The sequence below is a fragment of the Chelonia mydas genome, chromosome 4, assembly GCF_015237465.2.
Source record: "Chelonia mydas isolate rCheMyd1 chromosome 4, rCheMyd1.pri.v2, whole genome shotgun sequence".
Taxonomy (NCBI): Eukaryota; Metazoa; Chordata; order Testudines; family Cheloniidae; genus Chelonia; species Chelonia mydas.
In genome coordinates this window covers 38253745-38830460 of record NC_057852.1, presented here as the reverse complement: position 1 = coordinate 38830460, position 576716 = coordinate 38253745, and the positions used below count along the sequence as shown (strand labels likewise).

Genomic DNA, 576716 nt, shown 5'->3' with positions numbered 1-576716 from the left:
CTAGAAGTCCATATTTTCTGTGCATGTAGTCTCATACTGAGTCAGGAAATGGAGGTCCAGGAGTACATCCACAGAGAGCAGGACTAGTAACATGTATTTCAATGAACTTTCAGATGTCCTGCCACTTTTAGAGCTTGGAGGAAAGAGGGCTAGCCCATTCAATTATGCAGGCAGTTAGGAAGCTCATATCTACACAGAAAGATAATGGTACTATAAGAAAACAGCTACGTACCTGTCTACACCTCCAGCAAGAACAAGTTTAGCTGTCACAGTTACTGTATATTAATCATGATGTGATTGCACACAAGCCATGCTTCAAGCCAACCATTTCACTAACTGGTTACAAACTGGGAGAGTTTGCATAGACAGAGACTAATTTGTTATGACTATTTACTGCCAGCTTAATTTCCCTCTTTTTTCAAGGTGAGGTGTGAAAAATTCTACAGTAAGGACTTTTGCTCTTTGCAAGCTACCACCATCACCTACTCCAAGACTTTGGCATGCTACAATTTGCCTCTTTCCCAGAAGAATCACCAATTCAACTACAATATACAGGAAGAGAAAATAGCATGATTCCAAAGCATTCTCATCTGGCTCCAACCAGGATTACACAATCAGAGACTAAATTAAATCCTCCATAAAGCCAGACTTATTGTATTTTAATGCAATAAGTTCCATTTTTCAAATTAATTTTAAAATCATAAAATAAGGATTCATACAAAACTGCTGATCAAGAGGACTACCCACCAACAGACCATTAGCAATTCCATCTTATGTTCTATGATAAAATATGCTGTGTAGAAGTGATTGCATTGGAAGTTATTGGTACATTTCAACGCAAACTACCAAACCATGAAAAATGAGGCAACCATTTGCTATAAAAATAAATTAGGAGGCAACGCTTTGCTGGCAAAGCCATTTGAGCACCACAGTTCATAACTATTCATGGTACCATTAACAGATGTCTTTATTTGTACTGTGAGCTGCCTTATGAAATTGTTGTATTCAGCAGTACTTTATATCTAAAGTGAGCACAAGCAACTTTGTTTTAGAACATAATAAAATCTTGTCTGATGTAGAGATCCTATGGGAAATTATACAATAATGTTACCTACATAACTAATTTTTTTCTTATGAAATCATGATTCCCACTACACTTTTATAGCTATTCAAAGTATTGTTTAACATCACCATTTCCATTTTAATATCTCAATAAATCACAGAAATATAATGCTTCAGAAGAAAAGTGAGCCATAGCTTGGGGAACATAAGTTTTCCTTCCTAAATTAAAAGTGGAATAAAACAGATGCAGAATGTAGTGTATGTTGTTCACTGACATTAAAAGTAGTTTGAGTAGAGCTACGTATTACACTAAGAAAATATGTTGTTTAACTATTGAACAGCTTCTATAAGAAATTAGGATACTTTCAAAGATACCCTAAGAGGGGGCAAAAACAAACAAACCCAGAACACACAGTTGCCTCTGAGGATTATGTATCCATTTGTTTGGAATTCCTGCGCTATCTTTTTAGAAGTTAGAAGCAGCATTTAATCCTTCCTCAAACAAGTAGAATTATTGCAGTCCGATCTCAGGTAAGGAATATGTGAATATGCAAAATATTTGTGCAAATGCGCCTCAAGTCCAGTTCCTGTACTTTCTACCCACCTTTGTTTATACATTGGGCTAAAGTATCTTACTGAAACACTGTTTATAAAATGTCATGCTTTCATCCAAAATAAAGCAGAAAAAATTTACCACTTTTGGTTTTTTGTTTTTTTTTTACTCTTAATAAAACATATTTTAGAAGGTTTTAATAGTAATACATTGTATTGTCTTGCAGCAGGACTATATGCCAATATGTTTTGATCAAGTTTACTACAGAGAATAGCGCTGACTATTCAGTGCAGCTAAAAATCATGGTAGAAAGCACCATACCTGGTAGTATGTGTTTGCAGGATCAGACCCTATAGCTACACATGTTGTAAGAATATCATATGTAACACATGTAGAAATAGCAGTTGTTTATTCTGTAATAGAGAAAGTATATTTTGTGTGGTGCTCCTGCATCATGTGTTCTTCTACGAGTTTCCTTTGTGTACACGCCTGAACAACTCCATACCTTTTCCTCTTGGCCTAGTTTCTTCCCTTTCACAAAAAGTGGGTGTGCTGTGTTCACATTTAGTTTGCCTATTGAAGTGGTTCCCAAAGTGGGGTCCCTGGACCGCCGAGATTCCGCCAGGAGTTATGCAAGGGCTCGATCTCTTGATCCAGGGCTGGAACACACTGGAACTTTTGCTTCATGGAAGATGCCATTTTGTTCTCAAAATGGCATCCTCTGCACAGTGTGACCTTGCACACATTCCCACACTGGCAAGGGGCAGTCCAGAAATACCAGTACCTGCCCAGTCAGGACTACACCCACCCTGTGGAGTTTAGAAATACTTTTTCTGCCATAGATGTCAAGACTTGCAACTGTTCTACAAGACAGGAAAGCAATACCGCCCTTCAGAGGAAACCAAAATATAGAAAGTGAAGTGTATAGGTTCTAGAATAACAATGTTAAACTTATGTATAAAAAATGAAAGGGGTCCAGGATGCAGTCACATACCAAAGGGATCCTTGGCAGAAAAATGTTTTGGAACCACTGACTTATTGGCTTCTGCAATCTAAGATTTAAGATACTCAGTCTGTCAGTCACTCCTCTGACTGGTCTACCTCTGAACTTACCCTTCTCAACATTGGTTCCAAACATGTTTTTTTTATATCATGAACAATTACATTTTTGAGGCTTAATATACATGGTACTTAGACCTCCCACTTCTGAAGTTAGTTCACTGTGCACTGTTTTTCAGTAGAAATTTATTTCAAGCTTTTCCCTACAGTTCCTCCCTTTGCATAAAAAAATCAAAGTTTCTCAGTCTGAAATCAACATGAAACAGAAGGAAAAATATTTCCATTTTGTTTTTTGGCAAACATGATTGATTTCACCGTGTGAAGTTTTCCTATTCACCCCCACTGAACAGTGGAAAGATCATGGTTCCTGAAGTTGCTGCTAGACTTTGATCTGTACTAAACAGATTTTTAAAAAAACAATTCTTGTAGCCTTCATAGCTGACCTTAAAATGTATAAGTAGACAAGTTTAAAAAAAATCAAGATTTTTCACTAAGACTAGGATTCAAAGAAACTAAATGCCTCCTGAAGTTGTAGAATAAGCTATTCTTGCAAGCTTTTTTATTTAGCCTTTATTTTGACTAGTTTCCTGTATTTTCTGCCTGTTTTACTGATCATCTGTGCTGGGAACCATGCAAATCTATCAAAGCTACAGAACTGTACCTTGTTAGCTGCTTTTAGTAGATCATCATCTCATGCCCTTTCCAGTGTTAAAAAACAGTAGAGAGAAGCACCAATTAAAATGTTCCTGAAACTATCTGCAGGCTTTTGCCATAGTATTATTGAATATAATCTTGAACACTTTCCAATAGGCCCTTTTTTACACTGCTGTAATATAAAAAGGTACTTATACCTTGGTTTCCATGTAAATCTTTTAAATGGAATTTTCACTAGCACAAAAGGAAACAAAATTATGTCTCCAGAGCAAACATTACTTCATAATAGGAGCTGGTTTGCTTCATTGTAATCTAATACAACAGTTGTCATTTAAAAAGAGAATTTTGCCTGCAAGTTATGGCTATTTTCTATTTCAAGAAAATGGAAATAAAGCGTGATAACTGTGGGTAAATGTTATGGTTGCCTGAATAATGGGGGAAGAGGAGGGAGAACAGGTCCATGAAGACATTCAAAAGTAAGCTTTTTGAATTAGATTTATTGCCTTGTGTGTGATCATGCCTGTTTGCTATAAACAAGTCTTTGGATGACTGATGGTAGCACAAATACCAAAAGTTGCATGAATGTGTACCAGAACTGTATTTTGTTGTTCATTTCTAATTATTTGCTATCTGATATTCTCACTTCAAAGTTATCCAGTCAGGGAGTAGGAACAATGTAATATGACTAATCACACACATCACAAATGATTAATAATGAAAAGCAAATAGTTGTAGCTATCAGATCACAAACTACTTGGAAATTTAGAAACCTATAGAAACTTATAAATAGAGCTGAGTGAATTTTTCTTTTTTTGGCTTGCTGGCAATCCTGAAAAAGATGGGGGGAAATTCATCTGGAGTCAAACAAAATCTTTATTTCAACCTGAAACGGTGTTTCATTTTGATTTTGAATATTAGATTAAAAAAACTGAAAGATTTCAAACTGTTTTGACAATTCAGCAAAACAGACGAATTCACATAACATGTCACCAGATATGCATTTTTCGCTGAAAAATGTTTCAGCCAAAAGATTTTGGCCAGCTCTACTTATGAATAACCAATATTATTGCAGCACAAAGGAGCAATTAACAACAGAGAGAGCCCTAAATTAGTCAAATCTTTGGTTCAGCAAATACTATTAGCTCCAGTAAATGTTGACTGTCTGAGATCAGTGGCAGAAGAGGGCATTCAGCATTTCAAAGGTCAGTCTCTTCAACAGCATCTTCAATCCAAAAATCCCAAAGTGCTTTGTGATTTAGGGATTATTTTTCTTATTATCCATATTTGCTACTTGGGAAAATCCATATTTGCTACTTGGGAAAGTTAAGTGACTTCCTGAAGGTTGCAAAGAAATTTTACAGTAGAGCAGTGCATAAAACACAGATCTCCTGGTGCAGTTCTGTGTTTTAACCACAAGAAAAACTTCCTTCCCCAATTTTCTCTTGCTTTCCTTGTGTTTAGTTCATTAAATTATTTGGATAAACAACAACTGGCCAATTATCAATTATCTTTTATATAGTAAGGGATTTTTGTTAAAAGTGTTTGATTCATCAACTAATGAGGCACCAAAAATAATTAAGCAAAAAAGCCCGCATTTGTAAATCTTTCTGATATGAGCATCCCTTAGTCACCCCTAATTGTTTTAGCAAACCAAAGTAAAGCATGGAGCCCAAAAAAGGGCCTCTATTCATAAAATAGTTGCAACTGCAGATATAATGGCAAATGCAGTTCACTCTATTTTATAGCATCATTGCAAAAATATATTATTGGATTCTGCTAAGATGCTATAGATTTTTGTCTCTAATCAAAACACTTGAAGTTGAATTTAGTCATATGTCCTCTTGTCTCATTGAGAAACAGAAAGCAGCACATCATGGATCTTACTAGTTACAGAAGTATCACAAAACTCACAACCAATGGTCTTCTATGCAATGATAATATAACATACACATCAATAAATTGAATTCTTAATGGTCCTGATATATCACAAATATATATTTTTGTGTATGCATCTGAGGTGGGTACACTTAAAAATTTCTCCAAAACCAGTGGTACATTTTACCAAATGCAGGAGACATGAACTGTTCTGGATCCTCGATTTAACTGTTTTGTTTGGCTACACTTAGATGCTATTGTAACAGGTAACATTTTCAGAAATGACTCAGGTGCCTAGGAGCCTAAATCTCACTGAAAGTCAATGAGACCAAGGAAAGTAGAACTTGGGCATTTAAAAATATTTTCAATCTTACGGTTATTAATTAAAATAACGTAGGATAACCAAAATTTCAGTTTAAATTTGCTGGCGACAGAAAAATAAAAACAGTCCTTTAGGCATATGCATGGACCACCGCACAATGTTTAGTTCAATACTCTATAGAAAAGAAAGTATACTTTTTGTTATGTTAACTGGCTATTTTCTTGTGAAAGCCACCATTTTAGAGAATGGTATCAAAGTGTTGAATATATGTTGTTTACTTACTCTGCAACTTGAATGTCTTTTTCCCAATGTACTTTTAGGAGCTTTTTTTTTCTGCTAATCTGTCACGACACCAGCTTTATCATCTCTTAAGAAAAGCGGTGTTATTTCTGCTTCATTTATAAGCAGAAATAACAATGACAACCAGACCATGAAAAGCATATTCCAGATCCAGCAATGGTATGCTTGGTTTTCATGAAATTTATAGAAACAAGCCTAACTATTTGGACATATCCTCATTGAAACCTCCACGCAAGCTGAAGCCAACCCAAGCCTTTACCGATATTTGAAAGAGATCAAGGTATCTAAAATTAGTTTTCATACTGTAATACTTCAAAATGCCTAAGATTGGAAGTGGAAGAGTTGAAACTCTGGAAGAGAGTTTGTTCTTGTAGTATTTCCAGCCTGACTGGACACAGGAAAGTAAATCATTTGTCAACTAGTAACTATTAGTTACTAATTATTTCCTGTTCTTCTCTTATACTCTCAGTTCCCATCTTCCCTTCGCATCCAGCTACCTACGCATTACCATATCACTGACTCTCTTCAAGGTCCTCATGTCTTTAGGCCCTCTCACCCGCCATCTCCCTGGCTCCCTCCATGACCTCTCTTGCCTTTGATTCCTTTGTCTTCTCCTCCTCAATTCCCCAGCCACGTGACATAGCCCCATCTCTCTCATTTCATCCTTCCCAGTCCCAATATCCACAGCTCCCTATTGGTTTCTCCCAAGTCCTGGTTTAACACACACTCATGCCCAGTACCATTAGCATCTAACTTTATCTTCAGGCGTTTTCTCAGAAGATGCGATCTCCCCCCCGTCATTGTCTTCTGTGGTTTGCAAGCTAGGCAGGCTTTCCATTTTTGTTCTTTGAGGTACTACTGTAGGTGCTTCCTTGTCAATCCCCTGAAGTGAGCAACAGAATTTGCTGGGGTAAAGCTACTACTCTTTCCCACTCTGCATCGATGAAGCCCTGCTGGCAAAGTGAATAAGCTGGATACCAGGGCTGAGGGAGTCCACCCTCAGTGAGTGAGGTTTCCCTTTGCTGGTGAAACTTCACAAGCATAAACAGGGACCTCTTAAAGCACAGGTGCACTACTTACTGGGAGGAAACCTGCCTGCTTGGATTGGGGCTTTCAGGATATTTGCCTGTAAGGCTAGGACTGATCTTCCCCTACATTTCTGTGTCTCATTCTGCCTAGAAAATGGGAGGAGTGTTATATATCACGTGACACATGCATAATATATATTTAGAAGAACCTAAAGAAATTCTCAGGCAGAGCTTTGTTAAGCAGAAGCAAGGCTGGTTATAGTTCTTTTCAACCCTATCTGTAAAATGCCTCAAAAGAAGATTTTTATTTAAATAAATTTTAACGGTAGTAAGCATGGACTACAGCCAATACCATAGATCGTGAGTACTCTTGACTCACCTGTTTACCTGGGAGAAGACTGAACTGCTCTTCAGTAGCTCTGCACTTTCCTAAAGGAAAGAACCCAAAAGATACAACTGGTAAATTTTCCCTTTATCTGGAAGATTCTCTTGTATAGGGTATTAAGGGGTCCTGTTCCATTGCTCTTGTTTTTCAACATGTCTCTGTATATGTTGAAGAGATCGATGGTTTGGCCTGTAATAATGTCAGTATTGTAGATTGTTTTTCACTAATTTTGTGATGCTTCTTACAAGAACAAACTCAGTGTCTATCAGTTTGCTTCAGAGTGCAATCCAAGGTATTGGATTATGTGTATGAAGTTTGACATGGTTTGGATCTGGATAATTTTATAAATCATTTCCCTCCTTATCCACCACCCTGAGAATTATTATTAGCTGGAACACTTTTGCTAACAGACATCTTCTCAAAATTTGAACTCTGGGTTAGAGATGAGTGAAAAATTGATTTTTCGGTTTTGGGGTGGGGAGTGCATCACCTCAGAAATAAAAACAAAATAAAATTTGTTTTGAACCAACATTTGTTTGTTTTCCCACTTACCTAAACAAAAACAGAAAAGAAAAAAAGATGGTTTTAGGTCAACAAATCATTTTTTTTTGACCAGAGACAATATTTGTTTTGGGTCATTTTGGTTCCCCCCCGCTCTTTGTTCATATAAATGTATTTAGCTAAATTTGAAACAAAGGGCTTTGAAATCAAATGTCTGAAACAAAATTGCTGAAATAAACCATTTTAATTTTTCTCAAAATCCCTCTCCACCCCCCCCCCCACACATTCTCTGAATTCACAAATTATATATGTCTGTGAATTTATGATTTACTTAAAATGCTTTGCCCAACTCCACTCTGTGTTACTGGAATCTGCGTGTTCTCAATGGTTATGTCTACACTGCAGCTGGGAGCGAGCCTCCCAGCCTAAGGAGACAGACTTGTGCTAGTGGGGCTTGAGCTAACACACTGAAAATAGTTGTGTGAATGTTGTGGTTCCATTTGGGCTAGCCACCCATGCTCAGACCTAGAAAGTCGGGAGGGCTTGAGCTTGGGTGGCTAGCCCAGCTCCTGGCTGGAGCTACAACATCCACACTTATTTTTAGCATGCTAGCTCAAGTCCTTATGTGAGTCTGTCTACCCAGTCCTGGAGACTTGCTTCCTAATGCAATATAGACATACCAAGGGGTTCCTTGGCTCTGGAATTCCCTTTCAAACACTCATCTTGGCCTCACAAACTCAAGTTTAGCAACTGTCCGGGAGTGTTAAGGCTTATCTGTTCTCTCAGTGATTTGCCTGAAGGTGGTTTGTTTTGGTGGATTTTTAATGGTAATTAGGAGAGTTCTTTCAGAATTGACTTTTTGCCAGTTTTTACTGCTACTTTTGGTCATTTTAAAGTGATGTACATGCATCCAGAAGCTTCAATGGGAACATTTTAAACCAATGCAAAGAGCTAAGTAAATGAAATGCACAAGATACAAATTCTCTGGCGAAAAAGACTATTCTACTGCAAACAGTTCAACAGTTCTATTGTTCTCTTGAAAAAAAAACAGCCAAGAAATGTATCATTTTGTTCATTCCTTTAGCTGTAGTAAATACTAGGCTTGTCTCTAGTTTGTAGATTAATCCCTCCTGGAAATACTCACACTCTACAAATTTTAGAAAGATGGTATATTAAGGCTGATGAATTTCTACGTCATCACATGTAAGAGTAATAACTTCTCTGGAACATCCTAATTGGGATATAATAAAAAGATTGCATTGCAGCTCCACTAATACAATCATTTTTAATGCTGACACATAACCCAAACAAATCTTGTAATCTGTACGCTCCATGCTGCAATGGTAAAGTATCTGATCAAATTCAAATGACATCTATGTAGAGCAGGTTAAATTTGCAATTGCTACAGGTTCTAGGCCAGTGATACATATAGAGGTCTACATTCCACTAACCCCTCATTACAGCTATGCTGCCCATTGATTCCCAAACATTCTTTATCAAGATCAATATCCAAGTTTAATAACAATAATACCACCTGTTCAATGTGTTAGTCAAAATACTAGGAAACAATTCATACTGAATGACACACCAAAACAACAACAACCACCACCAAACAAACAAACAAAACAAAAAACCCCAAAACCCCACAAAACCCTAATAGAACCTTAGACTTAAGTACATTCTTCAATTCCCATTACTTGAGTCTTAATTGAGTTTTCAATCAAGTTTATAGAATTAATATACATTTTTTAAATTCAAGAATAATTGAGCAAAATGTATGGACATGTCATTTTAAGCAAACAAATGATTGTATTAGGCCTTTGAGATATCACAAGAACTCCCACTTGTAAACACCTAACAGTTTTCTAGGAGACAGCCAACTTCTGTTACTAGCAGCCAATCACAGAATGCACCAGGGTTCAAATTTACAAGAAGTACCCTCATTAGTTTATGTTAGTAGTAGGGATGGAGACCTTCTCAAACCTTCAAAATTGCATGAGTACCCTAGTGAGACTTCAATCCACCCATTATTACTGAAAAGATAAAACGTTCCACAAGGTCCCCTTTCAAAGAAATGTCAACATTAGAGGTAGTTGATACTGGTTGTTGCTTCCTAAGAACAGCATTCCCACATAGGCAGCAGCACCTAATGGGTAACAGCAAACTGAACACAATCAGTTGTGAGTTGAAGGGGAAGAGAAATGATATTTTGATGTGAAGAAGTATCTTTTTTGCCATGAAAGTGATGAAACAAGTGGGAGGATTCTTTCCCCCTTCTGGCCCTACTGAATCTCCCATAAATTATATCTAGTCAAACCTAGAAGGGATCTGAGACTATACTGCAGCTGTTACAGCGCAGTGGTCTTCCATCACTCCTGTTCTGACCTTACCTAGAGAAAGACATAATTCATAAAGTCGTTGGATTACACGGACACCACTTTTAGACAGCAATATGTTGTTTCTGGCCATTCAAGTGCTCTGAACAAAGTTTACATAGAAACCAACTGGGAAACAAAATCACTAATATGTCTATTCCTGCACATAACTTTTACTAGTGTATCAAAACTCAAATTTTATATTACTTTATTTTATCAGTAACATCTGATTAACTAAACACTGCATTATATCACTGGGATTATGATGACATATTCCAAGCTCTGTTGGCATTTCCTTGCTAAACCCCAATTTTCAGGGGTTTATTACTCTGTTATCTTAAATCTCACTGAGCTTTCTTATGATAATGTGGGATTATTATGTCTAGACTTCATTAGTTCATTTTGATTGATGATATGGATTACAGGTCCCCACTTACTCTCTCTGCAGTAAGTGGATGGAGAAGATTCAGACAGAGACCCAGCAGAGAGAATGGTGTTAATTTAAACAACAGAGAGGGGGTTGAAGTTACTGAGCATTATTAGAATAACATGTTCTTTTCCAAAGAGGTTATTACAACTTTAAAAGGCTGAATTGTTCAGTTAAAGAGTGTAGGTGCGCTGTTTGGTAGGATGGTAATGAAAAGCCAGCAGTGGCCCAGATCATCCCTAAAAACGCATGCAAGGCTTACTGGAATAGGAGCCCCAGCACCGATTCAGTGCGGCATCCCTGCTATAGCCTATGCTGATGGGGCTCCTACAGAGCCTCTCTGGTGGAAATTAAAACTCATTTCCTGGCAAGACTCCTGAGGGAGTTCAGCAGCCACCTGGAATCAATTCTTCCTGGAGCAACAGGCCTTGCTGTCTCATGGAGATGTCCGGCAAGAAGCCTAACCAAGTTATGTGCACTTTCATGAACAAGCCAGGGTGAACCTAAGCCAAGAGACACAACACAGACTTTATTTCATTAAAAAATGCAATGACAATTGTGTTATGTTGGCCTGATATGCTGCAATACAAGTCAGATGTGGCTACAACTTGGTATATAAAAATCACATATACACTACATGTCACCCAAATAGGTCACTATATCCTTCTAGCAGAGCATTTTTATTTACACACACCATTATTCCTGTGGAGCATAGTGTTCAAAACCTGTCTTAAATCACAAGGGAGAATGATCTTAGTGAGAAGGTGAAGGAAAGAGAATGATGGAGTCAGTGCATGCTGTATGAATACCCAGTGCAGAGAGTGGTTTTCACAAGTCCATTCCAGAACCCAATTGTTGCTGACATTAACCAGTTTAACCTAGGTAAGATGGAAGTGATGTGGATAGGAAGAAGGAAACGCTGAGGAACTGGTGGGAAAGTTGATTTCACAAACCATTAAGGGTACCATCCTTGGAGCATCAAATTAGTATAGTGTTTTGGTATCTTATTGCACTCATCACTTCTGTTGAACAAAAACAGCTACATCAGCAAGATACATTAGGTTTTCCTTCACTTTTAGCTAGCTAGGAGATTGCTCCCATTCACTCTTTTTACTTTTCCCAGACCTCAACAATAGATCTGTGTATCTCGAAAGCTTGTCTCTCTCACCAACAGAAGTTGGTCCAAAAAAAAAAAAAAAAACCAACAACAAAAAAAGATATTACCTCACCCACCTTCTCTCTCTAATATCCTGGGACCGACTCGTCTATACCTCTGCCTAAAAAAAAAAAAATGTAATAGGACGTATTTTTGTATTTGGGGCCTATATACTGCAGAGAGGGGCGCATTTAGAGACACCCAAGACAAACAGACAATGTAAAATTTGTCAGTGTCTTAGAAATGCAGGAAAGAATGGATTTGAATGATGACATGCCATAAAAGATCAGGGTGATATGCTCCCATTGTTCATGCCCACTTCCAAAAAACAAACTCCGCCCCCCATCATCTTACTTCAGAAATTAAGCTACCTTAAAATTCTGCACACAAGCCAATAACTCCCACTGTTACCATGGAGGAGTCTGTGATCAAAAGCACCCCTGTATTTACATCCTACACACTATTTCTACACTACACACCTGACTAATATCTGAGGCTTTGAAGTGAAATTAAGTATATTTTCTTTTGTTAATAAACTTGTTGCATTTTTAATCTAAACCAATCCAGTGTTGTATTTAAATTAAACTGTTTGGAACTTTTGCTGGAGTTACCAAACTATTGACTATAGACCCTTTACATGGGCAATGGACCTTTAATATCTGAACTGTTCAAGAGAGGGCTAGACAGAGCGGAACACAGGTTTTTGAGAAAATTCAGAACTGGGAGTGTGTTAGGGTCACCCTGCAAGTAGTAATCAAGACTGGTGGAGGCCAACGTTTGACTGGAGTGTTGCTGACAGGGTCCTGGGTCAGACCTGCTATACACAGACACTCACGGTGTGACCTGTATATTGGTAGGTTGTTTGTGAGAGGCCCAGGATGGGAGTTACAACAGCAAAGCAATGCATGACACCCCAAGTTGTGGAACAGATGGAATACAACCCCCCATTGGTCTGAATTAAACCCTGGAATGTGACAGAGTCCATGGGAAAGTACAGAATGTAGATAGCAAGTTACCAACAACTATAACTAATAAAGTATTAATCTACATCCTGTGATAAAGTGAATTGCTTCAGTAGATATTTAGACACACAGGATTCACCTACAAGAGAGAGATGAAGACCACATCTCCAGCACTCCATTTAAAAAAAACAAAAACAAAAAAAAACACCAAAAAACAACCTCACTGAACATTTCCATATGCCTACTATATTAGGAAAGTGCTCCACATCTTCATATGCACAATATCTGTAGCTTTATGATCTCGTCAAAGGATTATGACTGCATAGAATGATCCATATTAAATTTATGCAGCTAAATTCTGCAGGGGATATTCACAGATTCAACCTTTTCACTACAAAGGGAAACATGGCTCAGTTTCAAATGGCTAGTTGGCAATGTCTTACAGTGCTGTTATGAGGGTGAAAAAGAGCTAATAATCTAGTTATTGTATTTGAGAGGCTAGAAGGTACCTTGCAAGTCAACAGATGGCAGCAGAAATATACAGAGAAATCCACAGATATCTGCTTTCTCAGGTCTTAATTGCTGTTTACTGGGCTAGAGTTTGGGAGTAGTTGTTATGATGCATGAAGAAAACTGCATCAACAAAGGAGAAAAAGCCAATGCGTACTAGTTTTGCTTTATTCACCAAGATGGCTTTACTTCAGTACAAAATAATTTGTGTTAGATACGAGGTAGTTACATATGATATAAAGTAATCTAATTTAGTGTAAGGAGATGCAGAACTGTACTTCATACCACATTTAGCCACAGTTCCGTTGTAGCTAATATGCACAGGTGTTCACACATACGGCTTACTTACAACTGAACCACTTACTGGAGATTAAGGCACAATGACTATAGGTTATTCACTGACATGCAGGAATTGAGTATTTGACAATTTATATCTTAAATTACCCTCAAGAAGATGTTTGGTAGTCATCACCTTTACCAAGTCTTATTGTTTGTATCTAGTAGAATAATTGTTGACCTGGTTATCACAGTAAGCAAGACGCCACTCCCTCCCGCCAAAGACTTGGTTAAAACAAAAGCTCTAAGTTGTATTAGCTATGACAATACTAAACAGAACAGAATACTAAATGGAACAGAACATGAGGTGGTTCCTCCCTATGTGCACTACGTGGTAGGAGAAGTACACTGCAATTTCCAAACAGATGTCCACAAGGGCAAAGCAATTTTCAGCTGGAGAATGCTCCTAAGTCCAGCAATAAAGACCTAGGCAGCCCTGAAGTCTCCCTTATCACTGGTCCAGGACTGCAGTGGCAACTCCCTCCCTTGCCCCCACTACATCAATTAAGCTGCACTACACACCTGTTGTATAAAGGCAACAAACTACAGTATCCCCTTCCTAGCCATGCCTACCATTTGTTCTCAGGAAGGTGAAAACACCTCACTCTAAGCTGCTGATTGACAATGTGAGAAGCCGTCCTAATGCTTTATAGAGTACCTGCAAAAATCTAGGGCAGAGTGGGAACCTAGGGAAAGGGAGGGTGGGGCATAGAAAAACAGTCACAGATGGTAGCCCTTGCCCAGAAACAGCAATATAACCTGCCCTCCCTTTGTAGTGGTGTCATTGGGTCACTGTGGTCATTCATAGACTGCAGGGCCAATGAGGGGTATAAGGATGGTCCCCTAAGTTCCGCCTAAGCCCTGCCCATGCACAAGTCTCCTGGGAGTGGGGGAGAAGGATGCCACTCTTCCCCATTTCCCCATGCTGGCTAGGACTTCCGAGGAGTCTTTCTCCTGATGGCCATCTAAACCCCAAACTGGCAAGTGGAGGACTGCATTCTCAATCTTGATCATCTGCACATACTGATGAGCTGTCACTGCTATTGCAGATCCTGGAGCTCAGCTGATAAACACTAGCATATTGCAGATCCTGGGGGTTCAGTTGGTAAAGGAAGTCACTTAACACAGTATAGAAATCTTCTCTCATATATTGTATGTGGCAAAAAGGACAACTGACTATGTATCATATAGAATGAATAGAAAAGGGTCAGAGGTATGAAAGAATAAAAGAATGGATCAGTAAGTGAAATGCAAGTGAATTGAGATACAGCCTCAGTGTCACAATCTGTAAAACGGAAGTACAGTCCTCTGATAGGGCAATGATAGGATGTGAAAAAGAATCAAATAAGAACAGAAAATAAGTTAGAAGAAAAAGATTGCCTTGTGGGATCTAGTCTCCTAATCTAGACAACTCCCTAATCCATCTATGTTTCAGGAGCATCTTTTCTGTGATTAAAGGCTATCATTTCATAAACATTCAGAACATGCATACAGTACTTTTACTTCCCTTTAAGTAATAAACTACTAAAGATTAAATACTTTTAAAAGGTTAAAAGATATCCTGAGCAAGTGGTGGTTTAACTTAATAATGCTGCCTGAACTTAATGATAAACATACATTTTTTAAAAAACGAACATTTCATTATGAAGAATAATTTAAATATAAGATGGCTTTCACAATGCTCTTTAAATCCAGTGTGGGTAGCCAGCAAAGTGTAACATCTCTCCTTAGCTCATTCATATATTTTTTTCAAATTCCCATCCAATTTACATACATAATATATTCCTACAATAAAATGCATCGCTATTATTGTTTTAAAATATAGGTTATAGCAGGTAGACAAGATGTATCATAGCTGACAAGCCATTTTTTCCAAACAGCTATGAACAAACAGGTCCACATTATCTTAATATGATATTGCAGTGTTTGAAGAAAATAGGTCGCATTATATTCTGTGAAAAAGAAGTAAGGAATAACTAGCTCTGAGCCTTTAATAGATGATTTTGGGAGGATCTAGGTGTAGAATATGCAATGATTTTGTCTTATCTTGTGAGGTGCTGAGTGCTTTCAATGCTAACTAAACCACTTCAAAATTGGGGCAGTTAGTACCTCATAGGAGGTGCTTACACTATAGGAGGTACTACTGCTGGGCGAATAATAGGCTTTTCTGTTTGCTAGCAATTCCAGAAGAAAGATAGATTGTTTTGGATTAATGAACTGTTTCATTTCAAATGAACTGTGTTGATTTCAAACATTAAATATTTTTAATACATTTAAAACAAATTTCTAAACAGGAAGTAGTTTCAAAATTCCCTAAACAAACTGTTTTTTTCTTTTTATTTGAAAAAAAACATTTCACTTTTGGACTTTTTTTTCAAGTTTCTTTTTCCCTTCAACTGAAGCAAGTTGGTGAAGTCAACATAAATTCACTAAATATTTCAGTGTCACTGAAAAATATTTTGGTTAAAAAATTTCACACAGTTCTTCTTAGTACCTCTCAGAATTGGTTCCTTAAGGAATTTCTAAAATGTTGTATCATTGGAAGTTTCTCCTACAAACTAAAACTAAAATAGAAAAATATGACAAAATTATGACAAAAGAAAAAATAAAATCCATGTTTTAGGGGATGCATTAATAGCAACTTAGAGCCATATTCTTATCTGTTAGTATTTGTCATTACTTTGATGTTGGCATTTTCAGAAAAAAAAACCATTTTCAGTTTCAATTGCTCATTGTGGTTAAGTACTGGAATAAATTGCCTAAGGAGATTGTGGAATCACCATCACTGGAGATTTGTAAAAGGTTTGACAAACATCTGTCAGGGATGGTCTAGATCAGTGGTTCTCAAAGTCATTCCACCGCTTGTTCAGGGAAAGCCCCTGTCACGCTGGACTGGTTTGTTTACCTGCTGCGTCCGCAGGTTCGGCCGATTGCGGCTCACACTGGCCGCAGTTCGCCGCTCCAGGCCAATGGGGGCTGCAAGAAGGGTGACCAGCACATCCCTTGGCCCATGCTGCTTCTTTCATCCCCTTTGCACACGAATACTGCTGATTATATAAATGTGTGCAAGGGTAGGCCAATAGTTCAGGGTACACTTCATGCCATATAAGAGGACTGCACAAGGCCGATTCATTATTTAAGGCCATTTTAATTCCTTTCCATGAGGCATAAACGGTAGATAAGCATTTGAGAGGCATCTACCCCAGCAATTTCATCCTTAGTACATTAGTCTCAATTTGGTCCATGTGATCAAACTGGTTAAAGTGTGGAGAAAATGGAGACAATTCAAATTCGGATCAGAACTTTTGGGGGCTTCTCTGAACTTCTCATAAACATTAGAGGATTAATTAACAATATACTCTATTTGATAATGCCTTTTATCCTGAAAAATAAGGCAGGAGAAGGACTCCACTTCTCTCTCACGCCTCCCTTTTTATATATAGGGATAATTTTATATATAGGGATAATTTTACTCACTATCACCACCATACAGCCAGTTCTGTGAAAGGACATGGCTGCTAAATGACAGTACACAGAAATACTACACAGTTTCGGACAAGCAGCAAAAGAAGAACATTGGCCCATTGAAACTGCAGGAGAAGGTAGTTACTATAGGACCAAGATATTGGTACTAACCTCTAACACTTGAAAAAAGTGCTCTGGGGTCTTCAACAACCACAAGTCATCAGGACTTTTGTTTTATATCTCATTAAAAAAAATAAAGGCACCACTACTAGCATAGTTATTCTCAGTATTATGCTTGAGCATTGATTCCATACTGATTCAGAGCAAAGTGTACTACTTACTGATATCACCAACAAAACAGTACCCTGGACTTTCTTTGGAGGTATTACACCCCAAAGATGGTTAAGTTTGATCCTCCTTAGTTTGTGAGCTCTGGCAAACCTACAGCTGAAGAGGTTATAGCTGCAGTACAATAGTTCCCTTAGGAAACCAAATAGCTGTCCAATTATACCACTTTTTAAACAATGTTTTAAAAACAGAATTGACAGAAAGGTAATTTTCAAAAATCTTGAACTAGAGAAGGGCAGAGAAGAAAAATACCACAGCTTTCATTTTACTTGATAAAGCATTCATGTAACAATCCTTAGGAAATAGCTTTAGAAAAAATGTGAATGAAAGCACTGTTGAAAGTCCATGTTACAGGGATTTTACAAATTACTTTATATTCATATATAAATATTGCATGTCAACTCAATAAGATCTCATCTAAACAGTACTCGTCCAGAGAAATTTTTGCATTTTTTGTACGGTTGAATCCCTATCAGACTTTGGCTTCCTACCACCACTTCAGGCATTATATAAACACAGGAATGCATTATCTCTTATTACTAAAATGATGATGACATTCAGAAGGAAGAAATCTGGTTAGGCAGCACAAACTATTCTGATTAATTTTATGTGCTAACTGGACCCCTAACTAGCTCCAAATGATAGATTGTGACTATCTTTTTCATTAGATGAATACCATAAATAAAATATTCTGACCGGAAAATGTTAGTGTTGAATAATGAGTCATTTAACTACTGGGACATGAGTTAAGTTTTGCTATCTTTGCAGCAAAATAAATAATGTCAGGAGGCATGAAAGTTGTATATAAAAACAAAAATGCTAAAAGCACTACAGACCAGCATGCTACAGTGCAGTCTAACAGTAGAATGAGCATGGTGAAATAAAACAAACACTAAAAGCTACTTTGAATGGAATGCACTTGTTTGAATGACTAGTGAAACAAACAAAAAACCCACATGCTGTGAAAATAGTCACTATCCTGTTCAAAAACAGTTGTTACAATGTAGCGTAAAGGACAAGGAAACACATATAATTTAAGCATTAGAATCCCAAAATGCAATGTCATGAAGGGAAAATATTATCCAAACATTACCATCCTTCAGTTCTTCCATGAGCTCTCCATTTTTTCCACGGGAATTTCAAATTCCCATATTTTCTCCTCTTTCCCACTTCTTGCTTCCCATTTTCACACCCCCTTTCCCATTTCCCACACCACTACACCCATAATAAAATAAATAAATAAAAAAGATACATACAAAGAAAGAAAGAAAAAAGTGAACGAAAATAGGTACCTGTTGTCACCCCAGTAATTTTGCCTTTACATGGCTGCCTGTTTCTGTTTTTTAGTTTGCCACCTCTTTGGTTAAGGGAAAATGTCTCCCTACAATATGTGTTTCTATAGTATAATGGGGCCTCCTATTTCTGCCTTTGTCTGCTTTATTCTCCCTCTATTACTTCTTTCAGCCTTCTCACTTGGACATGTCTTTTTGTCCTCCTTATATGCTTCATCCTACAGCTAGCTCTCTCTTTTTGAGCATATCTGCCAGGCCCACACCTCCTCCTCCAAAACACTCAAGATTTACTACTTCAGGTTTGCCTGTCAACTGTGGCCCAGATACTCTGGCCTATTCAAATGCCTTAGCATCACTCAGAGTGCAGAGACTGCCTGTAACCCCCCAGCTGGGGATACCAGAGGAACAAACAGGACTCTCAGGATCCCTTGAAAATTTGGGAGGGGAGGTTAAATGTTATTTTTAACAGCTAACAGGGACCAGAGACAAACCTTAGTAGTTTCATACAAATAGGGAGGGATTTTAAGGAGATAAAAAGCTGTTTTTGCTTGCATAATTTTCCCCACAAAAATCACTGGTTTTGCGTACTTTCCATTGTTAGTGTTCTTCAAAAATAAAGGGTTGAATTTTCCTCTTGATATATGCTTGGAACACCTATTGGGAGTTACATGAGCATATACAGATGTGAGAATTGTACAATGTGTTTAAAGTTTGTGGATGTAGATGCTATCAATGAAACTTAGAAATTCTTTTATGACCAATACATACCATGCAAGCACAAAGTTTGGTGCACATCGTTATAGAAGCTCAATGATGGCAAAGTCTTCCATGAAAAATAAAATTATTTTGAACTTCTAAGATCGAAGAAAAAATTATGGTTCATAGTGTTTCAACCTCATAGCCTCTCTCAGTTGCTAAAGAAACCCAACTCAGTATTTTCACAAGATCCAAATAGATAATATACTTTGAGTGACATATGACTTCATTGCAATGCTTGGGGTGGGGGTGGGGAAGGAGAAGGTGAAAACTACACTTAAATATTTTTTTAAAAAAAGGATAAAAATGGAACAAGAGAGCACCAAAGAAAAAAAAAGAAAAAAGAAAAAAGAAATTTCAGTCCAAAGAAAGGTTTCAGAGTGGTAGCTGTGTTAGTATGTATCAGCAGAAAGAACGAGGAGTACTTGTGGCACCTTAGAGACTAACTCAAACAAATTTGTTAGTCTCTAAGGTGCCACCAGTGCTCTTCCTTCTTTCAGTCGAAAGAAAGTTTCAGAAAGCATATATATTACTCCCTTTCCATAAGCAAGTCAACTAATATTAGAGCCTTCCCAAATCTGGTTCACAGGGGAACACATTCACTACTTAATTATGATGAAACAGTCCTTAGATACATGGATGCAACTTCCACTGACGTAACTGAAATCACAAAACCAACTTTTATGTCAGTTTAGTGCTGTATCGAACTGTTGGAAGTCTAACCAAGGCTGGGAAAAAAAATCAACATGTTGGTTGGATCATATTTCTTCTGCCATGGCCTGATCTAAAGCCCACTGAAATCAATGGAGTCTTTCTGTTGACTTCAGTGGATTTTGTATCAGACACCCATTCCTGAAAGTTTAAAATAAAAGCAATTGTATTAGTCACGGAAAACTGTGCCCATTAAATTTCTATAATAGGCAACAGAATAAACATTTGAATGCTAAATATTGGGAATAGCCAAGTTTCTTTACTCATTTGTCTGGAAGCACCACAACTAGAAACTGCAAATTCTTAACTATACTTAAAAATACAATAAAACAGGATTGTTATATTGTTCCCAAGAATTGCACTCATGTGTCCTACGGGCAGAACAGGGCACCAAATTTGCAATCCTGAAGACGTGCATGAGTGGTTTCCTGCATACCTATACTCCTGTATGCATTAGACACGCGCATTGGCACACAACTGCCCATGCAAACAAATGGAATTATTTTTGTATGAGCTTGCCTTCTATGCCAGAACCTGTTGTGGTGGTGGTGGGGGGAAGCACTGGAATACATATAAGGAACAGGAGCTATATGTTGTTCTGGCCCTTTCACATGGCATTAAGTGGGCTGGAGCAGGAGTGAGAATCTCACCCACGAATTTCAGTTTCTTCCATTTATGCTTTAGCAATTCCATCACCCAGCAATGATTAGCCCAGAGGCTAAGCTTTCGTGGGCTAGAACCCACTTCATTTCATTGTTTTTCCTGTTACAGAACAACATGGCTACCACTCTGAAACTTAAAATTAAGTACTACAAGCAGTCCATATAATGTAAAGCATATGCATAAGTCTTTGCAGAATCTTGGCATTAACAAGATCCCTAATATTGTCTCAAGTATTTAACTCTAACATATATGAATTCTTTTCATAAAAGATGTTCAATTAATATTTCTATGCAGTTAGCACACAGTTTGATTTAACTAATAAAAGTGAACCTCTTCTATGCAACACATTCGTATGTCAACACAAATTAAAAAAAGCATGGTAACAATCTGTTTCTATTTATTTTTATTACACATACTAAAGACATTTGGCCTGCTCCTTAAATCACCACACTTCAGGCTGTGTGTAGTACTGAATGCTGGAGAAGAGAGGTCAAATTTGTCATATGATTAAAAGAATTAAAGGAAAATTAATAACTACAAGCATTACTATACAGGAGAAGCAGAAGCATTCAAGATAAAAATAACTGACTAGAGCCTCCCGTGGGATAGTGCTTGGGGTGCACTATAGATTGCATGGATCCGATTTGGATATGGATAGAGACCTCTTGAATGTTTTTAATGAAGTAAATACTAATGGGAATTGTGTGATCATGGGAGACTTTAACTCCCCAGATATAGACTGGAGGACAAGTGCTAGTAATTATAATAGGGCTCAGATTTTCCTGGATGTGATAGCTGATGGATTTCTTCACCAAGTAGTTGCTGAACCAACAAGAGGGGATACCATTTTAGATTTGGTTTTGGTGAGTAGTGAGGACCTCATAGAAGAAATGGTTGTAGGGAACAACTTGGTTCGAGCGATCATGAGCTAATTCAGTTCAAACTAAAATGGAAAGATAAACAAAAATAGAACTGTGACTAGGGTTTTTGATTGCAAAAGGGCTAACTTTAAAAAATTAAGGCAATTAGTTAGGGAAGTGGATTGGACTGAAGAACTTGTGGATCTAAAGGAGGAGGAGGCTTGGAATTACTTCAAGTCAAAGTTGCGGAAACTATCAGAAGCCTTCATTCCAAGAAAGGGGGGAAAATTCATAGGCAGGAGTTGTAGACCAAGCATCTCAGGGAGGTGATTACGAAAAAGCAGAAAGCTTACGAGGAGTGGAAGATGGGAGGGATTAGCAAGGAAAGCTACCTTATTGAGGTCAGAACATATCGGGATAAAGTGAAAAAGGCCAAACGCCATGTAGAGTTGGACCTTGCAAAGGGAATTAAAACCAATAGTAAAAGGTTCTATAGCCATATAAATAAGAAGAAAACAAAGAAAGAAGAAGTGGAGCTTAGGGATAATGGTAGGACAACAAATGGGGAGGAGGATATGGAGATAGATATTACCATATCTGAGGTAGAAGCCAAACTTGAACAGTTTAATGGGACTAAATTGGGGGGCCCAGATAATCTTCATCCAAGAATATTAAAGGAACTGGCACATGAAATTGCAAGCCCATTAGCAAAAAAAAATTAATGACTCTGTTAACTCAGGGGTTGTACCATAATACTGGAGAATTGCTAACATAGTTCCTATTTTTAAGAAAGGGAAAAAAAGTGATCTGGGTAACTACGGGCCTGTTAGTTTGACATCTGTAGTATGCAAGGTCTTGAAAAAATTTTGAAGGAGAAAGTAGTTAAGGACACTGAGGTCAATGGTAATTGGGACAAAATACAACATTGTTTTATAAAAGGTAGATCGTGTCAGAGCAACCTGATCTTGTTCTTTGAGAAAGTAACAGATTTTTTTAGACAAAGGAAACGCAGTGGATCTAATTTACCTCGATTTCAGTAAGGCGTTTGATATGGTGCCACACGAGAAATTATTAGTTAAATTGGAAAAGATGGGGATCAATATGAAAATTGAAAGGTGGATAAGGAATTGGTTAAAAGGGAGACTACAGTGGGTCACACTGAAAGGTGAACTGTCAGACTGGAGGGAGGTTACCAGTGGAGTTCCTCAGGGATTGGTTTGGGACCAATCTTATTTAATCTTTTTATTATTGACCTCGGCACTAAAAGTGGGAGTGTGCTAATAAAGTTTGCGGATGATACAAAGCTGGGAGGTATTGTCAATTTAGAGAGAGACCGGGATATCATACAGGAAGATCTGGATGACCTTGTAAACTGGAGTAATAGTAATAGGATGACATTTAATAATGAGAAGTGTAAGGTCATGGATTTAGGGATTAATAACAAGAATTTGTGTTATAAACTGGGGATGCATCACTTGGAAGTAACAGAGGAGGAGAAGAACCTTGGAGTATTGGTTGATTACAGGATGACTATGAGCCGCCAATGTGACATGGCCGTGAAAAAAGCTAATGCGGTCTTGCGATGCATCAGGCAAGGTATTTCCAGTCGAGATAAGGAGGTGTTATTACCATTATACAAGGCACTGGTGAGATACTGTGTGCAGTTCTGGTCTCCCATGTTTAAGAAGGATGAATTCAAACTGGAACAGGTACTGAGAAGGCTACTAGGATGATCTGAGGAATGGAAAACATGTCTTATGAAAGGAGACTCAAAGAGCTTGGCACATAGCACATAGTATAGAGCTTGTGTACTATAGGATAATTTCTAGATACTTATTCCACATTGAGACACCATTAAAATATAGACTGGTTGGTTGACAAGACATGGCCAAACACAAAGAAGTTGCAATTGAAATAGTCAAACAAAGTCTTCTAAAAATCTATAATAACCTCATATTGAAACAAAAAATATAGAAAACATTTTTACTAGATCACTGTGGATAAGTTTCAGAAACTTTGCTTGTTTTTGTGTGTGTTTATATAAAAGAATTTAATCACAGAGATAATATCAAGAAAAGTTAATTGAATTTGGGAAGAATAGTATTAAGCAATAAAAAGTTTTCTGGACAATCGAGGTCAATCTGTTTTTTGTATTGTTCAGTTAACAGTAAATTAACATCATCTTATTTACAAGATGTAGATAAATTCACGTACCACCTAATAATCATCACACTTTAAAGCGGATGAACGAAAAGGCTACGATATACAAAAGGCACATTCTTGCAACATCAGTATTTTAAAAAGTTACATGTTGGCATTTCAAGTTACCCTCGTAATTGAAGATTGCTCTTAATAACATATCTTTGCTTAATATGGATGCAAAGTCATAGAGCTGGTTGAAATTTTTCAGAGGCAAGTATTTGACCAAAACAGCTAACTTTTGAAATCTGAGATTTTTGTGAAATCGTTCTCTGATCTTTTTCAGTGCAATCCAACATGAAAAAAAAATGAGAATTGTTTTGATTCCCTCCCTGTTCCCCTTCTCTCAGCTGAAACTTCTGGCAAAATGAAACCACAGAAAAAAGAAAGGGGGGAGAGGAGACAAAATTTTCTAAATGGAAACATTTAAACAAAATGAAAAATCATTCCTGTTTAAAAAAAGTAGGGAGGGAGCTATTTTGATGTTTTCAAAGTTTATCAGAAGAGATCTTTATTATTTTTTAACCAGTTCCGAAAAGTATCAGTTGAAGTACCACAATATAATTAGTGGTCGCAGAGAAAAGCCAGAGATGAGGATTTAAAGATATTCCAAAAGTTTTGGCAATTTGCAGTGGTAGATCGAAACGTTTGTTCAGGCACTAACTGCAGCAATTAGGTAGAGGTCTAAATTGCTCCTGACAGCTGCACAGGGGAAAAAGGGGTAGGAGAGGGAAGAGAATGGGGTAGCAAAAGAAACCTTCTCTCCACTTGCATCCTCCATTCAGCAGCCAGACAAAACCCTTAAACACAAGGATTAGTTCCTCCTATCTATTTCTGGGGGCACATTACACCCCAAAGAGAACAGAGAGTAAGGAAGACATTGGTCCCATACCCTACTTTTCCCCAGACCTGGATCAGATTAGATAGAGGTGGAAAGGATGTACTAATAAGCCATCCTAATTTTTTTAATGTATTTGTTATTCATAAATACTTGCCAAATATTTGGGCAGACAGTGTTCAGCCTATGGGATGTTTAATAATTGTTCTTTGTGGTTGGTGATGTGATTAGGCACCTAAGCCACATAGCTGATGGAAATTTTATAAACAGGTTAACAGATAATGTTGCACACAAATACCTTTATTCACACATGAATACAGACATCCAAGTTGAGAAAAGGCATGAGCCAGCCATCTGTGCAAACAAATGTTAGTAAATAAGATGGGCACAAACAAGGTCAAACAGCTGCTTGGAATTTGAATTAATGGCTGTAAGTTATCTTTCCTCCCACCCTCAGAATTCAACCTGCTCTGTTAGATTTTCATGTCCCCCACCCCCGCACCCCCAAACTCTAGAAAAAACTCAGGCTGAAAGTAGATGGTTGTCAGGGGGTAGGGGCGGATTGTAAGAGACTCAAATCTTAAATTCTGCTGAGAGGGGTATCTTATTAGGCTGTGATAGGCTTGTTACTGTTTTATCTCTTCATTACAGAGTTATATACTTGTATGTAGGTAATATATTCTCTAGCACAAGATGTTCTAGAAGTGGAAAAGAACATGCACAAACCTGGCTTAAAAAACCCCAAACATACAAAAACAACTATTAATGAAGGTGAAGAAAACGGTACTCTTTGGTTCCATCATGGCTAGAACTTCTTCAGGCATGAGAATTTATAGATTTCTATCACTTCTGCTCATGACACTGTTCATTCCCAGACACTCAAGAACATTTTACTTGATTCACATCAAAAGTTTCAAGCATATATTGATTACACAAAACTATCATGTTTAGTATAGCATATTGACTACTTTTGACCCATCTTAACTGTGTTCTAACAAATGTTAAATGGCTTTTTGTATCCAGTGAGCAGAGCAACAGATAGAAGAGAAACTACAAGTATATAGGTGGCTAATTTCTTAAAAGGTTTCTCTCCATTATTGTGAGATGGCCAGGCAGCTATCATGGCATTTCTTTAATGTCTATTTCTGAAAGTCAGTGGAACTACTCACATAAATAAGTACGATTCAACATGAAAAAGTGTTGCAGAATTAGACTCAAACTATGCTGATTCTATTTTCTCAGAGTGGCCAAGAGACTGGAAAGTACTGAAAAAATAGGGAGAATTTTAAGAAGGAAAAGGGGAATCAGGAGAAAGGTTTATTGATAATTCAGCCTGTCTGTTTTTTCCACAGATCAATGGCCAGATATTGCTATTCTTCGTCAGTCCTCATTGAATCCAGTGAGAGATCTGCCCAAATAAGAACCACCAGATTGGATCCCTTAGGACAGTGGTTCCCAAACTTGTTCCGTCACTTGTGCAGGGAAAGCCCCTGGCTGGCCAGGCCGGTTTGTTTACCAGCCACGTCCATAGGTTCGGCCGATCATGGCAAGGGCCGAGGGATGTACTGGCCGCCGCTTCCAGCAGCTCCCATTGGCCTGGAGCAGCGAACCGCAGCCACTGGGAGCCACGATCAGCTGAACCTGCGGACATGGCAGGTAAACAAACCGGCCCGGGCCACCAGGGGCTTTCCCTGAACAAGCGGCAGAACAAGTTTGGGAACCACTACCTTAGGATATGTGTACACGGCGTGTGACAGCAAGCCTCCCAGCCTGGGTTGATAGACCTGTGGGGCTCAGACTTGTGCACTAAAAATAGCTGTGTAGACATTGCAGGTCGGGATCCCAAGCAGGGCCAGCTCCAGGCACCAGCGTTCCAAGCAGGTGCTTGGGGCAGCAGTTAGAAAGGGGCAGCAGTGTTTCCGCGGCGGTTGCAATTCGACGGCAGCTTCTCCCTTTTGCCGTCCGCAGCGACAATTTTTTTTCACTGCTTGGGGTGGCAAAAACTGTAGAGCCAGCCCTGATCCCAAGCCTGAAGGTGGGGACGGAGGGAACGTGAATTTGAGATCCTGGGCTCTAGCCCCTCCCACAACATCTACACATCTAATTTTAGTCTGCTGGAGCAAATCTGTGGACGTAGGCTAGGAGGCTTGCTCCTAGATGCAGAATAGATAGTTGCACAGATTTACTGCATGAACACTTTGCCACCAATCTATGACATACTTTCCCAAGAGGGGAGAATAAAGGTTGCATGCTTGAACTAACTCTTCACAGCACACTGCCTCTATGCAAACATCCAATATACATCATGAAAGAACTATGTCCACTGATCTCATGTCTTTGTAACCTTTGTACAACTTGGATGTTTTAAAGAATTTAAATATTGTATCATGACAAAGTGGGCTTTCACACAATACCAAAGTATGTTATTAAAATGGCTCTTAACTGACTAGAACAAACAAACTAGAAGTTTCACTTGCCCAATCATTCACAAACCGACCTGAGAGCACAAGAACAGTTAATAAATACAGAGCTATATAGCTAAAGGAGAAACATGGTGGGAAAACATAAAGGGTTAGTACTTGGGCTGGTGAGCAACTTCAACAAAACTGGTGCGAAATTATACAAATAGGAGACTCTCCAATGGAAAGAAAAGTAGATATTATATATTTTTTTAAAAAAATAGCACTGTTTTCATCATTATGTTGACAGTGGGAACACTTCACTTTTTAAAAAAATAAGGAACAGGAAGCATCAGGAGTGTATTTGAAAGCTCAGGTCAGTAGTGGGAGAGGGAGAAGATGTGGGGGATGGATACTCTAATCTGCTAAACAATTTCAATAGACTGAGAAAAATATTAACTTGCATTTTTAAAAAGAGCATTCACTTATTTAGGTATAAATTACACTGTCTCATTGTGACAGAAGGAAATGACTTTCATATTTAAGGCTCCTTCATTTTCTATGAGCAGTTCTGTTAGACGTAGTGAACCTTTCACAGCCCATTTATTTTATTGTTCTGTTAAGTTTATTGAGGGTTTTTTTTAAAAGCAGTGAGTCAAACAGCTCTTTCAGCTTTCTTAAGCAGCACATCTAGCAGGTTTCTTTTCAAGATTACTGAGCAGTCTCTGCTGTAATTTAGGCAGTTTTGAAAGCTTACTTGCAATTTCATCCTAAATCAGAATTTTAAAGATTTAATTCTAAAGCCTTTAATAAAACTTATATGGCACTAGGTCTGCCCTTAGTGTTGCGTACATCCACACCTGACAAGGTATATAGTTTTAGGAAAGGCCTTTGGACACTACCCTCAGGCTGAAAGAAAATAGAAGGTCACTTCTGGGGACACTTTTCCCTAAAAGAAAAGGGATTTGGCTTGAGGGGGGAACCACCCCATTGCTTCTTTTGTTGTAGTCCAGGAACACCAAAGACTCATTTACAGACAAGCAGAATCTAATAACTCAGTTTCCCGAGAGTTGCTGCCGATCTGTATTTAAAAATCCCGGCTGTGCTACTTGACTGGTACATTGGATCTGAGGTTTAAAACTAAACAATACCTCCCATCTCAATGTTCCTGTAAGTAGCTCCTGATATCCAACTACTTGGCTGCATAACGTGTCTGGCTTCACTCAGCCCACTGCATCACACACTACATTCTGGTAAGGAAGCACATGGCAAACTATGCTATAGTGACCAGATGTCCCGAATTTATAGGGACAGTCCCGATTTTTGGGTCTTTTTCTTATATAGGCTCCTATTACCCCCCCCCCCCCCACCCCTGTCTCGATTTTTCACACTTGCTGTCTGGTCACCCTAATCTATGCATGCCCTTTATTCAAAGTGCACTGCAGTTCCATGGTATTTACAAGAGAATTGGAGCAGAATGCGCATTTCCATTTCATGTAACTATGTGTTACCTCAAAGCCATCTTTACTTTGACCAAGTCACTGTGCTGTGGAAGTTATTATCCGAGCCTGAAGAGGCTGTTGGTGCAGTCTGCACCACTCATGTATTCAAAGTCTAAGCAGACGGCTGTAAGCAGACTGTGCAGCTTTAAAGAAGGTTTTGCCCAAGCATCCAGTGTGGAGCGTGAGCTGCTGTGATAGTTTATATGGCCTGGTACATCAGAATACCAGGCTTACATCAGAGATGAAGGACAGATTGATATTCTTCCTTTGCTTTGTTCCGCACACATCTGGTTGTTTCGTTCTCCATGCTGCATAGGGTTTGCATAAGTGTTTGGATTCTGTGGGGTTCTTAGCCAAATGAAACTTCTGAAACTTTTTAAGGTTCATGTGTCTTTCTGGGTGCTTGGTGTAAGAGTGACAATGAAAAACCAGATGCCCAGAACAAGGGATAGGTAACAGCCCCATGACTATCATTTTGTCTGATCCAAACCAAACCAAACCCATTTTCTTATTCAACAGGACAACTAGTTACAACATACTGGTGTTAGCTGGGGCAAGGAAAAGCTCAATATACAGTTTGTAGGATTATTTTCACCACAGTTACTGAGCAGAGCTATGGCAATATCCTCTAGAGTATATACCACTTCTCATATCTTTGTGTCATCTCCATATTTGATCTCACACATTGCAAACCCATTTCTGAAACAAATGTTAATTAAAACTGGCCCGAGTACTGAGTCCTATGAGAACTGCCGTATGTCACCTTTTGCGAGAGGATTGTATTCCATTTACCTGACAGCCTAATATCAACCTATTTCTTCAGTAAAGTACAATATTCTTGACTTTAGTAGCTTCCTGTGAGATAGGTCATCAAATTCTTAGCTAAAATAAAGATAAATTGAGTAATCTGATCTCCCTTCATCTATTAAATTAGGTACTCCAACAAAAAATCAAATTAATGAAAGTAGATTTATCATCAGTACTTCTAGAGTGACACTTACTACTCAATACAATTTTTCCCTAAGTATTTTACTATTTCTCATTAATTCCAGCCTTTTGCCTGTGATAGCAGTCAGACTAACTGGTCTGCAGTTCTGACTTTCACTTTCTGTTAACCATCTGAAGAACAAGGACATCACCTTTTCTTCAGTGCTATAACCAATTTCAGTGATAACCCAAGTCAAAATGCAAGTGGAGCTAATGGCTTATAGGCAAGTATACGTTGGAGGGAGAAAGGAGGTGAAAGGTTCTTGATTTAGCCTAATCTCCCTCCAAAAAAATTAATAGATCCTCCAGCTTTCCACATCCTACAACTACCACTTTTTAGCTGTAGCAGGCTGACTTAACCCATCAATGTCACTCCTGACTTGACTACAGAGGGCGATGGATTGGCTGCTCAAAAGTGATTCGTATCACTCCCACCCTTTCAGAGGCTGAATTCACTCCCAGGATCTTTACATCACTACCTTGTTTGTGTCCTCTGACTCTCCCAAAGAAGGTTTTGGTTTACAGTTTGCTTACAATCTTGCATTCTAATAAATTTTACAGCATGCCTCTTATGCTTGTTACTGTGAGAGTAAACTCAGAGCTTAAGTAGATGAATTATTAGTTTAGAAGGCCACAGTCGAGCAGAATTTAGATCACATGGAAAAAAGGAGTACCTTAATACTGCTGCTGAACTAGATACAGTTAACAGAGCACTTTCTCCTTGTGTCAATGGAAAGTAGATGTAGAGAATTCATGAAGACAACAATCAATTTCCTATTGAAGTGTCCCTCTTTCTTCCTCACTACTCCATGAAGTCTGTGCAAGCTATTTGCAATGAAATCCAAAATTATATGAAACATGCCAGGTTTTAGGTTTTGCCACAAACTCTTAAACCCAAACTACAGACTTTGAAAGGATCACAAATCTTTGCAACAAAATTAGGCCCCAATTATACCAAGTGGGATAATTGGGGCACACATGGAATTCACATTAAATCTGAAGTTTTGATGTGAAACTCATGGGTTTCCAGCAGTGCCTGCTACCAGATTTCAGTGTTCACTAAAACCTCAAATTCAAAGTAAAGACCAGAGAGGCAAACATTATGTATATAAAACCTCAAAGAAGATAGTTGTACAAACACCACAAAGTGAAGACAGCCTGTCACACATATTTAATTATTATGTGCCTGAGAGACCTGGAGAGAAGATATCTGGAGATCTGCTTTGGGGAGTATCATTGCAAGTGTAACTTTATCAGATACCTGAAAGAGAAATGGTTTTGGCAGCAGCCAGGGAAAGAAGAAATTGAGGCATGAATGGGAAAGATGATGATATTTCTGGACCTCTGCCCTAAAACTCAATCTGGAAGGAGAAAGCCTGCAGAAATCATACAAGCCTTCACTGGGAAAAAACAACAACCCAGAGCTTCAGTATTATTTCCTGCAATTTAAAATTTTTACATGACTCCAGTTTGGTTCTTTCATTCAATTACAAATTCCACAAGTACACATTTTCTTACCCTCCTTCAGTTTCCTCTTCACTGGGAATGCTACAACCCCTAGCATGAGGGCACAAAAAGAAAGTCATGACCCTCAAAGGAGCTCACTAAATTCCACTCAGCTCACCTGACAGTGGCTTAGTGTCAACATAAGCACACTGAAGAGGAGGAAAGAGGGGAGAGAAAATGTGGGAGGGAGAAGAAGAAAATACTACACCCTATGAAACTCCAATCATTGCCTCAGACTAGAAGTACCCAAGATGAATAAATGCTATCTAGCTATTTACATAATGCTAATCGCTATGGTATCCATTATAGAAATTGCATAAATTACAGATCTAGTAGTCTAGATCTAGACTTTGAATTCTCCCTTTCCTCCCTCTGCCCATAGCAAGAATTATGATTATTATTTCCAGACAAAAAAAGATTCAGTACACTTTAATTAAGGATAGAAGTGTGTATCAAAAAGCAAACATCAGAAACCCAGAAAATTCAGAGAGAAGATTAAACATTAAAGATCCCAAACATTCAACAGTACAGATATGCATACCTAAAACATCCAGACAACATTTTCATACATAAAAACTGAACTGAAAGTATTCACCTTAATTAAGAAACACCTTAATAATAATTGACTAGAGATACCTGTGTGTTAAATAAGTGACAAGGCAATTTATAATAATCCTAAAGATGAAGGGGGCTGGATAACCCTATTAAAAAAGACACACAAAGCCAACTAATAAAGCTACAGTGTTCCATCACCATGTTACAAGTAATATATCACCACATAATAGGGGCACTCACCCATTCTGGTATCCAGCTGGCTTCTGATCCATAGTCTCTCACTGGTGGAGGGACAATTTAATATTTAAGTTCTTGAGCCAAACCCAGTGAGTCTTCTCCTTCTGAGGTAAACAAAGAATCCAGATAAAAAAGTAAATTTCAACCCTTCCTTGGTCACAGTCCTTCAGCCATTCCTCGGCTCCAATAATCTCTTTCTTGATCATTTGAGGGTTCACAAAATAGCCCTTCTCTCACTAGGCAGCTAGTGCCCTGCTCTCCTCCCTGCTGATACAGACTTCTCTCCCCCTTCTCTCGAAGCCTCTTAGCTGGAACCCCAAAACCAGACCTCCAGCCCACACCCATATTATATTGCCCCAGGTTTTTTCCTTCACCCCTCCTCAGACCTTTCCCACAGGCCTCCTGAGCTGATCCCACTAATCTAAATAGAAAGCCCCACTCCTGGACTTCCCACAGCAGCCCTGGCTCTACCCACCTGTTTTCTTAGTCGTGTGACTGGGGGAGGGGAACCCAGGCAATGCTAAGAGGTAGCATTTGAACCCCTTCCATGCTCATGCTCCCCTGTGACTTGACTTACAAGAAAATTAGAAAGGTAAAAGAAGAGTTGGGCTGGGCACGTTTTCTGCTCTTCTCACTTAACCCAAGTGCAGTAAGAAGGTTGCAACTGTCATTCACCTCTTCAATTACATATTACTCAGGTAGTTGACTGGGGCAGAAGAATTTGGTATCTTGAGAAACTGAAGGTAGGAAAAAAATTCTTTAAACAACATATGCATCCAACAGATTTTCCCCTCCTTTTAAACAGACCTTGGATAACATTTTCAAAGGTGCCTATGTAATTTAGGAGCCAGAGTCTCATTTTTTCTAAAGTGACTTAAGCACTTAGAAGCCCAAGTCTCTTTGCAGGACTCCCTAAGTCACTCTTGAAAATGGGACTTAAGTTCCTAAATCAGATAAGTGTTTTTGAAAATTTTATCTACAGACTGCCAGCAATATCTCTATATCCATCTTTGTGAGGGAATTTTAATTGTACCTTGAACGCCATATAGATGTTGCACTGATCTAATAGATGCTGTACTGAAGACTTTGTTCACAAAATAGCGGAAGAATTGGCATGGTTTAGTGTACAAGAAGAGTAAGAGGAAACAAGGGCTGAGTAGTAGGCAGAGTCCAGTACTTTAACCACAGGACAAACCTTCCTCCCTTTCAGGTCACTCTGTGTTGCCCCTCAGCTCTATTACTGCAAGATGCTTCGGGACCATACATGACATCATTACAAACTTAACAGGCTACTATTGGGAGAGTCACATTGCAGCCATTTCATGAAGGGACCACTGTGATTATCTAGTCTGACCTCCTGTATAGCACAGGCCATAGAACTTCCCTGAAAAAATTCCTAGAGCACATCTTTTAGAAAAACACCCAATCTTAATTTAAAAATGGCCAGCGATGGAGCATCCACCACAACCCTTAGTAAATTGTTCCAATGGTTAATTACCCTCAATGTAAAAAAAATTAAATTGATACCACTGGAGAGGTATCACCAGTAATCCTGTGGGAAATGCTAAATGCAGTCATCACAGACAAAATAATTGCTTTCAGTTCAGGAATGAAGCAGTGGATAGAGAAAATTTAATCCCTCAAGACTCTATTTGTAACTGTAGAAAAAGGCAAAATGAGGATACAAACTAAAATGTCTAGAATACAAGAGAATGGAGTTGGGGCCAGACTCAGGCATTTTGCTGCCATAGGCAAATTTCAGTATATTTCCACACCCACTTTTCCAGTCCTATATTTTCTCCCCTCTGGTGATTTACCTCTTTTTTATAGGTGTATTTATTCTTACATTTTGGGAGTAAGCTTCCCATTAAGTCAAGATTTATTTACACTTACACTAGCCTTTTTCTACAGTTACTATATTCTCCTAGGTGTCAATTTGTCCTTTGCATTTTTCCTTTTTATGTTAACTGCATCTCTTAGTATACCTTTTCCTCCCTCTTTTTCTTTTATGCCCTTAAACTTATTTTCTCCTCATGTACATATTTTCTTTCTTTCTAGCCATCCCATTTGTTTGCCTTCCTTGTTTTGACTGTGTAGAGTTTGTTCAGTTTTCCCTCCTTTTTTTAATTCCCCCCCCCCACGCATGATTCTCCCTTACACTCATGACCCTGATACTAAAACAATCACTCCATACTCAGTTTTGCACTCACTGTCAGAATGACTCACTACCCACATGAGCTCCCTACAAACATACTCAAAGCAGCAGTCTCCTCTCTCATGCTCCTTAGAGAGAGAGGTTTCCTTCAAAAATGGAAGGGATTCGTCTTTCCATCACGGGGGAGACACTGATTCAGAACTCCAGTCTGAATGGGGCTCAGCTTTCCAGGTCAAGTCCAATCTCAGACCAGACAGAGCCAGCTGAACTCCAATCCGTCTCTCATCCACTATTTAACTGGAGTTTCTGGTTCACCTCCCTGGGTGCTATGGCCTAGGTATTACAAGCTTTCTTGCTCTTTAAATGTATTTTATTTGCTGTACTGTATATGCAAATGGAATGGAAGGTTTAGAGACAGCACAAGCAATCTACTTTCCTAATGTGCAAGACATTAGTACTTTCAAAATGTTTTTATATATCAAATGAAGCTGCCTGAGTCATCCATAAAATAAATCTGTAGGTGTGTTTTTCAGGGGGGTTATTTTCAGTTATATCAGCAATACTGGCCTAAGTACAAGGCATATACTGGGGATAAATGACTAGATGTATTTAATGTTCCTTATTACATTCTCCCAAGTGGTCATTAATCCTCATGAAATACCCATACTTAATAATTGCTGCTTAAGAGACTGACTCAGCTGTCAGCTGAGTCATGCCAAAACTTCCATCAGCTCCAGCCAGAGTAGGGCTGGATTCTTTGTGATCAATATGTCTTGAAAGCTCCTTTATTTTTCCCATCAAACCAACAATGTTTGAATTCCTCAAAATGCATAGGAAGTATTTTAAGTTTTCACATGTGCAATTTATTTTTGGTTAAATACTGCACAACATTTGCGAAAGCGTCCTCCAAAGTGAAAATATTTTCTGCAAAATAAGCTAGATGAATGATAAAATGGTTATGTTTGTTAGGGAGAGACTGCAGTGTGCTACTATGAATGACTAGAGCTGACTAAATAGCAAAAAAAAAAAAAAAAAGCAGCAGCAGCTCTGCAAACAGCTGTCTGAGTTATAATTCATATTGCTTCTGTGCTGTTTTGCTTCCTTATGCATTTGCAGAATGTTCATAGAAAGAAAGTGTTTGTACATATACAAATATTTGTGTCCTTTTAGATAGTTCCTTTTGGGTCTGGGAGTGACAGTTGGAGGTAGGAGACAGGAAACAAGAAAAAGAGAGAGACAGTGTGTGAAAACACACACACATATATATATATATATATACATACATATAGACACATACACAGACCATAGTTATGGTGAGCAACAAAGAGAGGATGAGAAAAAGAGGTGGATGTTCCAGTATCCAGTATCAGGAGTGAAACCAACAGACTGTGCACGATCCCCCACCTTGGCTGCATTGAGTTTATTGAAATGTAACAAGATGTCTCAAATGCATCAGGCAGGGAAAACAGCATTCAGGCACAATCACCACATAATGCACCTGTAGCTCGACACATTGAAATTAACATCTTGTACACAGAAAACCCCACTGTGCATCCGCTTTCCTATAAGGATTCACAGGGCAGTTCAGTTCTGCAGGTGAAAGCTACAGGGAGAACGGGGGCCAAGCAGCCAAAATGATAAGAACACTCTGACTTGTGTAAGGCCTTTTTATAAGAGTTCTTGTCATCAGGGAAGACTTACATGACCAATTTGACATAGCTTGAATTTCTAATTCTGAATAATAAATATTTGCCACAATACTTGGGTTTAATGTGTGGGATCTGAGTGGTGCTAGTGACCTGTGATATTCAGGTTGGACTAGCTTTGGTGATCCCTTCTGGCCTTAAATTCTATGACTCTGACTTACAGTGAACAATTCATGAGCAAGCTATAGATTAAAAAGCTTTCATCCAAGATAAATGGAGATAATGAACAAAGACATTCCTTGATCAGAAAATCATCCTGAATTCAATAAATTGTTTCAGTGAAAAAATTCATCCAGATCTATAAATTACAGTTGCAGGCCAGTGGGTGGAGAGACGTTGTTAACATTTGTGCTGTTCTTGCTAATAATGTAAAAGAACCAGAACCATACATATATCTACAGTATTGCAGCCTCTGAGTTCTCACATAAAAATAATGGTTCTTGATATATTCCATTCCTCTGAGTAAAGATGGCTGATATCATGTTCCCCTGACATCTTCTGGACTGCTTTATCCTATAGGATATTTATTTTCATTATTATTATTTAATGCTGCTTATTTTTTCCCCCAACACTTAATATTTCCATGCGTCTTTTAGTTTTAGAAGACAGAACTTGAGCTAAAACTGAAAGAAACAACTTTGTGTCCTCCACACTGTGGAGAAGGGAAAATGGTGCATGTGTATTATTAACAGAATTTGAATATTGTATATGAGAATCTTGAACTGTCTGCCGTGCTGTGGGGCACAATGGGGGAACCACCTTTTCTCCAGTAAAATACCTTTTTATTCAGGTATATGATTGAGACCTATGCTATGATACATTTTAAATTTTAAGGCATAAACCAACATTATAATGTATGTGTAGTATACATGCATGTTAACTTAACAGAGTTTACTGGTAAATAGCATTTAACTCCATGGCACTGATTAGCTCCTAAGGTAACTGAACTCTTATTTAATGTGTCCAGACTTTGATCACAGTTACAACTGTATTAATCTCATTTAAATCTATGAAGTCAATGGTGTTATCCTGGATTACACAGGCATAACTGAGATCATAGTCAGGTCCACTAGCTCCAAAAGTAGACCAGCATATACACTTGTCCTCTAATTTAGAAGATAGAAATAATCAGCCTCAAGCTGATATTGCATTTTTTGTGCTAGTGCTATACAATATCTCCCTACAGATGGTTGTACAGTGCTTTGCCATTCAAACATTTTATCACAAACCGGTACAAAAGCAGAGACCATGTTACAAGTAAGGATAAACAAACTCATTAGAAAGAAATAAGAACAGGTCCAAATAACATACAAATCCCTGATCTGAACCCAATTCCTTACATGAAACATTTAGTAATATAAAACATTATTATAGTCCTCTAGGGTTCACTAGTCCTCCTTACAAATCAATTCTCTGCTATTTAATTGTTACCCAATTTGTGTCTGGCAGAAAGCACAAAGTCCATAAAGGTGTTTAGGCTCCTAACTTCCATTGATATTAATGCAACAATAAAGTGGCAGCTAGGAGCCTAAATACCTTTGTGGATTTGGGCCAAAATAATTTCACCCAATCTGGTCCTTAGACCATTTGTTTGGGCCACAGGATGATGGCATAGATGAATATCTTAGGTGGATTTAGTGAGGTTTGCTTATTTTATTTGAAAGCAAACTGTCATTCAGGCTCAGACAGAAGGTGGTTGTTGCTGTGCTCTGCAATTGGAAGCCCATCTCTGTTACTGTTCTTCTCTGTTCCACAACAGTGTCATGTAGCAGAATATCTAGGATACTGATCCTTCTATTGTTCTCAGAATTACAGTTATCTCCTTTGACGCTTTGCATCTTCACGCAATGCAGGACAGACAATTCTGTTATGAGGATTCTGTAAAGACTCTAGAGTCATTCATCACTGCCAGTAATCCTATTAAAAAGCACCTTTTGAAAAACTTTTCCATTGATCATTTAAAAACATACAGGCTTCATAAAAATAGCCTCACACCCTATGGCTATCAATAACAGTCATAACAAATATCCTAAAAAGAACAGATTACACACACACTATGTGCTTTTTAATACCTAGAACATTTTATCAAAAATGAACACCCATTCCACACCTCTCTCTACATACATACCCACAAACAGATTTGGGTTCCACTGTAGGCTTGAATTTATCTAAAGCATTTTGTGTGAAAGGTCAATGTTCCATGCATGAGGTCAGGTTGTGATTCCCCCCCCCCAAACACACCCCATTTCAAGTGCATTGGTAAGCAATTACTCACGAGTAGTCCCACTAAAGTCAAAGGTAGTATTCGATGTGAGAAAGGACGGCAAAATCTAGCCCTAGCTCATTTTAGTGGTAGTTAAATACTTGAGAACAAGACAGAGACATTATATTTATTGACTACCACTATGAGCCAGATTGTGACTGATGACCCCATGTGAGTACCCCAGTGCAAGAGGGTCACAATCTGACTGGCAGTTATTACCAGTTATTACCACTAACATTATTTATGGGCAGATTCTGCCACCTTTGCTCCTTGGGAGTAGTGCTTTCTTACAACTGAAACAATATGATTACTTTTGGAATAAAGGTGCTTCACAACCTGAGTGAGGCTTTCTGATTCTGACCCTCAGGCCCAGATTCTTCCAGCTCATGTGTGCAGTCTAAGCCATAGAAGTCAGAGGAGCTTCACATGGGTGCAGTGGTCATCTTGTGGGATTGGGTCTTTAATGAACAGACCATTTTCAGGTTATGCACACCATTTTAATTCTGATCCTGAACTGGTAATTCAAGTGAAGAGTACATCCCTATTACATAATGCCCTTGTTAGAAATGCAGTGACAAGCAGGTTGCCCTGTACTTTATGTATCACCAAAAGTAAAGGATAGGGAATAGCCACCTCTCTAGAAGATGGCATATATCACAGACAGGGAGAATTATTTGCGTAGTAAGGCACTGCTCACTGTGAGTAATGGTGGCAAAATCTGGGCATAATCAATTTTATTGGCAATATATTTACCAATAAAAAATTACAATAATTAAAAATATATTATTTAAAGAATAGTACATCAGTAATTAGACAGAAAATAATGGAGAATTAGCGAGAATTAAAGGTATCAAATTTCACAGATTGTAATTACAGTTTAGTTGTAGTGTAAATATAATATAATTATGGTCACTGTATTATAAAATGTATTCAAACAGGTTATCAGCGTAGGAGTAGTCAAAATTCAAATATTGCTGTGTATGTCTCTGAATAATAGCCAGAAGCATGCAAGTATAAATCACTGATTATTAACTATATGGATTATGCCCCAACTGAGGTCAGGCCTCAGAGGGAAACAAAGGCACCAAGAGATGAAGGGGCATGTACAGGGTCACACAGAAAGTTGGTGCTAGAACTGGGAAAAACCTGGGTCTCATGACTTGTGTAGACCAATGCATTATCCACTGTACCACAATGCCTCTCTTGAAAACAGCATGTCTTTAATTTCAGTTTTTAGTTAAACTATGTCAGACACCAGATGTTTTTCATCTCTCTCCAAAATGGAGAAAAGGTAGAAAAAGGATCTGGCTTTTAATAGTTTTTTTTTTTTTTGCTTCATTTTTTAAAATTTATTGGCATGTGTGCATGTGCATATGTCTTGATCTATGCATTTCCTTCCAACTATACCCATCATCTACTGAACTGGGGAAAACTGACAAACTCATGTATTTGGGATGAACATTATGTGATGTAATAGGTGCTATTTCCTTTATATATTTATGTTTAAAAAGAGCATGAGAAGGGAACTAACATATAAACCATAAGCAAAAAAATTATATCCATAGTCTAGATTTAGTAAGCTTTTTTACCCCTTGCCATTTTTTCACCAACAAGCTATTGTTTCCCAAAAGGTTTGATTAGGCCCTTAATTAACTGAAGCCAGAGGTGCCATGACCTCTAATTAAGTTTAATTTTGTTCCTTCTGGCAGTAAAATAATGAACTTATTCAAATGAGGCTCACAGCTATGCAAACCCCAAACTGATTAGTAGCTAATAATGAAGAATGTCCATAGAAGTGTAAAAGTTTTAGGAAAAGAGATAATTAGGATTTTGTTCTTAAATTAATCTATTTTTGTGAGCTGAAAATGCTGGGGCTAATCCACAGCCGGTGTACATGGGCATACCTCCCTTGAAATCTATGCCATTTATGCCAGTTAAGCATATGGCCTGTGGACTGTTATAGTAATGCTACAGTTAAATTTCATTGAGATGCCATATCAGTATTTTTGACATACATCTGTATTCTGTCAAACCTAAAGCTAGGTATACATTTTTAAAATTGTGCAGTGGGCAGTAGGCCCCATACAGAGGGACCCTAGGTTCTGGAGAATGCAAAGGTGAGTTTTACCATCAACTCCCACAATATATAAAATTGTATTGTTCTTGAGGGTGGGAGTTATGTTTACATTATTCTACGGTCAATGTAAACATAACTGCCATTCTCATGTGCCTTGGAAAATTACAGCATAGGCCAATCTACTCCCTTGAGTCAGTAAGTCTTATCATGGTTATTATTCATTATTGTATCTCAGTAGTCCCTAGAGGCTAGAGCTGGGCAAAATTTTTCACACAACTTTTTAAAATGAAAAATGCAAAATCAACAACACCAAAATTCATGTTAGTGTCACTGTATTTTTTGGTAACCAAAACAAAAAAAGTCCCTAAATAACTTCTGAAAAAAAGTAAAAAAATTGTTTTTTTGAAACAAAACATTTTGATTTTTCAGTTTAAAATGCCTTTTTGTTTCAAAATTTCATTTCATTCTACATTTAAAATATCAGAAATGTTTTTAAATGGTCAAAATATAAATGAAACATTTCTGTTTTGTTGAAAAAAATGTTTCGTTTGAGCTGAACAAGTATTTTGTACTTTGTGATTTGCTAAAAAAAGTTGGAAAATTCAATTTTTGGTTTGACCTGAAACATTTTTTTTTAAAGTTGGAATTGCCAGTGAGCTGAAAAATTTGTTATTCTCTCTGCTTTAATAGATCAGAACCCTACTGTACCAACACAGTGAGAGACAGTCCTTGCCCTGAAGAGGTTAAAATCTGCATAGATCCTTTTTTGGCAAAGGGTGGGAGAGAGAAAGTATTGTTATACCCTTTTCACAGATGAAGCGAGACTAATTCTCTTGCCCAAGAATCCACATATGAAGCCTGTGGCAGCACTGGAGAGCCCAGAAATTCTGTTTCTCATGCCAATGCAATCATCTTTCCTCCAAGAAATCATCTTTCCTCTCCTGACCCATTTTCATCATCTCAAGCCTCTGGGTTGGTGCAGGTATTCAGAAAAACTTTAATTCCTTTGTGTGCAGTTAACAACTCAGTACTCCATAATAGATTCAGACCTGAATAATGTAAGAGCTCTATACTTGATATTCTTGGTCAACACCATTTGGAAATGAGACTGTAGGTGTGAATGTAATATTCAGAGTGAAAATTAAAATGTTTGAAAACTTGAGCATTTAACCATTTTGTTTCAAATTTGAAACCTGCACCAGTTTTACAAAATGTTTACACACAAATGGTTTATTTATAAGTGAAAGTGTTTTCACAGTGAAAATACTGAAACAGAGCATGTGTTTCCATAGCAAAATTACCTTCTGTGTGAAATTCTACAAAATCTCACACAGAAAAAATTAACAAAATTTCCAGGCAGTTTTAAATGTGCCCCCCTGCCCCCGGAATCTGAATCAAAATTGGATTTAAAATTGTATTTCTATTTACAGACACAATTATAGAGGGAAAACTCTTACAAAAATCTGTTATGCAGTATCTGAGTGTTCCTTACATATATCAGCTACTCAGGTGTCATATGGAGAGCTATATGTTAGACAATATATGTTAGAAACCTAATTTCATTCAATTTATGTTTAATTTCTCTTTTCATTTTAGACTTTTTGGAATTATTTCTCTTTTCTGTTGCAGAAATAAACATCTGTCTTACAACTACCTGGAGAATCCAAAGATTGAGTGCTACTTGTAGAATCTGTTTTTTGTTGGGCTACCTTTTAATTAGAACCTTGGAGAACTGTTAAAATCTAATCTACCGCTGTCTGGGGGACTGGGATGCTTCCCAGGACCTGTGATTTGACTATCATTTACAGATTTTATTTCCAGCTAGTGTACCTTTTAACATTTGTTTTGCTACTGTGGGTGATGTAACTTGCAGCGGACTGCCTCCTGTGGACATTATAAATATTGAGTGCATCATGTAATAAGAACTCCTTAAAATGACAGAGTAGATAAAGAGTGGTGCCTAAGGGAATCAGCAGTTGGTAGCAAGGAGCTGATCATTACTGCTTTGTTTGGTTATAAGGTAGTTAATGTGTGGATGTTAGATGATGGTGTATTTGTGAGATCATATCCAGTTCAATTCAGTGAGATTTTATTGGCATGTCAAGTTAGACCAGTGTTACCAAGATGTAGAAAAAAGGATGGTACGACCTATCCAAGACAGGTTTACATGTTGTTTGGGGTTTGGTCCCCAGCATCCATTTGTCATTACGGTCCATTCTACATTGGTTCCAAGGTTGTGATTAGTGCTTGCCCACTACTAGCCTTCAATGGCAAATGACCCTTTTTGGAAGTGAGATTTGATGAGCCACAGAGTCAGCATGAGTTTAGGCTGAAAGGGACAGGGGGGTTATCTGACAGACACTGGCTTGTTGTGAACACTACATGCCTGTCTGGCCCTGTGGCAGAGGAACCATCTCGAAGCTATCCTGAGCAAAGGGTTATGAAAAGAATTATAAAAAAGAAACGGACATGGCTGCTCCTCTGAAAGGAATTATGTATGCAAAGGTTATGAAATCTCATGCTCTAGGTGTCAAGAAGAAATTCCCCCCTTCCACAGGTACAAGTATTTCACAATTGGCTAGGTGCATACTACATGTGAAGTGGAGTTACCTTCCACTGAAGCCATTGCTATTTTCTTCGCTAACACTATGGTCTGATTTGATATGTCAGATAATGAATTCCTATGTTCTTTCTAGCAAAATCAGAGTTTTATATATATTTAAATATTACCTGCATGAAGATGTTTTCATCACTGTGAATTCGAGGCACTGGCTCCGGAGAAAGGTAGAAACTGAAGTGACAATATATCAGAATAGGTTTCAGAGTAGCAGCCGTGCTAGTCTGTATCCGCAAAAAGAACAGGAGTACTTGTGGCACCTTAGAGACTAACAAATTTATTTGAGCATAAGCTTTCATGGGCTACAGCCCACTTTACTGGATGCATTTTGGAATGGAATTAGTTTGATTTAAAGTACTTGTGGGAGAAGCTGGCAAATAGGCAATTGAGGTTGGTCTTGTTGGTGGCACGAAGGCAAGAGCCTCATGATAAAATAATAGGATGGGTGAGGCTAGATTGTGAAGGATTTGAAAATTAGGACAAAAAGATTGTGTTTGATGCAGTGGAAGAGGGGAAGCCAAGGGAGAAACTTATAAAGGGGAGTAGCCTAGTGAGAATGAAGCAACATTTTGAGTGTACTTTATGGGGGCACAATTGCAGACATCAAGATCAAAGTGGAAGAAATTGCAGTATAGTCAGCATATAGATGGTCAGGGCTTGGGAAATAGTTTTCTATTAAAGTAACCAAGTTTATGGCAATTTAGCCAATGTCAATTTTATTTTGAGCAAACCCGAATTACCATTAACTTCATCAAAACAGGGCAACAGATGAAAGGGAAAAAAATCTGCTTCTCACTGTGGTGTGTTTGGGGAGTTATTCGAAATAACATGTTCATGAAGTGCATAGCACATAGTAGGGGCACCTTTAATATAAAAAGTAACTTGGTTTTGTTGGTATTATCATACCAATAGATTTGGGCATCAAATTTTCACCAATGACAAAAGAACTGCCAGCACAAAGGCATTTTATTAAAGCTGAATTTGTGGCGGAACTGTAGTCAGTGAGTATTAATGTTAAATTGGTTTATATTTACAAAGCACCTGAATTCCATTAGTGTTAAAAAAAATGGTAAACCCTCATTTGACATTTATCCCACTAAAGCACGATTAAAATAATGTGACCAGGACAACATTTTCTTGCTTCTAAAGTTATTATTCCCCCCCCAAACACTTTTTTCAAACATTTTATGAGAGAAATTTTTATTCCCGGTTTCTCAAAATGAACTATTGTATACCAAGCAATTTTTTCTTATGCTGAATACATTTATTATCTAGACAGCTGCAATATATGGAACTCTGTTATAAAGACAAAATGCAAATACAATTCTTTTTGGCTCTGGAAAATAATTTCAGAGCACAAGAACATGGAAAAATTTTTGTCATGCAATAGAGTTCTTTTGCTTGTGTCATGTCTGATTTTGCTAGCGACGAAAGCATTTATGGCAGCAGTTATATTTGTAAGTTAGCTGTTTATTTGTAATACACACAATAAGTTTGCAGAATACACAGAACAACAGGAATAGTGCGTATAGAGAAAACATTCTTGATAAAATATTCAGAAGGAAATAGGACCCAATCTTGTAAAACCTGGCTGACATTAGCAATCATTACTTAGTCAAATAGACTCAGTGACTTCATTGAGTGGTAATACAAGTGTAAGGAATATTCACATGAGTAAGCTTTTGAAAGATCAGGCTTTACTTTATTTCATTCATATTATCCTTTATGCAGAACTGTCTGAAAAAAAACACTTTTCATTGTTAATTAAATAAGAATTTCCTGGCTTGCCAAAAAGAACAACGTTTTATGCTTTTGCCTCAAATTTTCCACATTATTTAAAAGACCTTATGCAGATGGAAAATACTAATGTTGCCACCAAAATAATATTTTTTTTGTTTCTGACCAGTCTATATCAGAACAATTTATGAAACAATTCAGAATTCAAGCAAAATGTCACCATTTTCACAGTGAAAACCTGCACTCAGTGGAAGAAAATTTCTAAATTTTAACATCTCTCACTTTCACAAGTACGATACTTCTGGTACAAAAAATTTGATAGTTTCAATGATTACTTTTACACATGCAAGTAGAGAGGACATAATTAAACAGAAGATTTATCATAAAGGATAGAAAAGGAGTACTTGTGGCACCTTAGAGACTAACAAATTTATTTGAGCATAAGCTTTCGTGAGCTACAGCTCACTGCATCGGATGCATTCGTAAAGGATAGAGTACATTAACTTGACCTTAAAATTTAGTCATGTCACTTACTCCATCTTTTTCCTATTTTCTGTATTTTATCTTTGCACATTATTCTTTGACTTCAGAATTTGGCATATTTCCACAATGCCATGAAATTCAGCATTTTTGGCATGGAGCTCATCACTTTGTTCTAGCCAGACAATTAGTTTACTATCCTGCTAGGAACTGTCCAGAGATTCCTCTGGCCCTTTAGCTTTCCCTGCAAGGATTATAGTGCATGCTAACTGCACTATTCTACACAACCAGGCTGTAGGGTGTTGGGAAGCCAGAAGCATAGGCTAGTGAGCTAGGCTACCTGGAGAACTGCATAGCAACAAAGGCTTGAGGAGCTGAGAATCTGAGGCTTGCTACAAGCTTCTCACGTCCTTGGCACATGAGAGCGGTTCTGAGCCAGATCACCTAGACAACACGGTGGGAGCCAAGTCCTGAGGAGCAGAGCCAGGCCACCTGGACAGCATAGAAAAGAAAACATGCTCTTAAATTATCATCGTTGAAATTGACAATCAATTAATTTTACATTGAGTATTTTCAGTTATGAACCATAATTATGTGTGCGTGCACGTTTGCACCCTGACTTTCTGCTGTAGAGTAAACTGAGCACGGCTAATAATCTGTCAGGATGTAAAGGAAAGATATATGCGGCCACATTAGAGGTAGTCAGTGGATAAGCATATCAAGACATTAAATCCATTATAATGGGCTCAATGGCTTTACTTATCATAAATATTCTTCAACAGTCATATCCTGCACTGCAAGGTACATCCTAGGTAAATAATTTTCTGTTGGGGCAGGAATAAGCAAGCCTAGAAGTAAAATAGGGAAAAACTGAAGACAGCAGCAACTGTTTAATCAAAGACCACAGAAGTCAAAGGAAAGATGCCCCTTGAACAGGAGGATAGTGGACAACCATGTTCTTATAAATAAAAATGAGACCATACTAAAAGGAAGTATCTAAGAAACAATTATTAATGAAGCACATTTGCCTTTTACGGTGACCAACTTCTTTAAATGTTTGCACATAGTTCATTTATTTCCAGGCATCTTTAAGTATTATTTTCATTATTTAAAACTGTAGAGACACCTGATTTCAGCCATTTTATCCCTTCCCAGAATTAGTATGTGAAATCATAGCCACATTGCTCCTATTTTGGTCCTTTGGACTTGCTGGACAAGAGCAGTAAAGATGCTCATCTTTAGCAAAATTTGTAACCCTTGGAAGAGTTGCATAAAAGCATTGGGAAATGTTTGTACAAAGTCTCTCTCTGTCTTTCTGTTGTGATTGTTCTATAATCTTAAACCTTTTCCCAGTTCTAATTTGACCCAGTTCACACCTGAGTCTCTGAAGTTTCACACATCCTGAACTTCAATGGGAATTGGGTGCTCCATTTAAAAGACAGATAAAATATGCTATGATTCTATCCAATTAAACATCAGTGAAACCGTGTCAGTTTTTCTGGAGCAATATGCAGTATGGTTAACATATTTGCCAGCAGTATAGTGTTGAAGTTGCAGGCATTTGAGCTGTTTCACTGTGCCTAGCCGGTGGTGGTTCACTATACGGCTGCTTGAATTCTCAGCCAAGAAAAGATCAGCTACAGTACTTTTAGGACACTGACTTGCATTTTGAATCCACCTAAGCTGAGCTGCTAAAGGTCAAATGCTAATTTTTCTCTAGCAGTTAGGAATTAGTGTCATGGATTTGTCATAGATGGCAGGTGAGCAGGTATGAAAATTATGACAGGCTTGTCAAACAGTACAATCAAAATGAAATATTAATAAGCCCTGTTTTTTAAAACTAGTCAATAGAGCAGCTGAACCAAATAATTCCTTCTGCCCATCTCAACAACTGATGGAATATTGTATGTTACTTAAAAAGATGTTCCCATAGCAATGGTGTTTTTGTCTTCCCTGTGCTAATGTCAGATTTTGGTAAGTCAGTGAGTGCAAGAGGTTGTATGTGCCTTTGCAGGGTATCAGTCCATAAAAATATGCAGTGCCACAGAAACACCACCCTTTCAGTTTTACATGGTTACATTCTAATCATTGTTCAACAAAGTAGGATTTTACACGGCACGTTGCTCTCATTGGTTCCATCTATGATTTCTGCAAAAGGAATACAAAACAAAGTTTTCCTCTATGCTTCCCCCCAACAGATCTGGGATTTAAACATTGAAATATTCTAGAAGAAATACTACAAAACTTTAGTAACATATGGATTTATTGTTAAGGAAAGAAAAATCTCGACAAACATTTACTTATTGATGAATGTCACGAAATCAATTACATAGATACTTGAGTGCATTGCCAAAGTGACTAAAAATATATGCAACATGTTATATAGATATATAGACCAATGACATCCCCTCACTTTCAGTTCAGTGTCCAGTTTTGTTTGCCTCACTTTAAGAAAAGTATAGCAGAGGTCACAATGGTATGAATGTAAACATTATAGGAAAGGAAGGATTTACATATAATTAAATATAATAATTTTGAATTATTTAGCATGGGAAAGAAATTTGTATGAAACTTTATTTTTTAAATACACCATACAAGCCTCACCTAGTTTTAGGTTTTGTTACAAAGAAGAAACCCAGTGGAGGTTCCTAAAGTGTTTGCTGAACCTTTTTCTTGAACCTCTTGTGTGAACCTGGAATTAGATTTAAGCAGAAACCAGGTGAAAATCTGCTATAATACTGAAATGCATTTTAAATTGTTGGGTTAGACTAAAAGGGATGTGAACCAGCATGGACTGAAACGGACAAAGTGGTTTTCAGGAATCTCTGTTAAGAAAACCTGCTAAGTTTATAAGCTCTTCAAATCAGACTCTCTTTTCTATGTGTTTTACAACACCTAGAACAGTGGAGTCCTGATCTTAGAGGGGCCCTCTGGCTGCTATTGTAATATAAATTGTAAATAATAATACCAACCCTGATTGAAAAGAAAAGAGAGGGAACTTGGCTGAGGTAGTTGGGAGCATGAAGAGTATAATTTCAAGGACAATCAACTCTCTTGCTTAAAGATATTAGATGGTTACTGTTGTTTTTTGTAACTTTGAACCACATAACAAATTTGGTACAGGTAGACCAGTTTTATATATAGAACCAGGTTTTGTAAAAAGAAGACTCTAATTTCACTTACAAAAATTCATGAATTTTTATACTTGTCTGTTACTGCATAAAGTTACTGCAATTACATATGCAATGGGGATGGAGAAGGATGGGAAACCTACCACATCTATGCTAGTGCTATACCACCTCTGCCTCTCTCTCTCCTGATTCTTCTTCCACAGGTTCTTATCAGCTGAGCATCTGAAGATTACTTATGCAGTGTACATGGCTGAAAAAAATACAGACATTAGGGAATCAGTCAAGGAGAAAATACCAGAATTTTAGTTTCCCATTCCAGGATTGGCAAATACAGTTAAGAGTGTCTAAAACTTAGTCACTCAAGTAATTCTCTACTGCTTCTTACCATCTTTGATATAAATGCAACACTCAGTAGATTTTTTAAAGTGGCTCTTACTATAAATGTATGTGACTATTGTTAGCCAGCCAGCTCTGCCTCTACTTCCATATCAAGAGGGTGTGAAAGCTCTGTTCTGCAGAATAAAGTACCTGCTTCTTCTAAAGATGCAGTGACTTTGCCATGTTTGACACACAAACTTAAAGCACAGGCAGAGATAACTTTGTTACATTAACTGCAAGAGACTGGGCAGCACTCTTTATTCCCCTGCCCGCCCCTCCTTCACCCCAAACTAGCAAACTGTTTGTAGTTGTGTACATCTGTGAAGAAGGTGGGAATTTTCTGTATTTTTATGAACAGTATGCCTCACTCAGTTTCCCCATTCACTTTTGTTTTGCTACCCACTTGGCATGAAAGGGTTAATCTCTTTCCAAAGACAGGCAATAAAACAATCAATTGATCATAGATGTGTCTGGATTGGTATGAATGGATTATTAAGATGAGAAATGTATTTAGGCTTTGCTTTATCATTTTAACCCAATCTCCCTAAATACTGCATTTCAGCTGATTAATAAATGTCATCTTGAAAAGGCTATCCTGTGCTGTTGGAAACATCTCATGGTCACATAGCTCCCAAGAGGGTAAGTCTCCATTTGGACCTGCTGAAGGAGCCACAGTGAGAAACAGAGGTGCAGAAGCTTGGGACCCCAGTCTCGGTGTAGCAAAGCTGCAAGGTAGCCCCCTGTCCATGAGCGGAGTGGAGGCCCAATGCCTATCATTAAGAAGGATACACTCCCAGCAGGGCTATTTAAAGGCTGGAGGCATAGCACACCCTATGCATATGTACTAGACTAGTGGGATTCTGAATACCACATCAGTGTTTTGTGATGACAGCAGTAACAGGCGTAGTCAGGGGAAATAGTAAGGGAAAAGTGGTTTAATATTTTGGGTAGTGGGAAGGAAAAGATAGGTAAGGAAAATGAGGTACGATCAATCAGCTTCCTAAAAAGCAGATTACAGTAGTTTAAAGGTTTAAAATTTAAAAAATTCACCAACTTACAAATGATTGACCTACTATATGAAAATGACCTGGCAAAGAAACAAGGTCCAGTCCCAGATGAGGTTCCATGAGGACAGCCCAGTTCATCTGCGTCGGTCAGGGGAGATGGAGACCCAGATGTTTCGGTGGTGCCAGGTGAGTCCGAAGAGGACAACCACAGTGTCTGCAGCAGCTGGAGCAGAGTCAGGGCATCCTCAAGACCCAGTTTCCCAACTCAGGAACTGGAAGGTTAAAATCTATAGCTGGGAGCGCAGAGGCTTTCAGGTGGAGGAACAGAAGTTGGAACTGGAGCATCAGATGCTGGCTGACTTTGAAAAGGAGAGTACTGAGCTGAGTGAGCCAAGCAGTAGATATAGATGCCTATCTTACTGCCTTTGAAAAAGTTTGAAATTTGAATCAGGCTTGCCCTGCAGACTCTACTGTCTCAGTCCATTTCTGGGACTCAAAGCTATAGAAGCAGAGAGTCAGATAGGACTGATTCAGGAGACTATAATAAAATGATACTAATCAAGGTTCCTGTCCTGAAGCTGCCTATAAAAGAGGTTAACTTTGAGTTAATTGGTGAGATTGCACTAATTCGTGCATTAACAAGAGTTCAATCTTTCTTCCCCAGGCAAGCCTAGTAGTATTTTTATAAAAACAAAACCAAACAACTCTTATGACATCTTGTATGTAGTTTGGAATCGTGAAAACTAGTTTTCAAAACCCTAAATTCTTATGACTATAATGTCTCATTTTTTCAATGTAATTGTAAGGTAATACAACCCAGATGGGAGAATATCTCTGCAAATGGAGCAAAGGTACAGGAGTCACTACCCTGAATGCCTTGCATGACCTAGGGCGTTAGAACAATTCTGTGAGGTGAGCCCACACAACCTTATATTGTGGCTAGTGGACTGAAAAGGACCTGTGTCCTGCAAGCCATCGGCAGATGAATATATGGATAGTAGGTCTTATTCTGAGATAAGACCTAAGGGATACTGGCCCAAGTCTGGATCCCATAATGGGGTTGAGCCATAGATTCTCCAGAGGTGGGGATTTTGCTAAACCCAAACTGGAGGGAGCAGCTAACCCAAGCAGACCACCGCAAAGAGATCCCAGGGCTATGAGATATTATATCTGTGAGAGGATAGGGTATAAGTCAGCAGACTGCCCAAGGCTCAGGACCCAGGGTTCTACCCAGGAGCCACAATGTGGTAACTTAGTAAACCCCCAGCTGAAGAGAACATGAGCTCGTCTCAGCATTTGGTGACGGTACAACTGAGGCTTAAAATGACTCCCAGCAACTCACCTGGAGGGTACACATTTTAGGCTGCTGAGTTACACCAGAATCTGAGGGTTGAGCGGATTTGCATGGGTAGTCTCAGGTCAGAAAGAGGGTGGGCATACCAGTGTATCGTCCCCATAACAGTGGATGGGAAAAGGGGTCAGCATTGTGGCACATGGATGCAGAAGTAACTCTGACATACCCTAATGTGGAGGGCCCAGAACAGTTTGTATCTGTGAAGTCTGTTACTAATTTCTTCTCTTGTTCATTACTGCAAGCAATCTTTGGCTTTGCTCCTGTACATCCCAGTCTGTGGCCATGTCACTAGTCAGCATATTAAGCAGAGAAGGAAAGAGATGGATTTTGACAGCCACCTCAGCTCCATTACTTGCTTTAAGTTTGCACATTGTACAATAATGTAAGAACAGGCTACTGCTATGTCAGCCACCTGCTTTTGTCTTCCCTAAGATTTTTTTTTTTTATTTTCAGGGTGGGAAAGCAGAAGGGATACGTTTCTGCCCCTTTGTAACTTGTACAGTTCCTTCTGTTTCTCTCTCGTTATCATCTGTGTGCTATTTTTCTAATGTACAGTAGCAAACTTCATTTTATTTTCTTCTCTGCACTGAGCAAAGTGACAATTTAAAAAAAAATCCCATAATCCAGAATTTAACACCTCAGGCTCTTTACTTTCATTTAATCCCCTTGACACCAGCAGGCAGGATTTAGCAGCATGACATGATAATCCATTTGGCATCACCAGTTAGTATCAGGAAACCCTGTCTTGTTTCTAGCTCCTGAGAGTTAACAAAAAGTACTTTTTTAGTTTAATGCAAACTTTTCTCTTTTAAAATCTGCTTTTCAAACACTGCCATCTCTTTAACATTAGTTTCATTAAGAGGTTACTTTCTGAATATGCAGAATGTCTTGGGGATTTTTCTTCCCTACCCAAATGTGCCCGTTCTTTCTGTGTTATTTTTAAATGTTTCAGAGGCTGCAAGAAAAAAGAAATAGTCTGCTCAAGAAGACGTATCCCCATTTTCTAAATATGCTTCATTGTGAAGTTAAAATAAACTGATTATACAGTAATACTACCTATGCCAATGACATGCAGTCATTGTTCACAATTCTAATTCACATAGCACTTGGCTCTTTTTCTTAGTGGTAGTCATGGTACAGTTAAACACAAGAAGCAGGCAAAGCACAATAGAGTATGTGGATGATCCCAAATCACAAGCAGCACAGATCATATTTTCTGTCAATCTGTTTTCTAACAATTGTGATTAACTAAGGACCTGACCCACAGTACATGAGTCTTTCCATTGTCTCCAGCTGATCTCAGTTGGCTTTGGACCAGCACCACCAACAAGCAAGCAAGCAGAGAGAAAGAGAGAGATAATCCAAGGGAAAGGAAATCAGTGTATAGTCTGAATTCTCTCTCTTTCAATAATGTCAATTTAAGGGGTAGAAATGGAAGTCAAAGGGAATTCCTGCTTTTAAAGAACATTTTCACAAGGCCTGCTGGTTCTCAGAGGTAACAAAACACGGTTTGAAGGACACTGTACATGTAATTGTCGGTTTACTCACTAAACAGTGATCCAGGGGTACTCTGCAGTATAGTAAACTAGTTCTCGTTCAGGCCTCGATGCTGCCAGTTACAACATGTGGGCAGACCTCTGCAATTTATGGAGCCCTTTTGAAGTCAGCGAGTGCTCTATGTTGTTGCACAAGCCCACCCATGCATCCTGACTTGCAGGATCAGGCCTTAAAGTCTGGTTAGTGCATGTTTGTGTAGCACACCAGTGTATGTATGTTACAGGTTGCACTCTGTGCCAATCCGGAGAGGATGAGAATCTGTTTTGGCCTCAGCAAAGGAGCTATGGCTCGTTCGTTCAAGTTGTAACAGCTTATGCTGCTAGCTTGGGAGGACCTTGGTTTGATCCCTTAGGTGTCCACCAAGGTGGCAGCTATCAAATATGCAATCTTAATGGATTTTTTTTAGATGATCACAGACTGTCCATGACAAGTTCTTTAAAAATGGCTTAAACTCTATTTCTGAAATACTTTGATCATTAAAAACTCTTTTTAACAGAACAGTACACTCAGAAGAAAAATGAAAAGGTTGTCATGGAAAACAATGCATGTACAATTAAAATTAATATTGTATTTCTGATCTGCTACTGTAAACTCTCCATTAATTAAATTATTTGCTAGATGATGGAGAATGTGGAATAATTAGAAAATGCTAGATTGCAAAGCACAGCAAGTTATGTAATCTTCAATTTTGTACTTTACATTTTTGTCTTTAAATCTTTTTTATTACTATAAACTGTTAAAATAACTTGTACACTTTGTGTATAATGCCTGATTGTTCAGGGAATATGAAAAAAAATCTCACTTTTAGTGGAAGATTGTTAACAGGATGAGTAGTTGGATAATGAATTAAGTTTATACATATTTTGATTTTCCTTGTATAATGAAGAAATCAACCATGTGTTTTAAAAATATACATAACGTTTCTTTTTTCTTAAAATAATGAGTTTTCCCATTGAAGGATTTCCCCATATTTTAAATAAACCATTCATTTGTGGATAGAACATGCTTTAAATGTCAGTCAGATACCAGAATTATATGAGCTATAAATATAAGTGATGGGATTCTTGATCATAACTAGTCTGAGAAATTGCTTGATTTAAACACTCTCTCTCATGGTATTTGATTCCAGAACAATGTGATTTTTTGATCTGATCACATATCACCCCAAACCAAATCTTCATATGAAGCTAGGCCTGTTTGACAGCCCAAGAACCTACTCATCTCATGCACATACCCAACCCATCAGTCAGAGCACAATCTCATTCTCCATCTATGTTCCATCTGATTTCAGTTGCACCAGGCCACCAAAGAAACGAAGCACCCTGCATGACTTCTTCAGCTTCCAGTCTATGCAACTAGAGGGAGGTGTCACTGCCCAGGCTTCAGAGAATCTCAGGCATGTGATTTAATGATTACGAAGTATCTCAGTGTTACCAATACCTCTGCATTGCTTGCAACAGTGCTTGATGTTGGACAAACAACATCTTCTGCAACCTGCTCAGGGCACTTGATACTGTGTAGTGAACTGGACAGCTCAGACTGAAGTTTTTGAATCTGTATTTTATTGTGTATTTTGAAAACATTTATAGTAGTTGAGAAGTTAATGTCTTTATCAGATATGGCTGAGCTCACATTGTGTGGGGATATTAGAACATGATAAAATAATCATATACACACACTGTATAACGAATGTTAGAAGGTAGCACAAATTAGTCATTGATATTACTCCGCTAAGACTCCAGAGAGTTACAGCAGGAATTATTTGGTCCAATAAGGTCAATCACAGGAAATTTAGCAGAAATATTTCCATGGTCATTCAGATTAATTTTATTTTCTCATTTGAAAGATAGGTGGAATAGGAGGTTAACATAGTAGCTTTGAATTGGCTATATTTAAAATATTTCCCTTTCTAAATAATATGACCAAATAGAGTTATACATCTCATTTTGTCACCAGTAAAATCTTTAGCTGAATTAAGAATGGAGAACAGAGATCACTCCTGAACACACTTTACAGAGGAAGGAATGAGTTAGGAATTCTGGAAGTTCTTTTCCATCTAGTTAAGAAATAAAGCTGCACTCTGAGAAGGAAATTAACTTGTTTGGAAAGCTAATGGAATATACTTCGCTGGGATAGAACTTGGGAGTGCTCTATTTCTACCTATCACAGGTTCAAGAATTAGAAATCAATTAGTGTTTTTCAGTTAAGTAAGCACAGTGTTTGCTGACCTTCCTCTAAGTTGGTGTAACCATTCTTGAGTTAACTTTAAAGCATCTGTTTGCCCACTGGAGTGGTACAGCATGCTTATGTGTCTAACGAAAGAAGCCAGTGTAAGGATTATTAGTTGCATGATCTAACTCTCAAGTGTATTATTTTTTTAATACATTATGCAGTGTTTTATATCACCAAGAATTTTGGAGGGATACTCTGGGAAACCTGAGCTGGGTAGAATCCTGTGGCAGCCCTTCTGTGGGGGCATTATAGGTGTCCCACATCAGTGATTGCAGGACTGTCACCACCATGCCTCCTCCAGCCAACACCAACCTGCCCCTGTGCCAGAGGCTGCTAGAAGACATCTGATTCACTAGGGCCATTTCTGTGCTCAGGAAATTTGCTGACATGGACCTGATGCAGCCCCCGGACTGCCAGTTAGCAAGTATACAGTAGCCACAGTACAGTGGAATGCCACTTATGTTCTTTATACCACAGCTAATGGAGGGCAGTATGCTTTTAGTCAAATCCCGCTCCCACTGAAACAGGGAACATTTAACTTTCACGTCAATGGCAGCCAGATGAGATCCCAAGACTATACTAGACACAAATAGCTTTTCTCACTTTTTGGGCGGAGGAGGGGAGTACTACTGGTCTACAAATTTAAGGTGGTTTTATTTATACAGAAATCGTGAAGGTGGATTAAGAGACTTTGAACGCAGGAGATATAGGGTAGATGGACAAGGGTAGTCAGGGAGTACCCTGTTACAGATTACCAGTAGTTTGAACAATATGAATATTTAGCCTTTGTCCTTGCCTTGTGGACATCTTACCCAACACACAGCTAGTTGATTTTGATTAGCCATCATAGTTACGTACTAGAATATTTTTCAGACTGAACATTTTCCATTTTGAAACAGAAGACAAAGTTAGGTAAACAAAACTGCATGTGAAGTCATTAGTTTGGCTTAGTTTTTTGATCAGCTCTATTTACCATTTTTGAGATGTTACTTCCTCTTCTGTCATCTTAAACTTCAGCAACTGATGTGCTAACTAAAATAGAAGATAGCGCCATTAACTTAAGTAGTTTGATTTTAGTAATGTTAAGTAAAGATTATCTTCAGTACAATCGGAAAAATAGCCCCATGAAGGGGTCTAAACTTAAATTGATGAGTGGCAGTATTGCCATTAGGGATGGTGCTAAATTGGTGTGGCCATACTGAATGAATGGTGTGAGCATAACTTGACATGACTTAAACATGGCTGAAGGGCTGCAGAGGATCCTGGGAACAGGGTCCTTTAAGCAGAAGCAGATTTGATAAAGGACTGGCAAAGGCTGCGTGTGTGATTGATATTGAACCTATTCGTTGGCAAAGATGGGTCCATACAAAAGTAAATATCACATGTATAAAGTTCTAGCATGGAGCACAGGTCAATCTGGTTATAGTGACCTTACAGCAAGGACACAATGCAGAGAGCCAAAGTGAATAACTGATGAGCGAGTAAATGTGGGGTGATCTTCATTTGGTACCTCCCCCCCCCAGCCCTTTCTAAAATACTAATCAGGTAAAATTAATAAGTACATGCCCACTAAGCATGCTTTTAAGACATGTGACTCCTTTGAGGAAAAAAGAGTATAAGAATCAAGCACAGTACATTTCTGTGGTTGGGATTCCTTAATTGATGCTTAAGAAGCAACACTGCTAGAAGAGTAGCCAAAACTCTGCTCCATGAGCTTAAGTATGATGGTGAACCAGAGGGGCCTCACAGGAATCTGAAACAGACCAGAGGGCTGAGAACAACAGAGCTGGAGGGAAGAAGTCATCTATAAAATTGGTAACCACCTTCTCTGTTTGCCAAGCATGTGTGTGTATGTTTGTGAAAGAGACTCATTAAGAGGAACGTACAGCTCTTAATGTTTAATGTGCTTAATGTAACCCTTTACCACTTGTCTAATTCTTTCTCAAACTGCTGTGCATTGAAGATAATTACTGTGGACCTTTTTCACCGGTATGACAGTAATCTGCTCTACAGGGAGCCAGTAAAGTTCCATTTCAGTGGTGGTAAAAGGGGTTCCTGTTGTCAACAATTTTGAGACTTTATAGTCTAGCCTTTTACCAAGAGAGGTAATTAAAACTTGAATGGAGATGTATCAATCAGTTCTTTGATGGGCAAACTGTTGGCTTAACGGTGAACAAGTCTGTATTTAATGACACTGAGGCAAGTACTTCCATTAGTGCTGTTTAATAAAGAGATGACAGGGACTGTCCCTTTATGGCTTCTGTGCACCTGTCTCAGTGGTATTTTTCGGTATTAGTTCAGTTTGATCAGTGTTAGGTGCCTTCTAAATTTGGCAACAGTAGTCTATGTCAACCAGCTCTGAACATGTAAAGTTGACAGGTTCCAGGTGATTAGTTTTTCCCTACAGTTAAAAAACAAACACAGATGCTTTTAGAGCTTAGTAGACACCTTTACTAGTGAAAGGAATTATCTTTAAAGTTGTATAATTTACATAATTCTCCTTTTAATCCACTTGAGTCAGATTTACCTTAAAAATATAGTTCCTCCAATAAGCTATCAAAATGCCATTCTTCAGCAAGATTTTAGAAGTCTCTAGCAAAGGACTATTTTTGTCTAATTATCTTTTATACCTCACAAAGCAAGTCCGACTTTAGCACTATTCATTCCATGTTTGGATGGTGTCATGCCATGGTATATTCCTTGAAAGCCAGTAGGGCCCCCATTGTATGTTGGGACTGGCCACTGAACTGTAGTCAGTGCAAATGCCAGTTTGCAAATTATGGGCTAGTCTCATCTCCTGCATTAGTGGAGAAGAAAGACCTACAATACTGTGATCTGAGCTGTAAGGTAAGTGTTACATCCTGCACCTGCTCCTTTGTATGTTGACAGAGACTAGCAGTGTTGATGCAGGGACCCACATTAGTGTGTTTCAGTCCCTTTTGGGTGCTATAAAACGCAAAGAAGGTTCCAGACATCATGGGATCTAGCCCAAGCAAGATTATACAAAATATTAATGACTACATCAAGATTATGATAGCTCAAAAGTCATACTCTACTGCACCATGTTATGCACCTTCTGTGCATCCTGGTCCACGGGAATGCTAATACAATCGCTCCCCCCACACCCCCAATCATTATTTTGCTGTTGAAAGTTGTTCTTCAGTTGAACCTGTGATTTATGCACATATCAAAAAAAACCCAAACAAGCTTGCTAGCCTGAAGTGGTCTACAGGTGACCTCACTACACATTAAGCAATGGGAGCCCATTGTCTGGCTTGCTGGAAAAGGTATGTGCCCCTTTAAGGGCTATAGAACCAGGCAGTGACTTCCTGCTGCAGCTCAGCTTGGGGATGTGACCTACCCCCATAGGAGCAGGAAGTGGGGTAGCAGGGGACTATATAGGTCAATGCTTATGCAAAAAGGAAGAAAAAAAAACAAAAAACCACCCACTATCTTTTACCTAGACTAGGTAAACTTGGAGATAACTGGTGAGATTTCACTAGTTTGAGGAAGAAAGCTTTAACTCTTGTTAATGGACAGGCAAGCCTAGCACTGCTTTCTAAAAGGAACTTTGACAGTTTGTCTGAAATTTTGGTAGACCCCCCCTCCAATAACTAAAATGTCCTGTTTCTGCACTTTAGTGGTAGTGAAATAAATGTATTATTCTTACATAACAGCTAAAAGGAACCATAATGATCTAGTCCTTCCTGTGTAACATAGGCCAGAGAACTTCATAAGGAATTCCTTAATCACCAGAACTGGCCATGGTATTCCTTTATGAAATCACTAATGCTGTACAGTAATACTACCTCTACTTCCAAGCATTACATCTACTCTTAGATGTTACATTGTATGTTCTGTTTGGTATCCACCATGCTGTCCTTTCCATGCCTAGTCAGTACTTTTCAAGATAGTCCTCCACCCTGTAAGTGTGATATACCTCCTTTGTTCCTTGACTGACCTTTTATTTAAGTGTATTGAGTGCATGTTCATACAAGCTCATCTTAATCACTCTCAATTGTCCTGTCATCATCATCTACTAGGGCTGATGGGAAAATTTTTTTTCCCAGTTCTTCCAAAAAAACAAAAACACAAAAACCCCCCACTTGAGATTCTTCTCCTACATTAGGAGAGGCCTTTTCACTTGATCCATTGAACAGTGACCCACCCCAGACCAGCCATGAATTGATAGTTTAGGCACACAGCTGGCAAAGAAGGGCAAAGCAGATGTGTGAACATGGGGAAACCCCTGTCCAAGATGTGTATCCTTACCACCAGGCTATTGGCTAATTGTGGGGGTGGGTGTTGGTCTCTCAGTCCTCTCTCATTTGAGTAGAGGTTTCATTCTGGACCTAAGAAATCTTTCACTGAACATTATCAGTTTTGTCAAAAGCTTTGTTTTAGTTGACAATTTGACTAATTTAGTAGAGCTCTCTCAGGCACCTCTATTTACTACTTCACTCTTCCACTCCCCCAAACTTCAGTAATAATTTTAGTTATTATTGCAAAAGACAGAAATATGACAAGTACTGGCCCAACAGATCCAGTGAGTTTTTCTTGTGAGGTTCCACAGGAATGTTTCCCCTTTTCCAATTCCTTCATGATAATCTAGTATTAAGCGTATACCATTTGGCAGCGTTCTTTCCAATAGCATGAATGTGGAACATCACAGAAGACTAGCCAACATTCAAAGAAAGGGAAAATGTAAACATGAATTCTGCATGCATTTAAGTTTAAAATTAGAAATACCTGTATGTCTAGCAGCCCCAGAGTAATTTTACTGAGAAAGGATTACGTACTAGAATTTGCTGAAACTCAGGATTCCTGGCTTGTGAGAAACAGGTGTCAAACTTTGTATTTGTTCCTATTTAGCACTAAATTGGTCTTTCAGCTTTCTCTCAGACTGGAAATCCTAACAATTCCCCCCCCCCACCCCCGCCCCAAAAAAAAAAAAAAAAAAAAAGAAAAACCCCACACTAAACAAAAAACACCATACCAAAAAAACCACTCACCCACAACAGACAGTTTACTTAGCAGCTTCCTGGCCTTCCAGGGTTTGCAGCTCTGGAACAACTGTACCATTCAGGGTGCTCCAGGGCTGGGGATCCCACAGCTTCCAGACAGCTGGCAGGGATGCCCCCACATCACACACTTGTAGCCCATCCCAGGTCCTCCAGGCTCCTGACTGCACACCAGGAAGCCTGAACGCCCCAGGAGTCCAGGCTTGATCCAGAGTTCCCAGGCTGCCTGCTGAAATATTGGGAGTCTAGATTTTGGAAGCCCTGCATTCGCAGGCCTGTTTTGGAGCCATAGACTCTAGAAACCCCAGACAGCTGACATGGCAAGGCCGCTGTAGAGGTGTGGACCCTGGTGTTCCTGTCTGATGGGTTCAGCAAACTTTTGGACAAATTGCAGGGAGGTTCTATTAGAAGTCTGCCTGGTTCCCTTCCAGCTTGCCTCATGGGCTTCTGGAGAGTCTGGACTTCCAGTAATCCTGGGCCAGGACTGCCCAGGATTACTGGAAGTCCAGACTCTCCAGAAGCCCATGAGGCAAGCTGGAAGGGAACCAGGCAGACTTCTAATAGAACCTCCCTGCAATTTGTCCAGAAGTTTGCTGAACCCAATTCATTGTCTCAAGGTGTTTGGATCTGAGAAACCAGCCAGCTCTAGCTATTACATTTGTGACCCCACTAGTTTGGGAACACTACTCATCTCTTCCCCCTTTGTAAGAAGCCACCATAGCATTTATTTTAATTTTTTATTTTTTCCCCATTCTCATATTACACAATAGTTTTGAAAAGCCAACTGGTAAAGCAAGAGTTTGCAGCAGAAAGAGATCTATTCTTTCCTTTGTGCAAGATAAGGGTTGCAATCTTGAACATGGTCAGAGTAATCATTCTCTTCATCAGTAGAACCACAGTGGACAGCTGGAGCATCAATACCCTGCATTTCTTAAGTAGCAAGCCATCTCAAAACATTTCATGTTAACATTTCCTCCATGGATTCCTTCTTTGCCCATTAGCACAACCAAAGTTCTGGCTGTTCGGGAGATTGTAATGTTGAAAGTGGGTTCTCCTTTAATGCTCTTTGTTCTCAGATCCATGGTGAACTCTCCATCCATCAGATTGTCTCTGATCACTGAGCACTTCTGGCCTCCCAGTGTCAGTCCATTGACAAATAGCAGAGAGCGATCTTTCCCCAGTAACACATTCATCTCCACAGGAGAGATGCCCACAAAGATCTTGCCAGGGACAGCAGCCCACACAGAAGGAACATCCTTGTAACCAACAATGGCAGCATCCTGGCATGTCCCATCAGCCATCAGGTGGTCAATGTAGGATTTCCAACTGGCCATGGCTCTCAAGTGTGGGTGAAGAAGTGCAGTCTGAGAAGAAAGAAAGTGTGTCAGTTTTGCCCATGATGCTTCTTTAGAAAAAGATCCCCATGTACGGATCCCAAAGTTGTCTTTCCTTACGAAAACTTCCATAGGAAAGTAAAAATGGTCATGCTTGAAGAAGCCAGTGGTCCTTCTAGTCCAGCATCCCAGCCATCAGTCAGTACTAGCTATACTGAGGAAGAACCCTGTGGTAGACGGTCATTTATGGAATATCTTCCTTTGAACAGTTTATCCCAATGCCCTAGCCTGTGGGACCACTACCATGTATGTTATTCCTATCTCTCCCTCCCCTTACCTCACATCCAGCTTATGTGCTACTCCTGTCACTTCTTCCTCTTGAAGAGCCTTAAAGAGACTGTCTATGCCACTAAAACTCTTGTTCAGGCCCCATCTCTGTTATACTGCAGAGGAAGAGGACTGCAGCTTCCTAATTCTCCATGACAATCATGTATAGAGCCCCCTTCTAATCCATAGCAGACATCGGCCAAAACACTTTTTGCTGCCTAGTGTTCTGACCAAGTCATGCTAACCTCAACTAGCTCCCCTTTTCCATCCCCATCAAATTTGAGCTTGTCTTTGATTTCAAAGCCCTTCACAACTGTGCCCCTCCTTACGGATCATGTTGCCTCTACCCCATTCTGCAAGCTTTGAAAGCCCTTAAGCCCATTCACCTGTTCCCCCAAAAGTTTCCCAGCTCTTATTCCCCTCTTGAATGGATATAAAAACCCTACCCTTTCCTTCAAATTCCTCAAGGCCCACTTCTGATGCAACACCCATAAGAAGTTTAACAATCAATAGCTGGCAATGACAACAAATGAGCCACCAAGTGGTAGAAATAGCTACATCATGTAACCAGATGTTCACACCTTTATTTCTAGATGTGGGAGGACGGGTACCTCAAATTTTGAAACAAGGGGACGGAGGGTTTTGATGGGGGCGGGAGGGATGTTTCAAGAAAATGTCGTCTCTCTTAGGTAATTTTATTAAATATTCACTCAGTGCATCCTGTCTCAAGAGCATCTGCTCTCCAAATCAAGAGCTGCATATTTCTATTTGTGTTTGTTCAGAACCCAGCAGAGTGGGCTCTACTTAGGATCAGAGCTTTTGGAAGAGAGCCACTGCCACCACCAGGTTCTAGCCATGTTCTCTCATTTATCATACATGAGAGACACTAAACTTTCTAGCAATCTTATACTACAAGCAGTGAGTAGGTAGATGTTACCAGAAGAGTCCAGTCTATGATCCTTGAAGTTTCAAGCAGTACTGAAGGTGGGTGCTATTTAAGATTTTATACAGCAGAGAATAATTTTTCCCCCAAGGAAAAATGAGTAGAAATTAACAAGAAGTTGACAGCTGCTCCATTTAAGCAGTGGTGCTTTAATAATAAAAAAGACAGACCCCTTTAAAGTAGTTTTCCCATGGGAAGACTATTTTTAGTATGTCAGTACATTAACTCAGCAAGCTGATTAATGAATTTGAGAAGTTTCCTCAGAAACAATTTACTGTTCACAAATATGCAAGAAAAACAAAATTATAAGCAAGGTGAATTTTTACAAGACCCTATGGTTAACTGACTATTCATTTCCTTTAGATAGCATTACTACAGCTGTGCTATAAATTGAAAGATGGCCATTTGATGCCAGTTTTTTAAAAAGTGTTTCGGCCAAGTGTCTGGGCCAAATTATAACTCCTCACATTAACAGTAATTCAGAAAAAAGCAACTGTTCATGAACACAATTCTTCATGGGAAACTCAGACACATTGGCGTACCCAGGGCAGCCCTATGGAAGTTTTAGTACAAGACTAAGCTATGTGGTCTCAGGTAAGTGTTACCTTTAACTATAATAAGATTCAACCTTATTTAATTTATTAAATTAAACCTTAATTTTTTATTGAAGATATTCATTGAGTTATAACAACCCTACCAAGGAGATGTAGAGTACTGCAGCTTAATGAGGAACCATCATTAAAAAGCAGGTATGGTATTAGTGCCTTACGTGGTTTTCAGTATTACCAGTTAAAGTTTAAGCTCTATCCTGAAACTCATTCAGTTACAGGAGCCATTTCTGTCACTGTAAGAACTAAATAAAATCTTGTCAATGTCACTCCCTAGAGCTGGTGCTAGGCATAAGCAGACTAAGCAATTGCTTAGGGCCCCAAGCAGCTCAAGGCTCCCCCTCTTCCCCCCATTCATTTATTAGAACAACTTCCTTAGGTATTTGTTTGGAGAAGGGAATATTTCTGCTTGGGGCTTCCAATGGGCTAGCACCAGCTCTGTCAGTCCCATCCAACTATTTTTGATCAATAACTCCACTATTTTTGATCATCAAGTGCCCTGAACAAAGACAGTCAATCACATTAAAATAAGTTGTACAATATAGATAGATATCCAGAGACTAGCAAGACGTTAATTTGCATCTGTGGAGAGCAGAGTCAGTGTGTTGTTTTGGGTTTAAAAAAAAAACAAAACAAAAAACACAAAACAACATTAACTTCCCGGAACTGCCAGAAAGCCAAAAGAGAAAAAAAAATTCATTCTTTGCCTTACTCCTCTCATTAGTCCACCTTGGATTAGGAAATACTTCAGTGCTCTTTAGAGGGTTTCAAAGGTGAAGGACATATCCTTACCCGCTCTCTAGGGCACATGCAGGATGGGGAGAAGAGAAAAGAGGGCATATTGTGTGTAGGTACCTGTACACCCTCTGTGTGTGTAAGGCATCTCCAAAGGTCAGGGGAAGGGAAAAAACCCCTACCATACCCCACAAACAAACTTCAAGCTGGTAGCAAGAGGTTCAGGAGTCTTGGACAGTCCCTGCTGAGAATATCTTCAAGCTGCTTTTTACAGTTTTATTCTAGACATTCTCTTCTGATCATGTTACTTCAACAACCACCCTCATTCTCACTCCACCTGCCTCCCTTCCTTTCCTACCTCTTCTACCCTGCCCTATCCCTCATGTCTCCTCTCCCTTCTTATTATTTAAAATATCTATTCCTAAACTACATACACAGCCAGAACAAAGAAATAATACAGGATTTTTGTAAACTATCACTCTACTAGTATATTATTTTCCTTCCTATGCACTATCCTGTGAGCCCCCTCGTATGGCTCACTGTTTTATGTTTTAGAAACAAGCTAGACTTACAGCATGTCTCAGCCTTGCAGGCATATACCTGGGGAGTATGGTTATGTAAACTCAGCTGTTCCCATGTGGTTTCTTTATATTATTGGCCATTAACACAGGTTATCAACTGCACAGGATGTTACCAGAAACGACTTGTCTCCTTTACTACTGGTAAAACCTTAAAGGCTCAAAACATCTTCAGTCTTTTCTCAGACCCATGGAGATCTAGAAACTTACTTCTTAAAAAGTGAGAAAGCCATGATCAAATGGCCATCCCTCATAATACCATAAAACTCACAGTAAAATCAACATACAGCTTCCCTGGTATTGTACCAGTGTCTGTTTAATTGATGGCAAGGACACCCAGGACCCACAGGTAGACACCAAAAATGTGTTTTATTCTAAATAAGCTAGATCTGCAGATATTTAGAGATGTTACTATAATGAAGTGACCAACAGTTCATAAGGGAAAAAAAATTAAAGAGGACCTGATAACTTGAGAGCAGTTGGTAGCTAATGTGATTTCTGGTTTTTCTTACCTCTGCTCCTTTGCTACTAATCAGCAAACTTCCACGTTTCTTTCCCTGATGAATGGTCTTCTTTCTCACACCAGGGTCCTGCTTTAAGAAAAAGTTGTTAAACTTTATAGAAGTCTTTAAAAATAAATTTGCCACTATCCTTTTCTGCACTTGTAAGAGGTCTTACCTGCACTAACACCAGAAAGAATAAAAAAGGATAAAATGCTGCTTAAACAATACCAGAATGCAAGCCTTTTAAAGAGGCTAAGCAGCACAGGTGTTAGGAGGCAGGGTTAACAAGCAGCATATTAGGACTTGATTTGATGCCAGGGACTATTTAGGAAAGTGTATTGGTTTGTTTGTTTTTCCTTTAAGGGACAATCAGTTGGGGGGAAATCCTTATTAAAAAACAACAAACAAACAAAACAAAACAATCAAACAAAAAAAGCCCAAACAAACTAGGAATAAAAAAGAAAAGAAAAAAAACCCGAAGCTTGTACTCCTGAATGTTCATTTTACATTTGCAGAATTCACTTTATAGTTAAGGTTTGAACTGATTTTCAATCATAATTTTAGCTTTCCCTCTAAAATACACATAAAAGATCATGTTAGCCTCAGAAATTTACTAAATTTAGATGAGGGGTGGAGGTAGAATTGTTCTACCAATCTGAAGTGAACTAAATAGGTTCTTGAATTATGACAATTTGAAAACATACATGTTGAAGAGAGCTTCAACCTTTTTCTAATATTTTTTCCACTTCCTACCAATAATAAAATAAAACAAAATAATAATAAATAATAATCCATGAAAAGGGAAAGAGATAAAGCCTATTTCACTGTAGTTCTCTAATGGAGATCTAATACCCTGACCCATAACTTTATACAATTAATTCTCATTTCAGAAGTTATTAAATGTCCCAGGCAATAGCAGGCCAGGTTACTTATTTTGTTAGGGGTGGAACATTATGCAGGTATTCTTGGTGATACTATATTTAAGGTTGCATTGAAATTTGCACTTAAAGTGAAATTATAATCCCTGTGCCTGGTGTCCAGTACCAGGGGTAGCCGTGTTAGTCTGTATCCACAAAAACATCTGAAGAAGTGGTTTTTTTACCCAGGAACGTTTATGCCCAAATAAACCTGTTAGTCTTTAAAGTGCCAAGAGGACTCCTTGTTGTTTTTATAATCCCTCTGTTTCACCCTTTAATGATTTCAGGGATGTGATGGGTAAATGGGGGTGGAGAGAGAGGTCGAGCGAGTGGGGCCTGGTGGAGATAAGTGGAAAGAGGCTGAGAGAGGCTACCTAGGAGATCATGGCTGAGAAGAGGTTTCTGGGCTGGGGGGTCCAGGGTAGGGGGAGCCAGGTTACAAAGGAAGCCTATGGTTCAGGGAACCCAATGGTTTTACATTGAGAAATTGACCTTTGGAGGGCTCACTACGGTTGCATCGCTGCACTAGGTTGGAGATCAAAGGCAGCAGAACAGGAACAGCAGAGCAGCGTTCCCTTCAAAGCTGCCTAACAGGTGACGCCAAAGTATTGATACAGCAAGAAGGACAAAAGTGCATGCTGCCCCAACCACCACTATGTGTAGCCCCACGCTCCGCAACCCCTGCAACGGCCGCTGTCAAACAGAGGCGGCGTTGTTTATCCGTCCCCCCACCCCGGCCGCGCAGTGGGTGTGGCTGAGCTACACTGTATTGATATTATAGGCCTGCCGGGGCTGCTACTACCCGCCCTAACAGCTGCTTCAGGGCTTGCAGTGGACTCCTGCAGGGGGGCTGCTCTCTGGCGGTGCGGATCCGGATCCGGATCCGGAGCCCGTGTAAACTGTGCAACAGCTCGAGGCAGCAGTTGCTTGCCCCTTTCCGTGTCCCCCGCCCCGGCACAAGGGAACGGGGGAGACAGAGGTGAGCTGGGGTGGGGCGAAGGGCAGGGAGCTGGGTGAGTGGGCGCCGCTGCGCTGGGGGCAGACGGAGCAGCCTGCTGGAGGGGGAGCTGGGCAGCGGCAGGGGACAGCCTCCTGGGAGGGGAGAGCTGTGCGAAAGGTTGAGCCCATTGCTGGGAAGAGGCAGCGCTCCGGGGTGGGAGCTGGGCAGGGGCCGCACCCTGGGCGGGAGAGAGCTAAAGTAGGGCAGGGGGCAGTGCAAAGACGGAGGAGCTGTAGTGAGGCCCCTGGGTGGGGGTTGCACAGGAGCATGGGTAGGGGAAGGTGTTGAGGGAAGGGTCTTTCCCCCACGAATAAGAAGTAAAAGGGAGGAGGGCCCCCCACGTGTGTGTTTCTTGTACGTGTCAGATTGATCACAGCCATTCTACTTTATTACTCATATTCTTGCAAAGTAGCTTATTTCTAGGTCCTTGTGTTAGTAACCCGTCGGGGAGCAGCACCACTGTTTTTATTTTTTTCTTAGCTGAGGGATGCCCGCTAGGACCAAGTTTGAAACCGGCCCCTGCCCTAGGAGACTGGGCATATGATGGAGGAGCTGGCAAGAAGCTAATACCAACATGGCTGCAACTTGGCCAAGCCACAGTTTTTGGTGAGGAAATACGGAGTGCACGTGCTTTAACTTTACACACTCTGAGTAGTTCCACTCGCTTTGATAGTACTGCTCACAGCTGTAAAGTTAAGGGGTTTTGGAGGATTAAGGCCTTAATCAGAGACTAATTAGAAATGGACAATAGTATTGGAGATTAGAATATCAAAACCTGAGTTTTCTAGCATAAGGCCAGGCTGTTGGTAATCTAGATTTCTACAAGTGGTTTTTAAGATATTAAAAGGTGATAAGTGAGAAGTTCAAATGCAAGGCTTTTTTTTTTTTTTTTTTTTTTTTTGTTTTGTTTTAATCAGAATGTTAAAGGGTCTGCTTAAAATAAATCAAAGTTAAAATTTAAATCCTTATATCCACAACACTTTATTTGAGGAATGAAATGATAAATCACTTGTTTATACCTTTTGGATAAAAATCTATCCAATTTGTCAAAAATTGTTAGCAGCGTGCGTTACGAATGAAGAAAAGTGAACCTGTTCTCATGTAAATCCATGAGATGGATTTGAATTGGTTTTTAGAAATTGGTGGCTTCAGAAATGTTTGGGGTTGCTTTTTCCTTTTTTCCTTTCAAGTTCCATTTTGCAGCAATGTGTTGGTTAGTAGTGAGCTGCCCAGCCCCAGAAGCTGATTAAATATCTGGGCTGCAGAGTTCGCTTTTCTCAGGATTACTTAGCCGTGATGCCACAGTAGAGAAAATCACTTGCATTCTTGTGTTAATCTATGAAATTTCTGTTTGTCTCTTTGAATTGTGCAACATAAAGATGGGTGGATAGAAAGCTGGCTAGATTGTCGGGCTCAATGGGTAGTGATCAATGACTGGATGTCTAGTTGGCAGCCAGTATCAAGCGGAGTGCCCCAGGGGTTAGTCCTGGGGCTGGTTTTCTTCAACATCTTTATTTATGATCTGGATGACGGGATGAATTGCACCCTTAGCAAGTTTGCGGAAGACACTAAGCTGGGGGGGAGAGGTAGATACGCTGTAGGATAGGAATAGGGTCCAGAGTGACCTAGACAAATTGGAGGATTGGACCAGAAGAAATCTGATGAGGTTCAACAAGGACAAGTGCAGAGTCCTGCACTTAGGATGTAAGAATTCCATGCACCGCTACACACTGGGGACTGACTGGCTAAGCAGTAGTTCTGCAGAAATGGAACTGGGGATTACAGGGAACGAGAAGCTGGATATGAGTCAGCAGTGTGCCCTTGTTGCCAAGAAGGCTAATGGCATATAGGGCTGAATTAGTAGGAGCATTGCTAGCAGATCTAGGGAAGTGATTATTCCCCTCTATTTGGCACTGGTGAGGCCACATCTGGAGTATTGCATCCAGTTTTGGTACCCTCACTACAGAAGGGATGTGGACAAATTGGAGAGAGTCCAGCGAAGGGCAACGAAAACGACCAGAGAGCTGGGGCACATGACTTGCAAGAAGAGGCTGAGGGGACTGGGCTGGTTTAGTCTGCAGAAGAGAAGAGCGAGGGGTCATTTGATAGCAGCCTTCAACTACCTGAAGGGCGGTTCCAAAGAGGATGGAGCTCGGCTGTTCTCAGTGGTGGCAGATGACCAAACAAGAAGCAATGGTCTCAAGTTGCAGTGGGGGAGGTCTAGGTTGGATATTAGAAAACACTTTCACCAGGAGGGTAGTGAAGTACTGGAACGGGTTACCTAGGGAGGTGGTGGAATCTCCATCCTTAGAGGTTTTTAAGGCCTGACTTGACCTAACCCTGGCTGGGATGATTTGGTTGGGGTTGGTCCTGCTTTGAGCAGGGGATTGGACTAGGTGACCTCCTGAGGTGTCTTCCCACCCTAATCTTCTATGATTTTATATCACCTGCACGCTCAGTTAAGGACTTTTCTCCTTTGAGCTTATTTAGTTAAATTGAGTTTGCATAATGGAATTTTATACTTTCATTGCTTTGGAAATGAGCAGAAAAACATATTTCAGAAGCCTTATAACATGCAACCCTTTTCATTGTCTGTTACAAACAGTATCTTTGAAAGGTATAAATAGCTGAGTAAATGTCAGCTAAACATTTATATCAATTGTAAGGGATAGATCTAAATGATTTACTAATATCACAACCTGAGTAATAACAATACTTTACAGTTTAAGAGCAGCTCTCATTCAGAGATCAAAAAAAAAAAAATTGAGCAAACAATCAGTGGAAGGAAGGAAGGTCCAGATCCTCAAAGGTATTTAGGTATCTAACTCTAATTGATTTCAGGGTTTGGACTAAAGTATTTATTATGTATGTATTACAGATGTGTAAACTGGAAGGAAGAGGTGATTTGGTTGAGAATTTTATAGCCCTGATCCTGCAAACACAAATTTGCTTTAACTTTACCCATGTGAGTAGTCCCATGAAGTCAAACATACTTGATGGGTTATTCTACCCCTATCCCATTGTCACCAACTTATCAGTGGGAATGCAGTATAGAAAAGGGTGGGCCTGGAAAGTCAGGCCCCAATCCTGAATTGAGGACCCTCCAGGCACATGCCTTCATGGAACCCCAATGAAATCAGTGGGTCTTCAAGCTAATGCATCCTGTACTTCCATGCTGTCACAGTTCTCCATATAGGATCAGGAACCTAGTAGGAATCACAGCCCTGTGGAGTTTGAGACATTCCCACAGGCAGCCTCTACCTCTGTGCTCCTATTCTCTCACCAGAAACAGTGGCTTGGCCACGTTGCAATCATTTTGGTGTAGCTTCTTGTTACTACCTACACTTTATGGCTATTCTTCGAGGGCAGGGGTTCTCAAACGTTGTCACAGTTTGCCTCCCTAAGCTAAGTGAATCAGAAAAAGAGAGAGGTTATGGTGTCTCCCGGGGAAGAAATAAGAGGGAAACCCAGACAAGGACGAGGAAGGAGCAGGACAGAAGGATATGTGAGCAACAGACAGAGGAATTGGTTCTGGAGAAAGTGAAGGGGGGAAGAGAGCAGAAGAGAAGTAAAAATACTAAAACAGAATGAGAAAACAATAGAATATGTTAAAGAAAGCAAAATGGAAGTAAATTAAACTACCAGTACCTATGCAAGCTTAATTTGGCCCTCTTTTTGTATAAGTATGTATTATGTTACAGTCTTTAATTAGCTGATCATATACTACTTATTTTCCTCAGGACTAGAGCTGGCTGGAAGTTTTTTTGTTGAAATAGTTTCTCATTGAGAAACGCTGTTTATGTCAAAATTGATGTTTAGCAATGTTGATTTCAACAAAACTTAATTCAGAAAAAATGAAATACTTTAATATCAAACTATCCCTTTCAACATTTTCAGAATGTAACATCTCACTTTTTCGTTTTGAAACAACTTTTCAAAAAAAATTGGTTTTATATATACTTTTTTGAAGCTTAAAAATTAAAAATCAGAAAAAAATATTTAAATTGTATTAAAATATTTTGATCAGCCCAGAACAATTTTTTTTAATTTAATTTTTCTGGGAAATTTTGAAGTGTTTTGTTTTCGTTACATTTTGAAAAGGGAAAAGAAGTTGAAAATAAAATCCAGTTCTCACCCTACTGTAATGAGGCCCCTTTCTTTATTCGGTGCATAGAATAGACCTACTCCGGGGAGGATCAGTGTTGTCTGAAGGATCCCCTACCTTATTTGTTGCAGAAGTTGAAAGGTGTTTAATGAATGTGGCAGGATTGCAGGAAGAGAAAGGATGGTCTCATGTTATGTTAGTTGAATGCTGCCCTGGAAATTGGACTTGGCCACAGAATTGTGATGTTGGGCAAGTCGCTTAAACCAAACTTTTCACAGATAGCCATTAATTTTGTGTTCATGTTTTGGGTACACAGCCTTCCTGTGACAACAGGGCTGTTGTGGAAATAAATTAACTGATGTGTGTGAAGTATTCAAATACTATAGTGATGAGTACAATAGAAATGCCCATGAGGAAATTCTTTCTTAAGGTCAGGGTTTGAATTTTATTTAGTAAATAAGGCATGGGTCCACACAATGAACTAATGAGGAAAAAATTGGGCATCATCTGTACACTGGATTAGTCAGGGGTCCTGTAATAAAAATAGTATGTCATCATGTAATTAATGGCTGTATCATAATGCATATGCACAAAGGGGCTGAAATAAGGTTGCACATGCAAACTTAATAGTGGCATTTCCTAACTTTTCACTGCTTCCCTTTGCAACTGTAATGTTCTTTTAACATATTTCAGTGTACATAATTTACTAGGTTTAAAAAAAAAAGCGACTGAAAATATGGAAATTCCACCATGTGGCACCTTTGCTGACATCGACAAGGGTATCAGCAAGGTTAGAACCTTTAGCTCCACCACCCAGAACTCTGCCACTTGATCTAACAAAGTAACGTGGCATAGGTAGGATTTAAGTTATTTTAAGAAGATAGTGAATAGCTTTTGGGATTTTTACACCGGGTAGGCCCTATCCAGAAGGCATAGTACAGGAAAAAATGCAAAGATGCTTGTTGAAAAATTTGCAAATGGCAATCAACGTTGGCTTCATTAGAAGAGTGTTTGTAGGGATGGGCATCTTGATGGTGTATAAGTGATGAAAGATAGCTGATGAAAGATAGGCCATGAAGACCCATAAAAAGGTAAGACAGTTTGTCCTTTGTGATGATTTTCAGTAGGTAAATATGAATTGGTAACAGCAACATTCACTGAGGAAGATACCAGCCTGGCTTGATTTTACAACTCTTACTCATGACAGTAATCCATTGAATTAATGTGTGAGTAAAGACTGCAGGATCAGATCCTAGGAATCATAGTCTGAACTCCAGACCTTCCAACCTGACTTGTAGATCCATCAAGCAATATTGAATATGCATGACTATGATTTATACCAGCATCTACAGTTTACCAGCATCTACACATTGTACCCATGCGCCAGAAATGCCCCAAAACAATCAAGATGTCCCCCGATATTGCTAAACTAAACCAGGCATCCTATCGAGACAAGCTACAAAGTGCACTAGAAACCAATCTTGGTGATAACCCTGTCTCATGGGAGGAATTCAGAGATCCAGTACAAAAAACTGCAACTGATGTCCTCGGACGGAAGAAAAAGGCTCACCATGATTGGTTTGATGAAAATGATGAGGAAATCCCAGTACACTTGAAAGAAAAAAATGAGGCTTTCCAAATCTGGCAAAATGATATTCAGTCCACTCAGAGAGAGACCGATTCAAACACCTGCAAAGCAAGGCACAAAGACAACTACGCGTAATACAAGAGAAATGGTGGGAGAAGGTATCAGAAGACATTCAAATGTATTCAGAGACAAAGAAGTTCTTTGAGTCCTTGATGCTAGTCTATGGACCTTCAAAGGTGGGCACAGGTTCACTCATGATGGCTGATGGCAGGACAGTCATCAAAGACAAACATCACATGGAACAGAGATGGGCTGAACATTTTCAGCCACGTACTGAATGGACCATCCTCAATTGAAACAAGTGTTATTAATCAGATACCTCAAAAGTCTATTCAGCACCACCTTGACTTGCCCCTCTCACTTGAAGAAATAGAAAAGGCAATCAGTATGATGAGCTCAGGAAAGTCCTCGGGCAGAGATGGAATACTGGCAGAAATATATAAATCTGCAGGTCCAAAGGTGGTAACAGCACTCCAGAAGATCCTTAATGCCATCTGGGACAAAGAAGAAATGCCACAGGACTTCGGAGATGCCACAATTATTCCTTTATTTAAAAATAAAGGCAGCAAAATGGTCTGTGATATCTACTGTGGGATCTCGCTCCTATCTGTTACTGGGGAAAAATCTTTGTTCGTGTCCTCTTGAACCGTCTGATTTCATCTGTCTCAAAAGCCAAGTCCACTGAGACTCGGTGTGGATTCAGACCTGGTTGTAGCACCATAGACATGATTTTTAATATCCAGCAAATACAAGAAAAAGGTATCGAACAAAACATGGATCTGTTTAGTGTCTTCATTGATCTGACAAAAACATTTGATACAGTCAATAGAGAAGGATTATGGATGATCATCAGCAAACTTCGTTGCCCACCAAAACTGGTAAAGATCATTCGTTTATTTCATGAGGGGATGCAAGGTCAGACACTTTTTAATAGAGATCTCACTGACTCCTTTCCCATTTCAAATGGAGTCAAACAAGGCTGTATCCTTGCCCCTGTACTGTTCAACCTCTTCTTTACCCAAGTTCTCAACCATGCTATAAATGGGCTCAACAGAGGCATATACATCAGATACAGAAAGATGGCTCAGTCTTCAATCTTATAAGGCTTAAAGCAAAAACAAAAGTATTGGAACTACTCAGAGAAGCATTCTTTGCAGATGATTGTGCCCTCCTAGCGCACGCACAGGGAGATCTCCAGTGCATCATAGATCACTTCGTTGAAGCATCAAAATTGTTTGGCCTTACAATCAGCCTAGAGAAAACAGTGACATTGCAACAATAGCATATTCTATTTCAGTGGTAACCAAACACGTTCCACTGCTTGTGCAGGGAAAGCCCCTGGCGGGCCTGCTGGTTTGTTTACCTGCCGCGTCCGCAGGTTTGGCCAATCGCAGCTCCCACTGGCCGCGGTTCGCTGCTCCAGGCCAATGGGAGTTGCTGGAAGTGGCGCGGGTCGAGTGATGTACTGGCTGCCGCTTCTAGCAGCTCCCATTGGCCTGGAGCAGCGAACTGCGTCCAGTGGGAGCTGCAATTGGCCAAACCTGCATACGTGGCAGGTAAACAAACCGGCAGGCCCGCCAGGGGCTTTCCCTGCACAAGCAGTGCAACAAGTTTGGTTACCACTGAAATAGAATATGCTATTGTTTGAATAGTCTTATATTTTTCAGTGATGTTTTAAAAGTTGTAAATTTTGGAGCAGTGTGCAGCATCTGAAACTACTATGATTCCTAAAAAATGTAATTTCCAGTACTTTTCATACAAAAATGCCATTGAATGTTTAATTACATATAGTGGCTATATGCACAAAGGATGTGTTTCTGACTTACAAAAGCTAAACGTACACAAACAATAGAAAAAAGAAAAGGAGTACTTGTGGCACCTTAGAGACTAACCAATTTATTTGAGCATAAGCTTTCGTGAGTCTCTAAGGTGCCACAAGTACTCCTTTTCTTTTTGCGAATACAGACTAACACGGCTGTTACTCTGAAACCAAACAATAGAAAGAAGCTCAACACCTGAGGGAATGTGAAATCTCGCAAGCTTGAACCTTCCATTATAAAGTTCCTTTAGTATTCAATGAAAGAAAATAAATGATTTACTCATCAGTATTCTCATATTCCCTCTCCCACCAAATTCTGTTATGAAATTGTGCCTCTTCAAAAGAGATCAGTAAAATTGTTTGACTACTGAACATTATCATCATCATTATCAAGCAAGAATCCTACTCATTTTCTTACTTACATAAGAATCCTTATCTTTAACTTTCCTGTAACCCATGAATTGATCTGGGAAACCCAAATCGAATAGTTGTACCTGACCTGTCTTCCTCTCTTATGTTCATTTTGCCATGAGAGGGAGGTTGACTTTCGTGACTGGCCTGGACTTCCGTGGTCATGGAGGAGTTGGCACTGAAATTCACATAGCCCATCTGTATTGTAGCAAGGGTTAAAATTAGCTATCACTGGGAGAAGGAACCATTCTTGATGGTGTCCTGAAGTACTGCCCATCCACTAGCTTGCAGAGGGATTTTTTTTTTTTTTTCCCTGTGTGAACATAAACAGAGCTTTTATGCAGTTTTGTGTGGTAGTTACTATTGAGGCCTCAAGATCATTCAAACTGATATTCAACTCACTCAGGGTTAAACTGATAACCAGATTTGGGTTGGAAAGAAACCCACATAGACTAAAGTATATTTTTCCCTGCCTTTCCTTGGAGCAACCTTCTGATAATTTTTGGAGTACAAAATGTTGAAGACTTTGTGCACAGGAGAGGGGCACAAATTTGCAGACAGGCTGGTGGCAGTCCTGAGTAGAAATGTTATGCAGGTAGGTACACAGGTAGTTATACATTTTCCTTTCATGGTGCAATTGAGCTGTTAATCCCAGTGTGTTTATTATTGTCAGAACTTGACACATGGCAATCTCTAGCAGTAGAAGCTGAATGTCAGGAGGGATTGTCTGTTTGTCCAGAAGCTAGTACAATGCTCAACTCTCTGGGCAAAATAAATCATCCATCATCATGATCAACACAGACTGGATAATAAAAAAGATGATTTCCTATAATTTTATAATAGTAAGTGATTCTATGTTTAGTTTCTCAGATTGGTCCTTATTTGACAAGGCACTTAAGCACATTCATAACTTCAAGCACAGGGATAGTCTTATTAACTCTAATAGTACTGTTCATATGCTTAAAGTTGTATGCTTAACTACTTTACTGTAAAAAGGCTTCAATCTGACAAGGTAAAAAGAATTACAATTCTTGTTCTCCGAGAAGTTTCCTCCATGACTACTTGCTTTCAACTACTTTGCCAGCGAATCTTTCTCTTGTTAAGCATTCAAAAAAGTATTGCTTTTATGATTTATGCAAAACTGGTACAACTTTTGAATAGTCATGGTGGGAGGTGTCTGCTGATCAGTCAAATTATTCAGATGAAAATCAAGTAGTTGATTCGATTTTTTTTTTTTCCCCCCCCCCCAGAACTGAATGAAATTTATTTTTATTCAGTTGATTTTTGCATTGAAACTCTGATCTGGAATGTGGCATGTTTCTCTTTCTTGGTGAATAACCTGATGCAATGATTTTGAATTTAACTGTCAAAAATAGGTGCGACTTAGTTTTCTACTGATATTTGTTTTTAAATGTTTTAATTTAGCAAGCAATACTGTTGTATTTACTTGTGTCAGTAGGGTCCTAATTTTGTCGTATTTTCACTTAATAATTTGGTGACTAGAAAAGAAATGTTGACTTATTTCCTTATTGATATTCGTGTGTGTTAATTAAATAAAAAACTCTCCAGATCATATAATTTTATGGGAGCTCCACCTTCATTTTGTAGGCCTCTGTTGTTGGTTTTTGTTTTTGTTTTGTTTTGTTCTCCATTCGCATCCAATTGAACTGAAATTTGATTAAAAATACAGTTTCACCTTAGTGTGTGTTAAAAGTCTTATAGGCTGAAATAAAATTATTGTAGTTGTCCTATGTAATAGGTACTAATTACTTCAGGTTTGTAAGGGCTTTGACCCTGATTTAAAGCCATTGACTGTCAGTGGGAATCTTTCAATGATTCTCATGGACTTTGGATCAGGCCTTTGGAAACAAGTTTATTTTATTTATTGTTTTAATTATTGACTTGGCAATTCATAGAATATACATGTCAGAGGTTTTTTTAGTCACAGTAATTGATTTTTAACACTTTGAAATTATAAATAAAATCATTGAAAATTCCATTAAAAACACACTCACAAACCGATGAAGCAAATAGGTAAGTATTATCAGCCCGATTTTTTTTTATTTATTTATTTTTTATTTTATTTATTTTTTTTTTTTTTAGGGAACAGACTCACAGAGCCTCAGATCATTTTCTCCTGTGGGAAGAAAATCATTCATCACAGAGTGTGTATGTCTACATTTGGACCTGGGGGTGTGATTGCCAGCTCGAAAAGACATACTTGTGCTAACTCAGATTGATCTAGCAATCTAAAAACAGAGTGTAGCTATGGCAGCACAAGTGGCAGGAGGGGCTAGTCCCCCAATTGCTTGTCAGAGACACTGGGTACATAGTGCTAAATTGGCCACTGCTTTCTTCTTATATACTCTTAAGAGGTGATTTCTTAGGCCACAATCTTGCGCGCACACACAGAATTCTTGTTTTCCCTAGTGGTTTCTCAAATAACCACCATAATAATACAATAAGCTGGATAAATTCTCTAACGTCAAGCAGTGCTTCGTCCGCAATTTTCAGTAACTACGAATGGATTTCAAAAACACTAAAGATAGAATGTGGAAGAGTTTTACATGCTTTCTAATTCTTGCATGTGGAACACCTGGTTGTAGAGAACTGGTAAGGAATGCTAAATCAGTGGGAGTTCTGAGTGATGAGGAACTTCAAGACTTTTGCTACAGGAAGAACTTGATTGCATGTTGCATATTTATTAGCACTGCTGAAAATTAAATTCTAAGATGCACATTGGATAGGCAGAATGTAAAAAACAAATCATTTTATTTGTGAGCAATAAAGTTATTGTTGTCTCATCCTACAGCTGTATTCAGTGTGCTGTTTCTTCATGAGTTGGAGAACACAGTATACATAATGATTTTCTGCCTGTTAAACAAAGTGAGGAGTAGATTACATTATGTCAACACTTCCCTTGGGGTTTACATCTTTGCTCATATTATAATATAGAGGATCTGATTGTGGATTGATCTGAAAACAGAAGATATTTTCTTTTACATTTTGATTGACCTATAGTATTCTGTCAGGGTAAGCAGAGTTACCATTTTTTTCCTTTTGAAGCTTCTCACTGTCCTCTCGACATGTTCATCAGCAGAGAACACAGTGAAGAATCGCTAGCACGGTGAAAAGAGAGTGAACAATCCACAAATACAAAGGATAGTACTGAGGAGAGGGGAAAGGGACAAGGTCAGCTCTGTGTGGCCCGAAAGCTTGTCTCTCTGACCAACAGAAGTTGGTCCAATAAAAGATTTTACCTCACCCACCTTGTCCGTCTAATATCCTGGGACTGACATGGCTACAACTACACTGCCTACAGAGAGGAAAGTGGCAGAAGGTCATTGCAGAGAGGATTGGAGGAGCTGGAGAAAAGCATGAATTAAGGAAAAGTGATAGAGAAGGCACAAAGGGTAAAAACTCGCCTACAGACAGTACTTCTAGATGGTTGATCCAACTCTTCTTGAGTCAGGGGGAGCCTTTCCATTTTCTTTATCAGCTGATCTCCTAAAGATCTCCGGGCACTCCTGCTTACAATGCAAGGGTAGCTAAAGGAAGAATCCTCCCCCCACAACTTTGAAGTAGGGTGTGGGAAAACTGGTTAGCTGGGATATGCCACTACTGCATTCCATAGTGATAGCAATGACAACAGTATGTTTTGCCAACCCAAAACCATGGTTTTGTAGCCAATGGGCAGTAAATATATTCATTTCACAGACCCACTGACCACACCTTCACCACAATTATGTTCGCCCTCAAATATTTCCCTACACACTTTCCACAGAAACAGCCTTAATTCCTGACTGCTTCCTATGTAGCATAAGCAGAATTGTCTTGGGTTGGATTGTCTGTGTCTGTAAGATTTCATCCTCAATTACTATTGAAATAGTACATTGCTATAAATTTTTAAGGCTAGAGCTGACCTTATGTGATTTCTAAATTATGTCATGAAGGCCTTTGTGACCAGAAACTTTGTAACTTTAGCCTTTGGAATATCATTGTGGGTGCCATTAATTTAATTTTGCTATGTAAATTTATGGGCACAGTTACCTACAGGCCCTGGTGCCTTCCCTTCCTTGGAAGGTGTCAGTGTAATCTGCATAATTCAAGACCACTTTTATGTAATTTTCCATATTACTGTGCAGCCTGAAAATTCTACAGTATGTGCTGCTCTGATGTTCTGACAAATGTATTGTATCTGTGCATTCAACTAAAAAGAAAATTGCTCCTAAAGAATCCTACACTGGGAAACTTGTTCTCGCAAATAGAGGTCTTATGTAGACTGAGAATCAGGGTCCTTTTATTCCATTAAAATGATAAGGAAAATTATTGAAAGTTAAATTACACAGTGCATATGGATAATTAAGTACAACTGAAGCCTTGTTTGTACGTACATTGTACTTGCACTGGTCCTGTATGGATACCAGCACAAGTATTGGGTGTGCAGGGTGAGACTTTCTTATACTGATAATTCTTTGATGAAAATATTGCCAGCCACTCACTCACTCACACACATTACAAGATGGGATGAAGATCATGAGGCTCTTAAAAAAAAAAAAAGTTGGATTCTTTCTGTTTGCCTTTTGGTTATTGAGGATTGAAAGGTCACATTTTCAAGCTTTTCTCTGCAACCATGAGGGCTAGCAACCTTTTTCTTTTCAATGTGATTGTGAGAATCTGAGTTTTCATGTCTCCAGGAGTAGGGGCTTTTAGAAATACAACAAATTGTGAGAGTTGACAATACTGAAAATATTGTGAAGACAGTGTCATTTCATAGAATATCTCCGTTCACCATTGAAATTTTTTTTGTTTTAGCAAGGAGTGAAACTGGAAATATCATAACTAAGCTGTAATTGCAGAGGTTGATACAGGAAAATTTACAAGCCCCTGTTCTTGTGATATTTGCAAACCTCTTTGCTCTGGAAATGTTCAGAAAAATTTTGGAAAAGCATCTGAATTTTCCCTTAAAAACAGCTTAACATCATCTTTTATAGAGGCTGGATGAGTGGAGACATGGCATGTATTTTTATCTCAGCATGTTTTGCCAAATGGATCATTTGGGTTGAGTTTTTATTCCTCTTGATTTTTATGGTGTATATCCAAGTAAAATTCATCACTCAGAAACCAGACAATGGGACACTGTTCTTCTGTGGCCTTGTGATTGCTAATTCAATTAATGGGTTAGAATGGTGACCCTTTTGTTCTGCTTGGGGGTTCTCAGACATTGCATCCATATAGGCATTGATCTAGTGGCATCTCTATCAGCTCTCCTCAGTACTTCTCTCTGTGCTGTAATATGGTAATAAGTATAAAAAAAAATTAAGTTAGGGACAGATCCTTGATTGCTATAAATTGGCATAGTTCCGTGGGAGTCAGTGGAGCTGTACTTATTTTCACCACCTAAAGATCATGGACTGCTTTGCACTCTCTCTTACCATATACATTCCATGCAGAAATGCTTGGGGGATGGGGGAGAAGTTCCCTATACAGATCTTGTTCAATAAAGCTATTTTATTCTCAATGACCATAAATAAAAGCATGAATTTTATATAGACCTATTACAATGGCAATACACAAACATCATATTTGGTTTATATTAGAGATTTGTCTTTATTCTGAACAAACTGCCTTCAACATTTTATTCAAATAGAAGAGCTATGTTTTAGTTACATGTGTGTTTTTGTGTGTGTGTGTGTACAAATGCATTGGAAACCAGAAAACTGTTTGCTCTCCAGCTTTTCGGCTAAGTTAAAGATATTCTGTATTTTATTTCAACTGCTTGAGCTCTGCACAAGTACTCGGGACCAAATTATAAACCCAGTGAGGCCAGAGTTCATAATGGAAATGCTGACTAAAGATTTTACTGTAGGGCTGTAAATGTTTCCATTATAATATCAGGCTGCTTAAAATGAGTTTCGAATTACATTTTGAATGTAACTTTATTCATATGCCAATAGTTTTGCTGACAGTTATATGCAGGAAGGAATAAAATTCTAGCAACCTGGGAGGTCATATTACTTTACAGGTTCACCTGGCAACACATAATATCTTTGATAACTTTGCACTTTAGAACTTGGTAGCAACAGTCTATTGATTTTTTTTGTCTCTCCCAAATGAGGAGGAAGCATTAATAATGTGCTAGAGGGAGCTTATTTGTTTTTAAGATTTCAGAGGGGGTTATAATACAGTGGTAGGTTTTTTTTCTTTTTCTTTTAAAAACATCCTTAGGTTGCTGCTTGAATTCCTGGGTACATGGAGAAAAAAAACACTGTTTATTTCATGGTAGTAATACATATTCTTCTGCTACCCATTGCTATTCTTTCAATACTGTTTGGACTATTAAACATAGGTCTGACCCAGTATGGCAGTTCTTATGTCTAGTCTGTCTAGCCCAATATCTGTCTCCAGGAGTGGGCAGTACCAGAGCTTCAGTGGGAGTGTGCAGAATTGGACAATTTTGGAGAGACTCACCCCTCTCTTCCCCTTCCAGCTTTTGGAGTCAGAGGTTTAGGGATATCCTTATCCATCTTGGCTGATAGCCATTGATGGCTCTTGTCATAAATATAAAGGGAAGGGTAACCACCTTTCTGTATACAGAACTATAAAACCCCTCCTGGCCAGAGGCAAAAGCCCTTCACCTGTAAAGGGTTAAGAAGCTAAGATAACCTCGCTGGCACTTGAGCAAAATGACCAATGAGACGACAAGATGCTTTCAAAGCTGGGGCGGGGGAAACAAAGGGTCTGTCTGTCTGTGTGATGCTCTTGCTGGGAACAGATCAGGAATGCTCTTCAGAACTCCTGTAAAAAGTTAGTAAATAATCTAGCTATAAATGCATTAGATTTTCTTTTGTTTAATGGCTGGTAAAATAGCTGTGCTGAATGGAATGTATATTCCTGTTTTTGTGTCTCTTTGTAACTTAAGGTTTTGCCTAGAGGGATTCTCTGTTTTGAATCTGATTACCCTGTAAGATATTTACCATCCTGATTTTACAGAGGTGATTTTTCAACTTTTTTTCTTTAATTAAAATTATTCTTTTAGGAACCTTATTGTTTTTTCATTGTTCTTAAGATCCAAGGGTTTGGGTCTGTGCTCACCTATTCAAATTGGTGAGGATTTTTATCAAGCCTTCCCCAGAAAAGGGGGGATAGGGCTTGGGGGGATTTTTTTTGCGGGGGAAAGACGTCTCCAAGTGGGCTCTTTCCCTGTTCTTTGTTTAATACGCTTGGTGGTGGCCGCATAGTGTTCAAGGACAAGGCAAAGTTTGTACCTTGGGGAAGTTTTTAACCTAAGCTGGTAAGAATAAGCTTAGGGGGTCTTTCATGCAGGTCCCCACATCTAGCATTCAGAGGGGAAAGGAACCTTGACAGATATCTACTCCATTAACTTATCTTGTTCTCTTTTGAACCCAGTATACTTTCAACTATCATAAAATCCCATGGCAATGAGTTCCACGGGTTAATTCTGTGTGGTGTTAAAAAAGTACTTGTTTGTATTTCACCTGTTGCCTATTCATTTCATTGTGTGACCCCTTGTTTTTTTGTATTGTGAGAAAGGGTAAATAACACTTTTTCCACACCATTCATGATCTTTTATACTTCTATCATATTCCCCCTTAATCATCTCTTTTCTAAGCAGAACAGCCCTAATCTTTCTAGTCTCTCCTCATATGGAAGCCATTCCATACCTTTGATCATCTTTGATGCCCTTTTCTCAACCTTTACCAGTTCTTCTACCACCTTTTTCAGATGAGGTGGCCAGAACTGGAGAGCACACCATGGATTTGTATAGTGGCATTATGATATTTTCTGTCTTTAGCCTAATAGTTCCTAACACATCTGAGCATATTTGATTGCTGCTGTGCATTGAGCTGAAGTTTTCCCAGAACTATCCATGATGACTCCAAGTTCTCTTTCTTGAATAGTAACAGCTATTTTAGAATCCATCAATATATACATGTAGTTGGGATTCTTTTTTTCTAATGTGCATTACTTTTCACTTATCAGTTTTGAATTTCATCTGCCATTTTGTTGCCCAGTCACCAAAAGGTAACAAAAGAAGCTGATTAAGATTCATATCGGATATGCTTTGACTGTTTATGCTTTTAGCAAGCTATCTTAAAAGATAGAATAAAGGCTAAATGAGGCTAAATATTTAGAAATAAAAGTCTCATTCCATTAACGTCAGTGGGAATTTTGCCATTGATTTCATTGAGACCCTAAGGTGAAATTTGGCATCTAATTTAACTATGGGCAACACTCCCAAATGTGGATGTCTAAACCTATGCATTTAAATGTATCTTTAGTCATCCAAATAAGAAGAGGCCTGATTTTCAGAGGTGCTAGCTTCACCACTTATTAAATCAGGTGTGTCCCTTATTTGAAAGGCAGTATGATCAACTGGTAATAATGTTTCAGACCCTAATTCAGTGAAGTGCTTAAGCAAGCCAATCCCAAAAGTGAGGCTACTCATGGATTTAAAGTTTGGCATGTCCTTAAGCACCTTACTGAATTGGGGCTGGAAAGCAGAATGTGATTGTACATTTCTTCTAAGTGGGCATCTCTGGTTTCAAAACAGAATACAAAAAAAGCATTTTTTTATTGTCTTCAAAGTAACAGGCAAGGTTATAATTAATAGTAACCAATTTATAAGAGAATAGAACTAAAATAATAGGTACTGCATTCTCTCAGAAACTATTTTTTCCCTTTTCCATAAGAATAAGTAAGCTTTCTCTTTGCTTTGGAACCAAAACCGTAAAACATGATTTTCAAACACCACCCATTTTTACCATCCTCTAAGCTCGGATCTATAGGAATGCAGAATCTGTAAAATGTAGGAAGAAAACAGATTTAATTTAATTCTGTGTAAACCATCTGCTCCATCTGTCAGTCAGAATATAATGTACTATCGTTCCACAGAAAAGTGTAAAAAGGAAAATATGGTCTAGAAAATTACATTAAACTGTTGCACTAAGGGTGAAATTCACTGTGTCTTCTTAAACCTGGGTAATAAGGCTTTATGTGGATAAAAGTGAAAGGCTTTTTAAGGCCATTTTTATACTGGCAAACTTAGTGGCAAAGCTGTACCGGTAATTAAACCACCCCTAACGAACAGTGGCAGCTACATCAGCAAGAGAGCATCTCCTGCCAACGTAGCGCTTTCCACACCAGCGCTTTTGTCGGTGCAATTTATGTTGCTCAGAGGGGTGTTTTTTCACACCCTCGAGCAACTTAAGTCATACTAACAAAAGTGCTAGTGTAGACATAGCCTTAGGTAGCTGGAATCTACTTCCAAACCTGGGGCCATAGTTCAGGTCTGTAATAGTGATCGCAGCCTTTACATCCCATTGTGCGGAGTATTGGGATCCTCATAAACATGAATCCTGCACCAGCCTCTGGTGCAATCTCCGAGATTAGCCTAAGCAAGGGTCCTTTCGGCAAGCAGACTCCGTGCAAGGTCCATATTCAGGGTCAAGTGTAGAGCCCTGCAAATCTGCAGATATCCGCTTTATATCCAGGGGAATCTGTGGACCACGTTTGCAGATCCTGGCTCAGATGCGGATACAAATTTTGTATCTGGGCAGGACTCTAGTCAAATGATGCAGAGGGTCTTGTGCTGACTCCTGAACCCAAGTGACTGCATTTAGGGTGAAATTCATACCACCTAGAGTCCTGTTATTTTTATGTACAAATGACACCTCACCGAGTTGGTAAGACATTCACTAAAAGGGATAGTGTAACCAAAATTAATGTTTTGTAAAGATAGGCTAGGTTTAGGTTTATTTAGGTTTTGGACTGAGCAGTTAGCCAATATTTAGGGTCTTGCAGGTTGTTTCTTGGAGAAGGAGAAAGTAATGAATTCAGGTATTTCTTTGATAGAACCCTGTTTATTTGTAAAGAATATACAAAGTCCTGTTTCTCAGAATGCAGTATGAATGAAACAACAGAAGAAAGAGGGAGAAAGAGGTGGTTAGGGACTATTTAGAAAAGCTGGACGTGCACAAGTCCATGGGGCCGGACGAGTTGCATCCGAGAGTGCTAAAGGAATTGGCGAATGTGATTGCAGAGCCATTGGCCATTATCTTTGAAAACTCGTGGCGAACGGGGGAAGTCCCAGATGACTGGAAAAAGGCTAATGTAGTGCCAATCTTTAAAAAAGGGAAGAAGGAGGATCTTGGGAACTACAGGCCAGTCAGCCTCACCTCAGTCCCCGGAAAAATCATGGAGCAGGTCCTCAAGGAATCAATCCTGAAGCACTTACACGAGAGAAAAGTGATCAGGAACAGTCAGCATGGATTCACCAAGGGTAGGTCATGCCTGACTAATCTAATAGCCTTCTATGATGAGATTACTGGTTCTGTGGATGAAGGGAAAGCAGTGGATGTATTGTTTCTTGACTTTAGCAAAGCTTTTGACACGGTCTCCCACAGTATTCTTGTCAGCAAGTTAAAGAAGTATGGGCTGGATGAATACACTATAAGGTGGGTAGAAAGTTGGCTAGATTGTCGGGCTCAGCGGGTAGTGATCAATGGCTCCATGTCTAGTTGGCAGCCGGTGTCAAGTGGAGTGCCCCAAGGGTCGGTCCTGGGGCCGGTTTTGTTCAATATCTTCATAAATGATCTGGAGGATGGTGTGGATTGCACTCTCAGCAAATTTGCGGATGATACTGAACTGGGAGGAGTGGTAGATACGCTGGAGGGCAGGGATAGGATACAGAGGGACCTAGACAAATTGGAGGATTGGGCCAAAAGAAACCTGATGAGGTTCAATAAGGATAAGTGCAGGGTCCTGCACTTAGGACGGAAGAACCCAATGCACAGCTACAGACTAGGGACCGAATGGCTAGGCAGCAGTTCTGCGGAAAAGGACCTAGGGGTGACAGTGGACGAGAAGCTGGATATGAGTCAGCAGTGTGCCCTTGTTGCCAAGAAGGCCAATGGCATTTTGGGATGTATAAGTAGGGGCATAGCGAGCAGACCGAGGGACGTGATCGTTCCCCTCTATTCGACATTGGTGAGGCCTCATCTGGAGTACTGTGTCCAGTTTTGGGCCCCACACTACAAGAAGGACGTGGATAAATTGGAGAGAGTCCAGCGAAGGGCAACAAAATGATTAGGGGTCTGGAACACATGACTTATGAGGAGAGGCTGAGGGAACTGGGATTGTTTAGTCTGCAGTAGAGAAGAATGAGGGGGGATTTGATAGCTGCTTTCAACTACCTGAGAGGTGGTTCCAGAGAGGATGGTTCTAGACTATTCTCAGTGGTAGAAGAGGACAGGACAAGGAGTAATGGTCTCAAGTTGCAGTGGGGGAGGTTTAGGTTGGATATTAGGAAAAACTTTTTCACTAGGAGGGTGGTGAAACACTGGAATGCATTACCTAGGGAGGTGGTAGAATCTCCTTCCTTGGAAGTTTTTAAGGTCAGGCTTGACAAAGCCCTGGCTGGGATGATTTGATTGGGGATTGGTCCTGCTTTGAGCAGGGGGTTGGACTAGATGACCTCCTGAGGTCCCTTCCAACCGTGATATTCTATGATTCTATTCTAAGACAGTTTCTTTCTTTGCTCACAGTTCCAGCACACTGAAACTTTTCTTTTCAGCACAGTTCTTTTCAGCTAGCACTCTGGGCCAAAAAAGCTTGAATTGTTTTTAGGGTCATGTTGTCTGGCTATTCTTCTCCATAAGCTTCTGTGGTGTTTCTGCTCTTCTCAGGCACATAGCTCCCTCAGACAATATCAGTCCCCCAAGAGTTTGCATTCAGACCCAGGGAATACCCCCTCAGACTAGAGGCTCAACTCCTTCTCCGACTGTGCATGTGGCCTGTGTTTGGATGATGGCTCCTATTGTTTCAACAATCTGTTCCATAAAGGAATTGCTCTTTACATTTATTTTGAATGAAGGATGCCTGTTAAGCCCAGAAGCCTCAGCAAGGTTTCGTCCAACAATCAGCATAAGAATAATATATGAATGTTTCTATGCATGTTTAAAAAAAATCCATGAAAGCACTTTTATAAACGGTCAAACCTACATTATGTATATCATAGTACTGCCCTGAGGCTCCAAATCAGGGCCCCATTGTGCCCAATGCTATCCAAATATATAGAAAGAGACATTCCCTGCTCTGCAAAGCTTGGAATTGAAGTGGACAAAACAGTCAAAGGGAGGGAGAGAAATTGAGTTAAAGAAGTTTAAGGGTAACGTTTTCAAAAGTGCCTAAATCCTGTTGACTTTTAATGAAACTTAGGTTCCTGAGTACCTAAGGGTATGTCTACACTACGAAATTAGGTCGATATTATAGAAGTCTATTTTTAGAAATCAATTTTATACAGTCAATTGCATATGTCCACACTAAGTCCATTAAGTCGGCAGAGTGCGTCCTCACTACTGTGGCTCGCATCGACTTATGGAGCGGTTCACTGTGGGTAGCTATACCACAGTTCCCGCAGTCTCTGCCGCCCATTGGAATTCTGGGTTAAGCTCCCAGTGCCTGATGGGGCAAAACCGTTGTTGCAGGTGGTTTACAGGTGTCGTACATGTAGTCAGTTGCCCCTCCCTCCATGAAAGCAATGGTAGACAATCGTTTCGCGCCTTTTTTCCATCTGGATGCCATACTGCTTGCAGCAGACTGTGCAGTAGGACTGCTAACTGTTGTCATCCACCACTTCCACTGCATCTCTGTTGCTATTGTCTCAATAGCAAATTTCTCCATGTTGTGTGTCATAGGCTCCCGAGTACGTGTGTTCTTCCTTGGGAAATGTGCGTGGTCCTAACTGTCGTCCTCCACTGCTTCCGCTGCAACTCTGGTCTCCTGCTCTCATGAATCCACCTCGCAGGTCCTCTCGTTATTATCTATAAATATCTATTCTCGTGGCATCCGTCGTCAGCCACTGCAACTCTGCTCTCCTGCAGACGCCATACCACAGCAAGCATGGAGCCCACTCAGCTCACCGCGGCAGTTATGAGCATTGTAAACACCTCGCACATTATCCTGCAGTATGTGCAGAACCAGAACCCGCAAAAGCAGGCAAGGAGGCGATGGCAGCGCGGTGACGGGAGTGATGAGGGTATGGACACAGACTTCTCTAAGTACGGGCCCCGGCAATTTGGACATCCTGGTGGCAATGGGGCAGGCTCATGCCATGGAATGCCGATTCTGGGCCCAGGAAACAAGCACAGACTGGTTGGATCGCATAGTGTTGCAGGTCTGGGATGATTTCCAGTGGCTGCAAAACTTTTGGATGCATGGAACTTTGTGACTTGCTTTCCCCTGCCCTGAAGCGCAAGAATACCAAGATAAGAGCAGCCCTCACAGCTCACAAGCGAGTGGCGATAGCCCTCTGGATGCTTGCAATGCCAGATAGCTACCGGTCAGTCGGGAATCAATTTGGAGTGGGCAAATCTACTGTGGGGGCTGCTGTGATCCAAGTAGCCAACGCAATCACTGAGCTGCTGCTCTCAAGGGTAGTGACTCTGGAAAATGTGCAGGTCATAGTGGATAGCTTTGCTGCAATGGGATTCCCTAACTGTGGTGGGGCAATAGATGGAATGCATATCCCTATCTTGGGACCGGAGCACCTTGGCAGCCAGTACATAAACCGCAAGGGGTACTTTTCAATGGTGCTGCAAGCACTGGTGGATTGCAAGGGACATTTCACCAACATCAACGTGGGATGGTCGGGAAAGGTACATGACAATCGCATCTTCAGGAACTCTGGTCTGTTTAAACAACTGCAGGAAGGGACTTACTTCCCAGACCAGAAAATAACTGTTGGGAATGTTGAAATGCCTATAGATATCCTTGGGGACCCAGCCTACCCTTAATGCCATGGCTCATGAAGCCATTCACAGGCACCCTGGACAGTAGTAAGGAGCTGTTGAACTATATGGTGAGCAAGTGCAGAATGGTGGCAAAATGTGTATTTGGACGTTTAAAAGCGTGCTGGTGCAGTTTACTGACTCGGTTAGACCTCAGTGAAACCAATATTTCCATTGTTATTGCTGCTTGCTGTGTGCTCCATAGATATCTGTGAGAGTAAGGGGGAGAAGCTTATTAGGCGGGGTGGGAAGTTGAGGCAAATTGCCTGGCCGCTGATTACAAGCAGCCAGACACCAGGGGAGTTAGAGTACAGCAGGGCGTGCTGCGCATCAGAGAAGCTTTGAAAACCAGTTTCATGACTGGCCAGGCTATGGTTTGAGAGTTCTGTTTGTTTGTTTCTCCTTGATGAAAACTCACCCCCTTGGTTCACTCTACTTCCCTGTAAGCCAACCACCCTCCCCCCTTCGATCACTGCTTGCAGAGGCAATAAAGTCATTGTTTCAAAATCATGCATTCTTTATTAATTCATCGTACAAATAGGGGGATAGCTGCCAAGGTAGCCCAGGAGGGGTGGGGAGGAGGGAAGCACCGGGTGGGCTGGTGGAGGAGGGAAAGACAAGGCCATACTGCACTTCAAAACTTACTGAATGTCAGCCTTCTGTTGCTTGGGCAGTCCTCTGGGGTGGAGTGGTTGGGTGCCTGGAGTGCTCCCACTCTCGTTCTTGGGCATCTGGGTGAGAAGGCTATGGAACTTGAGGAGGAGGGTGGGCGGTTACACAGGGGCTCCGGCAGCGGTCTGTGCTCCTGCTGCCTATCCTGCAGCTCCACTGGATGCTGGAGCATATCAGTTTGATCCCCCAGTAGCCACAGCATTGCATCCTGCCTCCTCTCATCGTGCTGCTGCCACCTCTCCTCTTGCTCCTGCAACCTTTCATCTTGCTCGTCCTTCCTGTCCTTGTGTTCATTTTCTGCTTTCCTGGACTCTGCCATTGTTTGCCTCCATGCATTCTGCTGAGCTCTTTCACTGCGGGAGGACTCCATGAGCTCAGAGAACATTTTATCGTAAGTGGGTTTTTTCTGCTTTATCTGCTCTAGCTTCTGGTATGGAGATGATAGGGGGCATTGAAACATTTGCAGCTGTGGGAGGGGAAAAAAAGGGAGAGTAGTATTTAAAAAAACACATTTTAGAGAACAATGGGTAGACTCTTTCATGGTGAACCAAGCTGTTAACATTACATAGCACATGTGCTTTCAGTACAAGGTCGCATTTTGCCTCTTATATTGAGGGCCTGCCGGTTTGGCATATGAGATCACACGTGCAGGGCTGGGCAACAGATTTCTGCTTGCAGGCAGCCATGGTAAGCCAGTCTTTCGGCTTCTTCAGTCTTCATAACGTGGGAATGGTTTCAAACAGCAGCACCCTCCTTTCCCATACGAAGAACCCATTGGGTTGGCCATGTAAAAGGAGGGGCTGCGTCTTTTGGGTTAACGTGCAGCACAAACCCAACTAACCCTATTTAGAAAAGCTGGACGTGCACAAGTCCATGGGGCCGGACGAGTTGCATCCGAGAGTGCTGAAGGAATTGGCGGCTGTGATTGCAGAGCCCTTGGCCATTATCTTTGAAAACTCGTGGCGAACGGGGGAAGTCCCAGATGACTGGAAAAAGGCTAATGTAGTGCCAATCTTTAAAAAAGGGAAGAAGGAGGATCCTGGGAACTACAGGCCAGTCAGCCTCACCTCAGTCCCTGGAAAAATCATGGAGCAGGTCCTCAAAGAATCAATCCTGAAGCACTTACATGAGAGGAAAGTGATCAGGAACAGTCAGCATGGATTCACCAAGGGAAGGTCATGCCTGACTAATCTAATCGCCTTTTATAATGAGATTACTGGTTCTGTGGATGAAGGGAAAGCAGTGGATGTATTGTTTCTTGACTTTAGCAAAGCTTTTGACACGGTCTCCCACAGTATTCTTGTCAGCAAGTTAAGGAAGTATGGGCTGGATGAATGCACTATAAGGTGGGTAGAAAGCTGGCTAGATTGTCGGGCTCAACGGGTAGTGATCAATGGCTCCATGTCTAGTTGGCAGCCGGTGTCAAGTGGAGTGCCCCAGGGGTCGGTCCTGGGGCCGGTTTTGTTCAATATCTTCATAAATGATTTGGAGGATGGTGTGGATTGCACTCTCAGCAAATTTGCGGATGATACTAAACTGGGAGGAGTGGTAGATACGCTGGAGGGGAGGGATAGGATACAGAAGGACCTAGACAAATTGGAGGATTGGGCCAAAAGAAACCTGACGAGGTTCAATAAGGATAAGTGCAGGGTCCTGCACTTAGGATGGAAGAATCCAATGCACCGCTACAGACTAGGGACCGAATGGCTAGGCAGCAGTTCTGCGGAAAAGGACCTAGGGGTGACAGTGGACGAGAAGCTGGATATGAGTCAGCAGTGTGCCCTTGTTGCCAAGAAGGCCAATGGCATTTTGGGATGTATAAGTAGGGGCATAGCGAGCAGATCGAGGGACGTGATCGTTCCCCTCTATTCGACACTGGTGAGGCCTCATCTGGAGTACTGTGTCCAGTTTTGGGCCCCACACTACAAGAAGGATGTGGATAAATTGGAGAGAGTCCAGCGAAGGGCAACAAAAATGATTAGGGGTCTAGAGCACGTGACTTATGAGGAGAGGCTGAGGGAGCTGGGATTGTTTAGTCTGCAGAAGAGAAGAATGAGGGGGGATTTGATAGCTGCTTTCAACTACCTGAAAGGGGGTTCCAAAGAGGATGGCTCTAGACTGTTCTCAATGGTAGCAGATGACAGAACGAGGAGTAATGGTCTCAAGTTGCAATGGGGGAGGTTTAGATTGGATATTAGGAAAAACTTTTTCACTAAGAGGGTGGTGAAACACTGGAATGCGTTACCTAGGGAGGTGGTAGAATCTCCTTCCTTAGAGGTTTTTAAGGTCAGGCTTGACAAAGCCCTGGCTGGGATGATTTAACTGGGAATTGGTCTTGCTTCGAGCAGGGGGTTGGACTAGATGACCTTCTGGGGTCCCTTCCAACCCTGATATTCTATGATTCTATGAACCCCCCCCTCAATTCTCTGGGATGATCGCTTCACCCCTCCTCCCACTGTGTGATTAGTATCCAGGAAGATCCCTGCCAGCCAAACGCTAACAGCTCAGCGTGAACACAACCCCCCGCCCCCCCGCACTGTATGGCTAAAAGCGGGGATGATTTCTTTTTAGCCACAGGCAAACAGCCCAGCAGGAATGGCCACCTCTGAATGTCCCCTTAATAATGTCCCTGGAGGATTTCCGCTCCATCCCCAGACACGTTAACAGACTTTTCCAGTAGTTGTACTGGCCGCAAATGGCCCAAGTCTTCAGGGCAAATTAATCATTAAACACGCTTGCTTTTAAACCATGTATTATATTTACAAAGTTACAATCACTAGAGGTGCTTTCTCCAGCTTCGTGGTCCGGGAGCCCGCCTTGGGAGGGTATTGGCTCCAGGGTGATAAACAGTTCCTGGCGATTTGGGAGAATGTTTTCTCCGCTTGCCTGTTGTGCGCTATCCTCCTCATTTTCCTCATCCGCAAAATCCTCATTCCTGTTGCGTGAGACTCCCCCTTTACGGGTGTCCACGGACAGGGGTGGAGTAGTGGTAGGGGCACCCCTTAGAATTGCATGCAGCTCATCACAGAAGCAGCATGTCTGGGGCTCTGACCCGGAGCGGCCATTTGCCTCTTTGGTTTTTTGGTAGGCTTGCCTTAGCTCCTTAATTTTCACATGGTACTGCTTTGGGTCCCTGTTATAGCCTCTGTCCATCATGCCCTAGGAGATTTTTTTCAAAAATATTGGCATTTCATCTTTTGGAATGGAGTTCTGATAGCACGGATTCATCTCCCCATACACTAATCAGATCCAGTACCTCTCGTTTGGTCCATGCTGGAGCTCTTTTGCGATTCTGGGACTGCACGGTCACCTGTGCTGATGAGCTCGCCACGCTGGTCAAACAGGAAATGGGCTCCCAAGTCACGAGTAGATGTTTTTTCTAAAAGATATGCTCTTTGAATTATTTTGGGGAAATTTCATGGCCTGAGTTATACAGGAGGTTAGAGGTTGGAATCTGTGAATACATCTATTTCTGTTGTAGCTCTCTGGGATAGGGATAATATGTATTACCACTGTCATGAATGAGCTAGTAGCTGAGAAATCTAGTGAAGAAGAAACTAGAGATATACCAAAGAGTTAAGAAATAATTTAATTACCTATTAAAATAGTGTATAGATCCTTGTTTGTTTCACATTTGATGAAGACCCAAATTGAGAACCCTTTCTGAGGTACCTATAACCTTCTCTGATGCTCTTCTGATTTTCCTGCTATACTCTGATTTATACAATGCTCCTTTAGCTGTTTCAATCCTTAATTTGTCATATTTTTCTTCTTCTTACCCTCTTTGTTCTGTCATGTTTGTTTCTCTTTCAACTTCCTCTTTACTCCAGTGGCCATGCCTCTGAATGGATCTTCCAGCTGGACTTCAAAAGTATCATTTCAGTATGGTTTGCGTGTTTATCCATTTCAGCGATGCTCAGAAATGGCCTATTACTAATATCCGCTTTCCTACAGTACTTGCTTATATGAACCCTTGATTTGAACCATCAAACTTTTTTTGCTGCACCCCCCCCTTAAAAATATTTCAGGCTGTGATGACTCCCCCCTTTAAAAAGAAAAGGAGTACTAGTGCCACCTTAGAGACTAACCAATTTATTTGAGCATGAGCTTTCGTGAGCTACAGCTCACTTCATCGGATGCTCATGCTCAAATAAATTGGTTAGTCTCTAAGGTGCCACAAGTACTCCTTTTCTTTTTGCGAATACAGACTAACACGGCTGTTACTCTGAACCCTTTAAAAAGGTGATAGCAAATTATTGTGCCTACTCATGGTATTGCCACCAATACTTCTGCATTACTGGTGGTGGTGGCACCGCCTTCAGAGCCTGGTGGGCAAGGAGCATTGGCTCCAGCTCTCCCTTGCTCCAGCAATAATTTTTTGATCTTGTGACTCCACTACAATAGCCTTGTGACCCTCTTTTTGGTCGGGACCCCCGGTTTGAGAAATGCTGATTCAAATAATAAGGAATAGAAACCACTTTAACTACCTAGTTATCCAAACCTCTCTCATCTTTACAAGGGTACTCAACAAAATAATTATTTAAAGTACCCCTCTTTCTTCACGAACAAGAAGGGAAAAGAGGCTGACTTCTAACAAGGTTGCGCTATATATATAAAAAATACTCTCACTTTAGTGGACATCATTTTTGGTTGTGATATCCTAGCACTCAAAATTTTTGCTCCTTCATTTCTCCTTTCTAGTGTATGTTCCGTGCTTAAATGCCACTAGTATAGGCGGCAGCATTTGTAGAATAAGAGGTACACGTTCCTTGAGATAACAGCATTACAGACCATAGGCATTATCATAAAAATGAAAATCATATTGAACGGTTTAAATCCTGCCCTGATTTACACCCAGCAAAATTCTGCACTCAAGTCATGGTCTATGATGACAATAAGCAGAATTTGAATTATGGATCATCCAAAAAGGATAGTTTTCTACTGTCGCTTTAATTTAACTTAGTACATGTTTTTGGGGTGGCAGGGTGGTTGGTGGTTGCAGCCCATAGGAGGTCACTAGTAAGAAATTTTTTCTGTCCACTTACCTTGCTTTCCAACATATTTCTAACACTTTTTTACACTTAGTTATGTTACAGTAGCACCCAGAAACCCTAACAAGGAATGGGACTGATTGTGCTAGGTGCTGTACAAACATGTTCAAATACATCGTCCCTGCCAAAAGAGAATCTAAAAAGAAAAATGTCACATGAAGGCTGGGGGAAGAGGATACAATCAAACATATACAATGTTTGCGCATTTTAAAAAAAATATTGTAAACAGACAGTAATCATCTGCTACCTCCCTCTGCACTTCAGGCTTACAATCTTCAGTCGGCAGATTTAAAAAAAAAAAAGTTTGTTTTTGCAGGTGTGGGGTCAGAGATGAATCATTGGATTTGAAACGGGGAAGTAGTAATTTTAAGGACCAATTCAGAGAGGGCATTTCAGGGAATCTCTGATTTGAAACAAACATCAATATTCTTATCTACTAATACAGGAAACAAACCTATCCTAATTAGTGCAGTAATTGGAGATTATGTCTGCATATGCAGATGCTTTATCTCTGTACGAAAAGTGGTGAAATCTGTGCTTAAGCTAAGGTTAAGGGTATGATGAGACAGTCTGGGCATGGTTATGACTGGGAAAAATCAAGCAGCAATCTCTGTCCTGACCAACATCAATCTTCTGACCTAGGGGCTGAATTTAGAATACTAATCAAGGGATTGATATCAAAACTCTCTACTTTATTAACATTAGGGTCAGTCCAGTGATTAGAAGGAAGTGGATGGTTCCTTATCCACTTTGTAATAGAAGCTTGGTCAACTCTAATTAAGCCAGGCAATTGTAGTTTCAAATCTAAATACAGAAGTATCAATTTATAAAGTTACAATTTACATCTGTTTTTTTAAAAATATTTCTTAACATTTTAAAATAAGCAGGAGTTTGTTTCAGTTAAAATGAAGAGTAAATCTTGTGTTAGTCACTTTGGTAAGACTGCTTATATGTAATAAGACAGCAGGCTTTGGTCCATTTACTTTAGGTTATTGGTCTAGATATGCCACTTGGATTCCAAAAGATGACCTTGAATCAGTCAGGTTCAGAGCAGAGGGTGTGCAAGCTGCCTATAGTTCCAACATCTCTGAGGAGCCAAAAACTAGTCTGCACAGGCTCCAGAATGAGAGATTGACCCACATGGGTTATGGGAGGCTAGGTAAGCAATGTGCTGCAGCTTTAGCAGAATATCCCCTGGAATCTTTCACTGGTGGGGCTTCTTTAGAGTGCCTCCTCCCAACAGAACACATGGTGAGATCTGGAGGAATGCATCATTCATTCATTCATTCACTTTCAGTGACTTGTATGCAAGTCCCCACAAACATGTACAGGTTTTCCCTTGGATCTCCCACTGCTTTTCATTAGACTGCAGTGTGTCTAGGTATGATAATTTAGCTAGAACTCAAATCCACTGGAGTAAACATAGCTAATTTTTGCAGTCCACAAAATTCATTGCCGTTGAGTCCCGAATTTGGGGCACAAATATGTTTCAAGATTTTTTTTTTAAATGTTTCTAGCCATTTCCCTCCAAAGATGGCTTGGAAATAGAAATAGTAAAGTACCCATTTGTCACTGCTTCTTCCAAAAAGATCACAGGTTACTGATAGTCCATCCCCTGGCCCTACAGCTATTAAGAACTACTACCCTTTGGACCCGTGAAACTCCCTTTCCACAGGTTCATGACGAGACACCTGTGATAAATTTCCAGTCATTGCCTGGGGAGAGGGCAATGCTGGCTGCCACTATTGGTGCTAGCACTTCTGTAAACATTTTAGGTAAATTCTAATAACTGAACCAACTATTCCACTCTACTGAGAAACAACATAGTCTCATTTTACAAATGGGAAAGGTGGGTAGCATGAAAGGCATCTTGGTTTAGTGGATTAAGTATCAGAGAGGCTCTATCTGGACTTGAACATTGACCTGTTGGTAATTTAATCATTGGTATTGCAATTGGTATTGCATCAGGATAAGTTAAAAAAAAAACACTGTGCCATTGATACAATAGCCATTCACTTTCAGTGCCTTTTCCCCTCCCCGCCATTTCAGTCATATATAATATTCTGGGTAACTTTCCCACAATTTCTAGAACAACTTCCTGAAGCAGTAGTTTGTGGGAGATGTCTTCTGAAAATGCAAAAGGACTTCAAATTTCCATAAGTTCTTAGGAACCACTGCAGATTTTGAGGTATTTTCTCAAAATGAAGCTAGAATGAATGATCAGAGCTTTCTCTTTATTTAATTAGATGTTTTCTGATGGAGCTCTTGGGGTGTCTTAAGAAACTTAAGAAAAGCAGTGGAAGGTGATAAATCTTATTGATAATAAACCAATAAGTTTATCTGATGGTCCCATTCTCTGGCTTTTCATAAGGCAGTGCCTGTGAAAAGCTAAAGTATGGGACCATAAGATAACTTATTTATTATAACAAGGTTTGTTCCCTTCTTATCTCAGGAGGAATAACATCAATGCACTAGTTCAAGATGATGTATTCTTAAAACCTAAATGTTTGGCCATTTTGGCCAATGTCTATCTTCTGCAAAAACCTATAAGTTTAAAGTAACATCTGGTAATAATTGTGTTTAACAGATAAAGGACATCTACTTTTGTAAAGAACATTTTAAATTATTTTTCCAATATCACATTTTTTCAATGTTTATAAAGAACCTTTTCCCAAAGTATGTTAATTTAGAACATTACTATAATATACTGCAAGATGAAACCTTTTGTGAGCACCAGTCCTCTATAAGAGGTATAAGGAAAGGCTCAGCAAACATTGCTTTCATCTCTGGAGTTTAAGACAAGATCAGTGTTGTGTCCTCCTTACCCTCTAGGTCTCATCCCATAGCTTTTTTTGTAAGAATACAGAAACAGGTTGTGGGATTTTTCTTTTGACAGTAAGGATATTCTGTTGCCCTTCATCGTAACACCAGTAGTGCTGAAAATACATTTAAAAGAGGCACTACTTGTAGGACAGCTGAGATAAAAGACCATCCTAGAAAAGGTGTCCTGGTCTTAGATTTATCTCCCCAGTAAATCAATGGGTTATTACTGACACCTACGGATGCTTTTGAGAAAAGAGCCATTTACCATAATTGCCAGACTTCTAAGTTTTACATCCTCATTCTTGAAGATCCTCACCCTGTAAAAGAGAAGGGTCTCTTACGGGCATTCAAATGTGTTGTCAGAGACCCTACATCAAGTTGTGTGAAATCTAGGTTTTATAATGCTCTTGACACAAAGTACTGAGGTTTTGAGGGATGTTGATAGTTTCAGGAGGCATGTATATGAAAATGATGGCCAGGATGCAGTATGGATCTTGAAATCTATTGTCTGAGCGCCTCCATTAGTCCATCTGACAAATTGTTAGATGAAGTACTCTAATTTCTACCATTCTGAATATCTGTTTAGTCTTTCTTTTTCCTTTTTTAAAAATTTGCATTTATTTATTTAATTTTCTTAGTAAACTAAAGAACTGTTTTCAAATGGAAGACTAACAGGAAAACACGTTATACCAAAAGAAGAATAGCAGGCTATGCAATGAATTACAAGACAAGAAAACAGGATCTTTAAATGATGCAACTGTGAATCAATAAACATCATAGTATGTACAATACATTGATCTGGCAAGACCTATTTATGCATTGTAAGAAACTGTCTGAATTTTCAACACACTTTTACAGAAAGTAACCACGATACCTGAAACTCCTGAAAGAATGTCTTGAAAAGTGTCCAACTTAATTCATTTAGCGATCGTTAATTTATCCATTACTATAAAACCGTTCCTATACTCAGTAGTCATAATTAAGCTAAGATTTTGTCATGGATATTTTTAGTCAAAGTTAAACAGGTCACAGGCTTCGGTGAATTTTTCTTTATCGCCCGTGATTTCTCCCTGACTTTTTTTACTAAAAATATCCATGATAAAATGGGAAGGGCCTGGGCAGCTGCAGGGTAGCTGGGAGTTCTGGGGCCCCCACCACCCACGGTGCGGAACTGAGTGAATCCCCCTGCTGTCTCCATCACTAGGACAAAATACTTACCCTCAAGTGTGAAGTTAGCCTGAGAAGATTAAATGAGCAAATTTGATGTAGGACCAGTGAGACTTAATAAACTTGGAACCTCTCAATGTTGTGTCTAAAGTCATTTTTTCATTGTAGTGCACTTGAAAGGAAAAAGAACTGTTGACAAAATTATTACTAAGGTGTATTTAAAGAATAGGATTCCATCTGCTAACACAAATCAATCTTCCATAGCCAAAACAGCAAATTAATTAACAGGGCAAGAGGAGAGGGATTTCCCAACCTTTCCCACCCTACCCCGATAGAGCTAACTCTTTTCTGAATGTTGCCAAGAATAGCTTTTCTCCCTACTTCTTAAAGATCATTCTGACAGAACGTGCTGTTGGAATGCACCATCTTGCACGCCATATTGCACAAAATTGCCCATGTATGGATGCTCCTGGGATCCATGCTACAGTTTTATCTTGGATGTATGTATGGGGGGAGTTTATTCATCTGAAGCCCCCCCAAAGAAGACTTAACTCTGCATATATGCTAAACAAAAGGGACAGTTTTGCACTTAGTAGAATATCCATGCTTTACACAGAGCAAGTATTTATGCAACTACTATGACCACTAATAAACACTACAACATTACTAACAGAACAAAAACATTTTACTCAAACATCCTTTACAAAATATAGAAACATCAGCTATTCAATATAAAAACACCCTAATTAACAAGGTATCTTGGAAGCTGTAATTTGAACTGGTGTGATGTTAATGCAAAATCCCGCTGAGCCATTAACATCAGGGGCCTCTGTCCTCACATCAGGTCTGTAAGCTGGAGATACTAAGCAGTGACCCCAGAGGCCTGCTACCTAAACTGAGAAACCCCAGAAACCTGTATGTAGGCATCTGGTCAGCAAGGTAGAACATCTGAGTTAGTGACATCAGGCAAACCTGTCCCTTGACATCAGCCTACCAAGAGAGGTGTTGAGCCTGAGTTTTGCAAACTAGAGCTGCAAAAACATGATCAGAGAACTGTTCCTTTCCATTAAACCAATAAGCCAGAGTCTAAGCAAGCAATCTCAAAGAAGCTCCAGATCTAACATCAGACTAGCAACTTAGATGTGCTGAGCTAGTAGCCCTCAAAAGCTCATGACTTGATATTAGATAAAGAAAATAGAGCTGTTGAGGTGTTAAAGTTAGGGTTGCACAGAGGAGGTTCTCACACGTTCTACAGCCGTCCCCCTATGCCCATGGGTTACATTCTGTTGCCCAAATCAGGGCTGAAGAAGGCCCAATATGAAATAGAACCATCCAGGTTTTGTGTGTGTGTATGAAGGCAGGGAGAGAAGGAATTGCCATAGAATGGTTCTTTAGCCACTTTGCAGTCTGAGAGTATTCTTTTGTTGTCCTGTCTCCAGCCTCTACAGATCTCCATATTGCACATCCTGTTCATTTATATGTGTCCTAGGTAAAAGATTTGGCCCCAGGAAATTTTTTTTTAAACTGGTCCACAGGCCAGTCAGGACCTCTCTGTCACTGGTGTAAATTCTCCTTAAAGGAGGTAGGAAATTCCATTGCTGCATGAAACCAGTAGCAACTGCTGTGGGAGAAGGGGAAAGGTAGAGAATTTACTTTCTCCACTCACTCCAGCTGATATGAAACTCCCTGGCATGCAGATTTAACATATCTATATTATAAATATGATGTGATAAGTATTTTTAATGAGTAAAGGGATAATGACTTTTAACGTATAGAAAAGATGTTGCAGTTACATGTATGCTATTTATAGATACCTGGAAGATTGAATTGTAATGATAAAAAGACGGTCTCTTTAGAAGCTCGTGTGTGTGTGTGTGCGTGCACACACACATAGTCTGTAGCACATCACACATCTGTAGCTTCCACAAATCAAGCATCCATAATGGCCTCTTCTGGAAAGCTATGGATGTTTTCTTCTGGACAGGGCGTGTCCTGTAAAATCTAACACTTCCCATTACACCATTTCTCATATAGTCAGAGAATAGCAGAAATCAACTGAATTAATACAGACACATGAATGAAGCCTTTCAACCCTTATTATTAATTCATCAGCATATCTGTTACTGAAACCCAAATCTCCTGTTTTCAAATTTCCAGCATGTATTAATCTCTGATTTTTCCCCAAGAGATGATTCAGCACAAAAGCATCCTCTCCATACATTAGGCTAAATTTTTATTTGGGGGTGAAGTCTAAGTTCCCAACTATATTGAATATAGCTGTCTATTTGGAAAAGAGGAGAGAAGAAACCTTCAAAGTTCTTTCACTTCCATATCTGCTTAAAAAAGAAATCCTTAGTAAGAGCGCCAGTGGTGCCAGAGATCTTGTGGCAGCATTATCAGTCTGGTGAGCAACAGTGCCTGGATATATATTCTGTTGCAGCTTTCTGTCTTGTCATTACTATGCACTGTTTGTTTGCTTCCCTTAATCTGCAGTAAGGGAGAGAAGCACAGTGATAAATGCTGTGTGCTACCATTAATGTAACCGGAGTCTGACAACAATACAGTACTCTTAAGTCAGGGGCATAAGTTATACATTTGCCAGAGAGAGATAGTCTTCTTATGCTGTACAATACCATGCTCTTTGTGCAAGTCCATGATGTTCAATAAATAAGAAGCTGAATGTTCTTATTTGGAGACATAAACTTAGTATGTTGCACCTATGCAAAGAGCAAATTAATTTTTGAAAAATTGGGCTCTTAAATTGTATCATGTATAACCATTCTTATCATCTTAGTTCATCCATCCAGATAAAATGGTACCCATTTCCTCTTTAAATGTCAAATATGTAATATATATTTTGAAATAGAAAGGATACCTTAGGGTACATGCTAATGTACTCCCTTCAATTACATTTATGATTCTGACCTTTATTCAAACAATAATTTAATGTTTTAATTAAATCTGCAACCATTTCTACAAGATGTCCTTCATTCCTCTGTACTCTAATTTAATGAAGTAATTTTCAATCACAATCAGCAATATCTAACTATCAATTTTCATACTCTTTTTTTCTGTAGTCTAAGCTGATATTTTATGTTTTAAAACAAACTTTGTATTTCTGTGGCAAGAAATAATTCAGTCTTTTACTGTAATTGAATAATATACATTTTATATTGCATCACTCAAATCTGAAGATGTGGCATATTAAACATTCCCCAGAAATAGCTCCAATATTATGTAAAAAACACCACTACCACCTTATTTCAAATTTCCTAACAGGTAGGAAAAGGAAACCCCTTGCTAAATACTGTGTTTCCATTGCTTTCATTATTAAGTTAGGATGCAAATTACTGATCTCAGTTATTACAGATTTAATATTTTAAACATGTTTAAAATGCATGCACAGAAAAAATCAAATGACATGTAAAATTAGTAAATATTTGAACAACCCTTTGACAATATTTTGATATTTCTTTCCAGAGATTTTTATGAAAGGAGTGAATTATACAGTGCAAAAGTCTTCTGTAAATGGAAAACAGGAAAACAGTGAGAAAAACATGCTTCCTCTCCACCTTTAGCCAACTTATATTATTATATTTTTGGGGCCTGATCCCGTTCCCTAATGAAGTCAATAGCAAGACACCAATAGACTTCAGTGTGATTGGGACTGGGACCTAATGAGCTATAGTAGCAGTTGTAAAATCTCTTCAAAGTGTGGAACACCCTGTGTGGCATCTACAATACATTCTTGGGTGCGCTAGACTGGCTTTTCATATTTTTATACAAGTTACTTCCACATTCATGCATCAGGGCTGGCCTTACCATGAGGCAAACTGAGGTGGCCACCTCAGGTGCCAGACTGTGGGGGGATGCCAGTAGGACCCAGAGTGTAGAAAATTGCGTCTGCTGCTGATGCATATGTATTCTCTCTACTCTAGATGCCGAGAGATGGTGGAGTGATGTGCTGGAGGAAGGAGGGCACAAGAGACATAACAGGCAGGCAGGAGAAAAGGTGAGAGGGAATAACAGCAGCAGGAGCTGCAGGGAGAGAGAGGAGGAGGAGCCTCTTATGTACCTCTCTAGCACCCCCAGGAGCTTGGATTGATTAACACCAGCTTCTCAAGGAGCTTCCTGTTTCTTGCTGTTTCCCTGAACCCACTTGAGGAGAACAAGCGGTCAACTGAAGTAGTAGGAGCCAGTTAGGCCCTTAAGACGCTGATCTCTTTCCTCGCTCAGGCCCTGCTACCACTATAACTGGCACAGAACAGCAGTCATGAGTGAAAGAGGAAAACGCCCTTCTGGAGTAGCATTCAGAAAAAGAAAGCAACCAAAGGAAGCTTTTCTATCTAAGCAAGAAAGAGGTCTCCTGAGATACACAGACACAAATGGGTTGGATATAGCCTTGATTTTTGCGTGACACTCCTACTGAGTTCAATGGGAGTTCTGCTTATGAAACAAGGATACAATTTGACTGTATGTAACTGTAAGGGATTGTGGCCTACCTTATAGCGCCCTCTTCTGGCTGGACCCAAGCTTGTGCCTGCAGAGCCAGCTCCCTCTCTGGGAAAATCTTGCCTACGGCCTCTTCACAGAATACAGGGAGAGTAGTTTCCGGTCAGATGAATTGCTGTGGATTTCGTTTCAAGACTTAACAAAAACCAGGATCAACACTTCATAACCTCTCCCTGCAAAGTCTGTATAGGTTAAGTCCCTTTCTTCAAGTCTTTCCATCGTGCCATGAGTTCATCAACCAAAGTTCCTGTCTCTTACCTCAGAGCCTTTTTTATGATAACAGGACATTCCCCAGTCTCCTTTTGTCCAACAGCCTCAGGTAGGTTTTGTAGCCCTCCTCTTCCATTTCCTGCTGCTCCTTTTATAAGGGTCAGCCAGTTAAGTTGCGGGACTTTTCCCAGTTGCAGCGGGTGGGTCTAATTAGCCAACTAGTGATCTGTGGGCCACTGACCCGAGAGGAATACAGTCCCTTTCACCCTCATAGTAACTTTATCTTCATTACTTACTGGAAAGACGTAATTCTGTAAGTGCTGCCACTAAATAGATATGATACAGAGAGAAATGTTGATTGACAAGGATGAGACAGGACAATTGATAGAATAGTAGTGTGCCCATCTTCTGGCATCTGTATTCCCTTACATAAAGGCTTTCATGACTATGTAGCATATCCTTCTGTAAACCCACAGAACATTTTTCACAGTAAATACCAGAGTCATTGATTTACACATAGTGTTTAATGAGCTGATGGTGAGCAGAATGGTGTTAGATCTTAATGAGGAATGTGCAGAAAACTTATCTAATCTGAAGAAGACAGTTACTTTATTAAAAACAGATTGAACAATGTGGAAGGTAAAGGAAAAGTGGCTTATGAACATTGCATACAAAGATGCTCCTTAAATGAGGCTCATTGCAAAATTTGAAGACTTACCTGTTGTTTTTGAAACAATTGATTCCAATCCTAATTAATCCATCAGCACAATATAATTTTTTCTCTGCAAGACTTGATACCAATCTCAATAAGGGGGGGGGAGATAATGACTGATTATCTTTAAAGTAGTGATGGAAATACACTGAAATAATCAGAGTTCATCTTTCATATTCTAACTTTTCAAGGACTGCAAAGTGATAAATGTTCATGTTCATCCATTTTAACTGGCAGCACTACCTAGAAAAATGGTAATCTCAAGAAATTGGACTCTTGGGAAAACAACAGAAGCCTGCAGTTAAAACTAATTATCTAGGGCAATAAAAAAACCTAATATGCATAATCCACAGAGTTAATTTAAAAAGCACAGGAGGAAATATTTGAATACATGGATCAAAAAGATAAGAGAATTTTAGAAGTGGAATACAAAATTAGTACAGGTGAGGATGCAAGAAATATTTCCAGAGACTTTAACAAGATCACATCCACAGGGAAATATTTGCTGGCTGCTAAATTGGATGATCTGGTTAACTGAAGCAAAAGAAACAACCTCACACTAATGGCGTTTCCCAGGTGACACTGAAGTTTTAGACCAAATACATATTTTACAAGTTTTAAAAATTAAATATTCTCTTGAGAGGTAAAATTTTAAGAGAATGTGCACATGTAGTATTTGATTCTGTCACCCTGACTTGTATTGGACAGTCCAGTAGGACTACTCAAGGAGTAAGGAATTACTCAGTGAGAGTAAGGATGGCAGAACTGGGTTCTTGTTGTTGATGTCAAAACCTGCTACTAACAGAAAAATGCAAGTTATGGTTATGTTAAACTTTCAAGATAATATTCATGTTCAACAAGATATTGTTTGGAATAAAAACAAAATCTCTTTTTTTTTACTAGTCAATGTAATTGTCTAGAAAATGAGGAGCCTTCCCACAAGCACTAGAACACTTCAAGTTGCCACAATGTTATTTCATAAATAGAGTGATCCTAACAGTATTGTGTAATAGAGTAGCTGGTACCTGTTGAAAATACAACAGAAACGTTGCAATATTTTGGTGTCAAACATTAGCGTGACCATGTTGTGTCGCTGAACAACCTCAGAATAGGAAATATTTCACAATTTCACAAGGTGGTTCTCAAACTGTGGGTCATGACCCCATTTTAATGGGGTCACCAAGGCTGGCTTAGACTTGCTGGGGCCTGGGGCTGAATCCTGAGCCACACCGCCTGGGGCCGAAGCTGAAGTCCAAGGGCTTCAGCCCTGGGCAGTAAGGCTCAGGTTACAGGCCTCCCACTTGGGGCTGAACTTCTTGGGCTTCGGCTTTGCCCTCCCTGCCTGGGGCAGTGGGGTTTGGGAGGGCTCAAGCTTCGGTCCTCCCCCCTAGGGTCGTGTAGTAATTTTTGTTGTCAGAAAGGGGTCGCGGTGCAATGAAGTTTGAGAACTCCTGAATTAGATCGTTGGAATAAATTATCTGCTGACTAGAACTTTTTAAAAAGGACAGAATCAACTTTTTTATTTGATGACCTGGCCTAAACTTTCAGAAGTGACTAATGATTTTAGGTCTCTCACTTTGAGTGCCCAACTTGAGACATCTTAAAGGTGGCTGGCTTTCAGAAAGTGCCAACCCCTTCTTTTGAAAATCAGGGCCTTTTGTGATAGCTCATTTTAAACACCCAAATGCTGACATGCCCCGAATCACTAATTACTTTTGACAATATAAGCCTTATATTCTCTTTGGGAGCCCTGACTAATTATATTTTCTCCTTCCTGTTTCAAGAAGGAGGACTCCTCCAGATGGCTGATGTTAATTACAGTGTTAAAAATTGGGTGGGGGTGGGGGGAAAGGGGCTAAAACAGAAGACTGGTTGCTGCTACAGGTTGTCTTCCTTCAAACAGCAACAACAACGTAAGAAGATTTAGAGCTTTGTGTGTGTTCTTTGTTTGAGGTGGAGAGTTGGGCAGGGAGGCAGAAGAGCACTTATGCCACTCAATGATCTGGGTAGTGTTGGAATGTAGTGAAGCATCCTTTCCATATTTCTCTCTAATGCACACTGATCTATTCTAACGTTTCTTCTAAGGCTATGTCTAAACTGCACACCTTACAACCGCACAACTGTGCTGCTACAGCAGTACCGCTGTAAGGTACGCAGTTTAGCTGTTCCCCTGACTACAAAATGAAACCACCCTCAATGAGGGGCAGTAGCTTTGTTGGCGGAAGAGCTAACTGTCCACACTGGCGCTTTTCATTGGTAAAACTTTTGTCGGTCAGGGGTATTTTTTGAAAGTGTAGTGTAGACATAGCCTAAGTGAGTTGTCAGTAGCTTTTGTAAAATATGTTGATTTTTCTAGGTATGTGTATTGTGTAGACTTTTCAAAGACATATAAAGAAAAGTAATTGAGCCCATTTATGTCTTCATCTCCTTTTAGTCTGGAGAATCTGGGAAAAGTTGCAGAAGTCTGGTAGTTGCAGGTTTCAGTATGTACACTCACCCATGGTTGCTTTCAGTTGTCATTGCCCATTGAAAAGCAATACAACTTTCCAGTTATGCATCTCAAATAATAATAATAATAATAATAAGTAGCTGATAAGTGGCAGTATAATGTGTTCTGTTTGATTTTCTTATGTATCATTCCATATTGTAGAAGATTGCTGTCCATGACCCACTGTAGTTAAAGTTGTATTTCTATTTCCAGTTGTTCATAACTTTTTGAAACTTTCACTCTTTATGTTGAAATTTTCCATGCTTTCTCTCTGCAGGAAGGTGACTTGAGGGTGAGGGGGGGAGGGGAAGGAGAGAAGGAGGAGGAAAGGGGATAGTTTGAGCAAAAGAGTTTGAGTGGCAAAAAATTTTCCACGTTTCCTAGTGTAAAAAAAACAACAACCTTTTTTAACCATGTAACAACTGAAATTAAGTAGATACTGTTATATTCTGGAAAAGGATGCTAAAAAGGATATTGTGGGGTTCTATATTCATTATCTCTATGGCTGCTAACTCAGATTAGTTCACAGCACAACTGAAATGATGTTTTTTTCTACTTGCCATCCCTGAGATCTGAAAGTCAATTTAGATTAATTTAGTAATCAATTTTCTACAGGCCAATTATGCAGTCAGTTTCATTGACCTGTGCAAACCTGTTGTTCTGTATCTCGGGCAAGGGTTTACAACTTTTTCATCATATGGACCACAGCATAATAGAGAGAGAGTCTTCTCCATAACCTCCTCTCCCTTTCATGATTACATGCACTACCTCTCCTTCTGTTATGGTTCAGGGTTGAGCTGCACCTGTGATCTCCCTTTCAATCTCTGCATTGGCACGTTGTTCAAGTGATAAGCCTACACTAGCACTTCTCCCAGAATGGAACTCTGCGCTTCATCCCACTTTTATGCTGGATCATCAGGCCATTTTGTATGCCCTGTTTGCCAACCATACGCACCTCCATTAGGTCCAACTTGTTATGGAATCTTCTCTGGGAGTTTGGAACAGCAAAATAACAGAAAACAGAAATGGAATATTATCCAAAGGAACATTGCAAGCAGAGAAGAGCATTACTTTTAACAAAAGCCAAAAGACACATTATTTTACCTAAATTTAGCCTTTTCTTGCCTGTTTAAGTAGCGAATTCTTTCCCAGGTGTCTGGCAGATGGGTCTTGCTCACATGCTCAGGATATAACTGATCACCATATTTGGGGTTGGGAAGGAATTTTTCTCCAGGTCAGATTGGGGAAAGAGACCCTGGATGTATATTGCCTTCCTCTGCAGCATGGGGCCCGGGTCACTTGCAGGTTTACACTAGTGTTAATGGTGGTTTCGCTGTAACTTGAAGTCTTTAAATCATGATTTGAGGCCTTCAGTAACTCAGCCAGAGATTAGGGGTCTATTACAGGAGTGGGTGGGTGAGGTTCTGTGGCCTGCAATGTGCTGGAAGTCAGACTAGATGATCATAATGGTCCCTTCTGGCCTTAAAGTCTATAAGAAGCAACCAGAGGGTCAGTGATTTGTCCAATGTCACATATGAGGGCAGTGATGAAATTTAACTGAGCAGCCTGATTTCCACTTTAGCACTCTGTTCAATAAGTTCACTTTTCTACAGGATTTATGTTTCCCTTGAATCTGATGTTGATTTTTCTGCCACTTCTTTGGCAGCCCGTATAAAACTTTGGATGCAACAATACTTCCTCCTGCTAATTATAATCTAACAGTTAGATCTGGTAACTGGACTCTCCACATATTTGAAAGCATATCCACTTTCAAATTGCAACTTGGCAATCATGTTTAAATAGCAGATCTTCAATCAGAATGTGACCATTTAAAAACAAAAAATGACCAGTACTTAAAAGGTCACATTTAGCTATATCAAGATTTCTTTTAAAGTTAAGCTAAAACATGTTTCATTCTCAGGAAGATGTCTGTATTAAACAGAAGTTCACAAAACTGACTCTTAGCTGAACCATTGATTACCAAAGCGCAAACAGATGAGCAGTTAACAGCAGCAGGATTTGGCAGATAAATACATTGTGCTCCCATTTGCCAATTCATCATACTTGGGGTGTTCTGTTTTTGTTTTTTAAAAAGGTTTCAAAATACTATATAGTGCAAATCACTAAAAAGCCACCACATACTAATGGTTACCACACTATTGTATCTGAGATTCCCAAGTATTTCTCTATATTTGAAAGTTTTCTAATTTAAACCAGTGGAAGATGCTACAGATCCTGTTTTAACTAATTTTGAGGCAGGGTTAGTCCCTTTTGAATGGCAGAGATTTTGAAAATGTATCTACTGAATGCTTAATTTTTTATCAACTTTTGGCTCTTAAAGATTAGTTTGTCCTAATATGACTGCTTCAGAACATCATTAATGCACAGCTGTTAAGTGTGTGCAAACCATCCTGAATGATACATGATTCTTGTGTGCTTATCAGTGAAGGGCTTGAAGTGCATGACAGCTGACTTCTGTTAAACTCCTCATTGAGTATGTGGAGTCAGTGAGGAATGTGCAGTAATAAGGCTTTGGTTTCATATTTTGGCCTTGAATGAAATAAAAAATCCTTATTTCAGCAACTTTAAATATTTTGGAAAGACTTATGTAGATCTCTGGTGTTGTATTTTCCAAGAAAAAATTCATGAAAGGACAGCTAATCCAGGAGTTCTCATGTTGTTAGCAATTAATATTTCTAAAGATATTTAGCTGTTAGCAGTTTTCCTCTGTACATTTCAAATCAATGTAGGTGAATGTTTCTAACCATCAGAACAATGAAGTTCTGGAACAGTATTCCAAGGGGAATAGTGGAGGCAAAAATCCTAACTTGTTTCAGGATTTAGCAAATATCACCAGTGACCAGAGATGGGGCCCTAGATGGGGAGACTCTGTTATTACAGAGAATACTTTCTCAGGAATCTGGCTTGTGGGTCTTGCCCATGTGCTCAGAGTCTAACTGATTGCATAAATGGGGTTCGGAAGGAACTTTTCCCCAAGTCAGATGGGGAGACACCTGTGGGATTTTATTGCCTTTCTCTTCAGCATGGGGCACAGGTCACTTGCTGGTCTGAACTAGAGTAAATGGTGGATTCTCTAACTTGAAATATTTAAATCAAAATTTGAAGACTTCAGTAACTCAACCAGCCACTGTGGGTTCACTAATGGAACCTCACCCACCCACCCACTCCTATAAAGTCTATAAATCTATGTAACTTGTCTTCCACCAAAGAATATGGCTACACATCAGCTGAAATCACCTCATATAGACTTTTGTAGAATGCTGTACATTTCGTTGAGCTTATTTTCCAGGGCCAGCCCCTTGCATTACACTCAGTAACAGTTTGGATTGAGATCCAAATCCAGACCTGGTTTTGTAGGCCTCAGCCTACCTCAAGTTGTGCAAATATTCTCTCCCCCCCCCACCCACCTTTTTTTTTTTTTCTTTTCACATTTGAAATGAACCGTAAATTTTAACATTTATATTTATGGACAGCATGGAACACAAAACCATTCTGCTTCTAACTTAGGCTCAGATTCTGGGTGATCCATACATGGATGCACAGAAGCAGAAGGAGAAGCAAATTTAAAAAAAATGCTCTCAATCTTTTTTGTGGCTGGTGTAATAGCAGCTTACAACACCAGAAATTCCTGTCCTCTGGGATATACAGGTACTGCTTATTCTTTCTTGACCTAAGGGACAGTATGCTGAAAGGAGTTTAAGGAGGGGACAGTATTATGAACCCATTTCAGTCTCACACTGGGCCATAAAGTAGGTCTGGTGCATCACTGAGCAATTTTATCCATGGATGTATCTAATGAATAGATTGGTCTAATGAATATAGCAAAGTGCACACAGCCCATGTGCAAGAAGTAGCAACACAGAGATTGTACCTTGGGAGCACAATTCTTTAGTGTTTCTTCTAACCATCAGAGGAGTGAAGTTTTGGAGTAGCCTTCCAAGGGAAGCAGTGGGGGCAAAAGATCTGTCTGGCTTTAAGATTAAACTCGATAAGTTTATGGAGGAGATGGTATGATGGGATAACATGATTTTGATAGTTAATTGATCTTTAAATATTCATGGTAAATAGGCCTAATGGCCTGTGATGGGATGTTAGATGGGGTGGGATCTGAGTTACTCAGGAAAGAATTTTCTATAGTATCTGGCTGGTGAATCTTGCCCATATGCTCAGGGTTTAGCTGATCGCCATATTTGGGGTCGGGAAGGAATTTTCCTCCAGGGCAGATTGGAAGAGGCCCTGGGGTTTTTTTACCTTCCTCTGTAGCATGGGGCATGGGTCACTTGCTGGAGGATTCTCTGCTCCTTCAAGTCTTTAAACCACGATTTGAGGTCTTCAATAGCTCAGACATAGGTGAGAGGTTTTTTGCAGGAGTGGGTGGGTGAGATTCTGTGGCCTGCGTTGTGCAGGAGGTCAGACCAAATGATCATAATGGTCCCTTCTGAACCTTAGTATCTATGAATCGTGTGGCACCTTATGAAGGACTGTGGCTTAAAAGTCACAATGTAACTTTACTCCTCCTGGGAACCAACTTTTGTTATTATATTGCACCTATGGTATGCTACCAATGCAATAACATGTCCTATATAGCAATTTGCATCCATAGACTGAATTTTTCTCTGTTTTGACCAATGAAAAGGTTAGTTTTAACTAGGGCTGGTTGAAATTTTTCCATCTGTACTGTTTCTTTCAACAGAAAAAGGAGTTGTGACTAAATTAAATGTTCAGCAGAGCATGTTCTTTCTGTGGAAAGTTTTGAGTTTTCGTTGAAAAAACAAAAATGTTTGGTTTCTGGCTAAAATGTTTGGTTTTCAGGATTGTGATTTTTAAATTAAAAGTCATATTTTTTTCATGGAAAATTTCAACAAAAAAAGACAATTTTCTTCATTTGAATTGAAATTTTCAGTGTGGGAAAAACCTCTAACTTTAACCCTGAACGCAAGGAAAAGCTAGAGATGAAATTAGTTCAGGGATTGTGTTGTTCATGTTATGGACAGTCTGAAACTGTGTTTCAGCACCAAGAATATTGCTTAAGGAAGAGTAGAAATGTAGAGTTGCATAGTACATTGTTTCCCATGCAAATAAAGAAACTTGGTTTTTGGCATTTCCTATTTTTCTGTGTTTCTCATGCCTAATTAAAGATACTAAGACAAGATGTCTGCTCTGTTCAGTCAACAAATCTCATACATTAAATGGCAAATAATATAAATGGGTTTGATAGAATTTTATTTTTTATATTATTGACAGATATTGATGTTTTTAAACTTTTTACAGTTTGTATTCATTTTTAAATTTTCACATGTGGAAATTATGCGGGGTTCAGACTATTTAATGAAAACAGATGTTGGAATTCAAAAGGTTAAGCTTTATAGCCATTAAAACACAAATTGTCAACATAATATATTAAATTACACCAAGTAAATATTCTTTAATCAAACTCTAAGTTCTCAAGAAGCATTTTTCTTACTTTGCCTATCTGTAAATTTCAATTATTAATGGAAATATTTTTTCATTGGTGTCACGATGCCTCCGTGGGTCACAGCTGAGAATACCAGATTCAGGACTAACTGCTGAGAAACGGGGCAGACCCACCCCAAACTAGTGGTTATTCTAAGATATCCAGAAACAGTAACAAAAGTAAACTTCTGTTGCATGACATTGGTTAGCAAAAATTAGAAATGCAGTTTCCTTAGCTCTTGTTTCATCACACCACACGATCCATTGTCTACAGCCAAGCTCTAAGATACAACCACATTTGCTCCACCCCCTCAGACAGAGACAAACACCTTCAAGATCTCTATCAAGCGTTCTTACAACTACAATATCCACCTGCAGAAATGAAGAAACAGATTGACAGAGCCAGAAGAGTACCCAGAAGTCATCTACTACAGGACAGCCCCAACAAAGAAAATAACAGAATGCCACTAGCTGTCACCTTCATCCCCCAACTAAAACCTCTCCAGCGAATCATCAAGGATCTACAACCTATCCTGAAGGATGACCCATCACTCTCACAGATCTTGGGAGACAGGCCAGTCCTTGCTTACAGACAGCCCCCCCCCCCCAACCTGAAGCAAATACTCACCAGCAGCCACACACCACACAACAAAAACACTAACCCAGGAACCTATCCTTGCAACAAAGCCCATTGCCAACTGTGTCCACATATCTATTCAGGGGACACCATCATAGGACCTAATCACATCAGCCACACTATCAGAGGCTCGTTCACCTGCACATCTACCAATGTGATATATGCCAGCAATGCCTTGTACGTTGACCAAACTGGACAGTCTCTACGTAAAAGAATAAATAGACACAAATCAGATGTCAGGAATTATAACATTCAAAAACCAGTCGGAGAACACTTCAGTCTCTCCAGTCACTTGATTACAGACCTAAAAGTTGCAATATTACAACAAAAAAAACCCTTCAAAAACAGACTCCAACGAGAGACTGCTGAATTGGAATTAATTTGCAAACTGGACACCATTAAATTAGGCTTGAATAAAGACTGGGAGTGGATGTGTCATTACACAAAGTAAAACTATTTCCCCATGTTTAGTTTCCCCCCCTACTGTTCCTCAGCGGCTGGAAATGGCCCATGTTGATTATCACTACAAAAGGTTTTTTTCCTCTCCTGCTGGTAATAGCTCACCTTAAGTGATCACTCTCATTATAGTGGCATGGTAACACCCATTGTTCTCTGTGTATATAAAATTATCCTCCTGTATTTTCCACTGCATGCATCCGATGAAGTGGGCTGTAGCCCATGAAAGCTTATGCTCAAATAAATTTGTTAGTCTTAAGGTGCCACAAGTACTCCAGTTCTTTTTGTGGATACAGGTGAACATGGCTGCTACTCTGAAACCTAGATTCTATGAGTGTTTTTTTTAAAACTAATTTAATCAAACAAAGGGTTCTTTTAATCCCAAGATATCAGCCACAGAGTCAGGTCAATGTACAACTCATATCTTACCCAATAATCACTCTGTTGCTAATCCTTTAGTATCTAATATCTGAATGTTTGTTTATAAGAGGAAAGAAAGAAGAGAGTTAAAATGGTCAAGGGAAACAAATACATACACTCTGTGCAAAGTTCTTGTACCAGGTTTGCAGCAGTGATGGAATAAACTGCTGGCCTGTAAATTCTGGTAACTTTCAAAAGATTGGGAGGTCATCAGGTCATTGGTTGGAATGCTCCTTTTAGTATAAGTCCATAGTCCAGAAAAATCAGAGCAGGAAACAGGCAAAATAGAAATGCTTCCAGGGTTTTTTATGCCTTCTCCCATGTAGAGGGATGGTCTCCGTCTTAGTTTGTGGAAAATTACAGGGATAAAATGTAGTCCAGAGTCACATGAACAGGTCACATGCCCTTGCGTGCTTTGAGTCATAGGAGCAGTCATTACCCATATTCCGGCTAAAACGCCCAATGAGCCTTCCTGTGGACAGGGATAAGCTTCTTCTATGGTCTGTTGTGTGAGCTAGGTGTCCTTTAACGGGTCATCAACTTGAATAGTCCTGGCCAGACTGGATGTAAATTACCTTGGGAATGTTACCCCAGGAGTGAGCAAACATTTGAAATACTGGTAGGTAGTTAATATTCATAACTTTAGACACAAGCATGGTACATGGATACAGATAGGATAATTATATTTGATAGATTGTAACTTTTCCATTGACACCTTATATGACATACTTTTTGTACAAGATTTGTTGCAATTGTCTAATAGTGGCAATATTAATGATATAAATGGTCATGTTTTAATCATGAAACCAACATGTACCAAAAAATCTAATTCTTCCAAGTTTAAATATAACGGAAAGCATTTATCTTTTTAATTGTTGAATCTTTCTTCACAAAAATACTCAAGTTATACCTGTTAAAATGTTTTATCTTCTTAATAGAGGTATTGTCTGTTGGGTGAGTAGGTTCTGAAAGAGAGAGGGAATGTTGCTCTCCAGAACTCCTTTTTTATGCTGGCTTTCATTATAAGCTGGACTCTTCTGCTAGGCAGTTCAGGGTTACCTTCAAAAGAAAAGGAGTACTTGTGGTACCTTAGAGACTAACAAATTTATTTGAGCTTATCATTAATTAACTGGGCCTCCATATTAATACTAAATGAGTTCATCATGATTAATGTTATTACTATAAATATCAGAGCAGTTAAATGTTATTAGGCCGTTATTTCAAGGCATTGCCCAGTTTAGACCTATTTCACAAAATGACAATGATGGAAATACAGTCAATTAGTGGATGTCAGGGTCAGCACTTAACTTAGTGTTAAATCTATAAACAGAGCAAAGTGTCCAATGCTTAACATATTTTCTGATGTCTGAAGAGATGAACTTGAACTAGTAGCCTGATTCTCCTGTTGTACAGGTTTTGCACAATTACATCCACATTCATTTTAATAGTGACTTCTGGTATAAGTCAGAGAAGAATCAGGTTCTCACTTTTTTACATTAAAATACCATGTTTAAATCACTTAAAGATGCATTTATATTGAATTTGGATTAGTTAATCTTCTCCATCCATTTAGGAAGGAACTCTGGGCCACGTCCTGATTTTAGTTAAACTAGTGTAAATCTAGAGTAATTCTATTGCCTTCAGTGGATTTGCTCTGGAATTACCTAGCTCAGAGTCTAGCTCTTTGTTTTGTAAACGCACAATGCTGTGACTATGCATCCATTCCCATCAAATTTTAATCAGTAGGCTGATCTCGGGGACATTTCTAATAACTCGTTGGAATCAAACGAGAAAAAAGTGCAGTTCATTTGTTTTATGGTCTCCCACTGTTTTACCATAAATAAGGTAGAAGAACAGCTTTGGGCTACCATTAATGTTAAACATTTGATGGAATGCATTAAACTAACTAATTCCAAATATAATCATTCCTCTTCTTTGAAGTGCTGGAATGACCTAAAAGTTCATGTTCACAGCAGGGATCTAAAACATTTTAAAGTATGAGTGCATTTTTTTTTTGTAACAAAAATGCTTTCTACATCCATTCATATGCATGATTAAGTAATTTTATTTTTTTTAAGTTTTCACTGCAGTGGTTGTCTGACTCATTTTTGTCAAGATAGTACATTTTTTAAAAAGCTGATTTTAAATGAACACCTGCAATTTGGAGAGAAAAAGTGTGATATCTTACTTATTATTGAATTGTATTACCATATTTGAAATTTGTTGACCTCCTAGTGTTCACATTGTTTCCTTTTCTAAGCAATAGAAAAAGGCAACTTTCCACACATTTGCACTTTGCACGTACCTGATGAATATTTCAACCTAAATAGATGTCTGTAGTAAGGAGCTGCTGTATAACTGTATAGGCAAAAACTTAGATTTTTTTTTTTAAAGGGCAGAGGGACATTATGATCATCTGGTCTGACCGCCAGCATAACACAGGACAAAGAACCTTACCCAATAATTTCTGCATCAAGTTCACAACTTCTGTTTGAACTATTTGATATATTTAAATCAAGATCCAATATCTTTGTAAAAGACTTCATGTGGTGGGGAATACATCACATGCATAGGTAAGTTATTTAGATGGTTGTTCACCATCAGTGTTAAAAAAAAAAAAATTGTACTTTATTTCCAGTCTAAATTAATTTAGCTTCAACCATCAGCTATTGACTCTCATGATACCTCTTTCTGCTACATTAAAGAGCCATCTATCAGAAATCTCATCTTTGTGGTGGTACTTGTAGGCCAGGGTCAAGTCACCTCTTACCAGTCTCTTAGATAAACTAAGTAGATTGGATATTTTTGTCACTCACTACAACATATTTCAGTAACAACCATGCAGTAAAATCTCACAACTTTATGCACATTAACAATATGCATAATTGGCAGAACAATGAGTTTCAGTAGATCATGAATTTTCATATGATAATTTACATGGCATGCTTTGTATATATGATTATATATCATACAGTATCAGGGGCACAGGAGCCAGCAAACAGAGGTGTAAACAGGGGAGTTTCAGTGGGGAGTTTGAAAGGGGAGTTTGTATTGTGGTGCTTGTTTGGGGTTTGGTTTTGCTGTGGGTGGTGGTGTTTTGGTGTGGTTTGTGTTTCCTAGATTAACAGGATTTAGGTGGGAAGGCTATGACAGATACAGAGGCAGCAGTGGGAGTGACCCATGTGGTGGAAGATACAATGAAGATGACTGGCTGTGGAAGCTGCGGTATGTATATGATCCTGGAGGGGATACCTGGTAAGAGTTTTGTCTGCATGAAATGCCATCTAATAGAGCTGATGGAGGAAAAGATCTGAGGATTGGAGCTGCAGGTGGAAAGTCTGGTTGAGTTTAGAAGGGGGTTCGAGCGGATTATGGAGCAAAGACACGAGGCAGCTGAAGGGAAAAGCTCAGACTTGCAGATAGAAGCAGGGCTGAAGAATTCTGAGGGGAGACTGCTGGGTGAGGAGAGTGGTCAGTGGAAGCATGTGACCAAGAGAACCAGGCAGAGGAAAAGACGGGCTAGTGAAGGAGAAATAGAGCTCACGAATAAGTTTGCAGAGTTGGAAAATGAAGACGGGGCTCAGCAGGTGGTCACTGAAGATGGAAGGGCAAGGAAGAAGAGAAGAGCAGTTAGCCCTATAGGAACAGGGGACGAGTCAATGAAGACTACACCAAATATGAGTCCCAGGAGGATACAGGATGGGTTGAAGAGGATTATAAGGGAGAATAGGAATGGAAAGAACTTGCAGCCAGAGGGAGCAGGGGATAGACTAGAGAATAGCACAGTCACCAGGAAAAAGCAAGTCTACATGATCGGGGACTCTTTACTGAGAATAATAGACAGGCCTGTAACCAGAGCTGATCCAGAGAATAGAAGGGTGTGCTGTCTTCCAGGTGCTAAGATACAGGATGTAGACCTGAGGTTGAAAAGGATCCTAAAGGGAGCGGGAAAGAATCCCCTAATTATCCTTCATGTGGGAACAAATGATACCGGTAGATTCTCGCTGGAACATGTCAAGGGAGACTATGCTAGGCTGGGGAAGACGCTTAAGGAAATCGAGGCTCAGGTGATCTTTGGTGGGATTCTGCCTGTTCCTAGGGAAGAGCAACAAAGGTGTGACAAGATTATGACTATCAACAGATGGCTTTGGCAGTGGTGCTATAAGGAGGGCTTTGGGATGTCTGGTTACTGGGAGGCATTCATGGACAGAGGACAGTTCTCTCGGGATGTCCTTCATCTGACTAGGGAAGGAAATAGACTTCTAGGATGGAGGCTGGCACAACTGATTAAGAGAGCTTTAAACTAGGAATTTGGGGGAGATGGTTGGGAGATGTCCAGGTAATTTCCCTGCCAGATTTTAGCATTGAGAGGGAAGAAAACGAAGTAAGAAAGGATACAGCTGTGGGTAGGAGAATGGACATAAGGAGGAAGGGCAGTGTGGATACCAGTCTAATAGGTCATACTGGCTGTAGAATGACTGTGCCTAATCAGGTACAGAATGTGAGCGAGGCCAAACAGCAAAAATTAAGATGTTTGTACACCAATGTGAGGAGCCTAGGTAACAAAATGGAGGAACTAGAGCTACTGGTGCAGGAAATGAAACCAGATATTATAGGGATAACAGAAACATGGTGGAATAGTAGTCATGACTGGACTACAGGTATTGAAGGGTATGTGCTGTTTAGGAAAGACAAAAATAAAGGGAAAGGTGGTGGAGTAGCATTGTATATCAATGATGAGGTAGAATGTAAAGAAATAAGAAGCGATGGAATGGATAAGATAGAGTCCATCCGGGCAAAAATCACATTGGGGAAGAAAACTACTAGAGCCTCCCTTGTGATAGTGCTTGGGGTGTGCTATAGACTGCTGGGATCTAATTTGGATATGGATAGAGCCCTCTTTAATGTTTTTAATGAAGTAAATACTAATGGAAACTGCGTGATCATGGGCGACTTTAACTTCCCAGATATAGACTGGAGGATGAGTGCTAGTAATAATAGGGCTCAGATTTTCTTAGATGCGATAGCTGATGGATTCCTTCATCAAGTAGTTGCTGAACCTATTAGAGGGGATGCCATTTTAGATTTGGCTTTGGTGAGCAGTGAGGACCTCATAGAAGAAATGGTTGTAGGGGACAATCTTGGTTCAAGTGATCATGAGCTAATTCAGTTCAAACTGAACTGAAGGATAAACAAAAATAAATCTGTGACTAGGGTTTTTGATTTCAAAAGGGCTGACTTTAAAAAATTAAGGAAATCAGTTAGCGAAGTGGATTGAACTGAAGAATTTATGGATCTAAAGGCAGAGGAGGCCTGGGATTACTTAAGTCAAAACTGCAGAAGCTATCGGAAGCCTGCATGCCAAGAAAGGGGAAAAAATTGATAGGCAGCAGTTGTAGACCAAGCTGGATGAGCAAGCATCTGAGAGGTGATTAAGAAAAAGCAGAAAGCATACAGGGAGTGGACGATGGGAGGGATCAGCAAGGAAAGCTACCTTATTGAGGTCAGAACATGCAGGGATAAAGTGAGAAAGGCCAAAAGCCATGTAGAGTTGGACCTTGCAAAGGGAATTAAAACCAATAATAAAAGGTTCTATAGCCATATAAATAAGAAGAAAACAAAGAAAGAAGAAGAGGGACCGCTAAACACTGAGGATGGAGTGGAGGTTAAGGATAATCTAGGCATGGCCCAATATCTAAACAAATACTTTGCCTCAGTCTTTAATAAGGCTAATGAGGATCTTAGGGACAATGGTAGCATGACAAATAGGAATGAGGATATGGAGGTAGATATTACCATATCTGAGGTAGAAGCGAAACTCGAACAGCTTAGTGGGACTAAATTGGGGGGGCCCAGATAATCTTCATCCAAGAATATTAAAGGAATTGGCACATGAAATTGCAAGCCCCTTAGCAAGAATTTTTAATGAATCTGTAAACTCAGGGGTTGTACCGTACGATTGGAGAATTGCTAACATAGTTCCTATTTTTAAGAAAGGGAAAAAAAGTGATCCGGGTAACTACAGGCCTGTTAGTTTGACATCTGTAGTATGCAAGGTCTTGGAAAAAATTTTGAAGGAGAAAGTAGTTAAGGACATTGAGGTCAATGGTAAATGGGACAAAATACAACATGGTTTTACAAAAGATATATCGTGCCAAACTAACCTGATCTTGTTCTTTGAGAAAGTAACAGATTTTTTAGACAAAGGAAACACAGTGGATCTAATTTACCTCGATTTCAGTAAGGCATTTGATACTGTGCCACATGGGGAATTATTAGTTAAATTGGAAAAGATGGGGATCAATATGAAAATTTGAAAGGTGGATAAGGAATTGGTTAAAGGGGAGACTATAATGGGTCCTACTGAAAGGTCAGGTTGGAGGGAGGTTACCAGTGGAGTTCCTCAGGGATCAGTTTTGGGACCAATCTTATTTAATCTTTTTATTACTGACCTCGACACAAAAAGTGGGAGTTTGCTAATAAAGTTTGTGGATGATACAAAGCTGGGAGGTATTGCCAATTAAGAGAGAGACCGGGATATCATACAGGAAGATCTGGATGACCTTGTAAACTGGAATGATAGTAATAGGATGAAATTTAATAGTGAGAAGTGTAAGGTCATGCATTTAGGGATTAATAACAAGAATTTTAGTTATAAGCTCGGGACGCATCAATTAGAAGTAACGGAGGAGGAGAAGGATCTTGGAGTATTGGTTGATCACAGGATGACTATGAATCGCCAATGTGATATGGCTGTGAAAAAAGCTAATGTGGTCTTGGGATGCATTAGGCGAGGTATTTCCAGTAGAGATAAGGAGGCTTTAGTACCGTTATACAAGGCACTGGTGAGACCTCACCTGGAATACTGTGTGCAGTTCTGGTCTCCCATGTTTAAGAAGGATGAATGCAAACTGGAACAGGTACAGAGAAGGGCTATAAGGATGATCCGAGGAATGGAAAACCTGACTTATGAAAGGAAACTCAAGGAGCTTGGCTTGTTTAGCCTAAATAAAAGAAGGTTGAGGGGAGATATGATTGCTCTCTCTAAAATACCGGAGAGGGAGAGGAATTATTTAAGCTCAGTACCAATGTGGACACAAGAACAAATGGATATAAACTCGTCATCGGGAAGTTTAGGCTTGAAATTAGACGAAGGTTTCTAACCGTCAGAGGAATGAAGTTCTGGAATAGCCTTCCAAGGGAAGCAGTGGGGGCAAAAGACCTATCTGGCTTTAAGATTAAACTTGATAAGTTTATGTAGGAGATGGTATGATGGGATAACATGATTTTGGCAATTAATTGATCTTTAAATATTCATGGTAAATAGGCCCAATGGTCTGTGATGGGATGTTGGATGGGGTGGAATCTGAGTTACTACAAAGAATTCTTTCCTGGGTATCTGGCTGGTGAATCTTGCCCATATGCTTAGGGTTCAGCTGATCGCCATATTTGGGGTCGGGAAGGAATTTTCCTCCAGGGCAGATTGGAAGAGGCCCTGGAGGTTTTTCGCCTTCCTCTGTAGCATGGGGCACGGGTCACTCGCTGGAGGATTCTCTGCTTCTTGAAGTCTTTAAACCATGATTTGAGGACTTCAATAGCTCAGACATAGGTGAGAGGTTTATTGCAGGAGTGGGTGGGTGAGATTCTGTGGCCTGCATTGTGCAGGAGGTCAGACTAGATGATCATAATGGTCCCTTCTGACCTTAATATCTATGAATAATTATATGATATTGGTGAATATGGGGGTCCCAGGGTGTTGCTTTGGTGTACACAGCACCACACCAGTCCCTTTTGCTTCAGAGGAAATGAATACAACAGGGCACCTATTAAGTAATCCATCCCCTGTTGTCCAGTCCCAGCTTCGGTCAGTCAGAGGTTTAGGGACACCTGGAGTGTTGGGTTGTGCCCCTGACCATCTTGTCCAATAATCAATGGACCTGTCCTCCATGAATTCATCAAATTCTTTTCTGAGTCCAGTTATACTTTTGGCCTTCATGACATTCCCCTGACAACGAGTTCCATAGATTGACACTGAGTTGTGTGAAGAAGTACTTCCTTTGGTTTTAAACCTCCCACCCATTAATTTTATTGGGTGACCCTTGGTTCTTGTGGTATGCGAAGGGGTAAATAACAATTCCTCATTCACTTTCTCCACACCATTCATGATTTTATAGCCCTCTATCATATCCCCCCCCTTAGTTGTCTCTTTTCCAAATTGAACAGTCCTAGTGTTTTAAATTTCTCATTATATGGAAGCTGTTTCATACTGCTAATCATTTTTGTTGCCCTTAGCTGTACTACTTCTAACTCCAATATGGGGCAACCAGAACTTCACACAGTATTCAAGGTGTGGGTGTACCAATCGTTTATATAGTGTCATTATATTTTCTGTCTTCTCTTTCCCTAATGGTTCTTAATATTTTGTTAACTTTTTTGACTGCTACTGCACACTGAGTGGGTTTTTTCAGAGAACGGTGCATGATTGCTCCATGATCTCTTTCTTCGTAACAGCTAATTTAGACCCCATCATTTTGTATATGTAGCTGAGATTGTTTTCCAGTGTTAATTGTCGTTTTGTTGCCCTTCACACAGTTTTGTGAGATCCCTTTGTATCTCTTTGTAGTCAATTTTGTAGTTCACTGTCTTGAGTAATTTTGTATCATCTCAGACTTTATCTTGCTGTTTACTCCTTTTTCCAAATTATTTATGTTGAACAGCGGTTCAGTACAATATAGATCCTTGGGGAGCCTGCTGTTTACCTCTCCATTGTGAAAACTGACCATTTATTCCTTCCCTTTGTTTCCTATCTTTTAACTAGTTACTGACCCATAAGAGGACTTCCTCCCATGACTAATTAGTTTGCTTAAGAGCCTTTGGTGAGAGATCATGTCAAAGGCTTTCTGACAGTCCAAGTACGTTATCCACTTGATCACCCTTGTCCACGTACTGATTGTCACCCTCAAGAATTTTTAATAGATTGGTGAGGCATGACTTCCCTTTACAAAGGCCATGTTGAGTCTTCCTCAACATATTGTGTTCATCTGTGTGTCTGATAATTCTGTTCTTTATTATAGTTTCAGCCGATTTGCCTGGTGGATTTGCCTTAAGTGTAAGGAGATGTAGCTGTGTGATTCCCACTGACATCAGGAGTAGTCATTGTAAGTTTTTTCAGGATAAGGACCTAATCTTTTTATCCTTGTCTGTAAAGAGCTATGCACATGTATCTGCCTTTGGAAATTAAGGAGCATATCTGATACCTGTACTCATCTTGAGCAGCGTCATCTCCACAAGTGGTCCCACTGACTTTAGTGGGACACTTTGTGGAGTAAGGAACTACTCAACATAAGTAAGGATATCAGAATATGGCCTTTAAAATTAAAAGCAATATAAAAACAAGGCATTTCCTATTTACTTTTTTAGAGAAAAATTAAAATAATACAGCACTAGCAGTTGAAAACTAAACACATTCTAAGGAGTAGTTTGGGGTGATCCATCAAGTCAAGAGAAGGTTTATGCCAACAAAATTAAGTTTTTCCTTGCTTCACAATTGTCACTCTACTTAAGTTTTTTTGTAGGTTCCCTTTCCAGAGCTTGCAGTAAGATTGAAAGAGTTTTTCACTGAGATTTTTACCATCTTCCAATTTTGGAAGAAATTAATCCTATTAAAAAGTCTGAATATCAGTATTAATCCATGGAGTAAAATGTTGCACTGCTCAGAGACAAAACATAAAAGTTACAAAAATGATTATCAATCTATATGTAAATAGTATATTTGTATGCATAAACTAGGCCTATGCAATTGTATCATATCCATGGATTTGTACTTGACTATGTTTTGAAAATTTGGTCCAAAAGGCTTTTAAGAAGAGTATTCAGATATTTAGTTTAAAGAATGAATGTGATAGGACACAGATTTTTTTTTAAGGGGCAAATATTAAAATTATTTTTACTTTATTATAAGAGGACAGATGTTTCCTGGTCCCTCCATGGTGGGATTTCTTTTTATACAACATTAAGTGATTCTCGTAGGTGAGTACAAAAGATCCTTCTTCAAAAAAGATTTCATGTCTCCCTTCTCCATTTAATTCGAAGAATTCAAACAATTTTTTAGCACCATTGAATTTAAATACACCATTAAATACATAACATTTTAAACTTAATATATTATCTTCCTGTACTGTAGCTTTTTATTTGTATTTCCTGCAGCTCAATTTAAAAAAAAATTAGTTTTTTGAAAAATGTAATTCTGAGATATTTTGCTAAATAGCATATTAGGTCTTTGAGACAAGTGGAAAGTTACATTATTCATAGTCCTGTTTGAATGGCACAAAGCCAAGCCCAGAAGCTTTTAACAGCTGGTATGATACTGTTATAAGATTTAGGTCATTACTAATAATTTTCACAGTCTACTGATCGATTCATGAAGCCCCATTTGAATTTTAAAAAGTACTTCATGTATGGCTTAGCAGGAAGTATTTGGAATTGCATAGCATACCAATGTTTTTGGAGGAACCTTGAATAATGTTTCTTACACTAATCCAAAGTATCAAACATTGTCATATTCAGTGTCCCTTTCTAAATTAGCCAAAGCAGACAGAAGACCTGGTTTTTTGCTGGATTCAAACAAAGCTCAGCTTTTGTATCCATCATATTGCACAATGCACGTGCAAACGTCTGTACTCACTAACTAATGCATGCCCTTGCATTTGCACGTGAAAAACATTTACAGTTGTATATTCAATAGTATTTAATTTTTCCCTTCCTAATTTTTCAAAAAAACATTAATCATATGACAAAGTGTACAACAGAGATAATTTTTTTACAAAATAGCCAAATAAAGGCCTGAACTTGGGTTCACATAAATTATTGCCTACCATCAACTTGTGCATTTCAACACCAACAGCTGCATATCTGACCATGAGCACTTGAGCTGATTTGACATGTGACTGTGCCTAACCACATCACTGAGCTCAGACTCAAGCCATATGTGTGTCTTTACAGTTTCCTTTAAAAAACTTCATTGATTTTTACTATAAAGTGTTTGTTTTCTGGACTTAATTTTACGTTAAGCTCAAGTCCTATGCAATCAGGTCCTCTTTAACAAAGCTAGTTGATCATAGCTGGTGGTATTTTCCTTGGGATTTTGTGTGTGTGTGTGTGTGTGTGTGTGTGTGTATATATATATATTAAAAGTAACCACATGATAAACAAATACCTTAGAAAATCACATTGGGAATGGTGTTGTGTCATCTTGTTTTCTAACTCTCTTCAGGCATTCATATTTTCTGTATTTAACATAATTTTAATTAGTAGATTAAGTCCAAATAGGAGCTTGCAGTGTGCTTAGATGCATAGCATTGAATGCAGCTGGAGAGCAGGATGGACTCTTGCCATCCTAAATTGGCTTTTCTTAAAGGCTCCTCAGCAGGTGCCATTTCTCCTGTTGTGGGAGAGCATTAACAAGCATGGCAAGAGGGGAAACATATCCTGTTTGTTAATATGCGCTCCTCTACACCATCTTATTAACAAACTTTTTTTTTCTAACAACACAGCAAATTTTCTTCCTAAACAGCAGATGAAAGCACTGAATATTTTGTATCCTACTCTTCCCATCACAAGTGATCTTTCATACCTGGAACTTCCTAGCTGCAGGTTTAAGCTTTCAATTCACCTGTTCATAACCTTCCCTCTTTCCCTCTCCACCTGCATTGATCTAGGTGATGTTTTTGTCTTCTGACTTCTAGTTCCGAACCTGATAGCTAAAGCCTAAACCTGCAGTTGAGAATCACAGTGGATTTCATAACACTTTTACTTGGCTTTGGTTCACATGCTTTCATATCCTTTCATTATACTTTGATTTTGGGGTTGAATAAACGCAAAAGCTCACCCAGAAACTTGACCAAAACTGCCATGTTTGCCTGGTATGATTAAAAAAACATCCTACTAATGAGTTTTGGCATAATTTTGAATTATGAAACTAACTCTTTCCCATGCCATAGCAAGGGAAAGTTTGAATGGAAATTTGTATTAGGTTCTCTTGAAAGATTTATGGATTTAGACTAAACTCATGTATGTGAGGATTCTCACGAGACCTCTTCCACTTACTTCCCCAAGAACTCAGTTCAACTCCAATCTCATCACTCAGGTTCCCTTACTCGGCATACAGCAAAGCTATGGTGAGTTGATTGACTCAAGCATACGAGGTGGGTGTACCACACATCCAAAGTGACTTAGCAAACCTCCTCCTTTTGTAAATATATATATATATATGTATATATATATTTACATATTACATTGCATTTACTATCCATTGCATCACACATTTTTGGACTGTCTTGGTTACTTTGTAAGAACCAATCCCTGTAGAGTATGCTCTGTCCACACACTGTTCATGTATGACTTACTCTTTATCTCATCTTTACATTCCCAACTTATCTCATCCTTTGTTATCTTTTCCATTATAAATGGTTCCCTGAGCATTCCCACTTATCTTTGGTAGTACAGACATTCTGTTTCCAGCCTCTGCTGATCCATTTACTTCCATAATCCTTTCTCTCAAGAAATGATGCCTCACCCATGTCCAGCTATTCATGTCAACTCACACCTATATTAGAATGTGGGGTTGTGTTATGAACAGTTTGCACAGCTCTGTTGCAAACTGAAGCACCAGCTACATGAGCTTTTTGAGAGCAGGAACTGAGGAAGGATTACAAGATCTAGATCTTTGTGACTAGCAGAGGAGAAGAAGCAGATTTCAGTTAGCTCTGCCTTGAGTTTATGAAGAGTACAGCTGAATGCTTCTCTTCTGTGCAATAGGCATCAGTTGGACAGTGCACAAGGGAGGGGCTGCAAGAAAATATAATAAAAAAAAAAAAGAAACTCTGGGGATCTGTTTTGAGTGTGGAGATAAGCTGTGATTTCCCCCTTCCAAGACTATTACTAAAGGCCAGTGGTTTGTCATGATATCATGGTTTGTCACAGATTTTGCCTTTGTCATTTAAAAAAAAATACAAAAGAGAAATAACTTGGAGTAGCCCAGAAGTCCTCTGCAGAGCTTATGTAGCTTTCATTAAAACATAACTGTTTGGCCCTTATGTTTACAGATAATCTTCCAAATGTGAACCCAGGGCAACTGATGCAGTGAATACCCTGAAGTGCTGCCAACAAATAGTTCTTCTACAGAACAATTTTTTTCCCTGTAAAAAGTTGTATTTAAGACATCAGGAGATGTTAAAAACATGTAATTTAGGAATGTATAAAATGATTCAAGACAAGATTTTATATCATTTTTAAAAGAATTTTATCAATGTTCGATGAGTATTATGTATTTTTCCCTGGAATGAAAAACAGCTTCCTGAAAGTGAGTAAAATGATGGTGGCGATTTTAGGTAGGGGAAAAAATTCCAAAGTCTAGCAGAAGCCTATCCATCAATTATCTGTCAAATGTTGTGCTGGAGTCATACTTTACTCAGCCCCATGAACAACTGGCGATCCTTTTTGGAGCACTAGTTCCAAACACCTTTTACCATCTCCATTTGGAAAAAAAACATTGATCCTCCTAATTTCAGATACAGATCTTCTCATGGTGATCCTCCAGGCTGGACTGTTAGGGAAGACTTAGGGAAGACTGTAGAAGTGATATGAAGCCAAAACTAGTCAAGCTCTCGTCTGTCTGGGCCAGATAGGAGACAGGACCCTGTGCTGATCGCACTAGTACTTGCCTTTCCAAGCATTATCAGATCCAGATCAAGATCCTGGTCCTTAACTTCAAAGTCTTGAAAAGCCCAGAGTGTGAGTATATTAGAGACCAGGTTTTGCACCACACCAACCTAACAATACTGTTGTCAACAGGCTCAATGTACCAAAGGTAATAAGAGTTTTGGACCTTTTTTAGTACAAAATGCAAGATGCCTTTTTGCACATGCCTTCTAAGTATAGTGACAGTGATAATTATTTGGCAAGTTTTCTCAGTCCCTTACAACATACTCAGGGTGAAGTAAAGAATATGGTTTTTCTAGGACAGTGCTGAAAATGTAATATCAGTATTTGGCATCTAGTTACCATGCAGACACATATAGATTAGACTGGTTCATTAAATTTGAATCCAAGGTCTAACTTCCCAGATTCACCATCCCCAAACAGTTCTCTTTCACACATGTGTAACGCCAACAGACCCTGGTCATCGGCGGGCAGGATCGAACAGGGGATCTCTGGAGCTTAGTGCATGAGCCTCTACTGCATGAGCTAAAAGCCAATTGGCTGTTAGCTGAGGCTGTAGAGCAGACTCATTTTATCTCTCTCTCTCTCAGTGGTCTCGGTTCCACTTGATGGGACCGAACACCACAGCCAGAAGGTGTGTGGATTACACGTGCACATTGTCCATTCATTATTTTTATTTATTTTAACATAAATGGGCAGGTGCTGTGAAATCCAAATCTAGAAATTTCCAAAGTGTAGAGCTGTTCAGCTCCATGGTCCTGATAATGTCCTATCTCTAGTTTGTTATAATTTGTACTATAGGTGTGTTACTTAAACTGTGTAAGTACTGCTTTCTGAATAATAGCAATAGCCCCTAAATATCGTGACTCTCTTATTTCATAAGTCTTTTTTGTTTTTCATCCCAGATATTTTATATGTTTTTCCCATTTTAATTTTTTTTAAATGGGGAGAAGGAGGGGCAGGAATAAGGACTATTCAAAAGCCAACTAGGTTTTTTTTTTTCTTTCATTCACCTCAGCATTAGTTCAATTTTGGTTACTTTAAATGAAACTGAATAGATGCAGACAATAACGATCCATTATACTAATTCTCTGAATCTGGAATCAAGTTTGAGTTTACCTCGTAGTCATGGATATCTGAAGTTCATTTGCTGAGGCTACGCTATGCCTGGTACCATTTTTTCATTGGTTTGTATTTTATCATTTGTCTACAGGTTTATTTTCTGCATATGATTACTTTCCAGGTCATCATCTGGGATTTTTGACATTACGTTGTTTTAAATAAACCAGGAACTTTGTTTCTACTGTTTTTTTTTCTTTTCATTTACCAAATAAATGAAAGTGGTTTCTTCTGCCAACTAGGACTTGGACTTATTACTACATTTTATTATCCTAGTAGAGCCTGCAATAGTCAGGTCTCAGAATTCTGCTGTATGCCTCTGCTGAGCCATTTGATGTTGCTATCATGGTATCCCAGTCGGCTGCATGATGTTCTGCCTTTTTGCACTGTTATATGCATTTTATTTTCTGTTATTGCACAAACTTTATTTCTGAAATAGTTTAGTTCTCTATTAAATAGAATGTTATGTCTAAGAGGGGAATGAACCTCTGGAAATTTTGGTTCAGATGCTCTGATTTAATTCAAGGAAGACTGAGCTGGAAATGGAAAAATGCTTTTTTGAATAAGAATGTTGTGCAAGAACGTGATACAAAACATAAAAAATGGGCTTTCAAATGCCTACATTTGTCAGTAAACCCAAATTCTTATTACAAATTAATAAATAACTACTGTGGAATTGCCATCTGTTTCAACTTCTTCTGATGCTAACAGACTTTCATGGCATTTGAAATGAAACAGCAATTTGGTATTTATATTTATATTCTCATTTGTTTAAGAAATATTTGACTGGAGTTATCACTTAATTTTAAGTGATTTGATCTTGGGTACACCATCCTCATCTGACACCAGCCTGAACAAATGGCAGTTGTCATTTGATAACCTCATTAATGTGCATCAGAATCAGTCTCTCCATAAGCTTGTCTGTGACACAAAGGAGACAGATGAATCAGTATCTCTTGGGATCTTTCAATGTGTTTCCTGGTTTCAGAATAGCATTGACCAGATTTTTGGAATGCTGTTTTCCTGGAAACATCATTTAAGGAAACAAAGCAGCCAGCTTCTGGCTCTTGGGCTTAGGGGAAGTAGGAACTCCAGGCCTAAAGTCTTCCTTGTTTTCATAAACTTTATGGCCTGATCTAGCTCTTTCTTTGAAAATGGAACCATCAAGCTTCAATCCACATTAGGAACCTGCCACCTCTCTGTAACCTCAGACTTTAACCTCATGGGTGAAAGACTTATCCAAGTTCTGTGTACAGCCATTAGCCAATAGCTGAGATATGATCGCATTTGTGATGACTGGAAATTCCTTTTTGCTGAGGTTGGAATCTCCGGAAAGTCTTTTGATGGTTTGTCAGGCTTTTCTGCTAGAATGAATAAAGTTCATCTTTGTGACACTCTCTCTCTTTCCATCGATCACACCTTATTTGATCAAGTGGTTGAAAGCTCTTAGTAATGGCTGTCTGTTCATTACCAGCAGATATGAATTCCTGGTAGAGCTTAATTTCCTCTGACAAACGCCGAGGGATATGCTGTTGGAGATGGCCTCCAGGGATTGATTTCTTAGCAGCTGCCTGAACTAATTTAAAAAAAAAATGGTAGAAATCATTTATGTTGGCTGGACATGTCAAGTCTAACTCATCCAGTTTGCTGACAAGTATCTCTAGCTCTGCTAGAAAGACCTCCTGCTGAGCTTTCTGAAAATTCATCTGGTCCTTCTATGAGCTGACCACTAGCAGCAGATTCCTGGAAAACAAAGGTGATATCTGTTGAGACTGTGAAAGCTTAGCATTGGCTTTGGGTCATAGAGGAGCTGTAGAAGTTGCCTGAGGTACATGTCTGCTGCCTTCTCATGACATCCCTCATGAGTAGTGTGAACCAAATTAAAAATAGACAAAATGTGGAATATAGGAACACGTTCTAAGCAACAGTCAGGCCAATTGAGCTCCTCCAATGGGATTCCTTTTCAGGACATGTGCTGTAAACCCTAGTGCTAGGGCTGGTTCTCAGTACATTACATTTCAATGTTTAAGGGATATTGGTGACAAAAGGAGAGATCCTCCTCCATCTAGTTACAAACCTTGAAGTATGTGTTTTTACTTCAGGAGATGCACTCCATTTCTGATACGCAGCTTTCAGTTCCACGCTGTGTTGTCGTGTTCATCACCATAAGAAGCCGTATGGGATGCCGTCTTAGAGGATGGCTGTCCACTGTTACTATAGTGACACCTGTTCTAAATGGCATTGTAGAATGGCAGGCAATAAAGGTGTATGAGATTACACCAATTAATGTCCTATAAACCTTCATCAGTTAACTGGCCAGCCCCCGCTCTGCTCATATTTCCAAGTCCTTCCATCGCAATGGTGATTTCAATTCCTGCTATGGCATATACTGATAACAGTGCAGATGGAGAGAGTTTAATGGAGTGGGCATCAGTCACTGGCCTACAGTTCCCTGCTTCATGATGTCATGTTTAAGTATGTAGCTCAAAATTGTATTGGCCTTTCCTCCTGCCGTTGCACGGTCCCTCGTATCTAATTTGCTGGCCATTGTTAGGGGAATTTGTGGGGCTGCTGACCTGGGATTTCCCAGCCAGATAGGACTAATGCCATACCAAAAAGTCTCTTTCAGGACTTCTGACAGTGCACAGTTTATTAGTTCAAACACAAAACTCACAAAGTAACTCAAAATAAAGCTATTCTGTTCAACCCAGGCCTTTCCCGCTATGTGCGTGTGTCTCTACTCCAAGACCAATAACAGGAGCCAACCTCTCTCCTGCAGCTCCCCTTCTAGTGGAACTCTCTCAGGCATCACCTGACCCTTCCCAGCTGGATTTAATAATTGAACGGGGCTGGCTAGCCTCAGGCCCTGGCCCTGAAATGGGCAGACCACCCTGTTATTAACAACTAACAATTTGTTCAGTAAATTTAGCCCTTTTTACTGGTTATCTGCTAACTGATGTGGATTTTTAAGGATTTGGTGATTACTCAGACTTTTACTTAATTACTGGTTCTGCTAACCATGTATTGCAACCAAATTGGGGAGGAAGAATAATCAAAACGAAGCACAAACCATCTCCTTGCTCTCTGCTTTTCACCACTTGGCCCTGGTCTACACTACAGGGTTAGGTCGAATTTAGCCGCATTAGGTCGATTTTATAATGAATGCGTTTACACAAGCAACACCATTCCGTTGACCTAAAGGGCTCTTAAAATCAATTACTGTACTCCTCCCCACCAAGGGGAGTAGCGCTAAAATCAACCTTGCTGGGTTGAATTTGGGATAGTGCTGACGCAAATCAACGTTATTTGCCTCTGGGAGCTATCCCAGAGTGCTCCAATGTGACCACTCTAGACAGCACTTTCAACTCCGATTCCCTAGGCAGGTACACAGGAAAAGCCCCAGGAACTTTTGAATTTCATTTCCTGTTTGGTCATCGTGGCTAGCTCAGAAGCACAGGTGACCATGCTGTCCCCCCAGAATTGCAAACGAGCTCCAGCATGAAGCAAATAGGAGACACTGGATCTAATTACTGTATGGAGAGAAGAATCTGTGCCGGCAGAACTCCGATTAAAAAGAAGAAATGCTAATATATATGCCAAAATTGCACAGGACATAATGGACAGAGGCTACAAGAAGGACACACAGCAGTGCTGCGTGAAAGTCAAGGAGCTCAGGCAAGCCTACCAAAAGACAAAGGAGGCAAATGGTCACTCTGGGTCAGAGCCCCATACATGCTGCTTCTATGATCAGCTGCATTGCATTCTGGGGGGGGGGGCCCTGCCACTACCCCACCACTGTCAGTGGACACTTACAAGGGGGGAGTCTCACGCAACATGGAGGAGGATTTTGTGGATGAGGAGGAGGAGGAGCAGGCAAGTGGTGAATCTGTTCTCCCCAGCAGCCAGGACCTTTTCATGACGCTGGAGCCAATATCCTCCCAAGGCAGGATCCCCGACCCTGAAGGTGGAGAAGGCACCTCTGGTGAGTGCACATTTATAACTACAGTACAGGGTTTAAAAGCAAGAGTGCTTAATGTTTGATTTGCCCTGAAGACTTGGGATGCATTCGGGGCCAGAACAGCTACTGGAAAAGTCTGTTAATATGTCTGGTGATGGAACGGGAATCCTCCAGGGACATCTCCATGAAGCTGTCCTGGAGGTAGTCTGAAAGCCTTTGCAGAAGGTTTCTGGGGAGGGCTGCATTATTTCGTCCTCCCAAGTAGGACAGTTTACCACACCAAGCCAGTAGCAAGTAGTCTGGAATCATTGCAGCACAAAACATGGCAGCGAATGGTCCTGGGTTTTGGTCGCATTCAAGCAACATTCGGTCTTTATCTTTCTGAGTTAGCCTCAGGAGAGTGATATCAGTTATTGTCACCTGTTTGAAATCGGGGAATTTTTGTAAGGGAACAGTAAACTGACTCCATTCATGCTGGGCTGTTTGCGCTTGGCTAAAAGGGATCATCCCCTAGCCACGCGGTGGGGGGAGGGGTGAAGGGATCATCCCAAATAGCCACGCGGAGGGGTGTGGGGAGGTGTGTGCTGCACATCCACCCCAAAATTGCAGCCCCTCCTTTTAAATGGCAAACCCAACCAGCATTGCTTGTTGTTTGCTGCAGTTTGAAAACATTCTTACATTATGAAGGTGGTAGAAGCCAAACCCGTGTAGCCTTTGGCTTACCAGGGCTGCCTGGAAACCGAATTCTGTTGCCCAGCCATGTGTGATGTGTCACCATACCGGCAGATTCTCAATATAAAAGGCAAAATGCAATCTTGTACCAAAAGCACATGTGCTGTCTGCTGTGAATTGCTTGATACACTCTGAAAGAGTCTCCCTCTTGTTCTCAGACATGTATCATCTTAAATTTTACTCTCCCTTTTATCCCCCTCCAGGTGCAAATGTTTCTGTGCTCCCCATATCATCTCCGTCCCTGAGGTTATTGCAGATTAGAAGGCAAAAAAACCGCACTCACGATGATATGTTTTCGGAGCTCATGCAGTCCTTCTGCACTGATAGGGCACAGCTGAATGCAAGGAGGCATTCAGTGGCAGAGTCTAGGAAAGCAGTAAGTGAGCGCAATGAGAAGAGGCGGGCTGCAATGCTGAGGCTAATGGGGGAGCAAATGACCATGCTCAGGCATTTGGTGGAGCTGCAGGAAAGCCAACAAGAGTACAGACCACGGCTGCATCCACTGTATAGCCGCCTGCCCTTCTCCCCAAGTTCCATATCCTCCTCACCCAGATGCCCAGCCACTCCACTCCAGAGGATAGCCCAAGCAACAGAAGGCTGCCATTGAAACAGTTTGCTTATTGTAGCCACACTACAAATCAAATGTGGTCTTGTCCTTTCCTCCTCCCCCGCCCTGTATGCCACCCTGGCTACCTTATCAGTTATTTCCCTCTTTAAAAAAAAATTAATGAAGGAAGAATGCATGCAAAACAAAAGAATGCAAAACAATAGTGACTTTATTTCCTTTGCCAGCTGTGATCGAAGGGGGGAGGGTAGTTGGCTTACGGGGAATTAAAATTAACAAAGGGAGTGGGTTTGCATCAAGGAGAAACACACACAACAGTCACACTGAAGCCTGGCCAATCATGAAACTGATTTTCAAAGCCTCTCTGACGTGCAGCATGACTACCTGTGCTCTTCTAATCGCCCTGGTGTCTGGCTGTTCAAAATTGGCAGCTAGGTGATCTGCCTCAACCTCCCACCCACGTTTCCCCCTTACACTCACAGATATTATGGAGAACACAGCAAGCAGTAATAACAATGGGAATATTGATTGCGCTGAGGTCTAACCTAGTCAGCAAACAGTGCCAGCGAGCTTTTAAACGTCCAAAGGCACATTCCACCACCATTCTGCACTTGCTCAGCCTATAGTTGAACTGCTCCTTACTACTGTCCAGGCTGCCTGTGTATGGTTTCATGAGCAAGGGGTAGGTTGGGTCTCCAAGGATAACTATTGGCATTTCAACATCCCCAATAGCAATTTTCTGGTTTAGGAAGTAAGTCCCTTCTTGCAGCTGCTCAGACAGCCCGGAGTTCCTAAAGATGCGAGCATCGTGCACCTTTCCCGGCCATCCCACATTGATGTCCGTGAAATGTCCCTTGTGATCCACCAGTGCTTGCAGCACCATTGAGAAGTACCCCTTGCAGTTTATGTACTGGTTGGCAAGGTGGTCTGGTGCCAACATAAGGATATGTGTTCCATCTATCGCCCCACCACAGTTAAGGAAACCCATTGCAGTGAAGCCATCCACTAGGACCTGCACATTTCCCAGAGTCACTACCCTTGATAGCAGAACGTCAGTGATTGCATAGCAGTCTGGCGTTGCAAGCTTCCATAGGGCTATCACCACTCGCTTCTCAACTGTCAGGGAAGCTCTCATCTTGGTATTCCTGCGCTTCAGGGCCGGGGAAAGCAACTCACAGAGTTCCAGGAAAGTGGCCTTACGCATGCGAAAGTTTCGCGGCCACTGGGAATCATCCCATGCCCTCAAGACTATGTGGTCCCACCAGTCTATGCTTGGTTGCCAGGCCCAGAATTGGCGTTCCACTGTATCAACCAGCCCCACTGCCACCACGATGTCCCAATTACCACATCCCGTGCTTTCAGGAACGTCTGTGTCAATGTCCTCCTCACAATCATCCTCGTGCTGCTGTCTCTTAGCCAAGTTCTGCACATACTGCAGTATAACGCGCAAGGTGTTTACAATGTTCGCAACAGCAGCGGTGAGCTGAGTGGGCTCCATGCTTGCCGTGCTATGGCGTCTGCACGGGTAACCCAGGAAAAAAGTCGTGAAATTATTGTCTGCAGTTGCTTTCACGGAGGGAGGAAAAGTGGGAGGGGAGACTGATGACATGTACCCAAAACCACACGCAACAATGTTTTTGCCCCATCAGGCATTGGAGCTTAACCCATTATTCCAATGGGCAGCGGAGTCTGCGGGAACTGTGGGATAGCTAGCCATGGTAGTGAGGACGCACTCCACCAACTTAATGCGCTTAGTGGGGACATACACGATTGACTGTATAAAATCGATTTCTAAAAATCAACTTCTATAAAATCCACCTAATTTTGTAGTGTAGACATACCCTTGGTTTCAGTTTATCTTGGGATCTGAGACCAACAGTCAAGAAACCTCACACAGCAGCAGATTGTTTATTAGCTTTTGTGCCCTGACAGAGTTTATATGAACTTTTGTTTTACTGCAATATATTAGATTAAAACAATTCCATTATCTAACAATACTGTTGCAAGAAGAATTCATGAACTGGCAGAAAATATTCATGAGCAACCAATTAAGAGCATTTGTCAGAGTGAATATTTCTCTCTAAATGTGGACTTAGCCACAGACATGTCATCTTATGTGCAGATAATTGGACTCTTCTGGTATAAATCTGAAATTTCTCTTTATAAAGACTTTTTAATGTTTAAACTTCTTGCATCTTGTGTTACTGGTGAGCAATCTTTTGAAACTTTTAATTTGGCCCAAAGTGGACAAACTACACAAAATTCCAAGTTGTCAAACTAAATGCCACGAGAACTTAAAGATGTTCTTCTTAATGTTGAGGACTTCATGAAAGGTAGTTTTATGGAAATATTACACTCTCTCTGTTGCTATGTGATGAGCTGTGTATATCCCATTACCATCAGCTGTATTATGCACAAGTAAAATGGGCTTTCAATTGGAAAGTTCTTAACCTGTTTATTTTTCCTGAGGAAAGAAACTCATATTTCTGAAACAAGTATCTGATAATCACAATATTTTTCAGTTTCTGGATGGCTTGCTCTCCTGGTCTATTGTTGGAATATCTGAATGCTTAAATTTATTTACATATCCTAGAAGGGAAGAGAATTAATATTTAAAATTGTTAGAAATAAGAATTCCTGGGGTGAAATCCTGGCCCTATTGAAGTTAATGAAGTTTCTCTATTGACTTCAAGAGAGCTAGGATTTTCCCCCAGGGATGAATATAATCCATGATTTTAGCAGTGTCTTTTTAAAACTGCCAGGATTACTGTGTTATAACATTTTCTGTGTTATAGCCTATGTGCATGATCCCTGGAACACTACACAAGTGTAAATATGCATTTGAAGACAGTTAAACAAGAACATTTCTAGGGGTGGGCTACTATCTCTGTATCTTCAAGTCTAAATCTTTCTGGGACTACTCATTTGACTTATGTATGTGATATGTCATAGTTAAAATGATGAATGGCAAATCTTCTATTATTTCTTTTGATTTGTACAAAATAAAAATTACCCACCCACTCTCCATATGTACATGCCATTATTATGGAAAAAATCATTTTTCATGTGTGCACAGGCAGTTGCTTTCGAAGCTTACTGAGATAAGCTTTCCACTTTGGCTATTTGCAAAGCAAGTCCTTGGAGCTGAGTTCTGCTTATCACCAGACTCTTCTAATGAAAGGTTTAATACAGATCTAAAGTATTATTTGTATAATTATTGTTTTAGATGTACCTTCTTTGGAAAAAGTGGTTGGCCAGCTACATTTACTTTTCACTCTTCTGAAAATAAAGTTTCTAAAAGTTGTAGGTTTTGTTGAGGTAACTTGCAATCTGGATTATTTAGCACCCTATTGAATTTAATGGCCTAGTTTTCTACCACCTTGCACTTTGTAGAGTCATTATGAATACTGGGTGCAAAATGCTACTAAATCAGAATGGTCCAATGGACTGCTCCTATAGTTAGTTCAGTAGACGTGGGCCCCTTATAGGCAGCACTGTGTATCAAGGCACAAAAATCTGAACTAGATGAACTGCTTTCAACATTGCAATAATAGGACGTGTGGATCTGATACTAATCGCGTTCAAGACAGAGGGTTTTTACGGTTGACTCCAGTGGGATGAGAATCTGGCCTAATGTGCAGTAATCTCTTGTCATTGGTAAATAACCTATTCTTTTTTGGCAATAGGACAATAAAAGATAACTATTGTCCACAATTTATTGTTGTTCTACATTAATATCCTCTGGATCTACCCAATAGCATACTGATGTAGCCTGCAAGATGAGATGAAAAGTAACTGTTGTATATTTATATGGAATTCAGTGGCTAACTTTGCTCTAAATTGGGCATGTAATGAATGTATTACTGCAAAGCGGGGAAATAAAACCTATTATAGACTAGAAATGAATCATTGCAATGACAAATCATTTTGTAAGATGCAATATTTTCTCTGCTATTGCTTTGCTTTAAGCTTTGCTGAAAACCAATTACTTTACTCTTTCTCTTTACTTTTATTACTGGTGATTCCTATGCTAATTTTTACTCTGTATTTGGTTTGCATTTGAAAAGCAGTTTGGAATTTAAGATTAAAACTGAATTGGTGATACTGCCCTGTTGCCTTTACCTTTTACCCTTTCCTCTCCTCCGGTGATCTGAAGAATTCATAAGAAAGAAACAGCTTGAACAACTGAGAGCCATCCACATTAAAACTGTGTTTCTTGTCATGAGAGTCAGTGTCCTAAAAATATTAGACCAATGAAAGAAATCTAATTCCCCAGTGTCACACTCATGTTTCTTATACTCTCATTTGAAGGATCTATAATTTTGTGCATTTGAGTTACTTAATCTGAGTTATATGGATTTTTCCCCATTATAGAACAGCTCATTTTCCTTGTTTAATAGTGCAATGTTTTCACCTGGGTCACCTTTGCTGTTCTCAGAAATTAGACCACCAGTAATTTCAGCCATTGGCTTCTGAATCAACAGTTTTGCCCATATCTCGTACAGCTTTTACATGACAGTAATTTTCCAGCCATTCATTTTTCCCTTTGACTTAATCACAAAGTTATTTTCTATTATCAGAAGCCAGTGAGTGGCACAGAACTGCTGAATAAATGAAGTTTTGCTTTGCTGAACACCGTATGTTAATGCAGACTGTGGGAAGGTTCATGTGGATTTGGGATACTTGCAGTAAATTAATAAATGTTCGTTCTGGGCTGATCTGGGCCAGCTGAAAACAAAGGAGTCTTTCCATTACTTCAATGGATGTTGATACAACTCTTTTTTCCCATAAACGGCTGTATAGCATCATTGACCTGCTGTACTCTAGTTGTCTTTAAAGAATAGACCTGTTGCATACTCAAGCTAGAGAGCAGATTTTCTATATCAGCACAGCTTTGTAGAGGTCTGTTTTAGTCTATAAATAAGTTGATTTCTTGTTTGCTGAAGTCTGATTTATTGTTATTTTTTTAAAATCTCAATCCAGTAATCATGGCCATTTAGGGTATGATTTCTGTTGGACTTGTTATTTCTGTGCATTCTCCATATATTCTACTTATATTATGCACTGCATGACACTCATATGGCTACATGTGCTGTAGTACATCCACCCTGACCTATTAAAGTGTTCCAATGTTTATGCTCTGATCACAGGAAACCAGGTGGGGGAGCTAGAGTGTTTTCTTTAAACTGTACTTTTAATAAACCAGTATCCCTTAACTGACAGCTAACAATATTTAAATGATTTTTTCAGTGAATCTCTTGCAGTTACAATTGCCTGTGATCATATTATCCAAAAATTCTGCAAATGTCAAATTTAGTAAAGAAGCCATTCTCATATGGCTATTGGAAAAAAATAGTATTCAAGAGATTTTCAGGGACTACAAAATCCAGTGTAAAGATATAGGTCCCAGTCCTGCCAAGATTTAGGCATGCACTTAACTTTGCACTGGACAGTTAGGGTATAATTATCTGAACTTGAGTTATCAGAATTGCAATAGCATTCTTATTCTTTTGAAAGGCTATCTGTAATGCTCACAAGTGGTCAGTACCTCAGTTTTAGATGTACTCTGAAAGAGGGAAACTCTATTGGATTGATTACATGAGGGGATTTAATCTGCAGCGTTTTATGTATATCAGGTAATGTGCAATACACACTGATAGCATGCACATGGGACAGTGTGCCCTCAGTTAATGTGCATCATTGTGTATACACACTGGTGGTTTGCTGCAAACTGAGGACATAGCATTCATGGAGAGTATCCCGGGATCCTTTGCTTTCTGTGGTTAATGAAGCCATTCACAGGCCACTTAGACAGAAAGAAAGATCTCTTTAAAGAAAGATCTGCCCAAGTAGGTGTAGAAAGCTAAGGTGCAGAGAGAGACTTGCTCAGCAGTTTGAGCAGCTAGCAAGGCATCCAATATAAAATGCAAACAGCCAGGGCAATATTGTCAGTGATGCCTACTGCTTTTATTTTGAATCTCATGCCTGGAATTGCACAACTGTACATTCAGCTGTTAACTCCTGGAGAGGGAGCAGGGATTGGAAATGTTTTGAACAGTTCACTGTTGTTCACAGGCAGTGAAAATTTAGCGTTGCGGCAACCCTTATTTTACCTTGTGTCTCTGCCTATGTGTTTTCGGAAAACCTTATGTTTAGTGCAAACTTAATTATTTTCTGAGTAAAATGAACTGTTGACTTTTTATGAAAGTTTCAAGGTGTTTATTATTAAACAATGTATTATGTAAAATACAGTAATGAACCTTTATCTGAAATGATAATGAAACAATGTGTTTTAATTATGTACAAATATATTTAAAATGTATTTAACTACAAAGGACACTTTTGTTAAAACAGTCGTGAAACAAAACAGCCAAGTGCAACAGTGCAGTGCAGGACACAACACAAGGGGCAGGGAGGCTTAAAAACACAGGCAAGTATATGTCTTGGCTCTGCCTCTTCTTGTTAAATGGACCTTCTGGTGTTGAGTGGCAAGGCTCAAAGTTACCAGGGCAATAAGGGACTCAGAAGAGCTGGGGGCACTGGTCCAGGTGGGGAATGGCCTCGGGGAATATTGTTGCAGGCGAGGATTTGCTGCTGCTCCCAATAATCAGTGTTGTCCATGGGCTGCATAACATGGCTGGGTGTTGGTGTGCAGTACTGCATTACCTGCTGTCTTAATAGTAACGGCAGTTGGGCAATTTGCTTTTGTATTGCCTCCAAGAATTGCCTCTGTATCTCCCCGGGTTTTTTTCATTACAGTCTTTGGCCATGACAACGATGTCCCTGGCAACTGCCATCCTGTCCTTGGCCACTGCAATGATCTCCTTCAAGAGTTACTTGACTGCTCTCCTCAGTCCTCAAATATTGCCTCCACCTCTCCACTATCTTTTTTTTTTATGTTTTTTGCGGAGTAGTGCCAGCTGTCTCCAGTTCCCTTCTGTGCACTTTGTTCAGACAAAACCCTAGAACATGGAAACAGAGGAATAAAAGTCATTGGGAGGCATAACAGTGCATCCAAGTGCTCTTGCCCAGTTTTTCCTGACAACTCCATCGAATATGAAACAAAACATTAAGGATGGCAGGGATGACTTTCCGAGAGGTAACCAAGCATGGTCAGGATTTGTAGGTGCTGTTAAATGCCAAGAAGAAGTAATTTTAAAGCTACAGGATGAGCTTACTCGCACTGACAACCCATTGTTTTATGATGGACAAGATCTTACTAATATCATGAAGAAAGCAGTCTTCAGTAATAAGAGAGCTGCAGATGCCAGTTGAATGGATATTTCAGGTCATGACTTGTGTGATGCCTTCAGAACCCAAAGAATTCTCCAAGGCTCCATCAGTCTATTGGTTCCAACCAAGAGCAGACTAAGCTGCCTGGGTGGCGCATATAAGAGGCCTGGGGAGGCTAAGACTCCCCCAAATAAAAAAGGCTGGCCATGCAGGGGGCAAATGCCAGATGCAGTGTGGGTCACCTCCCTTTGGAGGCTCACAGGCCCACTGCCTTTGCGCTGGCTAGAAGTGCTGGAAGCTCCCTAGAAGTGGAAGAGCCACTGGTGCCTGGACTGTGGCCCCACCCTTGTTCTGCCCTGAGTCCCTGCCCCCGCTCAGCGTCTTCCCCCAAGACCCTGCCCCCGGTGTGGCACTCTGGCTCTGCCCATTCACAAGTGCTGTCCATGGCACTATGGTCAGCCAAGCGGGGAGCCCAGGCAGGATGCTGGCAGGGCAGTCTGTGCCCAGCTCCCCTTGGCAGTGACCCAGAGAATCAGTGTTTCCTTGGCTCGGTTGGAGCCCAGTACCCCTCAACCACGGGAACTGACTGAGCTGCGCCTCCCTTCACGCTGCAAGGAGAGGTGTCTGTGGCCATAGAGCTCCGGCCTTCCAAGGGCTAGCTCCGGATTAACTCGAGCTGCCCAGGCAACTACCCCTGAACCACTCTGCCTCCTCACAAGCTGCCTATGCTAAGCTGTGCTCAAATCAAAGAAGAATGACAGAGGGACTATTACAGAGCTAACTGCAGGCAGGTCATTCTGTGCTCATCTCCTGCGTGTGTCTAGATCCCAGCGTGTTGTTGATCTACGTGAGACTTCGGGAAAATACGAGTTTTCCATGGTACCATGATCAATGTTCAAATGTGATGGAACAATACATATGTGCCAGGTGAAAAGCAAACTAATGAACATCCTAAGCCAGCGCTTACTGACAACATGACAGGTACCTTGTGCCAGCAGGAGCCTTTCAGCGTTGCAATCATAGATAGTAGAGCTGAGGTACAAGCTTCTGACAAGCCAGAAACTGTTGATACCTGCTGAGATTTGGCTGAATACTTCATTATGAGGATAGAGAGAAAATACTGGACCTATGACTAAGTCCACCTCGTGTTTGACAGAGGAATCAATTAAAAACATTACGAGAAAGGAGACCCCATGGTATTGCATCTGTCCTATACAAAATCGCTGACTCCGCAAACATATCCAGTGTCACAACAAAGAAGCTACGGTCTCAGAATCGCGCAAAGGATGAGTTATCCTCATACCCTGCAGGAAAAATGCTCCAGTATGCAAAGAATTGCTCAATGTTTTTTTTTTCTTTTTTCATCGCATGGTGTAATGAAGCTACTGTTTCACACTGTTTAGTGGAGTTTCTTCAAAGTTCCCATGAGAAGGCTGTCACTAAAATTATCTTGCATGTCATCAATGCTACAGAAAGAGTTGGTCCAGATTTTTCCACAAGCCACAGAGATGTTCTAGTGCTCTCTGTGACATGCTATGTCTTGAGATGCATATCTCTCAGAGATGTGTTCCTTTCACTTGGACCATTAAATGCTGTCACACTGCCAGGTTTCCATGCTCTTAGGATGTGACACTACTGGGCATGGATAGGTCTTGGAAGATGGACTGATCACATCAGTTGTGTGTAATACCATGTGCTCCTGAATCAATCCTTCAGCTAATCAAATGTTTGTGTGTAAAGACCAGATGTTCACCACCCTACAAATGTTCGGCCAGCAGCCTGCCTTGTACAGAGATGTGTGAGTGCAGCACGTACGAGGATCAGTGTGACAATGTGTCTAACAGCGGTGCTCTAGGTGGAAATGACACTGATGATAATTTTGATGAATAAATGCTTTTCAGTCTTACATGTCAAGGCGAACTTCCCTAGGATTATCAAAGATCAGTGTCTTTTTTTATGTAAGCAATGCAGCCCTGTGTTAAAATATTCTTTTTAAAAATTGATTTTTAAAACCTTGTCTCGAATATATAACTACATAATGTTCTAGGTTTGTACCATGTTTTTGTGCGAGAATGATACCCAACTCAACGCGTTTCTGACAATTTTGTATTATCAAAATTTCCAACAACCAGAGGCCCTGCAGCTGGGACCTGGTGGTTGGGGGCAGTGCATTCCGCCCTTTCCACACCACAGAGGTTGACACTACTGAAATTATGATTCTATAGATTTTATGAGTCAAGTGACATCTCCCTTATCTTTCTACCACTAACTGCCCACAGAATGAGATTTTACTGTATTGTGCTCCCACACTATGAGGGTTCAGGTGATCATATTCCTTGGCAAAAAGAAAAGGAGTACTAGTGGCTCCTTAGAGACTAACCAATTTATTTGAGCATAAGCTTTCGTGAGCTACAGCTCACTCGATGAAGTGAGCTGTAGCTCACGAAAGCTTATGCTCAAATAAATTGGTTAGTCTCTAAGGAGCCACTAGTACTCCTTTTCTTTTTGCGAATACAGACTAACACGGCTGCCACTCTGAAACCTGTCAATATTCCTTGGTGACACAAATCTATTTCAAATCTGTGTACTTCACTATCTCTTTTGTTTTAACCAACTGAATAAATGGATTAATTTAATTGAATGAATGGGTTTATTTTAGAATATACCTTTTTAGTAGCATTCAAAGCCTATAGACCAATTATTAACATTTCATTCTAAGAAAAGCAATTATTCCATCACAGATCAGTGAACAGATTGGAGAACAAGTTCCTTCTTAATTTGATCATATATGATGTACTCTGTGATTATGGTTTGTTCAGAAAAACATTCAGCCATTTGCTAATAAGAATTCCTGCTTCATTTTTAGATCCTAAATAAGCTTGTTGTGTGGAAGGTCTTTATTGTCTTTCAAATTTTCAGAGTAACTTGACCCAGAAGGGACACACTGCTTGGTGTTCCCAGTGATGCAGAATTAAATTCAGACCTATTATTTTTATTTGATTGAAGTTGTAGGGTATATATTCTTAATTAGATATGCAGGCTGGAGACGCATGCTTCCTATTAATGCTAATGGAAATCACACAGTATAAACCCCCTGAATGGTATGAAGAATAATCCCCACAGTTAAGAGCCAAAGGTTGTAAAGAATGCTACTTTGCTGGGCATATGCTGTATGTCTATGAAACTCCACATTGTTAAAAACCCATATGGATATATGTAATGGCAGAACTGTGCATTTCTGACACAGATGGGGCACTTAATTTTGATTGTCACTTGAACTCAGTTTCACACCAAATTGGAAATTAGACTCTTGTGAGGGCTTGCCCTTAAAAAAAAGTAAATTGATATTTTTAAAAAGTGTATAATCCATTATTGAACACCTGAACTTTTTAGACTTGCATTTTTGAGTGCAGTGAGTGGAAATAATAGATTCATTCCTGAACTTCCATTGGTAATTGGCTTAGAGTGTGTTCAAAGGTATTTAAATCAATCATCTTAACCTGATATCCTATTTCAGAAGATGACACGTCACCTAAAGTTAAACAACAGAGCCCCAATCCAGCAAAGGTATATATACTTAACTTTACACTCATGGTTTCAAGGGGACTACTCACAGTTCATTAAGTTGAATATATGTCTAAATCTTTTCAGAATTTGTGTCTAAGTTAGGAGCTAATGAATCAAATATGGGTATTCTTAAAATATTGCTCTTGTCAACAACATATATTACATAATTTTGAAAAGCTTTGTTCTAAACTTCAGTTTTTGACATCTATGGTTAATTTTATATATTATACATCATTGATATGGACACTTTCTTTTATCTTTAAATCTTTGAATGCTCGGGGCTGTACAAATAGAACAGGAAAATATTGCAAGGGAGATTTTTAAAGGCACAAAGAGCTCTTAGGCACTCAGTTCCCATTGAAAGTCAATGCGAGCTGGGCACCTAATTAATATTTATGCCTTTGAAAATTTCACATTATATCATTTTTTGAGAGTCCCTTGCTGTTGATGTGGTGCTCAATGTGTAGTCCTAATTGGGCAACTCCCTGCTGGCTGTGGCTGGGAGATTGAGAGATGAAGTAGTAGTAGAAAAACTATAATGAATGTGTAAACTACATTATAATGCAAGGTGAAACTGTATGTAAGTTAAGTTTATTTTCATTTGTGATTGAAGACCGAAGAGTTTTTTCCATACTCAGGTGTCTGGACTTGTTTGTCTCAAACAAGCATGTTTCTTCTGAGGGAAATCAGATTGTTTGCTCTGAGCAAAATTACTTTGTTCTGTTATTCATTGCTTTGAGGTTGCTTTTGCTTGAGAAAAGAACAAATAAAGGAAAATTGCTTATAGTTGCATTTAAGCAGGAGTGGGGAAGTGCACTGTGAGTTTAATGAGGCTGTGCTGCATTTGTTAAAGGGACTTTTGATATGTAAAAACTATATGTTCATTTACACTTTACTACAGCTACTCATCGGGGGGTAAAGCAATTACTGAGAATATAACTGCCTTTTCCTATTAAGTTTAGACGAAGACTGAGGAAAGCCTTTTTTTTCTTTGTGTGTGTGTGTATGTGTGGTGGTTTGGTCAAAGGGCCAGAACATTTGGGTTTTGAATTTTTTTTTTTGAAAGTACACCCTGCAGTGCCAGCTAAACCCATTATGCTTTTGGGCGTGGGGGGTCGCCCTTTTGTAGGGAAGTGTTTTTTATATTTTAACTTCTGTTCTCTGGGTTCTACAAAGCATGGCAGCTACAGTTCCTGTCAGAGCTCTTCTGGCAGCACCAGCTGTATGGATTTGCTGTATCAGCAGACTTTCCAGATGCCCTTGCTGAAACCCATGTTTGCCCAATGCTTCCCAATTCTGAGTTATACTGGCCTTTACAAACTACTTTGCCCCAGCACAATCCATTTCCCATCCCTCTTGGTACCCTTTCTGACACCAAGGTAAATTTAGCCCACTGTTTATAAACAAACTGCACCTTCCTAGCATTTGAAATCCAGTTCAAACTGCTCACTGTTTTGCATAGCTATAGTTGCTCTTGCCACTGGTTTCTCAAATGAATCAACCAATCCATCCAACACACATTTGTACTGTAACCTATACTTATAGAAAATATTTTTATCATTTACATTTCCCCATGTTTGGATAGATCAGGACAAACTATAACTAAATCATGTGGTGATCTATTAAAATGAAATCTATGCCAATGCTACGATATCTCACATATCTTTGAGAGCTAACCCAGTCATTAAAAATAAGTCTCCCAAAGAGATATCATTTGCTTGAATTTACACATAAAAGTGAGTGAAATTCTTCAGCCAAAATATTTTGTTTTGGGGAAAAAATGCAGATTTGGTTTGACAAAACATTTAGCAAATTCATGTTGATTTATATGAATTGTTTTCGTTGAAGCAAAAAGGAAAAAAGAATGGATATGTCAATGAAACATTTTGACTTTTTGGGTTACATTCACAAGGGGACTTAGGTGCCTAACTCTAACAGTTAGGTGCTGTCAGGGTTCCTTGCCCACTCTGAACTCTGGGGTACAGATGTGGGGACCCGCATGCAAGACCCCCTAAGCTTATTTTAACCAGCTTAGGTTAAAATCTTTCCCAAGGCACAAATTCCACCTTGTCCTTGAACAGTATGCTGCCACCACCAAGTGATTTAGACAAAGAATCAGGGAAAAAGACCACTTGGAATTCCTCTTCCCCCCAAAATCCCCCCAAACCCTTCCACCCCCTTTCCTGGGGAGGCTTGAGAATAATATCCTAACCAATTGGTTACAAAATGATCAAAGACCCAAACTCCTGAGTCTTGGAACAATGGAATCCAGGTTCTTAAAAGACGGATTTTAGTACAAAAAAGAAAGGTAAAAATCATCTCTGTAAAATCAAGATGGAAAATACTTTACAGGGTACTCAGATTCGAGAACACAGAGGATTTCCCTCTGGGCAAAACTTTAAAGTTGCAAAAAGGCAAACCAGGGATACACCTTCCCTCTCAGCACAGAGAAAATCACAAGCCAAAACAAAAGTAAGCTAATGCATTTCCTTGCTAGTACTTACTAATTCTAGTGGAGTTGGATTGCTTGCTTTCTTGATCTCTCTCCGGCAAGCACACAGAACAGACAGACAAAAGCCTCCCCCCGCTAGATTTGAAAGTATCTTGTCCCCTTATCGGTCCTTTGGTCAGGTGCCAGCCAGGTTACCTGAGCTTCTTAACCCTTTAAAGGTAAAAGGATATTGTGCCTCTGGCCAGGAGGGATTTTATAGTACTGTATACAGGAAGGCTGTTACCCTTCCCTTTATATTTATGACAGGTGCCATTTGCCAAACTTAGGAGGTGGGGTGAATTTCACTCATAGATACCACATGATGGGCCTTAGTCATTTTGGGGCATAGTTTTGTCCCAATAAAATCAGTGGAAGTCTTATCATTGATTTATATTGGTGTATAATCAGGCTGCTATGGCCATTTTTCTCTATCAGAGAACTATTTAATTATTTTCTATCCAAGGCCAATCATCAGACATGCCAAACCCACACACACAAAAAGGCAAAAATTGGGCTTGTTTTTGGCTTAATTGGCTTGTGAGTTACTTGTTGGCTAGTTTTTGGCTTGTAGCTTGTTGTTTCTTTTTTTTTTTTTTTTTGATTGGCTCCTGGCAAGCGAGGGGCAAGGGCCAAGCAGGGGCAAGGGAGGAAGAGAGGAGCACACAGTGGGCCCACCACAGTTCCAGACTGCACGCCGGGGGGATCTAGTCACATAGTGTTGGGGTTCTTAGGGATTGGTTTGTTTTGGCCTTGTTTTGAAATGGGATTAGCTTGATTTTTGGCTTATTGTGAAAGTTGGGTGCTTATTTACCATGTGAAAGTTGGCAACTGTGCTAATCGTGTGTATTTATTGCAATTTTTTGTCAAGCTTTTTCTGAATATTCTAATTACTGAGTAAAAATAAATTTCTAACTATAAGAGAAAAAATGCTTACAGTGGAAATAAGCTAAACAATAGATCAAATTTAAAGAACACAAGCACTAAAAAGATGAGACAGTGAACTCAGAATTGTAGGGTAACTAATGCTTATGTACAAATGGAAGATTTCACAAGGGAAACAAGAATGGTGAAAATGATATGTGCCATGCAGGGCTCATTATACTTCAGGCTTAACCGGAACATGGTAGGAAGATGGTAACTCTCATACATAAAATATAGAAGAATGAAGACTTGTGAAAGGACAGAGAAGAACATAGGCAGGAAGGTGTATAACCCTATAACTGGAAAGGAGAAAAATGAAGAAATTAAGCAGTCAATATCAATACAAGTGTATAAAAGAAGCTCATGAATAATCATATAGTAACAGAAAAGTATCTGCAGGCACATATCACTAATCCTTTTGCAGACAATGGATAGTGTGCGAGCTCTAAATAGGTGATGATTTACAAGCAATGGCAAAGTAGTTTTTGTTTTACATCCTTTGATGCTCAATCATGAGGTAACATTAGGAAAGAGTGCTAAACATCTTCCTATTCAGTAGAGCAGTAATATCTTGGATGTTCTCTCACTGCTGTGTTATTTGTACTGTAGTTGTGCTCAAAAGCCCCAGTCAAGATCAGGACCCCATTGTACTAGCTGCTGTACTGTAAAATGCATATGGACGTTGGAGTTAAAGCCAGTCAGTGCGAATCTATCCATTGACTTCAGTGGGCTTTGAATGAGGCCCTTAAAGCTGAAGCTGGCTTTTCCTGCTAATATCATGAACACAGCAAAGCCTTAATAATAGCCATTGACAGATACCTGATTGCAGAGACAAGAGGCTGGATATTAGCCCTCTCTCTCTTGGCAATGTATTTTCCTTATGCTAGAAAATCTTTTTACATTTTATCCACCAAGGCAACATTCTCTTTCCTCTAAATATGATTCTGATTTTTTGTCACTTCATTTGTAATCTGTTTGCTGATTCCAAATATCTGCATTTGTGCATTGCTGTGACATACTTTTAACTTAACTTATCCTGATCATTTTTGGCAAATGTCTGCTAAATTGAAGTAGGCAGCCTTTTAGACTTCCGTCTTGTTTTAATCAATATTGCGACTCTGGTATTGATAAGCTATCCTCAAATTGCTTAGGCTGGCAGTACTATTGTAGCCCTGCCACAGTAATAATTAGTCCAAGTACAATAATTACCAAGATTAACCATGCTGATCTCTGCTTTTCATTTACAAACAGAAAACCAACCATGTAGATAACACATCTGCTTGCCTTGTGAAATAATTGCATCTAGAATGTATGCTTTTACATTTGAATACTTTGTTTACATACGGTGAAACTAATCCTCTCCTTTGCCCTCAGACACTAAGCCTGATAGTATTAGTATGTCTAAAAGTGTAAGAGACATTTTAGAGGACATAAGGAATATGTCTAGACTAGGATAAAAAGGTTCACTCCACTCCCAACCCCATCACCTAACATCCGTTAGAATTCAACTTGTTCTGTCTTCCCATTTTGAGCCTCCATATCTTTTATCCTCCTTTAGATATACCCAAGAAGACAGTTGCTAACCCAGAGATTTTCTGAAAAATAGTGTGGAGGAAATTGGATGATTAAAGACTATAGTTACAGCAATATGATCACACTGTTACTATCTTTATATGAATACATATAATTGTTCTGCAAAGCTTCCTTCTCCCCATTTAAAAACAAACAAAAAAAAAAACCAAGGTCCTAATCCTGCAAAGATTTGGTCATGTGTTTAATTTTAAGTACTGTGACCAGTCCTTCTTCATTCATTGTGAGAGGTCATATTGAACCAAGTGGAACTATTCAAAGTGTAAACTTAAGTATGTGGACTTGGGACAAAGATAGTATAATTGACTGATACTGTGGACATAACAGAAGAAATAAGTTTTAAGAAGGAATTTAAATGAGAAGAGAGTTGTCGCTTGACAGTAAACTCACTTTATGTATTGTGCTGTGGTTGGGGGAAACAGAATCTGAGCTGGAATAGCTCAGTGACCCCTGTGCATCCCCTGCATGAGCATTCATTTTCACATGACTCGTATTTAAAGAGCTATCTAATATTAAATAGCGAGTCAGTGAGTGGGTGAATGCAACATTTTTATGTTCCGTCTAGCTAGAATCTGGAATTGTGGTTCGCACATTCATCATGTGATGTTATCTTTGCATCACAGCTCACCAGTGTTCATCAGTCATTTTTATTGGATTTCAATTGACCAAGGGCCATGTGCAAACTGAGTAACAATTTAGAAAAATAATATTAATTTCTTCCATGCTTATAGCAAGAAGGTGTGATGACCAGCTGGATTAGGGTTTCTGCAGGTCTAGTCGTCCCAGAGGGAGCCCCAGCTGCAGCCTCAATCACCACCCTCATCTTCCAATCGCTCCCTCAGAGTTCAGTCACTATAAATGAGTGAGGATGAAAGGTGTGTGTGGGGGGGGACCTGGACCCATGCACCTGATCCAGGACTCTAGGGATTTGTCAAAGTGTCCAGTCTAGTTATTGAGCTACCCCAAATTATTTTTCCCCTCGGTCACTAGTCTGGAGCTCTTCAGTCTGGGGCATGGTTGCTGTCTGAGCAGACTCTCCTCAGTCTCTTCGTGTTCTGTTCTGTCAGTCAATCTCTTATGGCTTTCAGCTCCCAAGAAATTGGTGGAATCCAAGTCCCTGCTGCTAAAGCAGCATTCACAAAGCTGTTACCACTCCTGACATAGCTCTCAGCATCAACCTTGCTTCCTGTGCCACATGCAGCTCACTTGCCAGTGGTGGATGTTGCTTCTATTGTCACTGCCACCACCTCCACCTCACCTACCAGTCTCCTTTTAAACTGTTTTTCCACTGGGAGCATGCCTTGCACCTGTTGAAGGGCGGAGCCTCCCTAGTGCAATTTTGTTCTAATCACTCCCCACCCTGATTCAGTGTTGGGCCTGTAGAACCCATCATACCCCTCCCTCCTAAGTTTGAGTTGCTGGATCTACTTTTGTTGACTGACCCATCTTCCCCCGCCACCATCTCAGGAAAAGAAGTCTGCATTTTTATGATCTTTACCGCCTCAATGCAGTACTTCAAAGTAGGAGGGTTGCAAGGACAAGTACGACTGCATGACTCAGGGGTGGTTGTCCTTCATGGATTGTATACATCGTAGGGGCGCATGATCTGTCACTAGCTGGAATTGCTGAACCCACAACTAATGCATGGCTTCCACAGCCCACTTTACCACTGGAGCCTCCTCAATCACCAAAGAGATCGCCTCATGGGGAAACAGCTTCCTGCTAAGATATAGGTCAGGATGTTCCACTCCTCCTACTTCTTGTGACAACGTTGCTCCAAGATGGATGTCCAGTGTGTCCATTTGTAGAGGGAAAAGGTGCTGAGAGCAGTAGACCTGTCAATATATATTTGTGAGTTTGGGTCTGAGAGGTACATTTGTGCAAGCCTTCAAGCTTTCTGTGCCTAGCTGTCCAGGTGTGGAGAACTTGAAGAAGAGAGCCTGAGATGTATGGAATTAAATTTAAAGATGATGAGAAATAATTTGTATCCTGAGAAACCAGACACTACAGCAGGTTATTATATATACTAACTGGGGGGAAAGAAAGAAGTGTCCCAGCTACTACTTAGCTTGTGATACTATTGCACTTCTGATATTACTGATTATTTATTACAAATCCTTTTTCATGGTCACTTGTATTCATAATTCTCCAACCCCATTTTCAGTGTTATGTAATTAATATACTTTGTAAATGTCATTAGCTGGTGGTGGGATCCTCTTCAAACCATTTAAATAATTTCCTCTCCTTTACATTAGTGCCAAAATATTAAGAATGTACACTATGAGAAATGTGTAATTTATTTTTAATGCATTTCAATTTTGAAGTATATTTCTTCCTAGAAAATGATGGGCTCCTTTGCAAATTGTGTCTTCTTAAAGGAATTGATAAGGCAACACTAGCATGAAAAATGCAAGTAAACAAAAATTATATATGAAAACATAATAGGCCAGATCTGGAGCTCTACTGATTGATACCAGCTGTGGATCTAACCCAAGCAATCCAGCAGCTGTCATTAAAAATAAACACCTATCAGATTCACTAACATGTGAAAACTTCTTTACTATATCATACATTGTTTGCTAGTTAGAAGAGGGATCTGTCACATCTCTAGCCTGAATTGGCTTGAGGATCTACATTGTGCTATTGTGTGCCTCATTTTTCAGACCTGTGCTAGATGGCAAGTGTCAATCCCCCTTTCTTTGCTAGTGTTTGTATTTGCTTCTGTAGAGTAAAATGGTTCAGGTCATCAGTGCAAACATGCCTGAGTGTGTCTATGTTGCAAAAACCATTCACAGAGAAACCATTGAAAAATTCCCTCTTTCTATGAAAGGTGAGGGTTTTTTCAGTTCCCCCCTAAGAAGAGGTTTTTTTAAAACATCTGAGAGACTAGTCTTTTAATGTCATGCACTTACTGATGAATAACTTCTTGGTGATGATTTAGGAATCATTCAGAAAACAGAGGAGTTATTTGGTCGCCTATATGAAAAGAGCTTGTGGTCCAGGCCTTGATCCAGCACATGTGTAACTTTAAGCATGCAAGTAGTACATTGAAAACAAATGTTTTCTTTAACTGACACTGTCTGTAGAAAAGCCAAAGGTTGATTTTTAGCCTGGGATTGATAACCCATATAAGTGACATATAATGCATGTGGGTGGATGTGTGAATATTGCAAGCAAACGCACAAAGGGTGGGGCACACATATTGGAAGGGGCACCAATGAGAATGAGATGTCTGCTAAAATGTGAACTTTCTCCGAACAACAAATGGAAAGCCCAAATGACCAATGGAAGAACTAAATTATACAACTTATCTCCTGATGCAAAACCCATTGACGCTAATGGGAGTCATTGACTTCACTAGGCTTTGAATCAGGCCTTTAAAAAGACAATAGCTTGGGGATGAGTATGAACATTTTACTACCATTCAATGGCTTTTGACATTTACCTTGACAAAAATATAACCCAACTAATTATCCATGAGATATTGTACTTGAGTAATTATCAGTTTATGCTATTAGTGGTTTGACCTTCAGTAATTATGCTGGCAAAGTGTCTGCAAGCAGACCTTATCTGTCAGTTGCCTATTCTATCTGTGCATCTGTGGGTAAGAGTTTTGTTTACTGTTCCTTGAATTTCTATTGAACCGTAGAGCACATCTGCAGCATTTAAAAACATTCTGGCTCCTACTGGGCTGCAATTAGAGCCATGCCAACACAGCAGTTTTGCTCTGTACAGATTTTGTGAAGAAGAATGATGGCATTTGCTAATTTGTTAAAATAAAAAAGAGCAAAAACATTTTTAATGTAAAAAAGGGCAGTGTTATTTGAGCAAATAAAACATGAATGCAGCTAATATTTGTATATTATCTTAGCCAAGATTCCTTATATACCTTAAAGGTGTTAATAGTACCAGAATCACGCAGAAAAGTGTTCATTCTTTTATTGCGACATACAGCTAACTGGGGTTTGGGAGATGTTGGGAGATGCAACTAGTTGGGAGGCTGTAATGAAGGGACAGGAGAGTGCAGATAGTGTGAAGATCTCCTGCAGGGAGGACCCTTAAACCATGGGAGCTGTGACAGAGAGGAGCCCAAGAAGCAGGAAGAAACAGGGATGAAGTTTGGGGGTCTAGAGGCCAGTGCCAGTGGGAGAAGGCTAAGCTTCAGCTAGGAAGAGCTGGGAGGATGGGCTATGAGAACAGATCGGGATAGAAGAAAAGCTTCAACTGTGAGAAAAGACACTGGAGCTACGTATGGACTGTTGTGTGGTGATGGACAGTTAAGAACTATTTCTGTTATTAAATTGCCCCAGGCATTGAGTAGTGGTAACACAGAAGAGATTTTTGTGCTACCAAACCAGCCCGAGGTAGGGATAGTGTTCTCTGAGAGAGAAGCCTGTGGGTAGTTCTTAAGGGGTCCTGAAGGTGGGGAAACAGAGGCCATGTCCCTACAAAGCAAATTCTGGCCCTGAGCGACACTCAGTAAACAGCAACTCTGTTACAGGAGACAATTATATGAGGGAGATTTTCAAAGGCATGAATAGTTAGGTGTCCAGTTCACATTGACTTTCAATAGGAATCCAGTGCCAAACTGCTTTTATTGTCTTTGAATATCTCTTCTGTGGGTCTTAAATTTCTTCAGACAACCAAATCATTGCTAATAGCTGCACAATTACACGAACATATCTGTGGTATACATACCAAAATGTTTTGTTCTCTTGTGTAGGACCTTGAACTGTGAAGCCACATTATCCTACTGCAGAATAAAAGTAATTTCCATTGCCTTCAATGGATGAATAAATTGGAGAATAAAATGGCCAATGCCCATTACTGTAAAAACAGAAAATAAACAACAACACTTAGGCCACAGCTCATCTTAGCTTCAGAGGATGAACATCATCTGGGAATGAAGGAATATTACTGTTAATTTTCAGTTGGAGCTGAAATAACTAAAACACTTTAACAAAAATGTCCACCTTGGAATTTGTTTGATTGGTGATACTCTCGGAATTTTTTTGTCTAAAATCCCACGAGTATTAGTTGTGCCCTTCCCAGCCTGTTACAGAATAGAAGATAGACTTATTTTTAGTTTCTGATTAAATAAAGATAGAAAGTTTGATGTTATATTAAATGTTAAGGCCCTAATCCTGCAATGTGATCTGTGTGGGCAGATTATTCTGCCTGCAGGGAGACCCATTGACTTTATTTTGCAGGATGCCCAATCAGTGCCTAAATTTATACCACTTTTGCCAGTTCAGGAGTCTTTTACACTATTTCTTGATGCACTCCTATCTTCTTAGCTATAAATAATTTCATAACATATGTGTTTTTCACCAAGTTACTTTGTATTCATTTATTTTGAATGTGACCCTAAATGTCGACTTGCGGTATCATTAGGCACACATAGTTCTGTTGTTTAACCCTTAGTATAATTTGATTCTCCTTTTTTCTTTTTTTTTTTCAGGATTATTAGCTTTCTAGTGACACTGTTGCTTACTCCTGTGGAGTCCAATTTCCTTTTTTCCAGTTGAAAGGAGTCTGTTATTTATCTCTCTGATAGAAAGTAAAAGGCTGGAGTTACTTTGATGAAGCTAATGGAAGTCGAGAGAGGATAAATATTGTACATGTGGGGAAAAGCTGCTGAGTAAAAGCAAGCCTGCCTTGTGGAGATGCTGTTTTTTTTGCAGTTAGATTACTAGTTTTGATAGCATCTATTAATTTTCAAGTCACCATGAAATTTGAATTACACTAGATTAATATGTGCTAGAACTTATTCTGGAGCTAAATTTGGGATTTGGGCCAAATCCTCTTTCCTTTTCAAGTTACTGGGTTGGGAAGAATGGTAGAAGAAAGGGGAAACATCATCTCCCCACTTCTTCTGCACCAAGGTTATTGGTAGCTGTCTGTGCACCCCTAGAACAGCTTTGCCCCCATGAGTACACAGAGAATCATCTCCACAAGGGATTCTGCAGCCCTGCTCACCCATGACCTGTACCTTGCATGCAACAGTGCAGATGACGCCAATTAAGAACATACTAGAATCAATTATGGCAGGCAGACAAATCAGGACACCTGGTTTAAAAAGGAGCTCCCATCAGTTAGTGGAGGGTGTGCAAGGAGCAGGGAGTGAGAAGGTGTGCTGCTGGAGGACTGAGGAGTACAAGCATGATCAGGCTTCAGGAGGAGGATCCTGCAGTGAGGATAAAGAAGGTGCTGGGGGGAGTCCATGGGGAAGTAGCCCAGGGAGTTGTAGCTGTAGCTGTCACGCAGCTGATAACAGGAGATGTAGACAGCTGCTATCCACAGGTCCCTGGGTTGGAACCTGGTGCAGAGAGTAGGCCTGGGTTCCCCCCATCCCCCAACTCCTGATCGGATGCAGGAGGAGTTGACCTGGTCTGTCAGCAACACCAAAAGGGAAGGTCTAATTTGGAAAGGGATCTGGCCTGTCCCCAACCCACTAGGTGGACAACAGAGACTGCAGAGATTGTTCTCCATTTCCCCCGTGCTGGTGTAACCCTTCTGCCCGTCAGAGTTGGCAGCAACAAGGGCCAGGTTCAATATCTAGGGGATCCATTCCAATAGCACAATGCAAACCAGCTCGAGCCCCCACCCAGTCACCTGGGACAAATATATACCACCCCCGCTGGGCGCCTCCAAGAGGCAATAATTCCCCTCTCGCAAGCACATAGTCTGAGTGTAGCAAAAAGCCTTTTAATAACAGAGAGAAACAATGTGGCATTATGTTGGGGAAACACCACCAACAGGATTCATAACACAACCCATGAGCAAACCCCCCCCCCCAAGCAAATTGGGGCATGCCCTTTCCCTTTCGTTCTTGAGTCCAGCAACCCCAAATCACCAAAAATCCAATGACCCAAAAGTCTCTGTCCCTGGTCAGGTCAGCCCCAGAGTTCAAAAGTTTATCTACAGAGCTTTACCTCCCAACCTGGGTGGAGATGGGGGCGGAGATAAGAGGCACCTTACATGATCTGAAGCAGACCGCCCCACAGCTCCATAGGTCTTCGCTCCGCTCCGCCCCACCAGCTGCCCCACAAACTGCTTCGCTCAGCTCCGCTCTGCGGCCCACACGCAGCTCCCGCCGTCCCATGAACTGCTCCTCCAGCTGATCCACGAACTGCTCCACGTCCCACCAGCCGCTCCTGCCATCCTATGAACTGCTCCACCAGCCTGTCCACAAGGCACTCCAGCCATCCCGCAAACTGCTCCATAATATATCTTCAGGCTCCCCCCTACTTAACACAACGCTCAGTGATTTCAGCTCTTAGTCAGTTTAGCTCTTTTGTGATTTCAGCTTGTAGTAGGGGAGCCTCAGTGCTGGTGCACTATTAGCCCAAAGTGAGCTCAGCAGCCCATAACTAGATTTCTAATGAAATCAAAATTAGCTCTGATATTCCACAGTGGAGAGAGGAGGAAGTGCAATTAGCATGTAAGGCCCTCACCAAGGGGCCCATACCATCAAGTATTAATACTTATCCCCAGCCTCTCTCAATTCACAGAGTTTTGGAACCCATGACCCTTGCCTAGCGAGTGCTACTTAGTTGATGGTGAGTCCCTCCATCATAACAAAAGGCCAAGTACAGTTCCAAGCACAGTTCCCATAATCAGGGTAATAATTTATTCTTCCTGCCCCAATAACAGAGACACTGGGGATCCCACAGCAGCCAAAGTGACCATTTGGGCAGCTATGGCCTCATTCTAGGCGGGGTGGGTGTGCCTATGCAAATGAGATCGGCCCCTGAAGTTCTTTTCCAGCACTTGCCACACCTCACCACCAGATGTCAGGGTGGAGCTCATCCTGACACTGCTTACACTGGCCAGTGACGAGGTTAGCTGAGTGAACAGCAGGTTTGAGCCTCTAGCAGAAGGGGCCAAACTGAGGGCTGCTGTGAACCTCTGAGATGAGCAAATCTGCCAAAAAGTGCAGGACCCACCAAGGCAGAGGAGGAACTTTGTCACAAAGGAGAAGGATGTGTGTTGGGGGCATTCCAGGGATGGAAGAACATAGGCAGGAGAGAGGTCAGAAAGGATGTGGCAGAGCAGGGCACCGCTACACCAGATTCTCCACTGGCACAACAGTCTTCACTGGAGGCTGGGCAGCTGTGAATTGGGGAGCAGCAACAGGCACCCTGCATCCCACACTCCCAGCAAGAATAGATAATTAAAGCCATTTTACCCAATCATTGCTGAATTTTGTAAGTCAGAAGAAATAATCATTGTCACTAATCTTTGTAGTTTTCTGTCTGCCTGGGGGAGAAATGCTACAGATGCCAGTGCAAGAGAAAGTTGCTACTGATGCAGGCAGTGGTGGATTTCTTCAGTAGGAACTGTGTTGTTTTTAAATACAGGAAGACTTTCTGCCAACACTGATAGCTTTGATTAATGTTTCTCTCTGTACCCCTACCCCTTTATTTGTTAATGTAACTCCTACAATTATGACGTGGAAGAAGGATTGGTGAGTTTTGGTTAAGGAATTATGTGATGTAGGCACACTAGAATTCCTGAGAAAATCCCTGCTCTTTTTTCAACAGAAGTATTTTTGTATCACTTTTTGACCTCCTCAACAGAAAGGAGAGGAAGTTAGGGATTATCCTAATCATTACCCCTGATACATACAACTAGGACAAGGAAACAAGCAGGGAGAACTGGACGTCCTGGCACAGTCAAGGAATTATGATGTGATTGGAATAACAGAGACTTGGTGGGATAACTCACATGACTGGAGTACTGTCATGGATGGATATAAGCTGTTCAGGAAGGACAGGCAGGGCAGAAAAGGTGGGGGAGTTGCACTGTATGTAAGGGAGCAGTATGACTGCTCAGAGCTCAAGTATGAAACTGCAGAAAAACCTGAGAGTCTCTGGATTAAGTTTAGAAGTGTGAGCAACAAGGGTGATGTCGTGGTGGGAGTCTACTATAGACCACCAGACCAGGGGGATGGGGTGGATGAGGCTTTCTTCCGGGAACTCACAGAAGTCACTAGATCGCAGGCCCTGGTTCTCATGGGAGACTTCAATCACCCTTATATTTGCTGGGAGAGCAATACAGCGGTGCACAGGCAATCCAGGAAATTTTTGGAAAATGTAGGGGACAATTTCCTGGTGCAAGTGCTGCAGGAACCAACGAGGGGCAGAGCTCTTCTTGACCTGTTGCTCACAAACCGGGAAGAATTAGTAGGGGAAGCAAAAGTGGATGGGAACCTGGGAGGCAGTGACCATGAAATTGTCAAGTTCAGGATCCTAACACAAGGAAGAAAGGAGAGCAGCAGAATACAGACCCTGGACTTCAGAAAAGCAGACTTTGACTCCCTCAGGGCAAGATCCCCTGGGAGAATAACATGAGGGAGAAGGGAGTCCAGGAGAGCTGGCTGTATTTTAAAGAATCTTTATTGAGGTTACAGGGACAAACCATCCTGATGTGTAGAAAGAATAGTAAATATGGCAGGCGACCAGCTTGGCTTAACAGTGAAATCCTTGCTGCTTTTAAATACAAAAAAGAAGCTTACAAGAAGTGGAAGATTGGACAAATGACCAGGGATGAGTATAAAAATATTGCTCGGGCTTGCAGGAGTGAAATCAGGAAGGCGAAATCACACCTGGAGTTGCAGCTAGCAAGAGATGTTAAGAGTAACAAGAAGGGTTTCTTCAGGTATGTTAGGAACAAGAAGAAAGTCAAGGAAAGTGTGGGCCCCTTACTGAATGAGGGAGGCAACCTCGTGACAGAGGATGTGGAAAAAGCTAATATACTCAATGCTTTTTTTGCCTCTGTCTTCATGAACAAGGTCAGCTCCCAGACTACTGCACTGGGCAGCACAGCATGGGGAGGAGGTGACCAGCCCTCTGTGGAGAAAGAAGTGGTTTGGGACTATTTAGAAAAGCTGGACGAGCACAAGTCCATGGGGCCGGATGCGTTGCATCCGAGAGTGCTAAAGGAGTTGGCGGATGTGATTGCAGAGCCATTGGCCATTATCTTTGAAAACTCATGGCGATCAGGGGAGGTTCTGGATGACTGGAAAAAGGCTAATGTAGTGCCCATCTTTGAAAAAGGGAAGAAGGAGGATCCAGGGAACTACAGGCCAGTCAGCCTCACCTCAGTCCCTGGAAAAATCATGGAGCAGGTCCTCAAGGAATCAATTCTGAAGCACTTAGAGGAGAGGAAAGTGATCAGGAACAGTCAGCATGGATTCACCAAGGGCAAGTCATGCCTGACTAATCTAATTGCCTTCTATGACGAGATAACTGGCTGTGTGGATGAAGGGAAAGCAGTGGACATGTTGTTCCTTGACTTTAGCAAAGCTTTTGACACGGTCTCCCACAGTATTCTTGCCAGCAAGTTAAAGAAGTATGGGCTGGATGAATGGACTATACGGTGGATAGAAAGCTGGCTAGATTGTCGGGCTCAACGGGTAGTGATCAATGGCTCCATGTCTAGTTGGCAGCCGGTATCAAGTGGAGTGCCCCAGGGGTCGGTCCTGGGGCCGGTTTTGTTCAATATCTTCATAAATGATCTGGAGGATGGTGTGGATTGCACCCTCAGCAAGTTTGCAGATGACACTAAACTGGGAGGAGTGGTAGATACGCTGGAGGGTAGGGATAGGATACAGAGGGACCTAGACAAATTGGAGGATTGGGCCAAAAGAAATCTGATGAGGTTCAACAAGGACAAGTGCAGAGTCCTGCTCTTAGGATGGAAGAATCCAATGCACCGCTACAGACTAGGGACCGAATGGCTCGGCAGCAGTTCTGCAGAAAGGACCTAGGGGTTACAGTGGATGAGAAGTTGGCTATGAGTCAACAGTGTGCCCTTGTTGCCAAGAAAGCCAATGGCATTTTGGGATGTATAAGTAGGGGCATTGCCAACAGATAGAGGGACGTGATCGTTCCCCTCTATTCGACATTGGTGAGGCCTCATCTGGAGTACTGTGTCCAGTTTTGCGCCCCACACTACAAGAAGGATGTGGAAAAATTGGAAAGAGTCCAGTGGAGGGCAACAAAAATGATTAGGGGACTGGAACACATGACTTATGAGGAGAGGCTGAGGGAACTGGGGATGTTTAGTCTTCAGAAGAGAAGAATGAGGGGGGATTTGATAGCTGCTTTCAACTACCTGAAAGGGGGTTCCAAAGAGGATGGCTCTAGATTGTTCTCAGTGGTAGCAGATGACAGAACAAGGAGTAATGGTCTCAAGTTGCAGTGGGGGAGATTTAAGTTGGATATTAGGAAAAACTTTTTCACTATGAGGGTGGTAAAACACTGGAATGGGTTACCTAGGGAGGTGGTGGAATCTCCTTCCCTAGAAGTTTTTAAGGTCAGGCTTGACAAAGCCCTGGCTGGGATGATTTAGTCGGGGACGGTCCTGCTTTGAGCAGGGGGTTGGACTAGATGACCTCCTGAGGTCCCTTCCAACCCTGATATTCTATGATTCTATGACAAATGTATGTATCCTCTGTTTTAGACTGGTGAGATGAGGATAATAACAGTCTCTAACTTTCAATAATTCTTCTTAAAGAAATCTTAGAAAATTGTATCAGCAGTGGTGTGCTGTTTATGGATAGTAGCGTTAAAGTAAGTTATGCCGATGGCAGACAAAAGGCAGTTGCCAAATTAATATCTCTGTGCTCGAGCAACTTATCTTACATGGACAGTGTGTTCTGCTGTTAGTGCTTCATATACATATTGCTTCTGGCACTCAGTCACTGCACAGAACCTTTAACCCCGATGACTGTGGTAATGTAATGCTGATTGCTAGCTCAACAAATTAGAAAGTACCACGAAAATTCAGGAATAGAGGATTTGGACAACTAAATAGTAATAAGGGCCCTTTAAAATAACTATTGGTTTGTTGGCAGAACTGCTGTCCATCCTCCGGCTGAGAGACCTGCCTACAATAGAAATATCAGAGAAGAGGGTATGTGTGGCTCTAATTCAGCAAAGTACTTACACTATACATTAGACTTCAGTGCGACTTAAGCATGAGATTAAGTGCTTTGCTGAACTGGAGCTTTCTGAAACGTTTAGTTTCAAAATCTTTAATTTTCATATGCAGTCTCTTTATGAATTTTAAACACATTTTTGTTTCTTTTCCTATGGTGTAAGTCTGTGTGTGAGCTTTCATCCCCATTTTCTTCAATATAATTGTGTCTAAAAGCTATGGGGGAGCATTAGGAGTTTCCATTTGCTTTGAATATATGATTGTTGGATATCTGAGGGTAATCTTTTCTTAAAATATGTGTAGACTGCAACCAAGGCCTATGTTCCACCTGCTTTGTGATACTCTAGCTGTACCAGACAATGAGGGAAGCCAATGAACCCATTCAGTTGGAGATACTTCCAGTGCAGGGGAATTTTCAGATGACGTGAAGCCAGCATAGCTCTGACACTAGAACTGGGTGAAAAAGTTTGAAATGGACAGATAGAAAGGGAGCCTTTCGATTTATTTGTTTCATTTAATATTGTCCCCTTAAGACTGACTAAGGGTCAGAGAAGAGAATTGGAGAGATAGTTTATCCACCAGAAGAAATACTGCGTTCAGTTCTACATTTTGTATTTCACACTGTATTAACATCAGAGAACGTTTATTTTTAATTTGTGCTTGGGTTGTAAAAGTGCAGAAAGATCACATTCTTTGATACTACTTTATCATCCAATTTACATAAAGCCTCAGTTGCTATCTTTCTAGTATTGTACACCTTATTTTTGAAGCTGAGTGTACCTGCTAACAAGCTCTTATTTCAAAGCTTATATTTCTAATCATGGCTCTAATTAATCTGTGTCTCTACAGTGCTATCCATCTGCAAATTGTGAAAAGCTGAGAGTTCTGATGCAGGATGAAAGCATCAATAGAATTTATTTGTGTCTGCATGGATATAATTTTTGGACAGCTTTTCTGATGATACCAGTGAAGCTCATATTTTAATTGCAAACAAAGCTCAGAGCTCAAGCTTTGAAGAGTTGTATAGTTATTTAGTGCTTCTATCCCTCAACTATGATTTAGAAAGGCTTTACTTTCATCTTTATAATAACAAAACTATTGCTTTTCCCCAAATGTTTTGTGCCATATTGTGGGATTTAAGATCCAAATTTACAGTCGTTAGCATTTGCCAACAGTTAGAACACATCTGAGATAATGCAGTTATTACCCCTTGTAGCACAGCGAAATTTGGTATTTTAGATACCAAGATGTTGCAACTTCTCACAAATATTGGGAAACTAAAAATGACAAAATCTTAGTATTTAAAACCAAGTATTACCTGAGTTCTAAACACTCCAAACGGCAACTCTTCTGTTACTAAATTCTGTAGTGGCAATTTGTTATATTTAAAAATCAGCAATCTTTTGTTCTTATTACAGTGAATACCCAGGAAGATGATGCATTGGTATGATATGTCACATCTGTCAGCATCACTCACTGGGCATCCTGATGCATCAATTCATCAATATGGGTAAGACAGTTTTTAAAATATACACACTTGTGGCTACCAGGATATGCAGTTTGAAAGACTTGCACAAAAATGGTGATTATCCAAGTTTAACAAAGGGAGATGGAAATGGGATGAAAGGGTATTCCTGGTCTATATTAGGCAAATAAGTCAGAGCTTATAGTTTAATGCTATGAACACCACACTTGGTGTTCATTTCTGGTTTCACTCTATACAATGAACTTCAATGGCATATGAGAACATATAGTTAGAACTTACGATTTTTTAGGTTTTAACTGATAAACACCCTTCATACAAAAAAATTAAATACAAATGGTGTTTATCCAATAAACACTAGAAATGATAAATCAAGTCACGTTGACTTCACCATTTTTCCAATACTATTTGTTTATATAGGTATTGTCCCTGAACTCTGGCATGTATCTAAGGTCTTGTCCACATGGAGTAGAAAGTAGTCATAGGGGATTGATTTCTAAAATGCACTAACATGTTGCATGTTAATTGTTCCGTGTAGATCCTGCTGGTGCTCACTAAAGGCTCCCTAGTGATCTTTAATGTATTGCTGTTTGAAACAGTACTATGTTAAAGCAAGGTAGGGAACAAATGAACTAAACACTAAATCAGGGGTTCAATAACAAGAATATAAAGCTTAAACTAAAAGGTACACCATTTTTAAAACGTATAATAGAAATTAAAGTCGATACTGTTTAAACAAGATTTTGGGAAGTATTCCCCCCACCCCCCATCTCATTACAGCTTCAGAAAGCCCTGAAAAACTCCAGTTTTTAGATATCTACATGGAATCCAAAAATTTCTAAAAATAAATCCTAACAAATAGAATCCCTGTGTATAGTATGATTTCAACAAGCCATACCAGTTCCTCTCTTTTGGCTTGTGCCAAGTGTATATATGACAGGGATGTCACTGGAGATTATTATATTTTCCATAATTCCTTGCATTCTCTTAGTGGTTTTATTTTTGCCATTGATGTTTATTTTTTTCTTTAAAAAGACCCCTAGCTCTCTTTTATCCCTCTTTACTTGCAAGTACAGCTAGCTGTAAAATGGAAAAACAATTCTGAAACAAAAATTCAAAGTTCCATTTTGCAGGTCTCAAAATGGAACATATTATTTGACATATTGTATTATTTTTTGAAATTTTGAATCTTTGTTTCCCCCTGCTTTCTTCCCATTTTTTCCACTGAGTGCAACCAACTGAATAATGTTCAAGGGTTTTTTCTTTCACTTTTGCCTTTCTCTTCTTTTTTCCTTTCCCCTTTATAACTACTCAAAACTTTTCCTCTTTTGGAAAATTGACAGAGTTATATTTTTCCTGTGCTACTGCTTAACTTATCTAAAGTTGGAGAAGATTTGAAATGTAATTGAGAGGGGAAAAGTAGGAAAAAGGAAATAAAAAGCCACCTGAGACATTCATCTCATTAATGTGGACCCAGAAACAGTGAGACACGTATACCATAGTGTACTTAAATGTGAAAGCTGTAACTGTTTCAAACTAATGCCCAACTGGGGTAATCACCTCAAATTACATGGCAGTGTTGTTCAGCGTGGACCTCAACTGCCATACTATGGTTCTGGATACTACAAACCTGTGGGTGGGTGTTAAGGCCATGCCCAGCCTAAACCCTCAGGCTTGCCCAGAAACCCTGACTGGAAGCCAAAGTTGTAAATGGCTTCCCTCTTCCATTCTGGAGGTAGGAGAGAGAGAGGCATACCTCCCCACAATGCATTTCTATGCCCAGGACGTATGCCCAGGCAGCTCACAGAGTTACAGGGACCTCTGCCGGACACTTTCCAATCCACCAACCACTTGAACTTTCCAAAGTTTGTGACAATTACAAATTAAATCTTGAAACCAGACCTCCAAGATGCTGGATGGAAAGTGAAAACTCTCACAGCAGTTTGTCAATTTTGCCATGTGTGAAAAAAGTCTTCTGGACTTCTAAACTGTTTGGCCTACCCCCCAGCTTCACAAGAAGGTAGGAAGGATGGGTTTGAAGCTATGAGCCTTGTCCCTTCCAAGTTCAAAAGCCGTGAAGTGCAAAGGGGAAAGAGAAGCAGCTCCCCCTTGACATACCTGTAGCACATATAAGTGGGAGAGAGGGGGAAGTAGAGGGAGCATCAGCCAGAAATGCAGTCTCAAGGTTGCATGGTCCTGTTAAGGTTCTTCTAAGCTGCCTGTCAATCAGCCACAGGAAGTCCTGCTCTCACAGTATCAGGGAGGTATGGCACATGCCTGCATGCTGCTTCCCTATTGTTATCTCCGGTGGTTTACAGGGTGGATTCTGTGGAAACTGCGCAACAGATATCTTCACAGGTGGGTCCTCCCAACTCCCCCGCAATAAGAGCTCAGCCTCTGTGGTGCAGAAATGGGGATTTTGCCCAAGGATTTTTACAAATGGGGTGAAGGTTTTGAGGTGAAGGGATAGTCATTAAAGTCTTTGCCTTTGATATTGATATTGCTGCCTTTTGTTGATACAAGTGTCTACTCAAAGTTGGGGGCCTGAGGAATGTTCTAGCTGGGAGAAGAAATTGATGCTGGGGAGTCTGTACTTTCTTTGATGCAAACTTCTTTATTTACAAGGAATGTACAATGTCCTGCTTCTCCAAATGTAGGAGGAACCAGAAACAAAAAAATGTTTATCTTAGAGCCTCAACCCTCTTTAGCCAGTGCCAGACCCCAAAATCTCTCTCCCTGGCTTTTTCCAGGGTCACACACACTGCTCATATGTTTGGCTTTCTTGCTTTTTGCCTCCCTCGCAGTTTCAGTTCTGTGTTTGTTCTCTCTCTCTCTTTACCCAAAACAATACTCAGCAAAGGCCCCTTTGCCCATTTAGGCTAACCTCCCTACATAGATTCACATAACACTTTTGCCTTAGGTGATTAAGTTATCCTTACAGTTATATTAATTGAAGGGAGCATTCAGGCCCATCAACCTCATTGGAGGTTTTTTTTTTTAACTTAGCCCCTAGCAAGGTTTCATCCAGCTCATAATATTATTTATCAAAATGTTAAGATAACGATAAAGGGAAACGAGAATTTAACGGTACCCAAGGCTTAATTTGTCTGTTCCTCATCACCAGACTCTACAGTGATACCTAGGCTCCAGGCTGCTTAAAATAAATTGAGTCTGTCAGCAAGGAGCAAAGCACTAGCAATGTATGAGGCTGAATTAACAGAACAAGTGTCAGTCTCTTCCTGACTCCCTGCTACTCATATTTGTTTCATTAGAGTGCTCTTTGATTCACTAAGCTGGTCAGCGCGCACTGTAGTACTGTGGAGTTTGGGCTTGGCAGAAAGAAGGAAATTGTGAATTTAAGATAGTGTTTAATTTTGTTCATGACCCATTTACTACAGTTAGAGGAAGATGACAGGATTCAGCACTGAGGAACCAACATCTGCTGACAAATATTGGGAGTATTGTCCTAGCATTTATGAAAGGAACTGCAGTTGTCCTAGGTCATGTAACTGCTTACTGCAAGCAGTTCTGCTGTAAATATTCAAACCCAGTACAATATCTTTGTTTTTAAATGAAGAAGGATCTTTTCATCTTGGTCAAGTTTCATATCTGTATCTGTGTCAGAGAGTATAAATTTAAAAGTCAGCTAGAATGACATCCCTGGCAGAGAATTCTTTAACATCATACACAGAAGCAGGGAAATCTATCTGTGCGAAACCTAAATCCCTTTAAATCAAACACCTAGGATAACACTTAAATTGCAAGCAATGCATGAAAAAAATGCCTTTCATTTTATTTCCACTTTTTAAGCTGAGAGAGATCATTGTGGACTTTCAAATACCGTTGCTATGTGAATCTCAGTAATTGGCCAGTAAAGTTCTGTAAATGTGCTGTAGTTAATAATGGAACAAATAAATATTCCTCCCTGTTTTTGCAGGGTCACTAGATTTGTTAATGAAAATCATATCTTTTGCAGAAATATATATATATAGCACATCTTAGTGTAGTTCTTTTGAAAGAAGCTTTTGTGATTTTGAATGAAAATAAAACTCCTCATTAACACAAATGTGTGTCTCATTTTTCTTCTAACACACTGGATCTGTTACTTACATTTATTCCTACAAATAAAGTATGTTGATGACACAAAAATACAAGCTCTTAGATAATAAATGAAAAGGATATCTTTGTGGTGTGGAGTTCATATTGATAATACAATGTATCACACTCATTTCAAGGAGATCAGAGTTGAAAAAATTATTGATCACTGCCAGGAAACATTTTTCAGTTGAAAATACCTACATGTTCTGCCTGGTTTCCATTTATGGAAACTCTAATTTTACCAAAAATATAGAGGTGGGAGGGTGAGAGAGAAAGTCCATGATCTTCAACAAAGTTCCCAATTCACTGATGCTCAGCACTTTTAATCCTGCTTGAGAACATGTTGCCAGTTCAACAAACTGTATAATTTTTAAGATGTAAATTTCTGCCTTCCTGGCTTTTTAAAGCGAGGTGAAACAGAGCTAGATGACTTTGCCATACTGTATCAAATAATTGGTCCATCTGGTCCCTAACTGTGGCCCTAGCATTGGCCAATGTCAGATGTTTCAGATGATGTAGAGGAAAAAAAAGCAATATAGATCTAAGACTCTACCCAGTCCCTGTCCACCTTTGCTTGGGAGGGAATAAGCAGGTGAGTACTCCTCTTACTCCTATGAGACAAGATCAAGGTCGGGATAGAGAAACAGGAGTAAGGAAGGTTCTTACTCCCTTGTGCAGGCTCTTGGGGAGGCTCTTAGGGAGATGGGGAGACCCCCCAGCAGACCCTCCACACTAGCCCTTCTGAACCCCAATCTGTGACTGGGCACATACAAGCAGCCCCTTGTGCCCTACTCTGTCTGTCCCCTCTCCCATATCCCATGCCACCTAACCTAGCTCTAGGGGCAGGGTGCAGTGATGAACGCTGCTGGCTGTTCTGGTGCCACAGCAGCCTCTGGTGGGTGAAAGGCAGGACTGCAGCACTTCTCGGGCAGAATGTATTTTCTTCAGAGAAAAAAATTCTGTGCTGGACATGAATTCTGCACATGCACAGTGGTGCAGAATTCCCCCAGGAGTATAGCCCATAGCAAATTACATTAGCATATTTCCACAATAGTCATAGAATTTATGGCCAGAAGAGACAATTAGATCATAGAAATGTAGGGCTGGAAGGAACCTCAAGAGTTCGTCTAGTCCGTACCCCCATGCTGAGGCAGCATTAAGTATACTTAGGCCGTTCAGCACAGGTGTTTGTCTAACCTATTCTTAAAAACCTCTGATGATGGGGATTCCACAGCCTTCCTAGTGCTTCCTGTTTTAGTGCTTAATTGTCCTTAGAGTTAGAAAGTTTGGTGGACATGAAGAACAACTGATCACAGTCATATTTGAATACTGTTATCATGTCCCCTCTCAGCCTTTTCTTCCCTAGGCTAAACACTCCCAACTCTTTCAATCTTTCCTTATAGGTCATGTTTTCTAAACCTCTTATTTTTGTTTGCTAACATATTTCTTAAATTATGGTGCCCAAAATTGGACACAGTACTTCTGAGACCTCCAGTGAGAAGATGGTCAGAACAATTACTTCCCATGTCTTATATAAAACATTCCTCATTAATACAGCCGAGAATTACATTTGCCTTTTTTGCAACAGCATCACTCTAGGTCTTCAACTCACCAGGGCAACTGCACTCTCTGCAGACACTGAAGCTAAAATTAGCTGGAGGCAAGACAGTCTCCGTCTTGGGTCCTAGACTGTTGAACCCCCTGCTGGAAGAGATGGAAATGAGCCCAAGCAGCCTTAAACTCACCCACATAGAGATGGAGAAAAAAGATGAGGGAAGGAAAAAAAAATGGAGAGAGAAAGAGAAGTTGGAAGAAAATGTATCCCAACTTCAAATAGTCTAAACTGAAAAGGTAAAAGCAGAAGCAATTTTAATATAATTGGTTTACCTTCGTTATTAACTTGGTACTTTGAACCTAAATACTATGGCACCTTGAAATTTCTTAAGTGTATATGTTTATAAGCCTCTACAGAGCCTTGCCCACAGGTATCTTATTTAAAAGCTATTGGTGCATAACAATGTACAAAGGGCTTTATTTTTAAAAGAGCTCAGAGCCAGATTTTCAAACACTTTGCAGCCACAGTTGAGGCTGCACTTTCAAAACAGCTCATATCTCATTAAGATGGGAAACCCAGCAGCTCCCACTGGTACCCAATGTGCAGATTTCTACTGAAAATCTTGCCCTAGAAGTGCATAAGGGCTGGGATGGCGGGGAAGAGGAAGAAGGTTTGGCTTCCTTGTAGGTACTGGCAACTGCAAAACACAAGGTAATACAGTCTGGTCAAAGCTGATACGATAATTCCTGTGTTCTTTTGCATATATTTAAACACTGACTGAGATTCAAGGCCAGATCCTCAGCAGTGAAGTCAGTGATGCCATGCTGATTGACATCAGTTGAGGATTTGATCCTTAAAATATCTAATCTCTCTTTATGTTTGTAGAAAGTCTAAATAATTGTAATCTCTTGTAAAGGAAAATGTACTGCAGGACACAATGGAGTACCTCTCAAATTATTATTACTGTTTAAATTCCATATTCAGCATGATCTATGTTCACATTAAGATATTTGTTAATGAAACACATAGACATATTGTTAAATTCAGCTTCTCAAGCAACTTCTGTAGGCTGGCAACTGTGATTGTCATTAAATATACGGTTGTCCAATTTATTTGGATAGACTAAAATCATGAGCTCATAGCACATCAATGACAGCTTTATACTTTCATGGCTGGTCTGTGGAGTGAAGATAGAAAATACAATTTAGCTAACTCCCTCTTATTTAATTAAATAAAGAAAAACCAGTGGAGCTGCTATAAGGGCATCAATCTTACTTGACTTGCAAAACTCCTAAAATAAGTCAAATCTAGTATTAAACAGATTAGAACTTCTTAAACCTTGGGATGACTCAAACTGGCTGATCAGCATCCTAATGGACAGATTAATCTATATGAACCCTGCTGTTGAAACTTCATCACTCAGTGCTCTTTAAAATATTAATTTTCATATAACAATGAAACACTTAAGTGTTTTTTATAATTAAATGAATTTTTGAAAAATATTCCTTAATACTCTCTTCCCTTGCCTGTGGAAGGATCAACAGTCAAAATGTCAGTTTAATCTTTTTTTCTTTTCCCAGCATGCATTTTATTATCTCCTAGTTTTTTTTCTACCTACACTGACACAGCACTAATTTACTTTCTGTTCAAGGGGTGGAGAATTTAAATTGAAAAATAGAAGTGACTGAACTATTGTTAGCTAATGGTCTTTAGGTTTCAGAGTAGCAGCCGTGTTAGTCTGTATTCACAAAAAGAAAAGGAGTACTTGTGGCACCTTAGAGACTAACAAATTTAGTTTTTTGTGATACAGTCTCTATTGATATTTGAATCATAGATATAGCAACCATAGGTGTGCAGCTAATGAACATAGGATACTCACAACCTAGACTGAGCTGGAGAAAAAGATTATTTACTGGCAATAAAGGAAATCTCAACTCAATGATGCTGGGGTTCATTAAGATAGCTCATGGGAGTGTGCCACTTTTTAATGTATCTGAGTCTGACTATTTCAGTTATCAAATGTAGTGATGTTAACCCCAGTGGCCTGGCCTACCTCAACTTTGGATAATTGTTATTCTTATCTTTCTGCAGTTCCAAGATAGTGTTCCTCTTCATTTACTCCTCTAAATTCTTGTGTAGAGTTGCTGTGTACTGTTAAACTGTGTTCTGCCCTATAGGTGACTGCTGTGACATTACCCAGGGTACAATCGAGAGTGAAAAACAGCTGTGTCCACTCAGTTCTCCAGCCTGGGGTGCCTTTTACATTGCTCTCCTGTGAGAGCTTTCACTCCTGGTCTGCTCTCACACAATCTTCAGCATGTAAGTTACTCCCAGTTGTATAGTATGAGTGCTATAGTCAGCCACTCTTGAACTGCACTACAGACCAACACCAGCGAATTCCCAATCCCAGACTTTCCCCAGAAATGTATGTCTTATACTGCCCAGCTCTCTCCTGGAGAATACAAGCTCATATAAATCTGTTATTTTATTAATAAAAATTGATATGCACAAATACTTCAAACACACTGGTTTAGATAACACAATAAAATAAGTTTATTAACTACAGAAGTATAGATTTTAAGTAACTACAAGTAATAAAAGTAAGAATTTGTTACAAGAAAATAAAAGTAAAACACAACTAATGCTTAACTTAACAAGCTAAGTGAATTGAAAGCAAAGTCTCTCTGACCACATGTTTCAGCAGTCTTACTGGCTGAATTTATTTCTGTCAGGATTCCTCCACCAGTCCAATACTGCTTCCTTTCTTCTTCAAGTGTTGTCGATGCCATGGGTCGAAAGAAAGTGAGAGATAATTTTGGGGCATCTGCTCTCTCTTCTTATAGCTCTTTTTCCTCCTTAAGAATCCTCTCCAGCTGAGGTTCAGGAGACAGAAAGTCTGTGTGGATGGGAACCCCAAGCTGTTCCTTTGTCAAGAAGTAGATTTTTTTTGCCACATCCTCTTTCTTGAGAAAGAATGGCCACTTAACTAGGTGGTGGTCCATTTGATTTTGTTGACACTTATCTGAAGCATCAGCTTTCCTTTAGTCTCTGAGGAACTGTTTTGTGGCTACTTCCCAGACTTGGAACATGTCTTAGTAATACTATACAGAGGAATCTTATAACTTTACATGCAATGCTGCCACACATATTTTACTAGGACACTAATGATCAGCAAATTATGAGTTTTCAAGTGATACTTTACATGGCGTACTTTGTAGAAAAGGGGTGAACATAGGGGTACAGACCGTCACAACTGATCAGCAATGATGGGTGGTGTATTTGCTGTATACTGTGTATAAGGCCAATGCTGACATCCTTCTGTGGGCTTGGGAGGTCTTAAAAACAATGCAATCCTTGAATCATTGTGTTTGTGCATAGTGGATGCAGGCTGAGGAGTTCTGTGCCTATGGAGGTCATAGTGCTTCTCTCTATAATAGTATAGTTGGTGCATGGTGAAGATGATCATGGCAACTGGATCAAGCCACCTCACAGATTCACAGGCCTAAATTCTCTGACGAAATCCAAGGATGCAAGTGCATCTGCAGCCCAGAAACAGTAATTGTGTTAGTGGAGGGGCTAAGCAGCAGCTCTGCCCCAAATCAATATATTCCTTCTCCCAACCCAATCAGATCTTCTATGCAATTCCCCATTTATGCTAGTTATGAACTGGGGCAGGAACAACATTTGGCCTGTGCAGAGTAATACATTTTGGCAGCCATTATGTTAAAAAGTACTAATGAATATATTATCTATGAATAAATCTAAAATCTGTAAATGGCTACAGATATATTCACACCAGAGAGATGTTGGGTAACAGCCAGAACAAATTCACTCTCGATCCCGACAAAGTGCTATGCAAAAGTACAGTGTTCAAAACCAAATTCCTCATTAATAGATTACAACTGAATACAAGGACAGTCTGCTTATATGTCTCAGCAAGAAACATCTTCATGAACAACAGATGAGCAGGTCATGAAGCAGATGTTAAGTCCTAAAATCTAAGATCCACCTTGAAAAAAAATCAGAAATATTTTAAGATTTATGGGGTGCCACCAATTCTTAAATGTATTAATTAGCCTTCCTGTTAAAAGCTGTCCATTCAGACTATTGTTTTCATTTAATAATAGTGGCGTACTGGACTGGTGTCTGTCAGGTCTGTAATGTGCATTTTTTTGTCTTCAGATTTTCTTCTGACCTTATTTTATGGGGTAATACCAAGCTCTAGCTTTAATTTCCTCTATTGTAGACTTCCAGTTTTACCCTGTAAGATGGCCGCAGATCTCACTATTTGAATTTCCTGAAATTGAACAATGTATGAGTTTGGTATTGGGAAATGACCTATAGTTGACACTTTCTGTCATTTCTGTTAGGTTCAACTTTTATCTTTACCCACTCAAGCCTTTGAACCAAATACAGTTCCTGAGAGCAGCTACCAAGTAAGTGACAATTGCCAAAGGAATTGCCATTCCTTCTCAGTATAGATGAATGGGGTGCTGTCAAGGCTGATTCCCCACTCTGGCACTTGGAGTGCTAGGAGGTGGGGGCCTGCAAGGATTCTAAAAATTATTACTGGCCACTCCAGGCTTGTATTAAACTCCCAAGGTTACAGCTTTTTTCTGACCTTACAGGGGTAGATGCTGCCGCCACCGAAGTGCAAAAAACCCCTTCTGAAAACCCAGGAATGCAAACGTGGGAATTCCTTCCTGTGGGTACCCTCAAGCCATTTAACTCAGCTGAGAAAGAAAACAAAGGAAATCAGCTGTTGCCACCAGCTAATTAAACAACATATGTACAAATTCTTAGGACACAAAAATCCAATCCTGTTCCTAAAATAAGTTAAATTTTATTAAAAACAAAAAGAAAGAAAATACATTGGGAACTGAGGCTTTTGCTAGATTTAGAAAAAAAACAATTACAAGGATTAAGCATCAAGATAGCTCATTTGCGGTCCAAGGTTACAAGCAACACAAAAGTACCTGGGGTTAGCACAGAGGCGTCCACAAGCCATAAAAAAATAAAAGAGACAAACCTCATAGCGTCTTCCTTGACATTTCCTGATCTACTTACATATCTGGGGTTTCAAATGAGAAGTTTCTAGGTATGATCTGATGATTTTCATATCTGACCCAAAGCTTTTTACAGCATAGTTCCAGCCTGTCCCTGCTCTCCGGGAGAACAACACAGTCCAACAAAGGGGACTTTTTTTCCCAATGTTAAAAAGTTCTAGCATTCCCATTGGCCCTGTTGATCAGGTGCCCACTCCCTTCCTTTTACCTATGCAGGGAGACTTTTTAACCCTTTACAGGTAAAGCAAGTAGAGAACAACCACCAAGAGGGATTTATAGCTAACTGGCTGGCTAGGTGTTCATGAAAGGGAGCTATCCCCCTCTTTCATTTATCACAGATGCCCTCTGGTGTACCTTGAAAATTGATAAAAATAGATACACAAATATTTAGTCTACTATGAAATGTGTTTTAAATGTGGTGGAGGAAAGTATAATACCAAACAAATATTATCAATAGAAACAAGTGAGCTCATATACTCAGGGAGCTCTGTCTTTCTCATCCTATGATGTATGTAAGTATATCAAGACATAAAAGCCCCTATCTCACAAGCCAACATGGGCAGGCAAACCTCTTCTGTTGTATAGACTCCCACTGAGTTCCAGTGCGGTGAAGAGTTTGCTCACATGAAGCTACTCATAGGAGTGGAATCTAGCCATTTACTTATTGCATACCCAGATTCACAGAATATGCCTTCCCAGTGAATGAGAAATCTTTCCCCACATACGCATGTGCATAGTCAATAGAACATTGGAATAGTATTAATTTAAGAAAGCATATTATCACTAAATATCAGAGTACACGTGCAAAGTCTGGTTTTAGAGCCAAAATAGATTTTCACCAATGAACCGGAAGGTACCTGTCTGACTTAAGGAATATCTCTGTGCTGAATTTCAAATAACTACCCAAAAGTGCTGAAGTGCGACAGTTGTTTAAAATGTTTTGCAAATAGTATTTCATCCTTTGGGGTTCTGCTCATTCCATACTATTTAGGACGATGCATGTAGAATGAGACAGGGATCCACAAAGCCCTGGGCTTCTTGCTGGTTATGGAGAGAAGACATTGCCATTGTGTCAATGCATCATCTCTGCACAAGGGAATAGCACTAGAAGGATTTTGGTGGCCTGAGACACCATCTGTCTGGTATTCCTCCAAGACTGGTTTGGGTCTGCATCTCCTCTAATGCAGGGTTATGGTTTAAAAGTCAGAATCTAGCCCTACGGAAAAAGTCAATTAAACTTCCATTAAAAAAAAAAGTAGATAATATGACTGAACGTAAAGAAAATTTGTCTTTTCAAAATGTGAGATTTGTAAAAGTGTGATATACTGTATAAAGTGAGGCTTTTACTTATTTAACTTACAGTTCCATCTAGTTCTGCTTGTAAAAACACAGGCAGATAGCTGTCTTAGAAAAGCATTGTACTTTTTGTAACGTTGAGTTTCGGAATATAAAAATGTATTCTCTTATTTTTGCCTGGAACTGAAATATCTCATACTAAGTAGAAGAAAATCATTAGAGTTGGGCAAACCCTGCTGTGTTTGGTTTGTGTAGACTATACAGATTTGACCCTGCACAGCTCATTCCCAGCTATGACAGTGGGCCAGTCCCTTTAGGTTAACGTGGACATTTGACTCTAGAGAATCCAAACTTCAAGAAACTCATCCTACCGCAAAGGTCCCCCAATTCTGTGAGACTTTTCTTTCCTACCAGGCTTCAGGATCTTCAATCTTAATTATTCTGTGTGGACAGTGAATTATTCCGTCCTCTAGCCACATACATACTTCTTCTTCTGTTTTGCTTCCCCATGGGTCATCATGGTCTCCTCAGGCAAATATGGCTGCTTTTCACAGGGGCTTCAGTATGCTGCAAAGTAAGGACATTGCCTATCAAATTATACAACAGTCTTTTACAGGGAAGACTGAAAGTGGAGTTCAGATGTTAACTGAAAATAGATCAGTGCTGGTGTTTGCTATAGTTAGAACCAGCACAAGTGATGGCATGCTATCTATAGGCTAATGATGCACTTCTATATGATTTGAAGCCCCATCACTGACACTCAGTGCTATTTAGCACTAGGCGCTTATTACCTGTGTCTGGCTCCTTCTTGCATGCGTTTTGCTGCTGCTGAAGACTAGAGGGAGGGACAGGATTCTATTTCAAAATCTAAGTATCCAATATCTAAGCACCTCACAAAGATTTGATCAGATATTTAGCAGGTGTAAATTGACATAGTTCAATGAAAGTCAATGGAGCTACATTGATTTACACAAGGTGGAGGTCTGGCCCATAACTGGAATTACCCCCACTATACCCTGGTGAGAGAGGATACTTATTTAAATATATATTACCACACTGAAATATATTGGTTTAATAACTTAGTGATTCTTTCATATGTCAGTGTTAGTGAATAACCCATGTAACCCCTTTGTCTGGCTGGACAAGGCTAGATGAAACAGCTCATTGGTTAGTTCTAATTACAGCTAACCATCTGTGTTTGGGTAACATTCTCTTCCTATAGAGGAAGGCTGAGCACAATGGAGAGTAAGAGGTGGAGACAGTGACAGCCAAGTATGCGCATAACCATGACAGAGGACAGATTCAGGTTCTGATATGGGAGTCTGACCCCAGAACTGTGTTCAACTGGAGTTCTGGAAGTGGAAGGATCTATGTATAGTTTTGCTGAAGCTATTTCTGTTGTGTTCAATACTTTGTAAATACTTGCAATAAATAATATCCTGGCTCTCAGTCCACTGATTTCTCTCTCACTGAGGAATCCATTATAAGAGTCCACTTCTTCCTTCTTCACTCAGAAGTAGAGATATTGTTCCTCTCAAACCAGTTTTGCATCAGAGTATCTCCACTGACTTCAGATACCCTTGATTTACACTGGTGTACATGAGAACAGAATCAGACTTATACTATTTTCCTAAGATGTGTTTTTTGTGAAACTGCATATCCGAGCTGTCTGTTGTAATGTTTCTGAGCCATACAGCTGATTGTGGTAGTATTTCTACTGTCCACTATTACAAATAACATACTCCTGGGGCTTTTCTTTCTTTTCTGCATAATTTCACATACCAACGGTGACAAAGTGGGTCTAGTTCTGCCACACTTGTCACAGGAAAGAAGCAGTGGAGCTTCCTGGTAGCCTCCTGGTGGCCTAGAGATGCTGTGCAGTAAAGCAATCAGAGGGAAGCTGCACATGGCTAGCCTATCAGAGGGTTGTAGGCTAGTATAAAAGGAGCTGCCGTGCAACCCACTTTCAGTTCCTTGATAGAACTGGAGGAGTATAAATGGTGTTTCTGGCTGGCCAAAGGGAACTACAGTACCAAGATCCCTGAGGTAAGGGTGAAGATCCTTACCAAGATCCCTGAGGTAAGGGTGAAGCTTTGGTGAAGGCTGGGGCTGCGGGGAAGTGGCCCAGGGAACTGAAAACAGTTTTTCTAAAGGGACATGGTATTGTGCGACTTTGGTTGTTGGAGTCCCTGGGCTGGGACCCAGAGCAGTGGGTGGGTCTGTGTCTCTTACCCCCTCACCCCCACCCCACCATATGCCACTGGGGAAATGCCCTATAATTGGAAGCTTCAGGGAGAAAGCTCTGGGGTTATGGATTGTTTAAAGATTGCAGACATACCTGACCGGAAGGGGAGCTTGTGAGAGGTGGATGCCACACCATTAAACCAAGAAAAGAAAAAAGCCCCTTAAGCTTTTCTCTTCTACCCCTTTCACTAGCTTTCAGCAGGGGTTAGATTGTTTGTTTTACTATTGGAGTGTGTTCTCCTCCCTTTCTCCTGTTCCCCTCTACCACAATACTATTCTTTTTGTAAGAATTGACTGTGCCTCAGAGGGTGGTCTTCACATACGAGACAGATTATATTTCTGTTATTTCTGATCTATTGATTAATCTTTGTGAAAAGACAGTGCACTGTTTATATAGTACTGGTCTTGCTTGTTTGATGTTTACATGAGCATGGACTCTCTTACTTTCACAAGCACAGATGTGTAACATATCTGGGTCTATAGTAAAAAAGTGTTATACTTACAGTATAAACAAACACATTTTTGGCCATTGACTAAAGTATTGTTACTATGAATACGATTTCTGTGGCTATTAGGTATCAGTTCCATAGCACCTGTTTGGCCTTACTGTAGAACTAAGTAACTTCTTTAGTAGAAGAAATCTGTATGTGACATTTACAATATTCTAAGGGCCTGATCTTGTCCCACTAAAATCAGTAGCAAAATTCACATTGACATCAGAGTTGCTAGATAAGCAGACCTAAATGGATTAATGTGATTAGTAACTAGCATAATATTCATCAACCCATTAAATTCATGTCAGAGATAATTTTAATCTGTGTCTGAAATGGGGTGTCACTTAAGAAATAATATTGTTTTTATTCCTACATTTGTTTGAGATATTTTACTCTTGTTCAGTGCCTCATTTTCTTCTGTATTGAGTTCCTTGGTAGCTTGTCTATTCCAGAGTGAAACTGTTTGTGCCCTTTGAATCATGGTGGTCATTCCATTGATATGTAAAGTATTAGTTGCTATTTTTCATAAATAGCATTAGTACTAGATATAATTGTATCTTCTGTATAGCATATATAAAATATAACATACTTCCAATACATGTTTTCTTTGTATGTTATATGTTTAAATCTATTCAGAAGAAACATCGATGGTCTTCAGACTTCACATCAGGGAAAAGGAATTCAATATACTATTTCAGTTTTATTTCTCTTCTAGTATTCCCATCAAGTAGATCTATCTAGTTGAAGGTCTTTCTCTGCTTTTGTTGAAGATCATTTTTAAATGAAAGTTTCCTTTCATTTCAGTGCAACACACATTGTGCTTTAATAAAGAATTTGGTTCCCTGTACATCCTGTTTTGACAGAACAATACAATTGCTTTTGTTTGCCATTTAATTTAGTACTAGATCAATAGAGTGAGACGTAACTACTATTGGTATTAAAACTCTCAAATTCTTGGGGAAATGGAAGTTAAATTATAAACAAAATATTTCATTGGCATTGATCTCAAAAGCATGCTGACAGTACAGCTAAAAAATTATCAGTATCCCTGTATAAATCTCACCAAAGTGACAATATGGATTTGATTATTTTACTTTGGAAGCGTCATTCCTTTAATGTTGCAAGCATTTACCAATTTATGAAAGATTAAATGAACCATATTTTCCTTTTGTTTCTGCCACAGCTATTTTTGGTGATTATCTGGGATTAATCAAGTTATGCAGGTGACTGATTGTTTTACTCTTCTTGTTAGGCAACCTCAAATTTACAAAATTTATGACTCATGCCAGATCACTTGTGATATAAAGACTACAGATAACTTGGGCTTAATATAAAGCAGATAGAGAGCAGTAACTCACAATGCCAATTCAAGAGTGTGAGGTACTATTAAAAACCACTCTCCATTTAGGCAATAAAACAAAATTACTCTTACAGTTTATCTTTCAAATAAGATATATATTTTTTGTATACTGTGTTGCTGAGGTCAGTTGTGCTTTTGTTCTGAAAATGTTTTTCTTTTTTCTCCTCACTTGAGCAGGGGGAGGGAGGAAAATGAAATAAACCAGTTCTTCTTTATATGCCAGACATAATATTGCCAGCATATTCATGATCATTAATGGCACAAATTTTTGTGGAGGTGTGGGGGGAGAGTATGTTAAGATTGCACAAACCAAGCATCAGTCATGTTGCAAAGGTCTAAATGAGTCTTTGGTGAAAAACAACCTCTGTTTAAATATTCCATTATTTGGGCCACAACCATTATGCCCTCAAACTGTGTCTATATTTTTGAGGCTGTCATTGTTATAAAATGATCAAACTGACACCCAACCACAGCAGATCAATACCACTGTTGTGCTGCAGTCTAAGCCCTCAAGGAAAGGCTCAGAAATCTCTGCAGGGTGCACAGTATATGCTAGGAGGCAGAAATTCCTCTCTGGTGCTCTTTCATTCTACAGGTTTGGGGAACAGAATAAGGGCAGGAACCTGTAGTGTGGCTAGAGAACAATGATGGAATGCTAATTAAAATCCAATCCCTTGAGCAAATTTGGGGCAGCCTTCCAGATTGCTGCTCATTTAATTGATGAATGCCTCTTCTGTTCTCCTGGTGCTCACAGGATTGGGTAAGGTCCTTATTGATTATTTGGAGATGTTGAGTATGTCAATATGATGAGAAACCATGCATGAATACAAGAACAAAAAAGAGAAGGTTAATGAAGTCAAGCATGAATACTAGCGTGAGACTGCACCTTAAGCTCCCATAATGTGCTCCCATGCCTATAAAGCTAATTAATGGATGTACGTTACAATGTGCTTCTTACCCTTGGAACTTAATTACATCACCAAAAAGCCTATCTTTAAAAAAAAATTACAGTGAAAAATTGTGATGCTTCTGTCCATAGTTCTGTAAATTTTATATATAGCTTGACCTTTTAAGGAATGTAAGAGTAAACTAGGTTTCAGCTAATCCGCTAAACCAACTGGGAATAGTTGGCATTTATGGCATTTACCATGTTCATTGACTCTCCATATTCTGCATTTCACTGACCAGTTAAAAGTGTGTGTGAGGATTACAGTTTCAAAGAGTAAGAGAATTGCTGTTGCTAACTAGATCCTGTTAGGGGGCTTATTCCTTCACCCACTTACTTCCCTGGTCCTTCTCGCATGAACAGAGAGCAACAATACCCGAAGTCCAAAGATGCAAACAATTCGATGTTTATTGGGGTGAACTTCCAGCAAGCATGATTCCAGTTTCCTTCCTTAGTGTCCCCCTTCCCAGCTCTGACACCACAGAGCCTTATACCAGTGTCCCTGTTCCCATTCCTGCCCTTAGTCAAACATGATTCCAATTTCCCCACGCCCATTTCCTGTTCCCATCCCCCCCCCCACCCACTCACACTCACTCACTCACTCACTCACTTCCTGGTTGACTCCAGACTATATAGTAAAACTTGAGTTCTGCTTAGCTATACCTTAACCAATCATTTTACTGAAATTTAACTAACGAATCCTAACATATTGTAACATGATTATGTAACCAATTATATCCCACCACCTTAATTAGTTTACACCCAGCAAACTTAATTATACAGCAAACAGAAACAATCACAGAACCAGACAGAGATTATACAGACAAACAATGGCAAAGTGGGAACTATAATGACAAAACAATACAGAAGTGAGGATTTCGCATCCCAGCTATTGATAAGTGAGTTCCTGCCAGACAGGTTGCTATCAAACTAAGTTTCCTTTTACATTTTCTAGGCACTTCCCTTTCTCTGGAGGCAATAGGCATTATCAGGACAGGAGTGTATTCCTAACAGCCCAATAGCACCTTCTTTCAATGTGACTAGTTTGGAATGTGAGGAGGTGACCGGTCGCTTCCCAGCTTATGGCTGCCTCTGCTGCTTAACCAAAGATCTTAGCCTAAGCACAGGGCCTCAGACTGTCACAGGAAGAGAAGGACCTTACACCTGCAGACAATGATTTTGATTCTTTCTTTTATACCCCTAACTAGCCAAGTGATAAGAATACACCTAAATTCTTAGAGTATAGACCTTTACAGACAGGCCTGAATATCTATATCCTAACAGATCCCACTTATATGGAACTAGGTCCTAGATGGATAACTGAAAGCTGTCCACAGTTACAAAACAGCAACACAAATACTTCACTCCTTAAAGACTGACACATTTGAGCCTGAAATGTACAAAATGGATTTTTTTTCATGTAAAATCTCCTATTTGTACCCATTAAACTAGGATACATATTGTTTATGTGGCTAGAGCTTATTCAACCACAAAATGGGTCATGCAAAAAGCTGCCTGGAGATTAGTCTAATTTTTTTTTAAAGACACTCTTCCATAGAAACTCTGGCGAGGATATTTGTTCACTTTGTTAATATTCACATTAATGAAAAGAACAAAATGTTGCACATGCAGATCCATGTGGGCTAAACTGGGCTACCTGGTGCACTGGGAAGAGACTTAATGCTATGCATTTCCCCACCCCTGCCATTCATGTGTGCAAGAGTAGTAGCCTTGTAGAGGCTGCTCTTCCTTCCTCCCCATACTGCTACCCAGCATATGGATAGCCAGCACAGTGTGCGGTAAGGGGTGCCTTGAGGTTGTGTAGCTTCTTGAAATATGGATGAGATTCTTTAAATGACCAAGAAATGAGTTTTGGCCACCAGATAACATTCAAGTCTTGCTAAAAACCTAAATTAAACTCTGTGCTTAGAGGAAATACAACCCTGGAAGGGAGGGGAATTAAGCCTCTTAGAAGATTTAAATGTGCTGGTATTAGGAATTTTTGTCTGGGCCTATGAAACATAACAAACTGGGCAGTAGATGAAGATCAGGGGTCAATATCTCATGATCAGTGATACTGAAGCCAACTGGCAGGATCTACAAAAAATATCATGGACAAGTCTGAGGCCCTTTATCAGTAACAGGTGGGGTTGCTCTGCATTGAGCACTATAGCTTTTGATTGGATCTCTCAGTGAGTACAGTGTTAAGTGACTTTTTAAAATCAACTCTAAGGGCCCTTTCATGCAGGGTATCACAATTCTCTTCTGAGGTTGTCCCTCTTCCATGTGGCTGTTAAGAGGGTCAGTGAGAAGATATAGTTTTGGTGCATTAGTGTGGTGATAACTTCTAGCTCTTTCTGCATCTCCACCTTTGACAAATCTGTTTACTATAAAAGTATGAATGAATAGGCTGAATCCAATTAAACGAAATTTTCTCCAGCTTCTTGTATATAGTTTTCACACTTTAAAATTATTGCTTGTCTCTCCACTTCCTGGTTTTGGTCAAGACTGTGTGAGAAGTATAAAAATACAGTGAGGAATCTCCCCACTTTTATAGATTAGAAGCCTGGAACTTGGAAGTACAACAAACTTAGTAATAAAGCCAATTTGCACAAATTCTCCAGCATGAGTTTTAGACCAAAGAAGGTTCAGATAAGTTTGTATAAAATAGATTTTTTGGATGCATGTGTAAACTAAACCTTTGGAAATTCACTTTTCACTAGAAAGAATGGTGTGCTGTTTTTGTTCTTTAAACTGTAAATATACCCAGCAGCTTGATTTAAATACTAATACAGACGAGATCGATCAAACTGAATTTATTTTTTTTAAGCACTGCTGTGTTCTCATCCCTTTATAACCCTTCTGCCAGGTGCTGTTGGCAGCAACAAGGTCCAGGTTCAATTATCTAGGTATTGCTTCTGAAAATGTAGTAAACAACATGATGTTAAGCCCGTATCCAGAAATGCATGAAAACTATAGCCCTCCTGGGCACTCATGCCTGGCAACACTTTCCCACTTGCAAGCACTGAGTCCATTGTATGAAACTAAGAAAATTGTATTGGGGCAGGGGAAGAGGACACAGCATAAACTTGGGAAAACCCATAATAATTAATCAATGTGTGTATAAACAGTGTTATCTAGATAGATATACAGAGATATGTATAGACAGAGATGTAAGACTTCCAATTCAACAGGCTGTCTTGGCAATAGTCTTAAACTAAGTTGTTTGCTTGTAGCGTTTCCAATAGCCACTTTCCCCCCTCCTCTGAACCACCAACTCACCATTTGTCAAATAGGATTGGCATAGTCCAGAGTTCAGGCAGGAATCTTGAGCTGCTAAAGAAAGGCCTTCTAGGTTTGCTCCAGGGGCTCTAGCACCTAACCCAGCCATAGTGACTATAGATTAATATAGACTATTAATTGCTGGGTGGAGGGGCTTTACCAAAGTTAGTGATCTATGCTGTTGCCTTCTGCTTTTCAGCAAAAGCCACCTCTGCCATCTTTCAAAGTCTTGAGAGAGGGATCTGTGGCGTATAGGACAGTGAAAAGAGTGCTTGCCACGACGAATGCACTCCCACCATAATTTGGGAGCCTGAGCCCCATCCCTTTTTTTTCCCCCTCCCCTTCTTCCTTGAGCTTGTGCCCCAGCTCCACAAACCAATGGAGGAAGACTGAGGCATTGGTTAGGGTGGCTCCTTACCTTAGGTGCATTTGGTGCAGTTCTCTTGTCTTTTTAATTCCTGACAGACATAATAGTGCTTTATTATCCCCAAACTTAACTGTGTTTTGACCTTAGAGTCCCAAACTGTCACATAACTGAAATGCAAATGAAGCCTGACTCTGTCATTTCCCCTTGCTCTCCAATAGAAAACATATTTTTTTTCTTCTCTGGAGCTTCTGTTCATCTGAAGTTCTCAAGTACTTGCTACTCTTCTCCTTGTTTTTCAGCAGATATCTATAACTCCCTACCCTTTAATGCTTTGAGTGACATAGCTGACAGAGGCATTACGATTTCAGGTGTAAGATATCTTGTTAATAAATAGAGCAAACTATTGTCTGGACATGCTGATAACATGAGCAAAACCCTATAGACTCCTATGAACTATTGATTCACAAAGAAATTTAATCCTAGTGTAACAGTGCAGAGGAACATTAGTAACACTGCTTCTGTACCTCCTCTGTACAGATAAATGTATATAAAAAATACAGGTAACAACAGAACCTTGCTTCTGTCTTGCTCCCTGTCACTTGAGCTTTGATCCTGCAGTTCTTATTCAGGCAAAGTTCCTGTTCCTGAGTTCTCCCTTGCCCCCCTTTCAGGTACTTTTGGTATCGTCTTTACATTTCTCAAATGGCTGATATCTCTGAGACAAATTTGAAGTGCTGTCTTTCTAGCTACTAATTAAGTGGTGTCAAATTGTTTATGAAGATTCCACTGTGGCTATCTTCAATTTATTTCAACTTAAGTGGAGGCTATAGCACTAAGTAAGAACAGTCGCTTCGGTTAAACCATTGCTGTGAGTATCTTTATAGACACCAGCCTTTACAGGAATTTAGACTAACATAGTGTGAACTCAGGAAATAGCAGAAATAGTAAAACTGTATTTTTGTCAGCACTTTAATTTGCTTTCATAGTGTACTTTGTTTTATAGCTTTCTTTGTTTTGGATGATTTGTGGCTATGCTAAACATATCTACATCACTGTTTCAAAATTCCCTGTGTTCTGAAAGTTACCCATGCAACTCATGGTTTATGGTATATGTTAGCAACTCATCAATTTTTGATAAGTATGTGTTTCCAGTAGTCTATTCCCATCACTCCACATATAATTGTCTGCCTGAGGCCGCCATTCAGAATGTTGCAATTTTAATGCATGCTTCAGCAACCTTATTTCCTTCCTTGGCTGAAAAGATGTTTTTCAATTGAGTTTCAATTTTTTTAGTCCTCCAAGAGCAAGTCTCTAACTATTTTTGGGCAACAGAGTAACTGACAATATATCAGAAATTTGCCTAACTAAATTTCAGCTGGTCATTTGGCCAGGCAGTTCCAAATACCATAGCTGAGTATTAAAAGAATGTGATATAAGAACTTAAAGAACAGAATAGTAGAACAGCATCACCCACTAGATGAGTTCTTTTCTTCTTACACAACCTCTAAATACATTTTAAAAAAATCTTATTAAATTAAGTTTTATATATTGTACATCCAAGACTTTTACTTTTAAATAATTTGACCTCACCCAGTCACTCAATCACGTGCTTAACTTGACTTGTATATTCAGCTGCCTACTTGACTTCCATGTGGCAACTCACATGCTTGATAAGTAAATATTTTGAATCAATAAACTGTATGTTCAGGGTTGAATTCAGAGCTGATATAAGTGGGAACAATTCCACTAAAATTTTCGAAGTGCCCAGTTATGGCAGGTATATTGGTAGAAGGAAAGTGCTAGAGAGAAGTGTCTTGATATTTTCAAGACAGTGAAGCAATAGTTACATGTTTATACTTGAAATCTTACCAATGCTGCTATGTAGGGAAATGCTGGAAAGATATGTTTTCTGCTACTTTTTAAATGTCCGGTTGATGGTATAGATATCTGGTAATTGCTTTACAATTAATGTAGTAATTGTTTATAGGAGCCCAGGGATAGTAAGTATACAAGAAAACAATATTTCCATGCTCCTCTTGTCATTCAAAGCAAAATACATAGAATTATACATTTTCCAAATAACATGGAAAGTAGTGATTATTTAGACAGCTAAATATGAAGCATGTATTTGGCTAAAGTTTTCTCCTTGTCATAATATATCATCCAGAAGGAGAAAAAGCAAGGAGATTCTTAATTTGCCAGTCATCAATGGCCAATATGTGGAATCAGTTTCTCAGCTGATATAACTGCATATAATTCAATTGACTTCCATTGAGGTGCAGATGCTTACACCAACCATAAATTTCACTTCTGGCATTTGTCTGTCAGAGCTGTGTGATTACTGTAATAAAGTGTTTGTTTGCAGACACTTGCTAAAATAAAAAATACACATTCCTTTTGATATAACACACAACCTTTTTTGATCTGACTGCAAACACTTGTGCACAATTATTTGTGGAAAGTGTTGTGAATACTTATGCCAATTTCCATTTCCACAAGTATTTAAGAAAATGTTTAAATCATCTTGAAAGCTGTTTGGGAGACAAACAATCAGGGAACAGAAATAATACAGCATCACTTAATTGACCAGTCAAATAAAACAAGTAGTGAATTACAAATAGAGAATATGCAATGCAAGTCATGGTGAATGGTTTTTGTTGAGTTGAAATATGTTAAATACCTACAAGCAAATCAGTAAAAATCAAAGTCTGTTCATGGATAATTCATTAACATAAAACAGAGCCTTCATTCAGCCATTAAATCCTTCACTGCAAATCATCCTCTCAGGTCTTGTTAAAGGGGACACTGCTGAGAGGGGAAAACCAACTCACGGAAAAAACAGATCAGAGGGAACATGCAAGTGTAGTGGAAGAGAGGAGAGAGAAGAAAGTTCATGTATTGCCAAGTAGGCTAAGAATTCACAGTATCTTTATTTATTTCTCTTTTTCAAAAGAAGAGCAGAACAGCCTGTTGCTTGTTCAGAAAGGGACAGCAAAGCCTTATTGTACATCATTTAAAAAGGCAATGCCATTTGAGATTTTCCTGCATGGATTTCAACACAAACAGAAAAATATTTTGCAATTGCAAAAAATCAACAATTTTATTTTTTCTGTACGCAAATCCTTACAACTAGATTTCTTTTATTTATTTTTATATCCACTTGTGACAATGCATCCATTCTAAGCTTTGCTTTTACTAATTTTTCAAACAAATAGTAATATATTCATTCAGTTCTAGGTTGAGATTGCATGTTAAGTCCTAAAAGTTTTTTGTGTACCTATTTGGCTCTTCATAATAACTTATCTTACACATTAAAAATGATAGTTTTGTATTTCTTTTTTGAAATAAGATCCAATAAGACTTTATATCTCTAAAGAATGCTTAAATAATAGATATTGTAGTAGAACTGCTATGGAAATACGCAGACCACAATACCCTGAATAAACTCATTTTGATCACTGTTTAGATTTAGAGTAACAGCATGAGAGACTTTGTGTAAAGGTGGTACTGATATTTTTTTGCCTTGTGAATTCCAAACCAGAATGTGCTAACATTTTTATAATTCAGATGTATGTGTTGGATTTCCTGCCAACAATGAATAACTGCTCAAATCTAACTTAAAACTAAACTTGATCCTGAATTGATCAGAGTCCAGTGGTGTATTTGGAGGGGAGGGAGCAGGGAAATGGGTTAACTAACTAAACTCTGTATTCTCCAAACGTGAAATGAGTAAACTGTTTACCCTAGACTACACTACAAGATCAGACATTGTTTTTCTGTACTTCCATTCCTCAAACATTGGAATAATAAATTGGCAATTCTGACTGAGTGGAATATAGACAATGATATTACTGTCAACAGGTTCTTTTCCCTGCTACCCAGAATGTACAGGTTTACAGACAGACTCCCAAGCTGAAGTATATTTGTTTGCTGCTGCAGTCAGTGATCAGTCTATGGAAACAGGGCACAGCATAGGGTTAAATGCAAGCATACACCCACATTCAGCAGCTCGCCTTAAACAGTGTTAAGTTAATCATATACTGCATTAACACTTTTCTGCCTAGCAGACCAAACTTAGCATTAACTCAGTTGTGTACCTGTTTGGACTGCTGACCAAGTTGCTTACTTGATCAGGTTGCTGGCTTAGCTTTTCACCTGGCTATTCTCCCTCCCTGACAGACAAGCAGCATCTTTTCCCATGTCCCAGTACCTAAAATATACATTCTGCATATTACCTCCTACAGTTACCATATGGACAGAGCAACTGGATAGGATGAAATCAGATAAATACACTAAAAATCAAGTAAACAATTAGAGAAAGATCCAAGCCAAAATAACCCCAAACTTTGGGAAATGTTACATCTGGATCTGAACAGTGTGGCTCATCCCCAATTATAAATTCTTCAGTAGTGTTATTTTTATGAACATTTAGGTCCAAGTGCAGTTCTCAGTTATACCTGTTCCTACCAACTGACTTCAAAGGTGTATCAATAGACAATTTTTTTTTCCAAAATGTTTCACTTGCAATAAAATACATTACTCCTACTGTAGTCATTAAAATAGTAATTGCAGACATTGTTTGAGGATGTAATAGAGGGGCTCATAAGATTGAGGAAGAGATAGTGGCCTTCAGCTACCTGAAGGGTGTTCCAAAGAGGACAGAGCTAGGCTGTTCTCAGTGTTTGGCAGATGACCGAACAAGGAGCAGTGGTTTCAAGTTGCAATGGGGGGAGGTCTAGGTTGGATATTAGGAGAAAAACTATTTCACTAGTAGGGTGGTGAAGCACTGGAATGGGTTACCTAGGATGTGGTGGAATCTCTATCCTTAGAGGTTTTTAAGGCCCAGCTTGACAAAGCCCTGGCTGGAATGATTTAGTTGGTGTTAGTCCTGCTTTGAGCAGGGGGTTGGACTAGATGACAGCCTGAGGTCTCTTCCAACCCTAATCTTCTATGATTGGGAAATACAACCTAGACAGAGCTACTATAAGGAGGGTGGATAACTGGTTGGGAAAACCATTCCCATAAAGTAGTTATCAGTGGTTCATAGTCCGGCTGGAAGGGCCTATTGAGTAGGCTCCTACAGGGATCAGTTCTGGATCTGGTACTGATCAATATTTCATCAATTATTTCGATAATGCAGAGAGTACACTTATAAAGTTTGTAGATGATACCAAACTGGGAGGGGTTACAAGTGCTTTGGAGGATACAATTAAAATTCAAAATGATCTGGACAAACTGGAGAAATAGTCTGAAATAAATGGGATGAAATTCAATAAGGACAAATGCAAAGTACTCAACTTACGAAAGAATAATCAGTTGGACACCCACAAAATGGGAAAGGACTGCCCAGGAAGGAGTACTGCAGGAAGGGATCTAGAGATCATAGTGGATCACAAGCTAAATGAGTCAATAGGGTAACACTCTACCAAAAAAAAAAAAGCCATCATTCTGGGATGTATTAGCAAGAGTGTTGTAAGCAAGATACAAGAATTAACTCTTCTGTGCCAGTTACACCTCAACTGGAGTATTGTCCTGGGCTCCACATTTCAGGAAAGATGTGGACAAATTGGAGAGTCCAGAGAAGAGCAACAAATTATTATATGGCTAAAAAAACACAACCTATGAGGGAAAATTAGAAAAAAATGGGTTTATTTGGAAGAAGAAAAGACTGAGAGGGGACACGGACACTCTGTACCTAAAAGCAGCACCATGGAACCCCCATATTCACCATTGTCATAATTATGATGTATTTTGTACAAAGTATGCCTTGTGAGGTATCATTTTACATCTTGATCTGTTGAACACTAATAGCCTTTTGGATTTTATGTACTATCCTTCTATGTGAAGTGTGGCAGAGCTCCAGCTTCCAGAGCCCCAGTTAAGGCTTGCCTCAGAGGTTGCACTGACCCTCAATGTAGCCTCTCCCCTCCTAGAGGCAAGGGTTACAGCTTACTGCTCCACCTTCATCATCAGCCAGTCAATGAATTTGGTGTAAGAGCCCTCTTTAGTCCCTGTCTTCCTACTCAGGGAGCATTTTTGTAGAGGTGTGGGGAGGGTTGGGGGAATCCAGGCCCCCCCTCTTCTCTGGGTTCCAGCTCAGGTACCCTAATGGCACCAGCAACAGGTAGTTTTCCTATACTACTGGAGCTATAGCCCTTCCCTGGGCTACTTCCCCAAACAGCCCCTCCTAGGTACCTGACCATGATTGTCTGCCCAGCTCTTTCACTACACACCTTCTTTCTCCCAGTCTTCCCCAACACACCTTCTTACTCCCATCTTCTATCAGCTGGCCTCTGTGAAGGGGCTTCCTTTTAAACTAGTCCCAGCTGATTCTAAATGGGCTTCAGGTGATCTGATTAGCCTGTTTCCCTTGATTGCTTCTAATCAGTTCTTAATTGGTTCCAGGTGTCTTATGGAGTCTGCCTAACTTGCTTCTAGCACCTTCCTGACTGTTCTGGAGCAGCCCCTGCCCAGGTCACTCAGGAAACAGAAAGCTCTTCATCCAGTGTCAGTAGGTTTTCCTTCTACCAGACTCCTGCACCTAACCGGTCTGGGTCTGTCACAGAAGTTATGAAGTTTTGCTATGTGTGTGTTATTGAAATATGTTGTGAGGTTGGAAACACCCACAATCAGCCTTTCTGGTACAACAATGGAGTAGCCAGATGTGCTGATGTCTGTTGGGAGAGTGGATTCCCTTCAATGGGCCATCCCAGAAGACTTCTCAGAGAACTTCTCAGACATAGTATAAATAGGTAACAGATGGGGACAGCCTGATTCCCCACATCAAAAAATCTTTCCAGCAAGCTGGAAGAAACTACAAAAGATGCCAAGTGACATCACTTGACTTCATTTCCCCCCACAACTCAACACCTGGAAATATGTCTGCAGGACAAACTTTGAACTGGTGGAGAGTGGTCCCAATCCAGGAAAGAGTTCTAGCCTTTGTATTAAAGATCTGTTACCTATTTATACTATGTCTCAGGGTGAGACTGCTTGATTCAAATCTTGTTTATTTTTATAGAACTCAAATTGTGAATTTATTTTTATTTCTTAGGTCCCCAACTTTGATCTCTGCTTTCTACTTATAATCACTTAAAATCTATCTTACTGTAGTTAATCTGTTTTATATTTTTACCTAAGTGTGTTTTGGTTGAAGTGCTTGGGAAATCTAAGCTGTTTTTTACAAAGGCTAGTGTGCCTCCTCTCCACACTGAGGGAGGGGAAGAGTGGGTAATGAACTTACACCGGTCAGGCTTCTGGCCAGTGTGAGATGGTGCAAGGCTGGAGGCTAAGGGGAACTGGCTAAGAATAGAGAGGCTCCAGTTCATGAGTGGCTGGCAAAGTATTCATGTACCTCAGCTTGGTGTGTCCCTGCCTGTGGATGTCTGTGTAAATGCAGTACTTGCCAGAGGTTTGTGGCTTGACACGGCATCGCTGTGTGAGAGGGATAGAGGGCTCAGTGTTCCCACAGTCCAGGTTGCATCCTGGGGACCCATCACTGACATAACAGTTTTCAATTACATATACAGCTGTTTACAAGGAGGAGGGAGAAAAATTGTTCTCGTTACCATCTTTGGATAGGGCAAGAAGCAATGGGCTTAAATTGCAGGAAGGGCAGTTTAGGTTTGACATTAGGAAAAACTTCCTGTCAAGGTAGCTAAGCCCTGGAATAAATTGCCTAGGGAAGTTGTGGAATCTGTCATTGGAGATTTTTAAGAGCAGGTTAGACAGACACCTGTCAGGGATGGTCTAGATAATACTTAGTCTTACCAGGTGTGCAGCGAACTGGACTATAAGACGTCTTGAGATCCCTTCCAGTCCTATGATTCTATCTAATGCAATATGAGTTTATTTCAGCCTTTGCATTCTTGATAAATTTATCCAACATTCAGAGATTGAACTTGTCCTGTGTCTTTGCATCATGATAAGCCAAATTCTTCCCTTATTTCTACATTTATATCCCCATTGACTTCAGTGTGGCTGCACATGTAGCATTGATGGTAGAATGTTGCCATGTTATAACAGTAACATAGGTCATCAATGAACTATATACAATGCATACCTAATATTAAAGCTGTATGTTATTCACAAGGAACAGCTAAAATTCAAATCACTTTTCTTGTTACAAGGATGAGCATCCAAAGTACCAGATTATAATTAAAAACAAAAGTAAACTGAGGATGTACATAAAAGCTGAATATCTATTAGGGCAACAAAATGATAAAACAATCAAAGCTGTAGCACTACTTACTTCCCTCTGTTTAATAAAGCTGGAAGACTCTGAATTTATAGCTTGGAACTTTGGGATCTTCAGACCAGAGGTGCTGGAACATTTTTATATAGTGGGGGTGCTGAGAGCCATTGAACCAAACTGTAAACCCTGTATATGGTGGAAACCACTTCAAGTCAGGGGTGCGGCACCACCCCTAGTTCCAGCACCTATGCTTCAGACCATAGAATGTACAAACTATTGGAACATGTCAGATTGTGGTTGAAGGGATGTACAATCTTCTTTAAAACCATATGGGCAATTTGAGAGCAGACTTCAATGGAGAAGTTAGTTTTCTGCAAAGCTACAGGAATGCTGCTGAAGTTTAAACTAGGTACTTGTCTGAAGAATCTGTACAGCTGGGCCAATGTATACTGAATGACATTCCAATTTTTCTGTCTGATTTATGGCAGTTTGCTTTAGCAAGGTATACTCTTGCCATAAAAAACAGAATGGGTCAAAGCAGGGATCTCAAACTCGAATCACCAGGAGGGCCACATGAAGACTAGTACATTGGCCCAAGGGCCGGATCACTGACATCCCCTGTCCCCACTGCACCCCTTCTATGAGGCCCCGCTCCTGCCCCCGCCTCTTCCAACCCCTTCCCGAAATCTCCGCCCCTGCCCCGTCTCTTCTCCACCTCCTCCCCTGAGCACTTGGCTCCCCGCTCCTTCCCTCTCCCTCCTGGAAAGCGCTAAGTGCCTCCAAACAGCTGTTTGGTGGTGGGAAGCCCCTTGAGATAGGCAGAGGAGCGGGGATGCGGCATGCTGGGGGGAGGGAGCTTGGCGGTCCACAGGAAATAGCCCTGCGGGCCGCATGTTTGAGAACCCTGGGTTAAAGTATTCACTGCAAATAATATTCAAGAAAAATGTAATTCTTAGCTGTTCATGAACTTTTGTGGATAGATTCTGTCCCCGCCCCCCAATATATACCAGCTGCTAATGGTCTTACAGCAGCTGGGAACTGGGGACACAAACAAATCCTGCCACAAGCCTTTGTTTGAGCCATGCCCCTTACACTACCAACAGAGGGTATGAAGCCACTAGGCTTTCTGTATGCCATGGGAGGATTTCCTTACCTGTGACCAGTTATGATGACTCTATGGCAAGATTCCAGTTCTGGTGGTGGTCATACTTTATTCCTATACAGTCTGAGTGTATTCTGGTACATTCTGGTACTTGATATTCATATGCAAATTCATGGTGGTATTATCATGCCTATGTTCTGAAATTCACATTCACTCTCTTTATTCAAGGAACGTGATTAGAACAACTAGGAGTCTGTGAAATGTGAATGTGACTAAATGCAGTGGTTTGTTTCATTATCACTATTAATAACATTTCCTAAGGTATATGTCCTGTTTTTTTTTTAAATGCCATGTATGCTATACTATCTGACCTCCCCCCTACAAATTACCTTACTCTGACTCACAATCCTATTTCCAATTAGTTACCACCAATTGCCTTGAAAAAATCAGCCATGGATTTCTCTTTGCATCTAATCCCCTACAAAGATGTCTTCCATAGAAATTTGGGAAGAATGCTGTTAGACACTACATTTAGAGAATTTTTTTTTTCACACAACGCAGAGTCAATCTGTGGAACTCTTTGCCAGAGGATGTTGTGAAGGCCAAGACCATAACAGGGTTCAAAAAAGAACTAGATAACTTCATGGAGGGATAGGTCCATCAACAGCTATTAGTCAGGATGGGCAGGAATGGTGTCACTAGTCTGTTTGCCAGAAGCTGGGAATGGGAGATGGGGATGGATCACTTGATGATTACCTGTTCTGTTCATTCCCTCTGGGGCACCTGGCATTGGCCGCTGTCAGAAGACAGGATCCTGGGCTAGATTGACCTTTGGTCTGACCCAGTATGGCTGTTCTTATGTATTTATGAATAGTTGCCTTACTGGGGAAACATGATAGGTGATGAAGCTAAGGGATGGCGCATGTTCCTGAGAAATATGCACACTGATCAGATGCTCCTTAAAGTGCCAGCCTGGGCTGTGTACCTGCCTGCACAATTATACATTTAATAGAAAAAATTAAAATCTATAGAGAGGCTGCTGATAGATGGATTTTTAACAATACATGAGGGTAATGCTAATATTAATACTTAGCTGTAATATAGTGATTTTAATCAGTATATCTCAAAGTGCTTCTCAAAAGAGCTAAGCCTCCTTATATAGATGGGGAAACTGAGATACAGAGAGGTGAGGTGACTTGCCCAAAGTCACCCAGCAGGCCAGTGTAGAACTAAGAATAAAACCAAAGTGTACTGAGTCCCAGTCCAGTACTTTGTCCACTAAATCGTTAAAGCTGAGGAACATAGAGTGCAGTTCTGCAATATACACACATGGTTAGATTGTCTGGTGTGCAAGTGTGGAAGTGCGCATGGGAGGGTGGATAGAGACAGGGAGAACACTAGCTACAAATACAGCCCATATCATCCCATGAGCATCAGGAATGTGCTGCGCTAAGACTGTGAGACATCCCAAAAAGGGACAGGGAGGAGGCAGGCTATGTCTCTATCACATCCTCTGCAATGACCAGCAGAACTGACCGCCAGCCTGGAGTAGCACATACTGAACCCATTTCAGCCTGTACTAGTAGTGCTCTCCCTATATATGGGCAGCAAAGCCCTGGAAGCCATTGTTGAGGAACTGTGCACCCCACAACCCCTGCAATGGTGTGGAGGTAGTGCACTACCTTCCGTGTGGACTATTTAAGCTCACGAACAGTTAGAAGCAGAAGCCACTGCTGTGTACAGATATCAGAAGGATGCTTGTTCCTTTAATTGCTAATTCCATTAGAACAGGGGTGGGAAAACTACAGCCTGCATCCCAGCCCACCAGCTGTTTTAAGCCGGCCCTCAAGCTCCCACTGGGGAGTGGGGTCTGAGGCTTGCCCCATTCCAGCAATCCAGCCAGGGAGCATGGTCAGGGGCTGCTCCACGCAGCTCCCAGAAGCCGCAGCATGGCCCTGCTCCAGCTCCTACATGTAGGGGCAGACGGGGGCTCCGCTCGGCACACTGCCTCCTGCCCCAAGCACTGCCCCCACAGCTCCCATTGGTTGGGAACTATGGCCAATGGGAGCTGCAGGGGAAGCACCTGCAGACAGGGCAGCATGCAGAGCCTCCTCGCCGCAGCTCTGCGTAGGAGCTGGAGGCGAGACATGGCTGCTGCTTCTGGGAGCCGTTTGAGATAAGCGCCACTCAGAGCCTGCACCCCGAGCCTCTCGCTGCATCAACACTCTGCCCCAGCCCTGATTCCCCCTCCCATCCTCCGAACCCCTCAATCGCAGCCCAGAGCACCCTCCTGAACCCCAAACTCCCCATCCCCATCCCCACCCCAGAGCCTGCACCCCCCAGGTGGAGCCCGCACCTTACTCACCTGCACCCCAACCCCAATTTTGTGAGCATTCATGGCCCGCCATACAATTTCTATTCCCAGATGTGGCCCTTGGGCCAAAAAGTTTGCCCACCCCTGTATCAAAAATGTTTGCTCTAATGCTTCATGCAATAGCCAACCTTCTTCAATTCTTGGATAATCCCTTAAAGCAACTTTTTTATACAAACCACAATTTCTTTGACAGTAGTTTTGAGACACATGTTTCTTAGCTGATATATCACTCTGGATCTGGTAAATTGGGTTGTATCAGTCACATATTACATTGCATATGATGTAATTAGGCATGACTGACATAGACCAATATTTTCACAACCACATGTATTTGCGGAGGGAGGCGGGGGAACCTAAAGGGCCAGATCCTCACCTACTGTAAAATGCAAAGCTTTACTGGTATTTCTCTTACTGTTGGGAGATATTGAGATGTCGATGACACTCAACTGTGTATTATATTCTTAGTTGATGTTGTAACCACCACCACTTCTTAAATGTCAGAATGCCTACAGGAAATTAGCTCTTGGATGAGGAGCAGCTGGTTCAAACTGAACTAAGGCAAGACTGAAGTGATTCTGGTTGGAGCAGGGAAATGATTTGAAAAGCTGGCCAAGACATTGCTTTCACCTTCCATCAAAGGCACACAGACCCCACTTGTCAAAGTGGTGCAAGGCCTCATGGTCCTGTTTGACAGGTAGCATCATTTTCCAGAAATGCCTTCTTCGCCTCAAGCTTGCTACAAATCTTTCTCCCATTGAGGAGCTGGCTGCAGTAATTCATCCAAAATATTTTTAATATTTATTATAACTGGATACTCTTTAATCTTCTTTGAATGTTTAATCTTCTCTGAATCCCAATAAGCTCTTGGACTCAATGGTATAGTCTGGAAATGAATTCCATGGCTTACTTTTTTACAGAACACAGAATTATTTCCTTTCATCAGTTTCTTTGTTCTCCTTTTTCTTGTATCATGCAAGGGCAAATTGTTTGCTCCTATTTATCCTATCTGTATACCAAACATCCTGCATACCACTTTCTTGTCAACTCTTATTTGGCTCCCAATTCATCCTAATCCTTTCAGTCTTTCTGTATATTGGAGCTATTCCATGCCTTTATTGTTCATTACCTGTTTCTTAGCCCCTTTTGTATCTGGTTTTTCTTTTTGGGATAGAGTGACCAGTATTGAACCCAATATTGCAGGTGAGGGTATATCCTTGATTTTTAAAAACAGCATTATAATATTTTCAGTATTTTCTATCCACTGTTAATCCATACTTTCCATTTTCTGCTGCTGCTATTGTGAAATCAAGTTGCTTATGCTGACCAAGAATAACTTTGTGTTCAAACTAAAATAAATCTAATCATTTCTGCTTGGGAAAGACTACTCTTGGTCTGAAGCAATGAATCATTGGTAAAACTGATTCTTACTATTGTTAGGTTTCAGAGTAACAGCCGTGTTAGTCTGTATTCGCAAAAAGAAAAGGAGTACTTGTGGCACCTTTGAGACTAACCAATTTATTTGAGCATAAGCTTTCGTGAGCTACAGCTCACTTCATCGGATGCATACTGTGGAAAGTATAGAAGATCTTTTTATACACACAAAGCATGAAAAAATGGGTGTTTACCACTACAAAAGGTTTTCTCTCCCCCCACCCCACTCTCCTGCTGGTAATAGCTTATCTAAAGTGATCACTCTCCTTACAATGTGTATGTTAATCAAGTTGGGCCATTTCCAGCACAAATCCAGGGTTTAACAAGAACCTCTGAGGAGGGGGGCGGGGGTAGGAAAGAATAAGGGGAAATAGGTTACCTTGCATAATGACTTAGCCACTCCCAGTCTCTATTCAATTAACTTAGGCTTGAATATTGGCTGTTAGACTAGTTAGTTACACTCAGATAATGTCTCAGGTATGGTATAATAATATTGTTCCTTTCTTCCAAAAATTAATGGCTTTTACATTTTACACTTACAACACATAGGCCCTAATCCAAACCCATTGAAGCCGATGGAAAAATCCTATTGCCTTTAATGGACTTTGGGTCAAGCACTTAAAGTGCCTAAGCTCATAGAGTAGTGATGAGTGCAGAACAAGAAGGTGAATGGAATAGAGTAGAATTGTGATTTGCTCTGTAGAGGACTGGTGTGAACTGCTTAAACGATATATAAAACTGTTCAACTTTAGATTGGAGACTGAAGATCTGAAAGGTGGAGCATTCCTTTCTTTGTATGATTTTAAACCTGTTTATCACCCTCCGCGTTTCATATACTTCAAATATTACCTTACATTTTGTATGCATACAATGATTACCACTAAATTATCAGTATTTGCCAACAACTACCAAACACTGGTATCTGAAATATCAGTTTCTTCTGCACTTAGAACAGGAAATAATTTGTGGTGACCATGTGCTTCCTATTGTGAATATTAACTTTCTTATGGTGACCACTGTATATTAAGTCCTTACCCAAGTATTCCTTGCTCCAGTGAGCAAAACCAAGGAAACTAATATTTTAATGAGCAAAAGTTGTAGGACTGGGCCATTAGTGATGGTGTTCCAGGACAGCATTCTTTTTCTTTTACTAATTTTACTAATTCACAGATTTGTGAACTATGCAAATGTAGACAACACCGATCTTGGTAGAGCTCATCAACTTTTTAACCAAACTTTTTTAGTGAAAAATGGTTTCTTGAAACCAAAACTGTTCATGGGGAAAGGGTCAGTTTTGAAATATTTCTCATTTTGGGAAAAAAAGTTCTTAAGTTGTCAATGACTTGTTTTCAAAATGTCAAGTTCCATTTTATTTGGTTTGAAATGACTTTTCATTCAACCATGACCATTGGGAGCTGCAGGGGGCCGTGCCTGCAGATGGTCAACATAAAGAAAATGTCTCAGAGCCCGCCAGCGGATTACCCTGATGGGCCATGTGCCGAAGGTTGTCGACCCCTGAGTTAAATAATAGTGTATAACATTAAAAATATGTTTGTTCAGGTGAAATATTTGCAAAAGCTAATGACCTGTGTTTCTGGAGGTTCTCACAGTATGGAAATTGTGTTCAGTTTCTGTCACATTTATGTTAATATTTAAATTGTAGCTCATGTATATGTAATGTATTCAGATAATGTGAGAAGATCCTAAATAAAAACTTACCACAAACACAATGTTCAAAGAAGGTATTTTGCTTGCTTTGTGATTACTAGATGTTTTATTTACTTAGACTATTGGCTATTTTAAATTATATATGTGAAGATAAACGAATGTAGTTTGATTTAGAGATCCATTTAACATTCCCCTTGTTCATGTTTCAGAGAAAGCAGCTGATTAGGTTTTATTGTTGCTAGTCAGTTAGTTCTACATCGACAATATAGTCACTGAAACACATGTATAATACTGTAATTTCCTTTTCCTGTCAGGACCTACAGGGGGAAAGGGGAAGGAACTGAACACAAGATAGCATAAAATAGAAACATATTTATAACTACATAGTAAAAACAAGGATACTATTATGTTAGATTCTGAATTAAAGACTGTTCCAGCTGGCCTACACTTTACCGAGCTGTTAGTGATTTGAATATATTAAACTCTCAGTTAAAGCCCAGATTGTTTCACCTAAGGTTTATCTTCAAACCCACTTGTATTTTCGGTGGGAATGAACCAAAAATTCAAAGCCTCGGGGTAAATTGCAAATTACTTTTACTTCTTGAAATCATTTGTAAGAACTGACATTCACAAATTTTCTTTTCACAAAATGTTAACTGAACCTTGTCTTGAGCAATATATATTCTCCAATGGTAATAGAGTGGTGTGTGTGCTGTACTGCATTGATTTTTAAACTGCTGGCAGCCTGAGTTCACATTAGCAGCGTTTGATGGAATCTCTGGCAGGATGGAAAAGCTGAGGTGCTTCATTCCACCTATTTAATGACTACCACCTGGAAAGACTTATTGTAATGATGATGAATGTAGCAGGAGGCAGGTAAACTAGGGGAAAAAAGCATCCTATGAGAGAGAGAAACTCTAGAGGCAGGATAGACCTATAGCTATAGACCTGTTGGTTGTAACACCATTGATGTCATGGGATGGAGTTGGACTAGTGTTAATGAGGGGACCATTTCGCATGCATTTTCAAATAGGTGAGATTTTTTAAAAAAAATTCTCCTGATCAAACCAATCTAAACATTTTACATATATATTAGGGCTGTCTATTAATCACAATTAACTCATGCAATTAACCCAAAATTAATTGGTTTTAATTACACTGTTAAACAATAGAATATCCATTGAAACGTATTAACTATTTTGGATATCTTTCTACATTTTCATATATATTGTATTCTGTTATTTAAGTTACAAAATATATATATATTTTTATTACAAATATTTGCACTGTAAAAATGATAAACAAAATGAATAGTATTTTTCAGTTCATCTCATACAAATACAGTAGTGCAATCTTTGTTGTGAAAGTACTGCTTACAAATGTAGATTTTTTTATTTGGTTAGATAACTGCACTCGAAAACAATGTGAAACTTCAGAGCCTACAAGTTAGGATGACCAGATGTCCCAATTTTATAGTTCCGATATTTGAGGCTTTGTCTTATTTAGGCCCCTATTACCCCCCTGTCCCGATTTTTCACACTTGCTGTCTGGTCACCCTACTACAAGTCCACTCAGTCCTATTTCTTCATCTTAGCGATTGGCTGAACAAGTTTGTTTATATTTACAGGAGATAATGCTACCCTCTTATTTACAATGTCACCAGAAACTGAGAACAGGTATTTGCCTGGCACTTTTGTAGCTGGCGTTGCAAGGTATTTACATGCCAGATATGCTCAACAGTCATATGCCCCTTGATGCTTTGGCTACCATTCCAGAGGACATGCTTCCATGCTAATGACACTCCTTAAAAAAAAAAAAAGTGTTAATTAAATTTGTGACTGAACTCCTTGGGGGAGAATTGTATGTCTCCTGCTCAGTTTTACCCTCATTCTGCCATATATTTCATGTTATGGCAGTCTCAGATGATGACCAACACATGTTGTTCATTTTAACACTTTCGCTGTAAATTTCACAAAACACAAAGAAGGTACCAATGTGAGATTTCAGCTCAACCCAAGGTTTAAGAATCTGAAGTGCCTTCCAAAATCTGAGAGGGATGTCATGTGGAACATGCTTTCAGAAGTCTTAAAAGAGCAACACTCCAAAGCAGAAACTACGGAACCCAAACCACCAAAAAAGAAAAACAACCTTCTGCTAGTGGGATCTGACTCAGATGATGAAAATGAACATGCGTCAGTCCGCACTGCTTTGGATCGTTATTGAGCAAAACCCATCATCAGCATGGATGCAACAAATCTAAGAGAAAGGTTCAGTCAGTCCTGATGAAATAAGAAAAAACTTACTTTTGGTTCATTTTTGCATGCTGCTGTATTTCTTTATTTTTCAGAGACTGAAAATAGACTGTAAAATACCCCAAACCTGCACCCAGACAATACTCACATTGTCTTGTCTCCAATGGGAATCTTGTCCAGGTGCTAAATGCTAGCTCATAGGCAAAGCCCATTTGTCAGTGTTTGAGCCAGAAATAAAAACTCTTATGACTGAGTCTTATTTTGTGAGATTTCCAACCAAATTTGAGGCCAAACAATGGTTGATAAACATCCAAACTTTTTGATTCTCATCCAAAGTGAAGTCTCTCAATCATGTGTGGATTTCCCATAACCAATATATTTAAGAGACAGATGGCTAAAGGGAAATAAGAAGGGTGTTTACAAATATTACAAAGAATAAAGATACACTAGGGAGAAAGCAGGGCTTTTCATAGATGAGGAATGGAATAAAAATAGTGATGACTCAAAAGTGGCTGAGAAATGGAATGCTTTTAGAAATCTGTCTTCTATATGTAGAATACATAAGTTACTTTTTAGCAGAGCTAACTTCTAAATATTTGCTCAAATTTGAAAAATAAACAAAAAGTGTTTAACTGTATTTGCAAACCTTTCATGCTAGTAAATATTAATCTTATTTAATATTTTCCAGAAATAAATGTAAAGTGGTATATTTATTTGTAATACTCAAAATTCACTCTGAATTATGTAACACAGTCAATCCGGGACCAAACTCTGTCACATGAGTCTTATGCAGCTTATCTCCATGTTGTGAATTATGACGTTCAGAAAAAAATAAATTCTCAAACCATTGGTAAATAAATTCACAAATTTTAAACAACGCATTTGAGAATTTTGTAATATGCCCAAAAACATTTAACAAAAAGAAATCAATGTTTGACTGAAAACCGGCAGAAAAATATGCACATTCTTAACTTTAAATCCACTGGATTATTTTGACTTGGTACTTATGGATAACAGTGTGTCAATAGAAAAGGAGTACTTGTGGCACCCTAGAGACTAACCAATTTATTTGAGCATAAGCTTTCAAAGTGAGCTGTAGCCCACGAAAGCTTATGCTCAAATAAATTGGTTAGTCTCTAGGTGCCACAAGTACTCCTTTTCTTTTTGCGAATACAGACTAACACGGCTGTTACTCTGAAGTGTGTCAATGTCACACATACTTACAAGGAATAATTTGTACCCATATATTATACTTAAAAACATTTGATTTTTTTGCATATAAATGAGATAAAGCTAGTGCTATTGGATAAGCACTACACTTTTAGAGTATGATTTTGAAGGAGGGGGGTTAAAGTTCCCCAGTGCAACTATGTGAGTATATCCATTGTGCAAGCACAATAGCTGAAGGAAGTAAAAATAGGATGGAAGATTTTTAACTGTCCATAACCTACAATGTGACCTTTTGTTTTCAATAATCATTACGATACTATATATTTCTAGCATTTATAAAAAGATGATAAAAATAATAGTGACGAAGGCTTACATAAGATGTTCTTCATTGTAACATCACGAAACCACAACAAAAAGAGAATCTAATATAAAACACACTGAAAAATATGACTTTAAAATTGATTTACCATTTTCTTAAGTTTAAAATGTGGAACAACACAAATATGATTACATTTCTGGAGGAGAAGAGTTGCATGAAAGAACAGCTCCTGGTAAGATTATTAAAGTTTATTTCACATGTTATGTAAGCCAAATGTTGTGCTGATGGTATTTGGTAACAAAGGTTGTTCAGCAAGATATTTAAGTATGTACCTAACTGTATACCAGTGAAGGAAGGGCATGTTAAGGTCAGTTGAGGTACAGGTGGGAGGCCAACTTCTGCCAGCAGCGGTGGATGCTTGACCCCTTCCCATGGCCCTGCCCCCAACTCTACCTGCTCCTGCCCCACCCCCATTCCAACCCCTGCCCCAAAGTCAGATAGGACATATATTTACTTTACCATAGCAACAGATAGGAAGTTATTCTCACAGGCCAGTATTTGGATAAGACATATGATTGTTCAATTCAAGAAGAAAACTCAGAGGTGTCTTCAACTCGTTGGTACTTGGAATACATGTGTTCAGACCAAAAAGAGATAAGGGGTATACTCTGGTACCAGAAAAACAAGATAGAAAGCTGATTGATTGGTGAAATCTGGTTTCAGGTTACATATACAATGCTTTGTTTACTTGTAAACAGGTAGGGTATAAAATATGGCTTTTGGTGTGTAACTCTAGGAGCACACCTTGTGTAAGGTAAATGTAACAATGTTGCACATGATGACTTCCTGCAGACTGGTATTATATTGAACTTTTTTCCTGTCCTATAACATTATTGACTTGTCGCAATAAACTTGACTGATACTGATCATTCGGTCTCCTGAATATATTTCATAATGAGTCAAAGTGTTGCCAAGCAATTGACTATACAATTTATCCATACACTTAAAACACAATTGAGTAGTAACCCTTATACTGAGAATTTCCAAAGAGGTGAACTTCCATTAGCAGTTCAGGAAACACCAACAGAGGACTTTTAAACCTTCAAAGGGACTTTGAATAGATTCATAGGTTATAAAGCCGTAGGGACTATTGCGAATGATTGGCCTAACAAATTCCATAAGAATTCTAGTTCCTGGTGGAAATAGATCATGTATTTTTGGGCGGGGGGGGGGGGGGGAGGGAGACAATTAATCAGATTGAGCTCCATCAAACTTTTGCTATAAACCAAGTTTCCCAATCCTTTAATAATTCTCATGGCTCTATTCTGAACTCTCTCCTATCCTTGAATAGTGGACACCAGAACTGGATACAGTAACTGAGTAGCCATGACACCAACGCCAAATTCACTGCTTATCCTCACTATACTCATGTTCAGCTGATTATCCACCATGGCCCCCAAGTCTTTTCAGAGTTGCTTCTTCCCATGATAGTCCCCAATCCCAGCAAAATCACAGCAACAAGATGGAGTTTGTAGCCACCTGGGCAAGTCACATGTACATGAATGATTCAGCTTTTTGCAGGCTGACGTCGTTCTTTACATGCTAGGTTGAACGTTCCCAGGAAAGCTCAGATGTGGATTGGTATCTCCCAAGGTCCATTGTCAATTAAATGTTTCTTGACTGGCCACTTACTGAGAGTAGTCCTTTCTCAAGAAGCTGACCAAATGCTTCACTGAGGCTACTTAGAATCAAACACATTGAGATACAAGTACCTAGCTAATATTCAGAACTTCTAATATAAAAGTGATACACACATACAGACAGCATAATCATAACCAGCAAACTACAACCTTTCCATAGTCATCCCACTTGGCCTCTTCTGTACAAGACCTGGTGCCACCATAAGACCCCGGTTGCAACAATGATATATACAGTCCAAGTCAATAACATCGCACATGGCCTACATTCTTTGTTCATAAATATGACTTTACATTTAGTTGTACTGTAATGCATATTGTTTGCTGGTGCCCAGTTTATCGAGTGATACAGATTGCTCTGTATTGGTGATCTGCCTTCTTTTTTTATTTACCGCTGTCCCAATCTTTTTGTCCTCTGGGAATTTTATCAGTGATTTTTAAGTTTTCTTCTGTATCTCTGATAAAAATTTTAAATAGAATGGAGAGGGTTAGAGAAAAACCATTAAAGAAGTGACCCCCTAAGACATTCTGCAAACTACACCTCTACCCCAATATAACATGGTCCTCGGGAGCCAAAAAATTTTACCGCGTTATAGGCGAAACTGCATTGTATCAAACTTGCTTTGGTCTCGAGCATTCCCGTTATTAATACAGTATTTGACACAAGAAGTTTTATTCTTTGTGTTGTTTTAGAAAGGGCGCATCTGATGTCATTGTTCACATCAAACCCAGGGTCGGGGCTCGCAGCCAGGCATCCCTGTCGGGGTCGAGGCTCACACCCACGCATCCCGGTCGGGGTCGGGGCTCATAGCTGCGCAGCTCCACACAGGGGTCGGGGCTCAGAGCCTGGCGCAGGGGTTGGGGCTCGCAAATTGCAGCTGCGCGCTGGAGTTGGGGCTCACAACCCCCCACATAACTGGATTGCGACTCCCCAAGGGGTCGCGACACCCAGTTTGAGAACCAAAGTTGTAAACGAGACAGAAAAACATTTTTGCTTTACCGCATTATATCTGAATTCGTGTTATATCAGATCGAGTTATATCAGGGTAGAGATGTAATTGAAAAAATACATTTTAGCAATGAGTTCATGTTGCAAAATCTAGGGCCAGATTTTGAAAACACCCACCCAAAATGCAGGGGTGTTTGAATTCTGGGTTGGTTTGCTCCATTATACAAATAAGCTAGCTACAACATTTGGATCAACTTGCTCGTTCACGCCCATCTATACACCTTTGCTTGAAAACTTTGTGGTCAAATCTTGAGCATGCAGACTTCTCATTTACATGAATGTTAAAATCCTTTCTGAATCTGAGTTCAGATAATTTGAGTATTTTAGCTTCTCTTTACCCAAGGATGTTTTAACGATGTATTGGGTACAGTATGGTGTCATGTCAAATGTGAAAAGAGAGAAGGATGACTATACAATAACTTGAGAATGAAGAAAGTGATAGTAATGAAAAGAAATAAGATTATGTACAAAGAGGATGGGGGGGAGGAGAGAGAGGGGCGGGGAGTCTAAACAGACTGAACTTTCAAAACAAGGTTAAAAATCCCTGAAGATGTGACAGATTGCTGCCCACCTAACAACATAATTGCATGACCATATACTGCATAAATGTGGCGACAAAATAGGTGCACATTGGTTTTTTTTTGCACACATCTCTTTTTTGTCCTTATATAATTTGTTGAATTCAATGGGTGAAATTTATCCAGGAACCTATTCCAAAGAATATCAATGGACTTATGCAACAGATGAATGTGGCCCTATAAGATATTGTAATTGACAAACATTTGTAAATCAAGTTTTGTTTTGCAATTCTAAGTCTTTTAGCTAGGCTGAAAGCATAAGCCACTTTAAGTAATTGTATATTAAGAAATGGAAATAATTACTTCGATAACAGAGAACATTTCCATATTCTGTGTAGGTTGTTAAAGCCAATTTCAACCTCATAAATCAAAACTGTTATTCAGCATATGTTAATCCATGGTCCAGAATTTAGAATTGGCAACTAATCAATAGTAATAAATGAATATTGATATTGCAAGGCTTTAGCAACACTGTATTTATAGTGCCCCCTGAAGCAAGTTAGATCTTACATTAAGGAATCAATAAGGTAATGCAAAGGCTAAAGCCTTGTATTCAAAAAGTCTTGGTGTCAAGAGGGAAGGGGGGAGGAAGATAAATATTTATTCCTGCATTTGTGATGAGTTTGCAGAAGTTTTCCCTCTCATCTGTATGATTGAACTTAGGGCACTGGAAAGGAAATCAATGAAGTGCAAGGCCATTTTATAATGCTGGGTCAACATAATTATGTTAATGGAGGGCTTCCTTTTCTTTTATGTTTCAGTACACTAGATACTCTGTTTACTAAGGAGGATGGGAAAAATAAAATATTAACTTTTTTTAATCAGGAGGAACATAAGTCTTTAAACTTCGAGCTCTGCTGCACACATTGCTGTCAGCATGAAAGGGTAATATTAAAACTTTTATGTAAAGCCAATTCATTTCATGAGTCTACGGTAAAATAAAGTAATGAATACAATTGCTAGACTAAGCAGTATAATACAAAAATTTCGGTAACAGAAATCCCATGATATGATAGTATAAGCCTTGATTTGTTTTATTTAATTTGATTGTTTAAATGTTTTAACCCTTCTATAATCTGTTTTATAGACGTATACTACTTAAGTGTTTTTAAAAAAAAGGCGTTAATGCAATGTTTAATGTTAAAAAAATCACACACTCAGGACTCAGAAAATGCAGAATTAACAGATTTGGGTTGATTATAACATATCAGAGGGATGTAAAACAAACTAAGTATGAAAAAGATTGCTTGAATAATCATAATGTAATGAACAGTACAGGTTGGAAAATTAAAGTTGTTTTGTTTAAATGGTTTTTTTAGATAGCTTTGCTGCTGGAACATCTTCATTCATGGGACTCTCTCTAACCTTAGAGAGCATCTGACTCTGAACATTTAGCTTTAAACATTTATAATTTTAAAAAAGAGTTTCTTCAAATATGGCTTTTTCAAATTTGACATGAAAATCAGGCCACATCTACAGGATTATACAGTATGGTGCATCTTATTATTTAAGTATGTTTAAAAATGCAATTTACTGTTGTAGGAAAAAAATGGAGCTGCAGAAAGAAATTTTCACAAAGGTTTGCAAGTGGTTTTAATAAAAATTTCAAACTTTTGAAATAGTGACCCTTCTCTAAGCTGGTTAGAAAACGGTAAAAAGTGCTTGGGGAAATATTTTACGTTTTTCTCAAGTTGGCTGGTCTGTTGGTTTTGAAAAGTAGAAAAAACAGTTATGTTCAACCAGCTCTTCAAAAAAAAAAAAGTAAAACAAACAAAAAAAAACCCTCCATCTGTATACAAGGTATATTTAATTATGTGAAAAATGATTTATTGTAACATAAGCAGGTAATATTTTAATGCATAGTAACGGAGAGTTCAGTTTGAGCTTTTAACTTTAACTCCAGATTTTGAATGATCCTTTTGTAAATCTTCACCTTGTCTTCATGTTTATGTATATAACTTATAAACATTAATAATGATAATTATAGTAATATTTAATATTTTATTGTAGTGTTTTGGGGCCTTGACCCTACCTCATTGTGCTAGGTGCCTGTCACAGAGTGGGGTGACCCTTTAAGGGAATTGGTCATTGTCCCACTTGTGATGGATCTACTGCCTCCCTGATGAGGCTGCAAGGCCAAGGAACCAGATGATAAATTGAGAATCAGCTGGTCTTCATAAAGCCAACATGTAGGTCAGGTGAACTGGAGAGATGCATGGAAAGTCTATGGAGTATAATCCTGTAGGGAGTAGACAGGCTTGTGCAAAGATCTCAGGGCAAGGTGAAAGGATATATTTGATATATTGAACATATGTTATTTTGAAGAAATTGAAGCTATGAAGAAAAGGGGACTGAAATCCTGTGATTTGAGTGTGTTCTTTGGTTTACAGGTTGGTGAGTTAGTCCACTGGTTTACAGTACTGTACAAATAGAGCTCTAAAACTAATAACAGCTCATAGAACTTTGTAAGAATTAGTGTTACAGTATAGAGCGGCAAACTGCTGAGAGTACTATTCTCTATTAAGGGAACTGGGCCTTGGACAAATCACTTGACCTTTCTAAGGGTATGTCTACACCAGGGGTCAGCAACCTTCGGCACACAGCCCATCAAGGTAATCTGCTGGTGGGCCAGAAGACATTTTGTTTATGTTGACCGTCCGCAAGCCTGGCCCCCCACAGAAGTTCACCATTCCTGGCCAATGTGAGCTAGGGGAAGCGGTGCAGGCCACGTGGACGTGCTGGCCACAGCTCCCATTGTCTGGGAACAGTGCACCACAGCCACTGGAAGCTGGGGGTGGGGGCATGCCTGGGGATGGTCAATGTAAACAAAATGTCTCGTAGCCTGCCAGAAGATTACCCTGATGGGCCGCATGCCGAAGGTTGCTGACCTTGGTCTGCACTGAGACTGAAAGTGTAATTTAGCATGGCTAGGCTTTCTTGTGCTAGCTTTAATGTAGCTATCATGCGTGAAGATGTGGCAATATGGGATTCAGTGTGGGCTCGTTGCCCAAGTACTAGCTTCCTAGGGACTCAGAGTACATAGAATCATAGGACTGGAAGGGACCTCAAGAGATCATCTAGTCCAGTCTCCTGCACTCATGGCAGGACGCAGTATTATCTAGACTGTTTGTCTAACTTGCTTTTAGTTGTGGAATCTCCAATGGTGGAGATTCTACAACCTTCCTAGGCAATTTATTCTAGTGCTTAACTACCCTTGCTGCAATTTAAGCTCATTGCTTCTTGGCCTATCCTCAGAGGTTAAGAACAATTTTTTTCCTCCTCCTTGTAACAACCTTTTATGTACTTGAAAACTGTTATCATGTCCCCTCTAGTATTCTCTTTTCCAGACTAAACAAAACAATTTTTTTCAATCTTCCCTCATAAGCAGAGCTATCCTTTGGGTAGAGCGAATTGGGGCAACCCTTGCAGGCCCTGTGCTTTGGGGGGGGAGGGCGGGGGGCATGGGCTGGTGCGATTGGCCAGCACAGTCGGTCCTGGAAGACATAGGCGCAGGAACTAGGCATGTGGGGAGTGATGCAGCACTCCTGGATGCAGAGTGGGGCCCCCAAGGTGGCCGGTGCTGATTTGTCCCAACCCCCATATCCCCCTAGGAATGGCCCTGCTCATAGGTCATGTTTTCTAGACCATTAATCATTTTTGTTGTTCATCTCCGGATTTTCTCCAGTTTGTTCACATCTTTCCTGAAAGGTGGTGCCCAGAACTGGACGCAGTACTCCAGTTGAGGTCTAATCAGTATGGCATAGAGTGGAAGAATTATGTCTTGTGTCTTGCTTACAACACTCCTGCTAATTCATCCCAGAATGATTTTTTTTAACAGTGTTACACTGACCCATATTTAGCTTGTGGTCCACTATGACCCCCAGATCCCTTTCATAGGCAGTCATTTCTCATTTTGTGTGTGTGCAATTGATTGATTGTTCCTTCCTAAGTGGAGTACTTTGCATTTGTCCTTATTTGAATTTCATCTACTTACTTCAGACCATTTCTCCAGTTTGTCCAGATAATTTGGAATTATAATGCTCATGTTGCTGTCCTGTGCTGAAGCTCATGCTGTCATGCCTTCATTATTATTGCTTGCTAGCCATCTTGCTAGCATGGGTATAGTTCCTATGTTATAATCACATCTTCACCTGCAGTGTGGAAATATCCTTAAGACTTATTCTTATCTCTGAAATGAATGGGAATGATATGTACGTACCATATCTTGTTGGGATTTTATATTGTGTACAAAATATAAGTACAAAATAAATTGCAGAAGTAGAATGATAACTCAGGACTTCTTGGCTTTTTAGTGCTGATCTTAATCCTTGAGACCATCAACACTAATGCCTCCATCAGATTTTAAAAGTATTTGCACATTAAGATCAACTCACCCACCTAACCATTTCACTACACATCTAAATAGATCTGCAGACATGTGCCCAATTGCTTTGATTTTTTTGTACTATCTGTGATTAATTTTCATCACTGAATGATAGATGAAGAATAATCTCTATAAAACAATATATATATATATAGGGATAAGTGAAAATACACTGTTGTATTGACCACAGGAAGCCAGTGGCAGGGAAAGAATAGTGCTGGGGAAAAAGGTGAGGGGCAAGAAAACTCGTGTTCTTAAAAAGTAGTACTGGAGTTGGCTAGCAATAAAAGGAGCTCAGTCTTGCCCTACCCTTAACCCTATCTACTAGGTGTCCCATTGGAGCAGAGCTGTGTGGAATGCAAGAGGGAACAAATCCTTTTCATGATACCCAATTCCTCTTCCATCTGGAGTTGAAATATATGGTTTGTATGAGGCCAGAGCTCTCCTCTGCTGTGCAGACAACGTAAGTCTTTGTCCCAAAATATTCAAGTATTGAAAGAAGCAAAACAATTTAAAATAACATTGTTACTAAAGAAAAAAACCCTACAATTCAGAAATATTTCTGATAACTTGGTCTACAGCTCAACCATCATAAATCATATATTTATTTGCCAGTATTACAGGGTCTGATGCTTAGAATTTTTACGTCCTGTCACATACAGATATGATTGCCCTTCTTGAGCAACTACCAGTATTCTTCATAAATCAGATATGACACCTAATGCTCTTACCCTGCTATTTATATTGTACATTTTAGTATGTTCTTTCTGAAGCCACTTCTGTTTCAATAAGGTTCTAAAATTCCCACTTGAAATAACACAACATAATTAAGACAACAAAAATGTGGCTATTTCTCAAACTGCCAATATTTTGACAAGATATGAGAGCTGATTTTGTTTCTAAATTGCAATGCTGAAATTAAGATTGATGTGTCTGTATTAAGAGAAAATAACTTTGCAATAGGTTTTAATTGTATCACTTAAATTCTTAAGTATTTCAATTTTATATTCATTCAGGTTTTTGCATAATTAATTTGCAGATTTCCAGAATGCATTAGGATGTAACTTCTAAATGGATGGATGGTTATTAATGGATGATAGAAATATATTATTCATTATTTTTGGTTGTCATTGTAAAATTGCATTGAGTAGTTTTGAATGAATATTAAATTCAACAACCTATTCTGAATTCAAAGGCAAAACACATTCTAAGCAATAACTTTTGTTGAGGTATAAAAGACTGGCTCCATAAACACTCCGGAGCACAGTGTAAGAACTGGTCAGTGTCACAGGATGTACTGTCCTTTTAATAGCAAGCTTAGGCCAACATAGGCCTGTTCTAAAGGAAGTAGACAGACCATGGGGGAGATGGTTGAAATCAGGAAAGGCTGCAAGGAATATTGATTGGGCCCCAAGAGATCTAAGGAAAAGATTGTTTAGCATAAAGAGGACTGGAGGACTACTGAGGCTGGGGAGGACTGGAAGACTCTTCAGCTGTGTTCATTTTTTTCCCCCTTGCTGGAAGATCACCTTTGAGAGGATGCTAAGGCAGCAACTACATCTCCCCACCACTGAGAAAGGCTGCCGTTATAGATACTCACATGCAATCTTATATTCCCAGAGGTAGATCTACTGATGTGCTGGGTGCAAAGGGGTAGAGTGGAACAGTATAAAGTGCATAATGCTTGCCAAAGAGCAAGATTGTCTTTTCTGATTTCTTGAGCATACAGCTGGAGAGATTGAACACTAGAAAGGTAGTCTGTCTTTATATTGAATATGTGTACTAGCGAGAGGGAACTTTATGTTCTGGTCTTGCCTTCAAAACATCCTCAAGAAAGGGCACTACTTGACTACAACTAGAATTTTCCTTTCCAGTCTTCATGTGAAGAATCTGTGCTTTCCACACAGACTTTTCATTTTGTTTTCTAGTAGAAGACATCTTAAGCGCACACACCCACACACACACACATATTCATGCACAGAGTGAAGTTCAGGGAGCTAACCCTAATCAGCTGTGCTATGGCAGCCCTAAACACTTGAGTCCATAAATTGCCTGGTATTTCCAATTTCCCAGTTCACCTTGATTGGAACAAGACTGAATATAGTTTAAATTTCACAGTGGAGAGTGTGTGCGAATTCTACAGGATATGAATGTGTGCCACCCTATGGCTGGCAGTCCACTTGCATGTTTGTCCTCCTGTCATCCATGTGGGAATTATATCCTATATTTCCTTTTCTTTCCAGTTGCAGCTGGTCAGAATCACGTAGAATGTTCTAGCAAAGAAGGCAGGACAAGTTCTTGTACATCTCCTTCCACGCTTCATGCTAGCCTTACTTACCAGAATCAGAGATGGATGGAAATAGAATGGCACTGCAGGGAATATACTGAAAGATTGCTTGTTTGAGTTGCTGGGAAAACAATCTAAGGAACACTAGACTTAATCAGTATAAGTGATAAGAATAATAGAATCAAAGAGCCTCATAACCGGAAGCACTTTTTAATCACTTATGTTACACAACCTTCTTTAACAAATGAAGCATCATCCTTGTGGTAATTTTATCCCTTCAGTAATCTCTTCCAGAGAGCAGCCAAATATTTGCATGAACTGTGGCTTTCTGGCTAAATACCTAATCAAGTAGTTCAGTATATGAATAATCAAATTAGGATGTCCTTCAGAAGTACTCCATGTGAATGATGGCCTTAATGCTTGGTTTGCAGCAAAAGGCTTTTTACTCATAAGTAGTTTGTACAGACTGCCACAGTCCTTTATGGATGCAGCCCTTCTTGTTTAAAAATTATGGTACTTTCCTGAAATGTAAGTTTTCTGTCGTCTTTCTTTCCACACCATCTCTTCTGCTCCTCCCTCTCTTCCCTTTTTTGCTTCTCTGAACAGCAATATGTAGTTTTTCTACAACCTAAAGACCTCTTCCAGAGTTACAATGGGCCTGAAGACCCCTGGGGACCTATGCAAGGGCCATGATGGGCAGAAAGATCTGTCCTGGGATCATGCTAGTGTTCTAGTTCAAAAAGGGCTAGATGTTTACTTCTTGTAAGGGGTCTCCAGACCTGGGGGGAGGCTTCTGACAAACTAATGAAACCTACTATATATTGCCACACTAAAAAAGCCCAGTAAAACAAATTTATCACCTCAGAGTGCTTTATTTTCTAATCTTCCCCAGTCTGCCAACTATATCTGCTACTTTCAACTCAACAACTGTCTGTAACACTCTGTCCTGTTGCTATCACCAAAGCTGGACAGGGGCTCTGAAACCAAGGAATCAATAGCGACCCCTGTTGAACATATAGGTCTGGCACTGCAGGATACAGAAAGCTGGTCAAAATGTGACTGATAAGGTGAAGCAGGAAAGGAATAAAGGTTGACTTCCTGTCCCAGGATTTAGTATGGGATTGAATAAAAGGGTGTGTCCTCTTTCTGAGGCTGAGAGGTGCAAAGGAAAGGCCTCTGAGAACAGCAGCCCTCTTTGGTCAGGGACATCTATTTTGTTGTTACTCCTAACAGATAAAGCACAACATGAGGTACTAGTTAATGTCTGCTAGAGATCACCAAATCATACTAGAAAACAGGGCAACTGGCTCCTTAAGCACATGCCTATAATGTGTATGGGGAAAAGCTGATACTAGGGTGGACTTCAATGGAAGTGACATGTACTGGAGCTCTCAGATTGTAAGTACTAAAAAGTTAGTGGAATTTCTAAAAATTAGATGACAATTTCCTAACTCAAAGCTTGCATCCAACACAGGGTAATTCTATAATGACCTCATCTTGAAAGGTGAAGAAGAACTGATTACAGAACTAAAAATTAGTGGTTGCTTAGGAGCAAGTAATCATGACTTCATCACATTTATTATGTGCAAACCGAATAAAGTCCCAATTAGTAGTTTGTGTGTGTGTGTGTAGATACACACATGCTTTAAAAGGGCCAGTTTCATAAAGGTGAAAACAATTAAGCTAAATCAGTTGGGAGAGACTTTAAACAGAATTTTAAAAAAATAATAATTGGGAATTAGTTAAAAACACTTTAGCCTTCTCTTGATTTATGCCATCTATTATTCTAGTTAAACCAAAGTGGTGTAGAGGAGAGATGAAAGCAGCTATAAATATTTGTTTTAAATGGGAAGTTATAGCAATGGACATAAAGTAGAAACTAGCAATTGTAGAAAACCGATAAGGGAAGAAAATGATGCAAGGAAAAATCTATGGCCTGCAGAATTAAAAACAAAATAGATTTTTTTATGTGTACTAGAAACATAAGGAATTCTAACAATGGTATTGTCCCATTACTAGATGAAAATGGTAGAACTGTCATTAATACAAAAATGCACAAGTGTTTAATAAATATTTCTCTTCAGGATTTGGGGAGGGGAAATTAATTATTGATATCAGATTATGATGATGATGATGATGATGATGAAATATTTTCCATTCCAACAGTAACTCAGGAAAATATTAAACAGCAGCTACCAAAATCAGAAATTTTGAAATCATCAGGTCTAGGGAGCTCTCTGGACAGTTAATGTTTTGGTTCCCCCCCTCCAATAATTCTTGCAACGGTGGAGAACTTCCAGAGGACTGGAAGAAAGCTAGTGTTGTACCATTATATAAAAAGAATAAGTGGGATGGACCCATTATAACCCATTTTATAACCCATTATAACCCATGGACCCATAATTATAACCCATCAACTTGACAAGGATCCTGGGCAAAATAACCACTAAATATCACTAAAGGTGATAGTTGTATTTGGCAGTGCTGGGATACTGTGTTCAATTCTAGAGTCGAGGAATTCAAAAAGTCTGAATCTTTTACCTGGAACTACAAGTTTGGGTTCCAGATCCCCCTCTACTTTTTTTCTGATGGAAGGCCTGGTTCTTCCACATGGACTGCTTTTAAAAATGTGAATATAAAATATCAGTGTCTGTTTTCTTGTAGTTCACTGGCTTATTTGCTAAGTGGGTGTTAGCCCTATGGCACCGATACACAAACATTGTAGCATTTGCTGTTGGACTTGAGCTGACTAGTCAGGTGATGCTAGTCTCATTCTTGTTTCCATCTATTGCATTGCAGTCAAATACGTTTAGGGTGAAAATAGCATTCATTTTCTCTGTCTGTGCTTTCTGTAGCTGCCACTGGATATTCATTCGATTACCAATAAGAAATAAGGTTAGTCCATGTGACTGAAAGTGAGGACCACTGGTCCTTGAAAAAATCTCTCTTCTAAGCTGTCGTATCCACTGTGCAAAAAGCTTGGGAATCCCTGCCCTAGTGAGATGTATCACAGAAATAAACTGAATAATCCATATACCCTGTATAATAAAATGAAATGTATGCAGGGCTCAAGTCAGACAATAACAAATGGCCTACACCATTTACATTTCACACACTGCCAGCCAATATTCTTCAACTATCTGAGAATTCCATCCTCTTGCCCTCGGTTTGGCAGAACATCTGGCTGGAAAACAATTTCCTTACAGATGGATTGACCCCTGATTTTTAAGATAGAATGTGGTGTTACTGCTGCTTTTGCAAATATGCAGTCTGTTACAGCAGGTAATGAAAAATCCATCTGTCCATGGAACTAATCTCCCACAAAAGCAGCCTTGCGTAAAATTTCATACTCTCCCACTTATGCTTTAATAAATAAATAAGCAGCAGCAACATAATTCCTGAATGTCTCAATTCCCAAGAACCAAGAAAATCAGAGTGACCAAATGTAGCCCAGAGAAGCAAATCATTCACTTAAATGAGATGTTCTGATGGAAAGGACAATTGCTTAGTGGAGGGGGAGTGAAGAAGATGAACTATGAGGTCCGATCTAATGTTTATTAAATACTACTTAATGTGCTCCTATTCTTTGAATCTATCACAACTGTGTAAATGATGCCAAGTAAGTTCTTGTCAAGTAAGTCACTTAAGAATTATCTTGGCTCTTAATATATAGAATACAAATAATGTAAAAACATGAAAGTAATTATCTGTATGCAATGAATGTCCCCCTAGTAAAATCTCACTCTAAGTTGTGACTATTTCTACAAAACCTATCTTCTTCAGCCTGGGGACTCAAGGTAACCAATGCTATTAGGAAAAGATTGGGTCTAGGATTATCCATCAACAATGACCCTTCCAAAGAGATATCAGGACAAATAATGAGTGGCACAAGAAGCTTTTCCTAAAACCTCAAGGCCCAGAAAGCATACGAAGCTAAAAATACAAATAGTAAGAGGTGAAGAAGAAAAACAGTTGGTCTAATTCATTGGCTGCAATGGAGTTATACCAAGGATAAATTGTTCCAGTACCTTTTCATATAAATCAGTATTAGGTCATGGGCATCGAGCATCATCCTCAGCTGTAATCTGATTAGCTTCTTGAGTCTATTTGTCAGACATGCTCCAGCTGATAATGGAGGGTAGCTAGAGCTCACTGACCAAAAAGAGATCCCAGTGTCCACTGGGTCAAATGAAGCCTAACTAGTCAAATGCAACTTCATTGACTTACACACTGATTTATATTAGGGGTACATTGAGCCCATTGTCCTCCTAATGGATGATGAAGTTGATGGAAGTATGAAGGAGAATAAAATATTTTATTCTCCTCTCTCTACACTCTTTCAAGTGTAATTAAACAACACATCCTGTGAGTTTTATTGGGCAAAGGTAGAAGCAGCCCTACTGCTGAAAAGAACTCGGAGTGAACTTCAATGTCCCAATAGTAAGTTAAGAGCAAACTGACTGCCTCTGATTTTTAACCTCTGTATCCATGTCACTTCTTTTCTCTGTACCTTCCAAGTATTCTCTTTCCATCAACCAAACTAAGCCACTCTAAAGTTTTACTTTTAAATACTGCATCAGGAGGGTTAAGAGAGCTCCTAGTTCAGTCTTTACTAGTTGAGTTAGAAGCAAACCAGTTGCCTCTATAATGTAGTTGCCTTCTACAGCTAGGCTGCACAGGGAAACAGATGGTTCTATTCAATCTCACTGGTAACATTTCAGTAGGTGATACTCAACTGTAGGGTGCACAACTGCTTGAAAGGCTGCTCTCAAGGAGTACTCATCAATGGTTCACTATCAAACTGAGAAGACATATCTAGTGAGGTTCTCTCAGCAGTCGGTCAATGCTGGGTACAATGCTAGTTTAATATTTTCAATAATGATGGATAATGGAGTGGAGAGTCTGCCTATAAAATTTGAAAATGACATCAAGCTGGGAGGAATTGCTAGTACTTTGGAGGACAGGATTAAAATTCATAACAATCTTGACAAATTGGAGAACAAGATGAAATTCAATAAAGATAAGTGCAAAGTACTACACTTCAGAAGGAAAGATCAAATGCATAACTACAAAATGGGGAATAACTGGCTAGATAGTAGTGCTGTTGAAAAGGATGTGGGGTTGTAGTTTATCACAAACTGAAAATGAGTTGTGTGATGCAGTTGTGAAAAAGGCTAATATCATTTTGGAGTGTGTTAACAGCAGTGTCATATGTAAGACAGGAAGTAATTGTCCCACTCTTTTCTCCACTTGTGAGGCCTCAGCTAGAATATTGTGTGCAGTTCTGGACTCCGCACTTTAAGAAAGTTGTGGATAAATTGGAGAGAATCCAAAGGAGAGCAACAAAAATTATAAAAAATTTAGAAAAATCTGATCTATGAAGAAAGATTTAAAAAAATTGGGGATGTCCAGCTTTGAGGAAAAGAAGACTAAGTTGGGACATGATAGTGGCCAAATATGTTAAAGGTTGTTATAAAGAGAACAATGATTAATTGTTCTCCATGTCCACTGAAGGTAGGACAAGAAGTAGTGGGCTTAATCTGCAGCAAGGGAGAGTTTCAGGTGAGATATTAGGAAAATCTTTATAATTATAAGGATATTTAAGCTCTGGAATAGGCTTCCAAGGGCGTTTCTGGAATCCCTGTAATTGAACATTTTAAGAACAGGTTAGACAAACACGAGTCAGGGATGGTCTGGGTACACTTGGTCTTGACTCAGTAGAGAGGGCTGGACTTGATGACCTCTTGAAGTCCCTTCCAGCTCTACATTTTATGATTCTATGATTATTGAGCTGGGTTGCAAAATGTTACATATGCAGTGTAGTTGTAGCTGTGTTGGTTCCAGGATATTTGAAAGACAAGATGGGTGAGGTAATATCCTATTATTGGACCAATTTCTATTGGGGTGAGAGAGTTCAAAAGCTTCTCTCTCTCTCCCACAGAAGATGGTCCAATACAATATTACTTCACCCACCTTGTCGCTTTACTATGTTATAGTTGTTTACATGACTTATTTATAGAATTATTTTTTTTGCTAAGACTTCCAGGAAACGTAGTTCTTTCCTCCAACTAGGCTAAGTGGGGCCTGTGGGTGGAAGGTGGAATGTTTGAAAGCATTAGCAACTGATAAGATTAGCCATGAGACCTGGTAAGCAAAGAAAGGCTTATATTATGTTGATCTTTGGTCTACAAGAACGTAATTTGGTGTTTGTTTTTTTAATTCTCTTCCATGTTGCATATTTTGAGTCTTTATGGAGGAAAGGCATGATGTTAAAGCCAAAATGCCATTTTATGGGTGATGCAGAAGAATTTTCAGACTTGAGATGATTAGGATCCAAAAATGCCAAGTTATGGAGATAATAGTCAAATGATTATCTGATAGAAATATAATTAAAATATTAAAAGTAATGTGGCATAGCGCATTTAAATAATTCTTGGTGTTAAACTAGCATGAAACCTAAAGATAACTGAAAATTATTGAATCAATATTTACTTCAGATCACTGATTGAATTACACATCCTTTCTTTTAGAAAAGCTAATTATATTGCTATCTTTTCTTTAAAATAAAATTTAAAAAAGTATCTTTTCATTCTTATCGCTAAATCTTCAAGGTAACTATAGCACACCAGAAGTAGGACTGCACTTTATGCAACCCTGGTTAGGTCTTATTCTGTATTGTAAATGTCTCTAAATTCTTCTCCTGTGACTAAAAGAAGCAAAAGAAGCAATCAGAGTCTTTCAATTAACTTTAATGAATTTTGTATCAGTACCACAAAAAGTTACCAAAATGTCCCATACTAGCAACCTAAAAACAAATAGTCTAATTTCCTCCCAACAGTTACACTACTGTAAACTCCTGTAACAGTGAAGAATCACGGGCACCATAGATTACTATAATAGTCATGTTGCCTTAAACCAAAAGCTTCACCATCTGTTCCCCTTGCTAATTAAGAATGCAAAGAACACACTTCAGAGTAACATCAGTACAAAGTAAGATTAAATGGTTTAAATGCTTAGGTAAAGGCTCTTCATACTAGTACAATGGTTTCTCCGTCTGTGTTTCAGTCATGTTTGTGAAATAAATAAAGGAAAACTGTACCCTAGATATGATGAATGGTGTACAGGTCTTCAATACTTGCTGGTATCTCCCTCTGGACATAATGACCTGAAAGTATATATTACCCAAGATTCAAATCAAACATTTGGAACTCAGATCTAAATCTTGTGCATGTCTCTAAACTGCCATAAGTAACCAATCTTTCCTCAGTATTTGTTCTATTGCTGCAGTAGTCGGTCTATAACAAATACTGCAGACTTAAAGCTAGTATTCTCTAAGGCAAAACTGGAAAACTAATATTGAATGCTGTACCTAAAATAATATCTGGGTTAATGTATGTTAGGATGTAAGTCAACTCCCCCTTCCCCCCTTCTCTCTGTCTGGTCCTTTTTAGTTTAAGAATACTCAAAGAAAGCTCTAGTCACTCTATTTAATTTTTTATGGTTCCATGTCAACTAGATGGGGAGAAATTCTCTGTTCTTATATTCCACTGACTTTAATAGAACTGACAGTTTGCATCACCTTGAGAACTTGACTCAAGGGCTCAGTGCATAAATGAAAAGATGGTACAAAAGGTACAGTTAGAAATTCCCTTGAACCTAAGGAAGTCTTGGGGGGGAAGGAATCGGGAAATGTCTATATAATAGGATGGTCTCCAATTTAACTAAAGTGGAACCAGGCTGTTTGGCAAAGAAAATTGACCAGGGTGTTTTTTTGTATGGGGGATGCTACTTATATTAGGAGCTAGGAAAGCAACAGGTGTTGAGGAATACTAATACAGGCAAAGGCATATCGAGCAGGTGTCAGTAATACAAAAATGTTTCTGTAGCCAGTGAAGGTTAGGATAGAAATTACAATAGAATTGAGGAAGATCACAAGAGAAGTATGATGGGTAAAATATAAGAATAAGGTCAGGAAGGAATTTAAAGAGCAATTAGATGTACGTGAAATATGTCGTATTTGTTTTCATATCAGAAGCAGGCAGACTGAAAGAATTGGTGACCATGCTGAATTACCAGTAAGTAAAGAGGGTAAATAAGGAGGATAAGGACTCTGAAGCAAAGGTAAAATGATTTTCTGGAGCTTTTATCATCTCCCTACTTTGTTTCATTAAGAATAGTAAAGATGAGGCACCATCAGAGACTGAATTGCTGGAACAAGGTATTACTGAGTCTAATAGGATTTCAAAAGGGATTGATGTTCATATTGGAAATGAGAACATCTACAACTGCATTAGGTAAGATTATAAAAAAAGTGAACAGGGATATAAACCCTCAGATATCAAGTGATAAACCAATCACTGATTCCTGTGGAAAGGAAGGAAGTTCTCCTATAGGTAGGCTATCCAAAATGTGACCATTAAAAGAAAATGTAGTGCAAGGTAATGATCACTACTGGAGATAGGATACCAGATTATCTAGAACACTGGTCTGATACAATTGGTCAGTTTTTGTCTTTGATCCAGAAAACTGCCTTTACCATTCTCAGAATGAATTGGGAGGGAAGCAGCAAAAAAATTCTTCAAAAAATTGGATAAATAGTTGTGTAGAACCTGGAAATCTAGATTTTTTTTTCCAGATAAGTGCTCTGTGGCTTGATATTGTTGCCCCTTTTTCCAACACACCTCTAGATCTTTGATAGAAATGATAGGGTATATTGCTTAGTACTAATGTTGCCCTTCTAACTTCTAGGTCACTGAATGGCCTGGTGTATACCGTTGTCATCTTTACGTAATGTATATGTAACATAAATTCTTGTTGCTCATTACATATTGAGTTTGTGAATTCTATGTATTTAATGTGATTTTTAAATTGTCCCAGAATACTCTAGCTTACACCTCACTTAATTAAATATTCTGGGGGTTTTTTTGGTCTGCCAGGATGTGAAACCACTCTCTCTGTTTTTCAGTGATGCACCTTGATAGTGTTCTGTTTCCCAAATGATTTCCTTATTAAGATCTTTTGATACTCATCTGGACCTTGTCCTTTGTATAAGAAGAAAATGATCTCTATTATCTGTTGGTTCTTCAAAATGGGGAATAGTTGCATGTTACCAGTTACATTCTAACTTCTCATTGTTTTGTTGACAGAAAAGATAGGAGAGGGTTAATATTCCTATTTTTTTCATGTGTTGAAGAATAATTGTTTTCCTTATCTGTTGGCAGAACTCTCTTCACTCTTTTTAATAAACCAAACAGCAGGGTGCTAATAAAAGGAATTGCTATTACCAAAGCATGTTCTGGTTTATAAAAAAAAACAAAACAAAAAACAAATTCATACTTTTGTTTTTATCAGAGTCCAACATCCCTTAAGGATGTGGGATTGGTTTAAAGTAGCAATTAAAATTATAGCTGGGAAACGAAGTTAGATTAAAACACCGGACACATTACTTCACAACAACATTCAAGTAAAATATCGGTGTAGTTTCAGGACATGATTTGATTATTTTTCTCATACTTCTTGATTGACAATGACAACTGCTGCTATGAAGAAATCGTTCACCTCCTTCTTTGTTGCAATCGATGCTTATTGCCAGTATGAAATGGGAAACAGTCTATAACTTTCTTATGTAATACTTGACAAACATGAAGTGCTATAATATGACAGTGTTGCTTATTCTTTCAGTGTGGGCTCATAATTCCTATTCTTGCTAATGAGATTTACATCAGTACATTAACGGAAGCATGTGACCCTGTTTTTGTAGATTGGAACAGGATGATATTTACAGTACTTCTAAAAGAAATATCATTCAAAGATGTGCAGGTGTGAGATGGTATTGTGATGTTTGTGGAGGGGGCGGGGCCTGGATACACATATATGTAGAAGACTGAGCATCTCACATCTGTCCTAAGAGTGTCTGTATAATAGAACAATGCAAGTATTAACAATCATTGGAAACTTTGCACATTGTTCATTTCTGCCATAGAAAGGCAACCTCTGCCTGTTACTAATGCATGGCAATTGTGTACTGTCACAGTTTCAGGGCAACTGCACCTGTATTTCTCCTCCATGGTCCACCAAGTCACGCACTATTACGCTTCTGCTTCGCAGGCATCACCTTTCCTGGGCAGAGACCCATTGTGATACTTGTAAACCAGGTGTCAGCTCTTGCCAAGTCTTTAAGCATCAGCTGAGCACAGACAAACTCATAGTTGGAAACCAAACCAGTTTACTTCTACATTAGTTTTGTTCAAAAAAGGTACTATTCTTATATGAATGTATATAGTCTTTAGACTCTATGAAATACTTGTAAGTTGCAGTATGCATTAGAACGTATAAGAATGGCCATACTGGGTCAGACCAATGGTCAATCTGGCCCAGTATCCAGTCTTCTGACAGTGGCCAATGCCAGATGCTTCAGAGGGAATGAACAAGGTAATCCTCAAGTGATCCATCCCCTGTCACCCATTCCCAGCTTCTGGCAAACAGAGACTCGGGACAGCCTCCCTGCCCATCCTGGCTAATAGCCATTGATGGACCTATCCTCCACGAATTTTATCTAGTTCTTTTTTTAATCCTGCTGTAGTCTTGGCTTCACAACATCCTCTGGCAAGGAGTACCACAGGTTGACTGTGTTGTGTGAAAAAATACTTCCTTTTGTTTGTTTTAAACCTACTGCCTATTAATGTCAGTTGGTGACCCCTAGTTCTTGTGTTATGAGAAGGAGTAAATAACACTTCCTTATTTACTTTCTCCACACCAGTCATGATTTTATAGACCTCTATCATATCCACCCTTAGTTATCTCTTTTCCAAGCAGAAAAGTCCCAGTCTTATTAATCTCTCCTCATATGGCAGCCGTTTCATACCCCTAATCATTTTTGTTGCCCTTTTCTGTACATTTTCTAATTTCAATATATCTTTTGATTTGGGCTGACTAGATCTGTATGCAGTATTAAAGATGTGGGCATGCGATGGATTTATATAGAGGCGATATAATATTTTCTGTCTTATTATCTATCTGTTTACTAATAATTCCCAACATTCTGTTTCCTCTTTGACTGCTGCCGCACATTGAATGTTTTCAGAGAACTAGTCGCAATGACTCCAAGATCTCTTTCCTGAGTGGTAACAGCTAATTTAGAAGCCATCATTTTATATGTATAGTTCACACTGTTTCCTAATGTGCCTTACGTTTCGTTTATCAACATTAAATTTCATCTGCCATTTTGTTTCCCAGGCACCCTGTTTTTAAGATCACTTTGTAAGTCTTCACATTCTGCTTTGGACTTAACTATGTTGAGTAGTTTTGTATCCTCCATAAATTTTGCCACCTCACTCTTTACCCCTTTTTCCAGATCATTTAGGAATATGTTAAATAGGACTGGTCCCAGTACAGACCCCCAGGGGACACCACTATTTACCTCTCTCCCTTCTGAAAACTGACCATTTATTCCTACCTTTTGTTTCCTATCTTTTTAACCAGTTACCAATCCATGAGAGGACCTTCCCTCTTATCCCATGACAGCTTACTTTGCTTAAGAGCCTTTGGTGAGGAATCTTGTCAAAGGCTTTCTGAAAGTTCAAGCACACTATATCCACTAAACCCCCTAGTCCACATGCTTGTTGAACCCCCCCCCCCCCCCAAAGAATTCTAGTAGATTGGTGAGGTATGATTTCTATTTAAAAAAAACATGTTGTCTCTTCCCTAACAAATTGTGTTCATCTGTGTCTGATAATTCTGTTCTTTACTCTAGATTCAGCCAGTTTGCCCAGTACAGAAGTTGGGCTTGCTGGCCTGTAATTGCTGGGATCACCTCTGGAGCCTTTTTAAAAAATTGGCATCACATTAGCTGTCCTCCTGTCATCTGGTACAGAAGCTGATTTTAAATGATATGTTACATACCACAGTTAGTAGTTCTGCAATATCACATTTGACTTCCTTTAGAACTATTGGGTGAATACCATCTGGTCCAGGTGACTTTTTATTATTTTAATTTATCAGTTTTTTCCACAATCTTCTCTGACACCTCAACCGGGGACATTTTCTCAGATTTGTCACCTAAAAAGAATGGCTCAGGTTTGGTAATCTCCCTCACAATTAATTTCACTTGTAATGCCTGTATTCCACGCTGTGAGGAAACATGCACATTTTGCTTTATAACTTTGAAAATGCCTGCTCTGAACCCAGACACGGGGAATTGTTCCTCTCTTGCCCCTGCCCATTCAGGAAGCCTATCAGGATTAAATAGCCATTGGGGAACATCACAATACCAAGGATTGGTGAATGGCCCTATCACCTTGGAAATATTATTTGCAAGGAAACTTGTCTCATGGACTGGAAGGCTAAATGTATATGATAAAACAAGGTCACAAAAAATTTTTTCATTGATGTTTGAACTCTCTCAGGGAGAGAGATACTAAATGAAGGCAGAGATCCGCAGAGGTTGCTCTGAATCTGCCATGAAAGACATTTTGAATTGACAGATTATTACATCTCTGTAATCTATAGGAATTAGGGCTTTTTAAGAGATTAAAAATTAATCATGTGATTAATCACACTGTTAAACAATAATAGAATACCATTTATTTAAATATTTTTGGGTGTTTTCTACATTTTCAAATATATCAATTACAACACAGAATACAAAGTATACAGTGCTCGCTTTAGATTTACTTTTGATTACAAATATTTGCACAATAAAAGACAAAAGAAATAGTATATTTCAGTTCACCCAATACAAGTACTGTAGTGCAATCTCTTTATAATAAAAGTTGAACTTACAAATGTAGAATTATATACAAAAAATAACTGCATTCAAAAATAAAACAATGTAAAACTTTAGAACCTACAAGTCCACTCAGTCCTACTTCAGCCAATCGCTCAGACAAACAGTTTGGTTACAATTTGCCAGAGATAAATGCTGCCCACGTCTTGTTTACAATGCCACCTGAAAGTGAGAACAGGCATTCGCATGGCACTTTTGTAGCAGGCATCACAAGATATTTACATGCCAGATGTGCTAAAGATTCATATGTCCCTTCATGCTTCAACTACCATTCCAGAATATATGCATCCATGCTGACAGGTTCTGCTCAATAATGATCCAAAGCAGAGTGGACCAATGCATGTTCATTTTCATCATCTGATTCAGTTGCCACCAGCAGAAAGTTGATTTTCTTTTTTGGTGGTTTGGGTTTTGCAGTTTCCGCATTGGAGGGTTGCTCTTTTAAGACATCTGAAAGCATTTTCCACACCTCATCCCTCTCAGAGTCTTAAACCTTGGATCGAGTGCTGTATCTATCCTTAGAAATTTCACATTGGTACCACCTTTGTGTTTTGTCAAATCTGCTGTGAAAGTGTTCTTAAAATGAACATGTGCTGGGTCATCATCCAACACTGCTATAACATGAAATATATGGCAGAATGCGGGTAAAACAGAACAGGAGACATCCAATCCTCCCCCAAGGAGTTCAGTCACAAATTTAATTAACACACTGTTTTCTTTTAAAGAGCATCATCAGCATGGAAGCATGTCCTCTAGAACGGTGGCCGAAGCATGAAGAGGCATATGAATGTTTTTCATATATGGCATGTAAATACCTTGCAACGCTGGCTACAAAAGTGGCATGTGAATGCCTGTTCTCACTTTCAGGTGACATTGTAAATAAGAAGCAGGCAGCACTATCTCCCATTATTTAAACTTGTTTGTCTTAGCAATTGGCTGAACAAGAAGTAGGACTGATTGGATTTTGTTTTGTTTTTGAGTGCAGTTATGTAACAAAAAAAATTTACATTTGTAAGTTACACGTTCATGATAAAGAGATTGCACTACAGTACTTGTATGAGGTGAATTGAAAAATACTATTTCTTTTGTTTATCATTTTACAGTGCAAATATTTGTAATCAAAAATAGTAATATAAAGTGAGCACTGTACACTTTGTGTTCTGTGTTGTAATAGAAATCAATGTATTTGAAAATGTAGAAAAACATCCAAAAATATTTAATAAATTTCAATTGGTATTCTATTGTTTAACAGTGTGATTAATTGTGATTAAATTTTAATCTGAGTTAATTTTTTTGAGTTAATCCCATAAATTAGCTGCTATTAATCAACAACCCTAATAGGAACCATAGACGGTAACTCGTTTGTGTATATATGCTTGCTTGCTTTATTCTGTAAATAACTCTTTTCTTTTTCCTAGTTAATAAACCCTTAGTTAATTTATAACCAGATTGGCTATAAGTGTTGTCTTTGGTGTTTTATCCAAGATACAAATTGATCTGAGGTATGTGGCTGATCCCTTGGGATGGGAAGTAACCTGAATATTTTGTGATCTTTGGCATAGGTGACCAATTATCATTAAATCTAGCTTGCCTTGGTGGCAAAATAGACTGATGAGCCCAAGGGGACTGTCTATTACTCTATGGTAAAACTGTTAGTGATCCAGGAGTTAAAATTTGTTACTGGTTGGTGACATCTAATTATCGAACATACCACCAATTTGGGGTGTCTTCCCTGTTTCTGAGAGTCTGCCCTGAGGTTGGCACTCATGGTTGTGAGTCACTCCTGACAACATGACACCCATGTTTCGTTCCCGCTTGACTGTGTAGGGGGAAGCTCTTAGGCTGCAGTTTGTTGCCTACACTATGGTATCCCCATCAATCCAGACTGCCTAAAAGCCAGCATCTGCACTATGCTTGTCTCTCTACAGAGACAATGGCCAGTGTATTGTCTGCCGTTATATGTTACCATATAGCTCTTTCTAAGCAAGCACATTTTTTCTTAATGTCAAAAGAAAACATTATAGATTAACATGCATGTACATTCTATTATTGTTTTAAAAAGCTTATTAGAGGTCAACTCTGGCTCTGGTAGGTTTCAGTCCTTCAAAACTCAGAACTGGGTTTTCCCCTGTAGTTAAAAGTTCATATCTGGCTCAGATTCAGAACCAGAACTCAGGATAGGCAGTTCAGCTGTAGCATTACCTGTTTCTGGAGATTGGTATGATCAGGAGACAATAGCCCTCTTCTTCAGGTCATAGCTTCATAGTACAATCAGAGATGGGAAATTTTCATTAACCTCTCCCTAGGTATACCCAACTAAATCCACTTTGCACTTATTTTCCCAAAAATCCATTCTTGTCTGGCACATTTTCAGTATAGTCCTTTGAACTGTCAGCCCTCAAATCACATCTCCCACCTAGAGAGGTTACATGCAATCCTGGCTGACAACAATACACAAATGTTGCATTTAATACAATGGACTCAAAGATTCTTCAACTTAATTCAATAAGATCTGCCAAAGATATTCAGGAAATTGCCATATCTGTCACATGTACAACAATGAAAAATGGCTAAGGTCTTGGTTAATGTACGTTCCACCTATGTTAATGCTGCTGAATCTATTGCCCCTGGAGTTAACCGTCTGCCCCATCCACACCCTCAGTTACGGGTAGTCTGACCACTGTTATTGTCAATCTTATTTTAATTGCCTCATCTTTTCTGTCTGAAATCACCTCTGCTTCTTATGGGCTTCATTTATGACCAGTGCTGGGCCCATAAGAAGCAGAGGTGATATAAGTTGTGGTACAGTGCTTGTGAGGGAAGTGAACCGCTATGGTAAAGAGCATCATAATGCCCACAAATTAATAACTTTTTATTGATTGTCAGCCATAATTGAAAAAACACTTCTAGTGTAGTGAGGTAGGTATCTTTTGTCTCCATGAAAGTGACATGAGCCTACTGGTTAGTGTAGCATAAGCCAGCAACACATGCTGCTAGACCATCCTCTACACAACTGCTGTATCATGACCACAAAGTCTGGGTTATAACCAAAGATCAAACAGAATCCAGGACATATAAACAGATACTAATGCCTGACAGCAATGGACATCCTTCTGTTTAAACTGGGTAAGTAATCCCAGTTTAAACTCATAGAAATAGGGAAGTGTACATTATCCTTTACATGAATCCAGGAATATGGAAGAGAGTAGCATGAAGCATAAACAGTTAAAAAAATTAATTGGTTCATCTATCGGTGTCTATATTGTGAGGACAGCCTGTAGCACTGTAATTATCTCATGCCTAAAAATCTTGCTTTCAGATAATTACACACTTATTCAACCTTGGTATAATGCATAAACCTATCACGATTAAATTACAGGAATAGATTAAATGTGGAATGCACACTTTTAAAAGAATCAACTAGCTCTATACTGAGGCATTATTTTATAAATCTGAAAGCATAATAAACCTTTCCTTCCACAATACAAATGCATCTGCATAATTGCTTAACGCTGTTGGGTATCTTTCTTCCACAAGGCTAATCATTCCACAGTGCCTGTAAAATCAAGCTTTTTCACAGTTTAAAGAAACTCAGAGTAAAACTTTCCATATTCTTAGGGGGAATACTTTCAACTCATTGGACATGGCCTAAACTGGACAGCTCTCTTTAGTATTAATAGGAGCTGGTCAGCAGAAACCCTTAGACCTTATACCTTATAGACCTTATGCCTGGATATGATTGACACTAATTCTGACACAAACCTGTGTTGTTAACTTGAACTCTTTCTTAAGACATCCATGTGATTGTCTTTTTTTTTTAAATAACTTTATATAGGACTTGACTGCATTTATAGTTCAATAAAACAAATGTATTTGAGGTTTTTTACTAATTAAACAGTTAATGGTTTGGGGGGTATTTAAGAACTAATCAGAAATGTAATCTAGCATATTTTGAATTTTTTATTAAGAGAGGTTTCAGAGTAGCAGCCGTGTTAGTCTGTATCTGCAAAAAGAAGAGGAGTACTTGTGGCACCTTAGAGACTAACACATTTATTTGAGCATGCTCAAATAAATGTGTTGGTCTCTAAGGTGCCACAAGTACTCCTTTTATTAAGAGAAGAAACCCAAGAGACACAAACAGTCTGAGGAATACAATTACAAACATGATGCTACCTTATGCCCAGCAGCCATATTTGGTCTGCGGTTGTCACTGATTAACCTTAAGTAACCTACTGTGTTTTCATATTATTTAGTAAATGTAGTTTATTAAAGCAGTTTAGTTTAGAAGGCTCTTTGATGACTTTTGAGGCAAGGAGGTGGAGAAGCGTGTCACTAGTTAAGTTAGTAATTCACACACAGGCCCGAGCTGTAGTTTTCAAACTGGGGTATTCATATGCCTACGTGTATGGGAGCTCTCGTCAAGGGATATGTGAGAAAAATCCTGTAATGGATAAATGTCATTATTTAGTAAGACTTGGGTATCTAATTACAGGTATATATGACCTTATCTCAGGTGGGGGTATGCGGTAGACCACCTTATCTGGAAAGGAGTACACAGCCTAAAAAGTTTTGACAATCGTTACCCTATAGAAATAGTCTAAATAGTCTAAAGCAAAGCATTGCTAAGAAGAGTGCTAAGTTGTATATGGGTGAATGATGGTGAACTTGAAAAGCAAGGCTAAGTGTGAGTATCGGATTTCAGTGTAACCTAATCTGTTTAAAAATGGCCATTTTTATGATAATGAGAATCTTTGTGATAATTTTTCCCAGAATTCTGTATTTTTAATTAAACTGAAATGAAAAGTTTACTTTTTTCTTTTTATTCCCACATAATTTTTTTATCTTCTCCTCCTCCACCCCATTTCAGTGATAAAATGGAAAATGAAAGAGGAAAGAAAGGAGTAGAAAAACATATATTTTTGAAACCTGAAATTGTCACAAATTTGAAATAAGTCATTCCACTCTGAAGTCTGTGGGGGAGAAAATTATTTCTAATTTTGTTTTTGCAAAAATCTTTATTTTTAACTAGCTGTAAGGCTCATGAACTTGGGAGTAGAGCTGAGCGAAAAACTGATTATTTTTGTTGGCAAAACAGAGACTCTGTTGGGTTTTTTTTAAAAAAAATATTAGGTTGACACAAAGTAAATGTCTTGGTTTTATTTCTTGCCAAAATGAAATAAAATATGGCTTGATCTGAAATAAAAAAAATGTTTTGTTCAACTCATAACATTTAATTTTCAGGTTTGTTACCATTTAAAAAAAATAAATCTAGCAAAATTTCTAAATAAAACATTTCAAAGTGAAAAGTTGAATTTTTCATTTAACAATGTTGAAATGTTTTTGACTTTTTTTCAAAAAAAGCATTATTTTTTTGTAGCTGAAACTTTGTCAAATTCAGCCAGAATTCATGAAGAGATATGGTTGGGCTAAACCTCCATTTTTGGGTGAATAAACTATTTGTCTGAAAAATTTTGCCCTGCTCTTCTTGGGAGGCCTGCAGACAATAGGAAAAGGGAAATATGCTGTCAGAAAAATGAGCATTTGAGAGTTAGTCTGATGGGGATGGTAGAATGAGAGTTAGTCTGATGGGGATGGTAGAATGCTTGTGAATGGGAAAGGAGTGCTGTCAAACTCGGAAGGTTAAGAATAGATTTGACAAAGCATTTTTTTCTTAGAACAATATGAAACAAATGGGTAATTGGTCAAATAGCAAATATGTGAAAGCTTATTATACAAAAATCTGTTATTAATCTCAGCAATTAGCCCAATTCTGTTGAGAAAGTTTGTGTTCTTGCTTACATGCAACATCAGTCTACAAAGGTCTTTTGTTTGTCCCCCTATCTGAGCCTCAGATTTAATATATGTCAGAGTAACAGGTAACAAAAATAGAACAGCCATCTTCAAAGAAATCTGAAGCGGACAAGATGTATTACACTATATTGTCTTGAGGTGATATCTTTTATTGGACCAACTTCTGTTGGTGAGAGAGACAAGCTTTCAAGTTTACACAGAGTGACCTCAGGAAGAGGTCTGTGTAAGTTCAAAAGATTCTCTCACCAACAGAAGATATAAGATATATATATATATATATATATATATATATATATATATATATATATATATATATATATATATATATATATATATAAGATATATATCAAAAGAGGTCTCTCACCAACAGAAGTTGATATTATGGGACTGACAAGGCTACAACAACACTGTATAGTATATTGTCTTGTCCCTGGATTGCTTGCTACAGTATATTCCGTAATGTATTGTTCATCTCCACTTAAATGACTCTGCTCGTTGGGCTTCCTTCATAAGTAGTGAGCCAAAGCTTTGGGACATTATAGTACATAATGAGAAAATGCATTAGCTGCAATATTGGTTACCTTTGTTTAAGTGCCAAGGGATACTGACTTGCTTTTGTTCAGGTAGAAATTATCAGACATCATCTCATCGAAATGATAGCACTTCTAGCTAGGTGAAATTCATCCCAGTGGAAAGGAGCCAGCACAAGCCCTGTTTTGAGAACTTAAGTGAGACAAAAGTAATGAATAAGGCCTTGTTCTGAACCTTTAAAACAGGATAAATTTCAGCTACTGAATAAAGTTTTTATATTTAAAAAACCCTATTGCATTCCTGTGTAACATGCTTCATGTTTATCACTGGGTATGAGCCCAGTTCTAGTCTGGAATTTGAATTCACATGCGCAAGTGGATGGGACGTGATCAAAAGCTCATTAAAATCACTGGGAGTCATTTTTTTTTTGGCTGTGGATCAGGTTTAAACCTTTCCATGTCTACGACAAAATGCAACTTATTGAGATCGAATGATGCATTCACCCAACACTGTAATAGCTGTCATTAAAGCATCTTGACTGTTTCAAAGCAAATCCATTTATTTCTGACATTTTATCAATATCACAAATATTTAATGTTCTATTAATAAAATATCTGCATTAAAACTATGACTTGTACTAAAATATATGACCAAACAGCAATGATTGGAACACTGGACCTCAATACGGTATTTGAAATACATTTTATAACAGGTTTGGTATGGTTAATAGAGAGGGAGGGTTTTGAAAGGTGCGCATACATACACTTTAAAGCATTTGTCTGTGTAAAACTCCACAAGGAAATAAATCTAAGCACACACAAAATAAACTTCTAAAACTTAATCTGGAAAAATACAGGTTTTGTTTATTCTTCTTCTCAAGAAGGTGCTGCTTCCCTTGTCTTAGTTGAAAGACCTTTGCCTAAGCAGATTTCTCCCCTATATTCAGGTCCAGAGACTTGGTTGAAGGAGCCATCTTTCTCAGCTTGCCAGGGCTCTGTCCCCTGGTGTCTGTCTAGTGATGGATGCCAAATATGGATTCTGTCCTTGCATAAATCTTCCAAAATTCGGTGAGCTTGGTTCAAGAAGCAGGAAGCTCTCTTGAGTGCTCGGCTTGCTGTGTTCACCTGGAAGCTGACCTCATGTTGTTCTTCCTTTCCTTTGGGCTTCCCATCCCTCTGTATGTAAATAGGGCTTCCATTCTTTTGATTCTGCCGTGCTTCATTTACATAAGAGAGCGGTAGATATCTGTGACATTCCCTCCTGTCTGGGCAGACTGTACAGCCTAATATCAATGAGTATTCCTTATATAGTATTAGTACATACATTTCACAGTATTAATCACTACTGTGTCATTAGCTTTCAGAAGAGACCCCACTCTATACACTTTTATAATACAATAATGTACTATACAATCAATTGATCCAATTGCTTATCATTTGATGTTCAGCGCCCCTACCTTTATGCCCCAATAAACCTCTGAAATGGATACTTGAATGAAAGGGGCAGGAGTGTTCTGGTCTTGTTTTGCTCTTCTATGAAGTTTGTGAAATCTTAGCTGATAGTTAGCAGGTGTTGAAGAGTTTCAGAGCAAAATCCTGACACCGTTGAAGGGAGTGGGAGTTTTGCCATTGACTTCAATGGGCCAAGATTTCACCCTCCGAGATTAAAACAAAAGGTTCATCAGTACAACATAAATCATAGAAAAGGCTGAAAATTAGCCTTGTTAAGATGCATCTTCCCACGGGGGCTTTCTGAAAGAATGATTAATGTCTGTACTTCTTTGGAAACACTGTTCAAACCCTGATCATCTTAGCTCAGGCAGGAGAATGTGAACTGAAATTAAAGCATTCATATTTGCAACTATGAAATATTAACGCTTTGGACTTCTTTAGCAAACTTTTAGAACATTACATTGTTAATGACAACTAATTCTGAGGCAGTTGCTTCAGACACACTACTTTTCTTCTGATATAAACTTTACGCTTCTTTGAAAAAGATATATAATCTTTCCTTGTATCGCTAGCCTGGATCTTGGCAGCACTCCCATTTTATGTCTCCTTGTATTCATAGATTACTCTCTTTGGATTGAAAATAGGAATCAAATCACTTGTGAAAAAAATTTTAGGAAAGGAAAGCAAAATTTCCTCCAGCAGGGATTTTTGTCTGAAACTCTGAGCAGATGAGAAATCGTCTCATCTGAAATTTACACCTGTCTATCTGAAATTACATTCAGATCTGGAATTGACCTTAAATTTGTCATCTGCTTTTGTATTATGAAGACACGTCTACCCTATGAGCGAGAGGCATGACTCCCCTGCTTGTGCACGCAGCCTTGGGCCGGCTCTCATCAAGCTAGCACGAGTAAATAGCCGTGCAGCCGTAGTAGCACCAGTAGTGGCAGTGGCGGCACAGCTGAGCCATGCTGAATACGTACTGGCCAGTTTCAGGAGGGTTTGTGCTCCGCGTGGCTCAGCCACAGCTCTGCTGCTGCTACTTGCCCTATCACAGGTGCACTGCTACCATGACGACGTTGCTATCTGCTCAGTAGCTTGAGAAGAGCTGGCACGGGTCTGTGTGCATAAGCAGCGGAATCGCACCCCTAGCTCATAGTGTAGACATAGCCCGAGACATGCACCTTACCTTAAATTGTCGTCTTTCTTAAACGACAAAGACTGTGTTTATCTGTTTGTACATTGCTTGGTGCCGTGGGTCCTGACCCTGAATGTACTAGTCTGAGTACTACCTTAAAATAAATGTTAGGAGAGAGAGAAAAATCCATAGATTGCTCTCCAACTGGCTTGCTTATAATTTACATTCCCTTCTTTCTCACTGTTTCTCCTCTCATCCAGCCTCTCTAAAATCTGTCCCATGTCCTCCAGTTCTGTCTCCTCCTGTTCCACATAGGTTACCTCAAACTATTGCTCCTTTCCTGCTGCACATGTCTCCAGGGTCATAGTTTGTGTGGCACTACAATATACAGGTTTCTTGCACTAAGTCTTCTACAATATTTGACTGAATTGTAGCCCAAGGTAAAGTTTTCATAGGTGACTTAAGGCCCAAGTCCCATTTTCAAAAGTGATCCCAACCTCGGTGAATCCCTGCTGTGGTCAGAGCTGGCCTTACAATGAGGCGAAATGAGGCAGCTGCCTCAGGTGCCAGATTGTGGGGTGGGGGTGGGGGAGGACCACAAGGACCCAGAGTGTAGAAAATTGTGTCTGCTGCTGATGCAAATGTATTCTCTCTGCTCTAGATGCACAGAGATGGTGGAATGCTGTACTGGAGGAAAGAGGGCACAAAGACATAACAGGCAGGCAGGAGAAAAGGTGAGCGGGAATAACAGAAAGCAGCAGGAGCTGCAGGGAGAGAGGAGGAGGAGGAGACTCTTATGTACCTCTCTAGCACCCCCAGGAGCCTGGATTGATTAACACCAGCTTCTCAGGGAGCTTCCTGTTTCCTGTTGCTTCCCTGAACCCACTTGAGGAGAACAGGCAGTCAACTGAAGTAGTACGAGCCATTTAGGCCCTTAAGACGCTGATATCTTCCCTCACTCAGCCCCTGCTACCAGCCTGCTTATTTGTCCCCTTCAACTGAGTTTTGAGAGCCACAATAGCTGGCACAGAACAGCAGTCATGAGTGAAGGAAGAAAATGCCCTTCTTGGGCAGCATTCAGAAAAAGAAAGAAAGCAAAGGAAGCTGTTCTATCTAAGCAGGAAGGAGGTCTCCTGAGATACATAGACACAAATGTTCACAGTGATCCTTCCAGCCCCAGTGAGGATGTGAGTGGTGAGGAGATGTCTGATCTTCCAGTTAGTCAGAGTGCAGGTGACCTGGCAGCTACTGCTGCATCCATATCTCCATCTCCAATGGATGTAACCATGCACACTATGAAGAAAAGTGTAGATCAGAGAAGAGTGTGTGGAGGAACAAGAAACAGCTGCTGCTGAGTTTAGTTCCTTAAGTCTAGATGATCCAGGACTGTGGACCCACTTGAGCAGTAGCCTGATGGACTTCCTTGTACTGCATGGGCCACAGCAAGTGAAAAACTTCATGTTCCCCAAAGACAATGAAAATAGAAGTTTCCATCCAACACATTACTGGTGTGAAATCCCCAATGATGACAAAGTAGAGAGGCCATGGATTATGTACTCAAAAACCCAGAATGCTGCATACTGTTTTTTGTTGCAAACTCTTCCAGTCAAATGTTGCAGCCACACTGGGTTCTACAGGAACAAAAGACTGGAAAAATCTGGCATGCCATGAGAAGGCAGCAAATCACCAGAGAGCATTCCATAGGTGGAAAGAGCTTGAGATGAGACTAAGGTTAAAGGCCACCATAGATAATCAGCTTCAAGATAAGATTGCATCAGAGTCTCTTTACTGGCAAAATGTTCTGAGAAGGCTCATTGCCATTTTAAGAATGCTTGCTACCCAAAACCTAGCACTGCATGACACTTCAGATCAGCTGTATGTGCCAAACAATGGAAACTTCCTTAAAATTGTGGAGCTGATGGTTGAGTTCGATGCTGTACTCCAGGAGCATCTAAGAAGAGTCACCACCCAAGAAATGTACACAACTACTACCTTGGAAAAACAATTCAAGATGAGATCATACAGTTACTGGAAACAAAAGTCAAACAAAAGATTGTGTCAGATCTGAAGTCAGCAAGATATTAGTCTGTTATTCCAGATTGCACACCTGACATCAGCCATATGGAACAAATTACTTTAATGGTGCATTTTGTAACAACAACAGAACCTAGTGAAAATGTCCCTGCAATGGTGACTGTCAGAGCATTTTCTAGAATGTATTGACATTGATGATACTACAGGAGCTGATATGACAGATGTGCTTCTTAAAATGCTGGAAGATACGGGAATTGCGATAGCTGACATGAGAGGTCAGGGCTAAGATAATGGTGCCAACATGAGAGGAAAGAACAGAAGAGTGCAGACATGGATCCAAGAGTTAAACCCTCGAGCTTTTTTTTTCCCATGCAGTTCTCATTCATTGAACTTGGTGGTCAGTGATGCCGCATCAGCTTCTCGTGAGGCTGCTGAATTTTTTAATGTAATTCAAAGCATCTTTGTATTTTTCTCTGCATCAACTCATCGATGGCAAATTTTGAAGCAACATCTGGGAACATCCTCTCTGACACAGAAACCACTGAGTGCCACGTGATGGGAAAGTCGAGTGGAGGCGAAAAAGCCTATCCAACACCAAATTGGGAAGAATGGATGATACCATAGTTGCCATTATGGAGGATAATGCTATGACAGGAACTGTTGGTGAGAGAACAGTGGCAGAGGGAAATGGAATCACCAGAAACATACATAACTTCGAATTTCTGTGTGGCTTAGTGTTGTGGCATGACATACTGTTTGAAATAAATGTTGTAAGCAAGAGACTCCAAGGGGTTGACCTTGATATATCTGGAGCAATGGATCAACTGGACAAAGCAAAGTCATACCTACAGTCTTACTGGTCAGATGAGGGATTTCAAAATGTTCTGAAGAGTGCACAGAAGTTGGCAGAGAAACTTCACATTGAAGCAATTTCCCACCCATTCAAGAATACAAGAGTCATCGAAGAAGAAGACGTTTTGATGATGAGGCATGGATAATCCCATAAGTGACCCCAAACAACAATTCAAAGTTGAATTCTTTAACCAGGTGCTAGATTGTGCAATACAGTCAGTTGAAGAATGTTTCATGCAGCTCAAGGAACACAGCAATATATTTGGGATGTTGTATGATATTCCCAAAATCCTCACTATACCTGAAGAAGACCTACACCAGGAATGCAGGGCACTAGAGAGAGTGTTGACACATGATGATATGTGAGATATTGATGCGAGTGATTTAGGTGATGAACTGAAAGCCCTTTCAAGATACATTTCATCAGGATCAACTCCAAAGGCTGTTCTGGAATATATGTGCACAAATAAGATGACCACCCTCTTTCCAAATGCTTTTGTTGCTCTGCACATAACTTCTAACACTTCCTGTAACAGTTGCCAGTGGAGAACGCAGCTTCTCCAAACTGAAGTTAATAAAAACACATTTATGCTCCACAGTGACACAGAAGAGGCTGTTTGGCCTTGCAACCATCTCAATAAGGGTAACAAGAGTAACAAGAAGGGTTTCTTCAGGTATGTTGGCAACAAGAAGAAAGCCAAGGAAAGTGTGGGCCCCTTACTGAATGAGGGAGGCAACCTAGTGACAGAGGATGTGGAAAAAGCTAATATGCTCAATGCTTTTTTTGCCTCTGTCTTCACGAACAAGGTCAGCTCCCAGACTGCTACGCTGGGCAACATAGCATGGGGAGTTTGTGGCCAGCCCTCTGTGGAGAAAGAGGTGGTTAGGGACTATTTAGAAAAGCTGGACGTGCACAAGTCCATGGGGCTGGATGCGTTGCATCCGAGAGTGCTAAAGGAATTGGCAGCTGTGATTGCAGAGCCATTGGCCATTATCTTTGAAAACTCGTGGCGAACGGGGGAAGTCCCGGATGACTGGAAAAAGGCTAATGTAGTGCCAATCTTTAAAAAAGGGAAGAAGGAGGATCCTGGGAACTACAGGCCAGTCAGCCTCACCTCAGTCCCTGGAAAAATCATGGAGCAGGTCCTCTATCCTGAAGCACTTACACGAGAGGAAAGTGATCAGGAACAGTCAGCATGGATTCACCAAGGGAAGGTCATGCCTGACTAATCTAATCGCCTTCTATGATGAGATTACTGGTTCTGTGGATGAAGGGAAAGCAGTGGATGTATTGTTTCTTGACTTTAGCAAAGCTTTCGACACGGTCTCCCACAGTATTCTTGTCAGCAAGTTAAAGAAGTATGGGCTGGATGAATGCACTATAAGGTGGGTAGAAAGTTGGCTAGATTGTCGGGCTCAACGGGTAGTGATCAATGGCTCCATGTCTAGTTGGCAGCCGGTATCAAGTGGAGTGCCCCAAGGGTCGGTCCTGGGGCCGGTTTTGTTCAATATCTTCATAAATGATCTGGAGAATGGTGTGGATTGCACTCTCAGCAAATTTGCGGATGATACTAAACTAGGAGGAGTGGTAGATATGGTGGCAGGTAGGCATAGGATACAGAGGGACCTAGACAAATTGGAGGATTGGGCCAAAAGAAATCTGATGAGGTTCAACAAGGATAAGTGCAGGGCCCTGCACTTAGGACGGAAGAATCCAATGCACCGCTACAGACTAGGGACCGAATGGCTAGGCAGCAGTTCTGCGGAAAAGGACCTAGGGGTGACAGTGCATGAGAAGCTGGATATGAGTCAGCAGTGTGCCCTTGTTGCCAAGAAGGCCAATGGCATTTTGGGATGTATAAGTAGGGGCATAGTGAGCAGATCGAGGGACGTGATTGTTCCCCTCTATTCGACATTGGTGAGGCCTCATCTGGAGTACTGTGTCCAGTTTTGGGCCCCACACTACAAGAAGGATGTGGATAAATTGGAGAGAGTCCAGCGAAGGGCAACAAAAATGATTAGGGGTCTGGAACACATGACTTATGAGCAGAGGCCGAGGGAACTGGTATTGTTTAGTCTGCAGAAGAGAAGAATGAGGGGGGATTTGATAGCTGCTTTCAACTACCTGAGAGGTGGTTCCAAAGAGGATGGTTCTAGACTATTCTCAGTGGTAGAAGATGACAGGACAAGGACTAATGGTCTCAAGTTGCAGTGGGGGAGGTTTAGGATATTAGGAAAAACTTTTTCACTAGGAGGGTGGTGAAACACTGGAATGCGTTACCTAGGGAGGTGGTAGAATCTCCTTCCTTAGAAGTTTTTAAGGTCAGGCTTGACAAAGCTCTGGCTGGGATGATTTAATTGGGGATGGCCCTGCTTTGAGCGGGGGTTGGACTAGATGACCTCCTGAGGTCCCTTCCAACCCTGATATTCTATGATTCTATGAATAGAGCATGAGCTGGCCCAGACTGTGGACCTTCAGGAAGCAGTTCAAATCTTTGCAACCAAGAAGGCATGGAAAGCACCACTTTGGTTATTCAAACAGATAAAAATGCCAGTGTTTACTATGCAGACAAGAAAAGTTGCTTTTGCTGTTCAGGTGTTTGAAAGTTAAGTGTTACTTAAAATTTTTGAACAAGGCATTTTAAGTTGTTAGTTCTTCTTTATTGGGGTAGGTAGCAGAGCAGTACCATGAGAGGAGTAGAACAGGAAGAAGGCACAATTGAGACCTTTCAAAGTTTTGGCCTAAGCGAGGGGACATGGGGGCGTCATTTGAGCTCCCCGCCTCAGGCGCCAAAGTGTTGTGGGCCAGCCCTGGCTGTGGTAGGCTTTGTAGAAACACATTTGAAAAAAATAATCCCTACTGTGAGCAGTTCACAATCTAAGGGTCAGGTTGTGATTCCCTTATATTGAGTGGTATCGTATTTCAGAAGTAGTCCCTTTGACTTCAGTGAGACTGCTCTTGGTGTAAAGTACAATTTAAACCTATAAGGGTGTCTGTTGCAGGCCCAAGGTGTGAGATGAAGGGAGTATTACTATCCCTAATTTACAGAGGGGTGCCAAGGCATAGGTAGATTAAGGGCCAGACCCTACAATTGGAAGCCGTGCCCATGCAGAAGACTGCAGAAGTCATTGGAGCTCTGTGCAGATGCAGGGGTCTTCCTGCAGAAATCTTTTTTGCAGGATCTGCTCCTAAGTGACTTGCACAGGGTCACACAGGAACAGTGTGTGAAGTCAGTAGATAGTCTGAGGATTTTGCTTTTGATATGATTCATTAGCTCATACAGGTATTTTAAATAATCATTCTTTTCTCTAATGTTTTCTCTAATAGTTTAGAATTTGAAATATGATTAGTAATTTACTAAGTACCTATCCTTACTGTTAATAAAGGAATTAGTTTTATGGCTTAGCATAATGTTTGCTGAAATGTTTTTTTTCCTAGCAATTACAAAATAAAGTTGTTAAGCTCTATTTGTGGAATTTTGATGCATTTATAAAGATGTCTGTGGTTATCATTAGCAGTTTTGTGACCTTCTATCTTAATGTGAAAAATAATAAATGAAATCCTATAAGTGAAAAGACTGAAGTTGCTTGCCCTTTTTCATTTGATTTTCTAGTCATTTCGGGCTTGATCCAAAGACCACTGAAGTCAATGGTCCTACTGACTTTAGTTGCAATGAATCAAACCATATGGACCACAATCCAACATTAGGCACATGGTTAACTTTAAACATGTGATCAGTCCCACTGGAGTCAATATTCCCTGCTCTAGAAGGGAATGTTTTTTCTCCTAGAACTGATGTGACTGCAAAATTTTAGGAAAATGTTGCTTTCCTTTCCTGCTAACTTCATTCCCTCATCCCAGCTCTGGTAACGGTGTAAAAACTTTATTTGATTCCTATGCTGTGCGGCTTCTTGGACCATGATAGAAGAAATGTTAAGATATGTACATAGATCATGACCCTATGTCGAGGTCTTGCCATTTTAAGTTTCAATCCTGCAAACATGCATGTGACTAGTCCAGTTTAGTAGCAATATTCACATGCATGAAATTACTCATTTGTGTGGAGTAGGGCTTTATTGTGAAGCTATCATTTCCCAAACTACCAATATGTGCTAATATTCCTGCATCTATCTATCTTCAAGTCTCAGAAGGTCATACATGTATGCTGTGAAGTGTGGATGATTGCAGACCTTTGAGAGAGGTGGGTGTTCGAATGTTGGAATTCTAACTGATGATGTGAATAAATAAAATTTGACTGTTGTGAATCTGAATGAAGTAGCTCAGCACAAAAATATGAGACAAAAATAAAGAAATCTCTTGATTTTAACAAACATTTTCAATAATTGAGTTGAAATAAGTAACATTGTCCAATGATTGGCAAAAAATTCCAAGTACAATTGGACTGTAATAATTTGCTTTAAAGGGTATAAACTAGCAGGTTTCTGTGTAACTTAAATATGTTTCCTTATCTCAAATGTAATTATATTACTAAAAATGCCATTTGAGTATATTTACCCCATGCTCGTTGTCTTGAAATGGCATTATTGAGGGTAATTACTTTAAAGATTTGTCATACAGAAATGTTTTGAATTACCTCATTCATTAATTTCCAATTTATTGATGGCCTTGTCAGTATTTAAGACCAGCATGTCTAATCAGATGTCAACAAAATGCAAATGTAATTTTCATCCTTGTACTTATGCTTTTTAATACAGAGCAATTTTCCCCATAATTGCAAAGTTTCTCAATTATTTAGCATAAAGTCACAGTTTAGGATTCCCATAAATGTGAGTTCTTTGAAGGAAAAAAAAGGGGGGCAGCGGGGGCTTGATGGTGCAGAATTCCCCCTTTGTCTTTTCAGAACCAGGTTTGCATTCAAGATAAACTGCTGCCTTAAAGGACTTTTTCTGGTAGTTTTTATTGACAATTACTGATTAGTCATTTGAGTATAAAAATGTTTTAAGTTCTAGTACTGCATTCCTGGATATTTTTCACATTTGTAGAATAGCCATTGTAAAACAACATTCAAAGTATTTTTTATTTAAGATTAAACTTCTCTATGTAAATATTTTTTTAATTTAAAAAAGCTTCATATCTTCCTTGTTACCCACATTTTTAAATATTTTGCCTATTTAAGTGGCATAGTAGAAAGCAAAATGTCTGTTCCTCTGCCTGAGGCTAACGAGCTATTTTATAATTACATTCTTGTGATTAATTCATATTTAAGGAGCTGAATATTTTTTAAACATAGCTGGGAAATCACTCTATAGTGTGCTGTAACACTGCTCAGATGAACAACATATTACATTGCAGAATTGAGAAAGAATTTAAGATTGAGACAGTAAGTTTCTTTTAGAAATGTATTGCATTTTCCATAGTCCTAGCTCCCTGAATGGTTTTTAATGTTCTGAGACTAGCAGATGGGTACAACCTTCTGTACGGATTGCAGACCTTAGGATAGATTGTGATTTGCCCTAGGTGGTTGCAGGTGAAGTTGAAGGACAAAGCATTTCTTGTGCTTAGTTCATCTATTCACTGTGTCCGCTTTACTCTGGCTACCGTAACACTAAGTGACTACAAAACAATTATGAACTCCCACCCAGAATGCCCAAGAGTAGGGAGATTTTCTAGTCTGTATGGATATAGTGGCTCTTCATCTCCCTTTTTAGGAGCCTCAGTTACGGGAACTTGTAAAAAGTAGGCCAGGTGTGGATGGGGGCAGAAAGCAAAGAGGTAAGGCCAAGGCATTTCTACACTCTGGCTGTTCCTCAGTTGTTGTAAGACCCATATAATCCATGGCAGATGCGGCAAGAGTTGGGACAGTTGTTAGATCTTGCTTGATTTAGAGCACACCAACGTTTTTGTTCAAGGTCAGTGACCGAGGAGAATTTTGCTGAAGGAACCAGCTTCTTCAGTCTCTTTTTTTCCTGCCATTTTTCTACTCTGTAACCTTCCACAGTGGCATTTTGCAGTAAGCCTCCAATTGCTTTTACTGCCTGTATCCATATGTTTGAGACTTATCTGCTTGGAATCAGTGATACAGAGATTTCTGAAGTAAGAAAGCATGCTCTGCTAATCCACTGCCTTGGAGCAGAAGGGCAGCGTATATTTTACACTTTTCCCCTTGCAGACAATAAATATGAGACTGCATTCATCCATTAAAGAACTTTTTTTGTACCAAAAGTGAATGTAGTAGCTAATAGCTACAGATTTCGCCAGCGTGAGCAGAAACCAGGGGAAACTCTAATGCAGTATATTGCTTCCCTGAGGAGTCTGATTGTAATTTGTGACTTTGGGAATATGGCAGATGAGATGATTAGAGACCAGCTCATTGAGAAAAACAGTTGAACAGAACCAAGCAAAGTCTAAGGCTTTCCCAGACAAGCGGTGGGGTGCCAAGGAAACAAAGTTTCTGTGTGGTTCTTTCGTTAGAATACAAAAACCTGGAATTTTACACAAAGGGGACCATAAATTCACAGCTCCTTTTAAAATCATAGAGAAGAAGGGACCTTACACCTATCGACTTTCTGATGGGAGGGTATAGAATGCGTCTTATCTTGCACCTGCCTATGCACCAAGAAGAGATTATGCTAACACGCAGTCTGCATTGGATGACTTCACCATAGTATCAACACAACAAGACATTGTGAACCGGGGCTTGAGAGACGGCCTGTCAGACCCAGACGACCACCTGTCTGGACTAGAGACTATGTTATGTAGTATCTATAGTGTTTTTAGTGTAATATTTTATCAACAGTATAGTGCCTTGTTTCCTATTTGTTCCTGTGGTTGGAATAACGATGTTTATTGTAATTGAGAGAATTTCTTACGATAGGAGGGAATGTGGTGTTTAGATGTTGCTTGTAATTATTAGAATTGGAAGCACTGGCTGTTGGGAATCTGAAAGGACAGGAAACAGGAAGGAAGGGGGAGGAGTTGAAGAGGCTGAGGGTGAGCTACTCAGGGTGCAGCAGCAGCTTGGAAAAGGGGTTTCCACTTTAAAAAATAAAATCCTGTTGAAGTTTGTTAGTACCTTGCCTGGCTACTACAACACTATTAGAGTGCTACAGTACAAAGCAACAGCAGGACTTAGCATATTTTTGTCTGTTGTTTTTAATTTCAATAGTTTCCTTTTTAAAAGTGTTTTTTTTTTCCTAACCAAATTTGTATTTCTAATTTTCTAATTTGGGGATGACTAGTTTCTTCTTATTCCCTTTACAAGGGAGAGACCTTGTATATTTAGATCAGTGCCACTCCAGAAGTTTATGTAAAGTTTCCTTCCATATGCTTTTGTCCATGTCAAGGTCAATAGAGGACATCACTGGGAAAGAACATAAAATAAGTTGGCTGCCTTTTTCTTCTTTAATGGATTTGTGAGAGAAAAACGTGGCTCCTAGTAGAATAGATACTGCAAGTTGATAAAATATTTATTTAGATTATAAATTACATCAGCTTCATCCCAAGGGAATTGAATTAGCTAGAATACCTCAGCAAATAGCTTAGAAAGACATTTAATACCCTGTTCACAACATATAGAAAACTGTCTCCAAAATCATTTAGTATCATAAATCTGGAAACAGCCAAAAAATAAAGTCTACATATAACTCCCTACTTATGCAAATGGTACATCTGGTGCTTTTTGAGGTAGAGCCAATGACTATTTCTGAGTAGGCTAAAACACCCACAATGAACTGATGGTGAAATCAATCAGAACCATATCCTGCTATATCTAAAATCTAAATAGATTTGTTCTAATACATTAAGCGCACCCTGCCTATACAAGAGATGTCAAATTATCCTAAAACACATAACATTAAATATGCTTTCTGACTTGTCAATAATAGAATGTCATCATGACAAACATCTTCCTGTTAATGAACATTCAGATCAATATAACTACTGTTCCTCTTCTAATTTCCCCCTCCCTGTATGCCTACAAGTTAAAAATAATCCTCTAAACAGCGAATTTATGGAGTGCTCAGACCATATATTAAACATTCTATTGACTATTTGTTGTGGACAAGCTGGCCAAGTATGGAAATCGAGCAATTAAACTTTTCAGGAGATGTACCTTAATATATTGTAGTAAGCACCCCACACAAAATTGGGGTGCTGGCTTGTGATGAATGCCAGAAATCCAAGCTGGCTAAAGACAAACATTACTAGTTGTTGTGCCCAAGATTTAATTCTTGATGGACTATAATGGAGAGCACGCCTGATTTTTTTCTTACATATGATTTAGCATCATCTGCTGAAGTCTTTATACCCAGATGTTCAGTAGGGCATTGAATTACAGTCCACAACCCCAGCATTGTTCCATCTTCAAGCATCTAAAAGAAAACAATTATTCTTTTCAAAATGGAACTCATAATCTCTCCCTAATATGGCAATGAATCTATCATTTGCTAGGTTTAGCAAATTTAGAAGAAATTCCTTCATCTCTAAAGAAAACTAACATGAACGGACCACGAATCCTTCTTTAGAACAGATGGAGAAGAGTAATTTGGGGCCCTGCAATTGTTATCCACACTGATTCCTCATGTAAGTGCCGCTCATTGTGTCAATGGGACTTTGGGTGTAAGTGGTCACCACTATGAGAGAGGGCCACAATATCAGGACCATGGTTACAGTATTATATTATCAGTTCCAGCTCTCATTGGATCATCTTTGTCAGTGTTTTTAATCCCTTTTTGAAAGCTATCTTTTCCAATCTTAACTTTTTCATGCGTGCCACTTACTTCAGACTTGGGTTTAGCTATTAACCCACCATTCTAATTAAGTAATTCAGCATACACTGAGAGAAAACATTTATACCACCTCTGCTGTGGTGCAATAACAATTCAGACATTTCTCTTGTGATCTTCTGAAGATCCATCCTTTTAAAAATTCAGTACATATTTCACTAGACATCAAAGCTATGTAACTTACAAACACAGCACCTCCCAGTATTCCAGTAGGAACTGTGTCAGACAAGCAGCCAAACTGCAAGCATTAGGACAAAATTAATCTAGATAGTTATCTCTTTGAAAGTAGTCTGAAATCTCCCTAGCATGTCAAATAATTGGCAACACCAAGATGCAGTACGCTGTTTTGGTGGTATGATAGAGTCGAGGTCTGTCCATAAATTCTCAAAGAACCAAACAAATTGGCCACTCCTGGACCAAAGAACCAACTGGCCAACTGATATCATCCCCAGCAACTGCTGTCAGTCCAAAGTTGTGGAAGGGTTGTCAGACTGTTTTGTTGTTTTGTTTTGTTTGTTTTCAAGGAAGCTAACAGCTTTATAGTATAAATGAAAATCTGGCCCATCTTGTTCTCCACCAGTGTGCTAATCTCCTACGTTATTTTTTTTAACTCTCCAAGAGCAAAATCAAGCGATAGTACTTACCAAGAATTCAGCACAGGGTGAGACCAAACTAGTAAAATAGCTCTAATAGTCGCTGTCAATACTTTTCCACTGCTCTAGTAGTATCCTCTGTGGAGAATGTGCACAAATCGGAAACACAATGTCTTTTGAATCACATAAGAGGACATGTAAGAGAAAATGAATACCCGTTATTTAAATTAAGGCTCTTTAGCTGCAGATGTTGACTTGACATATCTCCTGAGCATTTATGTAATTATTTGTATTAAGTAGCACCTAGAAGTCCCTACTGTAGCTTGGACGCATTGTGTTAGCGCTCTACAAACAGAAAATCAGAGACAGGGTTTCAATCCAAATAAACAAGCCAAGAGCAAGAGAAAGGAAGTATGATCTCATTTTCACAGATGGGAAACTGAGGCAGAGACAGGCAGCAGCTTGCCCATTGTCATACAGGAAGTCTGTGACACAGCCTGGAATTAAACTTTATCTCTTGTGTCTCACTCCAGTGCCTAAATCACATCAACCTCCTTCTCTAGATCATTTTCTAATATAACCAAAACAATTGACAATGTCGGATCCAGTATTCCCATGTATTATTAACATAACTGCTCCAGTGCATCAGGAACTGTTGATAAATTGGTCCAAATACAACATATACTTTTCATCCCCAACAGTAAGAGTCTCAAGTCCTGGCCAAGATGGACTCAGCAAATTCATCCAGGCGTTACCCAGTTTAGACAGAGATCAGCTCCAATTTACAGATGACAGTCAGATGCTTGTTCTTACCATGTATGTCAGTACTGCTATATCCATTAGATCCTCTAGCTCCATAAGAAATAATCTTTCCAATTTCTTTACAATCATATCTTTGTCCCAATTATTTAAAAGCCTGTTGTCAATTATTATAAAGGCATTTTATTCACTCAGATAGTTAAAGTTAATCCAGCACTTGTCACCTTACAGAAATATGGGTGAGGGACCAAATTTTGCAACAACATGATTTACTGCTAATTTGACACTCCAGCAGCCCAGAACACAGTAATAAATATTAAAAAAAAATTTCCCTGAACTATATTTTGCCTTTTAATGATTTAGGATTAGGAGAGGCACAATTAAATCAATGATTTTGTAAATTTTGTGGACTTGTGGCATCCTCGTGTTAAAAGGTAAGGTGTGGCTGGCAAAAATTGTCATTATCTGTAGTCAAGATAGTAGTAAGGCAACTTAAAATTTGTTTCTCTAAGAGCTAGTTACATCTTAATATAAGTAAACTCTTGCTTTCCATTATTGTGCGTTCTTAGAGACTGTGATCTTTAAATAAGCATTTTTTTAAAATGAGAATTCCCTGTGCCATATCTTCAGCTGATATAAATTGGAATGGTTCCGCTGATTTCAATGGAGCTGTGCCAGTTTACACTACCTAAGGATTTGGTGTCCTGTCTTCTTTCAGTGTCATCCATTTGTGAGTGACTCACTTGTGCAGAGCTTTGGATAATTTGAAACAGTTTGCGCTCTAGTCAGACATTGATCAGCGTAGTCAACAATGGTCCAGAAGATAAACTGAGTTAGCTTAGTGGAAATCAGTGACAGTTTTGATTTATGGGCCAGCACCTCCCCTGGTGTAAATTGGCATAGCTATGCTATTTATACCATCTGAGGAGCTGACAGTATGTGTTTTTGTTTTTTTTAAAGGTTTTTAATGCCATGGTTTGTGATCAGACTGGTCAAAAGTGCACCTTTTTGTCTGAAAATTGCCAACCCCTTTTAAAGCACATCCCTTTTTACTGCCATGTTTTAAAATTTAATTCTTGGTAACTTTTTATTATTAAAATGCGGTGGTTTTGTCAGTAGTTCTTGGTTGAAAGTGAAAAACTTGAGCCATATTTCTCATGATATGTTTCATACTTGGATTTTAAATGTATCTGAACTGATTAGTATCTTGGTTTGTTCATGGCTGCCTGAAAAGAGGCATAATATTTTTCAAAAGCCAGATGGTGGTACGTCTTGCATGTCTAGTAGACGCAAAATTGTCTCCCTGTGGAAACATTTTTTGCAATCTCTTTTGGTTAGCCTCCATATAACTGATCCAATAACCTTGAATGCTTTTTTTCCTTTTCTTGCTCATAAGAGGGACAGTTTTCTCTTTGCAAGGTTCTTCCTGAAAGTGTTTGGCAGACCATAATAGAGCGGTAGTAACATATCTTCTCATGTAGTTAGATATGACTGGAAAGCCAAAGTTTATTTCTTAAACGTGGCTCAAATACACAAATAGGAAAGTGTGTGTGTGTGTATGTATATGTATATGGGTATATATACTTATTAAAAGTATTAATTAATTAATTAGGGATCTTGATCATTAGTTTGAAGAATTATTTATCTTATGATGTTTGACTTTGTCAAGGTTGCTTTTTTCATTTTGTTGTGACAGTTCTTTCTGGAATCAGGATTGTACAATCACCAAAGTGTCAACTTCACTGTCTACTTCATTTATCAATTTTTCAGGTCCACAGGGAGCTCATTCTCCTCTCAGGAGAGAGAAACCAAACAAGTTCAGGAAGGTTTGTACATGCTAATTTCAAAGGACTACAAAACAGACAGTATGGGAGATTTGCTGCTGCCCAATTGGATACCCTTTGATGGTACCAGAATGCTGCATTTTCTCATTCTCACCTGTATCATACCCAGATCCATTATTTCAGAATATTGACAGTGTACCATCACAAACACCAATTGGCTTACAGTGTGACATTCTGAGAACCACTTCCGGAAGTAGAGTACTTCTGAGGATGACATTGCAGCATCAGTACTCACAGTGCATGATGGTAAACAGAAATTCTGTGAGAACATGTGAGCACTTGCACGTTTCAAGTAGTTTCTAGCTATTATCTCTATTGTTAAGTTGCTAAGAAATCTCAGATCAGATGTATGCCATGTTCTATTCTGTATAGGAAGGAGACCTCAGGTGTGTTCATTTGTCTTGTTAACTCAGTAAGAGAAAATCCCATGGGAGGCCCTAAATGATTAATTCAGTGGAGTAGGAACAGGAAAGGATATTGGGTTTTGATGATGTTCCCTAATATGTACTATCATTGATTTTTGTGGACAGAGATTCAGAGCCGAAACTGTATCCTTTCCTTTGGGATTTGGGATTTTATTTTGTTTTGCAAGGCATTTCTAAGAGATAAAGGGCACTGCAGCATGAGAGAAGTCAGTTCAGTCACTGATTTTATTTGGATCTTCACTACTGTTTGTTCTGAATAATTGTAATGGACAAGGGAAATGAGATTTCACATAGCAACAAATATATACAAAAGAGAAGATAAGACAATTTGTATTGACAGGGTTGATATATTTTGGATTAATCATGAAAGGCTTGACTTTTTGAGCTGCTGAACACTTATACTCTTATTGGTTCAGCACCTCTGAAAAAGATATCTCTAATCTGTATTTTTTTCTTGTAAAACTACAGGTTACAAAAAGACACTAAACCGACTTTTTAAACAAGCTCTGGAAGCACAAAATTTTTTTGGAAGCACAATTGAAAGGGCAGTTAATTGCTCGTATAAGATTGGTTGCTATTTGTATTTTTTAAAACAGATCACTTTATGGAAAATACTATGAGTGGTTTATCATTGCCTATATGGGCTAGAGAAAAGGAAAAAAACCATGGTCTTGGAATTTATGAATCTATGAAAAGTTTTACTAAGCGGTTTCAAATCTTTCAGAAGTTCCTAAACTGTGGCCAATAATAAAACAGTTGCCGGTGGTTTGCAGAGAGCTGCTGGTCCCATAATGCTGACTCCTCCTTGTTTTTAGCTGCAAAATTGCATTAGAAGAAGCTGAAAATACATTAAATACTTTTCCTGATATTTTCCATGTAAACATGGGTGCTATTCAAATGCCACGGTAAGGGGAAGTGATCTACATGATTGTGGCTGGGAGAGGACTGCTCTTTGACCACTGATTCTGTTCAGATATGATCCATGCTATTGAAAAGAATTGAAAACCCCTTTTTTAGATAATTTGACATTCACCCATTCTCTTGCTTTCTCTCCCTTGACTAAGTTAGAAATGCAGATGGTCACAAGTGTTATGATACCTAAAACAAGGAATGTACAGATCACCAAAATTCACTCTTTCTTATAGTGAGACTATGTTGCTATGTTGTTGTGAATTAGCTGTGTGTGAAAGACAAAGCTCCATTTGCTAAGGGCTATTAAAGACATGTGGTTGAAGGGGTCATCACCACCGTACTGTGTAATTGAGCTCTGAAGTGACTGCACATAACAGTGGATCTTAATTATTCTGTCCTTTTTCAACAAGATATTGATTTATTATTTACAGCTAATTGGATACTTATTGACTGTGGTTGGACAAGAGCTTTAAACAACTTTATTTTTAGTAGAAAGTGGAGAAAAAGCAATCTTAACTAATCAGCTTCCTGATAAACATTAATATACTGAGCAGCTGTGTCAACTGTATTGTGTGACACATTTAAATAAAGTCCCTTCTAGCAGTCCAGACTTTACTACTTTTTCACCTGGTAAATGTTGTCAACAGTACTTTTCATTCCAGGTTATACCGATTATTTTATGTACCTAACCATCCTGGTCAGAATAATCATTTAATCTTTGCCTAATTTCATGGTAGGGTGCATAGAGTGATGCTCAAATTGAGGATTTAAGAGAACCTAATGGACATTTGTCACAAAAGGGTAGATTTTGCATCTGAAAGGTCTGAGAGATCAAAAACTGCCTCTGTGGCCAGACATGGATGGAGATACCTGTGAAAACATTGCTTGTTACCTATGTTCTGCATTTATAAGCATTCTAAGAACGCTCCCTCTGTTCAGAACTCAGGAGACATTTTGTTCTGAGAACTTCAGCAGCCTATAACTAAAGAGGCACCTGCATGATGGCAGTCTCTCTTGGCAGCATTGCTAATATTCAGTTTTGCTTTCATCTTTTAATCACAGATGATTTTAGAATCGAAGTACAGGTTTTGCTTCCTGTATAGGGAGACATAATGGTATCCTTGCAGTTTTCTTTGGGATACTCTTCGGGTCAAAATCAGAATTATAGTAATCAGGTACAACTCCATTATCTTCAATGGAATATTGCCCACTTACAACAATGTTGTGTTTTGTCCATAACTAAATAATTTAAAAAGTGAAATGTACTGATTAAAATAATCAAATTAATAGTAACAGAATTATTACATAAACTCTGGAGGGTGAGAATAGTTATTTGATAGGAAAACCACCTTTGATACAGTTCTAACAGATTTATCTACCATTCAATTACAAGTCATTGGACCTCTGTTTGTCTTCACCAAAAAGCTAGGTGTAACATTTTCAAAAGTGCTTAAGTGAATGAGGAGCCTAAGGCTATGTCTACACTGTGCACCTTACAGCAGCATAGCTGGTCGAGAGAGCTCTCCTGTCAACAAAATAAAACCACCCGTGATGAGGAGCAGCAGTTTTGTCAGCGGGAGAGCGTCTCCCACTGGTAAATTGCTGTCTACACCGGCGCTTTTGATCGGTAAAACATTTGTTGGTCGGGGGATGGGTTTTTTCCCACAAAAAAACAGTGGGACTTAAGCTCCTAAATTACTTAAGAGTGTTTGAAAATTTGATCCCAGGGTATTACCTTCCAGATGGCCTTGGGCATGGATTACCCCCAGTACCTAATAAGTCTGATAGAATACTAATACTACTAATACCTGTAACAAATTACTTTAATAGAATAACCTCAAGGAAAATGAAGATTTTTTAGAACAGATTGTTTAGTTATTTGACTTGATGTACTAGAGTAGTATTTTATGAGATCAAAATGGTTCTTTTGCATTAATTTAATAACTAAAAAATTGTAGTCCACTATGCTACGACTTATATCACAAACTAAATAAAATAGAGGAAATTTAAAAAGTGGTAATGTGTCTTTGGTAATGTAGGTTTACATTAATCTAATATATATTTATACATACTGTCATAAATATAAAGGGAAGGGTAAACCCCTTTAAAATCGCTCCTGGCCAGAGGAAAAATCCTCTCACCTGTAAAGGGTTAAGAAGCTAAAGGTAACCTCGCTGGCACCTGACCAAACTGACCAATGAGGAGACAAGATACTTTCAAAAGCAGGGAGGAGGGAGAAAAACAAAGGGTCCGTGTCTGTCTGTGTGATGCTTTTGCTGGGGACAGAACAGGAATGGAGTCTTAGAACTTAGTAAGTAATCTAGCTAGGTATGTGTTAGATTATGATTTCTTTAAATGGTTGAGAAAATAGCTGTGCTGAATAGAATGAATATTCCTGTCTGTGTGTCTTTTTTGTAATTTAAGGTTTTGCCTGGAGGGATTCTCTATGTTTTGAATCTAATTACCCTGTAAGGTATCTACCATCCTGATTTTACAGAGGTGATTCCTTTTTACTTCTATTAAAAGTCTTCTTGTAAGAAAACTGAATGCTTTTTCATTGTTCTCAGATCCAAGGGTTTGGGTCTGTGGTCACCTAAGCAAATTGGTGAGGATTTTTACCAAACCTTCCCCAGGAAGTGGGGTGCAAGGGTTGGGAGGATTTAGGGGGGAAAGAAGTGTCCAAACTACGTTTTTTCAGGAACCCAGATAAAGTTTGGTGGTGGCAGTGGAAGTCCAAGGGCAAAGGGTAAAATAGTTTGTACCTTGGGGAAGTTTTAACCTAAGCTGGTAAAAGTAAGCTTAGGAGGTTTTCATGCAGGTCCCCACATCTGTACCCTAGAGTTCAGAGTGGGGAAGGAACCTTGACACATACTAACAAATAGCTAAAAGTAAGCAAAGGTCAATGGCCTGATTCTGCTTCCATACAGATATGCTCTAACTTATCTAAAACTTGTTGGGTTAAAAGCAGGAATTGCCCTGTAAATCTAAGCCCTTGTTATGAAGGAGATCAGACTACATCATTATCCAGGTCTCTTCTAGCCCTAATCTATGAAAATTTCCATGAAGTTTTGCCATTGACTTCAAAGGGATCAGCACTAGGCCCTATATTAAATACATAATAAATAATTTAGTTTAAAATGTTCAGTCTTTTCAGATGAGCTTTGCACCAGATCTTTAGGTCACATGACCTTGATTTTTAAACTTCCAGCATATGATGTCCGCGAAATCATGAATTTGTGTTGTTAAACTATTGGGCCTACAAATTAGCTTGAATTATGCACAATTGTTCATAGGAAAAGATACAAAAGGGAGGCCGAATAACGCAATTTATCTAAGCAAAAATGCCAAGTTGATACAATTCAAGAACTGTGTTGAAATTATGCTTTTTAAAAACAGGAGATGCAGAGCCAGAATTTAATGAGCCAAAACTGGTTTGTTGGATATTAGGCCTAATTGCTGGACAAAATAATGAGGAGGTTAGATTATTCTACCCATCACTCCCTTTTTGGGTCCTTTAAAAGAAAAAGATTTTGTGGAGAAAGGAGAAAAGAAGAAAATGAAGAACAAATGAGAATAACAGACAGAGGCTATTGGAGTGAGCTTCCCGATCCTAACTACCTCAGTTTCCTGGGACCTTGGGCCTTCATTACCCTGATCTGGAGAGCAGTCCTGATGAGCCAGAAAGAGAGTGCCCCAGATGACATTGCCACCCCTACCAGCTCCAGCTGATTCCCAAACATCCTTTGGGCTGACAATTATTACCCTCTTTGGTACAATGTAAGAGACTGTCAAATTAGGGGTTTATTTCCTTCTAAAACTCTTTCTAGCTAAAGGGAATAAAAAATGTTGTTAAAATGAAAGCCTTATTATTTTAGTTTTTCTTTCTCTTCTTGGTCTTTAATCAATGGTTAAATGACTCTTTAGTGATGTATTTGCCATGTTACTAACCAGGCTGAGGTATCTGTATACCAAACTCCAAAACTTGTTTAAACACTGTTTAATGTTAGATGATGACTGGGTTATTATGTTAACAGCTTTAGCCCATGTATTCCATATAAATTGATACAACAGTGACCATGTAGCCATTTAGATATGCAAAAGCTTGATTTTGCTCATGAACTAGTGATTATGGTATGTATGTGAACAATTGTGTTCATCCAGCTAAAGGTGGCTGAAACATGGATTTTCCAGTTTGTGGGAAATTTCAACACTTCAAATTTTGGCAGGGCTCTCCTGGAAGCCTGGAATTCTCAACCCTGGGGCAGTCCTGGAAGCCCAAGTTCCACAGAAGCCCACCAGATGAGATGGCAGGAAAGCAAACAGGTTTCCAGTGGAACTCTACCTGTGGTTCATTGAAAGTTCATCAAATCTGATCTGTTTCTGTGAAACATTTTGCATTCGACAAATCGGCATTTTCCAATGGAAATCCTGTTTCATCAGAAAATGCCTGATCAACTCTACACCTGACTTTGAAAATCTGGATTTGAGACACTTTAAAGGGGCCTGGTCTTTAGGACAGGTGTGTATCACTTTCTGACAACCAGGTCCCAAGTAGGGCACCCAAATCCTAATACAGCTGACCTTTACTTGTCACTTTTGAAGATCTTGGCCACAATTGTTCAACTGACTATTCAGCCATGCCCCTCACTCCTCCACACCACTTGTTTTATTAAGTTCTCACTTCCTTTAGAAAGCAAATGTTTCCAGTGCCAATTAGTGAAATCAAAGATATAGATCTTGGAATATATTATTCTTTGTTTCTGTGTTTTAGTTTGTCTGCTGAAGTTACTATAAAGAAAAATAGCTTCCTGCAAGCAGTTAATTATGATTGTTTCCTCAGGATAAGAATATTTCTGAATTAATGATCTGACTTTTTTTTTATGCTGTTCTAAAGGCTTTTCTCTTCTGTGTGTTGGTGAACCTAGAAATGTGAAGTAGAAATATTTTGAAATAATCCATATCACTGCTGACCTTTCGCCAAATTTTAATGGAAAGTGGGAGGAGGCACAGTGCCCTATATATTAAACAGGTATGAGCAAATGATTTCAGACACAACCTTTACTAAGAACACAAATGTCAGAACTCAGAACATTAAATATTTGCCCCACTTTGAACTTAACTGAGACTTGGACCCTGATCCCATGACTACTTCAGTCAATGGAAGACTTTTGCTCACTTCAAAGGATCAGACACTTGGCCCTAAATGAGAAGTAACCTAATTCTAAGAGACAAAAACATGCAGTGTTTTATTTCCTACCTAGCTAAAACCAGGAAATTCTAGTGAGAGCCTGACTTTAAAATACTTCTGGACCAAAGAGATATAAACAAAACTATTAGAAAAGGGAAGCTTACTGAGAAATTATCTGAACCTTTTGAGGTTTTTTGCCCATCACTAATGAAACAAATTGACTGATGTGTATATACCCCATAATTTGTACACAAAGCTATTCAGCAGTTAGTCCCTTGTGGATTTTGCACATTGGATTGTATATTAACTTACTTTTATGCAGCTTCTAGTTTCTTATCACTCCTTTGCAGTCAGCATGTATACACCAAAAGTAATCAAGGCTGTGCTTAAAAGCACTGCCTTCCTAATTGTCCATTACACTTAAAAAAATTGTTATTATGACTAGGTTACCTCTCTGCCACATGAATATATATTCACAGTAATATGCATCTCACTTGCACTTTTGTTTGACAAGCTCTGGGCATTGTGAAATGCTACTGATAGAATACTAAAAATAAATATTCCTGTGTTATATGCTTGATGATGCAAAGGAAAAAAAACAGTTATCTGTATGCATATCCACTAAATCTTGAAGTAGAAGCTCAAAGGAAACAATAAGAACTCTATTGATTTTCTTTAATGTCATGCTATGTTCTATTAACTGCCAAGATCAGAAATGGAAGCCATCTATTGGCATTGAGCAGACTAAAATAAATCCCTTACAATGCTTCAGGAGGATTTGCTTGCATAGTGAACATATGGTTATAGGTTTGATGTGTTGACTTGTATGTCTATATTATTCTTCCAACAGATTATTCCTGTTTCAGCAGTAACAACAATTAATCAAAGGTATGACAGACATAGGGTTTGAGAATAATGTGAGTTATCACCAGGCAGATGGTTCACAACAGTAACTAAACTTAGTAAGGTTCTTCTTTCAGAAATAGCCATTTTAGCAGATGTTTCCAAAGAAGTGAGGGAGGGAAAAACAGAATTTACTGTTGAAAAGTGTGACCAAAATGAACTACTTAGTGACTGTAAGAATGTTATATATTGAGAAAAAGTCCTTATACATCAATGAAGTTAAATTGTGAAGGTCTTACCTGGCTTTTGCATAACAACCACCAGAATGACAGAAATTTTGTCTGAAACCTGAACTGTAGGAATGATGAGCTCATGCTACAATATTCTGAAGTGCTAATTGATAGGTAGGCTTTCTTATGCTAGCAAAGGAAGATACTGCTTCTTCAACTGTTTAGCTAACAGTGGCTCAGAAGCATATTTTTTATGATACATTCTATTGTCAGGATTAAAAAAAAGTTCAGTTATTTCTATATCTGTGTAATTTTATTTATATTGAGGCTAAAACATAATTCTCTTTACAGCAGGGCCATAGTTTGTTTTCTCAGCCTGCAAGATGAGACATAGTAAGAACGATGTGTTCTTTCCACAGAAAAGAGACTTGTATAGGTATGGTACATGTGATAGTCTCTTTAGTAAAACTATTTCCCCATGTTTATCCCACCCCACTGATCCTCAGAGGTTCTTGTCAACTGCTGGAAATGGCCCACATTGATTATCACTACAAAAGGTCCCTCTTCCCCCCCGCCCCCACTCTCCTGCTGGTAATAGCTCACCTTAAGTGATCACTCTGGTTACAGTGTGTATGGCAACACCCATTGTTTCATGTTCTCTATGTACATAAATCTCCCCACTGTATTTTCCACTGAATGCATCCGATGAAGTGAGCTGTAGCTCACGAAAGCTTATGCTCACATAAATTTGTTAGTCTCTGAGGTGCCACAAGTCCTCCTGTTCTTTAGTCACTCAAACTCTTCTTTTATCTGTGATTTTTCTGGCTGTACTGTGCTTCAGGCTCACTGCAAACGAAGCACCTATGGAGACTGAGCTTCACTGAGCTGGGCTGTTGGCTCTGAACCCTGTTATGGCTAAAACATACACACATAAATCTATCTTCATTACCTGTCCTTCTGATAGAGTATAGTAAACACCATCCCAAAATGTCATAGACCACCTATTAATAAGCTTTGTTGTAATTAGAGAAAGGCAGAGAAAATTGTATCATAACAAAAATTTTAAAAGTCTTTGACGTATCTAGCCTAAAACTGGGTATCAGACAGATAGCAATTATAATGAATTTAGCCAATATTCATTTATATCATAGGGGTCTAATTTTGGGGCCATATGTCATCAGAAGCTTTCATGGATCTTTTACCTGTGCCCCTACTCCATCGACTCCTTTGATGTGGCCAGGTGTCAATTTGTTTATTACCCACTGGGGCATGAAATTATTTGTAACATTTTCATAGAAAGATTGGTTATGTGTTAGACCTCCCTTCTCTGGCTCCAAATCTCTTGTATGTTCTACTTTTATTCTCTATTGCATGGACCTATTCAGAACTATGTGATAATATCAAGGGGGACCTGTACAATTCTCTGACACTCCCACACAGTGACTTTTTAATTGTTGCTAAAGCCCATGAACATGTAAATCTTACTCATCCTAGCCTGACAGGTGAATCTTGCAAACCAGGTTAAGGTTCTTTTTTTCCTACCTTTCCTAGTTGAGGACCTTTTAGAATGCTAATTAGGCTTTCATTGTATTGGCTTTAAGTGTTAACCCTGAAGCAATTTATCAGGATCTCTCACATAGTTGTAATTTGAAAACAAAACAACATAATTCTTAGTGCCAATTTATCAATAAGTCCAATCAATATCAAATATGATTAGTCAGTGACTGGTACCCTATCCATCATACATGCATTATTCTGTGGAATTTACAGTAACACAGTGACAGAGTGCTAAGGCCTGACAGGTGGGTTAGCATTCTGAGCACTGTAACATCAATTAGTTTCTCCAGTGATGCCTGATTGAGCAATTTAGCTAATCAGAAGAAGAGGCTGGGGAGGAAGGAACTAATTAGCCCTCAAATGGCTAACCTGATAAAAGCCCGGAAGAAAATATGAAAAAGGGAGGATAGAGCTAGCTGAGCTAGACTGAAAAAGCTCCCAAGATAGTGCAATTGCTTTTCCTCGTAGAGCCCTGATAAAGAGGGGCTGAAACACATAGGGATTAAAAACTGTGATGTTGAACCGTACTGGTGTTGATGAAAAGGTTTGGAACAAAATACAGGCTGAACACTAAAATAAAGCGGGTCTGGGCAGTTTCTGGGGCACTAGTGAACTGGGACTGAGCATTACCCCATTACCAATATTATATTATACAACAGTCTTCACCTCCTTTTTATCTATGTATTTTGTATTAGGACAACAACTATTGAGTTGAATAGATCCAGTCTCAGATTAATTGTAAATAAATGAATATACTCCCATCCCAGATTATTGGTTTATATCTAGAGGGAAACCTAAAGGATGAATGCATCAAGTTGTTTCCCAATGTTTTTCTTTTGTGTTTGATCTATTGTTCATCACTTTTATATTGGCAACTCAAGTACGATAAATTACAGAATAATAAAATACTGAGTCCTTATGTAGCAATTTACATCGTCAAAGTTCTGCACAAATATCGAACAACCATAAAGGATGGTGACAACAAAAGGCTGAGATTTTATCAGGCCTATTTTATGGTTTATTAGTCCTAATTTTCAAATCATCTGAGCAAATGTTAAAATAACTGACAGGCATTTCCTTTATTAGAGGGGGAATTGGTAGCAAAACCTTTATTTGGGTTGTGTTATACTTTTCCACTGTAAAAGATTCTTGTGATGATAATGGTAGTGCTTTTTTGAGCAGCACTGATATCTTTATTATTTGCAGCAGACCTTTGAAATTCATGAGTGGGAATGTGCTACAGAAGTGTGGGGTGGGGTTGTTTGTTTGTTTGTTTGTTTTTGTTTTGTTTTTTGTTTTGGTTTGGTTTTTGGGGGGGTGGTTTGTCCCATGAAATTCCATTGCAGGTTTTTCTGAGACATAAATGGTTGAAAACTGCCATTTCCTTTCTCTAAAGTGCGTTCCACAGGAAAATTTTCACAGGCTGTGAAACCTGAAACTTCTGAAGAGCTGGGCCAATGCTGCAGCTGCCACTGGCACAACAGCAACACACACTGTGCCTGGAATGCCTAGCAGCTGCCAGAGCAGTTGTAGTGGGAGGGGTGGGGGAGAAGGAGAGGCTCATGGCAGGCCTCGGTGCCCCATCATTCCTTTGGTGTCACACTGGGAAAGAAATGGACTAGGTTCACCCCCTGCTAATGATGCCTGATGTTTGGAGGTTGTTACCTAGAATTAAATTTGTGTTTTCGTGTTTTTTTTCCTTCCCCCCACCTTAAAATAAACAAAACAAATTCCCCCTCCCCATGGATGAAGTTACAGTCGGGAAAAAAAACAACAAAGACCTACACAACTTAAGTTAAAAGGATGTTGTTTATGTTACAAGTCCAGCATGCCAGAGTTGAGGTTAACCTTGAAACTTTAATTCAGCCCCCTTGCAATGCATTATCATTCAAGCTCAGCAGAAAATGGCTTTTTGTCCTGCAAAAACTTTTAAGATTTCATAATATTTCCCATTCCACACTGGGGCAAAACTAAAACCTCTCAAAACTTTCTCATGAAAAATGAGAGAGCGCAAGCCCTCTGCTCCCAACCCCAGAATAGCCTGGTGATTAGAACTTTGAGTTGGAATGTGGGAGATTAGGTTGAAGTCCCTACTCTGAATCAGTCAAATGGCACAATAAATACTTTGCGGTGGATTATTTGCCTCTTTCTGCTTACTTCTGTGCTGCTCAGATCCTTTGCTGGGGCTTCTGTTGACATGGGGGAGTCTCCAGTGAATGTAAAGCTAGTGAAGCCAGCTCTTCTTCTTCCCACCTGCATCCCCTGGCTCAGAGGGCATGTCAGAGGTGGGGAAGGTGACCTGCACTATGCTTCTTGAGTGTTGTATGGACCTTTGGGGACAGTTGTCTCAAGTTAGAGCAGCCCTAATGCTAACCTCATCCCTTTGGCTGGCTCCCTTTTTAAAATCTGATGTGGACCAATTGGAATACAATCTAGTCTTCAAAGAAAGAAATAGGATAGTCCAATCAATCAGTGTACAAATTTTTACTTCAGGTGTCAACTTGTCATAAACCAGAATGCCTCTTTTATGGTTAACCAAATATTAAAGCAACTCTACACTTGTTAGCGTTCAACTCATTAAAACAAGTTTCTTTCTGTAGCCTGCGAGACTGGCAAGTTCATGTAAAGCTTGAATGCACCTGGAAAGAAAGACTGGTGTACTGCAGAGAGGAAGGATGCGTTAGTGATTCGGGTGTTAGCTTGGGACTTGGTCAATCCAAGTGTGTGACTTTGGGCAAGTCACTTAGCTCTAGATCCACAAACATATTTAGGCTCCCAATTGCCAATGACAGTTGGGATTCTAAATACCTTTGTGGATCTGGGCCTTAGTCCCTCTGTGCATGTGTAAAATGGGAATAATGGTCCTGGAGTGTTCTGAGGATAAATACATAAAAGATTGTGAGGCGCTCACAGCAGTGGAGCTATGAAAGTACCTTCGATATTATCTTAAAAATTTCAAGCCTATAATTATTAGTCCTGCCTGCCTTCTTTCACCTATCTAGTATTGTTCACCCCAAATGACCAAAAAGCATGATTCAGATCTCCAGAATCTGTGAGATTTGCCATGAAAATCACAAAATTAAATTAAACAAAACAAAAATTGAAGTTCTTTTAATTTGTTTTCTGGTTTTTTGAGCCTCTGGAGTACCACAGTCACATTTTTCAAGTTTTTCTCCATAACCACGATGAGATAGAATTTACCTTTTTTCTTCAGTAAAATCTGAGATTGTCAAATAATCATTCCCCCTTCTCCCCTGCAAGAACTGGGGTTTTAAGAAAAACACCAAATATTGCAAACTTCATGATAAAATAGTGAGTTTTGACAACACTGCGCATCTTTTCACTTCATATAAATACAATTTCCTGGGAAAGAAAAGCTATGCTGAACTAATATAAGGTATTCAAGTCTCAGCACTCTTTACCATTTATTGATTCATTTCTAAGTAGCTAGGGTTAAACCTGTTATTGAAATACAAGTGCCAATTATACATTTAACGTGGTATACTTGAATTATTAAAAACTTGTAACTATCTGGAAATTATTTAAATTAGGCTTAATCAAGTCATCACTTGGGTTAAAAAAATAAAATAATTAAAAGCCCATTTTACAAGTGAAATCTGGTTGTAGATAAATTTTCTAGCTCAGCTTGATAGGTTTGACCAGTGGGTCTCTTGAGATAGAAACTTCAGCTGAGGGTATTTTTATTTCAAGGCTTTATTACAGAGTCTTGTTCTGATATTACTGTGGTCTTCCCTTAGAGACAAAACAAAGTACTAATCTGTGATAAGTCTCTTCTCAGTGGCCAGCTATCCGATCCATTAGCCCTTCTGTCCAGCTGTGTTTGGCTTGTGGGAAGCAATTTGTTGAAGGCACCATGCTGTTTACACTGAGTTTTATTGGGCAGTCCTTTTGGTTCACTTTTTAAAAGCTGATGTGAATATAATCCATGCTTCAAACAAAGAATGCAGGTCCTCCACCCAGTGAACAAGTTTTGTTTCAGATTTCACCTTTTCATAAACCAAAGTGTCTCTTTTGAGGTTTTATATTTATAACTGTACATTGCTACTGTGGGTTTTGTTCCTAGATGCCAAGATTCATAAATCTGCACATGTAAATGCCTTAGAATGTCCCAGTTTTTGCTTGGGGGATTTCAGCGCTGTAAGCTACCAAACAACCTCTTCTCTGGGATTTCCCTTTTTCTACCTTCAGTTCTTTGGTCAGCAAAGTTTGACCAGGGCCCTTTTTTTCAGTGTGCTGGAACATTATTGACTGACATAAAACAGCTCTGTTATGTTTTTTGTTTGATTTTTTTCTGATAATGCAGTGTCTTTGCAAACCCCACCTTTATATTTTCTTGTTTTCATCAAATCGTTCTACTTTCTTTACTTTTATAGAGTTGTTTAGCAAAACCCATAAACTGCAATACAAGTACTTGAATAATTTGTTTTCCAAAAGTCGTAGCTTTGTTTAACCATTAGTATGAAACAGCGGTATAGAATCTTTTATATCACTACCAGAGGATTTTCTTATTTATGTGCTGTAATTGCTTATGTGTACTTCTAATCTAGCAGCTAACCAGTCTGTGTGACCATTTGCTTCATTATGACACATTTTTGTTTGGGTTTACATTGAAGACTTGCACTTTCCTTTGGCTGTTCAACATATTAACATAGGTCTTGATCCTGCAGTTCACTGTGTGGGGCACTTGTACTAGATTAAGGCCTTCATTCCTCTCTTGACCCCCTTCCTCCCCCCATAGACATTACATCAATACCTTTATTTGTTATTTTTAAGTATGTTCATTAATCAACCTTCTTAAAATTAAAATATAAGAATGTTATCACAACACATTGTGGTTATGGGCTCCTAGTAACAGAACTTACTCTTACCATTATTACCAACAGGAGAGTGGGTTTGTGGGGGTGGGTGGGGAGAAAACCTGGATTTGTGCTGGAAATGGCCCACCTTGATTATCATACACATTGTAAGGAGAGTGATCACTTTAGATAAGCTATTACCAGCAGGAGAGTGGGGTGGGGGGAGAGAAGACCTTTTGTAGTGGTAAACACCCATTTTTCATGGTTTGTATGTATAAGAACATCTTCTGGATTTTCCACAGTATGCATCCGATGAAGTGAGCTGTAGCTCACGAAAGCTTATGCTCCAATAAATTGGTTAGTCTCTAAGGTGCCACAAGTACTCCTTCTCTTTTTGTGAATACAGACTAACACGGCTGTTACTCTGAAACCTACTCTTACAATGGCGCTTGTCATTTCAAAGAGCCTGCATCTAGATTGTTTCAAATAACCTTAATACACTCTCGGTTCTGGAATTTTTAATCACTTTCTTTATAGAAGTCTGATGTAGTTATGAGATGTATTTTAAAAGGATTTTGAAGGATGCCAGAGCTTGAGATTGTGTAGTGTTATACATTTTAACAAGTGAATATACTTCTGAGGGCCTGTATAACCAGCACTGATATACAGATCATTATTTATTATTTGTAGCACTTTTGTATGAGTGTCTGCATCACATACTGAAGCCTCTGGATTACAGTAGACTTTGAATCACACCACACCATCTTTACCTTAACCCTAAACTGCATCTGCCTGCCATGCACAAGGACATCTTTGGAACCGTGGGATCTCTAAATCCTGCTTCCCTCACCTATGGGCAGCAGAATGCATGTGAACCTCTGAAGTCTAAGTCCATTTGCACCCTAGTGGTAGGGCCTAGTTTACTATTAAAAATGTAATTGGCTACTTGATTTAAGCTTAAATCCCAACAAAACTGGCTGGAGATCATCCTGGTCACTGGATATCATTGGACTTCTAAGTTCAGAATGTGACACAGGATCTGTCCAAGGTTGGGACTCAGTTTTATTTCTGTAGTAATTGGGATAAGGCATGAGCAAAGACCAGCCTTTCCCATGCAGTACATCTTGCTAGCGTATACAGCTGTGTTTGGATATACTCAGTCATGTTTGCATCATTTGCTGAGGGAGATCTCAGATCCCTCAGAATGCTGAATACAAAAGGAATATGATGAGGGCAGTTAATAAGAATGAAAAATTGTATGGAGATCATCATTTTAAAATTGACCTTTTTGATTATCCCTCATTTCTTTTTGTATTCCCTGTTAGTTTTCTAATCCACAGAGAAAATTGTTCTATTCACATCTTTTATATATTCATATAAACCTGTGTGTTAAAAATGCTTATTTTCTTAACTGAAGTGTGGTAAAATACTGATTCTATATACACTATAGAACCCTAGTCATTATTTTAGCATTCTGATGCTAATTTAATGCAGCATAATTCAAATTGTGTCAAGCCGTTAAATATTATTCAGAACAGTTGTCTGACGAGTTTGACTATGCTTATTCATCAGTAGTTTACTACCACTACTTCCTTTATCTGTAAGATAAAACTTAGCATGAAGCCATGTTGTTGTAGACTATATCTTTCAGGGTGAATAAGGCATGCTGGTTTCTGTCACTTACTGATCGTGCTGTACCTTAGCTGTCAAATTCCAAGACTGAGTTTAACAGAAACTTTAGAATTTGAGAGAACTCTTCATTAACAAGGTTTAGAGATGACAAACTGTCATCTCCTGTCCTCATCTGACATTTCAAACAGCCCTTTCATTTTCAGTGGAAAGAGAAAGCTTTAGTTAATTTATATAGTGACTTTCCTACGTGATAAGTGGCTGCTACAACATAAGGGTATACAGATAGTTTCCTTCTACAGTTCATGAAACAAACACTACCATATCTTGTGCATATAATTTGTCAGAAATATGACCTGAGCACTCTACAATAATATAAACCCTGTGGAACCCATTTTTCTAATGTTTATTAGCAATCCGTATAGCAATAAAGAGCCATGACTCTTCTCATGACTTGTTCAGACATGATTTGCACACCTCTACACACTACATGTGGTCTATTCTGTAGCAAGCATTAAAAAATGGCCACATGTTCCAATATATCTGTAAAATGTGGCCTTTTCCTCTACCCAGCTGAAAATATAGTTCAATTGAAAAATACTTGAGTTTTTGAGAGAAAAAACAAGAAATATTTGAAGATTCTTTTGGATGAAGATCAATTTGCATTAAAAAAACACTGGAAATGTCTCATTCTTATGCTTGTCATATTCTGACAAATGCAAAGTACTCCTCTTGGGAAGAAACAATCAAATGCACACATACAAAATGGGAAATGACTGCCTAGGAAGGAGTACTGCAGAAAGGGATTTGGGGTGTCATAGAGGATCACAAGCTAAATTTGAGTGAATACTATAATGTTGCAAAAAAAGCAAACATCATTCTGAGATTTATTAGCAGGAGTGTTGAAAACAAAATCTCCCCACTGCATTTTCCACTGCATGCATCCGATGAAGTGAGCTGTAGCTCAAGAAAGCTTATGCTCAAATAAATTTGTTAGTTTTTAAGGTGCCACAAGTACTCCTTTTCTTTTTGAAGATACAAGAAGTAATTCTCACAATCTATTCCATGCTGATTAGACCTCAACTGGAGTATTGTGTCCAGTTTTGGGTGCCACCTTTCAGGAAAGATGTGAACAAATGGGAGAAAGTTCAGAGAAGAACAACAAATATGATTAAAGATCTAGAAAATATGGTCTAAGAGGATAGATTGAAAAAAAAAGGGGGGGGGGACTGAACAGTTTTCAAGTACATAAAAAGTTGTTACAAGGAAAAGAGAAGTAAATTGTTTTTCTTAACCTCTGAGAATAGGACAAGAAGCAAGGGTGGTTTAGGTTGGACATTAGGAAAAACTTTCTGTGAGGTTGGTTAATCACTGGAATAAATTGTCTAGGGAGGTTGTCAAATCTCTATCATTGGACATTTTTAAGAGCAGGTTAGGCAATCACCTGTCAGGGGTGGTCTAGATAATATTAGTCGTGCCATGAGTGCAGGGGACTAGACTAGATGACCTCTCAAGATCCCTTCCAGTCCTACAATTCTATAATTCTATGTGACCCCTTCTTACCTGATTCCTCTGCACATAATTCCCTGCTGCTTGGCTCTCTTCCACCCTGCTCTCCCAGATCTTGTTAATTTCTTCCCTGGATATTTCTCTCCTTCTGGTGGCTGGCAGCTCCAGTTTCACTGGACCCCAAGGACAGTTTCTTTCTTTCTTTTTTTTTTTTGGAAGCAGATTATCCTAGGCTGGCGACTCTGTGTAGAAGCAGTTGGGGATAACCATATTTTCAACCTCAGGGATTCCAAAACCATGACTCAGGTGCCAAAAAAATATGAAATTGGCCTAAAAATCATGAAGTTTTGTCTGCCTATTTGTTTAAATGTTGGTTTCCTTTTTATTCTTTTTTTGCCTTCTGATGTTTGATCAATTGGGGTTCATACTTTTAAGCCTGTCTCTGCAATGGTGAAAGCTAGAAACTTGCTTCATATTATTATCTTTACAAATGAAAGCTGAGTTTCTTACCCAGTTGCTGATCCCACGGATGGGGACTTTGAACAAAAATAATACAAAGTATCTTGAGATACTCAATACAATTGTGAATACTCTCTCCGTTAGCATGATCTGTGCTTTAAGAGCCATAATTTGATTTAAAGAGAGTAATAATCAGCTGTGCAGATATTGTCTTCTGGAAAACACAAGAGGCTTTAATGCTGATCCTGCATAGATTCCAGCAATGTGACAATGAATGGTTTCCAAAGTGCACAAACTGCCTTTGGAAGAGGTTCTGAAACTGCAAATGTGGGATTTCTTTGTTGTATTTTTTTAATCTAATGAAGAAAAATCAACACAGCAGGTAATGGGTAGCATATGTTTGTAAAGCACAAGGTATATCTATAGGGAGTGCAACAATACATGTTTAAACAACTGCCCATTCCCAAATTTATTTCAGTTGTAAAAATTAAGCTCCCCCACTCCCCCCAGCATTGCCATTTCCCAAACAGTGGAAGTTTAAGGCTACCAAAAAAGGATGTGTGTGTGAAAATTGGCTATTTTTAAAATGTGATTACAGAACTTAGCTTTCCATTTCTACTAAGCATTTAAACCTTGATTGCTTTGGAATTGCCATGCCCCTGCTCTTAACACAGGTCTTGAAGCTGAAAACACCTCTTTTTTGCTAGGCCAAATCATATTTACAGTGCATCTGTTTAGTAATGTTCTCATCTGATGAGAATGTTATTGCCTGCTGTGTTGATTTTTTTTTTTCTTCATTAGGTTAAAAAAGACAACAAAAAAATCCCACATTTGCAGTTTCAGAACCTCTTCCTGCTGCAGTCTGTGCACTTTGGAAACCATTCATTGTCACATTGCTGGAATCTATGCAGGATCAGCATTAAAGCCACTTGTGTTTTCCAGCGGACAATGTCTGCACAGCTGATTATTACTCTCTCTGAATCAAATTGTGGCTCTTAAAAGACAGATCGTACTAGAAAAGATAGGGTGAGGTTTGCAGTGGAAAACCCTATGTGTAAGATGGGCTGATTTTATCCTGAATTATTCTTGAGATCTCTTGATTATGCTGTATATTAGTTATGGACAATTCTCAAAAGTTTTTGAAGATTCAATCTAGTTCAGATGAACCTTCCAAATTTTGGATGCTCTCTAGACCTAGAACCCTGGGAGGGCTACAAAAAAAAAAAAAAGAAAAAAGAAAAAAAGACCATTTTATACCTTTGCACCATGACAGGCTCACTTCAAGGATAACATCACCATTCATACACTCCCAGTCTGCAGATTTTCTTCAGGAGACATGCCCATCAATTTCCAGCTTGGTGGGAAGACAAAAGAGGAGTTCTAAACCCTCTGGAATTTCGGAAGCATGGTATATAGTATGTCACAGTTTCTATGGCTGCTGCAGAGTGCTAAATTTTTATAGAGTGACTGCAAGAGTTGAATAACTTTTTTATAGCTGGAGGTCTAACAGAAGGGTGGCTGAGTCATATCGTGGAGAACAAATCTCAGAAAAGGTATTGGCCAACGTCTCCCAGAAGAGGACCTGTTTGTAGGATCTCATCAGATGTCTGCTAAATGGCTTGCAGGTAGAGGGAAGAGTGTTACATGACACGTGATTAAGAGAACTTGCCAATGGCTGATGGGTGGAGCTTAGAAGAGGCTACCTTAGACTGAACAAGCTTTCAGTTCTGGCTTGCTTACAGAGATGAGCACTACCTGAGAACAAGTTCTTATTTTATTGAAAGGTTAAATGAAACTTTTATCCATTTATATTAGGGCACTTCTCAACCTACTATGCCCTGAATGTGGGGAAAAGTCTTTGGCCGAAGACACAAGAGACATTTTTAGAGAGGTGATTTCAAGGGATATAGAATTAATTTTTAAAATAATCTTCCTTTCATGATTAAAACTGCTGCTGTAAACAATAATAATAATAAAAGGAAGACAATACTTAATCTTTTTGAAACAAAGGTAAACAGGGGACCAAATATGAATAATGGGTGAACATACTCTATTTATTGCTTTGGTAAGTGAATTTTAAAACCTCCAAGAGATTTGACAACAGAACTGTTGAAAACCAAGACACATAAAGTACAAAGGGAGGGACGGGAGGAAAGCAGGGGTATTTACGGCAAGGTAAATGTTTCCCCTTAAATTTTTCCATAATAAAAATCAACATAACAAAACTAGGTAGGTGCTATCTTGTTTTCCTTTGAGAATCACCAAATCATTCTTTATCTGCCTATTATTTATATCACTCATATCATGGTATTTGTGACCTGCATTGGCTCTCTGGTAGCCTGCCAGACAGAAGGATGTTGTACAGTATACTAGAATTCCCAGCAGCAGTAAATGTTTAAACAGATTTTATTAAAATTACAGATGGGGCTGTTGTCTGCTGGAAGCTGTTGAAATGTACCTACATCCTGAGCAGGTCCTGAGCTAAAAGGATGTCATGAGACATCCTGCTAGCCCATGAGCTGACAGTCTTCCAAAAGCATAGTAGCACTGGAATGTGGTTAATGGAAAGCCATTAGATAATACTTTTTGCTGTCTGTCTTGTATAGTACCTTGCGATATGTTTCCCTCGGAGACAAGAAAGTGTGGTGTTATCAAACACTTCCACTGGGGTAGTGCCTGGAGGCTAGGCAGACTGAGCTCCATTCTGATGGACAAAGTACACAGTTACAAAAAATGCTGCAACATTTTGTTCTGAGTTTATTTGTAGTGAAAGTGTTGGTTACTCTCAGTTCAGGGGTAACAAAACTTTTTTCTTGAGCATATAAATTTGGAAAACAAAAGCGAGCGCCTCAAAAATAAAATGAAACAAAATAAATCTATAGCTAGAAATAGCTTAATAGGTCTATTATTATGTAACCACATTCAGACTAAACTGAATACGCTTTACTGTCTGTTTTTTGCCTAGTACAAATGAAAAATAATTGCCCTGAAGTCCATGCTAGTTTGGTATCTGGATTAAGAGTAATTTTTTCATAGTTATGCTTTACTGTGTATTTTGTTTCTAAATAATGTGATCTGTATGTGTGAATGTGATTAGCGGGGAAATGGAGGTGGAGTAGTTCCTGAGTTGCTTTGCTTGCTCTCATAAGCTTGTCAGTCTCTTTGCTTTTGTTTTCAGCTAATTCTGTTGTTTCTACATATGTGTCTGACTTTGGTGAAGGTTGAAATTGTCAATTTTTTTTTTAAACAATTTTTTTTTTAAATAAGTTTGCTCTGCTCTACTATTGTCCTCTTGATTTATATCAAACAGATCTGGCATACTTCATCCCTAGTGAAACATTGTGGAAGCAGACTGAAAGATTTTCCACTAAGTCAGGTTTGTCATGTTGCAGAAACCTGCTGATAGGCAGTTCATTCATGCTGTGCAGGTTGGAGTAGGAGAGGCAGAGCCCTACTGTACCCTAGTGAAAAGCAGAGAATTCCTGAATGGTTCTATCTCTGGAAATCGGTGTGACTTGGCAGAAGGGGTGTTGCAGAAACGAGGCACTGAGAGATGCCTAGTAAAGTGATACACTTCCAGAGGTTTCATTGGTAGAAGTGGTTAAAATGGAAAAAAAATATTTTTGGTGGGGAAAAATTTCGAAAATTTTCACAATTTTTTTTTTTTTTTAGTGGAACAAGAAAAAAATGAGAACCTCCCTCACAGGTTTTTACTTCTCTTCCTCTTTTCCTCCCCTCCCTTTCTTAGTGGCAAAATGGTGGGAGGGGGAAGGTAGTGGAAAGGAAGAGAGAGGAGGAAAATATGAAACAGTGGAAATTTCAATCTTCTGGGGTTTTGTCAAAAAATCAGAAATTTTAGAAATAGAAATTTTTTGGACATTTATTGTATTTTTTTAAAAGGTCACTTTTCCTTTAAAAAAAGTTTGAATGAAAAATGCTGAACAGCAATATTCAGTCGTTATTGCCCCTAATTTGGCTGGTTATTTTTAATAGCATATAGTTTACCCCACTCCCCTCCACTTGTTTCTTCTAAACAAGTTCAAACCTAGAATGAGCAGCTCCTGTTAAGCAGCAGGTTCTCTGCTAGTGAGAAAGATGCTACCAGCTTCATGGTTTCATGATGCAGTGACTAGCTTTCTTATGATTGTTATGAAAGTACTAGAGAAAGGACCAGACACAAAAGTACCCAGTTTTTTACCCTTACGTTCACATTTGGTCTCTCGGAGAGGAGGGAGTGGAGAGAAAAAAGATGACTTCCAGTATTTATTCAGTGGTGCATTCATTCCCATTTGCCCAAAGTAACTATACCTTGGGGCAGTTTTTAAAGCAGTTCACAGCTTTTTGAACTGCTAATGTTATCTATAGCTTAGCAAGCTCAATATGGCCCAATAGAAAATGTTACTTAGGTATTCAAAACAAAATCAAAGGAAAGTCACAGATCCAGTAGCCAGTGATCCTGGATCCCCATGGGCTGCCAGTCTTATTGAATAGATGTCTTAACCAATAAATAGAAAGAAAAGGAGTACTTGTGGCACCTTAGAGACTAACCAATTTATTTGAGCATAAGCTTTCGTGAGCTACAGCTCACTTCATCGGATGCATACTGTGGAAATTGTAGAAGATCTTTTTATATACACACAAAGCCTGAAAAAATACCTCCTCTCACCCCACTCTCCTGCTGGTAATAGCTTATCTAAAGTGATCACTCTCCTTACAATGTGTATGATAATCAAGTTGGGCCATTTCCAGCACAAATCCAGGTTTTCTCACCCCCCCGCCACACACAAACCCACTCTCCTGCTGGTAATAGCTTATCTAAAGTGACCACTCTCCTTACAATGTGTATGATAATCAAGTTGGGCCATTTCCAGCACAAATCCAGGGTTTAACAGGAACGTCTGAGGGGAGGGGGCGGGTAGGAAAAAACAAGGGGAAATAGGTTACCTTGCATAATGACTTAGCCACTCCCAGTCTCTATTCAAGCCTAAGTTAATTGTATCCAATTTGCAAATGAATTCCAATTCAACAGTTTCTCACTGGAGTCTGGATTTGAAGTTTTTTTGTTTTAATATTGCGACCCTTAGGTCTGAGATACACATTGTAAGGAGAGTGATCACTTTAGATAAGCTATTACCAGCAGGAGAGTGGGGTGAGAGGAGATATTTTTTCAGGCTTTGTGTGTATATAAAAAGATCTTCTACACTTTCCACTGTATGCATCGGATGAAGTGAGCTGTAGCTCACGAAGGCTTATGCTCAAATAAATTGGTTAGTCTCTAAGGTGCCACAAGTACTCCTTTTCTTTCTGCGAATACAGACTAACACGGCTGTTACTCTGAAACTTAACCAATAAATAGCTGCTATTTTGGGGTTGGTTGTTTGGTTTTGATTGTCTGCGTTCTTGCTACTACATCTGGCAACACTACTTGGAATACAGTAGAATATTGCAAAAGCATGTGGCATTAACTATGTCAGGAATTTTTGTCTTCTTTTGGGTCCTTCCAAAATTGTAACTGTTGTTTGTTATGGAATCTGCATAATTGCCAATACAATCGCACAGAGTTCTTTTATTCTGAGCCTCACATTGCTACTAAACTATTATTTTCCATTAATTTTCAGTCTATGGAGTTTAATATTCTTGTATGTTAATAAGGTTTGTTTACCTTCTAATAATGTTCTTCTATGAGATAAATGTTTCCCTGCTAATCCCATTTTTAATCTATGCATTATATGCATGCTCATTTACTTTCTTCCAAATTAAAAAAAAAAAAAGACCCTGAGAAATATCGGTCTTGGTTCATCAGAACATTATTGCAGAGTGAAAACAGTGAATACATGTTTGTATAAAAGTGGAGTAACACTGTCATGTATACGTTATACACAGTAGGTTGCATGACTGCTACTAGAAGGTCAGACTTCTGTACCAGATATGGACTGGCTTCAGAGCTTCCTTCTCAGAGAGATTTCCCCAGTTGTGTCATCCATAAGATCCTTTAATACTCTGCAAGGTATGGCTGAGGTTAGCTTAAATAAGGTATGTTACGCATGGTACCACCTAGTAGCTGAGCAGTATAAAATAGCTTAGCATTCTATTACATCTTCTCCTTTAAGTTAGACATTCCTACCATTTACAAAATTAACACTTTCCCACTCTTTGAAGTTCAGTACATATCAATCTGTTAAGTGTCTCTGAATCATACTGGTTTTCTAACTACATGACCTTAAACATATTACAACTTGGTCATCTGGCCATCCATTAGTTGCAATAACTGGCTGGTTTGGAATTCTCAAGTCTTCTTTTTCTTGTTCTGCATCTCCATCTGTAGAGTTCACTCTGTTGATTGTTCTTTTTGAGGAACAAACTGTAGATGTCAATAATTTTTGTTGAACTGTCCTCTCTTGGACTTGATCACATAGAATCAGAGTACTGAATTCTTTTTCTTTCCTATGGCTAGAGTTGTCCATCCTTTTTCTCCATCCAACTTGTCACAAACATGGTCACCAGGTTCTAGCAGTTCTGAGTGTAATTTGTTGTAAAAGTGTTTGTAAGCTTTTTTTTCTTTCTTATTATTTGACTTGGCTACCCTCTTCATGTTGAGTCACTTTTGAGATAGATTTTTTTCCAAAGTTGGACCAGTAGTTCTGAATTGTCTTCCTATCAGGAGTTGTTCTGGACTATATCCAGTAGTTGCTGTGGATGTTGATATGTAACTCAGAGAGCAAAGAATGGATCTTCATGCTGTAAGATTTTCTTGCATGTTTGTATAACTCTCTCAGCCTCCCCATTTGCTTGTGCGTAATGTGGGCTGCTAGTAATATGATCAAAATCATATTCCATTTATAATGACTTAAATTTTGCTGCAGTGAATTGTGGTCTGTTTTTGACACTAATTGTTCTGGAATACCAAAATGAGCAAAAGTGCACTTCAATTTCTTGATAACACTGATATGTTATGTCTTTCAAGTAAATAGCAAAAATAGTCCATTATGACCAGCTAATGATGAGTTTTTAAAAACAGTTAAACTGAAATATTCATACTGATTTATACATTGACTTTATTAATTGCTCTGTATAGCTCTAATTTTCATCTCTTTGGCAAGTAACATTTCCTTGTCTTTGCAGCTCAGAAATATAAGTGCTTAAATATTTTCACCACTTCTCAGAACTGCTGTAAATGTTATGATGCAGTCATTAAATATTTAGGGATGAGTTTAAAGTAAATTTAGCTGAGCTACACATTGCCCTGAATCCCTCTACTAATTGTTATAGATATTCACTAAAACAGTGGTTCTCAAACTTTTGCATTGGCGACTCCTTTCACACAGCAAGACTCTGAGTGCGACCCCCATTATAAATTAAAAACACATTTTTTATATTTAACACTATTATAAATTCTGGAGGCAAAGTGTGGTTTGAGGGTGGAGGCTGACCGCTCGTGACCCCCCACGTAATAACCTCACGACCCCCTGGGGGGTCATGACATCCAGTTTGAGAACCCCTGGACTAAAAGATTATTGGAGAGGGGGAAGAGATACTTGGTCCGCTTTGTGTTGTAGGTTATTTCCCCTTTGGCTTTAGTTTACTGTTAGTCTCCCTTGACATACTTTAAAGTCATTGGGGTGGCAAGGTGCATCTGTCAGGGCACAATGTTGCCCTAAAGGTCTGAAATAGAAATTAGTTGATAAAAATCAAGCTTATTTGAATTTATAACTACTGGCAATAATTAGAATACAGAAAATGGTTTTGGGTTGCACAGTTATTACTTGATGGCAAAAGAAGAACAGGAAGATTTAGAAGCAGATAGGCTTTACTCCATGGATGAAATCCTAACTTCACTGAAATCCAATAGGAATTTTGCTGTTCTCTTCAGTGGACTCAGGATTTCACACCATGTTCATGAAAACAGAATAAATCTGAAGGAACTCCACTGAGGACATTGTATAACTGAGAGCAGAATTTGGCCTACAGTCTGTTTTCTGTTATCTTCTTTGTAAACAGAAGAGAGCTAATGCTACTTAACTAAAAAGCTGTAATATGCTCCCTCCCACTTCTCTGATGCCTGTTGTCTGAGTTGAATGACAACCATCCCAGAAGAGGTATAGATACAAAGACATATGGCTGAAAATTACTTCAGGCTTTTAGTGTCATGACTGTTGGGGTAGGACAGAATCACACAGGCAAAGTATGTTGGTTTAAGCTGTACTTCAGTCTGACAAAAGAAATGTTATTAAACTCTTTCCCTGATAGATCCTGACTGAAGTTTGAAAATCAACCACAGTCTCTAAAGGAAATGAGGAAAGTTAATATTATCAAAACAACATCGATGAATTTCTGTTTAAATGACTGTCAAGGAAGTACTCTCCTTTTCTACTTCAGATTCAGTGTTTAATTTTTAGTTTGAAACCTGGTCACCCTGTGGGGTTGGCTTTTTTTGTTTATTATCAAAACCCAGAGCTGCAGGCCTTTACAGAAAGTTGTACTTCTGACATGCCGCGTAAAAATTCCTGAGGCAATAGCTTTCAAAATTTAAAGAACATTCAGAATACTTGACCTATTGCTGACCGGATGCAGACATGTTTACAGAATTATTTTTGGATACTTGGAAGATTTGTAGAATATATATTTGTTGAATGTTTGGTAATAAAAGTAGAGTGAAATCACTTTGCTCAAAATGAAATTTTGGGTTTAGCGAACATTGTTCTATTATTGATGTGCATTCTTTGCTTGGTACATAAATATGGTCAGGGGAAGAACACATTGAAGTGTTAGAGGAACCCATTAAATGTCACTGGACAGGGGTAATGGAAAAAAGATATTTTCCCTTTTAAAAATACAATGGACTGAAAAAGAATTTCAGGGATAAACTATTAATTGTATTACTATGAACTCTGTCTGATACTCTCAGAAAACCATTGGGAATGGAATGCACGCTGCCTCTTCCAATTCACAAAACTCATACATAGTGGGGAAGGTACTATATACTGCCAGAGTACATACATAGGTCCCATTATATAATACCAGCAGTGCACTGGGGATCTTCTGTGTGGCACTCTCCTAACCAGTTAGAGGTCAGCAGGCTCTGACAGCATTCCCAACGTGCCCTAAACCCCGTGGAGAGACCATTTTAGGCTTGCATTCCATATTTGGGGTGAGGAGAAAAGCTAAAAGAAGGAGTCAAAAGGGCAAGGCCATTGTTCTCCTTTCCTTCCTCCAGATACCAGAGAAAAAGCTGGCAGAAGGTTAATACAGCCTGCTACATTACTTGCTGTTTTGGCGTGCCCACCTCACACAAGCTAGAGTAGGTTGTAAGGTTAATTAGCCTGCTAGGCTGAACCTGGGGGAGAGCCAGGGATTGAAAGGCTGATTGATGATGGAGCCCAGCTGAGAAGGAACAGGTGGGGCTGGTATAAAACCAGGAAGTTGGAAGCAGAAAGGGGATGCAGGAGGAATTGTCTGCAGTCACTTATTGGGAGAAGGAAGGTGTGTTTGGGACTATGGCGTTAAGGAGTCTGTGGCTACTCCCTCAGAGGAGGGAGTTTGGGCTGGTAAACCCAGAGAGGGCAGTCAGAATATGTATGATGCAGTCTCAGGGAAGAGCAGCAGGGTCTGGGAGAAAGCAGATCCCAGTGCTAGACATAAGGTCCCTGATCTGGAATGCAGGGTAGAGAGTGGGCCTGGGTTCCCCTACCAGTCACTGGGCCAGTGGAATAAGACTGGGCAGTGGTGCCAAAGACTGGAACAGTTATCCAATAGGACTTTCCTACCCTGGAAGGGGAGGATGATAGTGACCTGACCAAGCCACGAAGAGGACTTGGAAGGGGCTAATCCCCAGAGACAGTACCCTGGTGATGAGTGAAACCCTATCTCTCACACCCCCATGTTAGGGGGAAAATCCCTTCAGAGAGCCTAGAGAGCAGTGTCCAGATGTAGCAGTAGGCAGGAAAAACTCTAGAAGCATGGGCTCATTGTAAATTAGATGTCAGGATTCCAAAGGGCAGTGAGGTGAGAGGAAGAGCAAAGGCCCCAAAGTAGGTACTGGATGCTCAGAGTCTTTGTGTGAATGGTCCTGAGCTTTTGCTTGCTTGGGTTAGGGGAGTGACACTGTTGCCTGTCTTGTGTGTGCATGTGCTGCTATGGAGGTTCTCCACTCTGACAGAATAATTTTGAGGAAATATTCTGGATGGCATGTTTGTATTTTTCAGAGCCACATCTTATGTGTATTTAATGGGAAGCGAATAGTTGGACTGAAATGGTTGATAAAGCTTTAAATATGATGCCAGATGCCAAATGTGCAATGTGATATGGTCAGAGGTGGAGAAAGCTAATGCAAATTGGGTTTGTTTGCAGAGTTAACATACCACCTCCTCCCCTGTTCTGTTCCTTTATCCAGGACCTCCTTTTAAGTCCTTTACCAGGCCATTTATCTGGTCACTGGCTGCCCTCCCTTTGGAGTACCTACACTGAACATCTGCCCAGTATTACAAAATAAATTACGACATATGGCCTACCAACTTTTCTATTCACCAGAAAAGGTCTATCCTCACACCTGCTGTGAGGAAGGCAAAAAAACCACACTCCACCGAAGCCAATTCTGGTGGTATGGGAAAAATTCCTTCCCAGCCCCCCTTTAAAAGGGGCGACAAGTGTAATGCCCACAGCGGGTCTTAACCCACTTGCCATTCGCCTCCACTAGGGGAGGGAGGGAGGGAGGGTGCTGGCTTCCTCACTGCTTCCTCACTCACATAGAGACTTGCCCCACCCAGATTTCATACCTTTATGCACATTCCTGGGGTGGGGGAAGGGTGAGTCATTGCTGCAAAGCACCTTTTGCAGCAGTTTCTGACCTTCCTCCTCTCCCCCACCCCAACCACAAAGCAGAGCTGCCTTTCTTTGGGTAAGCCCAAACAGATTCTGCCCCACCTTTAGGTGTGATGCAGTCATTTTTTAAGTGCACAGTAATATAAACAGCAGTTAGTGGAAGAAGTGAATTTAGAACTATAGGCCACCTTACTCGTTGGCCAATATGTTCTCCAATAGTCCAAAGGGACTTGGTGAATCTCTTTTTGTCTACAGAACAGGGAAAAATCTAAGATTCTTCAAAGTCTGCTTCCAACACATGCTTTCACATGTTTACTCATATCAATCCTGAATATTTGCCAAAGTTCTAATTAAGGTTTTGCATTATGTTGTGAAAAAGATTAATGTGAAGTGTTTCTTTATCAATTGGAGGCAGAAGGAAAATCTTTGGAGTGATGTAGTATTAGTATCCAGGGGAAAATGATCTGTCATCACTGGAATGTGGTTGCCAGGTGTTCCATAACTTGTTATTTCCTGGCTTTTTCAGGATATGCTTTTTGGGGGATGTCACACTTTACCAGCCTTAAGCACTTTCAAATAAAGTTTTTTGTTTATGAAATAGTATGGAACATGAAATACTCATAACAAATGGAGAAAGCAATACAAACATTGACTGAGTACAGAAGAACTTCAATAAATTTCAGGCATAAAGCCAAAAAGTTAAATTCTGAATCAAAGGTTCTGTCAATTTATGTGGGAAAAGGGAAAAAATAAACATTATTAGTGATTCTAAGCAGTTTCTAAGTACAGTCTCCATCATTTTCAAATACAAACCCCAATGAGAGTTGAATAATAAATGCGGAGATATGTGGTAATGAGGATTTAATGCTGAAGGAGGGGACTAGAGATAATTATATTTTCTTTGGCTTGGACACTTGAAACCCTCTTAGTGTTATTCAGAGGAAACACAGTTGTGGTTTTTCTTTTTGTTTTGGATACTTAAAAATATAGAACAATTTGCCCACCAGTCAGAGAGTGATTGAAAACTTGTAATGAATACAAGAGCACATATCCATGCAGAGCAGGTTTACAGTTGTTGTAGCCATCTGCATGCAATTACTTGCTTATTTTTTCTAAAGTAAAGAATGCAGCCAGTATAAACTGTTGATAAATTTGGACCAGATATTTAATATAGAATTCTATTATCCATAACTGCTGAACCATTAAAAAGTAGCAGGTAAGGAATCTTTCACATGCTGTAAATACAGATGCTTAAGAAATCATTTTTCTGGTATCTTCATGAGCAATATTGCTGTTGCAATTTGTTTGTGTCTATCTTTGAGAAAACACTGGGTTACAGAGTAGGGATGTGTGAAGAAAATCCAGCACCATGAAGAAAAATCACTAAGAGCACTTCAGATGTTAATATTTCTATAACAGTTGTTGAGCATTTGGTGTTAGTGTTGTTACACAGTACCCAAGACTAAAGCTTGAAAAAATATTCTGTAGAGAAAATTATGTTGGTGAAATGTGACTATTGCTCACTATCCCCCGAAAATTCAAGAATTTTTCAATTTGGGCAGTTGTTAGAGTTTTTTCCATAAGCAAACAAGGTTTCACCAATCAAAAATGCAACTTTATGACATTTCACAAAAAAGGTTACTACGTATTCAATAATGGCAATTGCATGAACCCTGATCAAATTGAGGGGAAGAAAATCACTGGTGAAAAATCATGTGGAAACAATGTATTTTTATGCCATTTTGTGAACCAGACATGGAACATTTTGTCCAGCTGTATTTTAGCTTTTTTAAATGTTCTATCCCCATACCTTCTCTTTGTCTTCTACAATGCTGCATTATATGCTGCAATGCACTAGTAAATGGCTGTAATATTAAAATATAAGAGTAAAAAGCCCCCACATTTTAAAGATCTGGGCTTCTAGATGTAGCTGTATGTGGTTTCTGATGCCTCCTCGACATAAACTCAAGGTTCTAGAATCTTGCACCTTACATTCTTGGTAACCTCTGAATCTAGAACTTCTTTCTTTGGTCCAAACTACAGCTATATTCTCAATTATTAAGGGTAAGTGAAAGCAATATTCTTTGTCTTTTATCCAAACTAACTCCTTCATATATGGTATGAAACTCACTGCTGGCAATGTACTTGCCAGTAACCTGAAGGAGATAATAGCACAACCCATCAAAATGTTACACGTTTTAAATGATCTTTTGTCAGAAAATAGCTTTTTCATCCAGAGACATTTCCATGGGAATTGTCTGGTTTGGGGTTATGTTTTCCAGTGTAATCAACAAAATACATTGTTATATATTAGGACAGTGATGAATTGTTCTCCATGTTCACTGAAGGAACGACAAGAAGTAATGAGCTTAATCTGCAGCAAGGGAGATTTAGGTTAGATCAGTGATACTCAGACCTCAGTGGTTCAGGAGCCAAATTAGCAATCAACATTACCCAAAAGAGCCACAGTACTGTGAATTCATTGTTTCACTTACTAGAGTACTATATATATATTCATAGTCAAACAGTATGTCAGGGGAAATACGTAGTTTTATTTATATAAATATAATTCTCACAGCAAAATGACTGACAATTTATTATTTTATCAACTACAATTGGTTAATATAGTAAAAGCATCCTGATTGGTTAATTACACAGTGTTCTAATATCATGGGCTGCAAAGAGCCGCAGGAGACACATTAAAGAGCCTCTTGCGGCTCCCGAGCCTCAGTCTGAGTATCCCTGGGTTAGATATTGGGAAAATTTTCCAACTCTAATAAGGGGAGTTAAGCTCTGGAAGAGGCTTCCAAGGAAGGCTGTGGAATCCCCGTTATCGGAGGTTTTTAAAAATGGGTTGAACAAATGCTTGACAGGGATGGTCTAGATTTACTTGGTCATGCCACAGTGTAGGGGGACTGGATCTATTTGGGGTCGGGAAGGAATTTTCCTCCAGGGCAGACTGGAAAAGGCCCTGGAAGTTTTTCGCCTTCCTCTGTAGCATGGGGCACGGGTCTCTTGCTGGAGGATTCTCTGCTCCTTGAAGTCTTTAAACCATGATTTGAGGACTTCAATAGCTCAGACATAGGTGAGAGATTTATCACAGGAGTGGGTGGGTGAGATTCTGTGGCCTGCATTGTGCAGGAGGTCAGACTAGATGATCATAATGGTCCCTTCTGACCTTAATATCTATGAATATATGAATCTATGAATATTGTTGAAAGCTTGAAAATTCTGTTCCTGTTTTTTCAACGAAAATCCAACAACTTTTGAAGAAACAAAAATGAAATGATTTTTTTTTAAATTTCGTAACGGAAAACATTTCCCAACCAGCTCATGCTAAATAATAGGGATTTTTGTCATTTTTAATAGTCTATACATTAGGATGGAGTCAAACCACTGTACAAAATTCAGCAACCCCTGGCATTTTGTGAAGTTTTAGGAAAGTCTGCTTAACTTGGTCATTTTAATTATCTACATTTCCTGGTTGTTGGTAGGACTGGAAATACCAAAATACAATGAAGGCTGCCTCTATAGCATTTCTTGTCTGGCCCAAACCATTAATCAGGATATCTCATGAAGCAGCCTGATCTCATGAGGCTTCTAGATCAATTTCCAAAAGCATAAGGTTGTGTAGGTATTTTGTTTTTGTTTTGTTTTTTGTTTAAAGGTAGGTCACTCACTCATAACTGTTTGGGTTAAATTATGGCTCTGAGAGTGAGTGGAACCCTAGAGTTGGATAGCAACTGTATAATCTGAGAATAGTGAAAGCAACTCCAAAAGGCATAATACCATCCCTCAGTGGTAGAAATGCTGCTCGCTAATATTTCTCTTCCATTATTAGCTGCAATAGAGCTAGATGAGTCCTTTGCCATACGCTTACCTCACTCATCCACACCCTCCATTTCAGCAACACTAACCTCCCCCCCCCCACAACACACACACACTCACAACTGTTGTGGAGAGGGACTATCTGTATCATCTTTATCTCTCTTTCTCAATGGATTTTCATATTGGCAGCCAAAATGTGGCCTATAATATAAATTAACAGTGTTATTGCTGGTGGTTGTACTGCTGGTATTCTGTAAGGATCAGCGCACCACCAATAGGTGGTGCTATATCTTTTTATCTTAGTGTTAAATTGTGGTCTTGTTCTGGTATTCTATTTGTCTGTTCTGGAGGGGTGTGTATCGCATATCAAGTCTAGGTTGAAGTTAAGTCCCACCTGTCTGTGCCAGAGTTGTTGCTTGCAGCATCCCAATAAATCCTCTGATTTCTATTACAACTTACATAGACTATTGGAATGAATATATATTAAAAAACCCCAGAATATCTCATAGTCCAGTGGTGTAGTAGTACAGATAAAAGGGCCAAGTACACCATTACAGAAGTATTTATAAGTACAAATATGCTGTGGAAATAGTACTTATGTATTTATAAATACAAGTGTTCCCTGGAATTGTCTGATCAATATCTGGACAACTACTTGAATAATATAAGCACGTAGTGGAAGAGAAAGGAAAAAGAAAAACAATAACATTTTATTCATATGCACAAATAAGAATGCAATAACAATGAAAAAATCTTGTGTAAATTTATAAATTTCCTTTCAATGATTTGTGTGGGTATATGTATAAATTTATACATCATATTATGCTTAGGCACCAATTTCCCTACAACACCTTCAACACTGGAGTTTGCCCAGTTGCTTGTAGGCATTTCCTACCCTACCTTGCAGGGGATACCACTACTGGGCTTGCGCTCTCAATGAGGGACACTGGGAGGTCCTTGCAGATTTTTTAAAAAAAGTTCCTTGTGCTTTAAGAACCTTTAAAATTTACATAAGTAAAAGTACAGAATATTTAAAGTGCTTGAGTACAAGTATGTAGACTACTTGGCAACACTGTCCAGTAGTTAGGACACTGCAAACCCATTCTTCTCATAAGGCAGAAGGAGCTATTGAAATGGTGTCTCCCACATCCTGGGTGAGTATGCTAACCACTCAGTTAAAAGTATAATGGAGGCCTTCTTCTCTGCTGTGTTGTGTAGAGTTTGGTGGGCTCTGAGTATAGCTACTGGATCAGGCCAGGCAACACCTATGTTCATCTGGTTTAAGGATTGCACTGTGCTTTCAGTGTGAGATAGGAGCTGCCTGCCTGACTGCCTGAGGCAGCCGTTCACATGCTCAGGGAGGAAACTTAGGAACCTAGGGAATTTTTACAGTGAAAATGTAGGCATTGAGTGAGTTTAGATACCTACAGGAATAGGCTAGTGCCTAAATCTGGTATTTAGGTACCTAAATTCCTTTAAGCCTGAGTGCACATCCCTATGTTTATCAAGTTTATCTACGACTTTAGTCATGAATCCATCTTGAAAAAGACAATTTAAGTGATTGGCAAAAGTTGGCTACTTCACACAGTTGGTCTGCTAACACGGGCAGAGCAGAAGTCTACAAAATACATTTGAGATTCTTTGTACAGGTTTCAAGACAGGATGTTACCTAATATATGTGGTTTCTTGTAGAGGTTCACTATATTATCCATGTAGCTTCACTCACCCAGTCCTTGAAATCCAGTCATGGTGTAGCAGATTTGAGGGGGTGAAGATTCTGAAACTTACTTTTTTTAAAGCTCTTTGCATGACAAATTAACCTTTTTAGGGATGAAAAAGTGGATCAAAATTTCATTTACTGTACATTCAGTAACAAGACTAATATTTTCAGTTTCCATGGCACAACAGTTTCTTATCGCGAGTCTTTAGCTTTGACTTGTTAGATATCTAGTTTTTCTGTCGCCATAACTTATTTGTTAATGAGAGATTGTGATTAACTTCATCCACCATGCTGGTAACAGTACACTTTTACTCCTGTGAGAAGATTCATCCAAGTCAAACATTCAATCAGACTTCATTGCTCTTTTATCAATCCCTTCTCACAGAATGGTTAGCATTAAAACCCAAATCAGCTTGTTTGAGGGTAAGCAGATTTTCAATAATAGCCGGTAAAATGCCTGCACTCAGCTGTGGCTGTTTCTGTAATAGTCTGACTTACTTTACTTATTGTCTCTTATCTTGACTGTTCAGTGTCATTTAACCCCCCTGATTTGCCCAGTGAAGAGAGATTAAACTGTTCTTCCAAAGAATATCTTTTGAGTTATTCCAGTGTGTTTCAGAAAAAAAATGTTGATGAAAACATTTTTCATTGAAACAATGTTGACCAACTCCAGTTAGAATTAACTTGCTCTTTTGGCCACCAAGTAGCCATCAGATTTATTTTTTATCTAAATTTATTAAAATATTAAAATGAAGAGAGAGGAGCAGGTACGTGTTACAATTTATTATCTCACCAGTTGTTATGCTCTCCATATAACATTATAAAGATTTAAAAGGGAAAACTATGGATTTTTCTTGGTCATGATGGGAAATTACTGTATTCTTAATTCTTATGGAAAACCCATTATACAACCTTTGCTTAATTCATTTTAATTACTTTACATTTGTCAGTGTGTCACAACCTTTTCTTATTTTGGGAATACATATTATTAAACTCACTTCTTCTGCATTAAAGACTATCCGACTCAGAACATGGCTGGAAAACCAACAATAAGGTATAGTGCTGAACTATAAAGAAGTTACTCAAGCTGTCTGTGCTAAAGCAGGATTATGACTTGCTCAGTGTTGTTGGTACTTAACATGATACTCTTTGAGTGTGGTCTTCTGTACGAAAAAGAGGCTTAATTAAGTGTTTTCAATTGGTCAGATGAATTGAAATTCACCCCATGCAAAGGGCCAGCAATTATGAAGCACCATATAGTCCTACTTAACCCCTTTTTAAGTGGGACTTAAATGTTGCATAGGTTTTGTACTGGCTCTCTGCACAGACATGAATTTCACCCAAGGTTTCTTGCTTTATCACTGGGAAAATACATTCCCAGAATTTTTTTGAAATGATCAGTATTAATAAAGAGCCATCCTTTAATTGCTTGCAAGTGGTCAGTTACCCAAGATTTCTATACTCTCCCTGTGTATCTGAGGTTATTAGAGTATGAATCTGAACTGTGCTTCTCAGATTATAACAGGCTTATCTGTAATATCTAACTAATTGAAAATATATTGTAAAATCATATCAGCAGCTTCTATGTTTTAAAAATGTAATTTTGTATATTTGCCTTTAGATTGAATGTATTTCTGTTTGGTAGTTTCACAATCATGTACATAATTTTCTTTTCCATTGTTGCTCCCACAGGAAATGTCTTGGGTGGCAGGGGAGGGAATTCCCACCTTCCCTGAGTAGGCACATACAATAGGAAACACAGCTGGTATTTACTGTTCTCTACAGCAAGGAAACTTCAGCTTCCAGTAGATTCTCAGCCCTAAAGCAATCAGTATATTCATCTGGAATGGTTATTGCCATTCCTGCAGTCACTGTACTGCATGTATCGTGGAGCTAGTTATTACACGGAGGAAAGAGATGGGGACAGAGAAGTTGGCATCAAAACAATTTGTGGATTTTACGCTGCCTCAATAGATTGACAGACATGGTTTTAAGATACTGAGTTTTCATGGTTAGCTACAATAATGACTATTTTGCTGGTGGGTTAGCAGATAGGTAACTGAAGTCGCATTTGTTTTGGATTGGCATACTATTTGTGAACTCCTGACCACATACTATGATTTAGATTGAGAGGAAATCAGCCATTAGAAATTGTGAGAGAAACTGAACAAAAGATATGGAGGGCATTTTTGCAGTGATGGCATCAGTGCTAGTAGATTATCTTTTGTTAGGCTAATAGTAACCTACCATAAATCCAAAGCATGAAAGGATGATGTAGTTAATTGGCCATTATCTATGTTGCTGACGCTGCAGTACCGAGCGGATAGCTTTTGATACTGTTCAGCATAATGTTGAATAAGCTTTTCTGAGCATTTGTATGATTCAGAACATCTGGGTAAGCTGTTAATTGTTCCTGAATGGTATTTGCTTCTAAATGCTGCATAGTGATCCAATAAAATGGTTAAAAAATCATTTATATCCATTACATAATGTCCATTATCTCACAGCAAGACTATTCAATTTTCAGCAAAGTAGTAAAGTACGGTCCCTATTTAAAATTCATTTGTAATTTGTATGAAAATAGATGTGGCCATTGAGCAGTTTTTTTCTTATCAAAAGTGCATTTTAATAAGTAGCTCAAAAAGTGAAGATAATATTTTTAAAAGTGCTATACAAAAAAAATCACATTAACAGGTCCAGTGCACATTTCATTATAAAAATGCACCATAGGCAGTTTATACTTCTAAAATGTAAAACAGAAGATGGTTCATATTGCCAAATCCTTCACCGCTGTTGACAGAGTAAATGGATTAATATCTATGCAAAGGCTTAATCCCATCAAAAGTTATGACTTGATTGACTTCACCTTTACCATTTCAGTTGGAAAGATATCCAACATGGATATTAATTTCTATAACACATACTGGCTTAAATCACTTAATTTACATGGAGGATATAATTATTAGTAAAATTCCATTCAGCATCTCTGAGCCAAAGGCTGTGCAACAACTTAACATCTGGTGATACATAAACATATTTGATTATTTTTTCCTAAGCAGAGATAATGAAATACTTAAATGATCATCAAGCCTATATTTAAATAAAACCAATAATTTTGGGGTATTCTAACAGTTTCGTTCCTACCATATGGATAGTGGTACTCTGACAGAAATTTAAATTTACCACCAGCAGCAACATCTTTCCTGCTCTATTCTTAAACCCTAAAATGTGAAACCCAAGGGTGAGTGTATGTTTCCATAAACTGGATGGCTGCCTTGTACGTTGTATTATGCTTCAGCAGCTGGTGGGTGGTGAATAATTAATGGGGTTAAGTCCCAAAACTGCAGCCACAAGTGGAAGATCATTTCTAGATTTCCATATGCAGCTGTGGGATTTATATTTAAAGTGGCTACTCCCATGGGCAGAACAAATAATGGAGATTCAAGTGAACTTATGTTTTTCCACTATCATCTTTAATATTTTCCCTTCTACATTGGAACACATCCCTTGTTCTCAGCAGGGAAAGGAGAGAGTTTGGTCAAGATTGAGTCACAACTCTTATCACTGCTCTTTCAATACCAACTCCTGTGTAATTTAATCTATGATTGTATAGGTAGTTTTCCCAACTATAGGAGAGCTGGTGGCTGGATCAACAGAGAAAGGCGGTGGTGGGGATGGTTTCAGGGAAAAGGTCAGGCGTACAGCACCTTTGAAAATCCAAGCCTTGTGTCCAACTCCCATTGCAATTCAATGGTCAGCTAATTCCCTTAGACCCCTTTGAAAATCCCAGTCTAAATTGATAGTGAGGCATCCAGGGGGAGATGTCAGAATGGCTGTAAAAAGACCAGACGGGGAAGGTAGATTGGTGCATAGTCATCAGTACATAGATGGTAGTTGTAATCCCACGAGTGAATGATTTCACTTACAGAAAGGGCATAAAAGGGGTAGGGGGCAAGAAAGGAGCCTTGTGGAGACACCTGTGGAGAGGGGAGGGCCCTCTGGGTGGGATTCTAAAGGAGTGATCTGAGAGGTAGTAGTAGCTTTGAAGATGATGGAATCATTATTTATTATCTGAATTACAGTAGTACCCCAACTGATATTGGGACCCCATTTTGCTAAGTGCTGTGACAGACAGGCTCTTCCCCAAATAGCTTGCAATCTAAATGAAAGGCAAAGCCAAAATACCAGGAGAAAGTTATGTGTGACTGAAAGTGTCAAAAGCTTCAGAAAGGTGAAGGGGGCATGCAATATGGCCAGGAAAATGTCATTAGAAACCTTGGTGAAAGCACTTCTGAGGCAGGGTTGAGAATGGGAGCCAGACTGGAGGGTGCACATGATAGAACTGGAGAAGAACTCAAGATAATGGTAATAAATGGAACATGAGTTTGAAGGTGAAGGAAAGGTTGGAGATGGGGAAGCTGTTGAAGAGGAAGGTGGGGTTGAGAGTATTTTTTAATGGTGGGGACATTACTCATATTTTAAGAGGAACCAGCTGGAAGAGAATAAAAGGTGAAGTAGGAGGGAAAGAGATGAGCATGGTGATGAGACAGGTTAATAGCAAGTGGGAGGCCAATGGGGCAAATACAGGGTTACAGATAGAGAGGGAAATGTGTATCCTCAGCTTCAGTGGCAGGGAAGAAGAGGTGGTAGCTGCTTAGGTGTTAGCTCGATAAAACAAATTAAAAAGATCATAGGGAGGAGACAAAAGAATTCCATTCAACCTGAGGCATGTGTGACTGTTCCCGCAGCAATAGCTATACTCCAGAGTGCAGTCCTATTTAAATTAGGCTGCATTAGTCAAATATGATATGGTGACATATAGTGAACTGGTACAGTGTGGGGGTTGTAGGAAAAGTGTACAATTAACATTAGCACCGGTCAATAATCTTGTGTCAGTTTTTTCAATGGAAAATTTGGGGGCAGTTGCAAATGATTTTGCAAAAAGGTATCTGCTCTCTGTGGAAAAAAAATTGATTTTTCATTAAAAAAAGAGAATGCCCCCAAACTGATTTTGTTTTTGGCTCAAAACTGAAAAAAAATTTCATTGCTGAAATGCCACTGTGGTGCTTATAGGTACTTGAACTAGGGATGCTGGGGATGACTTGAAGTGGTTTCCATTACATAGAGGGTTTACAGTTTGGTTCAATAGTCTCAGGGCCCCCAGTATACAAATTGTTCCAGCACCCCTGGAAGTTGTACGTTGGGCAGCTCATGTCCTTTTCTTCTAAATGGTTTGGGTTCCCTGGTCAGACTACATCTCAATGATGCACCATCTTTTACCATGACATGCCATATGTTTTCTGCAAGTCACTGGCCATTGAAAGCAGACACTTTTAATGAGATTTTGTTTAGTCATACCCCGAGAGAGAAAAAAGGGTCCTGTCTTACCCAATAGTAACCGTTCTAGTATTATTTAAGAAATATATCTGGCACTCAACTAAATTGTAAACTGAACCCTGAAAATAATTACAGTAAATGCAATGAACAGAATATTTTTTTTAAAACAAAAATAAGTCATTCAAAAATGCAGTAGCAATTTTAACCAGCCCACAGGGACTGTCATTGAAATCTGCACATGGAAAGGAGGAGGATCAGGTCCTTCCAAAGGAATACTGCTCTTCAAATTCTCCTCACTGAGTCTTACTGTCAAGTTGACCTGCCTTTTCTGAAGATGGGTCTGTATATTGTAGGCATTACCATTTTAGCTTTATCTGCAAAACTGTTCACACATTTCTCTGCTACAGTATGTTATGTCTCTACTGTATGCTAAGTTTCACAATAGGACAATACAACCTGAAATGAGCTTTTCCCATCTACTTCCCCCAACAAAATCACAGAATCAGAAGAATTATAAAATGTCACCTGACAGTGAGAAGTGAGGCTTTCAGTGGGCTGAGAGAAGATCTTTAAGTGAATCTTCTATTTCATTTTTGGTGCATGCAAATGAAACACCTATGGTATGTGCCTGTTTTAGGAACTTTTTTTTACTAGTTTTCTTCCAAAATGAAATTCTGGTGAAACTGACCCAATTTCATGAAGCATTTTCATTTAAACTGAACTCCATATTCCATTGAAATATGTTTCTGTTCAAGTTTTTTTCCAACCAGCTCTGTTTATCATTATTCATTACTGTCAGAATATTTTCATAGTGAAATATCAAATATGTAGGATTTTCTTGGGGAAACTGTTTCAATATTTCACAGGTAGGTTCATCTGTTTAAAATCAGAAGGACCATCTACGTTTGCCAATTACAACACTAATTTGTATCTTCTAGCGACTCACACAGATAAAAGGATGATTTGGGCTACAACTAATGACACCATTGCATTATCCAGTCTTTAACTTAATAATTAAGATAGACTTAGCACAGTTCATGGCAAGATCTTCAATTATCTGAAACTTAAAAAAAGGGTCCTACAAAAAGTGGAAACTAGGTCAAATTACAAAGAATGAATATAAACAAATAACACAAGTATTCAGGGAGAAATTAGAAAGGCCAAGGCACAAAATGCGATTAGACAAGCTAGAGCAGTGGTGGCTAACCTGTGGCCTAATCAGTTGAGGAGCAGAGCGGAAGAATTACTTCTCATGTCTTGCTTACAACACTCCTGCTAATACATCCCAATGATGTTTCGTTTTTTTTGCAACAATGTTACACTGACTCAAATTTAGCTTGTGGTCCACTATGACCCCCAGATCCCTTTCCGCAGTATTCCTTCCTAGGCAGTCATTTCCCATTGTGTATGTGTGCAACTGATTGTTCCTTCCTAAGTGGAGTACTTTGCATTTGTCCTTATTGAATTTCATCCTATTTACTTCAGACCATTTCTCCAGTTTGTCCAGATTATTTTGAAGTATAATCCTAACCTCCAATGCACTTGCAAACCCTCCCAGCTTGGTATCGTCCACAAACTTTATAAGTGTACTCTCTATGCCATTATCTAAACCACTGATGTAGATATTGAACAGAGCCAGACCCAGAACTGATTCCCTGCGGTACCCCACTTGTTATGCCCTTCCAGCATGACTGTGAACCACTGATAATTACTCTCTGGGAATACTTTTCCAACCAGTTATGCACCCGCCTCATAGTAGCTCCATCTAGGTTGCATTTCCCTAGTTTGTTTGTGAGAAGGTCATGCAAGACAGTATCAAAAGCTTTACTAAAGTCAAGATGTACCACATCTATCACTTTCCCCCCCCATCCACAAGGCTTGTTACTCTGTCAAAGAAAGCTATCAGGTTGGTTTGACACAATTTGTTCTTGACAAATCCATGCTGACTGTTACTTATCACCTTATTATCTTCTAGATGTTTACAAATTGATTGCTTAATTATTTGCTCCATTATCTTTCCTGGTACAGAAGTTAAGCTGACTGGTCTGTAATTCCCTGGGTTGTCCTTATTTCCCTTTTTTTTATAGATGGGCACTCTATTTGCCCTTTTCCAGTCTTCTGGAATCTCTCCTGTCTTCCATGACTTTTCAGAGATAATCGCAATGGCTCAGATATCTCCTCAGTCAGCTCCTTGAGTATTCTAGGATGGATTTCATCAGGCCCTGGTGACTTGAAGCCATCTAACTTGTCCAAGTCATTTTTAACTTGTTTTTTCCCTGTTTTAGCCTCTGATCCTACCTCATTTTCACTGGCATTCACTATGTTAGACGTCCAATGACCACCAACCTTCTCGGTGAAAACAAAAACGAAGAAGTCATTAAGCACTTCTGCCATTGCCACATTTTCTGTTATTGTTCCCCCTCACATACGCCTCACTGAGTAACGGGCCTGCTCTGTCCTTCCTCTTCCTCAGTTTGGGGCACCACATTTCAGGAAGGATGTGGACAAATTGGACAAAGTCCAGAGGAGACAACAAAAATGATTTAAAGATCTAAAAAACATGACCTATGAGGGAAGATTGAAAAAATTGGGTTTGTTTAGTCTGGAAGAAGAGAAGACTGAGAGGGGAAGAGAGGACATGATAGCAGTTTTCAAGTACATAAAAGGTTGTGACAAGGAGGAGGGAGAAACATTTTTCTTTTTAACCTCTGAGGATAGGATAAGAAGCAATGGGCTTAAATTGCAGCACGGGAGGTTTAGGTTGGACATTAGGAAAAACTTCCCAACTCTTAGAGTGGTTAAGCACTGGAATAAATTCCCTAGGCAGGTTGTGGCATCTCCATCATTGGAGATTTTTAAGAGCAGATTCAACAAATACCTGTCAGGGTGGTCTAGATAATATTTAGTTCTGCCATGAGTCCAGTCCCCTGGACTCGATGACCTCTCAAGGTCATCTTATGATTCCATTCTTATGATTCTATGATTAAGATAAACAGAGGAACTGTCAATGTACTCATTCATTTTCACCCTGGTTTGTCTTTCAGATGGCCTATAAAATGGTCATAACATGCCAATGAGGCAATTTTCTAAATTGCATTTAAAAAGGTACTGGAAATATTAGACTTTTATGTCAGGTTAGAGCATTACATGTCAGTCAGCTTTGGCACTGTGGGGAATTAAAGACAGACCTTGGGAAATAGCAAAACTGCATAAACTGTGCTGGTGTAAATGTCAGAAATAAGTTATTCACATTCCTGGCAAATGAAATAATTGTTTTTTTTTGTTTGTTTCTGATGTACTTATTAATTGGGCAAGAGCTTATAAAATAGACTCAAGGAACACAATCTATTTAGCTTATCAATGAAGTATAAGGGGTGACATGATCACAGTCTGTAAGTACCTACATAGGAAACAGAATTTTGCTAATAGAAGACTCTTCAATTTAGCAGACAAAGGTATAACAAGAGCCAATAGCTGGAAGCTGAGGCAAGACAAATTCCAGTTAAAAATAAGGTACACATTTTCAACAGTGAGGGCAATTAACTGTTGGAACAATTTACCAAGGGTGGTGGTGGATTCCCCATTACTGGAAATTTTTAAATCAAAATTGGATGTTTTTGTAGAGAATATGCTATAGTTCAAACAAGAATTAATTCAAGGAACTCCTATTGCCCATGTTGTACAGAAGTTCAGACTAGATGATCACAATTGTCTCTTCTGGCTTGTAGTATATGAATCTGTGACCTCAGTTCTCTCGGTCACATTAGGAAGAAAAAAATGCATCTTTGAAGATTTTGTTTTGATCTTCCTTTTCATTCTTTCACTTATTGTTGACCTAAACTGCTTAATTGTTTTGTAGTTTTACCTCTTCTGAACTTTCAGAATAACTTTCCTGACATTTAAAAAAGTTAAGAGAAAAATCATAAAGAACCAATAACAAATCTGCAGGGGATCGAGGCAGGTGGCATTTATCGTAGTTGTCTTGCCTGAAGAAATCACTTGACTGTAGTGTGGAGAAGTGAAAGATACAATTTATTTTTAATTCAATAAAATGAAGAATATTCAGACAACAAGGGGCTCATGAAATGAACTTCTTTTCTGTGTAGAAATGGTGTTACTCCTCCTTTCCAATCTTACCAAGATATAATGGTAGTTTGGAAATGACAGCTCAACCTCTAAAACACTGATTAGCTAGCCACAAACATCACAATTCTTACTTCCTATTGTAACTTGATCTATAGATTATCAATAAACATTTCAAGTTATCACTTTGAGGGTTGACAGGTTCTTTTCCCAAGATCAAGCCCAGTATTATTAAAATTATTATATAGTTGGGAACCCAGATGTGCACAGATGCAACACTATAGGCACTCTTTTATATTTACAAATAAATAATTTATTAATACATTTAGCAAAGTCATACACACTCTAACTTAATAAGGTAGATAGATAATACAGAAAGTACATCTGGACATCCATACTCACACCATCCCTTGCAGAACAACCTGAAATGTTAGCCATTATCTTCCTCATCACTGTCACCTTCCTCATCTTCACCAGTGGCCATCTTTCTGGCCCCTCCCAAGGGCTACACCTCTCTCTCTCTCTCCTACTGCCCTGATATGCCACTTTTATAATATGTTACACTGACGTTACCATGTCTAATGCATATTCAATAGGGGTTTCTCCCCTGTTACTTATTTGTATTTCCTCCCCTTACCAACATTAAGGTGTCCTTCTTCTATAGGTTAGTGTATTTATGATTTCACCCCGTTATCATATACATCAGTTCGTTGCCATGGTACTCTTGCGGTCTGATGTTCCATCCAAAATCTTCCAGAAGCTGGTGTCAGTTCATGTTCTGTGGTTGGCTGCTGTCATTATGGACAAAATTTCCCCTGCCCCTGACACTCTACTTCCAGTTCCCCAAAACTTATAAGTTACGTAAATTTATCTTTGCCAAAGTTTGTAGGCCTCAAGCCTCATGCTAACTGCTAAAGCCAATGTCTGACAAGATACAAGCCTGCAGGTTCCTTGCAGTACTACTAATATAATGCAAAGCAGTGCATATAATAAAGGTAAGCTGGCCCACTGGGCTACACTATTTAAATTTTCTTTCTAAAATATTTAGAGATGAAATTAACTCAAAACACGGGATCCAAATACCCTCCAGCTTGGTGATGGTGGTGGTACAGGAGTTAAAATCAAGATATGAATCTTGTGGCCAGTGACCTTCTTTAAAAATATTATGATGAATCATTAGAAAAAGTTCTTATCCAGCAAGAATTTTTAACATGATATTATACTGAATATGAATTCTGATTAAATGGAAAAGCAATAAAAATCAGTTTGCCCAAACACCAGATGAATAACTTACATTTTTGTTACCATTATAAAAATGAAGAAAATGTTTTTCATTGTTTAAAAAAAGAGGAAAAAATCTACATCCCATTTATGCTTTTTTTTTTCCCCTTGCCCCCATATATCAAATTTAAGCAATGTATATGTTGTAATACACTAAGAAATATTTTCTACTGTATTAAACCTGAAGTGTGTGTTTATATGCACAGAAAAGTCCCATGGCCACATGAATGGATATGGAAAATAGAGAGAAAAGAAATTGTCATGTACAGCCAGATGCTCCTGAAAATGTTGCCAGGATTATAGAAAGAAGCAACCATCTGAGGCTCTGGCTGTAAGCAATCTGTCAGCAAGTCCAAATTGGTCAGCTGGAGTGCTGTGGAGGAAGGTTAAAGTTGCAAATAGACATCTAAGCACCTAATTTCATGGGGATCAAAAATACATGGAACAGATTGGAAATCTGAAGACTTTGTGGGATCAGAAAGGCAGTTTCCCTAACACGTTCGAGCATTGGGATATCCTTTTTAATGTGGACTTCGAGCTGCTGAAAGCTCCATCCTTCTGCATATGGTTGTTAGCACTGGAGCTCTGCATATGGTTGTTAGCTCTTTTCCTTATGGGGACTGGTTATTTGGTAAACCTTTGCTAATGGAAATCACGTTCTACAGGTTCCAGTCATTGTAGCAGTCAACCTCTCACAGTGCTTGCTGCAGTCCCACTGCACTACTACTGGTCCACTCTTCTTCACTGAGCTAAATAACAGAAACCAAAGATTGTCATCTGGGTCCTGTTTATTTTTGTGTTTTGTTTTACTTTCCTGTCTGATCTCAGTGCACAGAACTGGCAGGTAAGTTTTCAGACTATGGAATATCTTCCAGCAGTCAAATGACATTGTAACAGGCAGTGAGCAACCTAACAGTTGGTATGCAAAGACAGGGATATAAAACACTTTTGCCTAATTTAGGAAAGTTAATAGGCTATCATGGGGACTGCTACCCATCTACATGAGTATAGACTGGTCCTGAGAACAAAGTTCTATACAGCTCTAGAAACTCATCTGGTTGTCTTGTTCACTCCTGTTGTTCATTCCAGAAGATCACAAACTGCTCCTCTTCGAGCTATCATGCAACACCAACTTTAATGTGAGCATTGTGAAATTTTCAGAGTAATGTTTTCCCCTGCATAATTTTCTAAAGGGGGAAAAAAATAAAGCCCCAGGTTTTATTTTGTTTTGTGTTTAAAAAAAAAAAATCTCTGACAGGAATAGATTCAGGTATAGGCACTACAGGCACATGCATAAGGTCCCAGTTTTAGTCTTGCTGATGTCAGAATCTCACCTTTAATTTTAAACAAAAATGTATATTTCTAGCACTCCTGGTTCTGATGAAAAGCTTGAAAATATAACTCAAAGACAACCAGTGGAGAGAAGTCTGCTGAGTTTGCAGCCAGTCTCTAGCAAAGAGAGCTTCAGTAGCCATTAAAATCAAGGAGGAAGCTGCTTGGCCCCAGACCCACCACTAGAGCAAGCCAGGTCTCCCAAATTTCTTTGAGAAAAGAGAAAAAAGAGTAGATGAGGTCCAACACTGCAGGGATGGTGGTTATGGAACCTTCAGTTCCCATCCCAGTCAGATCTGGACCCACCCCTCTTAAAGTGCAAGCAGCTGGGAGACTCTAGCTATTCCAGTCAGTTCTGGACCATCCTTCCTATGTCTGAGTACCATCTTCTTGACTATGCCATATGAAGAGGAGGAGAAGAAGGAAGAGCAGGATATGACTTCAAAGTGTCCTTCCTGGTCACTTCCTTCTTCCAGACGCCAAGGTGAGAGATATTTGGAGAATAATCTGGCAACAAAGAGCACGTGTTCGGTGGGAGTCAAAATCGATAGGCCTATTCCTGACTGTCAGCAGACTATCGAAAGCAGATTTTCAAGAAAAATCCTACTTGGGTGTTAATTGCTATGAGGCAATTAATAGGAGCTCAGATAGTATAGTGATGAGCATAGTATAAATGTCTGCATAAACAGAGGTAACAAGTGAACTTGCACTAAAGTCAGTGCTAGATGCTCTTCTATTGCAGAGGGCCTGCAGAGGTGCCTCAAAATATACACTAGAGCAGAAATTCCCAAACTTTCTTATTGCATACCCCCTTCCAGATCTATAATTGTTTCCAGTTATTTAAATCTGGTTTAGGGATAAATATGTTATAATAGAACAAGAACCTATAATAAAATAGGTCATAATAAAACAAGAACCATCATTTATGGTGTTCTATACAAACTATATTTAATATTAACGTTTCAACTTTTAAGGATTTTCTTCTCTTTTTAACAAGCACCTGTACGATATTTGGTGGTGGTTAGGAAATCTAGCAATGGAATAGCTGTTTCAATTTCTTTCTCTAAACTCTTTGTGCAGAGTAAGCTTTTTGACCAGTTGTATTATCCCCTTGCGACCTTGTAACATTCTTTACTAGCTGAAGTATAGTCAGCTTGTTTGGTCATTTATTTTTTTTTAAATCACTCATAGCTCTTTTCTTTCTTGATTCGTTGAGTCATTTTGAAAAGAGACATCATCCTACCTGAACCACAGTTGTAAGTGTTAACTCCAGTGAAATATAGCAAATCAGTGCATATTGAGCCAGACAGAAGGTCTAACATCTATTAATAACAGGAGTGAACTAAAGACCCCCCAGGTAAGAAAAACATGGGGGTAAAATTCCATATGACAAGATAAAGAAAGCATAAGAAGATTGTGATCATAGGCAACTTCAACTTCTCTAACGTTCCTGCAGAAATTTTTGAGACATGACATAATGGAGACACTAATAACGGTTGTAGTAAATAATTGCTTTCTGAGCCATTGTATTTTAGGAACTCTAATGGCAATATGCTGTCTGTCTCCTGTTTAGGTCCATGGTGAACAATATATGGACCGAATTTTGTGCTTGTGTAATGGCCACAGTGTAAATCAGAGCAATATTTTGCCCCATACCTGGACAAAAACAGTTTGTTTATAGATTTTTGGCTTTTTCTCAGGTGAACCTGTTTTGTGTCTTTACATGCTGTCTTTGGTATCTCTTTATATAGGATCACATAGGGTAATGCAAAGACCACTTCTCATTGAAAACACATGACGTGTTCTGGGATTGTATAACATCTCTTTAGATGTTTATGATATCTTTAGACCTACTGCATTAGATACTATTTGGACATACAGGAAAACACAGTCCCTACTCCAAGCCAAGGAAGTTGCGTGTGGGAGTGAGGGGTAGGATACATAAGAGTAGGATAGGTTAGTAGGTGGAATATGAGTTGGAGGCAGGGTACAGGTAAGAGATAATTAAAGGAGAAGGGGAAGTATAAAGACAAGGATCAGGACGATGAAAGCAGATAGCATAGTGTTGTGGTTTTGTGAAAAACAGGCGGATTATAGCTGGTGACGGCAAAAGTCGGAGTCAGGAAGTCAGTTGTCAAGAGAGTTGGGTAAATCCACTACTCCTCCCATGTTCCTTACCCAAAGAGGGTGGTGATGCAGTAATGTTGTGCTTGTGCAGTGAAGGTTGCAGCATTCCAAGGGGTTCAGGTTCCCTGTAGATCTGATCTTGGGAAAGGGCCAATATTGATGATATCCCAGGAGATTTGGCAAAGTTTTTCCAATGCAGATGGAGTACTGTACTATACATCCCAGCCATGCCATGCAAGCAAGCTTATCAATAGCCTTTTAGAGCTGCTTAGCCACAGATTCTCCTGCTGGTTACAGTAAGGAAATTGATTGATTGGTACTCATCTGTTCCTCTCTTTCTGCATGAGAAAGGCAAACAGAGCCAGCTGAGCACTATTCGCACACTGCTTCTCCTTGTGATTGACCAGCCCTGCACAGCTCTCTCAGCAGGGCTGTCTCTGATAACAAACAACCATGCAGAATAAGCTGTGCAGCACAGGCCTGGGAAGGCTGAGAGAATTCGAACAGCAATGCCATGGGATTCATGGCCGAAAGTCTGGGAAATGATCTTCTCTGCCAGATTTAAGAAAGTCACCAGCTGTCTGGCTGGAGTGGAGGGGGAAGATGTGGGCAACGGAGAAGGGGGAGACTATGCTGATGGACAGAAGAACAGAAAATAAAATAAAAAGGAATAGAAAATAAAACATAAACACAAATTAGACATTCAAGAGGGGGAAAATAGCTTTCAGGAGGAAAAGAAAACTATACTAGGAAAGATGGAGTTGGAGGAAAATAACAGGAACTTTTAAAAAAAGAAACTATATTAATGAATAAGAAAAATGGAGGACAAAGAAAAATTAAAAGTTTTGTTTATAAAATTATTTTATTAATAAATTCAGTCCCATTTCACTTTCAACACAGTCAGTGAAATGAGATTCCCCCCTTTCTCCTTTTCCATGTTGAAAAAGTGGTGTCTCTAAGGCCATTTTTCCTGACTGAATCCTATGCTGACTGGCTAATGTACTGAAAGCAACACATCCAGGCAGATGTACTACAGATACAATTGACCAAATAACAATCAAGTACAGTTCAAACACTTAGGATGGTAGGGGCGGCTGATATCTTCCTTCAGAGCTGTTCTCACAGAATCTATGAGCAAGGTTGATTTAAATAAGAGTGAGAGATTAAATCAGGACATTTTTAGCTGAAACCCCTCCCCACCAAAAAAACCAAAAACAACCCCTCCCCCGCCCCGAAAACAAAACCATACACCACTGTTCACTTTGATTCAATTCAAGATGTTTTTCTTCACAGGTTGTCAGTGAACCACTCAGGCTTTATTGCATAAGCTGATACCGTCCTAATTTAAACTTTGACTTGCTATTACAAAGTCAAAATCAGAAGATTAAAAACCTCCTGCTATAGATTTTTTTTTAACAGAAAGTGACAGTTTAATTTGGCAGAGTTGTGCTGAAAGGGTACTTAAAGCTTGTAGAGAGTGCCAACATCAGCAAGCTCCAGAGTAGCTAAAAATGAAAACAGAAACATGAATAATTAACAGATAAGCTCCGGTTCTCTAGTTTTTTAAATTATTTACTTTTTAAAAGTTTTTCCTCCTGCTCAAAGTCCCAAAGGACTGTTTTTTGTAGTAGACCTGGCTTTGTTCACTGAAATACATAATACCTTTAAAAATTTTGCCTTCATTTGTGTCATACAAGGGGAAAAGTAGTGGTGTGTTGATGTTGAACTAGTTGTGAGTTAACATGTGATCACTCATGGTGTTTTCCCTGCTGTCACTCTAATGGTGGTTTGTACCCAAGATGAAAAAAAACATTGAAAAGTATTTCTACTCTGAAACCAACCATTGAAAAGTATAAATGTTGATTTGCACTGGTAAGATCACATAGCAGGAAATGATCTGGTGTTAGTTGACAGAATGAGAAATGCATGTACCACGGTGTTGTCACGGATTTTACTTTCATGGAATTGTGCACCAGTATGCCGAGTATTGCTTATCCAACTACATTAGCTACTATACTTATACTTTAGTGCAAGAAGAACTAACTTCAGAAAATTATCCCTATGGCAATGGTTCTGATGTGCCGAAATACTAATTGCTCAGATTTGTCTTGTGCATGTTACTAGGTGGCATGTCACATTTTTAAGGTGGTCATTGCAGGTATCACATTACAACTGTTCAAAATGACCAGAAGCCAGAACCGTGGAAAAGCTGTCATTTTGCACTTCAGATGCAGTCATGTGCAAAAACTCATATTTTCATAATGCATATTTGCATAATGCAATATTTGAACCTAGAAGGAATTTTACTGTCTCTGCCAAAGGATACAGTTATAAAAAATGCACCGACTTATAAAAATGGGACAATTCTGCTAACAAAACCTACCCATTATTGTCATATCAAAATCTCACTTTTGTGTAAACCTGCAAAATCTATTTTTCTCTCTAAGTCATACCAACAGAGAGGTTTTTTTGCACTTCTTTTGAAACATCCTAGAAAACATTAGAAAATCTTTGAGTTTAGGAAGTTATAGATAATTTGTAAGGAACATGCATATTTCTACTCGTCACCTTCTGAACTTCTGATTTCATTAGAATTCTCCCAACAAGTACAAATACATGAAATGTAAATTTGTCTTCCTCTAAATACTGATTATATGGTTTATTTGTATAATTTCCTGTATCTTGGTCTGTTGTTTTTGTTGCTGCCCTTAAACGGAAAAATAATTGCCTATCAAATTAAGAGAAAGAAGACTTCACCTTACCAATACCATTTCTGTGTTTGGGGAACTGCAGCAGTTATCACAGGATATTCACGGAATGAGATCATTGCTTTCCTGAGTATGGTCTCGACTAATATGAAGATTCATTTGTCATGTTTTATTTTGGTTGTATATAATTCATGTATAGACCGGACCCTGCAGACCCTTAATTGTGTGAGTAGTCCTTACTCCAACAGGACTACCAGCACAAGGCAGGATATTGTGCAAGAGTTTGCAGTATCAGTTATGACAGCATTTCTCAAAGTGCACGCCCTCCCTTCACCTCTAGGGGTGAAGACAGATATCTCAACTGTTCTCTAGAGTCTTGGATCTCCTTAAACCCAGCTGCAATAGGTGCAGAGAGAACCTTCAAAATGTGAAACAAGTATAACCAATGGTTCAGTTTCCAGAGAGCCTAAAGCAATAGCTCTGAGGTGTGAACTGCCCCATTTATTTCAATGGGTGCTAATTCAGACGCTAAAGATAATTATTTTCAATATCAGCATGATTTCACTGCTTATAAAAGCATGTGAAAATAAGAGAAATCATCTTATGAAGAGCTAAAAGATGAGTATGCTTTTACTAATATGTAGTGAGGTGGAAAGTTGGGGGCATGATTGATTTAATTTTATTGAAGTAAGGTCTGAGTTTTCATAGGTTCCAAGGCCAGAAAGGACAACTGTGATTCTTTAGTCTGACCTCCTATATAACACATGCCATAGAACTTCCCCAAAATAATTTCCAGAGGAGATCTTTTAGAAGAAACATCCAATCTTGATTTGATTTGAAAATTGAGAATCCACTATGACCCTTGAGAAATAGTTCCAATGGTTAATTACCCTGACTGTCAATATTACGCCTTACATTCAGTTTGACTTTGTCTAGCTTCAACTTACCTTTCTCTGCTAGATTGAACAGTCCATTATTAAATATTTGTTTCCCATGTAGATATTTTTAAATTGTAATCAAGTCTCAAGCTTAACCTTCCCTTTGTTAAACTAAATAGATTGTCTATCACTATAACGCATGTTTTCCAAACCTTTATTCATCAACGTGGCTCCTGAACCTGAACCTCCTGAGCCTTCTTCAGTTTATTAACATCCTTCTTGAATTGTGGGCACCAGACGGAACACAGTATTCCTGCAGTGGTAGCATCAGTGCCAAATCTAGATGAAAATAACCCCTTTATTCCTACGTAAGATTTTCCTTTATATACATCCCAGGATTGCATTAGTTCTTTTGTCCGCAGCATCACACTGAGAGCTCATGTTCAGCTGATTATCTACCAGGACCCCCACATCTTTTTCAGAGTGATTGCTTCCCATCCTGTAAGTATGGCCTACATTCTTTGTTCCAAATATGTACATTTACATTTAGTCATATTAAAAAACATACTGTCCGCTTTCACCCAGTTTACCAAGTGATCCAGATTACTCTGAATCAGCCACCTGTCCTCTTCATTATTTACCAGTTCCCATATAATTTTGTGTCATCTTAAACTTTATCAGTGCAGACTTAAGTCATTGATAAAAACATTAAATAGTGCTGGGCCAAGAACTGATTCCTGGACGCCACTTGATAAACACCGTCTTGATGATAATTCCCCATTTACAATTACATTTAGAGACCTTTCATTTTAGCCAGTTTTAAATCCATTTAATGTGAGCCATGTTCATTTTATATTGTTAATCAAAATGTTGTGTGGTACCAAGTCAAATACCTTCGAGAAGTCTCAGTAATACTACATTAACACTATTGCCTTTATCAACCAAATTTATAATCTCATCAAAAAAGATATTAAGTCAGTTTGACGAGATCTGTTTTCCATAAACCCATTGATTTGCAGTCCTTAAATTACCCACCTTTAACTCTTTATTAATTAAGATTTAAAACAGTTTGGGAAGCATGGCCTTACATTATCAATGCAAAATATACTAATTTATTTAAATGTAAAACAAAACATTATTTCTCTTGGCATTTCCTTGAATGAAGTGTAGGAGATACTGTAGAAGCAAATTCTCAGTGTGACCACCCTCCTACTCTTTGAGGTAAAAGCCATTGGCCTATGATAGTGATATTTGTCTTCCTGGCCCAGCTGCTGTAATTAAGGAAGAAGATCCAACAAGGCACGTGTTCCTGTGAGATATCATGAAGCATACAGCAAAGACAGGTATCATCAGTCTGTGAGTGAGGATAGACTCTGGAGAAGTATATTCTTTGGTGCATCAGAGCACTGAAGTTCTACACTGTGATACTGCATCTTATTTTCCCGAGGTAATCTGAAAAATTGTTAAAAACTAAATTATTGAGGAGAAAAAAAAAGATACATTCTCCTTCCAACCCCAGCAGTACTTATGTGGAACTGTAGAAAGGAAAAGTTTTAAGACTTAGGATAATTAAATAGACAAGTGTTCTTGTTCTTTTCTTTAAATGTCAGATTGTGTTCTCATTATTTTAAGAACCTTAGTTAAAAGTAAATTGGTCACACATTTATTTCAGTGAGACATCTTGCCCCACCACATGTCTTTGCTTCTTACCTGATAATCCGAGCAACTGAGTAGGAAAGAAAATACATTATAACTCTGATTAATTGCAAAAGGAACTATGCTGATACTCCTGTCTTAAGTCATGTCATTGGTAAAAAGGTTAAGTGCACAGCATCAGCCTTGATTTTTCATGTTCTGCCTGTTTCCATTTTCAACTTTAGATACATTGACAAGGTTGCTTGGCACTAAAGAGGGGCTTTCTTACTATGGACAAATTTCAAACATAACCAACTAAAATCTCTTCATTTTAACTTGATTTTTCACGATATTTTTTGCCATACATGCTATTTCTTGAAAGATATTGACCAGATTTAAACAAGAGATAGCTCTTTCTCAGTCCAGCTCCTCTTCATACTTTTGCTGTATCAATCTATTGCAGGATCAAGTATTTAAAGTCCTTATTCAGTGCTAACTCTGGGCTTCAGGATTTGACCTGGAATACTGAATTAATGACATCAGTGTATTCCCACAGGAATAAATTGTGATTCCACAAATAAAGGACGTAACTGTAGAATCTAGCAGAAAGAAGTAAGTTTTGGAAGTGAATTTCTTTTATTCAAACACTAACATCTCACTTTGAATAACACTACAGCAAGGACAGTGCAGAAATGATTGGGCAAATAGATTGACATCTGTTTTAATATTATTTGTTCTAGTTCACTTCATTGTGGAAGCCATTCATTGAAGTTATCTCGTCTGATAACCTAAAATTCCTATCCATACCCTTTTTTAATTTGATCACTGTATCATATACAATCAACAAGCCTTCGCTACGTCCCTTGAGTTAAATCAATCCTACCGTGAGCTCCACAGAAAACAAAGAAGCGAATGAGATAATGAGCTATCTCATGTCCTAGTTTCTAAATGAAATCAGTACTTCAGTGATGCTCATGGCTGACTGTAAAATACATGGTAGTTAAGGGAAAGTACAGTATAGGTTGTTACAATTAGTAATGGCTGTAAGCACAGGAGATGGAAAAGGATTCAAGGAAACATATTGCCACTTATATAGCCTATATGAGGACTAAGCAGAATCGCAGTCAATGCAGAGGCTTCTCCAGCCTTACTCTGTCAGGGTGTTGCCCCAAATGCAGTGTGGGCTCAGGAAAGGGAGGACCATGAAAAGGTAGGGTCTTGGATCTTCTTCTCCCTGCGCTGGCCTGTGTTTCTGGCAGGTAGGCTGCATACCGAGAGTATGCTGCAACCCATAAGGGTGAAAAGTGAAAGGTTTCAGCATCAAACCTACTTTGCACTTTCACCTCACCTGAAACATTCAGGCCAAATCACCCCAAAATATAAAACATGCACATTCATTTTTCTGTTAAAAACTTAACACCTAGGTGTAAAGAAAATGGAACTTTCCAAGAGATAACTTTTAGCTTATTCATTACAAAAAATATTAAAAATGATTACCTCATTAGTAGTTTGGAGGAGCATGTGGAGCTGGAAGCAGAGCAACATCAGCCGTGCTGAGGCAGAGTGGAGCTGGAGCTGAGGCAGAGTGGAGCTGGAGCAGTCTGGAGCCAGGTGCAGTGAGCAGCTGGGAAGAGTGAGGGGGATCCTGGGTAGTGGGCCTAGCGCAGGGAGACACCCCCAACCAAGAGGCCCTGCAGGCTAGACCTGGAGGGGGTTCGTAACCCGACGGGGAAGGGTCAATGCTGCAAAGAAGGGTCCTGCCACCTAGAGCCTGAGAGTGTGTGGCCACCGCCAAAGCAAGTGTCTGACCCGCAGCATCCCTGCAGCACAGCCAGGGCCTGAGAAGAAGGCCTGGGGATTTGAGAGGAACAGACTGAACTTCCCTGACATTCCAGAGACGCTGGTTGTGATGTCCCCATGCCACAGAATGGGGTGACATGTTTTTCTTTAAGCTTTCCCATTTTTTTCTTCTTTTTTTAAATTGATTGCTGTTTAGTAAATTGTATTTGCTTTGAACTGTATGTAATGATCAGTGGGTCAGGGAAGCATCCAGTGCAGAGAGAACACCCTAGAGTGGGGACACCCTGCCCAAGTGACCACAACAAGGTTGGGGGTCGAGTCCCGCAGGAATCCTGGGCCCAGCCTTGTTGGGGCTACCAGGACTCTGCCACACAGGAGAGTGGAAGGGGAGCCCTTGAGGTCAGGCAGGCCTCTGGGTAGAGGAAGTGGGAGTGAGGACTCAGATCCTTTCGCTAGCCCATTTCACCAGGGTAATGTTTAAGCCAGGAAAGTTCCCCATAACAGCGGGACCATTCCCCCACTTACATAATTATTCCTCCTTGCTAAAATTCTGCCACAGCCAAAATATTCACACCAGTACATCCAGGCCCCATATTAACAAACATCATGTCATATTAAACCCCATTAACAATTATCAAGAGAACATTTAACATATTTAACATTCTACGTCTACTTCTTCGTACTATACATGACGATACATTAAAACACTACATAGAACCAATAATAATCATTTCTAAGTTTAACAGGCAGTACACCCTTAATAGTTCTCTGGGAGCTTCTTAGGACTGATGGTTCATTACCCATTTTTCTAGTCCCCTGTCCCCAAGTAACACCAGGTCAATTTGAGGAATCTGGCCATTTTTGTCAGGGTTTGCCCCATTGGTTTCAGTCTCCGCAGGGCATGCTGATCTATGCCTCTGATGGTCACTGACTGGACTAAGAGTGCAATGTTTCAGCTTGGCCCCTATGTACTACTCTCTCAGAACCAACTCATTCTGGCTGCATGGTGTAAACTGATAGCTCGGGATTGTTCTGAGCGACTACAATGTGGGGATTTGACTCCCACTGGTCCTGTATTTTATGATGTCCCAGTGTCTATGGTTATGAACTAGTACATGATCACCAGGCCTGATGACAGCCCCACTGGACTTGCAATCATAAGTCCTTTTCCTACTTTGGGCTGTGTTTTAGGTGTACTGAGAGCAAATTCATAGGCTATCTTCAGCTGGTCATGGTGACCTTTGACCCAATCATCCAAATTGATCACTTCATCCTCCTGAGGGCCCTTTCTGTCCAGAATATCCAATGGCAACCTGGGATCACTCCCGAACATGAGATAAAAAGGAGCGTAACCTGTCGACGAATGGATATGGCTGTTACAGGCCAACACCAGCTCAGGGACATGTTCCTGCCACACTTGCTTCTTTTCAGGCAGGAGTGTTCTTAGCATGTTGCGCATTGTCCGGTTAAATCTCTCGCACTGAATGTTTCCTTTTGGGTGACAGGGTATTGTTCAGCTTTTGGCTATGCCATACAGTTTACATAATGCAGATATCACCTTTTATTCAAAATTTCTCCCCTGATCCGAGTGTAACCATGCCGGACAACCATAGTACACAGACCAGTGTTTTATGAGGGCTTCTGCCATTGTCCATGCCATCTGGTTTCTAGTTGGAACTGTGACAGTGAATTGGGTAAACATGACTGTGAGAACCAATATGTTCTCATACCCCTCTGAAGATCTCTCTAGCCATGTGTAGTCCATCGCTAGGACTTCCATTGGGGCAGTCACATTAGTACAGGTCAAGGGCACACCATTTGCAGTGATGAATCCATGCTTGCATGTCATTACCCATCATGGGACAATAATAATTTCTCCTCATCACCTCAAGAGTGCTCCTGTCTCCAGAATGCCCCCCTAGCCGCTCCCAATCATGCCTGGCTTCATAAACTTGCTGGTGTAGTGACACAGGCACCACTAACTGCCACACTTCTTTGCCATCTTGGGGATATGTTACCTGGAACAGCACTCTGCGGTGTAATCTAAGTCATTCCCGCTGTCTGGCTAGCTTCTTAGACTGGGGGCATCTGGCCCCAAATCTCCGGTCTGGCCTCATTCGGCTCATGACTGCCACTAGGACAGGTCCGATGTCTCCTTCTCATTGCAGAGTTTGCATCTTCTCCCATGAGTACCCTGAGCTTATTGCGCTCTCCCCTTTTACCAGGTTTTGTACTGCATCCTTTACTGTCACTTTGTCCTCAGGCTTTGGATTCTCTAGCCACAAACACGTCCATCCAACATCTGCAGGAATGACTAGGAAGTCTTTCTTCAGATCCTCGTCCTCTTCTGATTCCTCCTCTAGAGACAATCTAGACAGGGTGTCAGCATTGATGTTTTGCCTTCCAGGTTTATGCTGTATTTCAAAAGTGAACTCAGCAAGTTGGGCCACCCATTGGTGTTCAATTGCACCTAAATTAACCATTGCCAGGTATTGGAGTGGATTGTGGTCTGAGATTACTGTGAATTTAGAGTATACTAAATAATCCTTAAATTTTTCAGTGATAGCCCACTTCAAGGCCAGCAGTTCTAGTTTAAAAGCTCAGTGGTTTTTGTATTTCTTTCTGACCTCCTCAGCCCTCAGCTCACATATACGAACACATGCTCGGGCCCCCTCTTGCTTCTGGCTGAGCACTGCACCTAAGCTGTGCAGGCTTCCGTCAGTTGTCACTATAAATGGCAGGGTAAAACCGGGATATGCAAGTACAGGTGGTGACATCAGCTGATGCCTTAATTTGTCAAAAGCTGTCTGACAGGCATCATCCCATACAAAGGATTGGTCCTTTCCCTTCCTTTGGGCATACGTGTCCATTCAAACAGCCCAAACAGAGTCATCACTGCTGTCTTTTCCTGGTCTTGTTCTTCCACTGCAACCTGGAAATGACCAGAAGTTAAAATGAGGGTTGAAAACACACTTGCACTTCCTAATGCATCCAGTGACTCTTCCACGCATGATAGCGGGTAGGTATCCTTGTGCGTTACCTCATTCAGTTTCCTGTAGTCACAGCAGAATCGCACCCCACCATCTTTTTTTATTACAATCACCATCGGTGATGCCCATGGCTGTGGCTTTCTTTAAGGACACCTGGAGTCAATAGGTCCAGGATGTATCTTTTTACCTCCTGGAACACTCGTGATGAAATCCACCGGTGTCTCTGTTTTATCGGGATAGCAGCTCCAGTGGGTATTTGGTGTGTCACTGTGGTGGTGTAACCAAAGTCTTACTTGTCCCTGGAAAAGACCTCTTGATGTTTCTCCAGTAGCGCCCACAAATGGCCGACTTGTGTAGGGGTTAATTGTTGGAGGTCCACTTGGACTGGAATGGGTAGCTTTCTGTCGGGTGTCACTTGTGATGTGATAACCTGTGCTCCTTTTTCCACTTTTATCACCCACAGCTCATCCCCATTTTCTTCCAGGGCCACCCTCACTGGGAGCACCACTCCTTCAGGTCGGGGTACCTCTGCCACCCTGGTTCAGGGGCACAACTTTATGGCCTTTTTACTTGAGTTTAATAGCCTGACTGGCATTTTTCCTTTGCTGGCATTAGCAAGCACATTTGCAATCAGGAGCCCATTAGGGAGACTGGCCCCAGGTGTTGGCTCGACAAGCACTCTGTATCCATTAAAGTCGCTTGGCACCCGGCAGCATCCATCAATAATCTTCTCACTCCAGGGAGGCATAACCACCTTCTGTCTCCCTGACATCTTAACATAGCCAATTTGTCCTGTGGGACCCAGGAAACATCCATGTCTCTCCACTTGAGCTAGTACCTGCTTTAGTGTAGCGTCCTTCTTAGGCTGCCCATGATGGTTCATTTCCTGGGTTCCTTCTCCTACAATAGTAATTCTTTCAGCTCTCTTATAATATTCATCCCGAGAATTCCCGGTACTCTGTTCTCCATTAAAGTATTTTCTGAAGCTGTGTCCTTTAGGATAAAGATGCATTTCTTGGGGATCATTCAACCCATGTACCCTACATCGGCTTCAAAGGCACCCCACGAGAGGAATGGCAAGTCCATTAGCTGTACAAATTGGTCAGATCTCTCTCTTTTAAGTAGTTTTGGAACTATGATTCAGAAATAGTGGTGACGTCTGAGCCAGCATCTATCAAACAGCAGGTTCTCACCCCTGCTATGGTCATTTCCACTGTCAAGCAGTCCCTGAAAGCTCGGCCACAGAAGTTGTCGCACACACTAACATCATCAGAGTCCTTTTCCTCACTGCTGGCATGCTGCCCTTTTCCTAGCAACAGCCGTAGAAACCCTTCTGTTCCCACGCGGCTTTCCCCTGACAGTGGGCTACTCGCTCCTGGTGCCTCTTGGATTTCAGGCACCTGGGACTCCAGTCTCCTTCTCAGTGGACAGTCTCAGCTAGTATGTCCTGGCCTTTCACAGGTGTAACAAATGTATCTTCCCAGCTCATCTTTCTGTGGGGATCTTTGGGACCCTGGGGCCCTTGGATATTTTGGCCTGTTAGTGGAGGTTTTTCCTTTCATCTCCTCAGTCATCACTTTCAGCGTCTCCCCCTGTTGGACTGCCAGTTTTTGGACAGTTTCACTTAAGCTTTCCAATGTTAACTGTGTTTGGGGCAGGGCTTTTTACCCAGTAGTTACATTCACTTGGCCCGCCCTTCATGTACAGGGGTTAGGCTTGGCCGTCTCTTCCACAGGAACTTCCTCTTCTTCTGACCACATAGTGGCAGCCTCTTCCTTCAATCTTCTTTTCATTTCACAGTGGAGGGAGTCATCCTGGAGCCCCAGCACTATCTGCTCTTTTAGAACCATATCTGGGTCTGGAACTCGTTGAGGGTCTCGCCACTCCACTTTACTCATTCTCTCCTGGAGGTCATACAGTTTCACCAGGCTCCTGCTTTCTCTCAAAGAACTCCTTTAGTTGGGTTCCAATAGATATCTTGTCTCCATACCCTTTTAGGGTGAGTTTAAATACCTTTTCCACATCTTTCTTGTCTGCCAGTGCCATGAACTTTACTCTGGCCTTGGCCTGGCCCTTGAGGTGTTCCTCTATGAAGTCCACATGATCTTCTTCAGGTACTTTTAGCACATGCATAGCTGCATTCACAGACTTGACCCACTCATCTACCGTAATGTCTCCTGGCTTGTCGGGAAGCCACAAAACTCTGTGACCTTCTGCTCCTGTGGGACATAAATAGTGGGGGTTTCTTAGCTTCTACTGCCTGATGGTCTATTACTGCCTTAGCCAGTGATAAGGCTTCTCTCTGTTTTGTTCTAGCTTGTTGTAATGCCTCAGCTTGGTCTGATAATCTGCACTGAAGTTTAGCAAACTGGGCCCATAGTTCTTCAATTCCAGCCATGGTAGGGTTCTTGACCAGGCCTGGACAGTACTACCATAACTCAACCAGTTAACCAATGGAGTGAACCCTGCGGATAGGGTCATGTTTGTGATGCCAATTAAGTAAGCAGCGGAATGGTCCTGCTGTTGTGGGGAACTTTCCTGGCTTATACACTACCTTGGTGAAATGGGCTAGCGAAAGAATCTGACCTCGCTCCCACTTCCTCTACTGAGAGGCCTGCTTGACCTCAAGGTCTCCCCTTCCATTCTCCTGTGTGGCAGAATCATGTGACCCCAACAAGGCTAGGACCAGGATTCCTGGGGGGCTCAGCTCCCAACCTTGTCATGGTCACTTAGGGCAAAGACTAGGGTGTCCCCACTCCGGGGAGTAAGTCTGACAGCAGCAGAGGGAACTGTTCAAACAGTGGCTTAGCCTGATGGCCAACAGGCAACAGAACCCAGCACCAGCACAGGCTGTGCAAGAGCAGCTATTGCCAATGGTCTGTCATAGAATCATAGAATGACAGAGTTGGAAGGGACCTCTGGAGGCCATCTAGTCCAACCCCCTGCCCAGAGCAGGACCAATCCCAACTATATCATCCCAGCCAGGGCTTTGTCAAGCCTGACCTTAAAAACTTCTAAGGAAGGGGATTCCACCACCTCCCTAGGTAACGCATTCCAGTGTTTCACCACCCTCCTAGTGAAAAAGTTTTTCCTAATATCCAACCTAAACCTCCCCCACTGCAACTTGAGACCATTAGTCCTTGTCCTGTCATCTGCTATCACTGAGAATAGTCTAGATCCATCCTCTTAGGATCCACCTTTCAGGTAGTTAAAAGCAGCTATCAAATCCCCCCTCATTCTTCTCTTCTGTAGACTAAACAATCCCAGTTCCCTCAGCCTCTCCTCATAAGTCATGTGTTCCAGTCCCCTAATCATTTTTGTTGCCCTTCACTGGACTCTCTCCAATTTATCCACATCCTTCTTGTAGTGTGGGGCCCAAAACTGGAAACAGTACTCCAGATGAGGCCTCACCAATGTCAAATAGAGGGGAACGATCACGTTCCTCGATCTGCTGGCAATGCCCCTACTTATACATCCCAAAATGCCATTGGCCTTCTTGGCAACAAGGGCACACTGTTGACTCATATCCAGCTTCTCATCCACTGTCACCCCTAGGTCCTTCTCTGCAGAACTGCTGCCTAGCCATTCGGTCCCTAGTCTGTAGCGGTGTATTGGATTCTTCCGTCCTAAGAGCAGGACTCTGCACTTATCCTTGTTGAACCTCATCAGATTTCTTTTGGCCCAATCCTTCAATTTGTCTAGGTCCCTCTGTATCCTATCCCTACCCTCCAGCGTATCTATCCTGAACTCGACTATCTCATGGTCATTGCCTCCCAGGTTCCCATCCACTTTTGCTTCCCCTACTAATTCTTCCCAGTTTGTGTTCTGTGTTCACTGTGTACTGTGATGTACTGTGTTCACTCTACTCACCACAGTAAAAGCACAGGGGAAGGAAAACAAGTTACGCTGGAGGTGTGCAATTCCATTACCAGTGACATTGCACTGATTGACATTTCTGTTGATTTTGTTTGCACTTTTCTTAACATGCTCAAAATACTCTGCCACCAGACTCTCCTCTTTGTCCCTTATCTTTCTTTTGTAGCCATTTGCTATTATAGTTGCTGAACATGTACAAGATTCATATTAATTGTAGCCAGGAAAATACACCAAAGACCAAAATATATGGTTATAAAGATTTGACTGTTTTACCCCCTTTATTTTTGTTTGCTTTTTTTGTAGGCAGTTAGCTTAAGCCCTTGGAAAACAGAAACCCCCTTCTCAAGTTTCAATATTTTAAAGTGCTTTTTTTTAATCCATTGCTATGTATTCATTGCCATCTGCCACAGTCAGAGATAATCTGAAATAGGGGCATGCAGTGACAGGTCAGAAATCATAGAGTGCTTGTGTCATAGAAGGAATGTCTTGTGAGGCAGGGGGGAAGTAACAGTTTAAGTAATATTCTCCAAGACTGATTCTGATCAGTAGTCTGAACTAGCCTCAGAGTCCCATTGGGTTATTTCGTGAGCTGTGGTGAAAAATGCTATTAATGTGTGTGTGTGTGATTCTTCATACTTAATATTTATAGTGCCTGTATTTTGTTCAATGAATTCAATTAAAAAAACCCACAATATTATTATGGCTAGATTTATCTTATACGTTTATGCTAAAAATTCCACTATATAGCAGGGCCCGTGTATTTTAGAGCAAGCAGGGCTCAAATTTTACAATAAAGTGTTTCAATTTCTGAAACATTGTGTTGCAGCAGATTGGAAATACATCTGCAGTTTCAGGTAAATTAAAAAATGGGGTTCTGTTGAATTATATATGAATGTTAACACAGTTATTACTTTTCTTATGTATTATTAACCAGGACAAGAATTCCTTTTATTATTTACTTTAATATTAAATACAATTTGTTTCATTTTGCTAACAATGCTGTCTAGGGCAAAGAATGGGAATTCTGTTTTGTGAAGGATTTCAAAATTTGATTTAATTCCAGCTTGGAACAAAAATTTCAAAATGATCCATGAAAGAATTATTGTTCTGCCCAGCACTACTGGGAGCCCCAGCTCCGGTGCATTCTACATGGTGGACTGCCCTGGAGCTGGTGACCCTGGAAACCCAGGCTGTCAAGGAACCATAACCCTGGGAACTGGAGCTCCCAGAGCTGAACAGCTGTTGGCTCACCATCAACCTGACATGAGGGCTTTCAAGAAGCCAGGTGGACAAGCTGGCTGGTGTGGTTCCATCGGAAACCTGCCAAGTTGGTTGCCTGCAGAATTTTATCATTCATAGTAGCAATTCGTAATAATTTATGACAGTAGATAGTCATTAGGGAAAGAGAGTGAGAATGACTATACACCTGTAGTCAGGGCACTTACCTAAGATGGGATTGACCCAAGTTTAAGTCTTTGTTCCATTGACTATTTAATTATTTTATAAAAAGTGGAACATCAGCAAAAAGAGAGATTGAGAAAACCCAATACCACCATGTCCCAGTGCCCTAACCACTGGCCAAAAGTTTACAAGGGAGGCAGCCCCACTACCTTGTCCTCCAGCTGTTTTGTGAATCCTTTGCTAGCTTTTCTCAAAAAGCTTGAAAGTGAAAACAAAACTTTTCTACTTTAAATATTTTATTTTTGTAATGTCTAAATGTTTCAATTTGATTCACATATTTGTTTGATTTTTTTCAATTTGCTGAAAAATGTCAAACAATATCCTTTTCGGATCAGCCTGAAATGAATATTTGTTTCAAAACAATTAGTAACCTAAAAAATACGTGATTCACCCCTCTCTAATAATAAACACCCTATGTTACTACCTGCTGGTAGTCCTTCACAAGCAGTCCCATTGTGAGAGAGGTAGCAGTGAGTTGCGTTTTACGAGAGGTATTAAACACTCTTCAAAAAGTGTCAAGCACCAGGGAGAGACATTTACAAAAGCATGTACTCCAACTGAAGTCCATGATAAAACTCCCATTGGCCTTATCTTCACTAGCTAAAAGATATGTTCTTAAAATGTGTTAGCTGACATATTTTAACTGTGTTAAAGACCTCACGTAGACAAGGCAAATTATAGTTTTAACATGTTTTAATGGGTCAGGGTAAACCCTAGACTCATCCCTAGCGTGTTAAGAATGCTCTTTTTTCCCCTCATATCATTATAGCCATCAATTTCAAAGGAAATAGAGTTAGGACAATAGGAGCACTTTTGAAATTCTTATCCAAAGAATGCTGCCCAAAGGACTGCACAAAGGCAAGCTACAACTGCAGCTGGAGTGGACACAGCAAATGCAACTGGATGTCTGTTCAAGAGCTAGTCTGGGTTAAGCACTCCTTTGTCTTGATGGGATGTTACAGAGAACCCAGTCTTCTGCAGACACTGATTATAGTCAAACCAATCTGAGGACCTATATCAACCTACCTTTTCCTTATATTGCAGAGCAGCTAGTTAAAATGGGAATTAGGGCCCAAGTCCTCTTGAACTAGCCCACGCTTGGTATTGAGAACAATGAAGGCCATGTGACATTGAGCTAAGGAGATCCATAGGTGGGAGAGTTCAGGAGGTGGACTGGTGAAGAAAAGACATTGTGCTGAAAACGAGAGAGGCCAAGAGTCATAGGAGAAGGAAGCTGCTTTTCTGACTACAGGGCTGGACACAATGTCATTTTACAAATTACTGTGTGAAGAGATGCTGTTGTCTTTATCATCTTTGTTTATGAATACGACTTATATACATTTTGTAATAAATTATATATAATATATACTAATAAATAAATTAAACTAGAAAATACAATGAGTCCATGACCCCAGTTTCTCCTTTAATGGAAAACTGATGCATTGCAAAGGCCTCCAAAGTCTGCTAAGACAAGGTGTGACGCATATGTGCAGCAGATACAGCCACTCCATTACAGAAAGCATATGTCTGATAGTCAGTGGGGTCAAGCTCCTTCCTTAGTGAAAAATCATTCTGATTGATCAATAGCTATAAGGGCTGACCCACATACATATATTCAGAGTCATCCGCTCTCTTCATTGACACTCAAGTTCTGTGTGACGAATACTGTTGTAAGGAAGCTAACCTACTATTCCTCAGCCACTTTTATGCATCTTGGCATGCCAAATGCCATAGTCTGGACTCTTGGCTTATGATTTTCTTCAGCAAGCTCTCTTGAACAATTTTGGATACAACTGAAATGAATGAATATGACAAGCCTCAGAGAAGGCCATCATTAGTCTTTCTGAATGTGGTGAGACCTTGCCTTACTGTCCTCACATTGATGGAAAGTTCGTAGCCTTTTGCACATCAAAACTGCAAGCCTAAAATATCCCTAGATATCCTTAAATAACTGTAGCTTTCTATGACATACTAGCTGATGTTTTAAGACAGTACCAATTAACTATGTTGTTAAGAGTGCATAAATAGCAACATTCTCTCTTAAAACTGCTTTATTGTTCTAATGAAATATGACTTCATAGCCGTGGAAGTGGAACACAGCGTTCACATTACAATTGTATGTTTCAGCTTGATTTTACTGGTCTTCGTCACTTGGTTGCTGTGATTTCTAAAACAGTCTGGGAGGCAATTAAGCAAAACACAATAACTGGTTCCAGGAGCTTTTCTTTTAGAGAAAGCTCTAAAATTCCCTGGCCACCCTCTGAAGCATCTCTCAGCATTTTGCGATATTTGGAATAGCTGCAGTGGTCCAAACAGTAGAAGCTTAACACTTGTTAAATTAAACAATTTTTAAGAAACAGATTCATTATGGCACAGCCCATAGATATGCATCTATCCAAAGAAACATTTTTTTCTTCAGACATAGGAAGAAAGTCTTGACAGTTCTAACAATGAAAGATGTATTCTCTGTCCATTTTAAAGCACCCTCATGATGAAACCTAACCAGGTCATTTACTTGATCAAGAACTAATTAATATCAAACAATACATTATAGTAGATGAATATGGATACCCTATTAATGGCATCTGCTGGGTAAGATGGGTGAGCTATGCGTAATATGTACACCACAGTGGCCTTCTTTGAAATGATGACCACTAGGGAATCCATATTTATAAAATATGTACAATCAGATAGCTTTACTTTCTTCCTCTTAACTACATGGTATTACTTGATCACCATCTATTGCAACAGAATTATGTCTCTTAAATTACTTCCTTTTGAGATCCATACAACTTTCAACAAAATCTGTGTTCTCAAAGCTATCAAAAAGGGTTACTGACTTCTAAGGGATCCATGCTTTATTAAAATACACAAATGTTTGCTGATTGTGTACATCATTGTCTTACCTGTGCCCAGAATACAGAGTGCTAGCATTGGTACTGGAAATTCTTTAGCTTTCAGTTTTGTATAGACAGATTTATCCCCATACTGAGCCTGGATGATGGCTGGAGATGAAGTTGAAGGAATAGAGCGCATTCTTGCTAGTGCTGTTTCTAATAGGTATTATAAATAAAAGTGCTCCAAGAAATAATTTATTTCTAGGTCAGTAGATGTCATATGGCTGTAGAGTTGTAGAGGAAGTTAAATTGGGGAAGTTCTAGTTAGAGTAAATGCATTATGAGGGAAGTCCAATAATGGTTGCATATTAAAAGGGAGTTACTCCATTGTCATTTGTCTTTATTTGGTAAAGGTTGTGAGAAACCTCAGCACTTTCTCCATCTCATAGGGTCTCATTATAAGATCAATACAAATAAAGCACTGAAATTTGGAGGCTGTGAAACAAAACTGAAGGAGTCTGAGGAGAGCAGTAGTTCTGCTGACTATATCTTACATGTGTGGCTCAACTTCTATTGTAAAAGACTCAAGTAGAACTCTCCCAAAATATATGCACATGACAATTATTTTCAATGAAAAGCAACTACCTGTGTTCTGAAGGGCAACATCCTGGAATGCATCCATGCAGAGCATGCTGATATTTTTGGCCATGGACACCATGACAAATACCTGCTCTTGTATAAAGTACCAATAAATATCCATAATAACCAGAATCTTAGCATAACTGCCTGGAGTTGAAAGGACAGAAGTCAAACCCGGGAGGATTCAAAACTAATTTAACCTTGGTATGACTCAAAACCAGAAAGGCGAGATACAATACATAATGGGGACCTTGAAATTCCACGTATCCAGCAGGAGATTTCCCATATTTCCCCCCCCCCATCATTTTTGTAAACATAGAATCATAGAAATTTAGGCTGGAAGGTACCTTGAGAAATCATCATGTCCAATCCCCCTGTGCTCATGCAGGACCAAGTAAACCTAGACCATCTCTGGCAGGTGTTTGTCCAGTCTGTTCTTAAAACCGATGGAGATTCCACAACTTCTGTTGGAAGTCTATTCCGGCACTTAACTACCCGTATAGTTAGACAGAAAAGGAAAAACTTTCTAACTTATATTTCCCGTGCTGCAGATTAAGCCCACTACTCATTCCTACTGAAGGTAGGACAAAATGAACAATTGATCATAGTCCTCTTTGTAACAACCCTTAACATATTTGAAGACTTTCAGTTCTCCCTCAGTCTTTTTTTCCTGCAAAACTAAACATACTCAGTTTTTTAAACATTTCCACATAGTTCAGATTTGAAAACCTTTATCATTTTTGTTGATCTCCTCTGGACACTCTGCAGTTTGCCAACATCTTTCCTAAAGTGTGGTGCTCATAACTGGATACAGAACTCCCTCTGAGTCCTCACCAGTGCCCAGTAGAGCGTGACTCCTACCTTCTGTTACTTACATACCCCACACTTGTTAATACACCCTAGAATATTACTTTTTTTGCAACTTCATCACATTGTTGACTCATATTCAATTTGTGCTCCACTATAGCCCCCAGATCATTGCTAGCAGTACTACCACTTAGCTGGTTATTCCCCATTTTGTAGTTGTGCATTTTACTTTTTCCTTCCAAAGTGAAGTGTTTTGCATTTATCTTTACTGAAATTCATCTTGTTGAATTCAGACCAGTTGCCCAATTTGTCAAGGTCATTTTGAATTCTAATCCTGTTCTCCGAAGTGCTTGTAACCCCTCCCACCTCAGTGCCATCAGCACATTTTATAAGCATACCCTCCACTTCATTCTCCACGTGATTAATTCAAATATTGAATAGTACTGGATGCAGCACTGACACCACTAGAAATGCCCTCCCAGTTTTCACACTAAATCATTTATAACTACTCTTTGAGTACGGTCTTTCGACCAGTTGTGTACCTGCCTTATAGTAACTTCATCTGGACTCCATTTCCCTAGTTTGCTCATAAGAATTCCATGTGGTATTGTGTTAAAAGCCTTACTAAGATCAAGATATATCTCACCTTGCTTTCCCCTATCCACTAGGTCACTAATATTGACAAAAAAGAAAATTAAGTTGGTTTGGCATGATTTATTCTTGACAAATCCATGCTGCTTATTTGTCTTAACCCTACTATCCTCTAGGAGCTTTACAAATTGATTGTTTGTTAATTTGTTCCGCTATATTTCCAGGTATCAAAGTTAGGCTGTCTGGTCTAAAGTTTCTCAGGCTCGCTTTGTGCCCCTTTTAAAGATAGCTACTATGGTTGCCCTTCTCCAGACTTCTGGGACCTCGCCCATCCTCCATGAGTTCTCAAAGATAATTGCTAATGATTTCAAGATTTACTTCATTTGGTTCCTTAAATACCTTAATATGAATTTCATTAGTACCTGCCAACTTGAATATATCAAACTTATCTAAATATTGTTAACCTTTTCTTTCCCTATTGTGCCTTATGTTCTATCCCCCTTGTTGTTAATATTAATTGTGTTGCATATCTGGTCATCCATTAACTTTTTTAGTAAACATGATGCTTGCTTCTTGTTGGACAGATGGAATTTTAAATCTCCAAGACTGTATTTCAGTCCTTATACTTGAACCTTCCCAGTTGCGCATATATATATTTGTAGCATATGTGTGTGTATATATATATATATATATATATATATATATATATATTTGTAGCATGTAGTCTACCTCAGTATCTCTTCCTTTTGCATAATATTAATGGCCCCCATTGTAGGTAGCATTTTCCATGTTCCTTTCTTGATTTATGATATTTAGAATAATAAACTTTCTGCAAATGACATTGAACAAAATAAGTTTTGAAAGGCAATGTGAAATAGCGTTGATGATTTTAAGTAAGGGCAAACTACCATAAAATATTAATCTTCAGCCTTATGACTGACCTTATCTCTTAAAATGTCATAAAATAAACTGCATTTTAGGCCTAATCTGCTAATAAAAACATTACACCATATGTTGCTCTGTAAATTCAAGTCAGTAAAATCCTACCTAAAACAACTTTATAGAGAAAAGAGCTTTGTAACAAAATGCCATTGAATATTTTTCTTTCATTTGCAATCAGTTCAGATGCCTATATACTTTTTATAGAGTTCCAGTTATTCAAAAAGAAGGCTTTTTCTCAGTTTGTGCCAAGAACTTTGGGGATAATTTATTGTAATTGCATCTTAACGCTGAAAGCACTTTATTTTGCCATCATGTACATTTGGGATAGAATTTCTTTGTATACCTTTTGTAGGGAATTAAGTGATGGCTGGCCTGCATGTAAATGAGATAAGCTACTGCATTTACTATAGCAAGTGATTTCACACCATAAAGCCACTATTTAATTGTGCAGATGGGTGACAAAAATGCTTAATCCCAATAACATTGAATAACGTAATTGCCTAGATGAAACATACACATTCACCACATCCAGTACCAAAAATAAGTTAAGGTTAGGGTTTAGAATAGAATTTATTGAACAGCTTCTAGCAGCTGCACTGAGACATAGCCCATTTTTGTAAGGATCTTATCAGAAAACAATGGAGAATCTGTTGAAACTCTTTATAGATGATTTATAATTTAATCACTGACATGGTTGTCATTCTGCTCCTTGTGCACTTGAAGTACTGAGCTGACTGCTTGTTTCACTTTCTGTATTATGACTATGGAGTATTATTCCTAAATCAGCTTTAGCCCAAAAGCAACGAGAGCCCTGCAAATATTTATTTCCAATTATAAGCAAAATCTTTCTCTCAGACATTCACATTTAGTCTAAACCCATTACTCATTGAACTAGGGAAATTAACTATGGAACTCAGAATTTGTTTGGTCAATACCTTTAAAAATCAAATACTCAAAGATTTTTCTCTTTCCTCAGTGCACTGGGAGCTCGTTGCAAACGCTAAGCCATCTTTAGGTGGCACTGATTTCTGAACAGATGTACTGCTGATGGGATACTGTGATTAGTGGAGAGAGAGTCTTGCGTGGAGGGAAAATGAACACACACCCAAGAAGACAGCAGCCATCAGCTATGGGGGAAAGAGCAGACAAAGCTGCATCTCACTCCCCCCCAGCCTGTGTCAGATACTAATATTGATGAAAACATACCTAGGTTGCTAGAACTCTGTTATCCAATGCATTTGCATTAACTAGGTAATCACTTATGAAAAAGACCTATAGAATTAAATAGAAAATGTTGTTCTTTCTATGGGGGGTTTAAATACCTTTAGAGAATTCTGAGGCATTCCCTGACCACCAACACACTGGCAGGTGACCTCTAACAGTGGGGCTGATGTGCCGTAATACAGTAATATATAATGGTATCCCAACTAGAGCTGGTTGGAAGTTTTTCGCTGAAACATATTTATGATGGAAACTACTGTTTTAATCAAAATTAAATCATATAGAAAAATGTACCTATTTCAACAAAAGTGGTTTTGGGAAAATATTTCAAAATGGAAAAAAATCCATTTAAAAAATTTTTGTTTTGGAAAAGTTTTAATTTCATTTCAAGAAAAGGAGTACTTGTGGCACCTTAGAGACTAACAAATTTATTTGAGCTTTGTTAGTCTCTAAGGTGGCACAAGTACTCCTTTTCTTTTTGTGGATACAGACTAACACGGCTGCTACTCTGAAACCAATTTTATTTCAGAATTTCAATTTTTGTCTTGGAATGTTTTAAATGATATCTTAGGTTTTTTGTGTTATATTTTTATTGTTTTTACATTTCATGACATGTCAGTAGCAGCAGTGCATAATGGGCACTACTATTGACAAAGTATGACACAGTATAACAGTTGAAATATTCTATTTTCTTATTTTTAAAATCACTGAGGGGAGCAGCCTGTAGTAATTATTGAAACATCTTTATCTTCTTTTCTAGAACAAATTTGTCTCTTTGTGTTGTGTGTTATAATGAAACAGTTTAACACTTTGACACAACCCCCTGTTAATCAGTTCTCTGCATGCACAAGTTGTCAGGTAGATATGGCAGGTGTGAAATCTGAATCATAAAATACCTGAAACTCTAGTGAATTGTGCCAGGCAATCAAGAATAATGTTGTATTTGGACGGTATAAACTAGAGAAATGATATGCAGGCAGATGAAGGAAGGAGACGTATTATAAATCAGAAGACAGGCTCATTGCTCAGAAATGGTCAGTTCTGACACAGTACAAAGGATGCAAGTCAGAACTGTAATGACCGAACTTTCGTGAGAGCGTAAGTTCACTATGCATTAGCACAGCAAATCGTGAACTCATCACTGGGTGCTTTACTGCTTCTCATTAATATTCAGGTACTGTGTGGAATTCTAATGCACTGAATTTCATCTTTTTGAAAATAAATTTTTCCTTGACCATTACTTAACTTTCCATAAGAGATCAATTAAACTGAATTTACTTAAATAAGGTAATTACAAAAGTTGAACAGAAGTATGTATAATTTGGCTGATTGATTAACTTAATTGTTGAAGATTTTAAGGCTGCATATATTAGAAGATGGACTGTGTACTATTTTCTGAATGTTATATTTAAACCTGTTAAACTCATTTTAATGACATGTCAGGTTTAAAATGTAGTAATTTAGGACATTTCTCTAACTGCAATTATAATAGCCCTAAAGATCAAATAGTACACAGGTGTTATCATCACAGCAGTCACAGCTGCTTCTTTATTTGGTTTTAGTTGCTGAGCTTCTGTCAACTGTGATTAGGCTTGGGAAATGTGCCCTGGCACTCTGGACTTCAATTTTAAAAAATCAAGAACCAAGAATCATATCATCCTTAATGCAAACCTTCAGAAAGCATTCCAGAAGGAGCTTTAACTACCGGAATGAACTATGGCTTATAAGATCTATAAGTATAAATAATTAAAATGCATGTGTTTGATTGTTCTCTCACCTGCTGTGGTATAAATTAAGAGTAACGCCACGGAAGTCAATGGACTAAAGACAAGGTAAATGAGAAGAGAATCAGATCCTAGGAATATCAAAAATGTTTTCTGCTTTGAAAAACATGATTTCCCCCCAAGAACTCAGTCTTCACCCACTTTTGATGGCGCATTATAACCACCATCCATCTAAAAGGCCATTTCTAACAGAGCTTGTCAGCATTACTTTAAGAATCTGATTTTTAACCTTGCCGAATTCTTATTTAAGGTGAATACTCAGCTCCTCTGAAAACCAGAAAAGTTGTGGTGGAAGAACATTATTAATAGATGTATTAGTGACCCCAGCATTCTAGGCACTGTGCAAACACATTGTGAGAAAGTCGTTGTCCCAATCTAGCAGACAAGACAGAGAGGAAACAGAAGCAAAGAGAGGTGAAGGGATTTGCCCAAGGTCACCCCCCCCCACCGCCCCCGTTCCCTACTTAAAGATGAGCCTGCTGCTTCTCCAGCACTCCAAGCAGAGGAAATTGAGACCAAGATCTGAACCAGAGTCTTCCTTACTCGTAGAACATTCTCACAAGGCTACTGAGTAAACCTCCAAGAACTTAAAGTAGTTGCAACTGTTAAATCATTTATTACTTAGTTATGCCATTAAAAAAATTGTCTGTAGAATCTTATCAAACACTTCCCTTAAAAACACTTCCCAAGGTAGCCTCACATATGACAAATTATCCTGGAATTAGGTCAGTACTGCATTTTTAACAACCTTGCCTTCATAATATCGTCTCCAAAAATTGTGCACCTGACATCTAACAAATCAGAATTCAGAACATATTTACCTTTCTGTAACAATCAATTACTACAGACCGCTATCTAAAAGTCAGTTCTGAAAAAAAAATACAGTAATTAATCCAATGTCATCTTGTTTTCTTAGTGCTCCAACTGGAGGCCAGTATGATTTCACCTGTTATAGAACATGATAAATCTTTCTAATTACAATATGAGCCTAAAAACAAACATTATAATAAATTGATTTTGGTATTTGCTGCTGTACGGTTCAGCCAAACAATGTCTAAAGTTTATTTTTACGTGTTACCACTAGGATTTTGTGATTAAAGTTTAAGACATCTGTTTCCAAATATTAACTTGTTTCATGTTGGATTGTTATTTTAATAATGTTTTGCTATTTTAATAATTTTGTTAATAATAATGCTTTTGTGCTATATTCTGAAGATACAAGGCACAGCATTGTTTAGTCCCAATAGAACTTGAAAGGATATGGTCTAATGGGCTAAATATAGGAATCCTGAATTCTCATCCCAGATTGAGAAAATTAGTAAACCTTTCTGTATCTCTTCTTCCTCTGCTTATCTTCCTCACAGTTCCTATGAGGAAGATAAATAGTTTGTCTATAATGCCATTCAGACTAAATGATTTACTTACTGTGGTCACCATTAAAAATATTCCAATTGTCATTTGTAATTATTAGCACCACTTGAATATTGTTGTAACATTACTAAGGCAAAATGCAAAATTTTAATAGCAATTTTGAAATGGTGAGCAGTGGTGTGGTGAAATTTTAGTAACTGAATGAATAACTCAAATTTCACAGTTGTCTTATACTTCCTCAGGGAAAATTAGGATACAATGTTTGCTTATAATATGGGCTGATTCAAATTGGCATGAACTTTCAGTTTATTAAATATCAAATGTGCTCATATGCAAACTCTGTACAATGGAGTGCATGTTTTCTGTCACAGAAACAAGATACCATAAATAAGGAAATGTTCCATTTGATTTGGCATTTTAATGTGTTATTGGGAGATTTTTCCCCCCCTAAAGGCAGGCCAAAAATGGGTAAGAGAACAGGATATATTGGCAGTGAAAGGTTAATTCCTTAAAAGAATAGCTGCTTCACTATTCTCTGCCAGAAGGGCAGAAGGATCAAAACACTTAATTGGACATGATAGAAGTTCCAGGGATTTGCAAGTGGAACAGGTAAAATGTAAGTAGTGATAATTGAAGGCTAATTATCATCAGCTAGTGTTTGGGCAAGTGGTTTCCTGAGCCAAACAGAAAGATGGGGAAAATAATTAGGGAGGGTGTTTTTTTAAATTTTTGTTTAGGTGGCAGTGCGAGTGTTGGCTTGGTTCTGTTACGTTAACTCACAAACTTTGCATTTCTGACAAAGTAGCATGCCCTAAATAAAAGCGGTGATTGTTTTGTGAAAAGAACCTTAAATTTTCTTTATTTTGTGGATGTTGTTGCAATTAAACACTATTCTTTTTAGCTACTTCAGTTGTTTACGTCCCGTCCTTCCTACATTTTTTTTTACCATGTATATTTGCCAGTTTTCACTCTGTCCCTCTCTGTAGTGCAGCATATGGTTCAGCGAACCTCTTCTCCTTAATGTGGCAAAATGGATCTGATTTGACATGGCCTTGAGTATCAGTCTCTGATACCAAGTCTCTAGCCCTTTCTCACTGTCCTTGCTCTATCCTCCTCTGGCCAAATTTAAACTCTATCCTCCTAGAGGCCAAATTTAAGCTGCTAGGAAATAGATTGAAATCCAGAACCTCTATGATGGCATTCTCAGAAATGCTTCCAGTTCCACGCGCAGGGCCAGGTAGGCAGGCAGAGCTTCAGTGTCTCAGTGCATGGATAAAACGATGGTGTAGGGAGGAGGGGGTTTAGATTTATTAGGAACTGGGGAAAGTTTGGGGATGGGGGGAGCCTAAAGGAAGGATGGGCTCCACCTAAACCAAAGTGGATCCAGACGGCTGGCACTTAACCTTAAAAAGGTTGCAGAGCAGTTTTTAAACTAAGAGATGGGGGAAAGCTGATTGCTGAAAAGGAGCATGTGGATCAGACAGAGACTTCTCTTAAAGGAGAGTCTATTGAGAGAGATTCTCTAGGTTTTAGTCAGGAGGAGAGGATGGAAGAGGATAAAGTATGGGCATATCAGATGAGAAACATTCACATAAAAAGGAATCTGACACATCAGAAAAGGGCAGACAAATAAACAGTGACAAGTTTTTAAAGTGCTTGTACACAAATGCTAGAAGTCTATATAATAAGATGGGTGAACTAGAGTGCCTCATGTTAAAGGAGGATATTGATATAATAGGCATCACAGAAACCTGGTGGAGTGAGGACAATCAATGGGACACAATCATTCCGGGGTACAAAATATATTGAAGGACAGAACAGGTCATGAGAGGGGGAGGGGCACTATATGTGAAAGAAAATGTAGAATCAAATGAAATAAAAATCTTAAATGAATCCACATGTTCTATAGAATCTCTATGGATAGTAATTCCATGCTCTAATAAGAATATAACAGTAGGGATCTATTATCGACCACCTGACCAGAACAGTGATAGTGACGATGAAATGCTAAGGGAGATTAGAGAGGCAATCAAAATAAAGAACTCAGTAATAGTGGGGGATTTCAATTATCCCCATATTGACTGGGTACATGTCACTTCAGGACTAAATGCAGAGACAAAATTTCTCGCTACTTTAAATGATTGCTTCTTGGAGCAGCTGGTACAGGAACCCACAAGGGGAGAGGCAACTCTCGATTTAGTCCTTGAAAAAAAATCTTGAACCAAATAACAGGAAGATGAGATTTGTGAGTGCACTGGGGAAATTGAATAATCCAAGCTGCCCAAAAGTCAAGGAAAGAGTAGCACATATTTTAATAATAATGACCGGTGTTTATTTCATCCAGGAAAATGAATAAAGAATGGTGTTTCAGTATGTAATGTACATTGTTTTTTGTTCAGTACGTATTGTACAGTATTTTAAATTCAGAGTGTATTGTAATTATTTTACATTATTACTCCCTGTAAGTGAAATGAATTGCCAAAGGTGATCATCTACTACTTACTTTAAATGCAAAGAACAAGTAACTTCAAGTTGATTACAGTCATTTTTAAATGCCAATGCCTAGTAAAATATAAATAAAACTACATTTTATCAGCACTAAGTGCCTGCTTGTGAATACTTGCTGCAAATCAGAAGTAAGCTCTCAACTATTTTAATAACACACTATAAATTTTTAATAATACAATGCAAATTTTATTTTCTGAAGAATGCAGGTTGGTGTGTGATTTATGGGAACCAACATAACCAAGCTCGGCAAATGGATTATGCACTGTAACTTCCTTTTGGGTAGCTAATAATACATTGTTATCAAACAGTCATAAAGTTTGCAATCATAATCTATCTGGTACTGTTAGCTAATCAGGATCATTCTTCCATGGAAAATATTTTCAGATAATGTTTTAGTAAATTGCATGTTTTATTGCTTTTGTAACGCAGTAACTATCCTTTCCTCTGTGATTCGCTAAAAGGGTACTTAAATAAACTCCCTGAAAAACGAGTAAAGCTCTTAAGTGAAAGGGTTGTGCCCTCCTCCAGCATGTAAAATAAGTTAAACATTGGGTTTATTTTTATAAATGAACTAAGAGAAAAACACTTAAGTGAAAAAGGGAACAGTTAAAATCAGGAGCTGTACTCTACCCAGAGCAATTAACAATTCTCTGTGCTGTTCGCTGGAAACACAGAGATTTACTTTAGTACTTACCTTATTTCTGCTCTTGGCAGTTTTGGTTCAGTTGGCTTTGTACAAGCCTTTTCTACCACATCCAGGTTTTCAAACCCTCAGTTGTGCTGTGAGGGCCAAATTCCAGTGCCTGCTCTGTTTCCATTGCTTTATTCAAGTTGTGTAAAGGAGATGGATAGGTGGCTTAAACGTCTGGCTTAGCGTCCCCCCCTCCACCCAATTTTTAACATATTGTCTTGCAAAATACACTTAATAATGTCTTAATAATTGTCTTGCAAAATACACTTCTGAGTCTTATGCGGAGTTACCATAACAATCATCTTTGGAAATGTTGGCAAAAAAAGAACAGAGAAATGCATAGACAGTGAGGGTGTCTACACTGCAAATAGACACCCGTGGCTGGCCCATGCAGGTGACTCGGGCTTGTGGCTAAGGGGCTGTTTAATTGCACTGTAGATCTTTGGACTTGGGCTGCAGTCCAAGCTCTGGGACACTCCCCCATGACAGTGTCATAGAACCTGGGCTCCTGCCCAAGTGTCTATATTTCAGTTAAACAACTTCTTAGCCAGAGCCCTGCAAGCCTGAGTCAACTGCATGGGCCAGCCACGGGTTTCTAATTGCAGTGTGGACATACACTCAGGCTCATCATCCTTCCCTCCCTAGATCCTCCACCCCTTCTTCTTTCCCATCTTTTTTCCTCACCCCAGGTCAGACAGGGACATAAGCAGTTAAAATGTGAACTCTGCTCACTCCAAAAGTTGCATGAGAATCTGTGCTGGGTCTTGTGACCCAAGATTCTCATATTCTACAGTCAGGCAAGGATTAAGGGCCAAGATGAGGTGCTGAGACATTTGCTATTCACTTTTCAGAAGCTTCATTGAAAACTTTCTGCTGAATGGGAGCAGCCAGTAGCCCAGATGAAAGCATTTTTCTTTCACTTTAGGACTTCAATTACTCAGCCTTATGTTGGAGGGAGAATGGGCTGCCCAGCAAGCCCTTGATGACTGGGAGTTCTAGATGCTTGGTAGAAAACACAACCCCATCCTTTTGCTGTTCCAGAAGAGACTGGTGTTCTGAAAATATAGGTATGGGGTGCTGATGAGAACACCACCTTTGTTGCTCTGACTTTAGCTGGCACTTCTACTTCTCCTATTACTAGTCTTGCAAACTCCTTTTTCCCACTTCACTCTTACTCAATGGGGAGTGTGACAGACTGCCAAGCAGGGAGTGCTCAAAGAAGAACGTGCCTGAGATTTTGAGCAGGTGAGGTGCAGGAAGTCAATTTGAGAATGTCATAAATATAAAGGGAAGGGTAAACCCCTTTGAAATCCCTCCTGGCCACCTCTCACCTGTAAAGGGTTAAGAAGCTAAAGGTAACCTCGCTGGCACCTGACGAAAATGACCAATGAGGAGACAAGATACTTTCAAAAGCTGGGAGGAGGGAGAGAAACAAAGGGTCTCAGTCTGTCTATATTCTGTCTTTGCCGGGGATAGACCAGGAATGGAGTCTTAGAACTTTTAGTAAGTAATCTAGCTAGGTACGTGTTAGATTATAATTTCTTTAAATGGCTGAGAAAAGAATTGTGCTGAATAGAATAACTATTTCTGTCTGTGTATCTTTTTTGTAACTTAAGGTTTTGCCTAGAGGGGTTCTCTATGTTTTGAATCTAATTACCCTGTAAGGTATCTACCATCCTGATTTTACAGGGGGGATTTCTTTATTTCTATTTACTTCTATTTGTATTAAAAGTCTTCTTGTAAGAAAACTGAATGCTTTTTTCATTGTTCTCAGATCCAAGGGTTTGGGTCTGTGGTCACCTATGCAAATTGGTGAGGCTTTTTATCCAACATTTCCCTGGAAAGGGGGGTGCAAGTGTTGGGAGGATTGTTCATTGTTCTTAAGATCCAAGGGTCTGGGTCTGTAGTCACCTAGGCAAATTGGTGAGGCTTTTTACCAAACCTTGTCCAGAAAGTGGGGTGCAAGGTTTTGGGAAGTATTTGGGGGGGAAAGACATGTCCAAACAGCTCTTCCCCAGTAACCAGTATTTGTTTGGTGATGGTAGCGGCCAATCCAAGGACAAAGGGTGGAATATTTTGTACCTTGGGGAAGTTTTGACCTAAGCTGGTAAAGATAAGCTTAGGAGGTTTTTCATGCAGGTCCCCACATCTGTACCCTAGAGTTCAGAGTGGGGGAGGAACCTTGACAGAGAATGAATTTGTTGGTATGCTGTAGCAGCTGTTAAACTTGTTTCCTGCCTACTGATGCCTCCATGTTTGTTTTGAAAGTCATTAAATAATATTTCCAAATTGTCAGAATAATGGAGACTACAAAGAGTTATTGAATTGAGATTTGATAAGAAAAAATCAACTTTATTAATGCACTGTGAATAATTGCCTTAAGTGATTTATCTCACTTTAATTGCAGAGCTGCTCAAATACCTACAATGTGTGTTCACATTAGAAAAGACTCTTAGTACAAATATTTAAATTTCTAATAATTGGAAGCCTTGACATTTATTAGAACAATGCAAATGTAGATTTGGAAAGGTCTAATAATGCTTTTAATATAATTTGGCAATAGAAAAAAAATACGGCACCAGTTCCGTTTTTAAAATGTCTTAAGGGAACTTTGTGATGGGGCACCTGCCCCACACTGGCCTGAAAGGGGGTTAAAGCAACCCTAGAGAGGCAGTGCAATAGGCAACGAATGGGAGGAGACCCTAGGGAGTCTGTGCAGGAGACAGCCAGTTGGAGAGGCCTGCCAGGAGCAGCCAATCAGGACCAGGCAGGCCCATATAAGAAGAACTGCAGGGCAGAACAGGCCAGTGACTCCCTGGAGCTTGAGGAAGGAGGAGGACTCGATGCCTGGCAGGTGGAAGGTAGCTAGCACCTTGGACAGAGCAGTGCTAGGCAGAATCAGGGGAGCCAGAGAGAGCTCACAGCTGGCTGCTGGCATGCTGAGACAAGGGTGGAGAAGGCGCTGGGGCTGCGGGGAAGTGTCTTAGCGAAGTAGACAGTGGGGTTAGAGGAGACGCAGCACGTGGCTGCCATCTACAGGGTCCCTGGGCCGGGACCTGGAGTAGTGGGAGGGCCCGGGTCCTCCCGTCCCCACTCGCCGCTGAGGAAGTGTCTTGACAGTGGAGTACAGTCCCCCCCCGCCCCCAAGAAGGGGAGAGAACAGAGCATGACACAGCCGGAGGGTTGTGTCCTGAAGAGGATGCTGTGTTCCTTGAGACAACACGCTTCCTGGAGCAGACATGACGGCGGCAAGGTGTCACCAGATGAGCGCGCATTAGTGACCTAAGCTAATTCCCAGGATGGCCAGCAGGTGAATCAAACCCTCTCACAGACTTAAATAAGAATTAAAATTTGGATGTATACACTTTTTTGCTGGCTTATATTTTAAATAATACAAATGTATATTTTTTTCTTTATTGTTCTTAGTGGAGATATCTGAATAAGACTTGTTAGTTTTGTCTGCTCTTTATTTGGAAAGGCAGGGTGTTGAAACTTTATCAAATACAGTAATTCCTCACTTAAAGTCATCCCAGTTAACGCTGTTTCGTTATTACATTGCTAATCAATTAGGGAACATGCTCGTTTAAAGTTGTGCAATGCTCCCTTAGAACGTTGTTTGGCAGCCGCCTGCTTTGTCCACTGCTTACAGGAAGAGCAGCCCGTTGGAGGTAGCTGGTGGGGGCTTAGAGCCAGGGTGGACTGGCAGCCCCCCTATCAGCTCCCCACTCCCCTTAGTTCCCTGAACAGCAGCCGCCCAGCAGGCTATCAATTGCTGGCGGTTCAGCTGACCCTCCCCCCGTCACCATGTGCTTCTCCTGCCCTCTGCCTTGGAGCTGCTCCCAGGAGCCTCCTGCTTCCTGTGCAAGGGTGGGGGAAGAGCAGTGCTAATGTCAGGGTGTCCCCCTTCCCCTGCTCCTGCCCCCACTCCTGTACCTTATCATCATGGGGCTGGGGGGTTCACAACAGATATTAGGACAGAGGAAGCTTGCTGGCAGCAGCTGCTGTCTCAACTTGCTAATCTATTTTAAAAGGCAGTGTACTTAGAGTGGGGTCAGAGTACTTAAAGGGGGCAATGTGCATCTCTCTCTCTCTCTCTCTCTCACACACACACACACACACACACACACACACACACACACACGGCGTGTGTCTCTGTCTCTCTCTGCCATGATGTCTCCCCTCCCTCCATCTGTGCTGCCTTGTAGAGTGTGAGGCTACCTTAACAACAACAATGTGTTAACCCTTGAGGGCTCAGCCGAGTGCTAGTTCATCATTTTAGCAGTAAGGCATCCCCTGGGAAATATCCCACCCTCTGTCTCCACCACCTCAACCAAGCTTCACAATCATCATTGTTGTGTACAGTATTAAATTGTTTGTTTAAAACTTATACTGTGTGTGTGTGTCTACACACACACACATATATATATATATAAAATGTGTATGTATAGTCTTTTGTCTGGCGAAAAAATTGTCCCAGGAACCTAACCCCCCTCCCCCATTTACATTAATTCTTATGGGAAAATTGGATTCACTTAACATTGTTTCACTTAAAGTAGCATTTTTCAGGAACATAACTACAACATTAAGCGAGCAGTTACTGTAGCAGACTGAGTTGCATAGTCTGACTGAAATCCTTCCACTGTCAGTTATTTAGCTTTCACTTTCTAGGCAGTTGTGATGCCATCATATTTCTATTATTACTGTGGGATGTAGGGGTCCTAGTCACAGACTAGGGATCCCATTGTGCTTGGCACAGAACAAGTTTTCTAGTTATTCATTGGGCCTTTCAGGAAAAAACATTAGGTCTGGCTTTCTAATGTAAAAATGAAGCCAAAAAATGGAAACAGTTTTCAGGCCTATATGAATGTATTCATTACTAAAAACTTTTTGGCAAGTGCAAATATCAGTGTTTGAATTGCTCACAGACGTATTCTGTAGATTAGGTAAACTAATTATTTTCACCCAAAATAATTTTGTTTTGTAAATTAATGAATTTTGATTTGTGATTACACTAATCTTCACATGCCTCAATTTGCTTTTGAACATTCATCTGACCAAAACTTCACTTGTATGTGTGGTAAATATGGCACAACCAAAATGTGATTCTAATTTTGGTGAGCGATGTCTGACTATATTTATTTTTATTTGTCTTACTCAAGTATACTTATAATACTCAATCCTGCAATTCTCACACCATTTTGTAGTCTCATTCATGCTAGTGGTCACTGTCACATCATCAGGGCTGCTGGCTGCTTACATGAATAAGGATAAGTTTCAGACCATTAGAGTATATGAAAAAAATATGTGTGTCAGCTAAAAGAACCACAAATTTCACCAAAAAAGAAATTTCAATTGGGAAAATTATTCTAAATTCAATATATTACTGCACTGTGATCTTGCAAACAATTATTTACATCATAAAGAGAAAAACATTCATTTTAGCAGTCATAAATATAGATTGATACTGGAAGACCAGAGATTCTTTATTAAATCAGTTTGAACCATTAACACAATTGTTTCTGAAAAATATTTAAATTATGGAGTACCAACAATTTAAATTACATGTACTCTGACTCACATGTTAATAAGTTGTTCTCAGTAATATAGCTCATGTGGTGTTTTTGTAATTACACCTCTTCAGTTATTCCTAGCCACATTCCATCAATCCCTTCTTAGCTTAGGTACCAAATATTTTAAATTGTTTAGGAACCCACATTAAATTGCCATTCTTCAGACATTGTAAATGGTCAAAATTTAGATAGGGACAAAACTGCTGTCTCATGCCAGTTGATTGTCAGCTGGTGGTGTATCAAATTCTGAAATATCTAAATGTTTTGGAATTTAGTGTAGGGGGAACCATAATTAATAATAGTATAATGCTACTGCCAACCCTAAACATTCAGACATCATGAGTCAAGCCTCAAAAATTATGAGACTGGCTTAATAATCATGAGATTTAAAAAAACAAATAAATGCAGAGTTCTGATTCCTGTGCCTTTAGGTTGCACTTGACTCATGTTTCCAAGATTTTATTTGTGCCCTTAAAGGTTACAAATATTTTTTAAAAATAAAAGCTGGGTTTACATGATTCCAGGAGCTGAGACTTTGAGTAACACTAAATAGCACAAGATTCACAATAAAATAGTGAGTTTGCAGTACTGAGTTTGTCATAAGCATCTGGCATCATGTTATGACTTTAACGATCTAATTCTGAGCCTGATCCTCATCCCATGTGCAAAAACCCATGGGAGGAGGCTGAGGAAAAAGAGGTTTCCAGTAGATTTTCCTTGTGGAAATTTCTCACAGATTGTTCCACTGGAAAATCAGGGTTTGCCTTGCAAGGGATGAGCAGGAGTCTCTAGGCCTTTGTGCTGGCAATTATTCATCAGCAACCCCTCTATGCACTCCCTGGAAGCATGGTGCAATTGGGACTACACTGGCAGGACTCCTACAGCCAGCAACAATATCTGGTACCTGGAAAGAGGCTGTATTGCTTTTCCTTCCTAGGCTAAATAAGGATGAGACAAAACATATTCTTCCTTTCCCTGTCTGGCTACACCCCCTGCCATCTCCCATCCCATTACTCACACAGTAGGATCTAGGAAAACAGAATGGTGAAGAAGCTTTCTGAACATGAGAAGGAGGAGCACACTTTGACGGTCCTTTCTGCTCACGATTCTTGGGGGTAATGTTGGGTTCTCTGTTCCTTTTATAGTTTGTCTTCTGTTGTAATGCCTAGAGAGTCTAATGCTAAGGAAAACAAAGATGATGGGAGAATGCACTCCTGTCATGAAAGAAAATTAGATGAAATTAGGTGCATCATTGGTCGATATAGCAGTTGTACTATAGAATTAGAATGTATCACGCTGGTGTTCCAAGATAATTTGTCAAATAATGTAGAAGATAGTTAGTCCCATACTTTGGAAAGCCTTCTCTTGCGTGATGATAAGACTGCAATTCACTTGAGGATGTCTTCAGCTAGCAGTTTCCCCCAAAATGTGAAGCAGTCTTGTTAAATGTTCTGCTCCCTGCCTGCCAGACATAAAACCCATATGGTCACATTTTATTATTTTTCCTTTGTTTAGTTCATTGGCAATCATCTTTGTAAATATTAAACTGTATTTAACAGTGAAGTTTGTCTTTAGTTCCAATAGTTCTGAATGTGTCTGCCTGGTTTATGAATAACAAGCCACGTCTGACCAGCCAGTACTAGGCAGAATTATGGGAGGTAGGGTTTAGGGTGCTGTTAAACCACATTATGCTCCTACAGTCATGGGATAAGACAGGGACTGGTCTGCTCAGATGTAAGAGAAGTCTGAGAGCTGTTTTAGGGATTTCTGCAGTTTGGATGTTCCTGGTCAAACTTCTTTTTCTTTCTTACTGGGGAGAGGGAATGGCATGGGACTCATTAAAGAATTCTTTGCCACCCAGAGATTTCCTGTTCAAAGATAACTAGGAGGTGGATCTCCTGGCATTCCTGCCATTTTGCATAGTCAGACAGTACAAAGCAGCCGTGCAGGTTCTGGAGTCAGTCCCAAGAGCTAAACCTGTGTTCTCTATTATGCTGAAGGCTCCAGTCCTGCTCCCACTGATGTGGATGGTAAAACACCAATCTAATTGCTTGGGGAATAGGAGAAGGCTTGAATCGATATCCTCATTAACCAAATTCACTAAAGCCTGGTCTATTCTACAGTTAGGCTCACACAAGGCAGCTTATGTAGACCTAGTTGTGCATGTGTCTACACTCAAATCAGTCTTCCACTGCTTTATTCCCATCATGCCACCATCATACACCAACATTTCCCTGAGCAATGTAGAGTCATGGTTGATGTATTGAGACCAGAAGCCATTTAAAGCCCCACAAATTTTTCAGATTTCTTTTTCCTGATTGCCTGGCTTGGTGATCACACCTAGCAGCTCTCCATTGTTGAGTGCAACTGCCCAGCTGACCATGCTGGCTTACACTCTCTAGTCATGCTCCTGCCTGTAGTAGACAGGAAATATTGGCTCTCCTGGGCCCACGAGAAGAAGATGCTGTGCAGACATAGCCATAGAAACATCAAGATCCACTAGCAGATTTCTCAGGGGATGCTGGAAACGACGTATGACAGAGACCAGCAGCAGTGTCATGTGAAAGCCAAGGAACTGCAGCAGGTATACCAGAAGGCCAGGGAGGCCAACAATTGATCCAGTGCTGAACCACAGACCTGCCACTTTTACAAAGAGCTACATGCCATACTTGGCGGAGACCCCTCCACCACCATCCCCAACAGCACTGTGGTACCTCTGAGCAGCCCAAGTCACATGGCCCTGCCATGAACAGCAAGGAGAAGGTGGGGGTGGACAAGGATGATTTGCATAGGGGACAGGCAAGCAGAGGATCCAGCTGTGCAGTAGCCAGGTCCTGTTTTTAATTCCACCGCAGTCCAGGCAGTCCTGCCGGTCTGGCACAGGTGAACCCAGTGCAGGGGAAGGAACCTCAAATAAATGTGTAGATACATTTTCAGTTACAGGGATGGCACCTCCAAAGTAGTGGGACACATCTTTTGTCTTTTTTCATTAATTTCCTCATGCTAGAAGAGGTAATGGTACAACCAAGGGAGGTAGAGTTGCTATCTTCTTTCCATTTCCCTGTACTTTAAGGTGGGGGATGGCATGTGGAGCAGTTTATGTATGCAGGAATGTCCCTTGAATCCTCCTGAGATATCTTGATGAAACTTTCTTGGAGGTACTCTTCAATTCTTTCCTGAAGGTTTATAGGGAGGGCTACCTTATTGCTTCCTTGGCAGTAGGGCACTTTCCCATGCTACTCAGATGACTTAATCTGGCACAATTGCAGTACATAGGCTAGCAGAATACATGCTCCCTCTGCCTTTGTTACCGTTGGGAGTGAGATACCGGATAAAATTGTCACAACCTGTGGAAAATGGTGCCAGCATTCAGTGCCATTGTCTTAGACTACTATAATCATGCAACCAAGCAATTCCCTCTATTTTCCCAGCCTCTAACGGGCCATACTCACCATGGATGGTGCTGTGACTGGTGTTGTGCACAAGCAATCACAAGCAGAAGTGAGAATGTAGTGCTTAAATTTGTAGGGGAGCAAAGGGAGTGAGTTCAACATCTGAAGTTCTGTTTTCTGTAGTGAATAAAATTATACCATAGACAATGAATTCAATGATTTCTCCTTGTATTTTATCTTTAGCTGCTGGTGTTGCAGCCTCAGAGTCTCCTTCTCCACACCCATGGAATTCCTGAGCCAGATAAAGAGAAAAAAAAGAGGATGCAGGATGACATGTTCAGCAAGATCCTACAAGCCAGAGCTGCATCAGACTATGAGCACAGGATCTGGTGGATGAACATTGAGGGCAGCCTGGAGAAGGAAAGAGTGGAAAGGAGAGAGTCCCAACAGGAAAAGGAGAGGGAAACGCACCCAGGCATAATGGGGTTTCTCAGGTAAGAAACTCAGATGCTGCAGACTCTGGTGGACCTGCAGGTTCAACAGTCCTCGGCTTGCCTCCCTCTGCAGCCCATTGAGAATTCCATATTGGAACCTCCTTATCCCCCACCCCTTCAACATTCCACTGCACTACCCTTACTACTTCACTGCGGGGGACATTAAAGACAACCACAGCTTCACATACACAGACCTGTGAAAGCCACAGTTGGTGTATGTGTAACTGACATGGACATGAATATCCTTTACCTTTCATAAGTTCCGTTCTCTTAATTTATTAAGTTTTTAATGTATTTGTTTTAAAATACCATGGGTATTTTTGCACTGATTTTGTTACAGAATACAAGTTTATTATTTGGATTATAATTCATCTTTATTAATTCACAACATATGCTGCCAAGTACTCAGCAGTTCTGAAAACAATAAATTACCTTATAAATTACCTTATACTGCACAGTATCACACAACTCATAGAATCATTCACAAAGAAAATTAATAGGTACATTGACAATGTTATTGTAACGGGGTGGCACCCAGCTCTCCTTATTCAGTCCCAGTAGCCAGCTAGGAGCTCCTTCTTTGCTCCCCTGGTCCCTGCAGGCAATTGTCTTGGGCTCAGTCCCAGCAGCTTCTTAGCTCCCCAGATCCCTACCCACACTGAGCTGTCCATGGTCCTGCTACTCTTTCAGCCAGCCGAGAACACAGTCCTATCTCCTCCAGCTCCAAGCAGCAACTGACTGCTGCTTTGTTCTGCAGCTCCTTTTATATGGCCCTGCTGGGCCCTGACTGGCTGCTCCCTGCAACCTTTCTCATTGGATGCTTCCCTGCAAGCACTGTACACAACTTGAAGGACTTATTTTCTGCTCTTCTCTGGGATGGGTTTTGGTAGGACCCTGAGGTCTCCAGCAGGGGACCTCTGGGCCTAATCCACCCTGTCAGTTATATTCCTACATGTACAGCAGTCCCCACATGATTCCTACCAGGCCACAAAAGAGCAGGGTCAGGTAGAGCACACTACAACAAAACATACTACTCTGGCTCAGTGTTAAAATGGTCTTTCAAAGCCTCCCTGAGCTGTATAGCTCCACACTGAACTTTTCAAATAGCCCTTGTATCTGTCTGTTCAAATCCAGCAGACAGCCACTCCACCTCTGACCTCCATCCTGGCAGGAACTTTCCTCCCTTTGCTTCACATATATTATGCAGGACACAGCAGGCAGCTATAACATTGGGATATTTTTCTCACCGAGGTCCAGTCAGGTGAGTAAACAATGCCAGCAACCCTTTAAATGATCAAAAGCACATTCAACTGTCATTCTGCACCTGCTGAGCCAGTAGTTGAATTGTTCCTTGGTGTTGTCAATGTGCCCGGTATATGGCTTCATGAGCAAGGTCTCCCCCAGGATCAGTACTGTCATTTCAATTTTCCCATTAGTAATGTGCTGATTACGAAAAAAAAGTCCGTGCTTGTAGCTTTCCAAACAGTCCTGTGAAGATACAAGAATCATGCACCTTCCCTGACCAGCCCACACTGATGTCACTGAAGGATCCCTGGTGATGCTTGCATAACAATATAAAAGTAGCACTTTCTGTTGATGTACTCACTGGCAAGATGGTCTGGTGCCAAAATAGGGATATGCGTGCCATCAATCACTCCACTGCAGTTCGGGAACCACACTGCTGCAAATCCATCCACTATGTCCTGCACAGTCCTGCGTAGCAGGAGGCAATTAACAACCCTGCACGCTTGCAGCACAACAACACCCACAGTGGATTTCCCGACTCCAAATTGATTCCTCACTGATTGGTAGCAATCTGGTATAGCAAGTTTCCACAATGTGATCCCCACTTTCTTCTCCAGTGTCAGTGTAGCTCTCTTTTGGGTGTTCCTACTCTGGAGGGATGGGGTGAACACAGAGCATAGATCGATGAATGTGGCCTTGTGCATCTGAAAGTTCTGCAGCCACTGTTCATAATCCCAAACCTTCATTACAAGATGATCCCACTAGTCAGTGCTTGTTTGTTTGGCCCAGAAGTGTTGCTCCACCATTTTCAGCCACTCTGTGAATGCCACCAACAATCTCAAATTGGTTCTTGCTATGTCCCACAGCAAGGACTCATCATGTTCCCCAGAGGTTCTTACGGCTCTGCAAATAGTCCAGGATTGTATGCTCTGTGCTTGCAATGCTCATGTCAATAGCGCAGAGCTGTGCAGGCTCCATGCTTCTGTTAGAAGTGGTGGACAGAGGTGGAGGGTTGTGCAGGTTTCTGGTATTTTGAAAAAAAAGGCACACAAATTATGAGATAAGGGTAATATTATGGAATGGAGACAGTTGCAAACTGGGAAATTGACCCAGTGCTCCCAGTCAACCTTGTGCAACTTGTTTCGGCCCATTATGCATTGCCAAACTTCCCAAAAGACAGTACGCTGGAAGGTGAAGAGTTGTACAATGGGATATCTACCAATGATTTATCACACACTGCATCGATTCAAGCACTCCAGGTGAGTCCGCACACTGCCGACAGAAGAAGCAAGTATGCAAGAGCAGAAGCAATGTACTAACTGTGGTGGCTGTAAGCCGGCATAACTTGAGTTGACGTAAGTCTGTAGTGTGTGCGTGGCTTAAGTTAGTCTTAGGTACAGTCAATTATTATTTGTTTTTACCTAGTGCAATGGGGCCCAACCTGGTTGAGGCTTTTAGGTGCTACAACAGTATAAATGTTAAATAATTATTTCATGACAAACACACTTTTGATTGGTGATTTATACACTGTAGCCCCAAACTGGACTATATAAAACCACATCGTAGATATAATCTTACCATTTTCTTCCAAACTTTAAAGACAGGGCATGCTTTCAGTCTGCTGCATTTTAGGATAGTGTATATTGACCAATGACACTATTTTAATGCCTTCTGACAATAACAGTGCCTTTTGCCAATTTCTTCTGCCAATAATGAATGCCTGTTAAAGCAAACAATTAATGAATGTTTCCATATGACCTTCTAACAACTGTAGATTTATGGAATCAACCTTTACTACACTTCAGTATGGTTGCCTTATAATAGAATTTCCTATGTATAATTTTGAATGTATGCCTCAACAAGATAGTATAACTTATGACAGTAAATAATGGTACAGATATCGACCTTCCTAATGCAACAACTTGTCTAGTGCTTCAGCGTCTGGCAAACACTCTGGGTTATATTTTTCAAATGACTTCAGTGACTTAGACTTTAAATAGGAGGTCTAAGTGCTTGTCTGTGTGCAGATTGCACACATCAAAGATGATTTACATGGGAAAACTGTAAAAGAGTTTTTGTAAAAAAATGCTTCATTTCCACACAAGTATGAATGCTCTTGCAAGGGCTGATTAGAACAGGTGCTAAGGGAGACAAAGTATATGGATCAAGGTTGATGGATATTCTCAACTTAACAAGGGCACAGAGAGTCTATTCCTAGCGCCTGGAAATTAAAAGAGCCCCTAAGCTGCTTTCAATTATACCCCTGTACTCTGTAAGGATAAAAGAAAGCAGGTCACAGTCAGCGCCATATGTTTGTAGATCCAGCATGAGAGTGGAAATGTTTTGCAGTCTTGAAATACCCCATACTGATAATAAAAGCATGTCTGCTGTGTGTGAGAAACAGGTAGTGAGCCTTTAAATGCCCATTGGACCACATAGACTCCTGAGTAACAGGATCTTGGGCACTGAAAAATATTGATTTGGTACAACCACAAACATGAATTCCCTGAATTGGAGAGGAAGGATGGTCTTGTGGTAAAGGCCCTGGAGTGGACCTTAGGTGTTCAATTTCTAGCTCTACCAGAGATTTCCTGTATGGCAAATTACTACTTCTCTGTGCCTCAGCTCCTTTTCTGTAAAATGGGGATAGTGCTACTTCCTTTATTGCACTTTTCATCTATTCTATCTATTTAGATTGTAGATGGTGTCGGCACTGTCTGCCATCATGTTTTTGCACAGTGCCTCATACAATGGAGCCTGGATCTTGGTTGGGTGCTGCCATACAAATAATAAACTGTAATGCCAGAAGTATGGATTGTCACAGTGGCCAGAACATTTCAGAATGGGTATGGGTATGACTGCCATGTATGGAATGTGCAAACATCCAGGAACACATGCTAACACAAACAAATGCAACCTTGCTTTGCCCTTTTTGCTTCCCTCATGCAAAATAGCCATAGCACCTTCTCATGTTCTGTCCCCTATCTATTTTGGCTAGACTATTACTGGATGCCGTGTAGCCAGAATTTTTGACAGAAAATGTCTTTTTAATCAGAATGAATATTTTCAGAAAAAAATAGAATTTTGGTTAAATTTTTTCATATTTGACAAACCATTTTTAAAATGGTTTTAAAAAGTGTTTCATTTCAGTGGAGTTTTAAAAAAGTGAATGTTTCCTCCCCCGACCTCAATGGAAAATATGGGGAGTGAAAAAAAAAAAGAGGCAGAGGACGCTTTTTATTTTCCCTCCCCTTTTTTCCACTGGAAAAGGAAAATAAATTGGGGATACAGTGTAGGGATCCTGATTGTCCCTTGAGGCTAGGGACAGGGCTTGTCCCTCAAATTACGGCACCTGTGTAATTATGTAAGTGCAACATTAAAGTTGGGTAAATAAAGTTTTAAAAAAACAATAAATGTAAAATTTTTGCAACGTAGAATTTTTTTTGAAAGTTAGGACAGTGTGAAAAGGGGGGTGCAATGGAAATGCTTAAATATAAAATTCATTAATAGTGAGTATTAAAATATGTTAAAAACCAAACAAAAATAGCAGATTTGTTATATGAAAAATAAAGCAATGGTATGATCATAAGCTGTCTATAAATATTACATTCTAAAACCCTATGCAATATGTTTCTCCCCTTGTTTAGATTTTAGCAGAGATAATACAGCAGTTCTGGCCAGAGTATCTCATTGGAATCAGTATATTAGCATCAATATATTCTCAGGTTAACACATATCTGGTGTACATGAAAAAGCTATGACTTAGACCAAAAGGGTTCTATGATAGCTCACTTGCAAATATTATAAGTACTTGTAAATATTCATCTGGTATTTTCCATACACAAGGCTCAAATACTGTTTGTTTCAAGAATCAGAGAAGAGAATAATGCCCTAACACAGTTACTGGATATATCTAATATTATTGGTAATGCAGTTGACAAACACACAACCCAGAGAATATCTAATAATAAAGTTACATTAGTCAACAGTAGAAATTGGTAGCCTCTACTGAGCGATTCGTATTATTCCAAACAGATTGGCATGTGTGGAACATATTAAATTTGGATCCATTCATTTGTATTTGTACCTAGCCTATCTGCACATTTGAAAACCATCTGTAACATTTCAGTTACATTATGTTCAGAATTCCTCTAGCTTGAGCAGAGCTGAAGATCAGACATCTTTTAATTTATGTGCTGTGTATTCATAGCAGCAAATAAATATGATAACCTGTTTCCCAAGAGAGTCTTTGGTGGCTGGAGAATAGCACTGGAAACAGGCTTTTCAAATTTGGAACTGAAAGTACTGGAAAGATTTAACAAACATGAAAGAGCACAAAGGAAGCACTGAAGCATGGCAGTGGTTTCTTAAATCTGGGTTAATTAAGAGCTACAGCATGATTCTTCAGACACTTAAGAAAGTGCTACATTTTATCTGTGTGATAGTCAATTGGACTACCTACATGTATAAAGTTAAGCATGCACATAAATGTTTGCGGGGACAGAGCTTCAGGGATCCATATAAACAGCAGAGACAGTACTATGTAATTTTAGGCACTCTTACTGTCTTACTGATATTACTCCCATTTTAGGATTATTGTATCTCCTTCATATGAGCATGAAGTAAATAACAAGTTTATCTGGCTTCCCATAATGATTTTGTGCTAGCAAATCACTTAGGATTAAGTATATAATAACTTTCATCTAAGGAGCTCCTTATTAGTAGTTACAAAATCATTAGGCATTATTATTATTCCTATTTTGTTATTCTCTCCATAGATAAACTGAGGCACAAATTGAGAGTGAAATCCTGGCACCAATGAAGTCAATAGCAAAACTCCCATTGACTTCAGTGGAGCCAGAATTTCACCCTAAGAGACCTGACCAATGTCACTCAATAAATCACTGGCAGAACTAGGAATAGGACTGTCCTCAATAAAAGTAACATGTGGCTGCACAATCCCAGGAGGAGCAAAAAGAAGACATAGTGCCTCAGAAATAACCCCAGAGGTCCCCTTTTCCATTACATGATGGGGTATGTCAGATCAGCCATTTAAGAGATGCAGCAAACCCTCCCACCACCTCATGTCCAACCAATGCTATTGGCCAGCTCATGACTGTTCCCTCCCTTCATGACTTCACCTACTCCCCACACCACTTATTTCTTATGACAAATAGGTGTGCAGGCCCTGTTGTACCCCTCCCACTCAGCGCTACTATGCAGTTACATCCTACATACACATTACATTGTGTCATTTAAGGCTGGTTTACACATAACATACCTAATACAAAATCTAAAAACCAAGGCAATGAAAAGCAAAGGCAATCTACAGAACATAATCTCTTCTTTTCCTTCTAGACATACACACCTCAGGTCACCACTATATGCTTCAAAGAACTTACTGACTGGGGTCTAGGTATGGTTGCGGTATCCTAGGCTTCAGAAAATCTTTCCCCAAACTTGAGTGTAGTTTTACACAACTTTGCAGAAGGAATGGTGACGTGTAGGTTGGGGAGTCTGGTGGAATTTGAGGGACGCTTTGCTTCTGTCCCCTTGCCTGGATACATTATGGTCAGATGGTACCAAATACCATATAGAAAAGTCTGTGGCAGAACGAAGATCTTCTGAGTTCCACTCAAGTGCATTAAACACAAGCAAACAACCTTTCTCTTTTTACAACCACCCACATCATCTGCTAACCATCTTATGCAAAGACTGAAGCAGGAATCCTATGGATGAAAAAAAAAACGATTCTGTCACTAAAGACTATTTCATAAAGCATACACACAAAGGGGCTGAATGAAGGTTGCACATGCAATCTTTATTCTGGAGAGTCTTAACTTTGTGTGCTTAATTTCCCAACCATTGACATTAGCTAAACATAATTTAGTGTAGAACTGGTTGAAACATTCCAATGGAAGAATTTTCTGTTGAAAAATGATGATTTGATTACATCAAAACACTTTGTGGGAACATATCAATTTTGGCAAAATTTTCTTATGAATGTATTTAAATGTTTAATTTGGAGAAGTTCAAAGTGCTGTGTGTCAACATCTATATTATTTATAATACAAAATTCAAAATGATAATGTTGAAGCAAAATGTTTTGACCTTATCAGAAAGAAACATTTTGTTAAGGTTGTTTTGATAGTTCTAAAATGAAATTTTTCTGAAATTTCATTTTGTGAAAAATTAAGAATTTTTGACCCTCCATTCCAATACAGGTTGAAAGGAAATTTTCAAATGTTGGAATTTTGTGCTGAAAGAAAATTCCAAGTTTCAACCAGCTCTAGTTTTTTTGTATGTCATTTTTTTTTCTTCAAGGAAACTAGAAAAATAGAAGTTCTATCATGGTGAACCACATTGAATGCAGATAGGGCATCAGCAGGGTTTGAACCCAGGATATTTGTAGCCACAGCACAGACCACTATTATTTGAGCTGACGGAGTAACCAATAATAGTACTAGGCTGTTATCATCTATGTGGATTAGTAATATTACCCAATACTATTAAGGTATTAATTTTACTTAATCTCATTCTTGAAACTGGGTGGCTCATTTTTACTGAAACTTTCCAAAAAATCACCCTAAGGCTGATATCAAGCATTGAACATTTTAGCCTAACCCACTGAAATTTTAAAAAGCTTTAAGCAACTGAAAACAGGGGCTCTTTGTGGAAAATGATGGGTCACGCTTAACTATAGCCATTGCTACCAGCTCCAGCTATAATAAGTGGAAGAACAGCCAGAATTAAATTCCTTAATTGTCAGAATACATGATATCACTGTGAATGAAACAAACAAGCCAAAATGGATGCACTGTGTATGTAGTTATAAGACATGCATGCAAAAAAAATTACTTAATTTAAGTTATTATGATCTGTTATGCAAATATAAATTGAGAAACATAGCCTACTCTTAAAAATCAGGAAATTCAAAACCTTAACAGTTTGCTAGTGATCACACTTTCTTCAATTTGTCTCAAATATAATCGTCTTAAATAACATCCTTATATTTTTGCCTATGAATTTGTACATACCTCATACAATATTTAAATAAAGGAAAGTCTGCAGAATAAAAGTCTAGAAACCAGTTTCATTCCAAATCTCTGTTTTCAGACCAAGCTGAAAAGAGAAACACAATCCTATTTTAAAGTACCAATCTGTTAGCTACATGGCTGATCTTGGTTGAGGTGCACAATGAGGTTTTTATTCTGGTGATTGCAGATCGAATGAAAACAGTTAAGAAATATTGTTTATTACTGACTTTTTAAATACAAGAAAGTAAAATGGTATGCTAGATTGGCTTCTTGGCAAATTATTACAATGGACAGATGGTTTTTCATTATCTGTTATACAGAAATATAAGGCTTATGAGAGCGTGTTTTGTATTGATGCTTATTCATCTGTGAGAGAGTAATTTTCAGGCTGCTTGTCCAGAACACATTCTAAATCTTCCTCTGCATCTGCAGAACATCTGCTTAAACTAGAATTGTCAGTGTCAATATTTTATTGCTTGTAAGCTGCAGACTATCTTAATGTCTTCCCAAAGCCAAAGAAATAAGAATAAAATAGGATTTCAGGGCTAGGATCCAGGGTTTACTGTCTAAATGCATTCTTTGCTTTGTATGCAATGTAAAATCTTATTCAACACCCATTTTGCTCCAGGTAATATATGGTCTCAACAATTAGCACAGAAAAAAGCAATTTTTCTTTGTAACAGTTTACAAATGGTGGAGAAAGGTACACTAGCCTTAGGGTTTTTTTTTTAAGCAATATGTCTGATGGCAAGAAAAAATTGTAAATTATAAAATACCACATTGCAAACATCTTAGCAAGATGAATCCCTCAGTTAATTACTTGAAGGAGAAATACACAGCATTGAGAATCTGGCAGATTTTTCTCTGATAAATGATGGTGTAAACAACTTCTGCACTTCAGTATGCGAAGTAAGTTCTAGTAGGTAATGGTGTGCCATTTTGTATTACATAATGTAACTATATATTTTATTCAGGCTGAAATTTGTCAGCCTTATCATTTTCCCCTCCAATTTTATTTCTTTCTGTTAGTCTACTTCTACTTTGTCCTTGGTGATATCTATTAATAGCAGGGAGCTTGTGTATAATAGGTTGTGAAGACTTCTATGGCACAGACAAACTAGAACTATCAATAATATAGTAGGCTGCAATGAAATATCAGCACTGGGCTGTTTTTTATGTTCTTTCTTTGTCTCCCTTGTGCCTCTGGGGTCAATTGCTTCTGGAGATATTCCTTTCTGGCTTGTCAAGGTCTGAAAACTTACTGCTGGAAGGCAAGAATGTGGCGACCACAGTTCTTCACGTTCATACGCACTACCCAGAACAAAAATATCTGCTGCCTTTAAAACACAGTTCCCTCTTAATGACCACACCAGGTGGTTCTTTGCTGATGCTCACTACTTGAATGTATGGAAAATATTATGAGAAAACAAAACACCTTTGCACAATATCTAATTATTGGAGTGAAGTAAGAGTCGAGATTCACTCCAACTGCATATCCTGTCTCTATGTTGGTAAAGTACTAAGCTGTTGGGGAATGAACATCAGACATACTGCTGTGCACCTTTTCTCTATCCCTACAGGCTGAAATAGCAGCTACAGCTCATCTGAGCCTCGGGGAGGTGATACTGAGGCTGTCTGCATAAAAGTAGATGTGTGTTCTGTTCCCTGGTTCACGCCTGGCCTTTGGTGTGTCTTTTTTATGTGGGGCTAGTGCACAGAAATTTTCTGTGGTACATGGAGATGTGCAGTTGCCCCACTTGCCTTGTCTACCAGCTGAACATCTGTTCAGTCCTTATGCGGGTCCTGTCTGGTGTAGAAAGCCAGGTACTGACCCTGTGAACCATAGGTGAATGTCACTCATGCACATTTGGGGGGGAGGGATAGCTCAAGGGTTTGAGCATTGGCCTGCTAAACCCAGGGTTGTGAGTTCAATCCTTGAGGGGGCCATTTAGGGATCTGGGGCAAAAATTGGGGATTGGTCCTGCTTTGAGCAGGGGGTTGGACTAGATGACCTCCTGAGGTCCCTTCCAACCCTAATATTCTATGATTGTCAATATAAAACTGAGCCACATCCACTGGAAAGAGAGTTTGTAAGAGCATTCTTGTGTACTTTGTTCTTACACAACAAATGTAACATGAACAAAACCACATGAACACAGTGGGATCCAAATAACTGTTTATCAACTATATACAACATACAAGACCCAGCTACATATATATGCAGCTACTCTGGTAGCATTATGATGGCTTCTGAAACACAGAAGAAGTGAGAATCTCTAGAGGACTCTCTAACATGAATACAATTTACCTTAAATTTTAGAACATCCTGGAAAAAGCCATCCCATGTCACAGTTATGCCCTAAAAGAGGGGAATAATATTTCTGTAGCAGCATCACTTGAAGTTCTCTAAGTACACAACAGACACTTAGGATCTAATCCAACTCCCACTGACATCAGTCAGAATCTTTCAGTTAAAGCATATTCATATATGCATTCATTTAAAAAAAACTTTCTATTTTCTTTAAAATGAGAAATACCATTTGAACTGATAGAAACTTGCACATTAAGGCTGTCGCTCACTAAAAGTGGCATAACAGCTCTTGAAAGAATAGTCAATAAAAGAAAGTAAGATAAGTACAAATTTGACATTTAGCATGAGATTTTCAAAGGTCCACACAGTAGTTAGGTGAGTTTTGATGGGAGCTGGATGCCTAACTGACCTTTGAGCCTTTGAAAATATCATCTTTGCTCTTTTGTTTCAGAGTTTGTTCGACAGATAACTATGAAATGCTAATGTGTATGGGAAATTGTGGATGGGCCTGGAGAAACAGTGTTTGAGGCAGTTATAAAATGATATCCTTGCTGTACAATGGCATGTTTCTGACTTCTGCCTGGTATGCTATGTGTTGAGTAGCATATTTTACATGTTCCATATGGCAATTTTTTCTTAATTTTGCTGTTTTTCTGAGGATTTTTTTACATGTAGAAGTAAAGACACATTTTGTATGATATGATGACTGTAACTTTATAATTTACTTAAACTTTATTTTTGTTTGTTTCACTGAGATAATATAGTTCTTTTTTGTTTTCTTTTATACAACTCCCTCCTTCCCCACAAAAAAAAAAACATACAAAAAACAAACTTTATTCTTGTCCAAAGAGGTCGCTATTCTGACACTATCTTTTTATACCCACCACCCCTAAATCACAACTTCAAAGTATGTATATGTGTATATTTGTGAGTATATACCTACATATAAAAAAGAGAGAGAAATGATTCTTTGGGATGGAAAACACTATATAAACACAAGATATTCATGATAATTATTGCATTGCTACATATATTATTTTGCCAAATTCACCGTATTGAACAATTCTATCAAAAGAAGGGTCCCCTGTACAGTACAGCACAAATTGTGATATCTTGCCACTGACCAGTTCATTAATGTAGCTAAGGCAGCAGCTGAACGTCTGTGATTTTAACAGTAACAATTTTTTAACACCCTTCCCTTTTTTTTGGTTAAAATGCAGGTTAACATACCTTTAGTCAAATGTGGTTCATCTACCACACCTTTGAACACACAGTTGGGTCAAGAGATGATTCATTAAACTACCTAGAAGTCACATTTGGTCTAATGGAATTTATAAGGAGTCTTTCTCCAGTTTTCTCTGACACACAGGTGTATCATACTGCTGCTTCTCTTAATCAATTTTATTTAAGAAATTTACAAAGAAGTTCTCAGAAAATCTGTCCTCTACTGATCGTGCTATATGAAGAATCTGGCAAAATTATGTTGTATACATCCAGCTACTTTGCCAGAACCCTAGTCAACCTGGTAAATTTATGTTGTGTATATATCCAGCTATCCTCATTGACAAGTGATCATAGGAGGAAACTCAGCTCCATAATATTTCAGCTTTCATTGCCTGTACAGTCATGATGAAAGAAGACTTAGGTCCTTCTACAAACATTGAAATTTTTTTTCCCCTTATATGTTCTAGACACAAGCAAAGTTAATAGTATTTATTTCTTTTTCCTTTCAAAATACTGGATAAAGATACAGTTATTTCCTGGTATGTGTTAGTGAGACATGTATAATTACACTCCTTAACACAGATACTTGGTATTTTGCATAAGTATCAGGATTCAGGGCTAATGTGAAGAAGTGAATTAGAGATGTTGGGGTGCAATTGTGAGTTGTGCTGATTGAATGATGAATTCCCTGATGTTTCTCACACTGTTCATTTCATTGCATGGAGATGGAGGAAATGTAAATCACTATTAAAGTGGTTACTTTAGTTAATGCTTCTTAAGCCTGAACACCATGCTGCAGATAATGTGCACTTGCAAACTTACGAATATTTGGGAAGTATTTCTATATTTTTTTGTAGGGAGAGGTGAAAGGCCTAAAGAAAGACATGGGTGTCTTACATTGGTGCTCTCTGTTAGGCTATGGCTACACTAGAACACTTACAGCAGTGCAGCTGCACCAGTGCAGGTGTACCACTCTAAGCTCTCTGTGTAGCCACCTTAAGCCAATGGGAGAGAGGTCTCCCATTGATTTAAACCATTTCCAACATGCGGCAGCAGCTACGTTGGCAGGAGAAGCTCTTCCAGTGGCATAGCGCTATCCACACTTTAAACTGGCATAAGTTATGTCACTCAGAGGGGGGGTGGCTAATTCACACCCGGGAGTAACATAACTTATGTCGACTTGAGCAGTAGTGTAGCCATAGGCTTAGTTTCCTGGTAGTAAACAGAAAGCTGAGCAATCTTGTTGGGTTTTCTTTATTATAAACATGAGATGATACATTACTCTGATCTGAAAATGGTTGAGTCAAGTAGATCCTTTAGTTGTAAGATACTGAATTAAGTATTCTACCTAGGCCTTTAGTTTTGCAATATTGTATTTGTTTCGGACCTATGGTAATTGGCCTTAATTTCCCTGTAATAACAGCTTTTCATTCTGTACAACTGTTTACTCAAGGGATGAGGTAGAGAATTATTCTGTGCTAACTGAAGTATAGTCTACACTAGAAAATTAGGTTGGTTCAACTCTGTTGGGCAGGGGTGTGAAAAATCCACCACCCTTGGCTGCATAGTTAAGTCATCCTAAGTCCATGCGTAGACAGTTCTTCCGCTGAGCTAGCTACCACCTCTCAAGGAGGTGGATTACCTCCACCAGTGGGAGAATCCCCCCTCCATCGTCATAGCTAGTGTCTACACTGTAGCATTTAAAGTGTAGACAAGCCCTTAAAGTGTAAAAATGATTAAATAATACCTTTTCCTGTCAGTCTGCACAGTCAATAGATTAATGGGATTCTTGTGAGTCCTCCTCCCACTCCCCCCCATAAGCAGTCATGGTAATTGCTCTGAAACAGATTGGCAATTAACATAATTTCTCCATGAAAATTTCAGGATCAAAGAAGTCAAATAAATATAGCTTATTAAATAAACCCAAGAAATAAAACTCTGGGAACTAACTGGATATTTTAAAAGAAGTATATATTTAACTTTGCCTATCCTGACTTTTAATATAGGTATGGTATTATTCTCCAGTTTTAGAGCAGAATGGTACAGCTATGTTAGAAAGTTCTGCTGTGGGCAGAGGACTGTGACATGCTATTTGTGATGGAAAATGACATAGTATTGATGGCTACCTTGTTCAAGTATAAACAGTCAAGGCAATGGAACTGAACATCGCAAGATTTGTGGACTCAGAACTAGATTTATTAATTTATGATCTCAAAGAGGTAGTGTTCTAGCATGATGGGAGTTGATCCTTTGAGAAGTTTGACATAAGATTTGATCATAACTTAGGGCTGGTCTTCACTATGGGGAGATCAACACTGCTGCAATTGATGCAGCAGGGGTCGATTTAGCAGGTCTAGTGAAGACCCACTAAATTGATTGCAGAGCACTCTCCGGGTTGACCTCGGTACTCCACCTCTCTGAGATAAGTAAGGGAAGTCAACCGGAGAGCATCTCCCGTCGGCGCAATGTAGTGAAGAAATTGAGGTAAGTCGACCCAAGCTATGGCAACTCCAGCTATGTTACTCATGTAGCTGGAGTAGCGTAACTTAAGTTAACTTACCCCGGTAGTGCAGACAAGCACTTAGTAATAGCTCATATAAAGATCAGACTGTGAAGCGAGAAACAACCAGCAAGCACTTTCCAAACCTGTTATAACATCAACAAACTGAAAATCATGAAACATAAGTGGAATTCAAGAAGATGATTGAACTAAAGCTGAAAGCTTCTCACTTCTGCATGGGAAATGTTGATCAGATAAAGCACATCTCACGCTACATTTGAGACTCTGATGAACTCCTGGGGAAACATATCCTAAAGAAGAAACATTGGATTATGGAGAAGATGATCAAGTTATGTGATGAAGATAGGAAAGAAGCTAAGAATTCAAAGGAAAGTTGATGAAACTGCAAGAGAAAATATTCCCATACACGAGACATTGATGCACTGAATAAAGTGGCAAAAGACGTTTAGCTTGAACAACAGTGCTTTGATATACACAACTTTCTGTGGTAAATGGCATTGGGACGGCTTACCAAACCATCAAGATTCTTTTGAAAGATTTCTTGGAATAGGTATTGCCAAGAACTGTATATTAAGAACCAAAGAAATTCTAAGTTGGAAGTGAAGGAGGCAGAGGAGATCTGTGCGATAAGCTCAGCTTATCCTGATGGACCTCTTCCTACAATTAAAGAATTTGAGTGTGTAGTGCAGACACTGAAAAGAAATAAGGTCCCCGGAATGGATAATATACAAGGAGAAATAATTAAAAGTCGTGGAGAGACACTCATCTGGTAATACTGTAAGATTTTCAATGTAATTTGGGAATCTGGAAAAAGGCCCAGTACTTGGACACATTCGCTGATGATTCCTATTCATAAAAAGGTGGACACAATTCTTCATGGAAATTACTGCACAATCTTATTGACCCACCCTAGCAAAATACTGTTTGCAGTGATGTCACTGTGGAGAAAATGGATACTTGACCACCATTCTGTGGTGAGAACTTTTGCCTGTCTTGATGCAATGTGAGCTTTTCAATTCCCTGTTAACTTTTTCCACATCCTAATGTAGTCCCAGGAGATCTCCCACTGAGGGAACACTGATATGGCTGGTTGTTTACATTTCACTTTTATACAGAACACGGAGGCTGAAATCATTCATCAATACTTTTCATCTTCCCTCCTTGGGAACCTTTTGTGCCTAGACTTCAAATAGAGAAGAAACCTGAAAGCAAAGCAGATGAATATATGAAGGTGAGTCTGCTACTGTAGCACTTTAATGAAAACGAGTTTCCAGTTTCTTTTCTAATTAGTTTTACCAGTGACAATAAATCTTCTATATCACACCACCAAAATGCTATTAACTTATAGTTACTGAAGTAATCTAGTATAAACATTATGCAAACTACATAACTATAGCATTAATATTTTTAAAAATACCAAACATTAAAAAGAATGGAAATAGCCAGTTAAGATAATTTACATAAATATTCTATTATCATTACAATTCGTACATTCAATTAAACACAATATTAAAAAGAAAATTTACTTTCAACATTCTAACGAAATTAACCATTAACTACAAGGTTTACTTATGAACTCTCTTAGCACATATACCATTAATTATATAAAATCAATGGCATCCATATATTGATAATGAAAGATTTCATGTGTCAGGGTTATGGCTGTTGATAGAATTAATTATAATGAGGTGGTAGCCACACTATGGTTAAGGATGAGACTAGCTTACTGTTTGCATCCAGTTTTTCCTGAGTGCTCTAAAATCCAGATGTGGGCTAAGATTGTCTTCGTAGCTCAGTGTCAGTGACATGTTTCCAGGAAGCCTCCTTGTGACCTTCCACATGTACACCAAATCATATCTCCCTCACTACTACCACCTATTAAAAAAACAGGGAAATTCACTGCCCAAAACTTAGTTAACACAGGGATAATGTTAACCAGCAATGCCTTGTACCCTTCCAGAGGAGTCCACCTATCCTTAAACATCTGAGAAGCAATAGGATGCACCCTATTGCACCTTACCTGCCTTGAGCCAAATTGTTCTTTTTTGGCAGAGTGGATTTGGTTCATACAATGTATCCATCACAGGCCTGATCAACCTCTGCCTGGCTCAGTAAGAGTAGGGTTTTGTCGATAGTTCGTACAGTCAGTGAGGGCTTGACATCTTGCAATCTATCCCAAAAAGCAGGAGAAAATAGATTCACTGAATGAAAAGCAGAGCAGAGACTGCACTGTAATTCTGAGAGTCATGATTTAGTCCCTGCTTGCTCCAGGGGAAAAGTACGATGAGTCAGTCCTTTTTCCTGGAGCAGCTTACTACCCTCTCTGTGCTGGCTTAGCTCTTCTGGCTAAACTTCCCATTTCTGCCTGTGCTTTCCATTCCTGCTACCTACTCTTTGCCCTCCTCTGCCTGTGTGCCTTGTGGTGGTGGGTGGGAGGGAAGAGGAATAATAGTCTAGCCGCATGTGCTCCCATGTACATTGATATTAGTAATACAGGTAGCCTATGCACGGAAATAAGGAGGTTTCTTACACCCCTTCCTCCCCTGTACGTTGTTATAGCAAGGGTCAGAATCTGACCCCAAATTTTTAAATAACTTTGGAATCTATCTGAATGGAAGATTCTACATCTGCAAATCACTATCATTATCACTGTACAGGTTATATTATATCTTAAAATTAAGATAGCTTTCAAAAGGGAGATATTTTGGTACATGATAGTAATCAGCTCAATATAATTAGTTCTGTTAGGGTCTGATTATAACATTGGGTGTACGTTCACCAAGAGAGGCAATATTAGAAATAAGCCCTAATAAGCTAAAAGGGCAAACTTACTTCTTATTTTTATCACTAAAAACTAAATGTACCGGAGAAATGGCAACCTTTTGCAAAATGAAAAATCAACTTATTTCTGATGGGAGGTAGCATTAACTATTTATATCCTTTCCTGAATGCCTATACATGCTTAATAAAGTTGTTTCCCTCAAATGATTACAACATGATGAGTTTAAATTTGTATTTTCCATGTGTGATTTAACATTGTTTTTAAATGTTTTGATCTCAGAAAGTATGTTGCAAAACTCATCATAATCTGAGCATCAGAGAGAGACTTCCTAAATGAAGGTGCGAGTTACTCAGCAATTTTCCTTCTGTGCTAATTGGGATAAACAGCTCATCAAGCCAACCTGAAATGTTAAGGTAATGACATTGTTCCTTATGGATGTTTTCTCAGCATGGTGTATATAGCTTTGTGGTTGTTAGTACAGCAGATGACTGAATTTCTTGACACTTGTTCCAGTCATTCGCTCTGCTGGAATTTTATAGATACATGTATGCTGAGCACTATAACACCATAAAAATTTACTTGACAAATTAGCCTGCTGTGTCTAAAAGAAAACCCATCTCCTGAGTTCATCTTAGTTCTGTAGTTTTAACTTTCATGTTATCTGCATAAGAAGGTTCTGAAATGCAAAGATACTAGGAGGAGCCACTGTTGGATCAAATAAAATTAATGAATGATCTTGTATAGCAGAACACTTTTCTTCCTATCCCTATGCTATGATTACATTGCTTAAAATGAATTATGCATATTATAATTCATGATTTCTATAAGAGTTGGCTTAGATTATTGCCCAGGCAGAATAATAAGAGTTATCAAAGGTGATGTTTTGGACCTTTCTCAATACCACTGGGAAGGTTATACCAGGTCTTGATGACATTGTGCCTCCTATAGACAACCATTGGTGCCTATTCTACTTTTTCTCTCTCTCACCCATGTATATACACTGAGGAGCACTTAGATAACCAAGTGATTTTCTCTGTACCAATAGATACATAGGGCAAGTGCAGATCAAGCACAGATAGTCAAAAAGGTAAAACAATAATTTTTAGACCTCTATTGATGTGACAATATATAGTTGCTGAATTGCTTCTAAATGTGGGAGTTGGTTGAACACCTTTCCAACAGAATATGTTACTGGAATAGAATAGAATATTTTCCTCCAAGGCCAAGATTTTCAACAGTGACTAGTGATTTTCAGTACCTCACTTTTCCATTGAGCACTCTTTGGTCAGGCATCATCCTCCATAGGTTTTTCAACAGGTAAGGGAATTCTGGAATTTCTAAGCATCTGTAGCGGGTCGGTCACCTCGCTCTGGCTCAGGAAGGGTTAAAACCAGCTCTGGAAAAGGCTGCCCCAAGGAGCCAATCAGGTGAAGGCAGGTAGCAGCCAATCCAGATCTGGTAGGGCTGGTATAAAAAGGGCTGTGAGGTAAGAGGCAGTCAGTCTCATTCCAGCCTTGGGGTGGGAAGGACGGGGCTGCCTGGGAGCACAGAGTACCTTCAATAGAGAGGTGCTGCGGGAGGGGCAGGCTGAGCGTGGGAGCTCAGGCCCGGTGATCTACTAGGCTGAGGCCTGACAGGAAGGCCTAAGGAGGTACTGGGGCTGCAGGGACAGGCAACAGGTCCAACCCCTTAGCCAATGATGAGTTGTCATTGCAGACTTTAGTTTGACCCTGAGTAAAGGGGCTAGATGAAGACTGGCAGTGGGTCACTGAGGCAAGGTGGGCTCAGGGGAGTGGGGTTCCCTGGGTGAGAGGCAGCACCCCAATGTAAGGGGACCATGGTCCAGGAGGGATGTGGGGCCTACACATGGTGGAGATAAATGGACTGCAGAGGGGTAGATAATAGAGGGCAGGATACCATCCCATAGAAGGTGGTCCAGGGCTGAGAGAGCTAATTCCCGGGAGACCAGCAGGAGGTGCCATGCCAGTGATTCAGCGATCTGCTACAGCATCTTTCAAAAGTGATCTTAACTTGTATCAGAAATTCCACCTATTCTGAAACTTTTCTAATTAAATTCTTACTCACTTACACTAGTAATTTATTGCCATCTTCCTGATAATATTTATTAGTTAAAATAATTGCTTATAAAGTCAAGTTTTATTCTTTTCATAACATTATTATATGTAGGTTTGAATATGGATTTTAGTAATTTTATACAAAGTTCATCCACGGAAATATCTTCCATAGGGCAGATAGAAGATTCCAGCAGTACAGATTTATATGTAGGGCCCAAATTCATCTTTCAGCCAATGTCATGCCTTAGAAGCAGAATTTAAGTAGGCTGGTTCTAACTAAGTAGACATCTGTTGTTGCTTTTTTAGATGCACATTTTTAACAGTGAGGATAATTAACTATTGGAAGAGATTACTAAAGGATGTGATACTGTCTCTAACATTTGGAGTCTTTAAATCAAGATTGGCTGCCTTTCTGGAAGATACGCATATTCTAATTCAACCACAAATTGTTGAGCTAGATGCAGGAATTACTGGATGAAACCCTATGGCCTGTGTGTTAGGCAGGAGATCAGTCTAGGTTGTAATGGAATCTTTTAGCTTTAAAATCTATTACATTTATTTTTGTGAAAAAAATATAACATTCCACATTGAAGAATAACATGGTGCATCATAAATTATACCCAGTTCAGTTTTTCCTTAGATAAGTATTTTCTTCCAAGTTTTGTGACCTTGACATGACAGTCTAAAAACAGTTCCATGATCTCATTCAAGATGTCTTGTAAAAGTGGAAAAAAACCAACCAAACAACCAACCCAGAATCACAGAATTATTCAATGCTATTTTTTCCTAAGTTTATTCAACAGGGACCAAAACCAGCATGCCTTGCAAGGACTATAATCCCAGTGGGTTTCACCCTTGTTCCATCACTTGTATGCTAGGTAAAGGGGCTGGAGTCATGTGAAAGTGACCTACAAGCATCAGATCCAGATAGGGAACAATTCCTCTGATGCATGAACTAAGGAAGCCAGCTCCAAGCTGTCCTCCAAAGACCCCACCACAAGCCCTGAGAGGCACATCACAGAATCCCACCCAGTGGTGTAACTTTAACTACTTGCTTGAGCAAGGAGAGGAGGAATTGAACCAAATGTAGAGGAAGATCCAATCAGTTGTTAGGATTTCCTTTAAAGAGCTAAAACAAATTCTATCATATGATTAAGACATTTTTAATGACTTACGTTTTCTTTTCTGTTCACTAGAAATGCAACATGTTTAAAGTAGTGCTCTGTAGGATTGGTGCCATGTTCCCAGCATACGAATGTTAGTGGAGACAGGGGAGGATGGGAGAATGTTGCTCCCACAGCTTCTATAGTAATAATTTTAATAGTCTCTGAGCTGTGTTACATTCTGCGCTGGAGCCCATTCCCTTTGACAGTTTTACAGTGGGTTTGGAGGGTTTCTTTGTACTAAAAACAGTTAACCTGCAGGCAAATGTGTTTATGGTTGTTGTTTTTTCTTTCCAGTAAAATAACGTCTCTTTTTAAAAAATGGCCCAGATTCTGGACAGAATGCATAATCATGGAAATAGTCTCACTGGAACCACTTCAGTGATTAAGGACTACACACTTGAATAAGGGTTCAGAATGCAGGCTCAATATGGAGAACAAGACTTTGAATTTAATGACTGAACACTTTAGGTACTTCTGAGTGCATACTTCTTAAACAGATTTCTCATGAAAATTTCCTGAGATGCTCACTTAATTTCTTTGCCACTCTAACCTCTCTTTAGCCCTGACTCAGCAGGAGATTTAAGTCTATGTGTAACAATCATGCATGAGAGTCCTTGAGGTCAATGGGAGTTGTAACAAAGTGCAGGTCAACAGCAGCTGATCTGGTCACTGCAAATCCAATTAGTTGCTGTATAGTAGGCCTGATTAAGAAGAGCTGTGCCTAATTGATGGATTGGGATGGGCTTAGAAGAGCTCAGAGGCTCATCGGTCCATTAGGCAGAAGGTAGAAATGATACAGAAGGAAATGTAATGGGAGAAAGGCTTTCAGAGTGATCTCCTAGTGGGAGGATCCCTTCTGTCTTTCTTGGCCAAGGGAATTGAGGATTGTATGTGACTGTAAATATGGGGCTGCATTAGTCTGTAGAAGTGGTGGAGAGAATAATGTAAAATAAACCACAAGGTGTACACAAGAAGAAGGTCTCTAAACTATAACTTGAAAAGAAACAGGAACAGGACCCTGCCCTGGCATAGGACTCCTTTTGTGCTTCAAGTTAAGTGTTTAAATACCTTGATGAGTCAGCACAATTTTTGAGTGTCAGGTATATAAATTGCTCGGGTAATAACTGATTAGTGAAAACATATTACAAGAACGATCAGCGTTCCCACATCTGATCAACATATTTATATTTTGAAAGGGAAATGTAATTTCTACGCATGCTAACTGCTATTTACTTGTGGTGAAAAATGGACAAAATTGCCACACTGAAAAGGCTTGTTAATCATAGTTGGTGAAATGCTAAAAATGGACCCATTTTGTTTCCCTTGCAAATCTTTTATTACAGCATAATTTGCATTAAAGGTTTTTGCAAGAAAAGAATATCATTTGAACAAGAGATCTGAAGTTTGCAGAAAAGGTCCAGAGAAATATGCTGAGCTAGAGAAAACAATTTTAAAATAGTAGTAATTAAAATCGTATCACTGTTTATCATTTACTGTACTGCAATGAGGTAATGTATCTTCTTAAACGTAAAATGCAGCATAGAATTGTTGCATATTTGGTCTTCATAATGCCCCATTCTTTTTTATGATTATCATTATGTGTTTATTGTTGATAATTATTGTTTATGGTTAATGATCATAAAATTTTATAGGTCTATGGAGAAACGGCCACAGATATTTGTATTGCTGCATTAGTTTTCTGTATAAAACATCTATGGGCAGTGGAAACAAAATTTGAAAATAGAGTCATTAAACTTATACAAGGGAAGAAAAATTATATACTTGCCTCTTTACAGTAGTTGACAGGACAATGACCATTTTTAGAGATGAATTACTGGGATTTAGCTTTAATTGTCACTTTGTCTGAATTTTCATAATATGAAGTGATAAAACATTTGCCTACAACAGTGGTTTTCTACTAATGTATGTTGATTTGAGGGGGTTGGGAAGAAAAAGGCACAATTAGAGTATTTTATCTTCTAAAATAATTCTTTATAATGCAGAAATTAGGCTTCGATAAACAGATATGAAAAATGTATGGATTAATCCTCAGAGAGAGATGTAGGCAAGGACTGAATTATTCAGCCTGCTTGTGTGTTAAGTATTAGTTTTGGAGAATACTCCTGATTATACCTGTGACTAAACATAAAAGGGTTTTACCTGTAGGCGTAGTAACTTCTAGTAGGGAAAAACATATTCTGGGCAGTGCATGCTACTGCAAAAGGAATGGAATGAAAAGAAATCACCATCTCAGATGCAATATGTTCACTGGTTCATCAGTTATGGTGCAAACAGGAAAATTAGAGCCTGATCGAAAACCATTGGTGTAAATGATTAGGCCCTTAGTGAATACTTTTGTTGACAAAAGATTCGAGATCCTCCGTTTTGCAATATTAAGGGCCTGATTCTCAATTTCACGAAGGCTATGTCTATACTACCACTCATGTCAGCAAAATTTATGTCACTCAGGAGTGTGAAAAAAAACACACCCACGAGCAACATAAGTTTTGCTGGCATAAGTGGTAGTGTGCACAGGGCTGCGTTGGCAGGAGAGCTTATTCTGCCGACATAGCTACCGCTGCTCATAGGCACAGAACAGCTACATGAGAGATCTTAGAGCGGTGCAGCCGCATTGGTACAGCTGTGCCTCTGTAAGATCTCTAGTTTAGTTATAGCCTAACACTCTACACCAACCTCACACATTAAAGGAGGCTTAATGTGGTCAGCAATGTCATTTACCACTACTTTAAGGCTCCTTTACGCTCCCAGAGTGTCTCACGGAGCCTTTCCATAACTGAGAATTGAGCCCCTATGGTTCTGGATGTCAGACAGGAAAATGGTGCAGCATCTTTAGTAAAAATAGGAGTTTTTTCTAGGTTTTCTTTTTCTCACTGTGAGTTTTGCATTTTATTAGAAAAGGGGTTAGAATCTAGATTGTATTGCTGTTTGTTTTATTTTTATATATCTATATTAATATACGTTAGTTGTTTGTATTTATTAAACTAAAAATCAATAAATATATTTTAAAAGTAAATTCAATAACATTTTCCATTTTTAAACCAGGTTGCCATTTATTTCAATGGTTTTAGGGTATCCAGTTCACTATATATATTATAAAGACAAGGCATATAGTTAAAGGAAAAACAACAAGCAGTTTATACATCATGATTAAATTCACAGGATCTGATTAAGCAACACCAACCACCTTAACATCTTAATTCCTTTTATAAATCTGCCTCTTTGTGCATTGAGCAAAGATAAAGGTATCGATTTCTGAATCTTTCAGAAGTGCTGGCAAGAGACAGCGGATGAGCTTCTAAAAAGAATATATAGATTTCAAAGAAGACTCTGATAATCATGTACCTGAAATAAAGAATAATGAGAAGAAACACTAATAGAAAGATGGATTAGAGGTTACTTCCTTGTTGGTTTTCTCTGTTTAAGAACATTATTGGAGTAGGAGTAGTAAGTGGAATTTAAGAACAAGCCCATACATCCTAAAAGCAGCAAAGCTGAGAGCATGACGAGAAAGAGAACACACCAAAATTAGTTTTAAGACATCAACAAGATATAGATATATTGAAACAAACAAAAATTAAAGGATTATAGGATTGCACAGCAGTAAAATGCAGGTAACATAAAAGGCAGGTACAGTGGTACTTTTTAAAAAGTTTGTTCCAATTTGAAAGATTCTACTGGCCTGAGATTTTTTTTTTAAAAGGGATTATTATGATAGGTTTTTTATTATTTTTGAGCATAGAGGTCATAATCATAATTAGGGTCCCATTTGTAGTAGATGCTGTAAAAACACAAAGGGTGAGACTGGCTTATCTATGCAAAAAGAAAAGGAGTACTTGTGGCACCTTAGAGACTAACCAATTTATTTGATCATAAGCTTCGAGTGAAGGAGCATATGGAAGTTTTACTCTATGTAGGGTACAGCAACCTCCACAGAGCAATGATTACTTCTCTCATACAGGTGGGTGGGGAATGAGGAGAGCCTTAACTCTCTTTCTCACCCACAATGCACTGGCCAGTGCAGATGAGCTGGTATGGAGTGGCTAGTAATAGGTTTAACCCATTTTTGCACTTTGCTGATCCTGGACTTGATATACACTAGTTCAGTCCCTTGCAGCATCCTTAATGAAACTGACAATTGGGGCCACTAGTTCTAATTTTTTTTCCTGATTGATTTTTAGCATCTCTTTGCATGATCATTTTCAGGGGAAGAATGGCTTTTTCACAGGCTGGAATGCTCCTCTACATCTACAGGAACAAAGAAGACATATGAGTAGGTAATACAAATAATGTGATATTCAAGTGAGCTATCACATGAATCACCAAAGCTAGAAAAACTGCTATATGTCAATGGAAGCTGGAATTTCCATCCTTCCAGTGATCCAAAGTATATGGCATGGTAGTTTGAGATATTTTAGCTTGAAATGGACTCTGTACCATTGATAGTTGCCACCACAGCCCATTTCCCAGACAGACTAATGGCTTATCTACAATTAAAATGATACAGCGGCACAGCTGCACCACTGTAGCACGTCAGTGTGGGTACTACTTATGCTGACGGGAGGGATTCTCCCATTGGCATAGGTAATCCGCCTCCCCGAGAGACAGAAGCTTGGCCAACCAAAGAATTCTTCCATCAACCTACTGCTGTCTACATGGGGATTTAGGTCAGCTTAACTACACTGCTCAGGGATGTGGATTTTTCACGTTCCTGACCATCATAGTTAAACCAATCTAATTTTCTAGTGTAAAACAGGCCTAAGAAACTTTCAGTATCCCTTGCTAGTTAGCTATTATTTAAAAGTCCCATTTTAAGAAATTACTAGGAAATAAGGGTTTCACATAGTTATGGCCATCATAAGAAACAGTCTCATGACATCACCATAGAGAACAACTCTACATGACCTAAAGCAACATTTATCCTGAAATGCCTTCTACTTTACATCTGCGGTTCCATCTGCTATTGCTTCCAGAAAGGGAATCTATACTCTTTCTTGCTATGGTTTCTTTACCTTAAGGCTAGGGTGTCACACTTAAGATTTATATCATATCCTTTCAGTTGCACTGGCTAATACCTTGTGTGGAGGTTGGGAGGGGGAGGGAGTCAAGGCTCTCTCCATTCCCCACCCACCTGTATGAAAGAAGTAATAGTTGCTCTGTGGAGGCTGCTGTACCCTGCATGGAGTAAAACTTTCTAACACTCCTTCATTCCCTTGTACAAATAAGACACAGTCTCACCCTTTGTGGTGTTACAGCACAAATGCTACAAATGGGATCTTAATCATGATGGGGATCTTAATCTATGCTTGAATGTAATACAAATAAAAAAATAACCAAAAAACTATTTTCTTGTTTGTATGATCCAATCCTCTCTCCACAACCCTGTCAGTTGGTGAATAGCTTATGCATAAGGGTTTATGTACACCTAAAATTGGTTTTTATTCCTATCAATGTAATTGTGGATGTTCTCACTACTGATATATATCAAATCATTTATTAAACTCCACTGAGCTCTTGGCTGGAATGATATCTTGTGGCAATGAACTCCTCAGATTAAAAGAAAATGAATTTGATCATTCAGACCTAGCATTAGTCATGGGACTATTTGGAGAATGTGACTAAAGCATGGAATATAGAACAGAATACTGTTCTATCAGTGCCCTGGGAAAGGGTTAGAGAAAAGGAGTGTGAGAAAGTAGTTCACTGTAGTAACTGGAAGCAAATGTGACTCAAATGATGAGTTCCCATTCAATTTATGCACATGAGGCAAGAAATAGAACCAACTGAAATTATACCACACAAATGTACAAAAGGTGAAGAGAAACACATACACAAGAACCAGTCTGGCCACTTACAGAGCTAAAACTCTGAGGTAAGAAAAAAAGAAATTTTACTTAGATCCAAACCAGCTGACTTTCAATTAGGCAGAAAGTAAAACATGATCAATGTAGAGCAAAATCCACACTACTGTATCTGTTTTGCCCATCCCTGCTTTAAAACATTATAAAGATGGGTCCAAAGCACAACTGTTTATATGAATCCACCTGAATTTTGCAGGTTTGTAGAAAATGAAAACAGGGATACAAATTTTTCTCCTGGCTATAGGTCTGGCTTTGGAAAAAAACAAACCTTAATTAATGAAGTTAAACAAAACCATTTTCAGTTCTCTAGCTGTCAGAAGTTTAGGAAAGTCAAAGAGAAATCTTGTAACAGAAGGTTCCATTCAGGACAATGAAGACTCTAAAATACCTTTTCTGTTGTTTGCTATCTGTATTCAAGCAATGTTCACAATGTATTAGGAACTGTCCAGACACAGATAAAGACAGTGACCATACAGAAGTTCACAATCTAAAAAATACATATACCTTAGGCCATCTGATCTCATTTAAACTGGTTTTACACTGGCATAACTCCAGCAAACAGTCTGAATTATCAGGACGAAACAGCATCTGCTGTTTTTATTTTGCAAAAGAAAGTAAAATTCTCACTAATTCTCATGGTCAAATTACCTGAACTTTTCCGAACCACCCTGGCCCATGTTTTAGCCTTAATATATTTGATCAACAAAACCATATGACATACTTTAATTCATAGTATTTACACAAATGCATCACTTCTAATAATATTTCAGGACGTTCTAAAACCGTATCTCACAGGAGTTTTAAACTTTTACACAATGGCTAGCACAAGATTGATTTTCAGGACTTGCCTCTTTCTAGACACCTTTCAGGATAAAGCATCTGCTGTGATGTTTAAAGTTCAATGGTGCAAAGAGAAAATAAAATAAAAAAAAGATACTAGAGGAAAAAGAGAGAGAGAGAAAGGTCAATGGACTACATTTCCTCCAAATCACATGATCCGTCCTCTTGACAGTTACCTATTTGAGCAGCAGCGATATGTCTGAGAGGAATATAGTAACTAAGCAGAGATAATTTGCCCGTCCCCGAAGGCAACAATGAAAATGGACACTTCCAAACTCTCAGACTTAATTAGGGTGACCAGACATCCCGTTTTTAAAGGGACAGTTCAGTATTTAAGCCGGCCTGCAGGTGTCCTGACTTTTTCTTAAAAATGGGCAAATTGGCTCATATTTTCTGTCTCCTCCTCACCAGTAGTGGTGGGTCCTGCTGCTGGCCGGATCCCTGCTCACCAGCCACCCGCCCACCAGCGGTAAGTGTGTGTGTGGGGGGTCCAGTGACTGATGATGATGGGTGTTCAAGGCTGGCGGCAGGGAAAAGCTGCAGTGTACGGGGCCGGCAACTCCCCCTGCTGGTCCATCAGTGCAGCCCCAGCCGTGTGCTGGCTCTCGGCCAGCAGGACACTGCCCCCTGTCCCATTTCCGGCTGGCACTGGCGGCGCGCTGAAAGCTGCGGTGGCTGGTGAGTGCAGACAGGCTGGTGAGTGTCGCCTCTGCTGCCCAGCCATCTGCCCTTTACATGCTCCCCATCATGCTCCCCTTTGCCCCCCAACCCCCATGGCTTTTCCATATCCCCCCGGTAGGGTGCATCCCGCTCCCAGCACTGTGCAGAGAAGCAACCCCTGATCAGAGTGCTCAGCTCATCAGCAGCCTGCCCAGCAGGCTCCTTGCTTCCCTCACTGCCTCTGGCTGGGCCAGCACCACTAGAGAGGCTAAGACTCTCTGGCCCAGGACACTGGACAGGAGGAGCCAAGCCCTGCATGTGCCAAAGCCCCGCACAGCACTGGCATGGGGAAGCCTCTCCACTCCTCAGTTAAGCTCTGGAGTGGCAGAGGGGAAGCGATTTCCAGCTCTGACCCTGCAGGCTCCACAGCAGCCTCCTGGGTAAGGGCTTAGCACCCTCTTCACCTGCCCCCTCCCCCCGGTTGTGCCTCCAGGGAACATGGGGCTGCTCCGTCCCTTAGGCACTCTCCCCTGCTCAGCCACCTGGAGGTGTTAGCTGCCTTTCAACACAGTGAGGGCAGGAAGGGACAAGCTGCTTCCAGGGTCTTTCCCCTCACCCCTGCCAGCTGGAAGCAGCTCCCCTTCCCACACAGTGCCGAAAGGCTGCTGCTGGCCACATTGTGGTGTGAATCCTGGCTGAAATCAGGGTGGGAGGGGGATGGGATGTGACCCCATGTGTTGGCCACTGTCGGAAGACAGGATACTGGGCTAGATGGACCTTTGGTCTGACCCAGTATGGCTGTTCTTATGATTAATATCAATAATACCAATTCTGTCTCTATGTTCTCATTCAGGCTAATACTTGTGACTCATACAGAAGCTTTTACTGCCATCTTTGCAGTACACCTATCTAGGCTACCCATACTGCAGGAGCCTCCAGGAAGTTGAAAGCAGCCACTGCCAGCAATCCCCAACTTCCCTTCCTGTTCAAGGAGAGGGGGAAGACTTGGTTTTTCTCCTGTCCAAGATGCTGCACTAGAGCTGGTAGGAAGTAAAAGTGAGCACCGAAGGGCTGGTGAAGCTTACCCTGTCCCTAGGGGACTGGAATCAAATTGTGACTCTCTGGCCCTACTCCTAGAAGGGTGCAGCTCTGCACTGCTGCATTACTGAGCTGGATTGCAGGGTTACAGTACATCCCTGTGTAAATCAAGAGTTAGTTTACAGAAGAATCCTCACTAATTAAATGTTTCTGAATCTGAGGAGATCGTGATGATCTTATGAAATGGCAGCACCATCCTAGGACATACTTGGACCAGAAAAAGCAGTAGAAAATATATATTAGGAACAGTCCTATGCTCGTATGGTAATGGACTAGATAACCCAGTAGGGATATGCGTACATATAGCGGTTTAATTCTCAGTGAGTTGATGCTTGTTAGTTAACACACAATATGCAAGCAGCAGTGATGGTGTGTGCATGGGATGGTTGCACCATTTTTCAGTTTATATCATTGTGTACACAGACAGAGACTTGTGTACTAAGCGTGTGGTATTCTTGGAGGATATCCCACGTCCCTTTGGTTTGCTATTGAGCTATATGCATTCAGAAATTTCTCTTGCTTTGCATTATGAGATGCATAGCCAAAGCCCGAGGAATTCTGGGACATGGGATCGACTTCAGGAAAATCCTATGAGTATGCTCTTTCTGTCTCATGTTTGTGAATTGCTGTCAGCCAGCACAGACCCAACAGTGCTTTGTACAGGAATGCTGGCAACTGCAAATACGCAGTGGCTGCTTGGGTTGTATTTCAGTTCTTGAAGTAGATGTCTTTAGTTTGGGAGTTTGCCAGCTAAACCACCAAGCAGCCTGATGTTGAAGCAGTGGCTTCTCCAGCAGCAATAGCAGCTTCAGCAGTGGCAGAAGAAGGAGGAGGAGGAGGAGGAAGATAAGGATGACAGTGAGCAACTGCTACTAAAGAGCTGTTCCTGGAGCAGCTTCACGTGATGCAGCAGGCTTCTTAGACTCAGGAAAGGATATGAGGGGATTGCTCTACAGACCTGGGATGATCAGCAGTGGCGAGAGAATTTCAGGATGGGGAAGGTGACCTTTTTCTGTGGTCTGTGCTGAGCTAGCCATGGAGCTGTAGCCGCAGTGCATCAACATGAAGTGCGCCCACACCTAATGAGAAGCAGGTCACCATTGCCATCTCAAAGTTGGATGAACGTTAACAGACAGAAACCAATTCAGTGTTGGGCCATCGACTGGAAGGGCTGTTATTATGTAGGTGTAGTAATGGAGAGCTGCATAGCAATGTGGGATACGAATTGGAGGACTGCTAAAGAAATATGTGGCAGCACTGTGTGTGCATGAACAATACACTACACTTACTCAATTGGCATTGACCATAATACACTTTTAAAGAAAATTCCAGAATTCATGGTAAATGTAGCATTACTGTGCTCTAATAAACTGCACTGTGCACATGCAGGCATTTTCACACCAAACTAACTGGAGTTAAGTGTGGATTAATCCTGATATATAGATAAGCCTTAAGCCTTTTCTGTCTCTAATTTCTATGCTTCTGTTAAAATAGAATCCTACCTCATTTCATCCTAGACAGAACCATGATTCTCTTCATTTACAAATGGATTTGTGTGGATTGCTGATTTCAGATGCTAATGTATCAAATTCCAGTCTTCAATATTCTACAGTTCATTAATTCCACTATAGTCTTTTTCAGTATATTGTCTGATCAAAATAAATATCAGGCTCTATCTTGCAAGCCCTTGATGTAGGAAATGCCAGGATCACGTCCCTTCATTGTTCACTGTTTTAAAAATATATATTTAAATAAAGCAGAAAGAGACAAATTCTGCTCTCCAGTATATACATGCAACCCCATTACCTTGAATTAACTGTGGTGAGGCTGCCTGTATGTAAGGGTGGTCAGTTTGGTGGATAAACTGTTTTTTTAAAGCAATAAGAAAACTACCAATAACTGCCATTTACCAAATCTTACATCATTAAAATGAAGCTGGCAAGTTAGTCTGCACCATCCTCTGGCTCTTCTGTTTCCAAGTTACATGCACCTAGATTCCCTTACCTATTGACAATTGTTGAGGCATACAGACCAGGCCACTACTACAGGTGGGAGTCAGTGAAGCATTGCCAGGATCAAGAGAACTAAGATTACTTACTTTGCATTTCTCAGATATCATGGCTGATCATTTATTATGTATTTACAAATGGAATATAAAGGCTGACAGGCACAATAAGACGTTAAGATTAAGTTTTGTGTCAGTGTTTGAAGGCCTCCAATAAACCTTTGAAAAGCATTATCTCCTGAGACTATGGCAGCTTTACTCACTAAATCCATCTCAATCCCTTTGACTATCACTGTAACCTTTTTTAACCTTCATGTTAAACTGTTTCCAATTAATATTACATTGTTAAAAGATCAGGATACAATAAAACTCACTTAGTTTTCAGGTTCAAGCCTCTCAGTTGGTTACAGAAAAATTATTTAATACAGAAGCAGTAGGCGACACTTTGAATGATAAAACCAAACTTTAAGAAAAATGATTAATTAAGCAAACAGGCATGCAATGACCACTTGAACAAATACTACTATTATGTTCATGTTCAAAGATGAAATGGTGTATCAGTGGACCATCAGTCCACTGACAACAGAGCGAAGAACAGCCTTATAATCCTGGAACCTAACAGTATCCTTTGGATGTTAATTGGAGCTCTCTTGCAATTTAACAAAACTATTTCTTTTATAATTCTTCATAATACTAATTAACATTAAACTACTCTTTACCATAAAATTTCCATCACCTTCTTATTGGCTCTTTACATTACATATTATGCAAGTTAACATCGGCACCAATGTCCTTCCCATTCTATCAATATAGATAGGTTTTTAAATGAGTGAGAATTTTAAGTTTTATTAAAATACTTTCTCAAATGAGTTACAACCAAAACATAACCCAGGGTCATATCCTTGCTAAATCTTACTTTCCCACAACACTTTGTCTCCAACTTATTTTTGATTTTTTTTTTACACCAACAATATCAATTTCCCACTCCTCTACACTTAAGCTAACTGAGGCCCCAGCCCTAACTTCTACTTATTTCTTAACCCAAGCCATTCTATAGGCAACATCACATTAGTTTCAGACATTTTTATAAGGAATATTTTGAAATATCAATATAAAATCCTTTTGAAAGATAGTTTTGTCAGGTTATAAATTGTATTTGTCTAATTTTCATTTGAAATATATCTATAAATATCTTGAACTCTATCATTTCAGATCTATATGCTTGGAAACTTACAAAGGGAATTTCCAATATTGAAGGATTTTTTGACATATTATGCACAATCAGATCTAAGGCTACCACTGAAGACAATTAAATTGTTAACTTTTATAGTCTAGTTACCAAACACTCTATCAGTTTTGGAAATGGAGCCTAAAGCTTTTATTATTATAGTTATTATAGAATATGGTCTTAATGGTACCTTTCCTCTCTGAATATGGCACTTTCATGCAACAGGAAGTCCTACAAGCACTGCAAGAAAACTAAGCCCCCTCCTGTAACTGATTCAGGCACTTCTTGGCTAGTGAAAAAGCCAAGAGCATTCAAGATCACCTTTTAACTGAGATTGGCAACACCTCCTTTGAACAGCTAAAATGCACACTAAAATAGACCATAAGTTTTTATTCAGTGAAACTGACCTCTCAAAATCTCCCTAGTATCTAGCTACCCATTCCTGAGCAATCTAATTGAGCAGCTCCTGAAAGACAGCTTCTGACTCTCCCTAGAAACTGCCAATATCAAGGATTCCTTCCGTTCAGGCCATAACATGGAACAGAAGCAACACTGGTAGATGATCTTCTCTTGGGCCTGGATAAGGGCCATTCTTCCATACTCATGTTGCTGAATCTCTCCTCCATACCCAGAGCCCTCATATGTGGTGTCTCAAATTCATCCTCTCACCATTCCTGTTACATGTCTTCATAAAAGAAATGGTATTAGAGAGTCTGGGTTTGAGGGCCAGGTGGATCTCAGCTTAGTCAACAGGCAATTTAGCAAGCTCAGCTGGGCCCAATGAGCCCCCTCCAAACAGTTGAACTTCCTGATTGGACAGGGGAGCCAGCAATTTGCTACTTGAGCCTTACAGCAGCAGCACAGTGGCTGCTCAATGAATACCATGCTTGCAGCTGCACTTATCTTGCTCTCACCCCCTTCCTGCTCCAGGCTTGCTCTAACCTGATTTCAGTCCTTACTCCAAGACCTGCTCCAGGCTTGCTCCCAACCCTGTTCCAGCTCTTGCCCCAACCTGTACCTTCTACAGACCCAATGTGTCTGCTGGCTCTGACTCTGGGCCATGTCCCCAACTATGACTCTGGATGAGCCAGACTGTGACTCCTGGTTCTGATCTCCTGGATGAGCTTTGGATTGTGACTCCTGGTTCTGATCCCCTGGTTACATCTGTTACGATGGCACTGGCTCACTCTTCATCTTAGGCTTGACTTTTGACTCTGGTCCTGACCTTCAGCTTGGCCCTTTAACCCTGACTCCATCTTCATCCTTGAACCAGTGCCTGATTCCTGGATCTATGCTTGTCATTATCTAAACTACTACTACCACCACTGGGCAAGGTCCTGCTCCATCCACTAAATAGGCCACCATGCCCTGGCAGCTTAAAGTCTGTGAAACAATGGCATAGACTAAAGCATCAGCAGTATGGAGATGATACCCAGCTGTACATCACCTTCACATCAGACACAAACAGCCCCATTTCCTGCATATTCCAGGACCTGGCTGTAATATGCAGTTGGATGAAGAACAGCTGGATGAAGCTGAATTGAGGTAGACTGATGTGATATTAGTGGGAAGCACTTTGGAGAACCTACCATATCTATAATATTACCCTTAATTGACAGCATCTGCCTTAAGATTACTAAAACTGTTCATGGTGTAGGTGTTCTCATAGTCACTTCATTACTTCTGGATACTCATATACATGGCTAGCAAAAAGACAGTGTCACGCACTGGGGTATAGGTGATGTGACCTAGTAGAACAGGACTGTGGTCTAGTGTTCAGAGCAGAACCAAAAACCAGTGGTTGAAGCCAGCAGTTCTGAGAAAGATAGGGACTAGCTCTGGAGCAGGCAAAGGTTGGAGCACAGACTGCTTTAAGAAGCTGTCCTGGTACAGCTGTGGGTATGGGACATATTGAGGTTATGAAAACAGCCACTGTGCTGCAGTTGCTACAAGGATTAATGGTAATCTATTTGCCTTTCTGTCTAATCAGGGAGCACAGTCACTTAATAAGCATTTATTGGGCCCAGCTGAGCTCACTGGATTCCTAGGTGACCATGTCCAGGGCCAGGTGAGTTCCTGAAAGCCAGTTCCCCAGTGTGTGGCATTCAAATTTGGCTATGGTAATCCAGGCATTTGTAACTTCTAGTTCGGTTATTGTAATTCTCTTTAAGTCAGGTAAGAATGAAAACAATCCTGACAAAACAGAACACAGGAACCTGTCTTTTCAGCAGCATAAACTATTTAGAGCACATTTAGTTTGCTTCTTTCTTAATTGGCTCCCTGTTTGCTACAATGCCAAATTCAAGATTTTGGTCCTTTTGAAAACATTCCATAGTACTGACTCAAGTTATCATGACCTCTTATGACTTTGCTGAGTGGAGTTAAATTTCTTCTCTGTTTCTAGACATTTTAAAATGTTTAGTAAATGATCAACTATATATGTAGTCTTACACAGGATTGTTTCAAGACCCTGCTTCACTTTGATCTGCTTGATGAGTAGGATCCTTGGATATTCCAAGAATGTACAGCGTGCAAGGGGGCAGTGTGCAAAGCTGCCATCAAGCTCAGGCTTCTGCTGCCCTCTGTCCTTCTATCATGCACTACATTAAAGTTGCCTGAGAGGTACTCACTGGTAGTGACCACAAAGAGCCAAATATCTGGCCTAGGATTGGCTAACAAAGTCATAGTGACATCCCAGTCACTCCCTTTTTGGTATCTGCACACTTTTCTTCTCATTATGCTGGCTGCGAGAAGATGTGAGGCATTATCATACACATCCATATATTCACTGTATATCCCTGAGGTCTTCCATAGACCCGTCGTTCAATTTTTGCAGTGGTGCTCCAAGAATTGGTTTCTGTCTGTTAACGTTCATCCAACTTTGAGATGGCAATGGCTACCCGCTTCTCATTAGGTGTGGGGGCACTGCATGTTGATACCCAAAGATATGTCCCTATATCTGTGGCACTTAAGGAGATTTTCCTATGTACCAGCAAAGTAATCATTTATCAAAATTAAACGCCCATGAAGTGTCCGTGTGTCATAATATGAGGCTTTAGTTTCTGATGAGTAAGTAAAAGATGTAATTAAATATGGGTTCATATGCTGAGGTCTAAGCATAGCTAAGATTAGATTCTTAGGAATATTTTTTTGATGAAAAGTAGGCTGTATTTACAGCCATCTGCATTTCTGTCTCCAACATGTAGATATTTATGCAACCCTACATCTCTGTGGCAAAGAGCATTACAGAGTTTGCATGTGTTTGGCCATTTTAAAGGAGTGATAAATAATGAATGATCCCAATGGCAGAATGCATAGCTTTCCCTTTTGCATTTTTAATGTGAATTGACCAGTTTCAATAAGAAGGAAAAGTTACTCCTTAATAAACGCAAGGTCACTTTTTCCAGAGGGGGAAAAATGCCTTGTCCAGGTCTCTCTCGCCTCCAGAGGAAACGGATAACCCTTCCTCTGGCTTCTGCTTTCCTAATTAGAATCTGGGGAAACAGATTAGTCCTGTCAGTTTTCTCTTCAGAGTGAAGATAATGGTTAATTGTACAAGGGGAGATGAGAAGGGGTAGAGCTGCAGTGTGACTAGGGAAGGGGAGAAGCAGGGGAAGGGCTGAAGCACTAGCAGGATACCTGAGTAAGCTGCTCCTTCCTTGCCCTCCTTGAGCTCCTTCTGTGTCTGATGATAGTGGGATTTCTTCTCCACTCCCCCCACTGCAGCTCACAGAGCATGACCCACAGAGTGCCCATTCACATCCCACTTCTGAATCATACTGTGCTGGGTGAGCAGCACTGAACTAGTTCATTTAATGAAACTTCCTTTGTATACCACCATAAAGTAATTCAACTTTTTTGGGTGTGCATCTATTTTGAATAACATAGGAATAAATTCCCAAAGGAGAATATGTTTCCTCATTCAGTATATACAATAGTAAGCATTGACACACCTCGAGAAAAAAAATCTAATTGAGATCTAGTACTCAAACTTGTTGCAAAGAGGCACACAGTTGTTCTCTGTTTCTGTTGGCACACATTTCTGTTTATTCCTAAACCAACATACTGTAATTTATTACTCATGGGAGTCTTCTGTTTATTGTGCTTCATGAATTTGATGACTGAATACAATAACTGCAGCACTTGGGTATGTTGGAAAAGGTTTAGAAAATTAATGCATGTCTTCAGGATGTAATCCCTTCCCTGTGAGGTTCTGGTTAAGGTTAATGTGACATAAGCTCGGGAGCTATCCTTTCTAAGTCACCAGCTGTGCAGTGAAGAGTATTAAAAAAGCTTCATTTGATCCTGGCTGTTGGTCTTTGGGGAGAACAAATAACAAGGGATTAAAGGAAAGAGTATACTGCAAGTATTTGGCAGAAAAATCTATAGCAAAAGGATTAGGTAACTGTCCTTAGTGAAAGAGACAACCTGGATGTGTCTTTTTGATAGAAAGACACAGAAGTTTTATGTAATTTTATTCATTGAGGCCCATAAGGTCAGCATAATGCTCAAGTTTAAAATAAAATGCACTATCACTGGAAAATAACATCCAAGTGAAGGGTAAGACTTCCTTTTCACTCATGCTAGTTCTGATCCTATTATTTCTTACTTTTTACTTAGCAAATTACAAGAAAATTGAGATTTTATCATAACCCTAATCTGTAATTTTTTTCCTTGGGAACCTAAGGTATGTCTGCACTGCAATAAAACAGCCACAGCTGGCCTGCATCAACAGATGTAGGCTCATGGGGCTCAGGTTGTGGGGCTATAAAATTGCAGTGTAGACGTTCGGGCTCAGGGTGAAACCCAGCCTCAGAGACCCCTCAAGGAGGGAGGGTCCCAGAGCCCAGGCTCCAGCACAAGCTCAAAAGTCTACACTGCAATTTTAGAACCTCACAGCATAAGCCCTGTGAGCCCAAGTTAGCTCAGCTCAGTGGTCAGCTCTGGGTGTTTTATTGCAGTGGAGACATACCCTCTAGCAGTGATTGATTAAAGTGACTCAAAAACAGCTTCTTCAAAAGATTATTTATTCTTTCACCCAAATGTACATAGCACCCAAAACACGGATAAAACAGAAAAACAGCCCAACACACATTTCCCCCCTGACTACACCGTAATCTTTCCTAGTAAGCTTTGGTAAATTCCATTCAGCCCAGTTACCTCTCTCTCTAGGCTTGGAGAAAACAGACTGCACTCTCTGTCTGTCTTTGTTAGACATACCCTCCAGCAGCTGCTGACAGCCCACTCAACCATCCCCTTCCTGTCTAGGCTAGCATCTTTAATGTTTTAGTTTCCCCTTTCATCCTAGGTTCAGTTTAGGAAGAATAAAATTTAACCTACTAAATTTGCCAGTGGCTATTTCCCACTTAATAACTTTTCACTAGGGATCCTTGTTATTCCTTATCATAGCACCTTACCTTTGCCATTGTTTTTGTTTCCTGTTGGCTTCCCCCTTTGATTTAACTCTATATATTCAGGCTGGATAATACCACACAGATAAACCAAGGTGCACATAATATTTATAAAAAATAGTACACCTAACTCCGTTATTCATTACAGATGGCATCCTAAACAGCCAGCATATTCCTACTCACCCCATTACTACTGCTGCCATTTCTAGGAGGTGTTCCTCACACCCTATAAACCTTTCTGGACAGAAGGCAAACCCTGGCCTCTACCCTCCCCAGGATAGTTGGCAATCTTCCCTAGGGAAAATTCCAGTAAAAACAGTCTGACTCTCCCATGCTTGACTCTGACATCTTGCCCTAACTTATTGCCAACATACAGCATGTGCCTTGATGGCCAGAGACACCACAGCTGAGGGATGGGTGGGTGGAAAATTGCCTTGAGCACAGGTAGATACAGTGATCTTCCCTCCTCTCTTCCTATATGGCCTCTGATCCCGTCTCCTTTCCACAACAATCCCAGTCTCTTGTCTCATTTAAACCAGCCATTTACAGGGCAAAAATTGCCCATTAAACTCCTATCCTGGCAGTTTCCTAGGGAGAAGGGGTATGTGGGAAAGACCCATCTCTGACATCTCTATGGTGACAGTGGTTCACTAGTACATTAACCATTTTATTACACATTAAATGAAGTTTCCAGGGCATGAGAGAAATGTAAACAATGGACTAGGCAGAAGTCACTGTGTTCTCTTTTTAGCAGCCCTCAATCTGCTCTTCTGTACAGCCCATATTCATACTGATTAAATGCCAGTGCAGGATATAGTATAACAGTTCCAAGAGTGAATCATCTTTTGTCTGTTCTCCAGGCACCTCTAATCATGGAAATCTAATCTGTTCTAATTAGCCCATGTGCAACAGTTCCATAGATAATTAACCCTTTCATTTAAGTAAGTGAAGAATTTGTGCAAATCAACTCTTAAATGCTTTAAGATAGCCTTTTTCTGTTACATTTGTGTGTGGTGTGGATGGCTTTGATTTTCACACTTTGCATCTTGCTTTACTCCTGTAAGAATGTTTGTGTTGTGTTTTTCTGTTTTCAAATGTTTTTATCTCAATATTCAGACCATTGAGGTTGCATTTTTAATTATAAATTTATAAGTATTAAAGGTGTACATGTTTACTTACTCAACAAAACAAAACAACCCCCCAAAATAACAAAATCAATCGATGTTCTCAATAATTCATATTGATACAGAGCAAATACCAAATGAAGTTATAATTTAAATCCATAAATTGTGAACAAGAATACTGGAAAAGACTTCTTTTAAGAATTGTGACCTAATGAAAACAAAACGGTACTCCAGAAATCCATACCACTTTTCCATTCTTATATGTAGCTCATTGCATCCTTTTAAGTACATTTTTTCTGTTATATTATTTGTTCTGTTAATGTAAAATGCAGCAGAACCATCATTGCAAAGGTAAAGTTTGATCCTCAAATGTGAAGATTATAATTGCAATCTTTAAATAAAATATCTATAGGTTATCTGGTACTTTAATACCTGTATACACTCAAAACCCAAAATGCAGTGTTGGCACAATGATGCTGAAATCTGTAAAGACAGGATGAATATAAATACATCAGCGCTTCAGTTGGATTCAGATTCTTATCCAAACCTCTTTGACCTTTAAATCAGCCATAAAATTGCATGAAAGTAAGTTCTCGTGAAATTTCCAGTACTTTCTGGTTCTGGGTAAGTCAAAAATACCACTGTGGAGGTTTGGGGAATCTGTCCGTGCATAATTTATGAATTCTGTTTGAGATTATGAGCTCTCTCTGTTTGTCTGTCTCAGAGTGTAAACTCCATTTTCAATGTGAATCTGGTTGCCTTCTGTTGTCTGCGGAGTGGTTTCCAGCTGGAATGGAGCCTACATGTCTGTCTTTGAAAGAAACAGCCATTAAGGGCGATTAATTAGTGAATAGACCTGGCCCAGACAGAACAATAGGTGGGCTGAAGACTGGGGGAAGCCAGTTTTCCCCAATGTCTCTGCAGAGCTTTAAGATTTGGAAAGCAGAATTTCTTCAGCAGCAGAAAAAATGAACCAGGTGTTAGTGGTAGGACATGTAAACTTCCGGGAGAGTGAGGAAGTCTGAGACAGGCTAGAGGCGCATTTCTAGCAGGGAGGTCCTGGTTAATTGTGGGTCAAACCAAGGAAGAAGGAAGCTAGCTGACCTACAGCAGGGAGAGCCACTCCATGAGTTAGAAGAGAAGCCATGTGCAGGAGGATCCAGGACTCCTTACAGGACTATGCCCTAAGCCCAAAAAATGTTCAAGAGTGATGAGGCAACTGAGGCAGGTAAATGCATGTATCTGTTTTATTATTTTGCCTAGATCCGTGTATTTCTCATGCTAGCTACGTAAAAGTTTAATTGTGTTTAGAAACCCTTGCAAAGCAAGCATGGCAGTTTGTTTCACTATCTCTTGTCCCTGAAGAAGTAAACCATAATCCTAGAGTGCACACAGTCTTGCAACTCTGAGGCCATGTCTGCACTACAACCTTCAGTTGACACAAGTTATATCAGTGCAATGCCACCACAGTTAGCATATCACTAGTGTGCATGCATATTTGACTGCTTGTGTCAGTGCTGAGCATACACACCAGGAGTGCTTGTGTCAATGTGTAGAGCAGTGCACCATGGGTAAATATTGCAGAGTGCCATGCACCACCATCTGTGACACTGTTTTAGGTGAAATTTTTGCAATGCATGGTAGGGCAGAAATGAGCTGCAGGGCTGACTGGGAACAGGGGGTCAAGTTCTCATCATGCAACTTTGCCTATCCCATAATGTCATCTGTTTTCCATTTGCTGTACACCTTTTTTTAAAAATTTCATAAATCCACATAGCATTTGTCACTGCCTGCCATCTCGGACAGAAGCATCATAGTCCTTAAAGCTCTGCACTGCTGTCATGAATTTTGCAAACACAGGAGGAACGATCCACTGGTATTTGCAGAGTTTCAGGAAGAACCACAATGGTGGGTGGCATGACAGTATCTTAGAGGACAGATTGATGAGGCACATAGTAAAAATAATTTCAAGGTTGCTGGTGGCAAGTTTGGGATGATGAGCAATGGGTGAAGAACTTTTGGATGCTTAAGGCCACATTGCTGGATCTGTGTGCCGAGCTCTCCCCAGCACTCCAGCACACGGACACCAGAATGAGAGCTGCATTAACGTTGAGCAGTGAGTGGCGAAGCTTGCAATACTGAATTGCTACCAGTCAGTGGGCAATCAGTTTGGAGTTGGAAAATCAACCATGGGGGCTGTTGTGATGCAAGTGCATGGGACCATTAATCATTGCCTGCTACGTAGGACTGTGACTCTTGGCAACGTGTGGGACACAGTGTGTGGATTTGCAGCAGTGGCGTTCCTGAACTGTGGTGTGGTGATAGATGGCACGTACATCACTATTTTGGAATCAGCCCACTTTGCCACAGAGTACATCAGTAGAAAAGGGCTACTTTTGAATGGTTATGCAAGAGAGGGGGATAACCCGGAAGACTTCACTGACATCAGTGTGGGCTGATCAGGGAAGGTTCATGATGCTCACATTTTTAAGAACACAGGACTGTTTAGAAAGCTGCAAGGAGGGACATTCTTTCTTGCTGGAGTACCCTTTAAGAACACAGGACTGTTTAGAAAGCTGCAAGGAGGGACATTCTTTCTTGCTGGAGTACCGTTGGGAATGTTGAAATGCCAGTAGTGATCCTGTGGGACCAAGCCTACCTCTCACTCCCCTGGCTCATGAAGCTGTGCACTTGCCACCTTGACAGCACCAAGGAAGGATTCAACTACTAACTCAGCAGGTGCCAAATGACAGTTGAATGATAGATTGAAGGGATGCTGATAGTGTTCACTCATGAGATTGGATCTCAGTGAGAAAAATATCCCAGTGATTATAGCTGCTTGCTGTGTCCTGCACAATATCTGTGAGGCAAAGAGGGAAAAGTTGCAGCTGGCATGGAGGGCAGAGGTGGAGCAGCTGTCTGCTGAATTTGAACAGCCAGAAACGAAGGCAATTAGAAGAACTCAATGTGGAGCTAAGCAGCTGAGGAAGGCTTTGAAGAAGCTTATTAATGTTCAGCTGCAGTAATGACATATAATGGGCCTATGCTGTATGTGACCCTGAAGTTTTGGGGGCTGTTAGGAATTGTGTGGTGCTTGGCATACATTTATGAATATCACACTACTTTTAATGCATGTATTAATTATATGGTGCTTGCCATACATTTATAATAATTACACCATGCTGAACCAATGATTCTGTGGGACGTTATAATTACAAGTAGTAGGTCCTTTGAGTAGAGCGACACATTCTGCAGTATATGTTAAGTAAAAAAAGAGGATTTTTTTCCCAAAATACAGACATTTACTGTGTGCCAAAAACAGTGTCAAGATAATGTGCAATTAAAAACAAATATATACAAACTTCTAAAATAATCAGTGGAACATAACTTTAAAATTAGAAAACATTATTGACCATTTCAGTACATTTTGGCTATATATACACTAACCGTGGCTCTCACAGGTCAGTGTGTATGCAGCTGTGGTTTTCCTTACTGCCATCCATTGTGGAGGGGTAGAGGTAGGGATTCAGCCCCTGTTGCCATGTTGGGGTGTGCATGGAGCTGCTGCAGTGGAGCTCTCCATTGCAAAGGGAGGCAAGCCTGAGACTGTTGGACCTTTAGGTCAGCAAGAGTCTGCAGCATTTATGTTTGCTGCCTGAGAAGCCCCATTATGTCCTGGTGCATCTCTGTCAAGGTTCCTTCTCCACTGTGAACTCTAGGGTACAGATGAGGGGACCTGCATGAAAACCCCCCTAAGCTTATTTTTACCAGCTTAGGTTAAAACTTCCCCAAGGTACAAACTATTTTACCTTTTGACCCTGGACTTTATTGCTGCCACCACCAAGCGTCTAACAAATATATAACAGGGAAAGAGCCCGCTTGAAAATGTCTTTACCCCCAAAATCCTCCCAAACCCTACACCCCCTTTCCTGGGGAAGGCCTGATAAAAATCCTCACCAATTTGCATAGGTGAACACAGACCCAAACCCTTGGATCTTAAGAACAATGAAAAAGCAACCAGGTTCTTAAAAGAAGAGTTTTAATTGAAGAAAAAGCAAAAGAATCACCTCTGTAAAATCAGGATGGTAAATACCTTACAGGGTAAGCAGATTCAAAACAGAGAATCCCTCTAGGCAAAACCTTAAGTTCCAAAAAGACACAAAAACAGGAATATACATTCCATTCAGCACAACTTATTTTATCAGCCATTTAAACAAACAGAATATAATGCATATCTAACTAGATTGCTTATCAGCCCTTTACAGGAGTTCTGACCTGCATTCCTGCTCTGTTCCCGGCAAAAGAAAAAAAAACAGAGAGACTGAGAGAACCTTTGTTTCTCCCCACCCCCCCCTCCAAATTTGAAAGTATTTTGTCTCCTCATTGGTCATTTTGGTCAGGGTGCCAGTGAGGTTACCCTAGCTTCTTAACCCTTTACAGGTGAAAGGGTTTTTCCTCTGGCCAGGAGGGATTTAAAGGTGTTTACCCTTCCCTTTATATTTATGACAATCTCCCTCTTTTTTTCCTGCTGGTACTCCTGGATTGGTAAGGCTTAATTAAATGTTTATAAAGAACTAGAGTCTCAGGGCTGGGCAGGAATGAGGTGGTCAAGGCCCCCGTTAGCCCCTTGCATCGCTATGCTTACATCATCTGTGGGAGAAGAGGAGGGGATACTTGTTCACTGCTCCCCTCTGGGGAAATGGTGGAGAAGGACTGGGAGAAGAAGAAGACCCCCACAAGGAGAGGAGCAGACAAGGAGCAGTAAGCTGTTCCATGAAAAGAGGTGAAGTGATTTACTTCCTTCACTTCCCCAGAAGAAGGGAAGAATTGTGACTGTGACTCAGTCCATTCTCTGGTCTGTTTCTGGGTAAATCCCCTTACTCTGAGAATATTGTAAAGATACGATTAAGGCCAAAGTGGTTTGAGATTTTTGAATGAAGATAGTTTATATATACTTGCAGATTTTGGATGGTTTATTTTAAGTATTTCCTAAATATCCGTGAATGACAGAATGGGAAATAACATATTAATTCTGAAAAAAATCCCAAACAAAGGAGTTGTTTGTGTCATTGCCATATATTACACAGAGGAAAATAACACAAAGCGCTGAGCATCCACGTGTCCTGCTGATGTTAGTATGTTGGAGTCACTCAGTACAAAGCACCTCACAGGATCAAGACCTAAAATAATAATTTAAGGTACAAAACATAACAATTTTAAACCAATTTTACTCTACACTGTAGGACCATAAGAGTTCCAGAACTGCCTTCCCCTTAAGATCTTTCCAACTAATATGGCTTAGGCTTTTTTCTTCTTTCTTTGTACTATTCTGAGCATCTCTGACCTGCTACAAAATGCTAGAAATGATGAAATATTTATATTCTGAAGTCTGTATTTGTAAAGGACACTTTCTATTTACAGGCTTCAGCTTTGCTTTGTTTTTCCTCAGTTGTCGTAGACAGAGTACAGTATAATTACTTTTCTTCAGAAGGAGGGGTGTGTGTGTACATGTGTACAGACTTTATTTTACTGGGCGAGCTGGCAAAACTTCATTGTGAGTTCATATATTAATATTTCTGCCTTTTTGTTTTTCATATTCACAATTATTTTCATTTTGACTTTTATGAGACATGAAGTTGGAGCTCTTTGAAAGCCTGAGGGAAAACACAGAAGAGGTGTTTTTTCCTCTGCTAGCAGAAGAAAAAATACATAAAATTCAATGTTAATAAATGCACAGTAATTCACATTGGAAAACATAATCCCAACTATACATATAAAATGATGGGGTTGAAATTAGCTGTTATCACTCAAGAAAGAGATCTTGGAGTCATTTTGGATCGTTCTCTGAAAACATCCACTCAAATGTACATCAGCAGTCAAAAAAGCTAACAGAATCTTGGGAATAATTAGGAAAGGGATAGATAATAAGACAAAAACTATCATATTGACTCTATAAATCCATGGTACGCCCACATCTTGAATACTGCGTGCAGATGTGGTTGCCCCATCTCAGAAAAGATATATTGGAACTGGAAAAGGTACAGAAAAGGGCAACAAAAATGAGTAGAGGTATGGAACAGCTTCCATATGAGGAGAGATTAAAAATACTGGGACTTTTCAGCTTGGAAAAGAGATGACTAAAGTGGGATATGATATAGGTCTGTAAAATTAGGTCTGGTGGGTAGAAAGTAAATAAGGCAGTGTTATTTACTCCTCATAACACAAGAACTAGGGGTCACTAAATTAAATTAATAGGCAGCAGGTATAAAACAAACTAAAGGAAGTATTTCTTCACACAACGCACAGTCAACCTGTGGAACTCCTTGCCAGAGAATGTTATGAAGGCCAAGACTATAACAGGGTTCAAAAAGGAATTAGATAAATTAATGGAGGATAGGTCCATTAATGGCTATTAGCCAGGATGGGCAGGGAGAATGTCCCTATCCTCTGCTTGCCAGAAGCTGGGAATGGGCAACAGAGAATGGATCATTGATGATTACCTGTTCTGTTCATTCCCTCTGAAGCATCTGGCATTGGCCACTGTCGGAAGACAAGATACTGGGCTAGCTGGGCGTTTGGTCTGACCCAGTATGGCCATTCCTATGTACATTATTATAAATTGAAGGATAAATTAATCATTTTTATCAGAAGCTAATAAATCAGTTTCAGACCATGCAATATTATTGTTTTTATGAATTCACATATTTTGTCATCTGAGTAGATGACAACTTCATATTTTCAGTTATTTGAGTTAATATAATAATAGAATAGTAGATCCTATAGATTTTAAAAAGACCTATTTGGTCACCTAGTCAATCCCTCTGCCAATACAGAATTTTTCCCTACTAGTACATTGTCCATTCCAGTAATAATTGAACTAAGTGAGGACGCTTCAACCACATTCAGGAGACTTTCCTATAGTCTAACAGTGCATGCTGTAAGGATCATTTGGCAGATATTCAGCCTGAATTTTACCTTTCCAAATTTCTTCCTGTGACTCTTAGCCATATACTACTCTAAGGCTCAGATCCTGTAAACATGCTTTAGCTTAAATTGATTACAGAGTAGTCCCACTGAAATCAATTTAGGGTAGTAAAGATACGCCTTTACATAGTTCTGTGCAGAATATGGGCCTAACTAGAATAATGGAATCAAAGAAAGGTAGGGCTGGAAGGAACCTCAAGGGGTCATCTAATCCCTGCTTTCAGGCAGGACCAAGTATATCTAAACTTTCCCTATCATGTGTTTGTCTAACCTGTGTCTAAAACCTCCCATGACAGGGATTCCATAACCTACCTTGGAAGCCTATTCTACAATTTAACTACTTTTATAGTTTGGAAGATTTTCCTAATATCTAACCTAAATCTCCCTTGCAGCAGATTAAGTTGAAGTAGTCCTTCCTCTTTGGATATAGACAACAGTTAGTCACCATCCTTCTTATAACAGACCCTAACATATTTGAAGACTGCTTTTAGATCCCCACCTCTGACTTTTTTTCCTCAAGATTGAACATGCCCAATTTTTTAAAACTTTTCCTCTTAGGTCAGGTTTTCTAAACATTCTATCATTTGTTGCTTTCCTCTGGACTCTCTCCAGTTTGTCCACATCTTTCCTAAAATGTGATGGCCAGAACAGGACACAGTTCTCCAGTAGAGACCTCTCAAAAATAAGGCCCTGTAGCTGCACCTGCTCAGTCTCCTGTCAGCCTAATGAGCAATCCGCATCAGCTAGACTGCCTGATGGAATGCCTTGCCTGATTGGTTAAAGAAGATAGCAGGCTTGATCTTAATCCCAGTAGCAATTTGCTGGCTGTTCAGAGCATTTACCCATGGCTGTGATAGCTCCTGTGCATGCTTGTTCCCAGCCCTACCTCTGCCATGCCTCACTCCAGGTAAATGTGTTTCTTACTCTTGGCTATGATTATTGACCTTGATCTGTGACCCTTGGCTCTGGCATCTGGCCTCTGACTCCAGGTCAGGCACTCAGCTCTGATTCCTGGCTATCCACTCCTACTTCAATCATGAGGAATGATTATCCACATCTTGATCACTGATAAGGCTTCACCAGTTTTGAGTAAAATGGCATAATTACCTCCCAAGTCTAACATACAACACTCTGGCTAATACCCAAAAATATTAGCCTTTTCACATTGTTGACTCATACTCAATTTGTCATCCACTAAGACCCCCATATTCTTTTCAGCAGTACTACTATCTAGTCAGTTATTCCACATTTTGTAGATATGCATTTGATTTTTCCTTCCTAACTGAAGTACTTTGTATGTATCTTTCTTGAATTTCATCTTGTTCTCCAATTTGTCAAAGTCATTTTGAATTCTAACCCTGTCCTTCAAAGTATAAGTAACCCTTCCTAGCTTGGTGTCGCTTGCAAATTTTATACTTACTCTCCATTTCATTATCCAACACATTAATGAAAATATTGAATAGTACTGGACCCAGGACAGACCCATTCAGAGCCCCACTAGATATGTGTCCCCATTTTGACAGTGAACCATTATTAACCACTCTTTGAGTATGGTCTTTCAACCAGTTTTGCACTCACCTTATAGTATTTTCATCTATACCACGTTTCTCTAACTTGCTTATGAGAATGTCATGTGTCAGAAGCCTTACTAAGATCAAAATATATCATGCCTGCAGCTTCCCGCATCCACTAGGTTAGTAACTCTTTCAAAGAAGGAAATTTATTCTTGACTAATTTATGTTGGCTATTCCTTATAACCCTATTAGGCTCTGGAGGCTTACAAACTGACAGTTTAATAATTTGTTCCAGTATTTTTCCAGGTATTGAAGTTATGTTGACTGGTTTATAATTCTTCTGGTTCTCTTCATTCCTCCTTTTAAAGATAGGTACTCTGTTTGCCTTTCTGGGACAACAGCCATCCTCCATTAGTTCTCAAAGATAATTGCTAACGGTTCTGAGGTTGCTTCAGCTAGTTCCATAAGTACCCAATGGTGAATTTCATCAGGTCCTGCTAACTTGAATATAACTAACTTATTTAGATATTATTTAACCTGTTCTTTCCCTGTTTTGTCTTGTGTCCCTTTTCCCTTGTTAATATTAACTATATTAAGTATCTGGTCACAATTTACCATTTTAGTGAAGACTGAAGCAAAATAGGTATTAAACACCTCTGTCTCCTTGATGTCCATTTCCTGCTAAGTAGAAGACCAACATATTTTGTCATCTTTCTCCTGCTCCTTATGTATTTATAGAATCTCTTATTTCCTTTTATGTCACTTGCTAGGTATAACTCATTTGTGCCTAAGGCTTTCTGATTTTGTTCTTATATACTGGTGCTATTCTTTGTACTCCTCTTTAGCAATTTGTTTTCACTTTTAGTAGGATTCCTTTTGATTTGCAGGTAATTAAAGAGCTCCTGATGCAGCCATATAGGTCTCTTGCAATTCTTCCTATCTTTCCTTTGCAACGAAGGAATTTAATTTTAAGTTAATATTGTCTCTTTGACAAACTGCCAGCTCTCCTGAACTCCTTAGATACCTCTTCCCATGAGGCCCTACCTACCAGCACTGAGTTTCTCTGCTTTTTTGGGAGTTCCCTGTCTTATTCTGCTGCTGACATGCCTTCATTTCCTGAAAATCATGAAATCTTTCATTTCATGATCGCTTTCACCCAAATCTCTTTCAGCCTTTAGATTTGCAACCAACTTCCTCCCTGTTAGTCAGAATCAAGTCTAACATGACTGTCCTCCAGATTATTTCCTCCACTTTCTCAAACAAAAATTTGTCCTGAATACATTCCACTTACTTCCTATCCATTTTGTGTTTTTCCATATTACTTTTCCAACGGATGTCTTCATAATTAAAGTCCCCTATTACAACCAGCTCTTGTATTCTGGATATTTCTGTAATTTGTTCTAGAAATGCCTCTGACACTGGCAAACCATGTCATTCCAGGGCCACAGGCCAATTCACGTGTGTTAGTGTAGATCAAAGTGATTGTTAAAGTATAGGTGGGTTTTCAGCTGTTTGAACTTCATGAAAACTAATAGGTCATTACTTGTATTGTTCTCCATTATCTATTCCTGTTATAATGTAACAGCAAACATTTACAATGTGTATACCCTGTAACTAAATTACCCATCAAAGAAATCTTGTGAAATACTAATGAAGGACTTAAGAACTTTAACAGAAAATGCTAATTTCAAAGCAAGTGGACATTGTGTGTGATGATCGAGGTCAAGGACTCTGTCTGTCATCGAAGAAAAAGGCCACGTGGGTACCAGTGTTCCCTCTAATTTTTTACATCTATGTGCAGAATGAATTTTGTTATGTGCACCAATATGAAGGTGATGTGTCCCTGCCGCAGCCCTGAACCCCTGTGCGGGACTTAATAGGGAGCTGTGTATCTTAGAGGGAACTTAGGTGGGTACAGATGCTGTCAGCTAGCTTTCTGTGTAAAGGAGCTGTAAATATGGATTAAAGACATGATCCATCATCTCTGGCTGTTTGGACTCGTACAGAGAAGGTACCAGATGCAAAGCAGAGATCACCAGAGACAATCTGGATTACCCTGAAAGATTTTTTGGGAAACTGGCAGTTTATTACATTACTGTTACCATTTGGAATTACAAACAGTGACTCACCTGTTAATATATTTTGCCTGCTTTAACCTCTCAATAACTTTAATTTCCTTTTCTTAGGTAATAAACCTACATGTGGGCAACCCAAGCAGGGGTTACATATAGTTAGTTTACTATAGACTTTGTCTGCCAGCGTTATCTTTGTTAAGGTCCGGAGTGCCAATTGATCTGGGGTAAGTGACTGGTCCTTTGAGACTGGGAGAACCCTAATGTGGTGTGACCATTATCACTAAGTTCTGTTTGTCTGGGTGGCAAGATAGACAGTCCCCTTAGGGTCTCCAGCATGTGACTCCATTTTAAGACTGGTATAATGATCCAGGTGTCTATATTTATTATTGGTGTGGTGAAATCTAATTATAGAACACACCTCAGACTGCCCTGAGGTAGACAATCACAGTTTTGAGCTACTTCAGACAGTGTGAGAGCCTCAACCAACGAATTTGGTGATCTATATTAGACCCCTACCATTACATCATTCCTATTCTGACAACCCCCGCCCCGCCTTCTATTTTCAACTGGTCTGCCTCTTACCTCTTTCTTGACCTCAGAACAAGTGCATATATTATTGATCTATAATGCAACACCTCCTCTCTCCCCCCCTCCCGCCTGTCCTTCCTGAACAAGCTATACTCTTCTATACCAATATTCTAGTGATCAGATTTTTCCCACCCATTATCTGATTCCAGTAATAATTAAAGCTACATTTTAGTCATGGATATTTTTAGTAAAAGTCATGGACAGGTCACGGGAAGTAAACAAAAATTCACAGCCCGTGACCTGGCCATGACTTTTACTATATACCCCAGACTAAAACTTGGGGCCGCAGCCCAGAGGTTGGGTGCTGCAACTGCTCAGGGGGGCAGTCCAGGGGTTGGGTGCTGTGGGTTCTCAGGGGAATGGCCCGGGGGGGGGGCACAGGTGCTGGGCAGGGGGGTTGTCAGGACTGGGGCAGGTTCCCTACCTGGCTCGTGGGAAGCGGAGACCTCCAGCTCCTAGCTCCATATGCTGCCTCCACTCTGCCCCAAGTCCCGGTTCTGCAGCTTCCATTGGCTGGGAACCATGGCCAATGGGAGCTGTGGGGACAGTGCCTGAGGGTGGAGGCAGCACATGGAGCTAGGAGCTGATGAAGGGGAGTTCCTGTCATCCTTCCGGGGAGCCTCACCCACGTAAACACCACCCCATACCCCAATCCCCAGCCCTCACCCTCCCACCCTCATACCCAAACTCCTGTTGCTCAGGCGGCTCCCAGGTCCACTGCAGGGGCCGCTGCAGAAGTCATGGAAAGTCACAGAATCCGTGACTTTCTGTGACCTCCGTGACAAACACGGAGCCTTAATCATAATTTACCTTATGGATTGTAGTGAGCTGGTGTGGCTCCCCGCTGCCCCAGAGAAGGACGAGCCCTTCCGGACACCAGAGTGGGCAGAGCTAGAGAGCTCTGAGCCTGCCTCTCAGAGGGTCAGGCGGCATCCTGGAAGTATAAAGACTCGAGCTCAGAATTCACTAAGGAGACAGCCACCAGAGTGGCCAGACATCTCCGACCTGCCCCACGCCCGCTACCGATTTATGAGACAGTTAACACTGTGATACTGTGATATGCCCATGGGTGGCTGGCATAAAAGAGATTCCAGAAATAACAGTTGGTTTTCAGAGGCTGATGTTTCTGAACTGGGCAGGGGCTATCAATGGCACTCACATCCCAATAATTTGCCCCCACAAGTGAGTATGTGAATTGAAATTCCATCCTTCTTATGAGGTTTAGTGGAACACAGAGACAGATTCATGAATAAGCTTTGCAGGGTTCCCCACGTTAGTAATGACACCAGGTGTGATAAATGGAGAGGGGAGGGTGGTAGCTCCCTTTTTATGGACACCCAGCCAGCCAGTTAACTGTAAAATCCCTCTTGGTGTCTGTTCTCTGCTTGGTTTACCTGTAAAGGGTTAAAAAAGTCTGCCAAGTAAAGAAAGGGGCACCTGACCAAAAAGGCCAATGGGAAGGCTAGAACTTTTTAAAATTGGGAAAGAAGCTTTTCCTTTGTGTCTGTGGTTGCTCTCCACAGAGAGGAGAACAGAGGAAAGTCAGGGCTCTGACTATGCTATAAGCAGCTTAAGACCGGCATGAGAAATCATCAGATTATACCTAGAATGTCTTATTTGAAACCCTCCCCCCCAAATATGTAAGTAAATTAGGAATGTTAAGAAAGACGCGATTAGCGTTATTTCTGTTTATTTCTTATGGGTAATGGACTCCTCTGTGCTAACCCCAGATGTTTTTGTTTGCTTTTAACCTTTAAAATGAACCCCCACGAAAGCTATTCTGGGTGCTTAATTTTTGGAATTGCTCTTTTGAAATCTAGCAAAAGCCTAAGTTCCAGATGTATTTTCTTTCTTTTTTTTTGTTTTTAATAAAATTTACCTTTTTTAAAGAAGAGGATTGAATTGTTGGTGTCTTAAGAGGTTTGTGCATGTTGTTTGATTAGCTACTAGCAACAGCTAATTTCCTTTGTTTTCTTTCTCAGCTCTTCCGGGGGGGGGGGGGGGGGGGGGCTTGAGAGTACCCTACAGGGAGGAATTCCCAAGTGCTCCTTCCAAAGTTCAAAGGGTTGTTTTTTGCATTTGGGTGGTGGCAGCATTTACCAAGCCAAGGTCAGAGAAAAGCTGTAATCTTGGGAGTTTAATACAGGCATGGAGTGGCAAGTATTAATTTTTTCAAATCCTTGCAGGCCCCCACCTTCTGCACTCGAAGTGCCAGAGTGAGGATTCAGCCTTGACACCAGGAGATCAGGTTTGCTTTTGAAATGAGAAGGAGGATCTTTATTTCCCGGAAACAATATGTAGTGTATATGTGCCACCTGTTTATTTGAGGGATCCCGCACATCCAGGCTCATGAAACTATACATCTTGATATCAATGGGCCTGGAAAAGGGAAATCATTTTCAAGCTAAGTTACCAAAGAATGGTTTGGTGAATATGTGGGCTTATTTTCACTACAGCTGCTTGTCAATTTAAGCTATGCAATTTGAGTTGCATTAGTAGCATAACTCAAGTTGACATAGCTTAGATCTACTTACCGCAGGATCCACATTACACTATGTTGATGGGAGATGCTGCCCTGCCAACATTGCCTCAGCCTCTCATTGAGGTGGAGTACAGAAATTGATGGGCGAGTGCTCTTTGATCAATTGAGCAGGTCTTCACTAGACCCGCTAAATTGATGCTGCTGCATCGATTGCAGCAGCACTGATTGAGCTCTGTAGTGAAGTCAAGCCCTGTGTTGGGTTAACTGAAGTGGGTGCTGCCTGTGTGACAAATACCATTCCCATGATCATTGCCTGCAGCACACTTCACAACATTTGTGAGGGCAAGGGAGAGTATTTCTATCCTAATTGGGCTCAGGACTAATCTGGTTTGCAAGTTCCGTACAGGCAGTTGGTTCCCATACACATGCATACTGGTCCTGGATCTCAGTGGACAAGAGAAATTACGGATGCCATATATGACATCCTGGCACAAGGGAGGCAGAGGATGACATCTGCCTTGTGCTTCTGCTGTTTTACACCTTCACATCCTTTCTGTGAAGCTGCTTTAAATGTATATGAGGGAACAGGAAAGGTACCTGTATATTTATACATAGCTTCATAAGGGTTTCGTTCTCATTTGATTGGCTGTAGCTGAAGTGTGAGTCACACTGAAGGCTATTATAGGACACCTACATTGTGTTAACATCTTGGGGTTGTTTCCAGTATCAAGGGTAGTGGCTGTGTTATGAGCTCATTATTCAATCTGTTTGTCCTGCTCACTATTGACACCTGAATCTGAGTCAATTCATCAAGAGTGATTCACTTGAAAAAAAATGACGGGGTTGTTCTTAAGATAGTGACAGTTTTGGGGAGTGTCACATATGACTTGTTTTTTATTTTGCAGCTCCTTGACCCCATTACAACTGTATGGGAAGCCCTAATTTACACAGTGGTTTCTGGTTTTATTTTGAATGGTGAAGGACCCATTTTCACATCATTTGTGAAATATCAGATTTCGGAGCACTTAATTGAATAACACAATTCTCTGCTAAATGAAACTCCTAATCTCAGCCTTTTGAGAACTGTTTAACTGATTTCCACCCCTCACCCCCAATTATGGAGACAAATGCTGTCACTGATGTACCTGCATAATTTTTGGTGCCTTAAATGCCTGACACAATTCACACTTCTTTTGAAGCCCCTGTTATTGGGGTTATTTAAATATTTGTAACAGGTTTATGATGGTTGTTGAGGGAGGGGAAGGACTACTGGGTGAAGGTGCAGAATAACCTCCTTCTTAGCCTCTGGATCTTCTGGAAGACGTCTACAGTCTCTGCTGCCTCCTTGCTCTCAGCCTCTTTAGTGTCCTGTCAGACCATGAGGCTGGTTGGGTTAATGAGGGCATCATGAGCCCCTTTAGGCTCAGTAGTAGGGGCACTTTATAGTGCCCGGTCAAGCTCCTTGTAGAAGGGGCTTGTACAACAAGTTGTCCTAGCCTTCCTCTACAGGAGCCTCAAATGCTTAATCTGTTCCTGGATGGCATTGGAATGGAGTCCACTGAATGTCTGCCTGCTGCAGCATCTGTGAAATGTGCTGGGACAGGTGAATGTAGCTACTGCTCCAGATGAAGTCGGGGAGGATAGTGTACTCCACCCAGACATTGATCAGCACCCAGGTATACTCGAGGGTCAAGGGGCTGCTCTCTGAGCTGTATCTGTTACCCATATTGATCTGTAAGAACAACTTTCCCCTGCATGTCTTATGTGGTCAGTGCAACATGCTATTACTGGTGAAAGCAGGGGGAAAGGGGCCATTACAGATTGTGAAACGGTCAGGAAGAAAATGGTTCAGTGCATTGTGGGAATAGGGTGAATGTCTATTGAAACTCAAGACCAGGTTCATGCTCCCCCCGGCCCCTCCACACTGCAGACTGGAACAGGTACTACAGTTAATGTGTATACTTACACCCCTTAGACGTCCTACCTTGCTGGCCATCTACTTGCCTTGAAACACATGCTTCAGGGGGTTAAGTGTGGACAATAGGAGTTTATGGCTAAGATTGGGTCGTGTATTTTTAGTAAAAATCATGGACAGGTCATGGCAATAAACAAAAATTCACAGAAGACCACTACCTGTCCTTGACTTCTGTTAAACATATGGGGGTGGGAGGAGGGACCTAACAGTCGTGGAAGCCAGCCCCTCTGCTGCTCCTGTAGTGGGGGCTGATCACTACTGCTTCAGCCTAGGGTGACCAGACAGGAAGTGTGAAAAATCGGGACGGGGTGGGGGGTAATAGGAGCCTATATAAGACAAAACCCCAAATATCGGGACTGTCCCTACAAAATCAGGACATCTGGTCACCCTACTTCAGCCCCTGGGTGCCTGCTCCAGCCCCAACCCCAGGAGGCTGCACCAGTCGCTGCTCCAGCCCTGGGAGCTGACTGCTGGCCACTGCTCTAGCCCTGCCGCTTCTCCTGTGGTGGGGTCAGACAGCTGCTCTAGCCCCACCTCTCTGGCAGGAGATGAGGCCAAAGAAGTCACAGAGGTCTTTTTAAAGTCATGGAATCCAAGACCTCTGTGATAAAATCATATCCTTGGTTATGACCCAAGCCCAAGGATGGACACATGTACCGTTGCTAATGTAGACATACCCTTATCTTTATTTTTTTTTAATATGTCACCAGATGAGATTTAGAAGCTGACTTATCAGATAACTTAATCTTCCTAAACCGCCTTACACCTCAGTGGTGTGATACCAGAATATGAAATACCTTGTAGCAAGTATCTTATTAAAAATTCCATACCTCTGTTTCACTGTGTGAGAAGATTGATTGGACTAGCAGTGTGGTAGACAGCTCAGAAACAAGTGGGGTTAGGAGGAAGGAAAAGAACATGTCTAGGAATGCATCTCCACCTCTAAAGGCTTTCTGTCTCCTATTGGCCAAACAGCAGGAGCTGATTGGCCCCTCCCTTCCCCTTTCATTAATTTAAACCTTTGGGCTTTTGGGAGCCTTGTTTTTCTTTTTGCTTCTCTTGCTGCCTCACTGTAGTTGTAGTATAGGAGCTGTGTTTTTAGGATGATGCATGCCTGACTGATCACCTGTTTTGGGGTCAGGAAATAATTTTTCCCATTGGGATCAAATTGATAGGGCCAGTGGGCTTTTTTGCCTTCCTGGCAGCATCCTGGTTATATAGTTTGGTTAAATAGGAGTGGAATCTAGTATTAGAAATATTTACCTTGTTGCCTCTTATGGCTAGTGTCCAGTGCAGATAAAGGCCAAAAGGGCCAGCTCCCAGAGGTAAGAGACCTGGGATTTTGCTGGTGGACTTTGTGCCTATGAGAGAAGGGGAGGCCTGAAGTCTTTGCAGACTGAGGTCCCCCTTGTTTACCTCTCTAGCCCCCTTGCAGGATGGAGGTTGAGAGGATTCAGAAGAGAGCTGAGTTCTTGAGGTAGGCTGAAAAGGATCTATTGTGAGTTATAGGTTATATGGTAACCTCTGCACTGGCTACACTTAAATGCCTGTCCCTAAGAGAAGGGGCAGATGGTGGCCTTCGCCCAGTGTTAAGTTAACAAAGTTGCAGCCTGAGAATTAAATCTGTGTCTGTCTTCATTCACCTGTGCGCCTTGGTCAACTGATATTTAGCAAAGCAGCACAGCAAATGTTTTCTGTAATCTGTTAGTGTAATATTGTAGAGTCTTACTGCTCTGCTTTATGTATCCTCCCACTTTAGAATTTATAACAGGAAAGTGCGTCTTCTTCTGAAGAAAAATTAAATACCAGAATGCAACACTGAATGCTCAAGAATGTATTGTTACATTGCATATTACAGTATCTTTACTAATACATAATGATCTATCCTGGTAAATAATAAATCTTCACTGACAAAACAGATGAATCAAAACACATTTGGTGGGATATTCTCTTCACCATTCAGTAATTTGCAATGGGTTTCCTAGTCTCTAGTGTGAATTAATGAGGTTCTGTTTTAAACGAGAAAACTGTACTTACCTACCTCCAGGGATGTTGGGGATATCAAGATTAAATTCTTATTTGTAAGGTAAAATGCTATATTAATGCTAAGTTTTACTGCTAAGGGTACATCTACGGTATGAAATTATTTTGAAATTATTCTGTTTGAATTTTTGGAAGCTATTTTATACATTCGGTCTTCTGTGTCCCCATTAAAGCGCATGAATTCGGCGGAGTGCATCCACAGTACCAACGCTAGCATCGAATGTCGGAGTGGTGTACTGTGTGTAGCTATCCCACAGTTCCCACCACCCATTAGAATTCTGGGATAAACTCCCAGTGCATGATGGGGCAAAAAAATTCTTGCGGGTGTTTCTGGGTGTGTGTCGTTAGTTGCTCCTCCCTTTGTGAAAGCTACGGCAGACAATCGTTTCGCGCCTTTTTGGCGTGCAGACGCCATACTGCTTTCAGCAGACGGTGCACTGCTGCTCTCCTGCTACTATGAATCCACCTCTCATTTCCTCTTATCTTCCTATGTAATCTCTACTATCTACTCTTTCTCTTCCTCATTGAATGCTTCCGCTGCCAACTGCTCGGCCATCGTGAACCGAGCAGCACAGCTTCCGCCGCCAACACTGCTCTCCCGCTATTGCTGCGCTTCCGAGCTTCTCCATGTTGTCTGTCCTGGGCTCCCACCTCCGTGAAAGCTACAGAAGACAACCATTTACTGCCTTTTTTTGGCTACCGTGAACCGAACAGCACCTCTTCTGCTGCCACTCTGCTCTCCTACATTTCAAGCCCTTTTTCCAGGATTACCCATGCAGGCGCCATAGCCATGGAGCCCAATCAGATCTCCACTGCAGTTTTGACCACTGTAAATACCTTGCGCATTATCCAGCAGTATGTGCAGTACCTGCAAAACCAGGAAAGGAAGCAACGACAGCGCAATTAAGATAGTGATGAGGACATGGACACAGACATTCCTAGAAGCATGGCATGTGGTGATTGGGAGATCATGGTGGTGTTGGGTCAGGTTCATGCTGTGGAAAGCCTATTCTGGGCCGGCAAACAAGCACAGACTGGTGGGACCGCATAGTGTTGCAGGTATGGGATGATTCCCAGTGGCTGAGAAACTTTCGTATGCGTAGGGCCACTTTCATGGAACTTTGTGACATGCTGTCCCCTGCCCTGAAGCACACAGACACCAAGATGAGAGCAGCCCTCGCAGTTGAGAAGTGAGTGGCATCGCCCTGTGGAAGCTTGCAACGCCCAACAGCTACCAGTCAGTCGGGAATCAGTTTGGACTGGGCACATCTACTGTGGGGGCTGCTGTGCTGCAAATAGCCAACACAATCATTGACCAGCTGCTGTCAAGGGTAGTGACTTTGGGAAATGTGCAGACCATTGTGGATGGCTTTAATGTGCTGGGGTTCCCTAACTGCAGTGGTGTGGGGCCCCAGTACATAAACCACAAGGGGTACTTTTCCATGGTGCTGCAAGCACTGGTGGATCGCAAGGGACATTTCACCGACATCAACGTGGGACGGCCGGGAAAGGTGCATGACGCTTGCATCTTCAGGAACTCTGGTCTGTTTGAATGGCTGCAGGAAGGGATTTACTTCCCAGACCAGAAAATAACTGTTGGGGATGTTGAAATGCCTATAGTTATCCTCAGGGACCCAGCCTACCCTTTAATGCCATGGCTCATGAAGCCGTACTCAGACACTCTGGACAGTAGTAAGGAAAAGTTCAACTATAGGCTGAGCAAGTGCAGAATGGTGGTAGAATGTGCGTTTGGACGTTTGAAAGTGCGCTGCTGCAGTTTACTGACTCGGTTAGATCTCAACACAACCAATATTGCAATTGCTGCTTGTTGTATGCTCCACAATATCTGTGAGAGTAAGGGGGAGACATTTATGGCGGGGTGGGAGGTTGAGGCAACTTGCCTGGCAGCCAGTTTTGCACAGCCAGACAACAGTGCGATTAGAAGAGTGCAGCAGGGCGCGCTGCACATCAGAGAAGCTTTGAAAGCCAGTTTCATGACTGGCCAGGGTACAGTATGACAGTTGTGTTTGCTTCTCTTAAAGTTACCCGCCCCATATATATAAAGGAAATAAAGTCACAATTGGTTAAAAACCATTCTTTATTATTTGTTGCACAAAACATTGAGAGAAATCAGAAGCTAGATGGGGGGGAGGAGGAGGAGGAGGAGGGAAGGACAAGTCCAGAAATCAAATAAAAATTTAGGATATGCCAGCTTTCTGCTGTTTGTGCAGTCCTCTGGGGTTGGCTGGCTGGGTCCCCGTAGCCTCTCCCCCGCCATGTTCTTGGGCGTCTGGGTGAGGAGGCTATGGAACTTTGGGAGGAGGGAGGGCGGTTATACAGAGGCTGCAGTGGCAGTCTGTGGTCTTGCTGCCTTTCCCGTATTAAAGCTACCATACAGTGCAGCATGTCAGTTTGCTCCCCTATGAGCTTGACTATAGCATCCTGCCTGCTCTCATCGCGCATGTCCCTCCTCTCTTCATATTCATGTAACGCTTTACGCGACTCCGCAATTGTTTGCTTCCGTGCATTCAACTGGGCCCTATCAGTGCGGGAGGACTGCATGAGCTCAGCAACCATGTTGTCCCGAGTTTGTTTTTTCCACCTTCTAATCTGGACCAGCCTCCGGGACGGAGTAGATAGGGGCCACGTTGAAACATTTGCACCTGCTGCGGGAGGAGAAAAAGGGAGGGTAGTATTTTAAAACAGACATTTTAGAGAACAAAGGGACACTCTTTCTCAGTGAAACAGGCAATTCATAGTACACAACACACGTTCTTTCAGTACAAGCTCTCTTTTTGCCTCTTATACTGAAGTGCCTGCCACTTTGGCGTGAGTAAGCCATCACATGCGGCCAGGCAACAGAATTCAGCTTGCAGGCAGCCAACCGTAGGGGCATGCGGGGTTCTGCTTCTTCTGCATTCATTTCAATGCTTTCAAACTGCCGGGCCCCCTTTCCCATAGCAAGGAATGCCTGGTGGGTTTGCCATATAAAAGGAGGGCCTGCGGGCTCTTTGGGATGATTGCTTCACACAACACCCTCTTCCCCCCCCCCCCAACACACACCGCATGGCTCCGATGAGGCTCTGAGCAGGGATGAGCCCTTTAAACTAAACGCGAACAGCCCAGCGTGGCTCTGATGAGGCTCTGAGCCAGAATGAGCCCTTTAAACTAAACGCGAACAGCCCAGCATGGCTGGGTTTTCCCCCACCCCCCACCGTGTGGCTCCGATCAGGCTCTCACTCACCAGAAGTGCCTTCTCCAGGGTCATGGTCCGGGAGCATGCCTTGGGAGTAGGGGGAGACTATTGGCTCCAGTGTTAAGAATAGTTCCTGGCTAGGGGGCAAAACAGATTCCCCACTTGCCGCCTGAGCACTGTCCTCCTCCTCCTCCTATTTGTCCTCCAAAAACTCATCCTCCTCGCTCCGTGCTATTCCCCCCTTGCAGGTGGCCACGGACAGTGGTGGGGTACTGGTGGTGTCACCCCCCAAATTGCATGCAGCTCACAGTAGAAGTGGCATGTATGGGGCTGTGACCCAGAGCGCTCGTTTGCCTCCCTGGCTTTTTGGTACGCTTGCCTAAGCTCCTTGATTTTTGTACGACACTGCTTTGTGTCCCTGGAGTAGCCTCTTTCCATTATGGCCCTGGAGACTTTAGCATACGTATTTGCGTTTCTTTTTTGGAACGTAGCTCTGCCATAACAGATTCATCTCCCAACATGCAATGAGATCCAGTACCTCCTTTCGGACCATGGTGGAGCTCGTCTGCGAATCTGGGACTGCGTGGTCTCTTGTGATGGTGGATTCTGCATGGTCGCCTGTGATGGTGGACTGTGCTGATGGTGACCTATGCTGATGGTGACCAAATAGGAAATTCAAAAGTTCCCGGGGCTTTTACTGTCTACCTGGCTAGTGCATCGGAGTTCAGAGTGTTGTCCAGAGCAGTCACAAGGGAGCATTCTGGGATAGCTCCTGGAGACCAATATTGTTGAATTGCGTCCACAGTACCTGTAACCCGGAACAGCGATCTCGATTTTAGTGCTACTGCCGAGGTGGATTAAAGAGCCCTTTAAATTGAAAAAACTGGTTTGGTCGTGTGGACGGAATCAGTTTTATTTTGAAGTAACTCGGCTAATTCCAAAATAACCGCATACTGTAGACCAGGCCTAAGATTATGTTTTATTTCCTTTTTTTATTAGCCCTTCCATGCATGCGTTTTTGAGTACTAAAAAAACCCCATTAGAGGTAGTTCATGGGAAATCAGATATTGGGACAAGGATCTAAAATCAAAGGGCCCAATCCTCCAAGGCCTTACACCTTGCCTAGAGATTTATACCTGTGCAAATGGAGTTTAAAATACTACCATGTCAGAAAAGCAGCATTTTGATATCCTCTTTGCATAGACATGATCCTCTATTGCATTAGTGTTTCAGACCAGAAGGCTAATGTAATGCAGCATGTTGTCTTTAATGGAGTAACACCAGGTTTGATTCTGGCCCACAATCCTTAACTGACACTGGAATTCCATTTTCTTTAAAGTGAGAAATATTCTATATTGAAATTAGGGATATTTCCTTGAAGTGAAAATGAGGATGAATTTGCCGCACTGATTCTAGCCTAGGGCCATTTGTGTTATCTATTCATGAATGGGCCCTGATCCTTCAACTTGTTACATCTGGATTCAGGGATTTGCCTCCATGGAGCCAGCTGCAGGATCAGGATGGTTAAATCATATTTATTAAAATCCTGATAATTATTAGTCCCTGAAACTTCATTTCAGAAGGCCCCATTCTCCTTAGAGGAAAAAGTTCATATTTCCCTGTGTACTCATCATGATGCTCGGTTGTAACAATGATGTTGGCAAACTTAAAAAAGCTAAATAGGCCCATATTTTAGTGTGCCTTCCACCCATACAGCCACTCCAGCCCTCTGTTTGGTTCAGGTAAGCATCTTAAAGATAAGCATCCACTTCTTGGTGGAATCCTGGACCCAGCAATGCCCTCCCCCCCCGGCCCAAACCCCCCCCCCCCAAAAAACTAAACACACACAAACAAAAACCCCACAACCTGCTGTTATAGACCAAGGTTTCATCCCTTCAGTCTGCATAGAGGAGCTGGGTAGGAATGATATTCTAGGTGACAGGACACTGTGCTGCGACCCTGCGTCAAAACCCCAGGACAGCCACAGATTTCTCAAGCTACCCTATGCCTCAGTTCCTCATCTGTATAATGGTGGTGGTTCTTCCTACTTAACAGGGCTGTGATAAGGATAAATCCACTAGTGGTTGTGAGGTGCTCAGATATTCCAGTAATAAGACCCATATAAGTATCTACAGTAACTCCTCGCTTAACGTTGTAGTTACTTTCCTGAAAAATGCTACTTTCAGTAAAACAATGTTAAATGAATCCACAAGAATTAATGTAAATCGGGGAGGTTAGGTTCCTGGGAAATTTTTTTCTCCAGACAAAAGACTATACATACATACACACACACACACACAGAGTATAAGTTTTAAACAAACAATTTAATACTGTACACAGCAATGATGATTGTGACGCTTGGTTGAGGTGGTGGAGACGGGGGTGGAAGAGGGTGGGATATTTCCCAGGGGATGCCTTACCGCTAAATGATGAACTAGCACTCGGCTAAGCCCACAAGGGTTAACACGTAGTTGTTAAGGTAGCTTCACACTCTACAAGGCAGCACAAATGGAGGGAGGGAAGACAGCATGGCAGAGAGAGACAGAGACACACACCATGTGTGTGTGTGTGAGAGAGAGAGAGGGAGAGATGCGCATTGCCCCTTTAAGTACTCTGACACCACTCTAAGTACACTGCCTTTTTAAATAGATCAGCAAATTGAGAGAGCAGCTCCCTCTGTCCTGAGCCCTGTTGTGCCCCGCCCCCATGATGATAAGGTAATGGAGTGGGGGGGAGGGGGACACCCTGACATTAGCACTCCTCTTCCACTACCCTGCACAGCAAGCAGGAGGCTCCTAGGAGCAGCTCCAAGGCAGAGGGCAGGAGCAGCACATGGCAGTGGGGGGAAGGACAGCTGAACTGCCTGGCAATTGAAGGCCTGCTGGGCGGCTGCTGCACAGGGAACTTAGGGGAGTGGGAAGCTGATAGGGGGGCTACCGGTCCACCCTGGTTCCAAGCCCCCACCAGCTAGCTCCAACAGGCTGCTCTTCCTGCAAGCAGTGAACAAAGCAGGCGGCTGCCAAACAACGTTCTAAGGGAGCACTGCGCAACTTTAAACGAGCATGTTCCCTAATTGATCAGCAATGAAACAGCGTTAACCTGGAAGACTTTAAGTGAAGAGTTACTGTACATAGATATATAGAAACTCTTGCAATAATGAAAATCCCGAGAGAGAATTTAATAAGTGTCAGCCACAACTATAAATTGCATAAATACAAGAAAATGAAAAAAAGGGGGGGTGGGGTGGGAGGTAGAAACTAACTGTAAACACAGTTTCTTTTTTATTCACCATTATTGATTTCCATGCACCACAGTCAAAGTTCAGTGTACAATTTTAACAAATAATAGCAATTGAGCTACAGGTCATTTCCTGGGTGTTAGTGTAATCCCAGCAAATCATTCAGTTACCTAGGGAATGACCTGTTACCAAGGCTGGTTTTGTTGTTGTTCTCATATTAAAATAAATGTGCAGAGTAACCATTTCATCTTTTTCCTAATCTGCTTTTATTTCTTCAGTGTTGTGTGAAGGATGAGTCAAAACAGCACTGGTGATGCCAGCAGCCAGACAAAATTATATAATCCATTTCAAAGGCTTGCTCAGGGTTCACATTTTAAATATGCTTATAATGTGAGAAGCAATTAGAAAGACATTCTAAAAATTGATGGGAAAGTTTACTTTCCCCATCAGTCATCTCTTTAGGGGCTAATTTACAACTGAGAGTGCTAAGAAGAAATCATTGTACAAGCCAAAGTTGAAAGTGGCTTAAACAAATGTGAAGGAAAATCCCTTCAGCTAACCACAGGAAAGGAAGAAAGGCAGGTGGGGTGTAGTTGCAAAGATTTGCAATGGAAGAAGTTATTTTGGTGTCATGCTGAATCCTAACATGAAGAATGTTCTCCAAACTATTCTTTTGGAGCTATCCTAGGCTATGTCTTCATTGCCAAAAAGATGGGGGCGGGAGTTGTTTGTTTTAACACTGAGATAACAAGCAATAGTTATCTTGCTGTAAAATTGTAGTGGGCACAAGGCATTTTTACTGGCAAGGTAGATAGGTAAAATCAACACTATAATCCTCGTTTTGTAAACTGACCTGGCCTAGTGGCACCTCATGATAGAACTACAGTAGCTTGTTTATACTAGGATTAAACTAGAAAGTTAGTTATCGCATGGCAAAAACACACTATTTTTTTTTCATAGCGAAGACAAAGTCATAGGGTAAAAAGGGTTGTCTGTATGTTCAAACTGTTTATTAAAAAAGCTACTATTTTATAACTAAGGTAGCCATGCTCCTCGCCATATCTGTGAACTGAGAGGAGCCTGCATCTCTGGAAGAGAGATTCCCACTAAACAGTATACTGTTCTCTTACCCCAACTCAGTACAATACTCTTTGATGCATTTGGCCTTGCAAACCTGGACAGGAAAATACTGGGAACAGCTGGGTTCTAGACTCTTTTTGCCCAACCCTACAATGGTAAGCTGCACAAGTTATTACAGCAAGAGGCTATATTTTAATAGAGCTGCTTGAACATTTTCCAACAAAGATATTTCCTCTCAAAACAGCTTTTAATTTAAAACACTTTTCACAGAAATCTCATAATTTGACCACTTTTTTCAATTTTCCAACATTTTTAATTTAGGGAAAAAAATTCAGAGCTTAAACATGTCATTTAGAAATTGTGGGTTTTCCCCCACATGCCAATGCTTTGTCACTGTTTTCCAACTTGCAAAAGTTAGAAAATCGAAAGAAAATGGAGGATAACCTACTTTACGTATTTTTACTGTTAAACAATTAAAAGATGTAAACGTGGAATTATCTCTATTAAGGGAAAATGTAAAAAGGGGGAATATCTTCCCCCCAGTTTTTATGAATGTAATGTATTGTTTTGAAGTTTCCCCTGGGAAATAGAAATGTTGGGGTCAAAACATTTCAATAGATATTTATCTTGTAAAAAAAAAAAAGAAAACACGAGGGAATAAATCATTGACTTTTTGAAAACTACTTTTTAACAAGATTATTTGCATTAATTGTGAAAGTGGACATTGTTTGTTACTTCCTGGCTTGTGTGGGCTAATATGTTGCCAGAATTGTGTTCATATATTGTTCTTCAGTCCTCTCAATGCTCGTTTTTCATTTCCATCCTTCCCCACCTATCTTGCTCTTTAATGAAATAGTGTTTGGTACAATATTTCCTATAGCATTTCTTTTTTGGTTGCTCAGTCTTGCATCTTATTGGAGACTTAATACACAGTATGAATAGAGACTGTGCAAAGTTTTCCATCGGTATGATTATCCAACATGGGCCAGGCTGGAAGGCTGTTGTCAGCTTTATATTCTGCAGGCAGTGGGAGCAAAGAAGCCAAAAGATTCTATTTCAGTTCTCCTGAAAATTCAGTTTTTCTGGAAATCCCTTTCCAAGAAAAAAATGCACATTGACTTTTTATCCCCATTAAAAAAAAGTGAAAGTGTGATTCCCTCCCTTCTTCCCCCCCATTGGAAAGGATTTCCATTTTCTGGCGAGCTCTAAGCATGGTTGTTTTTAATGGATGCTTTACTATTCAGCACTATGGAATGTTTAATGTGAATGTTAGTAAAGGTATTATGGAAATAATTTGCATAATTTCTTGTTTTGTTAGTTTATTTTCACAAATACATTTACATGACACTCAGAAGGAGCTAATAACGCCTTCCTTCCTGACCGACTCTAGGGCATAGGTTTTCACCTCCATGTCCCCAATTTTTTTTCAAATTTAGTGCCAATTTTTTTTCAAACTTAGTCATGCTATTTGATATTTAGTTGTCTACGTAAAAATAGAGTTTCAGAGGTGCTGAGTACCTGCTGCTCTGAGACTTTTTTTGAGTTAGAATTAGATGTCTAACTTTAAGCACTTGTTATATTAGATGGATATTCTGGGCCACCTCCTCAGCTGGTGTAAATCACTGAATTCAATGGAGCTGAAAAAGGTTTGAGGATCTGGCCTTATTTGTCTGAAATGATGTAATATGTCTAAAGTAGAGATCAGGTCACCCCATCTCAAAAAAGATACACTGGAATTTGGGAAAAGTACAGAAAAGGGTAACAAAAATTATTAGCGGTATCGCACAGCTTCCATATGGGAAGAGATTAATAAGACAGGGACTTTTCAGCTTGGAAAAGAGACAATTAAGGGGGGATATGATAGAGGTCTATAAAGTCATGACTGGTGTGGAGAAAGTGAATAAGGAAGTGTTATTTACTCCTTCACATAACACAAGAATGAGGGGTCATCAAATGAAATAAATAGGCAGAAGGTTTAAAACAAATACAAGGAAGTTTTTCCTCACACAACGCACAGTCAACCTGTGGAACTTCTTGTCAGAGAATGTTATGAAGGACAAGACTATAACAGGGTTCAAAAAGGAACTGGATAAGTTCATGTAGGATAGGTCCATCAATGGCTATAAGCCAGGATGGGCAGGGAGGGTGTCCCTAGCCTCTGTTTGCCAGAAGCTGGGAATGGGCAACAGGGGATGGATCAGTTGATGATTACCTGTTCATTCCCTCTGAAGCACCTGGCATTGGCCACTGTCAGAAGACAGGATACTGGGCCAGATTGACCATTGGTCTGACCCAGTATGGCCATTCTTAGGTTTTAGGTAATTTATAAGGGGGTGTATGTTGGGAAAGGTGGCTGTCTTTGTGTTCTGTAGTGCCAAAAACATTGCTAGTGATATGCTAGTTGGTGCAATCTCATACATTCCAAAAGCAACATTTTTGGTTTTCCATAAAAACACCTGTTACAACAGATGAAAATCTGTCCTGGCAGCAGTAGTTTAACAGTGTCCAGAGAGTGGAATGAACTCAGAAACACTGCTCACTGCTCCTTTTCAGAATCAAATGCTGCAAGAGGGTTTCCTCACACCATGATCCCACCAACTCTAGTGATTCCTTTTTATAAGTGTTCATATTTCTTATGTGAGCAAAAATGTAAAGACTACAATTCTATGCAGTATACGCCCTAACCAAAACCATTCCTTTTCCAAAAGTGCATCTCTAATCTGTTGAGTACAGACTAATCTATTCATGCAGCGAGCACTAGTATTAGGTATTATTTCGTATTATTAGTATTAGGTACATTACAAATGTAGGTGCAGATCCTCAGCTGGTGTAAATTGTCAAAGCTCCATGAAAGTGGATCTGCCGCTTAGAATGTCTCTTACCATGTTAAGATGCAACAGTTTCTTGCTTATTCTAACTTTTAAATTAGTGCTATGGTAGATGGCAATTGCTCCCCATATTTCTAGATATAACATTTCTTTCTTAGCATCTGATCTAAGAAGTGGCAGTCAGGAGGAGAAAGGGAGATGCTGAGGCTAGTGTAGTTTGGTTATTGAAGGGGAATCAAAGTTGCAGATTAGCTGCGTGAGAAACTTTTTGTAACGATAGCTTTAGAACTCCAGTATTAAAAGGCCAGGTACTATAGGAAATACAGAAGTTAAAAAGAAAGCGTCAGAATCATCGCAACTTAAATGTCAGTGGACGTCATGTGAGTGTCATTGGTGAGTAGAAGGCATCAGAATACATGTAGGCATAATTACATCTTCATGCCACATTGTCAAACAGCTTGAAAGAAAGACTCACTAGCAATAGGAGATTTTTTTTCTTTCTCCATTTGAAAGAAAGCAGGAATTCAATTTGCTCTTTAAAGAGGTAAGGTGTCAGAAGAGAGAGGGGCGGAGACCACATGGGAATGATGCTCTAGAAACACACTTGAAAAACAACCCCTTAATAGCAAGGAAGCAGCATACATAGAACACCCAGCACTCACTGAATTAAAGATAGCACAGTGCTACTACCACCTTGCTATCAAACAATGGTGCATCACTGGAGTCTAAAGCACAGGCAATAATAGCTACTAGAGCAGGACTGGTCATCCATATGAACAGTTGCTTGCATGCAAAAAATACTACCTTTCTAGTTAGAAATATTTGCTGTGTAAAAACTGATACAAGTATTTAGAAATTTAGTTCAGGGCAAAATATTCTCTTTACTAACACAGTTTTTATAGTGGAAATGGGGAAATTCTAATTTAGCAAGTGCATTAGTTTTTATGAATTTGCCCCAATCAGTAGAATTTTTTTTTTGGCCAGGACCTCCCACTGGCTGCTAGAAACAAGTTGAAATCCCTCTTCACTACCAAGCATCATAGTTAAATCAACACCCAACCATCAGAAACAAGAGTTCATCACAGTGGAGCATAATATTGGGACTTAGGTACCTAAATACTTCTGGGCTCAACTCTATATGTTCTTTGCTCCACCTCCCTTTGGCTTCAGCCAGTCACTCCCCTCCATCTTTCAGTGCTACTTTTCTCTTTCCTCCAGAGTTTTTCTTTCATTAGTGTTGTGTCATTTTCCATCAAAAAACAATTTGCCAGTTTAGCCTTCGTGGGCTGTGAGGAAGTAAGAATCCACAGACTGTGGGGAAAGCACAAAAACAATAAACAAGAATTACAACAAACCAGATAAGGCAACGGTTGTGCTGTGACTGTGATCAATGAGAGACGCAGCAATCATCCCACAGTTATCTTGTGCCCTTTGCCGGTTTGTTCTAGCAGCCTGTTGTTTCCCATTCCTGCCACCATGTGAAGCTGTGTGAGGCAATAAATCAGGTCAACTCCCAAACTCACTCACATGACCAAACATGGCCTCTACTAGCAAGAATGGTTAGCTTCAAGTGGCTCCTAAGAAAATCCAGCACAGCAAAAAAATGCCCCTTGTAAGTAAGAGTGCTCCTGCTTCTTTTGTAGTATTTGGACAAAAGGAAATAACAAAGTAGCTCTGCAGTGAGTCCATTTCAGTGGTATCTCCTTCTTTGAGCCTCTCTTGGAGACTGTTGCATAAGTTTTAAGTTACAAAGGGTTTAAATAAAACCAGGATACCCTTCTGTATCATTCCCTGAACAAATCTCTCATTTAGACTTTCTCTTACTTTCAGTAGCTTGTTGCTGCTCTGTCATACTCTTTAACCTTTAACAGTTGTCAATTGCTAGATAGAGTTTGATTTTTATTTTAAAAGATCCAATACATGAGTTGCATCACTAATCTCCTGCATGTGCCATTCAATGTGTGTTTTTAAGTGCAGTACTCATGCACACCAATTTGTAACATGACCTAGTGAAGATTGGGCAAGTAGTGTTTAAATGTAGTTATATCACTTTTTATGCAAAATGTGCTATATTTATAGTTCAAGGAAGCGAAGTCAGGGACGAGTGGTGGATCAGTGTTGGAAGTCTGAATGAAGTAGGTCTTAAGGAAGGATTTGAAACAGAGTGAAATTGCTTTTAATTAGCTGAAACATCATGCAGTCTGTCAAAATCATCCTCATCCCTAGAGAGCTAAATTGGTTTTCTGGCATATTGTGACTAAAACTGAGGAAAAAGTTGTCACTGATGCTGGCTAGGAGAAAAAAAACCCCAAACCTTTCATGACAAATGAATCATCTGGCATGCTTTTCTATTGGTTTTATTTTCAGTATAACAAAACTTGGAAATGAAACTCACTTTTCATATTAATGAAGCCATGCTTCCATTTTTGCCAGTACAAAATGTTGCCTTAATTAGCAAAAATAACTTAGAAGAAAATGAAAGTTATATTTTTTTAAAAAGTCTAAATGTCACATAAATTTGCCAAATTAACAGTAATTTTATGGAAGGAAAACATGCTAGAGACAAATGCCAAATTCCACTTTCCCCAAATATTTAAGAATGTTGGTAAATGTCAGCACTGATCACAAATATCTCATATTTTGAAAGGCAAAAATTGTTAGATTTCGTTGTCACTGTATCCAAATGGTTCCAACATGCAGTTCTGATTGGTAGTTGGGAGGGTAATTGCATCTTGGCTTTAACTGGCAGTAACTGCAAAAGGTTCCATCTCTGGAAAAGTGTGACTTTCTGGGGGGGGAGGTGTTTGAGAAATCCTATAGAATCTATATGATGGTGATGGTTCAAAAATGGTTGTTACAGGATTCAGAAGGGGTAATTGGGCCTAATAGGATGAAGTGCAGAGTGAGGTATAACTGCTATATTTGGCCTTGCAGTATTGCAGTCTCAAAACTTTTGCAGTTTTATGGATTTATAAAACATATTTTACCTGTGAATGATTTGGTATAAATCACATATTTGACACTTTAGTGTGAAGCTAATTTTTTGGGCCACATTTCTTTCAGATTTAATTCAAGTAACAGTGCCCTGTTAATATATCTGAATCCCAAACACTTGTTTTAATTCTAGCACTCTGCATTTCTATAATGCCTTTCCGCTGAGGACCTCAAAGCACTTTGCATACAAACTAAGGCTTGCTACACCCTTGCTACAGGTAAGAGAGAGAGAGGAATCACTTCACATCCATTTGAAATCTGGGAAGCAACTACTCTTCAGTGAGACTAAGGGGTTCACAGTCTGAACCTTTCTCTAGAGAATACCTCAAACACTCAACCACATTCACTAAAGTAACTGGCAGTTGTGAATATATTAATGGTGGCCTTTGCAGGAAGTGCAAAAACCTGAGTAAAATGTAATTGTTCAAACTGGATTTTGGCCAGGAAGCAAGGGCAAACAATAAAGAGTACTGGTGATTTTTTTTGTGTCCTTACAAACCTAAGAGAAAGTGTGTGTGTGGGGGGGAATAATTGGATTTTGCATTACTTTAGTGGTTTTGACTATAGGTTTGATGAAATGTACAACATGAGGCACAAAAATGAGTGCCCCGTCAGATTCAAGCTTGATTTCAAAACCATCCCAGTACCAAATATCAATCTATACCCATTTTTGATCTAGAGCACATTTAAGACTCACTCTGAGTAGATTCAAACATCTTTCAGACAAGAAATCAGAAGGAATGGAAAAATCATGTTATGAATGGGAGAAGAAAATCATTGTCTAGCCGTAAACCAACTTTGATTTAAAGTTAGATGACCAGTAATCTGTGATTCAATAATAGGCTCAGTTTCTCCAGAATTAATTTTCATATAGCACAAGTTTCTTGCTGCTAAAGTGATCTGTTGAATTCAATAGACATATTCTATTCAGTACATTTTTACCAGAAGATGGAGCTGAAGGGCCTAAATTCAAGATCTTTGTGGCACAATAAAGCTAAGTTTCAGCAGTGATCACCTGAGTTTTGTATTCTTCATTGATGAGATCAGGCAATGCAATCATCCTTGCAGCTCTTTCACATTCTTGTTACCTGGCAGCTTTAAAAAAGAAAATAAAATATAAATAAAGGTTCAGATAAAAAACAAAAGTCAAACAAGGTTATCTTACAGTAAACTTACCCTGGAGTATTCTGTTTACTGAACACAGTGAACTAATACGTAAAGTACATTTAATTCAGTGCAATTTAGAATAACTTTGGGCCCTAGTTCTGCACATAGTAGCTTTACTTCTCATTGGGGCAACTCTCAGACATTAACCCCCCCATGGAACTACTTGTGTGTAAAGTTTCTCATGGGCATAAACATCTTCTACGTTAGAACCTTAATTCTTTGTTGAATTGTGAAAAGTAAAGGACTTGTTCTTGCAAATCTTTCATATGTGGAACATTTCTTGAAACCAAAGGGAGTTACAGGGGAGCTTTTCAAAGGTGGAAATTGCAGTTGGGTCTCTAACTCTCACTGACTTCCAATGAGAGTTATGTACCTAAATGCCATTTCTGCCTTTGAAAATCTCTCCCTATATACATGAAGAACCTGCAGAATTGGATGTAAGGTAAATGGCCGCAGTAGTCTATGTTTTTGCTATGCAACTTTCTTTCCTTTAAGTGGGCTATCAGCATGAATTTGTGAACCCCATTTTCAGGACTTTTAAACAAAGTAAATGTGCATATGCATAAACAGACGAGGAATACTTTTTTTAATAAAAAAATGTCCAGTTAATCATTACAAATGCACCAAAAAACCCTTCAGTTTTTGTTTATATTTTTAAATTAAAAATGTATTAAAACAACATTAGGTGCCTTACTTAATCCCACCAAAGTAAGATAAACACAATTAAAATTCCATCCTCTGCCTTGCTGTGCTTATATATTGCAGGGGTCTCCAAATGCATACATAATGACCGATCTACTCTGTGTACATGTCACATGCTCTACAATTTGTAGGCACATCAGGCTGTGATAAGAACAGATTCAAAGCCTTAACTCAAAATTTCTTTGCTTTCATGGTTTTAAGTCAAATCTTTAATTAATGTTTGAAAAGCCCTTTGAAGATAAAAAGTACTTTATAGATGCTAAATATAAAACAACCATATCCTGTCTGTAACAGGGTGGAATGCCTTGCAAGGGCTGGAGGGCCTGGGACTAGCCCGTCCTGATTGCTGAAAGAGGCACACCTGAGAGGGATCAGGTGATTTCCTCTGTAAAGAGCAGCTCGGTGGCCTCAAAAAGAGGGCTGTTCATGGAGAGTAGAAGTTGTTAGGAATGAGAAGGCTTTGGCAGAGACTGGGTATTTGGGATTAAGACTCCAGCTAGAAAGGGCTGGGAGTAGCCTTATAACATAGGGAGAGACCCTGAGCAAGCGGGAGAAAGCTTACAGGGGTATTTTTGGCCACAGAAGAAGTGTGGAGTCTGTAAGGGTCACTGAAAAAGGGGGAAACGTGCAGGGTGTGCCAGAATTACTACTGGCCATGAGGAAGTGCCTAGTTGGTGGCTGACCCTGTCACCCTGCCTTTGACTTTCCTGCAGAACTCCATATTGATTTCAATAGGGAGTTCTCCATGCAGTTTAATAGTATTGGACACTGACTTATTGGTAGGTAGCACTAACTATGGCTAAACTACATGAATGCTGTCAATAGCAGTAAGTGTGTGTGTCTCCCCATACTCTTTCTTCCTGTCCTTCCCTTCAGTAAGGATGCAAGTCCTTTCCCTTGCTTGCTATACAACCAGTCTACTCCTCCAGCCATTATGGCTTTCCCCTGCTTTCTCTCACATTTGTCTCCTTCCTCCTACACATCCAGTCAGGCCTGTTTCTTCAGGGTATACATGTTCTGACCCTGTTTAATCCTCCTACCTTTCTCTCACTCCTCAAGATTGTGCTATTGACCACCCTGGCCCAATGCATCCCTATTTTTTCTCTTCCACCATTCACTGAAGCTCCCAAAGCTTGCGTGCGCGCTCGCTCTCTCTTTCTCTTCCCCCTCAGTGCAGTCTCCTTTCTCCTAATACTGCCTGTCCTGCAGAACCATGGGTACTGATAAATTTGGTGGGAAGAGTGAGCTGTAGCTCACGAAAGCTTATGCTCAAATAAATTGGTTAGTCTCTAAGGTACCACAAGTACTCCTTTTCTTTTTGCTGAGTTCTACTATTAACACTTTTTAGATAAAATTACCCTTTCTTCTGTCAATAAAGGGTTAACATTAATGGGCTATTTGTGATTAACAGCATAACAAATGCTTAACCCTTACCACATTTTCCAGGCTGCAAACAAATTAAAGATTTTTATGTTTTCTGTGTTAGCAAGAAGTAAAGGTTAGGGAAAAAAGCAGATTAGCAATAGCAGATGAATGAAAGGAGTATGTAAGGTTTGACATAATCAGGGAAGACTGGTTTTGGCTTGTCCTCCAGGAAATCAACCCCTGTTTTCAAGTCAGTTGTGTTAGTATGTGAACTGTGTTGGCACAAATGCACAACAATGTTGTGACTGCCCTCTGACAAAAAGTAAAACAGTTTAAAAAGAACAAAATTATCCGTGTAATTGCTATGTAATTATTGTAACTATTGACCATGTGCAATCAGTATCAGGTAGTTATGTTAATTATCTGGAATCCAGTTGCTAAATTATGGTATAAAAAACTCTGGGACAAATTCATCACTGTGTGACTGCTGTTTCTTAGCAGAGTAACTTAACTAAAATCAATGGCGTTATCCTGGTGTAAAACTGGGGTAATGCCGGGACAAATCAGCATAGCTTCAACTGCATGTCATTCAAAGCAATCTGCAGTAACACAGAATTACTACATTTTTTTTTCTGGAGCATTGTTCTATAACTGTATGTGTCCAGTGAAGGGGCTGAGGAGGGGAAAATACTAGGCACAAGCTCTGTAAGTAATATAGGCAGTGCTAGTTGAGGCTGACTAAGGAAAATGAAATGCACACATCACTCCTCATAAGGCTTTGTGTTCTGATGCTTTCCTTGTTACGCTTCGTATCCCAACTACTTCCTAGTACGTTCCAAGAGCTTTATAACATAAGGGTGCACCATGCAGAGGGACAAATGTATAAGACGCACGTACATCCATGTCTATTGCATGTCCACTGATGATGGGGTGCTCATTGAAATCAATAGGAGTGCCACATGAAGGCCATTATATGGCCTTGTCGACATTAATAGCAACAACAAATTCTATAAACCAATGAATTTGACAGAGGTGAATATTTAGCTTTGGTTCCTGCTAATTTAAAGCCTGATCCTATGGTCCTTTATTACACAGCTCTCACTTAAATCACTGGACTCAGTTCAGACTACTCGAGATGTAACTTGTGTAACTGTGATTAGAATCTGGTCCTGATTGTTTAAATGCATGTTCTAGATATGCAAAAACAGCAAGAGCAGACCCCTGGGTGTATGCTTATACTTACAGCTGGTTATTTGTCAAAATCACAATGAAAATAATGGAGTGGGGAGAAGTGTAAAAATATTTTCACGTAAAAATAAGTCAAGAAAGCAATATTTGAAGTGTTCTCTTATCATGGGAAATCGTGAAATATCATTTATTTTACAGTAAAAATTTCTATAAACCATTTAATACTGTTAGTTTAAACTCCACTCATCCTAGGCACTATTGTAGAACAAATAACTACACAGAACCACATTTATACAGATTCATAGAGAACAGTTCACTGAGGCTGTGTGATAGGGTGACCAAACAGCAAATGTGAAAAATCGGGACAGGAGTGGGGGATAATAGGAGCCTATATAAGAAAAAGACCCAAAAATCGGGACTGTCCCTATAAAATTGGGACATCTGGTCACCCTACTGTGTGGGCACAGAGGTCTGCGTATAGCAAGCCAGTTGCTAGTGAGTCCTAGCTGAATTGCAGGTTTCAGAGTAACAGCCGTGTTAGTCTGTATTCGCAAAAAGAAAAGGAGTACTTGTGGCACCTTAGAGACTAACCAATTTATTTGAGCATGAGCTTTCGTGAGCTACAGCTCACTTCATTGGAAAAACCTGGATTTGTGCTGGAAATGGCCCATCTTGATGATCACTTTAGATAAGCTATTACCAGCAGGAGAGTGGGGTGGGAGGAGGTATTGTTTCATGGTGTCTGTGTATATAATAATGTCTTCTGCAATTTCCACAGTATGCATCCGATGAAGTGAGCTGTAGCTCACGAAAGCTCAAATAAATTGGTTAGTCTCTAAGGTGCCACAAGTACTCCTTTTCCTTTTCTTTTAGCTGAATTGCAGAACATCAAGCTGAAAAATTATCTCTAGCATTTTACATTTTATTTTTTTTAGCCCCACTGTATTCATGTAGCCCAAAAGCTTTGAAAGAACTGCTCTGCACTTCATAACAAGTTTGTATTTTATGAGAACATGCATAGGACTGGTACTAGATAAGAATTAAGTTCTAATTTTCTAGTTTATAACATGAGTTGGGTGAACTACATAAGGACATGATATTCCTGGGGCTATTAATCTGAAAACTGAAATAAGACCATAATTAGCTGGATCTCATTATAAACAACAGCTGCATTCACTGTTTTTGCATTATTATGGTTGAAACTAACAACAACAAAACCAAACAAAAATGCAAAAAGATGGAGTGATAATTTCACAGACAATTATTAATCTGCAAAAGCCCTCAGTGTTTTACCTTGTACACTTTTTGTCAAATGGCTATAACATCCCAGATATTTTCTAATTAGTCTCTTTCAGTCTCCTTCTATCAGTTTTATTTCCCAATACTACACTTAATGCTGACATTTCAAAGCCTGTATTTTTTATGATAAACACTTACATTGCAGAATTAATTTGTCTAAAAAGAGAATATATATGAATAAAACAGATTAATATTCCTGCCAGTGTTTGGAGTACTGTTAAGAAAGCTCTTTCTCACTCTGTTTTTGTCCTTGAATATGGTTCCTGGAGGACTATTGCATTTCTTTGCTATAGAGGAGAGAAGAGACTTCAATTGCTGCTACACATTACCCCCCCAAATGTATTAGTGCTACTGAACCAAGGATACCACCTAAGTATATGAATTGGCAACTTTTTAAAAGGGGGAATTAAGATTGTAGCTAAATCATATGTCTCCTAAATAAAAAAAGCAACATAAGAATATTGTACCTAAACCAATAAATAAACAAATATCAAACATTTCAAGTTAACTGCCTTTGTCTTCCACCTCTGTCAAGCTTCCTTCCCCACTCTGAACTCTAGGGTACAGATGAGGGGACCTATATGAAAAACCCCCTAAGCTTATTTTTACCAGCTTAGGTTAAAACTTCCCCAAGGTACAAACTATTTTACCTTTTGTCCCTGGACTTTATTGCTGACACCACCAAGCGTCTAACAAAATACAACCGGGAATGAGCCCACTTGGAAATGTCTTTCCTCCCCAAAATCCCCCCTAAGTCCTACACCCCCTTTCCTGGGGAAGGCTTGATAAAAATCCTCACCAATTTGCATAGGTGAACACAGACCCAAACCCTTGGATCTTAAGAACAAGGAAAAAGCAATCATGTTCTTAAAGGAAGAATTTTAATTGAAGAAAAAGTAAAAGAATCACCTCTGTAAAATCAGGATGGTAAATACCTTACAGGGTAAGCAGATTCAAAACATAGAGAATCCCTCTAAGCAAAACCTTAAGTTACAAAAAGACATAAAAACCGGAATATACATTCCATTCAGCACAACTTATTTTATCAGCCATTTAAACAAAACAGAATCTAACGCATATCCAACTAGATTGCTTATTAACCCTTTATAGGACCTGCATTCCTGCTCTGGTCCTGGCAAAAGAAAAAAAACAGATAGACTGAGAGAACCCTTTGTTCCCCCCCCTCCAGCTTTGAAAGTATCTTGTTTCCTCACTGGTCATTTTGGTCAGGTGCCAGCGAGGTTATCTTTAGCTTCTTAACACTTTACAGGTGAAAGGGTTTTTCCTCTGGCCAGGAGGGATTTAAAGGTGGTTAGCTTTCCCTTTATATTTATGACAACCTCACAATTTAATTAGTAGTTTTTCTCCATTCTGTGCCACACAGTAAAGGAAACAAATGTATGCCTTGATGCAATGGCCACTGAATCTGTTGGGTGTTGGGCATGGAGTTGGGCCCATAATGTTCAAACCAACTGCATCCTCTAGTTCATACTGGCATCCAAATGTGTTGGGAAGAAATAATAAAAATCAAGCTTAATTTACAGTCTTTTGTGCTTCTTTCACATAGAAAATTATAAAAATAGTTTTCCATCATTTTACTTTGCAATTGCTCCTTTTATGAGACAGTTGTTGACATGAGATGTTTATTTTTTTTAATATCTGTATTATCAAATGTAACAGGGAGCAATTATGAGAATAAAATTTCTCCTTTTGGTATTGTCAAGGAAACAGCAAGCCCATCAGGTTCGGTCTTTTTTCCAAATTGGCTTTTGGTCACTGCTGTGACTCTCAGTAAGAAACCTACTTTGCAGTATATCATCTTTCTCAGTTCTCGCGTGACTCATTTCAGAATTGTTCAATGGATCTTTCAACATATGGTTTTAAATACGTGTGTTTTTGTTTTACGGTAGTGCTTAAAAAGGGTTTTATGTTACGCAGGCACTAAGTATAAACCCATAAACCCAGGAAAAGGTCTAAATTGCTGTTTGCATTGATTATTTATAGCTAAGTGGGGTCTATGAAGGATGAAAGTCCGTAAAAAGAATACCATTGAGTGTTAAAACAAATCTGTTTGCCTCAATTTTAATTTGGGATGTGAATGTTAGCTCATAGGTTTCAGAAACATTACATTATAACTGTGATGCTTCCAGTCTATTGTAAATATTGAAAAAGAAGAGAGAAACACTGACTAAAAAGCTTTGGCTAACATGGGCTATATTCTGCCCCAATAACTGAGGCAACTGAATTATTCTTGATGTCCACTTGTATAATTTATCTATTGGTATAGAAGTTTTACATGGAAGCAGAAAGTTTTTTTCTTTTTTTTTTTTTTTTGAACATAATATAAACCCGCATTTCTTTAGTACAGTGAAGGCATCAAGTGCTCAATTCAGACCTTATGTAGATGGGTGCCACTTAAGTGTTTGAAAGGAATGGGACTATTGATGGAGTAAGGGACTACTCAATGTGAGTCAGGATGGTAAACTCAAGCACTCTCGTTTTTTTTTTTTTTTTTGCTGCTTCTATCATTTAAAAAACAAAAGACTATGGTTGAAACTTAACTATGATCACCATTCGTAAGTTATTTCCTATTCTCAGTATAGTGTGAGAGAGACTCTGGGGATCTTATACATTGATGAGGTAGTGAGATCATACCCTCCGTAAGATCCCAAAGACATTTCTGTATCGATAGTGATCCCACCTGCACGTATTCTGTTGGGAGGAGATGTTAGTGAGGGATTCCTCTTGGCTGTTCCTGTCCCATTCTTTCCCAGAGCTCTTTCCTCTGTCCTATACTGACTTCAATGGAGCCACACTGATTTGCACTTTGTGAGAATCTGGATCTGTGTTGGAGTCTCTCTTATCTTTTCTAACTAAAGGCTTGTCTGCACATGGAGTTATTCCTGATTAACTATCCCTGATTCAATCCGTCTGTGGACATTTTTATTCTGGTCTATGCCAGAGTGTGGTTAATGTTGGCAATAGGGATTTCTAATCTGAACACTATAAATATATATATTTAGTGTTGTTGAATTTATAGAATAATTTCCTCCAGGACTCTCTTAAGTGCCACATTTCAGTCCAGTGTGAATTTTTACATGCAAGTTCTTATGGAAATAGTAATATCTCAACCATAATGGCATGAACAGTGCTGCTATAATACACAATTAAAATCTGTCTCTAACGTGATATTACAATCCATTACCTCCCTTGAAAGCTACAGTGGACACTTGACACCTAAATTGATATATTAATCCCCACATTTTGCTAACCTATTGATTAGTAAAGCTAATGTATCTTTTCCATTTTTGTAAACTGCTGATGATGATTTGTAAGCATGCACCTACTTAATGCTTTTCTTGCACTTTGGGCCAGATTTGCACATCTCTTTGGAAATACTGATTGGGAGGCCAGAGATGGAATAAGATAGATGATGTAAACCTTTCTGATCTTGCAACGTCTGACTAGGAAGACATAAGAATATGATAAGAGCGGAGGCCAGATCATCCACAAAGCAAACTTTGATTATGCAAGCCACTTAATGATGAGAGCTTTACTGAGAAACTGAAACTGAATTGGAAAAGTTTGGCACCTGGAATTGCTCTGGATATTCCTGCAAATATCTTGTTCTGTTTGGATAAACTGAGGGCAGAATTATATGAGAGGTGAATAGTAATTTTATTGCTTGAGGTTCAAAAGAAAATAATATATGCCCATTTTCTCTACAGCATGTTTTGGCTTGTATTTGATTCTGATAATGGATAGTGCAGTGGAATCTATAGTTAACAGTCACAATATTAATAAATGTATCCTACATTCAGTTTAAACTGAAAAAGCATACTGGCTAAAATAAGGAAAGTCTGGGTATAAAGTGAAACAAAAAATGTTGTCTTTCAATAACGTAAGTCTTTTCTTAACATACTGGTATAAACTCATACTATGTTTCAGTACAGCTTCCTGAAATGGGATTTAACATTCTTTATTAATTTTATCCAGTCACATTACCAATGCGCTACTGGTCCCTGTGAAAATAGAGATACTAATTGGATACTTTCCCTGGCGAGAAGTAGTTTTGTTAAAGGGAATAGTACATCAGCATTGGGGGTTATCTGGTAGGACGCTCCTCGCTGTACCTTAGCTGCTTTGATCACCATTCCAATTGCTCTTCTTTATCCTTACACTTAAATAATAAACCAAATACTTATATCTCAAAGAAGATATAATAAAGAATATGAAATGTATTTTTTTCTCTTGGCTTTTAATTAAAGCGTGGTTAGAGCTCGGGGGCGGGAAACAGGAAAGACTAGTTATTAGAAACAAAGTGCAAGAGCTATAATTTTTGTAATTAAAATTCTTATTAAACACTTTTAGATATCACAACAAAAGATAAAACAGGTCCTCAACAATTAAGAGTTAATAGCAGATGTAGAAGTGCTCTAAAGGAATCACTAAAAACATACTGTTAAATAAAGCAGTGTTGTCTACAGAGGCCCAAGATGTGGCACTTGGAACACGTGTTTTATCTCACAGATTTGTAGATTTCAAGGCCAGAAAAGACCCACCATGATCAACCTATGTGACAAAGGCCACAGAACTTCCTCCAAACCCAAAACACCCGAGAGCATGTCTTTTAGAAAAACATCCAATCTTGATCTTAAAATTGTCATGATCTTAAATCCACCATGTCCTTTGATAAATTGTTACCCTCACTGCTAAAAATATACAACTGGTGAATTTGCTGTGTGACCTTGGACAACTATCTCCTTCCTAAATGGGCAGGGAAAGCAACCAATAGCAGTGATAGGCCGATGAAGGGCCCAACCAATAGCAGGGGCACTTCATAGCCTTGACATTCAATGCAGCAATGAGGAAAGTGAAGATTTAAGCAGCGTGGGATCAAGGAGATAGAGTATCAGGGGAATTGATAATGGATCTGCAGGGATGGGTGGATACTGCTGATACTAATGCAGACGATTTTCCCTTTCAGTGGCTCACATAAGGAGAAAAATGATCTTCATGTTTTGCAGGTCATAGTCTAGCCTTGTATGCATGCGTAAAGATACCATAGGCAATAGTGGGAACATATGCATCCAAGCATAGAATCTGGCTTGTCAAGTTTGCAATCATTAACTATCATTAACATTACAGTAGTATCCAATGTCTCTACTGGGGTAGAAGTCCCATCATGCAGGGTGCTGTACAAAAATAAAATAAGACAGTCTCTTTCTCATCACTGGTACCATTTATTTAATTTTTTGTGTTTCTTTTCTGCTTGGACAATGAAACTTGACTGACTATTCTTATTGTTTGGTTCTTGTGCATTAGCATATTGCTGTGGGTTCATATAGTTTAGTTAGAAAGAACCATTAGATCATCTAGTCTAACATCCTGTGTATCACAGGGCACCAGCCAGCACCCACATGCTAAACAAAACAATGGAAAAGAGACCAAAACTCAAAACATTGCAAGGACATGTGGAGTTGTTAAGCACTGGAATAAATTGCCTAGGGAGTTTGTGGAATCTCCATCATTGGAGATTTTTAAGAGTAAGTTAGACAAACACCTGTCAGGAATCATCTAGATAATACTAAGTCCTGCCATGATTGCAGGAGACTGGACTAGATGATCTCTTTAGATCCCTTCCAGTCCTATGATTCTATGACATGTTCAAATTGGGAGTGGAGGGAGGGGTTAGGAGGAGAACTGCTGCTTTCAATAATATTAAAAAAACATGAAAACACTACATATTAATGTATAAGATTTTTATAGAGCTCTTATTTCCCCCTACAACTTAAGCTCCAAACTAAATTGGTATTGTCCCTTTTAAGAGAGACCAACTATTGAGGTTAAACTGCACAGAGTATGCTAGAGTTAAAACCATTTTTTAAAAACCAACCATCAAAGCTCTAATTTCATTTAAATTTTGTTGCAATCTCTCTTCTGACTTGTGACGCTTGTGTGCCATAGATATTCCCGATGAAAGTTCATGTTTCAGATGATATAGTATCCTTGAGTTCCTGTAAGTCGTCTTGTGAAAAACAAATCCCTGGCTGATTGACTTGTGCAATTTGAGATTCAGCCCTAGTCACTTGGGCTTAGAGCAGAGAATATACTCTGAAAATGCCATGTTATCAATGGATTGTCAAGCTATTTCTGATTTAGCCTTCGGCTCTGACCAGTCTGTCTTGTTTTCTCAGATAGTAATAAAAAGATAAGCCCTCAGATTTAGAAAAACCTTATTTGCATTCAGATGAGGTATTTTTCCAGCGTCTCTTTTTATTTTATCATATACAAATTATCATAGATTTGATCAAAAACAGAGAAAAGAAGCAAAAATTCAAAGACAGGTTAACAGGAGAGTTTCTTATTATGATAACTTTGGTAGATAAACTAATGCACACAAAAATGTCTTTCTACTTGCTTAAGTCTACTATGAAGTGTATTAAGTTATTGATCGGGGTATTAGACGTGACACTGAAATGTCAAATAACTTCACAACAAAATGAAATACAGAGCTCCCTCTTTATAAGGCTGCTCTTGAAATATTGAAATAACTCCCTACACCATTACATTCTATTACATTTTGTAACAGACCTTTGGTAACACACACATGCACACTCAGTAGCATGAAAAACATTTCAGTCATTAGAACAATTTTTAAGAGAAGGAGCACTATGAATATAATATTAATATATGCACATTTTTAAATGGCAACCTTAGTTCCTGCAGTCTTCTCTGGTATGTAACCAATAGGAGACTGCCTTGCAACCTGTATCTTTATATACATATATCACCTACTACTACTAATGTCCTCATATAAATTTAGCATATAAAAGAGGCCAGGTGCTCAGCTGGTATACATCAATATAATTCCGTTGGTCTAAGAATGTAGATTTGTGACATTTGTCCATGGCAGACATGGTAGGCAATGCAAATATAGGCCCTGATCCTGCAGTCTGATCCTTGCTGAAAGATACTTTTGCTGGTACAAATCAGATTGCCGGATAAAGACCAATATTTGGTAGCTGATGGCAAACAGCTTCCTTCTCCTATATGCTATTGTAGAGGAAATGTACATTTCATGACATTTTCCTCATACGAGTACATTTCAAAAGATAAGTACCTCTTAGGATGACTAAACTCAGAATATTGTTTAAAAATAGCAGGCTTCTAGAATATTCTAAATTGGTATAATTTGAGATTATTTGTATAGAGTCATAAGGTGAGTTATAGACACACTTTTATAGCACAAAGTGTGAGAACAAAAAATGATGGAAATGACTTCCCCAAAAAATAAGAGTAGTCTGCAGCATATTGTGTGGCTGTCAGTGGTTTGCAAAGTATGTCATATACTTTCTTTTTAGCTGCAGCATGTTTCCGAGGCTGAAGAAGGAAGTGTTCAACTCCAAAACTGATTTTATAAAAGATAAGTCTGAGCATAAAAAACCCTGGGGACGTTGATATGAAATTTGAGAGATTTTTATAAGATTCTCTTTGCCTCTCAACAAGCTCTAAAGGAAGCAAGTATTAAAGAATTACTGATAACATTAATTTACTTATAGTAAATGGGGTGGGGGGGCATAGCAAGAGAATTTGTCACAGCCGCAGTCAGATTCCCTGAATCTGTAAATCCTGCTGAACACCTACCACTACAATATTACCAAAGAATATGTCTATGCCTGCAGACCGATGTCGTCATCAGCGTAACTGACCAACTGTACCTGACTAAAATGTACAAGAGGATATGAAAGATCACCACCTAACATGACTGATACAATCTCTACTAGATACCATTAACTTGGGTTTGAATAGAGACTAGGAGTGGCTGGGTCATTACACATATTGAATCTATTTCCCTATGTTAAGTATCCTCACACCTTCTTGTCAACTGCCTAATGGGCCATCTTGATTATCACTGCAAAAGTTTTTTTTTCTCCTGCTTATCTTAATTAATTAGCCTCTTACAGTTTGTATGGCAACTTCCACCTTCTCTGCATGTATGTATATCTATCTATCTATCTATCTATCTATCTATCTATCTATCTATCTATGTATCTATCTATATCTTCTTACTATATGTTCCATTCTATGTATCCGACGAAGTGGGCTGTAGCCCATGAAAGCTTATGCTCTAATAAATTTGTTAGTCTCTAAGGTGCCACAAGTACTCCTGTTCTTTTTACTAGAGAACTGACATTTCTACATTGAACAGTGCAGGAAGTGGAGCAGAAGGTGGCGACAGAAAAAAACCTGCTACCACAAGGGAATGAGCTCTTGCCAATACACAACATCTACATGAACAGTCAATAGATTCATCTCAGCACAAGAAGTTTCGTCCATGCCAATGGGCTATGTATTGCTGCCAAAGCCAAGGATCTCACCCAGATCGAAGCTATGATAACATAAGCGTGGGCTGGAGTCTCCGTCTATTACACCAAGAACCAATTGCGTGCTGCCCAGCCAAAATGCAAGTGAGTTTCTTCCATCCTCAGAATTGTGAGGCAAATAGACAACTCAACACCACCTGGAATTGGAGTATCACTTGTCCATTGCTGGAATCTGCCTACAGTGGAGTGACACTAGCCCACACGCTCTCCCTAAGGCACATATGGAGAAGACGAAAGGCAAAGTTAGGGCCCAGAACAACATACTCACAAAGCTTGCAATTTCAAAATGGAGAACCAGTCCAGTAAAACTAAGAGCTGCTGCAGATACACATTGCTATTTGATTGTCAAATATACATATCTGGGAAAGATCAGCTCATGCAAAAGACACTGGATCCTGTGCTGAATAACAGAATACAAAGTCCTCTGCTGGGTTAGCACTGATAAGGACCAGAGAGCAGTGGATGTTGGAATTAACCCTCCATTGTGATGCACAGAGTTGGGTCAACTATTATTTCAAGCTCTCTGCAGACTCACAAACATCTCTGCTTTGCTTATATTCAGTTCTTTTTTTCAAGCATTTCTGAATAACTATGAAAACTAGAAACTTAACATTTATTTAATGAAAATATAATTTTCTGATATAATCAGATGATTCCAGGAGCTGGAGCCCTAGAGATGTACCCATAGTGCTTGTGTTAGTCTCCTAATGCTTTTTTCTGCAGTCTGCAGTATGCATTGGACTAATATTCAGGACACCTGGATTCTATTACCAGTTCTATCTTTGATTCATGGTGTGATCTAGGGCAAGCCACATTACTATCTGTGCCTCAGTTTCTCTATTGGTAAAATGGGGATAATAAGGACCACTTTTTAAAGTGCTCTGAAAGCTATAGATGAAAAATGCTAATGAAACTCTTTATAGAGGAAAGGAAAATGATGTCTGTCTGTATCTGTACGAGTTTTTTCATGAAGTTGATGGATTTCCACTTCATATGGCTAAATGCAGTGCCTTGAATGGTGACAGGTGTCAGAGTGGTAGCCGTGTTAGTCTGTATCAGCAAAAGGAACGAGGAGTCCTTGTGGCACCTTAGAGACTAACACATTTATTTGAGCATAAGCTTTCATGGGCTAAAACCCACTTCATCGGATGCATGCCCATGAAAGCTTATGCTCAAATAAATGTGTTAGTCTCTAAGGTGCCACAAGGACTCCTCACTGTTTTTGCTGATACAGACTAACACGGCTACCACTCTGAAATCTTTATAGAGGGTGTTTTCTTTGAAAGTACTTCATCATTTGGCATAACAGACATATGAGACCTAAGCACTTCACAGCAGTCTAAATGGAGTGTCATAGATAAGTTCAGGAGACTAGTCCCATTAATCAGTCCTATGGGCTTTCAAATAAGAGCTCAAAATACATGGACTACTGATCTACACATTATTTTCCTTCTCCCCGTCACTATGTGCCTTTCTGACCCCTCCCTCATGCATCTTTAATGTCACCTAACAACTGGGTTGCTCTGATTTCTCTCCCCTCCCTGATTACTCCAGCTGCTCTGAGGCATTTGATCTCACTTGTCTGCTTTGGTCTTGCCAGTCATAGTCAGGAATTCTTGTACTGAAAAATAGTCCATCTATTCTAGGATCCCTATTCTATTCCTGGTTCTTCAATGGAAATGAAAGGAAAATCATAATGTACTTAGCCAATTGTGCAATATCATAACCATGTGATAATTTTTTACTTGATCCTAGCTGGTGATTATCCTATTCCCTGAGGCATGATACTAGCATTAGCTAGAATAAACAATGTTAACTGCATAATACTATTTTTGTTTACAAGGTTTAATGATTTTATAAATCTTATTAAGCTTTTGGCGTCTATCTTACAGGAGTGGATTCCATTTTGCTTTAAAATATTTCCTTTTGTTTTAAAATGTCTTGCCTTTTTTTACTTAGTTTTGTGTATGGAATACATCAGTAGGCTTCTTTAAAACAATACCCTTTATCTATCTCCTTTCCAAAAAAGACTTTTAAATCTTGCCTCCTACTGAAAAACTTCACCATTCTAACCTCAGGACTTTAATTGTTATTGTTGTCTTTCCTAGGACCTTTAATATTTCTGGTTTTTGTCTTTGCAAGTTCCAAAAATGAACACAGTATTCAGTGTGAAGAATAATTCTTTTATATTGGCATTTTCTGTTTTGTGACTAGAGGAATCTAAAAATGGAGCTATTTTATAATGAGCTAATTCTACATCTATGTACTTGAATAATTTCATAAAAATAATAATTTATATTAGGATATGCAGTTACATTTGATCCCTGCACATATCCTTTGGCTTGAAGAACTTGTCTTTCATTCTGTTGACTGAATGACAGTAGTTTTAATTACATGAATCAAATGTAGGGGCTTCTACCATTTCTTCTGAAAGACTGTTCCACAATCTCATCAACCAGTCAATTAAATCATTTTCCGTGTATTTTCAGTTTATATTTTCTATTGCTCTGGTTTAACCAATCATTTAACTGGGATCACTCTAATCAATATCTTTCTTTCAAATATTTGCAGGTGATTAGACTTCCATAACTTTGTATTATACTGGTACCTGAAAGCCTGTGATGTCACATGTGTGTGGCAGTTGGGCCAAGTAGTCTACCATCTGTGCAGTCTCCCTCATACAACCAATGGCATTGTTGCATGCAAATTAATTGTAGAGTCAGGATGGTGATTACTTGAGTTATCTCTGATATCACAATGGTGTAGGACTTTTGGCATTGCATAGATACAAGGTGAGTCGCATCATACACGCATTTAACTTATGCAAATTCAACTATACACGCTCAGCAAAGAAAAATAACAAGATACCTGTAAATAGTGCGGGCGATTCTGCCCACCATTCCACTCAATGAGCATATGCCCTGGAGTGAGCTTGAGATGGAAGACGTGAATCTGCTGTTCCCTCAGTAGGTCTCAGTTCCCACACGCCTCTCATAGTGTGAGCATCTCACCACGCTCAGTGTGATTCTAGTGTTTAAAGATACGTATTTTTCGTATAACATGGCCCCTAAACGCAAGCCAACTACTTCATCTGGTGCTCAGCTGAAGAAAGAGCGATCTGTTCCAACTCTGGAGGAAAAACTCTCTGTGCTGGACTTATTGAGAGACGGTATGTCAGTCTCCAATGTGGCGCGTAAATATGGCCACAACAAATCTAGCATCCATGCCATCAAGATTCGAGAGAGAGAAATTAAAGAATTAATTGAGAGCCATAGAGAAACATTAACTAACGAAAAGTTAGAGGAACTGATAAAATCATCTACAGAAGACGAAGATGATGACGAACAGGAAGAGCCAGCAAGTTGGAATCTTCATAAATTTGCTGAAGTGTTCCAAGCAACGAAACTCTTGAATGATTTAATTTCTGAATATGATCCCTCTATGGAACGAAGCCTCAAAATCACACATAGTAATACGGACAATTTGAGACCATATCAAGAAATGTTTGAGCGGCTCAAGAGACAACAGCGACAGTTTCTGATCACCATGTTTTTCAAGGAAAAACAACCAGCAGCAGATGAGCCTACACAATCAACTTCTCGAGATGAACCAGAGCCAACCACTTCATCTACGACTTGCTCTCCATCACCCAAGCTCTCCGTCACCTCCATCTCCTGGATCGACATCAAGCCCTGACAACCCCCTGTAATTACCCCCGTAATTAAAAATGCAGTACTGTAAAATTATATTTTGCATACATACTCCATTATATACTGTACATTACTGTATACATTATACATGTATACATATTACAGTGCAGGGTTGTATACACAAAACCATGGACAGTATACTGTACTTTATGGGCTATTTAAGGGATTTTTAAGGGTAATTTTGACTATACGTGATTTTCGCCTTATGCACTGACTTTAGATCCTAACCCTCGCACAAGATGCGACTCCACTGTACATGTTTACTGAAACAGTACACTACATGGATGTAATTGGTAAAGGCAAAATGGCTGAAAACTTAAAAATTGGATATCAGGCTGCAAATCCCAGTGATGATTGAAAATGATGAGCTTTCAACCATGCCTGTAGCTTTTCCCTTTGCTTTACATTGACTCAACAGGTATTCTAAGCTTCAGAGTGACACACAAAGTGACAAATCCTGGAATCTTATTATACAGATCATTTAGTTAAGTTACACTTATTCAATTATTTTAATCCTTTATTGTAAATCAGTGGCTTTAACCCTGGCTATGCTTGTGCTACTGTGGTTTCAGGGCTGTAGTAGAGACTACAGATTGGCACTGAAGCTGCTCCATGGCATTCCTGTTCCCTGCATGTCTTCCTGCTGTTTGCTTGGTACTGGAGACTAGATTTGGTCCAAAGTTTCAATTGTACAATTGTGCTTATTAGTATGTTGGAAACCACAGTTGGAATTTCAGATTCCAAGCTGAATGTATAATGTTGGCAATAAGAAAAAAAATCTTTATACTGATAAATGGTGTTGTTTTACTTGGGCGTGACTGAGAATAAAACAAATTCTACAGTGTAATTTTGCAAAGTGTAATTACATGTAGGTTTTGCTGCACTGTTCTGAAGTCCTCTTGAATTGATGACATCTTTCTGGCATGAAGATGCCCCAAGCTATGCCTAGGCACAGTCACATCTGTAGTTTAGACAGTGATTATTCCTGGTCTGTGATGGTTCTGTATATTGCACTCAGATAGACTCCCCCACCCCCTGCTGCATCCTGTATGTTGTTCACATTTGTTCCTGTTCTGATACTTTCCCAGATTCAACCCTAAAGGTTCAATATTTTGGTATTACTTATATTGAAAGCAAGAGCAATCTGTAATTGTGAGTAAAAGACAAGTGGCTAGAGGAACAGAATAATATTGATTAAAGCTTTATTATTTTGGTGGTACTGAGGCTGAGACATACCATATAAAACCAGTTAAAAAAATGTCCAGGCTAGACTACAGAATCTTGGGAAACCTGCCACTATTTTGTCCCTTATATGCCACAGATTTCCAAGGGCCACAGCTGTCTGCAAGAAAGCAGCCAATACAGTCAAGACCAGAGACTAAACACTCAGTTGCTTATCCTTGAAACAAAAACATTTCAGAGCTCTTATGCGGATCAAAGATGGTGTTTTCTCATTTCACAAAGCATTAAAAATGTCATGCCTACAGCAAACTTACAGTGCTATGTTATTTGCTTGACACAGTAGTTGAAATAGCTTGTCCACCATTTTATGAAGCTGCTCAAAGAGAAGTAATAAAAAACCTGAAATGTCCTTACAGACAAGTCATTGTGTTATAACTTCTTCACTGTAAGGCAAGTAGTGACATAAGCCTTGTGTATACTGGGGAAATATTGAAGAAATTTCTCACAATTGCTATCACCATTCAGATTCATAGGAGCTACGAAAGTGGAAAGGATGACGTTACTGGGCTGCCATCTGCCACCAGCATTTTAAGCTTCATAGCATCAAACCCTGCTCAGAGCAGATCGAATCAAAATAGTGCTTAAAGTTCTGGCAGCCCATCTATCCCAGGGTTCCAACCGTTAACACTATGGGAGATAAGTCAGTGATAGTGAGGGATGCTTTTCACTTTGTAGATAAAGCAATAAAGGGAGTACATAATGACATTTTTAATCTGCCCCTAAAACAACATATTGTTATGCAGTTAACTATCTCTTGTAAATCAAAATATGCCATATCTTAGCACGGCTTTCCATTATCACATTTTAAATTATTGTAAGTTATCTTAAAACCTCAAGATCTTCAGTTTTTGCTTCATCTTGATGACTTTCGACAACTTGTATATAAACTATTTTTATAGATGCCAACAGAAAACTTTACCCTTACTAGGGTCTTCTTCCACTTAGTCCACTAAAGACTATTCAAAATTGCCTCATAGCTGTAATTTTAAAGGTCCATACTTCTCAGACCACCAGAATAACATTCACTATCACTATAGTATAATGGATTAGTTACTTTTCACTGAAAAGGAAACACACTCTTACCCTCAATTCCATGGGTATTTTTTGCATTATTGGTGGACAGCTGAAACTTTTCAGGCTATGTGCTGTGAAATGCCATTGCTAAAGATGTCTAAAGTCAAAAAGCTCATTTTTGACCCTTGTTTGAAAAATTAATTGGAATAGAAAATAATTCTAATTAAATCAGAAACAGATAACTGGAGAAATATTAGTTTTCCCACTCTTTTAAAATCAGATTTATCAAAGAGATATCTAGGATTCCATCTGAACTTCCCATGTGCATCTCTTTGCTGCAGGCTGGGTGCATGCAATTTAAAAAAAAAATGCAATTCAACAGGTCTGTTGAAGATATGGTCTTTAAACTTGCCCCTTTGGCTTATATATTGGAGATTTTTTAATCTCCTCAGTACAGAGGAGATTAATAAAATACTGAATATCTTAGTAGTAGTTTCTCCAGGGTAGCACAGCCTATTGGTACCTGCCACATACTTGCCTGGCTTTGAGTCAAATACTTCTAATCATGTCTTCCTTATCTCTCTCACAAAAGTGCACTTCTTAATTTTAATTATTTTACTTCATGTCACAACAAAGAGGAGGTTAAATTGTGGTTTGGGGAGATAGGAACAATGGAAAAGCTTACAAAAACTGGGCAAAATCTGATTTCCGTTATGTTTATTCATCCACATAGTTTAACTGAAGTCTATGCCATTACCCAGATTTATGTCAGTGTCACTGAGATTTGAATCCAGTCAGCAGTGTTGTCAATGATGCTCTGTTAATCACACTTCATTTTACCTTGTGTTCTATGTTTTCAGTCTGAATGACTTCCATTTTAGATTACAGGAAAACAAAACACATAAGGTCCATGAAACAACATGTGTTTTTTTCTCAGATCTGTAATAGGCTGCATCCTCTCTGCCTGCCAGAATGGTAACTGTTGTCTTTAGGCAGTAAACTCTTGGAAATGTAAAGATGAAGGATAGAATATTCAAAAGTAATTAAGTGATTTAGGACACTAAGTCCTATAGACTTTCAATGAGAGTTAGGTACCTTTCTCACTTAGGCACCTTTGTACATTTTATCTGCATCTTTAGGCAGCTAAATACTTTGGAAAACTGGCCCTAAGTGCCTGTTAGTTTTGAAAAATGGGATTTCGGCTCCTAAGTCTCCTAGGCTCTTTAGAAACCATTACCCAATACAATGAAACTTAAGTTAGAAGCTACATGTACCACTAACTTACTCAATTTCTTTTATTCATGCTTTTGTATAAACATAGCATCAACAATGGGATAGACTGCAGATCAGGTTTAAGTAGAGTAGAGATGTGTAACATTTACATTCAGGCTATTTAGACATGTGAATCAGTGACATCTACCAAGGACAATCTGTTTGTTTGAGTGAAAGTCAGGACAGTATGTGTTTCATAATTCACCAGGTAAAAGATAAGAGCCAATCCAACCATTGCAAATTATTATTTGACACTGAGAAACCATCAGCTAATTTTAGCACAGAAGAAATGGGAATGCAAATCAATCAATCATTCACCTCAGAACAAAAGAGAACCTGGTTCAAGCATACGGGTGATGACTTTTTGTCCTGTATTTTTTTCCCCAACAGATTGTTGAATGGAACAAATTGCCATTAATGTTTAAAAATCAATCCTCAGGCTTACCAAAAGGGTTAGAGTTATCAAGGGGGAGTTCCTGTTTGGTTAATTGAGCAGGGTGAAGAACCTTGCCCTTCTTGATGCCATTGTACATACTGTAAAAGCTTTATTGTTTAATCAAGATTAAAGAATATATTCAATTAAACCGTGAAAATTGTTTGGTTGAGGGTACTATTAAATGAACAGTTCTTATACTTACCTAGATATGAGCAAGAAATTGAAAAGTAGAGTTGAGCAAATAATTCACAAGCGATTTAGCTGCTTTTTCTGTTCACAAAATATCCATGAGCAAATAGTGTTTTTTCCCAAATATATTGGCCAATGGTAGAGGTTGACAACTTACATTGATAATTCTCCAGTTATTTGATACTGGCTATTCAAGCGGTGTTGGTTAGTTCTGATTGATTATAACACCCATGGAATTATTTCTGTTTCCTCATTGGATGTGTATACAAATACTCATGCAAATTTCACACCCTGGTTTGTGGATACTGTTGCATGTGACTTTGTAAGTCACTATTGAAAAATGCTCATGATAATAAATGTTGATCAGAAATGTTCAGAGTCAGTGAATACAAAGAGGGAATGAGTATGAATGACTTTGAATATTTGGGAGAATATAAATAAAAGCTTTTTTGCAGTGTTCAGCAGCTAAATGAGGTTTTAGGGCATGAATTTCACATATATGTTGTTAGGTCGGATGCTTCTCTTTCTTTCTTCCATTTTCTTCCAGCAGTTGCTACTTTTTCACAAGTCTGTTTCATTTTAAGTGATTTTCTTTTCAGTGAATTCAACACAGTTGGTGACATTGGTCCAGAAGTAAAAAACCTGGAGAAAGTTGGAAAATAGAAAAATCAATTACACTATGCCTAGAATACAAGTTCCCTGAAGTCTCCAGCCATTAGCTCAAATAGCCTGTTGAAAGTTAATGGGAATCGTTCAGGCATTGGATCAGGCCTAAACTGAGTAGATGCCCAACCTAGCTGGGAGTAAAACCTATAACTCTTCTCTTCCAGTACTATACTCCAGGCCCCAGAGAATGTACACTTTCTGGGGGAGCTTTCCAAAGCCATACAGGGCAGGTAGGCACCCAACTACCATTGAAAGTCTATGGAAGTTGGGCATGAGCCACCCCAATGAACATGCTACAAGTCTTACAATAGCCAGAAAATATCTATTAACACCTCTGTTGATTTACATGCCCTATATTGGGCATTATCTTGCTCATGACCACTGTTGAGGAAATCATTTTTGGGACAATATACTGTATTTATCTGATGCTGTCTGTTACAGAGGCCATATAATAAAGTTGTAAGAGTAGAATGAAGGGTTGCAGCTGTTTGTAAATCCAGCCTACTGGATACAATTAAGCAAACATTTGCTTTGTTCATTTGGCAAAACTTACACACTCCCAATTTCACTATACATTATTCATGAGGCAAAAACCCCAGGTGTTTGGCTGGCTAATGGGGATAAATTTATTTTGAGTGAAAGCAAATCCAAAGCTGGTTTTTAAAAGCACACTGATGCAATTTAATTTGTTTTGATTAAATACTTTTATTATGTATTTACTTCAAACATTCTTAACCTCACATACTATAATATTATAAACTCTTATCATATAATAAATTTGGGCTGCTGCTGATCTAGAAGTAATAAATAAGTATAAAATATTCACTCTAAATTCCTCAAATAAATTCAGCTGGAAAATTATTTCTCTTGCTTTCTTTCCTTTCCCAGACAATGGAAAATGTTTGTTTATCCAACTTCTGATGGTTTTTTCCTCCACCGTTACTCAAAGTGACCCACACAGTGATAAGTGGTCAATGACCCCAGTGCTGGGTGAACTACAGCAGTCTCACTGTGCTACCCATTATTCATCTCAGTGGTAGAACAACTGCAATGACATAGTGACATTTTGCTAAAAGCTCAGATTTCTCTCAGTAGGTGGTTATACAGGTGGAATGGGATTTTTCTGAAAGACCACCATCCTTTCTTGTTCTCCCTCCGAAAGGTCAATTTTTATTTTATTTTATTTTTTTTATTTTGCTGAAAGACAAAGTTAAAAAGCAGGAGGTGTCACAGATAGTAAAGGACACGCCAAAACTATAAAACAATTAATATTTCTATATGGATGTTTATTTTACAGGTTCTAAGGCAAACTATTTTCTGAAGATAGGACTGTAAGTCTTTTTTGGAGTTTGCAGTGAAAATTCAAATGTTGATGTTCAAGTTCAAGCAGACTAAATACAGACTTTCCCTCACTCTGTAAAGTCATTTCACTATCAGTTTATATCATTTGACAGTAATTTTACCATTGAGGAACAAGTTTTTAATAATGAATATGAAGATAAAATGTGGGAATAACTTTATTTATGGTTAGGATGGGGGAGCTAACTTGCGGTTTTCTGACCTATTGGGCTTGTGCTGTTTGGGAATATTTCAAAGCACCTCTCAAATGCTCTGTGCACTATTGTCCTTCATAGGCAAAACCCACAGGAAGATGTGGATAAGATTGAGAATACATATAAAAAACAAAAGGGTAGATAACATTACAGGGATGTTGTAATTATCCGCAAAGCAAGCATAACAAACTCAGGAAATTCAGAATTAAAAGTTACCCTCAAAAGAATTTCAACTCTGATTTGTAGTGATGCCATGCAATCACCTTATGATTATAATTAAGGCATTTTAGTGTTTGCAATCTCAGATTAGATTAAACTGATTTTTTAAATACACAGTAGGTTTTTTTAAATCTCTCTCTCTCTCCACTCCCCCCCCCCCGCCAGGGTGCGTGCATTTATGGGGATTGATAGTGTGTATGAAAATTAAAAAGGACATAACCAGGAGCTGACTGCTAATTAAGGTCCTTCTCCTGGAAAGATTTATTCCACTTGCTTAATTTATTTCCTTATTTGTAAAATGGGGATAATAATCACTTTGAGATCCTTAAATGAGAAGTGCTATATAAGTACAAAAGAACATTGCCAAAGAGTGAAGGGCAGCTGCATGTATGGCTGGTATGGTACAAAACAAAACAAAATGTTGGGTTGCTGACTGCAGGAAATTAATGAGTTCTGTGGGTAAAAATACTGAATATCTAGGCATCTTAAGGCGGGAAAATGTGGAATCTGAGGGCTTGTCTACACTATCAAGTTTTGTTGACAAAACTTATGTCGACACCCAAAAGTTGCCAAAACAAAAATCGCCAAAGGGTGTTCACACTTGCTCCCTCCGTCAACAGATCATGTCCACGCTGGGGACACCATCCTCAACAGGGTGAGCAATGCACTGTGGGTATGTATCCCACAGTGCAGTGTTGTGGGAAGGAAGAGCTGATTGCTGCACATCTTGGGATTCTCTCTGAGTTCTCCCAAAGCCCCCTCAGCCGCTGCGAGCAGCGTCATGAGTAGCTCTGTGAGCTCTCCCTGCTGAGGAATGGCAAAGCAGCACCGCAGTCTGTCCCCCTCCCCCTGCAGCAGCAGTCCACCTGCTGCTGTGTTCCTAGTGCATGGTAGAACAGGAGCATTCCAATGATTTGCTCTTTGTTTGTTCCCCAAACAGAGCAGCACACAGATACTTCCTGGAGCTTTGAAAGGGGAGGTGCACATGCCTGCAGGGCAGCAGAGATCAAGACACTGAGCAGAGCAATCAGGGCAAGCATTGTGGGATATTGGCGGAAGCCAGTTCTGTGGACAAAACAATCAGCAATGTCGACACTGGCTCTTTGCCGACAATAAAGGGATGGGAAAAGACAAGTGTCTCTCCTAGGGGTAGAAATTTTTTGTCACCAAAACTGGGCATTTTTTGCAACAAAAATCCCATTGTAGTGTGTACGCTCTTGCTGTTTTGTCACCTAAAGGCAGTTTTTGGCGACAAAACTTGGTAGTGTAGACAAGGCCTGAGTCTATGTGCCCTGAGTGTAATGTCCAGAGCAGTTCACACCTCTCAGAGCTATTGTTTCAGACAGTTTGCAGATTCAGCCAGGAATCAGTACATTGGTTCTCCTTCAGCTTATCTTTTCAAAGTTCTTTACAATTATGCAGGTTAGACACATATTATTTTAAATAAAAAAAGCTGGCCCTATGGAATAAAATTCACAGAAAACATGTCCCCCTGATTTTAAGGAAAGATGAAGTATCACTGCTTGGAGTGGTATTGGGACACAAAAGGCTGGTTCTGAAGTCAATGGAAGTCCTTCCATTGATTTCAGTGAGCTCTGAGGCATGCCTTAAGTCATTTCCGACTATGCACTAATTGGTTATGATGCACAAGAAGGAATGGACCTAACTTGACTTTCAGATCCCAGTTAGAAAAAGTAATTTTTGCCAGGCAACTGAGCTTTCTGAATGGAAAACATTAAGAGACCAATCAAACGGCTTTATTATTTATTTAGTATTTGCAAAGTCAATTAACATTATTTAATAATGTTGGAGGGTTGCCGGGAGGAGAACCATTGCATTTAAGATGAGGTGTTCAGTTTCAAGTCATTTGAAATAATTTGACTTTGATAGGGTTTAAATAGAAAAATCCCATAGGATGCTAACATCATAATAATACCAAACCATAACTTATTTCAGATTCATAGTTTGTTTTTCTATAGCCAGAAAAGTGGAAAAAATAAAACTTACATTGCAGGAAAGACAGAAAAATATTGTTTTAATCTGACCTGTTAGAACATTGTTTGATTTAATTTATTTGACAGCAAAAGATATTACTTCACCCACCTTGTGTTTCTAACAACAAATATGGCAGTGGAAAGCCTGCTTAGGGTAACAGTGTCATTTCTGTTATGATAATCTTTTGCAGTTCATTCTCATCATCTGCTTAATGTCAATGCTTAACATAATGTGGGTAAAAGGTCTGGCCAAAAACAGAGACCTCTGAGGAAGGTCTGGAGATGAGTGGTTTCTGGTGGGTAGGTAATATAACTGTATAGAAACAAGCTGTTCAAGATCTAACCTTTCGCTGCAAACGAATGAAGTTATTTTGTTGGATTATGTCAGATCTGTGTTTTCTGTGAGACCAATTAAAACCCTGAATAGTGAGTGGTATAAAGGTGCAATATGCACTACACATCATACAGGAAATATTAGAACAGGAGGTTCACAGGGACAGTTATTAAAACTAAAATGATAAACACAAATACTTTGTTTCCTAGTGGTATTTTGAATGTAGATTAATTTATTTTAATGTTCTTCACAACCAATTAATTTCTTCTAATGTGTTCCCCACAACTGATTAAAAATAATAAAGAACACTTAAAACAGTTTGTTTATGCTGCCATCCCTCAAAGGTTCAACCCCAAAGATTCAGTATTCTGATACTTGTCGTACTTAAGCCAGGTATCTATTTTTAATATGTATTAGGATTAATGACAATTGAACACACAGTACAGAATTATCTTCATTGATTGAAGTTCTATTGTTTTGATATTGCTGAGGCATCCCATACAGAAACTGCAGCCTTAACTAGACATTTTTATAACAGAATCCCTTCCTAATTTGCCCCTTAGGTGTCACAGAAAGAACCAATGTAGATTTCAAGATTAGAAACACGAAACATACAATTGCTTAGCCTTGAAATAACATTTCAGAACTCTTAGGTGGACTGATGTTGCCATTCTGTTATGTCACAATGCCCATTAAAAAATCATGCTGGGACCAAATGCACAATGCTATGTTACTTGGCTGACATAGTTCTTTAGACTAGTTTTTCCACCATTTTATGAAGCTACCCACAGAACACTAATAAAGGAGGTGAAAAACTCCTTAAAGGCAAATTATTGTGTTAACCTCATTTCGGTCTGTGGTGAGTCAATGGTCATATAGCTGATTATAAATAATGCTGAAAACAGAATATTACCCTATTTTTGCAGCTGGATATCTATACTATCAACTATGGCGTGAAGGAAACAGTCTTTTATATCAATTTGCCAGATATTAAACTATTGCAAGCCAACTGAAATCCTCATCTGAGATTTATATATTTGATGTTTATTATGACTATTACAATCATAACTGACTGCTGCATATAAACTGCAGAACAGCTACTAGACAGTCATCTGAATTCTACCTTGACAAAATTCTTTTTTCCATTTAGTCCTGTAAAGGTGTGTGGTGGTGGTTTGTTTGTTTGTTTTTTTTAAATGTTCTCACACTAGCAGGATAACTCTCATTATCAAAGAAATTTCATGGAACAGCTGTTTTCTACTCAAGACAAGACTACCTCTACCTTCATTTTCCATGGGTGTTTTATGTATTACTGGCTGACAGGTTGACCTTTTCAGGTTGCCTGCTGTGAAGTTGCTACTAGGGACAGCTGAAATGGAGGGGAGATAAAAAGTTATTTTGTAGCTCTTACTTAAAAAAAAGGATTGGAAGATGAAGACGTTCTAATTAGACTAGACTACTTTACAGAATTGTGCATTATTAGACACCTGAAATGAAGAAGATATTATTTCCCCTCCTTTTTTACCTAGGGGGACAGTTAGTGACAAGTTTTAAAAGAGGCTTCTGAAATGAGCTATAGAGTTCACTTCTGCTCTCTGTAAGTAGTTTTCAACGTTGCAAAAATGGCATTTTGAAAATATTCTCTTAAACCTAAAACTGCAATACCAAGGTTTGTTATATGGCTCTCTTCCCACCCCCAGTATTTTTTTCTAACAATGGGATTCTGGTTACCATTTCCCAGCCAACTACTTCAGACATAATTTAAAATTTAGTTAGGATTTTCTTCTTTTATCTTTCAAATCATAGATATGCTTTTAGATCTGGCATCTATCTATATTAATAATTGCCCAATAAATTTGCAGCTGTTGATTTTGAAATCAGCCAGATGTACTGTGAAGGGATGTGCATTTTTATCAGGTCACCAGGCATATTCCTCACTGGAAGACAAATAAGATGAGGGGGAAAGTCTGAAGTCCCATTATGGGAAGACTTCTTTGGGAGATCCTAGGGGGACATAGCTGTTGATGGTATCAGTTTTTTCCTTCATGTTCTCTGGGATTTAAAAGTTTGTGATCATCCAAATGAACCTCAAGAAGGACTAACTGAAGTAAATGAAACAAACCAACCCTCTGATTTAAATTAACGCAGTGGTTCTCAACTTATTTATAATTGTGGGCCACATTTCTGTCCCACAATGTCTTACCTGGGCAGTGGCAGCTGGGATCCAGACCCCTGTCACATAGGGCCGGCGGGCTGCCCGCCCACCCTGGACCTCCACTTCAGGGCTGCCCGGGACCTTGCAGCACCAGGCGGCTGCCCCAGACCTTGCGGGGCCAGGCGGCTGCTCTGGATCTCTGCTAGGCGGCTGCCCCGGAACTCACGTTAAGAATCGATCCAAATCTTCTCAACTTGGCAGATCTACTTTGTAATGACTGTCAAATAACTCCAACTTGTGGTATCTAAAAATTGTAAAGAAAGATGACAAAGATAATTAACAATCAGGCCCATTATTTTCTTCTAAATAATAAGTGGATTCAGTGTATTATCTCTCTTCAACAGGAACTGCATACATTTCATAAAATTTCATTTGAATCTTTATGACAGGCCTGAGCAACCTATGAAATTGTCTAGCTATCGAAGGCATTCACAACCTTCAGAAAATAATCTAGCAATCCATATGCATCCGCTTGTCCGCAATGCCTGCATGTTGGGAGTGAAAGAGAAAGGGTGTGTCCTCTGTGTCCTATAAAGCTCTTATGCTCCATAAGTGGGAGGCTTCTACCCGTCCTGAAGCTGAACTGCCATAGTTCTTATAAACCCGGCTCCTTTCACTTTAACTTGTGGAATGCATGTCACTGAGGTGAGTGTACCAAGGGTTGTTGATAGTCATGCTAGAAGTCTTCCCTGAGCCTTACACAGTACTTACATCACTGCATGAGTTGCATTCTAAATGTTAGAACTTTTGTGCCTAAAATTAGATACCTACATCCATCTTTGGGTACCTGGAAATGAAGCCTCGGGGCTGATGGCTGGTGCCTTATCCTAGGCATAAAATCTCCAGAACAAAATCTCCACATCCCTTTCCACCTCTGACACACCACCTGATTCGGCTGAACAATATCCATCTGTAAATGCTCATGCTTCAAACCATCCACTTCTTTGCCCTCATGTCCTGCCCTGACACCAAGTGGCAGGACCTGTTGCCACCTGTGGAGTGTGAGGAACCCCATTGGGCCAGTCTGTACTCTGCTCTGGTTCCACGGCCTGTCAGGATTGTTAGCTGGTGGCTCATCTATGGAGATGAAAGCATGGGAGTGTACTTGGCATGGTTCACAAACTCCCCTGACACTGGTCCCTTCTGTTATGAGAGAGACCCTGGCTCACATTTATGTAGAGTGTGTCAGGTTGAAGCCTCTCTTCCAGCTCCTTCAGAAACTCTTACTGAGGTTCTGGCTGCTCTTTTTCCTGCACCTCCTAATTTATTCACAGTCCACCCATGGCCCCACCAAGTCTCAAGACCTCCTTATCATTCTCCTCCTGGCGCTGGCAAAGATGGTCATCTACCATTCCAAGAGGAGGAAGCTGGATGGGGTGGTTGTGGGTCTTTGTGACTGTGGAGCCTATTTCCGTGTCCTCATCCAATCATGTCTCTGGGCAGAGTACTTATGGGCAATGTCCAATGACTTTGAGGAGCAATGAGCGTGGATATGCGTTCTCTGCTCTGTGTCCCCCCTCTGGTTCCTGATATTTAACCTTTGACCTCACCCCCGGTCCTGTTTTCCACTTCGTTGTGCCATGTACTTGCCTGTGGCCTGGGCCTACTGGTTCCTCCCCCTTTAGTTGAGGGGGAGCCTTTAGTTTTGGGACAGGCGTAAACCCAGCTGTCCCAGTACCTGCAAAGAGTATCCCTTTCCATCAGCATGGCCTCATGCTAAGGCTGTAAAGGAGGGCACAGAGCTGACATATGAGAATGTGCCCCCCCTCACATCTAAAAATCTTCAACTGTCTTTTAATGGTAGTTTGACAACCTCTTTGAACCAGGCTGTATTGAAAGCCAGGATATGTCCTTCTTTTTGTGCAATTTTCATTTTACTTTCTACTTTTCTCTCTTTTTTTTTTTTGGCTATTTCAGTTTTATTCTGCAAGATTTCCCATCCTCCTCTATGCATGTCTTTTGCAATTTATGTGCCTTTCCTGTTCTTTTATTTCTTTTTACGTTGCTTAGTTCATCCACATTAGCTTTCTTCTACTTTGTGTTTTTTGTTCCTTAACTCTTGGGCATTTTTCTTTGAACATTTTTCATTTCCCCTCTGTGTCCTTCCCATTACCTTTAACCCACTTTATTCAATCTGGCACTTCTCACTTTCATCCAGAATTCAATCTGTTGAAATGCAGTGTTCACTTTTCTCTTTTCATTCTCAATTTAGTCATGATTGCAGTACACCTTTCCAGTTCTAAACATGTCAGCTCTGTTTGTCAGCAGGCAGGTGAGAACCAGCCTTTCCTATTTATTGCAACTTGGTTGGTTTTATACATTGTGGGCCAAATCCTACCCTTGGAATATGCACAACCCACATTGTGTTCAATGGGGGTTTCATGGGATATCTGTGGAAGGAATATGGTGCTACAAAAGGAAGCAGTCCTGGGTCATAGTCACAAAACTAATACACAATATATTTTTGGACCAAGTTTACAGAGGTGCCACAATCATATTACGTTTGTGCTCACAATTTTGCATGCATCACTAAGGTGCTTGTGTGTTTTATTACTAGTGAAGATGCAAAAGACAAAAAGAACAAGATCCCTAACTTAGTTTTCCATGCAGACAACTTGAAAAACACCTCTTTACTTAAATTTACTGAAGAAATTTTAAGCTGAGGAAATTGATATGGAAATCATTGAGCTACCACACACTGAGCTACCACTCCACAATGACATTTTTACATAGTTACTTTTCAAAGTAAAACCCCATGTTATTATTGATTGCTCTCATTTGTTTCTCTCCAGTCTTTATTGATACTTTGTAAAGCTTTTTTTTTAAGAAACTTTTTTAAAAGTTGTATAAGGTGATCTTTCACATTCTTCTTTTTCTCCTGTTTCTCTATCCAAAAAGGAGCAATGGGTCTAAGAGGAAAATGCAATTGAAAAATGTGTAATTAATTTATTTACAAATAAGGAAGAGAACCAAGAGAACGTTGGTTCCTTGGTCATTATAATCCTTCATGTGCCCACCATTATCTTTTGCTGTTAAGAAGCTTATACAACCAGCTGAAAATAATAATTTAATTCTAAATCTGGAGCTAACTCCAGACTAAATACTCATTGGGTCAGAGAGAGAGAGAGAGAGAGAGAGAGAGAGAGATGGATTCAAATCCCTCCTCTGACTGAGACAAAGAGAAGATTGGAATCCACATCTCATATCTCCCAAATGAGTACTTTAATCAGGCTATAGAATCACTCACATTCTCTTTTTTTGAACCAATGTCTTTTTATACAAAGTGGAATAGCTTGAACAGGAAAGCTTGAGAGACAATTGCCTATAGCCTGGTGGTTAGGACACGCACCTATCAGGGGAAGCCCTGAGTTCAAGTCCTGATCCAATTCATATTTGAGTATTTATACAATGTGGAACAGCTTCAACAGGAGAGATTGAGAATTAGTGACCCCACACTAGCCTATATCCTTGTGGTTAGGAGGCTCGCTGAGGAGAGTGAAGGTCTAAGGTCATTGCAGGCAAGTGTCCCAACAACTGAGCCAAAGGTTCTAAAGGATAAATGTGCACATGCAGTTTTCTGAAGTTGCCTCTGAAAAATCTTTTTCTTAGATAAAACTAAATGGGTCAAATCCATGAATAGCTTTGGGTTGACTGAAACTGTTTTTCAGCAAATGATGTATTCATCCAAAAAATTCACCCAGCTGTATCCATAGCTGATTACAAACATATCAGCCTAATATCTAAGACCTACTCATATGTTTAACTTTACATGGGTAGTCTAGTTGACATCATTGGGATTATTCATATATGACAAGAAAAATGTATTAATGTCTTTTCACACTTAGCAAGATTTCAGCTTTAGTGAAGAAGACAGACCGCTGCTGTTTTAAGATTAGATCTAGTTTTTAGGTTTCCATACATTCCATACATGGTGTTTTCGGACATACTCAAAGTAGCTAAGGATAATGAGAGTTTTTCATTATGACAATGGTGAGTCTCAGGATTTCTTGACATCCCATTTATACAAAATAAAGTTCTTTTATCTAGAAGAAGAAAATAAGAAAGCAGTGCAGAATTCAGTCATTCCTATATGACTGATAGTCATTATTATTATTATTTATTAATCTGGAAACCACTAGTGATCAAAAAGTTTTACATTTTTAACTATTGAAAGGAAATTGTATCTAATATATTTGGCCTTTATTTGTAACTATATATATATTACTTCTATGATTGGGAACTAACTAATATCTATTACTATTCCTTTCTAAGATTTACGAGGGGATATAAATGGGTGGCTAGGGACTAACAATAGAGGGTTATTAAATCCTGATGGTCCTCTGTTCAAAAAGAAACATTCTGAAACAAAAGACTGGCTCCTAACCAGGTAGACTGCTTTGTCAGGGGAGAGTCTCCTGTTGGTTAGTGTCTGATCACCTGAGGAAGCTGATCAGGAGACACTTAACAGTGTACATTGGAAGGTTATAAAAGAGCAGGAGCTGTGCTATTCTGTTTCTTTGGCCATTTTCACCAATGCATGTTGAGGAGAGCTGCTGCAGGAGCCTGCGGAGGTGGAGGGATTCCCAAGGAAATTCACAGAGGAATTCCCAAGGAAAGAGTAAGCTACAGCAAAGTGCATTGCATTCAGGGTGTTTGTTTTCTAAATGATGTGTGCTTTCTTGTGTTCTCTCTCTTAACTGAAGAGTAACAGTGTTTTAGAGTCCTGTTCAAAGTCTGTCTGTGTCTCTGTTGGCTTTTGCTGTTGTGGGTCCCTCAAAAGGTGAAATGTAAATGAGAAAGCTCACACTTTTGGTAGGATTCTGTAGAATCTGCAAGATCTACTGGGGGAGAAGGCACTAGTGTCAGGTCCTAGGCAATTAGATCAGAGGGTCCCTCCCACTAAAAGAGTGGTCAAATATAAAGTCTGTCTTTAGAGTAAAAAGAAAAGGAGTTGGCACATTGTGGCACCTTAGAGACTAACAAATTTATTGGAGCATAAGCTTTCGTGAGCTACAGCTCACTTCATCGGATGCGAATACAGACTAACATGGCTGCTACTCTGAAACCTGTCTTTAGAGTGTGTGCCTGAAACCAGAGCAAGTGCCTAAATGCTACCTACGCGCACCAACCCAAGGGCATGTGGGATTCAGCATTTGGATCCCTATCAGCAGTCTGGTGAGTGTCCAGCATGGAGAGCTCAGTCAGATCTGTGACAAAAGTTACATCTTTTTAAACCTTGTTTTATGTAATAACATAATCTGTGTATTTTGCAAATTTGTATATTAAAAAAAAAATTAAAAACATAATGGGATCAGATCCTCTAATGAGCTCTGAGGCAGTTTTGTGATTGGAGCCAACTTGAGCTGTTTGAAATTTTGTAGCCCACTTGAGCTGGCTTCTTTGATTGTTCAGAGGATCTCCTTTAATTTCTGCTCTTTCTCCCCTGCCCTGCCCCCCACTACTTCGTTATTCCTTATGCTAATTTTTTTTCTGGCTATATCAAACCAACTCACTGAATGTATATTTATTTAAACATTAGAGCAGGGGTTCTCAAATTTCATTCCACCATGACCCCCTTCTGACAACAAAAATTACTACATGACCCCACGAGGGAGGACCGAAGCCTGAGCCTGTCCAAACCCCACCGCCTCAGGCAGGGGGGCCAAAGATTATGCCCAAAGGCTTCAGCCCTGAGCGGGAGGCCTGTAACCTGAGCCTCACTGCCCAGGGCTGAAGCTCTTGGGCTTCAGCTTTGACCCTGGAGGTGGAGCTTGGGCTTCAGCCCCGGGCCCAGCAAGTTTAAGCCAGCCTTGGTGACCCCATTAAAACGGGGTAATTACCCACTTTGGGGTCTCGACCCACAGTTTGAGAACCACTGCATTAGAGCCATCATCAAGGAACACATGTCTATATAAGTTGTCTAAAAAAATACATTCTGATTTAAATATAGGCCTATTTTCATACTTATACTTGTGGTGTGCCAGGTTTCAAGGACTATCACATTCATGGCGTTCTCCATCCCTATGTTCCTTCATAACCGGAATCTTCATTGAATGAGGCAACCTGAACAATAGTAATTAAAGCTCTCCAGGGGAAGCTTGGACCCCAGTGAAATTTCTCCTTTGAGCTCAAGGGAGTTGAGGGACAACAGCTGTATCCTATTGAGAACTTAATTATTTAAGGCAGCTGTACTTCATTTGTAATCAAGGTGTATACAAGGGAAGTCACAAAGTTGGGCAGAGAGGGGAAGAAAAGCTGAAGGAAAATTTCTTAGAGCTAGAGAAAGTAACATGGAAGTCAAACCTTTGTTCCTTGTGTTTAAGTTTTAAGATTATTTGATTAGTTCCTCTACAGAATCTTGATAGCTTTAGGGTTCAGCTCTGGAAACTATATTTTCTGGGTGTTGCAATCTAATCAATAGATGAAAAAGCCTTTTGGGGAGTATCAGGGGCTGATGTAAATTGTGGAGCCCACAATACCCTTCTTCCACCCATTCACTTTTTTTTTTAAACAAGTGATCTCTCTGGATTTATTAAAACACAACCCATCACAGAATTTAGCTTCCAAAATATTTGGCTCTCTTCTAATTCTTGAATGGTTTTTGCATGATTAGAAGAAAGTTTTCAAAGTGTGGAAATGCTATATAAGAAGTGTGGGTTTTTTAAATTAGGGATCTAGGTAATATTTCATACAATATTTTCCTCTCTGCAATGAGATATTTGATTTACTGTCTAGACTAACATCACTAGATATCTGACACCCCTGTAACAAAGATTTTGTTTTCAAAGAGAAGCAACTTTCATATAATCATTCCATAAAATTAATTTTAACTGATGCTACTTCTCATTGGCAATATATTAATTTAAATAGTTCAATTTGTATGACAAAATATGTATGTTTTATTATACAGTACCAGTTAAGAACATTAACACAGAAAGCTTTGTTTTACTGTATGATTCTTCAAAAGAAGAAACAACAAAATCTTCATTTTTTCAGACTCTCATTTTAGTAGCTTTCCTAAGCCAACCCAAATTATTCGCTTTACCTCCCCCTGAGCTGCACCTGTATTAATATAAGGAAATGGCCTTTCAGTCTAGCCACATGATTTTCACTGCAAGAGTATGCACAGGGGATTAGTCAAGTTGTGAGAGTAACCCTTTGCAGGACATTACCGAATGTAAGCCTTCTGTAAACAAATGGAGAATATTTTTATATGACTGAGGTCCGTAAAAGAGAAAAGCACATCAACACTGAAGTGAAGACAGCTTTCTTTTGTTGTGTAGTCTGGGCAGGAATTAAAAAAAAAATGGCAACCTCGAGCTATTTCAAAAACACTTCTATGTTATTGGCTGAGTAAAGTGAGGCTTAAAATTCAATTGAGCATCAGGAAGAAATTCCTCAACACATACACACAGGCAGCCCATATACAACTGATTACCGTTTTCACATCATGAAGACTTTGTTTTGCCTTTCTTTGAAGTACTGTAAGAGGCAAGATACCCTACCATATCACCAATTTTCTGATAGGATTTACTATACACTATCTTCCAGCAAGCATAGCTAACGGAGATTTTAAAGAGCTATAGGTGGCGGAGGGAGAGGGGTGTTGTTTTAGGTAAATGATTTGCTCTAGGAAGACAGATGCAGTCTGTAGAGCCAAGTATGCTAAACATTGTGCCTGATGTAAATCATTGTTGCAAGACAGAAAGAGGGGATAAAAGTCAGAAACAGCCATCTTTATTATGGAATTTAGAGCGTGTCTGTGTCTGACATTGAGCAATCAGGGAAAGGCTATTGATATCTGATAAAAGTAATATGTTCTCACAGCAAGGCAACTAGAGGAGAAAAGACCAGAGTAGGAGACAGCTGGAGCTCTAGGGTGCTTCTGGAAACATGAGTGAAGTCTTGCTCTAAAAAAAAGAAAAGAAAGGGCAGAAAAACATCCAGACACTTTCCACCTGGTGGAAAAGCACATTCTTGAATATCAGCCTGACCACATAGTTACCAACAAAAGGAAAATGGAGAGGTGGGTCAGATTGGTGTTGTAGCTGATGAGGTTTCTTAGGAAAGAGGGCCTAGGGCTTAAACAGATGGCCAGAAACAGGAGTTTGGGAGGATAATTATGTCTGAAATCTCCATGTTTTTCTAGAAATTAGGAGACTATCTGTTTTAGTGTGGCTTTAATTTCTACAAATACAATGAAGGATTATGATATGGTAAAAGATGAAGATGGGTTATTAGAAATAGCAGCAATGAGTGATGCAAAAAGCAGCTTCACTGTTTTAAGCCTGGTCCATATGTTTGTGATCTGTTTAAATAAACTGAATCTGTGATAACAAGAATCCCATATAAATACACAGAGATGTATTTTTTACAAGGAACATAAATGTGTTGTTCAATACTGAAGGATTCAAAGAACAGAAGAAGTCCGAGAGTTCCAAAGTGTGGAGTTTGATTCAAACAACACTTAAACAGAAAACATGTAATGATTACATTAATTTAAGATAAAATATCTGCTGGGATGATGCTAAGAGTATGCACACAGATATGGGAATCAAGGTATCATATCAATGTGAGAACTGAATGGGATAGGTTCTGTCCTCAGAGTTCATACAAACTGTAACATTCAGCCACTTTGACAGATAGACATGCCAATTTAATAGGTGCTTGTGTTGAAACACCTCTGCTTGGGAACCCTTTGCTTGTGCTGGAAGGGGTTATGTTTTGCCAGTCTGAATTTGCATGCTATCTGCTACCATTTGTTAGAATGGTATCTCACTTTTACAATCCATCTGGTCTCCCATTTTCTAACTATAGCTTGCTCCTTTGCTTTCGTATGGGGAATTCTTGGAGTAGTAAAAGTAACACTGTAGCTGATGTCCTGTGTGGGTTTTTTTTTGTTTTTTTTTTAAACTTTTTTTTTTGGTGGCTCCAACCTTTTCAGTGACCATTTTTGGTAATACTGTGATCCTTCTTGAGAACAAAATTATAATAAAAATGAGGTTTAACTTTTGTATGAATTTGATAGTTCTCAAATGAATGAACTCATGGTACACTATTTCCTGTTCTTATTGTAACTAAATCTGACATATATTATCTTTGTAGAGCTTAAAAATCTCTTACCATGCGGGCAGGTATTTTTGTGTTAGGTAGTTTAAGTATCTGATCACTTGACTCTGTACAAGTGATGGGAGAACATCAAATATACAGAGGTTTGGCTCACATCAGGGAAACATTTTAGGTGTGCAAAACTTGGCTGCAAAATCTGCAAGAAAATGTATTTTACAAAATATCTTTTACTTCCTGATTTTGGGAAGGGTAGATACAATTATAACAGCCTTACAACATTTTCTTGAATAGATTTTCAAAACCTGGGTAGGTGCTTAAATTTAGGCTCCTACGTCCATAAATTTGTGACCTGATTTTAAAAAGTGATGCCTGACTAGCAACTTTCAATGGTGTCAATAGGAGCTCTTGGGTCCTCCAACACTCTTGAAAATGTAGGTGCCTAAATGTAGATTTAGGAGCTTCACTTTAGGTACCCGTTTTTGAAAACTGTGGTTTCTGCTGCTAGTCCTGTTTCAAACCAGGAAATGAAAAAATGAAATCTAACAGAGGAAATAATTTATTTTTATGAAACTCGGTAGGTTTAGTCTAGAACTAGTGATAACTCTTTACTGTTTATAAAGGCCGCAAGCAGTGCTAGTAGTTAAATGTTAGTTTCATTCCAATTTCCAGGGGATTGGGGGGATTCCAGGGCCTTAGGATATTAGACGATGGAACTTTGTGAATTAATGTACCTATGTAGCAAGTGGTGAGGGCCAAGGCACCAAAGGTTCTGAATTGATAAGCATCCAAATGACATAAAACACTGTTAGGGCTAAATGTGATTATCTGAGCCTTCTTAGACTGGAAAATAATTTGGAAATCTTATACGAACAGTATTTTAATATAGCTTCCTCCTCAGTGATCATTTTTTTAAAAATAAATGAAAAAATTATAGCAAGATTGTCACAGGAGTTTCATAAACTTAGTAAGTGATGCTTGCATTAACCTGCCATGCATATATTTACTTCCTCACTTTTAAAGCAAGTTTTATATTTCATTCTTATAATTCTTCATTAAATTTCCATCATAAAGAGGCAAAAACTACTATGAAAATAAGTACATAGAATGCTAATATATATATATATATATATATATATATATATATATATATATATATATATATATATTTGACAAATGATGAGAGAGTATTTTGGAGTCCTTAAAAGTCGATCAGTAAAAGCCTTAAAAGTTAACTGCTAGCTTAAAATGTTTTACCATAATGAAATAGTGCCAAACATAAGAAGAGGAAAAATACAGTAACAGACATAATAAAACAGTCTGTGAGGATGGAAAACAGGACATTAGACAGTGAACAAGGCAGTCTGTTGGGCGAAAAGGACCAGCAGAAACTTCAGAACATCTTTACTGGTGCTTTTGGAGAACAGCACTTTGCAATACTCGTATAATCAAGAGAGAAGTATTTCCAAAGCTCACAATTGTGAGGACAACTGCAGTATGCATCTCTGTGGGGTCAAATATTGTTATATGAATTATTACTTCATATTTAATCAATATATTTAGTCACAGGAAGTGTTACACATATGAGTTTCAATTTATTGAATTCCATGGGAGTTTTGCATGCTTCTAAAAGAATGGGTCACAACCTTCGAAGTGCAGAGGGAAATAAAGTGATTCTGGCAATAATTGCTGTGTAATTATTTAAAAGCAGACAAGGAATTCACAAGACCTTCATATAATGAAACTAGTGTACACAACCCTTCAGTCAAGAAGAATGAAATAAGTTCAGCCATGTCTCCGCAATATTAGAGATGCAAATTCATCTTCCCTTTTTCCTCCTCCAAATTTCTCTTTCTTAGCTCCCATTGTGATCCTCTTACCAGTTTCTGGGAAATGGATTTACCTCTTAATGTTTATGAACTTTCTTTAAGGCAAAGCAAACTTGTGTCAGAGACAAGAAAGCAGGTGAGATGAAGTGGCTTAGTCTTTGCATTTAGTACCAAGCTTTTCTTTTTTTCCCTTTGAGTAAAATACTTAAATACAGAGTAGAAGAACAAAATAAAAAAAGTTGTGTATATTCACAAAATATTTACCAAACCCTTCAAGCTCTAAGTAGAAGTTTGAATCTTAACTTATCCAAATTTTGTTAGTCTCACAGAAGCAGCTTGAAGCCCATTGCTGTTGTATTCCACTATAGCTTCTTTCACTTGGAACAATTTAGAAACATCTGATATTCATTTTGACCAGGCAACTTGAACATCCCTCAAACAGCAGTAGGCTCTTACTTCTTCATCTGTTACCACTAATTGCGTGAAACTGTGAATTTTCTAGAAAGGATTAAGCAAGAAATTTGTGTGGCACAATAAAAAGCAAGACCTGAGAGAAGTTATTATATTTTAAGGAGTGCAAACTCAGGAAAATCAAAACCAAGATGAGGCTACAAAGACTGTGCTCCTGCTATAGAGGAAGAAGATGCTCAAAACAAAAGGAACTCTTATTACCAAAGCAGGAACAAACACTAAACATGAGAGAAACTGTGCAGGAAATCTATCCCTATTTTAATTTAATTGAATGAGAATGTTTATTTGAAGTCAGTTAGAGAAGGGTTTTTTTGTTACTGTGACTAAAGAGCAGTGAACTGGATCTAATAAAATAGGTCCTCAACTATCACACACAACTCCAACTCAAGCCTGAAGCTTTCTGAAGTTTGAAAAGTTCAGAAAACTTAAAATTCACAGGCTTTTTCTTTTCTTTCTTTCTTTTTTTTGGTTGGTGTAAACTTCAGTGAGGATCAGAAGCAGAAATGCAAAACTACCATTATTGCAGCATTTCTGATCAGGCTCAAACAAGGGAGTATAATCCCACAACAAACTATCCTAATAAGAATTTACAGCCTGTTCTTCAGACCAAACTGGTGTGGCTGACCTTTCAAATTTCCAAATGCTCTTCTGAAATGAACTGAATTTTTTAAAGTGCAGTCATGTCCAATTCTGCTTTCTGAGTAAGTTATGAAGATGGTGAGAGGCCGCTCAGAGGAAGCGATAATACATGTTAATACTAGCATGTGTACAGTAGAATCCTAATCATATATACTTTTAATTTTTAAAAAATTCTTAATCCAAAATACATTTGTATCTCAGGCTGCCAGTAGCTTATACATTGCATAATTTTTTCCCCCAAGGTTTGTTTTTAGGAAGGCTGAAGTGTTCCTCGAAGTCTCTGTGAAATCCAGTTTCTACTCTGGAGCAGGGATCACTTTCTTGTTTGTATAGAGCTTAGCATAAAATGGTTGGGTCTTCTAGATGCTAGGACAATACAAACAATATTATTGATAAATAGTACACAGCATAAAAGCAAAGCCTTAACTGTTTTACTAATATCTGAATTCACAGACAAAACCTACCCTTAATTCTGGCTTTTGGACAGATTCCTGACAATGGAACCAGTAGGGTTCCACTGTGTAACAAAAGACATTGCTTTGAGGGAGACTGCACAAGGGATACACAGCTCATGAGTGGCCTTATGGTGGGGGGAGGAGGGATGGTCCCTGCATGACAGGGTACAGAGAAGTTTGCAGGTGGAGCAGTGGTAGATGTCAGGAGAGATCAGTTGATCTGTTGCTGAACAGATCCTGTGGATCCTCAAACACACAGAGAGAGGGCATTCTGAATTTATAGAGGCTACTCCTCAGAAGAGTGTGTCTGCTATAATCTTGGGGGGAGGGGGAAGTTTGTTTCTGCAACCTCTTTCTGATTAATTCAGTTGCATCACAGAAGATTTGCTTGGGGCAGTATTATTGCAAGCAACTAAAACAGGAGACAGAGTTTTCTTTTATTTTGTATTACACTGGGATGTTTTCTGACCCTTGAGATTATTGAAGATCCCAGAGAACAATCTGAAAGATTAGAGGTGATGATGCACTGTGGTAGATGAATTTAAATTTGGATAATTACAATATGCACTTCTACCATAAAATTTGCTTTTGAATTAGATATTTTATTCCTTTCTTGGTCCTAAATTTCTGTTTAGTGTTGCTGTGTGCTGTTTAAACAGTTGCTACATTTCACCTGATAGGCTATACGTCAGTGATGGATGAAGTGATTTCTATAGATTTATGTCTAGTTTACAAAGCTAGTTTAAGATCTTGTCTAGGAAAGTCTCAATCTTGGCAGAGAGAATCAGACACTGAACTGCATTCTTAGTTCCAAAGGTGATCCCTCCAGAATAAGGTATGTTGATGGGTTGGGGTGAATTAGAGAAGCTTATATAACCAGCAAGATAGCATCTTCTATAGATAAAGAGGATTTCACAAACCAGGATTCCACTGCTGCCAATCTAGCACATCTCACAAGTAGTATATTTACTCTAAAAATAGACATAGTAAAAGCAGTCAATCGTAATTATTGTCACGTCAATAAATTTGTAATTTCTCCTCTTTTCTTATGCATTTAACAGATCATAATTGTAAATCACCTCTAGGATTACACTTTTATAGATGTTATAAAGTTAGATCAATGGTATGTGTTAAAGCTATAATTTAAATAGTAATTTGGACACAAGATCAAATAGGACAAAATATTTTGTGCCAATACCTACATATCTACTATTAGAAACGGCAACACTATTGAATCCTATTGTACATTTGGATGTCAGGAGCATTATTCAATATTAGATTTCAGTAATATCTTGCAATCAAATGGAATCTCATTTCTATTCAATTCATCTGTACAGTTAATTTAGAGGATAGATGGCTACTGCGGCATTATTATTTGTGAAGCTGACTTAAACAACTTGTTATATTGTTTAATGCCAGATAAGCTTATGTGTGTTTTTTTCATATTCTGTTTTGGGACTCTTGTGATCCCAATTTGTCCAAATTCTTGTCTCAGAACTCATACTCCCACCAGCTTCTTTATCTTAACAAAATTCCGTGACTCTCCCTGACCTGTAAATAATTTATAAACCCAGCCACATTTCTGAGCCAGAGGAAGAGGATGGGCAGGGCAGGGCAGTAGGAAGGAGAGTTGTCTCCTGGTTTGCAGATTCATCACAATGATTATGACTTGCATCTACTCAATGGTGACTGACACAGCTCAGTTATCACATTCACAATGAACTGTTTGTGAAGAATCAACAGGCCAAGTATAATTTGAGGTTCAAGAAAATTATAAACTGCTGATTGATCATCTGTGAAGGGGAAAAAAGCTAAATTCACTGACTATTTTTGCTCAGAGCTACTCATCTAGAGTTTCATCACCAAACTCTTTATTTTGTATCTCTGGTCTTGACTATCTTAATGTTTGAATCCATAAGCCCTCCCTAATGCTGCCAGTCTGAAATCATATTACACTTTTTATGTGTTAGCCCTGGTAGGTGACTAAGTTCTTCAACCTTCAGGAAGGAAAGATGATACCGTAAAAGCACAGCAGTTGGGTTTTGTTCCCATCTCTCTTGAAGAGTTAGGTCTGTGATGTTGGACAAGTCTCTTACATTCTCTATGTCTCCATTTATCTGTTAAATAGGATCACTAGAGCTGACTGGAAAATTTTTGACAAGATGTTCTAATGAAAAAAACCTCTTTCCCAAGACATTCTTCATTTGTAAACTTTCACTTTTTAAAAATTAAGTATTCATCACTGCAAAGTTATGAGGCTAACTATATTATGTTGGTAATACATTTATTTGTAGAATCTTGGATGGGAAGTTACTACAGAAGTGGGGCACATATGTCCAGGATGGCTTTTAGCAACATACATTATGAAGCGTTAATTCTAGCCTGTAAAACATTGCACTACCCTGTGACAATTGTGCAGATTGCACTCAACAAATATGGAAGCAATCTGATGTCCACAACTATCAGTTACTATCAGTTAGATTTTCAGAATTGCATTTGTGTAAATATATGTGCATTTGTTTGCCTAACAGGGTCCTGTAATTACTTTGATTTCACACAGCCATGCCAATGCACGCACAAATGACTTGTCTGGCTTCTAACCTGTCAATTTGTGCATGAAATCACCACAACTACACCTGCCATTGTAAATACTTGCAAGTGCATGTTAAGCATACAAATCCACATGTAATTCTGAAAACCTTAGCAATTTTGTCAGCTCCTTCAAAATTTTGCTTTTGCAGGTTATAATTTGTAAAACTTGTGTGAAAGCCTGGTAAAGGGGCTGTTACAATCTATTTGTGTGTTTTATGTTGTGAAGGAAAATTTGGTATTTCTCTGTAATAAAATTCTCCAGCACAAGGGCATTTTCTCTCTGTCAGAGTTACACGATCTAATTTAAGTCAGTCCCTAAACACAGCAGCATTCATTCTCATAACGCTATTTTTTTCTGAACCCCACCGATAGGTTGTGAACCTCGTGAAAACACTGAGGCTTTGCAGATCTTCCTGTAACAAAAGCACAACACTTCATCATGCCAGAGAAATTGCAGCAGAAAAACACTATGACTCATTCTTTCATCTCCCCCCAGGATAGGAAAATCTTTAAAAGCTAGCATCCCACTTCCTAATGCGGACCAAAACAACCCAGTCCCATCACAACTGTGCATGTTTTCTTTATCAAAGTTCCATAGAAGACCAGACAAAACCTCTATTTTTCCATGCCTGGCATGCACCAAGGTCAGCATCTGCTTTCTCACCATGAACTCTCTTAAACTCAATGTTTCTTTTGATTTTCAAGTGGCTAAACCATGCTCTAATTGTAGTTTAACCCTTGCTGCTACTCCACTCAATAGATTGCAGTGGTATGGAGAATTCATTAAAGGAGATCTGGGCCCATATTTTCCCCATTTCCCTTTTCTATGTAGGTGTTGATTCATTAGCCGGGCATCCAGTTTCCTGGTCTGTGAGTGCTGACTGAGTGATTTTAAAAGGCAGCTAGCCCCCTTTAGATAGCTTATGGCATTGTTTCAATAGCCTAAATGAACCACAAAGTATTTGCCTGTTGCCCAAGCTCCATGTACATCTTTTAAAAAACCAACACAGCACAGATTTTGGAATCATGAGATGCATGGCACAGCTGGCTCTGAATAATATTTAATTACCTTAATGTGATATATGCTGTTTTAAATGACCAGTGTTTATTCTTATAACTGAACACATATGTAATGGCTGTTGATGTTAAGAAAATGACCCACGCATATGATTGGCGTATTATTTTATCTATTTATTTGTATTACATTGAATAGAAATCAGTAGCAGTCCATGAACACCACTGTTCCTACAAAGTTACTTCATCTAAAAAGGCTGATTTAATTTTTTTTTTGTGCTCATCTTCTAAGAATCCCCCTTATGGTTCCTTATTTTAAAAGAAACTGTAAATTTATACCTGATTACAGTGTTTTCCCTTTCTATTTTGTCTCTCCCTACTCATCTTTTGCCAAGTTCCACTCCGGGTCTCAATCCAAGAACCCAAGATAAAACTCAACACACTAAATTGGTTAGAGGCCTCTGACCCCATATGTACTGAAATGAAATTTCAACCTGTAAGGAGTGGGGGTGGGGGGAGGGGGAAGGTTAAGTATGGAATAAGTTCGTGTGGTCCTACATTCTTGATCATGGACCTTGAATTCCCCTGGCACTTCTATAAGTTTACCAAATAGCATATGGTCTTACTGAAACCAAAAATTTCATCCAGCCTTACCTGGGTGAAAGGAACTATGTTCCAAAATGCCTAGACCTGTGAATGGTACGGAGAATGTCCCACACCCAGTCCCCACAACAGTGGCCCATTTTAATTCTCCATTACAAGTCCAGATAATGAATATTGTCAGCCTAGTATTCCAACCCACTGCAGGGTGCCCAGCAACCGAGCTGCAATTAACTTTGCAAAGCATTCCCACTGGCATTACTAATCTCTGGGCCACACAGTGCTTTTTCCTGTATGATCCCAGTTTATTACTAGCAAAATTCCATCTCTGAAAAGGGCTACAGGGATTGCACAGAAAGAACCCCCTACCCCTACCTAGAGCCAATCTTTCAAGGAGGGAGAACTCCAATCCAACCCCAAAGTTCCACTCAGTTCCAACTCCAAACATGGCAGTTTTAGCATGAGGTGGACAGCTGTGTCCTAGCCTGAGCCAAAAAGTTAGTCCCTAGCCCATATTAACCATTGTACTGAGGCCCTGCAAAGGCATCGGTTAAAAATGGTTTGAGGGTGAGGAAAAATACTTTCTAACTGGCTGCCTGTACAGCTCCAAATTGCTGCCATCCTGGGCAGCTGGCATTCAATATACCTATACTTACTTGCCCCAGGGTCCTTCCATACTATTCAGAGGCTTTCCTACTTACACCTAGTTTGCATGATAGCTAGCCTACTGCCAAATAAGAACATGAGGAATTTATGGAAAAACTGAAGTGGAGGTGACTCCACCCAAGGTCCTTTGCTCCTCATCCATGTGCTACAGAAGCTCAAGATGCCACTCAGGGAGGTGGGCTTAGAGAGGTGCTGGAAAATGCCTTTCCCTCCCATTTACTGAAAGGGGAACCTTCTCTTAACTTATTTTCTTAAAATCTATAAAATCTACACAAAAATGAAACAGAAGTACTATCTGAACTAAAGAAAAGAAAAATCTAAACTTAAGACAAGGCTGAATGAAATAGAAATCTTGGGTTGTACAAAGCAAGGAATTGTCAGAGTAGAGCAGACATAAAACATTTCCTAATGCTGAAGGAAAGAAAAAATCACTGATTTTTTTTTTACGTATTAGAGTCCCAAAGAAGAAAAAAAACCTAACTCTCTTGAGGAAAACAAGAGGTCAAAGATTGCCCTGAGATGCTTTTAGCAGGAACTCTCTCAAGGCAGAGTACCATGCAATTTTCATTATTTATTTATCATTGTTGAAGGGTTTTGGTTCCATAATACTTGCCCACAATGCATTTGAAGGTTACTGGAAAGTCTTTTCTCCTTTGAACAAAATGGCTATTCACTAGACTACATGAAACATTAAAAGCATAAAGCACAGAAGTGGGATAGCTTTTGGTCTGCTTTACAACCCTGTGCAGCCATCCTTCCCATGAAATATGCAGGGAATTTATATGAATAAGGTTTTGATATGGTCAGACGAAGACAAATGCTCAACCTAACTTAAGATGAACATTTACAACTACCCTTTTGTAAATTCAGAAAGTGGTCTGAGGGCATCTTTATTGGGATGAGAGGATGTCACTATGTGAACAATTAGAATTTTGGCTGTAGTCACAGGTGCTGGAACTAGTGGTGCTGGGGGGTGCTGCTGCACCCCCTGGCTTGAAGTGATTTCCATCATATACAGGATTTACCATTTGGTTCAATGGCTCTCGGCACCCAACTATATAAATTGTACCAGCAGACCTGGGTGTAGTACCATGAAACAAATGTGAGCAGTAAGGATGTGTATTCTGCTTTCAGGGAGGATATGGAGATCAGTTATTTAGTATGAGCCTGATCCAAAACTGACTGAGGTCAGTAGGTGACTTTCCATCTACTTCAATGGGCTTTGGGTGAGAATCTGTTATTTGGAGGCCTTCGGGTAGCTACTAGGTTCAAAACAACTACTAGGAGTATCATGCCACACTTAGTTGTGAGGGGTTTCTCCCCTTCACTGGAGGCTAAGGGCTGGGTTAACAAGAATCTTCTCTGGTTTGCATCCAGGAACCAGGAAGCTTAGGGTCAGTATTGTATGGTCTACTCTCTTCCCTACAAGAAAGCACAGTGAAGATAGCAGCAGACTACACTTCCCCAAACCAAATACAGGGGCCATCGGTTCTTCTCTTCCCCGCATGTTAGGGAGGTCCTGGAGAAGTTCATTCCCCTCTTTGTATGTCAGAGGAATGGGAGGAGCTACTAGATTCATAGATTCATAGATATTTAGGTCAGAAGGGACCTTCAATACCTGTAGCCCAGTCATGACTATTATTCCACCCGGAGGGCCTCCTGCTGCTCCGGCCACCGTCAGGGGGTGGGAGGAAAGCCCTGGGGGGCCAACAGCTGCTTTGGCAGCCCCAGGATTGCTGCCAGGAGCCTGTGAGATCTGGCTGCTCCCGCCGCCCCCGGGACTGCTGCTCAGGTGGTTCCTGGGGTCAGTCCCATCAACCAGAGGCTAGGGCTCCAGAGCAGTGTCTGGTGTGGCTGGCTGTAGGACCACCTGAGCGGCTGGCTGGAGAGCCACTCCAGGAGCTGCCAGTATGGCTGTCCCCAGGGCTGCCTGGGCTGTCTCCTGGGGTCAGCCACACCGGCCACTGCGGAAGTCACGGAGGTCACAGAAAGTCACAGAATCTGTGACTTCCATGACCTTCGTGACAGACACGGAGCCTTAATCATTATCCATGTATTGAACTATTGTGTGAAGAGCATCCTTGATGAACAGTTCTGTCCTGATGTTTGAATGAGGCATCTTATGATTTGTATAGGGGAGTAGTCGGAAAACCTTATAATACGTTCCAAGAAATAACTGTTAAGAGTAACTTAATAAATACATATTTTTCTTTGATTTCACCCTTTCTCACACAACTGTAATGACCTGGTACGTATCATTTCTAGTAAGAAAGCTCTTTAAAGTTGGACAGATAGGAATGTTTATCTATTAGAGTGCACTTTCAGCTTTATTTTCATTTAAATATCACCAATCAGCCACAAAGTTCTTTACAAACTCTTTACAAACTCGATGCATGTAGCACCACTGAAATGCAGCCGTCTCTGGGGTACTGGGTAGCACAGCACAGAGCTGAAGTGGTGGTGAAGGGGTGAAATTGGCTACGGGTGGTCACTTTTGCAGTCTCTTGATTCCAGCCTGGCTGTGTACCCTGTTGATTCCAGCCTGGCTGTTATGCCCCTAGGGAAACTTTAGAGAAACTTTAGGACTATTCTGCATTACCCTAGATGACAATGCTTCCAAGGGCAGCTGGGGATTGAGGCACACTGAAATTGTGACCAACCCCCCTTTCCGTTGGCCATATTACATCCCCTTACATCAGCTGTGAAGAGAAGGGGGCATCGAAGGAGGGATTACCTAGTTCTGTACCACTGAGGTCTCTCTCTCCATAGGGGAAATCCTCTCATTGATGTCTGTACCAGCAGTGCAGTGCAAATCAGACTACTGGCAGCTCAGGATTTGGATTCTTCATTTTTAAGAAACGTGTTATGGGATCTTTAATACACATACCTATAGAACCTTGGATTCCGAAGTCTGATCTTAAAGACAAAAAGACCAAATGAAGTGTTAGAATTTTAGAAATCAGACAGATGCCAAATGTATTGGAATCTGAAAGTGATACATTAACACAATTAGTGGTAGCAATTTTATGTTTAAAACATAGAATCTATGTTTTAAAACATAAAAGGTTTAAAAAGAATCTCAACAGAAAGAGTACATCAGTTTTTGCAGTTTTTTAAATGGTAAATTAAATATAAGGGAAATAATACTGTATGGCCAAAAACTGATTCTTCTGAGAAATACTTCATGGCTTGGTCCCGTCTTCATTTTTATGACTGGATCAGCTGTATCCATCGCTGATATGTTGTCAAGCAACAAATAAATTCTGTACTACCATTAAAGCTATAATATAGCGCTGATAGTACTCCAATGCCCCTTAACAGCAGGTTCAGTGTTGACTCAAAGGAAAGAATGCCACCTGCTGAAGCAAAATTATGGATAGTTCACTTTCTATACAGCTCTTCCTAAAGAAAATCCACAAAAGAGTTATGGTTAGCATTAATTCTTCATCTCCTCTAGGAAGTAAAAACAAACAGGTGTTGCAAAATGTTCACCTTTTCTAAGGGAAAACTGTAATGTGATGGGTTTGATGGGGAAAAATGTTGAAAAGATTAGAATCTAGAGTACTGTTAACCTGTCTTGACACCACTGGAGGGTGATTCTGAATTTATTTTCTACTACTACTATGGAAAAATGATGAAGAATTTCTTGTCCTACAGTCAGTTTTGTTAAGTAAAAAAAGTGTTCATTCATAAATAAGTTTGCTTGAGGGATGGTTATAACTGTTTTGTAGGAAGTGGTGATCAAAAGGACAGTGAAAAGTTGTGAAACTGACAAAAGTAAATTTCTGTCCATGTTGAAAGGTGGCGGCTCACTTGTATTTGTTCCCAACAAGAAATATGAAATAACTACAATATGTTGTGACATATTGTTTCTTCTAAGATGCACATACAGCTGTCTTTGAACTCCTTGTTTAATGGCATACTAACATCAGAATAATCAGACTAGCCAGTACTGCATGAGTTCAGGAGCTTAGTAGAAGAGCTAGTTGGGAATTTTTCAATTAAACATTTTAAATGGGAAATGCAGATTTATCAAAATGTATACCTTGATGCATTTCTTGACTTCAGTTTTGTCAAAATGTTTTCAAAATAGTCAGTGCTTCACTTCAGCATTCAAAATTTCTGTTTTTCAAACTGATCTTCTGTTTCCTAATTTAAGCTAATTATAATGTTAAAAAAATTACCATGGTCATCATCCATCCATCCATCGGTTATGGAATCTCATTTCACAAAAACCTGAGAATTTGACTGGAAATTGATCCTATTCAAATAGGGACAATCTCAAATTCTGCCTACTGTAGCTGCTGAACAATAGAAAAGACCTGAGATGGGAAGGAATCTCATGCTGCCCCCGCCACAAGAGAGCCCAACACAGAAGTCCAAGCCAGGAAGTGACTCTCTTCCTTCCTTCCTTCGTTCCTTCCCTTTCCATTTAAAATATGGTTTAAAATATAGAAGCATGGAATACGAATGAAAGCCCCATATTGTTAAAATAAACAAGGCTTTACCAGATCCTTCTGGAAAGACAGTCTATCGCCTATGATTTGGAGAAAATAGGATTAGTGTTGGTAGCCTCAAATCTGAAACATCTGCAAAGTCCATGTACAATAGCTAGCTGATTTCCCAGGTCAGTGCCTTACTTTAGGGCATTTTGACAGAACTTGAAAATTACTATCAGAACTTTTGGAATAATCAGGCATTCTCAATGAAACATGCTAAAGAAGAGTAGAAAGGCTGTATTTATCTAAGAAGGAATCAGATGACTGTTTGAAGCTTGGATTAGTAAAGGCTCATTAGATTGAATTTAAAAAAAAGGTTTTAAAATGTATTAACAACATCCACATTTCCCTCAGGGCCCTTCACCCCAATCTCAAGTACCACCTGACATTTATTTATTTATTTATTTATTTATTGCTTTCTCTCCTCCCTGTTTCCATGTCAAATTTAATTTGGGCCAAAACTGTTCCATGTTCCATTTCTGATGACAGGTAGAAAATCCACATGAAATAGTAGATTAAGTTCAAGGCTAGGAGGCAGGGTGTTCTAAGATGGACTGGCCAGAAAACAAGTATTGTGCCCCACAAAAAATTGAAATTTCAGATTTTTTTTTCAATTTGCAGCAGAATGCAACTGAGATTTTGAAATTTTCTAGAAAAAAAAGTGAGTGAGACTATACCCCCAGAAGTTAGGGCACTCACCTAGCATGTGAAGGGCCTCATCTGCTGGATTTGGGTTCAATCAAGGTTTAGAACCTACATCCCAGATGAATGTCCTAATCTGAGGGACATTGGATATTCTGGGGTGAGTTGCTCTGTCCAGAAATTCCATCCTGGATCTATGAACATTTCCCAGTGAAAGCTCAATTGAATCTGATACATTTCCATGAATAGTTTTTGTTTGTTTTGTTTTGTGTTGACAATTCTCAATTTTCTGACAAAAGACTTTTTGTGGAAAATTTCCTGACTAGTTCTAAATCTGTTCATAACTCTGCTATTAACTGGCCCTAATATTGTGCTTATATAATACTTTACAAATATTAAGTATGTTGAAGTAGGCAAGCATTATTACTTTACAGATGGGGAAAACAAAGACTGAGAGATTGAGACTTAACCAAGGTGACAAGACTTTCAGAAACAGGATTACAACAATCCTGGTCTGTTGACTGCTAGGTTTATGCCTAAACCAACAGATCATGGTTCTTTTCATCAACGCGTCACAATCTTTCTGAATGTCAGTTTCCTAATCTGGATTATATTTATATGCAATCTCCTTCTGGCTCTTGATATTTTAAGCTCTGTATACTTTCTCATCTTGGATATGGTAAATATTTCCCCATTTTACAAATAAAAAGATGCAGGTTCAGAAAAAAATTGGTACTCTTATCCAGTAGATTAGCTATAGGGATTGGAGTCAAAACATTCTTTAGTTAAAGTTGGGGAAGACATTTATTGATGGTGGCATTGGGACTGGGGTAAGAGCAGGTGAGTTTCTAAGTGGTGATAAACAGGCCTACAAATTTACACTAATTGTAAACTCAACTCTAAAAAATGAAAGTTCATAGTTTCATAATAAGCTGTAATAACAAATATTGATTGGAAAAGATGCAAAAGACAGAATTAGTCCAAACAAAAGGTCCAGTGATGTAACTCAAGGACTGTTAAGATCATGTCTGGTAAACAAGAATAATGTGGGATCAGAACTAGTGAACCAAAAATGGTGTTGGAAATTAGGCCTAATTGATGGGCAAAATAATGAAGGGATGGGCTATTCCTCAAAAAGAGACTTTGAGAGGAAAATTGATGGATGGACAGAGGCTACTGCAATGCCAGTTTACTGGAAGACTAAAAAAAGGGAAGGAGTGACCTTCACCATCATGGCTGCCACCACTGTCTCCTGGGTCTCTTGGCTCTTCTTCATCCTAATCCTGTGAGATGTCCTGACCAAACTGAGCAGCAGAGAGGGAGCCAGATGATCTCACCACCTCTACCAGTGCCAGCTGAAAACGAACACCTGGGATGTTCTTTCCCTTAACACTATTGTGTTCTTTTCCTTACCCATTTTATTTCTTCTCTTCCCTATACCTCTTTTTCCTTCTATCTAATAAGTCTGGCCTAGCTGGCCAAGAATGCATATTTAGCAACACTACCACAAGTCTGTGACCAGAAATGCAGCTAAATGCCATACCCTAAACAGCCTGATGCTGATACAAGTTTACCAGGTCTCAGACTGGCTAATAAGACCATGTGTTGTGCCTGTGTTTCTTTCCCCAGTAGTGAGGATGCAAGCGAAATTCCACATCAGAGACAGAAGCTGCATTTTCTCTCTCTATTATTCTTTTCTTTCCCTTTTTGAGAGTTCATCTTGATTTGCGTCTTAGAAACGGGTTGGACTTTAACAGCAGCAGCAGCAGCTCCAACCTATCTAACTTCCTCTTTTCCACAAAAGGACAGTTATTACTGTCTTTAATACAGTCTATTAGACTGTCAAACAAAGTGTGTGTGTGGCGGGGGGGGGGGGGGGGAGTGGGGAGAGGTTCCTTCTGAAAGCTGTCTCCAGCTAAAGGGAACAAGGGATGTTATTAAAATAAAAGCTTTATTTAATGCTTTACATTTCAAATGCTTTAACTATATTCCCTTCTTTTCTGTATCTTTTAAAAAAAAGATTAAAAGGATGTTTAGAGGGTATGTTTGCCATGGTACTAAGTAGGCTGACCTATCTGTATACCAAACCATGTTTAAAACTGTTTAATGTTGGACAGTAAATGGTTTAGGTTAACACTTCTCATTTTTTGGACCCATATATCCCATCTAAATTAATACAACAGCATAAACATCTTCCTATGGTGTTTTTGCTAAAACTTTTGTCTTAAATTATCTCAGGGTAGGGTGGTGGTTGTTTTTGTTGTTTTTAAGTATCGGTTTTCATATGCTTTTAATATTTAAATTGTATATTTAAATTGTAACTTTCAAAAGTTATAACCACTACAACTTGGTTATAGAAAAAAATATTCCACTTGGAAAAAGGTCAATAGCCAGGAGCTAAGAGGAACTGAAGTCCCAAATGCATTTGAATGAGAATGTTGACATTTTTGCTGTGTATGTTGGCTAAATGTATGGCCTTGTTTTTCTTTTCTGTCTTAATAAAAGAGAAAAGACGTGGTTTAAGAATTCTATTTTTATCTTGAGAATTTATTAGATGCTGCTAGTGCTTTATTTGTTTTGGGGTTTTTTTTTGTTTGTTTTTATTTTGTTTTGCTTTTTGGTAGGCCAGGTCATTTGGTTTGATATTTTTAGCTTAAAATATTTTGCCATGCTGTAAACGTTTAAGTTAGTGACATTTGACCCTGATTTTAGAATTAGGCAAAAGACTATCTCTGGCAGTACTGAACTGTGAAATTCAACCTTCCTCAGCACAAAATATAAGTAAGGGACTGAGGGAACAAAATTCAAACCCCAGTTTTTTGCCCAGAGTGCAGAGCAGCTCCATACTTCCTCTGTGGCTGCTATTCCAGAGCAGCCACAGAGGAACCTCTGTGCTCTCCTTATTTTGAGGGTCTTTGAACATAGGAAAACCATGTTATGTCTTGGCTGTTATCTAAACAAAGGGTTACAGCACAGGGATACTTGAAACCCTGTGGTCTGGCAAAGAACGCTGACGTGCAGTTCCAGGCCACGTGTTCCCTGCCACCACAACTCACGTTTATTTGCCAACTGGGTCCTTAATTTTAAAGTCTGCCCCGAGAAGTGGAATGCATTTATAATTATGGCTTCTGATTTTGCAACCATTTATTTACAGAAGCCTTTTTTTCAACTAAAATAGCTATGCTATAAAGGTTTCATCCAAAGCCTGTTGAAAACAAAAGAACTAGTCTCATTTACTTCAGTGGGGTTTGGATTAGGTCCTAATTCTCTCTTCTAGATACTTCCTCACCCATTTTTCAGACTCTTTGCAGTCCACTGTTAGTCCCTTGCTAACACCAGCAGCAAAACTTAAACCTGGTTGTCAGAGATATCAAGACTAGCAATAGTACAAAAATGTGTGGTTTAAACACAAGCTTTTAATAGACACAGGTTTTCATTGGCAAACTAATAAGTACTAGATTTAAATATATGAAAAAGCTATGCATAATTAAGAGCATGTAATGATTCCTTTTGTAAACTGTCACTGATTACATTGAGGATTATAATCTCCTCTGATTAATGATGCATTATGCAAAATGAAGCACACCTATATTAATTCTTGTACAAATACATATGCAAGTAAATGGTATGCAATTTTTTACTGAATAAATTATGACTTATGACCAATTGTATGTGGAGATGTTTGTCCAAGAATGACATGAATTTCATTCATTTAACCTGATTTCCCATCCCTCCCCACCACCTTTTAAAAAAGAAAAAGAACTTCTGAATCCCACTTGCTTGTGCTAGACAATCCAACAAAGTACTGGATAGGCTGTAAAGTAAGATTTGATAGGAACAAATGTTTCAAACTTCCTCAGAGAATAAGACGCAACACTTCCCACCTATTAATCTAAACCCTTCTGTAAATGGCTATGGTTAATGTCTGTGCATAACTGGATGCCTAAAGGACAGTGCTTTAAATTACTAATGGATTTCCAAAGCAGCATGAGAAAAGGAGGTAATTGTGATAACTGTGATGCAAAATGACAACTAGCACGACTCTATAATTTTTTCTGACTTTTTGAATAACATCAGCCACAAGTTAAATTTAATCATACATGAAATGACTCTATTCTGATCTTTTGTGTATATTAAATGGTTTCTTCCCATGACAGTTAAGGATATTTCACTGCAGTTCTGAGCTGCTATTCAGTTCATCTAGCCCTCTCTGCTTATTTCAGCACTCCTATCTACCCCATCAAAATTTTACTGCTTGCATTGCTCTGCGTAGCCCCACTTTCTCACATAACTGAAACTCCTGCTCATTGGATCCCACAAGCATTAAAAACAAGTGTCTGTGTATGAATTTGGAGGGAGAAGGTCCCCCACAAACCATCTAAAGCTTTTAATGATTGTGTTCGGCTTCAAGCTCATTGGAGGGTTGAACAACTATTCTGAGTCCTAAGCCTGATCTAAACTACAAAGTTAGGTTGAATGTAAACCGCTTCATATTGACCTACTTGCCTCCCAATGATATAAATGCCCTGTTACAGTAACACCACATTCCTGAAAAGCATTGAGCCATGGTCTATTTACTGAGGTTGATGCAGTACGAGTATAGACACTGCATTACTTATGTCCATCCTAAAAGTCCTCCAGCAGCTGTCTCACAATACCCAACACTGACTGCTCTGGTTACAACTGTGAACTCCACTGCCCTGGGATCAGGGAAAATGAAAGGCCTCCTCCCGACTTTAAATCTCCATGAATTTTTGAAATGTCTTTTCCTGATTGCCTAGCTTGGCAAGCATGCCTAGCAGCTCTCCATTGTTATGTTCTATTGCTCAGCTGACCAGGCCGGCTACTTGGTCCAGACATGCTCCAGCTTGGAGGAGACAAGAGACATTGAATCTCCTGGGCCTGTGGAGAGAAGAACTTTGCTATGGACTAGCCATAGAAACATGGACATCTACGAGCGATCCCACCAGTCCGTGCTCATTTCTCAGGCCTAGATGCAACACTTCACTATCTGCAGCTGTTCCATGAATGCCACCAACAGCCTTGAATTGATTCTTTCTGTGTCCCACAAAAATCTTTCTCCAAGAAATCATCATGTTCCCTGCTGACTTGGTTCTTTTTGCAACACTGCAAATACTGAAAGATTGGGAATCCTGCGCTTGTAATGGTCATGACAATAGTGCAGAGCTGTGCAGACTCCATGCTTCTGTCTGAGATGGTGGACAGTGAGGAAGTCTATGCGGGTTTGTGAGATTTTTTAAAAGGTGCAGGAATTATGGAATATAGACGACATATGGGATGGAGGCAGTTGCACACTGGGAAGTTGACATCCTTGTTCCCAGTCACCCTCGCATTATTTGTTTCTGGCCTATTATGCATCGCCAAAACTTCCCAAAAGAGTCTGAACTGGATATTGGCAGATTGCACATTGGTGCACCACACTTTTTATCACACAAGCTCACTTAGTGAGTACAAAAGAGCCAAATATGCACATGCACAAGTGATATACTAACTGTGGCAGCTTTATGCCAATATAAATTGTATTGGCAAAAGTTTGTAATATAGACATGGCCCTAATCTGGTGTAACTCCTGAGGCCTACAGGAAAAGGGCTCTCTTCCTACTGACGTTAAAAATTATGCATTAATCTGGCACTTTCCAGCTGATTTCAAAAATCAGGAAAAAGTTTCCCAATTATTGGCTCCATGTTATGACTATTTAGAAACAAAGAACATTCCCGTACAAAAAACTTTGTTTATGTGACATTAAGGTTTCAGGCATGTATCAGTTGATTACATATAGCCTTTCAAAAATGTTAGTTTTTATTTTTAAAAAATCTGAAATATTACAAAACCAAAAAGATACAGCCAAGCCTATACTACTTAAACTGGGTATGCAGATCTAAATGGTCCGGCTTAGCTCACACGTTCATTCTTCATGGAGTTAACAGTACAGCTGGAGAGAGAACTACTGTACTTTGGACGTACTGTTTTCAGATAAAAAGGCACTATCAGTGACTGAGGTGTCAAAGGGGAGGTTTTGAGACAAAAATAAAATAGCAAAAAGTCACTACTATGAAATGTGCTTTAAAAATGAGTAGACTGAGCTGCTAACAAAAATGCTTCCGATCGTTAAGTTAAGCGAATACAACAGAGCTCTGAGAACAACTCAGGTGGTAACTGTTTGTAAAGCAGGTACTAAAATAATTACAGGGAATTGCTGGAAATTGCAGACTAATTATTTTAGGACTTGGTAGGTTTGGTTGAAATTTTTCTTGAAGATAGAATTTTAAAATGCCTGATTGAACACAAGGAGACAATATCTTGGCAAGCCATGCTGGGAACACTCCACAGATTCTTTGGATGCTCACCCCACTCCTTCAGCACAAACCTTCCTTTCTTGCATGTTACTTCTGATATTGGCCTTGTACTGGTGCATCCTGTCTACTATTTGATGGATAATTTGTCTAATAATATGGTTACAAACAAATTTAAATGTTAGTATCTCTCTCTCGCTAGTTATTTTTAATGGAAACCATTTAATAAATACATATGTTGTTATAATGACTATATATGATAGTTATTGGGTGACATACCAGCTTCATTGAACTCAATGGCAAAACGTCCATTGACTTAAATAGGAACAGGATTTAATCCTCCTTAATTTTAACATCCTAATTGTATATTTAAGTATTGCTTTTGGTAATCTTTAACATATTCGGGATCATGCGAACAGTTCTCACTCAGTGAGTCAAGGTCTTAAATGTTCCTTTTAACATATATAGTGTGAAGATAAAACCTTCGAAACTGATGCAGAAACTAATAGTTTTTATGAAACAAAACTATTCAGTTTCAATGTATATTACTATTGGGTTATTTCTTGCTGTGATAAATGAAAGCGGGGGGTATGGGGTGGGGATAGCTCCCTTTTACGGACACCCAGCCAGCCAGTTAGCTATAAAATCCCTTTTAGTAGCTGTTCTCTACTTCATTGTTTCCCAAACTTGGGACGCCGCTTGTGTAGGGAAGCTCCTGGAGGGCCCGGCCGGTTTGTTTACTTGCCGCATCCTCAGGTTCGGCCGATTGTGGCTCGCGCTGGCCACAGTTTGCTGTGCCCAGCCAATGGGGGCTGCGGGAAGTGGCGCGGGCCAAGGGACGTACTGGCCGCCGCTTCCTGCATACTGTTACAAGCATCATGATGGATGGGCTTTTCTGAAGAAAACCAGTTCTCTTTAAAGGTCGATTTTGGAGAAATTAGATTAATTGAGTTTATAAGTAATTTAAAAGAATTAATATAAAACAGATTATTAAAGATGGGGGAACATTAGTGAAGTCACTCTCTACCTAGGGTAAAATTTTCAAAGGCACAAAGTGCAGTAAAGTATCTAACTCACCTAAAAACTCAATGGGAGTTGAGTGGCTAATGGACCCATGTCTTTGAAATATTTCTCTCTCTTTTATTTAATGGTGGGAACTGTGTTCTTTCAATCATCATTTGTTGGGTTTTTTTTGGTTTACTAGTGAAGAAATTGCTCAAAGGTATATACTAAATCAGCATTTGATTAGCCTGTTTACTTATGCAACTTACCAATTTAGAAAGATTCAAGGACAGTACTACATGATTATTAAATAGAAGAAGCTCTATTTTTAAAAGACCATTTAAAAATAAAAATGTTATTAGTACTATATCCAAAAAGAAAAGAAAAATTTTGAACTATGACCCTTGAGACAAGTTAGAAGAAACTTTGTGATGGTCTACGGTTACATAACCTTCTCTTTATACTAACTCTGCTTAAGTGTAAGTGATGCAATGTGCAAGACAGTGGCGAATGAAGCTCCTAAACAACAAAGAAGCCGCAAACAAAAATAAAGATGATAGGCCTGATTTTCCATTTCATTACACCAGTGTGCCTATGTAATTCCTTTCAAGTCAATGAACTTATGCCAGTGTAAAACTAGTGTAAGACAGTGAACCATCAGGCTCTGTGTTGCTATGACTATCAAAAGGGAAACATTTCTTCCTTCTACTTAGCCTTTTTTCCTTTCCTAGCCCTGTCTCCCCCCATCTCCCCATTACCAACCCTTCCTTTAATCCCTTATCTCCTTTGTGGATGTACTTCTACTGCCATATATTCCTGTGAGATCAATGGAGTATGTGATGGAATTAGAAACTCATAGATTTATTTTTCCCCTAGATTTATTTTTCCCCCAAAGTCAACATTTTCCAGCCCTGACATGTACAGCAACAGATGAGTGGTTAATGACAGTTTTGTTCAGCCTCTTCTGCAGTTTTTTTTTTAAAGGAGGTCAGAGTTGATTTTTCTTTTCCTTCCTCCTTGTCCTCTATTGTGAGGACAAGTGTGTTCCTGAAGGATTTACCCTTGGCAAATAAATAAGAACATCCAAAGCTTTGTGGATTGGAAATCAATGTGCATAAAGCAAGAAAAATGGGCAATGTTATCAAGTGAGCAGTTTGCACAGCCAGTGAACACAGGAAAAATAGGCCATTTTATAACTGCTAGCTAAGTGGGAAAACTGAAATATGATCGATTCCAAGTACATCTTCCAAGTCATATGAGCCTGCACATGGCTGGATTCCTGCTTCCACATGGAGCCCCCTTGATTTTTATGTCAGTATTCAACTCTTCTCCTGGTAGCTCAGATAGCATACTGCTCTCCACATCCAAAACAATCACCCACATCCTAACTGCCAGGCTCCCTATTTCTTCTCTTCAAAACCTACTTTGCTCTCCAATCACCATTGGCCCCTTTAGTCCCTCTCTTAGCTGAACACTTGCCCCATATTTTGCCTGGTCTAAATATGGCTCTGATCTTGCAAATAGATTGACTTGGGCAGATCCTTGCACCTGTGTCATAAATATAAAGGGAAGGGTAAACACCTTTAAATCCCTCCTGGCCAGAGGAAAAACCCTTTTACCTGTAAAGGGTTAAGAAGCTAGGATAACCTCACTGGCACCTGACCAAAATGACCAATGAAGAGACAAGATACTTTCAAAAGCTGGAGGGAGGGAGAAACAAAGAGTCTGTCTGTGTGATGCTTTTGCCGGGGACAGAACAGGAATGGAGTCTTAGAACTTAGTAAGTAATCTAGCTAGATATGCGTTAGATTATGATTTCTTTAAATGGCTGAGAAAATAAGCTGTGCTGAATAGAATGGATATTCCTGTCTTTGTGTCTTTTTGTAACTTAAGGTTTTGCCTAGAGGGATTCTCTATGTTTTGAATCTAATTACCCTGTAAGGTGTTTACCATCCTGATTTTACAGAGGTGATTCTTTTTTACTGTTTCTTCTATTAAAATTCTTCTTGTAAGAACTGAATGCTTTTTTCATTGTTCTTAAGATCCAAGGGTTTGGGTCTGTGGTCACCTATGCAAATTGGTAGGATTTACCAATTTACCTAGGATTTAGGATTGGTAGGAAGTGGGGTGCAAGGGTTGGGAGGATTTAGGGGGGAAAGACGTTTCCAAACAACGCTTTCTCAAAAATAAACCCGGTCAGACGTTTGGTGGTGGCAGTGGAAGTCCAAGGGCAAAAGGTAAAATAGTTTGTACCTTGGGGAAGTTTTAAACTAAGCTGGAAAAAGTAAGCTTAGGAGGTTTTCATGCAGGTCCCCACATCTGTACCCTAGAGTTCAGAGTGGGGAAGGAACCTTGACAACCTGCATGTGCCCCACTGAACTTAGTGGGGCTCTGTGCTGGAGAATGGATCCACATGTACAGATCCAGCAGTAAGGTGGGGCCTTAGACTGTTAGCCCTTTGGTGCAGGAAACTTACTCTGTTAGTAAAATGCTGTATGAATTAATCATAGAATCATAGAATATCAGGGTTTGAAGGGACCGCAGGAGGTCATCTAGTCCAACCCCCTGCTCAAAGCAGGATCTAATCCCCAGCTAAATCATCCCAGTCAGGGCTTTGTCAAGCTTTACCTTGAAAACCTCTAAGGAAGGAGATTCCACCACCTCTCTAGGTAACCTATTCCAGTGCTTCACCACCCTCCTAGTGAAAATATTTTTCCTAATATCCAACCTAAACCTCCCCCATTGCATCTTGAGACCATTACTCCTCGTTCTGTCATCTGCTACCACTGAGACCAGTCTAGAGCCATCCTCTTTGGAATCCCCTTTCAGGTAGTTGAAAGCAGCTATCAAATCCCCCCTCATTCTTCTCTTCTGCAGATTAAATAATCCCAGTTCCCTCAGCCTCTTCTCATAACTCATGTGCTCCAGCCCCCTAATCACTTTTGTTGCCCTCCACCGGACTCTTTCCAATTTTTCCACATCCTTCTTGTAGTGTGGGGCCCAAAACTGGACACAGTACTCCAGATGAGGCCTCACCAACACCGAATAGAGGGGAATGATCACATTCCTCGATCTGCTGGCAGTGCTCCTACTTATACTGCCCAAAATGCCATTAGCCTTCTTGGCAACAAGGGCACACTGTTGACTCATATCCAGCTTCTCTTCCTCTGTAACCCCTAGGTCCTTTTCTGCAGAACTGATGCCTAGCCACTCAGTCCCTAGACTGTAGCAGTGCATGGGATTCTTCCATCCTAAGTGCAGGACTCTGCACTTGTCCTTGTTGAACCTCATCAGATTTCTTTTGGCCCAATCCTCCAATTTGTCTAGGGCCCTCGGTATCCTATCCCTACCCTCCATCGTATCTACCACTCCTACCAGTTTAGCGTCATCTGCAAACTTGCTGATGGTGCAATCCATGCCATCCTCCAGATCACTAATGAAGATATTGAACAAAACCAGCCCCAGGACCGGCCCTTGGGGCACTCTGCTTGATACCGGCTGCCAACGAGACATGGAGTCATTGACAACTACCCATTGAGCCCTATGATCTATCCAGCCCATACTTCTATCCACCTTATAGTCCATTCATCCAGCCCATACTTCTTTAACTTGCTGGCAAGAATACTGTGGGAGACTGTATCAAAAGCTTTGCTAAAGTCAAGGAATAACACGTCCACTTCTTTCCCCCGCATCCACAGAGCCAGTTATCTCACTGTAGAAGCAATTAGGTTAGTCAGGCATGACTTGTCCTTGGTGAATCCATGCTGACTGTTCCTGATCACCTTCCTCTCCTCTAAGTGCTTCAGAATTGATTCCTTGAGGACCTGCTCCATGATACGATCAGATAATACTATGATATAATTAATAAGACTGGCTTCCTGGTTTTCTATTGAAAAGTATTATCCTTCAGTAGAATGGCATCAGGTTCCTATGGAGAGATGTGCAGGAAATTCAAGGAGTTAAGCTCCGTAGGTGAAATCCTTGCCTTAAAGTCAATGACTAAATTCACATTGATTTCTGTGAGATTAGGATTTCACCCTGTGTTTGTACAAAAGTATCAGAGGGGTAGCTGTGTTAGTCTGGATCTGTACAAGTGGCAAAGAGTCCTGTGGCACCTTATAGACTAACAGACGTATTGGAGCATAAGCTTTCCGAAGAAATGGGTATTCACCCACGAAAGCTTATGCTCCAATACATCTGTTAGTCTATACAGTGCCACAGGAGTCTTTGCCGCTTGTACAAAAGTAGTTAGTGAAACCAAGACAAGAGTAAGTTCATTACATGTCCCTTTGCTGTTGACTTATAGGATTTTAATATGTAAATGGAAGGAAGGAAATCTAATCAAGCCTAAATATGTGTTGTAAAACAATGTATATAAAATACTACTGTTGTGAATTGTTTCATTTCCTACGTGGTTTGTTCTGGGACCTCTCTGGTAAATTTCATGGGGCTGATTGCGTTTTCAGAGCACAGGCTTTCCTGCAGTAATGTGGTCAAATCCCAAAGTAATATGAGACAAAAAACTTAATTAAAATAAGTCTGGAATACTATAGAAGGAAAGAGAGAGAAACCTTTAGAAAATATTTTTCCCCAATCAATCAGGGCTGGATCTGTCTGTGCCAGTTTATCACTTAACTGTTCAGTCTTTTTTATTGCAAAACCTGTTCCTTTTTTTCCATTAAATTCAAAGATCTCATAAGTAATTACCTTAAAATGAAAGTCCTTTGGCGGGTCTGGGAGTTAATGCAGGTTAATTTTAAAGGTCTTTCTGAAGTCAAATTATTCTGATTTGCCAGCAGACTTACTTAGATGGGAGGGGGGAATCTTTCAGAATATATGATCTTTTTATATTCATTTGAATGACAGTAATAAATCTACATTATGTTCTTTGTAAATCTGCAGACAGCTGTTCATCAGAGATTTAAACTCTTGGCAGTATACTAGTAAGTTCACTATTCACCAGAAGTTTTTTTTTAAGAACAGGTTAGACAAATACCTGCCAGGATGGTCTAGGCATACTAGGTCCTGCCTGAGGTTGGGCTGGGAGGATGGACTAAATGGCCTCTCGGGATCTCTTGTACTCTATGCTTCTGTGATTGGACTCTCACTTCATAGATGGGTAACAAGGAAAGCCACAATGACCTGACAGAAACTTTCAAATGGTTCTATATCGGAGCAGGACAGGATCTTCCCTGTAGGATAGATTACATTTTAAGGTTGATGAGAAATAGCAGCCTTCTCCCTCTCTGGGGTATTTTCAAATGATGCCATTGTTTTACAAAGTACAAAAACTGTGAGAAGGACATTTGCCATGGTCATGGGCCTCTAGTCAAGGAGGCTTTTCAAGCAATTATGACCTTGTAGTTGTCTTTATTACTTAATGCATCGCTACAAAAGGTTTTTTTTTTCTCCTGCTGATAATAGCCCACCTTAATTAATTGGTCTCATTACGGTTGGTATGGCAACACCCATTTTTTCATATTATCTGGGTATATATATCTTCCTACTGTATTTTCCAATTGCATGCATCCGATGAAGTGGATTTTAGCCCACGAAAGCTTATGCCCAAATAAATGTGTTAGTCTCTAAGGTGCCACAAGTACTCCTCGTTTTTAATGTAAACTGTTTCCCATCAAAGAACATGAATTTCCTTATGAAATCTCTATGTAAATCTCTATTTTCCAAGCTCTTCTTACTCCCCCAACCAGTCATTATTATTATTATTAATATATTATCTATTTTGTAATAGTCCCTAAAGAACTAGACACTGTACAAACAAATGTACAAAGATGGTCCTTGTCCTAGAGTTTACAGTCTAGAATTAGACACTATATAACAATGGACAAAGAGACCAATGGGGGCAGCGGAAGATTGGACAAGGTAACAGTAAGGACTGGTATGTATTCAAAAATTAGTAGTCACAGTGCAAAACTGCAGATATCTAAGGAAGAAAAAATGTGTACCCACCCACCCACACCAGGAAATCCTCTTTCAGCCCTTATTAACAGGAATAAGATGAAAGGAGTGAATACTAAGGGAAGTGACTCTCCAGTAGATTACTTCTCTAAAATCCAGAAAGACCTCCCAGACTGTGTTGTTTTTTGTTCATTTCCCAGGAATCTTATAACAATCAAAGTGAGGATAAAATGTTTTCTCTTTAAAGAAAATTGATTCAGGATTTAACATAAAAAAATGAGCCAAATCTTCAAGTCTCTAGGTGCTTTTTACTCGTTACTCAGGCCAGATCTAAGGATTTGGCTGCATGTGGACTGAAAATTGTCTGGCAACAATCCTAACATACTGCATTGCATTTTCCTGACATTCAAAAAATAGTGTGTTCAGACTCTGAGTTTAAGGGCCATATGCCACCCTTCACACATGCACAAAACTATTGAGCAAGCACAATATATGTCCCTAAATATAAACAAAAACCTGAACAGTTTCCCATAGTTTTATGTTCTCCAGCTGGTACACATAATTGTGTCACCCTATCTCTCAGCAGTAATACAGGAATAAAAAGAGTAAGGAAGGGGAATTGTATGTTTAATATTTCAAGTTTTGACTCATAGTTCACATTGATCATTTCAAAGCTCTTTTCGACTACAGATCCATAGTATTTTCATGTGGGAATGCAAAGTATTTCTAAGGGTAGAATTAGCTGAAAGCACTCTTACTTATATTAAACCACTTTTTACAAAAAAATATTCTGGATCTCCTTACAGCAAAGATTGATTTATTTATTCATTCATTTGTTTATTTACTTATATTCATGTTCACGAGTGATTAGACCAGACTCTATTATCAGCTTCAATAAAGAAGAAATGAACATTAGGATTTAATTGAATGGTGAAGGAATCTAATGGCATTGTTTTCTCTCAAAATGGAATAATTACATAGAGGGATCAATATTTTCCACAGAGAAGGATTGCTGCAATCTTTTTATTGCAGTACAATTTTGGCTTGTGGTTCAATAGTGTCCCCTCTTATCCAAATTATAACGAAGATTAAATTAAAATGACGTTTGCTAAAGTGATGGCTTTCCAAAGTCCGAACTAAAATAGGGAAATAGAATCACATTAAATAACTTACATGTCACACATGAATGATATGTGTATTATCTTCTTAGAACCCAGGTAACAAAATAAACTAGTAAAGTGGAATTAGCATTTAAAGTTAGCAAGAAATGTGATGATTATTATTGCCTTTGGTGATTTTTGTTAACAAGTATATGTATATACACATAGTTTTATATTGCTGTTGTAAAACCAATATCTAGGAACAAAATAAAATATTTATAATACCTAACTAGTAAGCTAGGGCCAAATTCTGCCTTGTGAGTAGTACATTACATATTCTGACTTAAGGATGGCAAAATCTATCCCTTAGGGCTTGTCTACCTTGGGAGTTATTCTGGAATAGTTATCCTTGATTTGTTCAACTCTGTGAGGACGCTCTTATTCCAGAATAAGAGTGCCTTAATTCAAATGAATCCACTTTGAATTCCATATCTTTGGAATTTCTCTTACTACTTTGCTTAGTCACAATTGGTTAAATAAATTGCATGGTAATACCCCTGTTTACTGCAGAAGCTCTTGTGGTCAATTACTAACATTTGCAAAATTAAAATGTAGTTTCCACAAATTATGTCTGCAACTTTGAATTTTGTTCCTCTCAAACACTTATGCCAGTATATCTTGATTCCTGAGCTGTTCATGAAAAATGAATCCAAAAGGTATGCAAGAATGGCTAACATAAAGTCACTTAAATATTTTTGTATTATTTACTCAGTTTTAATTAAAGATAGCAGAACTGATTTTTTTTAACTATAATACAAATAGCAGTGCAACTAGAGTAGTAGTAAAGGGCCAAAAGATACTTAACTAATGTGGTCTGGAAGAATGAGTGCGGTATTGGGAGTCAGGTGGGTCTGAATTCTAATCCCCGCTCATTGTGTGGACATGTGCAACACAGAATACAAAATGTACAGTGCTCACTTCATATTTATTTTTATTACAAATATTTGCACTGTAAAAAAAGAAAAGAAATAGTGTTTTCCAATTCACCTCATACAAGTACTGTAGTGAAATCTCTTCATAATGAAAGTTGAACTAACAAATGTAGAATTATGTACAAAAAAAACTTCATTCAAAAACAAAAGAATGTAAAATTTTAGATCCTACAACTCCACTCAGTCCTACTTCAGCCAATCGCGCAGACAAACAAGTTTAGTTAAAATTTGCAGGAGATAATGCTGCCCGCATCTAGTTTACAATGTCATCTGAAAGCAAGAACAGGCATTCACATGGCATTGTTGTAGCCGGCCTCGCAAGATATTTACGTGCCAGATGTGTTAAAGATTCATATGTCCCTTCATGCTTCAACTACCATTCCAGAAGACATGTGAACATGCTGATGTTGGGTTCTGCTCGATAAAGATCCAAAGCAGAGTGGACCGAGGAATGTTCATTTTCATTATCTGAGTCAGATGCCGCCAGCCAAAGGTTGATTTTCTTTTTTGGTGATTGAGGTTCTATAATTTCCACATCAGAGTGTTGCTCTTTTAAGACATCTGAAAGCATGCTCCACACCTCATCCCTCTTAGATTTTGGAAGGCACTTCAGATTCTTAAACCTTGGGCTGAGTGCTGTATCTAACCTTAGAAATCTCACATTGGTACCTTCTTTGCTGTGAAAGTGGTCTTAAAAAGAAGATGTGCTGGGTCATCATCCAAGACTTCTATAACATGAAATATATGGCAGAATGTGGATAAAACAGAACAGGAGACATACAATTCTCCCCCAAGGAGTTCAGTCACAAATTTAATTAACACATTTTTTTAATGAGCATCAACAGCATCTAAGCATATCCTCTGGAATGGTGGCTGAAGCATGAAGGAGCATATGAATGTTTAGCATATCTGGCACATCTGACACCTTGCATATCTGGCATCTTGCAACACTGGCTACAAAAGTTCCATGCAAATTCATAGATTCATAGATATTTAGGTCAGAAGGGACCATTATGATCATCTAGTCTGACCTCCTGCACAACGCAGGCCACAGAATTTCACCCACCACTCCTGAAAAAACCTCACACCTATATCTGTGCTATTGAAGTCCTCAAATCATAGTTTAAAGACTTCAAGGAGCAGAGAATTCTCCAGCAAGTGACCCATGCCCCATGTTACAGAGGAAGGCGAAAAACCTCCAGGGCCTCTTCCAATTTGCCCTGGAGGAAAATTCCTTCCCGACATACCCCAAATATGGCGATCAGCTAAACCCTGAGCATATGGGCAAGATTCATCAGCCAGATACTACAGAAAATTCTTTCCTGGGTAACTCAGATCCCACCCCATCTAATATCCCATCACAGGCCATTGGGCCTATTAACCATGAATATTTAATTACCAAAACCATGTTATCCCACCATACCATTTCCTCCATAAACTTATCTCACTTTCAGGGGACATTGTAAATAAGATGTGGACAGCATTATCTCCCATAAATGTAAACAAACCTGTTTGTCTTAGCAATTGGCTGAACAAGAAGTAGGACTGAGTGGACTTGTAGGCGCTAAAGTTTTACATTGTTTTGTTTTTGAGTGCAGTTATGTAACAAAAAATCTACATTTGTAAGTTACACTTTCATGATAAAGAGATTTAATTGGCACCTGTATGAGGTGAATTAAAAATACTATTTCTTTTGTTTATAATGTTTACAGTGGAAATATTTGTAATAAAAAGTAATATAAAGTGAGCACTGTACACTTCGTATTTTGTGTTGTAATAGAAATCAATATATTTGAAAATATAGAAGAACATCCAAAAATTAGTAAATTTCAATTGGTGTTCTATTTTTTTAACAGTGCAATTAATCATGATTGATTTTTTTAATCACAGTTAATTTTTTGGAGTAAATTGCATGAGTTAACTGCGATTAATCGACAACCCTAATCTTTATATAACTCAACAACTTTGAAATGCCGCATCCAATCAATTCCAAAACTTCAGGGAATGCTTCAGGCATCAATGTGCACAACTCTACTGACGTTGGTGCATATTAAGGTACTAGAAAAGCTTGATTCACAGCTGTGTCTCCAGACTTCTTGGTGCTGCAGATGGAGGAATCTCTCTGATGCTACCAACACATCAGAGTTAGCAGCAACTTGACTTGCTGCAAGGGAGACAGTGCAGCCAGGACATTACCTGACATGAGAACCTTGCCGGGGGTGGGGTGGGAGTGGAGTGGGGGAAATGAGGACTTAGTCAAATTATTACATTTTTTATTCAAAGTTGAAATTTTCCATGAGAGAAAACAGCCAGCTCTAATATTATAATGACTTAGATGACTACAGGAGCTGTCAAATAGTAATATGAATTTGAGATGTCTTGGCTACAGACTAGTTCAAAATCTTTTGTTTGTTTTAACTGTCAAATTATTATTTTAAGCTCCATTATATTAAATTCTATTATCACTAAAGCGTAAAAAAGAAAGCTTTCCCAGTTTCAAAATTTCAAATTTTAAGCCCTGAAAAACAAACCAAATCTTTGTGGCAATGAATACAGTCTCTAAACATTTGGTGCATTAAAGCCACTTGATTACTTTCAGATGGTATGACTGCAAACATTCATAATTCAGTTGCTTACAATAACATAACTAAACAGTCACATATGAATTACCAGCTGATTGCTTTTTGTTGATATGGCAGGTCTATGACATGGCATTCTTCTATATTTATTTTAGGACACTGGATCCAGGACTTATTCCACAGAGAAATAGATATCAGTTACCCATGTAACCATGGGGCTCTTCAATGTCTAGAGTTCTTGGTCACTGAGGTCAGAGGCATAAGGTGGAGGTATCATTCAGATACCTCATAGAAGAGCCCACAAAATGGAAGAGCCATGTAGATCAATTTCTTCTTAGATCTGAAAAATATTTCCTAATATCCTAAACACAAAACCTACAAAAGTTTAAACCTGTTACAATCCTGCAAAACAGATTTCAAACTGGATATAATAATGTGTCAACATGCGTCCTTCAAGAAAAAATAATTATCTTTATGTTTTGGGCAATATTTTCAAGCCTGTGTGCCTAGAGTTAGATTGCTAACTCCTTATTTAGGCATCTAAAATAGAAGTGGGCTGATTTTTTGAGAGGCAATGAGCAGCCACAATTCTTATTGACTTTGTTGGAAGTCAGTGTTTCTCTTTAACTTAGATGCCTAACACTAGGCATCCAGGTTTGAAAAGTTTAATTGTAATGTTTATTTACTTATTTACTTATCTGTCCTTAATAGACTATAGGTTGAGGTGGTAGTATGGCCTATAATTAAGATCACCCCAAAATTCCTTTTATAAGACCTTTGTTTTCAGTTTCCTGAAGCTTTTCAAAGCTTTCACCATTTGGGCTGAAACTTTTCATGTTTATTGTCTACCTCAGGCTGAATTTTTCTGGAAAGTTTCAGTTTCCTAGTTCAGCCATTTCCTAGAATGAGATAAGCGGGAAATATGGCTTTTTGCTAACGTTAATTTCTTACAACCACGTAATGGAGAATCTTGAGCACAGACTTGAAATTTATCAAGGGGGGTAAGGAATGAGCCTTTTGACATTCCTATGAAAAAATCACCCTATTTGACCAAATCTCAGTTTACCGATGCTAAATAGAGGCTTGTTGAATCTTCTCAGAAACTAGCTACCAATCTGCATTGAGCATGCTCCAGCCCAAGATTTCAAGGGCTGTACAGGACTGTCCATGAAGTTGCTTCTTTCAGGAGCAGGAGGCTGCCTGTGGCACAAGACACAGGAACAGCAAGCAGGGAGACTCACTCTTGCTGAGGCCGTGGCAGTGGAAAGGAAGAGAAGGATGAAGTCTTATTTGAATGAGGAAGGGATGAAGACAAGGGAAGAGTAGTGGTTGAAGGGGTTGCAGGAGCCAGAGATGGCGAGCAGAGTAGGATGGGAGAGGAGCAGACTGGAGGGTGGATCTGGGTAGTATATAGGTGTATGGGGAAGGGAAAGCAGGAGATGAGGTTGTGCGGGAGGAGTTGAACAGGAGCAGAAGGGGACAAAGACAGGAGCAGTTGGGGTCAGGGGGTGGACTGGTAGGATAAAAGTGGACACATGGGGTGGAAGGATCTGGACCCACTAGAGAACACTCCGCTCCACAATCTCAAATTGAAGCCAGGAGTTCTGAGTGTCTACATGCCTCTGCTATCAGCAAATAGCTGTGAAACCTGCTGGCAAAGTGTATGTGTCATCCTGTTCTATTGGCCAGCCCACATAAAGAACAGCAGTCCACTACTTCTACTAGTCAGTCATAGATTCAAATGCCAGAAGAGACAATTGTGATCATCTAGTCAAGCATTTCTAAATGAGGCCACCGTGGCCACATGCGGCCAGCAGGGGCTTTTCTTGCAGCCACAGCCTCCTGGGGGGTGATGGGTGGAGAGGAAGCAGTGGAGCCACAGATGCCAGTGGAGCAGGTAGCCAGTGTGAGTTCCCCACCTTCCCAGGGGCGGTGGGGTTCAGGCTTCCAGCTTCAGCTCTGGGGTGGTGGGCTCTGTCCTCTGGCCACACGGCAGCAGGCTCCATCCTACGGCTGCAGGGCTTTGGGCTCTTGCTCCAGCCCCGGGCTCACTACCCACTTGCCCCTGGGCCCTGCTGCCTCCCCTGGCCTCCCCTCTGCCTCCCTACCCACAGCCCATCCAGGGCTTAATTTGTCCTCCAGCTTACCAGGGTGGAGTAAGTCTGTTGTGAAAAGTGGTATTTGTATGTTTGGTAATATCACTTTTCACTGCCTTCTAGTCTGCTAATGTGAAAAGTGATATTAACAAACATACAAATATCACTTTTCACAGAAGCAGACTTACTAGCTAGCAAGTCATAAAAAAGCAGCCCTAAAGCAAAACAACTACAGAAGACAAGAACATTGAAAGCACCTTATTTGTGTTTCTATTCTGTTTAGATCCAGTAAAGAATACAGACAACTATACATTATTTTTATTATTAGGTCTGCAAAAAACCCTACATAAATAAATTACAATTATTTGGACATGGATATGTGCATATTTATTTGTTTTTCCTAAAGTAAATTAAGTATTTTAGGAAAAATTGTCAGAGCGGCCACCAGCAAAAATTTTGTTGTGAGAACCCCCTGACTCCTGTATAACACAGATCCTAAACTTCCCCAAAATAATTCCTTTAGCATATACTTTTTTAGAAAAACATCCAATCCTGTGTTAAAAATTGTAAGTAATGGAGAATCCACCATAACCCTTTGTAAATTGTTCTGATGGTTAATTATTCTCACAGTCTGAATTACTCTAGCTCCAACTTCCCGCCATTGGATCATGTTACCTCTTTCTCTGCTAAAATGAAAAAGCCCATTATTAAATATTTGTTCCCTATATAGGTACTTACAGATTGTAAACACATCACCTTCTAAGCCGTGTGTGTGTCATTGCTTCCCGGGAAAGGAGTGTTATAACTGGGCTGACTAGCTGGCTTAGCTGGTGGGCAAAAGAATGAGGGGTTGGGCTATCCTACCCATTACTTTTTGGGTTCTTAAAGACACTTTGGGGAAAAAATAAAGACAAACAAATGGAGGCTACTGGAGCAAAGTTTTCCATCAAATGCCTAGTTTTTGCTTGCTCCCAGATTATCAACCGATCCAGATTGCTCTGTAACAGTGACCTGTGCTCTTCATCATTTATCTTTTCCCCCAATTTTTGTGTCATCTGAAAACTTTATCAGTGATGATTTTGTTTTCTTCCAGGTCACTAATAAAAGTGTTAAATAACATAGGGCCAAGAAACGATCCTGGTAGGGTCCCACTAGAAACACACCCATTTGATGATTCCCATTTATAGTTACATTTTGAGACCTATCTGTTAGCCAGTTTTTAATCCATTTAGTGTGGGACAGGTTAATTTTATATTGTTCTAGCTTTTTATCAAAAATGTCATGCAGTCAAAAGTCCAATGCCTTACAGATGTCTAAGTATATTACACCAGTACTATTACCTTTATCAAACAAACTTGCAATAGCATCAGGTTAGTTTGACAGGGTCTGTTTTCCATAAACCCATGTTGACTGGCATTAATTATATTGTCTTTCTTCTTTATTAATAAAATCCTGTGTAAGCTTCTCCAATATCTCGCATGGGATCAATGTCAAACTGACAGGCCTATAACTACCCAGATCATCATGTTTATCTTTTTAATATTGGCACATTACAGGGGAGGGGATAGCTCAGTGGTTTGAGCATTGGCCTGCTAAACCCAGGGTTGTGAGTTCAATCCTTGAGGGGGCCATTTCGGGATCTGGGGCAAAAAAAAAAAAAAATGGGGATTGTGCCTGCTTTGAGCAGGGATTGGACTAGATGATCTCCTGAGGTCCCTTCCAACACTGATATTCTATGATTAGCTTTCTTCCAGTCTTCTGCAACTTCCTCAGTGTTCCAAGACTTATTGAAAATGAACATATAGAGTCCAGCAAGCTCCTTACATAGCTCTTTTAAAATTCTTGGATGCATATTATCAGGACCTGCTGATTTTAAAATGTCTAACTTTAATCACTGCTGTTTAACATCCTCCTGAGAAACTAGTGGAATGGAAAGAGTATTATCATATTATATTACATGTTTTTTCCTCCCTTGTTTACTCCTTTATCACACCTGGTAGAAATCTATGCTGTGGGTCTAAAGCTCCAGTTCCTTCTAATGACCTAAGATGGGGTTCAATATGGTTCCATTGGGAGATATCAACTGGTTCCTAGTGCCCCCGGAGTTGGGGGAGTGGGGAGACGATGTCTTCCCTGAACAAGTCTGGGTCCAGGGGCATGCTGCATTAAGGGCTGCCATTTCTAAACTTTAATGCTTGATTTTGAAACCTTAACATTATTTTTATTTATTTGTATATATTAGTTACATACATGCTATGTGTTAGAGCTGTGGAGTTGGATCCCACAGTTAAGGCACCCTTATCCAGTTCTATGTTACAATAATTTATAAATTTATTGCGATATGTTTACTGCTTATTTTTTTTATTAAAGTTATTAAAGAAAAAAATAAAATGAGGAAATTTCACACTGGAGCAAAATTTCCATTTGTCTGACTCCCCCCAGTCTATCTGGTGTACTGAATATGCCTAATTCTCTTTATAAAATTGAAAAAAGCAATAAACCCTTCTTCATCAATCTTATTTCCCAAACCTTATCACTTTTGTTGCTCTCATCTGAATGTTCTCCAATTTGTCTTTTTTTAAAATGTATCCTGAATCTAATCAGTACTCCTATTGAAGCTTCAGCAGTACTGAACAGAGCAGAACAATTTCCTTGCTTGTTTGACATATGTTTTTTTATGTTAATATCATGCAATGTAACATTTTCTTTTTTCAGAAACATCATCTCATAGTTGACTCTCAGACAATTTATCATTTGCTATAAAATTACCATATCCTCCTTTTTTGTACGACTGCTTGGTCAGTACTTCACAGTCTAAATATGACAGGTTTCAGAGTAACAGCCGTGTTAGTCTGTATTCGCAAAAAGAAAAAGATTACTTGTGGCACCTTAGAGACTAACCAATTTATTTGAGCATAAGCTTTCGTGAGCTACAGCTCACTTCCTCGGATGCATACTGTGGAAACTAACCAATTTATTTGAGCATAAGCTTTCGTGAGCTACAGCTCACTTCATCGGATGCATACTGTGGAAACTGCTTTCCACAGTATGCATCCGAGGAAGTGAGCTGTAGCTCACGAAAGCTTATGCTCAAATAAATTGGTTAGTCTCTAAGGTGCCACAAGTACTCCTTTTCTTTTAGTCTAAATATGTGCATTTGGTTTGAAAAGAATTAGCAATGTAATTTTAAATACGGTTTAAAGCTATATACCTGTTTAAAGCTTGCACAAATATAAAAGTCACTCTTCTAAATGGTTATTGGGTTGTACAGAACTCTGCACAAGTAAGGCAATGTTGCAGTATTGGTGTTGGTTTATATGTACAGTGATCATGTTTGAAACAATGTTAGTGTCCTATTCAAAGAAAGAGTTTTTAGTGGTAGGGATAGTCCAAACCTGACCGCTGTTTGATAGTGGATCCCTACTCTGGGAATTGAGAGGTGAGGGCAGGAAAGCAGGGCAGGAAATAAGAAAAAGGAATGAAATAAAGAGCCCAGGGAGGGTGTGAAAGGTCAACTGGGCCCTTAACCATGAACATTCTTCTTTACTGAGTTAACTGTGAGATAGTTAAGCCAGTCCAAAAAGAATTTAGGGAAAATCATTTTTAAGAGGTCTCCACAGGAAGGACAGCCTGCTCAGGGAAATTACAGTGGTACCCAGGGAAGTTACTGTGACTACTTCAATTTGATTGCAGTGAAATTCTGTTCAGCTTCCACAACAGTTGTGTCTGTGCATGTATATTTTTTTCCTATTCAGAGTATAATGCTTGCAAGTGTAATAGTGGTGCCTAGTAAAAGTGTTGAGTCAATTTAAGAATACAAATACAGCATACATTAATACCTCAGTTTTAGTGATGAAAACATTTATCCATTAATTTATGGACGCAAAATATGTGAGACTATGGCTTATTAATAGATATCTAATGCTGTAGTTTGGTGCAGATTGGCTTTATATAACAGATTAGCAGTTCCAAAATACTGTGTGTATTATTATACAAACCTACCACAGCATTCCTGAGAATTGTCATGGAAGATACAAATATAGTAATGACTCTTTGTGCATTTTAGTCACTGTGTTGCAATGCACTAAAACTAAATGATATTGAAACATCCACATTAAAGGTGAATATAAGTATGTCCCACATCTGCATCAGAGTTAGAGGGAATAAATGAAGCTTGAAGGTCGAAAACAAAGATTTTAGTTACCAAAAAGATCAAAAAGGTTAACAATGCCTCTTGAATAATTAAAAGTATTTCTATATTAATTATTGTAATACATTCAAACTACCAACACAGGTCACCCCCCTCCCCAACTAGTGGACATGCAGGTGTGATGGGTTCGGTCACAGAGACCTCCTTGGGACTGTCACCTGACATGCTGGAATTACCTCTGAGCCCATTGTCCCTGCCAGCTTGGGACTCCAGAACCCTGCCTTGTTGAGCCAGACACACTAGTCTGCTGCAAGACAGACCCAGGTCTGGTCTGCGCCCCCAAAGCTGCAGACTTTAACCAAAAACTGCTCATCAAGTAACCTATCTCCAGCACCCAGAAACCCAGTTCCCAGTGGGATCCAAACTCTAAATACATCAGTTTTGCTCAGTATAAAGCTTATACAGGGTAAACTCATAAATTTTCCGCCCTCTATATCACTGATAGAGAGATATGCACAGCTGTTTGTTCCCCCAGGTATTTAATCCCTTACTCTGGGTTCAATAATAAACAAAAGTGATGTTATTAAGAATAAAAAGTAGGATTTAAGTGGTTTCAAGTAATAACAGAACACAAACAACAAGGAGTCCGGTGGCACCTTAAAGACTAACAGATTTATTTGGGCATAAGCTTTCGGACTCCTCATTGTTTTTGTGGATACAGACTAACATGGCTACCCCTCTGACAGACAGAACAAAGTAAAAAGAAAAGGAGTACTTGTGGCACCTTAGAGACTAACCAATTTATTTGAGCATGAGCTTTCGTGAGCTACAGCTCACTTCATCGGATGCATACTGCTTTCCACAGTATGCATCCGATGAAGTGAGCTGTAGCTCACGAAAGCTCATGCTCAAATAAATTGGTTAGTCTCTAAGGTGCCACAAGTACTCCTTTTCTTTTTGCGAATACAGACTAACACGGCTGTTACTCTGAAACCAGAACAAAGTAAGTCACCAAGCAAAATAAAGCAAAACATGCCAGTCTAAGCCTAATACATTAAGAAACTGTTTACAGGTAAAATCTCACCCTCAGAGATGTTCCAATAAGCTTCTTTCACAGATTAGACACCTTCCTAGTCTGGGCCGAATCCTTTCCCCTGGGACAGTCCCTGTTAGTTCCAGCTGAGGTGGTAACTAGGGGATTTCTCATGACTGGCAGCTCCCTTTGTTCTGTGCCACTCCCTTTTATAGCTTTGGCCCAAGGCGGGAATCTTTTGTTGCTCTGGGTCCCCACCCCTCCTTCTAAATGGAAAAGTAGCAGATTTAAGATGGATTTCAGCATCATGTGACATGGTCACATGTCCTGTGCGACCCCCCCCGCCCCCAGCCTCCATTCTCCCTGGGCTAGCTTACAGGAACACAGGAAGGCTTGCAAGTAAACAGAGCCATTTACAACCAATTGTCCTAGTCGATGGGAGCCATCAAGATTCTAAACCATCATCAATGGCCCACACTTTGCATAATTACAATAGTACTTCAGAGTTATACTTTATATTTCTAGCTTCAGATAGAAGAATGGTACATACATACAAATAGGATGAACACACTCAGTAGATTATAACCTTTGTAATGATACCCTACAAGAGACGTTTTGCATGAAGCGTATTCCAGTTACATTAAATTCACACTCATTAGCATATTCCCATAAAACCTATTGAGTGCAACGTCACAGCAGGCATACACTATATTGCAGACACTGATAATGTAATAGTGTTTAAACATACACTGAAATGCAAAACCTGAGGAGTAGAAAGGGTAAATTAGCTAATCTTCAATATTAAATGGATGTGCAGCATATGGTGGTTCTTCTGTACTCAGAATACTGTTTATAGATATATGTATGCAACATTGCTGTGGCTGTGTTGGTCCTAGGATATTAGAGACATGCTGAGTGAGGTAATATCTTTTAATGCACCAACTTCTGTTGGTGAGAGAGACAAACTTTTGAGTACATTTCCCAGATGTGAAGAAGAGCTCTGTGTAAGCTCAAAAGCTGGTCTCTCTCACCAGCAAAAGTTTATAGATACAATCAGTTTTAATGGCTCAATCTTTTCCCATTCTTTGTATATTAGTATTATCTGTATTACAGTAGTGCCTGGAGGCCTCAATATAGTCAGAGCCCCTTTGTGGTAAGCACTATACAGGCGTACAGGAAGAGACAATCCCCAACTCAACCCAGATAAGGGAGTGGAAATCCATAAATTTGAACTTGCCACTTCTATTTCATTAGGGACATAATTTTTCCTTCACAGAAGTAAAAGGTTTTGTTCCTTTATTGTCTAGGTCTTGGGGAAGAGGTGATACAGATAATGCTTGCCTTTCCTTTCCTACCTGGACCCACCAATCTCTCATTGGCTCTTAGAAGCACATGCTTGGGGTTCCTCTAGCCACAACTGCCTCTAGAACCAAACTTTATTCACTTGTGAGGTTTGGGAAGAGGAGAACTCCTGCCCCAGCCCCGTGGAACCCAAACCCAGGGGTTCTCAAGTGTTGAGGGTGGAGGAGGGAAGATTACTTCCATGGGTGCTGCTTCTTCTCTGTGTGTGGACAATAGTGGAGGCATGGAGTCTGAAATATGGGTAACCAGTCTTTAGCTATTACTAGTGAAAATTAAATTCATTTTAGTGGGACTAATTTCAGTGTGAGATATTACTCATTATGAGTAATTGTGGCGGTATCTGTTCCTTAAATATGTGATGTTGTGTATTAATTAGTTGAGGTTAAAACTGGAGCCTTGGTTAATGTGTCGCTTTCTATTCAAATTACATAAACTAACCCCAGAGCCCTGTACACCATTTGCAGCTAATATAGTTATTTTTGTTCCATTCTGTTTTGGGGTGTTTTTTAAAGAAGTCCTGGATTAATTTATTTTCACTGAGGTTATCCTTAGCTTTGCTATGGGCCTGCTGCACACTTGTCTAGGCCAAATTTTGTGTGCGAGTAGCCCCATTGACTTCTCCCAGCTACATGCGCAGGATTTGGTGTCTAGTCCCACAAGGTGCCAAATTTTCAGGTTCTTACTAATTTCTCATTCAGGAAAACTCCTGATGAAGTTAAGAGGAGTTTTCTGGAATGAGCATTGAGTCAAAATGTAGAAACTAATTGATTTCACGGGGAGTTGAGGGGTCTTAGCACCTTGCAGGATTGAGCCCTTGGGCTTTTATATTACTCACTGTCATATTAGATTCCAGTACCTGCAATAAGACTGAAGGAAATACAAAACTGAATGTGCTGTATTTCTACTGCTATAATTCTAGTTGCTAAAATACTTGACATATGAGAAAAGCCAAATGTTAGGTTAACACATTCACCAGTCCTAGTACTACAGAGCTGCCCTTATATTTCATTTTAAAAATGTTGAAGACAGCTCTTTATGGTAATTATCAGCACGACAGAACAAAGGTTAAGATTTCTAATAATTCTCTTAAACTATTTTTCCCAGGTGAAATTTAGCACAATGATCTCAGCCCAAGTGAAATGAGTCTTGAAAGCAAAATAATCCTCATTGCAGGGTATGCAGTTCGGTATTTTGGAAAAAAGAATTAAAAATAGCTCTTTGCTCCAGGGTCTGTTCATTCTGTTTGTACAGTGCCTAGAACAATGGGGTCCTGGCCCACTAGTGGGGCTTCTTGGAGCTTCTGTAATAAAATTAATACATAATATTTAATTTTTAATCTCATACACAGTGGGGCAAATTCTTATTTCAAGGTCAGATGATACCTCTACACTGTGAAACCCACCGGAGAGGCAGGAAACTCTACTAGTGTGATGCTTCTCAGAGGTACCCAAGGTTGTGAGGCACCTTGCTACCACGTGCTATTAGTATGAGGAAACTTTGTCTGTGCCTGCTGATTGTCAGCTCCCCAACTACATTGGTTGGGTAACACAGGCAGTCCCCTCTAGACCTACACAGGCCCTACTCTTTCTCTACAGGTTAATAATAGGCACACTCCAACTTCCGAGTCCTCTGAGCATCTTCCTGGAACATCCAGCCCCTCTTCCACTTGCAGTGTTTACAGATTTGCTGCTTCCAAAAAAGCAGTACACACCACCTTACCAGTTATACCTCAGATCACTGCTCTACTTAACATACAGCACTTATGTACTGATTATAGTAAAAACAAGCAAGTTTATTTAACAAATATGGAGATTCCAGTGACAGCAAGAAATAGTACTAGAAAGAAAGAGTCACATATAAAATAAAATAATAACTTGCATTCTAGATTCTAGACTTTATTAATAAAATACTTTCATGTCTAATAAAGTATTGCTTACTAGTGCTTTCTAGCCAGGCAGTCTATAATCACTTTTACATGAGACCAGACATGGTTAGCTTGTTTCCTAGGTGAAGGAGCTAGAGTACCTCTGCACTCTTAGCTATATCCTCACAATCCATTGTCTTGACTCGTGAACAGGATCCCCTCCTGCCATGTATTTCTTCCTTTAAATTTCCTGTCTTGTTGGCTTTGCAACCTTTTGACTGGCATTGGGCTCAGTATACAGATAGGCATCCGTTGTGAGACAGACAATGCTCAATACACACATGACCAAATGGAGAAATAACTGTCTGTCTTGAAAGGAACCTAAGACATGTCATCTCCTGGTTATCTACCTTAACTCCAAGACTTTGAGAATATCATTTCAGTGGATACATAATTCCTTAAATAAAAGAACAGGAGTACTTACGGATACAGATTAACATGGCTGCTACTCTGAAATAATTCCTTAAATGTTATCTGTACACAAATTTCAAAATGATTGATAAGCCTCCCCTCTGCACCACAGCAGGTTGTGATGGCCTTCTGAGGGCAGTCCAAGGGTCTGTGCTCTTATGTATCAAATTCAGCCCAGAACCCAATGCATCCTAGGGGTTGTAGTCCAGAAGGATTCTAGTAACTGGAGGCTAGGACAGTTAGGATTGCTGGGAGGACTGGTGGCGGGGAGTGTAATAAGTACCCTGTCTCCAGAGTAGCAGCTTCAGCTTTCTGGGCAGGTTCTCCAGAGTTTGGATTTAGAGGAAAAATCTATCATGGGACTCCTAACAGAGAGAGCAAAGAAGGAGCTTGGGACGGTCTGTACAATAGAGGTCTGGTAAAGGTGCTGGAGAGGAGCAATAATAGAGCAAGTAGGCAGGCAAGTCAAGGTAATCTTTGCAGTGAGAAGTGGAATGAGCATATGAAACTCAAGCAGATGGCTGCTTTGCTGTTTGGGGCCTTGGTTCTGGAGGATGTGGTCTCCCCTATACCTTAGGTGTCACCATTTGGAGGTAGTGAGCTGATACTCCTGCAGTCAGGGGAAAAGCTTTGTATGCTCCTGACCATATAACCTTATGGTGCCCATATTGTGAGATTAGAGGATTTGTGGTGTTTTTCATTTGGGATTTTGTTTACCTTGTAATGATAGGGCTTTAGTTTGGATGGTGTGTGGCTTTAGAGACCAAAGGTTCTTCTCAGTTTTGGAAAGCAAGGTTCTGGCCTGTGGGGGCAGAACAGACTACTGAAGTACACCAAATGTGTCTCATGGCCAAATTATTGTATCTCATTATCAAAGTGATTTAAGAAAAAATACTCTACTTGTTAAATACAAATTCTTTGGGCCTTAATACAAGGAGAAACACAGTCAATGGGTTCATCTGATCAACTGACCAATACCTGGAAGAAACTGAGCTTAATATGGATCCTGCCATCAAAGAGGTAAGTAACTGGTTCTCTCACATGCTTTGCAAATACAATGATGATGATATGGCAAGTATTGTAATTTATGCTGAAATTGTATGTCATTATCAACCTAGCTGTAGAATACTCCCTGTTTAAAAGAAACACTCTTCCCCCGACCCCCAAAAAAGAATGCATGGATATGCAGTGTCAGTTTTCATTATTAACCTTAACTCAGAATTATTTTATGTTTGAAGTTTAAATAAGTTTGTTAACCTTTGGCTACAGTCAGGTTTAGGGGAAGTAGATGGGGGCGGGGTTGTAAAATAAGAAACAGTGATAAAATATTATTTGGCATTTGAGAGTCCTGTGGAAGCTGTTAAAGAAATCTTTGGAACAGAACCAATCTTTATGTGAAATTGTTATTGATTGTGTTGAGAAAAGACCGTTTTAAACACTCTCATAGCACTGCCTTGCCTGCGGAAGTAAATCTATTAAACTTAGATTATGAACTTTTTGTGTACGAACTCAGTTGTCTTAGTGGACAGCTAGCAGAATGTGGGCATTATTATCCTCTCTCTTTAAACCAAACTTATTAAAATTTCCATATCCTTGTCCACTTGTGTTCAGCTGCCAATATTTTCAAAAGCTCACATTGGCTCAAATGGCCTGCTATACACTCCCATAGGACTTGACACGTTTTTGGGCATGTAGCAGTTCTTCAGGACAGATTGTTGCTTGTGCTCAAGTCCCCAGAGCATTTTGTGTACCTTAGAGGACCCCCTATTTACTGCTACAGAGTGCGGGATGGGATGCTTTATTAGAATTTTCATGTTTGCTCAAAGGGCCCCATGCTGTTGGTGATTCTGTTATGGCAGGGGCATGACTAAACCTGTAAGTGGTATCTGAGTAACTTATTCTCTTTGTCAGTCACTCACTGGTAGCTCTGTGTATCACACACCTAGGAATCTGACTGCTAACTGATTTTTAAAAGCCGTAAGCATCCAAGAAAACATGATGAGAGAGCGAGAACAAGCTGTTGATCTTTTGGGCTACAGCTGGGCTGGTAGAGGGCATTAGGTTAGATAAACACATGACAGAGATGCATCCTGGGTCTGACATTTCTAGATGGTGGCTTCAGCACAACACCTAACTTTGTTAGGATGGTACATGCTGGTGCTGGTGAGGGAGACAAGGAGGACAAGGCCTGTCCTGGCTCACAGAAAGAAGAGGCTCTTATACCCTTGGCAAAGAGCCTCAGAGGAAAGGACAACCTTTCTTAACCTCATCTAGGTAGTCCAGTGATACACCATCATGGTACATGGTTTCTAGAAGCCACCATGTACCATCATGGTACCATCATGGTACATGGTTTCTAGAAGCCACCACATGATGGCTTTGGGCTGACCAGAGTAACACACAGGAGCATGCCTGCTCAGTACCTCAGGGCCACCACTGCCAGAAGACTGTTGGAGACACCACTGTCATCAGCCAATTTGTTGTCTTGAAAATGTATTAGATGTTACAGTGAGGAGAGCTACACAATACACACCTTCCCTATGAAAAGAAGTAGTCAACTGGAAATCCTGCAGGAATTCTGAGAGTCATTTTCCATCCAAGAGAGAGAGAGAGAACAGTTGTCACATACACATTGCTGAAGGTTTCCGGGTGGACAACACTGCCTCCTTGTATAGGAAGCATGCTCTGCGTGTGTGTGTGTGTGTGTGTGTGTGTGTGTGTGTGTGTGTGTGTGAAAGAGAGAGAGAGAGAGACTGACTGAGACACTCAGCTTCAGTTTATAGTGGCTGCAATTCTTATGTGCTGTTCAAGTCCTCCTCTATTCAGTATTTGTGAGTGGAGCCATTATGTCTGGATTCATCCTTGGTGAACAGAATACTATGCACACCATGCAGATGCCTACAAGACCAATCGCACATGACTTCTTCTCACAGAAAACTCATCCTGTCCAATAGTCTATATCCTTCCTTCTCTCAGATGAGAAGGTACTTCTTGTGAACTTGACTCTTTGCCCACCACCCTCAAAAAAAGAGTACCACATAACAGTGCCTCTCACTCCACTTCAATCATCCTGATGAGGGCATTTTGACTATTTAAGTACCTGTTAGGACTGGTTTAAAAAAATCCCATCAGCTGGAAAATTGGGATTTTGGTCAATGATTTTTTGTAGGTGAAAAATATCTACTTTCTCCAGAAATTTTTGACTTTTTGTCCAAAAAAAAACCAAAAACAAAACCCCACAAAAAAACCTCACCTGAAAACTTTCACTTCAGAAAGACTGCTGCAGTGCCTCATGGAAGTTGTATTTTAGTTCCCTTATGCCCCAATTCTCCTCTAGGGGCCAGGTTACCCCCCCCACACACACACACACACTGCATTACATCGCACATGATACACCATGACCAAGAATAACCCTTAGCAAGAGAAGAGACCCTGATGCATTATGAAAGATACAATCTCACCAGGAATTCCAGCCCATAAGGGAGAATGGGGACCTGAAGCACCCAAACTACAACTCCCACAAAGCACTGCAGCCACATTTGCAAATCAATTTTTTTCAGTTTACACCTGCAAATTTTGAGTTTTCAATTTTTCATCTCAAAGTTGAAATGTTCTGTGTGCGCAGGGGGTGGGGAAACCATGTTTTGACCAGCTCTAATATCTGATGCCAACATCAGAGCAGTGGGAGACAACAATATCCATTCTGCCATCTCCCTGAGGAGATACAAAACAAGTAAATAGAATATTTACATAAAAAGGGGAAGAAATGAAAACTCCATAGAGCCGCACAATGACGGTGTTGAATATGTACATATGGAGCACAAAGTGAGTTTTCTACGATATTAAATAAAGAATTTGGAGACTTTTTGAAAGGTAATAAGAGTGATAAGGATTGATAACTCTTGCATTTCCCTGGTCTATTCACGATAATGTTTGGCAATACTGTCACATATAATGATGTACTGCTAAACTGCACCATGCTTAAGTTTATTAAAAATTACTTTACTTGTCAAATGTTTTGATTTATTGAGGGGATGTACTGTCCTCAGCATTCTCCACATTTAATGACATTAAAGCTAGTAGCAAGGGTTTAGGCAAGAGGATTCCTTTAAAATTGGCTCTCTGTATTTAAGTAAAAAATATGTTGCTGTAATAAAGGAGAGAAGCAGCCGCATAAACCTAAATCAGCACAAACTAAATCCCACAGAAACTGCTCATCCATCCACTTGAAAAACTTCAGTCTGTTTTGGCTAGAGCTGAGGGTAGATGTGTTGCAACTTCAGAGAGAACAGTCAACCTCCTAAATACATACATTTTTTAAAAATGTGTTGCAGTGGACCGACTACATGAAGCAGTGAGCAGAAGAGCAGAGATTTCACACGAGAGCCAGTTGTGGTGCCACAGCCCCTCTGATAACTCCTCACTTCCCTGAGGGGGTCAGTCACAGCCTTCCATTGGGACCCAGCCGCCTACATTTGTTACATTACTGTGGAGGGGGCTAATGGAAGACCACGATACCTTATGGCTAAAAGAATAAGTGTTAAGACCTCTTCCAGTGTACCAAAATTACACAAGAATTTGGGCTATATATGTTTATTCTGCCAATATGAAAATTCAGTTGTTCAGTCTTACATTTGATGAGATGGTCTAGGGTCCAGACTCCAAATGTTATATATTACATTATAGTGTAACAATCAGCCTATCAAATTAATTCCATTCTCCACCAGCTCCTTCAAGTTGTATCTGCTCTTATTCCCCACTCCCATCAGCTGCTAGTCCCCTCTGTCCATTAGTATTGCTAACAAACTACACCTGTATTGTTTTTTATAACACATTATTTTGTTTCTGTAGCTATATTTAGAAAAAAATAGAAGAAAGGTGAACTTTAGAAGAAATATCCCCCAAAAGGAAATAGAAACGAAGGGCTGTTTGATCAAGAGTCCATATCATATTCCAGAAAAATAAAGAAACTAGCAGTCTTCACTCAATGTCTAAAGATGGGAACATTATTGTGTTTACAGTGAGAATGGTTCTTAATGCAGTATACATTTCCCCACAAAAAAAAAATCATTAACTTAAAGTTGCTTAAGTATGTATCCTATCAACAATCAATCAATCAAAATAAAAGAAATCACAACTTAAGATAATATTACCATTTACACTGACTTCTCTACCACCCAAACAAACTCAGACTCCTCAGGTCAGGTCTTCAGCTGATGTAAGTTGACATAGTTCCTTTGAAGTTTTTACTGCTTACATCCTATTCACTTTAGTAGGATGTTTGAAGATAGAGCTGCCTGAGTAATTGGCAAAGAATAACTCGTATGATGAATTCTCCACTTTCTCAGTTTGTAAATTATCCACCATCAGATTTGGAGGTTTCTTTTATTTTTTTACTCTGAAACAATTTACTGAATGTTTTCTTCGCATATTGACTTGTCGTTTGTGAGCAACTTATAGATAGCATTTGATATTTAAAAAATTGAATTGTTATGACTGGGCACAGTCTCATATGATTCTTGCCTGATTAGATAACTCTTACCCTTTGGTCTGAATATTTGTAAGCAAGCATTGCACAGTGTACACAAACCAAGCTCCGCACCCTGGAATCACTAGAATGAGGTAGTTGTCTTCTACTGTAGATTGTGGAGGCACTCATAAAAGGCCTGATCCAAAGACCACTGAAATTGAGGGAATGGTTCATACTGACTTCAATGGCCTTTGGATCAGACATAATACGATTCAGTCTCTCTCTCCCTCTTTTTTCAAAAGCAGTAAGTGAAGAAAATGCTGGCACTGAATTATCAATATTCAGAGTTAATGGGTCAGTCAGAGGGAAAAGGGCCCGCTCTCACTGCATACACAGGAGCAGTGGGGTGGACTATCAGGGACAGTGTTTAATTTATAATGGAAGAGGTGCTAAAGCAATGTTTTTACATTCATAACTGATATAGCAAGCCCAAAGGTGCTGGGGCTATGAACTGCCAAGCCTAGAGGTGCTGGGGCTCAGCCCTGGCAAGCCCTGGCACAAATTAAGCACCGGCCAGGGAGTCAGGGTGCCATAAACTAGCTAAGAATTGGCAGAGTGCGTTGGTGCTCAAGTCATGCCCCTTGCAAAGCTGCAGAGGGCCATAGCGTAGTAGCTGAATCACTGGCTTTATGCCAGCTGAGAGCTTGGCTGGCCACACACAGACAATATCCAGCCTCTTTATGCCACCTTAGCCGCAGAAAGGTGGTGGAACTTGGAAAGGCTTGTGGCCCATAATATCAAGAATAGTGTGTGCTTACATGCTACTGTAGTTGTATTATTTTAATTATTCTGGTAGCACCCAGGACACCCAATCAGTGCCAAAGCTCCATTGTGTTCGGTATTGTACAAACATATAGAAAGACATAGACTATGCCCTGGAGAGTTTTCACTAGTCTCTACTTTGAATCAGATTATTTTCTTACATTTATCTTTGCATGATAGCTGTGTTTTAATTGGGAAAATACAGAAACTTGAATTGCTTAAACTTTGTTTAATACCGTTAACTTTTTTGAAAACTACAGGAGAGTGGAAGAAGTTTACTATTGATATAAAAAATTCTACAAGTATTCTGATCTACAAGGAGATGATGAATTGGATAGTTCTGCAGAAGAACAATAATAAAACTGACCAACTCCTTATATTTAAAAGAAAGGATTTTCAGCCCTTATAAAATTCTTGTGGTCTAAGTATTACTTTTAAAGATAGTCCCATTAAAATTATGTTTGAGGAGTCAAAGCCATTTATTTTATTACTTAAAAAAACCCACTGCCAGTGTTATGTAGCCATATAATTTTTGTGTAGATGAATTTATGCAAGAAGTTAATCTAAATTAAACATTATGAGTATGATCAATAGGAACTTACTGTAAGAGATGCTGCACGTACAGAATACTAAGGGGTGGGATAGATGAGGACTGGGCATCCCTGAATATTGGGGTACCTGCAGGAGATGCTAAGGCAGATTTATTGCTACCCATAGACAGGAACTTCAGAATTAAAATACCAGATCAGATCAGTGGTTCTTCTAGTCTGGTATCCAGTCACTAACAGGGGCCAGTACCAAATGCTTCAGACGAAAGTGCTTGAATCCCCTTGGCTTAAAAGCCCATCTTGCCCCCCCCCCACCTTGTGTCTGGCATCATAGGCAATTAGAGAATAATTGGTTCACAGGAAAAAATTCTTCCTCAATCGCATCAGTTAGTGCTCAGAATTATGAAAGTCTACATTCCTTATTTTATCTTCCCTAATGTAATTGTGCATGTTTGCATTATAATATAAATGCACATGGTGAGAGTCTGTGCTGTTCCTCTAAGAGGTACAGCACAGATCTTGCAGCCCAGAGGGCTGGGAGCTTAAGTGGCTTTTAGCCACCCTGGTGCCCTCCTGACTGTATGCTGTTCCAAGGAGTGAAGTAACACCAGTGTAATTTAGACAGCATGGAACAGCTAAGTTATGACAGCCTTTCCCAGCGTCCCAGAGGTGGCAACACTTCTCAGAATCTTCAAAGTGCTGTGACCCCACCAGGCCTTGCAGGGGGATGCTTGGAGGACAGCCAGTAGCCGTGTATCTCAGTGTCTACACCAGGGGAATTCTCCATTTGACAGCTCCAGGGCTTTTAGAGGATCTTTGCTCCATTTGGGCCGTTTTATCTGGCATAAAGGGGTCAGAACAGAGGTGAAAATCTCACCCCTATCCCTTTTGGAATCTTGCCAAGCTGTTAGACACTATGATAATCTTGCAAAGAGTTCTACAGGCTAATTATGTGAACAAATTATATATATATACACACATTTACAGTTGGTGGCTTTCAATTTTAGTGGACGTCCCATTATTCTTGTATTATAAGAGGTTGAATAGAGCCCCTCAAATTACTTTTCTGTGTCATTCATTATTTTTGATACCTCTCATTACATTCTTCTCTAGATGAAGCATTACTCCATGCCTTATCCAAAGGCCACCAAAGTTGATAGGCACCCACTAACTTTGGGATTTATATACCGTATGCTTTATCATTTCTGAAAGTACTGATCCCTTTGCCAGTAGATAATCTCTGAGTACTACTAACTGGGAATATAGTAGACTCAGATGGTGGACATGTACGTTATTCATGCATCTCACACATTATCATTTCTGAGACTTTCATTTTGGGTCTGAAAGGGGAAAACGTAATGCCACATTTTTGGAAGCCAGTTATAAATTCTCTTCTGCTTTTTTCTCATTAAATAGTTAGGCTTTCACCACCTTATGTCATTTTGCAGAGCACTAAAAGCTTCAAGAAATCAGTGTTTGCTTTAAGCTCTGACTTCAATTTAGAATTTCCCAGGCACTTTATATCTGTGGGGACAGTGCTCTGTGAGTAAATATGGGCCTCAAATTAAATAAAAAGTTTGTGATCTATAAGCTATGCACCCTTAATGGGAGGTCTTCAACTGACAAGGACATATTATATGTCTCTGTAAGCTTAAAACTCCACTGCCTTGGAGAATGGGTGATATTGACTATCTTTAAATTGGTCTGTTTGGTTGTGCAGAATTTTAATTAAAAAGTATTAAAGTTCTCAAAAGCAGTGAGTGAGGAAGAAGCTGATAATATGATGTTGGGCATTACTGCTTTGTACATTTGCACAGAACCACAGCACAATCTTGCCCAACAGAACAAGGCATAAAATCCATATCCTCCAGAACCAAGGGGGCTGAGAATACTGTGGAAGCAGATTATCCAGGAATGTGGAAGTGGTAAGTAACGTGTATCACTCAACAGTGGTGCTATATCTGATTAAAAAATGGGGATTGCTGGCTTTGAAGTGTTCTGTTTGCTTGAAAAGATAATAATCACAGTCTGATGAATGCAGTCAACAGAAGAACAGGTGGATCCTCAGGGCTCTTCACGCTGTTGCCCAGGCTATCCCCTTCCTCCCACAAAAAAATGCATGGGAGGGCTCTTGGATGAGAGCACATGCAGGCTTGTGCTGCCTAATACCTCTGTGGGAAAGGGAAATGAGCAGATTCCTCAGCCATATACATGAAGGAGCTGTGCTTCCTCAATGTCTCTGGACCCGAGTGGCTTTCCAATCTTCATCTGCTCCTGTGTTTGTATTTAGCTGTATATGCAATTGCTTGTGTGGGTGATAGGGACCCAAGCCTTGATGTGCAGTTTCAGTATTGTAAATAGAAAAGAACATACCTCTTCAACTATTTGGGGTGGTGATGGGTTGGAAGCATTTACTAAGGAAAGCTATTCTAAGAAAGGTACAGAAAGTTTTAGAGCTACCATTTCATAGTGCCAATTCATGAGCCCCATATTCCGTACTTGTGTGGGTCTTGCCAGCTCAAATAAATTGGTTAGTCTCTAAGGTGCCACAAGTCCTCCTTTTCTTTTTGCGAATACAGACTAACACGGCTGCTACTCTGAAACTCACCATCTCCTGGCTTCTTGGTAGACTGGCTGAAAAGCTGTATATTTTGTTGTTGTTGGATAATTTCCAAAGGTCAGAGAGAAACTGAACGGGTCCCCTCTTGGCCCTAACCTCAGCACTCACCTTCCTCTTTCTGTTCTGCCAAGTCTCCATCCCCTTCTCTAGCACAAACCCCGGACAATGCAAAGGCTTTGGAGGATCTGGGGGAGAAACATGGAGCTTGCTGATCTTTTCATTTTGAGCAGAGGTGGCAAGACCCACACAAGTACGGAATATGGGGCTCATGAATTGGCACTATGAAATGGTAGCTCTAAAACTTTCTGTACCTTTCTTAGAATAGCTTTCCTTAGTAAATGCTTCCAACCCATCACCACCCCAAATAGTTGCAGAGGTATGTTCTTTTCTATTTACAATACTGAAACCGCACGTCAAGGCTTGGGTCCCTATCACCCACACAAGCAATAGCATATGCAGCTAATGCAAACACAGGAGCAGATGAAGATTCAGTTTTTCTGAGGATAAATCAGCAATGTTAATTAGAGACACACTAAAATATGAACAATTTCATTCTCTATCCAAATCCTTTTTAACTCCTTACCATTACAGATTCTGTGCTGTAGACTTTAAGCACACCTTTGAAACATTTGTTCCACTTAAAAACTGAAATAACCTTCTTGCCTCTATATATCTCATTAAGAAGGTGTAGGGGAAAGCCTGTTTTTTCCCCCTTCCTGATTTATTTTTGGTACCTAACAGGCCAGAAGCCTTAGCTAAGTGTAAATCCAGTGGAGCTATGCCAGTTTACATCAGCTGAGAATCAAATGCATGCCTCAGTAATTTGATCTGTAGGAAATGGAGAATTAACCATTATAAATAGTGCTTTTAAATACAACATAATTAATTACGTGTGCAAATACATTAGCTAAATGTGGTTGTGCAGTTATAGGAATAATAGTTTGAAGAGGTTGAACATTGCAACTTCCATTTAAATAGACTTCTCTTTACCTCTCTTTTCCCTATCACCTTGGTGCCTCTCTCTAATTCCTTGTCCTGGCACCAAATAGAGTTTTTGGTATTGTGTAAGTCTTAGCATTTGAAAACTGAGATCATGAATGTTAATTGCACACATTGAAACACATAATCTGAGTTTAATTAAGTAGGGTTCAACTGAGACTCTAGATTTATGTGCTTACAAGCTACCTACTGCTAAACTGAATGGCAAGGGAACTGTAGGGCAGGCTGGCCCTCCAGTCTGGGTAAAACCCACTTTCTCCCAGACAGCACAGCTTTTTTTCCTTCTGGGACCCAGGGCCCACAGCCTGGCTCTGCCATATCAGCTTCCTCCAGGTTGAATGCACCTTGAAGTTGACATCTCCTGTCAAAAGGCTGCAGAATGTGGAGAATAGCATACAATACACAAGAAATAAGATGAACTGGAGTACACTCCTAGTTTCCAAGTAAGGAGTTAAGAGTTCAAGTAATCTAAATCTTGTAGATAACTAGCTATGTGTTGGCAGAAATTTCTGTTTCATTTTCTATGACACAGGAATTATTAGAGGCATTTGCTTATTCAAGGAGCAGAATAGGGAGAATGAACTGAATACATCAGAATGTCCTTCAAGACATGCCTCAGTCTGTCTGAAGAAAGCAAAGGATAATGCCATTCTGATGGTTTTTTTGTTGCTTCTTAATGGCATCAGATTATTTTCTCTTTAGCATTGTGGATGCATAATCAACGTAAGATAACACTTGGGAACTGGGTAGGATGAACAGCTTGTTTTCTCTGCCCAACCTTGCTCTGAAGATTTGTGTTGCAACAAGAAGCCGACGTTGTCCTTATTTTACTTTTATTAGCAATTGGATTATTTTTAATTATTTCATCTAGCATTTCAGAAAAAAAGATTAATAAAAGAACATATATGCATACACAAAGCCTCAGTAGCTTGATCACAGCTACTATTGAATTTAACTTCCAGCATTGGAAAAATTCCTTCCAATCACATCTTGATCATTGGATAGAATCAGATTTTACAATAGTCAAAGATGAAAGACTTAACAGGCAGAAGTTCTTGTGCCTGATCCTCAGGCCCAGGCATGCTGTGCTCAGTGAAGAACCTGGGGCTGGAGGGGATGCATTTGCCAGCTTTAAGTTTCTTTAATCCTAGGGCAGCCTCAGGGGTCCTCTAGCTTTCACCCATCAGTCAGTGGCCTCAAACAGCCAAATGTACTGAGATCCTACAAGTGCTGACTCCACTTGTACTCTGAAACTATAGCTGGAGCAGCTCATCTAGATTGAAGATGTTTTCATATGACCATGTGCAGAACTCTTCGTGAAGTGAGAGTATTTGCAAGCACATGAACAGTGATCTTATTGCAAAAAATCAAGTTTTTTGTCATTTCTGCCAGATAAGCTGCCTTTTGTGATGGAAAACAGTGGTATTTGACTATCTGAACAACATTCAGAATCCTCAGGAATTTATCTCAAAGTAGAAATTCAACTTCTGTCACAGAGATGCATCTGTTTTGTAGCAAAATCAAATTTGCTTTGTTGGACTAGGTATTATTGACCATTATTATCGATACATTAACTTGGCCCATACTCTTTGTTTTGATGAAGCTTATTAAAATTCTAATGCTCATGCAATGTTTCCTTTGGCATATAACAGTGAATGACAAAGGAAAGCTGGGCTGACCAAAAGTAAGAGGCAGCATGTAGTCTCTCTGGCCCAGTTCCATAAAGGGACTTAGGTATTGCATCCCCCCATGCTATGGTTATTGTTGGGCTTCCCACCGTTATCTCCTATTTGTTGTCTCGCCTTCGGGGATGCCTGCCTCACCTCTGAGGTCGTCAATGCTGCGAACATGTTTAGCCTCAGAAACAATGGATATTTTCTGATTGTCTCCTGGTGTGTCCAAGTTTCTCACTTTTTCTTGACCATCTGGACATTTGTGATGGCTTTCACACCTTATCTTTTCCTGATGCATGCATTCCTCATTCACACAAACAGTCTCTCACAGAAACCTTCAAAGGTATACAGAATACATTGTAAATTAAGTCTTGCTAAATCTTATAACTAAAACAATTCACATTGCGGCTTCAGGCCCTCAACATTTCTCTAACCTATTTATCATAGACACCATACAAAATCCTGTCTTTTACTAACTAAACTTTATAACAGGTCCTAATTATAATGCGTATGGGAAACAGGATCCCAGTCTCAGACAGTCATTCCTTTTCTGTTATTCAAAAAGGGTGGCTGGCAGAATGAAATCAAAGTTTACATCCATTCTTATAGTACAATTATAAAATCCTGCTCCTACACTAGGCCATGCAGCCCTGAGAGGAAGGGCAGCCATATTGACTCTGGCCACTAGACCACACTGCCCTGAGGCTAAGGGTGGTTGGACAGACTCAGCCACGGGGCTATAATGTCCCTTCCCACACCAAAAAGGGAGGACCAGGTAAGTATACCCTGTGACACATGATTTAGTCTTCCATCTAAAACAGAGGAAATGACTGAATGATCCTTAAGACTTTTTAATGTGACTTTTTTTTTTTTGGTTTGCCTGTCATCTTTTCTTCATTATAGTAGATTTATACATCAGAATTAAAATACTTTGTTAGAGCACCATGTAGTTCTGTGTAATCTGTTAAAGAGTTTGAGTCCAACGTTAATTAATGTGATGACAAAATATCACAGTTAAATGATTCTTTGGTGCATTTGTCCAAACTTGACAAATAAGTCACATCTGCTCTGCGGTGCTGCATTTTTATTATTGTATATTTTGGGGTTTGTAATACAGTGCCAGCTAGTTGAAATCACCATAAGTAATCTTTAGAATTAATCAGGTGATAAATCACACAGCTCACTGGTATGCAGAGTGCCTCAGTGTTTTGGGGATGGATGAGTGGCTTATAGCAAAAGAAAGAAATGAAGAGTGTTTAACATAAAGAGTAATTAGGTTTAGAAATTAATATTAGAAGCAATGAAATTGATGTTTGTGCACTGTGATCTGCAAATTACAAATGTAAAATGGTACGTAAGATGATGTATTACACACTGGCGAATTGACATTCACAATTATGTCAAGCAACAGTTGAAAAAATATATACAACTCATATCTAAGTTTGAAGATAGTGAGGAAATCCCATTTTAATGTTGTAATGATCTTTATAGAGGTTGGCACTAGGATGGATTATTCCCTTGGAAAAGTTCACACTGAGTACCTCTCTTTAAGAGGAAAAATAAAACAGGAGAACAGTGTCATTGGATCACTTCAGATTCTTTATGTGGAATATAATTTAAAATATTATAATGTATATTATTATATCATAATTATAACCAAAGATTCTTTATATGGGAGAAAATGGCTACTAAAACATTTTATTCAAGGTAAATTTAATTAGAGGTATTCTGGTAGATATATATCTCTCTTTCTAGTTTACCTGATGAATTACATTTAAAACAAGAGAAAACCTCAATTTAGGAAAACTTCTCTATAGAGCACTGGTCTGAATAGGGGTAGACTTAAGTATGTGCTTAGTAGAGCTGGTTGAAACAATCTTCTGTCAGAAAATGCCATTGCAACTAAACTGATTTTTTTGTGAAATCTTGTGAATTTTAGACAACTTTGTTTTGAAACCAAATTGGAAAAGACACCATACAAACATCAGAATATCCTGATTTGATGTTTTTGGAATGGGAAGGTTTTGATTTTTTTTAACTTGGTCAAAATAAAAATGAAACATTCTGATTGACCCAAAAGGGAACATTTTTGGAATCTTGTTTCGTGGGGAAGATGTTGACATATTTTTTTTTCTTTTTATCCACATTAAGGATGAAATAAAAATTTAAAATCCTGAAATATTGTTGTAACATGGAAATTTTCCATCCATCTCCAGTGCATAAGGGCCTTCCAAAAATTGGGGCCTAGGTTTGCATAAGTCAAAGGAAGAATAAAATAAGATTTTCTGCCTTTTAAGGAGTGGCTCTTTGGAGCTTGGGACATGGATATTTCGGATCCCAAAACGTTTATGATCCCATCAGTGGCAGCAGCAGGGAGGGTCGCATAATACATCCAGCTTTTTTATTTTTATTTTCCTCAATTTGGCCTAGATCATACAACACTACTGGTATAATAGTAAGTAAAATCGTGTGGATGCAGGCATAGGCACCGACTCCATGGGCTGAGCACACCCCTGCCCCAATTCCCGGGCCCAGAGGAATCCGGCACCTATGAATGCAGGGTGGTAGGAGAACTACACTCCTTCAGTTCTGGCAGTGGTCTCTTCATTTTCATACCCTTTATGGCCATGTTATATTCACATTCTAGTATCACATGACTTGTCAAATTGTTTTGAGCTTCTAGTTAAAAATGTCCCAGTTATTTTGTAGAAAGGTGTGGTAAGCAAAGGGCTTAATTTAATGCTGCAGGAGTTTATTAAAAATAATTGATGTTTTCTTCAGTGAACACCCATGCTACTGTAACTTTAAAGAAATATTTATTCAGTGAAGTTGGCAGTGTAAGCATCCAGACTTTAATTTCAGTGCTGCATCAGAAAATACACGGTTTTAAGATCAGGCCAAATATCAACATAGTACTAAAATGAATGCTTTGGAATATAAGTCATACTAGTGGGAGTATTTTAGTAATGAGATTTGGATACTGAGTGAAGAAAGGGCAAGCATCAAAAGGTTAGAAGTTTGAAATGTTTATCTGTCTCTCTGAACTCTCAAATCTTTTAAGGCCCCCAAGCCTACAAAACCAACCCTACTGCATTAACACCCCCCCTCCCCTTTTCCAGGAAATAATTTGGAGGGAAGTTCCCTTGGTTTCATACCTTGAGACCCTAGTCATCTGGAGATACATTCAGGACAGTTATAAGATTTATTTACTTTACTGATCCAATATTACTATCAAGAAGGAAAAATAATGTTCTTAATGGATGCTTATTTTTTCAGTGAAACTAGTTTCACTTGTCAAAGTGGAGAATTCTTAAGTTTCAAGTGCTGGGATTTCTGTAAAAATAAATAAATAAATAAAAATTCCAGTGTGATTCTGCCTTGTGAACAAAAACTATCAAGCCTTTCACCCTGCTAAGCTGGTTTCAAAGAAACAATCTGGGTACTTATCATGGCCCCAATGTCTAAAATATCCAAGCACTTCACAAGCATTTTATTAATTATCACTACACTGAAATAAGGAAGTAAAATACAGAGAGATGGTTAAAAAACTATTTTTTTCTCTGTGTAAAATCTTGATTTGTTTTCAGCAGAAATTTGAATAATAAAATGTAGTTTTCACGTGTTTGGTTTTTGAGTAAAAAAATTGAAATTTTCCACAGAAAGCACTCTTTTTCATGATAAATGTTGTTTAGTTGAAAACCCAATTTTTAATTGAAAAATAGTTTCAATAGAACATTTTTGACCAACCCTAGCTATATCCCCACTTTACAGATGAGGAACTGAGGTAAAGAGTAACCAACCTGCACAAGTTAAACTCTAATCAAATGACTCTCACTGTGTTATACTGATCTGTCTTTATACTCTTCCATGAAATGCCATGCACTTAAAGTAAAATAGAGCTTGTGGCCTTAAGAAGTTTAGGCAATTGGCTTCCCCTTTGTCCACATCTCTGGTAGTCACCCTATGAGTGAGAGTGCTGGATGATTATGAGGTAGAGAGGTGTGTGTGAAGAAGTTTCAGCCAAGAAGCTTTACTGGAATTTGGTATGTTTTGGTTTGGGTGGACTGCAGTGCTTGATCTCTGTGGCATGGGGTGCGTTGAGAAGTAAATTGTGAGTTAAACAAAATGGAATCTTCTGTTGTAACCTATATTTTAAGTAATAGACAGTAGTAATTAAATCATCCCAGCAGATGATTTAGTTGGGGTTGGTCCTGCTTTGAGCAGGGGGTTGGACTAGATGACCTCCTGTGGTCCCTTCCAACCCAGATATTCTCTGATTCTATGACTATGTAGGCTGAGCAATGGTTGTTAATGTATGTGTATACTTTTTGTACTGCAACTGGGAGTTTGTTCACGCTTGCTACAGAGAAAGTAAACTATTTTTCAGTCTCTTCCAAAAAATTAAATTGACAGTTTTGATCTGCTAATGCAAGGTGATACCTGCTCAGGCATAGCAGAAATGTAGCCAAGAAAAAAGATCTTATTCTTAGAACCTACTTTCCCCTGGAAAAGTTATGCAAAATCCCATAGAAATCCTTGGTAGAGCTGGAAATGGAATACAGGTCTCTTGAGTTCCAGTTCAGTGCTGCACTCACAAGAACATCTTTCCTCTGCAGTTTTGTTTTCACTAGAAAGAAAAGGTGCATCCTTAAATTCATTGGTTCATAGATTATAAGGCTGGAAACCATTATGATCATCTAGTCTGATCTACTGTATTCTTGTTTGATCTCTGCTTGTGAACTCATGTGTAAACTAAAAACTCTTTGTCTTCAACTAGAGTTTACCCCAAGTTCCCTAATTTGAGGTAAGAATACACTTTTTCCCTAATAAAGGCAGAGCCTCAATCAATTGGTCTCCACTGGATATAAATTTATAGTGAAATTTTCCAAGCCACTGAAGAGATTTGAATGCCAACTGGACATCCAGATAACCAAGGAAGCTTTGAACATGTCACCCATAGTAACAACCGTATGTAAGGGGATTGTTGCCCTCTTACTAACAGTCAGTGGGGGTGTTTTGGTTGGCTAGCTCCCAGTACTAAAAGGGGAAGGGTCTCTGGGAAATCAGGACCCTGACACTGACAGGCCCCAGGAACAATGAGGAGAGGCCAATGCTCTGGGTCAGCCTGAATGACAGGGTGGGCAGGCTAATCAGGGAGTCAGGAGGCCAGGGAGGTCCCGTCCTCCGTGTGAGCTGGATTTGCCCGGGTCAGACAGAGTGGGGCTGAGCTAAGGAGAAAGCAGGGGCCCGAGCTGAGCTGGGGAGCAGACCTGGGCCAGATCCAGAGGGACCAGAAAAGCAGCCCAGAGAGAGCAGACCCTGTCCTGGGAGCAGAGCTGCAGCCCCAAAGCCAGAGGCACAGCACAGAGAGAGCAGACTTGCCCTGGGAGGAGAGCTATGTCAACCAGAGCCAGAGGGGCCAGAGAAACAGCCCAGGAAGCAGGTCAGTGCTGGGAGCAGAGTCACAGAAGCAGCCTGCAGAGCAGACCTGTCCTGGGAGCAGAGCTGCAGCAACCAGAGGCAGAGGGGCCAAAGAAGCAGCCCAGGGAGCTGGAGGCAGAGCAGCAGCAGCAGTGCAGAGACAGAGTGGTGGAGCTGGGGCTGGAACAGTCTGGAGCTGGGTGCGGTGAGCAGCTCGGGAGAGCGAGGGGGACCCTGGGCAGCAGGCCCGGCTCAGGGAGACGCCTCAGCCAAGGGGCTCTGCAGGCCAGGCTTGGATCATAAGCCCAACAGGGTGGGAGCGATCCTGGGAAGAAGGGTCCTACCACTTAGAGCCTGAGAGCGTGTGGCCACTACCAGAGCAAGTGGCCAACTCACAGCATCCCTACAGCACAGCTAGGGCCTGAGAAGAAGGCCTGGGACTTACAAGGAACAGACTGTGAACTGCCCTGACATTTAAGAGACACTCTTTGTGATGTTCCCTGATGTGTTTCCTTTAACCTTTCCCATTTTCCCTTATTCTTTTTAAAATTAATTGTTGATTAAATAACTTGCATTTGCTTTAAATTGTATGTAATGGTCAGTGGGTCAGAGAAGTGCCCAGTGCAGAGAGAGTACCCCAGAGTGGGGACACCCTAGCCCCTGTCCTAGGTGACCACAGCAGGGTTGGGGGTTGAGCCCCCCAGGAATCCTGGGCCCAGCCTTGTTGGGGTTACGAGGACTCTGCCAGACAGGAGAGTGGAAGGGGAGTCCTCAAGGGCAGGGAGGCCACTGGGTAAAGGAAGTGGGAGCGAGGACGCAGATCCTTTCGCTAGCCCACTTCACCGGGGTAGTGCAGAAGCCAGGAAAGTTCCCCACAAGAGCGGGACTATTCTCCCGCTTACACATATATAACAGGTTGTTGTTGTTGTTGTTTCCAATTTAATGTTTAATGTTTTTATAACAGTGAATGTAATTTGAAAATCTCCAGCTGGTTACAGATTGTGTCTGGGTATGATGTAGATGGATTTTTCTTTAAACCATCACTGTGGTTTCAGTTCAGAAAAGTCCCAGAAATTTTAGAAAATGGCAAGGAAGTGTGTGACATCAGAATATTCCTCCAACCAATTTATTTGCCATTTTGTTTAGTGTATAAACATGGTGTTTAATGTAATTTAGTGTTTTTATTTCTGTATGAAAAAGGAAGCTGACAAACTACTACCATTATCTTCCAGAAACAACTATAGCAAAAGCGTCATTGACTGAAACGGTTGTGTGTGTGTGTGTATTTACAGAATCTAACCATTATAATGTTAAAAAAAATATTGTGCAAAATACACAAAAAACATATTGGAAAACAAATTGGGATCTTTAAAAATGAGACACAGTAAAATCGAAGGCAATAAAATATATTAAACAATTATCACAACGCCTCATGATTAATATTATATAAAATTGAAAGTTAACCCTCCTTAGTAAACTTTGTCTCACCCAACTTTAAATACTCCAGCACAATCTCATAGTTATGTCTTACAAAGAGTTTCACTTTGTAAGCTATTGCACATAAAGAACAGATACAGCCATATGATCTCTCGGCCTTCCTGGGAACTTCTTTTCTACATGCTTATGGAAGAGATTTCACAAAGAATCATAGCGTATCAGGGTTGGAAGGTACATCAGGAGGTCATCTAGTCCAATCCCCTGCTCAAAGCAGGACCAGTCCCCAACTAAATCATCCCAACCAGGGCTTTGTCAAGCCTGACCTTAAAATGGTGGAATCTCCTTCCTCTAAGAGATTCCACCACCTCCCTAGGTAATCCATTCCAGTGGTTCACTACCTTCCTAGTGAAAAAGTTTTTCCTAATATCCAACCTAAACCTCCCGCACTGCCACTGCCACTTGAGACCATTCCTCCTTGTTCTGTCATGTGCTACCACTAAGAACAGTATAGGCATCCTCTTTGGAACCCCCTTTCAGGTAGTTGAAAGCAGCTATCAAATCTTCCCACTCATTCTTCTCTTCTGCAGACTAATTAATCCCAGTTCCCTCAGCCTCTCCTCAAAAGTCGTGTGCTCCAGCCCCCTAATCATTTTTGTTGCCCTCCGCTGGACTCTTTCCAATTTTTCCACATCCTTCATGTAGTGTGGGGCCCAAAACTGGACACAGTGCTCCAGGTGAGGTGTCAACAATGCTGAACAGAGGGGAATGATCACGTACCTCAATCTGCTGGTAATACTCCAACTTATACAGCCCAAAAGGCTGTTAGCCTTTTTGGCAACAAGGGCACACTGTTGACTCATATCCAGCTTCTCATCCACTGTAACCCCTAGGTCCTTTTCTGCAGAATTGATGCCTAGCTGCTTGGTCCCTAGTCTGTAGCAGTGCATGGGATTCTTCCGTCCTAAGTGCAGGACTCTGCACTTGTCCTTGTTGAACCTCATCAGATTTCTTTTGGCCCAATCCTCCAATTTGTCTAGGTCCCTCTGTATCCTGTCCCTACCTCCAGCGTATCTACCACTCCTCCCAGTTTAGTGTCATCTGCAAACTTGCTGAGGGTGCAATCCACACCATCCTCCAGATCATTTATGAAGATATTGAACAAAACCGGCCCCAGGACCGACCCCTGGGGCACTCCACTTGATACCGGCTGCCAACTAGACATGGAGCCATTGATCACTACCTGTTGAGCCCGACAATCTAGCCAGCTTTCTATCCACCTTATAGTCCATTCATCCAGCCCATACTTCTTTAACTTGCTGGCAAGAATACTGTGGGAGACCGTGTCAAAAGCTTTGCTAAAGTCAAGGAATAACAGGTCCACTGTTATATACTTCTGATACGTCCACTGTTCATATAGTTCTGATATTTGCCTGTCAAAGGCTTAATTTAGCCATGATAAAAAGTCCGTCAAGCCATTCATCAATAAAAGATTATGTTTCTTTGTTCCAGGTATGGTCAACAACAGAGTTGCTGGGGATAAGATGGTGGCTGAGAGCTTTATAAAAGTTCATCACCGGAATATCTGAATATGATAAAGTCCTTAAAGTCATAGGGGGAAGGCTGGTTCAAGTGGAAGTTGGACTTCATACATATACGTCCCATAATATCAATGCATTTACTTTGAAAACCTAACTCCATCTTGGAGCTATCAGTTGGGAATGCTGTGATACTGCCACTTAAAGATTCACCCAACATCTGCTTAACATTTAATTGAGAAGGGGGTGTGTTGCAAGGGGGTGTGTGTGAGCAGACCAATCTCCTAGAATCTGGAAGGCACTATAGAAGGTCATTCCTTTCCAGTGTCATTCCCTCTTACCCACTTGGAGTGAAGTCACAGAATTTGGCCTTGGGCAGGGGAAGAAGTTTCTCAGCCACACTTCATAGCCACCAATTGGATTTTCTTAGCTTTCTACATGCACAAAGTCTAGCTAAAGGACACAAATTTGGGCCAGGATTTGTTCAAGGATTCTTATTCCGACAAGTTGTTCAGTGTTCAGATTGCACTTTGAGGTAATTAAAGTAGATGTCACTGTGTGGTTACAGCACAGGAATGGGAATCAATATTCCTGTGACGTTAAGATCAGTCACTTACCCTGTATGATTCCATTTCTTCACCTGTAGAATGGAGATAATAAAACTTCCCTGCCTCCCAGAGATAGTTTGTGGTTAAATTCATGAATGTTTTTAAAGCATTTTCAGATTGTTGAATGGAAGATACTATATCAGCACAATGAATTACTACTAAACAAATTTGGCCATTGCAATGAAGGTGTTTTAAAGGAAAAGCTGATATAGCATGTAAATATATCTATCTGAAACATATTTTTTTTCTAAATGAATGACCTAGCTGTTCCAAATATTTATATATATAATATTAGTGGCATTCAGACCTTTCTGAGTTAGCAATGGAAGAAGTGCCTAGAATGCAGGACAGTGCCTAGAATGGGGGGACAGTATTACAGCAGAGGCCTCACCAGTACTGACTAGCGAAAAACAATTACCTTACGTAGACATTAAATAGAGATTATGACCAATTACTGATATGTTCATTTTAAATTATTAAAAGAAGTTTGTGTCTAGTGGTTAGAACAGGAGCCTGAAATTCAGAGGTTTTGGCACTGATATATACTGTGTGGCTTTGAGCTAAGCACTTAACCTCTCTGTTGTTCAGTTTACTGTGGAAGTAATTATGGGCGCAATAATAATTACATTAATTAGTTACCACCTCTGTCTGGGAGATAAAGTGCTTTGAGATCTGCAAAATGAAAGGTAATATAACTGCCAAGTATTAATTACATTTCATGACTCTGCTATGTATTCCTTGTTTGTTCAGGGTACCAGGATGCACAAAAAATAAATTAAAAAAAAAAAAAAGCAAAAGAACACTAATTTCTTGAAGACTCTTTGAATGTTCAACAAGCCTTGAAGAAAGTCCACATTATTCTCTTCTTCATTCTTTTCTTTTCTTTTCTTTTCTTTTCTTTTCTTTTCTTTTTCTTATGTTGTTAATAACCATAGTGTCCTTTATATGGTTTTACATTATGTTGTTAGAGATAAAAGGTCAGAACTAGTTTTGTCTTTGAGGAAAATATTAGATATTAAAAAGGAAATCTTCCTATTAAAAGAAATTTGATAATGAAAGTTGGGCATGAATTTAAAACTACCATTACATTTTGAACATAAATGTGTTAGACTGAAATAACAAAATTACAGTGGACAATAAATAAAACTATATTTTTATTGCTACAGCAAAATGATTTTTTTATAATCATGGGATTTATAATATTGCTAATGGAGAAATCTTTCTGAGAAGCAGACCAGACTGTCGATCCCATTTCAGCACATACAAAAAGCATTCATCATAGTTCAGTCAGCTTTCTTTTATCTGTAGCAAATTGTCATATGTGGTTGATGTGATTTATGATTTAGATGACAGTAGCAAAAACCAGTAAAATAACCATAGTGCCAAATCCTACTCAGTTTACTTTTGCCATAGACAAATAAAGCAAGGTGAGCAAGACTTGGTGCTAAAGGCATAACAGAAAATTGTTAATCGACATAATTAAATGTGTAACTGTTTACCATGCCAAACATAACTTAAAACTTGTTTAATTGACTTCCAGTGACACAAAATTTGGTCTTGTCTGTAGGGTTTAACACAATATTTACTGTGCTCCATCTGCACTGACTCTTTGCTTGTAAAAATAATATTGGGGACATTTAAAATGTTTACTTGTTAAAAATGTCCTCAGACATAAACAAAATTATAAAATAATTTGGTCAACCTGTCTTCTCTCAGCCCCAAGTATCTATATTTTCATTTTCAATCTTTTTATACTAGTGGTAAAACATTAGAAAGAGCACTGCTTACAAGTAAATTAGGAAATGTATTCTCATATTTCATATTGCATTTGAGCACATTTAAATCTGAATTCTTTAAAACACAACAACAGTATTTTACATTGCTCTTCTGTTGTCCATATTTCAAATCAGCCTTGACTTAACTAGCGCTCATACAGAAGAGCTAGATAAGCTGAATTACCTGCTAAGTACGGTTGCACTAACTGATCATTTCCAACATTTTTTTCAGGTGTGTGGTAGAACCTAATGATTAATGCACATTTTGGATTAGCGCTTTCATTACAATAATACTCAAGCAATTTGGATAAATCTCACAAATCTATAAAAGAATTTTTGTATACAGTTATAAATGATCGTTATACTCCATTCCAAAAATTAATGGAAACCAGTTAGGTTTTCTAAGTGTTCAAAGTCTCCACTTTCTATGTAAAAGGGTTGTCTGCTCTGGGTTAAAAGCCTTTGACTTACCACCTCAGTGACATCACTGTTAAAGTTTGGCAGAATCACTGCTCCTGTGAGATAGATATAATGGAATCTGTGAGGGCTCCATTCTACTAGTGACTAGGACTTTGAGTCTACCACTAGCACTTTCATTTGAGTGAAATTGCATTTTATGTTTAAAAATATCATTTTGGAATATAGGCATGGTGTGTGGCATCAATTTTTTCAGCAAAATTACAATTATAATAGATGCATATGCAACTCATTAGCTATTAGCAAGGTCTGTCTGTAACTATGGTCTGCAGGAATCAGAGCAGCAGGTATTTATTTATTTTTATTTAATTCCACTTCCCATTCGCTCAGTAATAACTGGTAAAATGCTATCTGTGCTGTAGCTTGGTACTCAACTGTTGTACAATGCAGCTAATAAATGGACTTGTTGTCCCTAAACCTTCAGTTTTCAAAGATTTTAATATTCCAGTGGCATCCCCAAGTATGATGGGATAACAGTACTGAATGTCTTTGTTGGCAAACTCTGAAGTAATTCCCAGGAGTGAAACCCACCAGCTTGATTCCGATTTCGCAGCTGATGTCAAATCATATTTGATTCAAACGGTCCCATATCAATATGCAAAATAATCATCGGAACAATTCTAAAATACCATATTTAGATTCTCCCCAAAAGATCCCAAATGCAACTGATTAAGGGTGTGATCCTGCAAGGTACTGATTCTGCTTTTAAAGGGACTTTGATTAATCATGTTTATTACAATAGTGCCTAAGGGCCAGCCTAGAGTGGGAACCCATTGTGATAGGCACTGTACTAGTACTGTACTGTACTGTGATAGGCACTGTACTGTACCAGACTAGTAGATGGTCCCGGATGCAAAGAGCTTATGATCTAAATAGATAAGACAGACAAAGGGTGAGAGTTGGTATTTAACACACAAGCAGCATAAACTATGTGTTGGTAGCAAATGCCATGTTAGTTTCACAGTGCATGGTTTTGTTCGGGGGTGTTACTTAGGAGGGGTTTAGTACATAGAAAGAAAGGAGGGGGACAAGTCAGGGGACAAGATGGTGCAAGTGTGAAATGAAGCTGAGATAAAGAGACTGTAAGAGAAGAGGAGGTGGAGCAGGAGCATGGGCAGCTTGTGAACCTCCTCTTTGGGGAGGCTATCCCCTGGCTCTGCCCTTTCTGCCATAGGCCCCGCTCCCTCATCCACTGGAGCCTCTCCTCCCTTCCCCATGGCCAAAAGTGCCCTACCCCAGCCATGCCGGCCCGAGCTGCTGGCCCAACCCCTAGGTTTCTGGCTGACCTGAGCACCAGCCTGTCCCCTGGCTGGACCAAGCCCGAAGCTCCTGGCTGCCAGTGGGAGCTGAGCCCTTGCCAGCTTCAGGGGAGAGGGGGAGTGAGGGTGGGGCCTTGGGGCAGAGCATGCGTGAGGCCACGGCCTAGGTTGGGAAGGCTTACCCTCCCCTGGCCTTCGATACCCGCCACCCATGAGCAGGAGGTTTGGAGGAAACAGCCAGTCAGCAGAAAAGGTATAGTCCAAACTGTAGAAAGTTTTTGGAATGGCCAAAGGACTAAAGGTGCCTGCTTTGGCTGCTTCTGTCCACACCAGCTGGAGTCTCTGGCTGGCTCCTCTCTGCAATGTTCACATTGTGGAAGGTGTCTCTTATTCTTAAAGTTAGATTTATCCTACCCTGCTGAACTGGGGCTATTGTTTTATGCTTTTGCATCAGACCTAGAATTAAGCTATTATGACAAATTAGGATTTATATATTTCACATATGTGATAATCTGGGCCCCCTTATTGTTCGTGAGAGAATAACATGTTGTTTTGTATCTTTTAAAACAGCAAGGGTGCTGATCCTATTTAGAAAATATGATTTTTGTGTCTCAAGAGTATTTTGGAATCTGAGGGCCATTTTTGTCATTTGAAGCAACATACCTTTGAGAAATAGCAGGCAGCAGAACACAAATGGTCTCTCCAAGTCTACAGTGGAAAGGGCCATACTGACCCATTAACTATTGATTACTGGAACATCTCTGTTGGCATGCACATGACACTGGATTAATCAGGGTGGGAAGAAGGAACACCACTCTTCCCCAGGTTGTACTCCTAAAATAAAGATAGACTTTGTCTTCATATATGGAAAATTGTTTTATTGACAGCAAGCTAACTAACATCCAGTAATAGCTCACTGGTAAATCCTAGGTGGAGGCAAGGTACTTGTAGTGTTTAGCATGAGGTAACTAGGTGAGGTCAGCTATACCACTTGCCCATGGCGACTTTGCTTAGTTTACCTCAGTGTAAAACTAAAGTGCTTTGTAGCCACTAGGATTTTACTGTAAGATAGATAATGTGCTAGTTATCCCACAGTAAAAACTTGTTTGTCAATGAAGATATAATCGAGGTCTATAACATATGTTAATAGATCCCTAGAACCAGCAGGGAGGGTAGATTTTTAGAAGAACAGAGATGTTGGCTAGGAATAGAATCATAGGACTGGAAGGGACCTTGAGGGGTCATCTAGTCCAGTCCCCTGCACTCATAGCAGGACTAAGTATCTAGACCATCCCTGAAAGGCGTTTGTCTAACCTGCTCTCAGGACCATCCTTAGGCATAGGCAGCACAGCATACAGGGCTGTGTAGGGCACCCAAAAATTTGGGGCGCCCCTGGGTCTTAGTGTCCACCTTCCTGCTTCTTCCTATCCCTGTTCTGACCCTTCCTGCAGGCTCCCACAGCTAGCTGCTGCAGCCTGGTGACTCTTATTCTGGAAGAGATCTGGTAACTTAACAGTGAAAAAGGATTCCAGCCTGCCAGACCTATTAGCACAACACTGAAACTGTTAAAGAGTCATTAAAGTGGTAATGAAGCCATTTAACAGGCATTTGCCAACCCCCAAATATATACTGTGAGTTTCTGAATTTACTGACAAAAACAGTTGTGCATTACTGTAATATTTACTCAGAACATGTTAGTCTACAGGACCTTAGTTTAAAATCTGCTTTAAAATATTTCATTAGTGTGCTGCTGAAGATGATAAAATCACTTCTCTAAAAAATCCTTAAAGAGAGCCTGTAAAGGGACAACACCCCTTTCCTGTGAGATAGTTGGATAAATGAGTTTCCCTTTCTTTACTTCTGACTATTTGATGAACTAATTTCAAGAGAACCCTCTAGCAAAATCAGTACCTTAGTAAGATATAAAATCCTTTGTTATCCCTAAAATCTTTGGAAATATGATTTTTTAAAGTTGGTGAAATTTCACAAATGTCTATTTTATGGAAATCACACAAAGTAAATTAGTGTTTCCTTTTTCTAAAAGCAATGAACATTGTTATGAACACACTAAACCTCTGTGACTGATTAATTTAAAATAATATCTTTGTTTCAGTGAGTTAAATATGTAGTAATCTGGAATGATTACTTTATGAAGGCTTAAAGGTACATTTAAAATATAAAATCAGCTTAGATATACTGATTAAGAAAATGTAAAACAGAGAAGAGCTGCATCATGTATTCCGTAATATTTAATGTTGTATTCAGCAGGACAGCTGACTTACCCTTACTACAAAGTTTTTGCAAATAAATCTCTGACAAACTTCAGAATATATCAAAAAACCTGTGATTGACATTTTTTGATCCCAAATTTAGTGCTTTTAATTAGGTACCTTCTGCATGTCCAGTTTTCACCTTCTTGCATGCAGTGGAAAACATGCTCCATTTTCTTTAGAAAGAAATTGCAGAAGAGTATTTTTTTTCAAATGTCATTTGTTTCAGTTGGGTTCAGGGATTTGCGTGGAAGAGGGTGTTCAGGGAGGAGAAGGGAGACAGTGGGAAGAGGGCGGGGCCTGACCAGAGTGGGGGTGCGGCCTGGGGCAGAGCAAGGGTGGCATATGGGCGGGCCCACAGGTGTCTGGGGAGCTAGCCTCCCCAAGCAGCAGCTTCACCCACTGCCCACGACAGCAAAGTAAGAGCGGGTTGGCTCCCGCACACCCACTGTGAACTGCAGTCTCCTTAGGCAAAGGACGTGAGGGAGAGGCTACGGTGCTCTCTGCGGAGAACTGTGACTATCCGGCTCAGTATCCTTTGCTGCTTTGTCCCTCCCCCCCGCCATGAGTACGATTCCGGGCTGCCCATCGGGCATAGGGGCACCAGTTTAATACTACTGCATAGGGCCACATAAATCCTAAGGACGGCCGTGCCTGCTTTTAAAAATCTCCAATGATGGAGATTCCACAACCTCCCTAGGCAGTTTATTCCAGTGCTTAACCACACTGACCATTAGGAAGTTTTTCCTAATGTCCAACCTAAACCCTTGCTACAATTTAAGCCCATTGCTTCTTGTCCGATTCTTAGAGGTTAAGAAGAAAAATTTTCTCCCTCCTCTGTGTAACAACCTTTTATGTACTTGAAAATTGTTATCTTGTCCCCTCTCAGTCTTCTCTTCTCCAGTCTAAACAAGCCAATTTTTTTCAATCGTCCCTCATGGGTCATGTTTTCTAGACCTTTAATCATTTTTGTTGCTTTTCTCTGGACTCTCTCCAATTTGTCCACATCTTTCCTGAAATGTGGCACCCAGAACTGGACACAATACTCCCGTTGAGGCCTAATTAGCACAGAGTAGAGCGGAAGAATTACTGCTCATGTCTTGCTTACAGCACTCCTGCTAATACATCCCAGAATGATGTTCGCTATTCTGCAACAGCACTATATTGTTGACTCATATTTAGCTTGTGGTCCACTATGACCCCCATATCCCCTTCCACAGTACTCCTTCCTAGGCAGCCTTTTCCCATTTTGTATGTGTGCAACTGATGGTTCCTTCCTAAAGTGGAGTACTTTGCATTTGTCCTTATTGAATTTCATCCTATTTACTTCAGACCATTTCTCCAATTTGTCCAGATCATTTTGAATTTTAATCCTATCCTCCAAAGCACTTGCAACCCCGCCCAGTTTGGTATCATCCGCACACTTTGTAAGTGTTGCCGGCACCCAGTGCCAGAGGCGAACAACAGCAGGGGTTCGTTACCCGGTGTGCATCACTCAATAATCACAACGGGGTGGAGAAGCAGAAAAGTTTATTTGCAGCTGTAAACAAGGTACAGGGAGAATAGAATCTCAAATCCTGCACACCAGAGCAGGTCATTACACACACTTTTATATTCCTTAATGCTACCGCACTACACATCAGTGAATTAAAACTTTGCACAAATAGTCTGCCTTCCTTATATAGGTTACAACAATGTTTATTTTCTGAAACCTCTAACAAGCATTCCTAGCAACTTAAACAACCAGCACATCCTGTCTGGCCTTGTAGCTGTCTCTCCTGTTATCTTTAACTTGGCGTCAGCAAATCTTACACTATAAGGCATTATCTGCGGCTGCAACATTGTTTTAAGAGCAAAAGAGCTTACTCAAACCAGCCAGGCCTGAATTCTATTAAGGGGGGTTGAGAAGAAGCCCTTAGGCCTTCAGCAGAGAGACCTCCTCGACCCTTATGGCCTTCCATCCCCCCAACTTAACTAGTGGCCATGCCCTGGGGTCTCCAACAATTCCCTCCTTTGAGAATACTCATTTCTATTGCTTAGCCACGGGGAAAGGCCCCAACCAGAAAATAGAGAGCCTAGCCAATCCTCCCCAGTTTGCTGATGAGTGCCCTTTGCCAGCTGCTTTAGGCATTGTAAATCAGCTTCTACGGATGGCCCTGCATCTGTTATATTAAAGCAACACATGCCTGCAAACTCCTGGCATAGGTGACCATGGCGTAGAAGCAAATAGTCCACAGCCAGCGTGTTCTGTAGCATACTCTGACGTACTTCCCCTAACTCATGTGAGAGTTGGGCCAGGACGGTTGAGGTTAAGTTAATGGCCTTTGCCACCGTGCAGGCAAGGTGCTCTACTGCGTGATAATTATGCACCACAAGCCCAGGGATACCAACTAAAGAAAAGGCCAGAGCTGCTGCCTCACTCTCCGAGAATAAGGTTACCTCTGACCTACAGGTGGAATCAAGGGGAATAGCATCCCTTTTATGACGGGCAGATAACTGTGGAGGGTATGGAAAAATCAATGGGGCCACGCGACCAAGAGAGCAGGGACCCCCAGAACTATTGGCCGGGACATAGGAATACGCATGTCTGCCACATATAAGGAGCCACCCTGCTGGCAATTTCATGTGCCCATAGGCAAAGGAGATTTCCACACTGTTATTACATTTAAGTTCTTCATTGATGAGGTTTTCCCCAATGTGAGTAGCATTTACAAACCTCATACAAGAGGGGGCAGGGTTGTATTGGCTAGGAAATAAGAAAACATGGAGGCATCTAACTTATACTGGACAGATCCAAGGGTTTATAAATCAGTATAAGTAAATGTTTTATTTATGGTTTTTAAACAGGGAATAATGCTGAACCAGGGTTGGGGCTGCACATACACCAATAAAACAAGTCTCCATGATTGCACCCACTGAAAATGTATGTGGCAAACAAAACAATGTTGCGTTCACTGCACTCTGGGCCAGTGCCAGCCAGGTATTTATGGGTACAATGCCTGAAACAGCAGTACCGGTTAGGCACATGGTCAAGAGGGGGAATAAAATATACCCTCCCATCTATTTTTCTGCCTTCCTGGCGGGCTGCCATTTAAATAGTAATTTTAGTCCAAGATCGTTAGTGGAGGGGGCTGAATGCACGGTTCACCTTTCAGCCCCGGGGGGGGGGGGGGGGGGGGGGGGGGGGGGGGGGGGTTGACACCACTTTCAGCCGGGTATAATGAATCCAATTCTTGTGTCCCTCGACCTTTGCTGCCGTGTGGGAGACCAGCAGGACGGTATAGGGTCCCTTCCACTTTTCCTGGAGGGGCTCGTCTTTCCAGGTACGTACGAGCACTGAATCACCAGGCTGCAGGGAGTGGATGGGCGAGTCCAAGGATAAGGCTGGGAATCCTTAGTATACCTGTGAAGAGACAAAAGAACAGCAGACAGGGAACACATATACTGAGACAGAAACCCATTCCCCAATTCCCACTCTCGCCCTGACACAACCGGTGTACCATTCATAGGCCATGCCCTTCCAAACATAATTTCAAAGGGACTGAGCCCTAATCTACCCTTCGGGAGAGCACGGATGCGGAGCAGAACTAGGGGCAGGGCATCAGGCCACCGTAGGGAGGCCTCCTGGCATACTTTCGAGAGATGTCGCTTAAGGGTCTGATTGGTCCGCTCCACTACCACACTGGCTTACAGTCTCCACGGAATCTGTAAGGCGTCTGAGATGCTTTGGATGATTTTTGATTTGAAATGTCTTCCATTGTCAGATTCCATCCACTGGGGAAGTCCAAAGCGAGAAATAATCTCCTTAACAAACTTGAGAACCACTGTACTGGCAGTGCAATTGCGACATGGAAAGGCTTCCGGCCATCCGCTGAATCTGTCCACTATAACAAGGAGATACTTGAACCCTTGGGTCCGGGGAAACTCAGTAAAGTCTATTTGCCACACCCATCCGGGGCCTGGAGTGGGTTCCAGGGCCGCTGGTGGTATTGGGTGTCCTGGCCGGGGGTTATTCTTTTGACAGACTAGGCATTCCGCCTGTACCTGGGCAGCCAGGGGTCTGAGACTGGAGGTTATGAAGTACTTTCCCATTAGTTGGATAAGTGCCTCCCTGCCAGCATGAGTGGTTTGATGTAATTTCTGTAATACTGGCAGAATTAGGCCCTTTGGTAAGAGGACTTTCCCTTCCGGGGAATGAAGCCATTCCTCCTATTCCTGGAGACCAAGTTTGTCAGCTAGCTGTTTCTCCTCCCCAGAATACTGAGGGGTCGGGAGCTCCCCCACTGATGGGATAAGGGCATGCAATAGGTGTTCTCAGTCTGAGGGGACATCAGGGTGGCAGCATGCTTCGCCTCTCTATCTGCCCTGGCATTACCCCTGGTCACATCTTGATCCTCCCTCTGATGGGCCTTACAGTGTACCACTGCCACTTCCAAAGGGAGTTGCACTGCCTCTAGAAGCTGGAGAATTTGGGGCCCGTACTTGACTGGGGAGCCTTGGGCTGTCAGCATTCCCCTCTGCTTCCACAGGCCAGCATGAGCATGCAGCACCAAAAGCATATTTGGAATCAGTGAAAATATTGACCCGTTTTCCTTTGGACAGTTCGAGTGCACAGGTCAGAGCCACTAGCTCAGCCAACTGAGCAGAGGTCCCAGCAGGCAAACTTTCAGCTTCCATGGTGTCATTGAGGGTCACAATAACCTGCCCTTCTTTGCCCATTTATCACCATGCTGCTACCATCAGTGTACCACTCATAATCTGCATTTGGGAGGGGCACATCCTTCAAGTCCGGGCGGCTAGAATATTGGGCATCTATGATCTCCAAACAGTCATGTTCCTGTTTCTCAGTTTCTGGTAAGAGGGTGGCAGGGTTAAGGGATGGACAAGGCTGCAGCGTGACCTCAGGGTTCTCTGAGAACTTTGCTTGGTATCTTGCCATACGCGCTTGTGTGAGTTAGAGACCGCCCTTAACATCCAGTAAAGCGCGTACCATGTTGGGGGAAAAACCTGTATTGTTCTCCCTAGTGTCAGTTTCTCTGCTTCTGCCAGGGTCAGGGCGGTGGTTGCCACTGCCCGCAGGCACACTGGCCAGCCCTTGGCTACTTGGTCCAGTTGTTTAGAAAAATATGCCACCGGACGTTTCCATGCTCCTAGCAGCTGTGTGAGTACTCCCGGGCCACCCCCTTTCGTTCATGTACATACAACTGAAATGGTTTGGAGAGATCTGGCAGACCTAGAGTCGGGGCTTCCATCAGCTTTCTTTTTAGGATTTTAATGCCCTGTCAGCCTCTGGGGTCCAATGAAAGGGGTCATGGTCTGCTCCTTTTACACAGTCGTACAGGGGTCTAGCCCATAGTCCAAACTCTGGGATCCATATCCTACAGAAGCCTGCCATCCCCAGAAATGCTCTGAGCCGCTTGCGATTACTCGGGATAAGAACTTGGCATATGGCTTCCTTCCTCTCATTTGAAAGCTGGCGTTCCCCCTACCGTATGTAGAACCCGAGGTACTGTACCTGCGGGAGAGCAATCTGACTCTTACTTCGTGCTACCCAATATCCTCGGAGTCCCACACAATTCAGGAGACTCACGGTGGCTTTAAGGCAGGGAGTTAAGCCCACAGTGGCAATTAATAGATCATCTACATATTGCAAAAAGAGGGCTTCCTCATTATCCCACTCCTCCAGATCTCTGGCCAGAGCCTGACCAAAGAGGGTGGGGGAATTTTTAAACCCCTGGGCTAACACTGTCCAGCAAAGTTGCTTTTTAACTCTGTTCCAGTCCTCCCATTCGAAAGAGAAAATCTCCTGTGCTGAGGTGTCAACTGGGATGGCAAAAAAAGCATCTTTTAAATCAAGAACTGAAAAATGGGTATACTGTCCCCCTATAGAAGCCAATAGGGTATACGGGTTAGGGACAAGAGGGTGCAGAGTCTTAACCCGTTCATTAACTGCCCTTAGGTCTTGTACCAGCCGGTACGTGCCATCAGGTTTCTGTACGGGTAAAATGGGAGTGTTCCAGGCTGACTGATATTCCCGGAGAATACCGTACATTAGAAATCCATCTGTGGTTTCCTGTAACCCCTCTCTGGCTTCCTTCTTGATTGGATATTGCTTTACCCGCACCGGTCCTTTCCCAGGTATGAGCTGGACATGAATAGGAGTAGCTTTTCCTGGGATCCCTGATGCCCACACAAGGGGATACACTTGAACTTCCCACTGGTCCCATTCTGGGGCTTGCATAGCCAAGGGTTCAACTGCAAGGGTCATAATCCATGCATTTTCAGGGGGTAAGGTAAGGGTTATTTCATCTTGAGTAAAATGCAGGGTGGCACCTAGGCAACACAGCAGGTCCCATCCCAGCAACAGTGTTGGGCATTCAGGGAGGTATACCAGCTTATGGGATATGGTTCTGTTTCCCTAAGCACATTCTGCTGGGGCATACACTAGGCACTTGGTATCTTTGCCTGTGGCTCCTGTCATAGTGAGGGAGTCTGCTACTGGCAACTGAAGGGGTTGATTTACAGCAGTTCGCGCCGCTCCAGAGTCCACTAAAAACTCTATTTCTTCATTTCCCACCCGCATTTTTACTCGCGGTTCCGGGGGTAGGATGATCCGTCTCCACTGATACCCCTATTCCTGTTCTTCTATCGCCATCATAGAGGTATCCCCCTTTTCCTTCTTGTTTGGGCACTCATTCTTCCAGTGTCCCTCTTGCTGACACAGGGCACACTGATTGCGCCCCAGTTGTCTCTCCCACGGGCCTGGACGTCCGCGTCCACGGCCCCTTCCTTCTCGTTCACTTCCCTTCGTGCCTGCCTGCACCGCCGCTACCATCAATCTCACATGCTTCTTCTCCTTCTCCACTTCTCTTAAACTATACACTTGATTTGCTGCTTCTAAAATCTGTGCCATGGTCATACCCATCAAATCCTCCTTTTTCTGTAGCTTTCTCTTAATGTCGGGGGCTGCCCTGCTTGTAAATACTCCTTTAATAATTGCCTCAGTTTGCGGATCATTAGGATCTGCATTGGTATACTGTCAGATCGTGTCTCGAATGCGCTGTAAAAAGGCTCCAGGGCTTTCCTTTGGATCCTGCACTACCTCATATGGTTTAGTCCAGTTATTCTGTCTGACAGCTGCGTGACGGAGTCCACACAGTAGCAGCTCCTTATAGGAGATGAGGTGGGTCATAGCCTGATTGTCATTTGGGTCCCACCTAGGATCCTTTATAGGAACCTGATCATCTGGGATCGGGACATTGTTACGGTCCTGGTCATATCGCCTTTTTGCTTCCTCCCTTGCTTTAGCTATGACCTGTTCTCGTTCAGCCTCAGTCAATAATGTTTGCAGAAGGACATTACAATCATCCCAGTCTGGCTTGTAGCTACTAAGACATCCCTCAAAAACCGATACAAACTTGCTTGGGTTAATAGAAAATTCTCCAGCCTGTGCTTTGAAAGCGGCCAGGTCCATAGGATTAAAAGGTGCATGAGTATAGACCTGCATGGTAAGGGCTGGCCTACCCTCAGCTGCATTTCAGGCAATTTTAGTCTCGGTAAGTAACGGGTATATTCCAGCAGATGGAGCTCGAACCTCACTATGAGCTTCACTAGGAATCTTACTCTGAGCCTCGCTCTGTGTGGGTGTAGGGGCCGAAGGAGCCTCACTCTATGTGGGTGTAAGGGCCGAAGGAGCTCACTCTGTGTGGGTGTAGGGGCCGAAGGAGACACCGGATCTGCCATTACATTTGGGGTGGGCGTCCGGGGACTGACATTAATTGCTACCGGGCCAATCAGCGTTAAATTACAGCGTTGTAAAATATCAGTACGAGACCACAAGGTCATAAACAAGTAAGCATACGAATGCTCATTCCACTTCCCCGTTCACTGACAGAACAGGAGTAACTGGAGGATTGTATTATGATTTAGTGATCCTCCAGGAGGCCACTGTTCCTGGTCCTCTAATTGGTACTGAGGCCAGTCAACCGTACAAAATCGCTTCAATTTACCCTTAGTCATTGGATCTGATCCAAATACCTTCCAATTTACTAAAATACACTCTAGGGGCGTGCACCGTACCCTACCTCCCGTGCTCTGTTCCTGTCCCTTACCTACAGGGTAACTCTGGGCGTCCCCAGGTTCCAACAGAGCATATAATCCGGATTTCAAAAGGTTCCTACCTTATCCAAGGGACCAGTTCCCCACCTTCGCCTGCAGCTACTCCTCCCCTATGTCCAAGGGACCAGTTCCTCACCGTCGCCCACAGCTGCTTCTCCACTATATGAGTGCGTTGCACCGTTGTGCCCTCCGGGGTCGATCAAATCGCATCTCCTCCGAGACCCCCGATGAACTCACCGGTGCGCGCTGGGCATCGGTTGTCGCTGCAATCCTCGACCGCCAGAAGGGATCCAGGCAAGGCTAAACTGCAGCCTTGTCGCCCCACATTGGGACACCAAAAGCTGTTGCCGGCACCCAGAGCCAGAGGCGAACAACAGCAGGGGTTCATTATCCGGTGTGCATCACTCAATAATCACAACGAGGTGGAGAAGCAGAAAAGTTTATTTGCAGCTGCAAACAAGGTACAGGGAGAATAGAATCTCAAATCCTGCACACCAGAGCAGGTCATTACACACACTTTTATATTCCTTAATGCTACCGCACTACACATCAGTGAATTAAAACTTTGCACAAATAGTCTGCCTTCCTTATATGGGTTACAACAATGTTTATTTTCTGAAACCTCTAACAAGCATTCCTAGCAACTTAAACAACCAGCACATCCTGTCTGGCCTTGTAGCTGTCTCTCCTATTATCTTTAACTTGGCGTCAGCAAACCTTACACTATAAGGCATTATCTGCGGCTGCAACATTGTTTTAAGAGCAAAAGAGCTTACTCAAACCAGCCAGGCCTGAATTCTATTAAGGGGGGTTGAGAAGAAGCCCTTAGGTCTTCAGCAGAGAGACCTCCTCGACCCTTATGGCCTTCCATCCCCTCAACTTAACTAGTGGCCATGCCCTGGGGTCTCCAACATAAGTGTACTCTCTATGCCATTATCTAAATAATTGATGAAGATATTGAACAGAACCAGACCCAGAACTGATCCCTGCAGGACCCCACTCATTATGTCCTTCCAGCATGACTCTGAACCACTGATAACTACTCTCTGGGAATGGTTTTCCAACCAGTTTTGCACCCGTCTTATAGTAGCTCTGTCATAAATATAAAGCGAAGGGTAACCACCTTTCTGTATACAGTGCTATAAAATCCCTCCTGGCCAGAGGCAAAATCCTTTCACCTGTAAAGGGTTAAGAAACTAAGGTAACCTCACTGGCACCTGACCCAAAATGACCAATGAGGGGACAAGATACTTTCAAATCTGGAGGCGGAGGGGAGTTTTTGTCTGTCTGTGTGATACTTTTGCTGGGAACAGATCAAGGATGCAAGCCTTCCAACTCCTGTAAAGTTAGTAAGTAATCTAGCTAGAAAATGCGTTACGTTTTCTTTGTTTTTTGGCTTGTAAATTCGCTGTGCTGGAGGAAATGTGCATTCCTGTTTTTGTGTCTTTTGTAACTTAAGATTTTGCCTAGAGGGATTCTCTATGTTTTAAATCTGACTGCCTATAAGATTATCTTCCATTCTGATTTTACAGAGTTGTTCTCTTATCTTTTTTTGTTCTTCTAACAAAGTTCTGATTTTTAAGAATCTGATTGGGTTTTTTGGGTCTTAAAAATCCAAGGGGTTTGTGATCATCTTGTTTATTCTCAAGCCTCCTCAGGAAAGGGGGTGTAAGGGCTTGGGGGGATATTTTGGGGAAGGAACTTCAACGCTTGGTGGTGGCAGCATTTTACCTAATCCAAGGGCAAAAACTTTGTGCCTTGGGGAAATTTTAACCTAAGCCGGTAGAAATAAGATTAGGGGGTCTTTCATGCAGGCCACCACATCTGTACCCTAGAGTTCAGAGTGGGGAAGGAACCTTGACAAGCTCCATCTAGGTTGTATTTCTCTAGTTCTTTTTTATGAGAAGGTCATGAGAGACAGTATCAAAAGCTTTGCTAAAGTAAAGATATACCATGTCTACCACTTCCCCCCATCCAGAAGTCTTTTCATGGATGGATATATTGGGAGAGATTATAAATGCATGTATGTACGTGTTACTGGCCACAGCTAAGTTTGAGCTAAATTCTGCTTGGTCTTTAAAGCAGATAGGTCCCAGTAAGGCAGAGGGAGTAAAGAGTCTCTATCACCTAGTTCCCCTTTACATGAGACTAAATGAATTCCAATCATTCCCTATTCTTGCAAGGGCACATAGTACCCGGAAGATGGAGGCAGGGCCAAAACTTCACTCACTGATGCTCTGGGCAGTAGCTTTGATTAGCAGCATGGAGGGTAGCAAGCTGCACATCACAGCAGTGTTTCAGTGAACGTGCACAATTCATGAATATAAATTGTCAGGTTAGGCTGTTTTTAAAAGGCAGTAATTTGAAGAGTTAAATACCACTAAACAAATTTTTCTGAATAGGCTCAGCACCCTTGCTTTTTTTGAAGGATGCAAAGCAGCATGTTATTCTGTCCCAAAAATATAAGAAACCTTTGTTTTCCAACAAGCTGTATGAATTCATTCATATGTCCCTATAGTTAAAATAATTCAGTTTTCAAAGTGTTTTAAATTTTCTTTTCTGATAAATTTTGGACAAAAGCAGAATGGATTTTGAGATGTTAATTAATTATTGAACAGTCTGAGAGGCAGCTGAAATTCAGCCCCAAATGTTGGATAATCAAACCCAATGTAGACTATCTTGTTGGTTATAAACACATTCTATTCAGAACAGATTTTTCTTGTCATAAGTCCATATGCATATAAATTCAAGAAGAAATAAGCATGCAGTGAACTTCAAGTTTAAATTTTATTATGATGGACATAACCTAGCTTATCCCTGAGCTAGATCCAAATTTAATAGTGCAGATGGAACACATGGGAACTGGATAGCACCCAGATGCAATACTATATGGCATAGCTATTCTGTTTTATTTTTAACCACCAGACTGTTATTTGAACTGCAAAGATGATATGTAGGAGAGGAAAAGAAAAGATTACCTTTCCAAGCTGTGATTCTCTGTTTTATCCCTGCAAACAAGAAAAATGGAATAAAATCTAGCTCACATACAGCAGCAAGTTTATTTTTGCTTTTTCTAACAAGGAGCCCTACTAAATTTGGTTACTTGATGGAGAAAATGTTACATTAATATTAGGTTTCTTTGCCATCAGTGGTTATGATTTTGATAGGGAGTGCGGATTTTTTTTTTATTGAGACATTTTGGATCAGTCATGAAAATTCTGATGTCATGAAAATTAACAAACATTAGCTACATTATTTGGCTAGATAGTTGCTTTGCCTAAGTCATAGTTGTGTGTGTGCATGTGTCCCAGCATTTCCACACTTCTACTTAAAATATTCTTGTCTTTGTTAGTCAACTTTTGCTGTACATTGAGTGTTACAAATGAGTCAGATTTCTCTGCTATTTCTCTGCAATTTCTCTGCTATATTGTGAATTTGTGTGTGGGGGGGGTTGTGTGTGTGATACTGTAGGAATGCTGGGACACACACACACACAAAACACAAATTCACAATGTAGCAGAGAAATTGCAGAGGCTCCTCTGACTCATTGGTTACACTCAATGTACAGCAAAAGTTGACTAACAAAGACAAGAACATTTTAAGCAGAATGCTGGGATACATGCACACACACACACACAAAACTATGACTTAGGCAAAACAACTATCTAGCCAAATAATGTAGCTAATGTGTGTTAATTTTCATGACATCAGAATTTTCATGACTTATCCAAAATGTCTCAGTAAAAAATGTCCCCGTTCCAATTTTTAAACTTGCTATCTGGTCACCCTAGTTGCACTAGCCACCCAAAAATGGAGGTGAGATCACAGTTTGGTGCAAAGAGTAGCAGACACAGCATTCTCTCCCAGGATGGCAGAAGTTACTGCTGCAGAATGTGTTGTGTAGGATTCCCTGCCGGCCTTCTGTCTGAGTCTGCCAGAATTCTTCCTGTGGAAACCTGCTCTGAGGCAGTCCTTCATTCTGTCCTTCACAAGATGTGTCTATTAACTATAATCAAACTCATCTTATTATGATTTTCTTTTCTCTGTGCTGCTCATATTCTCTATGGTATTTTGCAAATTCAGTACAATATTTGAAAAAAAACCCCACTTAATTGACATTGTTTAGATCTTTTTATTAAAATGAGTATTGGGTATATATTTATTAAAATGATGTATTGGGTACATATTTTCTGTGAAGGAACTAAGTTTGTCTGTATAAAATGACTTGATGCTCTTAGGGCATTTTCTTCAAGGATCTGTGCTCCTCAAGCATACTAGCAAACAAGTGGGAAAGAACTATAATAATATCTGACATTTTTGTTGTGGTTTTCATATCTTAGGTTCTGAGTGCTTTACAAATGAGAGGCCAGATCTACAGTGCAGCATCTACTCCCTTTGCAATTTAAGTCAATTGGACCTCAGAATCCAGAGATCTTGCAGGATTGAATGCCAACATTGTGTATGCAAATCACTTCATTACAATGAAAATAGGAATAGATTTTTCTCCCAGCAGTTAAGGAGTTTCTTTTTATTTCTTCCATCAATGGAGTCAGATAATTCCCTTTTGGGGGAAAAACAAAAAGGTTCTGAAGATTCCCTTAACATATCCACAGATCATGTGATAGATATTATAAACACATGCAATATTACCTTTATATTAACAGTATTAACTTTATAAATGTTATCTGTACCTCTGTGAACAAGGAATTCTATACTGGCTTCTTGAGCTCCATCCAGGAACTAAAATCAGTAGGGGGTAATTACTGCAGACCTGGAACAGATAACTCCAGAGAAGTCCTGGCACCTGGGGAGGATTGCATATATTCGTTCAGACCAGGTTCAAGAGGCCCAGGAGACAAAGAAAGAGCTTGTGATCAAAGGGCCAGCTCAAACTGACATGAGGTTATAAACAAAAGGGCAAGCACTGCAGGAAGGGTTTGAAGGACTTTAAACCCTACCAGATTCCATATGTAGAAGACGGGTGACTTCTGGTAAGTTTAGCATGCGTGTAGACCTTTTATTGTTTTATGATGTTTTCTCTCTAATGCTTATTTCTTAAAAATAAATGTGCTTTGGTTTTTGAAGGCTGGCTGCTCTCTGGTAACACTGTCATACCTCCTAAGAGAAAACAAAACTGCAGGAGCTGAGCTAAGGTCAGACTGCTGTGAAAATCACAGTGAATTGTGGGGGATGAGGCAGAAGCCCAAATTCCTCATCTGGAGGGAGAGGAACACAGTTCCCTGCCATAGAGATGTGGCGGCTAACGGTCTGAGACCTAAGGGGCATCCCTTGTGCACACCACAGAGGGTTAAGAGGTACAGTTACCCTGAAATTGTGTCAGATCTCAGGGCCATTTAGTGCAGAAGTGCTTTGCTGCTGTGCTCTTTCCTGGTCCCCTACAGTTCTCCTTATATTTTGGCACTGTTGGGAAATCCAGTTATACTAGGGGTGTGGTATTTATTTAAAATGTAATTCATCAAGCTAGTCTCTTACTCAGCTATTGAAATATACAGGAATGTTGGATTCTAATGTCAGTTTGGGCATTTATCAGTTACAGGAATCAGTTGCAGGCATCTGAAAATGACTCGGATATTACTTTAAAACAACAGTAAGTATTTATTATGTTTGTGCCATTTTCTACCACCTTTCCTATATGTATCACAATATGATTTATCAGAATTGGTATGTCTGCATATTCTGTGAAATATTATAACATACCAGACAACAAAGAGGTGGCAGTCTAATGATCTTAATATTCTACATTGCAGTTGGCTAGCTCTGTGATCCTATACCCACATATTCAGGAAGTTGTGCCCATAGATAGGAATAGGTGTAGGAATTACCAGTAGAACCAAATGCAGAATGTTAAAAATGACCCATAAACTTTCAGATTCTTCTGCCAAGGCATATAACTAGTACAAAAAATGGCACCAAAATACTTTATTGTAATGACACACACTGTAACAAGGAGTTGGGGGAGGAAGGTATAAATCTCAGTCATTATTTTGACAACTTCAGAGTCATAATCTTTTGCTTGCCTTCAGATGTTGTAGGATAGAATTAAAAGATTATAATGAAGTTGTCATATAAATTAGTTAATTTTATATTATTTTTGCATTAAGCCTTCAATTCTTGTTACTAGAATTGAATGTGTGTTGTATTTTCTCCACTCATTTCAATTTTAAGACTGTCATGCAAATGGCTTACATTGAAGAATGAGAACTGATTTTCATTCTTTCTTGTTCTCATCTTCATTCCTATGACAAAAATCATCAGCAAAGCAGAAAACAGTACAGATGTAATCCATTCTAATGTCACAAGTAATCCATTCTATTGTCACAAATCATAAAATGAAAATAATAAGGTAACAATTTATGTTTATGACATGCCTAAATTACTCATGAGAATAACTACATTTTGTATCATTTCAAATTCCTGTATGAATCTCAGAATGATTTTAAAGTAATTCATGTGCAAAACATTGTAACAGGAATACGAAATAGTAGCTAACTATTCCATTTGGGAATATTCAGAGCTGGAAATATTAGGGCCTCCACAGATATTACATGTCTGGTTGGTATCTGGCAGGGTATCATAAAGTATGTGGAAAATTTTGAAGAGCATTAATTTTATTAAATAAGAGCCCTCATAACAAAATCCTTGCAAGTGTGCAGGAACATCCCTCTGAAATACATAGGCCCCGGGGCGCAAGTAAGGCGGTACGGGCAGGTACGGCATACCGGTAAAAAGTGGCCGCCTGTACTGGCTGGTACCGCTGACTTTAAAGTGCTGCCGTGACCCTGCTTAAAGCATGGCCGCGGCAGCGCTTTAACATCCCTGCCCCTTTTGCCCCCCCCGGGCCGCTGACGGGGGGGTAAAAGGAGCAGCTACCCCAGGGCCAGCGATTTAAAAGGACCTGGGGCCCAGCCCCAAGCCTTTTAAATCGCCGCTGGAGCTCTGGGCAGTGCGGGCGGGCTGGCTAGGGGATGCTGACCCCCCCCCCCCAGCCCTGCCTCTTCCGCCCAAGGCCCCACCCCTTTGTGGGGAGGCAAAGCTGCCCCGCCCCATACTGGTAAGAGAGGAATTTTACTTTCACCCCTGCATAGGTCCAAACATATACATGTCAAACTTAATATAAACATATGCCAACTAGAGATTGCTAAGTACAGTAAAGCTACTTAATCACTCCTGTCTTCGCTCACCTTAAAGTGGAATTTATTGAAAACAAATATCCCATGTGATATTTAGGCCACACAACTAAGCACTCATAATTTAAGAAATAACAAAGTTAAGGAAATGCATGCCTCAGGATGAGCATGCATTATGATAATATTTAGTTACACAGTGACATATTTTTCAACTAACATCATATTATATCTTTTCCCCTTTATACTTTCCAATGGCACTTCTTAGAAATGGTGAAGTTCATGACACAGAGAGCTCCACCCCTTTCATACCCTGCCCCACCTCCAAAATCATGGAAGCTACTCAGTAGTGCTCCAAATGAAGAGCTTTTGAATGTCCCCAGGGAGGGTTGGGGAGAGATAATGCTGTGTAGCAAGCATTTCCATCTCTTTTTAATTTTTTTTTATATATATATATACACACAGACATGCACAAACTCCCTCTACTTGTGGTAATAGAGGTCATTCCGAGTTTTATGAAAACAAAATGAGTAGATTTGTGTGCTTATTCTTGATTAGATCATTCACACTTCAAGCAATTAACTGCTACTCCTTCACTTATAGTATATACTATTTCATTAGTTATTGTTTGACGGTGAACTCAGACTACCAGAGCTACTGTGTGTTTATAAACTTGTGAAATAATTTTCTTGTCTAGCCTGTATGTTATCTCTATCTCTGTATCTTCTTTTTGTGTTATAGTGGAACATATCGGGTAAGGCTGGCCTTGCTTGTCACTTTTATTAAGCACAATTATTTTTATGACAATTGGATACCTTGAGTGGTGGTAAGGGGTGAAAGTAAGTCTAGGGACTTACCGGTACGGGGCTGGGCTGGGGCTGGCTCTGGCCCCCGGAAGGGGCGGGGCCTAGGGCAGAAGGGGCGGGGCTGGGGGAGGTCAGAGCCAGCCCTGGCCCACCCAGTACCGGCAAGTGCCTCCTTCCCCCTCCCCGGGGTAACAGCGGCAGCCGGGGGCTCTAGCAGCAGTTTAAAGGGCCCTGGGTGGTAGCGGCAGCAGGAGTCCTGGGCCCTTTAAATCGTCCCCGGAGCCCCACCGCCGCTTCCCCAGGGCTCCGGCCGCCACTACTGCACCGGGCCCTTTAAATCATCCCCGGAGCCTGCCAGAGGCCTGGGGAAGCGACGGCGGGGCTCCAGGGATGATTTAAAGGGCCCAGGGCTCAGCCGTTGCTACTGCCCCGGGCCCTTTAAATCTCCGCCCCAGCCCCGCCGCCACTACCCCAGGGCTCCAGCAGCGGGGCTCTGGCAGCAATTTAAAGGGCCGGAAGCTGCAGCCACTACTGGGAGCCACAGGCCCTTTAAATTGCGCCTGGGGAAGCTGATCCACACCAGTACGGCACACCGGCATGCCATACCGGGGCGTACCGGCTTACTTCCACCTCTGACCTTGATAGATATTTTATATGAATAGTGTCTGCCAATATGATTTTATGTTAAAATATATATCAGTTTCAGGGCTGCTAATTTTATTGCTGTACTTTAACGTGTAATACATAACTTTAAATACCAATTTTCTAGAGTCTCCTGATTGTCACTAGTAATTACAATTTGCTAACTTTCTCCCAGGTTAAGGATAATTCTTTAATTTGTGTGTGTGTGTGGGGTGGTGTTCAGCGTGGTAATGATTGTCAATCTGGCAATGAGAAGCTAAAGCAATGAAGATAGGAGAAAGGGAGTATTGCCATTGACTTCAGCGGAGCCAGGATTTCAGCCTTCTGCCTTATTCCTCTCCCATTCTGGCTTTCCCCTGATCTTCATTTTTGTGGTGGAGACTTTTTTGCATTTTTGGTCACATGGGAAAACTATGTATGCATCATCTTACTGGCCTGCTTTAGGTCTCTGATATCCCATGAACATCAGCAAGGTTGGTGGAGTCCTAAAACCAGGTCCTGGTAATTTATACCATGTCAGGAATCTCATCAGTAGTCAGGTAGCAGATGATATTTAATAAACTTTATAGTGTGTATAATTTGGCTATATTAACATTGTAAAAGTAGTCTTCTTATCTGGAATTTCTTCCCTTTCTTCTGCTACATTCAACTTAAATTGTGATTCTACCTTTTTTTTTACTCTGTAGAGATGGCATTCAGGGCTTTTATATTTATTGTTCTCCATGACCTCATATAGAGTCTCTGTTCAATTTATTATTTATAAAGATTAGATCTAAGATCTTCCTACCCTTACAGATTCAGCCAGGAATTTGAAAACTGAAGCTGTGTTTTTTTTTTTTTTTTTTTTTTCTGGCTTATGCATCACTGATCATGAAGATTCTGCCTTCAGTTAACAATAATTCTGTTAAAACAGAAATAGAATTCACTTCACTTCCTTAGAACTCTGTTAGCTCTGCAGTGCTAACACAAAGTAGAAGTAGTAGCCATTTATTTTAGTTAGTAAATTAATCAGGTATGATTCTGAATGCACCTGGGTAGCAAATCAGAGTAAGGAGGTGTCATGTTTTATAATAGAACTGAGCTTTAATGCTGAACAAATGCTAGTTTTTACTTGTTTACCTCAGTTTGTATGTCTATCCATTATAAGTATTTTCAAGTGCCCACTGCCAAAACATCTACGATGTGTACAGACACGCACATTTGAGATGAATTGAGAATTGTGACTTTTGTAATAAATAATACTTTGAATTCATACTTTTTCTTATTCATAGAGCCCTGTTGTTCATATTACAAACAAATATTTGAAGATCTCTAAATTACAATATGTAATATTTAGTCAAGACTATTCAGAAAGCTATAGTAAATTAGAATCTCCTGTTTTGTTAGTGAACTGTTACTATTCCCCTCTTGTTGTTTTATGACTAATACAGGTATCCTTGATTATCTGACTACCCCAGATATGTATTCCCTGATTGAATTTTGGCACAGAAACTCTATAGATTGAGTGGATGAAATATACCACATGATGTCATCTTATTTGCCTGAATTTCATTATTGTATCGCTGATGCTTTGTTGAAATCAGAGTTGTTATGATTTTTGAACAAAATTTTTTTTCCAGTTATGGTAAAACAGAACAACAAAACGAACAAAAACCAGAATACACCTTGAAATTTAACAGCAGAATGGGTTGTTCATTGAATACTTGAAAGTCCATGACAGGAATGTAAAGAAAATATGAAGAATTTTAGCCTGCTACTATTTCTTAATAGTGATTTTCCACACACTGTCTTATTTGCAATATATTGTAGCACTATGTATGCTTTGACAGGTAAGGGATTTAAACCATAAATGAAATGTGCTATGGCTCAGTGTAAAAGCTCAAATGGTCAGATAAACGAGCTAATTATTCTAACGGTTAAAAAGCCATGTTTTATATCTTTACCAATCACTTTGTCGGCAATATATAACTAATGGAACTATATGTCAGGAGTAAGGGCCCACAGCTAGACTGCTTACCTGCTAGCTCAACCTGCAGGCAGTCTAATGAGTGCAGCTGGACCTTAGTTGAGTTGTCTGATTGGCCCAACCACCTGACTGGCTGAAGGGATCAGCAGATCTGCTCTTAATACCAGCAACAGCATTAGGGCCCTGTGTGTTTAAAGCATTTGCCTGCACCTGTGTTTGCTCCTGCTGTGTTCCAGTCCTGTTCCAAACTCACTCCTGCCTTGGATCCAGCCCTGCTCCTGCCTTCCCTGAATCCCGGTAACCTGGTTCTGATCCTTGGATCAGGTTCCTGGCTCTGACTCTGGGTCTGGTTCACTTTTGTTTCCTTCCTTGGAATACCTGCTCTGACCAGTAGGCAATATTGCCACATCCTTGTACCTAACAGTATTACAATTTACACTAGCTGAGGCTCTGCTCCTGAAATTTTGCAGACTCCATCAGCAGGTTGTCCTGAAATTACAATTTTAAATTTCAAATACTATGTTAATGAAATAGAAGTGGATTATTAACTATATCAATGGAGCCTATTTTGTCTGATATTCTGATCATTGTTCTTTTGGCAAGTACAGCACATCCCTTAACAGTAGAGATGGGCCTGAGCCACAGCTCTAGCTCTGAGCTCCTGGTCTGGGTCTGTATAATAGTTTATTCAAATCTACCTTTACAACAGCCTCAGTCTCAACATCCCCAAAGATTGGGAAAGTTTGGCTCCTGATTTCAACCTCCAAGTTCAAGATTGTTTGGATTCTGCGGTTCAGTTGTGCCCTTTAGGCAGACAGGTCTGATCCAAACATCATATCTCTAGCATCCACATACAATTTTATAGACATTAACTAATGTTCCTCATAACACCACTGTATGCTGAAGTTGTTTTCCATTTGACAGATGAGGAAAACCTGAGGAAAAGAAGTGTGTAAGAGACTTAAAGCCAAAGGGGGAGTCATTTCTTTGCTCCAGCCACATCCCTGACAAAGGCATAGGCTTCTTGGTGTACATGCGTTGTGTCCAGACTGCAATATATGTTAGATCAACACCACCGAGAACTAGGTCCCCGGCTGCCTCATCTTTCCCATTGCTATATCAAGACTAGCAACTATAGAACAAAGCTTATACTCATTCACTTTTAGGTAAGTGTGTTTGGCAGGAAACAAATTAGGATTGGAATATTGAGGGCAGCCTTGCTTTAAAGAAACTTAAACAATTGAATACCCTTTCTTTGGTTTGACAAACATCTGGGTGACTGAATTCATAGTCCTTTTTCTGTCACCAGAGAATAAGTGTCCATGTGTGAATAGGCTCATTTTGATTTACTTTATCATAGCTCATTTACATAGCTCGTTTTGATTTATTTTGTCAGTAGGGCTTCTTGATGAAATTACTACCTTGCTTTATACATCTGGGCATCCATTATTGCTTATATTGTATTTATTTATGCATGAACAGCAGACAAAGTTTTACTGTGGAATTACAGTGACATCAAAGAGAAGGTGAACTGGCATTAACATTATTGGGACATGATTGTTACACAGCATGTACATTACATTATAGTAGCCGTATTGATAGTACAGTCACTATACATTATGATAACACTTGCAGTCATATTGCTGTTAAAAATGTAGTATATTGCCATTATGCTGAAAATAAAATCTGGTCAAAACTCCAAAGCATACTCCAAAACAATGAACAAAAAAAGAACTTCCTAATTTACTAATCAGTGAGCAGCAATATAGAAACTATAGTCCCTTAATACCACACTAATGGGCAACCTTAAGAAAATCTAGATAAATAATTTTAAATGCAAAATGTACACTAAATCAATGCCATGGTTGTAGTTTAAAAAGCACAAAAGTCAATATGTGCTTCCCGCAATAAATAGAATTGTATTCCTCTATATGGCATCATATTTATTGCCAGATATGGTGAGTGTAATCCAATGTACAAATGACACCATGACTTAAAATATCTTGGTGAGGGAAGGGGGCTGCATGAGTAAAATCTTGGCTATAACAGTTCATTAGAATTATGTTTCTGCATTTGGGGTAGGGGGATTTGAAAAAAAAACAAGAAAAGGAAGTAGCAGAGAAGTTGGAACTCTTACAACAAGAGTCTGTTGAAAGCCTCTGTCATAAATATAAAGGGAATGGTAACCACATTTCTGTATACAGTGCTATAAAATCCCTCCTGGCCAGAGGCAAAACTCTTTCATTTGTAAAGGGTTAAGAAGCTAAGATAACCTTGCTGGCACCTGACCAAAATGACCAATACGGAGACAAGATAATTTCAAATTGAGACGGGGCGGGGGAACAAAGGGTCTGTCTGTCTGTGTGATGCTTTTCCCGGGAACAGATCAGGAATGCAATCTCAGAAACTCTGTTAAATTAGTAAGTAATCTAGCTAGAAATGCATTAGATTTCCTTTTATTTAATGACTGATAAAATACACTGTGCTGAATGGAATGTATATTCCTGTTTTTGTACCTTTTTGTAATTTTAAGGTTTTGCCTAGAGTGATTCTCTGTGTTTTGAATCTGATTACCCTGTAAGGTATTTACCATCCTGATTTTACAGAGGTGATTTTTACCTTTTCTTTAATTAAAATTCTTCTTTTAAGAACCTGATTGCTTTTTCATTGTTCTTAAGATCCAAGGGTTTGGGTCTGTGTTCACCTGTACAAATTGGTGAAGATTCTTATCAAGCCTTTCCCAGGCAAGAGGGTGTAGGGCTTGGGGGGGATATTTTGGGGGAAGACGTCTTCAAGTGGGCTCTTTCCCTGTTCTTTGTTTAAAACGCTTGGTGGTGGCAGCATAGGGTTCAAGGACAAGGCAAAGTTTGTACCTTGGGGAAGTTTTTAACCTAAGCTGTTAAGAATAAGCTTAGGGGGTCTTTCATGCAGGTCCCCACATCTGTACCTTAGAGTTCAGAGTGGGGAAGGAACCTTGACAGCCTCTCTTACCATTTTAATGATAGCACCCACCATAAAGACTCTAGAAGTAAACAGGCTTCTAAAGTCTGCAATGTTTTAACTATAGAAGGTCAAGTAGCATTCACTAAATCAAAAATGATATTTTTCTTTCTAGTTGACTTTGCAACAGAGTAATGATGAACCAGTCCCAGTATTTTCAGATCAATTCATCATTCAAAAGTATTCAGTAAATTCAAGCAAACAAATCAGTTTGTAGATTATATACAAAACATCCACTTTTGGTATTAAAACTGCCCCCCCCACCAGACTCTTGTGGGCTGGACACTATATCAAACTGAATACACATAATCAAATGCATATGATCAGTGTAGAATGTGTTTTTGACTGAATCATACAGACTGGCATAGAAGTTTTGCAGTTTTGGAAATACTGAAAGCTCTGTTTTATTCTGAGCTGTGACTCTGTAGAAACGACACTGTGGGAAGGGCAGTGTCCTGGGGTTTCCATGTTCAATGTAGTGCAATGATTTCTACCTCAAGCTTACTCAGTTTGCAAGTAAAAAGAGGTTTCTTTCTGTTTTTTAACTGTGTGCCCAATAGATACACCCAGGCTCTGACAGTCAAATTTGATTCTTTCCATCTCTTGTCTCATCGCAAGTAATAGAGCCTTTGCAGGCCAAAGTATGCCATTAGCAACATCTAAACATCATTGTGTTCAGATTATGCCCTCAGTGACACCTGTCAACTGCATTAGCCATCAGTGTAGTTGGAAAAAGTGTTGCTGAAAGCATAATCAGGAGACGGTGGTGTTGTGCAGGTGTCTCTATAGGCATAACTGGGCCCGCAGAGCCTCTCATGCTGGTGATGCTGCATGAGATGGAAAGAATCCAATTTGACTGTCAGATTCCAGAGTCATTTTGTGACTGTTAGAAAACGCAAGTTTTACTTGCAAATTGAACAACCCTCATAGTAAAATCTCTAGATTGTAAATGTGGTGAATGCTCTCGTGAGCTACATAGAAATTAATGAGTTTCACTAAATATGAGCCTTAATGATGTTAATTACCTACCTGACAATGTTATATTTAATTTCCTGTGACATCCTTAAATGAAATGTTTTACAGGAAGTGCAAGTAACATTATGGGCCTAGTTTTTGAATCCATTCTGGTTTTTTTGAATTGGTCTAACTGTGTAAGGCTCCTGGCAAGCCATTTCACCTGACACTGACAATTTCCTTGAGTATGAGGAAATCTCACGGGTGGTGTATTTTACCCCAGAATTTGACATTTCTGCATGTACCCCAGAATTTGACAGTACTGCAGTCAGCAATTTTGTATGTTCAGCCACTGCCAGCTGAAAACCAAACATTGGAAGCTAGGAAAATCTTAGGCCTTTGTGAGACAAGATCAGACAGCTGCATACTTGCAGTTTAATCAGAATGAGAGGATGGGACAGAAAGTTAACAAGCATGGAAGAAAGTGAGTGAATAGTAACCTTGGTTTTAAGTGCCCCTGACATATTGTTGTTATGACTAGAAATCTTTTGATAAGAGATAATGAGTATTTTTGCTGAAATTAGGAGAATTGATGATCCACTAGGAGTCACTATAGGTTATGTGCTTAGGCTAAAGAATATGCTTTGGAGCAGTCTGAGGAAGCTTTCTTTGGGCAGGGATTGGACAGCTAAGTTCCCCAGCAGCTAGCTGGAAGGCAGCACTGCTGGAAGATTGGCTGCTAATACCTCGAAACCATTTCTGAACTCTAGGTAACTATACTTGTTTTGAAATGCTCTAATGCTACTGTGACAGCATATGTGTGTGTGCTTGAGATCAAATTAAAAAGTAGTTCTAGATGAAAGCATTCTGGTTTATATCAATCTTTCATGAGGTAGAAGTGCTGTGTTCCCTTGATTTATTCCTGGCACCGCCTAGAGAGAACCAGTTAAGTTACCGCTGTTCTGAGAAAACCCAGGTAACAGTGTAGACCACCATTGCAGCAACTAGGTCACCTTCTTCCCAATCCTAACAAGACATGTATGGGGAAAATGGGGTGATCTAAAGTAGCCAAAACATTGCTTTGGAGCTGTAGACAGCCAAATGCAATTCAGAGCAAGACTGATCCCCAGCATGACTCCTGACAACCGAAACTGTGATGCAGTGCAAAGGAGTTTAGAGCAGATGGGCTTGAGGGAAAACAAGCTTGGCTCTAAGTCTGTCTAGGAAACTGCTGATATTCTGACTGTAATGTATTAATGTAGTTGCAGCCTCCCTAGACCTTTTGAAGAAAAGGATTTGGGATTGACTGTAGCTCCTAGTAATTGAGAACTAACTTTCTTTGGAAAAAAAAAGCTATTTGTGTTACAAGTGGTGCTATGGGGAAATGGGAATGAAAACATCTGATTTGGAGACAAGGCTCTTGCAGCGAAGCACTGTCTGAAAGTGACAGTTTATTGTCCGTTTCAATGTGCTTGTGCTGCAAAGAGAGAATCCAAGTAGGAAAAAAATGTGGTTGAAGAAGGAGAAAGCAAACAAAGAGAAAACAGACCACCTTCACCTCCATCTGCTGCCCTCAAGCAAGCCTTGAGCCTGTCTTCTAAGAGAATTCAGTCAGTGAAAATGAAAAATATTGACGAAGAACTACATCACTTCCTCCCTATTGTTCCCACCCATTTGGTGGTGGGGGGGGGGGGAAGGACGCAGGAGGCCACTAAGAGAGGGGAGAAAAAATGTTAGTTTTTTGTCACAGACTTCTTCAAATGTAATGGTTTAGTAGTTTTGGGTTTTGGAGACTGCATCCCCTCTCAATCCCATAGTTATGGCTACAGTCTTGCTGGGCTTCCTTTCCATGATAGCTGATGGATCCACTTGCAACAGTTGAGGTGTAGACACAGAGGGGATACTCAGGGAGGTAACAGATCTGAGCTGTATTTTCTGCCTGGATTTCCACATAGAAATCTAGCCACAGAATAGACCAACTTCTCTGTGCTCCAAGCCCATCGCCTTGAACTCTGAATCACCTTCTGTATGGCGCTCCAATAAATGTCATCTAGGCAGTGCCAAGCAAGCTGCCAGCATGGCAGCGATAAGCTTTCCATGTTGCAAAGGGAAAATCCATGCCCAGAGGGCTCCTCTAGTCACCTAAATCAGATTGAAGAGAGAAATGGTCTTCAAAATAGAAGTAATGTGTTTGTTAAACACAGACCATAGATTTGTCTTTAGGATGGTGCAGGCTGCAATTGTGGCTGGTCCTTATGCAAACTGTATAGGAGGAAGGCTATTTACCTCTCCTCTGTGCATCCACCTACCAAGGCAGATTATTGTGGCTGGTTCTTATTTCTGTCTCTAGGGCAAGCAGTTGTATAATAAATAATTTACTGAGTATAATGCTGTTTTATAGCTGACTGGAAAATGTCAAAATATTGACATTTCTTTCTCTCTCTCTCTCACACACACACACACACACACACACACACACACACACACACACACACACGATAAAAGGCAAAAACAGTGTCATGGAATGTTTTTACAGATTTGCATTTGTTTTGTACATTTTGACCAGCTTCTCATTATTCTTACATTGCTTTATTTTGCCTGGAATAAACCCTTATTATATTGTATTGGATTACATTTGACTAGAAGTTTTGCTAGTACATTATATCTCTTTATATCTGATAATGTTAAAATTCACAGATGCACTGTCTAGCTTCTCAAGAAATTCTAAACGATGGATAATATTTTAATCCCAGGAGACTCTTTCAGAAATGAGATGGAATTCTCCCATTGTTCTGAAGTGCTTGTAAAAGCAAAACATTTTTCATAAACATGGAATCAAACAGAGTTAGGGGAATATAACTGTGGTGATGCCATCCTCTTCTTGCTTCCCCTGCCCAAATAGAACAGTAAATACAAATTTTCAGCTTACAGAAAGCTCAAAAAGGACTAGAGTTGTATGTATGCCATGGAAATAATTTAAGTGATTGTGCAAAATATATTCAATCTAGGTATCAGAATTATTTGTTTCATTTCTTAAAAACAAATTGTTATGTTTTGGTTATCTGAAGCATCACTGATAAGGAACTTAATTAGGCAAACATAATAATGAAAGCATATTTGGTATATATTTTGTTTACCTATGGCTGACAGTTTCTTCATATTCTTGAACAGCTTTTGCTACTGTAATATTTTGCTATTCAGCATCTCGATCTACTTTCCAGCTTCTCAAATGTAGCCTAAGGACAGAATTGCAATTAGCAGTAATATTATAGTTCAGTATTATTTATTATTGCCACCTTGTGCCTTGATCCTGAAATTGGAAATCCTGAGAAGACCTTTGCATATGCTTAACTATATGCATCAACTTAAATGGGACTAGTCACAGTGTGTAAAGTTAAGCACATGTCTCTTCCTTGGTGGTGGATAAGTGCTCTTTGGGGACATCTACTTCAGTTGCGTAAGCAGCAGCAGAAGCTGCCGCCACGTCATTCACTGCTTGCTTACTTCTTTCCTTTGAAGCAATTTTCTATGAGGAATCTTCATATTTCCCTGCAAAAACACCTTCACCCTTCCTTTTTTATGGTTTTTTTTTTTTTTTTTTTGATGAGTCAGGAGTATTTTTACATGATTTTTGCTGTAAAACTAGAACAAAAGTGGGAGATTCCAGAAATCCCTGCTACGTCACTGAGCACATCACCTGACCTTCAGGTATGTATGTCTATCTGAGACATTTACAGTGCTAAATTAAGTTGTGCTCATATGATTACACTAGTATTCCTACTATGAATAGCAGCACTAAGAACATTGTGCTAGAGGTTGGTTTTCACTCCTTAAAGACATCACCTATCTCTTATTTTCTAGACAACTACAAATGTGGTTGTCATAATCTTGTATATTTAATTATAATGCAGGAGAATGCAGGAATTTGTAAATTCTGATGTCAAATGAAAAAGAAAAATCCAAAAAATGTTTGAGGTGAATTTATTTTCACCAGCTGTGAATAAAATGATGTACATCACATACCCATACATGGTAATAGCTGTGTAACCTATAAGTGTATTGCTGACAACAGCTTAGTCTGAAAACCTGAGTTAAAATGAGTCCAATGAAAATTTCAGTATTTAAATCTAGGAGAAGGTATCTACTAATGAATATTTAAAAGCTGAGTGTGTGGCATCCCTATCCTGAAATTAGGAAAACTAAGGTGAGATATGAATGCTCTGGATTTGGTATTCTCTAATGAAAAAAGAATGGGCATTTTGGAAGCTAATATGATTGAGTTTCAAAGACGCAGAGGATCTTGAGGACAGTATTTTCTATCGGTATCTCAGGATATTGGGTGTGAGAGCTGGTGCTAAGGGCAAGGAGGGAATTCAGTTTGCAGAAAACTGGATCCACAAATTACAAGAGGTTGAATCTGACAGGGAATGGGCCATAGAAAAGTCACATTATAGTGTTTCTTATCAGTCGCTTCTTTACCACTTATTTGAAGCCCCTCTTGGTATCCTAAAAATAACAGAGAGCAGCATGTACTCATGCCTTCTTAACTGGGATGCTCAGGATATCATTGGATATCTGAGAAAGGTACAATTCAAACTATGAAGTTCCTTGATTCAGGATTCTTCAACTAGAAAGGTTCTAGGTTACTTTTTCAATGAAAATACACAATCAGTAGAGCAGTCCACTTTGGCAAATGAAATTTCTCCATTGTCGCAATAAAGGCAAGGAATCCAGATTGAGTTGGCACTATGGAAGATGCCATGTCTGTGTAAAGTGTTTTATTTCCACTTTGGATTTTACTTACTACTGTCTGGTTCAGGTTTTTCTGGGTGGTAGATGGAAACATTTGGAAGTGAGATTCTGGCACTGGTATTCCTAAGGGGAAATTGCTATTTATTTCAAATTTGACGTGCTCACAGAGAAGAGTGGTTTGCTGAAGTTGTTAGTGGTGCAGGGCTTTTAATTTCTTCACTAACCTATTATGCACTGCCTTGTGTGTTAATAACTTGATTAAATACTTGACCATGATGGGTGTTTTTCCAAAAGTTTTTGAGATCTGAAAGATGAGGTTTGGTGGCAGACCATAAGTGGCCTAGGGCAGAGCCATAGTATCTATAATGACATGGACCACTGGTCCCAGGGCCCTCATTTGGTCAATGAAGATTTTACTTTTTTTATAGGTAACCATAAATCACCTGTCTAAAATTACATATGTCTCTCAAAAGCACAAAATATTATCTATACAAATACTTTAAAAGTCTCAGGCAGCTGGAGATTGACATGACACTTGAATTTTTGTTTCTTCTGAACTCCATAGAGCTAATTTCAGAACAAATTAATTTTTTTCACTTCAAATAAGATCCTTGTGTGGATAATATTCACTGCTATAGATCTTTTAATGACATATGACTATTCACGTGTGCATATAAAATTGGAATGAATGGAAATCAGAGATGAGTCAGCACTGGAGATTTATTTCTGCTCTAATACATTATAAAGGGATCTCTGAGAAAACAGGAAAAAATGCCTGAGGAATCCCCACTTAGCCTAGGCCTGGGCGTCTTTTAAGAACACAAAGTAAGATATATAAACAATTTGGGGTATTTTTGTTTAAAAAAAAAAAGTAATTCACAGCTTTGTTTTATCTTCCATGGCAGATTCATATATAGTGGGGCAGGAAACTCCATGAGATTTTATTATCTCCTCTTTCCTTGGGGAAGACATGTACCCTTTTCCCCACAGAATGTATAGGGCATAGCAGCTTGATCTCTAAAACCTGAGAATCTTGCACAGCAGCCCTGTTGGAGCCATCCATGCTTTAGGAATGGGAACATCATTGGCTGATTTCCCCCACAGTTGTGCAAACCACAGTTGCTACTGTTTAAAGAAAAACAACACCTTCCCAAATATCTATTGATTGTACTTGTATGGCCCCCATTACTTTAGCATCTGAGTGCCTCACGATCTTTAATATATGAATCCTTACAATAGCCTTGTAAGGTTGGGATACTAGTGCTGAGGCTCTAAAGGTGTGTCTACGCTGAAATTAAAAGCTTGTGGCTGGCTCGTACCAGCTGACTCAAACTCATGGGGCTCGGGTTGAGGAGTTGTTTATTGTGGTGTAGATGTTCAGGTTCAGGCTGCAGCCTGAGCTCTGGGATCTTCCCACCTCACAGGCTCCTAGAACCTGGGCTGCCTCCAGCCCAAGTCTGAATATCTACATGGTAATTAAACAGCTCATGAGCCTGAGTCAACTGGCATAAGCCAGTCATGGATTTTTAATTTCAGTGCAGACATACCCAAACCATCTAAATGGCTTACCCATGGCCACACAAGAAGTCTGTGGTAGAACTGGGAAGATGCATAACCTGTAGGTATCCAAGTAGGTAAGGGCACATACTGCAGAAAGCAGTTGCTTCCTAACTCAGCACCTTCCTTTTCATCCCTATCATCAAATTCCCCTGGAGGCCTATGTCCACAGATTTCCACAAAGGAGCATCTGATGGTTCTAGAGAGGCAGGGAGCATACTGTGGAGTCATCACCTTAATATATAGCTGATAGTGCAGAACCATTGTTAGAGGAAGCAAAAATGAGGAGGAAAAATAGAGAATACCTTTTTAGGTCTGGAAATAATACATTGAAATACATCTTTAGCAGTAGAGAAGGTAACATCTTATTTGCAAGCCAAACACTATGCAGAAATTAAATCTCAGGTTACATGTTAGCCAAGTATTTGCAATCCAAGCAAATCAGATTGAAATTAGGATTTTCTCCAGACAAAAGAGAACCCACAACCAGAATCTGAAGAAGGACTTGGACTTGGAAATGAAGCAGGAATTATTACTGGGAAATTGTATGGCTTGTGTATTATACAGGAAATCAGCCTAGATGGTCAAAATGATCCCTTCTGACTTCTATTGATGTTCCAGCAGTTTGGCCATGTGAGTAACTTGGTTTTAAAAACAAATCCATAAAGTCTCCCCGTCCTAGACACCAGTTGCTTTTGTCAGAAGAGCCAACATGAATCAATCAGTTTCTTTTTGTGGATACTAAAACATGCTAAAAGGATGGATCAACAAAAGAACCCTACCAGCCTGTGACAGAGTGACTGAATTACTTCAGCTATTGAGCTGAAGTGGCCTCTAAGGGGAAGCTCTACAGGCTTTCCATGGCCTGAAGGGCAGGATTCCTTTCTCCCCCAATATCCCTTGTGAAAATTCCAATCCAGTCAGGTTGGAATCTGAGTCTCTGGATTTAGTTTTGGCTGAATTAGTCAACTGGAAGAGCTGGTAGCATGACTTATCCTTGGGTGCTAGAATGCTTAGTTTGGATCATGATGAGAGAGGCTATTTAATTAAAAAGGATTTGGGTTTGCAGGTTACTTTTATTAAGCAAATATCCTTATTATATAACCATCTTTCTGCCTACTTGCAAATGAATGGGATGGCTAACAATTATGTTCTGCTTTCAAAGAGGGATATGAGAAGGGTTGCTTTTGTCCCTTTACTCTCACCATGTCCCTTGGCATTAAAACTAGAATGAGAAACCACCAGATGTGTCGCCTTGAAAGATAAGCTAAACAAGCTTTGTATGTGTAGTGGGGTGGTCACCCTTCTCCGGCCCTGAAGAGGTTAAAAGCAGCCCTGGAGAGGGCTGTGGCTGGGAAAAGCTGAGTGAGTAGCTGACCACAGTTGTGGCTAGTTCAATCCAGGCCCAGCTGGCCCTTATAAGAGGGCTGGGGGCCAGGAGCTGAAGTCTCTCTCTAGCCTGGGAGTGAGAAGAGCTAGTTGCTGGGGAGCAAGGTACCTGAAACGGAGCAGTGCTGGGGAAGAGCAAAGGGAGCTGGGGAGCTCTAGCCTGGTAAACCCTCAAGCTGCAGGCCTTGGTGAAGGCCTACAGAGGTGCAGCCTGGAAATAGGCTGAGGCAGCTGGTCCTAACCCCTTGCCAATGATGAGTGGCCATTAGACTGCAGTCTGCCCCAGTGACCGGGGGTTAGATGATGACTAGCAGTCTCCACTGAGGCAAGGTATGTTTAGAGGGTTGGGGGTTCCCCTGGGAGGGGAGACCCAGAGTGTGGGGGTACTGCTGGGACAGAACCCCAGGGTAAAGGTCACTGGGGTCCAGGAGGGACATGGGGCCAGTGGCAGGTGAGACACTGGCCTGCAGAGGGAGCTCCAAAGGCTGGAAAGAGCTAATTCCCAAGATGACCAGCAGGAGGCACTGTGCCGGTGAGTATTCACTTCGCTACAGTATGTATCTGCTGAGTAGGGCCCTACCAAATTCTCGGTCTGTTTTGATCAATTTCACAGTCATAGGATTTTAAAACTGTAAAGTTCATGATTTCAGCTATTTGAATCTGAAATGTCACGGTATTGTAATTGTAGGGATCTTGACCCAAAAAGGAGTTGTGTGGGAGGGTTGGTCACAAGATTATTGTGGGGCTGGGGGGGGGTTGCAATACTGCTACCCTTACTTCTGTGCTGCTGCTGGCGACAGCACTGCCTTCAGAGCTGGGTAGCTGGAGAGCAGCAGCTGCTGGCCAGAAGTCCAGCTCTGAAAGCAGAGCCACCGCCAGCAGAAGCATAGAAGTAAGCATGGCATGGTATGGTATTGCCACCCTTACTTCTGCACTGCTGCCTTCAGAGCTGGTCCCTCAGTCAGCCACTTTCCAGCCACCCAGCTCTGAAGGCAGCAATGCAGAAGTAAGGGTGGCATGGTATGGTATGGTATTGCCACTCTAACTTCTGTGCTGCTGCTGGCAGGGCACCGTCTTCAGAGCTGAGCACCTTGCCACCAGTTGCCACTCTCCGGCCGCCCAGCACAGAAGTAAGAGTGGCAGTACAGTGACACCCCCTCCCTAAAATAACCATGTGACCCCCCCCTGCAACTCCCTTTTGGGTCAGGACCTCCAATTTGAGAAATGCTGAGCTCCCCCATGAAATCTGTATAGTCTAGGGTAAAAGCAGAGAAAACACCAGATTTCACATTCTGTGATGCATTTTTCTGGCCGTGAATTTGGTAGGGTCCTACTGATCAGTCTATATATCACTAAGCCGACTGAAAATATCAACCATATCGTAACTAATGAAACAACTTTAAGTCCTCGTCAGTACATAGCATAAAGAGGAGAAAAACCAAAGAGGCTGCTTTGTTCTTTTTGTGTATTAAATCTGTTTCATGGATTCAATATTGAATGGAAACTGCAGGGGGTTGATTAGGCAACCACTACATATAAACAAATGCTACATACTTCAGTTGATATATAGCGACTGCATAATAAGGCCCACTGCCCAAAACATTTAGGAGTTCATTATCACTGAGATTTAGAAAGATACCTAGTTCATGCTAGCAGGGTCTACATGAGGCAGTTCCAGCACAATATGTTAGTGCACGCTGTGAGGCTGTGTAGACAAGTCCTAAATCTTTAGTAAAGAGCGCTAAGACCTACTTCTGCCACAATGCCTGGAGAAACAAAACCCAACAACAACTAGACAAACAAGTATAAGTATACCAGTCATTAGCAGTGCTATGTGTCTTTTCCATATCTGTCTTTTAAGATGTAAGCCCTTCGAGGAAGGGATTGTCTCCATTTTTGTTTTGTATACTGCTGAACACTTTACATTCACAATTATTTATATGAATAATTAATACATGTTTCTTGTCAGGTTGTATTTATTTGGTTCCACTGTAATCTTTGCGCCTATAGACACAGTTAACATTATTTGTACTACCAATAATGAGTAACTATGATTAACTGGTATCTCTGAAAGAATGTTGCACAGCATTAGTTATAACTAAACATTCTATGAAATACAGCGGGGGTGTTACTATGTCATTTCTCCTCCTCTCTTCCTCCCGCCCCTTCCTGGAAGGTTTTCAAACATTATGGATGGCAGTACAAACCCCTCAAGCAGAACTGACATGAATAATTCAGCTGGTGCAAATTGTTCTAGATTCTTAACTTTAGTGTGACTATACTGATTTATATCAGATGAGGATCTGACCTAATTTGTATGTGTTTGTTTCTTATAGAACTACTTATTTATTGCAGTACATTTTATGTACTCAAATAAGACAGTAGACTGAGAACATAGTAAGAAAAAATTAATGTTGTTCATTAGTCTCCTATTGAAAACTCCAATTAAACCTATAATAGGTTTGATCATAAACATGTTGTCAATCTTAATTCTATTTTTAAGGGACTGTAATTGCATAGTAAGACTCTGAATGAGGAAATGGGTTTGAGATGGTGATAGGATATGAAGCAAAACCTTCTAGATCCCCAGTGGGAATGGTATGAAATTCCTCTTTTCCTACTTCTGCAGCTAGAGAGAGAAGAAACTCAATTAAGAAAGAATTGCATTTCTCACATGAAAGAGTATATGTAATCTCCAGAAATTAGTTATGCTTTTTGCTTTCTCACTCTCAGCCCTTGAAATCCTTCTGCTTGAAGGTCAATATGAGCATGTTATCTGCTACCTGTCCTGATGAGAGAAATTATGGGACTCAATTTTATGCCAGACTGTTTTATTTATAGGCTTTTCGATAGCATGTCTCTCCACAGATATGAACACTTCACAGTTATTAGTGAATTATTTTCACAACTCCTCTGCGAAATCGGGATGAACTACTATTATCCCTATTTTACAGTTGCAGAACTGAGGCACAGAGAAATTTAGGGGCCTGCTCTGCAGCCCATTGAAGTAGAATAGAAAATCTGCCATTGACTTCAATGGGCTTTGGAGCAGGCCCAATGGGCTTTGTCTAAGGTCACACAGGAAGTCTGGAGTAGACACAGACATCCAACTCAGATCCCTTGAATTACTGCCTAGTATCTTAATCTAAAGGTACATCTACACTACGAGTGCTACAGTGGCACAGTTGCAGCACTTCAACTACACGGCTGTAGCACTGTAGTTTAGACACTACAGCAACAGAAGGGTGGGGTTTTTTTTCGCCCATTGAAGTAGTAAATCCTCCCCTTTGAGAGGTGATAGTTAAATCAATGCAAGAATTCTTCCATCAGCCTAGCTGCATCTACTGTGGAGATTAGGTTGACCTAACTCAGATGCACAGGATGTGAAATTTTTCACAGCCCAAGGCAATGTAGGATAAGTTTTTAGGAGTACACAAAGATTATGCCCACCAAGGGATTTGCTGCAGCTCCTCAGAAGGTGTCTATACAGTGCTTCCAGCCTGCAAAAACTACTCCATGGGGCAGACATTTGATTCTAGCCTGTCTAGTTTCCTAAGATGCCCTGTGTGCTCCTAGCCCACTTCAGGATGTGCAGTTCAAAAACTTGTCCTGTCAAAGATTTGAGGCCTGTGACTTTTTTTTTTTTTTTTTTTTTTTTTCCTGACTGGTTACTTTGTAGCCAGACTAAAACAGCTCCATGGCTCAAAATTTGTTTTAGCCAAGAGCCAGGTAAAAATTATTGTATACAGACATCTTTTGTCAAACTCCATGCTAGCGTCAGAGGCCATTCAAGACAATCTGGCACCTCAGACCAAATTTCAGATTTTAGGGATTCACTCTTCCAAATATCCACTGCCATGGAAGCAGCAGTAACAAAACCATAAGGAGTGTTAGATGTTGAAGACAACTTGGGAGCAGCTACAGGAGAGCGCTCTTAGGGCAATAATCAAATATCACATTTGGGGTTTTCTCTTGGGGCTTAACATACATACAGCAGTTGCACTAGCTTAACTAAAGGAGTGGTGTTGCATTGAGCTACTTCAGTTGTTGCAACGTGTGTGTATGTGTGTGTGTGTATTTAAATCTGGCATGCATCAGTTTGGCTTGCCCCTGTTAGCTGTTTGACAAGATAAGCTCCTCTATGCTCGGTTTAAGCTGATGTATGAGTATTCACATGCAAAGCTGCACCAGTTTATTTTAATCAATGCGGTCTCTCACCTTTTAGTGAAGCTGATACAACTGTGTTTGTAGACCAGGACTAGGGGCACGTTTACACAGGCAAAGTTACAGTGCCGGCAGTTACAGCGCCGTGCTCAGAGAGCACAGAAAGAAAACCACTGTGTGTGTTCGCAAAAAGAAAAGGAGTACTTGTGGCACCTTAGAGACTAACCAATTTATTTGAGCATAAGCTTTCGTGAGCTACAGCTCACTTCATCGGATGCATACTGTGGAAAGTACAGAAGATCTTTTTATATACACAAACCGTGGAAAAAATGGGTGTTTACCACTACAAAAGGTTTTCTCTCCCCCCACCTCCCTCTCCTGCTGGTAATAGCTTATCTAAAGTGATCACTGTCCTTACAATGTATATGATCAAGTTGGGCCATTTCCTGCACAAATCCAGGTTTTCTCACCCCCCCCCCTTTTTTTTTGTGTTCACACTGACAGCCACATGCACAATAGCGTGTTCACACTTGTGGCACTTGCAGTGCTATTCGGAGCGGTGCATTCTGGGCAGCTATCCCACAGAGCATCTCTTTCTCTTATGCTGCTAAGACTTGTGGGAACACGAAGTGGTTCATGGGGCATCCTGGGTCCAGTCCCAATGCCCTATGATGCATTGCTTTGCATCCCAGCAGTCCGTGTGCTTCCAACCACATTTGGTGCCATCTTTCCATGGTTTGTGTACTCCATGCCCTGCCTCTTTCGGGCTGCAAGAATGGATTCCGAACTGCTGACCAGTATGCTTCTCGCTCTGACAACATGTCAAGAGTGGCAGTGGTGTTATTCCTTGGAGTGCAACATTGATCTCGCCACATGAAGTAACTATGACACGAGATTGCTTGTGGCATTCACGGAGGTGCTGACCACAGTGGAATGCCATTTTTGGGCTCGGGAAATAGGCACTGAGTGACGGGATCACATCATGATGCACGTCTGGGATGATGAGCGGTGGCTGCAAAACATTCACATTAGGAAAGCCACATTCATAGGACTGTGTGATGCACTCGCTCCAGTCCTGCAGCGGAAGGGCACGACAATGAGAGCTTTCCTGTTGCTGGCAAAGCGCATGGCGATTGCACTGTGGAAGCTGGCCACTCCAGGCTGCTACTGATCGTTCGCTAACCAGTTCGGAGTGGGGAAAGTCAACCGTTGGAGTCATGTTGACGGAAGTGTGCAGGGCCATTAATCACATCCTGCTCCAAAAGACCGTGACTCTGGGCAATGTGTGTGACATTGTGGATGGCTTTGCATACATGGGCTTTCCTAACTGTGGAGGGGCAATAGATGGCATGCACATTCCAATTCTGGCACTAGACCATCGAGCCACAGAGTACATTAATTGCAAGGAGTATTTCTCAATGGTTTTCTAGGTGCTTGTGGATCACTGTGGGCATTTCACAGACATTTTAATGCAGGCTGGTCCGGAAAGGTGCATGACGCATGCATCTTTCAGAACACTGGCCTGTTCAAGAAGCTGCAAGCAGGGACTTTTTCCAGATCAGAAGATCACCGTAGGGGAAGTCAAAATGCCCATTGTGATCCTGGGGAAACCCCGTCTACCCCTGAATGCCGTGGCTTATGAAGCCATACATGGGGCAACTTGACAGCAGCAAGGATTGGTTCAACAACAAGCTGAGCAAGTGCAGAATGACCGTTGAGTGTGCATTTGGCCGTTTAAAAGCCTGCTGGCGATGCCTGTATGGGAAGCTGGACATGGCCGATGACAATATTCCTATGCTTATAACAGCATGCTGTATGCTACATAATATTTGTGAAGGGAGGGGTGAAAGCTTCACTGAGGGCTGGACCACAGAGGCTCAGCTCCTGGAGGCTGAGTTTGAACAGTCAGAGACCAGGGCTATTAGAGGGGCACAGCACGGGGTCATGAGGATCAGGGATGCCTTGAGGCAGCAATTTGAAGCTGAAAGCCACTAATATTTGTTGCTATGCTTGGGATTTCAGTGCTTGTAATGCATGCTAGGAGGTGATTGGTACACATGAGGCAAGAAGGGGCCTTAACATAATTGTATATTGCTTTGCAGTGCTCTTTTTGCTTTCACTTAGTAGAATAAAGATTGCTTTCAAACAAACACAATTCTTTTATTAAGACGACAATCTGAGGAGAGACTCAAATGAAAAAAATCATCAGCAGGGAGGAGGATGGGGTATAGGGGAAGGGAAGATCTGAGGAGGAGGGGTCCCGGGATGGCTACAGATTTGCGTATGTCCAGGGATCATACCCAACCTTCTCCTTTGGAGTACAGTGCAGTGGGTTCTGTACTTCATCAGGGGAAAACTGCTGAGGGATGGGTGTAGTGTGCAGGAGGTAGTGGGAGTCCATAGTGCTGGACTGTGAGGAGGGAGGAGAGGAATGCTGCAGGTATAGACTGGAGCCAGGAGGTTGATCAGAGTATGTTGGTGGTGAGGGGGGGCACATGGGAAAGAGTCTTGTGACAGCAGCTGCAGGGGAGGGCAAGCGTGGAGCTGCTCTGTTTGAAGAACTAGTATTGCCTGGAGCGTGTCCGCTTGGCTCTCCATAACGTTTAAGAGCAGCTACATGGCTTCTTTCTGGCGTGCCACGTTCTCCTTTCAGTCCCTCTTCTCGCTGTCTCACCGCTCCTTCAATTCCTATTTCTCAGCGGCAGAGTGTGTCATAACCTCACAAAGAAAGTCCTCCTTAGTTCTTTGTGGCCGCTTTCTAATTTTGCACAGCCTTTCCGCCTCTGATAACAAAACGGGAGCCTGGGCTCCCAAGGTCATCTCTGTGAAGTTTAAATGTTGCAACATTTTACAGAACCAGTATTGTTTGCAACACAGATAACACTGTTTCAGTGCTTTAAAACATAGCCAGTACTCTCACACCTGTCACTAATTGGCTGACCCCAGGCAAGCACACAGGAGCCACGACACCCCCAAGATGGTGAGTAGCCGCAGGGGCAGGGTGAATCACTCTTCCTGGACCCTGCTGTACACTGGGCACGCAGTTCTTGGGGAGAGCCAGCACTGTACGGGGGGGGCCTGACAATCATTCCTGTCCCCCCACTTTCCACAGGAGGTGATCATTATGGAAAATATCTCACTGCTGAGGGTGAGCAGGGAATCAAGGGAGGGTCTTCTCCAAGCCTGCGGCTTCTGCCCCACCCCCTATGCGGTTCACCTGTGTGCAGCAATGGTCCACCCCAACCCCCCATGATGGCACAGCGGTGCAGGAACCTGAAACAATAGCTCTGAGAGCTGTGAAATATCTTACTTATGTAGTATTGGCTCTGAGCCTTAAAGATGCAAATACCATTGTTGCATTAACTGTTTCAGTGCTGTCACTTTAATATCCAATTAAGGTATTTGTTCCACAGATACAAACTGCCTCTCATACCTTTCCAAAATGCCCAACTGTCTCATATCCAGATGCCAAATCCTTGCTGCTTCCCTCAATAATTTATTTAAGATTCAATACTAATCACTGCAGCACATTGAAAATTACAAATTTAGGAGTGTCATGGTTCCTTCCCCACTCTGAACTCTAGGGACAGATGAGGGGACCTGCATGAAAACCTCCTAAGCTTATTTTTACCAGCTTAGGTTAAAACTTCCAAGGTACAAACTATTTTTCCTTTTTCCCTTGAACTTTATTGCAGCCACCACCAAGCGTCTAACAGATATATAACCGGGGAAGAGCCCGCTTGGAAACGTCTTTCTCCCTAAAATCCTCCCCAAACCCTACATCCCCTTTCCTGGGGAAGGCTTGATAAAAATCCTCACCAAATTGCATAGGTGAACACAGACCCAAACCCTTGGATCTTAAGAACAATGAAAAAAGCAATCAGGTTCTTAAAAGAAGAATTTTAATAGAAGAAAAAGTAAAAGAATCACCTCTATAAAATCAGGATGGTAAATACCTTACAGGGTAATTAGATTCAAAACATAGAGAATCCCTCTAGGCAAAACCTTAAGTTACAAAAACAGGAATATCCATTCCATTCAGCACAGCTTATTTTCTCAGCCATTTAAACAAACAGAATCTAACGCATAGCTAGCTAGATTACTTACTAAGTTCTAAGAGTCCATTCCTTTTTGTTCCCGGCAAATGCATGACACACACAGACAGACTTTTTTTTTTCTCCCTGACAGCTTTTGAAAGTATCTTGTCTCCTCATTCGTCATTTTGGTCAAGTGCCAGCAAGGTTATCCTAGCTTCTTAACCCTTTACAGGTGAAAGGGTTTTTCCTCTGGCCAAGAGGGATTTTAAAGGTGTTTACCCTTCCCTTTATATTTATGACAAGGAATAACAAACTATTTAATTCCAGTTTGAATAGTACAAAGAATACTATCCTTATATTATTCATAGTCCTCTTTAATTTAATGGAAATGTTTAAAAAAATCTGAAACTACTGCAGAAACCTAAGTCTTGGTGCAAAACTTAGGTCCAGCTTGATGCAGAGTCCATGGGATCCTGATTCTGGTCTGGGGCAGGAGGAGATCATTGATGAGGGAGACCAGAGCATTCTCAGTGATATTCCCAGGTCTAAAGTTGCTTTGAAGAAATATAATCTAGGAGCTATCACAGTTGTTGCTCTGCCTTCTTCCCTATCTCATTACTTGTCCAGTGTCCCCCCTAAGTCTGTATCAGCATTACTGCATTCTGTTATCCACTCTCCCATTGTATATCTGTGTTTTGGATTAATCCCTTGCCCCTGTAATAGATAAATTTGCGTCTTTCATAAGGTTAATGAATCACACAGTGTTCCCACTAATTTTTTGATATAATACAATGAGCACTTTTCCAGCGTCTAGGGTTTCCTTTCTGATTTAAATTCTGCCATTTCCTCCTGTGTACCGTCATGCTTGTGGCTAAGGTACTTTTGTTGCCAACTCTCTTTCTATCATCATCATACTCTCAAAAACACTCTCTGCCCCTGTAACAAGCATGCATTCCACTTAAAAAAAAAAAAAATCCTTACTACTCAAGTCCAGCCACCAGTTCAAAAAACTGACAACTATGTGAGGCAGGTTCTGTTCAAACATAACTAGTGATGAAATTCATGCATGCTAGACTTCTTTTTTTTTTTTTTTTTTTTTTTGCTAAAATCTGTATCAGGGGCATCTACATTATCTACAACTAACATCCAGTAAAACAGTAGACCTGCAGCTGATACTGCCAAAGATTTAATGCTCCATTTGTATTTTTCCTTACAAATATATGTCCCATTTTGTTGCTCTTTTACCTGTAACATAAAGAAAAAGATGTATAATTTTAGAGTATATACATATTCGTGAGTAGCACAGAAACAAAGAAAAAGCCTTCATTGTTTGGAAAAGCATTAGATTAATTGCAGGCCCTATCTCATTTAGTTACACATCAATCTTGAATCACTACTTACTCTTTCAGATTGAAGGCTCTCCATTATTCTGGGGACATCTTTAGCTGTCTGTCTTGGTAGCAGCAAGTGACATTTATTGGTCTCTGCTAAGAAGCTGTGTAAATCTGAAAGCAAATGGTGCAACAGCACCATGACAGACCCAGAAGATCTTTGGGAAGTACCTAATCAATCACATGGGTGTGAGAAGAATGCATGATCTCTGAATTTCCTTCCAACAAAACATATTCATATGTAACATGCTCATAGGCCAAATTTTGCTGTCCCTTGCACCACAGATATAACTCAATTCAATTTGACGAAGTTAGTCCAGATTTACACTGGTATAAATGGTATCAGACTATGGCCAGTGTCTCCACATGGTAGTCTATATTCTGTCATTCCCAGGGCTCAAATAAATAACAAGGAACTACCCTTCCAGTCTGATGGATCTGTCTGTCTAAAGGCTGTGAATAATTATGTATGTGTGAGTACATGTGCCAACATGTGTACTCTTCATTTTCTTTTAAAAGGGTTGGTCCCGCTTCCTTTTCAGTTGGTGCTTTTCAGCACTTTCAAAAGTTACACAAATTGTCTCTGCCTAAAACAGACATGCTGAGAGAAAGAACAGTCTGAAGGAGGGGGAGGGCACTGTATCGAGCAGCTGCTGTAGGGTTTGAGAGCAGAGAAATAGTTTTTCTCCCCATCAGTGTGTCCTGGTGTAATTGTTGGGTCAGGGTGAGATGCGTTGCAAATCATATTGAGTAGAAAACTGTGAATCATTCAAGCTGGCTGACTCTTTTAAGTGGGCTCCATGAAGAAAGGTTTTATGCTAGGAAGGGTGAAGTTACCATAGCTGCTGCATGCAAAAGTCTCTCTCGCGCTCTTTTTTTTTTTTTTTTTTTTCCTGGTACAAAAATTAGGGAGACTGCAGAGGGGAGCAGTTCCTGTCCAGCTGGTGACACGAAGCCTTGCCTAGAGGTTTTTTGCTTTCTGTCGAAGGATTATTTTCTTCTCTTCGTTTCACTGTCTAAGAAATAGTTTGCCTCGGAGATTCATACTCCCCTCTAGCACTTTTGGGGGCTCATGTTACTTTTCTGAAGCGTAAGATTGGCTGTGAATGGGGAGATGAAGTCGAGGACATGGTGCTGCAGTGTAGGACCAATGCTGCGGAGGAGGGCGAGATGCCTGCGGTATACCGCGGTGTGAACTGAGGGATGCAAGGGCTGCTACGTTTCACAGTGGCAGGGAAGGCAGCAGTAAAATCCGCAGATTATGGAAACTTTTGAAAAGCAACTAGAATCTTGGGAACAGTAAGAGCCCAAGGATATGGAGGGAGCCAGGAGAGAGTTGTAAATTTTCCACAGGGTCTCTCCCCACCATGCCGAAGGTGTTTGAGCTCTGTACCTGCTGGAGGAGGAAGAGGCTAAGCAGAGTTAAGGGTAACATTGGAGTAGCGTTTAAATTGCATCTGTGTGCTATCCCTTTTCATGCAGGTCCCATCACTCCCAGGCCCAAGGCTGAAGGAGGGTTGGGGGCTTCGGTTCAGCCACGCCTGCATCTTGCTCTCTGAACTCCTCAGTGTTGGGAAGTTTGCTGTTGTAAGACGGGTGCCTGTGGCTGTTGGACTGTGCAGAGAGCAATGACCAGGCGCTGTACAACCGATTATATCCAGATGCACCTGGAGGGGCATGGGCATGAGCATGAAGGGTGATGGACTGTGTGAAGACCCACAAACTCTAAGGCTTTAGCTTAATTCAGGAAACTTTAGGGAAACTTCAAGCAGATGAAAATAGACTTGAGAAGAAAAGTCCTAGCATTGTCCCTGCTTGTTCCAGCCAACAGATTGCTTCTTTTGAAGGAGTTTAAGGATGTGCATGTGTTAACTTTGAGCTTCATTAAATGCATTCAATATCCTTATTCATTTACAAAGCAGTCCCAAAGATACACCTTGTATATTTTAGTGGGATTGTATTAATAAATTATTAACTACTTTATTATTTTTACTGTGGTAGCCCCTGTATAAGAAAGGAAAAGAGGATCCCAGCTCCAAACAGAAGTCCTTGGATCTTTGAGCTGATTAGCATAGAGCTGGTCAACATGGTTTGAATTTTTCAAATGTTGTCAATTTTTTTTTGATGGTTTTGGGGTAGGGAGTAGTTAAAATTTCTTTCATTTTTTGACCTGCGTACAGAGCTGGCCACTTTTATTTTAAATTCAAATGTTTCATAATTTTTTCACCATTTTTAAACCTGCTGTAGGTTAGTGTAAATGTGTATGTACCATTCCTTTCTACTGGATGGATTCAAAACTACTAAACTTTTAGTCATATGTTTCTAATGCCAACAACTAATGGAGATTTCCCCTGTATCACAAGTTCTATGTTTCTGGAGCAGAGGAACTAGGCTTTTATCACTGCTACTGCCATGAAGTTCCAAATGGCCATAGGGCCTGATTGAAGTCAATAGAAAGGGTCATATTGACATCAGTAGATTTTTGGATCAGGGCTTTAGTGTGCTGAATGGTGACATCCATTAAGAATTAGGTGGCCACAGATTTGCTACAGTGTCTTTTGTATATTCCTATTCAGTAATGAAACTTCAAACTGCTTGTAATTTGTTGTGTCTCATTATAGCTGACTATTTTGTACCTTAGCAATTACTCTTAATTTTCAGTATGTGAGCAGACTTTACATTTTTATTGGTTATTTTAATCTATTTGCAATATGAATACAGTTGTGTTTTTCTTTCCAGATATTGCCATTGGAAATCTGGATTCTTCTTCTAAGTTACCTGTTCAATTTCTACCTGATATGTAATGGAGAGACTGATCACTATCATATAGCAAGTTTAGAGATTGTACTATGCCATGCATAGTTAGCATATAGGTTACTGAAAATGGGGACTTATATATTATGGATAATATATCAAATTCACTTTAACAAAAATCAGTTACTTACTGTAATAGTTATATGAGCTGTTAAGGATTGGTTTCAAAACATGTCCTTCCTCCCTCAAAACACAGTTAATTATCAAGACAGGCAGGGTAAAAGTCCTAAACCATGAACTCTGCGGTCAGATTTCCTAAACCAGTGGTTTTCAAACTTTTTTTCATTTATGGACCCCCTAAAAAATTTTGAATGGAGGTGCAGACCCCTTTGGAAATATTAGGCATAGTCTGCAGACTGTAGGGGTCCACATACCACAGGTTGGAAATCACTGTTCTAGACATGTTTGAAGACTGAATGGTCTTTTGACCTTATTTTGTAGGGCAAGCATTGTTGTTTCTGTTTAGTATTTGTGCAATGGATACAAGCAAGAAATAGAAGTTTCTAAGACTGTCCCAAAAATGGAATGTGGAGACATCAAGACTTTTATTATACCGTCAACCTGAAATGAAAAGAGATCAACCCATTGGTGGATCTAGAACTGATCCTGTGGTCCTGGTGTTGGTGGACAACCAGTATTCACAGCTAGGACAGGACATTATTGCAATCCTAGAATCCAGTAGATTTCAGTATAACATGGAGACTGCAACTGGCAAAGGTAACATTCCAAGCCTTATCAGTAAAGGAAGGGGGAAATATGCACTATTTATGGAAAATATTTTAAAATATGTAAATATGGATCTATGGCACTGAGACATTTTGGACAGATAGTGTGTGGATTACCGTGTTGGCATGCCTGGTTTTCATAAAGCCAATGAGGACAGTTTGCTTAGTGCCCAAGTAAAAGGCTTTCCATTGCACCTGTATAACAACTTAAGCCTTAAGGACTATTGTGTAAACCACCATTCTCCTTTACTTCACATTACCAAAGCTTCAGAAATTGTAATGGGTCCACTGGCTGGAAAAGACTGGACAATTTTCCAGATTAACCATTTCACATTAATTTATCTTATTAGCTCAAATAAAATCACTGGGACAAGTCCCACAAGGCATTTCTGGAGTTATTTTACATGCTACTGTTTGAGATTTGGGACTTCATGATGGGATTCAGTGAATTGTATTTGGCAACAACTTGAACTTTTGCCTGCACAAACTGATCTTTATAGATGCCATATCTTTCCTGTCAGGGAAAAAGCTCACATTGTCCTTGGATAGGTGCATTCTTGTGAACACAGATAACATTGTTTTTGGGAAGGAGGATGTATGTCAAGGATGTGATGGTAAGAGAGAACTTATTAAAGAGTTATAACCTTAATTGCCATGGCTTAAAGGGTAATTCCATTTTACTGCAAAAATTATAGTGCCAAGCAAAAATATAAATTGTGTTAGTGATTGTGAACTATGAACTATACCCACAATGCCTACCTGTAACAGTAATGCTGAAGGCACAGATCCTCGGCTGCATGTTTGTCTATTAAGGTCAGCTGAGGATCTGGCCCTTGCTTACCTAGCTGTACCTAGAATTTAAGTAGCTATACATCTTTGCTTACTTTCTCTTTATGTACATACAGTTAAGTTTCTGATAAATTGTAATGTTCAATATTCTGCATACCTACTATCATCAGAATAAATTAATCTATGCAATTTAAGTCCCATTGAAATAAATGGTTATTTTTTCTTCTGACTTCAATAAAAGCAAGATTGGAACCATCCATATTAATGTGACATACATTTAACAAATTACATAAACTAAAAATGTTGAGCATAAATAGATAATCATTGTTTTCAGGTTGATATTCATTCAAGATAAAGATTGCATAGGGCCTAGAGGTAATACAATTGAAGCATGGCTATTAGGTTTAAAAAAAATTGCAGTGAAAATATAAGAACATTTGTTGTGCTGAGTTCTCATAAGCTAATGACAGCTTCACTTATGTAAAAAGATGTGCACATTTTACAGTAGTTAAAAATAACTGAGGTAACATTTTCAATTTTATTCAGATTAAGTTCATATATATATATATGCACCCTGAAATTTTCACATTAATGTTAATTTTGTTAAAATTAACTACTCAGGAACCAACCCTTCAGCCTTTTCCCATGTAAGTAATCCTTACGCACACAATAAACCCCATAGATTTAATGGGACTTTTCAAGGACTAATCATGTGACAATGGGACTTCTTACATGGGTAAGAATTACTTGTGAAAAATATCAACTTCATTCTTCTTTCTTAATTTGTTTTCTGACAACCATTCCATTAACACAGCTAGTTGCTTGTGCAGTGCTCAACAGTGGGCAGAGGGGAATTCCTTCCTAGGCGATCAGTTTATTCCCTGAAACTTAATATGAATCAAACCATGTGACTAGGGACAGGAAGACATGTGAGTTGGAAAAGAGCAGAGTGGCACAGTTATTTTTCCACCTTGGGAAGTAGACTCAGTCCTTGTGTTAGCATGTGTCAGGCACATTTTTCAAGCCCTGGCTATTAGGACAAGGCCTTTCTGAAGAAATTTTCTTATCTGTCTTTCCTCTTTTTGGTCCTTTGGAGATAACTATCAATGTTTTTGGCAGTTATTTTTAAGATTATAAAGCAGCTCAAACACTGACTATTTCAACAGAACCAATTCCTGGGAGTAGAAGTGTCAGCTTTTGAAGACTTTTATAAAGTATTTTCAGCAAATGAGTTTTCCCTCTGCCAGGCAAAAATAAGAAGCCTGCTGATATTGAGTACCTCATTGCTGTGTGTGGGTTTGGGGACCAAGGACCTTATCTTGAATGGGCAGGACTCTGCACCATTTCAGAGCCTCTTTGACTCTGTTAAGGCTGCATGTACGGGTAAGGTCTGACTTGCAGTCTTGGGGCCTTAGAACGTGACAAAACTCCAGTTGGAGTGCAGTATGTCAACTTTCATATTCAGTAAAGATATTCTTTGCATTGGATGTCTCCTCAAACAGTATTATTTTAAAGTAGTGTTGTTGCTATACCACATAGAGATATGTACAGCAATCTAATCAACATCTAATAATTGAGCTACAAAAATGAATTTAATGATGAGAACAAAATAATTCTTAAGGCTGTCTGTATCAATACTTTTACTATCTGTTTGTTTTGTGAGCGCAAGTTCCTCTAATTAGCCTTCCATGTTCGGCCTTGTCTGCATTGTGCAATTTTAGAAAAATATTCTCACCAGCACTAGCACTGGTTACGCTATAGCATAGCTGAACTTGCTAGGGCTTCCAAACTGATGATCTTGTCCTTAAAAACTCAATGTATACATAATCTCTGCATTCATATGAGCTGCAAACATTACAGATAACAGACAAAATGTTTAAGAATAGGAGCCTAAAATTAGGGGCCTAAGTCCATATTCAGGCATCTAAAGACTGGATTGCCCAAAATGCTTAAGTGATTTACGAGCACACATTGACTTCAATAGGACTTGTTCTACTAAATAATGTAGGCACCTTTAAAATGTAATTTTTAGCTGCTTAAATATGGATTTAGGTGCCTAGCTTAAGGATCCGGCTTTTGAAAAGTGTGACCCTTTTCTTCAAACTTGTGAGTCATGCCCTAATATCTTGACTGTACTGTAGTTTCTCATTACTAGTTACTAGATGCATATGTTTGTCAGAGAGAGCCACTCAAGAATGGAAAAATCATTTTGGGTTTCCATAGATCTCTTGTTAAAAATCTGCCACCATGCTGAAGAGAAGTTTGGGATGTTTTTCTTGTCTGTGATGGAGTTGACCCTACTCTGTGGACTGTTAAATTATCCTGGAAATTATAAATATACAGAGAGAGAAAAATATCCCCCCACCCCCCAAAAAGGGCAGTTTTGTTGCCTTTATAGTGGACCAGATTGTGCCAGATGGTAGAAACTTTAAAAAACATGGCTGGAGGCGAAAAGCCCCAGATCACCCTAAAAAGTCTTTTCCTTCTCTTTAAGTTACATATGTTGAACACTCTGCCATATTGTCAGTGTTTTCAGCATGTTTTTCAGCAAAAGCACTCTCAGTAAAAAGAGCAGCTTCATATGTTTGCCCAGTAATATTGCCTTCTTTCTTGGTTATGAGAAAAAAAATCTGATTCCCTACACACTGTCTCCTCTTCTCTACAAGTACGTGCATCAGATTACATTGGTTTGTAACAAGCTAAGGAGGAAAAAAATTGTTAAAATACTCGCAGCATATCTTTATGATCTTTCCCTACTCCCACTTGTGGAGCTAGAAGTTTAGTTCCAGAGCCTTCTGTGGTGAATATTTTCCAAGATGGTTTGCTAGCTTTCCTGGTGTATTCAGCTGCCAAAACACCATGTTAGTTTTCCAAAATGAAAATAACCAGTAGTTGGTTGAAGTTCCTTCTTTTTGTTCAAGAGCAATAAGATTGCTTGATCAGAGATTTATTTATTTATTACAGTGTTGATGTTGAATTCTATAAGGTTCTCTGCACCTGTTCAGCAGCTAGCTAAGCAGCCTCCTGTGGGAGGAGTTCCATAGGATGTCCTTTAAAACCTCATCCTTTGGAGCCAGGTAGTGAGAAATAGATGGTGTTATAATAAAGAAGTTGGTACTATTGGTCTATGTAAAGAAATAGAGAAGTCATAACAGACAGCCTTATAAAGAGGCTAACACATTTTATTAACACGTAGAAATTAAAAAAAAAAAAAAAAAACCAGGATGGAATCTGACAAGATATGTGAAATTACTTTTTGTCATCTTAATTAATTTGCACCCATGTCTGGTAGATAACTTCATGCCACAAATAATTGATCAGGGACTGAAATAGAAATGAACAATTCAGGCTGTGGTTTAAAGGGAATTAATTCTTAATTAAGTTGGCTTACTTTGGATTTTCACCTTTAGGGGAAATCAGCTGCTAAGCATTGGAGATATCTTCACTTAATTTAATATTAGGAAAAGCTTTCATGAGAGATTTAAGGCACTTTGCACATTAAGTAGATCAGGATGAAGTACCTGAATCAAAGGTCAGGAACAGAATTCATGTTGACATTTAGGGGTGTAGTATATTACATTTTTCAATATTACAGAATCACCACTGGATTGGGTTGATCTCAATTTCTGCCAAGAAGTGAGGTAAAGCTGTGAAGTCCAGAAGTCTGTGTTTGTAAAGGAAGATGTGAATTAGTCCAAAAGAGATTCTTGTGTGTGAAGAACTGCTCTTTGGTGTTTTCCTTATATATTTCTATTAAGAATTTCCAGAAAGTGTAAATAAATTTTCATCTTTAAAATACAACATGCAATGTCTATTTTAATTTTTTTTTACTGGCACTTTAGACATTGCTTCTGTCTGATGTGCCCTTAGTTCCTTAAATTCTGTAGTCAGACTTATGCTTATTCACTGTCACTTGTTGACAAATGGATTTTTGTGCTAATTTTCAGAGCTACTTTACAACACCAGTGACATTCCTTTGGCCAGATTGGAGTCTTGCAGGTTGTTTCTGTTAGGGAAGTTGATGATGATGGAGTTGGGTATCTCTGATGCAATCCTGTTTATTTACAAAAAATGTACAAGATGCTGTTTCCCTGAACACAAGAGGAATCAAACAGCAGTTTATTTCCTCACAGCCCCAAGCCCTTTTTAAGCAGCACTTAGGCTTCTCTAGGCTTTTCTCAGGGCCATGCTCCCGCACATAGGTGCTGACTCTGAGAAAAATTAGCAAGTGGCTAGCACCCACTGGCAGCCAAGCTCCCCTCCCTCCCCCACTCCTGCCCGCTGGCAGCCTCTGCTGATCAACTCCTCCCTCACCCTCCCAGTGCATCCTGAACGCTGCGGAACAACTGTTCAGCAAGGTGCAGGATGTGCTGGGAGGGAAGGGGAGAGTGGGGATGGGCACACTCAGGGGAGGAGGCGAAAAGAGGTGGGTCGAGGGTGGAGTGGAACCAGGAAGAGGCAGGGCAGGGGTGAGGCCTTGGGGGACGGGTCCTGGGGCTGAGTGGGGGTTGAGTACCCCTGGGGAAATTTAGAAGCCAGCGCCTGTATTCCAGCACTTATTCAGGCTGCGTCTGGTGCTTCCATGCTGCCTTCTGTCTCAGCTTCTCTGGTCTTCCTGACATTTCTCTCAGACACACAAACCTTCACAGGACAATAACCAGCAAAACCCCTTCACCCACATGTGCCTTGCATGGGTCATTGTTTTGGGAGGTGAGGTGCCCATGTTTTGGAATGGAGGTTCCTATTGTTCCAGCTATCTAGTTATGTATAGGAGCTTAATGGCTTCTCACAACTATTTTAAATGAAAGGCGGTGGCTCTATCCCTGTTTCAAAGAGGTTTAACCCAACCATAAACATGGAAAAAGACTATCTAAGATCAATCTAAAAATGAATATGAAGGGAGATTTAGATATGTATTTCAAGTGATTTGCAGCATTTTATAATGATACATTTCTGATTTGTTTTTTTAAGCCATAAATTTACATAGAGCTCTAAAAATCTAGTAGCATCAGCCAAGGTGAAAAAGAAGTACATTGACTGATTTACACAGGTTTTAATGTGTTATTATGGGCCAAAATTTTAAATAGACTCGCTAAATCGACCCCCCACTGCATCAATCACAGCAGCGTTGATCCCCGGCAAGCGTAGACATGGGGCCAAGTTTCCATGGTGCTTACCTTCCACCACTACAAACAACTTTGAGTCCAGGTCCCCCTGAGGAATCCCTCTGCAGAAGTCCCCACTATTCAGCTGAAATGGCATAGGTATATTAACATTGTTGCATGCACGGAGGTTGATATTGTCCCTTGTTGTTTTTGCTGTCCTGACAGCCTGATTCTGATACTCTCTCCAGCACAAGGAGAGAGTCATGATGTCATTACTTGTGTCTGATGTGTCCTCCCTCTCTTGTACAAGTCTGGTTGAATCTTTCTGGGACCTTCCTCTGCTCTTGTACAGACTGCTAAAATGGTCCACCTTGCTACATTCCTTGCAGTGCCATCCTAGTGTGCACCTGTTCATGCTGTCTCCCACAGTTAGTGCATCTCACTAAATGAATGGATCTATATCCCCTGCCCCACAGGGATGTTTGGGATCTTACATGTACTACTTGTAAAATAGAGTTTCCATTCACCTTTAAAATAAACCTGTCTAAAGGGGGATAAAAATTCCAGAGGAGCAGTTGGATGCAACACAGTCATGTAGCAGTCGCTGTGCATAAGGCAGTAACATACAAATCCATTTCCTCCCCTTCAGACTGGGCTATAGTGAAAAACCAGTGTTGCTCCACAGTTTGATTCTGCTTTGAGAAACAATAGGACCCCACAGCTCCTAGGAATACTGTGAGGCTTCAAGCAGTAGTGAGTGTCAGTGTGGTGCAGATCTGTCTGTCTTGTTCCACAATAAGGTAAAATAATAGTTTTACCTTCCTGCTGTGCTCATCTTCCTGCATGGCCAGGCCTGTGCATAGCTGGAATTCCTCCTTCCATTGGCTCCATGGTGGGACTAGATTTGTGTCTGTAGAGTCCAGGGCTCCAGGTGGCTTAGAGTTCTGTGGCTCACTGAGCCAGCTGCTGCACTGCAGAGAACTCACCCACTCAGATGCTGTCACCATGTTTCATTTCAGAAGAGTGAAGCTGAATGCAGATTAAGGTGCACAAATGGATTAAAATTAAGTCCCAAAATGTAATTGTAAATGGGAATCATAATCAGTTAGGGGTGGTTCTACTGGGCTCCTGCAGGGATCAGTTCTTGGCTCTATGCTATTTAACATAAAATCATCACTGATATTGTTTTTAGATGACACAAACTGTGGAAGTGGTAAATAATGTAGAGGACAGGTCACTATACAGAGCAAGCTGGATTACTTGTTAAACAGGGCTCAGCAAACAATATGTGTTTTAATATGGCTAACGTGTAAATGTGTACAACTAGAATCATAGAAGGTTAGGGTTGGAAGGGACCTGAGGAGGTCATCTAGTCCAACCCCTTGCTTGAAGCAGGACCAATCCCCAATTTTTTGCCCCAGATCCCTAAATGGCCCCCTCGTGGATTGAACTCACAACCCTGGGTTTAGCAGGCCAATGCTCAAACCACTGAGCTATCCCTCCCACAAAGTGTGTAGGAGACGCTTACATGGTGGGAGACTATTCTAGGAAGCAGTGACTCTGAAAAAGATTTGGGGGCTGGGGTGAATAATCAGTTGACCATGAGCTCCCAGTGGAACACTGTGGACAGGAAGGCTACTGCAATCCTGGGATGCATAAATAGGATAATATTGACTAGGAGTAGAGAGAATATCTTTACCTCTGTTTTTGGCCTTGGTGTGACATTTGCTGGAAAATGGTGTCCAGTTCTGGTGTCCACAATTCAAAAAGATTCAGAGAAGACCCACAAGAATGATTAAAGGATTAGAACATATACCTTATGGTTAAGCTCAATCTATTTAGTTTAACAAAGAGAAGGAGAAGGTGACTTAATTAAAATCTACATGTACCTATATGGGAAACAAATATTTAATAATGGGCTCTTCAGGATAGCAGAAAGCTATAACATGATCTGATGGCTGGAAGTTGAAGTTAGACAAAGTCAGACAGGAAGTAAGGTGCACATTTTGAATTGTGATGGTGATTTAATCATTGGAACAATTTATCAAGGGTCATGGTGGATTCTCAATCACTGGCAATTTTTAAAATCAAGATTGGATTTTTTTTTCTAAAAGATCTGCTCTAGGACTTGTTTTGGAGCAAGTTTTATGGTCTGTGTGATACAGGAGATCAGATTAAATGATCATAATGATCCCTTCTGGCCTTGGAGTCTATGAAACTATAAAAATGGAACTTCATTAAACCCTGTGGACTTCTCTGTCCATGTGGTTGTATTACTTCCAGCCTAAATTCCTGTTCCACTAACATTCCCTCAGTAACAGTCCCTCCAGGGAACTTGGGCCATCTGATTTCCAGTTCCACTGATCATGATACATCCTCATCAATCATTAGGCAAAAGAAATGGGCCATGGAGAGTGTCCTGAAAGTAAAAGACGTGGGTCATTTTGGAAAAAGGTAAACAAAATCTAGGAAGACTTACAAAAGAGCATCCTACCACCATCTTCTTCTTTTCTTTTAAACTATGTGGGGGAGGAGTCTCGCTTGGGTGCTATGCTGATCACAGCTGCTACAGCATAGAAAGAGGGAGAGAGACAGATGATCTCTCAAAAGGGAAGGTCCCATATCATGTTAGTAGGGGCTGAAGCAAAGTAAGTGCTACACAGTGTGGCAATGTACATTATGGGGGTGCAACTTCTAAAGTGCAAAGTAGCGTGTGTTAATAGGTCAATTTAGACTTTGCTGGTGTGCACTAAAGGTTCCCTTGTGTTTTAATGTACTGTACACTACATTAAAGAGCAGTAGGGAACCTGTAGCATGCAACAGCAAGATCTACATGGACCAGTTAGTGTATAACACATTAGTGTGCTAGAAATCACATGCCTGTAGACTGCATTAGTGGGGTTACTATGTAGACAAGCCCTAAACAAACAGATTCTTTCACTTATGAAAAGCATGTTTGGTATTAAATAATATTTACTGTTATGTTTTGTTTGATTGTTTAAATGCATTATTTATTTTGGCTTCATGGTCAGTTTATCACTTCCTATTACTGAGTACCTTATTATGAGACTTAGTTTTAAAGTAAGTCAGCCAAAGTAATCATTTTTTCCCCACAGGAAAACAATGCAAAAATGATTCTTTATCTTTTTCATGTAAAACTAAGGTGGAAGTCTTTTTCTTCTTGAGTATGTTTTGCAAAACAGCTTGCTCTCTCATCTCTCTTTAGACCACAAATTTATAAAATTAAGTGTGTAACATGATTAATTTCTTAAAGAGTTTGCGGAGATCAGGAACTGGGGCAGTCCTGCCAACTTACAATTTTATTGCATGTGTCTTGAAGTGAACCAAAAACCTGTGAATCATCTAAAGGATGCTTCTAGCCCTCTTGGTTGTGAAGAAAGGCTGGGAAATGTGAATCCTAAAAACGCAAATAAAAAGACCCAAACTCTCTTATTTTTAAAAATCTTATGATTTTAAGCTAATCTCATGATTTTTGGGGGGCATCACCCAATTTCTTAACTCTTGGGGTTGTCAACACTGCTAAGGACACAAAGAGAAGTTTAAGGAGTCTGAAGTTGGAGATGTTTCTTTGGCACTTCCTGGATAAAAGGACATTTTCTCATTGCCACCAAATTTGTTCTTCTAAGCGGAAGACATTGAATGAAATTATTTCAATAGGTACAAAAGCAATTTTAAAAACTTCTTAGAAAAAGCACTCTTTTCATGGTTGTTCCTTTCCAGGCAATTACAAAATAAATAATTTAAGAAGGAAAAGCAAACGAGAATAATAATAATATGCCATCCTTTCTTTTACCATATGAGAGTGGGCCATTTTAGTTTTCATGTTTTCCCCTTGACTGACGAAAGTTCTTGTATTTTCCTTGGAGCTTATCAGCCTATTTAATGACTCCATCTAGAGGTAGTTTAGCCTTTAATTAAAATACAATTTTCAGTTATTCTACTGCGTTAATGAGACAGCAAAAATGAATTCATTGAGAGAGGAATGGATATCTAGACCTTACAGCAGTGAAAGTTAGAGCCTCATTAGCAGCTAATTATGCAAATCACAGTAGATAAATAAAGCTGTTATGGTGTAAAAAAGCTTCATTGCATTACCTAATGACATAAAATGTTTACAGTCTGTATTGGGTAAGATATAATGTCTTACTGAAATTATTAATGACATATTTAACAGTAACACAGCTTGAATCACAATTCTTTACAGGTACAAGCTTGAAAGCAAGGAAACATAAATACAAACTATAGTTAATGATTCTGTGGTCAATATGACAATCTCAGAAATCTTAGGAGGAACATGTATGTTTTATGGATAGCTGCAAAAGATGAGATACAGTCAATTTCTGAATAGGGCAGAGTTTAACATTTGGTGTTATTGCCAAGATTTTCAAAAGCAACTAGCGATTTGGGGGCTAGATCTACAGAGGGAGTTAGGTGCGTTTTGCCACTTTAGGCATATAAATTTAAATCTTCAAAAGCCCCACTCATGTATTGCCTAACCTTCCACAGCCTCCTAAGGATTTCATCAGTGGAAACTTAGTTACCTAAAAATCTACCACTGGACATGTGCACGGTTCTCACAGCTAGTTCTAAAACTAAGCCCAGGCAGCATCCTTAAACTAGGTGTCGCCTTGCCCATTTTGCCTGTAGGGGCCAATCCAGTAGCCAATCTACTGAGGACACCTAACAGATTGGGCCCCATACAAAATGCCACCAGTGCTGGAGGAGGAAGTGTTGGTGGTACCCATTCCACCTTATAACTTTTAGCCCTGTGGTTAGAGCACTCACTCAGGATGTGGGAGTCTCAGTATCTGTTCCCCCCCCTCTGGCTGATGGGAAGCAGGGATTTGAACTCATCTCCCACCGGACTAAAGAATCATTCTCACTCTGTCTCTGCTTTAATGCATATTTAATTATTTATTTAATCAAAGTGGAAGGGCCTCAACGGAACAGATTGAGAGAGCCCCACATTAAAATATCCCGTAGTCCATTGGTTAGGGCACTCACCTGGGAGGTGGGAAACCCCAGTTCAAATCTTTTTCTCCTTAATAGGCAGAGGGGGATTTTACACCAGGGTCTCCTATAACCTGAGTGAATGTTCTAACCACTGGGCTAAAGGTTGTAAAAGAGGAGTTGTCATTGTCGTCCTCCTCAGCCATTTTGTGTAGAATTAGGCAGGTGCTTGCATTGTTCTTCAAAGCAACAGTAAGGTATCTCCATACCCGGAGAGGGCACCTAATTCTCCCCATGCATTGTATCATGAGCCTAGTGACCTAACTCAGGGCTGTGGATTCCACAAGGTGGTACAGTGCCTAGAAATTAGGTGTTGCAATGCTGGGTGGATCTAGCCCACAATGCTATTTTGGGGTCCAAGTTGATATATCTTAAAAGGTCCTGATTGTCTGAAAGTGCTGAGCATCCACCTCCTGAAAACCAATCCCAGATGTCTCCAGTTTGGCATCCAAAATCAGCAGTCACTTTTGAAAATCTTGCCCACATGTGACTTTAGAAAAAAAAAAGTGGTTCAGTAGATATAAATGCCCATAAAAGTATACACAACCAAGACTGAAATGTACACAAAGTTGTTAAAGGTAATTGTTAAATTACAAAGGCACACAGATGCTTGAGGAAGATACAGTTGAAACAATGGTTTCATAACAGGTTCAACATCCATGGTAAAACAAAAACTAAACATTTTTCGTTTTCACTGCAAAGCAGATGAGTACTGCATATGCAGTAGGAGACCAAATAATAATAATAATGAGGAAACAAGATTATGGAAGTCCCACTAAGATTAAGGATATAAACTACAATATTAAAATATGAGGACCTAGATATAGTACAATGAAAAACAGTCTCAGTAGTAGCGGAGGTATAGCTGAAGGAAGATTATTTGGGAAACAAATAATATACTGAATGTGGAGTTTGTCTAGCACATCACAGTTACTTTGGATATAAGTAGGGAAAATATTGGGGGGGGGGGGGGGGAGAGAGAGTGAGAAGGGAGATGAGAGGTTTATGCAAATAGGAAAGGCCTGTAAAATGACCTGACCATTAGTCATGATTATTCCAATTACCGCTATATTGACTAGGAACCACAGAATCAATTAGATGTTTAAAATACTAAAAAAGCTATTTCCTTACTTAATTTGTTCAGAGTCAACAAGCTCAGAGCCTGTTTCAGAAAATTGTTTTTGATGTGAGTACCAAGGGTGACAGGGTTGGGCCAGATGGCTACAGGAGAGTGATAGAAGGCAGATATATTAGCCCCAGGTTAAGCAAGTCCCTTTTCCCTGGGTAAGGTAACAGGGGCAGTTCCACAACAATGGAACTTGCTGGAACCAATTAAGGCAGACAGGCTAATTAGGAAACCTGGAGCCCATTAAGAAGCTGCTAGAATCAATTAAGGCAGGCTAATCAGGGCATCTGGCTTAAAAAGGACCTCACTTCAGTCAATGAGGGGTGCGCAAGGAGCTGAGAGTGAGATGGCGTGCTGCTGGAGGATTGAGGAGTACAACCGCTATCTGGCATCAGGAGGAGGTCCTATGGTGAGAATACAGAAGGTGTTGGAAGGAGGCCATGGGGAAGTAGCCCAGGGAGTTGTAGCTGTCACACAGGTGTTACACGGAACACTGTAGACAGCCATGATCCACAGGGTCCTGGGCTGGAACCCAGAGTAGAGGGTGGGCCTGGGTTCTCCCCATTCCCTCCAACTCCCTATTGGATATAGGAGGAGTTGACTTGGACTGTGGGTCCCACCAGAGGGGAAGGTCCCTGGCCTGTCCCCTGACCCACTAGGTGGACCAGCAGAGACTGTGGGGATTGTTCTTCCTTTTCCCCATGCGGGCCAGTGATGAGGTTAGCTGAGTGAATGGCAAGTTTGAGCCACTAGCAAAAGTGGCCAAACTGAGGGCTGCCGTGAATCTCTGATCCACCAATAAGGGCAAATCCACCAATAAGGGCAGGACCCACCAAGGCAGAGGAGGAACTGTGTCACACAAGATAGAAGCGGATGAGTGTCTTGTTATGGGTACATAAATGAACTGCTTTTTAGCTGTTCTCTGTTTTATTTTTCACCTGTAACATTTGGTTGTCTTGGCTACAGACATTTTTTGTGCCACAGCGTAAGTCCACCATTCTTTATTGAGTCCATTTATTTTTCTCAGAAGCACTGCATGCTGGATAAATTTAAAAAAGGAGACCAGGACAGACTCAGTCGTAGGCTACAGCTAGGGAATAGTATAAGTTTCGTTACCTTGTTTCTGTACATAAGATAAATGCTTTATTAGGAACTTAAGATCACTCTTGCTGATCAGTAACATATCACATTTTTATGCTATATCCTATAGCATCCTCCAGCAGAATTGATATTAAATTCTGTGGGATGGTGTGAAGGGACATGCCCTCACTCTGGTGGAGAAGAGACTAACAAGCTCTTCTGGGCCTGTTAACAAGGTACACCTGCAAGGCTTGTTCTGGCTAGAGGTGGAGGAGCTTAAAAAGGAAAAATCTGCCATGTGCAGGGAAGTGGTAAGTAAGCAAGAAAAGAAAAAGAGGAGGGCTGTTCCACCTCAGAGTCTGCTGACAACAGAGATAGGTCAGCTGAGAAGAAGACAGTATGTCCCCAGAGGAGGGGCTGGAAGTAGAACCCACTAAGGGGCAATAGACCCTAATAGAACAAGCTCATACAGCTGAATCCAGAAAGACTGCCTGGGAGACAGGCCACCTTTTCCTTTCTCTGTTGCCTTCTGATTCCCCTCTCTCATAAGGGAAAGAGAGGGGAGAGGATCTTTTTTGTGTTTGTTTATTTGACTCAAGGAACCCCCCTGTGCTATGAACTGGAGGGGAAGGACAACTTAAATGACTGACAGTGGGGTTAGCAGAGGGTGTGAGGGATCCCCAACCCCACACAAATGGTCCAAAATATTATCTATAGGCTATTTCTAGAAGGGATTTTTTGTGATATGAACACTGTTAGATATGTGCTCTGCACAATATTGTAATCTACCCCCAAAGGGCTATGTCTGAGTCTGTTGCAGATGAGCTAGTTTAAACATCATTTGTGCTTTGTATTCCTGTTGCCTAAAATGGACAAAATATGTACATTTTTGCCCGTAATATTCTTCTCTGCCTCTGTCAAAATCTGGAGACGTTGCTGAACAAAGAGCTGGTTAGACTGTTGCTTTCTATCTCTTAAAATCCTCAGAGTTTCTGTGCTTGTTTTTTTTGTTTTTAATAAAAGTTAAGGAATTTCTAAGAAATTCAAGGTTGGTGCTTTGTGATTCTTCAGTACACAACAGCCAATTTAGGGCTGACCTACCCAAGGAAGTTAGTGCGAGTTTGCTAGAGTGTAGATTTAAAGCATGCTAGCTACTTTGCACTAACACACTGTGTGGACGCTCTGACTGTGTTCTAAGAATGCCATCAGGCTGTTTAGCTTAATACACTTGAAAAGTATATTAAGCTAATATGCATAGAGGCGTCACTAAAAAGGTTCCCTGTCTCATTAACCATATCTTGAGCTTACCACTTCCCTTAGTTTTCAAATATTTTAAAATGCTTTTATTTGTAAATGTTAAGTTTACACACTTGTCTAGTTAATGTGTTGGGATCTTACACTTACTTCTTGTAAAGCAGAATTTCTATTCACCTTCAAAATAAATCTGTCCCAAAGGGTATAAAAATACCAGAGGAGCAGTTGGATGCAACATAGTCCTATACATTTCTAGTGTTGAGAAAGCAACAGAGTCCAATGTTGTTCAAATAAGTTATAATGAACAGTTTTAAAAACACAAATAATCTCATAGCATTCCTTGATTATGAGTACCTGCATTACTAATTACTGTAGTTTGTTTCTATTTTAGTAGCACCTATATACAGTATCACAATCCTATACAGGGGTCTGAAAGTGGGGATCCTCACCTAGTGCCTGGGATTCTCACTCTAAGACACCCCTTTCCTGGATGCAACCAGACGTTAGCCTGCAGCCCTTTGTCCATAACCAGCAGTGTTGTTCAGGCCCATCCATACAGTCCCCACTATTACGGGACACTGCAGGCTGTCCACCAGTTGTAGCTGCCACTGGCCCCCTTTGCCAGCAACCAGCTGCTCCCCAGCCTGGCTGTCAGCCCTTCAGTCCTACTTCCAAGCTGCTTGGGCTTCTCTCCACAGCCAGATTCGAGGCTTCTGCCTCCACATCCTACTCAACTGCAGTATTTGTCTCCCTCCTGAACCAGTCCCCCTGACCTTCGCTGGAGGGATTATGGTCTTCAGCCCTCTGGTAGCTGGATGTTGCAGTGGGAGTTAACACAATTCCCACTAAGGCGACAACAGGTTCATTAATATATTGATGCTAACTATGTAAAAGTAAAAGGCATAAAGTGAGAATCAGGAAGAGGTAGAGAACAAAAGGCAACCAGATAACTAGAAAACTTTCTAAATGGGAAAAATACACTGACTATGGTATTATTAGGATTAATGTTAGAATACTAATTTTTTATGGTTTATGGCTGACACAGAAGATGATGCTAGAAGGCAAGATATTTCAGTTTGAAGACAACAGTAAATGAGGAATAGCAAACCAGAAGAAGGTGGCATACAGAAAGATTTAGATTATTTAAGAATCTGGATTAATAGAGTGAAAATGGCTAACTATTGGATAAACAAAGATAAATGTTGAATGAGGCCTCTTAGATCAAGGAATTAAAGAAATGCTGTCTGCTAAAGAGAAATGTGCTGTAGTATCCTGGCCAGGAAGAAGATTTACCAATTATAAAGTCCCTCAAATCTAAGGAAGTATAAGCATCAAACCAGACCGACATATACCAGAATGTACAATTTATTTTTTTTAAATTCAGTCCAGTGACATTAGAATATTTACACTCATTTGTAATATGCAAGCAACAGATACAACTGATTGATAAATTTCTGCCAGGCTTTTCAGAGTTATCGCTACTAATTGGCTGTCTTGTAAAATAAAGTAGAGGGAGGGGGAACAATCCCAACCTTCTTAGTTTGTGGAGAAAACAGATTAAGATATAAACCATTTAAAGTTCTTAAAACATTCAATATGGAAGGAAAATGTGGAGAATCTTGCAACAAAGCAATAAGAATGCTGTGTGGCTAAGTACAAGTCAAATAGAAATCAGGAAACTAAGAAGAGTGGGTACAATCTTCACATTAGATCTCATCAGAGAGACATGTACAAACAGATGTTCTTTAGTTAAATTAATCCACTAGCATTCTAATTAGCTCATAGTTCTTTTAAGAAGTATTTTATCTTGTTTCTTTTATGTTGAAAGTTTCCCTGAATGAATCCACTGTGTTTTCCTTCCACATTTTTGCTTTGCATCCAGTAATTACTGTCAGTCATCATCTAGCCCCCGCTCCCTGGGGCAGACTGCAGTATACTTGCCACTTATCATCAGCAAGGAGGGTTTGGACCTGCTGCTTCTGCCTACCCTTGGGCTGCCCTCTGCAACCCCAGTACCCTTTTCCCAGGCCTTCATCAAGGCCTGCGGGTTTCCCAGGCCGGAGCTTCGCAGCTCCTCTGGCCTTTGCCCAGCCCTGCTGCGCTGATAGGTACCCTGCTCAGCTCCCAGCAGTCAGGCCCCTCCCTCTCAACATTGAGAGAGAGAGAGAGACTGTGTCTTTTTGGCCTACTGCCCTCTTTTATAAAGGCCAGCTGGGCCCTGACTGGGGCGTGGCCGCAGCTGTGGCTGTTTCCCCAATCAGCTGAGGCTTGCTGCTTTCCCTAGCAGCCACCCTTCCACAGCCTCAGCCCAGGGCAGAAGCGGGTGACTACCCTGCTGCAGGGAGTATCGCTATTGGTTTAAATATTCCTGCTTAGGAAAGGGCTTCAAGATCATATATTAAGGGCTAGATTGGCTTTGGTCCATGGGTGAGTGAGCAGAGGGAAGAAGCAAGGAATTATTCCCCCACATATTCTTTCCATCCTCTGTATAAGGAACATGAACTATTTCAGTGTCTGTGGGACTGACCCTCCGAACTCCCTTAGGGCTGGAAAACATTCAGAAGGGATTTGGGAAGAAAGAGAGAGCCAATGTTGCTGCATCTATCTCCATACCTTCTCCTGGTGGTGATGATGCATTATACTCATTCCCCCTGTGTGCTGGGGAGAGAGCATGTTCCATTACTAAGGGCTGGTGCCCCTCTGCCCTGCCGCAGACCTGGGTCAGAGTGTAAACTCAGTCCGGCCCTTAATCTATGACATGATCTTCTGGTAATTGTGATGTTTTGATTGTATCCAATTTTTTGGTTCAATAGTTTAAGTCACGGAAATATTGTCTGTGCAGTTCACATCAGAACAAGCATTCGGGGCTGAATTTAGGTGTTATCTATATAGTACAAACTCATATTTTGGACACTTATGTTAATACCAAATAAAGATTGCATATTCATCTTCTAACAATACTGAACAAATTGCATTGTATGCCCCATCTGTTTTTTCTGGATTTAAAGGAGAGTTAGGGTACAAGTAGGATGGGGAATGGTTGGAAGTATTATGGAATATTTTGTTTTATTCAAGGACTGTGGGTCTATAAAGATATGTGATTTTTGATGATATGAGAGAGACTTTCTATTTAAAATGTTGTAATGTTGATCAGACTTTTGTCTTCAGATAAAGCCTTCCTGGAAGATACACTTTTTAGTTAAACACAGAATTTTTGAATCCAATAATTTATGTCCAGTGCTATACAGGTCAGCCTAGATGATCTAATGCAATGGTTCACAACCTCTCCGGACTACTCCTTTCAAGAGTCTGATTTGTCTTGCGTACCCCAAGTTTCACCTCACTTAAAAACTCAGTCTTTGGCTTCAGCCCTGCACAGTGGGGCTTGGGCTTTGGCTTTCTGCCCTCGGGCCCAACGACTCTAACTCGGGCCCTTGTGACCCCATTAAAATGAACTAGCCCACAATTTGAGAACTGCTGATATATTATATAGAACAGTATAAACAAGTCATTGTCTGCATGAAATTTTAGTTTGTACTGACTTTGCTAGTGCTTTTTATGTAGACTGTTGTAAAACTGGACAAATATCTAGATGAGTTGATATCCCACCTGGAAGACCTCTGCCTACCCCCAGGGGTACACTTACCCCTCGTTGAGAACCACTGATCTAATGGTCCCTTTTGGCCTTCAATTTTTTTCATCGAATCTACATAAGAGTGTATTCTTTTGGAATCCCTGTTCTAGATTACTGTATCGATGCTAAGCACTAACTTGTGGCAGTGTGAAAGGGAAGCACGACCATAATAATGTGCACTTCTGGGGAACATAAGGAGGGGCAGTCTGAGGGTCTCCTACCATGCTTTGGTCCTTATGTGCTCTCCATTCCCACTCCTTCAATGGGGCCACAAACAATCTGGTTCCAAGGCAGTGCCTCAAGATACAAATGATGTAGCAGCCAAAATTGCAAAGTGATTAAATATACCCTTAGTTGTCTTGTTCCACCAATTCAAACAATTCTCCATACAATTCCCAGTTGTGTGGCTTGGGGAATGAATTTTTTTTATTATTATTTTTGCAATCTCCCTTAGCTTTGTTGTAGAATACCATGGAACCAATCAAATCAGTAAGGTAGCTTGCACATTTCAAAACCTTTGCAGTTAAGTTATTTTTACAGCTTTTTAAATTGGATGTCTTGGAAACAGTTTGATCATTTCTGCTGAAGTTTTGAACAGAAAGGCAACACTTGATATTTTCCTGCTTTCATTACTGAGTAGAAAGTCTGTTTAATTGTCTGGTTGTGGTTTATTAATGTAAATTACTTTGTATATTCTATTTTGAGACCAGTGATGGAACTGGCTGGTGAAAAAGCTCTGTAGATTAATCTTGATGAAAACAGTTATGGATAAAAATGCTCTGGGTGATTGTAATATGATGGTACAAATCTTATCATAGAAAATCTTAGTCAGGATGAAGCTCAAAGTCTTTTCCTTGTGATTTCTTCATTGTCATTTATTTATTAAGAAAATATGCTTCCATTTTATTGTCATGAAATGGAATGAGTAGAATAAGGTCTCTCTCAGCAGTGTAAGACCCGTAGCGGCTGCAGCTGCACACAAGTTATATATAGGGTAAAGCCAGGCAGGCACTGGGGTGGTGGTATGGTCCCTTGTCCAAGATGATAACAGTGACTTGGAAAACTAGAACTCTTGACCTCTGCCCACTCAGAGCAGTTCATTTAAATTGGAAATTTGGTCATATGACCCCAGAACATTCCAGTTATTCTCTGTGAAGCAAATACAGGTACTGGTAGATTTTCAGCAGCAAATATTAAGTATCTCTTACCTATTTCTTTAATTTTCTGTTTTCAGTGTTGATGTAATGAAAAGCTAAAATAAAACTATATTGATCAAGAAATGGATTTTTTTATGCTTGGAAATTTGTCAAAGTATGCTTATTAATCTGGGCCTTATGCAACCTTTATTCACTGTGCAGCTTATTTGAAGTTAATAGAACGATTCACATGAGAAGGGGCTCAGATGGATAAAATTTACACTATATAGCCTCTCTTTTGTAATAAATAAAGGTATGAATGTAGCTACCTTAAGAATTAAATTTAAAATATTATTACAGGGAGATTTTTACATGGACAGTATAAAATTTTGACTTGGATTCTGTTTGTAAACTTTATTTCTTATGTTATAGGCATTGCTTGAAACTCAACTTCACTTTCAATCTGGGATTTTAAGGTAAGTTCTATCACACAAGTAAAATATCATTAAATCATGTATACCCTTATTTACCTTTCAGCCAAGATTTTACATCCACCATATTTGCTTTCTATATTTAGCATATTAATACTATGACAAAAAGCAAGAGTGATCACACAGTTTTATATGGTCTTCAAGTAATGCTTTCTTTTTCTGAGGAGTTCATACTTTTTCATTGATTGATTCATCTAAGAATTTTCTCTTAAAGTTATGATACAATAATCAGTTGTGAAACTGAATTCCAGCACATTAACAGACAAACAAAAGCAACAAAAGCCCCCCTCCCCCAAACCAACCAACCAAAACTAAACAAATAAAAACCACACACACCAACCAACAACTCCTGAAAGTTGTGTGACATTTTGGGAGGACATTCTCAATTGTTCACATCACCCATGCCAAGGGAATCCACAAGGAGCTGGTTAAAATGACTTTACGTCTGCTTTGTATTCAAGAGTGTCACAAAGCAGCCAGGGTTTAGCCTATATATGGTAGTTGGCTAATAATGATAAAGCATCATAACAAATATTACACAAGAAAAATACATTTAAAAACGCTCACCAAAGCAATGAAATGTACAGGTGTCACTCTGTAAATTATGGAAACTATTTTAATGGAACTACAGTTTTTTGGGTTTTTTTTTTTTTTTTTGGCCATGTACTAAATGTTTGACCCTTAGTTCAAGTAATGCCTCCTGATGCCCTTACTTCTATGTTCATCTACTCTGACATTAAGGCTAGATTCTGACTGGAAATTGCGTGAATGTGCCAGTCAAGGAGTGGGGAAGGATTCCCCAATGAAAAAATGCCAATCATAACTACAGTCACTTTATTCAGATGAGTGGTATAATTCCTAGTAAATAGTTATTGTAAGCCCCATTTTACAGATGGGGAAGACTAAAGATTATGGAGGATAAGTACTTTTCAGTGCTTATCCTTTCAGTGCTCTTCTAGTTGATTAGGCATAGGTCTGGGAGTCAGGAGACCCAGGTTCTGATCCTAGGTCTTTTACTGACTTCTAACCATGACACTTATCCCTTCTCATACTTGATTGCCTTATCTGTAAAATGGGGGTAAATATCATAATATTAAATCTAATAGACTTTGCAAGATCAGGCAAATGGGGGAGGTTTGCCTGATCTTGCAAAGTCTATTAGATTTAATATTATGATATTTGCCCCCATTTTACAGATAAGGCAAATGGTTTGAGCATTGGCCTGCTAAACCCAAGGTTGTGAGTCCTTGAGGGGGCCATTTAGGGATCTGGGGCAAAACTTGGGGATTGGTCCTGCTTTGACCAGGGGGTTGGACTAGATGACCTCCTGAGGTCCTTTCCAACCCTGATATTCTATGAAATGGGTTCTAGAGGGGACCTGAGGTTGGTGTGTGGTTTTGGTCCAACTATAGCTAGAGCAGACACCATCAAATTATAGCAGCTTGATAGAGCTGGATGAATTTGTTTGTATCATTTTTTTTCAACCAACTCTGTTTTGCAAACTCCTTTCACACAGCTTTCCTCACTTGGTCTGGGAGACCTTGTACCACTACACCCGGCTCATGAGACCGCTCATGATGTCTGACACCATCAGGTGGTCCAGAGACATCTACACTGAACACATCACAGGACACTGCCGTTACCAGGTCGAGTAACCGAGAACGCTGACCAGGTAAATAATCCACTTCCTTCCCTGACGAACCGAGGGACGCACCCCACCCCCATGTACTTATTCTCTACACCAATACTGACTTGGACTCTTAATACATTCCATGGGGTGGTGTACTCGAGCCCATCTATCCACTGAGTCTTTAAAAACTCCCATACCCCAGTCTGGATCTATGCTGGTTATGTGAGGTGTATATATGTACCTCGTGAACCTTGTAACCGATACTTGCAATCCCCCATAACCCAAGCCCGACTCCAGATGTACAGTACCTTCCCTCTTAACTTGTGTAAATTTGTTTTTAAACATTAACGTTAAAAAAAAATATTGTATTGGTCTCATTTCTTCCAAATCTATAACAAAATATTCAAATCAGCTTCACTTGTGAGTTATATAGAATGTCAAGCTGCAAAATTAAAAAATAAATTCACTGGCGTCTCGGCCTCTACTTTCCTGAACTGGAGAAAAGATTTCAAAATACAAAAGGCGAATGGGGAGTTTTAGGTCTGAAAATAGTCATGCTGTAACTGATACTTTGAGAGGGAGACATGTCACTTATCTTTAGATAAACAACTTTCTGACTTGCCCAGTGAAGCAACAATTGTAGGTTCTTATAAATGTCTCATCCTTTTAAAAGTGGTGTTCAAGTATTTGCCTAAATAATTTCCCAAGTAAATGAATTCCACAGGTTGATTGGACACTGTGTAAAATATATATTCCATTATAGTCATATTATTTTCCCCATTTGTTCTTGCTTTGGGACGGGGGAGTATGGGACTCGGTTGCCTTTCCCTATGCCATTTATCATTTTGTATATCCTTTTCATGTTCCTTCTTTCTCTTTGCAGCAGGGTAACTCATAGGAGCATTTTTCATCTCTCCTTATATATGTCT

The 576716-nt window shown here is 39.8% G+C and overlaps 1 protein-coding gene, 1 long non-coding RNA gene and 1 pseudogene across 5 annotated transcripts; 2 read left to right on the top strand and 1 right to left on the bottom strand.

Annotated features, from left to right (window-relative positions):
* Nucleotides 1-60261: 60261 nt before the first annotated feature.
* On the bottom strand, nucleotides 60262-64805 carry LOC102937397 (profilin-1). Of its 4 annotated transcripts, none has more exons than XM_043545731.1 (3): nucleotides 64742-64805; nucleotides 64576-64656; nucleotides 60262-60902 (listed from the first exon to the last, which is right to left on the bottom strand). In XM_043545731.1, exon 3 carries the CDS (start codon nucleotides 60870-60872, stop codon nucleotides 60453-60455), a length of 420 nt encoding a protein of 139 aa, XP_043401666.1. In that variant the 5' UTR covers nucleotides 60873-60902; nucleotides 64576-64656; nucleotides 64742-64805; the 3' UTR covers nucleotides 60262-60452. The 4 variants fall into 4 exon arrangements, with proteins under 4 accessions (XP_043401666.1, XP_043401667.1, XP_007054504.2 ...); XM_043545732.1 differs by having other exon boundaries at nucleotides 64576-64653; nucleotides 64742-64789; XM_007054442.3 differs by lacking the exon at nucleotides 64742-64805 and having other exon boundaries at nucleotides 64576-64735.
* A 459226-nt stretch (nucleotides 64806-524031) lies between these two features.
* LOC122465535 lies at nucleotides 524032-531596 on the top strand. The gene is made up of 3 exons (XR_006290452.1): nucleotides 524032-524160; nucleotides 524721-524777; nucleotides 530653-531596. It is a non-coding gene; the product is annotated as an uncharacterized LOC122465535 (long non-coding RNA).
* Nucleotides 531597-552100: 20504 nt separating this feature from the next.
* Nucleotides 552101-555154, top strand: LOC119563561 (annotated as a pseudogene).
* Nucleotides 555155-576716: the final 21562 nt, after the last annotated feature.

Bases quoted from the DNA above. Each gene is read 5' to 3' on its own strand.
- LOC102937397 (XM_043545731.1), bottom strand. From the start codon at position 60,872: ATGGCCAGTTGGAAATCCTACATTGACCACCTGATGGCTGATGGGACA.